Here is a 473,090-nt window from a genome sequence, read left to right on the forward strand (position 1 = left end):
TACCATCTTCAGCTAAAGACTGTCGACCAAAAAAATATTTTCACCACCTAAAGGTTGAGAGTTATGTTATGTTTGGGGGATTTGCTGAGGACTTCAAGCCTGGGAGTCAGGGTGTCAAGTAACCCTGAGAGAACTGCTCTGAGGAGGTGAGGGGGGAGCTAGGATATACAGGAGTTTTGCAATAAAGGGCAGGTGGTAGGAACAAAAGGTTACCGTTAATAAAAGACAACCAGATATCTCTGAGTTAAGGCACTTAGCACTTTTCTGTGTATGGGAAGATGCAAGAGTCTGGGCTCACTGAAACCATTCCTTTGACAGGCACCTCGGCTGAGGTCAGTATCCCCCGTTTTCTCATCCTGAGTTCCCTCAGGGCTCACTGTGGGGAGTGGCTGCAGTCTGATGGCTGCTAGATGGCGGGTATCCTTTGTTTCCTTCCTGAGTTCCCTCAGGGCTCACCAGCTCACTGGTGGCTGGTGGCTGTAATCGCTGATGACTGTGACATCCTTTGTTTACCGATAGGGCAGGAAATATTCCATTTCTCAAGACAAAAGGGGATGTTGTGGGTAGCGGTTTGGGACTTCAAAGGGGAGAAAGGCGATTCACCTGAAGACGGAAAAGCAAATGTTTGGTAAACAAGTGTTTGCTGGGCCAGGCCGGAACGTAGAGTGGCCTCTGATCTCCAGGCCCTGCTGAGTTTCCCCTGCCACCCTTAGCTCGTGTTCTTTGCATATACCTCTGGTGGCAGCTCTATTCCAAGAAGAGACGCTCTGTCTAAAATGTTTTAGGAAGTTGGGGGAAAGTCATAGTTTCTTCCTGAGTCTTTTGGGCCTCCATTGTTTTCAGCTCGAGGTAACGCACATGCTCCAGAGGCGTTTTGGGGCACCAAGTTTTGCTCCCCTACAATGGAAGCTGTAGAACAACTTGGAAAGAACGGATACTGTAATACAGGGCCTGCCAACTCCTGAATGTTATTTCTCCATTTACTGATGATTTCTTTTCTTTCTTTCTTTTTTTTTTGGGTGCGCCACACGGCGCAGCTTGTGGGATCTTAGTTCCCTGACCAGGGATTGAACACAGGCCCTTGGCAGTGAAAACGCGGAGTCCTAACCCCCACATTTTTTTGACAAACTTGTGGCTCTCAAGGGAGAGATGGGATGCATGATCCTAGACTTATTCTTAGGTATTTGGTGTAAATGTATGTAACTCTTCCCCCCAGATAGAGACCTGAGCAATTCAATCACTTCTAATGGCCTGTGGATTCTTCGGGTTTACTTTTTTTTTTTTTTTTTTTTGCGGTACGCGGGCCTCTCACTGTCGTGGCCTCTCCCGTTGCGGAGCACAGGCTCCGGACGCGCAGGCTCAGCAGCCACGGCTCACGGGCCCAGCCGCTCCGCGGCATGTGGGATCTTCCCGGACCGGGGCACGAACCCATGTCCCCTGCATCAGCAGGCGGACTCTCAACCACTGCGCCACCAGGGAAGTCTGGGGTTTACTTTTGACGTCACAGTTTAAGATGGATGAGCCAAGAAGGCAATACAGACTTAATAGTAGAGTCTCTATGAAACTCACATATTATGCTAAGTGAAGGAAGCCAGACACAGAAGGCCACATTTTATAATTCCACATATGTGAAATGTGCCCAATAGATAAATCCACCAAGACAGAATGCAGGTGATTGATGGCCAGGGACTGGGGAAGGGGGAAATGGGGAATGAATGCTTGATGCATATGGGGTATCTGTTTGGGGCGATGAAAGTCTTCGAACTAAATAGTGGTGATGGGGTTGCATAGCTCTGAACATGTTTTCAATGCCACTGAATCGTACACATTAAAGTGGTTAAAAATGTTGTGTATTTTACCATAATAAAAATAAAGTAGACTCAATACTTAAAGTTCTCTTTATCTACAATAATGTCTAATCTAGGAAGCACAGGTAGCCCTGTGGGTCGAGCTTTCACCCATGTGGGTTTAACGAAGCGTTCACAGTGCAAAGAATAGATAACTCAAAGCTAGTGCAGCTGCATCTGGCCTCTACCCCGATACCGAATTAAATCTCAGAGACAGAGTTTTGAGTGAAGTAGAAAAGAATAGCTTTATTGCTTTGCCAGGCCAAGGGGGCCACAGCGGGCTCATGCCCTCAAAACTGTGCCCCGCCCCCTTGGAGAGGGTAGTGAGAAGTTTTATAGTAATGGTTCAAAGAGGCCGTGATCAGCTCATGGACATTTCTTCTGACTGGTTGGTAGTGAGGTAAGTGGAAGTCAGCGTCATCAACCTTCAAGTTACAACTGGTCTGGGGTGTATGTGCTTTTGGGCAGCATATCATCATTAACTGTTAACTTCTCCCACCTGGAGGGGTTTCAGTATCTGCAAAACAGCTCAGAGATATTGTTGCATGTATTCCTTGATGGGGAACCAGGACCTTGCCCCCAGGCTGCACAAATGTTTCTCTTGACTCTTTCTCCCTGGTCTCACATCCCCTCCTTCCCCCTAATTAACAACTGCTTGAACCTGCTTCTTGGAACCCAGGGAAGGTCATGGAGGCTGAATGAAGGCTATTTCCTGTAATCAAGAAATGGGGGGACACGGAAAGGCTTGGTGCCCGGGAGCCCCACAGGGCCCTGCTAGGTATCATTGGAAGAGGCAAAAGGAGACTTGGGGGTTAGAAAACGCAGGTGGAGAACTACTGCCCCCCCCCTTTTTTTTTTTCCTTTGGCCATGCAGCGTGCAGGATTTGAGTTCCCTTATCAGGGATCGAACCCACACCCCCTGCATTGGAGTCTTAGCCACTGGACCGCCAGGGAACTACTGTCTTATAGTCGTAGCTTTGGTGTTCGGTCGTGTGCGTGGTAATTTTCCTCTTCTTGCTTCCTCATTTCTGGTGTAGGGGAGCAAAACTTACCACCCCAAAATGTCTCTTTGGCCTGCAGATTATTTCAAGCTGAAACGATCGAGGCCCAAACTACTCAGGAAGAAACTTTGACTTCCTCTTAACCACCTTAAGACTTTAGATAGAGACCCTGTTCCCGGAACAGAGCTGTCACCAGAGATGTCTGCAAAAAACGTGGGCTAAGGGTGGTGGGGAAACTCAGCGGGATCTGGAGACCAGAGTGCACTCTGGGTCCCATGGTTCCTGCTGGCCCAGCAAACCTTTGTCTACCGAATATTTGCTTTTCCATTTCCAAGTGTATTTCCTTCCTCCCCTTTGAAATCCCAAACCATTACTGTCAACATCTTCCTTCTTTTGTTTAGCTGAGATGGTATTTAAGGTGAGGGATTCAGCCATTTTGGTGAGTAATTCAGTGTTCCTGGGTCATGTATATATTATTAAAATTTTGTTTTTTTCTCTTGTAATCCATCTCATGTCAATTTAATTCTTAGATCAGCCGGAAGAACCCAGAAGGGCAGAGGAACATTACTTCCTCCCTGACGCTGGTCCTTTACAGTATGAATTTTCCAGCTAAGTGTAATCACTGGTACCTCAATTCTCTCCCATTACAGATCAATATAGGTGAAGAGGAGAGAGAGAAACACGATGGAGAAATTTTCTATCTGGAAGAATACACTTTGGCCAGGAGATGATGGTGGTTTCCACAACATTACCCAGAGAAGCCCAAAGTTGATATCATACTTGAAGCCCCAAACGTCCATACAGTCGATGCCACTTACAGTGGTGCTGCATGGTCCTGCCGGTGTCGGGAAAACCACAGTGGCCAAACAGCTGATGCTGGACTGGACACAGGACGACCAGGCGGAGACATCCAATTCCGCCTTCTATCTCAGCTGCAAGGACCTCAACCACAAGGGGACGTGCACTTTTGCAGAGCTGATATCTGCGAACGGGCCGGATTTGCAGGATGCCATTCCAGGGATCCTCACCCAAGCACGGAAAATCCTGTTCGTCGTTGATGGCTTTGATGAGCTGAGAGTCCCCTCGGGGGCGCTCATCCATGACATATGCGGCGACTGGAAGAAGCAGAAGCCAGTGCCCGTCCTCCTGGGGAGTTTGCTGAAGAGAAAGATGTTACCCAGGTCCACTTTAGTGATCACCACTCGACCGGGGGCCCTGAGGGGGCTCCGGCTCTTGGTTGAACAGCCACTCTTCATAGAAATCGAGGGGTTCTTGGAGCTGGACAGGAAGGCGTATTTCCTGAAACACTTTGAAGAGGAGACGCAAGCCCTGCGAGCGTTCGAGTTGATGAGGGAGAACGCAGCTCTGTTCCACATGGGCTCAGCGCCTGCCGTGTGCTGGATTGTCTGCACGTGTCTGAAACGGCAGATGGAGAGGGGGGAGGACCCTGCCTCGACCTGCCGGACCACCACGTCCCTGTTCCTGCGTTTTCTCTGCAGCCAGTTCACAGCAGCTCGCAGCAGCTGCCCCAGTGACTGTCTCCAAGCTCCGTTGAAGTCTGTGTGCCTCTTGGCCGCTGAGGGCGTGTGGACACAGACATCTGTGTTTGATGGAGAAGACCTCAGGAGACTTGGGGTGAAGGAGTCTGCCCTCCGTCCTTTCCTGGACAAGAATATTCTCCGGAAGAGCAAAGACTGTGAGGCCTGCTACTCTTTCATCCACCTCAGCGTCCAGCAGTTCCTGGCCGCCATGTTCTATGTCTTGGAGACGGAGAAGGAGGACGTGGGTGGCCACAGGTGCCACATTGGGGATGTGCAGAAGCTGCTGTCCAAGGAAGGAAGACTGAAGAACCCCAGCCTGACCCAGGTGGGCTACTTCGTGTTTGGCCTCTCCAACAAAGAAAGGGCCATGGAGCTGGAGACGACTTTTGGCTGTCTGGTGTCCATGGAGGTCAAGCAGCAGTTACTGAAATGCAGATCAATGCCCCAGGGGAAGAAACCCTTCTCAACCATGGACGCGAAGGAGGTTTTGTATTGTCTTTATGAATCTCAGGAGGAGGAGCTGGTGGAGGATGCAGTGGCCGCCGTCACGGAGATCTCTATCCACTTGACAAGTACATCGGAAATGATGCAGTCTTCTTTCTGCCTTAAACATTGTCAAAACTTGCAGAAAATTTCACTGCAGGTAGGAAAGAGGATATTCCTGGAGAATGATGCCACGTTGAAATCAGATGCTCAGGTTGAGAGGTAAGAACCCATTACAAATACATATATTTTTTAATGTTACTGGTTCTCCCATCTTCAGCCTCAGCCCACACTCTTTTAGGAAGAGGACAGAGTCCCTGCTACTCCCTATGGCTTAGGGTCAGAATCCTCTGGGATGCCTGGCTGAAATTTCTTTCTGCCAACTCACCATTAAAGTTGGGAAACATGACGTTCAGATTAGGAATGGGAGCTTTGGAACCTTCCTTTGTTTTAGTATTATAGTTTTATAGTATCCTACTATATATTATACATACTATAATACTATAGCGTAGTATACTATAATACTGGAGTACAATACTGTAGTATTATAGTTTCCGTGTGGCAAATGGGCTCAGGACACTCTAGACATTTCATATAACTTCCCTCCCTGCCAATTCTTTCAAAACATTTGTTTTAATACACAGCCACCATGCTGTACGTTACATCCCAGGATTTAGTTATCTTATAACTGGGTGTTTGTACCTTTTGATCAGCTCACCACTTTTTTAAAAAATAAATTTACTTATTTATTTTTTGGCTGTGTTGGGTCTTTGTTGCTGCGCACGGGCTTTCTCTAGTTGTGGCGAGTGGGGGCTACTCTCCATCGCAGTGCGCGGGCTTCTCATTGCGGTGGCTTCTCTTGTTGTGGCGTACGGGCTTAGTTTCTCCCTGGCACGTGGGATCTTCCCGGACCAGGGCTTGAACCCGTGTCCCTTGCACTGGCAGGCGGATTCTTAACCACTGCGCCACCAGGGAAGTCCATTCCTTGTCTTTCCGATGATAGTCATTCTTACAGGTGTGAGGTGGTATCTCACTGTGGTTTTGATTTCTGTTTCCGTGGTGATTAGTGATGTTGAATATTTTTCATGTCCCTGTTGTCCATTCGTATGTCATCTTTGGACAAATGTCTATTCAGGTCCTCGGCCCACGTGTTACAATCGTTTTTCTTCTCTGTTGAGTTGAGTTGTATGAATTCTTTATATATTTGAGCTACTAACCCCTATCAGACATACAGTATGCAGACATTTTCTCCCATTTAGTAGGTTCGTGTTTATTTTGCCGATGCTTTTCTTGGCTGTGCAGCCTACCCGTTCTTGTTGCTTTTCCTGTACGTGCTTTTCATAGGTGGTCTTGTCGATGCCTTTCTCCTAGGTCACAGCACGACCATCATTCTCTTCACCTCTGGGCAGATCTCTGCTCTGTGTTCAGTTCAAACAAGAACCTGAACTTCCTGGATGTGAGGGAAAGCTTTCTGAGTCAGTCCTCAGTGAGGATTCTTTGTGAGCAGATAACCCATGTCACCTGTCATCTCCAGAAAGTCGTGTAAGTAGCAGCTGATCTTGCAGTGGTGATCCCCAGGTGTTTTAAATGTGGGAGCAGTATTGGAATGCCCAGCCAGGCTCTGACCAGCCAGGTGCTCAGAGTGCAAAGAAATGAAATGGTTGCTATCCGTAAATGTGTCTAGTTGGAGAATCATATTATGTGGAGTCATTTTTATGAAATTTGGCCGGGAATTTGGATACTAACCCTTTATCATACATCTGCTGTGGGGCGTATTCAAAACTCAGCCTATAGAAAATATAGCCACATGCATGTTAGGAGAACTGGGTGGGAATTGGGGAAATATTCCAGAGAGGAAAGTTTCAAATATGTGAGTGAGAATGTGTTGATGAAGCAATGGTGCACTTATGACTAATGTGTGGGATGGGATCGAGAAATTAGTCTGAGTCGAGTAGGTTGTGGCAGAAGCAACTTAAGATGTGGGTCACCTGGGCAGGTGATTATTAGCACATCCTTTTAAACCAACACATGTTCTTTTTGATGATAGCCATTCTGTCAGGTGAAGTGATATCTCATTGTGGTTTTGATGGGCATTTCCCCAGTTAGTGACGCTGAGCATTATTTTTATGTGATTTTCTGTTGGCTATCTGTATGTTTCCTTCCGAACAATGCCTGTTTAGATCCTCCACCCATTTTTATTTTTAATTTATTTTTATTTTTATATTTTTTTTTGCGGTACGCAGGCCTCTCACTGTTGTGGCCTCTCCCGTTGCGGAGCCTGACGCGCAGGCTCAGCGGCCATGGCTCACGGGCCCAGCCGCTCCGCGGCATGTGGGATCTTCCCAGACCGGGGCACGAACCCACGTGCCCTGCATCGGCAGGCGGACTCTCAACCACTGCACCACCAGGGAAGCCCCCTCCACCCATTTTTAATTGGATTGTTTATTTTTTGTTATTAATCTGTATGAGTTCTATTTGGGATATTAACCCCTTACTGGATATATTGTTTTGCAAATATCTTCTCCTATTCAGTAGATTGCCTTTTTGTTTTGTTGGTTTCCTTCACTTTGCAAAAGCTTTTCAGTTTGTAGTTCCATTTGTTTTCTGTTTTGGTTTCCTTGTCTGAATATACAGATGCAAAAAAATATTTCTAAGAGCAACGTCAAAGAGTACTGCGTGTTTTCTTCTTGGAGTTTTATGGTTTCAGATCTTAAGTTTAAATCTTTAATCCATTTTGAGTTTATTTTTGTATATGGTGTGAGGAAATGGTCTGGTTTCATTCTTTTACATGTAGCTGTCTAGTCCCCCAGTCCCCAAAGGAAAAAAAAAAAAAAAGGAAAACACAGCACATATTCAGGGGATAAACTTTGTAAGTTATGTTTAAAATTACACAGATACATTGAAACTTCCCCCAAACCAACATACCTTAGAAGGCTTAATTAAGCCACTGGAAAGGTTGTGTTATTTCCTTGGACAAATTGCTATGCCGAACGTCAGCTGACTGTACCTGCTGATGTCAGGTGACGTGTATCTGGTTCATCTCAGAATGCCATAGGACTTGTGTGTACAAGGCCACAAACATCTAACACAGGTTGGTGGCAGCAAAGGTGGCAATTTCTTCTGTATGACTTTGAAAAGTTTACATTGTTCTGGTTTTATAAGGTGTGCATGAGAGGGTAAAAACTAGGAGGTACATTTAATTTTTTCCACTAAGAGTTTAGGACCCTTTAGGCAGGAGCTTTGAACAGTAGCATCTCCCTTATTCTGGCTTTCTCTGTGCTGAAATTTAATTTTGAACTTCTTCTGAATGAGCCACAGGGAATGTTCATTATCTAAAAGTGAAGCATTGAGGGTTATAAGACCAAATGCTTGTTTATGGAGAAAAGTATTTCATAGTGTGTGTGTGTGGGTGAATTGCCAGGTTTGGAGGTACTAGATAAAAACAGATTAAGAGGACTTTCCTGGTGCCGCAGTGGTTAAGAATCTTCCTGCCAACGCAGGCAACATGGGTTCGATCCCTGGTCCAGGAAGATCCCACATGCCACAGAGCAACTAAGCCCGTGCGCCACAACTACTGAGCCCGCGGGCCTAGAGCCCACGCTCTGCAGCAAGAGAAGCCACCGCAGTGAGAAGCCCGCACACCTCAATGAAGAGTAGCCCCGCTCGCCGCAACTAGAGAAAGCCTGTGCGCAGCAATGAAGACCCAACACAGCCATAAATAAATAAATAATAAATAAATAAATTTATATTAAAAAAAACAGGTTAAGAAGCTCTAAAAACAAAAACGAAGATCTGAAGTGAGATTGTAGAGGAAGAGGCAGTAATCCAGATGTTGATTTCCCCCCCCCTCAAATTAGGGTGGATTAAGCATGCTTTAAAAAGAGACCCTGACAAAAGTCCTTTCCCCAGTTATTTCCTACTGTCTACACAGGAAAACTTATGAGCTAGCTTCATTATTGTATAACATGAGGTTGACAGAGTCTTATTCTCAAGAAGGTGGCACAGTTAGGTGCTGGGAAAATCTTTTTTAGACACTGAAATGTTTCTTTGAAGCCCAGAGTTTGATTAGAGAAAATTATGTTCCACTTAAGATTTATTCAAATCCCAGTTAAAATCCTACAGTCACGCTAGATGACAGGAAAATAAAAAACAAACAACGCTTTTTAAAAAAAATTTTATTGTACAGTTGATTTACAACATTGTGTTAATTTCTTGTGTCCAACAAAGTGATTCAGTTGTACATATATATTCTTTTTCATATTCTTTTCCATTATGGTTTATTACAGGATATTGAATATGGTTTCCTCTGCTATACAGTAGGACCTTGTTGTTTATCCTATATATAAATAGTTTGCATCTGCTAATCCCAAACTCCCAGTTCTTCCCTCTCCCACCACCCCTCCTCTTTGGCAGCCACCAGTCTGTTCTCTATGTCTCTAAGTCTGTTTCTGTTTCGTAAATATGTTCGTCTGTGTCATATTTTAGATTGCACATATAAGTGGCATCATACGGTATTGGTCTTTCTCTGCTTGGCTTACTTCACTTAGCGTAATAATCTCTAGGTCCATCTATGTGGCTGCAAATGGCATTATTTCATTCTTTTTTATGGCTGAGTAGTTTTCCATTGTATATATACCGCAAGTTCTTTACCCATTCATCTGTCGATGGACATTTAGGTTGTTTCCCTGTCTTTGCTATTGTAAATAGTGCTGTTATGAACATAGGGGTGCATGTATCTTTTTGAACTATAGTTTTGTCTGGATGTATGCCCCGGAATGGGATTGCTGCATCCTGTGGTAACTCTATTTTTAGTTTTTTAAGGACCTTCCATACTGTTTTCCATAGTGACTGCACCAATTTACATTCCCACCAACAGTGTAGGAGGGTTCCCTTTTCTCCACACCTCCTCCAGCATTTGTTATTTGTAGACTTTTTAATGAAGGCCATTCTGACCGGTGTGAAGTGGTACCTCATTATAGCTTTGATTTGCATTTCTCTAATAATTAGCGATGATGAGCATCTTTTCATGTGCGTATTGGCCATCTGTATGTCTTTTTTTTTTTTTTTTTTGCGGTACGTGGGCCTCTTATTGTTGTGGCCTCTCCCGTTGTGGAGCACAGGCTCCGGACGCGCAGGCTCAGCGGCCATGGCTCACGGGCCCAGCCGCTCCGCAGCATGTGAGATCTTCCCGGGCCAGGGCATGAACCCGTGTCCCCTGCATTGGCAGGCGGACTCTCAACCACTGGGCCACCAGGGAAGCCCTGTATGTCTTCTTTGCACAAATGTCTATTTAGGTTTTCTGTCCATTTTTCAATTGGGTTGTTTTTGTTGTTGTTGTTTATTGAGTTGTATGAGTTGTGTACTTTGGAAATTAAGCCCTTGTTGGTCGCATTGTTTGCAAGTATTTTCTCCCATTCTGTAGGTTGTCTTTTCATTTTGTTTATGGTTTCCTTTGCTGTGCAAAAGCTTGTAAGTTTGATTAGGTCTCATTTGCTTATTTTTGCTTTTATTTTTATTGCCTTGGGAGACTGACCAAAGAAAATGTTGGTATGATTTATGTCAGTATGTTTTGCCTGTGTTCTCTTCTAGGAGTTTTATGGTGTCATGTCTTATGTTCATGTCTTTAAACCATTTTGAGTTTTTTTGTGTATGGTGTGTGGGTGTGTTCTAACTTCATTGGTTTGCATGCAGCTGTCGAATTTTTCCAACACCATTTGCTGAAGAGACTTTTTCCCATTGTATATTCTTGCCTCCTTTGTTGAAGATTGACTGTAGTTATATGGGTTTATTTCTGGGCTTTCTGTTCTGTTCCAATGATCTATATGTCTGGGTTTTTTTTTAACATCTTTATTGGAGTGTAACCGCTTTACAATGGTGTGTTAGTTTCTGCTTTACAACAAAGTGAATCAGTTATACATATACATATGTTCCCATATCTCTTCCCTCTTGCATCTCCCTCCCTCCCTATCTATCCTTTATGTCTGTTTGTTCCTATCTATTTAGGTCTTCTGCCCATTTTTGGATTGGGTTGTTTGTTCCTTTGTTATTGAGCTGCATGAGCTGCTTGTAAATTTTTGAGATTAATCCTTTGTCAGTTGCTTTATTTGCAAATATTTTCTCCCATTCTGAGGGTTGTCTTGGTCTTGTTTATGGTTTTCTTTGCTGTGCAAAAGCTTTTAAGTTTCATTAGGTCCCATTTGTTTATTTTTGCTTTTATTTCCATTTCTCTAGGTGGTGGGTCAAAAAGGATCTTGCTGTGATTTATGTCACAGAGTGTTCTGTCTGTGTTTTCCTCTAAGAGTTTTATAGTGTCTGGCCTTACATTTAGGACCTTAATCCATTTTTTTAAAAATCCATTTTGATTTTATTTTTGTGTATGGTGTTAGGGAGTGTTCTAATTTCATATTTTTACATGTACCTATCCAGTTTTCCCAGCACAACTTATTGAAGAGGATGTCTTTTCTCCACTGTATATTCTTGCCTCCTTTATCAAAGATAAGGTGACCATATGTGCATGGGTTTATCTCTGGGCTTTCTGTCCTGTTCCATTGATCTATATTTCTGTTTTTGTGCCGGTACCATACTGTCTTGATTACTGTAGCTTTGTAGTGTAGTCTGAAGTCAGGGAGCCTGATTCTCCAGCTCCATTTTTCGTTCTCAAGATTGCTTTGGCTATTCGGGGTCTTTTGCGTTTCCATACAAATTGTGAAATATTTTGTTCTAGTTCTGTAAAAAATGCCAGTGGCAGTTTGATAGGGATTGCATTGAATCTGTAGATTGCTTTGGGTAGTAGAGCCATTTTCACAATGTTGATTCTTCCAATCCAAGAACATGGTATATCTCTCCATCTATTTGTATCATCTTTAATTTCTTTCATCAGTGTCTTATAATTTTCTGCATGCAGGTCTTTTGTCTCCTTAGGTAGGTTTATTCCTAGATATTTTATTCTTTTTGTTGCAGTGGTAAATGGGAGTGTTTCCTTAATTTCACTTTCAGATTTTTCATCATTAGTGTGTAAGAATGCCAGAGATTTCTGTGCATTAATTTTGTATCCTGCTGCTTTACCAAATTCACTGATTAGCTCTAGTAGTTTTCTGGTAGCATCTTTAGGATTCTCTATGTATAGTATCATGTCATCTGCAAACAGTGACAGCTTTACTTCTTCTTTTCCGATTTGGATTCCTTTTATTTCTTTTTCTTCTCTGATTGCTGTGGCTAGAACTTCCAAAACTATGTTGAATAAGAGGGGTGAGAGTGGGCAACCTTGTGTTGTTCCTGATCTTAGTGGAAATGGTTTCAGTTTTTCACCATTGAGGACGATGTTGGTTGTGGGTTTGTCATACATGGCCTTTATTATGTTGAGGAAAGTTCCCTCTATGCCTACTTTCTGCAGGGTTTTGATCATAAATGGGTGTTGAATTTTGTTGAAAGCTTTCTCTGCATCTATTGAGTGATCATATGGTTTTTCTCCTTCAATTTGTTAATATGGTGTATCATGTTGATTGATTTGCGTATATTGAAGAATCCTTGCATTCCTGGAATAAACCCCACTTGATCATGGTGTATGATCCTTTTAATGTGCTGTTGGATTCTGTTTGCTAGTATTTTGTTGAGGATTTTTGCGTCTATGTTCATCAGTGATATTGGCCTGTAGTTTTCTTTCTTTGTGTATATGTCTGTTTTTTTGTGCCCATACCATGCTATTTTGATTACTGTAGCTTTGTAGTATTGTCTGAAGTCTGGGATGGTTATGCCTCCTGATTTTTCTTTTTCCTCAGGATTGCTCTGGAAATTCTGGGTCTTTTGTGGTTCTGCATAAATTTTAGGATTATTTGTTCTAATTCTGTGAAAAGTGTCATGGATAATTTGATAGTGATCGCATTGAATCTGTAGATTGCTTTGGGTAGTATGGCCAATTTAGCTATATTAATTCTTCAAATCCAAGAGCATGGGGTATCTTTCCATTTCTTTGAATCGTCTTCAGTTTCCTTTATTAATGTTTTGTAGATCTTAGCATATATGTCTTTCACCTCCTTGGTGAGGTTTATTTCTAAGTATTTTACTTTTTAAATGTGATTTAAAAAGGAATTGTTTGTTTACATTTGTTTACATTTCATTGTTAGTGTAAAAAAATGCAACCGATTTCTGTATGTTAATCTTGTATCATGCTACCTTGCTGAATTTGTTGATCAGTTCTAGTAGTTTTTGTGTGGAGTCTTTAGGGTTTTTTTTATATATAGTATGTCATCCTCATGTAGTGACAATTTTACCTCTTCCCTTCCAATTTGGATTACTTTTATTTCTTTTTCTTGTCTGATTTCTGTGGCTAGGACTCCCAATACTATGTTGAATAGAAGTGAGAGTGGGCATCCTATTCTTGTTTCAGATTTTAGTGGAAAGGGTTTCAGCTTTTCACCATTGAGTATTATATTGACTGTGGGTTTGTTATAAATAGCTTTTATTATGTTGAGATGTTCCCTCTATACCCACTTTTGTAAGTTTTTATCATGAATGGGTGTTGAATTCTATCAAATGCTTTTTCTGCATCTATTGAAACGATTATGTGTGTTTTGTCTTTTCTTTTGTTGATGTGGTGTATCACATTGATTTTGCATATGTTGAATGATCCTTGTGACCCTGGGATGAATTTAACTTGGTTGTGGTGTATGACCTTTTTTATGTGTTGTTGGATTTGGTTTGCTAATATTTTGAGAATGTTTGCATCCATATTCATCAAAGATATTGGCGTGTAATTTTCTTTTTTTTTGGTGGTGTCTGTGTCTGGTTTTGGTATCAGGGTGATTGTGGCTTCATAGAATGTCTTCGGGAGTGTTCCTTCCTCTTCATTCTTTTGGAAGAGTTTGAGAAGGATCGGTGTAAGTTCTTCGTTTGTTTGGTAGAATTCACCTGTGGAGCCATCTGGTCATGGACTTGTGTTTGTAGGGAGTTTTAAAAATTACGGATTCTATTTCACTTCTAGTGATCAGTTTGTTCAAATTATCTATTTCTTTTTGATTCAGTTTTGGTGGGCTGTATGTTTCTAGAAACTTGTCTGTTTCTTCTAGGTTATCAAATTTGTTGGCATATAATTGTTCCTAGCATTCTCTTACTTTTTTTGTATTTCTGCAGTATCAGTTGTGATTTCTCATCTTTCATTTCTTTTGTTTATTTGGGTCTTCTCTTTTCTTCTTGGTAAGCCTGGCCAGAGGTTTGTCAATGTTGTTTACTCCTTCAGAGAACCAACTCTTGGTTTTATTGATTTTTTTCTATTTTTTAATCTCTATTTTATTTATTTCCTCTCTGATCTTTATTTCCTTCCTTCTGCTGATTTTAGGTTAGGTTTTGTTCTTTTTTTCTAATTCTTTTAGGTGGTGGGTTAGGTTGTTTATTTTAGATTTAGCTTGTTTCTTGAAGGCCTGTATCACTATGAACTTCCCTCTAAGAACTGCTTTGGCTGCGTGCCATAGATTTTGCAGGTTTTTTTTTTTTTTTTGCGGTACGCGGGCCTCTCACTGTTGTGGCCTCTCCCGTTGTGGAGCACAGGCTCCGGACGCGCAGGCTCAGCAGCCATGGCTCACGGGCCTAGCCGCTCCGCGGCATGTGGGATCTTCCTGGACTGGGGCACGAACCCGTGTCCCCTGCACCAGCAGGCAGACTCTCAACCACTGCGCCACCAGGGAAGCCCTTGCAGGGTTGTTTTCATTGTCATTTTTCTCAGGTATTTTAAAATTTCTTCTTTGATTTCATCATTGACCAATTGGTTTTTTTAGTAGCAACTTGTTTATTCTCCATGTAATTGTTTTTTCTTGTTTCTTTTTCTGTTGTTGATTTCTACTTTCATGCCTTTGTGGTCAGAAAAGATGCTTGAAATAATTTCTATACTCTTTAATGTGTTGGTTTCTTTTGTGCCCTAGTATGTGGTCAATCCTAGAGACTGTTCCATGTGTACTTGAAAAGAATGTGTATTCTGTTTTTTGGGGGAGGGGGATGTAATGTCCTGAAAATATCAATTAAGTCTAACTCTTCTGTTGTATCATTTAGGATCTCTGTTGCTATATTGATTCTCTGTCTAGAAAATCTGTCCATTGATGTCACTGTGGTGTTAAAGTCTCCTACTGTTACTGTATTCCCGTCAATTTCTCCCTTTATGTCTGTTACTGTTCGTTGTATGTATTTGGGCACTCCTATATTGGGTACATATATGTTGATGAGTATAATAGCTTTTTCTTGCAATGATCCTATTATCATTATATAGTGTCCTTTATCTTTCTTTATAGCCTTTGTTTTAAAGTCTGTTTTGTCTGAGTACTGCTACCCTTGCTTTCTTGTCATTTCTGTTTGCATGAAATATCTTTTTCCATCCCCTCACTTTGAATCTATGTATGTCCTTTGCCCTTAAGTGGGTCTCTCATAGGCAGTGTATTGTAGGCTCTTGTTTTCATCCAATCTGCCACTCTGTGTTTTTTTTTTTAAAGGGTAATTATCTTTTCTAAAAAAATTAATTTATTTTTGGCTGCGTTGGGTCTTTGTTGCTGCGTGCGGGCTTCTCATTGCGGTGGTTTCTCTTGTTGCAGAGTGTGGGCTTCAGTAATTGTGGCATGTGGGCTCAGTAGTTGTGGCTCACGGGCTCTAGAGCACAGGCTTAGTAGTTGTGGCGCATGAGCTTAGTTGCTCCACGGCATGTGGGATGCTCCCAGACCAGGGCTTGAACCCGTGTCCCCTGTATTGGCAGGCGAATTCTTAACCACTGAGCCATCAGGGAAGCCCCCACTCTCTGTTTTTGATTGGAACATTTAGTCCCTTGACACTTAAGGTAATTATTAATAGATTTGTATTTATTGCCATTTTAAACCTTGTTTTCCCATTGATTTTGTATTTCTTCTTTGTCCCTTCCTTTTTCTTTTTGTCTTTCCTTTTGTGGTTTGATTTTCTTTTGTATTATACTTGTGTTCTCTGTTTGGTTTTTATGAAAAATATGGAATGCTTCACAAATTTGCTTGTCATCCTTGCACTGGGGTTATGCTAATCTTCTCTGTATCATTCCAATTTTAGTATAGGTACTACTGAAGTGAACACCAAACAACTCTTTTTTTTTTTTTTTTTTTTTTTTTTTTTGCGGTACGCGGGCCTCTCACTGTTGTGGCCTCTCCCGTTGCGGAGCACAGACTCCAGACGCGCAGGCTCGGCGGCCGTGGCTCATGGGCCCAGCGGCTCCGCGGCATGTGGGATCTTCCCAGACCGCGGCACGAGCCCGTGTCCCCTGCATTGGCAGGCGGACTCTCAACCACTGCACTACCAGGGAAGCCCAACAGCTCTTAATGGTACTTACTTTTAAGGAGTCTGTAATTTATTTGCTGACTTATAAACCACAACTTACTGTAGCCTAAATGAAAACTGCTTTGTGGAAATGCAAATGACTACATGGGGATAAAGTAGGAAGTGATTTATTCTTACTGGAAAAAGTCAGGCATTGAGGAGGAGGGAAAGTTGTATGTGAACTGAATGTTGAAAGAAATAAAGGATAAAATGTTGTCTGAGAGGAAGAAAATTTTCTCTATACTTCTAGGTTCTGGCTGGTGTAAAAGTGAATTTGACATGAGACAGATTAACAGGAGAAAATCAAACATTTAATAGCATGTGTACATGGGAGAGACCCAGAAAAATTGAGTAACTACCCCAATGGCTGAAATCTTCACATTAAATACTACCTTCAGCTAAAGATAATAGAGGATGTTGGGGGTAGTTGTTTGAGACTTCGGAGGAGAGGAAGGCAATTCACATGGGGATGGAAAAGCAAATGTTTGCTAAACAAATGTTTGCTGGGACTTGCAGAGACAATGGGACACAGGGTGCGCTCTGATCTCTAAGAGTTGACCCTACCACACCTAGCCCATATTCTTTGCAGAGATCTCTGGTGATAGCTCTATTCCTGTAACAGTCCCTCTGTCTAAATTATTCAGGAAGTTAGGGGAAAGGTCAAAGTCTCTTCCTGAGCATTTTCAGCCTTGATTGTTTTCACCGTGAAATAATATTCACGTCAAAGAGACATTTTGTAGGGGAGCAAAATGTGTCACCCCAATACAAAAAATAAGGATGGGGATATTTTCTCTGAAGATCGGCGTGAGCAAAGACAAGGGTGTATCAAGCCCTTTGCCATCCAATTCCATCTTCCTTCCCATCCCCATATACTACATCTGTTGGTAGTCTGTCCTCCTCTATCCAGCTATCGCTCGGTTGACTCGTCCTTCAGTTCAGCTTACCAGACCAGCTCGCCACCCCTGTCTTGACTTGTGACTTCTCACCCCACTGTGTGTTCTCAGCGCCAGCCATCTGCAGCACTCAAGATGGACTGAATCCCTTCTTTTTATTTTTCCTAGGATTAAGAACGTCTCCCCTGCCGATGCTTATCGGGACTTCTGTCTGGCTTTCATTGGGAAGAAGACTCTGACACATCTGGTTCTGGAAGGCAGTGTCCACGGTGATGAGATGCTGTTGCTGCTGTTGTGTGAGATCCTGAAACATCCAAGATGTAACCTGCAGTATCTGAAGTAGGTCTCCTGTCATTGCTGTTCTCAGCATGGGAAGGATGCTGTGAGCTCTGTAAACAAGAAAGAAGAGGGTGGCCACCCTGATTGGGTACCACGTTAAACAGGGGAACATATTCTCACATAGAATATGGATGGCATGTCAGCCTATAGTCTTTCCCCAGCCGGCTAGCCTTCTGCATTGAATGATGAGTCCTGAATGCAAGGAAACACTCAGAATTTTGTGTCATCTTCTAGCTTAGGGACATGGCATCTCAGGTTGCATGTTACCTACCTGTTGTGATTCCGAGTAGCCGTCAGCCTTAATTGGTGTTCTGGTTCCTGGTAGCTCACTGGTTTGACAGATTCCCTTCTCCTCAATGAGATCTCGTAATGAGTGCTCTGATTATCATCACCCATCGTGAGGGTACCATTGCACCCCCCTCTACTTAGTTGAGTAGCAACGTGAGGTACTGGCTAGTGACACAGGTTTTTGGATTTGGGAACCTTGCTTTGACCTTTATGACCTGTATGATGTTGAGCTGTCCCCTCATCCATGATATGGGGTTTTGAGGATTGAATGAAACATGGGATGTGGACTGCTTTGCATAGGCACCAGGCACAACTGTCAGCTCTTACCATTACGGATGATTCCTGATGGTGCTGTCTTTCATTAAATTAGAAAAAGCATCTGTTACTCTGAAGTGTGTTTTTGTTTGTTTGTTTCTTTAGATTTTTATTCAAACAAGTAGAGTTGACGCAAAAGAGTCTTGAGAAATGTGGGTAGTGAAATAACAATTGAAAGTACACGTTTGAAGCATGATATTAAAAAAACAGATTACAGACTTAGATTTAGTGTTGGTGTGTTTTATAAAATCTCAAATTTATAGAAAACATGCGTTTTGAAATTCTTGAGGAAATTATACTTCATAATTCGTGGCAAAGATGTTTACTAGTTGACATAGTATAAAAGTAGATGTTTACTCTGAAGTTGTGATAAATGACGTTTCTCAGTGACTGTACCGAAGCTCCAGAATGACAAATGGCTGGTGCAGAATCTCCTGGTTTTTGCTCGTTGATTTGAGGCACTTTACATTCTACCTTGTATTGAAATTACGTAAACTTATAATGTCCTTGTTATAGGTTAAGCTTTGAGGGAAGAAAGGTACTGATCTTAAGAACTCCAGTTTTGCTTATGACGTACGTTCTAATAGGTAGAGTATATGGATTGATTATATCCTTTATTTGCATGGCGCACAGTATCCTCTCTCCCCAAAGAACAGATGGAGGGAAAAAAGAATATTAAAAAGTTTAACTAACTGGTGAATATTTTGAACATTAGGGGCAGAGCCATTATTCAAACAAGCTTGTCCTGGAGTCCTGTACTCTGATTTGTGTCTACAAGAGCAGCTGAGTTTCCAACCCAGTATAATGGATTGCCTCAACGTTCTCTAAAATAGCTGTACCACATTCGTATTTCCGTCAACAGAAGGAGTTTGCAGTTATTCTTGTTCTTGCAACCCAAACTCAAACTTGGGACATGGCTGCCTAAGTGTCAAATTGTATCTCCTTGTTTTAATTAACATATTCCCTAATAACTTATGAAATGGAACTTTTTGAGTTTCAGGCATCAATTTTTTTAAAAAAGATTTTTTTTTGATGTGGACCATTTTAAAAGTCTTTATTGAATTTGTTACAATATTGCTTCTGTTTTATGTTTTGGTTTTTTGGCCCCGAGGCACGTGGGATCTTAGCTCCCCGACCAGGGATCGAACCCGCACCATCTGCATTGGAAGGCAAAGTCTTAACCAGTGGACCATCAGGGAAGTCCCCAGGCATCAAATTTTTTTTTCAATAGAATCACATTTAAATTTAAGTGGGATTGGGACAGGCTCAGGTCAGGGAAAGTGATATAAAAAGTGGGGTTTGAGAAGTAGGCCATGTTGGTGAAACTTCACACAGAATTGTTTTACTGATTTTTATTTTCCTCTTAGAGATGAGGCTGGATGATGATCAAATGGCCACAGAGATACTTGAAGAAGCAAAGGAGATCAGTTCTCTAATAGTTCAGGCCAGGGTTTGACGCATGTTGGAGTAGAATGACACGAGAATCAAGGATACAGTCTCCAAGCATAATTAGCTGACAGGGTCTCTTTGTCCTCCCAGAAGAATGACTTTCCCCCATTTATCCCGCAGGTTGGGTTCTTGTTCTGACACCCCTCAGCGGTGGGCTGATTTCTCCTCGGCCCTCAAAATCAACCAGTCCCTGAAATGCCTGGATCTCACAGCCAGTGAGTTTCCGGATGAGGGTGTCAAGTTGCTGTGTTCGACTCTGAGACACCCAATGTGTTTCCTGCAGAAATTGTCGTAAGTCTCTCCTCTCTTCCCATGAAACATCTTCATTTTAGGTCTGGGGCCACACAGAGAAGAGCAGTGGGAAGACCAGACTTACAGGGCAAACCCTATGGGACCTCTTACAGATGGAGACCCCTGGTGCCCATTTTGGTCCCAGGTAGATGAGGCATGCATTTTTGCTTGCCCTCGTCTCATTTCTGGTCCTTCAGGCTTTGATCACCAGCACAGGATAGAGAGGGTGGGACTTGCATTAAGGGCTGTCAGCTGGGAAGTTTGGACTTTGGAAATGTCTTACCACTTACGTGGTGCTTTTGCAGGTTGGAAAACTGTCACCTTACAGAAGCCTGTTGCGAGGAGCTGTCTTCTGCTTTGATTGTCAACCAGAGGCTGACCCACCTGTGCTTGGCCAAAAACAACCTTGGTGCTGGCGGGGTGAAAATTCTGTGTGAGGGCTTGAGTTACCCTGAATGTCAACTACAGACCTTGGTGTAAGTCCCTGCTGGCTTGTGTGTGTGTGTGTGTATGTGTGTGTGCATGTGTGTATATTGTATGTACATTCACACACCTGGATTCAAGTAGGACAGAAACAAGAGTACTTAATTCCACTTGAATGAAACCAGCAAGATTCTGGTGGAAATTAGGCAAAGAACAGTTAGAAACAGATGTTAATGTTTGCATGTCTTTTAAGAGTAAGGTTGACCTTCCAGCCTCTCCCTATTCTGAGAATTTGAGATAAGCAGCTGGTTCTCAGCTGCTGGTCCGATGTTCTGTGTATTTTCTGAAAATTCACATGACATCTTCCAGCAGATGGGAGTGGATTGAGTTATATAGTAGGGTTCAAGACCGGAGAGGAAGCCAGGTATTCAATTTATAGTCGCAGAGAGAGAAAAGGAGAAGGTCATATTTCTGCTTCGACAGTATTCATTAGAAGAATATAAAATTTTCCATATGATGTCACTACATAGACTGCTCTGTTTTACAGAGTTGATTTAGGCATCTAAACAACAACAAACATCTGATGCTTATAAGCACTTATTGTGTATCAGGTACTCTACTAAATTTTGAGACCTTTTAGTCCTTACAACCACAAGCAATAGTTACCTTTGTTTCAATTTTGCCAATTAGCTAATTAGAAAACCAAAGTTTAGCCACTTAGTTTGCCTATGGTCACATCTGTGTAGTGGGTATGAAGCCCCCTCTATAAACTGAGGTATCAATGATCATTACCTGAAATACATAAAGGCAATGTTTGACCAAACCTCCAGTTTGTAGGCTGTCAAAACTTAATTTTAGATTTTGTTTTAACTTCTCTCCCCAAGCGCCCTAGATTCAAGTATGGTTTTCAGGTGTCACATCATACAAAGCATGGCATCTTTTGGTCCAGTTATCATCCACCTGCTGTTTGTCATGTCACTTCAGGCTCTACAGCCTCTGTCGCTGTTATGCCGTACGTGGGACACAAGGCTTTTTAGGGATGATTGCAGGTCCACCTGCCTAACTGTACCATGGGAACATCCTTCTCTATGGTCAGGAGGCGTTGTAGGGGTCTAAGCTTGGAGGAGTCTGCAGTGTTTAAATTAGAGACATAGCCACTCGTATCATGAATGTCGTGCATTTGATGTACCACAGTTATGCTGGGACAATTAAATACAGGACTTGAAATAAAACATAAGACAGGGAGGATGGAATCCCAATGACCTAACCGTGCAGAAAATAAGTGAGGCCTCAGATCCAGTCTCAGGTCTGTCTGAATCCAGAGCCCTTCACCTATGTGATATGCTATCATGCTAGGAAAACCTGTATCTTAGGAGATGCGTGTCTGTTTCTCCGTAATAAAAGGTGGCAGACAGAGGCCAGTTTAACACTCTACCATCTAGGCAGAGTAGACATAATGTAATCATCATTCCATGTGTTTTATGTTTTTATGTAGCCTACCTGAAAGCATATGGCTCAAGGTAGCATGTAAGTGATGCTGGAAGTAACAGCCATTTCACAGGATGTGTGTCACAGAGGGATAATAGACTTCTCTTCATATGACTATAATTGTAGGTTGTGTCATTGCAACATAAACAGACATGGCTGCAAATACATCTCAAAGCTTCTCCAAGGAGACTCCAGCCTAACAGACTTGGACCTGGGTTTCAACCCCATAGCCACTGGATTGTGCTTTCTCTGTGAAGCTTTGAAGAAACCAAACTGTAACCTGAAATGTCTAGGGTAAGTTGCTTTCTTCATTTTAAAGATGTTTTGGAAATATTTAATCTTTCGGAGATTTTGGAATACAAACTGCGATAGTCTCACTTTGTCCAGTTTTAGGAGAGAAATTGAATACAGGTAACTGGGTGTTTACAAAGTTGATCAGAGGGCCAGAGGGAGTGGTTTTAAGCGGGAAGAGCCTCCAGTGAAGTAGACCTCAGGATCACACTGCGTCTGGTGGGGTCCAGTGATCAGGACACAGTGGGCCTACCCCAGTTCAATACCCGGGGAACCGTAGATGGATACCACCCTCAGGATAGGCAATGGCCCCAACAGGATGGCGAGCTTTGAATCACTTCTCTCTTCCAAGTCTGTCAAACGTATCTCGTTGACGCAACCTGCTTTGCAACCAGAAGCCTACTGGGAAGAGAATCCGGGTTATATAAATGTAAAGACTTCCTGAGCCTTGAGCAGAGAGCCCGCTAGGATATATGGTGGTTTTGTTTACTATCCTGGCGTCTTGGCTGTACCTGGGGAACTTAAAATTCTTGATGGTCACGCTTCCCCCAGATGAACTCAATCTTGGAGGAAGTGGAGCCCAGGTAGCAGAATTTTTAAGGATATTCTGGTTGGTTCTAATACTCAGTCAAGTCTGAGCTCCTCTGAAGTAGAAGTTGGAGAGGAAAATCCAAGGTATCCACAGATGGGAACTCATCTCTCTGGATCAGTGAACACGAGCCCAGCACCATAGCAAAGGCATTGAACAGGGGCTTTGACATCAGAAGCTGGTTCAGATCCCATCTGATATTAATTAGCTGTGACTTAGGACATTTAACTCTTCCCTTACAGAATGGGCAAGTCTTCTCTATGACCCATCCTGATAACAGCACAATTAATGCATTGGGTGAATTACTTTGTAAACGCATCAGCCTCATTGTACACATTTTTTTTTTTTTTTTTTTTTTTTTTGCGGTACGCGGGCCTCTCACGGTTGTGGCCTCGCCCGTTGCGGAGCACAGGCTCCAGACGCGCAGGCTCAGCGGCCATGGCTCACGGGCCCAGCCGCTCCATGGCATGTGGGATCTTCCCGGACCGGGGCACGAACCCGCGTCCCCTGCGGACTCTCAACCACTGCGCCACCAGGGAAGCCCTCATTGTACACGTTTTTATATAACAAGCATGTGAATCCATTTGCTACCAAGTCTCAGACCATTGTCTATGAGGGACCCCCTTCCTGTCTGTCGAACTTCATCTCATGCTTTTCTCCCCACCTTGGTGTGTACATCACTCAACTAGCCCCTCAGTTCCCAGAACCCACCCAGTTCTTTCTCTCACTGCAAGGTCTTTGTCCTTAGTGTTTTAAAAAATTTTTTATTGAATATAGTTGATCTACAATCTTGTGTTTCGGGTGTACAGCAAAGTGATTCAGTTTTATATATATATTCTTTTTTGGATTCTTTTCCATTGTAGGTTTTTATAAGATGCTGAGTATACTTCCCTGTGCTATACAGTAGATCCTTGTGTGTTATCTATATTATATATAGTACCATGTATATTTTAATCCCCAACTCGTAATTTATCCCTCCCCCCACCTTTCCCCTTTGGTGACCATAAATTTGTTTTCTATGTCTGAGTTTATTTCTGTTTTGTAAATAAGTTCATTTGTATTTCGTGGGTTTTTCTTTTTCTTTTTTTTTTTTGACTAGAGCATACAGACCCTGGAGTTTGCAGGGCTGTCTGCCAATACTCCTCACCTTAGTTATTTTGGGGGAGCACAAACTAGTTTTGATAGTTCAGAGGTCTTCTGACTGTCCTATTGCAGCCTGATCTGTTCTCTATAACAAATAATAAATTGACTCTAGTATTGTCCTGCCCAGTCACCAGAACTATACATTTTTAAACACTTATTTTTATGGAGGGGGAAATTCACACGGCGTAAATGAACCACTGTACACTCAGTAAACAGCTCAGTGGCGCTGACTGTACTTGTGTAACCACTGCCACTGTCCAATTCTAGAACTTTCTCACCATCCCCAGTGGAGAACTCTATTCCCACGAAGCAGTCACTCTCCATTCCCTTCCACTCCTGGCAACCACAAAGGTGTTTTCTGCTCTAAAGATTAACTTATTCTCTATATTTCCTAGGTGGCTTTTTGTGTCGGGCCTCTTTCAGCTAGCGTAATATTTTCAAGGTTTTATCCACGTAGCAGGTGTAAGCATGTCATTCCTTATATGGCTACGTAATATCCCATTGTATGGATATACCATGTTTTGTTCATCTGTTTACTTGTTAATTTTATTTAGAGAGAAATTGAATCTATTTTCTGTATCTCCAGTGGCTACCATAGTGCCTGGGGCAGCACAAGGGTGGTTAGAGACTCCGCATATAGTTAGATGTGCAGGTGGGGCAGCGGTCAAGGGCATGTGGCTGAGGGGTCCTTCTGGCTTGAGTTGGCTAACTAGGGTATGTATAAGCTGGCATGAGCTGTATCTACCCCAAAGAGTGTCTCCCTCTGTCCTCCATCGGCAAAGACATCTTTTAGTCTAGAAGGAGCTCTGGGAAAAGGAGATAAGGAATGGAGGCCATGGTAACATAATGCATCCCTAGCTTAAATAACTCAACTAGCTATAGCGTCTAAGAGAACACAATCCTATTCTGTTCCCTGACTCTCAGGCTCCTGCTCTTTTGTGCCTTTCATCATTTCACACATCCATTCAGACTCTCCTGAGGTGCCTCTTTCCAGATACCTACGAGATGACCGTCTACCACCCCACCACCTGTACCACTAATGCTTCATCTGGGTTACCAGCTGTCATAGGGATTTTTAAATTTTTTATTGGACTAGAGTTGATTTACAATGTTGTGTTAGTTTCAGGTGTACAGCAAAGTGAGTCAGTTACACATATACATATACCCACTCGTTTTTATATTCTCTTCCCATATAGGTCATTACAGAGTTTTTTTTTTTTTAAAGAAGATGTTGGGGGTAGGAGTTTATTAATTTATTTATTTATTTTTGCTGTGTTGGGTCTTCATTTCTGTGCGAGGGCTTTCTCTAGTTGTGGCAAGCGGGGGCCACTCTTCATCGCGGTGCGCGGGCCTCTCACTATTGCGGCCCCTCTTGTTGCGGAGCACAGGCTCCAGACGCACAGGCTCAGTAGTTGTGGCTCACGGGCCTAGTTGCTCCGTGGCATGTGGGATCTTCCCAGACCCGGGCTCGAACCCGTGTCCCCTGCATCGGCAGGCAGATTCTCAACCACTGCGCCACCAGGGAAGAGTATTGAATACAGAGTATTGAATAGAGTTCCCTGTGCTATTCAGTAGTTTCTTATTAGTTATCTGTTTTATATATAGTGGGGTGTATGTGTCAGTCCCAATCTCCCAATTTATCCCTCCCCAACACCTTTCCCCTCTGGTAACCACAAGTTTATTTTCTACATCTGTGACTCCATTTCTGTTTTGTAAATAGGTTCATTTGTACCATTTCTTTAGAGTCCACATGTAAGCGATATCATATAAAGATATCTGTCTCTGTCTGACGGACTTCACTCAGTTCGTCATCTGGATTTATTGCATTATCTCTGAATGTAGTCTGCACGTTTCAGTTCTTGATTTCCCAGCGTTGGTTCTCAACCCATCACCCCCGAGGTGTCTTTCAACTTGCAAGCCAGGCCATAGCACTTGTCTTTCAAAAGCTCCTCGTATCACTGTGGATAAAATCTGAAGGTTTTATAATAGCCTACAAGATTCTCTGGGATCCTATAAATAGTTATGAGCCACTCTTTCTACTTTCCTGCTAGCTTGGCATTTCAGCTACACTGGCTTCCTTCCCCCAAATATCATAATGGTTCACTCAAAACCATTCACTCAAAGTGGTTCACTTTTCCCCCCTCCTATCATCCTTGCCATGTGGAATTCACTGACCATCACAAATCTACTTAATCCTTCTCTGTCCTATTAATCCTAATCCTGTTTATTTTGTTCTGACACTGTTATATCCCGTCTTCAATACAACGTGTCCTGATGTCACTAAAATAAGCTCCGTGAAGAAAATAATTTTCATTTCTTTGCTGCTAGGTCCTCAGCAAGTAGGAGTACGCCTGGCAACACGGTAGATTGTCTATAAGAGCTCGCTTAAATGAGTGGGTTTCTGTACTTTCCCAACAGGCTGTGGGGCTGCTCCATCACCCCTTTCAGTTGCCAGGATCTCGCCTCTGCTCTTATTAGCAACCAGAGCCTAGAAACTCTGGACCTGGGCCAGAACATCTTGGGGCAGAGTGGAGTAATGGTGCTCCTGGAGGCTTTAAAACAGAAGAATGGCCCCCTAAGGACACTCAGGTTGAAGATAGACAAACCTACCGTGGAAATCCAGAAGCTGTTGAAGGATGTGAAAGAAAGCAGTCCACAGTTGACGATTGAATGCAATAATGCCAGAACAGCCAGGTCCTTATGTTGTCACTTCCTTTCCTGAAGGAAGATAACTCTCTCGCGTGTCCCCAAAGGGGGCCGTCTGATATCTCTAAGACATCTCATTAATGAAGGACGTCAAACGTTAATTACACTTGACGTTCAAATCAAAATGTAGATCAAAATGTAGAATTGAGCACTGGTTTTTCACCCTCCGGTTTCTGGTAAATTCTGCACAAGTCACGCACCCACTTGATGTTAAAATGTTTTCTCTCACAAGGATAATAAAAAGCAAAGCACTTTGTTTGATGCTGTACTTATTAATATGCCCAGCAGCTCACTTAGGGTGAACTTGGCTTACTTAGTCTAGGAACAAGTGTTACAACGTTCATAGATGATTACGTGGGTTTCTTCTACTTTTCTGCCCTCGTGCAGGTGTTTCTTGGCCTAATATAATAGTTGGCCAGTGAGCCTACATGATAGTGTGGCTTGTGGTTTTCTTAATCAGTTTTATGCTATTCTAATCCAGGAGTTGGTAAGCTTTCTCTGTAAAGGGCCAGCTAGCTGATACTGGGTTGACCAAAAAGTTCATGTGGGTCTTTCCATAAGATGTTATGGAAAAACCCAAACGAACTTTTTGGGCTAACCCAATATTTTGGGTTTTGCAGGCTCTATGGTCTGTCATAACTATGCATCTCTGCCATTATAGTGTGAAACAGCCAAAGACAACACATAAGGGAGTGGACGGGGCTGCATTCCAATGAAACTTTACAGAAACAGGCAACAGGCCAGATTTGGCCCATGTGTTATGGTTTGCCAGTTCCTGTGCTGAACTGTCCTGTTATTGAGAAGCATACATCTGACCACATCACTCTTCTCTTTAAATGTTCAGTGATTCTGTATGTACGTAATTCATACCTGTTGCTGGTAACTCGTAGAAAAGGCTGGAAAGCCAGTTCAGAACTTTAAAAAATAAAGTCACCATTTGGTGCTAATTTCTAGGCACTGACAAAAGTGAGTAATCGCTCCTTCCTTAATATTTCCACCAAACTTAAGAGGTAGGTGATAAAACTACCTTAAGTAGTCTTCTACTGATACAGGAGTCTTTATCGATAGGGAACGTTATCATAAAGTCCCAGTTACAGAAACAGCGGCCTATAGTTAGTGATTCAGGTTGAAAGCTTAAACGACACAATTTGTTTTGGATTTAGGGTAACGTTTTCAGTGAACTTTTCTCCCTGACACTTTTCACCTGATAACTGTAAACACCCCAAATCTCACATTTTTAGGTGAGATGAAATGTATTCTTAAAACTTTATTCTTGGCACTTCCCGGGTGGTGCAGTGGTTAAGACCGCCTGCCAATGCAGCGGACACGGGTTCGAGCCCTGATGCCACAGAGCAGCTAAGCCGTGTGCCACAACTGTGGAGCCGGCGTGCCACAACTGTGGAGCCCATGCACCTAGAGCCCGTGCTCTGCAATAAGAGAAGCCACCGCAATGAGAAGCCCACACACTGCAACAAAGAGTAGCCCCTGCTCGCTGCAACTAGAGAAAGCCTGTGTGCAGCAACGAAGACCAAACGCGGGGGGTGGGGGGGACGGAAACCTTGAATAATTTAGCTTGTATACACTTGAAAGCTAACAGGTGTTATCCCTCAACATTTTGAAGATACCATTGCATAGGTTTTAGCTTTCGTTGTTGCTGTTGGAATATCTGCTCTGGGTCAAATTGGCATTTCTTTGTAGCATTTCTCTGTAGTCAGTCACCCCTTTATTCTGGCTGTTGAGATGTTCTCTTCGATTTGTCTTTGAGTACTGACATGTTTGAGTACGGATATTCCTTTTATTTCCTATTTTTTATTTTATGCTGGGGATTCAGAACTCTGGGGAAAAATTTGGCTTTTATCTCTTTATATATTGTCTCCCATTTTCTGTGTCTCATTTTACCTTTCATATCCCTTTCACATTATTCCTTCTTTGCCATATTTTTTGTGGGTTAAACATCACATTAGTTCTTTCAACCCATCAACTAGAAGATAAAGACCCCAAGTTAACGTAGATCTATGAACTCAAGTACGGAGGTAGTATGGCTTACCTTAGTTGCTCGTTGATCCCAGGAAGGACCCAATTTCTTTCTCTGTGTTGCATTGCCATCCTTAGCAGGCCCTTATTAAGATAAATCTGCTCAAACACTCAAGGCTGCTGTGGTATTTGGGGTGACGCTCAGCTGATGCTAACTTAAATCAGGCTTTCGGATACCGGTGTTTAGTGGGACCTGGTTAGGCAAGGATTTCAAAGGAATAGATGATGGAGGAATTGAGTATGGATCAGAAGGAGTGATCACGGTATTAGAGGTGAGGCTGACGGAGTCAAAATTCAGCGTTCTCCTTGAGTACAAAGCTCTTGGGTAGGATTTCTGTTTTTTAAAAAAGATACGGGGACTTCCCTGGTGGCGCAGTGGTTAAGACTCTGCGCTCTCAATGCAGGGGGTCCGGGTTCGATCCCTGGTCAGGGAACTAGATCCTGCAACTAAGAAGTCCGCATGCTGCAACTAAGGAATGGGCGAGCCGCAACTAAGGAGCCCGCCTGCTGCAACGAAGACCCAGCACAACTAAAATAAATAAATAAATATTTTTTAAAAGTTACAAATATAGTCGAGAGAGGTTGTGGTTGACAGTGTCTGGGCCAGACCCTCCCAGAATTTTAAATACATTCTGATTGACACTCTGTAGCAGTTCATTCCCCCCTGCCCCCCAAAGACCATGTTATTTTATCTATTTATAAAGAAGGAAACAGGGAGAGGACTCCCCGCCACTGAGCATGATTTTGCCCCCAATCTGACAATATCTGGAGACTTTTAAAAAATCATGGCATGATACACATCACATCAATGTTAGCATTTTCATCGTCTTCAGGTATACAACTCAGCAGCATTCAGTGTATTCACAGCATTGCGCCACCAGCACCACCATCTAGTTCCAGGACTTTTTCGTCACCCAAAGGAACCCCTGTACCCGTTAATCTACTTTGTCTCTATGGATTTGACGACTCTGGATTTTTCTGGGTCACACAACCGGCTGTGCTGCTGGCTTCTAGTGGGCAGAGGCCAAGGGTGCTGCTAAACACCCTGAGGTTGAAAACCCCACTGCAGATGGACAGCATGTGATGTCTTCAGGATATTACACCCTCCCATGGGTCCCCAGCTAGGTAAAGACAAGACCTAGGAGGGGTAGTGTCTCTTCCTTCGAGAGAGCAGGTGTTAAAAACCTCAGCCTTGTGGTGTCAGGAGGGCCTCCCTCAGCATCCCAGCCTCAGTCCCTTCATGGCTTAGCTCTGCTGGGGCCAGAGGGCTTGAATGGTCGCAGAATCATGGCTCATCCTCTCACCATTCTGCTCAGCCTTGGTGAGTCCCAGAGAGAAGGTGGGGGACACCTGTTACTAGAAGTGGAGGTGAACTCTTGGCTTTGGGGTTGGTCTCACCAGGGCTCTCTTCCAGGCCATGCGTATGAACCAGGAGACCAAGGTATGGGAAGGCGAGTCCTTCCCTCAAGAGGATACTTATCTAACCTCTTGTGGGTTTTTTTAGCAGTCAGAACACACACAACATTTATCATTTTCTCTCTTACGTAGGTGTAGTTTTTGGTACCCCAAAATCGTTACAATGGTAACATCAAGGATCACTGATCACGGATAAGAATAAGAATAAAGCATAATAATATTAAAAAAAGTTTGAAATAAGGCAAATATGACCAAAATGTGACACAGAGAGAAAGTGAGCAAACACTGTTGTAAAAATGGCACTGGTAGACCTCGACAGAGTTGCTGCAAACCTTTAATTTGTAAAAAAAAAAAAAAAAGAACAAAAGAAAACCTGCAAAGCATAATCAAACAAGGTATGCCTGTATTTCAGTAGTTCATTCTTTTTTATTGCTGAGTTCACTCTGTTTACTCTTTGTTTTTTTAAAGATTTTTATTTTTTTGGTGTGGGCCATTTTTGAAGTCTTTACTGAATTTGGTATAATATTGCTTTTGTTTATGTTTTGGTTTTTTGGCCGCAAGGCGTGTGGGATCTTAGCTCCCCTACCAGGGATCGAACCCACACCCCTCGCAATGGAAGGCGAAGTCTTAACCACTGGACCGCCAGAGACGTCCCACACTCTGTCTATTCTTTCACATTATGCTGTAGAGACAAGCAAAACTCATTCTCCTGCTGATGGACTTTGGGCCGTTCCCATGACCTGTTGATTTAGAACTGTGTCCTGAGGCACCGCAGAGGTATGCAAGGTCCACTCGGGATTAGCTGCTAAAGCAGAGGTCAGAACCGCCGTGTTACACCTCACTGGGAAAGAGCTGACTAGCTTTCCAGGGGCTGCAGCATCAGTGTTAAGGGAGAGGCAACCGAGGTTAAGTCAGAAACCAGTAAACCAGAGGCCGTCACAGCTGCCTGATGAGTGGCTGATGGGAACCTCAGCTTCTTCTGGAGTTTAGGTGATGCTAAACACTAAGCAAGTAACACTCTTGTTTTGCACAAGGTGCTTGTGAAAGACAGAGTTGGGGTTATAAAGTCACTTCTGTAAGAGGCTCAGTAAGAAGGATGGCACGGAGAGCTGAATCCAGGGAGACTCAGGGCTTGATACTTCTTTCCAGGATTACTTGCCAGACCTTCTCTTTCAGCAGTTCGGATTCCTGGATTCCGAACAAGAGGTCTGTGATCACCAAGTCTGTGATCACACATTAGTGTTTCTGGGTCCTCCAGAAGTGGAACATTCCATCATGGTCCGGGGGCGAGGGGTGGGGAAACCTTCGCACTTAAGGTAGAGAGAAACCTCCAGTGTCCAGAGCACAGACCCAACGCACATCTAAGAGATGGATCCAGATAGAGCGGGGAGATACCATTCTTTCTGTGGAGGCAGAGGACCCTGATCAGAGCTCAGTGACCCAATGGAACCGTCGATGACGGGTGAGCGAAACTCACACGGACATTTAGGTCAGGGCTGGGCTGGGATCTGTTGTCTCCAGCAGATCCACTGCCTGACATCCCATCCTAAATCTCAGTCCATTTGGGTCGCATTGACTCCTCACTCAGAGCATGCCCAGCTCCTGTTCCGGGACCCAGGCTAGATTCCGGGATCTCTCTCCAGCCCAGTAGTTCTCAAATGGGGTGGTTCTTCTCTCTCCTCGCCCCCATGTCAAGAGACATTTGGGGCTGTTACAACTCGGGGAGGTGGTGCTACTGGTGGGTAGAGTCCAGAGATGCTGCTAAACGTTGTGCAGTGCACACTACAGCACCCTCCCCCACTCCGTACAGCGAAGAATTATCTAGCCCCGAAAGTCAACAGTGCCAAGGTTGAGAAGCCCTGGTTTACAGGGTTCTTGCCCCCAAAATAACCCATCTTTGACCACTCAATCTGGGGGAAAAGGCAGGGTTCCAAGTCAGGGGCAATTCTGCAAACTCAGCTTAGGGTAAGACACCCCTCTTTTTAGAGGACTGGCAATAGGGTCCACGTCAATGAGAAGAGAGGAAGCAAAGCTGGAGAGGATAAATAGACCGAGATATTTTACAAAGAAAAAGATGAACCAAAAAGTCCTTTATTTGGCCCTGCTGACCTCTTTGCTCCCCTTTCAGCCGGGTTTCCCCTTGCTCGCTCTGTTGCAGTCGTGCTGGTGGGTGTCTTGCTACTTCCCTGCCTTGGGCTCTCCACCTGCTGTTCTTTCTGTTCGCTGGGTGAGCGTTCTTGTGGCATTTCAGTATTTGATGTGACCGCCCTTCTCAGCACAGTCAACATGTCCTCACCCAGCTGACCACCAGATCTCATGGATGTCCGTCCCCCATCACACCCACCTTTTTCCATCACCCTATTTATGTCCTTACAAGCCAGGGGTTCTTATCTAGGTGGCTCTTAATGTTGTCCTCAAGGAGACATTTGGCACTGTCCAGAGAGACTTGGTTGTCACACATTGGGTGGGTGGGTGGTCCTGGCGTCTAGTGGGCAGAGGCCAGGAATGCTACTGACACCAAGCAGTGCTTAGGACAGTCCCTGCTATGCACTGGATGGTGTCCAAATGCACATGTTGAAGCCCTAACCCACCAATGTGACTCTATTTAGAAGAGAAACAGGGCTTCCCTGGTGGGCAGTGGTTAAGATCCCGCCAGCCAATGCAGGGGACACGGGTTCAAGCCCTGGTCTGGGAAGATCCCACATGCCGTGGAGCAACTAAGCCTGTGCGCCACAACTACTAAGCCTGCGCTCTAGAGCCCACGAGCCACAGCTCTTGAAGCCTGGGCGCCTAGAGCCCGTGCTCTGCAACAAGAGAAGCCACCACGATGAGTAGCCTGTGCATCGCAACAAAGAGTAGCCCCCGCTCACCGCAACTAGAGAAAGCCCGCGCGGAGCAACGAAGACCCAACATAGCCAAAGACAAATAAATAAAATAAATAAAATTTTTAAAAATATTAAAAAAAAGAAACAGGTTCGGGCATCTATCATAGAGAAATTGAAACCGTGGCATTAAATGAAGTCAACCAGGCTTGCGTTCAGAGAAACGTGGGTCCACCATAGAACCTTAAAGCTCTGGCGTTGGAGAGCCCGAAAACTCGGTGGTGGAGGGACTGTCAGAAGTGAGTAGGGACAGGTGTCAGAAAAAGCCATCGAAGTGACTATTTCAAGGAGGAAGTGGTCGTATGCAAGTACCAGAAGAACAAAATAAGGGTTGAGGAGTGTCCACTGAGAGTTCCAGGAAACACATTAGTGTTTGTGACAAAAGCAGCTTCTGAGGAAGTGTGGGGTGAGAAACCAGTTTCTAGTGGTTGAGGAACAAGTGTGAAGAGGCAAAGCAAAGACCGCCCATGTGGGGAATATCTCAGGGCAACTGGTCGCCCCGTCCATGGACCAGGAATAGTAGAAGGGGATGGACATTCTCCGAGTAATCGTATCCATGTTCTGAAGCTTTAGTTCCTTTTCCTAACTCAGAGTTAGGAAACTTTGGTGCCAGTGGTGATGGTGTAACAACTGTGGAGCACTGAGAAGTCCCTAGGACGGGGGACTTCCCTGACGGTCCAGAGGTTAAGACTTCGCCTTCCAATGCAGGGGGTGCGGGTTCGATCCCTGGTCTGGGAGCTAAGATCCCACATGCCTCATAGCCGAAAACCAAACCATAAAACAGAAGCAATAGTGTAACAAATTCAATAAACACTTTAAAAAGGGTCCACATCAAAAAAAAAATCTTAAAAAAATAAACCCGTAGCATGACGTCATGAACTCATGTATTACTAAGAAGGAGCTATTGTTCCCTCCTTTCGGCAAATGTAAGGTGAAAATAGAAAGGACGTATCTTGCCTCAGGAACACAGGTGTTAATGGAGGTCGAATTTGGTCCTTTCCCCCACCTCCTGATTCTTCCGTGCACCTGTTGTATGAAACGGGATGATGGAAGCAGGTAGGGAAGGCAGACTGGAGATCCAGTCTTGGTGTTGTAATGGGGAAGATGAAAGAACTTGGGGGTAAACACAGAAGGAAGAGAGGCAGGGCTGGGGTAGGGAAAGGAGATGCCATCTCAGCCTTCAAACCTCACCTTTCCTAATACCCATGAGACCAGGCAACGGTAGCATCAACCCGCAGAAACAGATCACCAAATGTGAGGGCACCTTGAGAAGGAGAGGTAGGTTGGATCAGTGCTGTGATGGAGTGATGAGTGTGCCTGCTTAAAAAAAAATTACATATATATATATATATATATATATATCAGCCATGAGAAAGAAGGAAGGAAATTTTGCCATTTATGACAAAAAGGATGGACCTTGAGGGCATTATGCTAAGTGAAATAAGTCAGAGAAAGACAAATACTGTATGATATCACTTAAATGTGTACCCTAAAAATCCATACTCGTGGAAACAGAGAGCAGAATGGTGGTGCGTAAAGGCTGGGGGGTGGAGGAAATGGGGAGCTGATGTTTAAGGGTGCAAACTTGCAACTAGTAGACAAATAAGTCCTGGAGACCTAGTGCACGGTATAGTGATTACAGACAACAGTATCGTATGATCATCATCAAACTTGGTAAGAGAGCAGGTCTTAATTATTCCAGCCACAAAAAGGAAGTGGCAGCTATGTGACGTGATAGAGGTGTTGGCTAATGCTACAACGGCAATCCTTTTACAATAGGTAAATGTATCAAAGCAACACATTGTATACCTTAAACCTACACAGTATTCTATGTCGATTATATTTCAATGAAAAGGAAAACACTTTTCAGTTTGGGACAACAGAGGCTCTCTGATGTCTCTTGATGTTGCCCCAAATGTATCCTTTTCTTATCACACCTGTCATGGTTCATCTACAATATCAACGCCAGTGGGTGGGCATGAGGGCAAAAAAGGTCCCCTTTGTCCACCCAGGTGCCCAATTTACAAACTTCAGAGTTTTTTTTTTTAATTGGAGTACAGTTGATTTACAATGTTGTGTCAGTTTCAGGTGTACAGCAAAGTGAATCTGTTATACATTTATCCAGTCTTTTTAGATTCTTTTCCCGTATAGGTCATTACAGAGTATTGAGTAGATTTCCCTGTGCTCTACAGTAGGTCCTTATTAGTTATCTGTTTTATGTACAGTAGTGTGTGTGTGTCAATCCCAGTCTCCCAATTCATCCCTCGCCCCCTTACCTTCTGGTAACCACAAAAAACTCAGACTTCTTGTTGACCCTGCCACCTGCCCACCCATCATTTCTAAACAATAAAATGAAGTATGGCTTCTGTGCCTGGAATATGTCAAAGGTGTCTACTTTCTGAGTGGTTATCGACGTTCACCTGGAATAATGTAGCAGCCTCCTAACTGATTTCACTGGATATGTTCCTTCTTATTTTTGAATGGAAACAAACTTAGCAAAAGAAGAATACAAAGGAATTTTCTAACTGGGACAATGAGTATCTACAAAAAATTATAGCAATTAGCTTACTCAATGGTAAGATATTAAAAATATTCCCCATAATATTGGTACTAAGAAAAGGGCACCTGCTATCACCACTTCTATTGATTAATGTACTGGAGGTTCTAGCCAGGTAATAAGACAGTAAAAAAAAAAAAAAGAAATTAATTTTGGAAAAAAAATCCTAAAAATGTTTGAACCTAAAAATAATCTTAAATAGTCTAAAACGGTTAAGATTAAGAAGTGAGCTTTGCAAGACACATTCCATATAAAAAAATCAATTTTATTTTTATACTACCAGCAACCAACAGAAGCAATAAAATTATTTAAAGAATGATACTACTTACAAAATAAAAGTCATGTAAGTAGGGATCTCTCTGGAGGAGATGTAACTAGTGGATATTTCTGGTGGGTATCTAACAAAAGATATGCACATTCTCTACGTGGAATACTGTAAGATATTATTTAGAGACGTTACTGAACATGAAGTTAAATGGTGAAATATACCACATTTAAGGTTTGAAACTTCCAAGGTTGGAAAGATTGAAGAGGTGATGATTCTCTGTAAATTGATCCGTAGCTTGGATACAATCTCATGTGAAATCCAGGTGGGTGTTTTGTGAACCCTGATACCCTAAAGTTAGTATTGAAATCCAAAACACGCAGAATAATCAAGGCAATCTTGAAAAATAAGGACAGAGCTAGAGAATATGTTATCAGGTCTCAAGACCTACGTGTACCTGTCACTCACAGCTGGACCTCCATCTGGCTTACCAGTATTAGTTATGGAACCTATATCGTTCTGGTTGTCAGCACTAGAACTAGGTGAGCCATTCTCAACTCTTCTGTCTCCCCCCACCTACCATGCTTTTGTTTTCTTTGCATATGTCCTTCCTCTCACTGCAACCAGAAGGGTCTTCACACAGTGTAGAAATCACCATATTACATCCATGATCAAAATGCTTGGTGAGCTCCCTTTGCCTTAAGGATAAAATGTGCATTTATTTATGTGGCTTCCATGGCCATGGCCAGCATCGTCCACAGCTACTCTTTTCTGTCACAATCAGAGCTCTAGTTATACTGAACGTTTTCACCCTCAGTCTTACATCCGAGCCTTTGGATACATTGGTACAGACAGCTGCCGTCTTCCCCTTCTTCACCCCTGCATCTCCCTCAATGTCTCTATATAATGGAATCTTTCACAGGAAGGGGCTCCAAGGGCATCCTCTAGTTCCTCTCTCACGAGACATTGATTTTCTCACTTCTTGAAGATCTCTACTCCTGGACGATAAATCCTGTTATGGTGGGGATAATGTTTGCCTTGGTGTGTTGCACTCTCACCAGTGCCTGACACACAGTAGGCTCTTATGACAAGGACTGGAATTGCTTATTACAACTCTGTTACCTTTCACTTCATTGGTAACGGAAGTACCAATATTCAGCTTGCCACAGAGCTATTTGGAAAAAAGGCTACGTCGTCCACCTCCCTTGCATCTAGGTGTGGAAAGCTGTTAAGTTCTGACCATGGGGAAATAAATGAAAGTGCTTTTGGAGTGTTTCCAGTAAATCATCCTCACAAACAATTGGCCAGTACTTTACCCCCACCCTCCTCCCCTCCCTTCCTCTCTCCTTCCTTCCTTTCTCCCCATGCTTCATTTTGCGGTCTGAGATACAAGCCATGTTCAGTATTTCAGAAAGAGCGTTGCAATACTTGACCCTCTGGCATTGACCAGTTTTGGAAGATTTTAACCTGGACTGCCAAGGACAGCATAGGGCCATGGTGGTGAAGACCCCTCCGTCCCCTCGAGGAGCCTCCTGTGCCCAGGTCAAGCCCTGCCTTTATATCTTGACCCCTAACATATTTCTCCCTGACCCATTTTTTCCTTGAGACTCTAGGTTTCTTGCCATAAACTAGGATATGGAAAGGTTGGAATGTCCTGAACCCACCCCAAGCAGGTCCATCTCATCTTGAGATGAAGACTATAAATGGGGATTAGCTAGAAAGTCTTGGACCTTAGAACACCTGGTAGGTGAAGACCAGAAAGGAGAACATTCAGTATTGGGGCCACTAGTAATGAGGTAGTACTTGGTATGAGTGTTAATTGCCCTTAGTATCAGGAGTAATAATGGTCATCGTGCATTGAGTAACGCACACGTGTCAGAGCTTATGCTGGTTTCTGGATATTCTTGATCTCCAGATCTTCACGTTATCCCTTTGAGGTTGGAATGAATAGTCGCTGGTAGTTAACAGAAAATGCAGCTTTAAGAACGAATTTGACCCGTGTAAGGTGTCACAATATTGAGAGGAGGCGGGGACCCACATAATGGGTATATTAGTGGGTTGACCAAGTCGAAACTCTCAACAAGGAGAGCGTTTGTGATGCCCAGACAACATTTCAAGGACCACGCATGGGAGTCTCAAGTTCAAGTGGCACTCTGACCCCATTTATAGATCCATTTGTTCAACATACATTTCCTGAGAACTCTCTGAGTAGTGGGAACTACGAACACAGCCATTACACCTGACATAAATTTAATTCACATGAGTTCGCAGTCGATACAGGAAAATGGATACGTAGGCAGTATTAGGGTTCAAATGCTGTTGTAGAGAATTACAGGTGCTTTGGGACTATGAAAGTAGTATCTTAAGTCAAGCTGGAGGATTTGGGAAATCATCTTGGAGGAGATGATACCTACTGGGAGACCCAAAGAACAAGGCAAGGTGTGGATAAAGAAGTGGAGAAGAAGAAATCCTGCAAGGGCGTAGGATAGAGGGAACTGGGGCATGGCTGCCATCCAGCCAGGACACATTGGTATAGATGTGCTGTTTGTTTATACGCCTGCATCTCCATTGACTGGTTGTTGCCTCTCCGGCTCTGGTTCTGTCTGATAAGTGCACCTATTCTGTACTGGTGGTTAAATATTTTGAATGACATGTGCAAGAGACAGCAAAGAAGAAATAGGGATAAAGACAAAAGTAGGGAGGAGATACTCCCACAGCCATGCCGTTAAAGATGTTTTCAGGAAAGACCAGAGTTTGGTTTGCAGGAAGCAAGTGCGACAGTACTTAGAACCTAGGAGAGACAATGGGTTTTGCCTACAGAAGGAATTTAGCGCTCTCATCCCCAGCCCTCTGCCAGACTCCGTGCCGTTCTCGCTTCGTCTTCTGCGATGACTCTCTCCTCCATGGGCTCAACTCGGAGCTCCCACAGCCCAAGGTCAGGGTCAGCTTGCAGCTTTACCTGTGGCCACTGCATCTCTCGGTCATTTCTCCAGGGCTTTGTGCTCTGAACCTTCTGCATTCCTGACTTGAAGCCCTGCTGGCTCTCTCCTGAAGCTTCTTCCTGTGAAGCCAGTCTTCAACCGGGAGCCACACGAGGGCCACCAGGACCAGGAAAACTAGGCCAATCCGAAGGAGATTCTGGGCATTGTGATCCCAGAGGACAGGATCTGGGGTCAGAAGAACGAGAGTGATGGCTCACAGGAACCTACCAAGACCCCTTCACCCCATCTCTCTTCCTCTTTCCTTTCCTGATCTTATGTCCTTTAGCGCCTCCAGCCCCCACTGCTGGCTTACCTTCCTGGAATTGGGTCTCTGTGGTTAACATGTAGGAGTCCCAGTGGTCTGCAGAGGATAAGGAAAGAGGAGACGTGAGGAAAAGAGATGATGTGGCCTCTTCCATCGCAGGCTCTCCTACCCTTGGTTATACTCCGTGACGTTCTATAGCTTCTCTAGGTCCACCCCTCGCACTCCAGGTCCCAGTGGCTTCATCTGGCAGGTGGAGTGGAAGAGGGCAAAGACATACTGTATAGCACAGGGAGCTCTACTTAACGCACTGTCGTGTCCTCAGTGGAGGGGATATATGTATACCTATGGCTGATTCATTTTGCTGTGCAGTAGACGCTAACGCAACATTGTAAGGCAACTATGGTCCGATAGAAATTAATTAAAAACAAAACAAAAGACAGACCAGAGGAAGAATTCAGCTCTAGGACTCATAAGCGTGTGTCTCCAGGCGTATCTTCTGTGTGAGCCTCCGTTTCCTCATTAAGTCAACCGCCATCCTTTCTTCTTTGTCCCACTGGTCACGTCATTCAGTCTTTTTTTTTTTTTTTATGATTCTATATATATGGCATTCTTTTTTTTTTTTCACACACACACTGTATTTTATTTTTACAAGAGATAAATAAACTGACACCAGGCATTGGAAATGGATGACCACCACAAAAGCAACAATGATTGCAATTACCAAACACGAAACACTCACACTATGTCATAATATTGACATTCAGTCCAGGAATCCTCCACTGTACGTCATTCAGTCTTAACCAAACTTCTTCAAGGTCCTCAGTGAGCTGCCTCAGCCCACCACACCCCTGCCATCCCCCCTCTGACATCATTTCCAGTCCACTGGGCTCCTGGCTGTTCTTCTATCACCCTGCCCATCTTTCTGCCTTAGGGCGTAGGCCTAAGGACTCATGCCCTCAACTCTTCCAGCTCTTTTCTTCCTTCCTTCCTTCCTTCCTTCCTTCCTTTCTTTCTCCTTCCTCCCTCCCTCCCTCCCTCCCTCTCTTCCTTCCTTTGTCATTATTGAATTTGTTACAGTATTGCTTCTGTTTTATGTTTTGGTTTTTTGGCCTCGAGGCAGGTGGGATCTTAGCTCCCCGGCCAGGGATCGAACCCGCATCCCTGCATTGGAAGGCGAAGTCTTAACCACTGGACCGCCAGGGAAGTCCTTCAGCTCTTTGCTTGAAGCCTCCTTCTCTGTGAGGCCAGTGTGGACAACTCTGTTCAGTGCTGCCACCTGCCCTCCTCCCCATCACCGTAATGCCATTCGTTCTACATTGTCCTTTTCCACATCGTCATTTCCTCCTTGTGTGCTATGTCATCGATTGATGTATCCTGACTTAGATTCATGGTCTGCCTTCTCTCGCTAGAGTACGAGTGCCACACAAGCAAGGATCTCTGGTTGACCAATAGAACTGTAGTTCATGGCATACGCTATACACTCAAGGGATATTGTGAACGAATGCCAGGGTTTTAGTGTCACTGGGAGGCTTTGAGTCCTTCCCCAAGTTTAGAAGTCCGTGTTACTCACCAGAAGAGGTGTGCTCTGTGGGCGCAAAGGTGGTGTCCCCGGCATCTCCTGGCAATGGAGACAAGGAGAAAAATCAAGGGATCTGGTCTTTCCACTTATTCTCTACACTCCGCCCCCCGCCCGCCACCTCTCTGGCGATATTCCTCATGAGCTATCAGATGGGCCTCTGGGAGATCAACGTGGATGAGGGCATTGGTGAAAAGTACCCCCTGTGCGTCTTCCCACCTGCCTCTTTGCTGCCTCTCTCATTATTTGGGGGGTCAGTTAGGGATCCAGAAAGGACACGGGGTAAAACTGGGGGGTGTCCTCACCTTTGACCAGGAGCTTCACAGGCTCACTGGGGAAAGACCATGCATGTGTGTTATAGGAGCCAAAACATCTGTACGTGCCTCTGTGAGCTGTGCTCACAGGGCCCATGGGGAACTCCGCCTGGATGTTCCCGTATCTGCGCTGTGGGCGGCTGGATCTTCCCTCCTTGAGCAGAAAGAAGGTGCTTGTTGCTGTTTCTAGGCGGCAACGGAAGGTCACTTCCTCTCCTGAGGTCACCTCGGGTCTGGGTTGAACTGAGAGGGTGGGTGTGTCATACAGTCCTGCGAGAGAAGGTGGCTGGTAGGTAAAGAACGTAACTTTTTTTTGACCAGGCGACATGTGGGATCTTAGTTCCCCGACCAGGGGTTGAACCCACGCCCACTTCATTGGAAGTGGCGGAGTCTTAACCACTGGACCACCAGGGAAGTCCCGGTAAAGAGCATCTTTATCCTGCCTCCTATATCCCCCATCCCTCTTCTCCTTAGGACCGGGATATCGCTCCCCAGAATCTTGGTCTCTTCTTCTGTGTCCTGGGTTTGTCTCGGTCATGGACATACCCTCCCTGATCTCTCCCTTCACGACTGAGACAGTTGCTCCCCTAGCTTCCAGGAGTGTTAAGATGAATCTCTTTCTAATGATACAGATGAACTTATTTGCAAAGCAGAAATAGAGGCACAGCTGTAGAGAACAAATGTATGGATACCAAGGGTGGCTGGGATGAATTGGGAGATTGGGATCGACATATATACACTATTGATACTACGTATAAAATAGATAACTAATGAGAACCTACACTGTAGAGCACAGGGGACTCTACTCGATGCTCTGCGGTGGCCTAAATGGGGAGGAAATCCAAAAAAGAGGGGACGTATGTATACGTATAGCTGATTCACTTTGCTGTACAGCAGAAACTAACACAACATTGTAAAGCAACTCTACCTCAATAAAAATTAATTTAAAAAAGATGACTCTCTGGGAATCGCCCTACGTCATCGGTCCTCAGTGTTTGGTCCTTGGGACCAGCAACCTCCGCGTCGTCAGGAACCTTGTTAGAAATGCAAATTGCCAAGCTCTACCCCAGACCTACTGCCTCAGAAACTTAGGAGAGCAGCCATCTGTGTTTTAAAACATCATTATCACTTTTAGTCGTAGTAAAATATACATAAATCTACCATCTTAAGTATTTTTTTGTGTGTGTGTGTGAGGTATGTGGGCCTCTCCCTGCTGTGGCCTCTCCCGTTGCGGAGCACAGGCTCCGGACGCGCAGGCTCAGCGGCCATGGCTCACGGGCCCAGCCGCTCCCCGGCATGTGGGATCTTCCCGGACCGGGGTACGAACCCTTGTCCCCTGCATCGGCAGGCGGACCCTCAACCACTGCGCCACCAGGGAAGCCCCATCTTATTTTTAATGTTTTTTTTGTATTTTTAATTGTACAGTTCTGTGGTATTAAGTACATCAACATCGTTGTACAACCATTATCACCATTAGTCTCCGGAACGCTTTTCATCTTGCATAACTGAAAGTCTGTACCCGTTAAACACTAACTCTTCACTCCCCCTTCCCCCAGCCCCTGCTAACCACCATTCTCATTTCTGCCTCTGAATTTGAGTATTTTAAGTACCCCATGTAAATGGAAATGTACACTTATTGATCCTTTGAGGACTGGCTTATTTCACTCAATATAACGCCCTCAAGTTCATCCATGTTGTATCATGTGTTAGAATTTCCTTCCTTTTTAAGGCTGAATGATACTCAGTTGTATGGATGGACCGCATTTTCTCCATCCATTCATTCACTGATAGGCAAAGGATGTTTCCACCTTCTGGCTATTATGAATAATGCTTCCATGAACATGGTCTCACTGAAGTCATCTGTGCGTCTGCAAGCCCTACAGGTGATTCTGATATCTACTAAAGTTTGAGAACCATATCCCTCAACTGAAGGGAACTATCTGACCCAAGCTTACCTGGCCAGCCAGTCACCTTAACCCCATTTACTTTGTCTTTTTTCCATACCACCGTTTCGCCCTCACATGCTATATAATTGATTTGAATTTCCTGACTTTGACTCATGGTCTGTCTTCTGCTAGAATACAAGAACCACAAAAGCAAGGGTATTTGTCTGCAATCTCCCTAAGAGTGGTTCCCAGCCAATCACTGTTTGATGCAGTGGGGGGTACAGAGCTTCCAGCCTCATTTCAATACTATTCTGAAAGGCCACCCAGGTCCAGAGTCCCACGTCTGCTCGGCTGAGGTCTCAGGGGAAGCTGCATCACAGTCCAACCTCCCCTTCGGCCCAGCCTGTCCCCCTCACTCATCACAGGTGTGACGTTTGAGGACACTCCACAGTAATCCCCTCTGTGCACGAATATCCATCTCAGAGCCTCTTTTCTGAAGAACCTAAGACAGATCTGCTTCTGGGACATAGAGACAATTCTCTAAAGATAATCCCTGTAGGAAATAATCAACCCTCAACATTACCCTCGAGACAAATAATAGCATCTGAGTGAGGCTTGGAAGAGAGCAAAGGAGATGAACAAGGGATGACCCTGCCCAGGAGTCAGGCTGAGGCGTTGACTCTACAGATATGCAGTGGGACAGTTACCTGTTACCACCAGATCCAGAGGGTCACTGGGCTCTGACCAGAGCTCCCCACTTCGATAGAAGCACCTGTACTGCCCTGCAGTCTGTGAGGTCATGGACGGGATGGGGAACTTGACTCTGTTCGACATTCCAGGTGACTTCGGTCTCCTGAAGGCAGAAAGACCTCCCTCAAAGTGCAGTTGGTACTCAGCGGCCTCGTGAGTTCCTTGACACCAGATGATGGCCAGTTTTCCTTCTGGAATCATGAAACTGGGTTTGACCCAGATGACAGGTTTGGAGAGAGTCTCTGGAAAGGAATCAGAGGCTGGAGTTCCAGATAAAGGCCCTGCTCACCCGACTTTCCACCCAGCTGCTGGTCTCAAGCCCTCCTAGCAAGCCAGAGCCCCTGCCCTCTCTTCCAGTTGTTCTCACGTGGGTACTTAGTCTCAAACCAGACGCTGGGGCTTTGAAGGAAGGACTCACGCTTCTGGGTGCTGGTCCCCTGGCTCAGAGACAGCCCTGGAAAACAGGAATCATGAGATACATCGCCCCATCCACACGAGACCCCTGAATTCCATGTCTCTTCCATGCAGGAACTCACCAAGAAAGAGAAGGGCAGCAGGTGCCGAAGGCATAGCTCAGATTGTGCCTGGCTCGTGTGGAGAGCTGGGGGAGACTGAGTCCAGCAGGCCAGGGAGAGGCACAGGATGCGGTGAGTGAAGCCCAGCGCCAACCACCGCGGGACTTTCACACTGACTTTTTTATGAGAAGATTCAAAGATCTCCCCCCACCTCTGGCCATCGGGTATAAGGAGAGGAAATGGTCCCCATGACACATCTGATCATATATGTGGTTTCTAACCAGAACCTCTGATAGTTGTCTGCCCGAACTGAAACTCATTTCGGGGTCAACTTCTAAATTTTGAAATATGGACATTATGCCCAGGGAAGGCATAGGGTAGTGTGCAGAGCAAAAGCCTTAGAGTCATTAAAAAAAATAGGTGTTTGGGCTTCCTTGGTGGCGCGGTGGTTGAGAGTCCGCCTGCCGATGTAGGGGACACGGGTTCGTGCCCCGGTCCGGAAAGATCCCACATGCCGTGGAGCGGCTGGGCCCGTGAGCCATGGCCACTGAGCCTGCGCGTCTGGAGCCTGTGCTCCGCAATGGGAGAGGCCACAGCAGTGAGAGGCCTGCGCACCGCAAAAAAAAAAAAAAAAAAAAGGTGTTTTCCACTTTGGCTCCCCTGGGTACATTCATGTGCTTGGATGTTAACTGGTTTCATCAGAATAGAATGATAATACTACCTTCTTCAAAGATTTGTTATAATGTTTCAATAAATAATATTTTTAAGCAAAAATATATTTTATTTGTTACATAATGACATTCCTGTAGTCTTTTATAAAGCAGAAATTAAATTTTAAACTATTAAGTACTTAATATTAAAATATTGTCTGTTATAAAGCAGAAATTAAATATTAAAATATTAGGTACTTTAAAATATTAAGTACTTAAATATTAAGATATTAAGTATTAATATTAAGTAGTATAATATTAATATATTAAGTACTTAATATATTTTAAATGCAAAATGTGTCCTCTGTTCTTTTTTTAAGGGTCTAAATAATTTTAAATTAATTAATTACTTAATTGAAGTATAGTTGATCAACAGTATTGGATTTGTTCCAGGTGGACAGCACAGTGATTCACTATTTTTGCAGATTATCCTCCATCATAAATTATTACAAGATAATGGCTATAATTCCCTGTGCTATATAGTGTATTCTTGTTGCTTATCTATTTTATACATATTAGTTTGTATCTCTTAATCCCATACCCTATATTTTTCCGGACCCCCTTCCCTCTTCCGTTTGGTAACCACTAGTTTGTTTTCTGTGTCTGTGAGTCTGTTTCTGTTTTGCATATACATTCATTTGTATTATTTTTTAGAGTCTACATATAAGTGATAGCATATAGTATTTGTCTTTCTCTGTCTGACTTATTTCACTAAGCATAATGTTCTCTAGGTTCATCTATGTTGCTGCCAATGGTAGAATTTCATTCTATTTTATGGCTGAGTAATATTCCACTGTGTGTGTGTGTGCGTGTGCGCGTGTGTATCTATCACATATACCACATCTTCTTAATCCAGTCGTCTGTTGATGGACACTGGGGTTGCTTCTGTGTCCTGACTATTGTAAACAGTGTTGCTATGGACATTAGGATGCATGTATGTTTTTGAATCAGTGCTTTCATTTGTTCCGGATGTATACCCAGGTGCGGAATTGCTGGATCATATGGTAGTTTTATTTTTAATTTTTTGAGGATCCTCCGTACTGTTCTCCATAGTGCCTACACCAATTTACATTCCCACCAACAGTGTAGGAGGGTTCCCTTTTCTCCCCACCCTCTCCAGCATTTATTATTTGTAGACTTTTTGATGGTGGCCATTCTGACAGGTGTGAGGGGATATCTCAGTGTTGTTTTGATTTGCACCTCTCTGATAATTAGAGATGTTGAGCATCTTTTCACACGCCTGTTGGCCATCTGTGTGTCATCTTCCCTGTATCTGTGGTGCACTGGTAGGTGGTGTGGACCCTCGCCTGTCTGACTGTCAGGCCCTGCCTCGCATGGTGGCTGCTTACCCACTGGTGGGCAGGCCCAGGTTCCAGGGTGGCTTCTTGTGGGACCCCAGGGATCCTGGGGCTGGTGGTGTCCCACTGTGGATGGTTTCCTTTGCTGTGCAGAATCTTTTTAGTTTTATGTAGTCCCACTTGTGTATTTTTGCTTTTGTTGCCTGTGCTTTTGGTGTCATATCCAAAAAAATTATTGACAAGATCAATGTTACGGTACATTTTTTCTTATGTTTTCTACTGGGAGTGTTAGTGTTTGGGGTTTTATGTTTAAGTCTTTTTTTAGAAAAGTAAATTTATTTATATATATATATATTTTGGCTGCGTTGGGTCTTCGTTACTGCATGAGGGCTTTCTCTAGTTGTGGCGAGTGGGGGCTGCTCTTCATTGTGGTGCGCGGGCTTCTCATTGCAGTGGCTTCTCTTGTTGAGGAGCACGGGCTCTAGACACACGGGCTTCAGTAGTTGTGGCACGCAGGCTCAGTAGTTGTGGCCCACGTGCTTAGTTGCTCCGCGGCATGTGGGATCTTCCCCAACCAGGGCTTGGAGCTGTGTCCCCTGCATTGGCAGGCGGATTCTTAACCACTGCGCCACCAGGGAAGTCCCTATGTTTAAGTCTTTAATCCATTTTAAGTTAACTTTTATGTGTGGTGTAAAAAAGCGTCGAATTTCATTCTTTCACAGATGTTTTCTTCCAGGCCGTGGCTTTTCATTTCTCTTGATACTGTCTATCACAGAGTAGCATTTTTAAATTTTAATCAATCCCAGCTTATCGATTTTTCCTCTCATGGATCATGTCTTTGGTGTTGTATCTAAAAAGGCATCACAAAACCCAAGATCGTCTATGTTGTTTTCTAAGAGTTTTGTAGTTTTCGTTTTACATTTAGGTCTGTGATCCATTTTGAGTTCGCTTTTGTGAAGGATGTAAGGTCTGTCTAGATTCATGTTTTTGCGTGTGGATGTCCGGGTGTTCCAGCCCCGTTTGTTGAAGAGAGTCTCTTTGCTCCACTGTATTGCTCTTGTTCCTTTGTGAAAAATCAGTTGACTGTATTTATATGGGTCTATTTCTGAGCTATCTATTCCATTCTGTTGATCTATTTGTCTATTTTTTGGTCAATGACACACTCTCTTGGTTATTTATAGTAATTCTTGAAGTTGGTATGGAAATGGGGGCGAGTGCTACCCCCGCATCACATAATAGTAATGATACTTTCCTCCTCTATTTTTCGCTATGTAGCTCACCAACTCAGAGTGGAACAGTTTATTCCAGCAGTGTGCAAAGATCTGAAGATAAAATCATCTTGAGAGGCAAGGTTTCTGGTAACCAGACTTGAAAAACATTTCCTATGTGTAGGCACTGTTCTGAGTGGCTGGCATCATTCATTCATTGAATTCTCATGATAACCCGATGAAGTTGACAGCATTTACTCCACCATTTCCAGATAAGGAACTGAAACACAAATAAGGTAAATAAATGCCATGTTTTATCCAGCTCATTAGAGGGGTTGGGTGACCATCTTAGGGGAATATGCTCTGAACCTGGAGTGTCTTCCCTGGACACCACATACTAAGGGCAGTCATGCCATCCATTCTCCCTACGTTTGCCTCTGGTTTCTCAGGTACTTCTCTGTATCTATTTAGTCCAGCCCCAGTTTTCACCTTAAGCTCACACCTGTGCTCCTAGGACTATCCCCGTATGCACACTGTAAGCCCTGTTGGAGATGATGGATTTCAAGTCATGACTCAGCCACTGAGGGTGTTACTAATAATTTAATCATTTTTGATAGTTGAAGAAACTCAACTTAATTGAGATATAATATACATACTATACAATTTACCATTTAAAGTGTAGAATTCAGTGGTTTTTATTATATTGAGAGTTGCTCAACCATCACCATAATCTAATTTCAGAACTTTTTAATCACCCCCCCCCCCAAAAAAAACCCCTCCAATACCCACTAGCACTCACTGTCCAATACCCCCTCACTCTCCCAGCTTTGGGCAACCACTAATCTACTTTCAGTTTCTATAGACCACAAAGAACTTTTTAAAAATTGTGGCAAAACATACATAACACAAAATTTACCATTTTAACCATTTTTAAAAGTTTTTTTTTATTATGGTAAAAAGCTCCACATACATGAAATTTATCACCTTTACCATTTTTTTTTTGTTTTGCGGTACCCGGGCCTCTCACTGTTGTGGCCTCTCCCGTTGCGGAGCACAGGCTCCGGACGCGCAGGCTCAGCGGCCATGGCTCACGGGCCCAGCCGCTCCGCGGCATGTGGGATCTTCCCGGACCGGGGCACGAACCCGTGTCCCCTGCATCGGCAGGCAGACTCTCAACCACTGCACCACGAGGGAAGCCCGCCTTTACCACTTTTAAGTGTACAGTTCAGTGGCAACTAGGACATGTACATCATCATGTAATCATCACCACTATCCAGCTCTAGAATTTTTCATCTTCCCAGACCGAAACTCTGTGTCCACATCTTCATATCATTATCCAAATCATACCATTCCTGAGCCTCTGTTTGCTCGTGTGACATGACTGTCACATGATTGATTGAATTAAAATTGATTAAATTAAAATTCACGGCGTTACAGTATGCTCATATAAATGAAACGACCAGCATAATGCCTAACTTAGAACTGAAAGTCATGTATACGGAAAAGAATCTAAAAAAGAGTGGATATATGTATATGTATAGCTGATTCCCTTTGCTGTACAGCAGAAACTAGCACAACATTGTAAAGCAACTCTACTCCAATAAAAATTAAAAAAAACCCTTAAAGTCATGGATTGTAAGCCGCCATACACCTTGCCCTTAAGCAAAGACCTTAACTTAAATCAGTCTAATACATAAACTGCCGAAGGCTAACGCACTCGCTACTCAATGTCTGAAATAAGAAGGCAAAGCCGAATTTGTTATTACTGTAGTGAGGGAGAGTTATGCTGGCCAGACACAGTGTCTCTGAGCAGAGCCTACTGCTGATCCTATACGGGGTTTTTGGGAAATGTGGATTTTCAGGGGCTCTTCTGGTTTGAACATGTTTGTTCGACGGAGTCTATTTGGATTGGCTGTCTCTCACCGGTGTGGTTACTGGAGTGAACCTGTTTCTGATTGGCTGACATTTAGAAGCAGGGAGCTGTCTGATTGGTTCAATGGCCAACGTGAGTGGTCATTGACGATGGGTCATAAACCCATTCTGTTGGCCGCTTGTCATCGCGGCTACAGAAAGATCAATCATTTTCCTAGGAGTGCAGGGCCCTTTTATTCTCGGAACCCCTTTTCCAAACGAGGCCCTACCATAGACAAAACCACGTATGTGAAGCTAATCTTTTCCCTCTCTTGGAAACAAACTGCCTTGCATTTCTCTGGTCGGTTTGGATGTGATATAAAGACTCTCATTAGTCCTCCTCTGCAACTGTGGCACTTCCGTGTTGTTTATTCGGCTCAGCCACTAACATTTCCTTGTTTATCTGGCTCAGTCACTAACTTATTTATTCATGATCTCAATAAATAGATCCAGTACTTCATGTTTCCTAGACGTCATGATGCATACTACAAAAAGATGAATCGATAGACTGAGTAGCTTGAAGTACTGAGATGATCCAAAGGAGATGCTTGTTCGGCTGCTTTCACAAGTCTGTTTACTTTGCGTTGGAGGCATGAGACATTTTGAAGTGGGTTAGTTTCATAAGAACAGGAGAGTCTTCTTAAGAGTCGGAAAAGCATGTGTTAACACACAAATGTTACTGTAGGGAAAGCTAGAAGCACAGTTATGGCGTGGAATATATGGTACGTTGAGTGGACAGTATTCATAATTAATTATTAGCCTTTGTAATTAATGGAATTCTAGGTGTTAAGGTCTTCTATCAGGAGGATGTAATGGTATTTGGTTTTGCTGATAAGTTCAAGACAAAATGAATGTATGAGCCAGAACTTGTGTGGAGGAGGGGTGAAAAACAGTCAGCAAGGAGAATTGAGAATGCTTTGCATTATTTTTTTTTATCACAGGAAGAGTTAAACAAAGATTATATTGATATTTTTAAAAAATATTTATTTATTTATTTGGTTGCACTGGGTCTTAGTTGCGGCAAATGCGCTCCTTATTTGCAGCTTGCTGGCTCCTTAGTTGCACCACGTGGGGTCCTTAGTTGCGGCAGGCGGGCTCTCCTTAGTTGCACCACGTGGGGTCCTTAGTTGCGGCAGGCGGGCTCCTTAGTTGTGGCACGCAAACTCTTAGTTGCGGGATGCATGTGGTATATCTAGTTCCCTGACCAGGGATTGAACCCGGGCCCCCTGCATTGGGAGCGTGGAGTCTTATCCACTACACCACCAGGGAAGGCCCTGTACTGAGAATTTTATCACCAAAGTCTAGCAGGGTGGGCTGCAAATATATCAGATTCATATAAGAAAATACCATTTGATTGGTTTGCAAAGGGATCCAAGCTTGTTAGTACTGCGTTCTCCCTTGTGTTCTCCACGTAGCTTTCCAGGACTCCACAAGTGCTGGCTGTTGTGTTCAGTGCCTGGTGTCTACCTGGTGACCCTTTGGAGTTAGTCCGAAGGTCCATTCTGTCTGAGTTTTCTGTCTACTGCAGCTCAGTTCAGGCAGTTCTTGCTGGTCTTCCTTGTGTGGAACCTGATGGCCAAGCCAATTTTCAGCCAGAATGACCAAGAGAACCACCAGGGACAGCCCTGCCATGCCCATTCGAATCAAGTTCTCCGTCGTGTAATCTTGGTTCGTGGTATCTAGAGACGTAATTTAGAAGAGATGAATGATCACTGGTCATGTTTCATTCCATCCCATCCCAAGAGCCCTGGAAGGGGAGCTCATTTCCCTATTTGTGGTTTCACTGGGACCCCCTCCTCCACACGTGCATGCATTCATGAGCACCCTACTTCACATTAAACGTAGGTCCAAGGGTATGGTTCCCCGGGGAGTCTTGTAAAACGGGGAGGAGGTGGGTATGAGCATGTTGTGTTTGCTTTTCATTCCCTCCTCACGTGGCAGTGTCAGTGACTGTCTAATCATGTCCCTGCAACATCTTCATGGATCCAGAGTCTGAAAGTCTCTCCTCTGCGTCTTCACCCCACATAACAATGTGTGTCCCTTTCTCATACATGACAAAGGGTACAGGATGGCTGGTATCTGGGAAGCAAGTGGGAGAAGCATTCCAGATAAGCTTAGAGAAAATTCTGGGACTTCCCTGGCCATCCAGGAGGTAAGACTCTGTGCTTCCACTGTAGGGGACACGGGTTCAATCCCTGCTCAGGGAACCAGGATCCCGCATGCCATGCCACCGAAGAAACAAAACACGAAAAACAAAAACAAAACAAAACAAAAAAACAGAATGCAAAAACTTAGGGAAAATTTATCTCCACTATTGTGTGACCTTTCACCAGACATTTCTGTTCACTGAACCTTTAAAAAGATTTCTCCATTTGTTTTATGGACTTCATGGGCCTCTATTCCTCTCAAGGATGTAATAAAATAGTGTGAAATTACAATGCTGAGAAATCCTAGTAACTCTCTCCTGTTAAAATACAGAAATCAGTTCCAAGTGGATTTGGAGTTCCTAATTGCAAAGTGCAAAATGTTTCAAGTTTGAGAAGATAATACCACCTTGACGTTGGATAGGAGGTGATTTCTAAAACAAGATTCATTGATTATCTACTCTAAAGGAAAAGGCTAATAAATTCACCCCTCCTCCACTATTGCCCAATTGTCCCTGCAACATTCATTGAAAAGACCATTCTGTCTGTATGATCTTACAGTGCCATGACTATCATATTTGCTGAGCTTGTAGAATGACTGGACAAGGTACATAAGAGAGACAAGTGTGGTCATTCCCACTCAGCAGTCAGCAGTTGCTTTTCTCTGCTGTAACTCTTTGTTTTCTCCCTCTGGGCAGTGATGCGTGCAAACAACATAAAAATGAAACTTTTTTTTTTTTTTTTTTTTTTTTACCACACCGCGTGGCTTGCGGGATCTTAGTTACCCAGCCAGGGATTGAATCTGGGCCCACGGCAGTGAAAGCCCCGAGTCTTAACCGTTGGACCACTAGTGAATTCCCAAAAATGAAGCTCTTGATAGAGGGTTTTTTTTTTTTTTTTTGGCTGCACAGCACGGCATCTGGAATCTGGTTTCCCGACTAGGGATGGAACCTGTGCTCTCTGCAGTGGAAGCACCGAGTCTTAACCACTGGACCACCAGGGAAGTCCCTCGATAGAGTTTTTTTAGAGTCTTCCTCAGTCACCCACTCCGAGTGGATTCTAGTATTATAGGTTAGTTTCAGGATTCTCAGCTGCAACTAAGCGTGTGAAAAAGGAAGTGGATTCGTCAAAGCTTGTGTCTGGCATCTGCTATCTCAACAACACCCCTTAATGTGACTCCAAACGTTGGCCTCTCCTTTCTCAACAGGCCATGTGTTTTCAAAGGAAACTGGAGAACTCAAGGAGAGGATGTGAAAGTCAAATGTGGTGTGGGTGAGAAGTGCTTCTTCTCTCTCTCTCATTTTTTAAAATATTTATTTTATATTGGAGTACAGTCGATTAATAATGTGATAGTTTCAGGTGTACAGCAGAGTGATTTCAGTTATACATGTATCTATTCTTTTTCAAATTCTTTTCCCACTTAGGTTGTTACATAGTATTGAGCAGAGTTCTCTGTGCTGTACAGTAGGGCCTTGTTGGTTATTCATTTTAAATATAGCAGTGTGTACCTGTCAATCCCAAACTCCCTAACTATCCCCCCCACTTCCCCCCTGGTAACCATAAGTTCGTTCTCTAAGTCTGTCAGTCTGTTTCTGTTTCGTGAATAAGTTCATTTGTGTCATTTTTTTAAAGAAAAGATTCCGCATATAAGCGATATCACACGATATTTATCTTTCTCTGTCTGACCTACTTCACTCAGTATGACAATCTCTAGGTCCATCCATGTTGCTGCAGGTGGCATTATTTCATTCCTTTTTATGGCTGAGTAATATTGCACTGTATATATATACCACATCTTCTGCTGGAGAGGGTGTGGAGAGAAGGGAACCCTCCTACACTGTTGGTGGGAATGTATATTGGTACAGCCACTGTGGAGAACAGTATGGAGGTTCCTTAAAAAAACTGAAAATACAGCTACCGTATGATCCTTCAATCCCACTCCTGGACATATATCTGGAGAAAGACACGGTCCGAAAGGATCCATGCACCCCAGTGTTCATTGCAGTGCTTTCACAATAGCCACGACATGGAAGCAGCCTCAATGGCCCTCAGCAGAAGAATGGATAGAGAAGTGCTTCTTCTCTCTTCGTGGTCCTCTGAGTAATGACTCTCTCCTGCCCCACTGTTCTTTCTTAGTGCATCTCTTTGTATTCCTGCCTGATGCCAAGGCCCTGAACAGTCAGCCAGAGCCCTGAGGAAGAGGACACACGTGTGGGCGGGGGTGCACTTACCTGTGACCACAAGCTGCAGGGCATCACTGGGGGCTGACCATACATAAGGGCTGCCACTGTACCAACTGTAGCATGTGTAGATCCCTGAGAAGCTGAGGTTCACAGGACCCAGAATGAAGTCACCCCAGCGTCCCCCGTTTTGGTGCTGTGACAGAACGGCCCTTCTCTCCTTGCTCAGTGAAAATCTATCGAATGAGATGTGTGCTGAACTGCACCGGAGGGAAACACTCTCCCCTGGCATCACCACAAGGCACTCATTAGTGGAGAGGGAGGGTTTGTCATACAAGCCTAAAAGAGCAGAGAGTGAGCTGTTAGCAAGATTTTGTGTCATCCCCCTGGATCCCCGCCACTCATGTTGGATCCATGCTAAGAGAAGCGAAGAAGCTGACATTTCCTGCTGCAATGGAATGAGAGGCGGTAACATCCCATCTCACTACTACAGGACCTATACTCTGTCCCCAGTTACTGTAGATAGAGCTGATCAAGCAGGCAGATGAGATGCCAGCTTCGAGAGACAGCGATCTAGTCTCTAAAGCCAGAACTGCCACACGATTCTGTTCCCAATTGCAGCGTGTGGGTTTCTCCCCACACCGCCGAGCGATTATGAGACCCCAGCTGGGCATCTCACAAGTCAACTCAATTCTTTCTTTCTTTATTTTTTGCGGTACGCGGGCCTCTCACTGTTGTGGCCTCTCCCGTTGTGGAGCACAGGCTCCGGACGCGCAGGCTCAGCGGCCATGGCTCACGGGCCCAGCCGCTCCGCGGCATGTGTGATCTTCCCAGAGCGGGGCACGAACCCGCGTCCCCTGCCTCGGCAGGCGGACTCCCAACCACTGCGCCACCAGGGAAGCCCAAGTCAACTCAATTCTGACACTGTCTCCCTGGCAATAACGTCAGATCCCCCAGGTTTAGGGCTCCAGGTTAAGAGCTCAGTCCTACAAGACCGCCCCCACTTCAGACGCCAATCAAAACTCTAGGTTGTCACCTGTGCTTCTGACTCAATGGCTATAAATCAGAAGTTCCCAGGACCCAGTTCTTGGGTTCAATTTATTTGCTAGGGTGGCTTACAGAACTCAGGAAACCAGTTTACTTACTGGATTTCTGGTTTATTATGAAAGCATGTATCAGGAACAGCCAGATGGAAGAGGTGCATAGGGCTTCGTTACGTGGGCAAGACTCTTTAAGTCTTTGGCCATTGATTGAACCTCCAGCCTCTCTGCCCTCTCTGGAGGTCAGGTGAGGTGGGGCTGAAAGTTCCAGCTGTCCCATGACCCTTGGCAACCAGCCCCCATCCTTAGGTGCTTTCCAAAAGTCACCTCATTAACATAAACTCAGGTGTGGTTGACAGGGATTTCCTATGAAAATGAAGACACCGTTATTGCTCATTGCTTAGGGAATCCCAAGGGTTTGGGGAGCTCTGTGCCAGGAACGAGGATGAAGACCAAGTATATGTTTCTTAGTATAAGTCACAGTATCACAAGCCATATGTTGGGGAAGAGAGGGAATGGTATCCAGAGAGTCTGAGGAGTTATGGCAGGGGCTGAAGGATATTCTTTTTATTCTTTGTATAAGAAGAAAAGGTAGAAGAACCTGGAAACTCAGGGTGCAACCTTCTAGAAACACGGGGTTAGGCCACCCTGAGGACAGAGCTTCAAACTGAGGGCTGGATGCATACCGCAGGAGCATAACTCCTCACTCCTTAGGTATGAGCTGCATATAGTGATTTCCTTCCACATGGAAAGGGAGGGTGGGAGGAAGAGACATGTTACAGTGGAAAAACCTGACAAACACCGTCTCAGCCGGGTATGCGAGCTCAGCGTCAACAGCCGTATTCATTGGTATAGTACGTACCCTTGCTATGATATGATTAAAAATGGCGCTGGGGCTCCCCTGGTGGCGCAGCGGTTGAGAGTCCGCCTGCCGATGCAGGGGACGCGGGTTCGTGCCCCGGTCCGGGAAGATCCCACATGCCGCGGAGCGGCTGGGCCCGTGAGCCGTGGCCGCTGAGCCTGCGCGTCCGGAGCCTGTGCTCCGCAACGGGAGAGGCCACAGCAGTGAGAGGCCCGCGTAGCGCAAAAAAAAAAAAAAAAAAAATGGCACTGGGCCTTGGTGGTCGTCTTCGCCGTGATCCATAGCCCCTGTCTTATCATGAGTAAAACATTAGACAACTTCCAATAGTGGGGCGTCCTGCAAAACACCAGAGCAGCACCCCTCAAAACTGTCGACGTCATCAAAGACGAGGAAAGTCTGAGCAACTTCCACAGCCAAGGGGGAACTAAAGAGACACGACGCCTAAATGCAGTGTGGGATGGGATCCCAGAAGAGATGAAGGATGTCGGGTAACCACGAAGGAAGTCTCAATGAACGTCGGCTCATTATAATGTATCAGTATTGGTTCATTAATGGTAAGGGGTGTATCATAGTAAAGGAACATGTGCGCACCTGGGTGCTGGGTGTGTGGGAACTCTCTGTTGTATCTCCTTTCCCTGGAAATCTGAAACTGTTCTAAAAATAGCATCCCTGAAAAGATAAGCAAGGAAAAAGAGCTGAGGGTCAGAGACAGGCCTCACCTGTCACTACCAGCTCCAGGGCTTCACTGTGCACTGACGAGCTGTACTGTTTTCTGTATCGGCACTGATAACGTCCTGCAGTATTAGTATCCATGCGTTTAATGACAAACTCAGCTGTCTTCTGAAATCCCCATTTCTTCTCCACCACTTTGTATGTGGAGTTTCCCAGGATCTCCAGTTGGTACAGGAAAGACTCAGGAGTTCCCCCACACAGGATCTTCACAGACTCATTCCAGGGAATCACAGAACCGGGCGTGGCAGATATGGTAGGAATGGGAAGATTCCCTAGAAGAAAATAGAGCCCAGACTCAGGTGCCCTGCCATGGAGAAACCATACTTCTTTCTTTCACTATGGGGGGAACAAATAAATTAAGGTGTGATGGACTTATATTTCCTACCTTTAAAATACTTGTTTTTAGTATTTTCTAATTGTGGTGAAATAAAATGTGTTACATAAACACAAAATTTACTATTTAAACCATTTTTTTGGCAAGGGAGGGGGAAGCTGGGGCGAAGTGAGAGTAGCATCGACACACACTACCCAATGTAAAAGAGATAGCTAGTGGGAAGCAGCAGTAAACCAATGTTAAGTGCACAGCTCAGTGGCGTTAATTACACTCACCATATTGTGCAACATCACGACCATCTATTTTCAGGACGTTTTCGTGATTTCAAACAAAAACCCTGTAACCATTAAGCAGTAACTCTCCACTCTCTCTTTCCTTAGGCCCTGGTCACTTCTAACTGACTTTCTGTCTCTATGAATTTCCCTATCCTGCGTACCTTGCGTCAGTGGAATAACACAATATTTGTCTTTCCGTGTCTGGCATATTTGACTTCGTGTGATGTCATCAGGACCCATCCATGTGGTAGCCCATGTCAGCATATCTTTCCTTTTTATGGCTGAATAATATTCCACTGTTTGTATAGACCACGTTTTACTTATACATTCATGTCAATGGCTATTTGGGTTGTTTCCACCTTCGGGCTATTGTGAATAATGTTGCTATGAACGTGGGTGTATACATATCTTGTTAGAATCCCTGCTTTCAATTTCTTTTGTTATATATATGCAAGTGGAATTGCTGGATTGGACATTTAGCTTTTAAGAACTGAAGGATTTTTTGAGGAACTGAATTCCTTCCTTGTTATATGTATTTTTTATTCAGGTGAAATTTACATAACGTAAAGTTAACCATTTTTAACGTATGCCATTCGGTGGCATTCAGTACATTCAGTGTCGTGCAGTCATCACCTCCGTCTGCTTCCATTTTCATCGCCCCGCAGAGGAGACCCCATCCACGTTAATCCTACCCTCTCTGCAGCCCCTAGCAACCGCTGGTCTGGCCGGCAGTTTGTTTGGTGTTTTGTTGCCATGGTGATCCTTATGCGAATGCAGTTCTGCTCTTCACTCTAATGTAAGGGTGCTGAAGCTTGGGGAAACCGTGCCCATTGCTCAAGGCCACAAACTGAAGAGTGGTGCAGCCTGGTCTGCAAACTAGGACTCTCTCCCTCCAGCTCCTCTGCAGGTGGGGGAGAGCTGTTTCTCCTGCAGCAGTTAGAGAATGCAATGTGGGGGACAGCCAACAAGTGTCTGACGGATATGATGATTAGTTCTGTGAGAGAGGGCGGAAAGGCTGGGACTTGGAACCTCCCGCTCCGGGAGTGCGATTTAGGATGGAACGGGATTTGGAAATGTTTTGGGGTACCCGAAGGTGCGGGTTAGCTTCTTGGCACCAGTGCATTCACACGGAGTGGCGTTAAGCGAGTGATTTTGCATGTTGAAGACTTCTGTCCTTGGCTTTAACCCCTATACAGAACCTAGCAAACAGGGGGAGGGATACTCAGAATCTGCTGGTTCCCTTTGGCAAGGTGTATCGTCTATTTTAGACCTGATAGTGATGTGCTCAACTGCAGCTCTGTGAAGGGGGAAACAAGGGAGGTTGCCGTCCTCAGCAGGATTGTTGTGAAGCAAGACGAACCCTGCAGGACTTCCTTATGTTCAGTATCGTTCACTCACCAGTACCTCCCATGTATTTGTTATTCCGAGATACACAGAGAGATGCCTCCATTAACTCAGCACATTGTTTATCTACTATCATGGCTTAAACCAGTGGCGCTCAACAGGAGACAGACAGTTGTCCCTGCCAGGGGACAGTCTGTCAATATCTGGAGACATCTTTGGCTGTCACAGTTGTGGTGGAAGATACTATTGGCATGTAGCGGGTAGAGGACGAGATGCTGCTTAATATCCTATACTTCACAGGACTGCCCCTAAAACAAAGGATTATCCAGTCTCAAATGTCAATAGTACCGAGGTTGAGAAATGCTGACCTAAACAGACCCCTACCTGTAAGAATGATGATATAGAAAAAAGTCAGATATTAATTTAAAAAATACACAAGGATGCAACTGTAGGTCATGACGTGTGGTCAGCAGTTCTGAAGGTGTAGACCTTGGAGATCTGATAACACACTCGAGTGTTCAGCTGCTATGTGAGGATGCGTAAGAACTGCCTAGGCAGGGACTTCCCTGGTGGCGCAGTAGGTAAGACTCCACGCTCCCAATGTAGGGGGCCCAGGTTCGATCCCTGGTCGGGGAACTAGATCTTGTACGCATGCTGCAACTAAGAAGCCCACATGCCACAACTAAGAAGTCAGAATGCTGCAACTAAGACCCAGTGCGGCCTTAAAAAAAAAATTGCCTAGGCAACGTGGATAGGAACATTTGGAGCCTTGCAGTTAGATAGAAGGACAACGGAGGACATCCCCGAGTTAATAAGGTGCAAGGAGTGAAGGAGAAGCTAAATTAAGGTCAGCACGGGTGAAAAGCAGAGAGAGTCAGAGGGAGAGTGGAAGGTGAGCTGGACGGGTAGTCACCAGCCAGGTGGGCAGAGCTTGAGAGACCTGGGGAAGTGGGTAGGTTTATCTGAAGATTGACTACTGAGGACCTTTAAGAGGGAGGTAAATATATTCGTATTTTAAAGACACAAATAATCCAGGCTACAGTCTTTAGAAGGAACTGGAAGAAAGGAGCCATGGATGGACAAGCGGTTTCACCCCTTAGGAGGACGAAGGTAGTTGGGGTGACAGAACATACAGTAGCAATTCAGTACTGCACTACAGAAGAACATGCAGGTTCTACAGGAGGGTGCGACTAAGGCAGTGTCCCTTTATTTTTTATTTTATTTTTTAGCCCAAAGTCACATTTCTATTTATAATTTAAGCATCCAATGTAGATAGAACTTGGCTTACTCATTGTGGAAGATAGGAGAGTAAATAAAGTAAGTACGTCTTCTCAGAAAACCTTATGTTGTATCATTAATTAGCATTAAAAAGTAATGAATCAGGGGCTTCCCTGGTGGCGCAGTGGTTGGGGGTCCGCCTGCCAATGCGGGGGACACGGGTTCGTGCCCCGGTCCGGGAAGATCCCACATGCTGTGGAGCGGCTGGGCCCGTGAGCCATGGCCGCTGGGCCTGCGTGTCCGGAGCCTGTGCTCTGCAACGGGAGAGGCCACGACAGTGAGAGGCCTGTGTACGGCAAAAAAAAAAAAAAAAAAAAGTAATGAATCAGGACTTCCCTGGTGGCTCAGTGGTTAAGAGTCCGCCTGCCAATGCAGGGGACATGGGTTTGAGCCCTGGTCAGGGAAGATCCCACATGCCGCGGAGCAACTAAGCCCGTGCGCCACAACTACTGAGCCTGTGCTCTAGAGCTCGTGAGCCACAACTACTGAGCTCACGTACCACAACTACTGAAGCCCAGGCGCCTAGAGCCTGTGCTGCACAACGAGAGAAGCCACGGCAATGAGAAGCCCTCACACCGCGATGAAGAGTAGCCCCCGCTCACCACAACTAGAGAAAGCCTGCGCACAGCAACGAAGACCCAGCGCAGCCAAAAAAAAAAAAAAAAAGTAATGAATCAAAGAAAGTGGAGACTTGGGCCTTCATATAGAGTCCAAATACCTTTTTTATCCCCCATGATCACCTTCATCCTCATCATCACAGGTAACACACTTACCAAATACGTAACTTACTTTATTTACATGGTTTATCTCGATTAAGCCTCACAATGATCCAATAGATTCCATTATTATTTTTATTTCTCTTTTATAGATAAAGAAATTGGTTCTGAGAGTTGAAGGTACTTGCGCAAAGCTCTCTAAGGCAGTGTCCCTTTAAATGAAGCAAAGTGGATAGCAGTGGGGAGAGTTAGGTTGTGAAAGCAGGTACATTTGATATAGGGAGGCTGTTGGACAACGGAAGATGGTTCCCGACTTTCTCATCCCTGCAGTCGCGAACATTCAGTAAGATGCACACCTCTGAGGGACAGTCAGCCTAGCAGAGGCAAAGGCTAAATCCAGGTCTGAGCACAATGCGTTTGAGGGATCCCAAGAGACCAAAGTGAGGTGGAAGTTACGCAAGGGGAGCACAGCAGAGACAGCTAGAACAAAGGATAAAATTGGAATTCATCTGGGCTTTAGACCATGTCTCCTGCTCTTCTATCCTGGAGCTGCCATGAGGATAGAGGGCGACTGGAGGAGACGTAGGGGAACACTTACCATCCTGCGCCTGAATCTTCTGGCCAAGACAGAGCACTGGAAGAGAGACATTCATGAAAACTCAATCTGCACATTTCCAGTCTTTATTATAAATCACCCAACATAATGACATACAGGTGTCATTTTTTAAAATGATTTTATTTTTTGGCCACACCACAGGGCATGTGGGATCTCATTTCCCTGACCAGGGATCGAACCCACACCCCCTGCAGTGGAAGCGTGGATTCTTAACCACTGGACTGCCAGGGAAGTCCCACAGGTGACCTTTCTTTCTTCTACAGCAAACATAGTAAACAAGACATCTTTTAGTTTTATCTTCCAGATTCCAGCCCTGAGGCTCTCATCTGTAGGAACTCTGGAACCATCATGGGTCTCCAGACAGCATGGCATGGGTTGAATGAACCCCACAAGGTCAACTTGACCACTTGATCATGGAGCCTTACAGGCTAGCATGGAGTTGGGACTTGGGCAGATGCAGTTACAGATACCTGGGCAAAGACCGTCTCTCTCCACTAAGGAGTTAAGAATCTTCTCTGCAGTTCCTAAAATCACTGAGTTCTCATGTTGAGAGAGACCTTGACTATTTGGGGATCCCCCCATCTTTCCCTCTAACCCACTTGCATTTGAGGACTCACCGAGGCAGAAGAGGGTGGTGTCTCTGGGGGTCATGGTTCCGACACAGCCAGCCTCAGCCCCGTTAGCCACTTGTTGGTGCACATCAGCAGATGACAGGTTCTCATGAGACAGTAAGATCCACAGGAAATATGACAGCAGAGTTCCTCATCAGAGAATTTCTACATCTATTACTCCACAGGAATGGTTCCTTTCCAAAGAACTTCATTCTGGGGAGCTCTTGGGTGGAGTCTGAGAGGAGATCAATCTCCCTGTTTATGTTTCAGATGAGAAGTGAGTGTTTTCCTTAACCAGTGTCTAATGGGGCTCAAATCCTTCTTTGGACGACATCCCACATCTAAATGGAAGAGCTTGGGACAGGATATTAGATGGGTACCATACAGACAGAGGTATTTCTCCATTGACCCGTCAGTCAAAAGCCAAGTGGCCTTGGCTCTTACGGATGCACATGTCCTCCCCGGAATTCATGGACCAAGTTTGGGCTCAATCAGGCAGGCAGTGTACTCTTATGCTTTGGATTAGCTCAATGCCAGCATGCAGAGGAATTTTTTTTCAGGAGGTATTCACCATCTCTAAAGAAAGAACTTCCTATATCTGTATCTATATTTAAACCTGTAATCTGTAGATAGATGATGGATTGATAGAGAATATAAATTAGATAGGTAGGTAGATAAGTAGGTAGGTAGGTAGATAGACAGATGGACAGACAGATAAATTTGGTCACAGATACCTGGCTCTTACTAGTTCTTCAGGTATGAGAAGTCAGATATTTCACATCAACTCCCTACTGGCTGTCTCATTTTCATTGCAAGGCGTCACTCTTTTTTTCAACTTTATGGAGATATAATTGACATAACAGTGTGTAAGTTTAGGTGCACAATATGTTGATTTGATACACTTCGGTGCTGCAAAACGAGGTCCATTGTGGCATTAGCTAACGCCTCTACCACCTCACATAATTGCCATTTCTTTTTTTGTGTATGTGGTTAGATCTACTCTCTCAGCAACTTTTAAGTATAGAATACAGTATCGTTAATTATACTCACCATGCTATACATTGGAGCCTTAGAAATTATCTCTTTTTTTTTTTGTGGTACGCGGGCCTCTCACTGCTGTGGCCTCTCCCGTTGCGGAGCACAGGCTCCGGATGCACAGGCTCAGCAGCCATGGCCCATGGGCCCAGCCGCTCTGCGGCATGTGGGATCCTCCCGGACCGGGGCACGAACCCGTGTCCCCTGCATCGGCAGGCAGACTTTCAACCACTGCGCCACCAGGGAAGCCCTATTTATCTTTTTTTAAATAAATTTATTTATTTTATTTATTGATTTTTGGCTGTATTGGGTCTCTGTTGCTGCGCACAGGCTTTCTCCAGTTGCGGCGAGCGGGGACTACTCTTCATTGCGGTGCGCGGGCTTCTTAGTGCAGTGGCTTCTCTTGTTGCCGAGCACGGGCTCTAGGTGCACGGCTTCCGTAGTTGTGGCTCACGGGCGTAGTGCTCCGCGGCATGTGGGATCTTCCTGGACTAGGGCAGGCGGATTCCTAACCACTGCACCACCAGGGAAACCTCCAGGTTCATGTTCTTTTTGACACATCAGAACCCCTGGTAGGAGGTAAAAATTAAGCAGTACGGCAGGGACTACAGCACCTCTCAGTGTCCCTCCAGCCTGTGCCTGTGGATGGGGGCAGGGCAGGGGCTCATCTCCTGCCATGTCCGTGCCTTCTCCATGGTCCCTGCTTCCGTGGGGCACCCCTGAGACCGGCACTATGAACACTGCCCCCTCCTTATGTCACTCCAGCCTAGTGGTGGCACCAGCATCCTGCTCTTACCTATTGCTGGGTAGCCTCACTTCCCCTGTTTGGTTTCCTAACTTATCCGTCACCTGGATACCTGTATTGGTTCCCTATTGCTGCTGTAGGAAATTGCCACAAACGTGGTGGCTGAAAAGAACACAAATCTATGATTTTGTAGTTTTGGAGTCAGAAGTCTGACACAGGTTTCACTGGGTTAAGATCGAGGTGTCAGCAGGGCTGTGTTCCCTTCTGGAGCTCTAGGGGAGAATCAGTTCCCGTGCCTTTTCCAACTTGGAGAGGCAGCTGGAATTCCTGGTTTCATGACCCTGTCCTCTGTCTTCGAAGCCAGCGCTGGTGGGTGGCGGCTTTCTTATGCGCTGTTGCTCTGATGCTCACACTCCTGCCTCCTTCTTTCTCTCATATGGACGCTTGTGATGACACTGAGCCCACCTGGATAACCCAGGATAGTCTCCCCATCTCAAGGTCAACTGCTTACCAACATTAGTTCCCTATCCAGTTTCGTCTCCCTTGGAATGTAACATAACACATTCATAGATTTGGAGTATTAGGATGTAGGCATCATGGGGTACAGTTATTCTGCCCACTCTAGTACCCAAGTTCCTGCATTAAATACTCTTTTATCTAAAATACTTGGAGCGCTTCCTGTTGTTCTGACTGGACCCTGACTGACACTTCCACCAGGAAACTTTGGGATTAGGAAGATTGGCTCAACGTCCCATTCTGGACAAGAGCTCTCTGACCTGTGACCACGATCTCCAGGGGCTCGCTGGGTGCTGACCACACAGAGGGGAAGTGACTGCAATCACCGTGACATCTGTAGGTCCCTGCGTGTGCTGAGGTCACAGGGCCCATGAGGAAGCTGTTCTGAAATGTTATGCCTGGGAGCCCAGGGACGTGGGCTCCATCATCCTTGTACAGGCTGAACCTGTCAAAGCCGAGGGTCTACGGAAGGGTCACATGCTGTCCTTGAGGAACCATAGGGTTTGGCCAGGCTGACAGGGAGGGCTTGTCCTGACCACCTGGGGGAGAAGGAGGAACAGCTTAGAGAGGAAAATGGGGAGCCCCTTCCCCTCCCTGTGCTCAGAGGTTCCTCCTCCTTCCCACGTCTCTAAGGCTCCTTTCCAAACCAGGGGAACCCATGCCCCATGAAGATTCCTACGCCACAGAGACATGGCATCTCCGACAAGAAAAACATCTGCTGAGAACTTTGAGCAAGTGCCGACTCGCGGACTCTTACTAGATGTTGATAATGTAAAATTAGTTACATAAGACAAGACAGTGTAGACAATGAATAGAAGAGTAACCTGCGTTGAGTGAAATGATGTCAGCTCACACGAGAAACACGTGACACGGGGGAGCCTACAACACAACCTCCTGGAGTCTCAGGGGCGCGGTATACGGTTCTCCCCCTCTTCTGGAAGCAGGACAGCAGCAGTAGTACCTGCAGTGCCTGCTCTCATGGAACTGCTGGAGGACTTGAGTTATTGCCTTGTCCTCTGAGGGGCTGTTGCTCCTGGCACTGCTTCCTTCCCTCACTCTAGAGATGACACCGATTCCTCCCAGACACGCCAGGTCTGAGCATCACAATCTTCTATTGGTGCCCTAGAGCCTGGCTCAGCAGAGGGAAGAAGAGTGTCTAGGAAGGGTTTCTGGACCAGAATTGGGGGCTAGACTTTCCTGGGCCCCCACTTTCTACTTCCCAAGAGCCTCACCCTCATGTTGTTACGACGTCCCTCCGTCAACCCGTCACCCTACCTTCTGTGCTGTATCCCCTCCTATTACAGGAAGGTCTTATTTGAGGTGGATGGCAACCCAAGGTTTGGGGAAAAGACTCACCCCCTTGTGCCCAGATCCTCTGGCTCAAGAAGAACCCTGGAAAGAAAGACTTATGATGGACAGTCCATCTCCTGTAAGACCTGGCCCCCCACTCCTGCTTCCACCTGGCCTGGGAGCCTCGTTGGCTACGACTGTGCTCAGCTGAAGATGAACTCAGCCATCAAGGTCTACCTTGCCCCCATGGAAGCAGGGCTCTCTGCTGTGGAGGACTCAGTGTTCCAGCCCAGTGTGTCCACCAGAGAGTTCCCTGCCTGCCTTCCCTTCCAGGACCCACCAAGACACGCCAGGCTGGCGATGGTGGGCAGCACAGTACTGCTTCTGCTGAACAGAAGGCGGTGGCCCAGCAAACCTGAAAAGCACACAGGACGTTATGATGGCGGCCCAACTAATGTCGTGTACAAGTTGACCACGGGATGGACAGGTGACTCACACAGGCTCTTCTTACCTTAAAAAAGTCAGTGTGGGGGGCCCAGCTGAGGGAGGAATTGGGCTTCCTGGAAGATTTTCGGACTAGAGCTGTCTCTTCAGATCATTTAACAATGGCCGGGCTTGAAACGTAATCTCTGACTCAACCCACCTATGGCGACATTGTTAAGTTTACCAGAAATTTATTCTTCAGTATCTAATCTGCTATTACCTTGATACATTGAATTATTTTCTTTTTTCATCTTGGATATGATTTTCATAGAATTTCTTATTTCTTCTTTCCTACGTTTAAAAAAATTCCCACATTATATTTTATCTTGAATGCTCAACCATCTTTATGATAGTAAAATTTTTTTATTGAAAATGCCAATTTTATGATTTTTTTAAATTTATGGATTTCCTTAAAAGGTATCATCTTTTCCCTGTATGTATGTATTTCCAAGTTCCTTGAACACCTAACAATTTTTAAAAATTGACGTATAGTTGACTTACAATATTATATTAGTTACAGGCGTATTACACAGTGATGCAATATTTTTATAGATTACACACCATAACAAAGTATTATCAAATATTGACCATATTCCCTGTGCTGTACGTTATATCCCTGTGACTTACTTATTTTATAACTGGTCATTGGTATTTCTTAATCCCTTTCACCTATTTTGCTCCCCGCCACCCCTCTTCTTCCCTCAGGCAACCACTAGTTTGTTCTCTGTATCTGTGAGTCTGATTCTGTTTTGTTATATTTGTTCGTTCGTTTTGATTTTTAGATTCCACACATAAGTGAAAACATATAGTATTTCTCTTTTTCTGTCTGACTTTCTTCACTAAACATAATACCCTGCAGGTCCATCCATGTTCTCTAACGGCAGGATTTTGTTCTCTTTTAAGAATTGAGGTATAGTTGATTGACAATATTATATACATTTCAGGTGTACCACATAGTGATCCACAATTTTTTAAAGATTAACTCCATTTAGTTTATTGTATGTAGTAGTTTGTGGGCTGTTTGTGAAGACACTGATTAAATTAGAAAATAAAAAATTAAGGGTAAGATTGGAGAGTTCCGCAAAAGCCACCTTCCTGAGTGTATTGTGTACTAAGAATAGATGTGTGGTTTCTTTCCAGAAAACGATGGGTGCTAAAAAAAACCGTGTAAGCACGAGGTGATATTCTTAGAGTCTGGGTGAAAATATATCCGGCAGAAATTTTCACGGAGTTAAGAGGTGATAAGTCCTTCCAGGAAGAGATTCTCCTTGTCACTTACATTCCACTAGGTATGGTCATCTCGTAATATTATGTTAAGTATCATCCCTACCTGTGGGTCTCTTCCATCAGACTGAGCTCTGTAAGAATATGGATTCTGTCTTCACATTGGCGTCATCAATCTAGAACAGCTGTTGTGTTCTGCCACGATGAAAGTGTCATGTATTTGCTGTGTTCCGTGTGGCAGTGAGCAGATATGTGCGGTTTCTGAGCACTTGAATTTTGGCTAGTGTAGCCGAGGAACTGAATTTTAAAATTTATTTAATTTAATCTAATTTTCATTTAAGTACCCTTGTACGGCTAGTGGCCACCATACTGGATACCTCAAACAGGATATACTTCATCTTTTTTTTTTTCACCTACTTGCATTGCTTTTATTTTTTCATGCAAAGGCATTTTATTTATTTATTTATTTATTTAAACATCTTTATTGGAGTATAATTGCTTTACAGTGGTGTGTTAGTTTCTGCTGTATAACAAAGTGAATCAGCTATACATATACATATGTTCCCATATCTCCTCCCTCTTGCGTCTCCCTCCCACCCTCCCTATCCCACCCCTCTAAGTGGTCACAAAGCACCGAGCTGATCTCCCTGTGCTATGCAGCTGCTTCCCACTAGCTATCTACCTTATGTTTGGTAGTGTGTATATGTCCGTGCCACTCTCTCACTTCATCCCAGCTTCCCCTTCCCCTTTCCTGTGTCAAGTCCATTCTCTAGGTCTGCATCTTTATTCCTGTCCTGCCCCTGTATGCTCACACATACGTATGGAATCTTAAAAAAAAAAAAAGGTTCTGAGGCATTTTATTTTAAATATAGCAGTGTGTACATGTCAATCCCAAACTCCCAATCTATCCCTCCCCCCACGCTGCCCCCCTGGTAGCCATAAGTTTGTTCTCTAATTCTGTGAGTCTGTTTCTGTTTTGTAAATACGTTCATTTTATACTTCATCTTTGTAAAATTTTACAAGATAGTTGTTGTTGCTGTCGTCGTTTTAACTGAATAGTTTGAAGTATCAACTGGCAGACTTTATAGATTTGCTTCAGTGGAATTTCAGAAAAAGGATGATAGTGATTTGCTATCCAGTATGTGCGGGTGAGTGCAATAAAATATCCGGAAATGGCTGGATAGTTAGAACAGAACAGCTGGGAGATGACTAAGGGGTTGTGGGATTTTGAAGACCATCCTACATGTCTTGAGACTCCACTGTGAGCCTCAGAGCTGGGGGCCTGGGTTTGAGGAGAAGGAAGAGTGTCCATGGAGGAGCCCCTTTAAGAAGAGGTCCAGGTCCTTGCTTTGTAACACTCTGTGTGCTCAGAGCCTGGGCCAGGTCAGGTCTCAGCATGGTCTTGGTTTACATCGAGTCCCATGTAGATACTGGACTCAGAGGAGGACGTAGGGCTCAGGGGAATGGGAGTGAATATTGTCTCTGAGAGGGTGTAGCGGTTCATGTGGGCGTGTATCACATCCTGTGTGTCTTCTGCTGTAGGGTCCTGAGAGGAGAAGGGTAAGAATGATGTACTGAGACATGATATCTGAAGGCAGGAGCACTGGATATGTGGAAGGGCTCAAGTTATGGTGAGGGTTTGGGCTGGGAGGATTCACCTCGCCATTCATCGTTCGGTCTTCCATGGGCTCTGGGTCCACAGTGGCAGCATCTGCAAATGGAAGAGAGTCAAGGCTTTTGGGGGCATTCTTCCAGATCCCCACATCTTTGACAGGGACACCAAAGCCAGAAAAAGGTAGTGGTGTACCCGAGGTTGCTCAGCCTGTCTTCCCCAATAAGTCAAAAAAACATCCCACATACAGCCCCAGGCGTACACTGACTCTCTGGATCCTGTACAAACCCACGGATCCCATCCTACATCTTCTGCTATAGACCATCCTCTTCTGCAAGTTAGCAGATTCCCCAGCACCGAGGAGTGTACAGGGGAGAAGGAGGGATGGTTGTAGGTTGAAGGAAAGGAAGGGGATCCATGGGTCTCTGGAATATGTTCCATCAAGGATCTCAACAACAAAAATCACAATTTAACCTACAGGAAATGAAAACGCAATAATAAATTTATTTATTATTTATTTATTTATAGCTTCGTTGCTGCGCACGGGCTTTCTCTAGTTGTGGCGAACGGGGGCTACTCTTCGTTGTGGTGCGCTGGCTTCTCATTGCAGTGGCTTCTTTTGTTGCGGAGCACGGCCTCTGGGCGTGCGAGCTCAGTAGTTGTGGCTCCCGGGCTCTAGAGCACAGGCTCAGTAGTTGTGGCACACGGACTTCAGCAGTTGTGGCTTGTGGGCTCTAGAGCGCAGGCTCAGTAGTTGTGGTGCACGGGCTTAGTTGCTCCACGGCATGTGGGACCTTCCTGGACCAGGGCTCAGACCGATGTCTCCTACATTGGCAGGCGGATTCTTAACCACTGCGCCACCAGGGGAGTCCCGATGTATCATATCTTCTTTATCCATTCATCTGTTGATGGGCACTTAGGTTGTTTCCATGTCTTGTTTATCATAAATAATGCTGCGATGGACACGGGGGTGCATATATCTTTTCAAATTAGTGTTTTTCTATTCCATCGATAAATGCCCAGAAGTGGAATACCTAGAGCATATGGTGGTTCTATTTTTAATTTTACAAGGGGCCTCCATACTGGTTTCCACAGTGGCGGCACCGATTTACATTCCCACCAACAGTATATGAAGAATAGCTTTTCCCCACGTCCTCACCAACACTTTTTATTTCTTGCCTTTTTGATAATAGCCGTTCCACCAGGGCCGAGGTCTCATAGTGGTTTGGACTTGCATTTCCCTAATAATTAGTGATGTTGAACATGTTTTCAACATGCCCGTTGGCCTTCTGTATGTCTTCTTTGAAACACTGTCTCTTCCCTTCCTCTGCTCATTTTAAAATCAGGTTGGTTGTATTTTTGTTGTTGAGTTGTATGAGTTTTTTAAATATATTTTTGTTATTAACCCCTTGTCAGATACATGATTGGAAACTCTCTCTTCCCATTCCATAGGTTGTCTTTTCATTTTGTCGATTGTTTCCTTCACCGTGCGAAAGATTTTAGATCAATGTAATCCCATTTGTTTATTGTTGCCTTTATTTCCTTGCCTGAGGAGACAGATCTAGAAAGATATTGTTAACATCAGTGTCAAAGAGCGTACTCTGTTTTCTTCTAAGAGTTTAAAGTTTCTAGCCTTACATTCAAGTCTTTAATGGATTTTGAGTTGACTTTTGTGTGTGGTATGAGATAGTGGTCTATTTTTATTTTTATTTTTGGTGTGGCTGTCCAGTTTTCCCAACACCATTTATTTATTTGTTTATTATTTTTTGGCCGTGCCACGCAGCATGTGTGATCTTAGTTCCCTGACCAGGGATTGAACCCGCGCCTCCTGCATTGGAAGCATGGGGTCCTAACCACCGGACCGCCAGGGAAGTCCCCAACACCATCTACTGAAGAAACTATTCCTTCTCTATTGTATGTTCTTTGCTCCTTTGTTGTAAATTAATTGCTCATATATGTGTGAGTTTACTTCTGGGCTCTCAATTCTGTTCTTTGATCTACGTATCTGATTTTCTGCCACTGTGATACAGTTTAGATTTCTATGGTTTGTGATAATAGTTTGAAATCAGGGAGTGTGATACTTCCAGCTTTGTGCTTTTTTCTTAAGCTTGCTTTAGCTCTTTGTGGTCTTTTCTGGTTCCATGGGAATTTTAGAATTTTTTTCTGTCCTATTTCTATGGAAAATGTGCTTCAGATTTTGATAGGGATTAACACTGAATCTGTAGATTGCTTTAGGTCATATGAACATTTTAACAATGTTATATTCTTCAACACCTAAGCACGGAATAGCTTGCCATTTATTTGTGTCTTCAGTTTCTTTCAACAGTGTCTCATAATTTTCAATGTACAGGTCTCTGAGACCTCTTTAGTTAAATTGACTCCTAGGTATTTTATTATTTTTATTGCAATGGTAAATGAGATTGTTTTCGTAATTTCTCTTTCTGCTAGCTCATTTTTAGTGAATAAAAGTGCAACAGGTTTTTGTATATTGATTTTGTATCCTGCAACTTTACTATATTTGTTCATAATTTTTGTTGGAGTTTGCAGGGTTTTCTACATACAAAATCATGTCAACCAGAAATAGTGACAGTTTTGCTTCTTCCTGTCAAATTTGGATGGCTTTTATTTCATTGTCTTGCCTAATTGTTTTGTCTAGGACTTCCAATACTGCGTTGAAGAAGAGTGGTGAGAGTGGGCACCCTTGTCTTATTCCTGATTTTACAGGGTTCGCTTTCAGTTTTTCACCATTGAGTATGATGTTACCTGTGGGCTTGTCATTATGGCCTGTATTGTGTTGCGGTAGGTTCCTTCTATACCCACTTGAGTGAGAGTTTCTGTCATAAATGGGTGTTGAATCTTGTCAAATGTTTTTTTCTACATCTATTGAGATGATCATATAGTTTTTGTCCTTCATTTTGTGAATGTGGTGTATCCCGTTGGTTGGATTATGGATGTTAAACCATCCTTGCATCCTTGGAATGAATCTCACTGGATCATGATGTAAAGTGTAACATTATACTGAAGGGTGAAGAGCTGAATTCATTTCCTCTAAGATCTGGAACAAGAGAAGATGCTCCCTTTCCCCATTTTTATTCAACATAGTAGTAGAAGTCCTAGCCACAGCAATAAGTCAAGGAAAAGAAATAAAACGCATCCAGACTGAATATGAAGAAGTAACTATTTGCAGATGGCATGATACTATACATAGAAAGCTCTAATTCCTCCACCAAAACCTATTAAAACTAATAAATGAATTCAGTAAAGTTGCAGTAAAGTATACCAAATTAATATACAGAAATCTTCCGCTTTTCTATACATTAAAAATGAACTATCAGAAAGAATATCAAGAAAGCAATCCTGTTTAGAATTACTTCAAAAAGAATCAAATACCTGGGAATAAACTTAACCGAGGAGGTGAAAAAGCTGTGTTCTTAAATCTATAAGGCGTTAAGAAAGCAGTATGTTTTTGGATATGTCTCCTTAGGCAAGGGCAACAAAAGCAAAAATAAACAACACGAAAGAACAAACAAAACGAAACAGAAACAGACTCATAGGGACAGAGAACAAACTGGTGGTTGCCATAGGGGAGTGTGGGAGGGGGGAAGGATGAAATACGTGAAGGGGATTAAGAGGTACAAACTTCCAGCTGTAGAAGAAGTAAGTCATGGGGATGTAATGTACACATAAGGAATATAGTCAATAATACTGTAACAACCTTGTGTGGTGACAGATTGTAACTGGTTTTATTGTGGTGATCATTTCATAATGTTTAAAAATATCAAATCACTATGTTGTACACCTGAAACTAGTATAATATTGTATGTTAATTATAAAGCAATAAGAAAGAAATTCAGTGAGAAATTACCCGTTTTCCAGAAGACCCTGTGGCTTCCATCTTGAACTAAAGCTTCCAGCATCACCATACAGGTTACCACCCTAATGAATTACATGGAAATCGTTTCCTTCTTTTATGGTAGGGTCAAGATGAGTTATGCCTCCCTAAGTTGTAAATCTTGTCTCCTCTTGAACATTATGTATGTAATGGAGTAATATTACAGTCATGCTTCTTAACATTTTCTTTTATTTATTTAATTCCAGGTTTCAAAATGGATCTTTATTCTGTCTGTAGTTTCAGTTTGTGAATTTTTACTGCCCTATAATATTCCATTGCATATATATAAACCACAAATTTTAAAAAATTAACAAAAAAATTTATTGAAGTATAGTTGCTTTACAGTATGTCAATTTCTGCTGTACAGCAAAGTGATTCAGTTATACCTATATATATTCTTTTCCATTATGGTTTATCACAGGATATTGAATATAGTTCCCTGTGCTATACAGTAGGACCTTGTCATTTATCCATCTTATATATAAATAGTTTGTATCTGCTAATCCCAAACTCCCAATACCTCCCTCCCCATTGGCAACCGCAAGTCTGTTCTCTATGTCTGTGAGTCTGTTACTGTTTCATAGATATGTTCATTTGTGTTGTATTTATTTATTTATGTGGCTGCACCTGGCCTTAGCTGTGGCACATGGGATCTTCACTGCCGCGTGCAGGATCCTTTTTGAGGCATGCAGGATGTTTAGTTGTGGCATGCGAACTCTTAGTTGCAGCATGTGGGATCTAGTTCCCTGATCAGGGTTCAGACCTGGGACCCCTGCATTGGGTGCATGGAGTCTTAGCCACTGGACCACTAGGAAAGTCCCTTGTGTCATTTTTTAGATTGCACATGTAAGTGATATCATATGGTATTTGTCTTTCTCTTTCTGTCTTACTTCACTTAGTATGATCATCTCTAGGTCCATCCACGTTGCTGCAAGTGGCATTATTTCATTTTTTTCTTTCAATTTTTTTTTTTAAAGAAGATGTTGGGGGTAGGAGTTTATTAATTAATTAATTTATTTTTGCTGTGTTGGGTCTTCGTTTCTGTGCGAGGGCTTTCTCTAGTTGTGGCAAGCGGGGGCCACTCTTCATCGCGGTGCGCGGGCCTCTCACTATCGCAGCCTCTCTTGTTGCGGAGCACAGGCTCCAGACGCGCAGGCTCAGTAGTTGTGGCTCACGGGCCTAGTCGCTCCGCGGCACGTGGGATCCTCCCAGACCAGGGCTCGAACCCGTGTCCCCTGCATTAGCAGGCAGATTCTCAACCACTGTGCCACCAGGGAAGCCCTCAATTTTTTAAATAGATCTTTATGGGAATATAATTGCTTCACTAATTACTGTGTTAGTTTCTGTTGCACAACAAAACGAATCAGCCATATGCATACACACGTCCCCATATCCCCTCCCTCCCATCCTCCCTTTCCCACCCTTTTCCATTTTTTTTATGTCTGAGTAGTATTCCATTGTGTGTGTGTGTGTGTGTGTGCGCGTGCGTGTGTGTGCGCGTGCGCGTGTGTGTATATATGTATACACACACACACAACATCTTCTTTATCCATTCATCTGTCAGTGGACGTTTAGGTTGTTTCCATGTCTTGACTATTGTAAATAGTGATGCTGTGAATATAGGTGTACACGTATCTTTTTGAATTACAGCTTGTCTGGATATATGCCCAGGAGTGGCATTGCTGGATCATCTGGAAACTTTATTTTTAGTTTTTTGAGGAGCCTCCATACTGTTCTCCATAGTGGCTGCACCAATTTGCATTCCCACCAACAGTGCAGGAGGGTCCCCTTTTCTCCACACCCTCTTCAGCATCTATTGTTTGTAGACTTTTTAATGGTGGCCATTCCGACCGGTGTGAGGTGGTACCTCATGGTAGTTTTGATTTGCATTTCTCTACTAGTTAGCGGTGTTGGTTATCTTTTCATGTGCCATCTGTATGTCTTCTTTTAAACCACAAATATTAATTGTGCCATTGATGTCTGTGGTTTTTGTCTAAAATGAGTGACACCTCTGCCAACATCCTCATGAATGTGCTGAGTCCAAGCTCATACTGCTCGCCATGGGACAGAGAGATGAGATGTTGGGGCAATGAATAGTGACTTTATTCAGAAAGCCAGCAGACCTAGAAGGTGGTGGACTGATGCCCCAAAGAACCTTCTTACCCGAGTTAGATGGGGTTTTTTTGTGTGTGTGGGGGGTCAGACAGTGTTTATTAAATGTAAAGTAGCCCTTGCCCCATGGGGAAGAAAATTCCAGGGAGAACAGAGATAATACAGATTAAACACCCACCTGTGCATTCACACACACACACACACACACACACACACACAAAGCGGAGGACGTGTGGCTGGTTGTTGCACACTTTTTGATGCTGGAATCCTTTGTTCTTGCAGCTGTCCATGTAGCTCTGGTCATCATGTTCCTTTAAACCTCCAACAAGAAAAGGTTACTCTCTGTTCTGCAACTTTTTATCTCTGTATGTATGAAGTGTTATACCTTTAAAGGTCAGAGTCTTGAGAATGGGCTATTCTGTATATTTCAAGCTATAGGCAACGTTCTTTTGCAAAGGTGCATGACTGAGCACAGGCAACAGAGCACAAGGGTTGGAGCTAAAGGAATAGGTCCAATATGGAGTCAGGTTTGTTCTTCTCTGTTACAAACATATCATATGCATACGCACACACTTTCCTCGAGGGTACACAGTTAGGGGCTAGAGACGTGTGTCTCTTCCTTTTAATGGATAATTGTTATCTACTTTCCTCATTGACTGTTAACACTTTGAACTCTCACCAGTTACATATTGGGATTCTAGGCACTCTATTTTTTCCCACAATTAACATTGCCGTTGTTTTCTATTTACCTTTAATGTGGATGTAATATAATTTTGGCATCATGCTTTCACTATCACTGTGGCATGACATTGAGGTGGAAATTACCATAGATTTTAAACTTTCTTTTTTAAATTAATTAATTCATTAATTATTTGTTTTTGGCTGTGTTGGGTCCTTGTTGCTGCGCTCGGGCTTTCTCTAGTTGCAGCGAGCGGGGGCTACTCTTTGTTTGCGGTGGCTTCTCTTGTTGTGGAGCACGGGCTCGTGGCACGCGGGCTTCAGTAGTTGTGGCATGTGGGCTCAGTAGTTGTGGCTTGCAGGCTCTAGAGCGCAGGCTCAGTAGTTCTGGCGCACGGGCATAGTTGCTCTGCGGCACGTGGGATCTTCCCGGACCAGGGCTCAAACCCGCGTCCCCTGCATTGGCAGGCGGATTCTTAACCACTGCGCCACCAGGGAAACCCTAAATTTTAAAATAGAAGACGACCTGTGTGTACACTGAGATCATCAGTGAGTGTGCTGCAGCTGGTTTATACTCGAACATTCTAGCTCTGCATACAGTGCATTCCCACTGGCACCGTGCAGTTGGCCAAAAGAGAGTATTTACACCAAAGAAACAGACGATTGCCACAGTTAGGGCTTTTGAAAAAGTGATACATTTCTAGAGCCATTTTAGCAGCACACCCACTGACTGTCACTTCAAACACCATTGTGCTCATTCAAACACCTCGTGTTTCTGGAGAAACTGTACTAGGTGTTGTCTCATGAGGAGAGAATAGATTGATGGGTCCAGGAAAAGTTTTAGGGAATAGTTTTAGATTTACCTGTTCCAAACTGGAGACTGTTTTCACCCACTTATTCAGTTATTAAAACAGAGTCTGTGTTATGGGATGAACGAATAAGGGTCAGTGACACACATTAGCGAATGTGGAAATTAAAACTAAAGCAACATGTGTTTCATGATAAGTGAAACAGAACATGAATATGTATAAAGGTAAGGACCCAAACCTGCCGTGTGGGATGTGCCTCAAGTCATGGGGGTGAGAGGGGACGGGGCAGTCAGGGAGAGTCATCGCTGGTGGGGAGGGAAGGCACCATGGTTATCCGAGGCCCAGTCCTCCACAGGGACTCCCGGGCCTTCTCCTGCACCCACACCATGTCTCTCCCTCCCTGGTCAGACAGTTCACACAACACGTGCTGCAGATTCTCTTCCAGAACCTCCTGGCACATAAGGTCGTGACAGGGCTCCACCACTCGGACGGTGCACGGTCCCCTCTCGTGTTCAGCTCCTGGCTGCTTCTTGGGCTCCTCCGTGGCCGTGTTGAGCCTGAAAGAGCAGAATCCCGAGGCCCAGCAGGACGGAGCCGGCCATGCCCATCCGGATGAGGTTCTCCACTGTGTAGTCTTGGCGGTGTGAGGGTAGGGATTCTGGACGAGAGATCACACGGTCAGAGCAGATCCCAGTCACCCTAGACTCCAGGATGTCCACCCAGGGAACCTGCCTCTCCTTGACAGGACATGACCCTTGGAGCCCAGCCCCATATCTGAGTGATTTCATCACTCGTGGGATCTGACTTGTTTTTTGGCGGGTGGATGGTGTCAGCTGCTCATGAGAATCGTAAAGTGAGGGTGTGAGTGAGGAGTTGGGGAGACACGAGCCCTTCTCCTGGGTTCTGTGTCGTCACTGGCTCCAATTCTCATATTACAGCTTCTACACAGTTCCTTAATGAACCCTTCCTCTAATATGCCAGGTTCCCTCTGCTCTCCTCATTGGGTTCTCTCAGCCGCCATGTGTTCTTTGAATTCAGAACCTGCTTTGGAATCACTTTGGAACAGAGTTGGCTGTGCCCCCGGTGCTCAGGATCAGTGAGAAAAGTGGTCTCTTAAGACAGAAATAATTGAGTGCTGTATGTTCTGTGTTCAGTCTGAGATTGAACCCTATAATCTTACTCTCCTACTTCTGGGAGTTCCCACTGATTCAACAGCTGAGGACCCAGGATCCAGTGATGAGACTTTGGCGTCAGGGGCCATTGAATGTCCTCCTCTCTGGAGGCCCACTGTGTCCCCTCATTCATTACTACCTCAGACATTTCTGGGGACAGAGCCCTGAGCTGACTGAGTCAGAGAGGACAGGGTCAGGGTCCCTCACCTGAGACCGCGAGCTCCAGGGGGGCACTGGTGTGTGAGAGCAGGTAGGGGTTACTGCTGAGTGAGCTGTAGCACTTGTAGGTCCCATTGTGGGCTGAGGTCACGGGACTCATGGAGAATTCGGCCTGGAAATGCCCACCTCGGTACTTTGATCTAAGACGCAGTGGGGGCCGGGCTGCCCCCTCCTTGGACAGAAGGAAAGTTTCCTTTCTGCTCCCTGACTGACACAGCAGGGTCACGTTCTCTCCTGAGGCCACCACGGGGCCCGGCTGCACCGAGAGGGAGGGCGTGTCAGGGAACGACCCTAGAGAGAGGAAGGGGGGTGAGGGGCTGCCCGCCCCCTGGTTCTGAACTGCGACTCAGCTGGGCCTCCCTGAGGCCCCTCATCTCTGTCTGTTTCTGTTTTCTCCGAGTCTCTCCCTCTCCCTGCCCACCCCCGTCTCTCTCTGTCTCCCTCCCTCCCTCCCTGGGGACCCCTCACGCCTGGTCCCAGCATCACCAGCTGGGGCTCCCCCGGCAGGGCCTGTGCAGAGTCTGGGTCCCTGACTGACCCGCTGGCTCCTCACCTGCCACCAGGATGTCCAGGGGGTCACTGGGGGCCGACCACTCGGAGGAGAGGTTGTGTCCACCGTAGCATCTGTACCGGCCCGCGTGGGTCACCGGGCCCAGGGGGAAGCCGGCCTGAGAGAGCCCAGCCTGGGGCTGCCAGCCAGGGCGCTGGGGGAGGGCCTGTCTCCCCTCCTGGGACAGAGCGAATCTGTCATAGGCGACGTCAGAGCGACACTGGAGGGTCAGGCTCTGTCCAGAGGCCACGACAGGGCCCTGCGGGGTCAGGAGGGAGGGCTTCCCAGATACACCTGGGGGAAGACCAGCCCTGGGCTGTAGGGGCTGGTTCCTCCCATGAAGCCCCTTCTCCCATCCTGGTCCCCAGGCCTCATTGTCACTCACACTCTGTGTCTCTGTCCTGTGCGCCCCGCTCCCCCCTCACCCCACCCTCTCATCTGGGACAATCCTGGGAGAAAAGCATCTAATAATGTCTCGTGCCTCAAAAAGTGCGTGAGGCCAGGGTGGGACCTCCTCACCTGGGAACAGGAGCTCCAAGGGGTCACTGGGGGCCGACCACACCTGGGGGGTGTCCCTGTAAAAGCCGTGGCATCTGAACATCCACCTGTGGCTGGGGGTCACGCGACCCACGGGGAGCAGGGCCTGGGTCTGCCCATGGGGGCCTCGCTGTGCATCCAGGGTCCAGGAGGACTTGGGTTCTCCTTCCTTAGTCAGAATGAACCCGTCCAGTCCCTCCCATGAGCCACACTGGAGGGTCACGTTCCCTCCCGAGGTCACCACAGGGCTCGGCAGGGCTGAGAGGGTGGGTTTGCTGTGGGCCCCTAGGAGAGAAGGAGGGAGCTTGTCAAATGGTGCTCACACGCCCCTTTCCTCCACCAGGGCTGGGCTGTGAGAGGGACACACCCCTGAGAGCAGACCCCCTTCCTGAGGGCAGAGCCTGAGGCTGGGACCCCCGAGTGTCCTCTCACCTGTCACCACCAGCTCCAGGGGGCCACTGCTCTCTGACCAGCCAGTGGGGCTGCGATAGTAACAGTGATATATCCCTGCATAGTCCTGTGTCATGTATGAGATGGAGAAATTGCCCTTGTTCCCGGGCGCCAGTGAGGGCCGTCTGTCCCAGGGAGGTGAGCTTCCCTCTTTATCCAAACGGAACATCTGGGCCCCCTGGGTCCCCTGACACCAGATGGTCACGGGGCTCCCCCAGGGGATCACAGAGCCTGGCTCAGCCCAGATGGTGGGTTTGGGGAGGGTGCCTGGAAGGACATCAGAGGCTGGGTCACAAGACATCCTCACCCCAGGTTCCCAGCTCTCAGCCCCCAACCTCCCGGACTCCCCCTCCTTCAGCCCAGAGCCGCTGCTCCCCACCCTATTGCCTGGGGGTGGTCCCTTGTCCCCATGATCAGTAGGGAGGTGGGACACCTGGGGACAGACTCACCTGCCTGCACCTGGGTCCTCAGGCCCACACTCAGCCCTGGAAGAGAGACCCCTGTGAGAGGTTCGCCCTGAATCCTGAGCAGCGCCTCTCCTACCCGTGAGCCTCCTGAGTCCTGGGGTCTCCTGACAGAGCAGCCTGGCTGTGGGGAGGGGTCCGTCCCTGGCTGGGGCTTCCCCTCCCCCTCCTCCATCTCACCGAGGCAGAGCAGGGCCGTGAGGCTGAGGGTCATGGCGTCTCGTCCCTGTGGTCCAGGCGGTGCAGATGGAGGAGACCACGGTGCCCTCAGGACGGAGACCCGAGGGTGTGTCCACTGGGAGGCTGGTCCTCCCCGTCAGGGGACTGTCACGTCAGCAGCCCCACAGGAAGGGGAACTGCCCCTCCCCAGGAGCCTGGCTCTCATTCCCATGACAGACCCGGTGTCTTCCTGAGACGCCCCTTCCATATGAGGGTGACCCAGGCACGTCTTTCCCTCTTAGAGCATCGCCGTTGGGTCTCCTTCGTCCTTAGCCGGTCCATTGGCAGGTCCCTGTGGGGTCCTCACCATGGACAGGGATCACCCAGGCCCTGGCGATGCTTCAGGGAGGTTGCAGGTTCCTGCTGCACCGCAGAGCTCAGATCAGCAGAGACACACGTTTACATCTGCCTACAGCTCCATGGAGGTCAGTGTGGCAATGAGCACAGAGGAGAAGTTCGGGGCAATAAGGAAGGAAACATGCCTGGTCCCCTGGCCCCAGAGTGTGGGTTTGCTTTCTGTCTCAGTCCCCTTCAGGGACTTCTCCCTTTTTCTTGAAACAGCGTCCACCACACCTTCCTGGGAACAAGCCCCTGAGTCGTTCCTGCCTGCTCGGTGGCCCTTGATCCTTGGACAGGGCTCTCCTCCCCGTCCTGTCATCCTGCCTGGAAGCTTAGGGGACCTTGATTTGAGGTAGAGGTCTCCCTTTGAAGGAAAACATCTCTATTTAACTCTGTCCCCACTGCTCTTGTAACCGTGAGGGCAGTGCCCTTTCTGAGCCTGAGTTTCCTCCTCTGCATGTTGTCGCGAGCCCCACTCCTCAGAGTGGCTGTGAGCTCAGTGGTGTCAGGTTCATTGCAGGATCACCGTTGTTAATTTCCAGAGCAGGTGACAACAGCAGTGGGTGGGACATGAGAGGATCCTGGGCTCAGACTCCACGGCAAAGTGGGTGGTTGTGGTGCCCACCTAAGAGCCCTCCTCTGCTCCTAACACTGAGAAATGCTATTTTGAATATTTCTGAAACACGTACCCACAGACACATGCAGAAAAAGAGAAAGAAAGTTCCCCAAATGGAGGGGGAACCAGACCAAAGAAGAGGGAACTAGGCTGAGTGGCCCCCGCTGACCGGGATCATCAAGAGGGTCATAGGGAGGAGGTTCCCACCTGTGTGGACAGAGAGAGGGACCCAGGTCCTCACAGGCAGGGAGGGGTCAGGGGTCCAGGTGAAGTTTGAAGCTGCGGCCCCACTTCCCCGCGTTTCTGGACGGGCACTGGGATAGCTCTGCTCACTGCCCCAAGCCCGTGGTCAGCATTGAGCCACCTCCCCTGTGTGGCGTGAAACAGACTCAGTCCACGATTGTCAGCCCTGGGCGTCCACCCTCGTGAGAGTGTGAGGGTCCCATTGGACCATCCCTGAGGCCACAGCTGTGAGCAGATGCTAAGTCTGAGACGGTGGGCAGCACGGGGCAGAGCAGCTGCAGCAGTCTCCCCTGGTCAGCCTGACTCCCAGGACAGCCCCGGGAGAAGCCTTCTAGGAGAGACCGGGGGTGTGAGGGCAGAGCCTGTAACAGGAATGGACATCACAGTGACTCTTGTAATGATGACAGTGCTACGGACAGCCGTCTGCTGACGAATGGGGGTGTCCTAGGCAAGGAAACAGAATCAGTAGGAAACCAATAAAGAGGTGAAAAAAATGTAGATCATACTTGATGTGAATATCTTGATTGTATCACAACACAATTAGTGGCTTTGCTGAAATAAAAATATGAAAGAAAGAATCAGTAGGGAAATATGACAGTCGATTTAAATTAAGCGTGTTTAAGTATCTGAAAAATAAAGGGAGGCAACCATATGGATTATTTTATAGAAGAAAGGGCAGTTATTAAGAGCTAGAAAAGGTAGAGATGACAAATCCAGTAGGATGAACACATTAAAAAATGTCACCCCATCAAGGACAAGACAGCTGAGGGACCAGTTATGGAATTGAATACAATATCGAGGAAATGTTCCACAATGAAGCTTAGAGAGACCAGAAATGGAAATTCAAGATACTTGGGGAATAGAATGAGGAGGGCCCACGTCATATCTATTGTAAGTGTCAGAAGGAAAGGTCGTGACGTATAACAACGGCCAAAGAAATGAAGAATTGAACATTTTTCAGAGATGAGGACAGGCCAACTAAGTGCTAGGACGCCTGTATTTAAAAGTGACATCTGGGGTTCACGATGGCGGAGCAGAAAGACGTGCTCTCACTCTCTCTTGCAAGAGCACCTGAATCACAACTAACTGCTGAACAGTCATCGACAGGAAGACACTGGAACTCACCAAAAAAGATACCTCACGTGCAAAGACAAAGGAGAAGCTGCAATGAGACGGTAGGAGGGGCGCTATCACAATAATATCAAATCCCATAACTGCTGGGTGGGTGACTCACAAACTGGAGAACACTCATACCACATAAGTCCACCCACTGGAGTGAAGGTTCTGAACCCCATGTCAGGCTTCCCAACCTGGGGGTCCAGCAACGAGAGGAGGAATTTCTAGAGAATCAGACTTTGAAGGCTAGTGGGATTTGATTGCAGGACTTCAGCAGGACTGAGGGAAAGAGACTCCACTCTTGGAGGGCACACACAAAGTAGTGTGCACGTCAGGACCCAGGGGAAGGAGCAGTGACCGCATAGGAGACTGAACCAGACCTACCTGCTAGTGTTGGAGGGTCTCCTGCAGAGGAAGGGGGTGGCTGTGGCTCACTGTGAGGACAAGGACACTGGCAGCAGAAGTTCTGGGAAGTACTCCTTGGCGTGAGCCCTCCCAGAGTCTGCCATTAGCCCCACCCAAGAGCCCAGGGAAGGCTCCAGTGTTGGGTCGCCTCAGGCCAAACAACCAACAGGGAGGGAACTCAGCCCCACCCATCAGCAGACAAGCAGATGAAAATTTTACTGAGCTCTGCCCACCAGAGCAACACCCAGCTCTACCCACCACCAGTCCCTCCCATTAGGAAACTTGCACAAGCCTCTTAGATAGCCTCATCCACCACCAGAGGGCAGACAGCAGAAGCAAGAAGAACTACAGTCCTGCAGCCTGTGGAACAAAAACCACATTCACAGAAAGATAGACAAGATGAAAAGGCAGAGGGCTACGTAGCAGGTGAAGGAGCAAGATAAAACCCCAGAAAAACAACTAAATGATGTGTAGATAGGCAACCTTCCAGAAAAAGAATTCAGAATAATGATAGTGAAGATGATCCAGGACCTCAGAAGAAGAATGGAGGCAAAGGTCGAGAAGATGCAAGAAAGGTTTAACAAAGACCTAGAAGAATTAAAGAACAAACAAACAGAGGTGAACAATACAATAACTGAAATGAAAATTACACTAGAAGGAATCAATAGCAGAATAACTGAGGCAGAAGAACGGATAAGTGACCTGGAAGACAGAATGGTGGAATTCACTGCTGTGGAAGAGAATAAAGAAAAAAGAATGAAAAGAAATGAAGACAGCCTAAGAGACCTCTGGGACAGCATTAAACGCAGTAACATTTGCATTGTAAGGGTCCCAAAAAAAGAAGAGAGAGAGAGAAAGGATCTGAGAAAATATTTGAAGAGATTGTATTTGAAAACCTCCCTAACATAGGAAAGGAAATAGCCACCCACGTCCAGGAAGCACAGAGAGTCCCAGGTAGGATAAACCCAAGGAGAAAAACGCCAAGACACGAGTAATCAAATTGACAAAAATTAAAGATGAAGAAAAAATATTGAAAGCAACAAGGGAAAAACAACATACAAGGGAATTCCCATAAGGTTAACAGCTGATTTTTCAGCAGAAACTCTACAAGCCAGAAGGGAGTGGCATGACATATTTGAAATGATGAAAGGGAAGAACCTACAACCAAGATTACTCTACCCAGCAAGGATCTCATTCAGATTCGACGGAGAAATCAAAACCTTTACAGACAAGCAAACGCTAAGAGAATTCAGCACCACAAAACCAGCTCTACAACAAATGCTACAGGAGCTTCTCTAAGTGAGAAACACTACAGAAGAACAGGACTTACAAAAACAAACCCAGAACAATTAAGAACATGGGAATAGGAACATACGTATCAATAATTACCTTAAACATGAATGGATTAAATGCTCCAACCAAAAGACACAGGCTTGCTGAATGGATACAAAAACAAGACCCATATATAGGCTGTCTACAAGAGACCCAATTCAGACCTAGGGACACATACAGACTGAAAGTGAGGGGATGGAAAAAGATATTCCATGAAAATTAGAAATCAAAAGAAAGCTGGAGTAGCAATACTCATATCAGATAAAATAGAGTTTAAAATAAAGAATGTTACAAGAGAAAAGGAAGGACATAATCAAGGGATCAATCCAAGAAGAAGATATAACAATTATAAATATATATGCACCCAACATAGGAGCACCTCAATACATAAGGCAACTATCAGCTATAAAAGAGGAAATTGACAGTAACACAATAATAATGGGGGACTTTAACACCTCACTTACACCAAAGGACAGATCATCCAAACAGAAAATTAATAAGGAAACACAAGCTTTAGATGACACAATAGACCAGAGAGATTTAATTGATATTTATAGGACATTCCACCCCAAAACAGCAGATTACACTTTCTTTTCAAGTGTGCACGGAACACTATCCAGGGTAGATCACATCTTAGGTCACAAATCAAGCCTCAGTAAATTTAAAAAAATTGAAATCGTATGAAGCATGTTTTCTGACCACAACACTATGAGATTAGAAATCAGTTACAGGGAAAAAAAAATGTAAAAACCACAAACACATGGAGGCTAAACAGTATGTTACTAAATAACCAAGAGATCATGGAAGAAAGAAAAGAGGAAATCAAAAAAAATACCTAGAGACAAATGACAATGAAAACACGATGACCCGAAACCTATGGGATGCAGCAAAAGCAGTTCTAAGAAGGAAGTTTATAGCAATATAAGCCTACCTCAAGAAACAGGAAACATCTCAAATAAACAATCTAACCTTACACCTAAAGGAACTAGAGAAAGAAGAAAAAACAAAGCCCAAAGTTAGCAGAAGGAAAGAAATCATAATGATCAGAGCAGAAATAAAGGAAATAGAAACAAAGAAAATAATAGCAAAGATCAATAAAACTAAAAGCTAGTTCTTTGAGAAGATAAACAAAATTGATAAACCAGTAGCCAGACTCATCAAGAAAAAGAGGAAGAGGACTCAGATCAGTAAAATTAGAAATAAAAAGGAGAAGTTACAAAAGACACTGCAGAAATACAATGCATCCTAAGAGACTACTACAAGCAACTCTGTGAATAAAATGAACAACCTGGAAGAAATGGACAAATTCTTAGAAAGGTATAACCTTCCAAGAGTGAACCAGGAAGAAATAGAAAATATGAACAGACCAATGACAAGTAATGAAATTGAAACTCTGATGAAAATTTTCCAACAAACAAAAGTCCAGGACCAGATGGCTTCACAGGTGAATTCTATCAAACATTTACAGAAGAGCTAACACCCATCCTTCTCAAACTCTTCCAAAAAATTGCAGAGGAAGGAACACCCCCAAACTCATTGTATGAGGCCATCATCACCCTGATACAAAAACCAGACAAAGATATTACAAAAAAAGAAAATTACAGACCAATTTCACTGATGAATATAGATGCAAAAATCCTCAACAAAATACTAGCAAACAGAATCCAACAACACATTAAAAGGATCATACACCATGATCAAGTGGGCTTTATCCCAGGGATGCAAGGATTCTTCAATATATGCAAATCAATGTGATACACCATATTAACAAATTGAAGAATAAAAACCATATGATCATCTCAATAAATTCAGAAAAAGCTTTTGACAAAATTCATCACCGATTTATGATAAAAACTCTCCAGAAAGTGGGCATAGAGGGAACCTACCTCAACATAATGTAGGCCATATATGACAAACCCACAGCAAACATCATTCTCAATGTTGAAAAACAAAGTATTTCCTCTAAGATCAGGAACGAGACAAGGTTGTCCACTCTTGCCGCTTTTATTCAACATAGTTTTGGAAGGCCTAGCCACGGCAATCAGAGAAGAAAAAGAAAGAAAAGGAATACAAATTGGAAAAGAAGAAGTAAAACTGTCACTGTTTGCAGATGACATGAGAGAATACAAACATAGAGAATCCTAAAGATGCCACCAGGAAACCACTTAGAGCTAATCAACGAATTTGGTAAAGTTGCAGGATACAAAATTAATGCACAGAAATCTCTTGCATTCCTATAAACTAATGATGAAAAAGCTGAAAGAGAAATTAAGGAAACACTCCCATTTACCATTGCAACAAAAAGAATAAAATACCTAGGAATAAACCTACCTAGGAAGACAAAAGACCTGTATGCAGAAAACTATAAGACACTGATGAAAGAAATTAAAGATGATACCAACAGATGGAGAGATATACCATGTTCTTGGATTGGAAGAATCAATATTGTGAAAATGACTATACTACCCAAAGCAATCTACAGATTCAGTGCAATCTCTATCAAATTACCAATGGCTATTTTTACAGAACTGGAACAAAACTTAAAATTTTTATGGAACCACAAAGGACCCCAGATAGCCAAAGCAGTCTTGAGGGTAAAAAATGGAGCTGGAGGAATCAGACTCCCTGACCTCAGACTATACTACAAAGCTACAGTAATCAAGACAGTATGGCACTGGCAGAATAACAGAAATATAGGTCAATGGAACAGGATAGAAAGCCCAGAGATAAACCCACACACCTATGGTCAACTAATCTATGACAAAGGAGGCCAGGATATACAATGGAGAAAAGACAGTCTCTTCAATAAGTGGTGCTGGGAAAATTGGACAGCTACATGTAAAAGAATGAAATTAGAACACTCCCTAACACCATACACAAAAATAAACTCAAAATGTATTAGAGACCTAAATGTAAGACTGGACACTATAAAACTCTCAGAGGAAAACATAGGAAGAATACTCTTTGACATAAACCACAGCAAGATCTTTTTTGATCCACCTCCTAGAGTAATGGAAATAAAAACAAAAATAAATGGGACCTAATGAAACTTCAAAGCTTTTGCACAGCAAAGGAAACTACAAAAATGATGAAAAGACAACCCTCAGAATGGGAGAAAATATTTGCAAACGAATCCACAGACAAAGGATTATCTCCAAAATATATAAACAGCTGATGCAGCTCAATATGAAAAAAACAACCCAATCCAAAAATAGGCAGAAGACCTAAATAGACATTTCTCCAAAGAAGACATACACATGGCCAAGAAGCACATGAAAAGCTGCTCAACATCACTAATTATTAGAGAAATGCAAATCAAAACTACAATGAGGTATCACCTCACACCAGTTAGAATGGGCATCATCAGAAAATCAACAAACAACAAATGCTGGAGAGGGTGTGGAGAAAAGGGAACGTTCTTGCACTGTTGGTGGGAATGTAAATTGATACAGCCACTATGGAGAAAAGTATGGAGGTTCCTTAAAAAACTAAAAATAGAATTACCATATGACCCAGCAATCCCAATACTGGGCATATACCCAGAGAAAACCATAATTCAAAAAGACACATGCACCCCAATGTTCATTGCAGCACTATTTACAATAGGCAGGTCATGGAAGCAACCTAAATGCCCATCGACAGACGAATGGATAAAGAAGATGTGGTACATATATACAATGGAATATTACTCAGGCATAAAAAGAAATGAAATTGGGTCATTTGTAGAGATGTGGATGGATCCAGAGACTGTCATACAGAGTGAAGTAAGTCAGAAAGAGAAAAACAAATATCGTATATTAACACATCTATGTGGAACTTAGAAAAATGGTACAGATGAACCGGTTTGCAGGGCAGAAATTAAGACACAGATGTAGAGAACAAACCTATGGACACCAAGGGGGGAAAGTGGCGGGTGGTGGTGGTGTGATGAATTGGGAGATTGGGATTGACATATATACACTAATATGTATTAAATGGATAACTAATAAGAACCTACTGTATAAAAAAATAAAATAAAATTCAAAAAAAGAAAAACAGCCCAAATATATTATCTTACGGCTCTTGGAATTCAGCAGTATACAGTCAGGTCACTGGTATAAAGTCAGGGAACAGGGAGACACTCATTTACTTCATCTCCATCCAGAACCGGAAGTCTCGAAGGCAGTTGAATTCTATATATTGACCTTGTATGCAGCGATGCAGGAAAACTTTTTAATTAGAGTAGAAGATCTTTACATTATTTTGGATTTTCTGCGAACACAGCTGTGCAGTCTCTTAGTAATACAATATTATTCTTACCCACTTCAGAGCTTCTCGCCTTGTTTTGTTTCACTTACTTGGTTGGTGCCTCCAGGGCACTGGTGAATACAAGTGGTCATACGGAACATACTTGGATCATTGCCAGTCGTAGACGAAAGGACCTCAGGTTCTCACCTGTACAAGTGACGTCTAGTGTTGTTAAACATGCCCTCATCAACGAAAGGGAATTCCCTTCTATTTCTGATGCGTTTTTATTTTCACCAGGAATTGTTGGTATATTTTATCAAAGGCTTTGTCTGCATCTGTTAAGGTGATTATTTTTTATTTGTTCTGTTAAGGTATTGCATTATGTGATAGATTTTAAGCTACTCTAGCCTTCAAAATAAAACATCCCACAGTATGGTCATGAAGTAATGTCCTTTTTATATATCACTAAATCTTATTTGTGTACACTTTGTTTAGGGATTTCCATCTAAGCTCATGTGAGAGATCTTCCTGTGACTTCCCCATGTATAATTCCCTTGTCAGGTTTTGGTATAAATATTGTCCTGATCTGATGTGTTGAGGTATGTTTCTTCTTTTTCTGTTCTCGGGAATGTTTGTGCAGTTTTGGGGTGTGTGTGCGTGTGTGTGTGTCTTTCACGAGTACATAAGTGCTCGGAAGAAATCACCAGTGAAGCCGCCTGAACTGCACACTTACACGTCGGACAGTGATGACCGTCAGAGCATTTGTCTGCATCCCATCACACAGTCGCCATTTCTTTTTTTGGTGAGAACATTTGAGATCTGCTCTCTTCAAAACACTCAAGAGGGGCTTCCCTGGTGGCGCAGTAGTTGAGAGTCTACCTGCCGATGCAGGGGACACGGGTTCGTGCCCCGGTCCGAGAAGATCCCACATGCCGCGGAGCGGCTGGGCCCGTGAGCCGTGGCCTCTGAGCCTGCGCGTCCGGAGCCTGTGCTCTGCAACGGGAGAGGCCACAACAGTGAGAGGCCCGCGTACCGAAGGAAAAAAAAAAAACACTCAAGAATGGGATACAGTGTGATTAGCTGTAACCACCATGCTGTATATTAGATCCCCAGAACTTATTCATCTTATAACTGGAAGCTTGTGCCCTTTGACCAATATCTTCCCATTTCCCCCTCGCTCCAACCCCGGGAACCAGCATTCTACTATTTCTTTCATTTTGACTTTGTTAGATTCTATATAGTTCAGTCGTGGGTAAGTTTTGATTAGAGTCAATGTATAAGGTGATAGATTTTCCACTTATTTTGTCCATTTAGTAAATTGTACACGTGAAGATTTCCATTCCATCTACATTTTCTGTATGGTGGCGTCAAATTTCTCATAATGTTCTGTTACTATCTTTATAACGTCTGTAGGATTTGTAGTGCTGTCTGCAATCCCTTTCATGCTATTAGAAGTGTGAGCCTTCTCTCTTTTTCCCTCGGCTGTGGTGGCTAGGATTCATGAATGTTTTCAAGAATGAGTTTATTTTTTGCCTTAATTGATTTTCTCTACTTTTTGGTTGTCTTCATTATTAGCTACCCTTGTCATTATTATTCCCACCTTCTGCCTTCATTTGAAATAATTTGCTATTTTAATCCTAAACTCTTGGTGTGATATGTTAGGTCATCGATTTTTTAAAGGCTTTTCTAATTCATTCATGATTCTTAATTTTCTCAATTCATAGGTTTGATGTGTATTATTTACATGATCATTCGTTGAAAACATTTTCCCACTTCTGTTTTGTTTTTTTTTTGTTTTGTTTTGATTTTGGTTTTCAGTTCACACATTGATTTTTGAGAAGTCTGTTGCATTATTTCCCAAATGTAAGGATATTAGTTATCTTTGAGGGTAGAATCAGGTGACTGCCCAAGGGCCCCAGGGGCTCCTGGTGGTCTGTGTTGGGAGTCCAGGCTGTCTGATGGTCGTTAGGCGGTGTCCACTGTGGGCAGGCAGCTCCTGTGCCTTCCGGGGTCCGTGCAGTCTGCGTCCCCGGAGCGTGGGGTCTGGGTCCTTCCTGGGCTAGCGGACGGCGAGAGCAGCATACACGCTGGGCTCTTCTGGGGGCTCCCCTGACTGGGGGGCAGGGGTTGCAGTCTCCCGTCTGAAGGTCGAGTGGTTCAGCTGGGCATAGGTCACATCCTGGGGGGCTTCAGATGCGGCGGCCTGCGGTGGGGGAGAGGGAGGGAGGGTGTGTGGTTGGGGTGGGGGAAGCCTGGGGGCCCGGACAGGATGGGACCCACCTGACCGTCCCTCTGCCCGTCCTCTTCCGCTTGTCTGTCCTTCGTGTCCAGCAATCTCCCCGACAGGGAGGAAGGAGAGGTGGCCACCCCCCGCCTTAGTCTTGATCTTGAGTGGTTCACCTGGGCGTACGTCCCCTCCTGGGGGTCTGCATCCTGCCTGTTCTGCTGGAGGGAGAGAGTAGGACAGAAAGGGGACTTCCTGGATCCACTGTGATCTCCTTCCGTCAGCTTTCCACTGTGTTGGCAGAGTGATGCTTTAAAACCTTAGGTCAGGTCACTTTCCTGATGGAAACTCCGGGGACCTCCTAACACCTTGGAGCCTCTGGATTCTTTCTACGGTTCTGATTTCAGTATTAACACGTTGTCTCCCTTGCACATTTGGCTCCAGCCGCACGGCCATCTTCCTGCAAAAGCACGTCCCTGCCTCAGGACCTTTGCACTTGGTGCCCCCCCACCATGCACTCTGTCACCTTCTCTTGCTTTACTTTCCTTATCGGGACCTTGCATTCTAGGACGCTACCTGCTTCTTTGCATATAGTCTTCTCACCCACCAGGTGAGCTCCCTGCTGCACCTGCAGCGCCTACAGGGAGCCGGGGGCATGCGCTCTCCTTGTGCACCACTTTTGGGTGAATGAAGGAAGGGGGCCTGGGGACTTTCAGGTGATTCACTTATTCACAAATCCTCTTGAGACGTGGGGCTTCTCTGCAACGCCAGAAGGTCAGACAGAGGACGGGGAGCCAGGAAAGGGGACCCCGAAGGAGGGGCCATGAGGTCACAAGGAAGCAGGAGGGGTGGAGTCACAGCAGGACGACCCAGGAAGCCCGGAAGGAGAGGTCAGTGTGGGACGCTGCTGGAGCTGGGATGTGAGGACAGAGACATGTCCATTGGACTGAGTTTGGCAACAAGAAGGTCTCTGGTGGCCTGGACAGGAGCAGGGGTCTCACCGGATGGTCCAGCTGCACCCCGTCCTCAGGCTGTGTGTCCTTCACGGCAGCATCTGCTGGGGCAGAACAGGGTGTGTATCGCTTGGTGGGATCCCCTGAGATCCCTCAGGGCTGGAGCCCCCGCAGTGCATCCAGAAGGGGCCACTGAGACCCAGGGGTGAGGGGAAGTGTGGGGTTTCAGTGCGCACCCCCTGAGCCCACCCCTTCCCAGCCTTCTCCTCCCCCACACAGGTGCCTCCAGAACCCTGTGTCCCCCACCCCGTCCTCTTCTGCTCACAGAGGGCCTGGTCCTGGGCGGCGGCGGCTGGGCAGGAGCTGGGGGGGAGGCGGGCGTGTTAGGGGGAGAATGAGGGGGAGCTGTGGGCGTGGTGGGCCTGGGGGTCTTCGGGGCGGGAGTTACCTGCTCTGCAGGCCTGTGTCCTTGGGCTCTGGGTCTGCAGCCCCTGCGGGAGGGTGGAAATCAGCCTCGCCCTGGGCTCGGGCAGATGACAGAGGCTAGGCCCTGGGACTCTTATGACCCCCGCCCCTCACACGGGATTCAGGAGGAAAGAAGGAGACCTGAACTCATACTTGCGTACATGTTTCAACACTTTGTGAGATTGAAAAGGAGGAAAATACCTTAAATTATACATGTCAGGTGACAGTACATGTTTTCTTTCTAGATTTTTGAGTTTCAGACTCTGGACAATCTTTTTCTAAGCTGACCTTACCCATCTCTTAGGTTTCCCGTTGGCTGGTGCCCTAAGCCCACCACCTCCAGGGGTCTGAGTCACCCTGTTCCCTACTCACCCGACTTCCTGCGTCTGCTCTGACCCCGGTGTCGGACGAGGAGGACGAGGGGCAGCAGGACGAAGGCCACCGAGACCCCAATCAGGACGTTCAGGTACCATTTGAGACCTGGGGCACCAGTGACGTCATGAGTGAGCCCAAGATGCCATTTAATTGAGCACCTACTGTGTGCAGGCTCGTGCTGGGGTCTGGGCATTCATCTCCTCTAACCCACCCCACCCATTTTACAGATGAGGAAACTGAGGCACAGAGAGGGAATTCACCAACCCCAGTGACCCAGTCTGGAGGTGGCAGAGCTGGGATTGGAACCCAGGGCTGTCGGCTCCCTGAGCTGTCCTCCTGCCGCGCCCCGCCCAAAGTGGACACCAGCTTTGTGTTCTGGGGGCTTCTCATCTGCAGGGGGACCTCTCCGAGGGTCTCATCTGGACCCGAGGGTCCTTCCTTGTTACCCTGCCCTCCCCCACCACAGCAGGGACTGGGGGAGGGGCCGGCTGTGTGCGGTGGACTCTTCATCTTTCCCTCCCCCTCCCCGTACAATGCCACGACCACTGCGGCACTGGGGACAGGCCCCCATACAGTCACATCCTCAGGGGCCTCCCTGTGAGGCCTCCTCTCCTGGGGGGTCAGAGCCAGAAGTCAGAACTGAAGGAAATCTAAGCTCCGGGCCACGATTCTCTGCCTTTACACTTGGAGAAACTGAGGCCCAGGCAGGGGTAGGGGGTTCAAGTCATTGTCTCCAGAGGTGCGTGAACTAAGACCATAACTGAGCCCTGCCCCCCTGGACCCAACACCATGTCCCACAGACCCTCACTCACCCGTCTGCGGGCCTGGCTCCGTGGGGGGAAGGGCCCCAACTTCAGAGCCTCCTGGGGGTCAGGACAGGAGGTTAGGGTTGGGGGCTGCTTCTCCCCACGTCAGCCCACTGCTCCTCCCCCAGGATGGGCCCCGAGGGGTCATTCCCTCTCCATGACCCCCACACTTCATCCACCAGCCTCAGAGCTCCTGGTGCCTGTGGTCACTCCAGCATCTCTACCTGACTCCCAGCCCCCCTGGGACACAAGCTGTGCTTAGATTGGGTCAGGATTTAGAGCAGCTGAGGACCTCAAGGGACAGGCCTGGGGCCAGGTGTCCACATATTGGGCAGAGGCCCCAGTGGCTCACCAGCTCTTGAATTGGGCCCTGTGTGTGGGTGGTGGTGTCCCCAGAGGATCCTGGGAAAATGCCTGTAGTTGGGTGAGGGGCTGCGGCTTCCCTGGGATCCCCCCTCTGCTCACACTCTGGTGCTGTCTCTGCTCTGGGGCTGCCCTTGGCTTTCCCCCTCCTCCTATCTGAGAAGTCTGGTGACGGGACGTGAGAAGCAGCAGGGACGGGAGGGCCTGGTTTCCCTCCGTCCCTCTGCAGGCTGGACCCCCTCCGGATCACCCTCCCTTGACTCTCCTTTGGAGCCCCCCTCACTCCTATCCTAGAAAGGGGGTCACCTTCAGAGCTGACAACAGGGACACAGAGGGGACAGGGCTGGGGCCCCTCACCTGAGACCGCGAGCTCCAGGGGGGCACTGGCGTGTGACAGCAGGTAGGGGTTACTGCTGAGTGAGCTGTAGCACCTGTAGGTCCCATTGTGGGCTGAGGTCACGGGACTCATGGAGAATTCGGCCTGGAAATGCCCACCTCGGTACTTTGATCTAAGACGCAGTGGGGGCTGGGCTGCCCCCTCCTTGGACAGAAGGAAAGTTTCCTTTGTCCTCCTTGACTGACACAGCAGGGTCACGTTCTCTCCTGAGGCCACCACGGGGCCCGGCTGCACCGAGAGGGAGGGCGTGTCAAGGAACCACCCTAGAGAGAGGAAGGGGGGTGAGGGTCTGCCCGCCCCCTGGTTCTGAACTGCGACTCAGCAGGGCCTCCCTGCGGCCCCTCATCTCTGTCTGTCTCTGTTTTCTCCGAGTCTCTCCCTCTCCCTGCCCACCCCAGTGTCTCTCTGTCTCACTCCCTCCCTCCCTCCCTGGGGACCCCTCACGACTGGTCGCAGCATCACCAGCTGGGGCTCCCCCGGCAGGGCCTGTGCAGAGTCTGGGTCCCTGACTGACCCGCTGGCTCCTCACCTGCCACCAGGATGTCCAGGGGGTCACTGGGGGCTGACCACTCGGAGGAGAGGTTGTGTGCACCGTAGCATCTGTACCGGCCCGCGTGGGTGTTGGTCACCGGGCCCAGGGGGAAGTCGGCCTGAGAGAGCCCAGCCTGGGGCTGCCGGCCAGGGCTCTGGGGGAGGGCCTGTCTCCCCTCCTGGGACAGAGCGAATCTGTCATAGCCGACGTCAGAGTGACACTGGAGGGTCAGGCTCTGTCCATAGGCCACGACAGGGCCTTGCGGGGTCAGGAGGGAGGGCTTCCCAGACACACCTGGGGGAAGACCAGCCCTGGGCTGTATGGGCTGGTTCCTCCCATGAAGCCCCTTCTCCCGTCCTGGTCCCCAGGCCTCACTGTCGCTCACACTCTGTGTCTCTGTCCTGTGCGCCCTGCTCCCCCCTCACCCCACCCTCTCATCTGGGACAATCCTGGGAGAAAAGCATCTAATAATCTGTCTCGTGCCTCAAGAAGTACGTGAGGCCAGGGTGGGACCTCCTCACCTGGGACCAGGAGCTCCAGGGGGTCACTGGGGGCCGACCACACCTGGGGGGTGTCCCTGTAAAAGCCGTGGCATCTGAACGTCCACCTGTGGCTGGGGGTCACGCGACCCACGGGGAGCAGGGCCTGGGTCGGCCCACGGGGGCCTCGCTGTGCATCCAGGGTCCAGGAGGACTTGGGTTCTCCTTCCTTAGTCAGAATGAACCCATCCAGTCGCTGCCATGAGCCACACTGGAGGGTCACGTTCCCCCCCGAGGTCACCACAGGGCTCGGCAGGGCTGAGAGGGTGGGTTTCCTGTGGGCCCCTAGGAAAGAAGGAGGGAGCTTGTCAAATGGGGCTCACACGCCCCTTTCCTCCTCCAGGGCTGGGCTGTGAGAGGGACACACGCCTGAGAGCAGACCCCCTTCCTGAGGGCAGAGCCTGAGGCTGGGACCCCCGAGTGTCCTCTCACCTGTCACCACCAGCTCCAGGGGGTCACTGCCCTCTGACCTGCCAGTGAGGCTGAGGTAGTAACAGTGATATCTCCCTGCGTAGTCCTGTGTCATGTGTGGGATGGAGAAGTTGCCCTTGTTCCCGGGTGCCAGTGAGGGCTGTCTGTCCCAGGAAGGTGAGCTTCCCTCTTTATCCAAACGGAACACCCGGGCCCCCCGGGTCCCCTGACACCAGATGGTCACGGGGCTCCCCCAGGGTATCACAGAGCCTGGCTCAGCCCAGATGGTGGGTTTGGGGAGGGTGCCTGGAAGGACATCAGAGGCTGGGTCACAAGACATCCTCACACCCAGGTCCCCGGCTCTCAGCCCCCAACCTCCCGGACTCCCCCTCCTTCAGCCCAGAACTGCTGTTCCCCACCCCATTGCCTGGGGGTGGCCCCTTGTCCCCATGATCAGTAGGGAGGTGGGACACCTGGGGACAGACTCACCTGCCTGCACCTGGGTCCTCGGGCTCACACTCAGCCCTGGAAGAGAGACCCCTGTGAGAGGTTCGCCCTGAATCCTGAGCAGCGCCTCTCCTACCCGTGAGCCTCCTGAGTCCTGGGGTCTCCTGACAGAGCAGCCTGGCTGTGGGGAGGGGTCCGTCCCTGGCTGGGGCTTCCCCTCCCCCTCCTCCATCTCACCGAGGCAGAGCAGGGCCGTGAGGCTGGGGGTCATGGCGTCTCGTCCCTGTTGTCCAGGCAGTGCAGATGGAGGAGACCACGGTGCCCTCAGGACGGAGACCCGAGGGTGTGTCCACTGGGAGGCTGGTCCTCCGCGGCACGGGGCTGTCACGTCAGCAGCCCCACAGGAAGGGGAACTGCCCCTCCCCAGGAGCCTGGCTCTCATTCCCATGACAGAGCCGGTGTCTTCCTGAGACGACCCTTCCATACGAGGGTGACCCGGGCACGTCTTTCCCTCTCAGAGCCTCCCCGTTGGGTCTCCTTCGTCCTCAGCTGGTCCATCGGCAGGTCCCTGTGGGGTCCTCACCATGGACAGGGGTCACCCAGGCCCTGGCGATGCTTCAGGGAGGTTGCAGGTTCCTGCTGCACCGCAGAGCTCAGATCAGCAGAGAGACACGTTTAACATCTGCCTACAGCTCCATGGAGGTCAGTGTGGCAATGAGCACAGAGGAGAAGTTCGGGGCAATAAGGAAGGAAACATGCCTGGTCCCCTGGCCCCAGAGTGTGGGTTTGCTTTCTATCTCAGCCCCCTTCAGGGACTTCTCCCTTTTTCTTTAAACAGCGTCCACCCCACCTTCCTGGGAACAAGCCCCTAAGTCGTTCCTGCCTGCTCGGTGGCCCTTGATCCTTGGACAGGGCTCTCCTCCCCATCCTGTCGTCCTGCCTGGAAGCTGAGGGGACCTTGATCTGAGTTAGAGGTCTCCCTTTGAAGGAAAACATCTCTATTTAACTCTGTCCCCACTGGTCTTGTAACCGTGAGGGCAGTGCCCTTTCTGAGCCTGAGTTTCCTCCTCTGCATGTTGTCGCCAGCCCCACTACTCAGAGTGGCTGTGAGCTCAATGGTGTCAGGTTCATTGCAGGATCACCACTGTTAATTTCCAGAGCAGGTGACAACAGCAGTGGGTGGGACATGAGAGGATCCTGGGCTCAGACTCCACGGCAAAGTGGGTGATTGTGGTGCCCACCTAAGAGCCCTCCTCTGCTCCTAACACTGAGAAATGCTATTTTGAATATTTCTGAAACACGTACCCACAGACACATGCAGAAAAAGAGAAAGAAAGTTCCCCAAATGGAGAGGGAACCAGACCAAAGAAGAGGGAACTAGGCTGAGTGGCCCCCGCTGACCGGGATCATCAAGGGGGTCATAGGGAGGAGGTTCCCACCTGTGTGGACAGAGAGAGGGACCCAGGTCCTCACAGGCAGGGAGGGGTCAGGGCTCCAGGTGGAGGTTGAAGCTGCGGCCCCACTTCCCCGCCTTTCTGGACGGGCACTGGGATAGCTCTGCTCACTGCCCCAAGCCCGTGGTCAGCATTGAGCCACCTCCCCTGTGTGGCATGAAACAGACTCAGTCCACGATTGTCAGCCCTGGGCGTCCACCCTCGTGAGAGTGTGAGGGTCCCATTGGACCATCCCTGAGGCCACAGCTGTGAGCAGATGCTAAGTCTGAGACGGTGGGCAGCACGGGGCAGAGCAGCTGCAGCAGTCGCCCCTGGTCAGCCTGACTCCCAGGACAGCCCCGGGAGAAGCCTTCTAGGAGAGACCGGGGGTGTGAGGGCAGAGCCTTTAACAGGAATGGACATCACGGTGACCCTAGTAATGATGACAGTGCTACGGACAGCCGTCTGCTGACGAATGGGAGTGTCCTAGGCAAGGAAACAGAATCAGTAGGAAACCAATAAAGAGGTGAAAAAAATGTAGAACATACTTGATGTGAATATCTTGATTGTATCACAACACAATTAGTGGCTTTGCTGAAATAAAAATATGCAAAAAAAGAATCAGTAGGGAAATATGACAGTCGATTTAAATTAAGCGTGTTTAAGTATCTGAAAAATAAAGGGAGGCAACCATATGGATTATTTTATAGAAGAAAGGGCAGTTATTAAGAGTTAGAAAAGGTAGAGATGACAAATCCAGTAGGATGAACACATTAAAAAAGTCACCCCATCAAGGACAAGACAGCTGAGGGACCAGTTATGGAATTGAATACAATATCGAGGAAATGTTCCACAATGAAGGTTAGAGAGACCAGAAATGGAAATTCAAGATACTTGGGGAATAGAATGAGGAGGGCCCACGTCATATCTATTGTAAGTGTCAGAAGGAAAGGTCGTGACGTATAACAACGGCCAAAGAAATGAAGAATTGAACATTTTTCAGAGATGAGGACAGGCCAACTAAGTGCTAGGACGCCTGTATTTAAAAGTGACATCTGTATCTTGACCCTTCATGGTAAATTAAGAAAATGAAGGTTAAATTAAAAAAAAAGTATCTCAGACTGAATTGTACGCTTCGAAATGGTTAATTCTATTTTGTGAACATTTCAACTGAAAAAAATCAAGGACGACTGTCCTGAGGCCCTAGAAATGTCCTGAAACTACTTCCTGTAGAAAATGCAAATGACCATTAAGAGAATGACAGGCTCATTGGGACCAGACTACCCCGTACCAAAAGGCGAAGCCAGAAGATACTGGAGAAATACCTTCAGGGAATTAATTGGGAAGAATTTTACACTGAGCCAAATTATTTTTAAGGGACAAAAGTGAAAGGCTCATCAGAGGGTGAATCCCTAACTGCGAGGAGGTTCCAGCCACCACATGTGACCTGTGGGAGCTGTGTCCATTCCGCTCAGCCCACCACGTCAGGCTGCGTCTTCCTGAGAGATGAGGAGGGTTCTGGTGGGGATGGAGCCCTTACCCATCACCTGTATGTGCCTCTCCCAGTAGTTGAGTCACACACTTAGTTTGAAATAAGAAATGTTTTCAAGTAACTTGATAAAGAGAGAATGAGAGTGAGAGAAGGCATTTCCAGAGACGCAAGTTCTTAGATATTTTACTATTTTCACACTCAGTGAAAGGAATACTAAGAGATGTAATGGAGAAAGTGAGATGTCATATGAGAAAAAAATGGTATGAAAAGCACTGAAAAATTAACTAACACAACTTGTACACGCACCCACAGATGCACCCACACGTGTGCACACAGGCACACAGATGTGCACACGCACATACACGTATATAGAGTACCCATATTTCAGGTGACGTATAATGAGAACATTGTCTTCTCTAATGGAGGAGGAGAATGCATAGCTGTTTAGAAATAAAAATGTAAATACATATGTTAACATGGGAGTAACAGCCTAAAATTAGAGATGGAATAACTACCAATGTGCTTGGTGTAATTAAATGAAAGAAAACATTTTCAGCTTTATTGAGATATAAGTAACAAGAATTGTGTATATTTAAGATGTACAACTTAATGTTGTTATTTTTTAAAAAAGCATTTATTTATTTATGTATTTACTCGGCTGTGTTGGGTCTTAGTTGTGGCACGCAGGATCTTCGCTGTGGCAGGCGGGATCTTTCGTTGCGTGCGCAGGCTCCAGGGTGCATGGGCTCAGTAGTTGCAGCTTGTGGGCTTAGTTGCCCCGTGGCATGTGGGATCTTAGTTCCCTGACCAGGGATCCAACCTGCGTCCCAAGCAGTGGAAGGTGGATTCTTAACCACCGGACCGCCAGGGAAGTCCCACTTGATGTTTTTATATACACTTACCTTGTGATATAATCACCACAATTAAGCTAATTAACATATCCATGACCTCACATACTGAACATTTGTGTGGGAGTGTGTGTGTGGTGAGAACACTTAAGGTCTATCCTGTAAGCAAATTTCAAGTCTACGATGGAATATTGTGAACTGTAGTCACATCACCGTACATCACGTCTCCAGAAGTGACTCGACTGCGTAACTGAAACTTTGTTCCCCGTGACCAGCATCTCCCCACTGACCCCTTTCCCAGCCTCCGGCAACTACCATTCTCCTGTGTTTCTATGAGCCTGATTATTCGAGATCCCCCAGGGAAGTGAGCTCGGGCTGTATTTGTCTGTCTGTGTCTGGCTTCTTTTACTTCACCTAATGTCCTCCAGTTTCATCCATGTTTCCCAAACGGAAGGATTCCCTTCTTTTTAAAGGCTGAATAATATTCCAGTGTGTGTGTGTGCGCGTGCGTGCGTATCTCACATTTTCTTTATCTCTTCATCTTTCGACAGGCATTGAGGTTGTATCCATATCCTGGCTAATGTGAATAATGCTGCAGTGAACATAGGAGTGCAGATATGTCTCCGAGATCGTGGTTTCATCTGCTTTGGCTGTATACCCGGAAGTGGAATTGCTGGATCCTATGGTAGGTAGTTCTAGTTTTAATTTTTTGAGGAAACTCCGTACTGTTTTCCACAGTGGCTGCACCGATGTGTGTTCCCAGCAACAATGCATAGCGTTCTCTTTTCTCCACAACTTTGCCAACACTTGTTATCTTTTTTTTTAATTAACTTATTTATTTATCTTTGGCTGCGCTGGGTCTTCGTTGCTGTGCGTGGACTTTCTCTAGTTGCGGTGAGCGGGGGCTACACTTCCTTGCGGTGCGTGGGCTTCTCATTGCGGTGGCTTCTCTTGTTGTGGAGCAAAGGCTCTAGGCCCACGGGCTTCAGTAGTTGTGGCTTGTGGGCTCTAGAGCGCAGGCTCAGTAGTTGTGGCACACAGGCTTACTTCTCCGTAGCACGTGGGATCTTCCCCGACCAGGGCTCGAACCCATGTCCCCTGCGTTGGCAGGTAGATTCTTAACCACTGTGCCACCAGGGAAGCCCAACACTTGTTATCTTTTGTCTGTTTCATAACAGCCATTGTAACAGGTGTGAGGTGATATCTCACTGTGGTTCTGATTTGTATTTCCCTGAGGGTTAGTGATGTTGAGCACCTCTTCATGTACTGTTTGGCCATTGGAATGTCTTCTTTTGAGAAATGCCTATTCAGGTCCTTTAGCTATTTTTTATATTGGGTTGTTACTACTTTGCATTGAGTTGTGTGAGCTCCTTGTATATTCTGACAAGTAGCTCCTTATCAGATACATGGTTTGCAAATATCTTCTCCTATTCTGTATGTTGCTGTTTCACTCTGTTGTCTGTTTCCTTTGCTGTGTAGAAGCTTTTAATACGATGCAATCCCCTTGTCTATTTTTGTCTTTGTTGCCTGTGCTTTTGGTGTCATATCCAAAAAACCATCGTCCAAACTCACGTCAAGAAGCTTTTCCCCTATGCTTTCTTCTTGTAGTTTTATGGTTTCAGTCCTTATGGTTAAGTCTCTGGTCCATTTTGACTTGGTTTTATATATGGTGTGAGCTGAGGGTCCAGTTTCATTCTTCTGCATGTGGGTGTCTAGTTTTCCCAGCATCATTTATTGAAAGTACTATCCTTTCCCAATTGTGTGTTCTTGGCACCCTTGTGGAAGATAGCTCACGGAGCTTCTTTGAGACAGTTATTTTGAACAGTTAGGCATCTGATAGACCTTCATCTTCTACGGTTTATGTCTTGCCTTCGGCAGTGTCACATTCCCTGATTCTTCGTGTGTCTTACACCTTTGCTTTAGTGTGTGTGTGTTGGAAGAAACAGCCGCCTCTTCCAGTCTTTATGGTCGGAGTTTGCAGACCAGCCCAGTCAGAGATTCTGGAGCCTCTCAGACGTGTTCTGTGGACGTGCAGCTCCACATCCCTCCCTCCTGGGGAAAGGATTCCTAGTTGTGTGCCTTCACCGTGTCCCCGCTTCCCCTGGAGGAGTGCGGGGGATGGCGGGGGTGGGGGCGGGCTCCATTTTCCTCCTCCTGAGGGAGAAGTCTCAGGATCGGTCCTCCTGTCCATCCTGCCAGGCTCTGCCGGCTACTACAGCGCCTGTCCCTCTCTTCCTCTTTTGCTGCCCCCACGTGGGCCTGTGGCCTCGGGCTCTGAGTGAGATGAGAGGCCAGGAGGTCTGTGAGGCAGTGCCCGGAGCCTGGGGATGTGGGTGCAGCTTGACTCCCTCTGGCCTGGGCCGAACGGAGGAGGCTCTCAGCGCTGAGGGTGCCAGCTTGGGGGAGGGGGGACAGGGGGAGGGAACTGCTCCTTTTATCCTTTCAAAGTGGTTTTTCTTGGTTCTATGCTCATTCGAGGTGTCGCACCTTGCTAACTGGATCCTGCAGTTCGCATAAAATTTATTTTCCCCAAATACCGTACTTTTGTCACTGTTTATGTGTGGGGATGAGAGCTGGGACTTCCTGTTCTGCCATCTTGCCTAAAACGTTGATTAATTTTTCTAGAATGCATCCTAGTGAGACCAGAAATGGAAAAATAGAAACAATAGCTAATCTACACAGGAAATAAAATGAGAAGACTAAACAGATATCTGTCACAGTCTCTAATGAGAGAAATGAGAATGCCATTAGTCAGCACTTGAAGAGACCACAGACCTAGACACCAGGGCATCCTCCACTTAAGGGGACTAGGGTTCTCCCTCACCCGCAGTGGCGGCAAAATTACTTCTTTTTTTTTTTTTAAATAGAAGTATAGTTAATTTACAATGTTGCGTTAGTTCCAAGTGTATAGCAAAGTCATTCACTTATATATACATATTCTTTTTCAGATTCTTTCCGTTAAAGATTTTTATGAGATACTGAGCATGGTTCCCTGTGCCATACAGTAGGTCCTTGTTGTTTATCTATTTTATGTAAAGTAGTGTGTATCTGCAAATCCCAAATTCCTGATTGATCCCTTCCCCCTTTATCCCCTTTGGTAACCATAAGGTTGTTTTGTCTGTCTGTGAGTGTATTTCTGTTTTATAAATAAGTTTATTTGCACCATGTTTTAAGATTCCACATATAAGTGAAATCACATGATATGTGTCTTTCTCTTTCTGACATACTTCACTTAATATGATAATCTCTAAGTCCATTCATGGTGCTTCAAATGGCATTATTCCATTCTTTTTTATGGCCGAGTAATATTCTATTATACATATATCACATCTTCTTTATCCATCTGTCGATGGACATTAAGGTTGCTTCCACGTCTTGCCTATTGTAAATAGTGCTGCTAGGTACATTGGGGTGCATGCATGTTTTTGAATTAGAGTTTTTTCCAGATATTTGCCCAAGAGTGAGGTTGCAGGATCATAAGGTAACTCTGTTTTTAGATTTTAAGTGACCTTCACACTGTTCTCCATAGTGGCTGCAACAATTTACATCCCCAGCAACAGTGTAGTAAGGTTGCTTTTTCTCCACACCCTCTCCAGCATTTATTATTTGTAGATTTTTGATGATGGCCATTCTGACCAGTGTGAGGTGATACCTCACTGTGGTTTTGACTTGTGTTTCTCTAATAATTGGTGATGTTGAACATCTTTTCACATGCCTCTTGGCTATGTGTATGTCTTCTTTGGAGAAATGTCTATTTAGGTCTTCTGTCCAGTTGTTTTTTTTTTTTTTTTTTGTGGTAGGCGGGCCTCTCCCTGTTGTGGCCTCTCCCGTTGCGGAGCACAGGCTCCGGACGCGCAGGCTCAGCGACCATGGCTCACGAGCCCAGCTGCTCCGCGGCATGTGGGATCTTCCCGGACCGGGGCATGAACCCGCGTCCCCTGCATCGGCAGGCGGACTCTCAACCGCTGCGCCACCAAGGAAGCCCTGGTTGCTTGATTTTTGAATATCAAGCCAATGTTGCATTCCTGGGATAAGCCCCACTTGGATGTGGTGTAGTATTTTAAAAGTATGTTGTTAGATTTGATTTGCTAATATTTTGTTGAATATGTTTATGCTCATGAGGGAGACTGGCCTGCAAATTTTTGTTTTATTTTGTTTTCGTTTTCTTTACTTTTACTATGAGAGTTGGTCTGGCCTCATAAATTAATACAACATTTCCTCCTCATCTAGTTTCTAGAAGAGATTGAGTAGAATTAATATTATTATTTTTACATGTTTTCTAGAATTTGCAAGTAAAACCATTTAGGCCTGGAGATTTCTTTGGGGAAATTTTAATCTAAGAATTCAATATCTTGAATGTGAGACTAGCAAACTGTTTTTAAAGTCTGACAATAACCCGTGTTAGTGAAGGTCTGGGACAAAAGGAATTACTCCACATTGTTTCTGGTTATACAAAATAAGACAGTCAATTAAATAAGAAATGCATCATTATCCCTTAGATTTTCAAATATGTTTATGCTACCCAGGAGATTTTTGCCATATAAAACCTAGAAGAACTTGCACATATAGACAATAAAATACTACAAGGATGTTTCCAGTATATAATACAGCATGCAAAATTAACACACTACAGTTCTTCTAGCTTCTAGGTAGAGGATGCATAAGTTCTGGGGATCTAACGCACAGCATTGTGGTTATAATTAGCAGTAATGTAGTATATACTTGGAAGTTGTTAAGAGGGTAAATCGTAAATGTTCTAATCCAAAATGTAGTGGCGAGATAAGGAAAGGTCTAATGACGTGCTTTGCACGCAATACACCGTTTTCCAACACCATTTATTTATTTTTAACATCTTTATTGGAGTGTAATTGCTTTACAATGGTGTGTTAGTTTCTGCTTTATAACAAAGTGAATGAGCTATACATATACATATGTCCCCGTATCTCCTCCCTCTTGCGTCTCCCTCCCACCCTCCCTATCCCACCCCTCTAGGTGGTCACAAAGCACTGAGCTGATCTCCCTGTGCTATGCAGCTGCTTCCCACTAGCTATGTGTTTTACATTTGGTAGTGTATATATGTCCATGCCACTCTCTCACTTCATCCCAGCTTACCCTTCCCCCTCCCCATGTGCTCAAGTCCATTCTCTACGTCTGCGACCTTAGGTTCTTCAGAACGATTTTATTTTTTTAGATTCCATATATACGTGTTAGCATATGGTATTTGTTTTTCTCTTTCTGACTTACTTCACTTTGTATGACAGGCTCTAGGTCCATCCACCTCACTTCAAATAACTCAATTTCGTTTCTTTTTATGGCTGAGTAATATTCCATTGTATATATGACCAACACCATTTATTGAAGAGACTGTCCTTTACCCATTGTGTACTCTTGACTCTCTTGTCAAATATTAGTTGACTACACACGGGTCGGTTTATTTCTAGGATTTTCATTCTGTTCCGTTGGTCTATATATCTGTTTGTTGTTTTCTATTACCATACTGTTGTTTTTTTTTTTTTGTGGTACGCGGGCCTCTCACTGTTGTGGCCTCTCCCGTTGCGGAGCACAGGCTCCGGATGCGCAGGCTCAGCGGCCATGGCTCACGGGCCCAGCCACTCCACGGCACGTGGGATCTTCCCGGACCGGGGCACGAACCCGTGTCCCCTGCATCGGCAGGCGGACTCCCAACCACTGCGCCACCAGGGAAGCCCAGCATACTGTTTTAATACTATATCTTTGTAGTATATTTTGAAATCTGGCAGTGATTCCTCCAGCTTGTTCTTTTTCAAGATTCTTTGACTATTTGTGGTGCTTGTAGTTCTTTTTTTGCATTTTCTGTCATCCCTTGTCATATCAATTATACTTCTTTTTAAAATTGAAGTATAGTTGATTTACAATATTGTTAGTTTCAGGTGTACAGCATTGTGATTCTTTTGTGTGTGTGTGTATGTGTGTGTGTGATTTGCAGATTATATTCCTTTATAGGTTATTACAAGATATTGGGTATAATTTTCTGTGCTATACAGTAAATCCTTGTTGCTTATCTATTATACATATAGTAGTTTGCATCTGTTAATCTCATAGTTTTAATTTCTATCCTGCCCCCATCTCTTCCTTTTGGTAACCATAATTTTGTTTGCTATATCTGTGAGTCTGTTTCTGTTTTGTGTACAGATTTCTTTGTATTATTTTTCACATATAAGTGATATCATATGGTATGTGTCTTTCTCTGACTTGTTTAACTACACATACTATTGTCTAGTTCCATCCATGCTGCTGCAAATGGCAATTTTCATATTTTATGGCTGAATAATATTCCATTATGTATATGTATGTATGTGTATATATATACCATATATATACCATATCTTCTTAATCCATCACCTGTTGATGGGCACTTTGGCTGTTTCCATGTCTTGGCTATGTGGCTTGTCTTGTAAATAGTGCTGCTATGAACACTGAGGTACATGTATCTTTTCAAATTATGGTTTTCTCCAGACATATGCCCAGGCGGCTGGATCATGTGGTAGCTCTACTTTGAGGTTTTTGAGCATCCTCCTTACTGTTTTTCACAGTGGCTGCACCAATGTACGTTCCCACCAAGGGTGTAGGAGGGTTCCCTTTTCTCCGTACCCTCTCCAGCATTTATTCTTTGCAGTTTTTGACGTTAGCCCTGGTGACTGTACCGTGGTGATACCTCACTGTAGTTTCGCTTTACATTTCTCTAGTAATTAACGTTGTTGAGCATCTTTTCATGAGCCTGTTGGCTGTCTGTATGTCTTTGGGAAAATGTCTATTTAGTTCTTCTGCCCGTTTTTTGATTGGGTTGTCTGTTTCTTTGAGTTTGAGTCATATGAGCAGTTTGTGTATTTTGGTCGCATTGTTTACAAATATTTCCTCCCAGTGCGTATGTTGTGTCTTCATTTTGTTGATGGTTTCCTTTGCTGGGCAAAAGCTTTTAAGTTTGATTATGCCCCATTTGTTTATTTTTGCTGTTATTTCTTTTGCCTTGGGAGACTGATTTAAGAAAATATTAGTACAGTTGGGAGTTCCCTAGTGGTCCAGTGGTTAGGACTCAGCACTTTCACTGCCGTGGCCCAGGTTCAAGCCCTGGTCAGGGAAGTAATATCCTGCAAGAGGCGCGGGACGGCCAAAAAATAAATAAGGCTATGAAAATACTGGCACAATTTATAGCAAAGAGTGTTTTGCCTATGTTCTCTTCTAGGAGTTTTATAGTGTCATGTCTTTTTTAAAAAATTTATTTATTTAATTTATTTATTTTTCGCTGTGTTGAGTCTTCGTTGCTGCGCAAGGAATTTCTCTAGCTGCAGCGAGCGGGGTCTGCTCTTCACTGTGGTGTGTGGGCTTCTCATTGCAGTGGCTTCTCTTGTTGCAGAGCACGGGCTTTAGGCGCGTGGGCTTCAGTAGTTGTGGCACGCGGGCTCAGTAGTTGTGGCTCGCGGGCTCTAGAGCACGGGCTCAATAGTTGTGGTGCACGGGCTTAGTTGCTCCGCGGCATGTGGGATCTTCCCAGACCAGGGCTCGAACCCGTGTCTCCTGCATTGGCAGGCGGGTTCTTAACCACTGCGCCACCAGGGAAGTCCTATAGTGTCATGTCTTATATTTAGGTCTTTAAACCATTTTGAGTTTATTTTTGTATATGGTGTGAGGGAGTGTTCTGATTTGATGACTTACATGCAGCTCTCCAGTGAATCCCACCACCTCCTTGACCCGAAAATGAGAGGCCACCTTCACTCTGCCCTTCACATTGTGGGGCTGATTCCATAGGTGCTGTGATGACTCTAAGTGCTCCTAGGAATCAGCACCCAGACAGAGGGGAGGAGGGCACCTGCTCTTCTCTCCCTGTCTCAGCTGGGCATCTTCCCCTTCATGCATTTCTTCTCACTATGACCACCCAATAGGCACCAGTGACCCCAGTTATACTTGAGACATGAAGCCCCCTCCTTCCTTCATCTCCACTCCCAGCCCCAGGTCCAGTGGGAAGCGACCCTTCTGTAAAGGTTTAGTGGGGACGGGTTAACAGAAGTTCAGCCCAGGACTGGGGAGACTGTGTCTCTTCTAGGCTAAGAGGACTCTGTTACTCAGCAGACATGGCGTTCGTGCATGTGGGTGAGAGTCTGCAGGCCCCCAGTGCTGCCTGGAACAAGGACAGAAGGAGGATGTGGCGCGTGTCTGGATCCTCATGTTGTTCTTAGCTCCACGTCTTCCCTCAAAGTACAGAGCTTCCGCTCTTCTGTCTCCCTTCTGCACACACCTAGCACTGCCTGGACCCTGGGGTGGGGTGAGTGGAGTAGAGGGAGAGGGACTCCCCCTGTATTGTCCCTCCCTCCGTGGGGTGGGGCCACCTGTGGCTGACGTCCCTGTGTCCCCCTTCTTCTCCTCCAGCTCAGAGCTCCCCTGGGACAGGGCTGTGAGCCGAGGGTCTGGCTCCTCGATGGATATGGGGAGGGGGCTCCTCGCCTGAGAGCAGGAGCTCCAGGGGTCGCTGGGCTGTGACCTCAGGGAGGGGGAGGTGCTGAGTGAGCTGTAGCACGTGTAGGTCCCACTGTGGGCTGAGGTCACAGGACTCAAGGTGAAGTTGTTCTGAAAGGGTGGAGCCGTGTCCTGCAGACGAAGGTGCTGGAGAGGAGTGAGTGACCCCTCCTTGGACAGATGGAGGGGATCGGACCAGACCTCAGAGCCACACTGCAGGGTCACGATCTCTCTTGTAGGTTCCTGAGGCCCCCAGCTGGGCTATGAGCAAGGGTTTCCTGTACATTCCTGGGGGCGAGGAAGGTCGTGATGTGTACAGAGCCACCCCCAACACACCCTTGACCCTGAGCTGAGGGTCCACGATCCTCTCTCCAGGGACCCTGTCTGTGACCCCCTCTCAGCTGCTCTCAGCCCCTCTGTGTGGGTCTCTCTTATGTCCCGGCACCCGCTCCATTTTTCTCACTCACTCTCCCTGGACCACTGCCCTGTCTCAGTGTCTGCTCTAGGACCCCTCCCAGGACCCCATCACCGCCAGGGGTGGCTCTGGGCCCAGCACCCTGACAGCACAGTCAGGACGTGGGGCAGGACAGGGGCTGCTCACTGGCGATCAGCCTGTCTCCACGGAGCACGAGAGAGCCCGGCTACGCTGAGACGGAGGGCTCCTTGTACACCCCTGCAGAGAAGGGACAGTGGCACCTAGGGGGACGCACACCCCACACTGCTCACTGGGGCTGCAGTGAGAGCTCTCCTGGTCCCTCCCAGGCCTCCTGCCAGTGGTTCTGCCCCAGGAGGCCACTGCCCATGACCCCCCATCACCCCAGGGCTCACTGGGCACAAGGCTCAGGTCAGGGGTCCAGGAAACGATGGGGCTGGGGGCCCTCACCTGTGACCTGGCGATGCAGAGGGTGACTGGGGTGTGACCACACATGTGCAGGGAGCTGGGAGAATCATAGCATCCGCGGGTTCCCCCACGGGAGGAGTTTAGGGGGCCCACAGGGCACACGGCCTGTCCCGTCCCATGGGTCCTCGATGTCCGGCGTCGGGCGGGTCGGCACCTCCCTCCTTCAGCAGGTGCAGAGTGCCCGCTGCAAACTGTGAGCTGCCAGGGACACGCCCCCTCCTGAGGCCGCCACAGGGCGCGGCGGCTGAGAGGGAGGGAAAGGGGCTGGGTTAAAGGGGGGCCTTCACCCCGCTCACCGCAGGTGTGGGCTGTGAGGGGAGACGTCCGTCCCCCTGAGCCCACACTCTGCTCCCTCTGTCTGTAAGGACGCTGCCGCAGTGGGAGGGGACCCGGGTCCTCCCTGCTACCTGTCCCCACCAGGGGCAGGGGGTCACTCCACTCTGACCTGTCTTTCCTGCAGTGATAGACACACTGGTACTGCCCTGCAGTGCTTGAGCTCGAGGATTCAAAGGGGAAACTGGCCTTGTTACTGGAGTCCTGTGGGGCCTTAGCCTCCCAGAGTCCAGAGGGCCTCTCTCTATACAGACGGTAGACATCAGCCCTCAGAGACCCCGGAGACAAGATGGTCACAGGGCTTCCCTTGGTGACCATGACACCTGGGTCAGCCCAGATGGAGGGTTTGGGGAGGACCCCTGGAAAGGGATCAGACCTGAAGTGTTAGGGGTGCCCTTCTCCCCTCAGTTTCCCCAGCTGTCATTCCCCAGGCCCCTCCCAGACAGGTCAGCATCATTTCAGACCTGCTGTGTTCCCCCCAGATGACCAGGGGGTTGTTGGGTTGAAGCAGGAGGTCTGGGGGGCCTCACTTACCTGGACCTGGATCCACGGGCCCTGACTCAGCCCTGGGAGAGAGTTCCCTGTGAGCGCCCATCCCCCAGCACACATCATAGATGCTCCAGGCCTGGTCTGTGCCCTGAGTTCTGGGGTCAGATCTGGGGCTGAGCACATCCTTCCTCCCCCACAATTTCTGCCCCCACTGATCTCCTGAGACCTGGGGTCTCTCAGCTTCAGACCTGGGAGGAGAGGGGCCCCCTCCCCGCTCCCTTCCCCAAAGCTCACCGAGGCAGAGAAGGGCAGTGAGGGTCGGGGTCGTGGCTGTGCCTCCCATGGTCCCCAGCCGTGCTGGTGTCTCACAAAGTCCACAGAGCCAGCAGGACAGACAGATGCACGGCGGGTGACAAGGTGCAGGCTGTGTGTTACACGTCGGGTTCCTTCATAGCAGCCTCTCAGAAAGAGGAACAGCCCCCCAGGGCCTCACCCTGCTCTACCTGCAGGATGGGGCCCAGGAGACAGCAGGCTCTGGGACCTTCCAGACCACATGTGGGTCTCACCAGACCCCACGCACTCTGCCTCTCCTCGGGCCAAACCCAAAGCCAGAGAGTGACACTCGTCCCGGGACAGGAAGTTGAGGATGCAGGGCAGGGCCTAGGAGCAGCCCAGTTTTGGCTCCGCCCAGGGCGCGGAGAGGGCTCCAGGGCGGTTAACAAGCTGCCCAGTGGCTGCAGGGACAGGCTGCAGGCAGAAGCCCTGACCCCAGAGGGGCTCCTCACAGGCCGCTGGGCTCCAGGGGCTCCTAGTGGTGCCTGAGGCTGAGCCTTTGGAAGAGACACTCGCCCAGCCCAGCCTGGGGGCCGAGCAGCCTGCGGAGGTTGGTCAGGCGGTCGCCCATCTTGATGAGCTTCACCTGCTCATCCAGGAAGTGGCTCCAGGAAGTCCAGAGGTGGAGTCTGCGCGGGCAGAGCCCAGGGCCTGCGGACCCACAGGGCCTGGCGCAGGTTCTTCTCCGTCAGCCGGGCGGCTTCCACGGCGTCCTGGGCTTTCCCCACGCTCCTGGGACGGCTTCGGCACGTCCTGGAAGAGGGCGGGGCCACAGCGCTGCTTTTGCCTTTTCCAGTGAGCTCGGGCCCTCCGGCTCCTCCTCGGCCAGTTCGCGAAACGATGTCTCACGCCCTGGCGAGCTGCTGCGTCGTGTGGGAAGAGAAGCGCAGAGACAGGTAGGTGTGGGAGAGCGGCAGATGCACGTTACCAGGCGGGTGACTGCGGCCTCCACCTGGCGGAGGAATTGTGACGAATCTGGGAGCTCATGCTTGGTCGGCAGTAAGGAGCTAAGCTCAGAAAATGGTGTTGGCTGTTCCCGGAGGGTGAGGAGAGCTGAGTGGGTGATTCCAAGGTTGTGACTGGAAAAAAGGTTGGAGGGTGGTCTGAGTCTGGAGGAAGGGGCGCCCTTGGGTCTGTTCAGTCCAAACACCGTGGAAGCAAGAGACACATGCGTGGCACCGCCCAGCGCACTGCTTGGTTCCAGTTCTGATTTTGGTTTTCATAGAACCTGTGTGACCTTGGAGAAGCCCCTTCCCTTTCCCGAGATGCTGAAAATGCAAAATTTGTTCCTTCCTTCCAACGTTTATTGAGCAGTTACTATATCCAGACATGAGATTCATTGGTGACGGTGACCGGTTCTTTCCCTGGACTCATGGAGCTCTGCTGATGACACCAGACAATACATATTTAGACAATAAATAATTTGGGTCTAGTTTTGTTCAGTTGTACAGAAGGAGAAAAACAGTGAGGCACAGTGACAGGTGGAAGCCCAGCAACCTTGTGATGGAAGTGCGGGGACTTTCTGGAGAAGGAGAGACCCAAGCTGATAGAGGTTAGCACAGGAGTGGTGAGGGCCCGGCACCCTGGGCCGGGAAGAGGGGGAGCTGTTCTGAGCACTGGAGTTCAGGGGATGCTGGGCCCTGGTCCTGCAGGGTCTAGTGCACCCTGCAAGTGTGCCTGGATTTTATCCTTGAGACAAGAGGGTAATTTTCCGGAAAGGAAGGTATGAACACACAGCTGTGCTGAGATGGTCGCCGCTCCGCAGGGATTGGACTGTGGGAGGACTGTGGTGGTAATAAACAGTGATAGAGCTTCAGCACCATTTGACCACTAGGTGATGAGTGGGTCAGTATCTGAGTGGTTGATGAGGTTTTCTTCTGTAACCCTTCCACAAATCCTACAACAAAATACATTCGCAGTTGAGTGGCATGAATCAGGAAGACTTCTAGGTGGTTTGGAAAGGGGTCTGTGGTTTTCATAATCGGCTCAAGGATGACCCCTTGAGAAGACACAAGTGTGGTGAGGACTCAGGTGTGCGTCTGGGGAGGGGAGGTGGGTAACTGGGAGGAGCTTGCTTTGAGGTAGGAGTTAGCTTCGCTGGTCCTGAGAGGTCAGCCCCTTCTGATCGTCAGCCTCAGGGAATGTCATGTGGAGATACTTGGAATTTACTTGAAGGCAGGTGGAGACCCTGGAAGAATTATTTTTAGGGGAGGGTCCTGCAGTAGATCAGGTTGGGGCCATGAGAATCAAATTCCTCAGCTGGGAGTGAGGCCCTGGGGTGGAAGAGCCAGGAAGGAGGTGCTGGGTTGCAGCGACCAGTCCTGAGTCTGCCGCCGAGCTTGACTGTGGTGCTGGACCAGGGTCATGGATTCGCGGGGCTTCGGGCCAGGGCTGTTGGATGGGTTCATTGTATGTGAGGTGGAAGCGGGTGAAGCACTGAGGGCTCCTCCACTGTCTGCCTTGCTTGTCTAGCAGAGCCGGTGGGGCTGTCACAGAACGGATGACACCAGGGAAGAAGGAGGCTCGGGGGGATATTTCTAATCCTGTCAACTGACACACAGGAACCACCACCTGCCTCCTGCACTGGGAACGCGGTTTTGTTTCTCACAGACCCTTCCTCTCTGACTTCCTTGTTTCTATCCACAGCAGCACCTTCTGGTCATTCCTCTCCATCCAGACCTCTGAGTCCTTTCTGCTCCTCCCCATCTCTTGTCCCCCAGACAGTAACTCTTTTTTTTTTTTTTAATAATAAATTTATTTATTTATTTATGGCTGCGTTGGGTCTTCGTTGCTCCCTGTGGACTTTCTCTGGTTGCGGCGAGCGGGGCTACTCTTCATTGCGGTGGCTTCTCTTGTTGCGCAGCTCGGGCTCTAGGCGCGCGGGCTTCAGTAGTTGTGGCTCGCGGGCTCTAGAGCGCAGGCTCAGTAGTTGTGGCTCATGGGCTTAGTTGCTTCGCGGCCTGTGGGATCTTCCAGGACCGGGCTCAAACCCGTGTCCCCTGCATTGGCAGGCAGATTCTGAACCACTGCACCACCAGGGAAGCCCTATTTTTAGTTTTTTCAGAAACCTCCATACTGTTCTCCGTAGTGGCTGCAGCAATTTATATTCCCACCAACAGTGTAGGAGGGTTCCCTTTTTGCCACACATTCTGCAGCATTTATTATTGGTAGACTTTTTGATGATGGCCATTCTGACCGGTAGAGGTGATAACCTCACTGTGGTTTTGGTTTGCATTTCTCTAATAATTAGTGATGTAGACCGTCTTTTCACGTACCTGTTGGCCATCTGTATGTCTTCTGGAGAAATGTCTGTTTAGGTCTTCTGTCCATTTTTAACTTGGTAGTTTGTTTTTTGATATTCAGCTCCATGAGCTGTTTGTATATTTTGGAAAGTAATCCCTTGTTGGTCCCATCGTTTGCAGATACTTCTCTCAGTGAGTAGGCCGTCTTTTCATTTCGTTCACAGTCTCCTTTGCTGGGCAAAAGCTTTTAAGTTTAATTAGACCCCATTTGTTTATATATATTTTTTATTTCCATTACTCTAAAGAGACGGATCCAAAAAAAATATTGCTGTGATTTATGTCAAAGAGTGTTGTGCCTATGTTTTTCCCTAGGAGTTTTATAGTATCTGGTCTTACATTTAGGTCTGTAATTGATTTTGAATTTTTTTTTGTATATGGTGTTAGAGAATGTTCTAATTTCATTCTTTTACACGCAGCTGTCCGGTTTGCCTAGCACCACTTGTTGAAGAGACTGTCTTTTCTCCATTGTATATTCTTGCCTCCTTTGTCGAATACTAAAATTGACCATAGGTGTATGGGTTTACTTCTGGGCTCTCACATCTGTTCCATTGATCCTTGGGTCTGTTTTTGTGCCAATATCATTCTCTTTTGATTACTGTAGCTTTGTAGTATTGTCTGGAGTCTGGGAGGGTTATGCCCCCAGGTTTGTTCTTTTTCCTCAGGATTGTTTTTGCAATTCTGGGTCTTTTGTGGTTCCATATAAATTTTAGGATTATTTGTTCTAGTTCTGTGAAAAATGTCATGGGTAATTTGATAGGTGTTGTGTGAAATCTGTAGATTGCTTTGGGTAGTATGGCCATTTTACCTGTATCAATTATTCCAATCTGAGAGCATGGGCTATCTTTCCATTTCTTTGAATTATCTTCAGTTTCCTTTATCAATGTTTTATAGTTCTCAAAGTATATGTCTTTCATCTCCTTCGTCAGGTTTACTCCTAGGTATTTTATTTTTGATGCAATTTTAAGAGATTGATATTTTACATTTTTTCTGATATTTCACTGTTAGTGGAATGAAAAGCAACAGATGTCTCTGTGTTAATCTTGTATCCTGCTACCTTGCTGAATTAACTTATCAGTTCTAATAGTTGTTGTGTGGAGTCTTTAGGGTTTTCTATATGGAGTATCATGCCATCTGCATGCAATGACACTTTTACCTCTTTGCTTCCAATTTGAATACCTTTTTCTTTTTCCTTGTCTGATTGCTGTGGCTAGGACTTGCAAAACTATGTTGGACAGAAGTGGTGAGAGTGGGCATCCTTGTCTTGTTCCACAATTCAGCTGGAAGGCTTTCAGCTTTTCACCATTGAGTATTATGTTGGCTGTGGGTTTATCATAAATAGCTTTTATTATGTTGAGATATGTCCCCTTTGTACTCACTTTGGTGAGTGTTTATCATGAATGGGCGTTGAATCTTATGAAATGTTTTTTCTGCATCTATTGAGATGATCATGTGGTTTTGTGTTTTTTTTTTTTAAACATCTTTACTGGAGTATAATTGCTTTACACTGTTGTGTTAGTTGCTGCTGTATAACAAAATGAATCAGCTATGTGTATACGTATATCCCCATATCCCCTCCCTTTGCGTCTCCCTCCCACCCTCCCTATCTCAGCCCTCTATGTGGTCACAAAGCATGAACTGATGTCCCTGTGCTATGAGGCTGCTTCCCACTAGCCATCTATTTTACATTTGGTAGTGTATATATGTCAATGCCACCCTCTCGCTTAGTCTCAGCTTACCCTACCCCCTCCCCGTATCCTCAAGTCCATCCTCTACGTCTGCGTCTTTATTCCTGTCCTGCCCCTAGGTTCCTCAGAACCTTTTTTTTTTTAGATTCCATATATATGTGTTAGCATATGGTATTTGTTTTTGTCTTTCTGACTTACTTCACTCTGTATGACAGACTCTAGGTCCATCTACCTCACTACAAATAACTCAATTTCGTTTCTTTTTATAGCTGAGTAATATTGCATTGTATATATGTGCCACATCTTCTTTATCCACTCATTTGTCGATGGACACTTAGGTTGCTTCCATGTCCTGGCTATTGTAAGTAGTGCTGCAGTGAACATTGTGGTACATGACTCTTTTTGAATTATGGTTTTCTCAGGGTATATGCCCAGTAGTGGGATTGCTGGGTCATATGGTAGTTCTTCTTTTAGTTTTTTAAGGAACCTCCATACTGTTCTCCGTAGCGGCTGTATCAATTTACATTCCCACCGGCTGTATCAATTTACATTCCCACCAACAGTGCGAGAGGGTTCCCTTCTCTCCACACCCTCTCCAGCATTTATTGTTTGTAGATTTTTTGATGATGGCCATTGTGACTGGTGTGAGGTGATACCTCATTGTAGTTTTGATTTACATTCCTCTGATGATTAGTGATGTTGAGCATCCTTTCCTGTGTTTGTTGGCAACCTGTATGTCTTCTTTGGAGAAATGTCTATTTAGGTCTTCTGCCCATTTTTGGATTGGATTGTTTGCTTTTTTGATATTGAGCTGCATGAGCTGCTTATATATTTTGGAGATGAATCCTTTGTCAGTTGCTTCGTTTGCAAATATTTTCTCCCATTCTGAGGGTTGTCTTTTCGTCTTGTTTATGGTTTCCTTTGCTGTGCAAAAGCTTTTAAGTTTCACTAGGTCCCATTTGTTAATTTTTGTTTTTATTTCCATTTCTCTAGGAGGTGGGTCAAAAAGCATCTTGCTGTGATTTATGTCATAGAGTGTTCTGCCTATGTTTTCCTCTAAGAGTTTTATAGTGTCTGGCCTTACATTTAGGACTTTAATCCATCCTGAGTTTATTTTTGTGTATGGTGTTAGGAAGTGTTCTAATTTCATTCTTTTACATGTAGCTGTACAGTTTTCCCAGCACCACTTATTGAAGAGGCTGTCTTTTCTCCATTGTATATTCTTGCCTCTTTTATCAAAGATAAGGTGACCGTATGTGTGTGGGTTTATCTCTGGGCTTTCTATCCTGTTCCATTGATCTATATTTCTGTTTTTGTGCCAGTACCATACTGTCTTGATTACTGTAGCTTTGTAGTATAGTCTGAAGTCAAGGAGTCTGATTCCTCCAGCTCCGTTTTTCTTTCTCAAGACTGCTTTGGCTCTTCGGTGTCTTTTGTTTTTCATACAAATTGTGAAATTTTTTGTTCTAGTTCTGTGGAAAATGCCATTGGTAGTTTGATAGGGATTGCATTGAATCTGTCGATTGCTTTGGGTGGTATAGTCATTAACAATATTGATTCTTCCAATCCAAGAATATGGTATATCTCTCCATGTGTTTGTATCATCTTTAATCTATTTCATCAGTGTCTTATAGTTGTCTGCATACAGGTCTTTTGTCTCCTTAGGTAGGTTCACTCTGAGGTATTTTATTCTTTTTGTTGTAATGGTAAATGGGAATGTTTCCTTAATTTCTCTTTCAGATGTTTCATCATTAGTGTATAGGCATGCAAGAGATTTCTGTGCATTAATTTTGTCTCCTGCTACTTTACCAAATTCATTGATTAGCTCTAGTAGTTTTCTGGTAGCATCTTTAGGATTCTCTATGTATATTATCATGTCATCTGCAAACAGTGACAGCTTTACTTCTTTTCCGATTTGGATTTGTTTTATTTCTTTTTCTTCTCTGATTGCTGTGGCTAAAACTTGCAAACCTATGTTGAATAATAGTGGTGAGAGTGGGCAGCCTTGTCTCGTTCCTGATCTTAGTGGAAATGATTTCAGTTTTTCATCATTGAGAATGATGTTGGCTGTGGGTTTGTCATATATGGCCTTTCTTATGTTGAGGTAAGTTCCCTCTATGGCTACTTTCTGGAGAGTTTTTATCATAACTGGGTGTTGAACTTTGTGAAAAGCTTTTTCTGAATTTATTGAGATTATCATATGGTTTTTATCCTTCAATTTGTTAATATCGTATATCACATTGATTGATTTGCGTATATTGAAGAATCCTTGCATTCCTGGGATAAACCCCACTTGATCATGGTGAATGATCCTTTAAATGTGTCGTTGGATTCTGTTTGCTAGTACTTTGTTGAGGATTTTTGCATCTATGTTCATCAATGATATTGGTCTGTAGTTTTCTTTTTTTGTGACATCAGGGTGATGGTGACCTCATAGAATGAGTTTGGGATTGTTCCTCCCTCTGCTATATTTTGGAAGAGTTTGAGAAGGATAGGTGTTGGGTCTTCTCTAAATGTTTGATAGAATTTGCCTGTGAAGCCATCTGGTCCTGGGCTTTTGTTTATTGGAAGGTTTTAAATCACAATTTCAATTTCAGTGCCTGTGATTGATCTGTTTATATTTTCTGTCTCTTCCTGGTTCAGTCTCAGAAGGTTGTGCTTTTATAAGAAATTGTCCATTTCTTCCAGGTTGTCCATTTTATTGGCATGGAGTTGCTTGTAGTAATCTCTCATGATCCTTTGTATTTCTGCAGTGTCAGTTGTTACTTCTCCTTTTCATTTCTAATTCTATTGATTTGAGTCTTCTCCCTTTGTTTCTTGATGAGTCTGGCTAATGGTTTATCAATTTTGTTTATCTTCTCAAAGAACTAGCTTTTAGTTTTATTGATCTTTGCTATTATTTCCTTCATTCCTTTTTCATTTATTTCTGATCTGATTTTTATGATTTTTTTCCTTCTGCTAACTTTGGGTTGTTTTTGTTCTTCATTCTCTAATTGCTTTAGGTGTAAGGATAGGTTGTTTATTTGAGATTTTTCTTGTTTCTTGAGGTAGGATTTTACTGCTATAAACTTCCCTCTTAGAACTGCTTTTGCTGCATCCCATAGGTTTTGGGCCATCGTGTTTTCATTGTCATTTGTTTCTAGGTGTTGTTTGATTTCCTCAGTGATCTCTTGGTTATTTAGTAGCATATTGTTTATCCTCCATGTGTTTGTATTTTTTTACAGTTTTTTTCCTGTAATTGATATCTAGTCTCATAGTGTTGTGGTCGGAAAAGATACTTGATACAATTTCAATTTTCTTAAATTTACCAAGGCTTGATTTGTGACCCAAGATATGATCTATCCTGGATAATGTTCCATGAGCACTTGAGAAGAAAGTGTATTCTGTTGTTTTTGGATGGAATGTCCTATAAATATCAATTAAGTCCATCTTGTTTAATGTATCATTTAAAGCTTGTGTTTCCTTATTTATTTTCATTTTGGTTGATCTGTCCGTTGGCGAAAGTGGGGAGTTAAAGTCCCCTGCTATTATTGTGTTATTGTCGCTTTCCCCTTTTATGGCTGTTAATATTTGCCTTATGTATTGAGGTGCTCCTGTGTTGGGTGCATAAGTATTTATAATTGTTATATCTTCTTCTTGGATTGATCCGTTGATCATTATGTAGTGTCCTTCTTTGTCTCTTGTAATAGTCTTTGTTTTAGAGTCTGTTTTGTCTGATATGAGAATTGCTACTCCAGCTTTCTTTTGATTTCCATTTGCATGGAATATCTTTTTCCATTCCCTCACTTTCATCTGTATGTGTCCCTAGGTCTGAAGTGGGTCTCTTGTAGATAGCATATATGGGTCTTGTTTTTGTATCCATTCAGCCAGTCTATGTCTTTTGATTGGAGCATTTAATCCATTTACATTTAAGGTAATTTTCGATATGTATGTTCCTATTACCATTTTCTTAATTGTTTTGGGTTTGTTATTATAGGTCTTTTCCTTCTCTTGTGCTTCCTGCCTAGAGACGTTCCTTTAGCATTTGTTGTGAAGCTGGTTTGGTGGTGCTGAATTCTCTTAGCTTTTGCTTGTCTGTAAAGGTTTTAATTTCTCTGTCGAATCTGAATGAGATCCTTGCTGGGTAGAGTAATCTTGGTTGTAAGTTTTTCCCTTTCATCACTTTAAATATGTCCTGCCACTCCCTTCTGGCCTGCAGCGTTTCTGCTGAAACTGTTAAGCTGTTAACCTTATGGGGATTCCCTTGTATGTTATTTGTTGCTTTTCCATTGCTGCTTTTAGTATTTTTCTTTGTATTTAATTTTTGATAGTTTGAATAATACGTGTCTTGGCGTATTTCTCCTTGGATTTATCCTGTATGGGACTCTCTGTGCTTCGTGGACTTGATTGACTATTTCCTTTCCCATATTAGGGAAGTTTTCAACTATAATCTCTTCACATATTTTCTCAGTCCCTTTCTTTTTCGCTTCTTCTTCTGGGATTCCTATAATTTGAATGTTGGTACGTTTAATGTTGTCCCAGAGGTCTCTGAGACTGTCCTCAATTCTTTTCATTCTTTTTTCTTTATTCTGCTCTGCAGTAGTTATTTCCACTATTTTATTTTCCAGATCAGTTATCCATTCTTCTGCCTCAGTTATTCTGCTATTGATTCCTTCTAGAGAATTTTAAATTTCATTTATTGTGTTGTTTATCATTGTTTGTTTGCTTTTTAGTTCTTCTGGATCCTTGTTAAACGTTTCTTGTATTTTCTCCATTCTATTTCCAAGATTTGGGATCATCTTGACTATCATTACTCTGAATTATTTTTCAGGTAGACTGCCTATTTCCTCTTCATGTGTTTGGTCTGGTGGGTTTTTACCTTGCTCTTTCATCTACTGTGTATTTCTCTGTGTTCTCATTTTGCTTAACTTACTGTGTTGGGGGTCTCCTTTTTGCAGGCTGAAGGTTCATAGTTCCCATTGTTTTTGGTATCTGCCCCCAGTGGGTAAGGTTGGTAAGTGGGTTGTGTAGGCTTCCTGGTAGAGGGGACTGGTGCCTGTGTTGTGGTGGATGAGGCTGGATCTTGTCTTCCTGGTGGGCAGGACCATGTCTGGTGGTGTGTTTTGGGGTGTCTGTGAGCTTAGTATGATGTTAGGCAGCCTCTCTGCTAATGGGTGAGGTTGTGTTCCTGTCTTGTTAGTTGTTTGGCATGGGGTGTCCAGCACTGTAGCTTGCTGGTCGTTGAGTGGAGCTGTGTCTTAGCGTTGAGACGAAGATCTCTTGGAGAGCTCTCACCGATCGATATTTCATGGGGCCAGCAGGTCTCTGGTGGTCTCTGAACTCAGCTCTCCCACCTCAGAGGCTCAGGCCTGACACCCGGCTGGAGCACCAAGACCCTGTCAGCCACACGGCTGGAGTGCCTTCAGAGTTGGGGCGGCTGGCCTGCAGTGGCTCTCCTTCTGTGCTGCACCTGAGAATCACCAGCTTCTTCCTTGTTTTGCTCCAAAGGCAGTGTGTTTCACAGAGAAAAACAGTAGCCTTGAAAATAGTCACAGCTCTGCGATGGCTTTTTGTTTTTTCCTTTGTGTTTAGTCTGGTTTCACTTGCTCCCAGGGGGCCACGTGCAGAGGCCTTGCACCTGGCTCTTCCAACTGGAGTTCCTAGTGCGGAATCGGTTTTGTCTTTTCTTTTGTTGATCTGTTGTATCACACTGATTGATCTGTGTATGTTGAACCATCCTTGTGACCCTGGCATGAATCCAACTTGATCATGGTGTGTGATTCGTTTTATGTGTTGTTGGATTCGGTTTGCTAATATTTTGTTAAGCATTTTTGCATCTATATTCATCAGAAATATTGGTCTGTAATTCTCTTTTTTGGCAGTGTTTTTGTCTGGTTTTGGGTATCAGGGTGATTGTGGCTTCAGACAATGCCTTTGGGACTGTTTCCTCCTCTTAGTATTTTGGAAGTGTTTGAGAAGGCTCAGCGTAAGATCTTCTTTTTATGTTTGGCAGAATTCTCTCATGAGGTCTTCCAGTCCTGGATGTTTGTTTGCAGAGAGGTTTTTTTGTTTGTTTTAACATCTTTATTGGAGTATAATTGCTTTACAGTGGTGTGTTAGTTTCTGCTGTATAGCAAAGTGAATCAGCTATGCATATACATATATCCCTATACTCCTCCCTCTTGCGTCTCCCTCCCACCCTCCCTATCCCAGCCCTCTAGGTGGTCACAGAGCACCGAGCTGATCTCCCTGTGCTATGCGGCTGCTTCCCACTAGCTATCTGTTTTACATTTGGTAGTGTATATGTGTCAATGCCAGATTCTATTTCAGTCGTAGTGATCAGTCTATTCAAAGTTAACTATTTCTTCTCGATTCAGTTTTGGTGGGCTGTATGTTCCTAAAACGTGTCCATTTCTTCTAGGTTGTCCAGTTTGTTAGCAAAGAATTGTTTATAGTATTCTCATGATTTTTTGTATTTCTCTGGTATCAATTGTTATTTTTCCTCTTTAAATTCTTATTTTGTTTAGTTGGGTCCCACATTGTCTGCTTTTGAATTTGATGTAATGAAGTACACTCTTATAGTTTCTCTTTACTTACTGACTATCAGGCTTGAAAATTGATCTGTATTATTGTAGCCGTTTACCTTTGTGTATTTTTCTGTCATATAAAATTCGGTTGCATATGTGTAACAGTCCATTCATTTTTGGTGAGATTTGTTTCTATGATTTTGTCTAATATGAACGACCCCTCTGTCACAGTTCTCCTGAATGTATACTCATGGTTATGTCCACCTTTTCCCTAAGTTATGTAACTGTGGGTCAGAGCTGTGTGTCTCTCCTTTTAACCGATAATTCTTATTAATCCCCAAATTGACTGAGGCAGTTAGTACACCTACCAGTAATGTACTGGGACTTAAAGTGCTCAGTGTTTTCTCCCACAACTGATATTTCCATTGTTTTCTCTTTTGCCTCTCATGGGGACGGACTAGGATGCAAAGGCCTGGGACTAGGATCATTTCATGGACACCAGGGCATAAAGCTGAGTGGAAACGATCTACTCGCGATGCTTTATATAAAGGACACGTCTGTGTGTATCGGGGTCATCACTGAGCTGTGCCCCAGCTGGATCAGCCTCAGTTCCTCGGGAAAGACAATTCTACTCATTACTTCCCCACTCTGCCTCAGCGCATTCATACGCGTACCATGAGGTTGGCCATGAAGAGAGCTTTTTTTTTTTTTTTGCGGTACGCAGACCTCACTGTTGCGGCCTCTCCCGTTATGGCACAGGCTCCAGATGCGCAGGCTCAGCGGCCATGGCTCACGGGCTCAGCCGCTCCGCGGCACGTGGGATCCTCCCGGACCGGGGCACGAACCCGTGTCCCCTGCATCGGCAGGCGGACTCCCAACCACTGCGCCACCAGGGAAGCCCGAAGAGAGGATTTACACTGAAGAAAGAGACAAATGCCACACATCTGGGCTTTTTACAAAATGATAAATTCCTAAGCCCGTTTACCAGCACAGCAGCTGGCTGTCACTTCAAACGCCACGGTGTTCCTTCACACTAATGGTGTTTCTGGAGAAACTATACCTGGTGTCATCTGACGAGGAGAGAAGGGCTTGAGGGGTCCAGAGAGAGTTTTAGGGAAGAGTTTTGGATTTATCTGTTCGAAACAGGACCCCAAGTTCACCCATTTATTCAGTTACTTAAACGACATTCTGTTTCTGACTGAAGGGATGGAGGTCAATAGCACACAGCAGCCAATGTGGAAATTAAAAAAACCCAAATATATTACATGAAAGTGGGCCAGAGCATGAAGGTGTGTAAGGTGTGGACACAGACCTGCCGTGTGGGATGTGCCTCACGTCACAGGGGTGAGAGGGGACGGGGCAGTCAGGGAGAGTCATCACTGGTGGGGAGGGAAGGCACCATGGTTATCCGAGGCCCAGTCCTCCACAGGGACTCCCGGGACTTCTCCTGCACCCACACCATGTCTCTCCCTCCCTGGTCAGACAGTTCACACAACACGTGCTGCAGATTCTCTTCCAGAACCTCCTGGGCACATACGGTCGTGACAGGGCTCCACCACTCGGACGGTGCACGGTCCCCTCTTGTGTTCAGCTCCTGGCTGCATCTTGGGCTCCTCCGTGGCCGTGTTGAGCCTGAAAGAGCAGAATCCCGAGGCCCAGCAGGACGGAGCCGGCCATGCCCATCCGGATGAGGTTCTCCACTGTGTAGTCTTGGCGGTGTGAGGATAGGGATTCTGGACGAGAGATCACACGGTCAGAGCAGATCCCAGTCACCCTAGACTCCAGGATGTCCACCCAGGGAACCTGCCTCTCCTTGACAGGACATGACCCTCGGAGCCCAGCCCCATATCTGAGTGATTTCATCACCCGTGGGATCTGACTTGTTTTGTGGCGGGTGGATGGTGTCAGCTGCTCATGAGAATCGTAAAGTGAGGGCGTGAGTGAGGAGTTGGGGAGACACGAGCCCTTCTCCTGGGTTCTGTGTCCGCAATGCCTCCAATTCTCATATTACAGCTTCTACACAGTTCCTTAATGAACCCTTCCTCTAATATGCCAGGTTCCCTCTGCTCTCCTCATTGGATTCTCTCAGCCGCCATGTGTTCTTTGAATTCAGAACCTGCTTTGGAATCACTTTGGAACAGGGTTGGCTGTGCCCCCGGTGCTCAGGATCAGTGAGAAAAGTGGTCTCTTAAGACAGAAATAATTGAGTGCTGTGTGTTCTGTGTTCAGTCTGAGATTGAACCCTATAATCTTATTCTCCTACTTCTGGGAATTCCCACTGGTTCAACAGCTGAGGACCCAGGATCCAGTGATGAGACTTTGGCGTCAGGGGCCATTGAATGTCCTCCTCTCTGGAGGCCCACTGTGTCCCCTCATTCATTACTACCTCAGACATTTCTGGGGACAGAGCCCTGAGCTGACTGAGTCAGAGAGGACAGGGTCAGGGTCCCTCACCTGAGACCGCGAGCTCCAGGGGGGCACTGGCGTGTGACAGCAGGTAGGGGTTACTGCTGAGTGAACTGTAGCACCTGTAGGTCCCATTGTGGGCTGAGGTCACGGGACTCATGGAGAATTCGGCCTGGAAATGCCCACCTCGGTACTTTGATCTAAGACGCAGTGGGGGCCGGGCTGCCCCCTCCTTGGACAGAAGGAAAGTTTCCTTTCTGCTCCCAGACTGACACAGCAGGGTCACGTTCTCTCCTGAGGCCACCAGGGGGCCCGGCTGCACCGAGAGGGAGGGCGTGTCAGGGAACCACCCTAGAGAGAGGAAGGGGGGTGAGGGGCTGCCCGCCCCCTGGTTCCGAACTGCGACTTAGCTGGGCCTCCCTGAGGCCCCTCATCTCTGTCTGTCTCTGTTTTCTCCGAGTCTCTCCCTCTCCCTGCCCACCCCCGTCTCTCTCTGTCTCCCTCCCTCCCTCCCTGGGGACCCCTCACGCCTGGTCCCAGCATCACCAGCTCGGGCTCCCCCGGCAGGGCCTGTGCAGAGTCTGGGTCCCTGACTGACCCGCTGGCTCCTCACCTGCCACCAGGATGTCCAGGGGGTCACTGGGGGCCGACCACTCGGAGGAGAGGTTGTGTCCACCGTAGCATCTGTACCGGCCCGCGTGGGTGTTGGTCACCGGGCCCAGGGGGAAGTCGGCCTGAGAGAGCCCAGCCTGGGGCTGCCGGCCAGGGCTCTGGGGGAGGGCCTGTCTCCCCTCCTGGGACAGAGCGAATCTGTCATAGCCGACGTCAGAGCGACACTGGAGGGTCAGGCTCTGTCCAGAGGCCACGACAGGGCCCTGCGGGGTCAGGAGGGAGGGCTTCCCAGACACACCTGGGGGAAGACCAGCCCTGGGCTGTAGGGGCTGGTTCCTCCCATGAAGCCCCTTCTCCCGTCCTGGTCCCCAGGCCTCACTGTCTGTCGCTCACACTCTGTGTCTCTGTCCTGTGCGCCCCAATCCCCCCTCACCCCACCCTCTCATCTGGGACAATCCTGGGAGAAAAGCATCTAATAATCTGTCTCGTGCCTCAAGAAGTACGTGAGGCCAGGGTGGGACTTCCTCACCTGGGACCAGGAGCTCCAGGGGGTCACTGGGGGCCGACCACACCTGGGGGGTGTCCCTGTAAAAGCCGTGGCATCTGAACATCCGCCTGTGGCTGGGGGTCACGCGACCCACGGGGAGCAGGGCCTGGGTCTGCCCACGGGGGCCTCGCTGTGCATCCAGGGTCCAGGAGGACTTGGGTTCTCCTTCCTTAGTCAGAATGAACCCGTCCATTCGCAGCCATGAGCCACACTGGAGGGTCACGTTCCCTCCCGAGGTCACCACAGGGCTAGGCAGGGCTGAGAGGGTGGGTTTCCTGTGGACCCCTAGGAGAGAAGGAGGGAGATTGTGAAATGGTGCTCACACGCCCCTCTCCTCCCCCAGGGCTGGGCTGTGAGAGGGACAGACCCCTGAGAGCAGACCCCCTTCCTGCGGGCAGAGCCTGAGGCTGGGACCCACGAGTGTCCTCTCACCTGTCACCACCATCTCCAGGGGGTCACTGCTCTCTGACCAGTCAGTGGGGCTGCGATAGGAACAGTGATATCTCCCTGCGTAGTACTGTGTCATACGTGAGATGGAGAGCTTGCCCTTGTCCCCGGGCTCCAGTGAGGGCTGTCTTTCCCAGGGAGGTGAGCTTCCCTCTTTATCCAAACGGAACACCCGGGCCCCCCGGGTCCCCTGACACCAGATGGTCACGGGGCTCCCCCAGGGGATCACAGAGCCTGGCTCAGCCCAGATGGTGGGTTTGGGGAGGGTGCCTGGAAGGACATCAGAGGCTGCGTCACAAGACATCCTCACCCCCAGGTCCCCAGCTCTCAGCCCCCAACCTCCCGGACTCCCCCTCCTTCAGCCCAGAACTGTTCCCCACCCCATTGCCTGGGGGTGGCCCCTTGTCCCCATGATCAGGAGGGAGGTGAGACACTTGGGGACAGACTCACCTGCCTGCACCTGGGTCCTCAGGCCCACACTCAGACCTGGAAGAGAGACCCCTGTGAGAGGTTCGCCCTGAATCCTGAGCAGCGCCTCTCCTACCCGTGAGCCTCCTGAGTCCTGGGGTCTCCTGACAGAGCAGCCTGGCTGTGGGGAGGGGTCCGTCCCTGGCTGGGGCTTCCCCTCCCCCTCCTCCATCTCACCGAGGCAGAGCAGGGCCGTGAGGCTGGGGGTCATGGCGTCTCGTCCCTGTGGTCCAGGCGGTGCAGATGGAGGAGACCACGGTGCCCTCAGGACGGAGACCCGAGGGTGTGTCCACTGGGAGGCTGGTCCTTCCCGTCACGGGGCTGTCACGTCAGCAGCCCCATAGGAAGGGGAACTGCCCCTCCCCAGGAGGCTGGCTCTCATTCCCATGACAGACTCGGTGTCTTCCTGAGACGCCCCTTCCATAGTAGGGTGACCCAGGCACGTCTTTCCCTCTCAGAGCCTCCCCATTGGGTCTCCTTCGTCCTCAGCTGGTCCATCAGCAGGTCCCTGTGGGGTCCTCACCATGGACAGGAATCAGCCAGGCCCTGGCGATGTTTCAGGGAGGTTGCAGGTTCCTGCTGCACCGCAGAGCTCAGATCAGCAGAGAGACACGTTTAACATCTGCCTACAGCTCCGTGGAGGTCAGTGTGGCAATGAGCACAGAGGAGAAGTTCAGGGCAATAAGGAAGGAAACATGCCTGGTCCCCTGGCCCCAGAGTGTGGGTTTGCTTTCTGTCTCAGCCCCCTTCAGGGACTTCTCCCTTTTTCTTGAAACAGCGTCCACCGCACCTTCCTGGGAACAAGCCCCTGAGTCGTTCCTGCCTGCTCGGTGGCCCTTGATCCTTGGGCATTGTCTCCTTACTATATGCTCCTGTCTTCACTTTTATGGGACAGGGAGTGGGTCAGTGCTCTGACTTGGGGGACGAAGCTGATTTAATTTAAGTATTCCTCGTCATCCTCCCCCGTGTGCCTTGAGCCCTGAAGTTATGTCTCTGAGCCTCAGTTTCCTCGCCTTCAGCATGTTGTTTGAACCCCACTCTTCAGACAGTTTGGGGGCTCAGTGGTGCCAGGACATGGGTGGGACCCAATATTGGTTAATTTCTAACCAGTATGAGAGGGTGAAGGTGTCAGACCCCACAGTCAGGTTGGATGACTGATGTGCCCACTCACGACCCCCGTCTGCTCTGACACTGAGAAATGCCACTTATGGTGGGGTTTTGTTGTTTATTTATTTTTGGCTGCATTGGGTCTTCGTTGCTGCGCGCGGGCTTTCTCTGGTTGTGGCAAGTGGGGGCTACTCTTCGTTGCAGTGCATGGGCTTCTCATTGCGGTGGCTTCTCTTGTTGCAGAGCACGGGCTCTGGGTGTGCGGGCTTCAGTAGATGTGGCTCATGGGCTCTAGAGCTCAGGCGCAGTAGTTGTGGTGCACGGGCTTAGTTGCTCCACAGCATGTGGGATCTTCCTAGACCAGGGCTCAAACCCGTGTCCCCTGCATTGGCAGGAGGATTCTTAACCACTTCGCCACCAGGGCATTCCCGCTGCTTATGTTTTGTATGAAATACATAGGCATGGTCTATTATAGGAGAAGAGAAATGACAGTTTCTTAAATGGAGAAGGGACCACAACAAAAAAAAGAGGTGAAAGCTTAGTGACTACCAGTGCCTGAGTCCAGCAAGTGGTCATTAGAATAGAGGTTTCCACCTCTGTGTGGAAGGACAAGGACCTCAGGTCCTCACAGGCAGGGAGGGGTCAGGGCTTCAGGTCAAGGTTGGAATCGGTGTTGCCCCTCCACCTCGTTTGTGGCCAGGCACTGGGATATCTCTGCCCACTGACCCATCCCCGAGGTCAGCACTGAGCTGTGTCCTCTGTGCGGTTGTAAAACAGCTTCAATTCATTATAATTGTACATGGATATCTGTCCCACCTGTGAGTGTGAGGCTCACTTGGGGTCATCTCTGCCAGGTACATGCCTAGTCAGATGCTGAGTTTGAGAGAGCGGATGCTGTGGGGCAGGGCAGCCACAAGAAGTCACCCATTTCATCTCTGAATATCAGGACAGACCTGGGAGAAACTCTCTATAGAAAATCACGTGTCTGGGAGCTGAGCATTAGGAATGAACATAAGCGATAAATCCTAATACTGAGAAAAAGTGCTAAGAAGGCTATCTGCAGAGCTAGTAACTTGTATTATCCTATCCAAGAAGATAGAATACTAGGAATATATGAAACAATTTAAGCATGTTTACACATCTGAAAAATTGAAGAAAGAAAATAAAGTTTGGAAACAGCAAAAGGGATTATACTGCAGAAGTATATAGGATTTTAGCAATGAATTAGGCAAACACCTTACAGGTTAAAAAAGAATACTTTCATTAATACACTCAAGATATTCTTTCCATCAAGGAGAAGATACAGCTGAAGAGCCAATTATGAACTTGGAATACAATATTGAGGAGTTTGTTTAGGATGCAGTTCGGAGAGACTGGAATTAGAAAGTTGAGGTAGATGAGGAGTAGAAAGAACAGGGCCCATGGATACGGTGAATTTCAGAATGAAATCAGTGAGGACAATGTCTGCGACAGTATGAAAGGCCAATTGTTGGTCTTTTACAGAGATGTAGCAAGAACTTACAATTGCTAGGGTGCATGTGTCTATACGTGAAATGTGTCTTGCTATTTCGCAGCAAAGGGAAGGAAATTGAAGGGAGAAAACGCCAAAAGATATGGGGAAAATACAGTCAAGGAATTAACTGTCAGTGAGGCCTTCTATACTCACCCAAACTATCATTAAGGGGCAAAGGTGAAGGGGTCAGTAGGGGAGAAATGCATACATGTGAGAGACCTGGGCGTGTCCGACCTGCTTGGGCTCACATCTCCTATGTTAAACCTTCATGTCGGGCTCAGCGTGTCTTCCACAACTGATTATGCCTGTTTTCTATTTACCTCTAATGTGAATGTACTAGGATGTGGGCATCACAATTCCACTGAAACCGTGGCATAAGATTGAGGTGGAAATTACTATGACCTACAGAATAGAAGGACCTCAGGATCATCTGCGAGGTGCCACAGTTGGCTCATTCTTGTGAAAGTTGATGCTGTTCCCAACTGTGTATCCAGTGCATTCAAACGGGCATCTTGAAGTTGGGCATGAAGGGAGTATTTACCAAGGAAACAGATAATGTACACAAATCAGAACACTGAGAAAAAGGGATGTTTTCGTAGAGCTGGTTTGCCAGCACACCACCTGGCTGTCGCTTCAAACACCTTGCGCCCTTTCATAAATTTATTTATTTATTTATTTTTGGCTGCGTCGGGCCTTCATTGCTACGCACAGGCTTTCTCTAGTTGTGGCAAGTGGGGGCTACTGTTTGTTGCAGTGCGTGGGCTTCTCATTGCGGTGGTTTCTCTTGTTGCGGAGCACGGGCTGCAGGTGCGTGGGCTTCAGTAGCTGTGGCACACAGGCTCAGTAGTTGTGGCTCACGGGCTCTAGAGCACAGGCTCAGTAGTTATGGCACACCGGCTTAGTTGCTCCATGGCATGTGGGATCTTCCTGGATCAGTGCTTGAACCCCTGTCCCCTGCATTGGCAGGTGGATTCTTAACCACTGCGCCACCAGGGAGGTCCACCTTGTGCTCATTCAAACTGGTGGTATTTTGGCAGAAACTCTTCCGTGTATCATTTTAGAGGGGAATAAGTCTTGAGGGGGTCCAGAGAGGGTTTTCGGAAATGGTTTTGGATTTATGTGTTTAAACTAGACCTGAATTTCACCCATTTACTCAGTTGCTTAAAACATTCTGGTTCTAGGCTGAAGGGATCGAGGTCAATAGCACACACCAGTGAGTGTGGAAATTAGAAATAAAGCAAAATGTATTACAAGAAAGTGGCAGAGCATGAAGGTGATTTCAGGTGTGGACCCAAACCTGCGATGTGGATGTAGCCTCAAATCACAGGAGTAAAAAAAGAAGGGGAGTAGTCAAGAATAATCAGTAATGGTAAGGAGGGAAATTACCACACTTTAATTACGGAAGAGTCTCTACAGCAAGAACCCAGGCATTTCCTGCATGCCAGCATTGATACCCCGTGAAATTCTCAGCAGACAGTTCCCTCAATTCATACTGCAGATTTGCCTCCCAAACCTCCTAGTCATACAAGGATCGAACTCACCGAATGGTGGGTTTGTTCCCTCTGTTTACCTCCTGGCTGCATCTTGGGCTCCTCCGTGGCCGTGTTGAGCCTGAAAGAGCAGAATCCTGAGGCCCAGCAGGACGGAGCCGGCCATGCCCATCCGGATGAGGTTCTCCACTGTTTAGTCTTGGGGGTGTGAGGGTAGGAACTGTGGAAAAAGAGGTCACAGAGGTCAGAGCAGACCCAAATCACCCCAGGATGCCTACGTGTCCACTCAGGTCACCTGCATTCCATTAACAGGTTGTGACCCTCGGAGCCCAACCCAAAATTGAGCATTTCTGCTACTCATCACTGTTGGCGTCTGACTTATTTTGTGATGGACTGAGAATGTCAGTTACCCCTGAGAACAAAAAAGACAGGGTATGGGTGAGGAGATGCAGAAATGCTTAAGTAATCTCTTTGATCTTGAATGAGTCTCTGGAACTAAACATGCCAGTCCCGGTACCTGGAGGTGAGCATCTCCAGTGTCTCATTTGCATCTAATCAGGAGGCAAAGATGAACACGTGGGGTTTCAATTTGTCCTGAAAGGATGTGGACCTGAAGTGTCAGGGTTGCCCTTAATGGCCTCAGTTTCCCAAGATGTCACTCCATAGCCGTCCCCAGACTGGTCGCCATCAGCCCAGACCTCCTCTTCTCCCCTCAGGTGATGGGGGTGGTGGTTGTGGAGCTGCAGCAGGAGGTCTGGGGACAGCTCACTCACCTTGACCTGGCCCCATAGGCCCCGACACAGCCCTGGGCTTCTATGTGGCAGTAACACATACAACAACTACAACATAAAGGGGTAAGAATAAAGAGACCTATAGATTTGTAAGGGTTCTACATTTCCCTTGAAGAGGTAAAATACTAGCTCTGTCTTTACTGTGTAAAGTTAGGTATGTACCTGATAATCTCTAGAACAGCCCCTTCAACAGCAGTCAAAGACTTACAGTTACAGCACCAATAGAGAAATTAAAATGGTATGCTAAAAATGTTTTTAAATCCCAGGAAAGGGTAAATAGAAGAACAAGAAAGAGAGGGGACAAAACTTGAAAAACATAAATGACAAACCTAAATAACAGTGTTATCAGTAATAATATTATATGTAAATGGGCGAAACACAGCAATTAAAAGAGCTTGTAAGATTGGTTTAAGAAAAAAACCACCACCTACACTGTGAAGTCCATAAGAAACTCACTTCTTTTTTTAAAAAAATAAATTATTTATTTATTTATTTTTGGCTGTGTTGGGTCTTCATCACTGTGCACTGACTTTCTCTAGTTGCGGTGAGCGGGGGCTACTCTCTGTTGCGGTGCGCCGGCTTCTTATTGCGGTGCGTGGGCCTCTTATTGCAGTGGCTTCTCTTGTTGTGGAGCATGGGCTGTAGGTGCGCTGGCTTTAGTAGTTGTGGCGTGAGGGCTCAATAGTTGTGGCGCATGGGCCTAGTTGCACGTGGGATCCTCCCAGACCAGGGATCGAACCCGTGTTCCCTCCATTGGCAGGAGGATTCCCAGCCACTGCACCACCAGGGAAGTCCCAGAAACTCACTTCTAATATAACATGTAAACAGGTTAAAAATAAAAGAGTGAACAATATGAATGAACCTTGGAAACATTATTCAGAGTGAACTAAGACTGACACAGAATGTCGCATTTTGTATGATTTCATCGACACGAACAGCCTAGAGTAGCCAGACTCCCTAAGGCAGGAATTTGAATGGAGATGACCAGTGCCTGGTTCTCAGGGGGCATGGGGAGTTTTTGCTTAATGGGTACAGAGCTTCTGTTTGGGATTATGAAAATGTTCTGGAAGACGGACAGTGGTCATGATTGCCCAACATGGTAAATGTACTTAAGGCCACTAACTTCGCACTTTAATGATGTTTCAATGGTGGTGAATATCATGGTGTGTATATTCTACCACATTAAAAAAGCAGAAGGATGAAAAATTACTATGCAAACACTAATCAAAAGAAAATTCAAGTGGTTGTATTGTTTCCCTGTCCCACAAATTACCACAATCTTGGTGGATTAAAACAGCCCAAATATATTATCTTACGGCTCTTGGAAGTCAGCAGTATACAATCAGGTCACTGGTATAAAGTCAGGGAACAGGGAGACATTCATTTACTTCATCTCCATCCAGAACCGGAAGTCTCGAAGGCAGTTGAATTCTATATATTGACCTTGTATGCAGCGATGCAGGAAAACTTTTTAATTAGAGTAGAAGATCTTTACATTATTTTGGATTTTCTGCGAACACAGCTGGCAGTCTCTTAGTAATACAATATTATTCTTATCCACTTCAGAGCTTCTCGCCTTGTTTTGTTTCACTTACTTGCTTGGTGCCTCCAGGGCCCTGGTGAATACAAGTGGTCATACGGAACATACTTGGATCATTGCCAGTCGTAGACGAAAGGACCTCAGGTTCTCACGTGTACAAATGACGTCTAGTGTTGTTAAACATGCCCTCATCAACGAAAGGGAATTCCCTTCTATTTCTGATGCGTTTTTATTTTCACCAGGAATTGTTGGTATATTTTATCAAAGGCTTTGTCTGCATCTATTAAGGTGATTATTTTTTATTTGTTCTATTAAGGTATTGCATTATGTGACAGATTTTTAAAATTTTAAGTTACTCTATCCTTCGAAAAGAAACCCCACAGTATGGTCATGAAGTAATGTCCTTTTAATATATCACTAAATCTTACTTGTGTACACTTTGTTTAGGGATTTCCATCTAAGCTCATGTGAGAGATCTTCCTGTGACTTCCCCATGTATAATTCCCTTGTCAGGTTTTGGTGTAAATATTTTCCTGATCTGATGTGTTGAGGTATGTTTCTTCTTTTTCTGTTCTCGGGAAATGTTTGTGCAGTTTTGGGGTGTGTGTGCGTGTGTGTGTGTCTTTCACGAGTACATAAGTGCTCGGAAGAAATCACCAGTGAAGCCGCCTGAACTGCACACTTACACGTCGGACAATGATGACCGTCAGAGCATTTGTCCGCATCCCATCACACAGTCACCATTTCTTTTTTTGGTGAGAACATTTGAGATCTGCTCTCTTCAAAACACTCAAGAATGGGATACAGTGTGATTAGCTGTAACCACCATGCTGTATATTAGATCCCCAGAACTTATTCATCTTATAACTGGAAGCTTGTGCCCTTTGACCAATATCTTCCCATTTCCCCCTCGCTCCAACCCCGGGAACCAGCATTCTACTATTTCTTTCATTTTGACTTTGTTAGATTCTATATAGTTCAGTCGTGGGTAAGTTTGGATTAGAGTCAATGTATAAGGTGGTAGATTTTCCATTTATTCTTATATCCATTTAGTAAATTGTACACGTGAAGATTTCCATCCCATCTACATTTTCTCTATGTTGGCGTCAAATTTCTCATAATGTTCTGTTACTATCTTTATAACGTCTGTAGGATTTGTAGTGCTGTCTGCAATCCCTTTCATGCTATTAGAAGTGTGAGCCTTCTCTCTTTTTCCCTCGGCTGTGGTGGCTAGGATTCATGAATGTTTTCAAGAATGAGTTTATTTTTTGCCTTAATTGATTTTCTCTACTTTTTGGTTGTCTTCATTATTAGCTACCCTTGTCATTATTATTCCCACCTTCTACCTTCATTTGAAATAATTTGCTATTTTTTCCTGAAGTCTTGGTATGATATGTTAGGTCATCGATTTTTTTGAAGCCTTTTCTAATATATTCAGTCATGATTGTTAATTTTCTCATTTCATATGTTTTAATGTGTATTATTTACATTATCATTCATTGAAAATATTTTCACACTTCTGTTTTGTTTTTTTGTTTGTTTTTTTTTTCGTTTTGATTTTGGTTTTCAACTCACACATTGATTTTTGAGAAGTCTGTTGCATTATTTCCCAAATGTAAGGATATTAGTTATCTTTGAGGGTAGAATCAGGTGACTGCCAAAGGGTCCCAGGGGCTCCTGGTGGTCTGTGTTGGGAGTCCAGGCTGTCTGTTGGTCGTTAGGCGGTGTCCACTGCGGGCAGGCAGCTCCTGTGCCTTCCGGGGTCCGTGCAGTCTTCCTCCCTGGAGCGTGGGGTCTGGGTCCTTCCTGGGCTAGCGGACGGCGAGAGCAGCATACACGCTGGGCTCTTCTGGGGGCTCCCCTGACTGGGGGGCAGGGGTTGCAGTCTCCCGTGTGAAGGTCAAGTGGTTCAGCTGGGCATAGGTCACATCCTGGGGGCCTTCAGATGCGGCGGCCTGCTGTCGGGGAGAGGGAGGGAGGGTGTGTGGTTGGGGTGGGGGAAGCCTGGGGGCCCGGACAGGATGGGACCCACCTGACCGTCCCTCTGCTCGTCCTCTTCCGCTTGTCTGTCCTTCGTGTCCAGCAATCTCCCCGACAGGGAGGAAGGAGAGGTGGCCACCCCCCGCCTTAATCTTGATCTTGAGTGGTTCACCTGGGCGTACGTCCCCTCCTGGGGGTCTGCATCCTGCCTGTTCTGCTGGAGGGAGAGAGTAGGACAGAAAGGGGACTTCCTGGATCCACTGTGATCTCCTTCCGTCAGCTTTCCACTGTGTTGGCAGAGTGATGCTTTAAAACCTTAGGTCAGGTCACTTTCCTGATGGAAACTCCGGGGACCTCCTAACACCTCGGAGCCTCTGGATTCTTTCTACGGTTCTGATTTCAGTATTAACACGTTATCTCCCTTGCTCATTTGGCTCCAGCCGCACGGCCATCTTCCTGCAAAAGCACGTCCCTGCCTCAGGACCTTTGCACTTGGTGCCCCCCCACCATGCACTCTGTCACCTTCTCTTGCTTTACTTTCCTTATCGGGACCTTGCATTCTAGGACGCTACCTGCTTCTTTACATATAGTCTTCTCACCCACCAGGTGAGCTCCCTGCTGCACCTGCAGCACCTACAGGGAGCCGGGGGGATGCGCTCTCCTTGTGCACCACTTTTGGGTGAATGAAGGAAGAGGGCCTGGGGACTTTCGGGTGATTCACTTATTCACAAATCCTCTTGAGACGTGGGGCTTCTCTGCAACGCCAGAAGGTCAGACAGAGGACGGGGAGCCAGGAAAGGGGACCCCGAAGGAGGGGCCATGAGGTCACAAGGAAGCAGGAGGGGTGGAGTCACAGCAGGACGACCCAGGAAGCCCGGAGGGAGAGGTCAGTGTGGGACGCTGCTGGAGCTGGGATGTGAGGACAGAGATGTGTCCATTGGACTGAGTTTGGCAACAAGAAGGTCTCTGGTGGCCTGGACAGGAGCAGGGGTCTCACCGGATGGTCCAGCTGCACCCCGTCCTCAGGCTGTGTGTCCTTCACGGCAGCATCTGCTGGGGCGGAACAGGGTGTGTATCGCTTGGTGGGATCCCCTGAGATCCCTCAGGGCTGGAGCCCCCGCAGTGCATCCAGAAGGGGCCACTGAGACCCAGGGGTGAGGGGAAGTGTGGGGTTTCAGTCCGCACCCCCTGAGCCCACCCCTTCCCAGCCTTCCCCTCCCCCACACAGGTGCCTCCAGAACCCTGTGTCCCCCACCCCGTCCTCTTCTGCTCACAGAGGGCCTGGTCCTGGGCGGCGGCGGCTGGGCAGGAGCTGGAGAGGAGGCGGGCGTGTTAGGGGGAGAATGAGGGGGAGCTGCGGGCGGGGCGGGCCTGGGGGTCTTCGGGGCGGGAGTTACCTGCTCTGCAGGCCTGTGTCCTTGGGCTCTGGGTCTGCAGCCCCTGCGGGTGGGTGGAAATCAGCCTCGCCCTGGACTGGGGCAGATGACAGAGGCCCTGGGACTCTTATGACCCCCGCCCCTCACACGGGATTCAGGAGGAAAGAAGGAGACCTGAACTCATACTTGCGTACATGTTTCAACACTTCATGAGATTGAAAAGGAGGAAAATACCTTAAATTATACATGTCAGCTGACAGTACGTGTTTTCTTTCTAGATTTTTGAGTTTCAGACTCTGGACAATCTTTTTCTAAGCTGATCTTGCCCATCTCTTAGGTTTCCCTTTGGCTGGGCCCTAAGCCCACCACCTCCAGGGGTCTGGGTCACCCTGTTCCCTACTCACCCGACTTCCTGCGTCTGCTCTGACCCCAGTGTTGGACGAGGAGGATGAGGGGCAGCAGGATGAAGGCCACTGAGACCCCAATCAGGACGTTCACGTACCATTTGAGACCTGGGGCACCAGTGACGTCATGAGTGAGCCCAAGATGCCATTTAATTGAGCGCCTACTGTGTGCAGGCTCGTGCTGGGGTCTGTGCATTCATCTCCTCTAACCCACCCCACCCATTATACAGATGAGGAAACTGAGGCATAGAGAGGGAATTCACCAACCCCAGGTGACCCAGTCTGGAGGTGGCAGAGCTGGGATTGGAACCCAGGGCTGTGGGCTCCCTGAGCTGTCCTCCTGCCGCGCCCCGCCCAAGGTGGACACCAGCTTTGTGCTCTGGGGGCTTCTCATTTGCCGCGGGCCTGTCCGAGGGTCTCATCTGGAGCCGAGGGTCCTTCCTTGTTAACCTCCCCTCCCCCATCACAGCAGGGACTGGGGGAGGGGCCGGCTGTGTGCGGTGGACTCTTCATCTTTCCCTTCCCCTCCCCGTACAATGCCACCACCACTGCGGCACTGGGGACAGGCCCCCATACAGTCACATGCTCAGGGGCCTCCCTGTGAGGCCTCCTCTCCTGGGGGGTTCAGAGCCAGAAGTCAGAACTGAAGGAAATCTAAGCTCCGGGCCACGATTCTCTGCCTTTACACTTGGAGAAACTGAGGCCCAGGCAGGGGAAGGGGGTCCAAGTCAGCGTCTCCAGAGGTGCGTGAACTAAGGCCATAACTGAGCCCTGCCCCCCTGGGCCCAACACCATGTCCCACAGACCCTCACTCACCCGTCTGCGGGCCTGGCTCCGTGGGGGGAAGGGCCCCAACTTCAGAGCCTCCCGGGGGTCAGGACAGAAGATGGGGGTCGGGGGCTGCTTCTCCCCACGTCAGCCCACTGCTCCTCCCCCAGGATGGGCCCCGAGGGGTCATTCCCTCTCCATGACCCCCACCCTTCATCCACCAGCCTCAGAGCTCCTGGTGCCTGTGGTCACTCCAGCATCTCTACCTGACTCCCATCCCCCCTGGGACACAAGCTGTGCTGAGATTGGGTCAGGATTTAGAGCAGCTGAGGACCTCAAGGGACAGGCCTGGGGCCAGGTGTCCACATATTGGGCAGAGGCCCCAGTGGCTCACCAGCTCTTGAATTGGGCCCTGTGTGTGGGTGGTGGTGTCCCCAGAGGATCCTGGGAAAATGCCTGTAGTTGGGTGAGGGGCTGCAGCTTCCCTGGGATCCCCCCTCTGCTCACACTCTGGTGCTGTCTCTGCTCTGGGGCTGCCCTTGGCTTTCCCCCTCCTCCTATCTGAGAAGTCTGGTGACGGGACGTGAGAAGCAGCAGGGACGGGAGGGCCTGGTTTCCCTCCGTCCCTCTGCAGGCTGGACCCGCTCCGGATCACCCTCCCTTGACTCTCCTTGGGAGCCCCCCTAACCTCTATACTAGAAAGGGGGTCACCTTCAGAGCTGACAACAGGGACACAGAGGGGACAGGGCTGGGGCCCCTCACCTGAGACCGCGAGCTCCAGGGGGGCACTGGCGTGTGACAGCAGGTAGCGGTTACTGCTGAGTGAGCTGTAGCACCTGTAGGTCCCATTGTGGGCTGAGGTCACGGGACTCATGGAGAATTCGGCCTGGAAATGCCCACCTCGGTACTTTGATCTAAGACGCAGTGGGGGCCGGGCTGCCCCCTCCTTGGACAGAAGGAAAGTTTCCTTTGTGCTCCTTGACTGACATAGCAGGGTCACGTTCTCTCCTGAGGCCACCAGGGGGCCCGGCTGCACCGAGAGGGAGGGCGTGTCAGGGAACCACCCTAGAGAGAGGAAGGGGAGTGAGGGTCTGCCCGCCCCCTGGTTCTGAACTGCGACTCAGCAGGGCCTCCCTGAGGCCCCTCATCTCTGTCTGTCTCTGTTTTCTCCGAGTCTCTCCCTCTCCCTGCCCACCCCCGTCTCTCTCTGTCTCTCTCCCTCCCTCCCTGGGGACCCCTCATGCCTGGTCCCAGCATCACCAGCTGGGGCTCCCCAGGCAGGGCCTGTGCAGAGTCTGGGTCCCTGACTGACCCGCTGGCTCCTCACCTGCCACCAGGATGTCCAGGGGGTCACTGGGGGCCGACCACTCGGAGGAGAGGTTGTGTCCACCGTAGCATCTGTACCGGCCCGCGTGGGTGTTGGTCACCGGGCCCAGGGGGAAGTCGGCCTGAGAGAGCCCAGCCTGGGGCTGCCGGCCAGGGCGCTGGGGGAGGGCCTGTCTCCCCTCCTGGGACAGAGCGAATCTGTCATAGCCGACGTCACAGCGACACTGGAGGGTCAGGCTCTGTCCAGAGGCCACGACAGGGCCCTGCAGGGTCAGGAGGGAGGGCTTCCCAGACACACCTGGGGGAAGACCAGCCCTGGGCTGTAGGAGCTGGTTCCTCCCATGAAGCCCCTTCTCCCATCCTGGTCCCCAGGCCTCATTGTCGCTTACACTCTGTGTCTCTGTCCTGTGCGCCCCGCTCCCCCCTCACCCCAGCCTCTCATCTGGGACAATCCTGGGAGAAAAGCATCTAATAATCTGTCTCGTGCCTCAAGAAGTACGTGAGGCCAGGGTGGGACCTCCTCACCTGAGACCAGGAGCTCCAGGGGGTCACTGGGGGCCGACCACACCTGGGGGGTGTCCCTGTAAGAGCCATGGCATCTGAACGTCCACCTGTGGCTGGGGGTCACGCGACCCACATGGAACAGGGCCTGGGTGTGCCCATGGGGGCCTCGCTGTGCATCCAGGGTCCAGGAGGACTTGGGTTCTCCTTCCTTAGTCAGAATGAACCTGTCCAGTCCTTCCCATGAGCCACACTGGAGGGTCACGGTCCCTCCCGAGGTGACCACAGGGCTCGGCAGGGCTGAGAGGGTGGGTTTCCTGTGGGCCTCTAGGAGAGAAGGAGGGAGCTTGTGAAATGGGGCTCACACCCCCCTCTCCTCCCCCAGGGCTGGGCTGTGAGATGGACACACCCCTGAGAGCAGACCCCCTTCCTGAGGGCAGAGCCCGATGCTGGGACCCCCGAGTGTCCTCTCACCTGTCACCACCAGCACCAGGGGGTCACTGCTCTCTGACCAGTCAGTGGGGCTGCGATAGTAACAGTGATATCTCCCTGCGTAGTCCTGTGTCATATGTGGGATGGAGAACTTGCCCTTGTTCCCGGGCGCCAGTGAGGGCCGTCTGTCCCAGGGAGGTGAGCTTCCCTCTTTATCCAAACGGAACACCCGGGCCCCCCGGGTCCCCTGACACCAGATGGTCACGGGGCTCCCCCAGGGGATCACAGAGCCTGGCTCAGCCCAGATGGTGGGTTTGGGGAGGGTGCCTGGAAGGACATCAGAGGCTGCGTCACAAGATATCCTCACCCCCAGGTCCCCAGTTCTCAGCCCCCACCTCCCAGACTCCCCCTCCTTCAGCCCAGAACTGCTGTTCCCCACCCCACTGCCTGGGGGTGGCCCCTTGTCCCCATGATCAGGAGGGAGGTGGGACACCTGGGGACAGACTCACCTGCCTGCATCTGGGTCCTCAGGCCCACACTCAGCCCTGGAAGAGAGACCCCTGTGAGAGGTTCGCCCTGAATCCTGAGCAGCGCCTCTCCTACCCGTGAGCCTCCTGAGTCCTGGGGTCTCCTGACAGAGCAGCCTGGCTGTGGGGAGGGGTCCGTCCCTGGCTGGGGCTTCCCCTCCCCCTCCTCCATCTCACCGAGGCAGAGCAGGGTCGTGAGGCTGGGGGTCATGGCGTCTCGTCCCTGTGGTCCAGGCGGTGCAGATGGAGGAGACCACGGTGCCCTCAGGACGGAGACCTGAGGGTGTGTCCACTGGGAGGCTGGTCCTCCCCGTCACGGGGCTGTCACGTCAGCAGCCCCACAGGAAGGGGAACTGCCCCTCCCCAGGAGCCTGGCTCTCATTCCCATGACAGACCCGGTGTCTTCCTGAGACGCCCCTTCCAGGTGAGCGTGACCCAGGCACGTCTTTCCCTCTGAGAGCCTCCCCGTTGGGTCTCCTTCGTCCTTAGCCGGTCCATGAGTAGGTCCCTGTGGGGTCCTCACCATGGACAGGGGTCACCCAGGCCCTGGCGATGCTTCAGGGAGGTTGCAGGTTCCTGCTGCACCGCAGAGCTCAGATCAGCAGAGACACATGTTTACATCTGCCTACAGCTCCATGGAGGTCAGTGTGGCAATGAGCACAGAGGAGAAGTTCAGGCCAATAAGGAAGGATACATGCCTGCTCCCCTGGCCCCAGAGTGTGGGTTTGCTTTCTGTCTCAGCCCCCTTCAGGGACTTCTCCCTTTTTCTTGAAACAGCGTCCACTCCACCTTCCTGGGAACAAGCCCCTGAGTCGTTCCTGCCTGCTCGGTGGCCCTTGATCCTTGGACAGGGCTCTCCTCCCCGTCCTGTCGTCCTGCCTGGAAGCTGAGGGGACCTTGATTTAAGTTAGAGGTCTCCCTTTGAAGGAAAACATCTCTATTTAACTCTGTCCCCACTGGTCTTGTAACCGTGAGGGCAGTGCCCTTTCTGAGCCTGAGTTTCCTCCTCTGCATGTTGTCGCCAGCCCCACTACTCAGCGTGGCTGTGAGCTCAATGGTGTCAGGTTCATTGCAGGATCACCATTGTTAATTTCCAGAGCAGGTGACAACAGCAGTGGGTGGGACATGAGAGGATCCTGGGTTCAGACTCCACGGCAAAGTGGGTGATTGTGGTGCCCACCTAAGAGCCCTCCTCTGCTCCTAACACTGAGAAATGCTATTTTGAATATTTCTGAAACACGTACCCACAGACACATGCAGAAAAAGAGAAAGAAAGTTCCCCAAACGGAGAGGGAACCAGACCAAAGAAGAGGGAACTAGGCTGAGTGGCCCCCGCTGACCGGGATCATCAAGGGGGTCATAGGGAGGAGGTTCCCACCTGTGTGGACAGAGAGAGGGACCCAGGTCCTCACAGGCAGGGAGGGGTCAGGGGTCCAGGTGGAGGTTGAAGCTGCGGCCCCACTTCCCCGCCTTTCTGGACGGGCACTGGGATAGCTCTGCTCACTGCCCCGAGCCCGTGGTCAGCATTGAGCCACCTCCCCTGTGTGGCATGAAACAGACTCAGTCCACGATTGTCAGCCCTGGGCGTCCACCCTCGTGAGAGTGTGAGGGTCCCATTGGACCATCCCTGAGGCCACAGCTGTGAGCAGATGCTAAGTCTGAGACGGTGGGCAGCACGGGGCAGAGCAGCTGCAGCAGTCTCCCCTGGTCAGCCTGACTCCCAGGACAGCCCGGGGAGAAGCCTTCTAGGAGAGACCGGGGGTGTGAGGGCAGAGCCTTTAACAGGAATGGACATCACAGTGACCCTAGTAATGATGACAGTGCTACGGACAGCCGTCTGCTGACGAATGGGGGTGTCCTAGGCAAGGAAACAGAATCAGTAGGAAACCAATAAAGAGGTGAAAAAAATGTAGATCATACTTGATGTGAATATCTTGATTGTATCACAACACAATTAGTGGCTTTGCTGAAATAAAAATATGCAAAAAAAGAATCAGTAGGGAAATATGACAGTCGATTTAAATTAAGCGTGTTTAAGTATCTGAAAAATAAAGGGAGGCAACCATATGGATTATTTTATAGAAGAAAGGGCAGTTATTAAGAGTTAGAAAAGGTAGAGATGACAAATCCAGTAGGATGAACACATTAAAAAACATCACCCCATCAAGGACAAGACAGCTGAGGGACCAGTTATGGAATTGAATACAATATCGAGGAAATGTTCCACAATGAAGCTTAGAGAGACCAGAAATGGAAATTCAAGATACTTGGGGAATAGAATGAGGAGGGCCCACGTCATATCTATTGTAAGTGTCAGAAGGAAAGGTCGTGACGTATAACAACGGCCAAAGAAATGAAGAATTGAACATTTTTCAGAGATGAGGACAGGCCAACTAAGTGCTAGGACGCCTGTATTTAAAAGTGACATCTGTATCTTGACCCTTCATGGTAAATTAAGAAAATGAAGGTTAAATTAAAAAAAAAGTATCTCAGACTGAATTGTACGCTTCGAAATGGTTAATTCTATTTTGTGAAAATTTCAACTGAAAAAAATCAAGGACGACTGTCCTGGGGCCCTACAAATGTCCTGAAACTACTTCCTGTAGAAAATGCAAATTACCATTAAGAGAATGACAAGCTCATTTGGACCAGACTACCCTGTACCAAAAGGCGATGCCAGGAGATACTGGAGAAATACCTTCAGGGAATTAATTGGGAAGAATTTTACACTGAGCCAAATTATTTTTAAGGGACGAAAGTGAAAGGCTCATCAGAGGGTGAATCCCTAACTGCGAGGAGGTTCCAGCCACCACATGTGACCTGCGGGAGCTGTGTCCATTCCGCTCAGCCCACCACGTCAGGCTGCGTCTTCCTGAGAGAGAAGGAGGGTTCTGGTGGGGATGGAGCCCTTTCCCATCACCTGTATGTTCCTCTCCCAGTAGTTGAGTCACACACTTAGTTTGAAATAAGAAATGTTTTCAAGTAACTTGATAAAGAGAGAATGAGAGTGAGAGAAGGCATTTCCAGAGACGCAAGTTCTTAGATATTTTACTATTTTCACACTCAGTGAAAGGAATACTAAGAGATGTAATGGAGAAAGTGAGATGTCATATGAGAAAAAAATGGTATGAAAAGCACTGAAAAATTAACTAACACAACTAGTACACGCACCCACAGATGCACCCACACGTGTGCAAACAGGCGCACAGATGTGCACACGCACATGCACGTATATAGAGTACCCATATTTCAGGTGAAGTATAATGAGAACATTGTCTTCTCTAATGGAAGAGGAGAATGCATAGCTGTTTAGAAATAAAAATGTAAATACATATGTTAACATGGGAGTAACAGCCTAAAAGTAGAGATGGAATAACTACCAATGTGCTTGGTGTAATTAAATGAAGGAAAACATTTTCAGCTTTATTGAGATATAAGTAACAAGAATTGTGTATATTTAAGATGTACAACTTAATGTTGTTATTTTTAAAAAAGCATTTATTTATTTATTTATTTACTCGGCTGTGTTGGGTCTTAGTTGTGGCACGCAGGATCTTCGCGGTGGCAGGCGGGATCTTTCGTTGCGTGCGCAGGCTCCAGAGTGCGTGGGCTCAGTAGTCGCAGCTTGTGGGCTTAGTTGCCCCGTGGCATGTGGGATCTTAGTTCCCTGACCAGGGATCCAACCTGCGTCCCAAGCAGTGGAAGGTGGATTCTTAACCACCGGACCGCCAGGGAAGTCCCACTTGATGTTTTTATATACACTTACCTTGTGATATAATCACCACAATTAAGCTAATTAACATATCCATGACCTCACATACTGAACATTTGTGTGTGAGTGTGTGTGTGGTGAGAACACTTAAGGTCTATCCTGTAAGCAAATTTCAAGTCTACGATGGAATATTGTGAACTGTAGTCACATCACCGTACATCACATCTCCAGAAGTGACTCGACTGCGTAACTGAAACTTTGTTCCCCGTGACCAGCATCTCCCCACTGACCCCTTACCCAGCCTCTGGCAACTACCATTTTCCTGTGTTTCTATGAGCCTGATTATTCTAGATCCCGCAGGGAAGTGAGCTCGGGCTGTATTTGTCTGTCTGTGTCTGGCTTCTTTTACTTCCCATAATGTCCTCCAGTTTCATCCACGTTTCCCAAACGGAAGGATTCCCTTCTTTTTAAAGGCTGAATAATATTCCAGTGTGTGTGTGTGTGTGTGCGTGCGCGTGCGTATCTCACATTTTCTTTATCTCTTCATCTTTCGACAGGCATTGAGGTTGTATCCATATCCTGGCTAATGTGAATAATGCTGCAGTGAACATAGGAGTGCAGATATGTCTCCGAGATCGTGGTTTCATCTGCTTTGGCTATATACCCGGAAGTGGAATTGCTGGATCATATGGTAGTTAGTTCTAGTTTTAATTTTTTGAGGAAACTCCATACTGTTTTCCACAGTGGCTGCACCGATTTGTGTTCCCAGCAACAATGCATAGGGTTCTCTTTTCTCCACAACTTTGCCAACACTCGTTATCTTTTTTTTAAATTAACTTATTTATTTATTTTTCGCTGCGCTGGGTCTTCGTTGCTGTGCGTGGGCTTTCTCTAGTTGCGGTGAGCGGGGGCTACTGTTCCTTGCGGTGCGCGGGCTTCTCATTGCGGTGGCTTCTCTTGTTGTGGAGCAAAGGCTCTAGGCCCGCGGGCTTCAGTAGTTGTGGCTCATGGGCTCTAGAGCGCAGGCTCAGTAGTTGTGGCACACAGGCTTACTTGCTCCGTGGCACGTGGGATCTTCCCCGACCAGGGCTCGAACCCATGTCCCCTGCGTTGGCAGGTGGATTCTTAACCACTGTGCCACCAGGGAAGCCCAACACTTGTTATCTTTTGTCTGCTTCATAACAGCCATTGTAACAGGTGTGAGGTGATATCTCATTGTGGTTTTGATTTGTATTTCCCTGAGGGTTAGTGATGTTGAGCACCTCTTCATGTACTGTTTGGCCATTGGAATGTCTTCTTTTGAGAAATGCCTGTTCCGGTCCTTTACCTGTTTTTTAAATTGGGTTGTTACTACTTTGCATTGCATTGTGTGAGCTCCTTGTATATTTTGACAAGTAGCTCCTTATCAGATACATGGTTTGCAAATATCTTCTCCCATTCTATATGTTGCCGTTTCACTCTGTTGTCTGTTTCCTTTGCTGTGTAGAAGCTTTTAATATGATGCAATCCCCTTGTCTATTTTTGTCTTTGTTGCCTGTGCTTTTGGTGTCATATCCAAAAAACCATCGTCCAAACTCACGTCAAGAAGCTTTTCCCCTGTGCTTTCTTCTTGTAGTTTTATGGTTTCAGTCCTTATGGTTAAGTCTCTGATCCATTTTGACTTGATTTTATATATGGTGTGAGCTGAGGGTCCAGTTTCATTCTTCTGCATGTGGGTGTCTAGTTTTCCCAGCATCATTTATTGAAAGTACTATCCTTTCCCAATTGTGTGTTCTTGGCACCCTTGTGGAAGATAGCTCACGGAGCTTCTTTGAGACAGTTATTTTGAACAGTTAGGCATCTGATAGACCTTCATCTTCTACGGTTTATGTCTTGCCTGCGGCAGTGTCACATTCCCTGATTCTTCGTGTGTCTTACAGCTTTGTTTTGGTGTCCGTGTGTTGGAAGAAGCAGCCGCCTCTTCCAGTCTTTATGGTCGGAGTTTGCAGACCAGCCCAGTCAGAGATTCTGGAGCCTCTCAGACGTGTTCTGTGGACGTGCAGCTCCACATCCCTCCCTCCTGGGGAAAGGATTCCTAGTTGTGTGCCTTCACCGTGTCCCCGCTTCCCCTGGAGGAGTGCGGGGGATGGCGGGGGTGGGGGCGGGCTCCATTTTCCTCCTCCTGAGGGAGAAGTCTCAGGATCGGTCCTCCTGTCCATCCTGCCAGGCTCTGCCGGCTACTACAGCGCCTGTCCCTCTCTTCCTCTTTTGCTGCCCCCACATGGGCCTGTGGCCTCGGGCTCTGAGTGAGATGAGAGGCCAGGAGGTCTCTGAGGCAGTGCCCGGAGCCTGGGGATGTGGGTGCAGCTTGACTCCCTCTGGCCTGGGCCGAACGGAGGAGCCTCTCAGCGCTGAGGGTGCCAGCTTGGGGGAGGGGGGACAGGGGGAGGGAACTGCTCCTTTTATCCTTTCAAAGTGGTTTTTCTTGGTTCTATGCTCATTCGAGGTGTTGCACCTTGCTAACTGGATCCTGCAGTTCGCATAAAATTTATTTTCCCCAAATACCGTACTTTTGTCACTGTTTATGTGTGGGGATGAGAGCTGGGACTTGCTGTTCTGCCATCTTGCCTAAAACGTTGATTAAGTTTTCTAGAATGCATCCTAGTGAGACCAGAAATGGAAAAATAGAAACAATAGCTAATCTACACAGGAAATAAAATGAGAAGACTAAACAGATATCTGTCACAGTCTCTAATGAGGGAAATGAGAATGCCATTAGTCAGCACTTGAAGAGACCACAGACCTAGACACCAGGGCATCCTCCACTTAAGGGGACTAGGGTTCTCCCTCACCCGCAGTGGCGGCAAAATTACTTCTTTTTTTTTTTTTAAGTAGAAGTATAGTTAATTTACAATGTTGCGTTAGTTCCAAGTGTATAGCAAAGTCATTCACTTATATATACATATTCTTTTTCAGATTCTTTCCGTTAAAGATTTTTATGAGATATTGAGCATGGTTCCCTGTGCTATACAGTAGGTCCTTGTTGTTTATCTATTTTATGTAAAGTAGTGTGTATCTGCAAATCCCAAATTCCTAATTGATCCCTTCCCCCTTTATCCCCTTTGGTAACCATAAGGTTGTTTTGTCTGTCTGTGAGTGTATTTCGGTTTTATAAATAAGTTTATTTGTACCATGTTTTAAGATTCCACATATAAGTGAAATCACATGATATGTGTCTTTCTCTTTCTGACATACTTCACTTAATATGATAATCTCTAAGTCCATTCATGGTGCTTCAAATGGCATTATTTCCTTCTTTTTTATGGCCGAGTAATATTCTATTATACATATATCACATCTTCTTTATCCATCCGTCGATGGACATTAAGGTTGCTTCCACGTCTTGCCTATTGTAAATAGTGCTGCTAGGTACATTGGGGTGCATGCCTGTTTTTGAATGAGAGTTTTTTCCAGATATATGCCCAAGAGTGAGGTTGCAGGATCATAAGGTAACTCTGTTTTTAGATTTTAAGTGACCTTCACACTGTTCTCCATAGTGGCTGCAACAATTTACATTCCCAGCAACAGTGTAGTAAGGTTGCTTTTTCTCCACACCCTCTCCAGCATTTATTATTTGTAGATTTTTGATGATGGCTATTCTGACCAGTGCGAGGTGATACCTCACTGTGGTTTTGACTTGTGTTTCTCTAATAATTGGTGCTGTTGAACATCTTTTCACATGCCTCTTGGCTATGTGTATGTCTTCTTTGGAGAAATGTCTATTTAGGTCTTCTGTCCAGTTGTTTTTTTTGTGTGTGTGTGTGTGGTAGGCGGGCCTTTCCCTGTTGTGGCCTTTCCCGTTGCGGAGCAGAGGCTCCGGACGCGCAGGCTCAGTGGCCATGGCTCACGGGCCCAGCCACCCCACGGCACGTGGGATCTTCCCGGACCGGGGCACGAACCCGTGTCCCCTGCATCGGCAGGCGGACTCCCAACCACTGCGCCACCAGGGAAGCCCAGCATACTGTTTTAATACTATATCTTTGTAGTATATTTTGAAATCTGGCAGTGATTCCTCCAGCTTGTTCTTTTTCAAGATTCTTTTACTATTTGTGGTGCCTATAGTTCTTTTTCTTCATTTTCTGTCATCTCTTGTCATATCAATTATACTTCTTTTTAAAATTGAAATATAGTTGATTTACAATATTGTTAGTTTCATGTGTACAGTATAGTGATTCTTTTATGTGTGTGTGTGATTTGCAGATTATATTCCTTTATAGGTTATTACAAGATATTGGGTATAATTTTCTGTGCTATACAGTAAGTCCTTGTTGCTTATCTATTATACATATAACAGTTTGCACCTGTTAATCCCATACTTTTAATTTCTATCCTGCCCCCATCTCTTCCCTTTGGTAACCATAATTTTGTTTGCTATGTCTGTGAGTCTGTTTCTATTTTGTGTACAGATTTCTTTGTATTATTTTTCACATATAAGTGATATCATATGGTATGTGTCTTTCTCTGACTTGTTTAACTACACATACTATTGTCTAGTTCCATCCATGCTGCTGCAAATGGCAATTTTCATATTTTATGGCTGAATAATATTCCTTTATGTATATATATGTATGTGTATATATGTACCATATATATCCCATATCTTCTTAATCCATCACCTGTTGATGGGCACTTTGGCTGTTTCCATGTCTTGGCTATGTGGCTTGTCTTGTAAATAGTGCTGCTATGAACACTGAGGTACATGTATCTTTTCAAATTATGGTTTTCTCCAGACATATGCCCAGGCGGCTGGATCATGTGGTAGCTCTACTTTGAGGTTTTTGAGCATCCTCCTTACTGTTTTTCACAGTGGCTGCACCAATGTACATTCCCACCAAGGGTGTAGGAGGGTTCCCTTGTCTCCGTACCCCCTCCAGCATTTATTCTTTGCAGTTTTTGACGTTAGCCCTGGTGACTGTACCGTGGTGATACCTCACTGTAGTTTCGCTTTACATTTCTCTAGTAATTAACATTGTTGAGCATCTTTTCATGTGCCTGTTGGCTGTCTGTATGTCTTTGGGAAAATGTCTATTTAGTTCTTCTGCCCGTTTTTTGATTGGGTTGTCTATTTCCTTGAGTTTGAGTCATATGAGCAGTTTGTATATTTTGGTCGCATTGTTTACAAATATTTTCTCCCATTGCGTATGTTGTGTCTTCATTTTGTTGATGGTTTCCTTTGCTGGGCAAAAGCTTTTAAGTTTGATTATGCCCCATTTGTTTATTTTTGCTGTTACTTCTTTTGCCTTGGGAGACTGATTTAAGAAAATATTAGTACAGTTGGGAGTTCCCTAGTGGTCCAGTGGTTAGGACTCAGCACTTTCACTGCCGTGGCCCAGGTTCAAGCCCTGGTCGAGGAAGTAATATCCTGCAAGAGGCGCGGGACGGCCAAAAAAATAAATAAGGCTATGAAAATATTGGCACAATTTATATCAAAGAGTGTTTTGCCTATGTTCTCTTCTAGGAGTTTTATAGTGTCGTGTCTTTTTAAAAAAATTTATTTTATTTATTTATTTTTGGCTGTGTTGAGTCTTCGTTGCTGCGCAAGGAATTTCTCTAGCTGCAGCGAGCGGGGTCTGCTCTTCACTGTGGTGTGTGGGCTTCTCATTGCAGTGGCTTCTCTTGTTGCAGAGCACGGGCTTTAGGCGTGTGGGCTTCAGCAGTTGTGGCACGCGGGCTCAGTAGTTGTGGCTCGCGGGCTCTAGAGCACGGGCTCAATAGTTGTGGTGCACGGGCTTAGTTGCTCCGCGGCATGTGGGATCTTCCCAGACCAGGGCTCGAACCCGTGTCTCCTGCATTGGCAGGCGGGTTCTTAACCACTGCGCCACCAGGGAAGTCCTATAGTGTCATGTCTTATATTTAGGTCTTTAAACCATTTTGAGTTTATTTTTGTATATGGTGTGAGGGAGTGTTCTGATTTGATGACTTACATGCAGCTCTCCAGTGAATCCCACCACCTCCTTGACCCGAAAATGAGAGGCCACCTTCACTCTGCCCTTCACATTGTGGGGCTGATTCCATAGGTGCCGTGATGACTCTAAGTGCTCCTAGGAATCAGCACCCAGACAGAGGCGAGGAGGGCACCTGCTCTTCTCTCCCTGTCTCAGCTGGGCATCTTCCCCTTCATGCATTTCTTCTCACTATGACCACCCAATAGGCACCAGTGACCCCAGTTATACTTGAGACATGAAGCCCCCTCCTTCCTTCATCTCCACTCCCAGCCCCAGGTCCAGTGGGAAGCGACCCTTCTGTAAAGGTTTAGTGGGGACGGGTTAACAGAAGTTCAGCCCAGGACTGGGGAGACTGTGTCTCTTCTAGGCTAAGAGGACTCTGTTACTCAGCAGACATGGCGTTCGTGCATGTGGGTGAGAGTCTGCAGGCCCCCAGTGCTGCCTGGAACAAGGACAGAAGGAGGATGTGGCGCGTGTCTGGATCCTCATGTTGTTCTTAGCTCCACGTCTTCCCTCAAAGTACAGAGCTTCCGCTCTTCTGTCTCCCTTCTGCACACACCTAGCACTGCCTGGACCCTGGGGTGGGGTGAGTGGAGTAGAGGGAGAGGGACTCCCCCTGTATTGTCCCTCCCTCCGTGGGGTGGGGCCACCTGTGGCTGACGTCCCTGTGTCCCCCTTCTTCTCCTCCAGCTCAGAGCTCCCCTGGGACAGGGCTGTGAGCCGAGGGTCTGGCTCCTCGATGGATATGGGGAGGGGGCTCCTCGCCTGAGAGCAGGAGCTCCAGGGGTCGCTGGGCTGTGACCTCAGGGAGGGGGAGGTGCTGAGTGAGCTGTAGCACGTGTAGGTCCCACTGTGGGCTGAGGTCACAGGACTCAAGGTGAAGTTGTTCTGAAAGGGTGGAGCCGTGTCCTGCAGACGAAGGTGCTGGAGAGGAGTGAGTGACCCCTCCTTGGACAGATGGAGGGGATCGGACCAGACCTGAGAGCCACACTGCAGGGTCACGTTCTCTCTTGTAGGTTCCTGAGGCCCCCAGCTGGGCTACGAGCAAGGGTTTCCTGTACATTCCTGGGGGCGAGGAAGGTCGTGATGTGTACAGAGCCACCCCCAACACACCCTTGACCCTGAGCTGAGGGTCCACGATCCTCTCTCCAGGGACCCTGTCTGTGACCCCCTCTCAGCTGCTCTCAGCCCCTCTGTGTGGGTCTCTCTTATGTCCCGGCACCCGCTCCATTTTTCTCACTCACTCTCCCTGGACCACTGCCCTGTCTCAGTGTCTGCTCTAGGACCCCTCCCAGGACCCCATCACCGCCAGGGGTGGCTCTGGGCCCAGCACCCTGACAGCACAGTCAGGACGTGGGGCAGGACAGGGGCTGCTCACTGGCGATCAGCCTGTCTCCACGGAGCACGAGAGAGCCCGGCTACGCTGAGACGGAGGGCTCCTTGTACACCCCTGCAGAGAAGGGACAGTGGCACCTAGGGGGACGCACACCCCACACTGCTCACTGGGGCTGCAGTGAGAGCTCTCCTGGTCCCTCCCAGGCCTCCTGCCAGTGGTTCTGCCCCAGGAGGCCACTGCCCATGACCCCCCATCACCCCAGGGCTCACTGGGCACAAGGCTCAGGTCAGGGGTCCAGGAAACGATGGGGCTGGGGGCCCTCACCTGTGACCTGGCGATGCAGAGGGTGACTGGGGTGTGACCACACATGTGCAGGGAGCTGGGAGAATCATAGCATCCGCGGGTTCCCCCACGGGAGGAGTTTAGGGGGCCCACAGGGCACACGGCCTGTCCCGTCCCATGGGTCCTCGATGTCCGGCGTCGGGCGGGTCGGCACCTCCCTCCTTCAGCAGGTGCAGAGTGCCCGCTGCAAACTGTGAGCTGCCAGGGACACGCCCCCTCCTGAGGCCGCCACAGGGCGCGGCGGCTGAGAGGGAGGGAAAGGGGCTGGGTTAAAGGGGGGCCTTCACCCCGCTCACCGCAGGTGTGGGCTGTGAGGGGAGACGTCCGTCCCCCTGAGCCCACACTCTGCTCCCTCTGTCTGTAAGGACGCTGCCGCAGTGGGAGGGGACCCGGGTCCTCCCTGCTACCTGTCCCCACCAGGGGCAGGGGGTCACTCCACTCTGACCTGTCTTTCCTGCAGTGATAGACACACTGGTACTGCCCTGCAGTGCTTGAGCTCGAGGATTCAACGGGGAAACTGGCCTTGTTACTGGAGTCCTGTGGGGCCTTAGCCTCCCAGAGTCCAGAGGGCCTCTCTCTATACAGACGGTAGACATCAGCCCTCAGAGACCCCGGAGACAAGATGGTCACAGGGCTTCCCTTGGTGACCATGACACCTGGGTCAGCCCAGATGGAGGGTTTGGGGAGGACCCCTGGAAAGGGATCAGACCTGAAGTGTTAGGGGTGCCCTTCTCCCCTCAGTTTCCCCAGCTGTCATTCCCCAGGCCCCTCCCAGACAGGTCAGCATCATTTCAGACCTGCTGTGTTCCCCCCAGATGACCAGGGGGTTGTTGGGTTGAAGCAGGAGGTCTGGGGGGCCTCACTTACCTGGACCTGGATCCACGGGCCCTGACTCAGCCCTGGGAGAGAGTTCCCTGTGAGCGCCCATCCCCCAGCACACATCATAGATGCTCCAGGCCTGGTCTGTGCCCTGAGTTCTGGGGTCAGATCTGGGGCTGAGCACATCCTTCCTCCCCCACAATTTCTGCCCCCACTGATCTCCTGAGACCTGGGGTCTCTCAGCTTCAGACCTGGGAGGAGAGGGGCCCCCTCCCCGCTCCCTTCCCCAAAGCTCACCGAGGCAGAGAAGGGCAGTGAGGGTCGGGGTCGTGGCTGTGCCTCCCATGGTCCCCAGCCGTGCTGGTGTCTCACAAAGTCCACAGAGCCAGCAGGACAGACAGATGCACGGCGGGTGACAAGGTGCAGGCTGTGTGTTACACGTCGGGTTCCTTCATAGCAGCCTCTCAGAAAGAGGAACAGCCCCCCAGGGCCTCACCCTGCTCTACCTGCAGGATGGGGCCCAGGAGACAGCAGGCTCTGGGACCTTCCAGACCACATGTGGGTCTCACCAGACCCCACGCACTCTGCCTCTCCTCGGGCCAAACCCAAAGCCAGAGAGTGACACTCGTCCCGGGACAGGAAGTTGAGGATGCAGGGCAGGGCCTAGGAGCAGCCCAGTTTTGGCTCCGCCCAGGGCGGGGAGAGGGCTCCAGGGCGGTTAACAAGCTGCCCAGTGGCTGCAGGGACAGGCTGCAGGCAGAAGCCCTGACCCCAGAGGGGCTCCTCACAGGCCGCTGGGCTCCAGGGGCTCCTAGTGGTGCCTGAGGCTGAGCCTTTGGAAGAGACACTCGCCCAGCCCAGCCTGGGGGCCGAGCAGCCTGCGGAGGTTGGTCAGGCGGTCACCCATCTTGATGAGCTTCACCTGCTCATCCAGGAAGTGGCTCCAGGAAGTCCAGAGGTGGAGTCTGCGCGGGCAGAGCCCATGCCTGCGGACCCACAGGGCCTGGCGCAGGTTCTTCTCCGTCAGCCGGGCGGCTTCCACAGCGTCCTGGGCTTTCCCCACGCTCCTGGGACGGCTTCGGCACGTCCTGAAAGAGGGCGCGGCCACAGCGCTGCTTTTGCCTTTTCCAGTGAGCTCGGGCCCTCCGGCTCCTCCTCGGCCAGTTCGCGAAACGATGTCTCACGCCCTGGCGAGCTGCTGCGTCGTGTGGGAAGAGAAGCGCAGAGACAGGTAGGTGTGGGAGAGCGGCAGATGCACGTTACCAGGCGGGTGACTGCGGCCTCCACCTGGCGGAGGAATTGTGACGAATCTGGGAGCTCATGCTTGGTCGGCAGTAAGGAGCTAAGCTCAGAAAATGGTGTTGGCTGGTCCCGGAGGGCGAGGAGAGCTGAGTGGGTGATTCCAAGGTTGTGACTGGAAAAAAGGTTGGAGGGTGGTCCGAGTCTGGAGGAAGGGGCGCCCTTGGGTCTGTTCAGTCCAAACACCGTGGAAGCAAGAGACACATGCGTGGCACCGCCCAGCGCACTGCTTGGTTCCAGTTCTGATTTTGGTTTTCATAGAACCTGTGTGACCTTGGAGAAGCCCCTTCCCTTTCCCGAGATGCTGAAAATGCAAAATTTGTTCCTTCCTTCCAACGTTTATTGAGCAGTTACTATATCCAGACATGAGATTCATTGGTGACGGTGACCGGTTCTTTCCCTGGACTCATGGAGCTCTGCTGATGACACCAGACAATACATATTTAGACAATAAATAATTTGGGTCTAGTTTTGTTCAGTTGTACAGAAGGAGGAAAACAGTGAGGCACAGTGACAGGTGGCAGCCCAGCAAGCTTGTGATGGAAGTGCGGGGACCTTCTGGAGAAGGAGAGACCCAAGCTGATAGAGGTTAGCACAGGAGTGGTGAGGGGCCGGCACCCTGGGCCGGGAAGAGGGGGAGCTGTTCTGAGCACTGGAGTTCAGGGGATGCTGGGCCCTGGTCCTACAGGGTCTAGTGCACCCTGCAAGTGTGCCTGGATTTTATCCTTGAGACAAGAGGGTAATTTTCCGGAAAGGAAAGTATGAACACACAGCTGGGCTGAGATGGTCGCCGCTCCGCAGGGATTGGACTGTGGGAGGACTGTGGTGGTAATAAACAGTGATAGAGCTCCAGCACCATTTGACCACTAGGTGATGAGTGGGTCAGTATCTTAGTGGTTGATGAGGTTTTCTTCTGTAACCCTTCCACAAATCCTACAACAAAATACATTCGCAGTTGAGTGGGCTGAATCAGGAAGACTTCTAGGTGGTTTGGAAAGGGGTCTGTGGTTTTCATAATCGGCTCAACGATGACCCCTTGAGAAGACACAAGTGTGGTGAGAACTCAGGTGTGCGTCTGGGGAGGGGAGGTGGTTAACTGGGAGGAGCTTGCTTTGAGGTAGGAGTTAGCTTCGCTGGTCCTGAGAGGTCAGCCCCTTCTGATCGTCAGCCTCAGGGAATGTCATGTGGAGATACTTGGAATTTACTTGAAGGCAGGTGGAGATCCTGGAAGAATTATTTTTAGGGGAGGGTCCTGCAGTAGATCAGGTTGGGGCCATGAGAATCAAATTCCTCAGCTGGGAGTGAGGCCCTGGGGTGGAAGAGCCAGGAAGGAGGTGCTGGGTTGCAGCGACCAGTCCTGAGTCTGCCGCCGAGCTTGACTGTGGTGCTGGACCAGGGTCATGGATTCGCGGGGCTTCGGGCCAGGGCTGTTGGATGGGTTCATTGTATGTGAGGTGGAAGCGGGTGAAGCACTGAGGGCTCCTCCACTGTCTGCCTTGCTTGTCTAGCGGAGCCGGTGGGGCTGTCACAGAACGGATGACCCCAGGGGAGAAGGAGGCTCGGGGGGATATTTCTAATCCTGTCAACTGACACACAGAGGAACCACCACCTGCCTCCTGCACTGGGAACGCGGTTTTGTTTCTCACAGACCCTTCCTCTCTGACTTCCTTGTTTCTATCCACAGCAGCACCTTCTGGTCATTCCTCTCCATCCAGACCTCTGAGTCGTTTCTGCTCCTCCCCACCTCTTGTCCCCCAGACAGTAACTCTTTTTTTTTTTTTTAATAAATTTATTTATTTATTTATGGCTGCGTTGGGTCTTCGTTGCTCCCTGCGGACTTTCTCTAGTTGCGGCGAGCGGGGCTGCTCTTCATTGCGGTGCGCGGGCTTCTCGTTGCAGTGGCTTCTCTTGTTGCGCAGCTCGGGCTCTAGGCGCGCGGGCTTCAGTAGTTGTGGCTTGCGGGCTCTAGAGCGCAGGCTCAGTAGTTGTGGCTCATGGGCTTAGTTGCTTCGCGGCCTGTGGGATCTTCCAGGACCGGGCTCAAACCCGTGTCCCCTGCATTGGCAGGCAGATTCTGAACCACTGCACCACCAGGGAAGCCCTATTTTTAGTTTTTTCAGAAACCTCCATACTGTTCTCCGTAGTGGCTGCAGCAATTTATATTCCCACCAACAGTGTAGGAGGGTTCCCTTTTTGCCACACATTCTGCAGCATTTATTATTGGTAGACTTTTTGATGATGGCCATTCTGACCGGTAGAGGTGATAACCTCACTGTGGTTTTGGTTTGCATTTCTCTACTAATTAGTGATGTAGACCGTCTTTTCATGTACCTGTTGGCCATCTGTATGTCTTCTGGAGAAATGTCTGTTTAGGTCTTCTGTCCATTTTTAACTTGGTAGTTTGTTTTTTGATATTCAGCTCCATGAGCTGTTTGTATATTTTGGAAATTAATCCCTTGTTGGTCCCATCGTTTGCAGATACTTCTCTCAGTGAGTAGGCCGTCTTTTCATTTCGTTCACAGTCTCCTTTGCTGGGCAAAAGCTTTTAAGTTTAATTAGACCCCATTTGTTTATATATAGTTTTTATTTCCATTACTCTAAAGAGACGGATCCAAAAAAAATATTGCTGTGATTTATGTCAAAGAGTGTTGTGCCTATGTTTTTCCCTAGGAGTTTTATAGTATCTGGTCTTACATTTAGGTCTTTAATTGATTTTGAATTTTTTTTTGTATATGGTGTTAGAGAATGTTCTAATTTCATTCTTTTACACGCAGCTGTCCGGTTTGCCTAGCACCACTTGTTGAAGAGACTGTCTTTTCTCCATTGTATATTCTTGCCTCCTTTGTCGAATACTAAAATTGACCATAGGTGTATGGGTTTACTTCTGGGCTCTCACATCTGTTCCATTGATCCTTGGGTCTGTTTTTGTGCCAATATCATTCTCTTTTGATTACTGTAGCTTTGTAGTATTGTCTGGAGTCTGGGAGGGTTATGCCCCCAGGTTTGTTCTTTTTCCTCAGGATTGTTTTTGCAATTCTGGGTCTTTTGTGGTTCCATATAAATTTTAGGATTATTTGTTCTAGTTCTGTGAAAAATGTCATGGGTAATTTGATAGGTGTTGTGTGAAATCTGTAGATTGCTTTGGGTAGTATGGCCATTTTACCTGTATCAATTATTCCAATCTGAGAGCATGGGCTATCTTTCCATTTCTTTGAATTATCTTCAGTTTCCTTTATCAATGTTTTATAGTTCTCAAAGTATATGTCTTTCATCTCCTTCGTCAGGTTTACTCCTAGGTATTTTATTTTTGATGCAATTTTAAGAGATTGATATTTTACATTTTTTCTGATATTTCACTGTTAGTGGAATGAAAAGCAACAGATGTCTCTGTGTTAATCTTGTATCCTGCTACCTTGCTGAATTAACTTATCAGTTCTAATAGTTGTTGTGTGGAGTCTTTAGGGTTTTCTATATGGAGTATCATGCCATCTGCATGCAATGACACTTTTACCTCTTTGCTTCCAATTTGAATACCTTTTTCTTTTTCCTTGTCTGATTGCTGTGGCTAGGACTTGCAAAACTATGTTGGACAGAAGTGGTGAGAGTGGGCATCCTTGTCTTGTTCCACAATTCAGCTGGAAGGCTTTCAGCTTTTCACCATTGAGTATTATGTTGGCTGTGGGTTTATCATAAATAGCTTTTATTATGTTGAGATATGTCCCCTTTGTACTCACTTTGGTGAGTGTTTATCATGAATGGGCGTTGAATCTTATGAAATGTTTTTTCTGCATCTATTGAGATGATCATGTGGTTTTGTGTTTTTTTTTTTTAAACATCTTTACTGGAGTATAATTGCTTTACACTGTTGTGTTAGTTGCTGCTGTATAACAAAATGAATCAGCTATGTGTATACGTATATCCCCATATCCCCTCCCTTTGCGTCTCCCTCCCACCCTCCCTATCTCGGCCCTCTATGTGGTCACAAAGCATGAACTGATCTCCCTGTGCTATGAGGCTGCTTCCCACTAGCCATCTATTTTACATTTGGTAGTGTATATATGTCAATGCCACCCTCTCGCTTAGTCTCAGCTTACCCTACCCCCTCCCCGTGTCCTCAAGTCCATTCTCTACGTCTGCGTCTTTATTCCTGTCCTGCCCCTAGGTTCCTCAGAACCTTTTTTTTTTTAGATTCCATATATATGTGTTAGCATATGGTATTTGTTTTTGTCTTTCTGACTTACTTCACTCTGTATGACAGACTCTAGGTCCATCTACCTCACTACAAATAACTCAATTTCGTTTCTTTTTATAGCTGAGTAATATTGCATTGTATATATGTGCCACATCTTCTTTATCCACTCATTTGTCGATGGACACTTAGGTTGCTTCCATGTCCTGGCTATTGTAAGTAGTGCTGCAGTGACCATTGTGGTACATGACTCTTTTTGATTATGGTTTTCTCAGGGTATATGCCCAGTAGTGGGATAGTTGGGACATATGGTAGTTCTACTTTTAGTTTTTTAAGGAACCTCCATACTGTTCTCCATAGTGGCTGTATCAATTTACATTCCCACCAACAGTGCGAGAGGGTTCCCTTCTCTCCACACCCTCTCCAGCATTTATTGTTTGTAGATTTTTTGATGATGGCCATTGTGACTGGTGTGAGGTGATACCTCATTGTAGTTTTGATTTACATTCCTCTGATGATTAGTGATGTTGAGCATCCTTTCCTGTGTTTGTTGGCAACCTGTATGTCTTCTTTGGAGAAATGTCTATTTAGGTCTTCTGCCCTTTTTTGGATTGGATTGTTTGTTTTTTTGATATTGAGCTGCATGAGCTGCTTATATATTTTGGAGATTAATCCTTTGTCAGTTGCTTCATTTGTAAATATTTTCTCCCATTCTGAGGGTTGTCTTTTCGTCTTGTTTATGGTTTCCTTTGCTGTGCAAAAGCTTTTAAGTTTCACTAGGTCCCATTTATTAATTTTTGTTTTTATTTCCATTTCTCTAGGAGGTGGGTCAAAAAGGATCTTGCTGTGATTTATGTCATAGAGTGTTCTGCCTGTGTTTTCCTCTAAGAGTTTTATAGTGTCTGGCCTTACATTTAGGACTTTAATCCATCCTGAGTTTATTTTTGGGTATGGTGTTAGGAAGTGTTCTAATTTCATTCTTTTACATGTAGCTGTCCAGTTTTCCCAGCACCACTTATTAAAGAGGCTGTCTTTTCTCCATTGTATATTCTTGCCTCTTTTATCAAAGATAAGGTGACCATATGTGTGTGGGTTTATCTCTGGGCTTTCTATCCTGTTCCATTGATCTATATTTCTGTTTTTGTGCCAGTACCATACTGTCTTGATTACTGTAGCTTTGTAGTATAGTCTGAAGTCAAGGAGTCTGATTCCTCCAGCTCCGTTTTTCTTTCTCAAGACTGCTTTGGCTCTTCGGTGTCTTTTGTTTTTCATACAAAGTGTGAAATTTTTTGTTCTAGTTCTGTGAAAAATGCCATTGGTAGTTTAATAGGGATTGCATTGAATCTGTCGATTGCTTTGGGTAGTATAGTCATTATCAATGTTGATTCTTCCAATCCAAGAATATGGTATGTCTCTCCATCTGTTTGTATCATCTTTAATCTATTTCATCAGTGTCTTACAGTTGTCTGCATACAGGTCTTTTGTCTCCTTAGGTAGGTTCACTCTCAGGTATTTTATTCTTTTTGTTGTAATGGTAAATGGGAATGTTTCCTTAATTTCTCTTTCAGATGTTTCATCGTTAGTGTATAGGAATGCAAGAGATTTCTGTGCATTAATTTTGTCTCCTGCTACTTTACCAAATTCATTGATTAGCTCTAGTAGTTTTCTGGTAGCATCTTTAGGATTCTCTATGTATATTATCATGTCATCTGCAAACAGTGACAGCTTTACTTCTTTTCCGATTTGGATTTGTTTTATTTCTTTTTCTTCTCTGATTGCTGTGGCTAAAACTTGCAAACCTATGTTGAATAATAGTGGTGAGAGTGGGCAGCCTTGTCTCGTTCCTGATCTTAGTGGAAATGATTTCAGTTTTTCATCATTGAGAATGATGTTGGCTGTGGGTTTGTCATATATGGCCTTTCTTATGTTGAGGTAAGTTCCCTCTATGGCTACTTTCTGGAGAGGTTTTATCATAAATGGGTGTTGAACTTTGTCACAAGCTTTTTCTGAATTTATTGAGATTATCATATGGTTTTTATCCTTCAATTTGTTAATATCGTATATCACATTGATTGATTTGCGTATATTGAAGAATCCTTGCATTCCTGGGATAAACCCCACTTGATCGTGGTGAATGATCCTTTAAATGTGCCGTTGGATTCTGTTTGCTAGTACTTTGTTGAGGATTTTTGCATCTATGTTCATCAATGATATTGGTCTGTAGTTTTCTTTTTTTGTGACATCAGGGTGATGGTGGCCTCATAGAATGAGTTTGGGATTGTTCCTCCCTCTGCTATATTTTGGAAGAGTTTGAGAAGGATAGGTGTTGGGTCTTCTCTAAATGTTTGATAGAATTTGCCTGTGAAGCCATCTGGTCCTGGGCTTTTGTTTATTGGAAGGTTTTAAATCACAATTTCAATTTCAGTGCCTGTGATTGATCTGTTTATATTTTCTGTCTCTTCCTGGTTCAGTCTCAGAAGGTTGTGCTTTTATAAGAAATTGTCCATTTCTTCCAGGTTGTCCGTTTTATTGGCATGGAGTTGCTTGTAGTAATCTCTCATGATCCTTTGTATTTCTGCAGTGTCAGTTGTTACTTCTCCTTTTCATTTCTACTTCTATTGATTTGAGTCTTCTCCCTTTGTTTCTTGATGAGTCTGGCTAATGGTTTATCAATTTTGTTTATCTTCTCAAAGAACTAGCTTTTAGTTTTATTGATCTTTGCTATTATTTCCTTCATTCCTTTTTCATTTATTTCTGATCTGATTTTTATGATTTTTTTCCTTCTGCTAACTTTGGGTTGTTTTTGTTCTTCATTCTCTAATTGCTTTAGGTGTAAGGTAAGGTTGTTTATTTGAGATTTTTCTTGTTTCTTGAGGTAGGATTTTACTGCTATAAACTTCCCTCTTAGAACTGCTTTTGCCGCATCCCATAGGTTTTGGGCCATCGTGTTTTCATTGTCATTTGTTTCTAGGTGTTGTTTGATTTCCTCAGTGATCTCTTGGTTATTTAGTAACGTATTGTTTAGCCTCCATGTGTTTGTATTTTTTTACAGTTTTTTTCCTGTAATTGATATCTAGTCTCATAGTGTTGTGGTCGGAAAAGATACTTGATACAATTTCAATTTTCTTAAATTTACCAAGGCTTGATTTGTGACCCAAGATATGATCTATCCTGGAGAATGTTCCATGAGCACTTGAGAAGAAAGTGTATTCTGTTGTTTTTGGATGGAATGTCCTATAAATATCAATTAAGTCCATCTTGTTTAATGTATCATTTAAAGCTTGTGTTTCCTTATTTATTTTCATTTTGGTTGATCTGTCCGTTGGCGAAAGTGGGGTGTTAAAGTCCCCTGCTATTATTGTGTTATTGTCGCTTTCCCCTTTTATGGCTGTTAATATTTGCCTTATGTATTGAGGTGCTCCTGTGTTGGGTGCATAAGTATTTATAATTGTTATATCTTCTTCTTGGATTGATCCGTTGATCATTATGTAGTGTCCTTCTTTGTCTCTTGTAATAGTCTTTGTTTTAGAGTCTGTTTTGTCTGATATGAGAATTGCTACTCCAGCTTTCTTTTGATTTCCATTTGCATGGAATATCTTTTTCCATTCCCTCACTTTCATCTGTTTGTGTCCCTAGGTCTGAAGTGGGTCTCTTGTAGATAGCATATATGGGTCTTGTTTTTGTATCCATTCAGCCAGTCTATGTCTTTTGGTTGGAGCATTTAATCCATTTACATTTAAGGTAATTTTCAAAATGTATGTTCCTATTACCATTTTCTTAATTGTTTTGGGTTTGTTATTATAGGTCTTTTCCTTCTCTTGTGCTTCCTGCCTAGAGACGTTCCTTTAGCATTTGTTGTGAAGCTGGTTTGGTGGTGCTGAATTCTCTTAGCTTTTGCTTGTCTGTAAAGGTTTTAATTTCTCTGTGGAATCTGAATGAGATCCTTGCTGGGTAGAGTAATCTTGGTTGTAAGTTTTTCCCTTTCATCACTTTAAATATGTCCTGCCACTCCCTTCTGGCCTGCAGAGTTTCTGCTGAAAGATCAGCTGTTAACCTTATGGGGATTCCCTTGTATGTTATTTGTTGCTTTTCCATTGCTGCTTTTAGTATTTTTCTTTGTATTTAATTTTTGATAGTTTGAATAATACGTGTCTTGGCATGATTCTCCTTGGATTTATCCTGTATGGGACTCTCTGTGCTTCGTGGACTTGATTGACTATTTCCTTTCCCATATTAGGGAAGTTTTCAACTATAATCTCTTCACATATTTTCTCAGTCCCTTTCTTTTTCGCTTCTTCTTCTGGGATTCCTATAATTTGAATGTTGGTACGTTTAATGTTGTCCCAGAGGTCTCTGAGACTGTCCTCAATTCTTTTCATTCTTTTTTCTTTATTCTGCTCTGCAGTAGTTATTTCCACTATTTTATTTTCCAGGTCAGTTATCCATTCTTCTGCCTCAGTTATTCTGCTATTGATTCCTTCTAGAGAATTTTAAATTTCATTTATTGTGTTGTTTATCATTGTTTGTTTGCTTTTTAGTTCTTCTGGATCCTTGTTAAACGTTTCTTGTATTTTCTCCATTCTATTTCCAAGATTTGGGATCATCTTGATTATCATTACTCTGAATTCTTTTTCAGGTAGACTGCCTATTTCCTCTTCATTTGTTTGGTCTGGTGGGTTTTTACCTTGCTCTTTCATCTACTGTGTATTTCTCTGTGTTCTCATTTTGCTTAACTTACTGTGTTGGGGGTCTCCTTTTTGCAGGCTGAAGGTTCATAGTTCCCATTGTTTTTGGTGTCTGCCCCCAGTGGGCAAGGTTGGTAAGTGGGTTGTGTAGGCTTCCTGGTAGAGGGGACTGGTGCCTGTGTTGTGGTGGATGAGGCTGGATGTTGTCTTCCTGGTGGGCAGGACCATGTCTGGTGGTGTGTTTTGGGGTGTCTGTGAGCTTAGTATGATGTTAGGCAGCCTCTCTGCTAATGGGTGAGGTTGTGTTCCTGTCTTGCTAGTTGTTTGGCATGGGGTGTCCAGCACTGTAGCTTGCTGGTCGTTGAGTGGAGCTGTGTCTTAGCGTTGAGACGGAGATCTCTTGGAGAGCTCTCACCGATCGATATTTCATAGGGCCAGGAGGTCTCTGGTGGTCTCTGAACTCAGCTCTCCCACCTCAGAGGCTCAGGCCTGACACCCGGCTGGAGCACCAAGACCCTGTCAGCCACACGGCTGGAGTGCCTTCAGAGTTGGGGAGGCTGGCCTGCAGTGGCTGTCCTTCTGTGCTGCACATGAGAATCACCAGCTTCTTCCTTGTTTTGCCCCAAAGGCAGTGTGTTTCACAGAGAAAAACAGTAGCCTTGAAAATAGTCACAGCTCTGCGATGGCTTTTTGTTTTTTACTTTGTGTTTAGTCTGGTTTCACTTGCTCCCAGGGGGCCACGTGCAGAGGCCTCGCACCTGGCTCTTCCAACTGGAGTTCCTAGTGCGGAATCGGTTTTGTCTTTTCTTTTGTTGATCTGTTGTATCACACTGATTGATCTGTGTATGTTGAACCATCCTTGTGACCCTGGCATGAATCCAACTTGATCATGGTGTGTGATTCGTTTTATGTGTTGTTGGATTCGGTTTGCTAATATTTTGTTAAGCATTTTTGCATCTATATTCATCAGAAATATTGGTCTGTAATTCTCTTTTTTGGCAGTGTTTTTGTCTGGTTTTGGGTATCAGGGTGATTGTGGCTTCAGACAATGCCTTTGGGACTGTTTCCTCCTCTTAGTATTTTGGAAGTGTTTGAGAAGGCTCAGCGTAAGATCTTCTTTTTATGTTTGGCAGAATTCTCTCATGAGGTCATGCAGTCCTGTATGTTTGTTTGCAGGGAGGTTTTTTTTTTTGTTTTAACATCTTTATTGGAGTATAATTGCTTTACGGTGGTGTGTTAGTTTCTGCTGTATAACAAAGTGAATCAGCTATGCATATACATATATCCCCATATCTCCTCCCTCTTGCGTCTCCCTCCCACCCTCCCTATCCCCTCTAGGTGGTCACAGAGCACCGAGCTGATCTCCCTGTGCTATGCGGCTGCTTCCCACTAGCTATCTGTTTTACATTTGGTAGTGTATATATGTCAATGCCAGATTCTATTTCAGTCGTAGTGATCAGTCTATTCAAAGTTAACTATTTCTTCTCGATTCAGTTTTGGTGGGCTGTATGTTCCTAAAACGTGTCCATTTCTTCTAGGTTGTCCAGTTTGTTAGCAAAGAATTGTTTATAGTATTCTCATGATTTTTTGTATATCTCTGGTATCGTTATTTTTCCTCTTTAAATTTTTATATTGTTTAGTTGGGTCCCACATAGTCTGCTTTTGAATTTGATGTAATGAAGTACACTCTTATAGTTTTTCTTTACTTACTGACCATCAGGCTTGAAAATTGATCTGTATTATTGTAGCCGTTTACCTTTGTGTATTTTTCTGTCATATAAAATTCGGTTGCATATGTATAACAGTCCATTCATTTTTGGTGAGATCTGTTTCTATGATTTTGTCTAATGTGAACGACCCCTCTGTCACAGTTCTCCTGAATGTATACTCATGGTTATGTCCACCTTTTCCCTAAGTTATGTAACTGTGGGTCAGAGCTGTGTGTCTCTCCTTTTAACCGATAATTGTTATTTACTCCCCAAATTGACTGAGGCAGTTAGTACACCTACCAGTAATGTACTGGGACTTAAAGTGCTCAGTGTTTTCTCCCACAACTGATATTTCCATTGTTTTCTCTTTTGCCTCTCATGGGGACGGACTAGGATGCAAAGGCCTAGGACTAGGATCATTTCATGGAAACCCGGCATAAAGCTGAGTGGACACGATCTACTCGCGATGCTGTATATACAGGACACGTCTGTGTGTATCGGGGTCATCGCTGAGCTGTGCCCCAGCTGGGTCAGCCTCAGTTCCTCGGGAAGGACGATTCTACGCATGACTCCCCCTCTGCCTCAGCGCATTCATACGCGTACCGTGAGGTTGGCCACGAAGAGAGGTTTTTTTTTTTTTTTGCGGTACGCAGGCCTCACTGTTGCGGCCTCTCCCGTTGTGGCACAGGCTCCGGACGCGCAGGCTCAGCGGCCATGGCTCACGGGCCCAGCCGCTCCGCGGCATGTGGGATCCTCCCGGACCGGGGCACGAACCCGTGTCCCCTGCATCGGCAGGCGGACTCTCAACAGCAGAGCCACCAGGGAAGCCCGAAGAGAGGATTTACACTGAAGAAAGAGACAAATGCCACACATCTGGGCTTTTTACAAAATGATAAATTCCTAAGCCCGTTTACCAGCACAGCAGCTGGCTGTCACTTCAAACGCCACGGTGTTCCTTCACACTAATGATGTTTCTGGAGAAACGATACCAGGTGTCATCTGACGAGGAGAGAAGTGCTTGAGGGGTCCAGAGAGAGTCAGGGAAGAGTTTTGGATTTATCTGTTCGAAACAGGACCCCAAGTTCACCCATTTATTCAGTTACTTAAACGACATTCTGTTTCTGACTGAAGGGATGGAGGTCGATAGCACACAGCAGCCATGTGGAAATTAAAAACAACCAAATATATTACATGAAAGTGGGCCAGAGCATGAAGGTGTGTAAGGTGTGGACACAGACCTGCCGTGTGGGATGTGCCTCACGTCACAGGGGTGAGAGGGGACGGGGCAGTCAGGGAGAGTCATCGCTGGTGGGGAGGGAAGGCACCATGGTTATCCGAGGCCCAGTCCTCCACAGGGACTCCTGGGCCTTCTCCTGCACCCACACCATGTCTCTCCCTCCCTGGTCAACAGTTCACACAACACGTGCTGCAGATTCTCTTCCAGAACCTCCTGGGCACATAAGGTCGTGACAGGGCTCCACCACTCGGGACGGTGCACGACCCCCTCTTGTGTTCAGCTCCTGGCTGCATCTTGGGCTCCTCCGTGGTCGTGTTGAGCCTGAAAGAGCAGAATCCCGAGGCCCAGCAGGACGGAGCCGGCCATGCCCATCCGGATGAGGTTCTCCACTGTGTAGTCTTGGCGGTGTGAGGGTAGCAATTCTGGACGAGAGATCACACGGTCAGAGCAGATCCCAGTCACCCTAGACTCCAGGATGTCCACCCAGGGAACCTGCCTCTCCTTGACAGGACATGACCCTCGGAGCCCAGCCCCATATCTGAGTGATTTCATCACTCGTGGGATCTGACTTGTTTTGTGGCGGGTGGATGGTGTCAGCTGCTCATGAGAATCGTAAAGTGAGGGTGTGAGTGAGGAGTTGGGGAGACCCGAGCCCTTCTCCTGGGTTCTGTGTCGTCAGTGCCTCCAATTCTCATATTACAGCTTCTACACAGTTCCTTAATGAGCCCTTCCTCTAATATGCCAGGTTCCATCTGCTCTCCTCATTGGGTTCTCTGAGCCGCCACGTGTTCTTTGAATTCAGAACCTGCTTTGGAATCACTTTGGAACAGAGTTGGCTGTGCCCCCGGTGCTCAGGATCAGTGAGAAAAGTGGTCTCTTAAGACAGAAATAATTGAGTGCTGTGTGTTCTGTGTTCAGTCTGAGATTGAACCCTATAATCTTATTCTCCTACTTCTGGGAGTTCCCACTGGTTCAACAGCTGAGGACCCAGGATCCAGTGATGAGACTTTGGCGTCAGGGGCCATTGAATGTCCTCCTCTCTGGAGGCCCACTTTGTCCCCTCATTCATTACTACCTCAGACATTTCTGGGGACAGAGCCCTGAGCTGACTGAGTCAGAGAGGACAGGGTCAGGGTCTCTCACCTGAGACCGCGAGCTCCAGGGGGGCACTGGCGTGTGAGAGCAGGTAGGGGTTACTGCTGAGTGAGCTGTAGCACCTGTAGGTCCCATTGTGGGCTGAGGTCACGGGACTCATGGAGAATTCGGCCTGGAAATGCCCACCTCGGTACTTTGATCTAAGACGCAGTAGGGGCCGGGCTGCCCCCTCCTTGGACAGAAGGAAAGTTTCCCTTGTGCTCCCTGACTGACACAGCAGGGTCACGGTTTCTCCTGAGGCCACCAGGGGGCCCGGCTGCACCGAGAGGGAGGGCGTGTCAGGGAACCACCCTAGAGAGAGGAAGGGGGGTGAGGGGCTGCCCGCCTCCTGGTTCCGAACTGCGACTCAGCAGGGCCTCCCTGAGGCCCCTCATCTCTGTCTGTCTCTGTTTTCTCTGAGTCTCTCCCTCTCCCTGCCCACCCCCGTCTCTCTCTGTCTCCCTCCCTCCCTCCCTCCCTGGGCACCCCTCACGCCTGGTTCCATCATCACCAGCTGGGGCTCCCCCGGCAGGGCCTGTGCAGAGTCTGGGTCCCTGACTGACCCACTGGCTCCTCACCTGCCACCAGGATGTCCAGGGGGTCACTGGGGGCCGACCACTCGGAGGAGAGGTTGTGTCCACCGTAGCATCTGTACCGGCCCGCGTGGGTGTTGGTCACCGGGCCCAGGGGGAAGTCGGCCTGAGAGAGCCCAGCCTGGGGCTGCCGGCCAGGGCTCTGGGGGAGGGCCTGTCTCCCCTCCTGGGACAGAGCGAATCTGTCATAGCCGACGTCAGAGTGACACTGGAGGGTCAGGCTCTGTCCATAGGCCACGACAGGGCCTTGCGGGGTCAGGAGGGAGGGCTTCCCAGACACACCTGGGGGAAGACCAGCCCTGGGCTGTAGGGGCTGGTTCCTCCCATGAAGCCCCTTCTCCCATCCTGGTCCCCAGGCCTCATTGTCACTCACACTCTGTGTCTCTGTCCTGTGCGCCCCGCTCCCCCCTCACCCCACCCTCTCATCTGGGACAATCCTGGGAGAAAAGCATCTAATAATCTGTCTCGTGCCTCAAGAAGTACGTGAGGCCAGGGTGGGACCTCCTCACCTGAGACCAGGAGCTCCAGGGGGTCACTGGGGGCCGACCACACCTGGGGGGTGTCCCTGTAAAAGCCGTGGCATCTGAACGTCCACCTGTGGCTGGGGGTCACGCGACCCACGGGGAGCAGGGCCTGGGTCTGCCCCTGGGGGCCTCGCTGTGCATCCAGGGTCCAGGAGGACTTGGGTTCTCCTTCCTTAGTCAGAATGAACCCGTGCAGTCCCTGCCTTGAGCGACACTGGAGGGTCACGTTCCCTCCGGAGGTCACCACAGGGCTCGGCAGGGCTGAGAGGGTGGGTTTGCTGTGGGCCCCTAGGAGAGAAGGAGGGAGCTTGTGAAATGGGGCTCACACGCCCCTTTCCTTCTCCAGGGCTGGGCTGTGAGAGGGACACACCCCTGAGAGCAGACCCCCTTCCTGAGGGCAGAGCCAGAGGCTGGGACCCCCGAGTGTCCTCTCACCTGTCACCACCAGCTCCAGGGGGTCACTGCGCTCTGACCAGCCAGTGGGGCTGAGATAGTAACAGTGATATCTCCCTGCGTAGTCCTGTGTCATGTATGAGATGGAGAAGTTGCCCTTGTCCGCGTGCTCCAGTGGGGCCTGTCTGTACCAGGGAGGTGAGCTTCCCTCTTTATGGAAACGGAGCACCGGGGCCACCCGGGTCCCCTGACACCAGATGGTCACGGGGCTCCCCCAGGGGATCACAGAGCCTGGCTCAGCCCAGATGGTGGGTTTGGGGAGGGTGCCTGGATGGACATCAGAGGTTGTGTCACAAGACATCCTCACCCCCAGGTCCCCAGCTCTCAGCCCACAACCTCCCAGACTCCCCCTCCTTCAGCCCAGAACTGGTGTTCCCCACCCCATTGCCTGGGGGTGGCCCCTTGTCCCCATGATCAGGAGGGAGGTGGGACACCTGGGGACAGACTCACCTGCCTGCTCCTGGATCCTCAGGCCCACACTCAGCCCTGGAAGAGAGACCCCTGTGAGAGGTTCGCCCTGAATCCTGAGCAGCGCCTCTCCTACCCGTGAGCCTCCTGAGTCCTGGGGTCTCCTGACAGAGCAGCCTGGCTGTGGGGAGGGGTCCGTCCCTGGCTGGGGCTTCCCCTCCCCCTCCTCCATCTCACCGAGGCAGAGCAGGGCCGTGAGGCTGGGGGTCATGGCGTCTCGTCCCTGTTGTCCAGGCGGTGCAGATGGAGGAGACCACGGTGCCCTCAGGACGGAGACCCGAGGGTGTGTCCACTGGGAGGCTGGTCCTCCCCGTCACGGGGCTGTCACATCAGCAGCCCCACAGGAAGGGGAACTGCCCCTCCCCCGGAGGCTGGCTCTCATTCCCATGACAGACCCGGTGTCTTCCTGAGACGCCCCTTCCATATAAGCGTGACCCAGGCACGTCTTTCCCTCTCAGAGCCTCCCCGTTGGGTCTCCTTCATCCTCAGCTGGTCCATCAGCAGGTCCCTGTGGGCTCCTCACCATGGACAGGGGTCACCCAGGCCCTGGCGATGCTTCAGGGAGGTTGCAGGTTCCTGCTGCACCGCAGAGCTCAGATCAGCAGAGAGACACGTTTAACATCTGCCTACAGCTCCGTGGAGGTCAGTGTGGCAATGAGCACAGAGGAGAAGTTCGGGGCAATAAGGAAGGAAACATGCCTGCTCCCCTGGCCCCAGAGTGTGGGTTTGCTTTCTGTCTCAGCCCCCTTCAGGGACTTCTCCCTTTTTCTTGAAACAGCGTCCACCGCACCTTCCTGGGAACAAGCCCCTGAGTCGTTCCTGCCTGCTCGGTGGCACTTGATCCTTGGGCATTGTCTCCTTACTATATGCTCCTGTCTTCACTTTTATGGGACAGAGAGTGGGTCAGTGCTCTGACTTGGGGGACGAAGCTGATTTAATTTAAGTATTCCTCGTCATCCTCCCCCGTGTGCCTTGAGCCCTGAAGTTATGTCTCTGAGCCTCAGTTTCCTCGCCTTCAGCATGTTGTTTGAACCCCACTCTTCAGACAGGTTGTGGGCTCAGTGGTGCCAGGACATGGGTGGGACCCAATATTGGTTAATTTCTAACCAGTATGAGAGGGTGAAGGTGTCAGACCCCACAGTCAGGTTGGATGACTGATGTGCCCACTCACGACCCCCGTCTGTTCTGACACTGAGAAATGCTACTTATGGTGGGGTTTTGTTGTTTATTTATTTTTGGCTGCATTGGGTCTTCGTTGCTGCGTGCGGGCTTTTTCTGGTTGTGGCAAGTGGGGGCTACTCTTCGTTGCCGTGCGTGGGCTTCTCATTGCGGTGGCTTCTCTTGTTGCAGAGCACAGGCTCTGGGTGTGCGGGCTTCAGTAGTTGTGGCTCATGGGCTCTAGAGCTCAGGCGCAGTAGTTGTGGTGCACAGGCTTAGTTGCTCCACGGCATGTGGAATCTTCCTAGACCAGGGCTCAAACGTGTCCCCGGCATTGGCAGGAGGATTCTTAACCACTTCGCCACCAGGGCATTCCCGCTGCTTATGTTTTGTATGAAATACATAGGCATGGTCTATTATAGGAGAAGAGAAATGAAAGTTTCTTAAATGGAGAAGGGACCACAACAAAAAAAAGAGGTGAAAGCTTAGTGACTACCAGTGCCTGAGTCCAGCAAGTGGTCATTAGAATAGAGGTTTCCACCTCTGTGTGGAAGGACAAGGACCTCAGGTCCTCACAGGCAGGGAGGGGTCAGGGCTTCAGGTCAAGGTTGGAATCAGTGTTGCCCCTTCACCTCATTTGTGGCCAGGCACTGGGATATCTCTGCCCACTGACCCATCCCCGAGGTCAGCACTGAGCTGTGTCCTCTGTGAGGTTGTAAAACAGCTTCAATTCATTATAATTGTACATGGATATCTGTCCCACCTGTGAGTGTGAGGCTCACTTGGGGTCATCTCTGCCAGGTACATGCCTAGTCAGATGCTGAGTTTGAGAGAGCGGATGCTGTGGGGCAGGGCAGCCACAAGAAGTCACCCATTTCATCTCTGAATGTCAGGACAGACCTGGGACAAACTCTCTATAGAAAATCACGTGTCTGGAAGCTGAGCATTAGGAATGAACATAAGAGATAAATCCTAATACTGAGAAAAAGTGCTAAGAAGACTATCTGCAGAGTTAGTAACTTGTATTATCCTATCCAAGGAGATAGAATACTAGGAATATATGAAACATTTTAATTTAAGCATGTTTACACATCTGAAAAATTGAAGAAAGAAAATAAATTCTGGAAACAGCAAAAGGGATTATACTGCAGAAGTATATAGGATTTTAGCAATGAATTAGGCAAACACCTTACAGGTAAAAAAGAATACTTTCATTAATACACTCAAGATATTCTTTCCATCAAGGAGAAGATACAGCTGAAGAGCCAATTATGAACTTGGAATACAATATTGAGGAGTTTGTTTAGGATGCAGTTCGGAGAGACTGGAATTAGAAAGTTGAGGTAGATGAGGAGTAGAAAGAACAGGGCCCATGGATATTGTGAATTTCAGAATGAAATCAGTGAGGACAATGTCTGCGACAGTATGAAAGGCCAATTGTTGGTCTTTTACAGAGATGTAGCAAGAACTTACAATTGCTAGCGTGCATGTGTCTATACATGAAATGTGTCTTGCTATTTCGCAGCAAAGGGAAGGAAATTGAAGGGAGAAAACGCCAAAAGATATGGGGAAAATACAGTCAAGGAATTAACTGTCAGTGAGGCCTTCTATACTCACCCAAACTATCATTAAGGGGCAAAGGTGAAGGGGTCAGCAGGGGAGAAATGCATACATGTGAGAGACCTGGGCGTGTCCGACCTGCTTGGACTCACATCTCCTATGTTAAACCTTCATGTCGGGCTCAGCGTGTCTCCCACAACTGATTATGCCTCTGTTTTCTATTTACGTCTAATGTGAATGTACTAGGATGTGGGCATCACAATTCCACTGAAACCGTGGCATAAGATTGAGGTGGAAATTACTATGACCTACAGAATAGAAGGACCTCAGGGTCATCTGCGAGGTGCCACAGTTGGCTCATTCTTGTGAAAGTTGATGCTGTTCCCAACTGTGTATCCAGTGCATTCAAACGGGCATCTTGAAGTTGGGCATGAAGGGAGTATTTACCAAAGCAACAGATAATGTACACAAATCATAACACTGAGAAAAAGGGATGTTTTCATAGAGCTGGTTTGCCAGCGCACCACCTGGCTGTTGCTTCAAACACCTTGCGCCCATTCATAAATTTATTTACTTATTTATTTTTGGCTGCGTCGGGTCTTCATTGCTGCGCACAGGCTTTCTCTAGTTGTGGCAAGTGGGGGCTACTGTTTGTTGCAGTGCGTGGGCTTCTCATTGCGGTGGTTTCTCTTGTTGCGGAGCACGGGCTGCACGTGCGTGGGCTTCAGTAGCTGTGGCACACAGGCTCAGTAGTTGTGGCTCACGGGCTGTAGAGCACAGGCTCAGTAGTTATGGCACACTGGCTTAGTTGCTCCATGGCATGTGGGATCTTCCTGGATCAGGGCTTGAACCCCTGTCCCCTGCATTGGCAGGTGGATTCTTAACCACTGCGCCACCAGGGAAGTCCACCTTGTGCTCATTCAAACTGATGGTATTTTGGCAGAAACTCTTCCATGTATCATTTTAGAGGGGAATAAGCCTTGAGGGGGTCCAGAGAGGGTTTTCGGAAATGGTTTTGGATTTATGTGTTTAAACTAGACCTGAATTTCACCCATTTACTCAGTTGCTTAAAACATTCTGGTTCTAGGCTGAAGGGATCGAGGTCAATAGCACACACCAGTGAGTGTGGAAATTAGAAATAAAGCAAAATGTATTACAAGAAAGTGGCAGAGCATGAAGTTGACTTCAGGTGTGGACCCAAACCTGCGATGCAGATGTAGCCTCAAATCACAGGAGTAAAAAAAGAAGGGGAGTAGTCAAGAATAATCAGTAATGGTAAGGAGGGAAATTACCACACTTTAATTACGGAAGAGTCTCTACAGCAAGAACCCAGGCATTTCCTGCATGCCAGCATTGATACCCCGTGAAATTCTCAGCAGACAGTTCCCTCAATTCATACTGCAGATTTGCCTCCCAAACCTCCTAGTCACACAAGGATCGAACTCACCGAATGGTGGGTTTGTTCCCTCTGTTTACCTCCTGGCTGCATCTTGGGCTCCTCCGTGGCCGTGTTGAGCCTGAAAGAGCAGAATCCTGAGGCCCAGCAGGACGGAGCCGGCCATGCCCATCCGGATGAGGTTTTCCACTGTGTAGTCTTGGGGGTGTGAGGGTAGGAACTGTGGAAAAAGAGGTCACAGAGGTCAGAGCAGACCCAAATCACCCCAGGATCCCTACATGTCCACTCAGGTCACCTGCATTCCATTAACAGGTTGTGACCCTCGGAGCCCAACCCAAAATTGAGAATTTCTGCTACTCATCACTGTTGGCGTCTGACTTATTTTGTGATGGACTGAGAATGTCAGTTACCCCTGAGAACAAAAAAGACAGGGTATGGGTGAGGAGATGCAGAAATGCTTAAGTAATCTCTTTGATCTTGAATGAGTCTCTGGAACTAAACATGCCAGTCCCGGTACCTGGAGGTGAGCATCTCCAGTGTCTCATTTGCATCTAATCAGGAGGCAAAGATGAACACGTGGGGTTTCAATTTGTCCTGAAAGGATGTGGACCTGAAGTGTCAGGGTTGCCCTTATGGCCTCAGTTTCCCAAGATGTCACTCCATAGCCGTCCCCAGACTGGTCGCCATCAGCCCAGACCTCCTCTTCTCCCCTCAGGTGATGGGGGTGGTGGTTGTGGAGCTGCAGCAGGAGGTCTGGGGACAGCTCACTCACCTTGACCTGGCCCCATTGGCCCCGACACAGCCCTGGGCTTCTATGTAGCAAGAACACACACAACAACTACAACATGAAGGGGTAAGAATAAAGAGACCTATAGATTTGTAAGGGTTCTACATTTCCCTTGAAGAGGTAAAATACTAGCTCTGTCTTTACTGTGTAAAGTTAGGTATGTACCTGATAATCTCTAGAACAGCCCCTTCAACAGCAGTCAAAGACTTACAGTCACAGCACCAATAGAGAAATTAAAATGGTATGCTAAAAATGTTTTTAAATCCCAGGAAAGGGTAAATAGAAGAACAAGAAAGAGAGGGGACAAAACTTGAAAAAATAAAATGACAAACCTAAATAACAGTGTTATCAGTAATAATATTATATGTAAATGGGCGAAACACAGCAATTAAAAGAGCTTGTAAGATTGGTTTAAGAAAACAACCACCACCTACACTATGAAGTCCATAAGAAACTCACTTCTTTTTTTTAAAATAAATTTATTTCTTTATTTATTTTTGGCTGTGTTGGGTCTTCATCACTGTGCACAGGCTGTCTCTAGTTGCGGTGAGCGGGGGCTACTCTCTGTTGCGGTGCCCCGGCTTCTTATTGCGGTGCGTGGGCCTCTTATCGCAGTGGCTTCTCTTGTTGTGGAGCATGGGCTGTAGGTGCGCTGGCTTTAGTAGTTGTGGCGTGAGGGCTCAATAGTTGTGGCGCACGGGCCTAGTTGCACGTGGGATCCTCCCAGACCAGGGATCGAACCCGTGTTCCCTCCATCGGCAGGAGGATTCCCAGCCACTGCACCACCAGGGAAGTCCCAGAAACTCACTTCTAATATAACATGTAAATAGGTTAAAAGTAAAAGAGTGAACAATATGAATGAACCTTGGAAACATTATTCAGAGTGAACTAAGTCTGACACAGAATGTCGCATTTTGTATGATTTCACCGACACGAACAGCCTAGAGTAGCCAGACTCCCTAAGGCAGGAATTTGAATGGAGATGACTAGTGCCTGGTTCTCAGGGGGCATGAGGAGTTCTTGCTTAATGGGTACAGAGCTTCTGTTTGGGATTATGAAAATGTTCTGGAAGACGGACAGTGGTCATGATTGCCCAACATGGTAAATGTACTTAAGGCCACTAACTTCGCACTTTAATGATGTTTCAATGGTGGTGAATATCATGGTGTGTATATTCTACCACATTAAAAAAGTAGAAGGATGAAAAATTACTATGCAAACACTAATCAAAAGTAAATTCAAGTGGTTGTATTGTTTCCCTGTCCCACAAATTACCACAATCTTGGTGGATTAAAACAGCCCAAATATATTATCTTACGGCTCTTGGAAGTCAGCAGTATACAATCAGGTCACTGGTATAAAGTCAGGGAACAGGGAGACATTCATTTACTTCATCTCCATCCAGAACCGGAAGTCTCGAAGGCAGTTGAATTCTATATATTGACCTTGTATGCAGCGATGCAGGAAAACTTTTTAATTAGAGTAGAAGATCTTTACATTATTTTGGATTTTCTGCGAACACAGCTGGCAGTCTCTTAGTAATACAATATTATTCTTATCCACTTCAGAGCTTCTCGCCTTGTTTTGTTTCACTTACTTGCTTGGTGCCTCCAGGGCCCTGGTGAATACAAGTGGTCATACGGAACATACTTGGATCATTGCCAGTCGTAGACGAAAGGACCTCAGGTTCTCACGTGTACAAATGACGTCTAGTGTTGTTAAACATGCCCTCATCAACGAAAGGGAATTCCCTTCTATTTCTGATGCGTTTTTATTTTCACCAGGAATTGTTGGTATATTTTATCAAAGGCTTTGTCTGCATCTATTAAGGTGATTATTTTTTATTTGTTCTATTAAGGTATTGCATTATGTGACAGATTTTTAAAATTTTAAGTTACTCTATCCTTCGAAAAGAAACCCCACAGTATGGTCATGAAGTAATGTCCTTTTAATATATCACTAAATCTTACTTGTGTACACTTTGTTTAGGGATTTCCATCTAAGCCCATGTGAGAGATCTTCCTGTGACTTCCCCATGTATAATTCCCTTGTCAGGTTTTGGTGTAAATATTTTCCTGATCTGATGTGTTGAGGTATGTTTCTTCTTTTTCTGTTCTTGGGAAATGTTTGTGCAATTTGGGGGTGTGTGTGCGTGTGTGTGTCTTTCACGAGTACATAAGTGCTCGGAAGAAATCACCAGTGAAGCCGCCTGAACTGCACACTTACACGTCGGACAATGATGACCGTCAGAGCATTTGTCCGCATCCCATCACACAGTCGCCATTTCTTTTTTTGGTGAGAACATTTGAGATCTGCTCTCTTCGAAACACTCAAGAATGGGATACAGTGTGATTAGCTGTAACCACCATGCTGTATATTAGATCCCCAGAACTTATTCATCTTATAACTGGAAGCTTGTGCCCTTTGACCAATATCTTCCCATTTCCCCCTCGCTCCAACCCCGGGAACCAGCATTCTCCTATTTCTTTCATTTTGACTTTGTTAGATTCTATATAGTTCAGTCGTGGGTAAGTTTGGATTAGAGTCAATGTATAAGGTGATAGATTTTCCATTTATTCTTATATCCATTTAGTAAATTGTACACGTGAAGATTTCCATTCCATCTACATTTTCTGTATGGTGGCGTCAAATTTCTCATAATGTTCTGTTACTATCTTTATAACGTCTGTAGGATTTGTAGTGCTGTCTGCAATCCCTTTCATACTATTAGAAGTGTGAGCCTTCTCTCTTTTTCCCTCGGCTGTGGTGGCTAGGATTCATGAATGTTTTCAAGAATGAGTTTATTTTTTGCCTTAATTGATTTTCTCTACTTTTTGGTTGTCTTCATTATTAGCTACCCTTGTCATTATTATTCCCACCTTCTACCTTCATTTGAAATAATTTGCTATTTTTTCCTGAAGTCTTGGTATGATATGTTAGGTCATCGATTTTTTTAAAGCCTTTTCTAATATATTCATTCATGGTTCTTAATTTTCTCATTTCATATGTTTTGATGTGTATTATTTACATTATCATTCATTGAAAACATTTTCCCACTTCTGTTTTGTTTTATTGTTTGTTTGTTTTTTTTCGTTTTGATTTTGGTTTTCAACTCACACATTGATTTTTGAGAAGTCTGTTGCATTATTTCCCAAACGTAAGGATATTAGTTATCTTTGATGGTAGAATCAGGTGACTGCCAAAGGGTCCCAGGGGCTCCTGGTGGTCTGTGTTGGGAGTCCAGGCTGTCTGATGGTCGTTAGGCGGTGTCCACTGCGGGCAGGCAGCTCCTGTGCCTTCTGGGGTCCGTGCAGTCTTCCTCCCTGGAGCGTGGGGTCTGGGTCCTTCCTGGGCTAGCGGACAGCGAGAGCAGCATACACGCTGGGTTCTTCTGGGGGCTCCCCTGACTGGGGGTCAGGGGTTGCAGTCTCCCGTCTGAAGGTCGAGTGGTTCAGCTGGGCATAGGTCACATCCTGGGGGGCTTCAGATGCGGCGGCCTGCGGTCGGGGAGAGGGAGGGAGGGTGTGTGGTTGGGGTGGGGGAAGCCTGGGGGCCCGGACAGGATGGGACCCACCTGACCGTCCCTCTGCTCGTCCTCTTCCGCTTGTCTGTCCTTCGTGTCCAGCAATCTCCCCGACAGGGAGGAAGGAGAGGTGGCCACCCCCCGCCTTAATCTTGATCTTGAGTGGTTCACCTGGGCGTACGTCCCCTCCTGGGGGTCTGCATCCTGCCTGTTCTGCTGGAGGGAGAGAGTAGGACAGAAAGGGGACTTCCTGGATCCACTGTGATCTCCTTCCGTCAGCTTTCCACTGTGTTGGCAGAGTGATGCTTTAAAACCTTAGGTCAGGTCACTTTCCTGATGGAAACTCCGGGGACCTCCTAACACCTCGGAGCCTCTGGATTCTTTCTACGGTTCTGATTTCTGTATTAACACGTTGTCTCCCTTGCTCATTTGGCTCCAGCCGCACGGCCATCTTCCTGCAAAAGCACGTCCCTGCCTCAGGACCTTTGCACTTGCTGACCCCCACCATGCACTCTGTCACCTTCTCTTGCTTTACTTTCCTTATCGGGACCTTGCATTCTAGGACGCTACCTGCTTCTTTACATATAGTCTTCTCACCCACCAGGTGAGCTCCCTGCTGCACCTGCAGCACCTACAGGGAGCCGGGGGCATGCGCTCTCCTTGTGCACCACTTTTGGGTGAATGAAGGAAGGGGGGCCTGGGGACTTTCGGGTGATTCACTTATTCACAAATCCTCTTGAGACGTGGGGCTTCTCTGCAACGCCAGAAGGTCAGACAGAGGACGGGGAGCCAGGAAAGGGGACCCCGAAGGAGGGGCCATGAGGTCACAAGGAAGCAGGAGGGGTGGATCACAGCTGGATGACCCAGGAAGCGCGGAAGGAGACGTCAGTGTGGAACACTGCTGGAGCTGGGATGTGAGGACAGAGATGTGTCCATTGGACTGAGTTTGGCAACAAGAAGGTCTCTGGTGGCCTGGACAGGAGCAGGGGTCTCACCGGATGGTCCAGCTGCACCCCGTCCTCAGGCTGTGTGTCCTTCACGGCAGCATCTGCTGGGGCGGAACAGGGTGTGTATCGCTTGGTGGGATCCCCTGAGATCCCTCAGGGCTGGAGCCCCCGCAGTGCATCCAGAAGGGGCCACTGAGACCCAGGGGTGAGGGGAAGTGTGGGGTTTCAGTCCGCACCCCCTGAGCCCACCCCTTCCCAGCCTTCCCCTCCCCCACACAGGTGCCTCCAGAACCCTGTGTCCCCCACCCCGTCCTCTTCTGCTCACAGAGGGCCTGGTCCTGGGCGGCGGCGGCCGGGCAGGAGCTGGGGAGGAGGCGGGCGTGTTAGGGGGAGAATGGGGGGGAGCTGTGGGCGGGGCGGGCCTGGGGGTCTTCGGGGCGGGAGTTACCTGCTCTGCAGGCCTGTGTCCTTGGGCTCTGGGTCTGCAGCCCCTGCGGGAGGGTGGAAATCAGCCTCGCCCTGGGCTGGGGCAGATGACAGAGGCTCGGCCCTGGGACTCTTACGACCCCCGCCCCTCACACGGGATTCAGGAGGAAAGAAGGAGACCTGAACTCATACTTGCGTACATGTTTCAACACTTCATGAGATTGAAAAGGAGGAAAATACCTTAAATTATACATGTCAGCTGACAGTACGTGTTTTCTTTCTAGATTTTTGAGTTTCAGACTCTGGACAATCTTTTTCTAAGCTGACCTTGCCCATCTCTTAGGTTTCCCTTCGGCTGGTGCCCTAAGCCCACCACCTCCAGTCACCCCGTTCCCTACTCACCCGACTTCCTGCGTCTGCTCTGACTCCAGTGTCGGACGAGGAGGACGAGGGGCAGCAGGACGAAGGCCACCGCGACCCCGATCAGGACGTTCAGGTACCATTTGAGACCTGGGGCACCAATGACGTCATGCATGAGCCCAAGATGCCATTTAACTGAGCGCCTACTGTGTGCAGGCTCGTGCTGGGGTCTGTGCATTCATCTCCTCTAACCCACCCCACCCATTTTACAGATGAGGAAACTGAGGCACAGAGAGGGAATTCACCAACCCCAGTGACCCAGTCTGGAGGTGGCAGAGCTGGGATTGGAACCCAGGGCTGTGGGCTCCCCGAGCTGTCCTCCTGCCGCACCCCACCCAAGGTGGACACCAGCTTTGTGCTCTCGGGGCTTCTCATCTGCAGGGGGGCCTGTCCGAGGGTCTCATCTGGAGCCGAGGGTCCTTCCTTGTTACCCTGCCCTCCCCCACCACAGCAGGGACTGGGGGAGGGGCCGGCTGTGTGCGGTGGACTCTTCATCTTTCCCTCCCCCTCCCCGTACAATGCCACCACCACTGCGGCACTGGGGACAGGCCCCCATACAGTCACATCCTCAGGGGCCTCCCTGTGAGGCCTCCTCTCCTGGGGGGTCAGAGCCAGAAGTCAGAACTGAAGGAAATCTAAGCTCCGGGCCACGATTCTCTGCCTTTACACTTGGAGAAACTGAGGCCCAGGCAGGGGAAGGGGGTCCAAGTCATTGTCTCCAGAGGTGCGTGAACTAAGACCATAACTGAGCCCTGCCCCCCTGGGCCCAACACCATGTCCCACAGACCCTCACTCACCCGTCTGCGGGCCTGGCTCCGTGGGGGGAAGGGCCCCAACTTCAGAGCCTCCTGGGGGTCAGGACAGAAGGTGAGGGTCGGGGGCTGCTTCTCCCGACCTCAGCCCACTGCTCCTCCCCCAGGATGGGCCCCGAGGGGTCATTCCCTCTCCATGACCCCCACCCTTCATCCACCAGCCTCAGAGCTCCTGGAGCCCTGGGGTCCTCCTGGCATCTCTGCTTGACCACCAGCCTGTCCTTGAGGATCTGAGGGCATTAGATCCTCCCAGAGACCCTGAAACTGCCTTGGGGTGGCCTGTGCTCCCTCTGCAGAGAGGCCTCAGTGACTTCCTAGTTGTTGAACTGGGGCCTGTCGGTGGGGGGCTGGGGCCCCCAGAGGGTACTGGGAATGAGGACAGGAAGCGGGTGGGGCTGACCCTGGAGTCCCCACCTCATGAAACCTTTCCCTTACACCTGCCCTGTGGTCTCCTCTACAGTCGTCAGGTTCCGGATTCCAGGTGAGGTGAGAAGGTGTGGGAGGGGATGGGAGGGCCTCTGAGGGGCAGATCCCCCTCTGGGTGACCCTCCCTCACAGTCCCCTCACTCAACCCCAGCCCAGAGTGCTCGGGACAGAGCCCTGAGCTGACTGAGTCAGAGAGGACAGGGTCAGCGTCCCTCACCTGAGACCGCGAGATCCAGGGGGGCACTGGCATGTGACAGCAGGTAGGGGTTACTGCTGAGTGAGCTGTAGCACTTGTAGGTCCCATTGTGGGCTGAGGTCACGGGACTCATGGAGAATTCGGCCTGGAAATGCCCACCTCGGTACTTTGATCTAAGACGCAGTGGGGGCTGGGCTGCCCTCTCCTTGGACAGAAGGAAAGTTTCCTTTGTGCTCCTTGACTGACATAGCAGGGTCACGTTCTCTCCTGAGGCCACCAGGGGGCCCGGCTGCACCGAGAGGGAGGGCGTGTCAGGGAACCACCCTAGAGAGAGGAAGGGGGGTGAGGGGCTGCCCGCCCCCTGGTTCTGAACTGCGACTCAGCAGGGCCTCCCTGAGGCCCCTCATCTCTGTCTGTCTCTGTTTTTTCCGAGTCTCTCCCTCTCCCTGCCCACCCCCGTCTCTCTCTGTCTCCCTCCCTCCCTCCCTAGGGACCCCTCACGCCTGGTCCCAGCATCACCAGCTGGGGCTCCCCCGGCAGGGCCTGTGCAGAGTCTGGGTCCCTGACTGACCCGCTGGCTCCTCACCTGCCACCAGGATGTCCAGGGGGTCACTGGGGGCCGACCACTCGGAGGAGAGGTTGTGTCCACCGTAGCATCTGTACCGGCCCGCGTGGGTGTTGGTCACCGGGCCCAGGGGGAAGTCAGCCTGAGAGAGCCCAGCCTGGGGCTGCCGGCCAGGGCGCTGGGGGAGGGCCTGTCTCCCCTCCTGGGACAGAGCGAATCTGTCATAGCCGACGTGAGAGCGACACTGGAGGGTCAGGCTCTGTCCAGAGGCCACGACAGGGCCCTGCAGGGTCAGGAGGGAGGGCTTCCCAGACACACCTGGGGGAAGACCAGCCCTGGGCTGTAGGGGCTGGTTCCTCCCATGAAGCCCCTTCTCCCGTCCTAGTCCCCAGGCCTCACTGTCGCTACACTCTGTGTCTCTGTCCTGTGCGCCCCGCTCCCCCCTCACCCCACCCTCTCATCTGGGACAATCCTGGGAGAAAAGCATCTAATAATCTGTCTCGTGCCTCAAAAAGTGCGTGAGGCCAGGGTGGGACCTCCTCACCTGGGAACAGGAGCTCCAAGGGGTCACTGGGGGCCGACCACACCTGGGGGGTGTCCCTGTAAAAGCCGTGGCATCTGAACGTCCACCTGTGGCTGGGGGTCACGCGACCCACGGGGAGCAGGGCCTGGGTCTGCCCATGGGGGCCTCGCTGTGCATCCAGGGTCCAGGAGGACTTGGGTTCTCCTTCCTTAGTCAGAATGAACCTGTCCAGTCGCTGCCATGAGCCACACTGGAGGGTCACTCCCGAGGTCACCACAGGGCTCGGCAGGGCTGAAAGGGTGGGTTTGCTGTGGACCCCTAGGAGAGAAGGAGGGAGCTTGTCAAACGGGGCTCACACCCCCCTTGCCTCCTCCAGGGCTGGGCTGTGAGAGGGACACACCCCTGAGAGCAGACCCCCTTCCTGAGGGCAGAGCCCGAGGCTGGGACCCCCGAGTGTCCTCTCACCTGTCACCACCAGCTCTAGGGGGTCACTGCTCTCTGACCAGCCAGTGGGGCTGCGATAATAACAGTGATATCTCCCTGCGTCGGATTGTGTCATATATGAGATGGAGAACTTGCCCTTGTCCCCGGGCTCCAGTGAGGGCTTTCTGTACCAGGGAGGTGAGCTTCCCTCTTTATTCAGATGGAACTCCCGGACCCCCAGGGTCCCCTGACACCGGATGGTCACGGGGCTCCCCCAGGGGATCACAGAGCCTGGCTCAGCCCAGATGGTGGGTTTGGGGAGGGTGCCTGGAAGGACATCAGAGGTTGCGTCACAAGACATCCTCACCCCCAGGTCCCCAGCTCTCAGCCCCCAACCTCCCAGACTCCCCCTCCTTCAGCCCTGAACTGCTGTTCCCCACCCCATTGCCTGAGGGTGGCCCCTTGTCCCCATGGTCAGTAGGGAGCTGGGACACCTGGGGACAGACTCACCTGCCTGCACCTGGGTCCTCAGGCCCACACTCAGCCCTGGAAGAGAGACCCCTGTGAGAGGTTCGCCCTGAATCCTGAGCAGCGCCTCTCCTACCCGTGGGCCTCCTGAGTCCTGGGGTCTCCTGACAGAGCAGCCTGGCTGTGGGGAGGGGTCCCTCTCTGGCTGGATCTTCCCCTCCCCCTCCTTCGTCTCACCGAGGCAAAGCAGGGCCGTGAGGCTGGGGGTCATGGCGTCTCGTCCCTGTGGTCCAGGCGGTGCAGATGGAGGAGACCACGGTGCCCTCAGGACGGAGACCCGAGGGTGTGTCCACTGGGAGGCTGGTCCTCCCCGTCACGGGGCTGTCACGTCAGCAGCCCCAGAGGAAGGGGAACTGCCCCTCCGCAGGAGCCTGGCACTAGTTTCCACAGGGCTCAGGCTGGAGTGGGCAGCGGCCTTCTGCAGGCTGCCAAGTCCCCGGACTCAGCCCCTCCCATCTTCCAAGCCCGCAGGCGCGTCTCTCCTTCTTCTGCTTCTGAGTCCCATTGACCTTGGCTCTGACCTTTGTACCTCACTCCTTCACTCATCAGGACCTTGGTGGTAACGTGGCCGCCCCCCCCCCCCCGGGTAATCCAGGACTGTCTCCCCATCTCCAGCACTTAGAAGGTGCCTTGGGGGGATCTTCAGGGGAAATTCAGGGCTCATCCTAAGAGTACAAAGTGATAGTAATACAAATAGAACTCAGTATCCTTCTGCGCGGAGTAAGGTAGAGCAGGTAGTGAGTTTCGAAATCACGGTGACTTTCCTGCCCACCCCGTCTGAGCAGAGAGACAAGAGAACAGAGCCTGGGAGGCGACGCCGACTAAGGATACCTCGGGCAGGTGCCCATCACCCCCAGCACGGGTTTCGACACTAAAGGTTTCACAGGAAGCAGAGCAGCTGTTTCCCTACACGTCAGTCTCTGTTACCATCCCAAATGAGATGCGTGACGTCTCCTTTTTCAGAAAACAATTTCTGCGCGTCATAAACCCCAGATGTGAGCTCCAGACACGGTCCAAATACGCCATCAAGTGCCGCGAGCCCGATGCTGGCTTTCGAGCTGGACGGTCAGAAGATCAATGGTTCCCGCCCAAGGTATTTCCTCTCCCCACACTTCAGTGGTTTGTGTTCATCTCCAAACGCTCCTAGATCATGGAGTCCTGTTTGGATTAATGAGATTTAAAACAAGCTCACGAATGGAGATGTTGGGTTCTTTCCTTCACAGCCTTGGTCATACTGGGGTTGATGAGAGACGTGACTGAGGGCTCCTGAGGAAGGGCAGACCCTGCAGAGAAAGGAAGCGTGATACACACAGAATAGGAGGTTTGCCCAAAGCACTTCCTGCTTAGATGCCAGTTGTGCATTTTGGGGTGGAATACCACTCAAGCCATATTGTCCTTGATTCTCCTTTTTGGTGATTGGGTCTTTCCTGACTTGGTTAATTCGGCATGCCCCAGGTTTCTCCAGAGTAAGGCTGTTATTTCCCCTTTGTAATTAATCACTGGTCTGTGGGGAGGCACTTTGAGAGTTTGTACGTATCATGCTCCTTATTAAATTTTCACTTTATAAGTTTAGCAGCTACTGACCCTATGCCATAGCAAAAGCTTCTCTTCTCCCAGATGCACCCATTCACGTGGAAATCACATTGATTATAATATCCCAGTACTTTTAAATGCCTGTAAAATACGGCCAGTCCTTCTTGTGTTTCTTCTGTCATAATAAGCAGACGGATCTAGGCTTTATTTCCTCACGACTCAGAGGCTGTATGGTGTGTTTTAATTTCTGGTTGATCTCGTCCCCACTACCCGCATAGCTCTTCTCTTTGTGTGTTTTCCTAAGTATTCTTACGTTTTTATTTTTCCATATGGAGCTTAGTATCAACTTGTCTAGTTCAAGAAGAAAAGCTTGTTAAACTCAAAAGCTTTTGCACAGCAAAGGAAACCATAAACAAAACAAAAAGACAGCCCACAGATTGGGAGAAAATATTTGTTGCAGATGATGTGACTGACAAGGGATTAGTCTCCAAAATTTACAAACAGCTCATGAGGCTTAATATCATCAAAACAAACAACCCAATGAAAAAATGGGCAGAAGACCTAGACAGACATTTCTCCAAAGAAGATATACCGATGGCCAAGAGGCACATGAAAAGATGTTCAACATCGCAAATTATTAGAGAAATGCAAATCAAAACTACAATGTGGTATCACCTCACACCAGTCAGAATGGCCATCATCAAAAAATCCACAAACAATAAATGCTGGAGAGGGTGTGGAGAGAAAGGAACCCTCCTGCACTGTTGGTGGGAATGTAAGTTGGTGCAGCCACTATGGAGAACAGTATGGAGGTTCCATAAAGAACTAAAAATAGAGCTACCATATGATCCTGCAGACCCACTCCTGGGCATATATCTGGAGAAAAACATGGTCCAAAAGGATACTTGCACTCCAGTATTCATTGCAGCACTGTTTACAATAGCCAAGACCTGGAAGCAACCTAAGTGTCCATCGGCAGATGAATGGATAAAGAAGATGTGGCATATATGTACAATGGAATATTACTCAGCCATAAAAAGAAACGAAATTGAGTTATTTGTAGTGAGGTGGATGGACCTTGAGTCTGTCATACAGAGTGAAGTAAGTCAGAAAGGGAAAAGCAAATACTGTATGCTAATATATATATATGGAAACTAAAAAAAAAAAAAAGGTTTTGAAGACCATAGTGGCAGGACAGGAATAAAGATGCAGACATAGAGAATGGACTTGAGTTCACAGGGAGGGGGTAGGGTAAGCTGGGACGATGTGAGAGAGTAGCGTGGAGTTATATTCACTACCAAATGTAAAATAACTAGTGGGACGCACCCACGTAGCACAGGGAGATCAGCTCGGTGCTTTGTGACCACGTAGAGGGGTGCGATAGGGAGTGTGGGAGGGAGACGCAAGAGGGAGGAGATACGGGGATATATGTATATGCATAGCTGGTTCACTTTGTTATAAAGCAGAAACTAACACACCATTGTAAAGCAATTATACTCCAATAAAGTTGTTTTAAAAAAAGTGAAAAGAATAGGGCATTCTGTGGAGGGTTTGTACAAAGTTTAAATATGCTAATGTTTGCATAGAACTAAAAGAGCCATTGCACCATTTTAAGAGCTGGCTGAATCTAGGTTGAATTTTTAAAATATTCTTAAGATATATAAGAACATTTTAAATACCAGGCCTTTAACAGGCATGCAGGTTTCTTATGTTTCTATCAAAAAGATACACAAGACGAAAAAATTGAGAACTCAATGCTGGCGTCCCCTAGCGGGTCTTCAGGCTAACGTTTCGTTTTTTGTTGTTTTTAGTTTTATTGCGGTACGCGGGCCTCTCACTGTCATGGCCTCTCCCGCTGCGGAGCACAGGCTCCGGACGCGCAGGCTCAGCGGCCATGGCTCACGGGCCCAGCCGCTCCGCGGCATGTGGGATCCTCCCGGACCGGGGCACGAACCCGCGTCCCCTGCATCGGCAGGCGGACTCTCAACCACTGTGCCACCAGGGAAGCCGTAACGTTTCGTTTGAATCTGAGTGGGAACCGCAGGTCTGACCCCTAAGTAGGGCGGTGACCACCTACATGTCCCACTCACAGCGGGATCGGGGCTCTCCGGGCGAGGGCCTCCCGGTGACCCCACGTCCTTGGCGGCGCAGCTGGTCCCGCTTCGGAGACGTGGTCGTGCAGATCCCAAGTGTTTCATGTTGAGACAGCACGGAGTGGCCTTGTTTAGAAGCCCTGTAGCTTCAGCAACAAGGCTAAGTAATCAAGTGGGCAGTTGTGGACGGACCTAAATCTGTGTGAACTGACATGTGGAAAGAATATATTTGGTTATATCTGTTCATATAACACGTCCATGAGGCCCGCCCATGGGGCCCGCCCCAGGGGCGGGGTCAGGGAGAGAGGCATGAGGTCTCCCAGGTGTGGAATTCAGAGGGCGCTGGGCGGACTGACATTGTGCACGTGGAACAGAAGATGAAGAGCAGACTTAGGCAGATATGGGGGTCTGCTTTCTGCTCAGCCAAGGCAGGGTAAGCCCTTACCGGGGCGGAGGCCGTCTCACTGTGCGTTTCAGCTGTGTAACTATTGCAGCCAATAGACCCAAAAGTGTAACGACTCACGTGATAGGAATTAGTGCCTCTTCCATGCAACAGGTGAAGCTGATTCCAGCTCAGCAGGGAGGTGCTTTAAAATACTGTGTGTTAATTCTAAAATGTGAGGGAGCAGATCAGGAGACGCCTGCCATTGAAAAGATATTCATCACAGTTCCCAGGAGGAGGGGGCATGCATGCCACCCACCAGGGCCACGTAGGGAAGCACCAGAGACAGAAAGGAGGAGATGGAGTGAGGGGGAAATGGGAGCCTTTACTGTGGTTTCCACAAGAAGGAATGGGCAGGAAAGGGTAAGCAGGCATGGGATTGGCTGGATTAATGATTTCAGCGGGTTCTGGGGTGGAGGGGGCGTCCCTAGTTGTCATGTGCTTGGCCCTAGCGTGACAAGGGCAGGTGGGTCGTGGCCCAGACTGTGGACCCCCATAAAGGAGGGGGTGCGGTGTGGACTCTGGGTTGACTGGTTTGTATTTGATAAGTGCACCCCAGGAAGAGGACTCTTGCTCAGGAGCTGGGGCAGGGTGGGGGGCAGTGAGGGAGGAGGCGGGGGGACAATGCAAGTGACTCAGGCATATTATTGGGTCATCTAGGAAAAGGTGTGTCCAGTGTCGACCTTAAAATTAAATGTCGTTATTTTACGGGCAAAATGAGTTTATTTAGGAATGGCAGAGGAATTGCGATTCAGGACATTCAAACTATGGCAAACCACAGTCAAGTCCAGAGAACAAGGAAGAGGAATGTTACTTTACAGAGAAAAAGGAGGAAGCTGGAAGGGCCTGCTTTGACTGAAAGTCCCTTGGAGAAAACCAAGAGGTCAGGCTGGTGGTGGTTTCTCATTGGCTGGGCTTTGCTGTTTCTCCTTGGCTAGGTTGTGACTGTTTCTCATTGGCTGGGCTTTGCTGTTTTCTCATTGGCTGAGTTGTTGCTGTTTCTTATTAGCTGAGCTGGTGCTGTTTCTCCTTGGCTAGGTTGTGACTGTTTCTCATTGGCTGGGCTTTGCTGTTTTCTCATTGGCTGAGTTGTTGCTGTTTCTCATTAGCTGAGCTGGTGCTGTTTCTCATTGGCTAAGTTGTGACTGTTTCTCATTGGCTAGCCTGTTGCTCTTTTCATTGGCTGGGCTATTGCTGGGCGAGGAGAAAATCATCCTTCTTCTGAAAATCAAGTTTCTTCCTGCCCAGGAATGTAAAGTAAGCTGCAGCAGAGGGTAGGAGTGAGAGAGCTCCCCTTTAGGGCTTCCCAACTCCGTTTTAAATTAGGTTTCCCTTTATTAATTTTCACACTAGCATATGCATGTATGACCCATGTTAAAGCATCAACTTTAGAGAAACCTGAAATATGACTAATACAAGGGGTACAGCAGGCTCTACTCTATGGGGTCATCCTGGGAACCAGGTGCCACACTCAGCGTGTGGGTCCAAGGTCACCCAGGGCATCCATACCCATCAGCAGAAGGGAAGAGCCGTGAGGATCTTGTGTGGGAGGTTCACGGGCCAGGCTTGGAAGAAGCTCCATCCATCCAGCTCACATGCCACTGTGAACTTCATCCCAGGACACACATAACTGCAGGGAGGCTGGGGAGATCATCTCGCTGGGAGCCCAGGAAGGGAGGACACGGTGCTGGTGAGCAGCCACAGTCCTGTCACACGGGGACCACCTGTCACACAGGAACCTCCTGTCACTTTGAGCACCGGGTGGGGGTGGGGGGGTTAACGGGTTGTGGGGTGCGTTTCCAGTCTCCACTGCTTCCTCCCCGACCTCCTCTTACGTAGAGGTTCTAGGGATACAAGAAATAGACTCTCAAACATTGATCATTTCACAAGCTAGTGGAAGAAGGAAACATTCCTGCAAGGAGGTACTTAGAATTCAGAGTGAGGCATTCAAGCCCAGAGGAGCCCACAAGCGGAGGTGGTGCTGAGGCCCGACACCCGCTCAGGTAGACAGAATAACAGCCCCAAAGATGTCCGCATCCGACGCCCTGGAGCCAACTGCTGTGTTACCTTAGGTGCAAAAAGGGTCTTTGCAGGTGTGATTGAGTTAAGGATCTCAAGGGGGGGAATGAGCTTGTATGTTCCAGGTGGACCCAATGTAATCACCAGGGTCCTTGTAAGAGGGAGGAGGCAGGTGAGAGAGAGGGAAGGAGGTGCGACCACAGAAGCAGGGGTCCTAGTCAGAGGGAGGATTTGCAGAGGCTACAGTTCTCCTTGAAGGCAGAGGAAGGGGCCCCGAGCCAAGGAATGCAGACGGCCCCCAGACGCTGCTAAAGGTAAAGGAATGGGCTCTGCCCTGGAGGCTTCAGAAGGAGCGCAGCCCTGCTGACCCCTGATTTTAGCCCAGTTTAACATGTTAGCCTCTGAGCTCCTGAACTGTAGGATAATAAGTTGTGTTGTTTGGTGCCCCTATGTGAGGGGTTCGTTACAGCAGCAACTGCAAGCTTGTTGGGATGAACAGCCTCCAATCCCAAACCTGAAGGGCATTAGCCAGGTGACGGGGTGAAGGTCAGATCAAGGACAGTGTCCTACAGCTGATGGGTCCTCTTGTGTTTGGAGAATGCATGGCGTCCAGTGGGGATGAACTGGAGTAGGGGTGGGAAATGGGGACCTGCATGTTCCTCTGGGTGGACCTAAAGCCTGAGGGACCCTCCGTGTGCAGTCGTGGTCTCATCAACTCCCTCGCCCGCTCCACACGTGTCCGTGCATGTGGGTGTGTGCATAAGTATATGCGTTTGTACAGTACATGCGTGCATTCGTGGGCGTGCACATGGCGGGGGGGATGGCAGCTGTATCAGGTGGGGCAGGCCTGCGCCTTCACCCAGACAGAAGTCCCCTCAGACATCTCCCTCTCTCATCCCTGAGACACTCTTGAATCGGAAAACAAGGATGCCCTTTTTGTCGTTTCCCTCACTAAGTCTTGAGTGACTGTGGAGGCAGAGACTGGGACCTAGAACCTGTGTACCCCGGCGCCACACGCAGGGCTGACGCAGTCGGGCCTGTGAGGACATTTATTGATGAACAAGGTGAAGCATGATCCAGAAAACAGGGTATCAGCAATGAGCCGCATAAGTGTAGCCCAGATTCAAGATCAACAACTGAACTCTAGGAAGGTTCGTACAGTCGGCTGAGAAAACAAAACAGGTCTCTGGGGGCAGGGGAGGATTCACAGGACGTGTCTGGAATCAGCTGGGCGACTGTAGGACCATAGCTGGGTCTCTAGAAACAGCCAAGAGACTGCAGCTGGGTCTCTGGAAACAGCCAAGCACTATAGCTGGTTCTCTGGAAACAGCCAAGGGGCCACAGCTGGGTCTCTGAAACACGTACTACACGTCCTCTCCAAGGAGCTAGTTGATTGTGGGAGGGGCCACATGGTGAATGAATCTCCTAGAAGTTGATTGGAGGGTCTCAGGACTCCAGCTCTTGCCAGCAGGAGAATTGACCGGATGACTTCAGGAAGGGCCGATTCCACAGGGAAACCCTCCAAATGTCCACTGCAGGCTTTGCAAGAGTGCCCTCCTGTGTCTTTAGTGCAGAGGCCAGGTGGGCCTGGGGTCAGTTTCTGGCAAGGACTGCATACATGCTGGACTTGGCTGTGGGCTCTGTGGACAGTGGGGACGCAGCTCTGGCCACCCTCTGTGTGAAGGCCGGGTGGTCCAGCTGGGCATATATCACCTCCTGGGGGCCTCCTGCAGCAGAGGCCTGAGGAGAGAGACTCAGGGTGAGTATGGGTGGCTGAGGTGAGGGAGGGGCTGTGGGAGGGGAAGACTTTGGTCGCCAGATGCCAGGTGCCCCCGCACATCCCACCTCCTGAGTCGCCGTTGTGTAGTCCCGTCCCGCAGAGAAGCAGGGTTGGTCTGTGTGACCAATAGAATGTGGCAGAGTGAGGGCCACCTGTAGGGGAGGCCACAGAGGACAGTGTGCCTTCTGTTCCTCCCTCTTTGGGGTCCCTCCTGCTGGGGGAGGCCGGCCGCCATGGAGGAGCCCGTGTGGTGGGGAAATGGGGCTCCTCCCCACAGCCAGGGGACTGAGCCATCGTGGAAGTGGATCTTCCAGCCTCAGTTGAGCCTCCGATGAATGCAGCCCTGGTTGGCATCTTGACAGCGACATCAGGACAGACCATGAGCCACCACCGCCCAGCTGATCCGATTCCTAATTCCTGGCCCAGGAAACTGAGATGATTTTGTTAAGCTGCTAATTTCAGGGGCTTTGGTACCCAGCAGGAGGTGACTAATGCAAGCACTTACTGAGGTGTCCACTTCCCCACTCTTCTCAGGAAGTCTGTCGACAGTGGCCAGATCTGGCAGGGAGAGGACAAGGGGTCAGTTCTCTGGGGTGGACCTTAGGGGGCAAATACGTCTGACCTCATAGCTTCATATTTGGTCTCCCACCCCATCTGGAACATTCTAGAATGCTCCCGAACACCCCCTACCACATTGCTTCCTGATGGCACTGAATCCCCACTTCCCCGCTCCCAGACCTGTCCCCCATCCTTGTCTTTACCTGGTGTCTCATCTGCAACGTCAACAGCGGGGCTGAGCCTGAGGGGAGAGAACACGTGAGCCCTCGGGGCTGCCTGGGGGCAGGGGGTTGGGGGCCCGGGGGTCACTCCCAGGAGCCTCACCTCTCCTGGGGCCTCTGCTCCTCACCTTTGCTTCTTGGGGGCCCTGGGGACAGTCGGGTGTGAATTCAGAAGAGAAGCCTTCTTCCCAGCACCCCAAACAGCCCGCCTGGGTCACCCCACCCTGTCCCTGAGACCTACCCCGTTTTCTCTCGTGCCGACGATGGAGGAGGAAAAGGCCCAGGAGAAGGAGACAAAGGAGAAAGGCCACAGGGACCCCAATGAGAATATAAAGATGCTCTGTCGGCAGGCCTGCGGGAGGTGGGAGGGTGGAATCCGATTACCGGCGGCATGCCCACCATGCGCTGGGCGCTTGTCATGTCCCCACTTACACATAAATCTCTCATGCCCAATAGTCCTGTGACATGATCTCCACTTTACAAAACCGGATCTGAGCGCTGGAGTCCTCTGTCCGCAGGGCACTGGTCAAGCTGGGATATGACCGGCACCAAAGCCCCTTCTTTCCCCCTTTCCCCAAAGAACACGCACCGGGCTCGTGCTTCTGCGTCCCCCTCGCCCATCAGGACGGTCATTGTCCTGCGGATGCGTCTGTGTCTCCGAGGAGTGAGGAGGGTCTGGGTCAGAGGCCTGATCTGGACAGAGAAGCCTCTGAGTCCCCCATCCCCACCTCCAAGGGGTCTCCTCCCCGGACCCCGACCTGCTCCCCCTAGAACAGCCCCATGGACCTTGCTGTGAGGATGGTTACCACCACGGTAGTCACGCGGGACAATTTTCACTGAAATTTAGGTTAACTAAAAGTCAGATCGCCAGCTGCACTAGCCACTGCACTACCCCTGGCTAATGACACCCTCCCGGGATGACGCAGATACACAGCATCTCCTTCCTGCAGGAGGCTGCGTGGGACGGCGCTGCTCTCCGCGCTTTGTGCAACCTTTACAGAGACGGAAACCCAGCAGGAATCGAGAGCAGGAACCTCTGCCTGCTCACCTCCTTCTGGGTTCCCACGCCAAACACAAGAATCCCCATGTCTGATCTCTTCTGTTTTTCGCAGCAATCCCTGATGGGGCGGAAATGCTCTTCTGTGAGTCAAGAAGCCAAGACCCGATGTCCTCGAGCTGCCTGAAGCCCAGCCTTTAGCAGGTGAGAGGATGCAGCACCCGCCACGAGCTGCACTCCACGCATGCGCCTTTTGTCCATAACCTCCTTTACATCTAAGTGCTGTGCTCAGCATGGCTCATTTTACAGGCGGTCCAACTGAGGTCTTGGGGGCTGGTACACCCACAAGGTTGGAGCGCTTCATCCCCTCTTCTGGTCAGCGCCCCCTCCCTCCCACTGCTCCAGAGGTTGAGTCCTCAACGTCCTTTAAAATAGAAAATTTCATTTCTTGGAGCATCCTTTCCTCAACACTGTACTTGGTCCAGGATCCACGACCCCATCCTGCGTTTTAACGCCATTGCTGCCTGAGCTTCCCCTGCTGACATTTACTACGATTTAGAATAGCATATATGTTATACACGTACAAATAATATATAGCAATATGTTTACATCTATAATGTATATTACATATTATATAAATATGCTTAATGCCTAAATAGTAAATATAAATATATTTTAATATATATAATATATATAATATATAATATATAAATATATTAATATATATTATATTTTAAATTATGTGTTTTTAACTTACATATGTATAATTTAATTTATATGAATAATTTAAATTATACATAATTATTCTATACATAAAAATTATATCAATTATACATATTTAATATATATTATGGTACACATTTTAATATTACATATACAGATGATAGTAATACATAATACATGATAACATAATATATAGCACACATTACTGAGGTAACAATATAGTAATGTATATTATATTGTATTACTTATATATTTAATAGTGTAACTGTATTCTAATTTACTTAAATTATAGATCTGAAATTTTACATTGTAAGTTATATGTTTATATTTTCATATGCCCATATATACTTATATACATCCCTATTATTCATTTTAATGAATTCTCCCGCTAAAGTCTGGGAAGCCAGGGACCCTTTCTCCTCATTCACCATGTGCATCAGTCCCACGGCAGGAGGCTGTCTGGTGCACACGAGGTGAGAAGAAAATATTTCCTCGGTATTAATAAGATTAGCACTTCTCCAGGTTGTCCCATTTGGGAGCATATTTAAGCGGGTGTCCTCTGTACGTGAACTCCTGTGTCCCCAAAGCAACACGGCGGGGTCAGTGCCCCAGGAGGGTGTGGAGGGGGTCAAAGTGTCCCCAGTGGGCGCTGACTCCAGGACATCCTGGGGGCTGACTGCACACAGGGACAGGGACGGCCTCATCCCAGAGGTCCCCCAAAGCACCATCCAGGCCTGGTCAGGGGTCTAGGACCATGTGATGTGCCCGATGGAGGGTGGGCCACACCACAGGGGACACATGGCCTAGGGCCCACAGATTCTCACCCAGTGGAAAGGACAGTCGACACCATCTGAGGGAAAAGACACAGGTTCCCTTGAAGGGGTCTGTCCTCACCCCATCTCTGGAAGCGCACCCCCCGCCAGCCCAGCAGGGATAGCTCTGTGCCCACCCTGATGCTGGGGCTGAGTGCCCAGGTCACCGTGGTGTCCAGGTGAGACCAGGCTCCAGGGACCTGAGCCAGGTGTGAAGGCAGAGAGATGTGTGTGCAGACGGAAGAGGGAACCAGAGGGTTTGGGGGTCAGGAGGGGGCAGGGGAGCCTGTGGACAGAGGACACAGCTGGGGACAGGGTCCAGGGACCTGGGGCAAACCTGAGGGCAGAGCAGAGACCTCCTCACCTGTCACCGGCAGGTCCAGGGGCTCACTGGGCTCAGACCAGTGATTACCTTTTCGATGGAGGCACTGATAATGCTGGGCAGCGTCTCTACTCACAGCGGTGATGCAGAATCTGGCCTCTGTCTGGTATGGACCAATTTGAAACACAGTTTTCTCATCCTTGAAGTCACTCCTATTGTCCTTCCTCTCCAGACGGAATTCCTCAGCCCCAGCAGGGCCCCTGCACACAATGGTCACAGGCCACCCCTGGGGGCTTACAGAGTCGGGCTCAGCCCTGGTGGAGCGACTGGGCAGGGTCCCTGGGATGGGTAAGAGCAGAGTCTCAGCATCCATTAAGTGAAAATCGTCACGTCACATAATTCACCCATTTGTGTTGCTCAATTCGGTACTTTTTTTTTTTTTAACTTGCAAAGTTGTGCAACCGTCACCACAATACAATTTTTTTTGGCTGCACTGCATGTGAGATCTTCGTTCCCCAACCAGGGATCAAACCCACACCCCCTGCATTGGAAGCATTCAGTCTTGACCACTGGACCACCAGGGAAGTCCCACAATCCAATTTTAGACCATTTCCATCATCCTCCCCCAAAAGACCCCCCAGGTCCATTCTATGAGCATATAAATTCCCATCACTGTGGAGTGATTTTCCCCACTTGACTTAAGGACCCTGAGGCTTGGTCACGTCTTGTTCAGGGTGACGTGGGAGGTGTCAGAGCAGGCTGGGCCCCCGGGCATGTCTGCTGCAGGGGGCGGCTCTCTCCCTGCCCACGGCCACTCTAGGGGAACAGAGACAGCTGGGAGGGTGGCACAGGATGGGAATGACCGGGTCATTCCTGGGACAAGGAAAGCAGGGGTCTCAGTCGGTAGGAATGATCTGGGCTGGTCTGAAGGACAGCTGCCAGTCCCAGGTGGGATTGTATGGGGTGAGGGACGCAGTCTGCAGCGCGGCTGTGTGTGTGTGTGTGTGTGTGTGTGTGTGTGTTTACCTTCATCTCAGCTTATTTCCATTTCCTTGTTACGGAGGCTCTGGAAACCCCAAATGTCTCAACTGGGCTGGGGGCAGGGGGAAGAGCGGGTTTGTAGCCCTGAAACAGGAAGCTGGCCTCACATTCAGCAAAATCCCATAGAGGCAGGGGGCTGGCAGAGGTCACTCATTCACTCTTTCTTTCTTTTGACCACACCTTAGCTCTCATCTATCTGTTTACTGATGCCTCCATGTACCACTGGTTCCACAAATATGAGAAACACCCAGGATGCCTGCCCTCTTGGGGCTGAAAGTCTAGAGAGAGGATAGCCATTGACAAATAATTGTGCAAATCCACGGGTACAAACGGTGGTACATGCCCTCGGGGTGAGTGTGGGAATCTCGGGGGCAGACAGGAGGCAGAGCTGCCGTCCTCTGGGAGGTCCAAGGGAAGAGATATCTGAGCCAAGATCTGAGGTCAGGGATGAATTCCCCAGGCCGAGGGACAGGGGACACCGGGTATTCAGGGTGGTGCGGAGTCTGGAGCTGAGTGGGAAGATGGCATTTAGAAAGGGAAAGAAAACCAAGGTAACTGAGATAAGTGGGCCAGACAGCATGGGGACAGACAGATCCAGGCCAAAGAGAGATGCGTGGGTCTCAGTCTGTCTGAAGGTAAACTGTGAGAGGACTTGAAGGAAGATTACGGTCCTGAAGATAAATTATATACTATATAGATATTTAAAGTTTTTAAGTAAAACTTTTAAATGATCATTTAAAACCACATCACTGTGTGCTACAGTCCGTACGAGAGGACGGAGACGGTGGGATTGAGGAGGATTCTGAGTCTGCCCTTGGCGAGGTCATGTTCTCTGCCCAGGGGCTGCCGCGGGAGATCTGGGCTTGTGCGGGGAGACCTCGTGGGTGCAGCCTGGTCTGTATGCTCTGAATCGTCCCTGGGGGCCATCAAGAGCAGAGGGGGAGAACGCGGGAGAGACCTGAGCGAGGGTTATACACTGGAGGTTGTTTGCAATTCGAGGTGTATGTCAGGGCCCCCAGGATCAGCTCCACTCTCACCTACATCTGCCTGCGGGGTGCAGAGGGGATTGGGGAGAAGACTCACCCGCCTGTGTGTGCATCGTGTGACCCAGACAGAGCACTGGAAGAGAAGTTGTAGTGAGAAAGACGCCCACTGTACGGTTTCCTCATGGGGCCGCAGTCAAGCGGGGGCCTTGAGGAGCCAGCGGGGTAGGGGGTGGTCATCGTCCCATACTTCCCCGACACCCCGGTCAACATTGCCTCTGAGTACGAGCCCTCTCCTTGCTCTGAAATCGTCTCAGGACAAACCCCCAACCCCTCTTCCAAGCAGGTGTTCCTCCCTGCCCCCCAGCCCTTCTCAGTCTGAACTCAACCCCATACCCAGGCACCATTTCCAGCACTGAACCTTCCGTGGTAAGACTTAGGTCTTGGCCAGAGCTGAGGGGGACCACTTTGCCCCGCTAGGGCCCCAGCGTCTTCTGGGCTGGAGTCGGGACGGAGCTGGGAAGCAGAGCCCCTCTGCCCCTGGATTCCTACCCCTCCATTCCAGGACTCACCCAGGCCCAGGAGGGTGGTGGGACGGGGGGACATGGCCCAGCCCCTGCCCCCGGCACCGTCCTGGAGTTTGTGAGTGAAGGAGAGAGCCTGTAGGCTACACGAGAAAAGAGGATGTGGTGGCTAGGGCCCCTGTCTGGGGTTTCTACATCAACGGCCTCACACAAAGGGGAAGAGCTCTCTCTCCCCTCCCATCCACGCTTCCCACTAACGAGACAGAGGTGGGGCCTGGCTTCCAAAAGTTGTTTGTTCCCCCTGTGCACTGATGAGGCTGAACTCGTCTCTGGAGGCACCCCTTGAGGTGGGAGCCTCATTCTCACTCTGTGGGGCAAGCAGAACACGGATTTGTGCAGCAAACTGACTTGACTGTTGGTCCCAGCTCCACACAATAGCCGTCTGTTCTTGGGCAAAGAGTTACACCACTTTATGCCAACATTTCCTTGTGTTTAAAATGGGAAGCCCCAAATCCCCCTCCAGGTATTTAATATTACAATATATGTTACATTCCCAGCAAGGTATTGAGCTCATTAAAAATATCTCACTCACATGGGTTCTCTGCCTATCTTCCCAAAGTGGCATGGGAACCAGGGAAAGGGAGGCTGGTCCATCAGCACAAGCAAAATCCTAAAGGGATTGGGTGATCAGGAGACAGACCTTGGGAGCTGGCCCTGGGCTTGGGATCAGGTGGGGCACCCAGCTGGGTGCTGAAATAAAGAGCAGGACCAGGGATGGGGAGGGCGTTTGTGCACACGGAGCCCAGTAAGACAGGAGCCCCATCAGGGAATCTCATGTCCACTGCCCCTAAGGCCAGGCAAGAGCTGCTTCTCCCAGGGGGTAGCTGTGCCAGACACTGATGTCTGCACAGCAGCCGATGCTCACTTTTTCCTTATCAACAGAAACCTAGTTCTGTTTGAGTGGCTATGTTCCAACCCTGGAGCTGAGGGATGGGGGGAGTGCAGAGGATAAAATTTGGGTTAAGGCAAGCCAGCAATCCCATTTGCAGCGATTGGTCCAGAGGGGGCACATGAGCATGTATGGCCAATGATACATAAAGCAGGATATATCAGGGTTTCTGGGAATCATATTTGTCTCTTAATAACAGAGGGTCTCATGAGACTTTTGCCTCCTTTTCTCCTGTCCATGGGCAGCTATATCATGATGATGTGATATCTGGAGCTGCAGCAGCCATCTTGCAACCATGAGGCAACAAGCTTGACTACAATAGCAGAAATACTGAACAAACTGAGGGGAAAGAATACAAGATCCAGGGTTCATAGAAGGTCCCCAAATGCTGAACCAGCCCTGGGACTGCCTATCCCTGGAATTCTTAATAAGTAAACAATAAATATACTAGATTTTCTGTCAAAACTTCAGACTAAATCTGTGGACCACGCTCCATTTTAAAATAATAATTATTTTAAAAACTAAAATTGCTTAATAGACTATTTTAAAGGTCTTCTTAAATGCCTCAAAGAAATGAACACTAAGTGAAGGCTATGTAGTCAAAAATTAAAGGAAGACAAGATTCCCCAGAGTCAAGTTGAATGCTGAACATGGTTCTCACCTTGACAATGATGCATTAAGTTTCATTTTCATGGCCTTGCAGATGGTAGAGGCTAAAGGGTAAAGTCCAGGGGTCACCCTCGTTGATTAACACCAGCCAGCCCTACGTATCCGCGTTTTTCTGGTGTGTGTCTCTCTCTCTCTCTCTCTCTCTCTCTCTCTCTCTCTCATCTTCATTAGTGGCTTTTATCAGGTTTATTGAAGGATAATTTGCAGACAGCCAACTGCATCCATTAAAAATGTGCAATTCAATGAGCTCTGGTAGTTGTGAAACCACCATCATAGTCAAGATTTCCATCGCCACCAAGATTCCTTGTTCCCTTTGTGAAAATAAGCAAAGTAACCTCATTTAAAATGGAGCCGGGAAGCCCGGAAAGGGGAACTCTCAGGCATGTAGCACTTGGTGCAACCTGCACTCCCAGTACGGAGAAGGAAGACGAGAATTATTTAGACAAGGGAGGACATTAATTACATGGGAATTTCATCCCCTGCTTTAAGAAAAAGAAGGAAGATCCTTCCGTGCCCCAGCAACAATGCTCTAACCACTGCTTCCAGCCAATGAGAAAATGTCAAACGTCTAACTCTTGTTCTTCAGTGAATTTCTGTTCAAAACAGTCCTTCCCCGTTTCCTCCTAAAACCCGATAAGAGGTGACCTCCCTTTTATCTCTTTAGACTTGCCTGTGATCCACCATAGCTGGCCTGTCCCAAATAGCAATTTTCTGCGATTCCCAAATAAACCATTTTGCTGCCAAGGAAACTGGCTATTTTATTTTTATGGTTGCTACTCCTTGGTCCCAGGTGATCACTGCCAACCAGAGAATGTCACTTTCTTTCTGGCTCTACAAGGATTGAGTCATTAGTCACTGGATTTACTCACTTTCGACACACCCTGAAGGGTGTTCAAGGCAGGGATCTGGAATGAGGCACTCTGTGCTCTGGGAAAGCTGGCAGAACAGGCCTTCAGAGAGTTAGATATTTTCAGGAGAAGATTTTATGAACCCAATTTCTTGCATCTTCTCGTACTTAGAAAAGCACTAAAGTCATTAACTAAGGTATCTGTTCCTCGTGAGTAGCAGCAGCTTTCTACAGAGATGTGTGCTTGACGGCATGTACGCCTTCCCCAAAATCACATAGATGCTGATATCGGAGCAGCTCCTCAGAGCTCTCTGAGAGGCTGTCTCTTGGGCAACAGTCCTCAGTATGTCCCCAAATAAAACAGAACCTCACAACTCTCACTGTGCATTTTTATTGCAGTCAACACCATTGATCCTTCTTTTCTTTTTAGAAAATATGTATCTGCTAACTTATTTTTTTATTGAAGTGTAGTTGATTTACAATATTGTGTTAGTTTCAGGCGTACAGCAAAGTGATTTGGTTTTATATATATATATATATATATATATATGGAAAAAGAATACGTGGGTGTTACTCACGTGTTCTTTTTTCTCAATTCTTTTCCACTATAGGTTATTACTAGACTTCCCTGTGCTATACAGCAAATCCTTGTTTATCTATTTAATATATGGTAGTGTGTATCTGTTAATTCCATACTTCTAATTTATCCCTCTCCTCCTTTCGCCTTTGGTAACCATAAGTTTGTTTTCTATGTCTGTGAATCTGTTTTCTATGTCTGTGAATCTGTTTCTGTTTTGTAAGTAAGTAAGTAAGTTCATTTGTAAGTAAGTTCATTTGTACTGTTTTTTAGATTCCACATGTAAGTGATATAATATTTGTCTTTTTCTGTCTGACTTCACTAGATCCACCTATGTTGCTGCAAATGGCATTATTTCACCTATGTTGCTGCAAATGGCATTATTTCATTCGTTTTTATGACTGGGTAATATTCCATTGCATATATGTACCACATCTTCTTTATCTATTCATCTGTCATGGACTCTTAGGTTACTTCCCTATCTTGCCTATTGGGAATAGTGCTTCAGTGAACATTGGGGTGCACGTATCTTTTCAAATTAGAGTTTTCATCTTTTCCAGATATATGCCCAGGAGTGGGATTGCTGGGTCATATGGTAGCTCTATTTTAGTTTTTTAAGGAACCACCATACTGTTCTCCATAGTGACTACACCAATTTACATTCCCACCAAGAGTATAGGAGGGTTCCCTTTTCTTCACACCCTCTCCAGCATTTATTATTCATAGATTTTTTGATGATAGCCATTCTTTTCTTTCTTTCTTTTTTAACATCTTTATTGGAGTATAATTACTTTACAATATTGTGTTAGTTTCTGCTGTATAACAAAGTGAATCAGCTATTCATATACATATATCCCCGTATCTCCTCCCTCTTGCGTCTCCCTCCCACCCTCCCCTCTAGGTGGTCACAAAGCACCGAGCTGATCTCCCTGTGCTATGCAGCTGCTTCCCACTAGCTATCTGTTTTACATTTGGTAGTGTATATATGTCGGTGCTACTCCCTCCCTTCATCCCAGCTTACCCTTCCCCCTCCCCGTATCCTCAAGTCCATTCTCTACGTCGGCATCTTTATTGCTGTCCTGTCCCTAGGTTCTGCAGAACCATTTTTTTTTTAGATTCCATATATATGTGTGATGACAGCCATTCTGACAGGTGATACCTCATTGTAGTTTTGAGTTACATTTCTCTAATAATTAGCGATGTTGAATATCTTTTCATGTGCCTGTTGGCCATCTTTATGTCTTCTTTGGAGAAATGTTTGTTTAGATCTTTGCTAACTTATTTTTTAAAAAAACCTACCTTGTCGTAATTTTAGATTTGCAGAAAAGTTGCAAAGACACAGAAAAATCCCATATGCCCTTCACACAGTTTCCCCTAATGTTAATGTTTCGCATAACCATAGTACATCTGTCAAAAACAAGCAATTAACATTGATTCAATCATTAACTAGTACAAACTTTATTTGGAATTAATACGTTTTTTCACTAATGTTCTTTTCCTGTGCAAAGATCCAATTCAGAATAACATTTGGATGTAGTTCTCGCTGTTTTAAATACAGAGAAGAGTTTCTGTTTTCCTCGTTGGATCCTAATTACTATTCCCATCATACCTGAAGGGCATATGCAAGGAGGATATGGGGACAGGCTGACTACTTAGGAAAAGAAGGACTAAAAGAATTAACATCTACAGGGACTTTCCTGGTGGCTCAGTGGTTGAGAATCCGCCCGCCAATTCAGGGGACAGGGGTTCAAGCCCTGGTCCAGGAAGATCCCACATGCCATGGAGCAACTAAGCCCGTGCGCCACAACTTCTGAGGCTGCCTTCTAGAGCTAGCGAACCACAACTACTGAAGCCTGTGTACCTAGAACCCGTGCTTCACAACAGGAGAAGCCACCGCAATGAGACGCCTGTGCACCGCAACAAAGAGTAGCCCCTGCTCACCACAAGTAGAGAAAGCCCGCGTGCAGCAACAAAGACCCAACGCAGCCAAAAATAAATAAATTTATATATATGTATGCTCAAGAATTAGCATCTACATCTTCCTCCTGGGCCAGCAGGTCCATCAGGGCAGTTATTCTGGTTTTTTCTTTCCGGAAGTTGATGTGGAGCTGTCATCCCTCAGTATTCACAGTAAGGCCCCCAACCTTTGCATCCTTCTGACACATGGGTCTCCAACTGGAGAGCATTCATGCCCAAGGCTCAATACAGGTCAAAATGATTTTTGAAATCAAATACAGAGTAAATGTGGGCTAATGTTCTATTAATTCATTAACGATGGAATCATCCTTCGAAATTCCTATCTTTACTCAAATATTTACCCTTTCCATGGTTCTTCCTTCCCTCCTACATGTCTCTGTTTCTACTGGGATTATTCTCCTTTTGCCTGAAACTTTCATTCTTTTGGTGCCCATCTGTTGGTGAATAATACAATTTTTCATTGCCAAAATGTCTGTATGTCACCGCCAATATTGAAGTTTTCTCTTGTAGAGTTCTAGGTTGGCAGTTTTTTTTTTTTTTTTAGCGCTTAAATATGGTATTAATCATTTTTGTTGCAAATGAACTGTAACTCTTCTCGTTGTTCCTTTGAAAGTCATGTATCCTTTTTCTTTCAGTGTGTTTAAGATTTTGTCTTTGGGGTTCAGCAGTTTTCCTCTGATGTATCTCAGGGTGTGTGTGTGTGTGTGTGTTGACTTTTATTGATGTGTACTAGATTAAAAGTGCACATATCAGGGACGTCCTGGTGGTCTAGTGGTTAAGACACTGCGCCTCCACTGCAGGGGGCATGGGTTTGATCCCTGGCTGGGGAACTAAGATCCCGAATGCAGATCCCCGGTGGGGGAATCAAGATCTCACATGCGGGCTTCTCTGGTGGCGCAGTGGTTGAGAGTCCGCCTGCCGATGCAGGGGACGTGGGTTCGTGCCCCGGTCCGGGAAGATCCCACATGCCGCAGAGCGGCTGGGCCCGTGAGCCATGGCTGCTGAGCCTGCGCGTCCGGAGCCTGTGCTCCGCAATGGGAGAGGCCACAACAGTGAGAGGCCCGCGTACCGCAAAAAAAAAAAAAAAAAAGATCCCACATGCCGTGCGGCGTGGCCCAAAAAAACCAAAAGTGCACATATCGAATGCACCGCTTGTTGAATTTTCACAAGTTGAGCACTCTCATGTTTTCCGGTAACTTCTCTCCAAAGGTAATGCCTACACTAACTTCTGACAGCATGGGTTAAATTTGCTTGTTTTGGTTCTTTACGTCAACATGGAACTTCTCTGCGCTCTGTGTGTGTGTGTGTGGCTTCTTCTGTGCAACCAGATGTTTGTAAGATGTGTCCATAGTCATGCAGGGAGCTGTGGACCTTCAGCTGGGGTTGCTCTGGAGGATTCTACTGCGTGAATCACCACAATGAGCGTATCCATCCTCGTGTGAACAGGCATTTGCTTAGCTTCTGGTTTAGGTTACGATGGAGAGTCTTGCTTTGAATTTCTTAATACGTGTGAAGTGATGAACATATCTGTGCATTTTTTGCTGGAATAAACCTACAAGTGTAACTGCTGTGTGTTGTGCATTTATTCAACTTTAGTAGGTACTGCTGAACGTTTTTCAAAGTGACTATTAATTTAATCAATGCGGATTAATTAATTAATCTGAGCGTCTGGTTATTCCACATCCTCACCAACCCCTCCAATTTTGCATCTTTTTATTTTAGCCGCGCTGGGATGGGTGGTGGTACCTTTGTGGTTTCACTTTGCATTTCTCTAATGACTGTGGTTTTTGGTCATTTGAATATTCATTTTATTTTTGTGAAATGTCTATTTGAGTCATTTTCTCATTTCAGAAAATTGGGTTGACTTTTTTACTAAACAATAGGAAGCTTTCTCTTTTTCTTATTATGCATGTGAGTCCTTTATCAGATATGTTCATTGTGATTATTCCTGGTCTAGCTGGGGTTTACTTTCTTATTGGGGCATTTTGAAGAATAGAATTTCTGAATCTTATTGTAGTCCAGTGTATCTAATTTTTATTTTATATTTAGTGCTGCTGCAAAATGTGAAGAAGCTTCCTGTGTATTCCTCCCAGAACTATATATGTACTTTTTTTTTTTTTTTGCGGTACGCGGGCCTCTCACTGCTGTGGCCTCTCCCGTTGCGGAGCACAGGCTCCGGACGCGCAGGCTCAGCGGCCATGGCTCATGGGCCCAGCCGCTCCGGGACATGTGGGATCTTCCCGGACCGGGGCACGAGCCCGTGTCCCCTGCATCGGCAGGTGGACTCTCAACCTCTGCGCCACCAGGGAAGCCCTATATGTACTTTCTAGATTTATATCTTCAGTCCTTGGGAAATAATGGTGTGTGTGTATGTTGTGTGCTAAGAGTCCACAAACATTTTTCATGTGGAAATCCGATTGATACAAGCACAATTCATTGGAAGGACCATCCTGTCCTCATTGAGCTCCTGGATATCCTGTGTCATATAGCAGGAGACTGAACGCATCTGTTACCAGCCTTTCTGTTCTGTTCTAATGTATAGTTCGTGTATCTGTGCAGCCATATCACATGGATCCAGACACTCTAGCTTCATGACACCTAGGAGTGTGCGTCTTCCAGCTTTGTTCTTCTTTTTCAAGATATCATTGAATAATTTTGGCCCTCGGTATGTCTAAGAAAAAAAAACTCCCTGGGTTTTATATATACATAGCAGTTCGTATCTGCTAATCTCAGACTCCTAATTTGTCCCTCTCCCCACCCGTTCCCCTTTGGTAACCAGAAGTTTGTTTTTGTCTGTGAGTCTGTTTCTGTTTTGTAAATAAGTTCATTCGTATCATTTTTTAGATTCTGCATGTAAGTGGTATCATATGATATTTGTCTTTCTCTGTCTGACTTACTTCATTCAGTATGACGATCTCTAGGTCCATCCATGTTGCTGCAAATGGCATTATTTCATTCTTTTTTATGGCTGAGTAATATTCCATTGCATATATGTACCACATCTTCTTTATCCATTCCTCTGTCAATGGACGTTTAGGTTGCTTCCATATCTTGGCTATTGTGAATAGTGCTGCTATGAACACAGGGCTGCATGCATCTTTTTGAATTAGAGTTTTCATCTTTTCCAGATACATGCCCAGGAGTGGGATTGCTGGATCATATGGTAACTCTGTTTTAGTTTTCCCCTGGGTTTTGATTGAAATTTCATCAAATCCACAGACTCCTTCTGGGACTATCAACATCTTTACAATGTTGAGTCTTTCTACGCTCTATTTAAAATTTAGGATTTCTGAGTTTCTCTCAACATGTTTTGTAGTTCAATGTGGTGGTCTTACACATCCTTTCTTAGATTTATTGCTTTAATTACATGTTTTTAGATTATTGTGTATGTCATTGGTTTTTTAAAATTTTATTTCTACCCCCCCCTTTGTTTTTTCTTTTTGCTGTTATGAAGAAACATGGTTGGGTTTTTGTGGACCTTCTATATAACAGCCTTGCAAAATTCATTTATTAATTTTGATAGTTTGTATAGTCTCTTGGATTTTTTATATATACAACAGTATATTCTATTTTCAGTGACAGTTTGTATTACTTTGTTTCCAATACTTATGGCTTTCATCCCTTTTTCTTGCTTTTTTGTACTGGCTAGAATCGCTAATGAATATAAATGATGACATCAAGATTTCACCGTTTAATATGATGCTTTTTGTAGGGCTACTTACATCTTCTTTACCAGATTAAGAAATTTCCTATTTTACGGTAGTTTGTATTTTTTTGTTCTGTTTTGTTTCCTTTACCGTGAATGGCCATTTAATTTTCTTAAATGTGTTCTCATCTGTCATATGTTCTGCATATAATTTACCTCTTTTTTCCTCTGTCAATGAGGAAAGTTATAGTGATGTGGTTTTTTTATTTTATGGTTTTTTTTGGCTGTGTTGGGTCTTCGTTGCTGTGCGTGGGCTTTCTCTAGTTGTGGTGAGCGGGGGCTACTCTTCGTTGCAGTGCACGGGCTTCTCATTGTGGTGGCTTCTCTTGTTGTGGAGCATGGGCTCTAGGCACGTGGGCTTCAGTAGTTGTAGCATGCGGTCTCAGTAGTTGTGACGCACGGGCTTAGTTGCTCTGCGGCACGTGGGATCTTCCCGGACCAGAGCTCGAACCCTTGTCCCCTGCATTGGCAGGAGGATTCTTAATCACTGCGCCACCAGGGAAGTCCCTACTGATGTTTTGGGGGTTTTTTGGTGGTACGTGGGCCTCTCACTGTTGTGGCCTCTCCCGTTGCGGAGCACAGGCTCCGGACGCTCAGGCTCAGCGGCCATGGCTCGGGCCCAGCCGCTCCAAGGCATGTGGGATCTTCCCGGACCGGGGCACGAACCCGCGTCCCCTGCATCGGCAGGCGGACTCTCAACCACTGCGCCACCAGGGAAGCCCCCCCTGATGTATTTTTAAATGTTAAGTCATTCTGCATACAAGGTATAAATCCCACTTGGTTATAAAATAGTATTGTTATTATATAACTATATTATTTGCTCATTTTTATTAAGGATTCTTGACAAGATTAGTTTGTAATATTTTATCACATAATATCCTTAGTTGGGCTTTGAAATCAAGACTTTGCTCGAATTCCAAAATGGGATATAGAAAACAGTATAGATCTTCCTCAAAAAATTAAAAATAGAACTACCATATGACCCAGCAATCCCACTTCTGAGTATATATCTAAAGGAAATGAAAACAGAATCTCTAAGAGATTTCTGAATTCCCATGTTCATTGCAGCGTTATTCAGAATAGCCAAGATATGGAAGCAACTTAAGTGTCACTCAACAGATGAATGGTTAAAGAAGATGTGGTATATTTATAAGTGGAATATTATTCAGCCATGAGAAAGAAAGAAATCCTACCATTTGGAAAAGTAAGGATGAGCCCTGAGGGCATCATGCTGAGTGAAGTAAATCAGACAGAGAAAGACAAATGTTGTACGATCTCACTTCTATAGGGCATCTAAAAAAAGCCAACTCGTAGAAACAGAGGGTAGAATGATTGTCTTTTAAGGGCTGGGGTGGGGAAAGTGGGGATATGCTGGCCAAAGGGTACCAGCTTGCAGTTGTAAGATGAAGAAGTTCTGGGGATCTAATATATAGCATGGTAGTTATAGGCAACAATACCGTACTCTAGACTTCATAGTTGCTAAGAGACTAGATCTTGTTCTCGGCACAAAGGAAAAGAGAAATGGCAGCTGTGTGACGGGATGGATGTGTTAGCTAATGCTACAGTGGTAATCAAGGTGCAATATTTAAATGTATCAAATCAATTCCACAAGTCTCTTAGAATTTTCCTTTGGGTTTCCATTTTCTTTTCTGAGTACTTCAATCTGGATAGATTTATCTTATGTCCAGTTTATTGTTTTTGTGTTCTGCACTGTTCCGGCCCCCCATGACCATGAAGTCAGGGTCCAAAACTCATTAGGATCCAATGACACGAGAGGTCGTTGTCAGAAAAGCCATTGTGACTGGAGATGTCTTCAGTGACTGAAGTCACCAAGTTCAAGGGAAGCCAGAAAAGCCACGGTCTGCTAAGCAAGACTTGGAACGTTAGCTCATCTCTCTTAGGACAGAAAGGATAAGTCCCACCAGGTCTCTGAGTGATGCCTCTTGGTCATAGGCTCTCCGGAGACTGTCTGAGCATCTGCTTCAGGGAAGATGCCCATTTTCCTTTGAGTCCCCTTTGCGAAGAGTGTGGGGTGTTAAGGTGGCCAGCCAGCTCCCTAAACCAGCACTTTCCAATTAAAATACAATATCAACCGCAAGTACTGCCACATGTGTGTGTTTAAAGGTCCACACTAAAAAGAAACTGATGGAAAGTAATTATACCTATGTTTCATTTAACCCAATCTGTTTTAAAACGATATCTTTGCAGTGTAAAAAATGACCAACGACATAGCTCACGCTCTTTCTTTTTACTGTGTCTTCCAGGTCCCGGGTGTGTTTTATAATTGAAGCACATGGCGGCTGAGACTGGCTTTGTGTAGATTGATCCACAGACACCTGTGGGTAGCAGCCGCCACGCTTGATGGAGCGTCTCTAAACACTCCCTCGGTGCCTGAAGTAAGTAGAGGCCTCCTTCAGTCAGTACATCTGTCTCTGGCTCTTCCTCTCTTCTGTCTCGCTTAGTCTGACTTTATGCAAATTCTCTGTCTCTCCTTTTTTTTCCTCTCTCTCTGTCTCTGTCCGTGTCCTTCTCTCCCACTGAGTCTGGAGGGCCTCTCTGTGTCCCCAAGAACCTAAGGTGGACCTCCCATACATGTGACTACCTGGGTAAAAAGCTTAAAACAGCCCGTCTGAGCCCCACAGAGGACTGGGGTTAGCTGGCCATGCTCACAGGTCATCACAAGCCTGGGGTATCAGTGGGAGCCCATTGTTCCCAGGAGGATTGATGGTCACCATCCATCATTAGCATCTGAAAGTCCTTGCAAGGGCAGAATCACAGAGCCCGGGGAGAAAGCAGCCCAGGCATGCTCATCGCCAAGGGAAGCTCTCCAAGGAGGATGAGGGGACAGAGCGAGGCAGGCCAGCACGTGCAAACAGAGGAACCGAAACAACCCAACTCGACAGACAGGTAGGCAGTGGAGCCCAACTCGACAGACAGACATGCAGGGTAGGATGTGCGGAAGCTTAACCCCAAGTATGTCTCGGTTTTCCTGTTGATTTTCTCAGAAAAAGGGAAGTAACTCCTTTCCTTGAGCTTTGTCCTTCTCACCGCCACCCCCATCAGCAGTGAGGGCTGCTTCTTAGCATAACAGATGTTTCAGTAGCTTTGCAAGCAAACCGCTGCTCACTTATCTGAAACACCATCCGTGACCCACCGTCAAGGTCAGATGGGTAATTTGGTTCTTTTCGCAAATGAATTTTATTTCTTAGACTAGTTTTAGGATCACAGCAAAATTGGGCAGAAGAGGGGCCTTCCCTGGTGGCACAGTGGTTAAGAATCCGCCTGTCAATGCAGGGGACAAGGGTTCGAGCCCTGGTCTGGGAGGATCCCACATGCCGTGGAGCAGCTAAGCCCGTGCGCCACAACTACTGAGCCTGTGAGCCACAACTACTGAAGCAGAAGATACCAAGGTTTCCCGTCCACCCCCCGCCCCCAGACATGCACAGCCTCCCGCATTATCAACACGCTGGCACCAGCGTGGTACACGTGTTATAACTGATGAACTCACATCGACACATCATAACCACCCAAAGCCCGTAGTTTACATGGGGGCTCACTCTTTTTCTTTTTTTCTGAATTGTTTTTTTTTTAATACAGCAGGTTCTTATTAGTTATCTATTTTATACGTATTAGCGTAAGAGGGCTCACTCTTGGTGTTGTACGTTTTATGTGTTCGGACAAACGTATAATGCCATGCGTCCACCACTGCAGTATCGTACAGAGTAGTTTCACTGCCCTGAAATTCCTCTCTGCTCTACCTGTTCATGCTTCCCTCCTTCCTAACCCCTGGCAACAGCTGATCTTCTTACTGTATCCATCGTCTTTCCTTTTCCAGACTGTCATAGAGTTGGAATCATGCGGCCTGTAGCCTTTTCAGATTGACTCCTTCCACTTGGTGATAAGCATTTCAAGTTCCTCCATGTTTTTCCATGGCTTGATAGCTCGTAGCTTTTTAGCACTGAATAATATTCCATTGTGGACGGACCACGGTTTATTTAGCTGTTCACCTGCTGAACAGCATCTCGGTTGCTTCCAAGTTTTGGCAGTTATGAAAAAGCAGCTACTTTAAACATCTGTGTGCAGGTTTTTGTGTGGAAATAACTTTTCTGTTTTTTTTTTTAACATCTTCATTGGAGTATAATTGCTTTACAATGGTGTGTTAGTTTCTGCTTTATAAAACAAAGTGAATCAGTTGTACATATACGTATGTTCCCATAGCTCTTCCCTCTTGCGTCTCCCTCCCTCCCACCCTCCCTATCCCACCCCTCTAGGTGGTCACATAACTTTTCAGTTCATTTAAGTAAATACCAAGGAGCACAACTGCTGGGTCATATGGTAGTAAGCAGGTTGAGTTTGGTAAGAAACTGCGAAATGGTCAAAATGTACCCTTTTGCGTTTCCCACCAGCAATGAATGCGAGTTTCTGTTGCCCCACGTCCTCGCCAGCCTTTGGTGTCAGTGTTTTGGGTCTTGGCCACTCTGAGTAGGTGTGTAGTGGAAACTTGGCTGTTAAGATATTGAAAGAAGTGCAGAGCGTGGGCTGAGAAGTCAGACGGAATGAGATCTTCCTCTGTCTCCTACAACAACCTTGGACAAGTCCCTTTCCCCATAAACTTTCATAAATGTGAGTTTTGTGAGCTCCCTTTCTTCAGAAGCCAGTTGACCAATATTTAGTCATTGCCTGTCATGCGCTTGGTGTTTGGGGTACAGAAGTGAACAAAACAGATACGGTCCCTGTGCTCAGCAGAGCTTCCATCCAATGAGGGGTTAGACTCAATCAATTACTTAGCTACTCATCAATTATTTAACTACCATTGTGATATGAAGGAGGGGTAACAGTCACCACTGTAACAGGTCAGCCCTGAAATACCAGTGTCTTAACACAAAGGGAGTCCGTTGCTTCCTCATGACCAATGTGGGTCTTCCTGGGAAGGATTTGACCTTCCTGTCTTAGGAGGTCTCAGGAACATCAGCCTCTTCCATCTGTGGCCCCGCCATCCTCGTGGGCAACAGTGTCCTCTGCTTCCAACCAAAGGAAAGAGAAAGAGAAAGCAGAAAGGGTATGTCCACCTGTAAGTCGCTGGCCTGGAAGTGATACACGTTATTTCTGCCCAACTTGCTTGGCTATATTTACTTACTACAGTCACAAGCAGATGCAAGGGAGACCAGACAATAAAGCTCCTTGTGGGTAGCCGCCTCCCAGGAGCATGGATAGCAAAGGAGCGTGTCATTATGACCCCTCCGGCTGATGCACCATTGGAGCTGATGGACGCCTCGGTACTAGAAGGAACCAGCTACACTGGAGTTCTGAGGAACGCTAAAGGCATGCATTTCCACGTTCTCTCCAGAAACCCGCCCAGTGCTGGCTAAGCTGAAGGTAGATGTCACGAGCAACCAGAGGACAGGGGGGTGGCCGTGTGAAGGGGGGTTGGTTCCTCACCTCCCTCGCCCTCTGTTCTTGTCTCTGCGAAGGGCTCCACGTGGCCCATCCATTTCCCCCTTGATCCGAACACGACGGGCGGGACCTGAGACTGGGCAACCTCTGGATAGGCGTCCAACCTGAAATCGCCAGCCGTGGCTTCGGCTGCCGTAGTGACTGTGGCGAAGGCCTGAATTGTCTGCTCCCGTGTACTATGGGTAGTTGGGTGATTCTGGTGACATCTTTATCCCAGAGCTCAGGATTTCCATCTCTATCCAGACAGAATTCATCAGACCTGGACAGCTCCCAGCCCCAGAGGGTCCTGAAATTCTTCTGGTCTGACACTGAGTCTGGATCACCCAGGAAAATGACTCTAGAGTAGCTTTCTAGAAGGGGATCAAATCTAGAGCCTCACGGGACTCCCCCGGTGGCCCAGTGGTTAAGACTGCATGCTTCCAATGCAGGGGGCGCGAGTTCGAGCCCTGGTCAGGGAACTATGGTTTGGTGCAGCCAAAAAAAAAAAAAAAAAAAAAAAAAACCTAGAGTCTCACGGAGTCCAAGCACTTGAGAGTTTAGACGCCAAAAGCACTCCACAGATACGCTCACCATCCCAGCCTTTTCTTATCCAGTTCCGGCTCTGCTGGTGAGAGTCGGCTGCATTGACCCAGTATAGACCTTAGCACTTTAGGACACAGACTTACTCTCTCGTACCCAAATCTTGTGGCCCAGACTCAAGATTGTGGCCTCCTCTCCCTCCTCTCCCTCCTCTCTTGTGGCCTAGTAGAGAAATCCAGGTTTAAAGGGCTCCATTCTTCACTCAGAATCCATATCTGATTAAGCCCCTAAGCCCCTGGTTCAAGGCCAGGGCAGGGGAGCCTGAGGCTTGGGTAGACAATACCTTCTTTCCATAGTCTCCGCTCCCCCTTGAATCATAGACTAAGGTCCCATAGCATCGATCCAACCAGGACTATGGTCTAGGGAAGGACCTGGATTTTCAGCATCCTGGTCCCCCAGCCCAGAGATCCCCTCCTGCCATGTCAGAACTCACCAATGGAAAACCAAAAAGTAAACACGGCAGGCACGATGCTGCCTGCCCAAGACTCAGCCTTGCCAACGGGCAGATGTACGGGCTGTGGTGGTCAGAGACTCAATCCGAACCATCTTGTGGTTTTCTTACTAAGTGGTTTAATGGAAAGTTCATCCACATGACCTAGTTCCTCCTTCCCTTGACTGGGGGTGTGGGAGAGGAGGACTGGTCCAACCACACTCATGCCCGACTTGAATCTCCCATCCAAACACCGCATCCAGATTGGCAAGGCTGGCCCTAGGGTGTGAGGGGGACTCTGAGCACCGACAGGAGTTAGACGTAAATGATACTGTGATGCCGGCTCTGTCTCTTGTAGAACGTGGGGCCTGAAGCGAGTCGCCTTCCTAGGGAGGTGTGAGTCGGCCGCTTTCCTTTTTTGTTGTTTCAACAAATACATATTTATTGGGTGTCTCTTAAGGACCTGAGTCTGTGCCGAACATTTGGATTATGCAAATTAATGTAGCTCCCGGTCTAATGAGGAAGACACACGTCAAAGGTCTCCAAAAATCATGTGATTGCAGGGCTGATAGCTAACCTCTAGTAACACTAGATTTTTTTTCCCCCACACATCAACCTCAAAAGCTCAGTAGTTTGTCTCAGTGGAATGTCTTATTTCTCGCTCACGTAACCCTTCAGTACGGGTGCCCCCAGCTCGGCAGTTGGAGTTCCTCCATGGGGTGACCCATGCTTCCAGGATTCTTCCAACTTTTGGCCCCAGCACCCACTAAGATCTTGGAGTACTCTGCTACCAGAGAGGGGAAGGAGAATGAGAGAGTGAAAATGACGCATCCATTTCTTTCTTCTTCTTCTTTTTTAATTAAGTTATTTATTTTTGGCTGCGTTGGGTCTTCGTTGCTGCGCGCGGGCTTTCTCTAGTTGTGGCGAGCGGGGGCTACTCTTCGTTGCGGTGTGCGGGTTTCTCATTGCGGTGGCTTCTCTTATTGCGGAGCACGGGCTCTAGGCACTTGAGCTTCAGCAGTTGTGGCATACACTCAGTAGTTGTGGCGCGCCGGCTTAGCTGCTCCGCGGCATGTGGGATCTTCCCGGACCAGGGCTCGAATCCGTGTCCCCTGCATTGGCAGGCAGATTCTTAACCACTGCGCCACCAGGGAAGCCCCACATCCATTTCTTTTTTTAAAAAATCCTGAAGTGGCAGGTATCACCTCTGCTCTCATTCCATTGATGAGAATTCATCACGAGTCCACAGCTGGGTGTAGGAAAGTCTGGTATACAGTGTCTTGTGGGGCAGCTGTGGGGCAGTGATAACACAATATATGAGAAGCCATGAAAGTGTGGTGCGTGGTAAGCCATAGCTGCTCACGTCGTAGGCGCCCCAAGGGAAAAAGTGGCTATGACTCTGTGTAAAAAGGGGACTTGACCTTGAGTGCAGACCTCGGGGAAGGCGCCCCCATGATGCTGAGCTTAAGTAGGAGTGTGAGGATGGAGGAACTGTCAGCAGAGCTGAGAGTTGAGGAGAATCTAGGCAGAATCCTGACTCTAGCCCTGAGTCAGGAAATAATTTTGCAAGTTCTCAGAAGTTGACACAATTCCCAAAGCACTGGAAACTGGAGGACATTGAGGAGATGCTTCCATAGGGATTGAATGTGCAGGGCTTTGTAAATGGCGACGTAAAGATTTGGGATTTGATCTTTAGGATAATGGGAAAGGTTGGTTGTTTTTTGTTTTTTTTGCGGTACGCGGGCCCCTCACCGTTGTGGCCTCTCCCGTTGCGGAGCACAGGCTCCGGACGTGCAGGCTCAGCGGCCACGGCTCACGGGCCCAGCCGCTCCGCGGCATGTGGGATCTTCCCGGACCGGGGCACGAACCCGTGTCCCATGCATCGGCAGGCGGACTGTCAACCACTGCGCCACCAGGGAAGCCCAACGGGAAAGGTTTTCAACGTAAGCCTGGCATAATCAGATTTTTGTCTAAGATATATATACGGCCACTTCATGGAGACGGAATTGGAGGAGGCGATAAACGTAAGAGCTTACATTTTCTGCGCACCTGTTATGTGCCAGTCCCCGTTCTGAGTCCTCCATATGGATAGTTTTCTTAATTCTCACAAGAGTCAGTAGAGGAGTCGATCTGTTTTATAGATGAGGACAGGGGGGCTCAGAGGGGCAACTAGGGTGATTAGTGCTGTGTGTCAGGTAAGTGTTGGAGCTGAATTTCAACCTGGGAGGACCCTATGTTCTCACCTATTACTGTGATACTATATTTAGCAATAATATATAATATAAATGGACATTTTTATAGTTATTAAAACAAAACCGTGTGTATAGACCAGTTAAGGAGCTCTTGCCCTCCAGGGAAGACTTGAGTTGCTTGGGGTAGGGTGATAGCTGTAAGGGTTTTTTAAAAACGCACGGTTTCAAGAATGGAAACTAGGCTGAAAAGAAATGCTGATGGAAGTTTGGTTCCCAGAAATGTCTGACTACGTTGTTTTAGATTAAACTTCCCACTGCAAAAAAATAAAACAAAACAAACAAAAACAGAGAAAAAGCATAGAGAACATCTGTTTGTCAGCCTTGGAGAGCTTCCAAAGCAGACAGAGTTTATGGTTCCAAGTTACAAAAGGGGAAGGAAACCAAGAGAGGGGGATTTATCACTTGGGGATAGGTTTACACTGACAGTTTGCTGCTACTAAAAGTAAAAGCAGCAGAGAAGAGACTGAAAAGCTGGGTGGAACTTTTGGCCATCGCATTAAACAATATTTTCAAATTGAGGGCATCAGGCAGAAGGGTCCCTCAGGAGGAAGTACCCCATAAACATCCCTGAAGGGTCACATCCTGGGATGAAGGTGATCTGGGCATTAGCAAGACCTCAGAAGGGGAGAAACCCAGTTTTAAAAAGTGAAAAGGACTGGTCTTTAGTCCAAGCAAAAATATATCCTCTCTGGAGGAGAACAACCGTACAGAGTGGCAGAGTATCCCCAAAAACATCACACGCAACTTTTGGCACATAATCAAAAGCAATAAGGCATCAGGTGGTTAAGATTAGCCCAAAGAACCCAGAGGGGGGAAAAAGTATGTAATAGAAATAGACCACGTTGGGCTTCAAATAATTATAACCACTATGTACAAATAAATGACAAGATGGGAAATTTCAACAAAGAACTGGAAAATACGAAAACATAAATAGAAATTCTAGAATTGAAACATGTAGTTACTGAAACTGTGAACTCAACTATGGGGTTAACAGCAAATTGGACTCAGCTGAAGAGAGAAAGAGTGACCTGAGACATAGGTCTCAGAGACCTACCCAGACAGAGGTACAGAGAGACTGAAGAATAGATATTCAGAAGAGGGCATGACTTACCTCAATTAATAAAATAAAGGGCATGAGACAAGTATGGGACATGCCAGAAAGGTCCAACATATGTGTAACTGGAGTCCCATTAAGGGGAAGAGAGAGCAGAGGGAGGGATGGAGAGAAGGAAGAGAGAGAGAGAGAATTGCAGAACTGCAATCTCATCTCACCACTTCTGCTAACACAACCCTGGTCTCAACCACGTCAGCTGTCACCTGGATTATTGCAAGAGCCCCCTAACCTCCCCTGCCGACTCGTTATTGTTTTGTTTGGTTTGGGTTTCTAACATTCTTTTAATTCTTTTCCATTATGGTTTATCCCAAGATATTGAATATAGTTCCCTGGGCTATACAGTAGGACCTTGTTTATCCATTCTGTATGCAATAGTTTGCATCTGCTAATCCCAAACTCTCAATCCATCCCTCCCCCACACCCCCTCCCGCTTGGCAACCGCAAGTCTGTTCTCTATGTGAGTCTGTTTCTGTTTCTTAGACAGGTGCATTTGTGGCATATTTTAGATTCCACATATAAGTAATATCATATGGTATTTGTCTTTCTTCCCCTACTCATTTTTAACCTCCCCCATTTGGTCTAATCTCAACCAAGCAGCAGTGTCACCCCGTTAAACTTAACAGTTCCTCCCAGAATTGGGGCCAAGCCCGGCAGATAGGGGAGGGCGGACACAGCCATGGCTGCCAAAGCACTAGGGATGCCGGCCAAGCTCGGTTCTGGAGTTTGGGCAGATCTAGATGAGAGAAAGTGACTAGCCAGCATTGTGGCTGTCATTCTCGGAAGTCATTTCCTTGCGAGTAAAAATCTGTTGAAGGAAAAAGGTGGATCTTACAGAAATGATGACGAGGCACCCGAGAAAAGCTAGCCAAAAGCTGATCCCTATGGAACGCTTTATTATTCCTGGGAAATTATGGGATAAAATAGGACTTTGGCTTTGGGCGGAGGCCTCGCTGAGCAGAGCAGTAGTAGAGGTCTTCACAGGGAGAGACGCTCACTGTCGACCTCCAGTCCCCAGAGCCAGGAGGAGGCTGCCAAGGAAGACCCTGGTCTGTCTCCTTTGAGAGGGAAGGTCTGAGGGGTACGTCACCCGTTCCCAATTACCAGCCCTCGGAATGGAGGCGCAAGAATGATGTCTGGGTGTCCACACCGGGATGTCCACAAGGGGACTGAAGGCAGTTCTCCTGAAATGGTTGGCACTGTTCCCATATATATAACACACCAGTCCATTCATGAAAACCAAATCTCTTGTTCCTCAAAAAACTAAAAATAGAACTACCATGGGATCCAGCAATCCCATCTCCGGGTATTTATCCAAAGGAGACGAAAACCCGATCTGAAGAGTTATCTGCACTCCTGCGTTCATTGCAGCATTATTCACAACATGCACAAGATATGGGAACAACCTAAGTGTCCATCAGTGGATGAACGGATAAAGATGTGGTGTGGGACTTCCCTGGTGGCCCACTGCTTAGGACTCTGCACTTTCACTGCTGAGGGCCCGGGTTCAATCCCTAGTCGGGGAACTAAGATCCCGCAAGCCATGTGGTTCGACCAAAATTAAATAAAATCACTTATTAAAAAAAAAAAGATGTGCTGTATATATGAATACTACTCAGCTACCAGAAAAAATGAAGTCCTACCATTTGCCATAACACGATGGTTGGATCTTGAGGGCATTATATTAGGTGAGATTAGTAAGACTGAGAAAGACAAATACTGTATGATATCGCTTATATGTGGAATCTAAAAAAAGTGAAATAGTAACAGAGAGTGGAATGGTGGTGACGAGGGAAATAGGGAGATGTTGTTTAAGGATACAAACTTGCAACTAGTAGATAAGTCCTGGAGATCTAATGCATAGTATAGTGATTATGGATGATAAAACGGTATTCTAAACATTAAACCTGCTAAGACACTAGATCTTGAATGTTCCCACTGCAAGAAGAAATTATAATTATGTGACACAACAGAGGTGCTAGCCAACACTACAATGGCAATCATACTTCAGTATAAACGTATCAAATCAGTATGTGGTTCACCTTACACAATACTTACACAATATTATATGGCAGCTGTATCTCAATTTAAAGAAAACGGGGTGGCGGGGGGACTTCCCTGGCAGTCCAGTAGTTAAGACTCTGTGCTTCCACCGCAGGGGCACAGGTTTGATCCCTGGTGGGGGAGCTAGGATCCCACATGCTGCACGGTGCGGCCAAAAGGAAAATAAATAAATAATAAAAATTTTTTTAAAAATGGGATCTTTCTCCAAAATACAAGCCTGATTCCATGGAATAAAGCACGCGGATAATAAAATACAATTTGGCAATAAAATGCAACCAGAACTAGCCACTTTGTATCACTCTGCTCAGAATCATTCCAGGGCTTGCCATCTCGGGCAGACTTACAGGGCTCTGCATCTTCTGTCATTGTATCTCCTCACTGGCTCTGCTTCAGCCACGTGGGTGTCTTTGCTATGCCTAGAACACACCAAGCATGCTTCTGCCTCAGGACCTTTGCACATGCCGTTTTCTCTGCCTGGAATGTTCTTCTGCCAGAGATGCACGTGGCTCCTCACCACGTCCTGTCCTCTAGTCCTGCTCCAATGTTTCCTTCTCACTTAGACCTTCCCAGACCACCATCCTTTCTAAAACTGCTACACCACCTCCAGATTGTATATTTATCTTTTGCTGTTTTTTAATTTTCCTTCAGCATGTATCACTAGCCTTGTTATGTATTTTCTTACTAATATTCTTTACTGTCTGTCTCCCTCTAGAATGTATTGCTATTCTAATCTCTAGAGGTTTTTTTTTTTTGGTAGCGTTTCCCATTGTATCCTTGCATCTAGAACAGTAACCGGCACATAGTAGATATTCAGTAAATATATTTTTTTTTAATTTTTTTTTTTTTTTTTTGCGGTATGCGGGCCCCTCACTGCTGTGGCCTCTCGCGTTGCGGAGCACAGGCTCCAGATGCACAGGCTCAGCGGCCATGGCTCACGGGCCCAGCCGCTCCACGGCATATGGGATCTTCCCGGACCGGGGCACGAACCCGTGTCCCCTGCATCGGCAGGCGGACTCTCAACCACTGCGCCACCAGGGAAGCCCTCAGTAAATATTTTTGAATGCTGATAGATGAATAGATACATACAGAATATGGGAAGTATAGGGAAGCATATAGTGCATTATCATCGAATACAATTCCAGAGACTAGATTTCTATGTATGACTCTGGACTCTGCTAGTTATAAGTTCTGTACTTTGAGCAAGTTAATCAATCTCTTTGTGCGTCTGCTTCTTCCTCTGTAAATTTTTTAAAGTAATTGTTCCTAGCTCAGAATCACATCAGACTTCTCAGCGACCACTGTGGAAATTAGAAGATGATGGAGAAATGTATTTGAAAATAACCTACGTGCCAGTAAGGAAAGATCCCAGAGTGTATTGCTAGGTATCAAATCAAGGTCAATACAGTATTTATGGGAATTCCCTGGTGCCGCAGTGGTTAAGAATCTGCCTGCCAGTGCAAGGGACCGGGGTTTGAGTCCTGGTCCAGGAAGATCCCACATGCCACAGAGCAACTAAGCCCGTGCGCCACAACTACTGAGCCTGCGCTCTAGAGCCCGCGAGCCACAACTGCTGAGCCCACGCGCTGCAACTACTGAGGCCCGTGTGCCTAGGGCCCAGGCTCCTCAACAAGAGAAGCCACCGCAGTGAGAAGCCCATGCACCGCTGCAACTAGAGAAAGTGTCTGTGTGCAGCAACGAAGACCCAACACATCCAAAAATGAATAAATACATTTTTAAAAAAGTGTTTTGTGTTGTTTAAATAAGGAGAACATGCTATAGAAGCATAACTTTATAACATCCAAAGAATAACTTTATAACATCCAGGACCGAGGAGGAGTTTCCTAGATTCTTTTCCACATTTAGCTTCTCAATCCAACTGGAGTTAATTTTTGCATATGGTGTAAATTAGGAATCTAATTGTTTTATTTTTCCAAATGGACAATTAATGCTCTTTTTTTTTTTTTGCATCCAATGAATAGATCTTTCCTGGGTACCTGCTCGATGTCAGACATTTGTTGAAGGAACAGCTAGGTTTCTCCTTGTGATTTATTTTGAAAATTGTACAATCAATTTTTATTTATTATTTTTAAATTTATTTTATTGAAGTAGAGTTGACTTACAATGTTGTTTTAATTTCTGCTGTACAACAAAGTGATTCAGTTGTACACGTATATACATTCTTTTTCATATTCTTTTCCATTGTGGTTTATCCCAGGATATTGGGACAGTTAATGGTCTTAATTTCATTCATGAAAGTGTTTCTTTTCTCCACTGGTATGTGATGCTCTGATAATCAAAAATAAATGCGTAAGTAATTGCTACCTGTAGGGCGCTGAAGGCACAGGCTTAATGAGAACAGATACGGTACCAAGATCCCTTCTAAGACTGGTGTCCGTTCCCATCACCTTCCCAAACACAACCCCAAACCTTTCACTCGAGTAGGAGTTTCCTTTTCGTTCCTCCGCAGCGCCCTCTGCTGCCTCCCGTCAGATCCCACATCACAGAATGCCTAGATAATATGGACATTTCCCACATCTGTCCCCTACCCTAATTCACAAGCTGCTTCATCTCTGTCCCCAGAACGCAACATAGGCCCAGGAAAGTGACTGCTAAGAGTCTAAGTGAATAAATCAGCCAGCATTTGTGGTTTTCTCTTTGGCAAAAAAAAAAAATTTCCAGATAAACTCACGACTGTTGTGGAATATTCAAAAAATACAGAACAGCGCACAGAAGCATTACCCATCAGTTATACTCCAGAGAGAACCACTGTACTTTGCCTCCTTTTATCCACTTTTTTTCCATTTTTTTATTGTGGTAAAATACACATAACATAAAAGGTACCATCATGACCATTTATAAGTGTCCAGTTCAGTAGAATTAAGGACATTTACATTGTTGTACAACCATCTCCAGCATCCGTTTCTAGGACTGTTTTCATCCTGCAAAACTGAAACTCTGTACATTAAACAACCAAACCCCACCCCCCTTCCTCCATCCCCTGTCAATCGCCATTCTACCTTCTATTTCTATGAATTTGACTATTCTAGGAACCTCATATAAGTGGGATCGTCCAACACTTGTTATTGTCTGGGTATATTTTATAGTAGCCATCCTAACGAGTGTGGGGGGGGTTTTATCCAGGATTAAAGGCTGTTTTAAGATATCAAAACCCTGGGTAAGAGTCCTCCTCTCCTGAACTCATCCTGCAGCCTTTCGATGGGCTCCACGTGGTGGGACGCTCTGGGGCTGGGTTAGGGGTCGGTTTCTGCTTCTCCTCCAGGTTTCTCCTGTAGCTGGATCCCCACCAGGCACAGGGAGATGGGCACGTTGCGAGTTTGTGTCTCCCGTGTTTCAGAGAGCTGCTAGAATCCAGGAGGTGGACCAGGTTCCTTTCGTGAACATCATCATCTCATTCCGCTCAGACCCTCTTCCGAGATCCCATTTCAGTTCAGTTCAAGTGGGGAAGGGGGAGTGGAATTCCATGCAGACTCAGGCCAGCTGGGTCTTTCACTGCTCAAATGGTTGAGGAGTGAAGGAAGCTGGGCCTCGAGGCTTTGGGTTGGTGGATGCTGGGCAGGGGTGGGGGTGTTTGCAAGTAGGGTGATGGAAATGTAATCAAGTGTCCGATTTATATATTTAACATTAATGATAACAAGGATAGTTAGCATTCGTTAAGCAATTTCCAGGTCTGCACTGGGTCTGTGACACTTTTTATTCCATCATTTGTTCAAAATTGCCTGATACAACTGAAAGGGTTATTGTCAGGTCGGAGGAAGAAATGAGAGGCCAGAGGGGAAATATCCCCTTCACAAGGTCACACAGCAGCTGTGCGGGTGATGGGACCTCTTGCAGATTGTGGTACACAGAAAAATGCTCCCCCCACAAAGATGTCCACTTCCAAAGTCCCAGAGCTTGTAACTATGTTCCATTACGTGCAAGAGGCTATTAAAGTTGCAGATGGAATCACGGTTGCTACTCAGCTGATCCTGAGGTGGGGAGATGAGCCTAGATTAACCAGGTGGGTTCCATGTAATCACGAGGACACTTATTAAAAGACGGAGGCAGGAGAGTCAGGGAGAGACGTGAAGATGAAGGACGGGGCCACGAGTCAAGGAATACAGGCGTCTCTAGAGGCTGGAATAAGGCACGGGAACAGATTCTCCCCAGGAGCCTCCAGAAGGAATGAAGCCCTGCCCAGCGAGACCCATGTTACACTTCTTGCCTCAAGAGCTGTAAGTCAATACATGGGTGTTTTTCTGAGCCACAAAGGCTGTGGTCATTTGTTAAAACAACCACAGGAAATTACTACAGCCCTGAGAGCTGAAAGCAGAGCTGGCATTTGCACTGATCTTTGATATTTACATCCTCTGCTAGGACCCCTGCAGATTGGGTGGCTTAAAAGAAATCTATTGTCTTTAGTCCTGGAGCCTGAAATCAAGGTGTCGGCAAGATTGCTTTCTCCTGAGGCTTCTCTCCTTGGCTTGCAGACAGCCAGCTGTCTTCTACCTGTGTCTTCGTGTGGTCTACCCTCTGTGCCCGCACACGGAGAAAGATAGGTACCTGGTGTCTCTTCCTCCTCTTGTAAGGATACAAGTCCTGTTGGGTCAGGACCCCATCCTCATGACCTTAGTTAACTGTAGTCATCTCCTATTTCTGCTTTGATTTTTAGTGGAACTCATCCTGCTTTCATATTCACTGATATTCGGACACAATGACGCTGCTGCATGATAACCTCTATAAGCATGTTTTCTTCTCTGGGAACAAGGAAGTATATGGTCGGTAAGTTGTGTTTTCTTTAATAAATTTATTTATTTTTATTTTTGGCTGCGTTGGGTCTTTGTTGCTGCACGCGGGCTTTCTCTAGTTGCGGCGAGTGGGGGCTACTCTTCCTTGCGGTGCACGGGCTTCTCATTGCGATGGCTTCTCTTGTTGCAGAGCACGGGCTCTAGGTGCTTGGGCTTCAATAGTTGCAGCACGCGGGCTCAGTAGCTGTGGCTCAAGGGCGCTAGAGCGCAGGCTCAGTAGTTGTGGCGCACGGGCTTAGTTGCTCCGTGGCATGTGGGATCTTCCCGGACCAGGACTCGAACCCGTGTCCCCTGCATTGGCAGGTGGATTCTTAACCCCTGCGCCACCAGGGAGCCCGGTAAGTTTTTTCTAAAGCACGTTACTGCCTTGGGAGATGGCATTATTGTCGGTTCCTTTGATTGTTATTTTGTTGATTGTACTGGGATGTTCAAGTTTCTTGTGCTAGCCTCATGGATTTGCACTGCTGTTGGATTTGCACTGTTGTTGTTGAGGCTAGGGTGGGCCACCCCAAAATATGCCACCATAGACAAGTTTATGTAGTGTTAAAGTTGCTGGAGGAGCAGCTGATGTGAGGACACTCTGACCTGTGTCTCCCTGAAAGTGTCTTTTATACGAGAGGTACCCTTCCTGCATCTGGAGGTAGAAGGACGCCCTTATCCTCAGAGACAGGGAATTTGGAGCCAAAAAGCCTGTAGAAACAAACCTTCTTGCTTTACTAATTTACTAGCCAAGCCCAAACTCTTTAGATTCTTCAACTAAACATCCAAAGCCGAAGTTTCTTTGTACTGTCAATTCCTCACCAATTTACTCTTTGTCTAAAAAGTATAAAAGCTGCCGGCTTTAGCCACTTCTTAGGTCCTTTTTTTTTTTTTTTTTTTTTTTTGCGGTACGCGGGCCTCCCACTGCTGTGGTCTCTCCCGTTGCGGAGCGCAGGCTCAGCGACCATGGCTCACGGGCCCAGCCGCTCCGCGGCATGTGGGATCCTCCCGGACCGGGGCACGAACCGCGTCCCCTGCATCGGCAGGCGGACTCCCAACCACTGCGCCACCGGGGAAGCCCTGAGGCCCTATTTCTAAGAGTCCTCTGTGCGAACTAATTAAAAGTTGTTTTCCTCCTGTTAGTCTGCCTTGTGTCTCCTTTATTATTAGTCCAGACACGATTAGTCAACCGGGGTACAGGGGAAATTACCCGCTCTCCGACATAGTTCGGTGTCATTTTAAATTTTCTTTCTTTATTAACAGATGTACTGAGGTGTAATTGGTATTTTTATTAAAAACTTGCGTATGTTTAATGTATATCATTTGATGAGTTTCGACCCAGGCAGTAGTTTTTAAAGCTCCTTCAAGTGCATGCATTTTCTGTCCATTCTGCTCTTCAGAGCAGCTCATTCCAGGCATTTGCATCTCCCAGTACAGAAGGGGAGGTGGAGGCTCCTCAAGGAGAAAGGATGTGTTGAGGCGTTGGAGAGAGTTGGGGGGCTGGGAGGGCAGTCACCTGGCCCTGGTCCTGGAGGCTGAGGGGCAGAGACCGCCCACCTGGAGCTGCAAAGAGTTAACTTGTATCTTGAGCGCCCTCTTGTGGCCGCAGTGGAGAAATTCCCTTCCAGGTTGAAGGAAAAATGTTTATTTAGGCTGCGTTGGGTCTTCGCTGCTGCGTGCAGGCTTTCTCTAGTTGCGGTGAGCAGGGGCTACTCTTCGTTGCGGTGCGCGGGCGCCTCACTGCGGTGGCTTCTCGTTGCGGAGCACGGGCTCTAGGCGTGCGGGCTTCAGTAGTTGTGGCTCACGGGCTCTAAAGCGCAGGCTCAGTAGTTGTGGCGCTCGGGCTTAGTTGCTCCACAACATGTGGGATCTTCCCGGACCAGGCATCAAACCCCTGTCCCCTGAATTGGCAGGCGGATTCTTAACCACTGTGCCACCAGGAAAGTTCCGGAAAAATGTTTTTTTTATCCTACAAATTCATGTCTTCATTCAATAAGCATTTGCTGATCCTCTACTGTGTGCCAGACACTGTTTGAGGTTCTTGAGGTCCATCAGTAAACAAACAAAAATCCCTGCCCTTGAGGATATTATATTCTTGTAGAGGGAGACAGATGGAACCCTGAATCTGTATTGTGTATTGTCTATGTCCCTGGTACCCAGAAGAGGGGCTTAAATACTAGAAGCTTCCATGGCACTCTACTTAGTAAATAAATCGTCTGGGTAATTATGATTGGATTTCTATAAAAGGCCAGCTAATTATGGCAGGGTTCTAGGAATTGGCCCATAATTATGTACAGTCACTGAAGTATGTAGAGTAGCTAGAAGCAACTAGGGGATCATGGTATAGCCTTAGGAACCACCAGCTGGGTAATTGCACCAGGAGCTCCTAGAACCAGCTGGGTAATTAGAGTCCCTGGGATCTTCTGGATAATTACCACAGGCTCATGGAATCCACAGTAATAAGAGAAGGGTCCCAAGTATAGACACCAGGAAATGCTGGAGACGTTTTTGATTGTCACAACTGGAGAGTGACGCTGTGGCCTCTGGCGAATGGAGGCCAGGGTTGCTCCCAGGCACCCTGCAATGTGCAGGGCAGTGCAGGACAGCCCAACGGCAAAGAGCCACCTGTCCTGTTTTAGTCTGTTCAGGCGGCTCTAACAGAATGCTATACAGAGTGCAATAACATTTATTGCTCACAGTTTTGGAGGCTGGGAAGTCTGAGATCTGGGTGACAGTATAGTTGGATTCTGATGAGGGTCCTGGTTTCCTCATATGGTGGAGAGAGAAAATGGTCCCTCACCAGACATGGAATCTAGCAGCACCTCGGTCTTGGACAGCCTCCAGAACTGTGAGAAATAAATGTTGCCCAGAAGCCACCTGGCCTCTTCTTTGTTAGAGCAGCCGGAGCAGAGTAAGATGTTGATCAATGCCTGAAAACATTTTATATATACTGAACCCTGAAGTAAGGTTAGTTAGTAGAAGTAGCAGTGATTGTACTCTGATTCGTAGTGTATCAATTCAGAGTCTCAGTCTGCAAGCAACAGAAAATAACTGGTTAGTTTTGGCCAAGAAGGAATTTATTACCAAGATACTGGGTAGCTTTGGGAACGGAAGGGAAGACTAGAGAAATCAAGCTGTGAGAATGGGCAGGAAACAAAGGAGGCAAAGCATCTTTGCCTTAACTCAAGAGGAAAAGTCCCACACATGGGACTATATGATAGGTTGAGCCCAGGACCCCTGCTCACTGTCTACCTGTGATATTGTGGTTTATAGGAAGAAATATAATTTGGTCTTTTTCCCTGTTTCTGTCACAGAGCTCCTAAAACCCTTGGAATTTCCTAAGTGATAGGAGTGATAAAGGTGTCTTGATATTCCTAACAAACCCCTTTCAATAGCCCCTGAATTTGTTAATGAGGTGACTTTTGGAAGCACCTGAGGGTGGGGCTGGTTGCCAGGAGAACCAACCATGTGATTAGAGGGTTGGAGCTTTCCGTCTCACCACCCTCCCCCCAACCCCAACCACCAGGGAGGGGAGAGGGGCTGGAGGTTGAATCGATCACCAATGGCCGTGATTTAATCAATCTTGCCTATGTATCGAAGCCTCCATAAAACCCCAAACGGAAGGGGTTTAAACGGAGAGCTTCCGGGCTGGTGAACACGTGGAGATTTGGGGAGGGTGGTGCTACTCAGAGAAGAGAGTATGAAAACTCCGAGCCCCTTCCCATGTAAATACTTTGCATCTTTTCTATTGAGTGAACTGCAAGGCACCCAGCTGGTGTCCGGAGAATTGCTTGGTGGTACGGGGGAAAAACACATGTGGGAGTGGGTGTCAGAAACATACTACCTCAAACGGCGGAGACAGCTGCCACAGAGGAAGGCCGAACAGACTTCCCACTAAGGCTGGGACTGCTGGAAGCTTCTTTCCAAAGAAGAGAAGGGTCCCAACTCAGAGATCCGACAGTGACACACGCGCTCTGCAGCACTGTGACTACCGATCCCAGTGACTCCTTAAATAAAACCTCTCTTCCCACACACGTTTTGCCAGGTGCCTGGAGGGTTTTTTTTTAATAACTGAAGAGGCTAACAAGACTGAGGGTGAGATGACTGTTACAGGCTGAGTTTTTCCTCCAACATATTATTATGAAAATGTTTCAGACACACAGAGAAGTTGACAGAATGTCACAGTGACTGCCCACATACACACTACCTGGGTTCAACCATTGACATTCTACTCTGTTTTATCACGTAGCTATCCATCAACCCACTTGGGGTGTTTGGGGTGCCTTTATTATTTTTTTAAATTATTTTTAAAATTTTCCGCTGCATTGGGTCTTCATTGCTGTGCACGGACTTTCTCTAGTTGCGGTGAGCAGGGGCTACTCTTTGTTGCCGGGCGCGGGGTTCTCGTTGCGGTGGCTTCTTTTGTTGCGGAGCACGGGCTCTAGGCGTGCGGGCTTCAGTAGTTGTGGCACGGGCTCAGTAGTTGTGGCACGTGGGCTCTAGAGCAGAGGCTCAGTAGTTGTGGCACACGAGCTTAGCCGCTCCGTGGCATGTGGGATCCTCCCGTACCAGGGATCGAACCCATGTCCCGTGCATTGGCAGGCGGATTCTCAACCACTGCGCCACCAGGGAAGTCACTGGGGTGCCTTTAAAAGTCAGTTGCAGGGACTTCCCTGGTGGCGCAGTGGTTAAGAATCTGTCTGCCAATGCAGGGAACGTGGGTTCGAGCCCTGGTCTAGGAGGATCCCCCATGCCACGGAGCAGCTAGGCCCGTGCGCCACACTACTGAGCCTGCGCTCTAGAGCCCGTGCTCTGCAACAAGAGAAGCTACCGCAATGAGAAGCCCACGCACCACAACGAAGAGTAGCCCCCGCTCGCCGCAACTAGAGAAAGCCCACACACAGCAATGAAGTCCCAACACAGCCAAAAAATAAATTAAATAAAGTCAGTTGCAGACTTCAGTATGCTTCCGCCTGAATATTTCAGCAAGTGCATCATTACCTAGAGTTCAAACTTCATGTTCCTTCTTTTTTGTTGTGTGTTAAAATGTGGGTTCAGTGAAATGAAATGGACACGTTTAAATGTACTAGGAGCTGTGTTTTGACAGTTAGATGCCCAAACCACTATCAAGATATAAAATACAGTCACCGTCCCTGAAAAATGGTGGGTGCAGGGGCTGGGGGCTGGGGGGATGGGGAATTGGTGTGTAGTAGGAACAGAGTCTCAGTTTTACAAGTTGAAAAAGTTCTATGGAAGGTGGCGACGGTTGTACACTGTGAGTGTATTTGGTGCCACTGAACTCACTTAAAAATGGCTGAAATGGAAATTTAATGTTATGTACATTTTTACCACATTTTAAAAACGAAAAATTAAAATTGAATAAAAACAAACTGAAGTGGGGATCATTAACTTCATTTTGCAGCTAAGAACACTGAGGCCAGATCAGGGGTGTGAGTGCCATGGGACTGCAGGCCTATACAGTGAGGGATTTGGGATTTGAACCCACATGTGTGTCCCTCTGAGTTCATCCGTTTTCTTTCTCCAGCCAGTTTTCCATCCTCTTGTGCAAACATTCCCAGCAGTTGTACTAATAATAGCAGACGTAGTGGCAGTTGTAATAGTGAAAGGAAAAATGATAACCAAAATGCGTTCCATCCACTCACCAGATTCTTACTCAGCCGTAGAGCAAAGACGAGCCGATACATTCCACCCTGTGGATGAACCTCGAAATGTGACTCTGAGTGAAAGAGCCACACATAGAAGGTCACCCACTGTATGGTTCCATTTCTAGGAAATGTCCAGAACAGGCAAATCCAGAGAGACAGAAAGCAGACGAGTGCTTGCCTGGGGCTGTGGGGAGGGGAACGGGAGTGTCTGCTAACAGGTACGGGGCTTCCTTTGGGGTGATGAATATTTTCCGGAACTAGATAGAGCGATGGTTGCGCTGCTTGGGGAACGTGCTAAATGTCATTGAATTGCGTGCTTTAAAATCATTAAATTACTTTTTAATTTATTTTTTTCAAAACTTTTTATTGAAGTATAGTTGACTTACAATGTTTTCTTAGTTTCAGGTGTACAGCAAAGTGACATATATATATATCCATATATATACTTTTTCAGATTCTTTTCCATTATGGTTTATTACGGGATATAAAATATAGTTTCCTGTGCTATACGGTAGGTCCTTGTTGATCTATTTTATATATAGTAGTGTATTTCTGTCCATCTCAAACTCCTAATTTATCCCTCTCCCTCTCCTTTCCCCTTTGGTAACCAGAAGTTTGTTTTCTATGTCTGTGAGTCTGTATTTGTTTTGTAAATAAGTTCGTTTGTACTGTTTCTTAGATTCCACATATAAGTGATAAAATATTTGTCTTTCTCTGGCTTACTTCACTTAGTATGATGATCTGTAGGTCCATCCTTGTTGCTGCCAGTGGCATTATTTCGTTCTTTTCTGTGGCCGAGGAGTATTCCGTGGCACGTGTGTGTGTGTGCGCGCGCGTGCGCGCATGCACGCGCGCGCGTGCACGTACCACGTCGTCTTTATCCATTCATCTGTCATGGATGCCTAGGTTGCTTCCATGTCTTGGCTATTATAAATAGTGCTGCTATGAACATTGGGTGCATGTATCTTTTCAAATTAGAGTTTTCATCTTTTCTGGATCTATGCCCAAGAGTGGGATTGCTGGATCATATGGTAATTCTATTTTTAGCTTTTTAAGGAATCTCCATACTGTTCTCCATAGTGGCTGCACCAACTTACATTCCCACCAACAGTGTAGGAGGGTTCCCTTTTCTCCACACCCTCTCCAGCATTTTTAAATGGTTAATTTGATGTGAATTTCCTCTCGATAAAAAAATAACAGCTAATGGGCTTCCCTGGTGGCGCAGTGGTTGAGAGTCCACCTGCCGATGCAGGGGACACGGGTTCGTGCCCCGGTCCGGGAAGATCCCACATGCCGCGGAGCGGCTGCGCCCGTGAACCATGACCGCTGAGCCTGCGCGTCCAGAGCCTGTGCTCCGCAACAGGAGAGGCCACAACAGTGAGAGGCCCACGTACCACAAAAAAACAAAAACAAAAACACAACAAACAAGCAAAAACCCAACCTATCTGTAAAGTTACGGAGAGCTGGAGAGTCATTTTTTGTGAAGGTGCACAAACCTTCTCGGGACTTCCCTGGCGGTCCAGTGGTTAAGACTCTGTGCTTCCACTGCAGGGGGCCCGGGTTCGATCACTGGTCGGGGAACTAAGATCCCGCATGCCTCGCGGTTTGGCCAAAGATAAATAAATAATTTTTAAAATGAAAAAAATAAAAACCTTCTCAAAGGAGAGCATAAAAGAATGTTAAAAGCGGGAATAAGAAAAGCCTGGGAGGTGTTGAAAACAACCGTTACCTTGATTGTGGTGATGGTATCACAGTGTTTGCATTTGTCCAAAGTCATCAAATAGTATACATTAAATATATGCAGTTCTGTGTATATCAATACTTATACCTCAATAAAGCTGGGGGTTTTTTTTAAAGGGAATTTCCCCCATCTCTCCCCTTTGATTGAGGTCCCAGTGGGAAAGTGCCTAGGTGATAAATGTCTGCCTGTTCTAAAGAGAAGCTTCAGACATGCAGAGGTCTAGAGTGGCACAATTACCCCATCACCCGTCTTGAGGTAAGGGACTCATAAGAGGGTGGGGTTCTTGCAAACGTACTTTGCAGAAGAGAGCGGGCGTTCCTTTCTTGTAGGGTGCTGTGGACTGAATGTGCTCCCACCCCTCAACCCCCAAATCACATGTTGAAGCCCTGACTCCCAATGTACCATTGTATTAGGAGGTGGGGCCTTTGGGAGGTGATTAAGTCATGAGGGTGGAGCCCTCACGTGGGGATTAGTGACCTGGTAGGAAGAGGAAAGCACGCCAGAGTGCCCCCCACCCTGTGTCTCTGTCTCTGACTCTGTCTCCCTCGTGAGGACACAGCTAGAAGGGCAGTCAACTGCAAGCCAGGAAGAGACGGTGCCCCCTGCCCTTGGAACCTGTGAGCGTGGCAAACCATCTTGTTGAGACAGTAGCCTTCCGATCCTCTGGCCTCACCGTGCCTGAATAATAATGAAGTCTATTATTTTAAGACATCTCAGAACCTCCATGGGACAGAGCTGGAGCATGGTGGAACAGGACAGGATCCCCTGAATTTGGGGCTACGGGGCTGGGGTGTGGGGAGGTGAAGCTGGGCAGCTGGCGGGAACCTCCCCTGCTGGCACACCCAGCACGCACAGCAGAAGCAGGTTTGCCTGCCACTGAGAACACCCCAGAGGACTGCCGGAGGGGGAGAAGGCCCCGGGGGATGGGGCACGTGTATCCTGAAGAAGAGAAGGGGCCAGGAGGGTCACGGTAGGACAAGGGCTGAGCGAGTACAGCACAGACGGGGGGTGACTTCAGGTGGTACCGTGATAGGTAAACGCCCACTGCAGAGTCTGGCGTGATCCAAGTTATTTTCCCCTCATGTCAAGATCTGCTGCAGGCGTTCCTGGACGGGCGGACCCTGCATCCCACGCAGGACCGTGCTGCGGGGGGAGGGGGGCAGCGGGAGAGGCAGGCCACACCTGGAAATAAGTGATGCCCGTCATCTCTGTGGATACTGCAACGGCCAGAAGCAATCATGCCCACCAGGGAGATAAATGCCAGTACCTGGTGGGAAAGGATACACGGAATGGATGTGATGCTCACCGCCACGTCAGGACGGTCCGCCGCAGGATGCAAACAATCTTACGTAACATCCGCTTCAGTCAATATCACTGGGCAACCGCAAAACACCCACTCTCTCCATAGATGATGACTTGTTTCTTTGTCTGGTACCCCTTTATCTTCGCTTTCTGTAGAAAAGATTTTTTTTTCTTAATGTCAATTTTTAAAAATTGAAGTATAGTTGATTTACAATATTGTGTTACTTTCAGGTGTACAGCAAAGCGATTCAGTTATATATATTTATTGAGATTATATTCCATTATAGGTTATTATAAGATAATGACTATAGTTCCCTGCGCTATACAGTAACTCCTTGTTGCTTATCTATTTTATGTATAGTAGTTTGTATCTGTTAATCCCATAGTCCTAACTTATCCCTCCCTGCCCCTCTCTTTCTACTTTGGTCACCATAAATTTGTTTTCTATGTCTGTGAGTCTGTCTCTGTTTTGTATATAGATTCACTTGTATTATTTTTTAGATTCCACATATAAGTGATATCATGTAATATTTCTCTTTCTCTGACTTACTTCACTTAGTATGATATTCTCTAGGTCCATCCACGTTGCTGCAAATGGCATTGTTTCATTATTTTTTATGGCTGAGTAATATTCTGTTATATGTATATACCACATCTTTTTAAACCAATCCTCTGTTGATGGGCACTTGGGTTGTTTCCATGTCCTGGCTATTGTAAATAGTGCTGCTATGAACACTGAGGTGCAGGTATCTTTTCAACTGAAAGTTTTCATCTTTTCTGGATCTATGCCCAGGAATGGGATTGCCGGCTCATACGGCAACTCTGTTTTTAGTTTTTTGAGGAACCTCCATACTGATTTCCATAGTGGCTGCACCAATTTACATTCCCACCAACAGTGTAGGAGGGTTCCCTTTTCTCCACACCCTCTCCAGCATTTGTTATCTGTAGACTTTTTGATGATGGCCATTCTGACCGGTGTGAGGTGAAACCTCCTTGTGGTTTTGATTTGCTTTCTCTAATAATTAGCGATGTTGAGCATCTTTTCATGCACCTGTTGACCACCCGTATGTCTTCTTTGGAGGAATGTCTATTTAGTTGTTTTGCCCATTTTTGGATTGCTTTTTTTTTTTAATATTGAGTTGTATGAGCTGTTTGTAGATAAGATTTCTTGAGACACCCAACCACAGAGTTGCCTCTGCTCCCTGACAACACCCAAATCCAGGGCAAGCTCTCTTCCTTTGACCCTGCTCAAAATGACCCAATGAATCTAAAGCCAATGATAGCATCTTTCTAACACCCTCTGTATCGCTTTCTCATGCTGCCATGACAAAGCGCCACAGACTGGGGGGTGTCAACAACAGAAATTTATTTTCTCGCAGTCATGGAGGCTGGAAGTCCGAGATCAAGGTGTCGGCAGGTTTGGTTTCTTCTGAAACGTCTCTCCTTGGCCTGGTTGCTTTCTTGCCGTGTCCTCACGTGGTTGTCCTTCTGTCATGTCTGTCATGTCTGATCTCCTCTTCTTATGAGGGCTGCAGTCATATTTGATCCGGACTCCCCCTAATAACCTCATGTTAACTTAATAACCTTGTCAAAGGCCCCATCTCCAAACATAGTCACATCTGAGACACTGGGGGTGGGAATTTCAACAGATGAATTTAGGGGGACCCAGTACAGCCCGTAGCACCCTGTTGCTTGGTCTGTGTTACGTCTCACCCCAGGACGTGTGTTCTCTCCCACTGTGATGAGTACTAAACCCAGCTTGTTCAACTGCAGGTATGTTCCTGGTGGTCTTGGGCTAAGCAGTAATTTGCTGCTGAAGAAGGGAAGCAGGAATTCTGGGTGGACCTGAGGGAAGGAGGAAGCGGGGCGGGGGGGGGGGCTTCCCAAGGATTCCCATGAGACAAAGAGCTATCAGACGGGCACAGCTTGGGAAGGAGAAGAAAGAAAGGCGTGTGTATCTCAGAGGCAGGAAAAGAGAAGGTGAGCGGGCAAACCAACCATGGGTCACCTCCTCCCTTGGTCTGTGGGGTCTTAGGTCAAGCCTCCGCCTGGAAACAGATGGATGTTTTGATATTAAGTTAGGCTGCACTGTTGACCCCCTGAAATTGGGACAGTTGGAAAACCCCCAGATGGCAAGAAAATCGAGAAGATCTGCTCCTGATATAGCCACGGAGGAGGGAAAGGGGGCTCAGACAGATGGAGTGTGCAGGCAGGGTGAGAACGAATGAAGCTGTCTCCTGTTCGTACCCGTGAGCCTAGACTTGTTTTTTTTTTTTTTTTTTTTTACTCTTTATCATTTTTAAAAAATGGATTGCTTTTTTTTAAATAAAATTTTTAATTTAGAATAGTTTCACATTTACAGAAGAGTTGCAAGGATGGTACAGAGAGTTCCTCTACACCCTTGGCCCCATTTCCCCTGCCGCTAACATCTTAGATTGCTCTGGTGCCTTCCTCACAGCTAATGAACCTAGATTGATGCCCTGTAGTTAACTATAGCCCATATATTTTGTTTTGTTTTGTCTCTTTTGTTTGTTTGTTTCTTTGCGGTACGCGGGCCTCTCACTGCTGTGGCCTCTCCCGTTGCGGAGCACAGGCTCCGGACGCGCAGGCTCAGCGGCCATGGCTCACGGGCGCAGCCGCTCCGCGGCATGTGGGATCCTCCCGGACCGGGGCACGAACCCGTGTCCCCTGCATCGGCAGGCGGACTCTCAACCACTGCGCCACCACCCTACAGCCCATATTTTATTCGGAGCTCCTTGGTTTTTACCTGTGTCCTTCTTCTGTTCCAGGACCCCATCGAGGAGGCCACATGACACGTGAGCTCCTGAGGCTCGCCTTGGCTCCGACGGTCCCTCAGCCTTTCCTTGTTTTGGTTGAACCTGACCGTGTTCGAGAGGACGGCTCAGGTATTTTGTAGGATGTGCCTACCTTGGGGTTCGATGGATATTTTTCTCATGATTAGACTGAGGTCCTGGGTTTAGGGGAAGAAAACCACAGAAGTAAATTTCCATTTTCCTCACATCACATCAAGGGTACAGACTAGCAACAAGACTCTGATGCTGACCTTGAACTCCTGGCTGAGGCCGGGCTTGTCGGGTTTCTTGACTACAAAGTTACTTTTTCCCTCGTTTTTGTGCTGTTCCCATGAGAAGGATGTCGTCGTGCTCAGCCCACGCTTAAGGGGTAGGGAGTTATGCTCCCCGCTTGAGGGTGGAGTAGCTACAGAAATTATCTGGAATTCTTCCGCATGGAAAATGTGTCTCTTCTCTCCCATCTCTCACATTATTCACTCAATTATTCATATCATTCTGGACTCATGGTCATTTCTCTTTTTTTAACATCTTTATTGGAGTATAATTGCTTTACAATGGTGTGTTAGTTTCTGCTGTATAACAAAGTGAATCAGCTATACATATACATATATCCCCATATCCCCTCCCTCTTGCGTCTCCCTCCCACCCTCCCTATCCCCCCCTCTAGGTGGTCACAAAGCACCGAGCTGATCTCCCTGTGCTATGCGGCTGCTTCCCACTAGCTATCGATTTTACATTTGGTAGTGTAGCTATGTCCATGCCACTCTCTCACTTTGTCCCAGCTTACCCTTCCCACTCCCTGTGTCCTCAAGTCCATTCTCTACATCTGCGTCTTTATTTCTGTCCTGCCCCTAGGTTCATCAGAACCATTTTTTTTTTTTTAGATTCCATATATATGTGTTAGCATACAGTATTTGTTTTTCTCTTTCTGACTTACTTCACTCTGTGTGACAGACTCTAGGTCCATCCACCTCACTACAAATAACTCAATTTCGTTTCTTTTTATGGCTGAGTAATATTCCATTGTATATATGTGCCACATCTTCTTTATCCATTCATCTGTTGATGGACACTTAGGTTGCTTCCATGTCCTGGCTATTGTAAATAGAACTGCAATGAACATTGTGGTACATGACTCTTTTTGAATTATGGTTTTCTCAGGGTATATGCCCAGTAGTGGAATTGCTGGGTCATATGGTAGTTCTATTTTTAGTTTTTTAAGGAACTTCCATACTGTTCTCCATAGTGGCTGTATCAATTTACATTCCCACCCACTTTTTTTTAATCAACATTTTAGTATGAAAAATTTCAAACAGACAAAAAAGTTGAAAGAATGTTACAGTGAAAAAAACAAATAATCTAATTATAAAATGGTCAAAGGACCTGAATAGACAAGTTTCCAAAGAAGATATTCAGATGGCAAACAGGTACATGAAAAGGTATATATGTATGTTGTGTGTGTATAGATATAGATATATAGATATAGCTATATATATATATATACACACACACATATACATATATAATCATTAGTGTACACCTTAAACCTACACAGTGTTATATATCAATTATATCTCAATAAAGGTGGAAAAAATGAAGAATATTACAGTGAATACCTAGACACCCACCACCTAGATGCTGCCGTTAATATTTTGCTTTATTACATATCTATCCCCCTGTCAATCCACCTTATTTCTTTTTTGATCCATTTCAAAGGAAACTGCAGACACCACTAAATTCCCCCCCATACTTAAGCATGCATATCATTAAATAGAGTTCTCTTTTCCCCCGAGGCAAAATTTGCACAAATCTTAAGTGTACCACAAATGCAGACCTCTTGTACCACAAGTGCCGCCCAAAACCTTATCAAGATACAGAACAATGCCATCACTCCAGAAAGTCCCCTCGGCCCCCTTCCCAGTCAGCCCTGTCCCCACCCTCCCGGAGGCAACTACTGTCTTGATTACTGTTGCCACCATAGATTAGTTTTGTCTGTTCCTGAACATCACCTAAATGGACTCATACCATATATACTCACAATCACCTCGTGAAACTGATGAGTCTCCCAGAATTTACGTCATGGGGAGCACGTGTGAGTTCTTTAGCCAGGACCTGCCCTTGTCTTTTGGCAAGAGGGGCTGGTCAGGAGGCCTTCCTGGAAGAGGCAGCATTGCTTCCTTCCTGCCTCTCTGGGCTGCTCCTTCTCAGCCTCTTTGTGGGCCCATTTCCCTCCGCTTGCCCCTTCCTCGGCAGTGCTGCTCGGCGTCTGGCTAGACCAGACCAGAGATTACAAAACAGCCAGCATCAACCCACGGGCAGGTTTTATTTGGCCCACACAGTATTTTTTCTGTATTTGAATTAGCTTTAACATTTAACAGCTGAGGGATTTTGCTTTTAAAAATATCCATATTTCTGCCGTCTCTTGGAAATTTGAAACATCTGGCGATGCTGTGTCCCTCTCCCCACATGGCAAGAATTGGCTGAAACAAAATATCAATAGCAACAACCTGTGCTCTGAGCCCTCCCCCACGCTGGGGGTGGGGGTCCTAACGCACCCAAGCCCTGAATTCACACCTGTAGAGTTTGGGATGGTATTGGAACGGTATTCAGTGAAGAACCCTGGAAGTGCTCAGGGACCACCCTGGAATAACCATTCATCTTCCCCAGGAGAAGCAGACCCAGGAAACAATAGCAGGAGATCAAGGAGAACAAGCCTCTATCAGACAGCATCTCAGTCTCCCGTTCATCAACATAATCACTGTCATCACCATCCTCATCATCACCTTCATCATATCATTGTCACCATCCACAGCCCCATAATCTTCATCATTGTCATTACCATCATTATCCCTAGGACCATCACCACCACCGTTATATTCTCCCTAGTAATGAGATGGGCAACTACCCCCCAGCCCTTTCTCACCAATCGGGAGCAAAATATTGGGATGAGATGGGTGGAGCGCTATCTCCCCTTTCTCCCCCCTGCCCATCACATCCCCCCACAAGGGAGGCCATGTGTGTGGGGACGCCAGGTGGCGAAGTCTAGCCCAGCTCCACAGGGGTGGGGGAACCCCTGGGGCAGATTCCTGGGGACCTTAGTTTTGACTTCAGCAGTGACTGGCTGGGTGGTAACGTTGTAGCAGCCAGGTCCCCTCTACTTCCTCCACTACCAGTGCGTTTTCAGTGGGTTCCTGTGAGACTCAGCAGAGGTAGCGGCTGGAAAAACACTTTGTAAACTGTAAAGTCAATGGCAGGGGCAGGTTGATCCTTGTATACATTGAAGTCTTTCTTAATCAGTTTAGAGAGGTTCTTTAACACATGGGAGGCATCCTTATAAAGATGGGAGGGGGTCCCCCAAATAGATGAGCAAGTTCTTGGAGTGGGAAGAACCCTTCTGCACGTGCCAGGGGTCCTTACTGCAGACATGCGGGTGTACTTTCTGGAGTGCTCTATACACAAAGGGACGTTTGGGTCTAGAAGCTGTGTCCTTATACAGATTTTTTTTTTTTTTTAAGTGGGAGAAGCCTTTTAACCCACATGGAGGCGTCCTTTACAGGTGAGAGTACGCTTACATAAGTGAGGGGTTTTTATTGATGCAACTGACCATGATTTGTAACTGATCATTATTTGTAAAATGCTGCGCAAACACTAGCGACCTCTGCACAGACCCGAAGGTTCTTCCTAAAGATAAAGGGCTCGTTATGCTGTAGGGTGATATAACAGTATGAGCGGCCTTCTACTGGATGTCGCTGTTCAGCCGAGCTCCGTTGGGCCGCCTGTGCGAGCAGCGCGGTACCTGCGCGGGGGGCCGCAGGTGGGAGCCGCCGCCACCGAGGGGGCGCGGGGAGCCCGACTCGCGGTACCGCAGTCCCCCCCTCAGCCGCCAGGGGCAGCACCGTCCCTGCCCTGCCCGCGCCTCCCCCCTCCTCCCCCAATCTCCGCCCCCCACCCCCTCCCTCCCCCCCGCTCGCTCCCCTGAGCCCCGCCAGACCCCGCTCAGCCCGCGCCCCGCTCCGCTGCCGAGGCTCCCGCAGCCCCGGCGTCCGCCCCGCTGAGCCCTCCCCCGGGGGCCATGGGGACGCCCCCGGGCTACCGACCTTCGGCTTGGGTGCATCTGCTCCACCAGCTGCCCCGCGCCGACTTCCAGCTCCGCCCGGTGCCCAGCGGTTTCGCGCCCCAAGAACAAGAATACCAGCAGGTGGGCGCGGGCACGGGGTCCTGGGGGCGGGGGTTGGGAGCTGGGTGACAGATTCCTGTGTTCTCTGGGGGTGGGAGCCGGGCCGGGACTTTGGGGTACCTGAGGCAGCGAGAGCCTGGCTTGCCCGTACCTGGAGGTTCCCCTGGGAACCTCCTTAAATGCGGGAGGGCTGGGGCCTGGACCCCTGGATCTCAGAGGAGGGAGGGGACTGGGGGCCCTTGGATTCCCGGGTCTCTGAGAGCTGCGCGGGAAGCTAGGGTCATCAGGGGGGTAGGTCCATCATGTCCTAAAAGACGACCCCTTCCCTCATGGGATCAGGGCAATGCAGTTAAATGCGTCCCAGTTCAGGTGGGACCCAGGAGATACAGAGGAGCTGACATGGTGGAGAGGAAGAAAGCTGGAGGTGCCCTGATTCTGGGAGGGGACTGAGACCTGAAATGGGGAAGGGGGTGAGGGGTTTTAGGGCTGGAGCTGGGAAAAACAGGTGGATGCGCTGGGAGAGACTTCCAGCCTGTCCCAGGATGGAAGGGGCAGTCAGGTCGCTGGAGGGGGGGTGAGGATGAGGTTCGGTTTGGGGACTGGAGGATGACAGAAACGGGGCCAGAGGGTGGGGCTGGGTGGGAACTTTAAGGAAACCGGGGTCCCTGGGGAAGGGGGCCCAGCCTGGGTCAGCTCCAATAGGGGCGAAAGAACTGTCCCCTGACCCAGTTTAATTCAAGTCCTTGACTTTGAGATTAATGAGCAAGGCTTGGTGGAGCTGGGGATGGGGTAGGGGGTGGGCAGGATGGCGGAGCCCTGGGATGGGTCCTGGGCCCTGCCTGTAAGGTCTGAGCCCCTCAGATCTGTCCTGGGGGGCTCCCGGGACAGGGGGCTGGGGATTGGCAAGCTTAGAAGGAGGGGGGTCCCAGGAAAGCAGAGAGGGGGACGTGTGCTGTATTCTGAGCTATTTGGGTCATGGCTGCGCTGAGCCGGCCGTAAGCAGCTCCTCCCGCCGACTCCACGCCGCTCTGTCCCCACCAAACGGGGACTGCCAGCCCCTCTACCACAGCCTGCTGGTTACACAATCCCAGCCTCCAGGGCCAGTCCACGGCCACCTGCTCACGGCCAAGGAGACCTCCCCACACAGATGCCACACGCGGGGTCCCCACCCCAGCCACCGCCAGAGGCACTCAGGGAGGCTCACTCTGCCCCACCCCCCCCCAACAACAGTCAGGGTGACAGTGCTGGGACACACACCCCAGGAGGAGACAGCTGGGAAAATAATCAGGGACTGGGTGCCACCGTGCTGGGGGGACACACACACAGACACACACTCTCACACATGCATTCACACTCACGCACATATACACACATATACACCCACATACAGATACATGTATACACACCCATATACTCACACATGTATACACACACCCACACCTTCACATTTACACACATATTCTTGCACTCATACAAATGCTCACACACACGCATCAAGTATACACACATTCACACACTCATATGTTCACATATACACATTCACACATACATTCACACACTACCTCGTTCCCTCTCTCTCTCTCTCTTCCCCCCCCATACCCCTCTCGCCCCTGCTCTGTCTTCACTCTCCCAGCCTCCCAGTGCCCAGCTCTGAGTTGCACGAGCGTGCACACGCGTGCACACACGCACGCACACAGTGTCACGGAGGCTGTCACGCCCCCTCCCCCTGAGTCCCTGGGTGACAGACTCACACTGCGGTGGGGGTGCAGAGCTCAGCATCAGGGGAGAGGAAGCAAACAGTGAGTGGGGAGGACCAGCGTGGGGGAGGCGGAGGGAGTAGGAAGCCTACCACCCCCAACCTGGCGCACGTCACCAGGAACAGGTGCCCCCTCCAGACCCCCGATCCCACAGGAGTCTGGGGTCCAGGTCTTGGCATGTCCTTGGGTGGTGCTTCATTCCAACTGCCTGGTCTTGGTGTGGAGGAAACCGAGGCTCAGAGAGGGGAGGGCCCCTGCCAGAGGTCACACAGCCTTTGGAGGGCAGAGCAGAAGTTGAACCCAAGACTTGGGCCTCCCAGTTGGAAGCTCCCTCCAGCCCCGAGTCCCAGAGCCCTGGCTGCCGGCCTGGGAGGGGCTGGGAGTGACGTCTTTCTTCACAAACCTGAAAACCACGGCTTGGGCTCGGCCCCCCAGCTAGCCGGGGTGCCTTCCACCTGCACTGAGGTCCCAAAGCCAGAACCTTCAGACACACAGGGAGGGAGCCCGGAGCCCCTCTGATGCCTGATGTCACCCCCTTCCCCAGGCCCTGCTGCTGGTCGTGGCCTTGGCAGGCCTGGGCTTGGGCCTGAGCCTCATTTTCATTGCTGTCTACCTCATCCGCTTCTGCTGCTGCCGGCCCCCAGAGCCGCCCGGGGCCAAGAGCCCTCCGCCGGGGGGAGGCTGCGTCACTTGGAGCTGCATTGCTGCCCTTCTCGTCGGCTGGTAATGGGGCCCCAGGGTGGGTGGACACTGGGGATGGGGCTCCCCAAGCTCTCTTATCAATCAGTCTTCCTGGTGGTGTCCCAGCAGGGGAGAATTGCTCCCATTTGATGGGTGGAGAAACCAAGGTCCAAGAGGAAAAGTGACTTCCCAAGGGCAGCCAGCCTGGCAGGATGGTCTAGGGGTTAAAGGCTGGGCAGTCAGACTGCCTGGGTTTGGTGGCTCTGCCGTGGAACAGCTGTGTGACCTAGGCGAGTGGTATAGTTTCTCCAGGCCTCGGTTTCCACATCTCTAAAATGGGCACTGTCGTCACACCCACCTCCTGCTTGTGGTGTGATTAAATGAAATGTACAGTGCCTGGTTCACAGCTGGACGCCATAAATGTGAACTAGGGATGCCATTCATTCACTCACTCATTCATTCAGCAACTGTTTCCTGAGTACCTACTATGTGCCAGGAAATACTGACTAAGCCAGACATGGTCCCTGCCCTCGTGAAGCTGATGTATCCCGGTCAGGGACAGTAAAGGGATATTTACAATCCAGGAGCAGCCCTGAGCTGGTCTAACTCCTTCCCACGGTAACCCTGCTGGATTCAGAGTTGTCACAACCAGTTTTGAAGAGGGAGGCTCAGGGAGAGGCAACCTTTCGAGGCCAGGTGGGCCACGTGGAGATTCAGACCCCAAAGCCCCTAGGAGCCCAGGGGCCACCTTCTGGGACACCCTCAGGGGTGGGAGGAGCAGGGCACGTGGGGACGCGCCAGTTACCAGGAGCCAGCTCTGGGCGCAGCCCCTCCCCTCAGGGCAGCACCCACCCCTCAGGGCAGATCTGGGCGCTCAGGACTTGCCCCCGACCTGGGGCTTGGGGGCGGGGAGGGCGGCAGCGGCCCGGAAAGCGGCTAGTCCCACCCCACCCCCGCCAGCCTGGGCCGTGCCACCGCGGGGAGCGTGGGCCGTGGGCGTGTGGAGGTGGAAGTGGGGGAGGGGGCTGGGGGGGTCCCAAGGTGCTTCCTCTTCGCGCTCTCCCGCGTGGAGGGGGGCGGGGAGGTGGACAGAGGCCCTGTGCGGGAGAGGCACGGCCAGCCCCCGTGGCCGGGAAACAAGAGCAGCTTTGTAGCACTGCGAACAATGGGTGCGGGCGCTGGAGCCAGCGCCGTCACATCCCAGGGCAGGGGGCGGGGGCCTGCGCAGCGCGGGGCTGGGAGCTGTGAGGGCGTCGGGGCGTCCGCCGCCCCGCTCCAGGCCTGGCCCCCTCCGCGGAGGGACTCAGTGTGGTGCGGGCGGAGAGGGAGGGGGCCCGTATTCAGGCCCCACAATGGAGCTCTGTGTGCCGGCGACCGAGGGGCGGGGGCGCCCGGCTTCTGGCCCGTTGGGCCCACATTCCCTCGCTTCCCTCCCAGCCGTCCAGAAGCTTGGCTCCTGGGGGTGGGGGGAGACTGGGAGCTGCAGGCTTGGGGTCCCCCAGGAGGCGGGGGAGGGGACGGCTGCATCCTGAAGGGACAGGTGCTGAGGACCCCGGATACTTGGGGAAAGGGTGGAGGGCCTGGGTGCGGGCTGGCAGTCACTAGAGGGGAGGACCTCCCGTCCTGGGGCTGGGCATGGCAGGGTTTCACTCCGGGGAGGTGCGAGTTAAATCTGGGGGCCTACTCCCCACCACCTCTCCACCCACCATTAGCATCACAATGACGTCCCTGGGCCGGGGGAGTGAGACCTTCCCGTTACCTTGGCAACTGGTGGGGGCCAGGCTGGAGACGTTCCTTTCCCACGATGGGCCGGACCAATGGGATGGGGTGGGAGATGGGATTGGGTGTGTGAGGAGGTGGGGGGGGCGTGGCGGCCCCCCGGGTCCCAGGACCGGTTGTGATTTCCCTTCCCTCCTCCTCTTAGCACTGGCATTGGCATCGGTTTCTATGGCAACAGCGAGACCAGTGATGGGGTGTCCCAGCTCAGCTCTGCACTGCTGCATGCCAACCACACACTCACTGCCATTGACCACCTGGTGAGGGGCCAGGCACTGGCCAGACCCCAGACCCACACCCAGACTGGTTCCCCACACCTGGGCAAAGGGCCCCCTCCCAGGAAAACAGGATCTAAACTCAGAGCCAAGACCCCAGACTCAGAATGTCAGGTTCCAACATGCAGATCTCAGACTGTATGCCCAGCCCCCAGCCCTGACTACAGATTAGGGCCTCACACATGGTACCATCAGAACCTTAGCCCAGATCTGGGCTTCCAGACTAACTCACACGCAGCCCCAGCCTTGGACTTCAGCTCACAGCCCAAACCGTTCAGAGGCCAAACACCAAAACCCAGCCCCTGCCCTCAGGCCAGATCCAGGACAGAGACCTGATCCTTGGCCCGGGTGCAAGGTTAAAGACCTCAGCGCTCAGACCCGGGACTCAGACGAGAAGCCTCACTCTCATTCCCAGCCCCAGGATGCCAGGCCCGGAGCTGAGACCCAGCCTGACCTCAGACCTTAGATTTCATGTCCGGTTGCAACCCTGGAACCCAGACGTGAGACCCCAGACTCAGGAAGGCAGATGCCAGGGTCAGACCTAGGATCCCAGACTTAACCTCAGTCCTGGAGCTCAAGCCACTGACCTCTCCGAGCTCCTGACAGAAGCCACAGAACTGCATGAGCTGGACCGCAGAGCCCCTTCCTTCCCTTCCTCAATCCTCAGATGCCCCAGCGCCCAGATCTCAGATACCCACCCCTGCTCACTCCTACTTCGCCCCCCCAGCCCTGTCGCCCAATCCCTGGCCACCCCAGAGAACGCCCTCCCCCGACTCCAGGCCCACCCCTGTGCGCAGGTGTTGGAGATGGTGGAGAGGTTGGATGAGGCCGTGAGGACAGAGCTGACCACTCTGGAGGAGGTGCTGACGCAGCGCACGGAGCTGGTGGCGGCCACCCGGGGGGCTCGGCGGCAGGCGGAAGCCGTGGCCCAGCAGCTCCAGGGGCTGGCCTTCTGGCAGGGAGTGCCCCTGAGCCCCGTGCAAGTAGCTGAAGATGTGTCCTTTGTGGAGGAGTACAGGTAGGTGACCGCTCTGTCTGCTCCGTGTGGCAGGGAACCCCTGCCTGGGTGATTGTGCCCCCAGGGGACATTGGGGGACATATGTGGGTGTCACAGCTGGGGGAGGAGATGCTACTGGCACCAGGTGGGCAGAGACCAGAGATGCTACTGAATATCCTACAGTGCACAGGACAGCCCCCGACGGCAAAGGACTATCTGTGCTAAGTGTCACTAAGTGACAGCAACCCTGGCGTAGAGAGACGGACCAAGTGATGCCGTGCCCACTCAGTATTCATCCGTTTACTCCCTCCCTCAATGTATTCACTCCTTCCTTCATTCATCCTTGACTCAGCCATTCATCAAGTCACTCTTGCACTTCACTCATTGAATCTCAGACTAACTAGTTCACTCCCTCGGTTGTCCAGCTGATGCATGTATCCATTCAACAGATATTTATCTACACCTTCTGGTGAGAGGGGTGTACCCAAATGGTCAGGACCATGAGCTCTAAAGCCAGACGGCCCTCCCTAACCACGTGATCTTAAATAAGGTACAAAGCAGCTCTGTGCCTCGGTGTTCCCAGCTGGCACCCGTGGGCATAATGGGTAGCAATACCCTCATTGGATTGTGGAGGGTCTGTTGAGTCATTACCTGTCAAGTGCTTCCAGGGGCGACCGGCACACATTATATAGGTGTCTGTAAAATATGGTTTTTTTTAAGATAGAGCGCTGAACAATGAATCCTGCCTGTCTCACGGTGGGCGGACCAATAAGAAACGCATGAATGAGGTATTGTCTGTAAGGTGGTGAGTGTTAAGAGCTCTGGAGAAGAGTAGGTGGGAGACGGGAACGGGATGGTCTGGGGACAGAGGATGGCAGTTTTGGGAGTTGGGGGGGGTCATCCGGGAAGGCCACACTGAGAAGGTGACATTTGAAGGACATCTGGGACGGCCATCTTTCCCAGCAGCCAACATGACGGAGTGTCCTCATTGCTTCGTCCGCAAGGAATTATTTCTTTTGGTCATCCGACAACTGAGGGTCCCAACCAGACATGGGAGCAGAGACAGGGAAGACTTGGTCCTGGATTCTGTGCTCCAGGAGGGCAGGCAGACCTGGGCTGAAGCAGTCCGCAATGGGGAACCCCCCTGCAGGGCATCAGACAGGCCTGGGTCCTAGTGAGTTCAAGTTCTGGGTTCTGGCCAAGCTCAGGGGTGCCGGCCCTGGGCCTCAGCCCTGTTTCAGTGGGGGCTGAGGGTAGCTGTGTGGGCTACACCTGGGTGAGGCAGACCCATCATTAACAGGAAATAGCCTCTGGATTCACCAATACGAGAGCGCCTGACACTTGGGACTCCTTCTAGAAACATGGCCGGCTTCCTGGAAGGAAATCGGGGCCCCCAGCGGGAGAGCTTCGCTGGGGGGGGTTCTTGGTGGCCTAGGGCAGAAGTGCTACCTGCCCCTGACGGAAGTGAAGTGAAGCTGGGACACACGAGCTGGCGGTGGGGACATGGGGAGCAAAGGCCTGGAGGTCAGCTGCAGCCACTGGGTCCAGCTTCTCCTTTCCGGGGACAGCCTGACCCGCCGGCAGTCCGGGAAAGAAGGGCACAGTGAGTCCCCACAGGGGTCTGAGCAGAGGCTGCCATGGAGGGGGGTGGCCGTTCCCTTGCCGCTCTGGCGACATGGGGATCGCTGAGAGCGATGCTATTTATTGAGCATCTCCTAAGTGCCAGGCGCTGTGCTGCGGCCTCATGTACATCTTCCTCTGCAACCAGAGTGAACTGACCAGTAGCTAATACTGAATTCTTAAATGACATTAAAAGTTGCCCGATTCGTGTTCAAGCTGATATCTAAGTGCGTCCGTATTGGCGCTCTTCTCGGTGCTTGTGTGTCTCTACTCCTTAGCCTCACGACAACCCTTGCACGTAGGTGCTGCTGTTCTCCCCGAGTTACTGGCGGGGAAGCCGAGACCCAGGAGGCAAGGTTACTGAGACCGAGTTGCAGGCAGGCAGGAAGTGGAGGGGCTGGCATTGCGACCCAGGCCGTCTGCCTGCAGACACTGAGCCCTTGGGTCGTGCCCTGTGTTGCTGAGTACATGCCTGGGAATGAGTCCCTCTGCCCTCCGGGCTGGGGTGGAGGGGCTGGGGCCCTGAGAGCGTGCCACTCAGGGCTCATGCGTGGTTCGGTCAGGGTACAGTCCTGGCACCTGTGTTCTAAATGGCTCCAGTGGCCGGCCTCCCAATGCACCCACTTCACAGATGGGCCTGGCTGTGGCCTGGAGACTGGGCATCAGGGAGATCGCGTGTGCAGGCAGAGCCGGGAGAACGGCTGTCACCCTCTGCCGAGTCCCGGTCTGGGAGCCTGGGCCCGTGAAAGGCTGGATGTGCTGCTGCAGCCTCAGCCCTGTCACCCCCTCCCCAGGTGGCTGGCCTACGTTCTCCTGCTGCTCCTGGAGCTGCTGGTCTGCCTCTTCACCCTCCTGGGCCTGGCGAAGCAGAGCAAGTGGCTCGTGATTGTGTAAGTCTGGGGGTCTTCCTGGCACTGAGATCCCACAGCGCTCTTCCGAGAGGGGCCACGGTCCTTCCCAGGTTTCATTCCCTTGTCCTACGAACCTCCATGGAGTTCCTGGGCTGGGGTGGCACATAGAAATCAGGCTCAGAGCTGCCCAGGAAGGGGGCGGGCGGGAAACAGGCTGTCCTCACAGTAAGAAGTGCACCAAAATCCTAGAAAAGCAATGATAGTGATGCTTGTGCTGAGGATTGGGGTGATCACTGACCCTCTCAGTTGCTATGACAACCCTATGACAACCCTGTGAAGGAGGTGACAACCCTGTGAAGGAGGTGCCTGTCAGATGCCTACTGGAAGATGAGGGCCCTGAGGCAGAAAGCTGTCACGTGGCGTGGCGGAATTAAGGACCACCCTCTTACTTAAAGGTTCATTCTGTATGCCCGATGCTCTTCTGGAACCCTCGCACTAACCCTATGAGGAGGCCCTTTCCTTCTCCCCATATGACAGAAAGGGAGACTGGTGCTCAGAGAGGTTAGGCCACTTGCCCAAGGCTGCACAGCCAGAAAGTGCTGGAGCTGGGATTCCACCTAGGCCAGCCTATTCCACTTGGAGGAGCCTTTGTATCCTCCCTGGCCCTGAGGGGGGCCACGCTTGTGCCCGCCACCATTCCCACACTCCCCCCGGGGTGAGAGGTCCTGCCATCCCATCCAGGCCGCCCTGAAGCTTGAAGATGGTAAAGCACAGTGGGCAGGGCAGGTCTGGGGCTTGGGGCCAGGCCTTCAGTTTGGCTCCCTCCAGGTGCCCTTCTTTCTTGCTGACCACCCTCCAAGGCTGATTCCCCCCCCCCCCGAACCCCATCCCCAGAGAAAACCTGGAAGGCAGTTTCAGCCCTGGAGCTGTGTCCACTCCTGGGAGGAGGAGTCTGGGCTTGACCAAGCAATGGGTGAACCTGGGAGCAAGGTCCTGCAGAATTCAGAGCAGGGAGATGGGGCCCAGGGGTGGGCGGTCCGGAGCAAGGCGGGAACAGACGTGGGCTGGATCCGGCCAGCCCCTCACCCCGTATCCTCCCCCAGCAGGGCCAGATGTTCAGTTTGACGTCAACAGCCTCGGGTCCACACCTCTCCCCCAACAGCTTCTCTGCCCCTAGTTGTTATCCTCTTGGCTCCAGAGGTGGGTGGAGGGTAGGGCTGGGGCTGTGATGGGATTAGGGGTGGGGGAAGGGAAGAGGTGAGGTGGGAGATTAAGAACCCCAGAACCCCCAAGTCCAATCCCTCCTCCTACCGTAGGATGACGGTGATGAGTCTCCTGGTTCTCGTCCTGAGCTGGGGCTCCATGGGCCTGGAGGCAGCTACGGCCGTGGTGAGTGGAGTGGGACAGGCCCTTGGGCTCCAAGACTTAAGGGTGCCAAAGGCCCCTAACTCCTGGATCCTGGGGCAGGATGGGAGTAAATGCCTTAGGTCCTGGGAGGAAAGACTTGGGGGCCAGGAACACAGGTTCTGAAGTTTCCAGCCAGTTTCCTAGGTCCTGAGGGACTGGACTTCTGGACACTTGGGTCTGAGGGGGGAGGGGCTGGGGGTCTGGACTCCTGGGTCTGAGGGAGGAGGGGCCGGGGGTCTGGACCCCTGGGTCTGAGGGAGGAGGGGCCGGGGGTCTGGACCCCTGGGTCTGAGGGGGGAGGGGCTGGGGGTCTGGACTCCTGGGTCTGAGGGGGAGGGGCTGGGGGTCTGGACTCCTGGGTCTGAGGGGGGAGGGGCCGGGGGCCTGGATCCTGGGTCTGAGGGAGGAGGGGCTGGGGGTCTGGACTCCTGGGTCTGAGGGAGGAGGGGCCGGGGGCCTGGACCCCTGGGTTTGAGGGAGGAGGGGCTGGGGGTCTGGACTCCTGGGTCTGAGGGGGGAGGGGCCGGGGGTCTGGACTCCTGGGTTTGAGGGGGGAGGGGCCGGGGGTCTGGACTCCTGGGTCTGAGTGGGGGGCTAGAGTGCCCTCAATTCTGTGGGAGTGTGGAATGGGGGCGGTTTCTGTTCTGAGCCCCCTTTCCTGCTGCCCCTCTCAGGGCCTCAGCGACTTCTGCTCCAGCCCGGACACCTACATCCTGAACCTGACCCGGGAGGAGACTGGCCTTGGCTCAGGTGATCGCATCTCCAGGCGCACGCCCTGCGTCCTCGGGCCTCTCTGCGCGGTCCTCCTGGGATGGGGGGAGGGTGCGCAGCCGGCTGCCAGGCCCTGCCCAGTTCTGCAGAAGCTCTCGGCACCTCCCCTGGTGCGCTGGAACAGAGGGAGGGATAAGGGTGATGGAGTCAGGAGAAAGGGGTCCTCAGGCTGGAGCTGAGGGATGGGAGGATTTGGCCACTTGGAGAAAATGGGGGGAGCACAGTTGAGTCAAGGGGAGGGTGGCAGAAGCAGGGGCTCCCCGGGAGTGTGTAGGTCAGCATGTTTCTGGCTGTGGCTGGAGCAGAAGGGATTAGGGGCTGGGAGGGCTGCCAGTCTCAGAATGCGAGGTCATTGGGACCACAGGAGGGTCCTGAGCTGGGAGGGGTGGAAAGTGTGGCCTTGCCCCCTCCCGCCTTTCCCCAGGGAGGCCCCGGGGCTCAGGCTCACAGCCTCCCCCCTCTTCCCCTCTTCCCTTGCCGCTTCAGACATCCTGAACTATTATTTCCTCTGCAACCAGGCCGTCTCCAACCCCTTTCAACAGGTTAGGGCCGCGGGCAAGGGAACCGGGTGGAGGAGGGTGCGGCTGGGGCCTAGACTTAGGGATGCTGGGGGAGGATGAAGGCGCCAAGTGGGCTGGGGGTGTCAACCGCTGGGTCCTCCTCCCTCCTTCTGGCTTCCCGCAGAGGCTGACTGTGTCCCAGCGAGCTCTGGCCAACATCCACTCCCAGCTGCAGGGGCTGGAGCGAGAAGCTGTCCCCCAGTTCCCTTCTGCTCAGGTCGGCGGGGCCGGGTGCTCCTTCTGCACCCCGACTCCCAGGGGAAGGAGGGGAGGGAACCTGGGTGTGTGGGCGGAGCCTTAGAAAAGGGGCGGTGCGGTGGCTGTGGGCGGGGGTCCGCAGAAAGGGGCGGGGCGGAAGCTGTGGGTGGGGCCCTGGCTTTGTGAGCCCACCGAAAGGGGCGGGGCCTGAAGAGATGGGCGGCGCCTGAAGAGTTCCTGAGATAACAACCCCCTGCCACCGCAGAAGCCTCTGCTGTCCTTGGAGGAGACGCTGAATGTGACAGAAGGAAACTTCCACCAGTTGGTGGCACTGCTGCACTGTCGTGGCCTGCACAAGGTGACCCCTGTCGCCCTCCCCGAATTCTTCTCGCAGGGGAGCCTCTGCCTAGACCCAGAAACCTAGGAATATCCTTTCTGCTTCCTGCTCATTCCTCCAGCAAGTTCTGCTGGCCCTTCTGAAGCCCGTCTGGGCTCTGAGCACAGCTCACGCTGTCACCGCTGCTCCCGGCCCCAGGGCCTCTTCCCTGTTTCCTGCTTGCCTGCCCCCATCTGTCCTCCGCACAGCAGCCAACAGCCCAGTGAGCCTTTTAAGCACAATCTGATCTTCTTCCTGCGCGTAAAACCCGCAGTTACCCCTGCAGGCGGATTACGGTCCTGGCTTCTCCCTAGCCCGCACCCCTTCCCCCAGCAGCCTTGCGGGTCTCCCAGACAGCAGTCCCCCACCTCCCATCGGCCGGGTTCCTTCCTGCTGGTGCTAGCCTGCTGTCGGGACCCCAGTACTGCTTTCTCATTAGCTCGTTGTGGTCTGAAGCGACCTTCTGGGGCCTGGTTGCTGAAGTTTCCCCGGTACTTGGAGCACTGCCCGGCACAGAGCAGGCCTCGGCCAGCCCCTGCTGAATGACTTATGGCTGGCCGTTCAGGAAATGGTGCTTCTGCCGATTTCCGGGGATGCCAGTAATGCCAGCCAGTGTTTACTGAGTGCGCGTTATGTGCAGGGGGCATTTCTATACCAGTTGTTCTTCGAAGCCTTCTTCTCAGTGTTGTTCTAAGCCAGCGATTTGCCCCAGGAGGTGGTGGCAATGTGTGGAGACATGTTTGGGGGTCACGGCTGGGGGAGGGGGTGCTACTGGCATCTCGTGGCTGGAGGCCAGGGCTGCTGCTCAGGGACCTGCAGTGCAGAGGCACCACCCGCTGCCACCCCGTTCAGCACACACACAGTGATCTGCCCCAATGTCAGACGTGTCCAGGTTGAGACGCCCGGCACTCAACCAGGGCTGAGCTGCTGTGGCGTCTGGGCGTGGGGGGCGTGGAGGGAGGGTTCTCGGTGATGGAGAGGAAGCCGCAACTTGGGTTCCTACTCGCAGGTGTGATAATGACAATGACCACAGCGCCTACCGTGTGCTGAGCGCTTTCTGCGTGCCAGGCCCTGTGCTGAGCACAGGCGACAGGGGAGGAACCTGAGGGACTTATTCAACGTTGCAGAGCCAGGTGCACGGCCTGAGCCGTGTGCAGTGCCCGCTGACGCCCTCTCCCCCCCCGCCCCAGGATTATGGCGCAGCCCTGCGGGGCCTGTGTGAGGACGCCCTAGAAGGCCTGCTCTACCTGCTGCTCTTCTCCCTCCTGTCTGCGGGGGCCCTGGCCACCGCCCTCTGCAGCCTGCCCCGCGCCTGGGCCCTCTTCCCACCCAGGTCAGGAGGGGAGGGGGGCAGGGTCTTGGCGGAGGGGATGGGGGAGAACCATTGAGCCACTGTTAGGGGGCAGCTTCCTGATGGACCCCCATCCTGTTTCTCTGCCACTCCCCCCCTTGCACCCCAGTGACGACTATGATGACACAGATGATGACGACCCTTTCAACCCTCAGGTATTGGACCCCTGGGTCTGAGGGAGGAGGGGCTGGGGATCTGGACCCCTGGGTCTGAGGGATGAGGGGCTGGGGGCCTGGACTCCTGGGTCTGAGGGAGGAGGGGCCGAGGACCTGGACACCTGGGTCTGAGGGAGGAGGGGCCGGGGGCCTGGACCCCTGGGTCTGAGGGAGGAGGGGCTGGGGGCCTGGACTCCTGGGTCTGAGGGAGGCGGGGCTGGGGGCCTGGACTCCTGGGTCTGAGGGAGGAGGTGCTGGGGGCCTGGACTCCTGGGTCTGAGGGGGGAGGGGCTGGGTCCTGGACCCCTGGGTCTGAGGGCCCACACTACAAAGCCAGATTCCCTAGTCATGCCCTCTCTCGCCCCACATCTCCCTGGCAGGAATCCAAGCGCTTCGTGCAGTGGCAGTCATCTATCTGAGCCCTTCCTCCATGCCAGACTGGAGCCTGTTCCCCATCTCCGGTGAGCATCTAGAGTGACACCCCAGCTCCCAAAGCCAGCCTCTGCCCTCCCTCCTTCCCTCCCTGTGGGCTCCGGGGTGGCCCTTCTGCCTGCATCTGGTCCGATCTTTGTCTCTCTCTGCAGTTCCTTCCCCAGCTGCCGGAGAAGACCCCACTAACCCAGCCTCACTGGGCTCCTACCACTAACAATGCCCTGGCTACGGACACCTTAAACAGGACTGCCTTCCCGCCTGCCCTGCCCCCTCTATGTGTCCTTAGCCCTGGAAGTAAGCCGAGGGGGTAGGCCAGGGCCCTGAGCTGGCCGGGGAGCGGGCAGACAGCCAGACCCACAGCCTCTCAGCCCTGAAGGGATGTGAGTGCCCCCGCCCTACCACACCCCAGTGGGCTTAGGGCCCCTGATCTCCACTTGCGGCACCAACTTGGGAAAGGGTTGATTTGAAATAAAAGGGATGGCTTTATTTTACAAGCAGCTGGGTCCTTTTTTCTCCCCTCCGCCAATCTGGCCTTGTGGTTGGGGGGTGGAGAGTCTCTTCACCTCTGCTCTCGCCCTGCCTCCTGGCCGCCGGGTGTTTCTCTCCTGTCCAGGCTCTGCAGCAGTTCCAAAGGGATTGTTCTTTAAAAAAAAAATCCCCCCACCCCGATCTAAAAGCAGCACACATGTCCCGACGCAGGAGGAGACGCATATCCCTGGAACAGAAGAGACAGCCTAGAAATAGATCTCCGTGTGTGTGTACATATGACAGAAGACAGATTTCAAGTCAGGGTGAAAAGGACTGGTTTCGAAGGAATGCTGACATGATTAGCTCTCCAGCTGGAAGAAAACAGTCTACATACAATATGGGTGGAAAACCTAAATGTAGACAAGGGACAGAAGTATTTCAAGGGAAAAGAGGAGACTTTTGTATATTGTATATCTCGGTTGGAGGGGGAGGATTTTCAGCAAGGTATCCTAAAGACGGAAAGGAAGAGATAACTTATTTGACAACTTGTGGAGTGAAAAAAATACTGTAAAGTCAAGAGGCGAATTGACAGTCTGGGGAAAACAGTTTGTTTTTCTAACAACACACATGGCAAAGAAATAGATAATTCTTAACATATACGTATAATCTGCAAAGCTTCTACAAACCATGAAAAAGATGACCCAACTTGAAAATAAGCAACTAAGATGAACATTCAGTGAAGTGAAAATCCCAATGCCAGTGAACAGACTAAAGGGCATTCAAACTCTAATAATTAGGAAGTGCACCGTGAAACAAGCAGAAACTTTGTTTTCACCACCCAGTGAAAAAGAATTATTATGAAATTAAAATGATAAGATTATCATAAAAGGAAAGGAGGGCTCACGTCCCATGCTGGGAAGGATGTGTCGGAACGGCTCATGCACCACTCCTGAGGCTCTGAGCTGCAGTCCAATGAAAAAAATAGTCTGCTCACATGTGATAGACCCTTTGACCCGACAGTCCTACTTTTGGGAATCAACTTATGGAAATAAAGTAGAGACACGTAAGGATGTATTTTAGGCGCCATTTGCTGCAACGATACTTCGATCAGCTAAACTCTGGAAACTAAAGTCCATAGAAAGAGGACGAGCCCAGTAAACCGCTGTACATCAGGGGTCTCGGAACGTGACAGCTCTCGGCTGGGTTTGGAATCTTGGGAGAAAGCCTGAGAGGAGAGATTTGAGGTGGGAGTGACAGACAATGGCTGCAGAGTGGGCAAACGCAGAGCAGGATCCCTGTGGTTAAGAGCCCAGGCCTGCTCTCGACCACCAGGTGGATGTGGGTCGTCACTCGACTAGCTGGACCTCAGCTGTGTCATCCATCAGAAGGGTGTCAAAGACAGCTCCCCAGTCCCTCCTCAGCAATTCCAAAATCCAAAGGGCTCTGTTAGACCAAAAGTCTTCCCTGAACTCACTGGGCAGCAAAGCCCAGCCTGGCACGAGGTTACTTACAGACCATTTCCCTGCCTGGTGTGAATGTCCATCTATTTCTCTACAGAAACACTGACGGGGTTACTTCCAAGTGCTGGGCAGGGTACTGAGGTGTCCTCTGTGGAATATACACCATGTTCTCTCTTGAAAGTCTGAAAAATCCTGAATCCCCAAACACGTAAACAGCCCCAAGGGTTTCAGGTCAGGGCTTGTTGGCCCAGAGTGCCGGATGTCAGGTGTCCAGCGGGGGCCTGCCGTAGGGGATAGCTCCATGCTTGCTAATCATTTCCATCTTGTACACCGAAAGGAATGTTCAAGGAAGCCTTCGATGTGTGGGCCTGAAGCTGGGAGAGAGAAATGGATCACAGTTTCCAGAGAGGGACACGGGGGGCCACCCTCATGGACTCACTAATTCTCATGACTGGGTGAGCTGTCTGGCCCTGGGGTTGGCCCATCTGCACTTCTAGCCGCTTTGCTCTCAAATACTGCCCTCTAGTGACTCTGAGTCTGTGTCTGGAAGCTGGTGTAGGATGCTCAAAAGTACCCTGAGATTCAGGCTGCCTGATTTCCTGCCAAGGGGCCTGGGAGTGATCTTTAATCAGGAAGCCCTAACCAAGAAATAAAAAACCATTTTGGCCTAACCTTTACAAAAGGGAAATCGATTTTCATTTTTAAATGACACATATGAGGACTTCCACTTCTGAACAAGATGGAGTAACCAGGAACTGGATTTGCTGTCCTTCCTGAAACGACCAAAATGCCAGACAGAATGTGTGAAACGACGGTGCTCAAGACTTGACATCCGGCAAAGAGGGAGGAGGGAGAGTGATCCCTGAGAATTGGAAAACACCTAGGTGACCCCTGAAATTGCCACAGCCTATGAGTTTCTGACCACAAGGCAGGGCACCTCCCTAAGGCCCCACCTGAAAGTGCTCTAAAAAATGAAGTCTACTTTTTAAAAACGCTCAAGCCAAAAGAAGGCAGAAAAAGAGGAAAAGGGGAACACAGAAAGGTGGGACAAACGGAAACCAAATAGCAAGACGATAGATTTAAATGTAACCTTACCAGTGATCACATTACAATAGTTATAAACATCTCTTTTAAAAGGCAGAGATTGTATGCTTGGGTAAAAAACAAAGATCAAACTATACGTTATGTAAAATAAACACACCTTAAATATAAAAGCTAAAAGTAAAGGGATGCTAAACGCAATGGGGTACCCTGGATTGGGCTCTGGCACATGAAGGAGAAAGGCATATAAAGGAGAAAGTGGTGAAATTCAAATAAGGTCTGCAGTTAACAGTAGTGTGCCAGTGTTGGTGTCTTAGTTTTAACAAACATACTACAGCATTGGGGGAAACTGGGTGTAAGGTAGGAAGGACTTTGAATTATCTTTGCAACATTTTTGTAAACCTAAAATTAAAACAAAAAGTTTAATTAAAAAACAAGTAAAAGGATGGAAAAAAAGATCAACTGTGCTAACAGTAACAAAATGACACGCAGTTATCAACAGAAAAGTTTTTAATAACAGAAAATGGGAAGGAAATCGCTGCATCTTAAATACCACCTGCTATAACTACAGTGACCGACGCGTGAACTGGACTGGATAATTTTCTCAATCAGCCCTGGGTGGAAACAGCTGGCATACTCAAAAGATTAGTTGCAAGGAGTTCAAAGAAGGGCCTTTTTAACTTGGGATGGTCCCAGTTCCTCAGCCGGACATCGATGGCCTTTCAGGATCTGCTACCTGCCCACCTCCACAGATCTATCTCTTGACGCCAGGACCCCGCACACTTCTGTTCTGCCACAGCCACCTGACCCCCGCCGTCTCCCACGGTACGCTCGTTTCCCGCCTCTGTGTGTTAGCACACGCCATTCCCTCTGCCAGGTACGCCATTCCAGTTTTAGTTACTAGGGAAGCTCCCCTTTCCGGCTGGAGGCTGTTCTCATGTTCTCTTGCCTTCTTTGGGTCCATCATTCTCTTCCCTCGTCTTCCACATCACTACACGATGGGTAGTCTTAGAACTCTCATCACACCAATTTGTGTCTAGGAATAGTAATGGCTACCACTAACTAAACCAAAACAAGGATGCGTGGAAGGGCGCGGAACCTGCGAACTATGCCGGCCATGTCCCCTCGCGGCCACCGTCCCCACCCCGGCTTCCGGCTTACATTAACAACGCCCACCGAGTGGTTGCGTAGGCGGAAGGGGGGGGCTCAAATCACGCTCGTGGCGTCTATTGGCTGCCTGGGGACGAGGGAGGCGGGGCGAGGCCTTCGCGTGACGTCAAGACGCCACGATCCGGGCGTCGAAGCCCAAGGAAGACAAGAGCCAGCCGGGTGGGGAGCAGTCCTGCGGCCGTGTTGCTATCATTTGGAGGCGCCGCTGACAAGTCCGAGGGGCATACGGACGAGGTGGGTGTACCGAGCGGCGGCGGGCGGGCGGGCGGAGGCGGCGTTTCCTTTTGGCCTTACGCCCCGCGGGCCCTGAGGCCTCGGCGGCGGTTGGATCAACAGACGCCGCGCGCGAGCGACGACAGGGTGTGGAGGAGCCCGGGCCACTGGGCCTGCGCACGAGTGGTGGGGAGTGCGGCTGCGCACCCTGGCGCCTGCGCCGTCGGCCTCTGCACCCGCGCGCTCGGAATTCTTGGGCCCAGAGCACCCCTTTTCAACCCCAATTGACCCGGCAGTTCCTTCGGGAGGACCACGTTGACCCTGGCGACGGGCGGCCCTTGCGCTGTCTTCCCCCCACCCGGGGACGTGGTGCGCACGCGCGGCTTGGCCGGGGCGGTGGCTCTGGGGCCAGTGGCGAGGATCCAGGCGAGCTCTTTCTCCACCCTAGCCCTCTTGTGCCTTCCCCGGGCCTGCGGGACGGCCAGGTGCCCCCTTGCCTCCGGTTCTCGCCCCAGCCCAGAAACCTCCTCCCTCCAGGCTCCCCCAGACCTTACCCCCACTTTTCTTCCTGTCCCGGGGCTCCACCCACTATCCCCACTCGTGATTCCCCCCACCTCCCTGCCCCCAACCCTTCCGCCCAATTCCGTTCGGTCTCTTCTTTATGGCTTGTCTTCTCTAGGCTTTTTTCCAGTTGCAGACTCCTTACATCTCCACTTCTTGTAGGATTTTCGGGTTCTCCAGCGGGACTCGCCTTTGAGCACCCCCATACTTCTCAGTTCCTCCCTCAAGTCTAGGCCCCCCAATTCTTGCCCCCAGGACATTCCTTCATGTTCTTGCTGTCCTGTTCTCTCCATCCCACTCCAAGTCCCTAAAGATGTTTTGGACCTCTTTGGGCGTCCCCAAAGCTTTCTCACCAGACCCCCAACCAAGGGGCTCGTCTCTTCTCTTTTCCCAGGTCTAGTCCTGCTTCTAGGAACCTCCCATGTACGTTTTTCTCTATCCTTAGGGGGCCTTCCTGAAATTAGTCTTTTAAGAGCTTTTTAAGAACTCATTTCTTCACTCCCGGGGTTCCTCTCTGGCACCCTCAACTTCTTCCTGCTCCAGGAGTAACTTCCAGAAATCGGCTTTTTCTCCCAGACTTCTCCATTCTCCAGTGTTCTTTTTTCTCAAGGCTTCCTCAAATGCTTCCCTCTTTACAGACTTTCTCTCAGGGGTCTTTCCAGGTCTTCCAGCCTGGAGGTTCACTTAGCCCTTGTTTATTAGAGCTTCTTCTCAGAAGCCATCTTCCTCCTTGCTCCTTGCCTGAGGTCCCCCACCCTGCCCTCTGACCCTGTCCCTGTTTCGGGGTTTCCCTCGAACCCTTCCCTTTCTTCATATGGGTTTCTGATCCTTCTCTTTCTCTTTGGGAAACTCATTTGGACTTCCCTGTTTTCCAGTCCTTTGTTTTCCACCTAGAGCACTGCAGAGGGGCCAGGGTCTTTCCCTCAGGCTGTAGCCCTTTAATTCCACACCCAGAATTCTCTTCAGATTGTTCACCCCTTGGCTCCTTCTTTCTCAGACTCCCTTTTCTGTCTGGCTTCTCGTGAGCCCATTTGCTTCTCTTCCCTATTTGTTGACATGTTTCTTGCTCCCTCTGGAGTCTCCCTAATTCGTTCTTTTTCTTGCAGACAGTGAAAAAGCAGTCTGGCTCCCGAGGTCCACCCCGTACACCCCAGGGTCCAGATGGCGGCCAACGTGGGTGATCAGCGTAGCACGGATTGGTTAGTGAGGCTAGAGGGACGGGTCGGAGGGGAGGGCAAGAGGAAGCAAGACCCAGTGTTGTCTTCCGGATGGGCCGTCACACAGCATGGGGGGACATGACACCACAGCCCCTGGGGTAGGGATGGGGCCGAGGCACTCCTTTGAGCGTTCCCCTTTCACAGTGCAGTGCTTGTTTCACAGAAGTGTGATGATTCACTCCGTGGACTGTTATTAAGGGGCAGCCTCCAACACTTAATACTCATTTATTTTTTTAATTCCTCGTTTTTTCCAAAACAGTGTGATGACTTTCTGACTGAGGTGCTATCAGACAGAATTTGTGGTTTCGTAAAGCATTTAGATCTGTCAGGCATCAGGTCTTGTTTTAAGTCTTGTGGTTACTGGTAATTTTTTGGTCTGAGTTTTAACGTCTGTATGTAGCAGGCATCTGCAAAAGTACCTTAGGTAGGTAATCGCATCTGTCGCTCACTGAAGACTGTGACGCAGAAACTGGCTGTCAGTGTGTCGCAGATTAGGAAATTGAGGCTCTGGGATTCAAGCCCTGGGGTTTGCCTGCTTCCGTCCTGCCCACCGTCTGCAGTGGGAGAATGGGCTGACTTGATGTCCCCTTTCTGCAGGTCCTCTCAGTACAGCATGGTGGCCGGGGCAGGCAGAGAGAGTGGCATGGAGACCCCCATGCATGAGAACCCCGAGTGGGAGAAGGCCCGCCAGGCCCTGGCCAGCATCAGCAAAGCGGGAGCTGCCGGCAGCTCTGCCAAGGCCAGCAGCAGCGGGCCCGTGGCCAGCGCACAGGTGAGCAGCGTCCCCTGCGCGGGCGTGGGGCACACGCACACACTTGGTGTCCTCTCGCATCACCAGGGCAGGGTGCTCTGAGGACATCCTGGGAGCCCTTGAGTAGTGAGTAGGGCACCATGTGGTCGTTGTCCCTGGGAATCGAGCCTGAGGAGGGGGCGGTGCTCGTGTCCGGTGGTAGAGGTGGTGGCTCTCTGTGGAGAGATGTGTTCCCAGTTCTGTCCCTTGGCAGTTAACCACCAGTAAACAGACCTGCCCTGGTGGGGCCCTGATGGCACGTGGTTCTCTCCCCCCACAGTATGTGTCACAGGCAGAAGCCTCGGCTCTGCAGCAGCAGCAGTACTACCAGTGGTACCAGCAGTACAACTATGCCTATCCGTACAGCTACTATTACCCTGTGGTGAGTGCCCACCCAGCCCGGCAGGGGCAGGCGGTGGAGGGGCGGAGGTGGGATCAGTCGGGCAGGGTCCGGGGCAGTGGGTGGATTGACCACAGCAGTGACAGCTGCTGGAAAACCCTCCCTGAGCTCATGGTCCACAAGGTAAATGCCCAGGTCCTTCGGTGGCCACCCACGCTGCCCTCCCTGTGCCCACGTTGCCACAGAGACTCCTCCCCCTCAGCACACACTGAGTCCACTCCCGCCTCAGCCCTTTCCTCGCGTGCCGACACTCGCTGTGCCCTCGCCTAGCAGAGGGCTGCCCGAGAGCGCCTTCGGAGTGCGCTTCCTGGGACAGGCTTTCCTTAGAGTGGCATTCCCACTGCTCACCCTGCCACTCGGCTTCTCTGCTTGGCTTTTTTTTTTGTTTACTGCTGGCTGTGTTGGGTGTCTACTGTGGCATGTATTTTGAGTGCAAAGTTCATTCTGTCTTTACTTTTCATTGTATTATAGTGTTTAGATGGGTTGGTACTCAGTAAATAGTTGTTGAAGAGTGGAATGTGGGACACATGGAGGTGGTCATTTTATTTGGTAATTTTTCAGCATGAGGGAGTTGGGCGCTTCTATGTGGTGGAGAGAGGGAGGGTGAGAGATCAGTAAAGGATTGCAAACTGAGCAGCTGGGAGAGAGGGGCGGGTCTAGGCCTCTAGGGAAGGAATCGGCCCACCGCTAATCCTTCCCTCCTGTGCCCTCGCCAGAGCATGTACCAGAGCTATGGCTCCCCCTCCCAGTACGGGATGGCCAGCTCCTACGGCTCAGCTGCACCGCAGCAGCCGTCCGCAGCGCAGCACCAAGGGACTCTGAACCAGGTAACGCCCTACCCCGCCCCGGCTCACGTCCACGCACGGGGTGTGGCGGGCCAGCAGCGGGGACACCTACGTTATTTAAGCTGCTCCTGCCCAGCAGTTCCTGATCTGAGAACGAGGAAGGCTAAGCTTAGTTTTTGAAACCAGGGTGGGTGTAGGGCTTGAGTACGGCCAGGGGGCTGAGGTGTTGGGGTGACGGTGGGAGCACTTTGTGGCGTGGCAGCCTTCTCCTGTGCTTTCCTCTCAGCACATGCCCACATGCATACAGTCTCTCCCTCTCACGCACGCACACACGCTCTAGCCTTGCACTTCACATGCAGCTGGGAGGCGTGGTGGAGCTCGTGCCGGGGAGGTGGGCAGACCTGGGTGTGAATCCCAGCGCCCCGGTGGCCAAACTACAAGTCACGCGCTCTCTGCGCCTCAGGCGGTGCCGTCAGGTGGTGGTGGGGGGAGGGAAGGATCGCGGCTTTATCACCGGCTCCCGCAAGCGTGTGCCACACGTGTCTTGACGGGCACGTGACGTGCTTGGACAGTGACCGCCGGGGCGGGGGTGCCGTCGGGGGCGGACGCCGGTGTTTTAAATGCCAGCCGCCACCGCCGCTCAGCAGTGGGAGCCGTGGGAGAGTAGGCGGTGCCTGAGCTGCTGGGCCGTGGGAGGTCGCCGAAGCCCCCGCCTCGAGAGGCGCTCTGCGGGTGCGGGTGGCGAGGCGGGGGAGCGTCCGGCCGCGGAGTTGAGAGCTGAGGTGGCCGAGGACCCCGCGCAAGGGCCAGCCCGGGGTGCCCGTTCTTGCCTCAGCGGCCGCTCTGCCCACAGCCCCCGGTCCCGGGTATGGACGAAGGTCTGTCCTACCAGGCGCCCCCTCAGCAGCTGCCAGCGGCCCAGCCCCCTCAGCCCTCCAACCCCCCGCGTGGGGCTCACCCTTTGAGCAGTGGTCCGCAGCCAGGGACGGCCCCTGCCACGCAGCACAGCCAGGCAGGATCTGCCTCGGGCCAGGCCTACGGGCAGCATGGCTACAGTGAGCCCGCCAAGCCCAAGAAGGGCCAGCAGCTGTGGAACCGCATGAAGCGTGAGTGGCCTTGGGCCGCGGAGGGGAGGGGGCCTCACAGGACTCCTGGCGCGAGGCACGTGGGGTGCTTGGACCTTGCTTCGCTCTTGGGACCTCCCAGGGCGGTGCGTGGGGCCGCTCGGAATGGGCGCCCTTCTCTGGAGCTCAGGGCTCCTGCCCCGGGGGTGGGGGCGGGGCCGCCCACGTGGGCGGGGGAGGCCTCACCTCAGCTTTCGCTGCCCTCACAGCGGCCCCTGGGACTGGTGGGCTCAAGTTCAACATTCAGAAACGGCCTTTCGCTGTCACAAGCCAGAGCTTTGGCTCCACCACGGAGGGCCAGCACGGCAGCTTCGGTCCCCAGCCCAACCCCGAGAAGGCCCAGAACCACAGGTGACGGCCGCCCCCTTGCCCGGCCCCAGCCCCTGGGCACCGTGCTCAGCATCTGTGTGCGGCCCACTGGCACGGCCTGCTCCTTAGAAAGCAGAGAGCCCCCCCTGCCCCACGGGCTCGCCCTGGGTGCCTGCCCGGGAGGGGCAGTGATGACGGTCCCACGTGGGTCGTGGGGTACCACTCCCCAACCGAGTGTCTGCACCTGTCCTCCCTCCGCCAGGGGGAACCTGTCCGGTAAGCCCGACGACTGGCCGCAGGACATGAAGGAGTACGTGGAGCGCTGCTTCACTGCCTGCGAGTCGGAGGAGGACAAGGACCGGACGGAGAAGCTGCTCAAGGAGGTGCTGCAGGCGAGGCTCCAGGACGGCTCGGCCTACACCATCGACTGGAGCCGGGAGCCCCTGCCGGGGTGCGTGGGGCCGGGGGGCGCTCGGGAGGTGTCTGGTGCTGCAGTTGGAGACCTGCCATCCTAGGTGTCCGGGGCCCTGAAGGAGCGAGAGAATGGGGTCCTGGGGGCGGGAGGCTGCCGGGGTGGGAGTCCCGGGGGTGAGAGCGTGGAGGCGGGAGATGTGCTACTCAGCGGCTGCCAGCAGCCTCTAGACACACAAAACCTTGGGATTGTCTCCCACCTGAGCGTCGTTAGCGAGTTGCCTGGGTAAGTGCCCTTCCTTCTGAGCTCGTGTGTCCAGGGGCGGGTGGCAGGCGTTGGGGATGTCGGGGCGCTGGGTGGTGATGCCCTCCCCTGCTATATCCCCAGGCTGACTCGGGAGCCTGTGGCTGAGAGCCCCAAGAAGAAGCGGTGGGAGGCCCCTAGCAGCCTCCACCCTCCCCGGGGGGCAGGCTCAGCGACCAGGGGCGGGGGTGCCCAGTCCCAGCGAGGGACGCCCGGGGCTGGGGGTGCTGGCCGAGCCCGGGGCAGCAGCTTCGCCAAGTTCGGCAACCGCAATGTCTTCATGAAGGACCACAGCTCCTCCTCCAGCACCGACTCGCGCTCCCGCTCCTCCTCCCGCTCCCCGACCCGCCATTTCCGCCGCAGGTGCGAGGCCGCTGGGTGGCGGGGCCGGGGGCGGGGGGAGGAGACGTTTCAGGCCTCACTTTTGTGCTCCTCTGCACAGTGACTCGCACTCGGATTCCGACAGCTCCTACTCAGGGAATGAGTGTCACCCTGTGGGTCGCAGGAACCCACCCCCCAAGGGCCGGGGAGGCCGGGGGGCCCACATGGACCGGGGCCGAGGCAGGGCGCAGCGTGGGAAGAGGTGAGGCTTTGGGGGGCCGGGGAGGAGGGGCCGCTGGGAGGGGAAGGGCTGTGTCTGGGCAGCGGTGGAGAGGCAGGGGGTGGCGCCACGCCCGCCCCTTCAGGGCCCCTCCTCCCTCCCTCCCCCCCTCCCCAGGCACGACCTAGCCCCCACCAAGCGCAGCCGCAAGAAGATGGCGGCCCTGGAGTGTGAGGACCCCGAGCGCGAGCTGAAGAAGCAGAAGCGGGCGGCGCGCTTCCAGCACGGACATTCCCGCCGCCTGCGCCTGGAGCCCCTGGTGCTGCAGATGAGCAGCCTGGAGAGCGGCGGGGCCGACCCCGACTGGCACGAGCTGCAGATCGTGGGCACCTGCCCTGACGTCACCAAGCACTACTTGCGTCTCACCTGCGCCCCCGACCCGTCCACCGTGCGCCCCGTGGCGGTAAGTGCCCCCTGGCAGCGAGGGCAGGTCCTCCCTGTGAGGCCAGCGCTGGCACCAGGCCTCCGGGGCCAACGCTGCGAGGATGGCAGAGGCAACATGGGAGGAGGTGGCGGGGCGGGCAGGGGTCTGGCTCGGGGAAGACCCGGACCTGCCTGTGCACAGGGGGCCTGAGGCACCGAGAGGTGAACTGGACCCAGAGCTTGTGCTTTCGGAGCCGAGTCCAGAGCCTGTGGCCTTGGTCGGAAGGCTGGGCTGGTCTCTGAGCCTTCGCCTCGTGCTTAGGAGACCAGGAGAAGGAAGCCGATGTCCCCGGCCAGTGCCTGTGAGACACTGGGACATCCATGTCCCGAGGCCCGAGCTGGGAGCGGGGCTGACGTGTCCTCCCGGAGCGCGTGCGCGGCCTGTGCTGACGCGGGAGACCGTGTGCACGCTTTTACTCTTGGGTTCTATTCCCTTTAATGTCGGGATCAAGCCACTGGGTGGGTTTAATGTTGCTGCCTCTGCTTTAGGACCCCGAGTTTGTGGAACTGTGGCAGGTTTTAGCACATCCTGAGCCACAATTCACCTCCTTCCCAGGTTTTGAAGAAGTCGCTGTGCATGGTCAAGTCCCACTGGAAGGAGAAGCAGGACTACGCCTTCGCCTGCGAGCAGATGAAGTCCATCCGGCAGGACCTGACGGTGAGGCGGGGGCCGGGGAGGGGGCCACACTGCTGGTCCCGCCCTGCTCCGGTGTGACATCTGTTCTCCCGCTGCCCAGGTGCAAGGTGTGCGCACCGAGTTCACGGTGGAGGTGTACGAGACCCACGCCCGCATCGCCTTGGAGAAGGTGAGGGGCTGACAGGATTCCCTCGGCTCCCCCCACCCCCGTCCCGGCCTCACTCTGCTCCTCCCTCCATGTCCTCCAGGGTGACCACGAAGAGTTCAACCAGTGCCAGACGCAGCTCAAGTCACTGTATGCTGAGAACCTGCCAGGCAACGTGGGCGAGTTCACTGCCTACCGGATCCTCTACTACATCTTCACCAAGAACTCAGGAGGTGAGGCGCAGCCCCGCAGAGCGGGGCGGCCGCGGGCCCCCAGGTCCTGGCCCTGCTCACCTCCTCGTCTCCGGCCGCAGACATCACCACGGAGCTGGCGTACCTGACGCGGGAGCTGAAGGCGGACCCTTGTGTGGCCCACGCCTTGGCGCTCAGGGCAGCCTGGGCCCTGGGCAACTACCACCGCTTCTTTCGGCTCTACTCGCACGCGCCCTGTATGTCTGGCTACCTCGTGGACAAGTTTGCAGACCGGGAGCGCAAGGCCGCCCTCAAGGCAATGATCAAAACGTATGTGAAGCTGAGCTCTCCCCCTGGCCCTCTGCTCTGCGGCCTCACCGCCGCCCTCCTCCCGCCGTCCGCACCTCTGACTCCCCTGGTCTCCCTCCCTCGGGTCCTGGTCTTCTCTCCCCTTCTCTCCTCTCCACACTCGGCCCTCCCCTCTGGTCCCTCCACCTTCCAGCGCACGCACTGCGGGCCCTCCTCCGTGGTCCTGTCTCTCACTGCTCCGGGCTCCCCTGCCCCTTTGCCTCTCTTTACCTTCTGCTCGCATCACCCTGGACCTCACTTGGTCTTCTCCTTGCTCCGGGCTCCCCTTCCTCCAAGGCCTCTGCCCACCTTCTTCAGCGCTCCTGTGGCTGAGCTCCTGCTCTGTGGGGACGCCCAGCGAAGGCGGCCCTGCCCTTGGTAGCCGCGGTCTCAGGGACAAGGCCCCGCTCCCACTCGAGCTGTTTTGAGAGCCCAGGCATGCTCAGGGACCAGGTGTGAGGCAGGGCAAGCTAGGCCGGGACCCCAAAGAGCGCGGCCTGTGCTCACGTGCTTAGTCAGGCGGGAGACGCCCCCCCCGGCGACGGCAGGACACCTCTTGCATTGTCACAACCGGGGTCCTCCTGGCCTCTGCTGGTGGAGGCCAGGGGTGCTGCTCAGTGCCCTGCAGTGCACAGGGCACCCCCAGCTGGGTCACCTGGCCGCAGTCAGTCTCGCTGAGGCTGGGAAGCCCTGGTCAGAGGACGTGGGGCCTTGAGTGCCACGTCAGTGTGTTGGGAGCCGTGGGGGTGGTTTGCAGCTGGGGAGGGACACTTACCCTGCAGGTTAGGAGACTCCTAGGATCCAGTTTGGGTCAAGCCGATATGAGGGCAAGGTGCGGGCCGGGGCTGTGGGGCAGACACACAGGAGGCAGGGCCGCGGGACCCGCTCTCTAAGCCAGGAGGGGTGAGGAGGCCGTGTACCTGAAGGACCCTGGGCTCCCCGGTGTGTTCTCCGCGGCCGCACAGGCTCTTCCTCCTGCAGTTTTCGGGCTTCTGCGCCGCCCCCGGGCTGTAGCCGGGCAGGCCACTGTCTCCTCCTCAGCACTTCCTGTTTCTGCCTCAGCCTGTGTGTGTGCTTGGCCAGTGGGAGGGCTCTGGCCTGTCGTTGGCCTCACGGTCTTGTGTCCCCCTGCTCCGGAGGGTGGTGCGGCTTCTCTCTGGCTCGCTGGGCCGGGGCCAGCCCCGTGTTGGGGGGCAGCAGGCTGTCCTGTGCCCCGCCCCCCATGGACTTCCAGGGCTGTGAGGAAGTGGGGGCTTCAGGCAGGACTGGTTTGAGCGTTTTCTGCCACTTACTTACGTCCTAGGTGACAGTGGCCAAGTGGCTCTGCCGCTGCGCTGTCCTCGGTGTGTCTGTAAAGGGTAGGGTGACAGCTGCTGGGAGGGAGCTCAGCGGGCTCACGGGGCGGTACTTAGAAGAGCACAGGCCAAGCCTTCTCTTAGCACTCCCACCCAGCTCAGGGCAAGCGGGAGGGGCGGGGCTCCCTGCACCTGGCCCCTGCCCCGGCCCCGTGGGCCCTCTCCTGAGGGGCTGCTCAGGCCCCGGCCAGCAGAGGAGCCAGCTGGGCCCTTCCCTCCTGTCCCCTCTCCTCCCGTCCCCCGCACAGGTAAGTGAGGGGGAGGGGGGGCACAGCGAGGGGTTGGGGCCCCCCCCACCCCGGGCCCCCCCGAGCCCCTGAGGGGGGAGGCCGGGGCTGGGGAGGGGCCAGCAGGTGACATGCTGAGGAAACCTTCGGGTGCCCGAAGGGGGGCACCCACTCCTTGCTCGTGGGGCCCTCCCATGCCCGCCGCCCGCCTCATCGCGTTCTCCTCTTGTCTCCGTAGCTTCCGCCCTGCGCTGCCAGTCTCCTACCTGCAGGCCGAGCTGGCCTTCGAGGGTGAGGCCGCCTGCCGGGCCTTCCTGGAGCCCCTGGGCCTGGCCTACACGGGCCCGGACAACTCCAGCGTCGACTGCCGCCTCAGCCTGGCGCAGCTGCCGGCCTTCTGAGCACCAGCGCCGCCGGGGGTGGGGGGCAGGGCTGCAGCCCCCCAGCGCCGCCTCGGCGGGTTTTGTTTTTGAGCCGTGGACTTGGGTTGTAAATTAATTTGCGGGGAGTGGGCTCCAGGAAGAGCCACCAGCCCGGCCCCCATTGCCCACCGGGGAGTCTGTACAGAGATTTTTCTACATTTTTATTTTTGCCTCTGAGGGATGGGATTGGGGGAGGGGGGACAGCGGAGGGTTGGGGGCATAGTGTGTGGGGTCGTCTGTGTCCACCTTGCACCTCCACTAATGCTGTCTCAGTGTTTTTTCTCTCTCTCTCTCGAGCTTGTACTCCGGTAGCGCCCCGGCACCCTGGCCCATCCCATGCCAGGGGGGCCAGTGGAAGAAGACAGGCCGCTCCGCCCGTGCCCGCCTGCGGCAGGGGCACCAGCACACCAGCCTGCTGCCCGCCGCCTCATCTGCCTCACCACAGACTCTTGTTGCCCAGCCCTCCGGGGCCTCAGTGTTTGGGGCGAGGGGAGCCGCGTAGACTGTGCCCTGCCCGCAGCCCCCGACCCCAGAAACGCCAACGCCTCGCCACCGCCAGATCCACACTGCCAGCCTGCACTGAGGACTCCGGAGGCCATCGCGGGACCTCGACGGCCGGGCTGCCTCGTCTGCAGTTGTATTAAGTTGTCTCCGTGTCCCTTCCCCTCTCCACCCCAATGTTTCTTCTGGTTTTTCCCCCTTTTCCCTCCTGCCGCCTCCTGCTCCCGCTCTCCCTTGGTTCAGCACAGGTAAAACGGTTACCCTCCCTCCCTGCCTCATGGATCACCAGCTCACGTCATGTTTCCTTCTCTTTTCTTTTTGTGTGTGTTTATTTAAGTTATTTTTTCTTCCTCCCCTTTTCTTTTCCGTCCTCCCTCCCTCTTCTGCCATGTAACTGGAGGATGTGCAATGAGTTTGCAAACAGCTGGACTGTCAGGCTGCTTTTTTTCCAGATGTTCCTCCTTTGCCTCCCCTCCCCCTCCTCTCCCCCTCCCCTTTCCTTCCTTCATTCTTTCCTTGGAGCACTGAGCACCATTTGGAAGCTTGAGAGAAACCAAAATTAAAGAGAGAGAGAGAGAACACACGTAGCACGCTTTGTCTTTCTGCCCCGGGCTAGATTGCCTCTGGGTGTCTGGGTCCTGGCCTTTATTTCTTTTGGCATTGAGATACCAGGGGGATCTCCGCCACGGCCTGGTAGGTGCCCCCTGACCTCCCCACGCGGCACAGCCAGAGTTTCCCCAGAGGCTGGCTCCCCAGCTCCTGCCTTGGGCTGAACCCAGGCTTGGGGAGGCCGACTTGGCAACCCTGGGGCACCTTGGCCAGGGTGAGGTGGGGGTGTAGCCCCTTGCAGGGCTGCAGCACTCTCAGCCCCTCGGCCTCCAGCCTCTGGCTGAGCACTTGGGCCATGTTCTCCAAAGGAGGGTCGGGGGGAGCACAGAGCACACGAGAGCCCAGGAACACCAGGCGCCTGAACCTGAGTCTCTGAGGGATCTGAAGCCCGGGGTCCGAGAGCACGCCTCTGAGTGCGTCGACCGCAGCCGCCACCTCCCCGGGGCCCGCCAGCCTCAGCAGGGCCACTGTCAGGTGCAGGGCCTGAGCAGGCACTGTGAACGCCGCGCAAGCTGGTGCATTTCGTACCAGTTCTTCTTGGACCTTAGACACCCCGGCCTGCAGCTCAGCCTCTGTCACCATGAGGGCCACGAAGTGCGTGGGGCGGGGCCGGCGAGGGCCCACGGCCCCGGCTGCTCCACCGTCCACGGGCCAGACCCCGGGACCCCACTCCACTTCCGTCTCAGAGAGGCCTTCCGAGGGCCTTCCCGGGGCTACCACAGCCGGCAGCTTCCCACCCGGGGGCTCCAGCTCCCTGGCAGCGGCGGCGGCTGGCTTCAGCGCCCTTCTTGGCTGCATCCACGGGGAACCTTGGCCTCCAGGGCCGCCCAACTCCCGCTCCTGGATCCTCGATAACGTTCCTGCCAACGCCAGGCGCCCAGCTTCGGGGCCTCCGCCATCCGGGGCCAAGGCGGCCCGGAGTCCCGTCCAAGCTGGCTGTACGCGCCCTCCCGCACCGGTGCCAAGACGGGTCGCAGCTACACCGTCCTGTGCGCCTCCGGCCCCGGCCGTGTCCCCACCGCTGAGCGCACCTCCGGCCCCGTACGCGTCCTCGCCGTCACTCTCGTCCCCGGTCCCGGTCCCATGCACGTCCCCGCCCCTGTCTCCGCCGTCGTGCGCGCCCCCGGTCCCGTGCGCGTCCACGCCGTTGCTCTCACCTCCGGCTCCGTGCACGTGCTCGCCGTCGCTCGCATGCCCGGTCTGGTGCGCGTCCTCGCCGTCGCCCTCCTCTCCGACACCGTGCGCATCCCCGCCGTCGAGCGCGTCCAGGATGGTGGACCCGCGGCCCGCAGCCAAGCCCGAGCCGAAGACGAGGTCCGTACGCGAGGCGCGGTCCCACACCAGACGGCCGCGGAAGCGGAAGTAGCGCACCCGGTGCTGCGGCACGGCCAGAACGCCCGGCCCGAGCGCCGCCAGAGGCTCGTCCCAGCAGAAGGAAAGGAAGGGCTTCTCGCGCACACCCAGGAAGCGGTCGACGTAGCCCACGGAAAAGTCGGCCGGGTCGAGGCGCGGGTCCCAGCGGATGCGCTGGATGACAGCCACAGCCGTGCGCAGCGGCGGCTTCTTGGCTTTGGCCTCTGCTTCGGGCTCGCCTCTAGGCTGCGGCGGCGCCGGCGCCCCGGGGTGGGGCTGGCGGCAGCGGGCACCGAAGCGGCAGCGGCCCTCCAGGAAGAAGCGGCAGGCCGGCGGCGGCGCGGGTTCCGCGCTGGGGGCCCCCACGGGCGGCTCCGGCCCTTCGGCCGCCGCCATGGGAGTGGGGTGCGGCTGGCGCGCTCGCCCCGCTCAGGCCGTTCCCGCACCTGGGTCAGTCCTGCCGGCACGGGCGCCAGGCACCGCTGTGACGTCACGGGCGAGGCTCAGGCCCCGCCCCGACCTGGAAAGCACCTCGCGCGCGAGACGGCCCTCCGCGGTGCCCTGGAGGCGCCTGACCCTTGCGGCCAAGCGGTTTTTATCTGTGGCCCCGGCCCCAACCCAATAATTTACATATGCGGCCCCGCCCCCACAACCCAAATACCTTACAGGTGCGGCCCCGCCTCTTCTGGTCCCTTAGTGAGCTTGGCTCCGCTACCTAATGATTTACAAGTGCGGCCCCGCCACTCTTGCTCCTTAGAGAAGCTGGCCCCGTCCCTAGTCCAGTGCTTTAACGATGCGGCCCCGCGCTCTCTTGGCCCCTGACGAGCTGGGCTCGCACACCCCGCACGCCTAATGATTTGCATGTGCTATCACGCCCCTCCGGGCATTCGTTGGGCCTCGCCCTCCGCGGGACAACCGGACGCCTGTAGGCTCAGAACGAACTTCGTAGCCCGGATTTGGGACGCAACTGTCGCCCTCAGGATGACACAACTTTGGGGCGTCCCTTTTCTACGGGGACCACGCCTCTTCCCGGCCACTTTTCCTGTGCGGCCGCTCCCGGGGTAAAGGACAGCTCGCCTGGGCTGGGTCCACTGGAGACGCGGAGCTCACGGGGTCACAGCCGTCGGCCGGCCCGAGGGAGCGAGTCAGGCCGGGCCCGGGACCGCGTCCGGCAGGCGGCGGCGGCGGCGGCGACGCGCAGCCAACACTGCTGAAAAAACCAGGCTGTGGGAGCGGCCACTTCGGAACCCCGCCCCTGGGAGGGGCACCACCCAGCCACGCCCCTGGCTCTCTTAAAGGGGCCGCATCCCATTACACCAGGTTAATCCTGAGACCTCCACCCACCTGGCTGGGACCGGAACCCCACGTGACATACCTAGCTCTTAAAGGCGCCAGGACCTCATCACCCCTCCCCGTCCCCCCTTCCCACATGCAAAGTAAACAGACAAAACCCGGGGCACAGACCTTGTCGGTTTATGTATAAAGAAGTGGGGAGCTGGACGGTAAGGGCGCAGGGAATGGGGGTGCCTACAGGCCGATGACGTCGTCCAGCTCGAGGTCCGCTTTGGGGAGGCAACGGGCCCTAGGGTGCTGCGCCCCGGGGCCGGGGTCCACGTCGGGCTTGGCGGCAGCGGCGCCCGGGCGTTCCGCGTCCATGACGCCCAGCACTGCGTCCAGCATGGAGGGGCCCAAATCCAGGTGGAAGGACAGCAGCGGGTCGGCGGGCGCTGGCGCGCGGAGGGCGGGCGGCGGGGGCTGCGGCACGGCGGGCGGCGGCGCGGAGCGCGGGGCCCCCGCGGGCGGCGGCCGGGGCTCAGGGGGTGGCCCGCCGCCGTGGCGGCTCAGGAACGAAGTGTCTCCGAAGGCGTCGCCGCCGCGCCCCACGTGCAGAGTGTGCCGGAAGTCGCCGAGCGGCGCGGAGATGGACAGAGCGCCGCGCTCCGGCCGTTTCTTGGGCTGCGCGGGGCCCAGCTGCTTCAGGACCGGCATCTGCGGGATAGGGACGGGTTAGCACGGCCTACCCCGGGAGGACGCTACCGAGGCCTTCCGTGTTCCCAGCCCTGGGCGTAGCACGCCGTTCAGAGGATGCTCTCCATAAGTACAGGATGATGGTGGTGGGATCACTCCCATTTTACAAGTGGGGAAACTGAGGCTCCCAGAGGTCCGAGGTTACAGCTGCTTGATTCAAATCTCAGACTCAAATTTAGGTCTGCCCATATGTTAATTCCACTAAGAACTAACGTTTGAGCTTTTATAGGTCAGAGAACAAGCAACATGCTTCACCAAGCCTTTTGGACTGCTTCCCAAACTTGACAGAAACGCCAGCTTAAACACAGGGCCATCCACCATGAAGACAGGGCGGACTCTGTCCTTTGGGTGCAACAGACACTGCCCAGGGCCCGCCACATTTCTAGAGGCCCGCACACATGTTTAAACGTTTTGTTATTATTTTTTTGAACCTCTTGTCCTTTACTGAGGCCACTGGTCCCCAGCTCCCGCAGGGCAGGGACACGGGCCCAGGTCTTCCTCTCCAGCCCCGCCACCTTTGGGGCCTGCAGAACCCACAAAACCCCGGGGAGCACAGATGAGACCCTCCCCCTCAACACATGGTGTACAGAAGCCCCTTCCCAGACGGGGCTGACGTGTTTTATTTTAAAACGTCTGGATTATGTTTGCCTTTATACCAACGCAGTCGTAAAATATAATTATTATATATATATATATATATAATTATCTCCATGAAAGCTTTGCCTAGAACATACAAAAGTCATCATGTAGGCTGGCCTGAGGATTGTAATTTGGGAGATTTAGGGTGGGCCTGGGAAATCTATATATTTGCACAGCATTTTATAATTTGAATAATCTGGTTTTGAAAAAAACATATAAGTCTTACTTCTTGGAAAACAAGAGTAACAATAATAATCATGCAAATTTTCCTGTGTTAAAACATGGCAAGAATGGCATAAATTCCAAACGGGCAGCTCATGAACTGTTAACTAGGTACCCTATAGCTACATGACTGCATCAGACTCGATGGTAAATAGATATGCCTGCCAACCTTTGCCCATATCCTGGAACTTGGCCGTTTCTATGGAACTTCTGGGAGGGACTTTGATGACCTTGTACTTTTGTTTTAACGGTCACTGTTATTATAATAATAACAATTTTAAAAAAAACCTTTCCATTTGAATTGAAGCCCCACCCTTTGCCAACTGGATGAATTGGGATAAATTATGTGATTGCTCTCTGTCTGTTTTCTATCTGGAAAATGGATAAAATGACACTACCTTCCTTGCAGGACGCATAGAAATACTCAGTCAAAGAAAACTATATTTTTAACAGTGCCAGCCAACTGATAGTGTTGGGGAGGGGCATGTGTTCCCAAACAAAACTGTGGAACAAAATTTAGATCAAATCCTATGAAGCAGGCAAAGCAGCCAGCCTTGTCCTTTCAGGGACCAGCACCATGGGAAAGATCAGTGATAACATGGAGAAAAATTAAAGCCAAAAGGATTTGAAATAATTGTAGATGGATATGTTCTGAGAGCTGCCTTCTCCCCTACCCAAACACAAACACACACACACACACACACACACACACACGCACACACTTTACAGTTACTTCTGGAAAAACCAGTCTTGATTTACCACCTCTGTCGTGTTTCTCAAACTTCCCTGATCTCAACCTAGATGAATAAATATATTTTATTGCAATCTGGCACACAGTCACCATTCCTTCCCCACCCACAACCACACCCCCCCCCCACATAAGGGAAACAAACATTTTGTGAATTGAGACCTACTCTTATCTCATGCTAGGCACTCAGTTTCAATTCTATTTTATTATTTATTTAATAACTAACTAAATAAATGCCTGCATGATGCATTTACCCTGCACCATGCAGGATCTTAGTTCCCCGGCCAGGGATCGAACCCACACTCCCCCCCGCCCCCCCACCCCACCCCCCCGCAGTGGAAGCATGGAGTCTTAACCACTGGACTACCAGAGAACTCCCTATTTTTCTTTTTTAATGCTGACCTCTGCTCATTCATGAATCTCAATCCACAGTTTAAAAAAAAAAAAAAAATCCTGTCTCAGAGCTAGCAGCACCCCTTATCCCTGGGCAGTGGTTCATAGTTCAAAAGAGCAGAACTCAGAAAGCCAACTGCCCAGACTTGGATCTGACTGTGCCCACTGCTGTGTAACTTTGGGCAAATTACTTAACCTTTCTGACCTCACTTGCTCATCTCAAGAATGGAATGACGCTCATATAATAATTCAGTCTCTTGGCAAGAATTGGGGAGATGTTGCCCATGGAAAGTCTTAGCACAGTAGCCAGCGCACAGCAAATGCTCAATAAATGCTCAGTGGAGTCCTACTTTGGATCATTCTCCCCTGTCCCAGAGAAGGAAATAGATGCTCAGAGATGGTACATGACTTGCCCAAGGTCACAAAGCCAGCTCTGTGGGACTCCAGAGCCCAGAGTTACTGCTTCCACTGCCTGCTGTCCCTTGAACTGGCTCCTCCCTGGATGGCTCTCAGCTATTGCCTCTTCTCCCTGCCCACCCCCTACCTTGCCCCTCATCCCATCCTCCTATCACCCTACAAGGTGACATCACTGACATTTTCCAGCGCTCAGCAGCATATTAAGATCTTGGTTTCTGACACCAGACACAACAGGTTTGCCATTGCCTTTCTGTGGGACCCGGAACTAACTTCCTCAGCCTTAAGCCTTAGTTTACTCCTGAGAAATGGGAAATCAGAATGCCTGTTTGCAAGGGGTTGTCGTAGAGTACACGCATGATGCTGACATTCTATTTCCCGAGAACTTATTCTGGGCCAGGCAGGGGTCTAAGTGCTTCACACAAATGAATGAACTCATTTAATCCTTGGAACAACCCAGTGAGGGGAGACCGCTGTTATTTTGTCCCTTTTACAGATGTGGGTGGCACCTGAGGCACAGAGAGGTGAAGTAACTTGCCCTGGATCACACAGTAGCAAATGTTGGGGGCTGACTCTGGAACCCAGGCAGACGAACTCCGGCGTCAAAGGATGATGTGATACTGCCCACAGCCCCCAAAGGATAGGGTGCGCAGACCCATGGAGGAAATAGTGTTTTGACATCAAGGCCAGGGATTTCCTACACCCTTGACTGTGTTTGCCTGTCTGCTTTGCTTTTTCCCATTCTAGATAACAACGGGTTCAAAATTGTTTTTGAAAGCTACCACTTCTCCTCGCTAGCTCTGAGACCTCGGGGGCCAGTCACTCCACTTCTCCGAGCCTCCGTGTCCCCTTGAACAGAAGGCTCTATCTCCCTTGCTGTGTGCTTGACGCAATGAGGTCACACTCGGAAAAAGGCCGTCACAGGCCCAAGCTCTGTACAGAGGGGCTGCTGTTGTGACAATCTGAAAGCAGGCAGAGAGCGGGAGCCAGGATGGGACCCTGGGACGCGGTGATCGCGCGCACTCGCTAAGCCGCCTTCCTCCCGCCTCCACCCGCCCCCTCTCTTTCCGGGCCGAGGCTCCAGCTGCAGGGGTGGGGGGCACAGCTGGCTCACCTCTGTCCTCTCCGGGCCCCAGCCCCACCAAGAGGAAATAACAACCCACTGCAGATCCAGCCCGACTGGTCCTCAGCCCTTTGGGACAGGCAACAAGGAGGGTGGGACCCAGACGGCGCAGGGGGACCCGCGATTGGGAGCCCCCGACCCCCTCGGGGCTCCAGTGCGCGCTTCCTGAGGCCACGTGGCTGCGGCCCAGGATTTCAGCAGCCGCGGCCGCCGTCCCTTTGGCCGGCTGTCCGGCTCCCCTCCAGACCTGACCGGGGACCCTGGGCCACCACTGCCCCGTACCTCGTGGTCCCCGCTGAACCAGGCAGGCAAACTCTCAGGCTCCGGCTCAAGCTGGGAACCCCGTCTTCTTGGTTCGGAGCCCGCCTCCGCCTCCCAGTCCCAGGCCCGCGCCTTCTTCCTTCTTCCTCCGGGCGGGATCTCACCTGGCAAAGGAAGTGTCATACGGAACCTGGAGGGGCATCCAGGACCCAGGCGGCCGGGCCCAGAGTGCCACCCCCTTCTCTCTTAGGTTCCAGGAGTCCTGGCTCCTAGCTCTCTTGATCCTTAGCCTCAGGAGTCCGGACCCCCAGCCCCTCCTCCCTCAGACCCAGGAGTCCAGGTCCCCAGCCCCTCCTCCCTCAGACCCAGGAGTCCAGACCCCCAGCCCCTCCTCCCTCAGACCCAGGAGTCCAGGTCCCCGGCCCCTCCTCCCTCAGACCCAGGAGTCCAGGCCCCCGGCCCCTCCCCCCTCAGACCCAGGAGTCCAGACCCCCATCCCCTCCCCCCTCAGACCCACGGGTCCAGGCCCCCATCCCCTCCCCCCTCAGACCCAGGAGTCCAGGCCCCCGGCCCCTCCCCCCTCAGACCCAGGGGTCCAGGCCCCCGGCCCCTCCCCCCTCAGACCCAGGAGTCCAGGCCCCCGGCCCCTCCCCCCTCAGACCCAGGAGTCCAGGCCCCCATCCCCTCCCCCCTCAGACCCACGGGTCCAGGCCCCCGGCCCCTCCCCCCTCAGACCCAGGAGTCCAGGCCCCCGGCCCCTCCCCCCTCAGACCCAGGAGTCCAGCTCCCCGGCCCCTCCCCCCTCAGACCCAGGAGTCTGAGCCCCAACCCGGGCAGACCCTGGCATGGAGTCCCTTCTTTACCTGCACCGGGATCTGAAGTGTCAGGCCCTCTCGGGGGCCATGGTAGGAGCCCAAAGGGGCGCAGAGTCACGCCCAGTGCAGCTCAGTGTGTCTGGGGCAGAGAGGGTTAAGGCGTAGGTCCCTCCCAGCCTTCCTTATCCCCCAAAAGTTTGCCTCTAGGATTTAAAGGACTAGGAAGTAGCGGTGGAAAAGCTGAGGCCCCTCCGGGCTGAGTGTGGGCCAGGGGAGGAGGCTGGCACTGGGTGTGCGCCCGCCCAGAGAACACGGCAGACGGGGCGGGGGATGGATGGATGGACAGGGCGGCCCCCAGCTCGGCCCCTCCCCCTGCCAGCCTGGAATTTCCTGAAACTGGGGAAGTCTGGCTGTGTAGAAGAATAATTTCTTCCAGATTGCAGCTGTTGAGGGAGTATGTGCGGGCTTGAAAGAGAGAGAGAAAAACAGACAAGGTCAGGCAGTAAGACCAGCAAAAGGATGGATGTGACCTCGGAGGGGCAGCTCTCACCCTGCTTTGGAGAGTTCCCGGGATGAATATCCCTGCCGGGAGCGACTCGTCCACAGAAAGGTCATGACATCACCGAGTGCCAGTGCCTAGCGGCGACAAGAAGAGTCAGATGTGGGTGTGAGGAAGATCCCTCAGCGGCCAGTGTGCCAGAGGGCCTGACCTGGGGGAGGTAGAGGCCCCGGGGAGGAGGCTGGCTCCGCGGTGCGCTGGGGCTGGGATGCTGGGGCCGGAGAGGGAGAGAGTTAGTTTCATAGATAACAAGGAGGTGTGGCTTGCCCTGACTCTTGAAGGAGTGGGACAGAGACAAAAAGTGACAACAATCCAGGGACTTCCCTGGCGGTCCAGTGGTTAAGACTCTACGCTTCCACTGCAGGGGGCACAGGTTCGATCCCTGGTCTAGGAACTAAGATCCTGCATGCCACGTGGCGTGGCCACAAAATAAAAGTTTTAATTATTTTCTATTGACGTTAGCTTCACATAACATAAAATGACTCATTTTAAAGTGGTATGTAGGGGACTTCCCTGGTGGCACAGTGGTTAACATTCCACCTGCCATGGGTTCGAGCCCTGGTCCGGGAAGATTCCCACATGCCGCGGAGCATCTAAGCCCGTGCGCCACAATACGGAGCCTGCGGTCTAGGGCCCGCGAGCCACAACTACTGAGCCCACGTGCCTAGAGCCCGTGCTCCGCAACAAGAGAAGTCACGGCAACGAGAAGCCCTCACACCTCAACGAAGAGTGGCCCCTAGAGTTGGCAATTGAGAAAGCCCGTACGCAGCAACAAAGACCCAATGCAGCCAAAAATAAATTAATTAATTAAATAATAAATTAATTAATAAAAAATAAAGTGGCATTTAGTACATTCACAATGTTGTGCAACCATCACCTCTATCTAGTCCCGAAACGCTTTCATCTCATCAAAAACAGAAACAAACAAAAACAAAACAAAAAACTCCTGTACCTGCTGAGCTGTCAGCTGGGGGCTGGTCTGCTCCAAGAGGCTGCCTGCATCCTTCCGGTGTTTTCCCTGTGTCTGTCCTCTGGCAACGGTAAGTTGAGCCCCTCTTATGCTTCAGGTGTCCCTGATTTGCAGGCCTGCCCCATCTCCCTCCTCCCTCCAGCCAGAAAAGCTCCTCTGCTTTTAGGGCTCATGTGATTTGGCTCGGCCCACCTGGAAAACACAGGCGTTATACATATATCACCATCGGTAATGGAGATGTATTCATATATGACCTGGTAATCAGCACAAGCTAATACAGAAGTATACATAATTTATGTCAAGGAATTGGGAGTTTGCAATGCTAAGGGCTGGCAAGCCTGAATTCCATAAGGCAGACTGGAAACTCTCAGTCAGGCTAGGAGCTGACGCCTCGGTCTTTGTTTCTGGTTTGGTTTGGTGGTTGTTTTGAGCCCCGCCGCGTAGCATGCAGGATCTTAGTTCCCCAACCAGGGATCAAACCCACGCCCCCTGCATTGGAAAGGCAGAGTCTTAACCACTGGACCGCCAGGGAAGTCCCTGATGCTGTGGTCTTTAAGGCAGAATTTCTTCCCCATTTTGCAGTGAAGGCCTTTCAACTGATTGGGTGAGGCCCACCCACATTCTCGAGGGCCATCTCCTTTACCTAGAGTCAGCTGGGTATAGATGTTAGTCACACCTACATAACGGCTCCCCGGCCATACCTGGGTTAGTGTTTGGTTGAACAACCAGGTGCTACAGCCTGGCCAGGCGGACAAGTAAAATGAACCATCACGCCAGGATAATCTCCCCGTCTTAAGGTCCCTAACTTTAATCTTGTGTGCAAAGTCCCTTTGCTACCTGATATGACATATTCATCGGTTTCAGGGATTCATGCCTGGGTATCTTTAGAGGTGCATTCTGTCTACCCCAAGGACCCTCAGAGGGCAGATCCCGGGGGATGGTGGCGTGGCCACCAAGCTGGAGAGCCTGGGAGGAGGAACAGGTATACAAGAGCTGCTAGAGGCCATGCCCAGAAGAGAGGAAAGCAGGACCGGCTGCACGGGCAAGCGACCTGTGCAGTCTTGGGGGTCGCCACGCCTAGAAGGGCCCTCTGCACTTGGTTTCACGGTTTGCTCTATCTTCACATTATTAATCATTTTGAACAAGGGACCCCACATTTTCATTTGCAATGCACCCCGCAAATTAGGTAGCTGGTTCTGGGCTGAAGTGCGGGAAGAGCAGGGTTCTGGGATGAAGCAGCTGAGAAGGGTGACATTGAGAGATAAGAAAAGGGAAAGGAACTTGGACCAGGGCCGGGCAGCAGCCAGAGAAAGTGAAGGAGGAGGAGAGAGATGGGCTGCAGAAGCCCTGGAAGGACGCACAGGTCCCCTCTCTGCAGTCTCAGTCTGATTTAAACAACAACAACAAAAAGATCCACTGGATTTAATAGCAAGCCAGAGGTGACCGGTGGCCAGAGTGAGAACTGCCCATGGGGGCTGGGCAGGCGTAAGCCAGATTGTGGCTGGGGAGGCGAAGGAGAGAGTGAGGAGATGAAAAAGTGCAGAGGACTTGGGAGTCTGCTGTGAAAGAAAGGAGAGCAAGACAGGACGGATATCCGGGGGGAGAGGGAGGGGTCAGAGAAGGAGTTTGGTTTCTTTGCTCGGTTTGGATACACTTCCTGCTATTTTGTTTCTTTTTTGAAAAAGTAATTTTTAGTTACATAAAGGATATCCTCCTTGTAAAGAGAGAGAGGGAAATAACCCTAACTAATAAGGTTTTTTTTTTTACATAGATATTTTTTTAACATCTTTATTGGAGTATAATGGCTTTACCATGGTGTGTTAGTTTCTGCTTTATAACAAAGTGAATCAGCTGTACATATACATATATCCCCATATCCCCGCCCTCTTCCATCTCCCACCCTCCCTATCCCACCCCTGTAGGTGGTCACAAAGCACTGAGCTGATCTCCCTGTGCTATGCTGCTGCTTCCCACTAGCTATCTATTTTACATTTGGTAGTGTAGCTATGTCCATGCCGCTCTCTCACTTTGTCCCAGCTTACCCTTCCCCTTCCCCGTGTCCTCAAGTCCATTCTCTAGTAGGTCTGTGTCTTTATTCCCGTCCTGCCCCTAGGTCCTTCATGAACATTTTTTTTTTTAGATTCCATATAAATATGTTTTAGCATACGGTATTTGTTTTTCTCTTTCTGACTTAACTTTTGATGACCTTGTCCAATCCAAGCCCCATGAAATTAGTTTGCAGTATCCACTTTCCAAATGGGCTGGGCTCTTACAAACACACTGACCAGCGTTTCTGCACCTCGGAGCTCTTGGCATTTGGGGCTGGATGGTTCTTTGTGGTGGGAGTATCCTGTGCACTGTGGGATGTTCAGCAGCGTCCCGAGGCTCCACCCACTAGATGCCAGTAGCTTCCCCCTCCCCAGGATTTAGACGACCAGCATTGCTTCCAAATGGCCCCTGGAGGGGGGATACTGCCCCTGGTTGAGAACAGCTGATCAACATGGTGCTCTAAGAAAACACATATTAAACACACAAAGGAACTTTTACTGGACGGTTTTGGGCTACCACTTTTTCCCACTTGGCAGTTTCTTTTGGGACTCATTCATTGCTACTACATACAGACTTAAAGAGGGGGCTTGAGCTTACTTCAGCATTTGGAAGAAAGTATATAACAACAGTAATAGCAGCTAACATTTATCAAGGGCTTAGAATATTTTAGGAGCTGTTCTAAGATCTTTCCACATGTAACCTTAATCTTTGCAATAACTCTATGGGCGGGAGGGGGTTGGTATTATTATTCCCACTTTACAGATGGAGAAACTGAGGCACAGAGAGGGTTTTTTGGTTTGTCTCTTAACTTTTAGGGAACTTAGCTAATGCAGCCCTAAAGTTGCGCAGGCAGGATTTGAACTCAGGCAGGCTGACCCTGACTCAGAAGGAGAGATGGAAGATATAGGAGAGGTAGGTTCTATAAAGGACAGGACCCCCAGGAGCAGGGAAGAAAAGGGTCTGTCCAACAGAACTTTCTGGAATGATGGGACTGTCCAGTACAGTAGCCACATGTGGCTGTTGGGCACTTGAGATGCAGCTAGTGGGGCTGAGAAAGTGAAATTTTAATTGTATTTAATTTTCATTGATTCTACATGGAAATAGCCACTGGGGGCCAGTGGTCCAGGTATCGGGTAGCCCATGTCTAGAGCACTTGAGGAGGGTTTAGCCCAGGGCAGCGGGGGCTGCCTCTTGAAGGAGCAGGTAGAAGGATAGAGGGGTGACTGCAGCCTGGGTCAGTGTACAGGTGGGGCGGTGCTTCGGGGGCTCTACTCCACCGGCCTGGATCCGGGTGAGGCAGAGGCAGGGGTGGAGGAGGTGAGGCGTTCAGCTGTGCTGGGAAGGGAGGGGAAGCTGGTTCAGATCCGAGCCCCAGAAGAATTGCAGGACGAGTCTGCTGAACACCTGCTGTGTGCGGGCTCTGTTCGAAGCACTCCATCTTATTACCTCATTTAGTCCTCATATCAACCTATGAGGCAGGTGCTGTTATTATGTCCATTGAGCAGATGAGGAAACGGAGTCAGCATGGCAGGGCCTCTACCAAAGGCCACGGAGAGCAGAGACCCTAAGCAAGGGGACCTATGCGTGGAGTTTGGGCATTTCCCCAGCTTCTCAGGAGTGGGCAGAGGATGCTGAGTGGGGAGTGGCCCAGGGTTCGGGTTTTCCCATCAGGAAGTATTTCCAACAACCCAAAGGACTTTGAAAGAGCCTCATCTAGATGCAGCGGGAGAGAGGAGGAAGCCAGAGAGGGTAGGGACAGACGGGGTGAGAGAGAGAGCGAGGGAGGGAGGGAGACAGAGAGACAGAGACAGATGACTTCCCTGGCGGTTCAGTGGTTGAGATGCCACGCTTCCACTCCAGGGGGCGAGGGTTCGATCCTCGGTCAGGGAACTGAGATCCTGCAAGTCATGCAGTGAGGCCAAAAAGAAAAAAAAAAAGAAGAAGAGCTGGAGACAGGATCTGTGCCAACAGAGGGAGCCCTGGGAGTGCAGCCAGTCTGGTGTGAGCTCTGTCTCTGGAGCTCCCTCCTCCTTCCAGCTGAGCTGGCGCCCAATGCATCCCCACCCCCACCCCCCAACACACACAGCTTGCAAGGAGTTTTCTTTCTTTCCTTGGTTTGGATACATTCGCTGCTATTTTTGCTTCTTCTTTTGTAAAGTAATTTTTAGTTACAGAAATGATACCTGAATACATCCTCCTTGTAAAGAGAGAAAGGAAAGATTTTTTCTTTTTTTTGGCCACACCTCACGGCTTGTGGGATCTTCGTCTCCAACCAGGGATTGAATCTGGGCACTCGGCAGTGAGAGCACGGAGTCCTAACCACTGGACGTCCAGGGAATTCCGCCCCCCCCCCCTTGTAAAGAGAGAAAGGAAAATAACCCTAACTAATAAGGTTTTAATGACCTCATCCCATCCAAGCCCCATGAAATTAGTTTGCAGTATCCACCTTCCAACTGGGCTGGGATCTTACAAACACATAGACCAGTGTTTCTGCACCTCGGAGCTATTGGCGCTAGGGGCTGGCTCACTCTTTGTGGTGGGAGGGTTGGGGGCCATCCTGTGCACTGTGGGGTGTTCCCAAGGCCCCACCAACTAGATGCCAGTAGCTCCCCCCTCCCCATGGTCTGGACAACCAACAATGTTTCCAAAGGACCATCTGCAGTTCCCTCCCCCTCTGGTTACAACCCCAGCAGGAAAAGTTCCTGGGATCCTTCGCAGGTTCTGTGAAGGAAATGAGTATCCTGGCACAACTGGCAAAGTGGAGGAAATAGGGAAGGGCCAGGAGATAATTGCTGCAAACTCCTGGCCAGAGTACCACGAGCCTCGGTCTTCCACCTGAGGGTGGGTCGGGGGTTCCTAAGGTCCTTCCTGCCCTTCTGCTAAATGTGGGCAGGCGGGAATGTGACCAAAGCCTGGGCACTGGTGCCAGCCAGCCCTGGCTTGGAGCTCTTGCCTGTGTGACCCCGGCAAGCCACTTTTCAACTTGTGGCTTTAGTTTCTTCATCCGTGTCAGAGGTCCAAGGAACCTCACAGAAATCCTAACGATAATTCATAAAGGCAGCTATCATTACCAAACCCAAGCGGTTTGCCAGGCTGTGTCTAGGCACGTGACGATGACGGTAATAGTCATAACAGCTCACATCCTTGAATGAGTGCTAAGTAAGTGCTAAGTAAACTCTACTCCACACATCTCGTGTACGAACTATTTCGTTTCTCACCAAAACCCCAAAAAGCAGGTGCTGGCATTATCCTCATTGGATAGATGACAAAGTAGAGGCAATCGGGTGACTTTCCCTAAGTCACAAAGTTAATAAAAGGCAGAGCTATGATCAAGTCTCAGGATGCCTGGCTCAAGATCTCGCGCTCTTAGCCCAACTGCTTGCTTCCTATGAGAAACAGAATAGAATAATCTCTGATCACCTGTTTCCTTTGAAGCAGACACCATTATCATTGCCATTTTCCAGAAAAGCAAAGGGAGCCTCAGAGAGGCAGAATGACATTCCCAGGGACACAGAGCTGGCAAGAGGCAGATCTAGGTTTTGAAACCGGTTTGGGGTGAGCCCAGTCCATTATCTTTTGGCCATACCCAGTATCCGGTACCCTGAACCTGGTCTGGTAAAGGATAGTTCTGAGGTGGATAGGGGAAAACGAACATTATACGACACGCCGGTCTGCTCCAGTGGCTGTGATGCTGAGTGTGGGACCAACATCCCGGGCCTCTGAGAAGCTTTATCCCTATTCAGGATGCATGGATTGTGAAGGGAGTTTGAATCATTGCCAACTACAGCCATCCCCCGTACTTTTCCAAGTTACCCTCATGCTCTGACTGAATATGTCTTATCTGAATCCTGCATGGAGTCTACACAAGAGGACCAAAGATGGGGCTCAGCTGATGCCTACCTGATCACTGAGATATCAGAAGATGGGGGAGGCTGTGTTGCCTTCATAGACTCTGACCATGGTGCTGAAACTAGACTCAACAGTCAAATCCCCGTCAGCACCGTGGACAGCAGCCACAGAACCTACCTTCCTGGGGTTGGGTCCTGACGGTGAAATAGGGAGGGTGTCCAGATACAGGTCCGGGGGTGTTGGGGCCACGCAGAGAAGGAGCCAGAATTGTTCAGGAGGCAGGGAAGCTCAGTATGCAGATGAGGACCAGACTGGCCACAGAATGCTGTCATCAGGAGAAGACAACTTCTTTTCTACTCTACACTGGTGGAAGTAGCCAGACGGCAAAGTGGACGCACCCTAGACTTGGCCTGGTCATCAGGTTGTCTTTTATGGATATGCTATGGGTGTATAGTATGAGTGCAGTAAGAATGCACTCCTGAAATGTCAGGGCTGTGCTGCCTGCTTTACAAACATCATTACTTTTTTTCCTACTGCAGTAAGGTTCACATAACATAAAAGTGACCGTTAACCGTCTGAAAGCGTACAATTCAGTGGCATGTGGTGCATTCACAATCTTGTGCGACCATCACCGTTAACTGGCTCCAAGACATTTTCATCACCCCAACAGGAAACCCTGTACCCATTAGCCAGGGTTTGTCATAGAAACAAAACCAATAGGATGCATGTGAATATATATATATATCATATTCCACACACACACACACACACACATTTTATGGAATATCCTCACACCATTATGGAGGCTGGCAAGTCCAAAATCTGAAGGGTGGGCTGCAGCCTGGAGACCTAGGAGAACTGTTGCTGAGGTTCAAGTCCAAAGGCAGTCTGCTGGCAGAATCCCTTCTCGCTCAGGAGAGGTCATTCTTCTGCTCAATTCAGGCCATCAGCTGATTGCATGAGGCCCACCCACATTATGGAAGACAATTTGCTTTACTCAAAATCCAATGATTTAGGGGCTTCGTTGGTGGCGCAGTGGTTAAGAATCTGCCTGCCCATGCAAGGGACACGGGTTCAAGTCCTGGTCCAGGAAGATCCCACATGCCGCGGAGCCACGAAGCCCGTGAGCCACAACTACTGAGCCTGCGCTCTAGCGCCTGTGAGCCACACCTACTGAAGCCCGCACGCCTAGAGGCCGTGCTCCGCAACAAGAGAAGCCACCGCAATGAGAAGCCCTCACACTGCAACGAAGAGTAGCCCCCGCTCGCAGCAACTAGAGAAAGCCAGCACGAAGGAACGAAGACCCAGCGCAGTCAAAAATAAATAAGTAAAATAAATTAATTAAAAATAATTCTTTTAAATCCAGTGATTTAAATGTTAATATCATCCAAAAACACCCTTGCAGAAACATCCAGAATGTCTGACCACATAACTGATCATGGCCCAGCCGAGGTGACACACAAAATTAAACATCACAAATCCTCCCCTTGTCAACTTGCATCTCCTTAAACCACACTTAACCTCCAGATAAAGACAATAACAACAATGAATGAGTGAATGGCCTCTGCCAGCCCCCTGCCTCTATGGGGGATTTTGCTGAATGTGAGGCCAGCTTCCTGTTTCAGGACTACAAACCCGCTCTTCCCCCTGCCCCCAGCCCAGTTGAGACATTTGGGGTTTCCAGAGCCTCCGTAACAAGGAAATGGGAATAAGCTGAGATGAAGGTAGAAAATACAGAGAAAACCCAGGGATGATTTCTGCACAGGGAACTTACACTGGACACAGAGATCCTCATCTGCTGGGGAATGTGGGACCAGAGCTGTGCTCCAGCTCCTACACACACACACACACACACACACACACACACACACACACACACACACACACACACACACACACACACACACACACACACACACACACACACACACACACACACACACACACACACACAGAGCCGCGCTGCAGACTGCGTCCCTCACCCCACACAATCCCACCTGGGACTGGCAGCTGCCCTTCAGACCAGCCCAGATCATTCCTACCGACTGAGACCCCTGCTCTCCTTGTCCCAGGAATGACCCGGTCATTCCCATCCTGTGCCACCCTCCCAGCTGTCTCTGTTCCCCTAGAGTGGCCGTGGGCAGGGAGGGAGCCGCCCCCCGCAGCAGACATGCCCGGGGGCCCAGCCTGCTCTGACACCTCCCACGTCACCCTGAGCAAGACGTGACCAAGCCTCAGGGTCCTTAAGTCAAGTGGGGAAAATCACTCCGCAGTGATGGGAATTTAGAGGCTCATAGAATGGACCTGGGGGGGTCTTTTGGAGAGGATGATGAAAATGGTCTAAAATTGGATTGTGGTGATTTGCACAACTAAGTTTGTCAAAAAAAAAAAAAGAAAAATTGAACTGAGCTACTAAAAGGAGTGAATTGCATTGTGTGGTGGTTTCCTCATAATAGACCCTGAGATCCTGCTCTCATCCCTCCTAGGGACCCTGCCCAGACCCTCTATCTGGGGGCAGGGTTCTGTGATCTCCCGGCGGCAGCTGACCTTCGTGTGCCAGGGCCCTGATAGGGTTAAGAGATTCCACTTGGAGAACAAGGACAATAGAAATGACTTCAAGAATGAGGATAGGGCTTCCCTGGTGGCGCAGTGCTTGAGAGTCCGCCTGCCGATGCAGGGGACATGGGTTCGTGCCCCGGTCCGGGAAGATCCCACGTGCCGTGGAGCGGCTGGGCCCGTGAGCCATGGCCGCTGAGCCTGTGTGTCTGGAGCCTGTGCTCTGCAACGGGAGGGACCACAGCAGTGAGAGGCCCGCGTATCGCAAAAAAAAAAAAAAGATTGAGGATAACATGTCTCAACTTGGTCCACACCAGACAGAGGCCAGATTTGGCATCACCATAATGAGCAAAGACACTGTCTGGCATTATTGCTGCCGCTATAAAAAAGAGTCTTGTTGGTCTGAGCCCAGTGAGCCCCTGGAGCTGGTGGTGACAGGTGAGGAGGTCTCTGCTCTGCCCTCAGGTTTGCCCCAGGTCCCTGGACCCTGTCCCCAGCTGTGTCCTCCGTCCACAGGCTCCCCTGCCCCCTCCTGACCTCCAAGCCCTCTGGCTCCCTCTTCCCTCTGCACACACATCTCTCTGCCTTCACACCTGGCTCAGGTCCCTGGAGCCTGGTCTCACCTGGACCCCACGGTGACCTGGGCACTCAGCCCCAGCATCAGGGTGGGCACAGAGCTGTCCCTGCTGGGCTGGCGGGGGGTGCGCTTCCAGAGATGGGGTGAGGACAGACCCCTTCAAGGGAACCTGCGTCTTTTCCCTCAGATGGTGTTGACTGTCCTTTCCACTGGGTGAGAATCTGTGGGGCCTCAGGTCATGTGTCCCCTGTGCTGTGATCCACTCCTCACTGGGCAAGTCACACGGTCCAGGGGGGCCCTGACCAGGGCTGGATGGTGCTTTGGGGCACCTTTGGGATGAGGCCGTCCCTGTCCCTGTGGGTGGTCAGCCCCGAGCTGTCCTGGAGTCAGGGTCCATCCAGGACACTCTGACCCCCTCCACACCCTCCTGGGGCCTCAGAGCAGACATTCCACTTGGATTCTGGGCAGTAAAGCAGGGCACCGCTGTAGGAGGTGCAGAGGGCGTGACGCTCCAGCAGAATGGAGCAGGGGCACTCTCCCTGATCTCCTGGTCCGGGCCCCATTTTCTCAGGAATCTCAAGGTGTTGTCTGGGATTGAGTGATGGCCAGATGTGGCCTGCTGTCGGATGCTCAGGGTGGGGAGGGGCCGGGGACAGACCCTCGGCAGCCCCCACACAGCATCAGCCCCCCTCCTGCCCTGATCACAGGACCCGTGGAGACTTCAGCTCCGCCCACACTCAGCCCTACTACTCAGCTGGTGAGTAGCAGACCTCAGCCTGGAGGGGTTTCTGGGGGGGGGGGGTCTGTGCTGGGGATCAGGGCCTGGCCCTCTCCTGGGTTTGGATCAGGGAGTGGTGAGACCACAGGAAGGGGCTGGTCCGCGCAGGGCACTGGGGTGTCACTGATATTCATAAGGTCCCTGATAACAATACCCACGGGACTGAGATAACCCTACCCCAGGCACCTGATGGCAGTAATGCCATGACAAGCCAACGTGGGAGGCACTTCCCAGACCTTCTGAGAGCCACCACCCCTTTTATTAATAATATGCAGAAACGAAGTTTAAGTTTCTCGTCCAAAGGCACAGGGCTCTGAAGGGGAGAAACCAGCCCAGGTCAGCCAGACCCCAGACCTCGGGGTTTGGCCGCAGCTCCGCAGCGCCGCCTTGTGGGCAGAGTCCACTGCCGGCCCCACTCAGCACTGAGAGGACAGAGGGACCGGCAGCTCATCCTCCACACTTGGACACTAGGAGAGACAGGGGACCTCTGATGGTTATGTCTGAACAGCTAGAAGGGAGGGCACTCTTGCAAAAGCCTGCAGTGGACATTTGGAGGGTTTCCCTGTGGAATCATCCCTTTCTGAAGTCATCCAGTCAATTCTCTTGCTGGCAAGAGCTGGAGTCCTGAGACCCCCAATCAACTTCTAGGAGATTCATTCACCATGTGGCCCCTCCCACAATCAACTAGCTCCTTGGAGAGAACGTGTAGCACTTGTTTCAGAGACCCAGCTGTGGTCCCTTGGCTGTTTCCAAGGACCCAGCTTTGGTCCTACAGTCGCCCAGCTGAGTCCAGACACGTCCTGTGAATCCTCCCCTGCCCCCAGAGATCCGTTTTAATTGTCTTCTCAGCTGACTGTACAAACCTTCCTAGAGTTCATTTTCTGACCTTGAATCTGGGCTACACTTACGCAGCTGATAGCTAAGACCATGTTTTCTAGATCATGCTTCACGTTTTTCATCAATAAATGTCCTCACAGGCCCAACTGCGTCAGCCCTGCGTGTAGCGCTGGGGTACACAGGTTCTAGGTCCCGGTCTCTGCCTCCACAGTCACTCAAGACTTAGCGAGGGAACAAGACAAGATGAAAGGGTATCAGTGTTCTCTGATCCAAGTGTGCATCTCAGGGTCAGGGGTGAGTGAGGGAGATGTCTGAGGGGACTTGTGTCTGGGTGAAGGCGCAGAGCTGCCCCGCCTGCACACAGCACCAATCCCCCCAGATGCACATGGCCACGAATGCACAAACGCACACATATGTACACACACACCTGCACACACTGTAAAATGTATACAGGCATGCACAACCCATGAATGCTCGCATACACACATGCACACACCCACACGCACGGACACGTGTGGAGCGGGCGAGGGAGTTGATGAGACCACGACTGCACACGGAGGGTCCCTCAGGCTTTAGGTCCACCCAGAGGAACATGCAGGTCCCCATTTCCCACCCCTACTCCAGTTCATCCCCACTGGACGCCATGCATTCTCCAAACACAAGAGGACCCATCAGCTGTAGGACACTGTCCTTGATCTGACCTTCACCCCGTCACCTGGCTAATGCCCTTCAGGTTTGGGATTGGAGGCTGTTCATCCCAACAAGCTTGCAGTTGCTGCTGTAACGAACCCCTCACATAGGGGCACCAAACAACACAACTTATTATCCTACAGTTCAGGAGCTCAGAGGCTAACATGTTAAACTGGGCTAAAATCAGGGGTCAGCAGGGCTGCGCTCCTTCTGAAGCCTCCAGGGCAGAGCCCATTCCTTTACCTTTAGCAGCGTCTGGGGGCCGTCTGCATTCCTTGGCTCGGGGCCCCTTCCTCTGCCTTCAAGGAGAACTGTAGCCTCTGCAAATCCTCCCTCTGACTAGGACCCCTGCTTCTGTGGTCGCACCTCCTTCCCTCTCTCTCACCTGCCTCCTCCCTCTTACAAGGACCCTGGTGATTACATTGGGTCCACCTGGAACATGCAAGCTCATTCCCCCCCCTTGAGATCCTTAACTCAATCACACCTGCAAAGACCCTTTTTGCACCTAAGGTAACACAGCAGTTGGCTCCAGGGCGTCGGACGCGGACATCTTTGGGGCTGTTATTCTGTCTACCTGAGCGGGTGTCGGGCCTCAGCACCACCTCCGCTTGTGGGCTCCTCTGGGCTTGAATGCCTCACTCTGAATTCTAAGTACCTCCTTGCGGGAATGTTTCCTTCTTCCACTAGCTTGTGAAATGATCAATGTTTGAGAGTCTATTTCTTGTGTCCCTAGAACCTCTACGTAAGAGGAGGTCGGGGAGGAAGCAGTGGAGACTGGAAACGCACCCCACAACCCGTTAACCCCCCCACCCCCACCCGGTGCTCAAAGTGACAGGAGGTCCCTGTGTGACAGGACTGTGGCTGCTCACCAGCACCGTGTCCTCCCTTCCTGGGCTCCCAGCGAGATGATCTCCCCAGCCTCCCTGCAGTTATGTGTGTCCTGGGATGAAGTTCACAGTGGCATGTGAGCTGGACGGACGGAGCTTCTTCCAAGCCTGGCCCGTGAACCTCCCACACAAGATCCTCACGGCTCTTCCCTTCTGCTGATGGGTATGGATGCCCTGGGTGACCTTGGACCCACACGCTGAGTGTGGCACCTGGTTCCCAGGATGACCCTATAGAATAGAGCCTGCTGTACCCCTTGTATTAGTCATATTTCAGGTTTCTCTAAAGTTGATGCTTTAACATGGGTCATACATGCATATGCTAGTGTGAAAATTAATAAAGGGAAACCTAATTTAAAACAGAGTTGGGAAGCCCTAAAGGGGAGCTCTCTCGCCCCTACCCTCTGCTGCAGCTTACTTTACATTCCTGGGCAGGAAGAAGCTTGATTTTCAGAAGAAGGATGATTTTCTCTTTGCCCAGCAATAGCCCAGCCAATGAGAAACAGCAACAGCCCAGCCAATGAAAAGAGCAACAGGCTAGCCAATGAGAAACAGTCACAACTTAGCCAATGAGAAACAGCAACAACTCAGCCAATGAGAAAACAGCAAAGCCCAGCCAATGAGAAACAGTCACAACCTAGCCAAGGAGAAACAGCACCAGCTCAGCTAATAAGAAACAGCAACAACTCAGCCAATGAGAAAACAGCAAAGCCCAGCCAATGAGAAACAGTCACAACCTAGCCAATGAGAAACAGCAAAGCCCAGCCAATGAGAAACAGCAACAACTCAGCCAATGAGAAAACAGTCTCAGCCCAGCCAATGAGAAACAGTCACAACCTAACCAATGAGAAACAGCACCAGCTCAGCTAATGAGAAACAGCACCAGCTCAGCTAATGAGAAACAGCACCAGCTCAGCCAATGAGAAAACAGCCTCATCCCAGCCAATGAGAAAGTTACAACCTAGCCAATGAGAAACAGCACCAGCTCAGCTAATGAGAAACAGCAACAACTCAGCCAATGAGAAAACAGCCTCAGCCCAGCCAATGAGAAAGTCACAACCTAGCCAATGAGAAACAGCACCAGCTCAGTTAATGAGAAACAGCAACAACTCAGACAATGAGAAAACAGCAAAGCCCAGCCAATGAGAAACAGTCACAACCTAGCCAAGGAGAAACAGCACCAGCTCAGCTAATGAGAAACAGCAACAACTCAGCCAATGAGAAACAGCAAAGCCCAGCCAATGAGAAACAGTCACAACCTAGCCAAGGAGAAACAGCAAAGCCCAGCCAATGAGAAACCACCACCAGCCTGACCTCCTGGTTTTCTCCAAGGGACTTTCAGTCAAAGCAGGCCCTTCCAGCTTCCTCCTTTTTCTCTGTAAAGTAACATTCCTCTTCCTTGTTCTCTGGACTTGACTGTGGTTTGCCATAGTTTGAATGTCCTGAATCGCAATTCCTCTGCCATTCCTAAATAAACTCATTTTGCCCGTAAAATAACGACATTTAATTTTAAGGTCGACACTGCACACACCTTTTCCTAGATGACCCGATAATATGCCTGAGTCACTTGCATTGTCCCCCCGCCTCCTCCCTCACTGCCCCCCACCCTGCCCCAGCTCCTGAGCAAGAGTCCTCTTCCTGGGGTGCACTTATCAAATACAAACCAGTCAACCCAGAGTCCACACCGCACCCCCTCCTTTATGGGGGTCCACTCTATGGGGGTCTGGGCCACGATCCACCTGCCCTTGTCACGCTAGGGCCAAGCACATGACAACTAGGGACGCCCCCTCCACCCCAGAACCCGCTGAAATCATTAATCCAGCCAATCCCATGCCTGCTTACCCTTTCCTGCTCATTCCTTCTTGTGGAAACCACAGTAAAGGCTCCCATTTTCCCCTCACTCCATCTCCTCCTTTCTGTCTCTGGTGCTTCCCTACGTGGCCCTGGTGGGTGGCATGCATGCCCCCTCCTCCTGGGAACTGTGATGAATATCTTTTCAATGGCAGGCGTCTCCTGATCTGCTCCCTCACATTTTAGAATTAACACACAGTATTTTAAAGCACCTCCCTGCTGAGCTGGAATCAGCTTCACCTGTTGCATGGAAGAGGCACTAATTCCTATCACGTGAGTCGTTACACTTTTGGGTCTATTGGCTGCAATAGTTACACAGCTGAAACGCACAGTGAGACGGCCTCCGCCCGGGTAAGGGCTTACCCTGCCTTGGCTGCGCAGAAAGCAGACCCCCATATCTGCCTAAGTCTGCTCTTCATCTTCTGTTCCACGTGCACAATGTCAGTCCGCCCAGCGCCCTCTGAATTCCACACCTGGGAGACCTCATGCCTCTCTCCCTGACCCCGCCCCCGCTCCATCACTGACACGTGGGCGGGCCTCATGGACATGTTATATGAACAGATATAACCAAATATACTCTTTCCACATGTCAGTTCACACAGATTTAGGTCCGTCCACAACTGCCCACTTGACTACTTAGCCTTGTTGCTGAAGCTACAGGGCTTCTAAACAAGGCCACTCCGTGCTGTCTCAACATGAAACACTTGGGATCTGCACGACCACGTCTCCGAAGCGGGACCAGCTGCGCCGCCAAGGACGTGGGGTCACCGAGAGCCCCTCGCCCGGAGAGCCCCGATCCCGCTGTGAGTGGGACGTGTAGGTGGTCACCGCCCTACTTACGGGGTCAGACCGGCGGTTCCCACTCAGATTAAAACGAAACGTTACCCTGAAGACCCGCTAGGGGCCGCCAGCATCCAGTTTTCAATTTTTGCGTCTTGTATATTTTTTTGATAGAAACAAGAAACCTGCATGCCTGTTACAGGCCTGGCATTTGAAATGTCCTTATATATCTCAAGAATATTTTAAAACTTCAGCCAGCTCTTACAATGGTGCAATGGCTATTTTAGTTCTATGCAAACATTAGCATACTTAAACATTGTACAAACCCTCCACAGAATGCCCTATGCCCTATTCTTTTCTTTTTTTTTTTTTTAAGAAACTAGGGACTAAAACATTAGTTAACCTGCCCAAGGTCTGAGTGACGGGGGCTGCAGGCCCATGTGGGCACCTGACTCACAGCTCTGACCTCAGGACCAGCTGCATCTCACCAGCTGGGAGGTTTCTGTCCTGGCTCAGAGGGGGCCCAGCCTTGCAACTCAGTTTTAATTAGTACTGATCTTTAATCTCCTATTTGTACTCAAGGTTAGTCTCCTTCAGAGATCTGCTTCCTAACTCAAGTCTTCATCATTGTTTCCTTGGTTCCATTCTGGGCTGAATTTCTCTATTTCATTCTCTCTCTCTCTCCCTCATTTTCCCACTATTACTGTATTATTCAGGCTTCTCCAGATACATGGAACTGATAGGTTCTGTTACACAGGCTATATGGGTATCTGTAAGAGGAGATTCATCCTGTGAACAAGCTCACGGGGTTACGGAGATGGAGAAGTCCCATGACCTGCCATCTGGAGCTGCAGACCCAGGACAGCCGGTGATAAGATTCAGTGTGGGTGTGAAGGCTGAGACCTGGAGGGTGGCTGGTGTAAATCCCAGCATCCGGAGGCCCAAGAACTAGGGGCTCTCAAGTCTGAGGGCAGATGCTGGACGGCCCGGCTCAAGAGGAGAAAGGGGATTCACCACCCTTCCCCTTCTTGTTCTGTCGGGGCCCCCAGGAAATGGGATGGAGCTGCCCACATTGTGAGTGTGGATCTCTTCTTGGCCACTAAACCGAAGCTAATCTCTTCTAGAATCTCCTTCACGGACACGCCCAGAAATAGTGTTCTACTAGCTCTTGGGGGTCCCTTAGCCCAGGCAGGTTGACACATAATTTCACCATCACAGTTAGAATGGTGCATTTCCCCTAAAATCTGGCCTGACTCTAACCCCAGGTAGACAGGCGGACAGGTGGGCACGTAGCAAAAAGAAGTGTGGAGAGCTGGCACTCCTGGAGAGGATTCCTCGTTATTCTACCCCCTAGAGCATGGATGGCTGACCAGGTCCAACGTCTGCTCCACTGAAAAGGATCCCTGTGAGTCCAGGCCACAGCAGGGAGCAGACAGGGTTTGGGGGCAATTAAAACAAAAAGAAAAGCCTCTCCCATCTCGGGGTATTGGTGGGGAGAGGAGGAGGACCGAGGGAGAGGACAGGAAACAGGACGTCAGGACTAGTTTCTTCTTCCTGACGCTCTGACCCACCGGACACAGAGCACAAACTCAGGGCCCTGGGCCGTAGGGACTTTCCTGCATGAATGGACATCGTCTCCTGCTCTGAGGTCCCCAAGTGCCACCTGGAGGATGAGCCACGTGGCGGTGCTGCGTGGCCAGGGAGGGAGGGGTCTACCTTGCACTTGGACACCTCCCACCCCAGGTGTGTCCAGGGGGGCGACCACTAGGGGGTCACAGTGGGTCCTGTCGTGGTGGGAGGAGAGATCCCACCCGGACCAGATGGGGCAGAAGCAGATGCTCAGACACAACCCCTGGACAAAGTGGACATTGGGATGACGTGAAGGGTCCCCAAGCCTTCAGGGAGCAGAGCGAGGATGGACCCCCTGCCCACTGGGCCCGACATCAGCAGGGCCTCCAGCCACCCAGGGAGCAAACCCCACACACCCAGTCAGCTCCGACCTGGGGCCAGCAGGTACCCAGAGTCATCTCAACAGTGACATCAGACAATTGCTACCTCTGCCCTGGACACCATCCTGGGAGGAGTGTGGAGAGGGACGCTGAGATGGAATAAATGCCATAGAGGCTGTTGATAATGAGTGGGAGGGGCTAAGTATCAAACTCCAGTACTCTGTGTGTGTGTGTGTGTGTGTATGTGTGTATGTGTGTGTGGTTGTATGTGGGTGTGGGTATGTGTGTGGGTGTGTATGTGTGTGTGGGTGTGTGTATATGTGGGGGTGTGGGGGGTGTGGGGGGGTGTATGTGTGTGTGTGTGGGTGTGGGTATGTGTGTGTGGGTGTATGTGTGTGGGTGTGTATATGTGGGGGTGTGGGGGTGTGTGGGGGTGGGTGTATGTGTGGGGGTGTGTGTGGGGGTGTATGTGTGTGGGTGTGGGTGTATGTGTGTGTGTGGGGGGGGGGTGGGTGGGTGTGGGTGTGGGTGTATGTGTATATGTGTGGGGGGTGTGTGTGGTTGTGTGGTTGTGTGTGTGGTTGTGTGGTGTGTGGGGGGTGTGTATGTGTGTATGTGTGTGGGGATGTGTGTGGGTGTGTGGGTGTGTGTATGTATGTGTGTAGGTGTGTGTGTGGATGTGTGTGTGTGGTGGATGTGTGTGTATGTGTGGGTGGATGTGTGTGTATGTGTATGTATATATGTGTGTGTGTGTCTGTATATGTGGGGCGGGTGGGTGGGTGTGGGTGTGTGTATATGTGTGTGTGTGGGTGTGTGTGTGCGGGGGTGTGTGGGGGGGGGTGGGTGTGTGTATGTGTGTGTCTTGCCATTAAGCAGGGGCAGCTCCTGAGACCAGATCACTGATAGACGAAGACTTTTCATTTCTTCTGCTGAACTGCCGTGCATCATGATCTTACACACACACACACGTACACACCCACGCAAATACATGCACACACATGCACATGTGCTTGCACACATACACACAAATACAATTCATACCGATGACAGGATGTTCATTTATATGCAGTACTATCTAACTTCTCCACATTTTAATTTCCTAAGGAATGACATACACCACGTAGGGCTTTTAATGGTGCTTTGATAACACAAAGTAGAGTCCTGTCAATGAGAAATCACTGATTCCAAGAAGGTGGTACATTGTTTCATAATATAATAAAAAAAAGATTAAATGATCAAAACAAATGATTTTTCTGAATTATAGAAAAGATTCAACAACAATATAAAATAGTACAAAATCCCTACTTCAGATGACTGCATTTTGTTCTGATGGCATCAAGTACCATCAGCCTGAAAACCAGAACCTCTTCCCCAAACCCGGAGCTTCTTGATAAAGAGTTAGTGATTAGGGGAAGGAGGGATAAACTAGGAGCTTCGGGTTAACAGATACACACTACTATATAAAAAACAGATAAACAACAAGGACCCACTGTATAGCACAGGGAACTATATTCAATATCTTATAATAACCTATAATGGAAAAAATCTGAAAAAGAAAATATATATATATATATAACACACACATCTGAATCACTTTGCTGTACACCTGAAACTAACACAACATTGTAAATCAACTATACTTCAATTTAAAAAAATTTTTAAATAGGGATTAATGGTTCATTTAAATCAAATTATTTAAAATCTGAATAACTCAAATAAAAGGTGCCCAGTTTGAATAATAAATTTGACGCCATTGTTCTAACAGGGCTTGTTGAATAAGAGACCATGTTGTCTGAACTCTCTGAGGTCCTGGAGAAGAGAACCAATGCTGAAGGTACAGGCGCAGAACGTGAGTGAGAGTGAGGTTGGGTCGCTCTCTGAATCTGAAACCAACTGGACAACAGAGTGAGGAAAGAAAACTATATTCAGACATAAAAGAAAAAAAAAAAGAGCTAGACAAATGCACATTCTTGTTATTATTTCTCCCAGGTTTTTTTTTTTTTTTGAGTGTATATATCATTGTTTTCTTTCCCACCAAGAAAAATAACTGAGAGGCCACTTTTACTGCTTTTTCACTTAAAAATCCTTCCACAGCGCCCTTGCCTGTGTGCTGCTTCCATGACAGCACTCGTAGGTTTGTGGCAGGTTCCATGGAGCACTGCCCTCTGTCAGTAACGTCCCCCTGCCCCTCTCCCACCAGCTTTCCTATCTGGGGTGACATCATATAAAAATGAGTGACGGGTCTGGTTGGCAGTAAACAGTGCTGCAGAGCTGCTGTGTCTGAGTGTCTGTACGGGCACGAGTTTCAACAGAGAGTGTGTCGTCATCCTTCTCATCCTGTTTTTTGGGAAATGAGGGTTGTTGCTTTCACAAAGAAAGAGAAGTGCTTTTCAAAGGAGAGTGACTCTGACTGCAGAGCCCACATTCCTGGCAGCATGTGGGGCAGGCCCTCCTGCTGCAGCCACACCACCCCCGAATGTGCAGGACGCCTTCCTGGGTTCTGTCTCAGGGCAGAGCCCAGGGCTCTGGACCTTTCTGTTTCTTAGAGGCGCTGGTCAGCCGGGCTGGGGGAACTGGGGGTCTGGGCAGATATGGGGGTTTGGGCCACGAATCATAAAGCACATGGACCTCGATGTCCGGAAGGATCTCAGACACCAAGAACCTGGTTCTCTTCTCCTTCAATGAAAGCGACCACTGGGGCTGGGTGTCCCCCGGGGTTGAATGTAAAGCCTGGGATCAGCCTCAGGTCTGAGCCCTTGGACGGGTTGAGCCCCACCAAGTCCCAGGAGGACATCACAGACGGCGCTGCAGACCCTTCTCCGTCTCTCTTAGACCTCACCTTGCTAACCCCAGGACACTGACGAAGTCCCTCCCTGAACAATCCGGCTCTGCCTGTGAACCCACCTGGTACCGTGGGCTCAGCCAGCCCCTCCCTTGGGCTGTGACCCTGAGAAACCCCAGGTCTTTCCCTCCCTCCATGTCCCGACCCCCTGATAAGCCTCATCTTCACAGGGCCGGCCCCTCCCCTGTGTGACATGATGGTAGGACTCAAAGTACTCAGGGGTGCGAGCCGCAGGACAGCCCATGCCCAGTCACAATGCCCGTGTCCTGTGAACCTCAGCGGAGTCCAGACGAGAATCCAGCCACCATCCCAGACCCACCTGGTTCTCTGTGCACGTAACAGTCCAAGAAGCCCCGCCCACCCATGTTGGACAAACACGATTTTTTCTTTAGTGCATTCACACCCGTAGACTAAGAAACTTTCAGTTTAGAAATGACCTGAGCCAGCTTGGAGGCAGGGGTGAGAGTGGAGAGCACAGCCTAGGCTCACAGGATACAGAGGGGCACAGAGACAAAGCATTGTACCTGACAGGGTGAAACCTGCCCTGGAGAACATGAGGGAGGCCTGGACTGAGTTTCTCCCAACGAGCCACGTACGTCTCCGTGCACTTCCCGATGTAATAACATGAAGTTGTCGGAAGAATTTTCTCCTTTTGCATGTGGGAAACCTAGGTGTGTGGGTGAGGAAGCGTGTGCTTTGGGAACAGTCAGCCTGTAGGGGCCAGAAGCTGAGCAAGGTTCCCCACCGATATTCTACACTGTGAGCTGTTTGTCTGTGTAAGTGTCTGTGTGTCTATCTATGTAACCATGTATCCATGGATTTATCTACGTAGCTGTGTATGTATCTGTGTAGCTATCTATCTAGTGTCTAGGTGACTATCTATATATCTAAGTATCTATCTATGTATCATCTAGCTATTTATCAATCAATCTACCTGTTTATCTACCTGTCATGTTTTTTATCTCTGATGAGTTAATACCATGCTTGTTTCATTTGGACTTGGGTTGAGTCTGGTTATGACACATCTAGCTAGAAACACCTTCTAAAACCCAAGGTCTTTGTGAGCCAAATAGAGAAATCTAGAGTTGGGCCTGTGAGCACCCACTTCTCTCCTGTTAGACCAGTGATGTAGGCCCCACTGTGGCCCCTGGGAGCCTGTCCTGCTCTCTTCCAGAACTGCCGGGCACTGTTCCCACCCCAGGACAAGTACGGAGAAAATGACGAGAGGCCGGCCATATCCCCTGATCCCGCCCACTTCCTGGGCTCAGGCCTCCAGGGACAGAGGGGGCAGGAGATACTGGGTGGGGTCTAGGCCCTACCCCATCCAGCCTCTACTCCAGGACCTCCTAGGCTCCTGGGGGGGGGGGACAGTCACCCCTGCAGTCCCTGCTTAGCTCTGTGTCACCTGGGCTGACCTAAGTTGGGAGGGTCAATCTCTGCATTATGTCCCTCCTGTCCCTCGAAGGGAAGAAAAGTCTATGTTGTCACAGTGGACCCTGAGACCCTGTTGTGCTTCTCTCCTAGGGTCCCTGCCCAGACCCTCCATCTGGGCCAAGCCAGATTCTGTGATCCTCTGGGGATGGCCTGTGACCAATGTGTGCAGGGGCCCTGCTGGGGTTAAGGTGTTCCACCTGGACATGGACCAGGACAGAAATCCTTTCACATCCCAGTTCGATCCACATGAGACAGAGGCCAGACTGCCCATCACTGTAGTGAGTGGAGACACTGCCCAGCATTTTCACTGCCTCTATTAATAGAGGCCCACCTTGACTGAGCACAGAAACCCCCTGGAGCTGGTGGTCACAGGTGAGGAGCTGTCCATGGGGCCTTCTTCCCTCTCCACCTGTTCCAACGCATCATGGTGTCTGGGGATCCCGCAGGCCTACCTCTCTGGGTGCACCATGTCTCTCCCCACCTCTGCCCTCCTTGGAGTCCAGGTACCGCCACCTCCCACTGGGCTCCTGTTCCAACAGGTGGAAGGCATTGTCACCAAAAACCCCAAAGTCTTTCCAGCTCCCTCCTCTCCTCCCCCTTCCCTCCCCGCTCCCTGATCCTCTCTCTCCTCTTCTCTATAGGAGCCATGTCTGGAGGAGTCCTGGATCCTACTCTGCAGAGGCGAACAGTAGCAATATGCTTTCCCTGTCACCTGTTTTCAAGCCCCTGTTTAGGTGCAGAGGGATTTTTACTCTCTGGATACATGCCTCTAATATCTGGCTGGTCAAATACTACTCCAGACATCTGGTGGTTTGACCTCTATATTGTCTGGGTGACCGACAACAGAGTGACTGACAGGATGTGGTGGTAATAAATCGAATGAGATATGCACAGAAGAAAACGGAAATCAAGGCAGCCAATCCATCCTCTAAACACTTGGAGATACTGAGTGCTCTGGAAACATGGTGTGTGTGGTGTGGAAGTGACACAGGGTGAGGAAGATGGATGCTGTTTTTATGGAAAACTGAATCCCATTGCTCTCCTGCACTCAAGAGATAGTCTAAAAACTTGGAGTATCTTTTTTTTGAAAACATGAGAAAGTTCTAGAACAAATCCGTCCTCATATTGTCTTTTAGACAATCCTACTGTAACATCTGCTTGAACATCTGGTCAACCTAACCTGTCTCTGGGCATGCAATTAGCACCTTGCAAATGAAGAAAAATAGGTTTAAGTCACAGAATTTGCCCTGTCCAAGTGCCAAGAGCTTTCAACTGAAGGAATTTTAAGTACTCTGTGCTCCATTATTAAAAAGTCTACAAACAATAAATGCTGGAGAGGGTGTGGAGAAAAGGGAACCCTCCTACACTGTTGGTGGGAATGTAAATTTGTGCAGCCACTATGGAAAACAGTATGGAGCTTCCTAAAAAACTAAAAATAGAGCTACCATATGATCCAGCAATCCTACTCCTGGGCATATATCCAGAGAAAACTCTAATTTGAAAAGATACATGCACCCCAATTTTCACTGCAGCACAATTTACAATATCCAAGACATGGAAGCAACTTAAATGTCCATAGACAGAGGAATGGATAAAGAAGATGTGGCACATATATACAATGGACTATTACTTAGCCATAAAAAAGAATGAAATAATGCCATTTGCAGCAACATGGATGGACCTAAAGATTATCATATTAAGTGAAGTAAGTCAGAGAAAGACAAATATCATATGCTATCACTTACATGTGGAATCTAAAAAAAATGATACAAATGAACTTATTTACAAAACAGAAATAGACTCACAGACCTAGAAAACCAACTTCTGGTTACCAAAGGGGAAAGTGGGGAAGGATAAATCAGGAGTTTGGGATTAACAGATACACAGTAATATATATATATATATATATATATAAAAATATATATATATATATAATATACATAAACAACAAGGATCTACTGTATAGCACAGGGGACTATTACTCAATATCTTATAATAACCTGTAATGGAAAAGAATCTGAAAGAGTGTGTGTGTGTGTGTGTGTGTGTGTGTGTGTGTATATATATATATATATATATATATAACTGAATCACTTCGCTGTACACCTGAAACACAACATTGTAAATCAACTACACTTCAATAAAAACAAATAAAATAGTCTGTATAACAGCAAATCCAAGACTAAATGTACTCTTATGCTTTCAAAATGGGAGTAAAATAATCAATCTAGACTTTTGGGTCCCACTGTCCACTGGGTCCAGTTAAACAGTGGGGGTCAGGCACAGGATTTACTCTATTCTGAGACAAATCTCTTCTCAGCTCCACTCAACTGGTAGTCTGAAGAAAGGCAATGAGGATGTTATGTACAGAGTGGAGAAAGTCAGAGTCTGGAACATGCTCAGAATGACCCAGCTGATGGGAGAGTTGACCTACCATAGAGAAGAATCCACATGTTGGAATTTTGGGGTTCCCCTCACGTACCAATAAACTCTGCAACTGATCACCCTTAACTAAATCCAATCAGAACGTGAACCTCACCCTGGAGATGCAACTTGGGGTTAGAGTTGGGACCATCCTTCCCAGTGTCACAGGACATGTAATTGACAATAAAACATGGGTTCCTACGGATCCCAGAACACCCACGCTCCCAAAGTAAATTGGAGGTTAACCATGCATCCCAGTTAGATAGTGTTTTGTGTATCTCGTAAAGGCTTGATTGTAGAGTGAAACACATTCAGGAATCAATTAGGATTGAACATGCCTGTGATATTTTTATTTCTTCTAATGTGTTAAGATTCACCCATTTGAAGACTTGCCCATGATAGTTTGTAATGTTTCCTTCTCTTTCCTTATAATTCACTTAATTTAGAAAATGCTGATTGATTCTGGGCATTTAGCTATAATTTAAGTAATTTAGCTTTCCCTTACCACCTTCAAATCCAAATTAATAAAATTGGTTATTTCTTTATTTTTCTTATTGCTTTAAACTGTTCTCCCAGAGGACTAATCCTTCTTCCCACTTTAGATTTGTGTAATTGTTTTGTTTATTTAGTCTTTCGTACAACACCAGACCTTCCATGAGGGCAGAGAACACATCTGCTTTGCTCAACTTTATCTCCTCATTTCCTGGGATGGCCATGGGTTGACATGCCTTAATATTTTTTTAGTGAACAGGGATAAGATTCGTGAAAGGTGAATGGATGAATAAATGGGTCAAGTCCAAGAAGTCCTGGAATGGTTAAGGTGAGTGATCTCGAGCAGTTAGACAAAAGATCGTGTCATTGGAAAAAAATAAAAACAAAACACCTCATGGCATTTTCCCATCCTTGAATTACTGTGAGTTACTCTGAAAGCAGGACCTAAGACAGGGATGTAAGTGTGGGTAGTTTATTTGAGAAGCAAGAATGAGGGAGTGGGATAGGGAAAGCTTGAAGGAAAGGAATTCCTGAAATAGGGATGCATTACTGAGGTCCCTGCACGAGGTGATGTGAACAAGACTCCACCAGGATCTCTGAGAGTGTACAGAATACCCTGCAGAATTTTCCTTCCAAAGGAAGAGACACTTGGGAATGCACGCATGGACACCTGGGAATGCACGCATGGACACCTGGGAATGCACGCATGGACACCTGGGAATGTACGCATGGACACTCGGGAATGTACGCATGGACACTCGGGAATGCACGCATGGACGCCTGGGAATGTACGCATGGACGCCTGGGAATGTACGCATGGACGCCTGGGAATGTACGCGTGGACGCTTGGGAAGGTACGCGTGGACGCCTGGGAAGGTACGCGTGGACGCTCGGGAAGGTACGCGTGGACGCTCGGGAAGGTACGCGTGGACGCTCAGGAATGTACGCGTGGACACCTGGGAATGCACGCGTGGACACCTGGGAATACACGCGTGGACACTTGGGAAGGTACGCGTGGACACCTGGGAAGGTACGCGTGGACACCTGGGAAGGTACGCGTGGACACTTGGGAAGGTACGCGTGGACACTTGGGAATGTACGCGTGGACACTTGGGAATGTACGCGTGGACACTTGGGAATGTATGCGTGGACACTTGGGAATGTACGCGTGGACACTTGGGAATGTACGCATGGACACTTGGGAATGTATTCATTCATAGGAATGTATTCCTATTCCCCATTGCTTGGAATTTTCCCCAGGGATGGTTTCATTCTTCATGGTTTGGGGCTGCAATTGTTTCAGATAAGGTCCTTCCCCCAAATGTGGAGAGCCATGTAGGCATCCTTGAGAAGGGATGCTGTCCGTGGGATGCTGAGACCTACAGAGCTGTCAACCAGATCGAACACGAAATCAGCAGGTCACCCAGAGGGATATGAAACAGAGGCTAAAAACGTGTGCTTGAAAACCTGAAGTCAATGGATTTAATGCAGTGTCTGTTCACTTGACTCCAGCCCTGCTGAAAGTCTCTGCGTCTTTGCCTTCTGTATCATATGACAATCTTTCTTTCAATCCCTGCTTCCTCTTTTCCCTCCCACCCAATGTGTTCAGTTCTGAAGTTAGAAGGTCCTCTCACCCTTTTGAGAACAGAGCTGAACAATGGTTAGTCACCTCCTAGATCAGACCACAATTCTAGATCCTTTCAGGCCACACCCATTGGAACTGCTGCACATCTAGCCTAGGACCCCAGCAGTACCTAACATGGCAGCTCTCTAACAAAGGAAACCACAGCCCGGCCACCGAAGGTTGCTGCCCGAGGGAGGGAGAGAAAGAAATGGGCACTGGTTACAAGCCTGCACCTTTCTACACTGACTGAGGGGTAGCAGAGGCCAGATGAGAGTGGCCTGGAGTGGAGACAGCTAACTAGGATAAAGGGAGAAACATGCAAGAATGTTCTGGAAGGCCAACAGAAAGAAAGGCAATAAACAAAGGGCGTCCTGTCCTAGTTGTCATCTGGTTCCATCAGCTCTTAAGGAAACTTCTGGAAATCCTGGCCTGGGAGAATGAATTTACTCCTATTTTTTTAAATCTTATTTATGTATTTATTTTTGGCTGCATTGGGTTTTCATTGCTGTGTGCAGGCTTTCTCTAGTTGCGTGAATGGGGGCTGCTCTTGGTTGTGGTGCGCGGGCTCCAGGCACGCAGGCTTCAGTAGTTGTGGCACGCGGCTCAGTAGTTGTGGCATGTGGGCTCAGTAGTTGTGGCATGCGGCTCAGTAGTTGTGGCACGTGGGCTCAGTAGTTGTGGCACACGGCTCAGTAGTTGTGGCATGTGGGCTCAGTAGTTGTGGTGCACGGGCTTAGTTGCTCCGCGGCATGTGGGATCTTCCCGGACCAGGGCTCGAACCCATGTCCCCTGCATTGGCAGGCAGATTCTTAACCACTGCGCCACCAGGGATGTCCTATTCCTATTGTTTTTATGAGGGTTTTACACTTTTAGATTCTTATTTTGTAGTATTATAGGCTTTCCAAATCAGACTTATCTTTATAATTCTTGCATCTACACAAATTTTTCATTGTTCTCTAGGTGCTAGGAAACTAGGCCAGTTGCCCCCCAAAAAGAGGGTGGAATATTAAAGGACTCAGAATGCACCATCGCCAACTTTTCTTTTTTTTCACTGAATTTCTGGCAATGCAAGACCCTGCCCTCACATGGATTGTAGTTGTTCTGCTCTGACAGGGATATTGATTGGAAAACAGAGTTGGAAAGGCAGGATGAGCCAGTTCTTGGAGGACTATGAACACCAGGGAGAATATGCATGTGTAGAACTTGGGGAATTGGGCGAAAGAGGATGTGGTGGGAGGGCTGTATCATGCAGTGAGAGTGGAGGGTGTAGAAAGGAAGCAGACTGGAAAGCCCTAGAGACTCAATGATAAAAGTCACTCAACCATTAAAAAAAAATCAAATTAGTAGTCCCTATAAACTTAATTTCTATGAACTAACCATTTTCATATACACAAATAAATCCCAACTTCACCCTGAATGTCAACAACAACAAAGGAAAATTCTATGGAATAAATGTAATAAGAAATGTGCAAAACTTAACCCATGCAAATGTATATCTTTCAAACATTTCTGAATGGCGGAAAAATTAGATTTGAGCAAATTAAGAAAATCACCTTATCCTTAGACAGAGTGACTCAGCATCACAAACACGTCAGTTCTTCGTAGGCTAATTTATAAATGTACCTCAGTCCTCCAAATACACCAACAAGCTTTTCTTCTTCTTTTTTTTTAAACTTTTTATTTTATATTGGAATATAGTCGATTAACAACGTTGTGATACTTTCAGGTGCAAGGCAAAGGGACTCAGCCATACATATACATGTATCCATTCTCCCCCAGACTCCCCTCCCATCCAGGCTGCCACACAACATTGAGCAGAGTTCCCTGTGCCATACAGTAGGTTCTTGTTGGTTACCCATTTTAAATATAGCAGTGTGTACATGTCAATCCCAAACTCCCTGACTATCCCTTCCCTCCATCCTTCCCCCCCCGCCCGGTAACCCTAAGTTCATTCTGCAAGTCTGTGAGTCTGTTTCTGTTTTGTTAATAAGTTCATTTGTATCATTTCTTTTTAGATTCCGCATATAAGGGATATCATACGATATTTCACTTTCTCTGTCTGACTTACTTCACTCTGTATGCCAATCTGTAGGTCCATCCATGTTGCTGCAAATGGCATTATTTCATTCTTTTTAATGGCTGAGCAATATTCCACTGTATATATGTACTACGTCTTCTTTACCCATTCCTGTCGATGGACACTTAGGTTGCTTCCAGGTCTTGGCTATTGTAAACAGTGCTGCAATGAACACTGGGGTGCAAGTGTCCTTTTGGATTTTTGGATTTTTCTCAGGGTATATGTCCGGGAGTGGGACTGCAGGATCATATGGTAGCTCCATTTTTAGCCTTTTAAGGAACCTCTATACTGTTCTCCACAGTGGCTACACCAATTTACATTCCCACCAACAGTGCAGGAGGGTTCCCTTCTCTCCACACCCTCTCCAGCATTTATTGTTTGTGGATTCTTTGATGATGGCCATTCTGACTGGTGTGAGGTGATACCTCATTGTAGTTCTGACTTGCATTTCTCTAATAATTTGCGATGTTGAACATCTTTTCATGTGCCTCTTGGCCATCCGTATATCTTTTTTGGAGAAACGTCTATTTAGGTCTTCTGCCCATTTTTTCTTTGGGTTGTTTGTTTTGATGATATTAAGCCTCATGAGCTGTTTGTAAATTTTGGGGACTAATCCCTTGTCAGTCACATCATCTGCAACAAATATTTTCTCCCAATCCGTGGGCTGTCTTTTTGTTTTGTTTATGGTTTCCTTTGCCGTGCAAAAGCTTTTGAGTTTAACAAGCTTTTCTTCTTGAACTAGACAAGTTGATACTAAGCTCCATATGGAAAAATAAAAACGTAAGAATACTTAGGAAAACACACAAAGAGAAGAGCTATGCGGGTAGTGGGGACGAGATCAACCAGAAATTAAAACACACCATACAGCCTCTGAGTCGTGAGGAAATAAGAAAGCCTAGATCCGTCTGCTTATTATGACAGAAGAAACACAAGAAGGACTGGCCGTATTTTACAGGCATTTAAAAGTACTGGGATATTATAAACAATGTGATTTCCACGTGAATGGGTGCATTTGGGAGAAGAGAAGCTTTTGCTATGGCATAGGGTCAGTAGCTGCTAAACTTATAAAGTGAAAATTTAATAAGGAGCATGATACGTACAAACTCTCAAAGTGCCTCCCCACAGACCAGTGATTAATTACAAAGGGGAAGTAACAGCCTTACTCTGGAGAAACCTGGGGCATGCCGAATTAACCAAGTCAGGAAAGACCCAATCACCAAAAAGGAGAATCAAGGACAATATGGCTTGAGTGGTATTCCACCCCAAAATGCACAACTGGCATCTAAGCAGGAAGTGCTTTGGGCAAACCTCCTATTCTGTGTGTATCACGCTTCCTTTCTCTGCAGGGTCTGCCCTTCCTCAGGAGCCCTCAGTCACGTCTCTCATCAACCCCAGTATGACCAAGGCTGTGAAGGAAAGAACCCAACATCTCCATTCGTGAGCTTGTTTTAAATCTCATTAATCCAAACAGGACTCCATGATCTAGGAGCGTTTGGAGATGAACACAAACCACTGAAGTGTGGGGAGAGGAAATACCTTGGGCGGGAACCATTGATCTTCTGACCGTCCAGCTCGAAAGCCAGCATCGGGCTCGCGGCACTTGATGGCGTATTTGGACCGTGTCTGGAGCTCACATCTGGGGTTTATGACGCGCAGAAATTGTTTTCTGAAAAAGGAGACGTCACGCATCTCATTTGGGATGGTAACAGAGACTGACGTGTAGGGAAACAGCTGCTCTGCTTCCTGTGAAACCTTTAGTGTCGAAACCCGCGCTGGGGGTGACGGGCACCTGCCCGAGGTATCCTTAGTCGGCGTCGCCTCCCAGGCTCTGTCCTCTTGTCCCTCTGCTCACACGGGGTGGGCAGGAAAGTCACCGTGATTTCGAAACTCACTACCTGCTCTACCTTACTCCGCGCAGAAGGATACTGAGTTCTATTTGTATTACTATCACTTTGTACTCTTAGGATGAGCCCTGAATTTCCCCTGAAGATCCCACCAAGGCACCTTCTAAGTGCTGGAGATGAGGAGACAGTCCTGGATTACCCGGGGGGGGGGGCAGCCACGTTACCACCAAGGTCCTGATGAGTGAAGGAGTGAGGTACAAAGGTCAGAGCCAAGGTCAATGGGACTCAGAAGCAGAAGCAGGAGAGACGCGCCTGCGGGCTTGGAAGATGGGAGGGGCTGAGTCCGGGGACTTGGCAGCCTGCAGAAGGCCGCTGCCCACTCCAGCCTGAGCCCTGTGGAAACTAGTGCCAGGCTTCTGGGGAGGGGCAGTTCCCCTTCCTGTGGGGCTGCTGACGTGACAGCCCCGTGACGGGGAGGACCAGCCTCCCAGTGGACACACCCTCGGGTCTCCGTCCTGAGGGCACCGTGGTCTCCTCCATCTGCACTGCCTGGACCACAGGGACGAGACGCCATGACCCCCAGCCTCACGGCCCTGCTTTGCCTCGGTGAGATGAAGGAGGGGGAGGGGAAGCCCCAGCCAGAGAGGGACCCCTCCCAACAGCCAGGCTGCTCTGTCAGGAGACCCCAGGACTCAGGAGGCTCACGGGTAGGAGAGGCGCTGCTCAGGATTCAGGGCGAACCTCTCACAGGGGTCTCTCTTCCAGGGCTGAGTGTGGGCCTGAGGACCCAGGTGCAGGCAGGTGAGTCTGTCCCCAGGTGTCCCACCTCCCTCCTGATCATGGGGACAAGGGGCCACCCCCAGGCAATGGGGTGGGGAACACCAGTTCTGGGCTGAAGGAGGGGGAGTCCGGGAGGTTGGGGGCTGAGAGCCGGGGACCTGGGTGTGAGGATGTCTTGTGACCCAGCCTCTGATGTCCTTCCAGGCACCCTCCCCAAACCCACCATCTGGGCTGAGCCAGGCTCTGTGATCCCCTGGGGGAGCCCCGTGACCATCTGGTGTCAGGGGACCCTGGGGGTCCGGGAATTCCATCTGAATAAAGAGGGAAGCTCACCTCCCTGGTACAGAAAGCCCTCACTGGAGCCCGGGGACAAGGGCAACTTCTCCATCTCATACATGACACAGGACTACGCAGGGAGATATCACTGTTACTATCTCAGCCCCACTGGCTGGTCAGAGCGCAGTGACCCCCTGGAGCTGGTGGTGACAGGTGAGAGGACACTCGGGGGTCCCAGCATTGCGCTCTGCCCTCAGGAAGGGAGTCTGCTCTCAGGGGTGTGTCCCTCTCACAGCCCAGCCCTGGGGGAGGAGAGGGGCGTGTGAGCCCCATTTCACAAGCTCCCTCCTTCTCTCCTAGGGGCCCACAGGAAACCCACCCTCTCAGCCCTGCCTAGCCCTGTGGTGACCTCGGGAGGGACCGTGACCCTCCAGTGTGGCTCATGGGAGGGACTGCACGGGTTCATTCTGACTAAGGAAGGAGAACCCAAGTCCTCCTGGACCCTGGATGCACAGCGAGGCTCCAGTGGGCAGACCCAGGCCCTGCTCCTCGTGAGTCGCGTGACCCCCAGCCACAGGTGGACGTTCAGATGCCACGGCTTTTACAGGGACACCCCCCAGGTGTGGTCGGCCCCCAGTGACCCCCTGGAGCTCCTGGTCCCAGGTGAGGAGGTCCCACCCTGGCCTCACGCACTTTTTGAGGCACGAGACAGATTATTAGATGCTTTTCTCCCAGGATTGTCGCAGATGCGAGGGTGGGGTGAGGGGGGAGCGGGGCGCACAGGACAGAGACACAGAGTGTGAGCGACAGTGAAGCCTGGGGACCAGGATGGGAGAAGGGGCTTCATGGGAGGAACCAGCCCCTACAGCCCAGGGCTGGTCTTCCCCCAGGTGTGTCTGGGAAGCCCTCCCTCCTGACCCCGCAGGGCTCTGTCGTGGCCTCTGGACAGAACCTGACCCTCCAGTGTCGCTCTGACGTCGCCTATGACAGATTCGCTCTGTCCCAGGAGGGGAGACAGGCCCTCCCCCAGAGCCCTGGCCGGCAGCCCCAGGCTGGGCTCTCTCAGGCCGACTTCCCCCTGGGCCCAGTGACCATCACCCACGCGGGCCGGTACAGATGCTACGGTGGACACAACCTCTCCTCCGAGTGGTCGGCCCCCAGTGACCCCCTGGACATCCTAGTGGCAGGTGAGGAGCCAGCGGGTCAGTCAGGGACCCAGACTCTGCACAGGCCCTGCCGGGGGAGCCCCAGCTGGTGATGCTGGGACCAGGCGTGAGGAGTCCCCAGGGAGGGAGGGAGGGAGGGAGACAGAGAGAGACGGGGGTGGGCAGGGAGAGGGAGAGACTCGGAGAAAACAGAGACAGACAGAGATGAGGGGCCGCAGGGAGGCCCTGCTGAGTCGCAGTTCAGAACCAGGGGGCGGGCAGCCCCTCACCCCCCTTCCTCTCTCTAGGGTGGTTCCCTGACACGCCCTCCCTCTCGGTGCAGCCAGGCCCCGTGGTGGCCTCAGGAGAGAACGTGACCCTGCTGTGTCAGTCAGGGAGCACAAAGGAAACTTTCCTTCTGTCCAAGGAGGGGGCAGCCCAGCCTCCACTGCGTCTTAGATCAAAGTACCGAGGTGGGCATTTCCAGGCCGAATTCTCCATGAGTCCCGTGACCTCAGCCCACAATGGGACCTACAGGTGCTACAGCTCACTCAGCAGTAACCCCTACCTGCTGTCACACGCCAGTGCCCCCCTGGAGCTCACAGTCTCAGGTGAGGGGCCCCAGCCCTGTCCCCTCTGTGTCCCTGTTGTCAGCTCTGAAGGTGACCCCCTTTCTAGGACAGGAGTGAGGGGGGCTCCAAAGGAGAGTCCAGGGAGGGTGATCCGGAGGGGGTCCAGCCTGCAGAGGGACGGAGGGAAACCAGGCCCTCCCGTCCCTGCTGCTTCTCACGTCCCGTCACCAGACTTCTCAGATAGGAGGAGGGGGAAAGCCAAGGGCAGCCCCAGAGCAGAGACAGCACCAGAGTGTGAGCAGAGGGGGGATCCCAGGGAAGCCGCAGCCCCTCACCCAACTACAGGCGTTTTCCCAGGATCCTCTGGGGACACCACCACCCACACACAGGGCCCAGTGGCTGGTGAGCCACTGGGGCCTCTGCCCAATATGTGGACACCTGGCCCCAGGCCTGTCCCTTGAGGTCCTCAGCTGCTCTAAATCCTGACCCAATCTCAGCACAGCTTGTGTCCCAGGGGGGCTGGGAGTCAGGTAGAGATGCTGGAGTGACCACAGGCACCAGGAGCTCTGAGGCTGGTGGATGAAGGGTGGGGGTCATGGAGAGGGAATGACCCCTCGGGGCCCATCCTGGGGGAGGAGCAGTGGGCTGACGTGGGGAGAAGCAGCCCCCGACCCCCATCTTCTGTCCTGACCCCCGGGAGGCTCTGAAGTTGGGGCCCTTCCCCCCACGGAGCCAGGCCCGCAGACGGGTGAGTGAGGGTCTGTGGGACATGGTGTTGGGTCCAGGGGGGCAGGGCTCAGTTATGGCCTTAGTTCACGCACCTCTGGAGACGCTGACTTGGACCCCCTTCCCCTGCCTGGGCCTCAGTTTCTCCAAGTGTAAAGGCAGAGAATCGTGGCCCGGAGCTTAGATTTCCTTCAGTTCTGACTTCTGGCTCTGACCCCCCAGGAGAGGAGGCCTCACAGGGAGGCCCCTGAGGATGTGACTGTATGGGGGCCTGTCCCCAGTGCCGCAGTGGTGGTGGCATTGTACGGGGAGGGGAAGGGAAAGATGAAGAGTCCACCGCACACAGCCGGCCCCTCCCCCAGTCCCTGCTGTGATGGGGGAGGGGAGGGTAACAAGGAAGGACCCTCGGCTCCAGATGAGACCCTCGGACAGGCCCGCGGCAAATGAGAAGCCCCCAGAGCACAAAGCTGGTGTCCACCTTGGGCGGGGCGCGGCAGGAGGACAGCTCAGGGAGCCCACAGCCCTGGGTTCCAATCCCAGCTCTGCCACCTCCAGACTGGGTCACCTGGGGTTGGTGAATTCCCTCTCTATGCCTCAGTTTCCTCATCTGTATAATGGGTGGGGTGGGTTAGAGGAGATGAATGCACAGACCCCAGCACGAGCCTGCACACAGTAGGCGCTCAATTAAATGGCATCTTGGGCTCACTCATGACGTCACTGGTGCCCCAGGTCTCAAATGGTACGTGAACGTCCTGATTGGGGTCTCGGTGGCCTTCGTCCTGCTGCCCCTCGTCCTCCTCGTCCGACACTGGAGTCAGAGCAGACGCAGGAAGTCGGGTGAGTAGGGAACGGGGTGACTGGAGGTGGTGGGCTTAGGGCACCAGCCGAAGGGAAACCTAAGAGATGGGCAAGGTCAGCTTAGAAAAAGATTGTCCAGAGTCTGAAACTCAAAAATCTAGAAAGAAAACACATACTGTCAGCTGACATGTATAATTTAAGGTATTTTCCTCCTTTTCAATCTCATGAAGTGTTGAAACATGTACGCAAGTATGAGTTCAGGTCTCCTTCTTTCCTCCTGAATCCCGAGTGAGGGGCAGGGGGCGTAAGAGTCCCAGGGCCGAGCCTCTGTCATCTGCCCCAGCCCAGGGCGAGGCTGATTTCCACCCTCCCGCAGGGGCTGCAGACCCAGAGCCCAAGGACACAGGCCTGCAGAGCAGGTAACTCCCGCCCCGAAGACCCCCAGGCCCGCCCCGCCCGCAGCTCCCCCTCATTCTCCCCCTAACACGCCCGCCTCCTCCCCAGCTCCTGCCCAGCCACCACCGCCCAGGACCAGGCCCTCTGTGAGCAGAAGAGGACGGGGTGGGGGACACAGGGTTCTGGAGGCACCTGTGTGGGGGAGGGGAAGGCTGGGAAGGGGTGGGCTCAGGGGGTGCGGACTGAAACCCCACACTTCCCCTCACCCCTGGGTCTCAGTGGCCCCTTCTGGATGCACTGTGGGGGCTCCAGCCCTGAGGGGTCTCAGGGGATCCCACCAAGCGATACACACCCTGTTCCGCCCCAGCAGATGCTGCCGTGAAGGACACACAGCCTGAGGACGGGGTGCAGCTGGACCATCCGGTGAGACCCCTGCTCCTGTCCAGGCCACCAGAGACCTTCTTGTTGCCAAACTCAGTCCAATGGACACGTCTCTGTCCTCACATCCCAGCTCCAGCAGCGTCCCACACTGACCTCCCCCTCCGGGCTTCCTGGGTCGTCCTGCTGTGACTCAACCCCTCCTGCTTCCTTGTGACCTCATGGCCCCTCCTTCGGGGTCCCCTTTCCTGGCTCCCCGTCCTCTGTCTGACCTTCGGGCGTTGCAGAGAAGCCCCACGTCTCAAGAGGATTTGTGAATAAGTGAATCACCTGAAAGTCCCCAGGCCCCTCTTCCTTCATTCACCCAAAAGTGGTGCACAAGGAGAGCGCATCCCCCCGGCTCCCTGTAGGTGCTGCAGGTGCAGCAGGGAGCTCACCTTGTGGGTGAGAAAACTATATGTAAAGAAGCAGGTAGCGTCCTAGAATGCAAGGTCCCGATAAGGAAAGTAAAGCAAGAGAAGGTGACAGAGTGCATGGTGGGGGGGCACCAAGTGCAAAGGTCCTGAGGCAGGGACGTGCTTTTGCAGGAAGATGGCCGTGCGGCTGGAGCCAAATGAGCAAGGGAGACAACGTGTTAATACAGAAATCAGAACCGTAGAAAGAATCCAGAGGCTCCAAGGTGTTAGGAGGTCCCCGGAGTTTCCATCAGGAAAGTGACCTGACCTAAGGTTTTAAAGCATCACTCTGCCAACACAGTGGAAAGCTGACGGAAGGAGATCACAGTGGATCCAGGAAGTCCCCTTTCTGTCCTACTCTCTCCCTCCAGCAGAACAGGCAGGATGCAGACCCCCAGGAGGGGACGTACGCCCAGGTGAACCACTCAAGATCAAGACTAAGGCGGGGGGTGGCCACCTCTCCTTCCTCCCTGTCGGGGAGATTGCTGGACACGAAGGACAGACAAGCGGAAGAGGACGGGCAGAGGGACGGTCAGGTGGGTCCCATCCTGTCCGGGCCCCCAGGCTTCCCCCACCCCAACCACACACCCTCCCTCTCCCCCACCGCAGGCCGCCGCATCTGAAGCCCCCCAGGATGTGACCTATGCCCAGCTGAACCACTCGACCTTCAGACGGGAGACTGCAACCCCTGCCCCCCAGTCAGGGGAGCCCCCAGAAGAGCCCAGCGTGTATGCTGCTCTCGCCGTCCACTAGCTCACAAAGGACCCAGACCCCACGCTCCAGGGAGGAAGACTGCACGGACCCCGGAAGGCACAGGAGCTGCCTGCCCGCAGTGGACACCGCCTAACGACACCAACAGACAGCCTGGACTCCCAACACAGGCCACCAGGAGCCCCTGGGACCCTTTGGCAGTCACCTGATTCTACCCTCAAAGATAACTAATATCTTTACATTTGGGAAATAATGCAACAGACTTCTCAAAAATCAATGTGTGAGTTGAAAACCAAAATCAAAACAAAAAAAAAAACAAAACAGAAGTGGGAAAATGTTTTCAACGAATGATCATGTAAATAATACACATCAAACCTATGAATTGAGAAAATTAAGAATCATGAATGAATTAGAAAAGCCTTTAAAAAATCGATGACCTAACATATCACACCAAGAGTTTAGGATTAAAATAGCAAATTATTTCAAATGAAGGTAGAAGGTGGGAATAATAATGACAAGGGTAGCTAATAATGAAGACAACCAAAAAGTAGAGAAAATCAATTAAGGCAAAAAATAAACTCATTCTTGAAAACATTCATGAATCCTAGCCACCACAGCCGAGGGAAAAAGAGAGAAGGCTCACACTTCTAATAGCATGAAAGGGATTGCAGACAGCACTACAAATCCTACAGACGTTATAAAGATAGTAACAGAACATTATGAGAAATTTGACGCCAACATACAGAAAATGTAGATGGAATGGAAATCTTCACGTGTACAATTTACTAAATGGACAAAATAAGTGGAAAATCTATCACCTTATACATTGACTCTAATCAAAACTTACCCACTGAACTATATAGAATCTAACAAAGTCAAAATGAAAGAAATAGTAGAATGCTGGTTCCTGGGGTTGGAGCGAGGGGGAAATGGGAAGATATTGGTCAAAGGGCACAAGCTTCCAGTTATAAGATGAATAAGTTCTGGGGATCTAATATACAGCATGGTGGTTACAGCTAATCACACTGTATCCCATTCTTGAGTGTTTTTTTTTTTCCTTCGGTACGCGGGCCTCTCACTGTTGTGGCCTCTCCCGTTGCAGAGCACAGGCTCCGGACGCGCAGGCTCAGCGGCCACGGCTCACGGGCCCAGCCGCTCCGCGGCATGTGGGATCTTCTCGGACCGGGGCACGAACCCGTGTCCCCTGCATCGGCAGGTAGACTCTCAACTACTGCGCCACCAGGGAAGCCCCTCTTGAGTGTTTTGAAGAGAGCAGATCTCAAATGTTCTCACCAAAAAAAGAAATGGCGACTGTGTGATGGGATGCAGACAAATGCTCTGACGGTCATCATTGTCCGACGTATAAGTGTGCAGTTCAGGCGGCTTCACTGGTGATTTCTTCCGAGCACTTATGTACTCGTGAAAGACACACACACACACACACACCCCCAAATTGCACAAACATTTCCCGAGAACAGAAAAAGAAGAAACATACCTCAACACATCAGATCAGGAAAATATTTACACCAAAACCTGACAAGGGAATTATACATGGGGAAGTCACAGGAAGATCTCTCACATGAGCTTAGATGGAAATCCCTAAATAAAGTGTACACAAATGAGATGTAGTGATATATTAAAAGGACATTACTTCATGACCATACTGTGGGGTTTCTTTTCGAAGGATAGAGTAACTTAAAATTTTAAAAATCTATCACATAATGCAATACCTTAATAGAACAAATAAAAAATAATCACCTTAACAGATGCAGACAAAGCCTTTGATAAAATATACCAACAATTCCTGGTGAAAATAAAAACGCATCAGAAATAGAAGGGAATTCCCTTTCGTTGATGAGGGCATGTTTAACAACACTAGACGTCATTTGTACAGGTGAGAACCTGAGGTCCTTTCGTCTATGACTGGCAATGATCCAAGTATGTTCCGTATGACCACTTGTATTCACCAGGGCCCTGGAGGCACCAACCAAGAGAAACAAAACAAGGCGAGAAGCTCTGAAGTGGATAAGAATAATATTGTATTACTAAGAGACTGCACAGCTGTGTTCGCAGAAAATCCAAAATAATGTAAAGATCTTCTACTCTAATTAAAAAGTTTTCCTGCATCGCTGCATACAAGGTCAATATATAGAATTCAACTGCCTTCGAGACTTCCGGTTCCGGATGGAGATGAAGTAAATGAATGTCTCCCTGTTCCCTGACTTTATACCAGTGACCTGACCGTATACTGCTGACTTCCAAGAGCCGTAAGATAATATATTTGGGCTGTTTTAATCCACCAACTTTGTGGTAATTTGTGGGACAGGGAAACAATACAACCACTTGAATTTTCTTTTCATTAGTGTTTGCATAGTAATTTTTCATCCTTCTACTTTTTTAATGTGGTAGAATATACACACCATGATATTCACCACCACTTAAACATTATTAAAGTGCGAAGTTAGTGGCCTTAAGTACATTTACCATGTTGGGCAATCATGACCACTGTCCGTCTTCCAGAACATTTTCATAATCCCAAACAGAAGCTCTGTACCCATTAAGCAAGAACTCCTCATGCCCCCTGAACCAGGCACTGGTTATCTCCATTCAAATTCCTGCCTTAGGGAGTCTGGCTACTCTAGGCTGTTCGTGTCGGTGAAATCATACAAAATGCGACATTCTGTGTCAGCCTTAGTTCACTCTGAATAATGTTTCCAAGGTTCATTCATATTGTTCACTCTTTTACTTTTAATCTATTTACATGTTATATTAGAAGTGAGTTTCTGGGACTTCCCTGGTGGTGCAGTGGCTGGGAATCCTCCTGCCAATGGAGGGAACACGGGTTCGATCCCTGGTCTGGGAGGATCCCACGTGCAACTAGGCCCGTGCGCCACAACTATTGAGCCCTCACGCCACAACTACTAAAGCCGGCGCACCTACAGCCCATGCTCCACAACAAGAGAAGCCACTGCAATAAGAGGCCCACACACCGCCATAAGAAGCCGGCGCACCGCAACAGAGAGTAGCCCCCGCTCACCGCAACTACAGACAGCCTGTGCACAGTGATGAAGACCCAACACAGCCAAAAATAAATAAAGAAATAAATTTATTTTTAAAAAAAAGAAGTGAGTTTCTTATGGACTTCATAGTGTAGGTGGTGGTTTTTTCTTAAACCAATCTTACAAGCTCTTTTAATTGCTGTGTTTCGCCCATTTACATATAATATTATTACTGATAACACTGTTATTTAGGTTTGTCATTTTATGGTTTTCAAGTTTTGTCCCCTCTCTTTCTTGTTCTTCTATTTACCCTTTCCTGGGATTTAAAAACATTTTTAGCATACCATTTTAATTTCTCTATTGGTGCTGTAACTGTAAGTCTTTGACTGCTGTTGAAGGGGCTGTTCTAGAGATTATCAGGTACATACCTAACTTTACACAGTAAAGACAGAGCTAGTATTTTACCTCTTCAAGGGAAATGTAGAACCCTTACAAATCTATAGGTCTCTTTATTCTTACCCCTTTATGTTGTAGTTGTTGTATGTGTTATTGCCACATAGAAGCCCAGGGCTGTGTCGGGGCCTATGGGGCCAGGTCAAGGTGAGTGAGCTGTCCCCACACCTCCTGCTGCAGCTCCACAACCACCACCCCCACCACCTGAGGGGAGAAAAGGAGGTCTGGGCTGATGGCGACCAGTCTGGGGACGGCTATGGAGTGACATCTTGGGAAACTGAGGCCATAAGGGCAACCCTGACACTTCAGGTCCACATCCTTTCAGGACAAATTGAAACCCCACGTGTTCATCTTTGCCTCCTGATTAGATGCAAATGAGACACTGGAGATGCTCACCTCCAGGTACCGGGACTGGCATGTTTAGTTCCAGAGACTCATTCAAGATCAAAGAGATTACTTAAGCATTTCTGCATCTCCTCACCCATACCCTGTCTTTTTTGTTCTCAGGGGTAACTGACATTCTCAGTCCATCACAAAATAAGTCAGACGCCAACAGTGATGAGTAGCAGAAATGCTCAATTTTGGGTTGGGCTCCGAGGGTCACAACCTGTTAATGGAATGCAGGTGACCTGAGTGGACACGTAGGCATCCTGGGGTGATTTGGGTCTGTTCTGACCTCTCTGACCTCTTTTTCCACAGTTCCTACCCTCACACCCCCAAGACTACACAGTGGAGACTCTAATCCGGATGGGCATGGCCGGCTCAGTCCTGCTGGGCCTCAGGATTCTGCTCTTTCAGGCTCAACACGGCCACGGAGGAGCCCAAGATGCAGCCAGGAGGTAAACAGAGGGAACAAACCCACCATTCGGTGAGTTCCATCCTTGTATGACTAGGAGGTTTGGGAGGCAAATCTGCAGTATGAATTGAGGGAACTGTCTGCTGAGAATTTCACGGGGTATCAATGCTGGCATGCAGGAAATGCCTGGGTTCTTGCTGTAGAGGCTCTTCCGTAATTAAAGTGTGGTAATTTCCCTCCTTACCATTACTGATTATTCTTGACTACTCCCCTTCTTTTTTTACTCCTGTGATTTGAGGCTACATCTGCATCGCAGGTTTGGGTCCACACCTGAAGTCACCTTCATGCTCTGCCACTTTCTTGTAATACATTTTGCTTTATTTCTAATTTCCACACTCACTGGTGTGTGTTATTGACCTCGATCCCTTCAGCCTAGAACCAGAATGTTTTAAGCAACTGAGTAAATGGGTGAAATTCAGGTCTAGTTTAAACACATAAATCCAAAACCATTTCCGAAAACCCTCTCTAGACGCCTTCAAGGCTTATTCCCCTCTAAAATGATACACGGAAGAGTTTCTGCCAAAATACCATCACTTTGAATGAGCACAAGGTAGACTTCCCAGGTGGCGCAGTGGTTAAGAATCCACCTGCCAATGCAGGGGACAGAGGTTCAAGCACTGATCCAGGAAGATCCCACATGCCATGGAGCAACTAAGCCGGTGTGCCATAACTACTGAGCCTGTGCTCTAGAGCCCGTGAGCCACAACTACTGAGCCTGTGTGCCACAGCTACTGAAGCCCACGCACCTGCAGCCCGTGCTCCGCAACAAGAGAAACCACCGCAATGAGAAGCCCACGCACTGCAACAAAGAGTAGCCCCCACTTGCCACAACTAGAGACAGCCTGTGCGCAGCAATGAAGGCCCGACGCAGCCAAAAATAAATAAATAAATAAATTTATGAATGGGCGCAAGGTGTTTGAAGCGACAGCCAGGTGGTGTGCTGGCAAACCAGCTCTACGAAAACATCACTTTTTCTCAGTGTTCTGATTTGTGTACATTATCTGTTTCCTTGGTAAATACTCCCTTCATGCCCAACTTCAAGATGCCCGTTTGAATGCACTGGATACACAGTTGGGAACAGCATCAACTTTCACAAGAATGAGCCAACTGTGGCACCTCGCAGATGACCCTGAGGTCCTTCTATTCTGTAGGTCATAGTAATTTCCACCTCAATCTTATGCCACGGTTTCAGTGGAATTGTGATGCCCACATCCTAGTACATTCACATTAGAGGTAAATAGAAAACAGGCATAATCAGTTGTGGAAGACACGCTGAGCCCGACATGAAGGTTTAACATAGGAGATGTGAGTCCAAGCAGGTCGGACACGCCCAGGTCTCTCACATGTATGCATTTCTCCCCTGCTGACCCCTTCACCTTTGCCCCTTAATGATAGTTTGGGTGAGTATAGAAGGCCTCACTGACAGTTAATTCCTTGACTGTATTTTCCCCATATCTTTTGGCGTTTTCTCCCTTCAATTTCCTTCCCTTTGCTGCGAAATAGCAAGACACATTTCACGTATAGACACATACACCCTAGCAATTGTAAGTTCTTGCTACATCTCTGTAAAAGACCAACAATTGGCCTTTCATACTGTCGCAGACATTGTCCTCACTGATTTCATTCTGAAATTCACGGTATCCATGGGCCCTGTTCTTTCTACTCCTCATCTACCTCAACTTTCTAATTCCAGTCTCTCTGTACTGCATCCTAAACAAACTCCTCAATATTGTATTCCAAGTTCATAATTGGCTCTTCAGCTGTATCTTCTCCTTGATGGAAAGAATATCTTGAGTGTATTAATGAAAGTATTCTTTTTTAACCTGTAAGGTGTTTGCCTAATTCATTGCTAAAATCCTATATACTTCTGCAGTATAATCCCTTTTGCTGTTTCCAGAATTTATTTTCTTTCTTTAATTTTTCAGATGTGTAAACATGCTTAAATTGTTTCATATATTCCTAGTATTCTATCTTCTTGGATAGGATAATACAAGTTACTAGCTCTGCAGATAGCCTTCTTAGCACTTTTTCTCAGTATTAGGATTTATCGCTTATGTTCATTCCTAATGCTCAGCTCCCAGACACGTGATTTTCTATAGAGAGTTTCTCCCAGGTCTGTCCTGACATTCAGAGATGAAATGGGTGACTTCTTGTGGCTGCCCTGCCCCACAGCATCCGCTCTCTCAAACTCAGCATCTGACTAGGCATGTACCTGGCAGAGATGACCCCAAGTGAGCCTCACACTCACAGGTGGGACAGATATCCATGTACAATTATAATGAATTGAAGCTGTTTTACAACCGCACAGAGGACACAGCTCAGTGCTGACCTCGGGGATGGGTCAGTGGGCAGAGATATCCCAGTGCCTGGCCACAAACGAGGTGGAGGGGCAACACCGATTCCAACCTTGACCTGAAGCCCTGACCCCTCCCTGCCTGTGAGGACCTGAGGTCCTTGTCCTTCCACACAGAGGTGGAAACCTCTATTCTAATGACCACTTGCTGGACTCAGGCACTGGTAGTCACTAAGCTTTCACCTCTTTTTTTTGTTGTGGTCCCTTCTCTATTTAAGAAACTGTCATTTCTCTTCTCCTATAATAGACCATGCCTATGTATTTCATAAAAAACATAAGCAGCGGGAATGCCCTGGTGGCGAAGTGGTTAAGAATCCTCCTGCCAATGCAGGGGACACGGGTTTGAGCCCTGGTCTAGGAAGATCCCACATGCCGTGGAGCAACTAAGCCCGTGCACCACAACTACTGCGCCTGAGCTCTAGAGCCCATGAGCCACAACTACTGAAGCCCACACACCCAGAGCCCGTGCTCTGCAACAAGAGAAGCCACCGCAATGAGAAGCCCATGCACTGCAACGAAGAGTAGCCCCCACTTGCCACAACCAGAGAAAGCCCACATGCAGCAACGAAGACCCAATGCAGCCAAAAATAAATAAACAACAAAACCCCACCATAAGTAGCATTTCTCAGTGTCAGAGCAGACGGGGGTCGTGAGTGGGCACATCAGTCATCCAACCTGATTGTGGGGTCTGACACCTTCACCCTCTCATACTGGTTAGAAATTAACCAATATTGGGTCCCACCCATGTCCTGGCACCACTGAACCCACAAACTGTCTGAAGAGTGGGGTTCAAACAACATGCTGAAGGCGAGGAAACTGAGGCTCAGAGACATAACTTCAGGGCTCAAGGTACACGGGGGAGGATGACGAGGAATACTTAAATTAAATCAGCTTCGTCCCCCAAGTCAGAGCACTGACCCACTCTCTGTCTCATAAAAGTGAAGACAGGAGCATATAGTAAGGAGACAATGCCCAAGGATCAAGGGCCACCAAGCAGGCAGGAACGACTCAGGGGCTTGTTCCCAGGAAGGTGCGGTGGACGCTGTTTCAAGAAAAAGGGAGAAGTCCCTGAAGGGGGCTGAGACAGAAAGCAAACCCACACTCTGGGGCCAGGGGACCAGGCATGTTTCCTTCCTTATTGCCCTGAACTTCTCCTGTGTGCTCATTGCCACACTGACCTCCACGGAGCTGTAGGCAGATGTTAAACGTGTCTCTCTGCTGATCTGAGCTCTGCGGTGCAGCAGGAACCTGCAACCTCCCTGAAGCATCGCCAGGGCCTGGGTGACCCCTGTCCATGGTGAGGACCCCACAGGGACCTGCTGATGGACCAGCTGAGGACGAAGGAGATCCAAAGGGGAGACTCTGAGAGGGAAAGACGTGCCTGGGTCACCCTCATATGGAAGGGGCGTCTCAGGAAGACACCGGGTCTGTCATGGGAATGAGAGCCAGGCTCCTGGGGAGGGGCAGTTCCCCTTCCTGTGGGGCTGCTGACGTGACAGCCCCGTGACGGGGAGGGCCAGCCTCCCAGTGGACACATCCTCGGGTCTCCGTCCTGAGGGCACCGTGGTCTCCTCCATCTGCACCGCCTGGACCACAAGGACGAGACGCCATGACCCCCGGCCTCACGGCCCTGCTCTGCCTCGGTGAGATGGAGGAGGGGGAGGGGAAGCCCCAGCCAGGGACGGACCCCTCCCCACAGCCAGCCTGCTCTGTCAGGAGACCCCAGGACTCAGGAGGCTCACGGGTAGGAGAGGCGCTGCTCAGCATTCAGGGCGAACCTCTCACAGGGGTCTCTCTTCCAGGGCTGAGTGTGGGCCTGAGGACCCAGGTGCAGGCAGGTGAGTCTGTCCCCAGGTGTCCCACCTCCCTCCTGATCATGGGGACAAGGGGCCACCCACAGGCAATGGGGTGGGGATCAGCAGTTCTGAGCTGAAGGAGGGAGAGTCCGGGAGGTTGGGGGCTCAGAGCTGGGGACCTGGGGGTGAGGATGTCTTGTGACCCAGCCTCTGATGTCCTTCTAGGCACCCTCCCCAAACCCACCATCTGGGCTGAGCCAGGCTCTGTGATCCCCTTGGGGAGCCCCGTGACCATCTGGTGTCAGGGGACCCTGGGAGTCCAGGAATTCCGTTTGGATAAAGAGGGAAGCTCACTTTCCTGGTACAGACAGCCCTCACTGGCGCCCGGGAACAAGGGCAAGTTCTCCATCTCATACATGACAAAGGACTACGCAGGGAGATATCACTGTTACTATCGTAGCCCCACTGGCTGGTCAGAGCGCAGTGTCCCCCTGGAGCTGGTGATGACAGGTGAGAGGACACTCAGGGGTCCCAGCATCGGGCTCTGCCCTCAGGAAGGGGGTCTGCTCTCAGGGGTGTGTCCCTCTCACAGCCCAGCCCTGCGGGAGGACAGGGGCGTGTGAGCCCCATTTGACAAGCTCCCTCCTTCTCTCCTAGGGGCCCACAGCAAACCCACCCTCTCAGCCCTGCTGAGCCCTGTGGTGACCTCGGGAGGGACCGTGACCCTCCAGTGTGGCTCAAGGCACGGACTGGACGGGTTCATTCTGACTAAGGAAGGAGAACCCAAGTCCTCCTGGACCCTGGATGCACAGCGAGGCCCCCGTGGGCAGACCCACGCCCTGTTCCTCGTGGGTCGCGTGACCCCCAGCCACAGGTGGACGTTCAGATACCACGGCTTTTAAAGGGACACCCCCCAGGTGTGGTCGGCCCCCAGTGACCCCCTGGAGCTCCTGGTCTCAGGTGAGGAGGTCCCACCCTGGCCTCACGTACTTCTTGAGGCACGAGACAGATTATTAGATGCTTTTCTCCCAGGATTGTCCCAGATGAGAGGGTGGGGTGAGGGGGGAGCGGGGCGCACAGGACAGAGACACAGAGTGTGAGCGACAGACAGTGAGGCCTGGGGACCAGGACGGGAGAAGGGGCTTCATGGGAGGAACCAGCCCCTACAGCCCAGGGCTGGTCTTCCCCCAGGTGTGTCTGGGAAGCCCTCCCTCCTGACCCCGCAAGGCCCTGTCGTGGCCTATGGACAGAGCCTGACCCTCCAGTGTCACTCTGACGTCGCCTATGACAGATTCGCTCTGTCCCAGGAGTGGAGACAGGCCCTCCCCCAGCGCCCTGGCCGGCAGCCCCAGGCTGGGCTCTCTCAGGCCGACTTCCGCCTCGGCCCGGTGACCAACACCCACGCGGGCCGGTACAGATGCTACGGTGGACAAAACCTCTCCTCCGAGTGGTCGGCCCCCAGTGACCCCCTGGACATCCTGGTGGCAGGTGAGGAGCCAGCGGGTCAGTCAGGGACCCAGACTCTGCACAGGCCCTGCCGGGGGAGCCCCAGCTGGTGATGCTGGGACCAGGCGTGAGGGGTCCCCAGGGAGGGAGGGAGAGAGACAGAGAGAGACGGGGGTGGGCAGGGAGAGGGAGAGACTCGGAGAAAACAGAGACAGACAGAGATGAGGGGCCTCAGGGAGGCCCAGCTGAGTCGCAGTTCGGAACCAGGGGGCGGGCAGCCCCTCACCCCCCTTCGTCTCTCTAGGGTTGTTCCTTGACACGCCCTCGCTCTCGGTGCAGCCGGGCCCCGTGGTGGCCTCAGGAGAGAACGTGACCCTGCTGTGTCAGTCAAGGAGCACAAAGGAAACTTTCCTTCTGTCCAAGGAGGGGGCAGCCCGGCCCCCACTGCGTCTTAGATCAAAGTACCGAGGTGGGCATTTCCAGGCCGAATTCTCCATGAGTCCCGTGACCTCAGCCCACAATGGGACCTACAGGTGCTACAGCTCACTCAGCAGTAACCCCTACCTGCTCTCACACGCCAGTGTCCCCCTGGAGCTCGCGGTCTCAGGTGAGAGACCCTGACCCTGTCCTCTCTGACTCAGTCAGCTCAGGGCTCTGTCCCCAGAAATGTCTGAGGTAGTAATGAATGAGGGGACACAGTGGGCCTCCAGAGAGGAGGACATTCAATGGCCCCTGACGCCAAAGTCTCATCACTGGATCCTGGGTCCTCAGCTGTTGAACCAGTGGGAACTCCCAGAAGTAGGAGAATAAGATTATAGGGTTCAATCTCAGACTGAACACAGAACACACAGCACTCAATTATTTCTGTCTTAAGAGACCACTTTTCTCACTGATCCTGAGCACCGGGGGCACAGCCAACTCTGTTCCAAAGTGATTCCAAAGCAGGTTCTGAATTCAAAGAACACATGGCAGCTGAGAGAATCCAATGAGGAGAGCAGATGGAACCTGGCATATTAGAGGAAGGGTTCATTAAGGAACTGTGTAGAAGCTGTAATATGAGAATTGGAGGCACTGACGACACAGAACCCAGGAGAAGGGCTCGTGTCTCCCCAACTCCTCACTCACACCCTCACTTTACGATTCTCATGAGCAGCTGACACCATCCACCCGCCACAAAACAAGTCAGATCCCACGAGTGATGAAATCACTCAGATATGGGGCTGGGCTCCGAGGGTCATGTCCTGTCAAGGAGAGGCGGGTTCCCTGGGTGGACATCCAGGATTCAGGAGTGACTGGGATCTGCTCTGACCGTGTGATCTCTTGTCTAGAATCCCTACCCTCACACCGCCAAGACTACACAGTGGAGAACCTCATCCGGATGGGCATGGCCGGCTCCGTCCTGCTGGGCCTCGGGATCCTGCTCTTTCAGGCTCAACACGGCCACGGAGGAGCCCAAGATGCAGCCAGGAGCTGAACACAAGAGGGGACCGTGCACCGTCCGAGTGGTAGAGCCCTGTCACCACCTTATGTGCCCAGGAGGTTCTGGAAGAGAATCTGCAGCACGTGTTGTGTGAACTGTCTGACCAGGGAGAGAGAGACGTGGTGTGGGTGCACAAGAAGGCCCGGGAGTCCCTGTGGAGGACTGGGCCTCGGATAACCATGGTGCCTTCCCTCCCCACCAGTGATGACTCTCCCTGACTGCCCCATCCCCTCTCACCCCTGTGACGTGAGGCACATCCCACACGGCAGGTCTGTGTCCACACCTTACACACCTTCATGCTCTGGCCCACTTTCATGTAATATATTTGGGTTTTTTTAATTTCCACATTGGCTGCTGTGTGCTATTGACCTCCATCCCTTCAGTCAGAAACAGAATGTCGTTTAAGTAACTGAATAAATGGGTGAACTTGGGGTCCTGTTTCGAACAGATAAATCCAAAACTCTTCCCTAAAACTCTCTCTGGACCCCTCAAGCCCTTCTCTCCTCGTCAGATGACACCTGGTATAGTTTCTCCAGAAACACCATTAGTGTGAAGGAACACCGTGGCGTTTGAAGTGACAGCCAGCTGCTGTGCTGGTAAACGGGCTTAGGAATTTACCATTTTTTAAAAAGCCCAGATGTGTGGCATTTGTCTCTTTCTTCAGTGTAAATCCTCTCTTCGGGCTTCCCTGGTGGCTCTGCTGTTGAGAGTCCGCCTGCCGATGCAGGGGACACGGGTTCGTGCCCCGGTCCGGGAGGATCCCACGTGCCGCGGAGCGGCTGAGCCCGTGAGCCATGGCCGCTGAGCCTGCGCATCTGGAGCCTGTGCCACAACGGGAGAGGCCGCAACAGTGAGGCCTGCGTACCGCAAAAAAAAAAAAAAAAGCTCTCTTCGTGGCCAACCTCATGGTACGCGTATGAATGCGCTGAGGCAGAGGGGGAAGTGATACGTAGAATCGTCTTTCCCGAGGAACTGAGGCTGACCCAGCTGGGGCACAGCTCAGTGATGACCCCGATACACACAGACGTGTCCTTTATATAAAGCATCGCGAGTAGATCGTTTCCACTCAGCTTTATGCCCTGGTGTCCATGAAATGATCCTAGTCCTAGGCCTTTGCATCCTAGTCCGTCCCCATGAGAGGCAAAAGAGAAAACAATGGAAATATCAGTTGTGGGAGAAAACACTGAGCACTTTAAGTCCCAGTACATTACTGGTAGGTGTACTAACTGCCTCAGTCAATTTGGGGATTAATAAGAATTATCGGTTAAAAGGAGAGACACACAGCTCTGACCCACAGTTACATAACTTAGGGAAAAGGTGGACATAACCATGAGTATACATTCAGGAGAACTGTGACAGAGGGGTCGTTCATATTAGACAAAATCATAGAAACAAATCTCACCAAAAATGAATGGACTGTTATACATATGCAACCCAATTTTATATGACAGAAAAATACACAAAGGTAAACGGCTACAATAATACAGATCAATTTTCAAGCCTGATGGTCAGTAAGTAAAGAGAAACTATAAGAGTGTACTTCATTACATCAAATTCAAAAGCAGACAATGTGGGACCCAACTAAACAAAATAAGAATTTAAAGAGGAAAAATAACAATTGATACCAGAGAAATACAAAAAATCATGAGAATACTATAAACAATTCTTTGCTAACAAACTGGACAACCTAGAAGAAATGGACACATTTTAGGAACATACAGCCCACCAAAACTGAATCGAGAAGAAATAGTTAACTTTGAATAGACTGATCACTACGACTGAAATAGAATCTGGCATTGACATATACACACTACCAAATGTAAAACAGATAGCTAGTGGGAAGCAGCCGCATAGCACAGGGAGATCAGCTCGGTGCTCTGTGACCACCTAGAGGGCGGGGATAGGGAGGGTGGGAGGGAGACGCAAGAGGGAGGAGATATGGGGATATATGTATATGCATAGCTGATTCACTTTGCTATACAGCAGAAACTAACACACCACTGTAAAGCAATTATACTCCAATAAAGATGTTAAAACAAACAAAAACACCTCCCTGCAAACAAACATACAGGACTGCATGACCTCATGAGAGAATTCTGCCAAACATAAAAAGAAGATCTTACGCTGAGCCTTCTCAAACACTTCCAAAATACTAAGAGGAGGAAACAGTCCCAAAGGCATCGTCTGAAGCCACAATCACCCTGATACCCAAAACCAGACAAAGACACTGCCAAAAAAGAAAATTACAGACCAATATTTCTAATGAATATAGATGCAAAACTGCTTAACAAAATATTAGCAAACCGAATCCAACAACACATAAAAAGAATCACACACCATGATCAAGTTGGATTCATGCCAGGGTCACAAGGATGGTTCAACATACACAGATCAATCAGTGTGATACAACAGATCAACAAAAGAAAAGACAAAACCGATTCCGCACTAGGAACTCCAGTTGGAAGAGCCAGGTGTGAGGCCTCTGCACGTGGCCCCCTGGGAGCAAGTGAAACCAGACTAAACACAAAGGAAAAAACAAAAAGCCATCGCAGAGCTGTGACTATTTTCAAGGCTACTGTTTTTCTCTGTGAAACACACTGCCTTTGGGGCAAAACAAGGAAGAAGCTGGTGATTCTCAGGTGCAGCACAGAAGGAGAGCCACTGCAGGCCAGCCGCCCCAACTCTGAAGGCACTCCAGCCGTGTGGCTGACAGGGTCTTGGTGCTCCAGCCGGGTGTCAGGCCTGAGCCTCTGAGGTGGGAGAGCTGAGTTCAGAGACCACCAGAGACCTCCTGGCCCCATGAAATATCGATCGGTGAGAGCTCTCCAAGAGATCTCCGTCTCAACGCTAAGACACAGCTCCACTCAATGACCAGCAAACTACAGTGCTGGACACCCCATGCCAAACAACTAGCAAGACAGGAACACAACCTCACCCATTAGCAGAGAGGCTGCCTAACATCATACTAAGCTCACAGACACCCCAAAACACACCACCAGACATGGTCCTGCCCACCAGGAAGACAAGATCCAGCCTCATCCACCACAACACAGGCACCAGTCCCCTCTACCAGGAAGCCTACACAACCCACTTACCAACCTTACCCACTGGGGGCAGACACCAAGGACAATGGGAACTATGAACCTTCAGCCTGCAAAAAGGAGACCCCAAACACAGTAAGTTAAGCAAAATGAGAACACAGAGAAATACACAGCAGATGAAAGAGCAAGGTAAAAACCCACCAGACCAAACACATGAAGAGGAAATAGGCAGTCTACCTGAAAAAGAATTCAGAGTAATGATAATCAAGATGATCCCAAATCTTGGAAATAGAATGGAGAAAATACAAGAAACGTTTAACAAGGATCCAGAAGAACTAAAAAGCAAACAAACAATGATGAACAACACAATAAATGAAATTTAAAATTCTCTAGAAGGAATCAATAGCAGAATAACTGAGGCAGAAGAATGGATAACTGATCTGGAAAATAAAATAGTGGAAATAACTACTGCAGAGCAGAATAAAGAAAAAAGAATGAAAAGAATTGAGGACAGTCTCAGAGACCTCTGGGACAACATTAAACGTACCAACATTCAAATTATAGGAATCCCAGAAGAAGAAGCGAAAAAGAAAGGGACTGAGAAAATATGTGAAGAGATTATAGTTGAAAACTTCCCCAACATGGGAAAGGAAATAGTCAATCAAGTCCACGAACCACAGAGAGTCCCATACAGGATAAATCCAAGGAGAATCATGCCAAGACACGTATTATTCAAACTATCAAAAATTAAATACAAAGAAAAATACTAAAAGCAGCAAAGGAAAAGCAACAAATAACATACAAGGGAATCCCCATAAGGTTAACAGCTTAACAGTTTCAGCAGAAACTCTGCAGGCCAGAAGGGAGTGGCAGGACATATTTAAAGTGATGAAAGGGAAAAACTTACAACCAAGATTACTCTACCCAGCAAGCATCTCATTCAGATTCGACAGAGAAATTAAAACCTTTACAGACAAGCAAAAGCTAAGAGAATTCAGCACCACCAAACCAGCTTCACAACAGATGCTAAAGGAACGTCTCTAGGCAGGAAACACAAGAGAAGGAAAAGACCTATAATAACAAACCCAAAACAATTAAGAAAATGGTAATAGGAACATACATATCGAAAATTACCTTAAATGTAAATGGATTAAATGCTCCAACCAAAAGACATAGACTGGCTGAATGGATACAAAAACAAGACCCATATATGCTATCTACAAGAGACCCACTTCAGACCTAGGGACACAAACAGATGAAAGTGAGGGGATGGAAAAAGATATTCCATGCAAATGGAAATCAAAAGAAAGCTGGAGTAGCAATTCTCATATCAGACAAAACAGACTCTAAAACAAAGACTATTACAAGAGACAAAGAAGGACACTACATAATGATCAACGGATCAATCCAAGAAGAAGATATAACAATTATAAAGACTTATGCACCCAACACAGGAGAACCTCAATACATAAGGCAAATATTAACAGCCATTAAAGGGGAAAGCGACAATAACACAATAATAGCAGGGGACTTTAACACCCCACTTTCGCCAACGAACAGATCAACCAAAATGAAAATAAATAAGGAAACACAAGCTTTAAATGATACATTAAACAAGATGGACTTAATTGATATTTATAGGACATTCCATCCAAAAATGACAGAATACACTTTCTTCTCAAGTGCTCATGGAACATTATCCAGGATAGGTCATATCTTGGGTCACAAATCAAGCCTTGGTAAATTTAAGAAAACTGAAATTGTATCAGGTATCTTTTCCGACCACAACACTATGAGACTAGATATCAATTACAGGAAAAAAACTGTAAAAAAATACAAACACATAGAGGCTAAACAATACGCTACTAAATAACCAAGAGATCACTGAGGAAATCAAAAAACACCTAGAAACAAATGACAATGAAAACACGATGGCGCAAAACCTATGGGATGCGGCAAAAGCAGTTCTAAGAGGGAAGTTTATAGGAGTAAAATCCTACCTCAAGAAACAAGAAAAATCTCAAATAAACAACCTATCCTTACACCTAAAGCAATTAGAGAATGAAGAACAAAAACAACCCAAAGTTAGCAGAAGGAAAAAAATCATAAAGATCAGATCAGAAATAAATGAAAAAGGAATGAAGGAAATAATAGCAAAGATCAATAAAACTAAAAGCTAGTTCTTTGAGAAGATAAACAAAATTGATAAACCATTAGCCAGACTCATCAAGAAACAAAGGGAGAAGACTCAAATCAATAGAAGTAGAAATGAAAAGGAGAAGTAACAACTGACACTGCAGAAATACAAAGGATCATGAGAGATTACTACAAGCAACTCCATGCCAATAAAATGGACAACCTGGAAGAAATGGACAATTTCTTATAAAAGCACAACCTTCTGAGACTGAACCAGGAAGAGACAGAAAATATAAACAGATCAATCACAGGCACTGAAATTGAAACTGTGATTTAAAATCTTCCAATAAACAAAAGCCCAGGACCAGATGGCTTCACAGGCAAATTCTATCAAACATTTAGAGAAGACACAACACCTATCCTTCTCAAGCTCTTGCAAAATATAGCAGAGGGAGGAACAATCCCAAACTCATTCTATGAGGCCACCATCACCCTGATGTCACAAAAAAAGCAAACTACAGACCAGTATCATTGATGAACATAGATGCAAAAATCCTCAACAAAGTACTAGCAAACAGAATCCAACGGCACATTTAAAGGATCATTCACCATGATCGAGTGGGGTTTATCCCAGGAATGCAAGGATTCTTCAATATACGCAAATCAATCAGTGTGATATACGATATTAACAAATTGAAGGATAAAAACCATATGATAATCTCAATAAATTCAGAAAAAGTTTCTGACAAAATACAACACCCATTTATGATAAAAACTCTCCAGAAAGTAGTCATAGAGGGAACTTACCTCAACATAAGAAAGGCCATATATGACAAACCCACAGCCAACATCATTCTCAATGATGAAAAACTGAAATCATTTCCACTAAGATCAGGAACGAGACAAGGCTGCCCACTCTCACCACTATTATTCAACATAGGTTTGCAAGTTTTAGCCACAGCAATCAGAGAAGAAAAAGAAATAAAACAAATCCAAATCGGAAAAGAAGTAAAGCTGTCACTGTTTGCAGATGACATGATAATATACATAGAGAATCCTAAAGATGCTACCAGAAAACTACTAGAGCTAATCAATGAATTTGGTAAAGTAGCAGGAGACAAAATTAATGCACAGAAATCTCTTGCATTCCTATACAGTCATGATGAAACATCTGAAAGAGAAATTAAGGAAACATTCCCATTTACCATTACAACAAAAAGAATAAAATACCTGAGAGTGAACCTACCTAAGGAGACAAAAGACCTGTATGCAGATACAAACAGATGGAGAGACATACCATATTCTTGGATTGGAAGAATCAACATTGATAATGACTATACTACCCAAAGCAATCGACAGATTCAATGCAATCCCTATTAAACTACCAATGGCATTTTTCACAGAACTAGAACAAAAAATTTCACAATTTGTATGAAAAGCAAAAGACATCGAAGAGCCAAAGCAGTCTTGAGAAAAAAAAACGGAGCTGGAGGAATCAGACGCCTTGACTTCAGACTATACTACAAAGCTACAGTAATCAAGACAGTATGGTACTGGCACAAAAACAGAAATATAGATCAATGGAACAGGATAGAAAGCCCAGAGATAAACCCACACACATATGGTCACCTTATCTTTGATAAAGGAGGCAAGCCTATACAATGGAGAAAAGACAGCCTCTTCAATAAGTGGTGCTGGGAAAACTGGACAGCTACATGTAAAAGAATGAAATTAGAACACTTCCTAACACCATACACAAAAATAAACTCAGGATGGATTAAAGTCCTAAATGTAAGGCCAGACACTATAAAACTCTTAGAGGAAAACACAGGCAGAACACTCTATGACATAAATCACAGCAAGATCCTTTTTGACCCACCTCCTACACAAATGGAAATAAAAACAAAAATTAACAAATGGGACCTAGTGAAACTTAAAAGCTTTTGCACAGCAAAGGAAACCATAAACAAGACAAAAAGACAACCCTCAGAATGGGAGAAAATATTTGCAAATGAAGCAACTGACAAAGGATTAATCTCCAAAATATATAAGCAGCTCATGCAGCTCAATATCAAAAAAACAAACAATCCAATCCAAAAAAGGGCAGAACACCTAAATAGACATTTCTCCAAAGAAGACATACAGGTTGCCAACAAACACAGGAAAGGATGCTCAACATCACTAATCATCAGAGGAATGTAAATCAAAACTACAATGAGGTATCACCTCACACCAGTCACAATGGCCATCATCAAAAAATCTACAAACAATAAATGCTGGAGAGGGTGTGGAGAGAAGGGAACCCTCTCGCACCGTTGGTGGGAATGTAAATTGATACAGCCACTATGGAGAACAGTATGGAGGTTCCTTAAAAAACTAAAAGTAGAACTACCATATGTCCCAACTATCCCACTACTGGGCATATACCCTGAGAAAACCATAATTCAAAAAGAGTCATGTACCACAATGTTCACTGCAGCACTACTTACAATAGCCAGGACATGGAAGCAACCTAAGTGTCCATCGACAAATGAGTGGATAAAGAAGATGTGGCACATATATACAATGGAATATTACTCAGCTATAAAAAGAAACGAAATTGAGTGATTTGTAGTGAGGTAGATGGACCTAGAATCTGTCATACAGAGTGAAGTAAGTCAGAAAGACAAAAACAAATACCATATGCTACCACATATATATGGAATCTAAAAAAAAAAAGGTTCTGAAGAACCTAGGGGCAGGACAGGAATAAAGACGCAGACGTAGAGAATGGACTTGAGGACACGGGGACGGGGTAGGGTAAGCTGAGACTAAGCGAGAGGGTGGCATTGACATATATACACTACCAAATGTAAAATAGATGGCTAGTGGGAAGCAGCCTCATAGCACAGGGACATCAGTTCATGCTTTGTGACCACATAGAGGGCCGAGATAGGGAGGGTGGGAGGGAGACGCAAGAGGGAGGGGATATGGGGATATACGTATACACATAGCTGATTCACTTTGTTATACAGCAGCTACTAACACAACAATATAAAGCAATTATAATCCAGTAAAGATGTTTAAAAAAGAAAACACAAAACCACATGATCATCTCAATAGATGCAGAAAAAACATTTCATAAAATTCAACACCCATTCATGATAAACACTCACCAAAGTGAGTACAAAGGCGACATATCTCAACATAATAAAAGCTATTTATGATAAACCCACAGCCAACATAATACTCAATGGTGAAAAGCTGAAAGCCTTCCACTGAATTGTGGAACAAGACAAGGATGCCCACTCTCACCACTTCTGTCCAACATAGTATTGCAAGTCCTAGCCACAGCAATCAGACAAGGAAAAAGAAAAAGGTATTCAAATTGGAAGCAAAGAGGTAAAAGTGTCATTGCATGCAGATGGCATGATACTCCATATAGAAAACCCTAAAGACTCCACACAACAACTATTAGAACTGATAAGTTAATTCAGCAAGGTAGCAGGATACAAGACTAACACAGAGACATCTGTTGCTTTTCATTCCACTAACAGTGAAATATCAGAAAAAATGTAAAATATCAATCTCTTAAAATTGCATCAAAAATAAAATACCTAGGAGTAAACCTGATGAAGGAGATGAAAGACATATACTTTGAGAACTATAAAACATTGATAAAGGAAACTGAAGATAATTCAAAGAAATGCAAAGATATCCCACGCTCTCAGATTGGAATAATTGATACAGGTAAAATGGCCATACTACCCAAAGCAATCTACAGATTTAACACAACACCTATCAAATTACCCATGACATTTTTCACAGAACTAGAACAAATAATCCTAAAATTTATATGGAACCACAAAAGACCCAGAATTGTAAAAACAATCCTGAGGAAAAAGAACAAACCTGGGGGCATAACCCTCCCAGACTTCAGACAATACTACAAAGCTACAGTAATCAAAAGAGAATGATATTGGCACAAAAACAGACCCAAGGATCAATGGAACAGATGTGAGAGCCCAGAAGTAAACCCATACACCTATGGTCAATTTTAGTATTCGACAAAGGAGGCAAGAATATACAATGGAGAAAAGACAGTCTCTTCAACAAGTGGTGCTAGGCAAACCGGACAGCTGCGTGTAAAAGAATGAAATTTGAACATTCTCTAACACCATATACAAAAAAAAATTCAAAATCAATTAAAAACCTAAATGTAAGACCAGATACTATAAAACTCCTAGGGAAAAACATAGGCACAATACCCTTTGACATAAATCACAGCAATATTTTTTTTGGATCCGTCTCTTTAGAGTAATGGAAATAAAAAATATATAGAAACAAATGGGGTCTAATTAAACTTAAAAGCTTTGGCCCAGCAAAGGAGACTGTAAACGAAATGAAAAGACGGCCTACTCACTGAGAGAAGTATCTGCAAACAATGGGACCAACAAGGGATTACTTTCCAAAATATACAAACAGCTCATGGAGCTGAATATCAAAAAACAAACTACCAAGTTAAAAATGGACAGAAGAAAAAAAAAAAAAAAATGGACAGAAGACCTAAACAGACATTTCTCCAGAAGCCATACAGATGGCCAACAGGTACATGAAAAGACGGTCTACATCACTAATTATTAGAGAAATGCAAACCAAAACCACAGTGAGGTTATCACCTCTACCGGTCAGAATGGCCATCATCAAAAAGTCTACCAATAATAAATGCTGCAGAATGTGTAGCGAAAAGGGAACCCTCCTACACTGTTGGTGGGAATATAACTTGGTGCAGCCACTACGGAGAACAGTATGGAGGTCTTTTAAAAAACTAAAAATACGGCTTCCCTGGTGGTGCAGTGGCTAAGAATCTGCCTGCCAATGCAGGGGACACGGGTTTGAGCCCTGGTCCAGGAAGATCCAACAGGCCGCGAAGCAACTAAGCCCATGAGCCACAACTACTGAGCCTGCGCTCTAGAGCCCGCGAGCCACAACTACTGAAGCCCGCGTGCCTAGAGCCCGAGCTGCGCAACAAGAGAAGCCACCGCAATGAAGAGTAGCCGCGCTCGCCGCAACTAGAGAAAGTCCACAGGGAGCAACGAAGACCCAACGCAGCCATAAATAAATAAATAAATTTATTATTCAAAAAAAAAAAAAGACTTACTGTGTGGCGGACAAAAGGTGGGGAGGAGCAGAAACGACTCAGAGGTCTGGATGGAGAGGAATGACCAGAAGGTGCTGCTGTGGATAGAAACAAGGAAGTCAGAGAGGAAGGGTCTGTGAGAAACAAAACCGCGTTCCCAGTGCAGGAGGCAGGTGGTGGTTCCTCTGTGTGTCAGTTGACAGGATTAGAAATATCTACCCAAGCCTCCTTCTCCCCTGGGGTCATCCGTTCTGTGACAGCCCCACCGGCTCCGCTAGACAAGCAAGGCAGACAGTGGAGGAGCCCTCAGTGCTTCACCCGCTTCCACCTCACATACAATGAACCCATCCAACAGCCCTGGCCCGAAGCCCCGCGAATCCATGACCCTGGTCCAGCACCACAGTCAAGCTCGGCGGCAGACTCAGGACTGGTCGCTGCAACCCAGCACCTCCTTCCTGGCTCTTCCACCCCAGGGCCTCACTCCCAGCTGAGGAATTTGATTCTCATGGCCCCAACCTGATCTACTGCAGGATCCTCCCCTAAAAATAATTCTTCCAGGGTCTCCACCTGCCTTCAAGTAAATTCCAAGTGTCTCCACATGACATTCCCTGAGGCTGACGATCAGAAGGGGCTGACCTCTCAGGACCAGCGAAGCTAACTCCTACCTCAAAGCAAGCTCCTCCCAGTTAACCACCTCCCCTCCCCAGACGCACACCTGAGTCCTCACCACACTTGTGTCTTCTCAAGGGGTCATCGTTGAGCCGATTATGAAAACCACAGACCCCTTTCCAAACCACCTAGAAGTCTTCCTGATTCATCCCACTCAACTGCGAATGTATTTTGTTGTAGGATTTCTGGAAGGGTTACAGAAGAAAACCTCATCAACCACTCAGATACTGACCCACTCATCACCTAGTGGTCAAATGGTACCGGAGCTCTATCACTGTTTATTACCACCACAGTCCTCCCACAGTCAAATCCCTGCGGAGCGGCGACCATCTCAGCCCAGCTGTGTGTTCATACCTTCCTTTCCGGAAAATTACCCTCTTGTCTCAAGGATAAAATCCAGGCACACTTGCAGGGTGCACTAGACCCTGTAGGACCAGGGCCCAGCATCCCCTGAACTCCAGTGCTCAGAACAGCTCCCCCCTCTTCCCGGCCCAGGGTGCCGGCCCCTCACCACTCCTGTGCTAACCTCTATCAGCTTGGGTCTCTCCTTCTCCAGAAGGTCCCCGCACTTCCATCACAAGCTTGCTGGGCTTCCACCTGTCACTGTGCCTCACTGTTTTTCTCCTTCTGTACAACTGAACAAAACTAGACCCAAATTATTTATTGTCTAAATAGGTATTGTCTGGTGTCATCAGCAGAGCTCCATGAGTCCAGGGAAAGAATCGGTCACCGTCACCAATGAATCTCATGTCTGGATATAGTAACTGCTCAATAAACGTTGGAAGGAAGGAACAAATTTTGCATTTTCAGCATCTCGGGAAAGGGAAGGGGCTTCTCCAAGGTCACACAGGTTCTATGAAAACCAAAATCAGAACTGGAACCAAGCAGTGCGCTGGGCGGTGCCACGCATGTGTCTCTTGCTTCCACGGTGTTTGGACTGAACAGACCCAAGGGCGCCCCTTCCTCCAGACTCGGACCACCCTCCAACCTTTTTTCCAGTCACAACCTTGGAATCACCCACTCAGCTCTCCTCGCCCTCCGGGACCAGCCAACACCATTTTCTGAGCTTAGCTCCTTACTGCCGACCAAGCATGAGCTCCCAGATTCGTCACAATTCCTCCGCCAGGTGGAGGCCGCAGTCACCCGCCTGGTAACGTGCATCTGCCGCTCTCCCACACCTACCTGTCTCTGCGCTTCTCTTCCCACACGACGCAGCAGCTCGCCAGGGCGTGAGACATCGTTTCGCGAACTGGCCTAGGAGGAGCCGGAGGGCCCGAGCTCACTGGAAAAGGCAAAAGCAGCGCTGTGGCCGCGCCCTCTTTCAGGACGTGCCAAAGCCGTCCCAGGAGCGTGGGGAAAGCCCAGGACGCCGTGGAAGCCGCCCGGCTGACGGAGAAGAACCTGCGCCAGGCCCTGTGGGTCCGCAGGCATGGGCTCTGCCCGCGCAGACTCCACCTCTGGACTTCCTGGAGCCACTTCCTGGATGAGCAGGTGAAGCTCATCAAGATGGGTGACCGCCTGACCAACCTCCGCAGGCTGCTCGGCCCCCAGGCTGGGCTGGGCGAGTGTCTCTTCCAAAGGCTCAGCCTCAGGCACCACTAGGAGCCCCTGGAGCCCAGCGGCCTGTGAGGAGCCCCTCTGGGGTCAGGGCTTCTGCCTGCAGCCTGTCCCTGCAGCCACTGGGCAGCTTGTTAACCGCCCTGGAGCCCTCTCCGCGCCCTGGGCGGAGCCAAAACTGGGCTGCTCCTAGGCCCTGCCCTGCATCCTCAACTTCCTGTCCCGGGACGAGTGTCACTCTCTGGCTTTGGGTTTGGCCCGAGGAGAGGCAGAGTGCGTGGGGTCTGGTGAGACCCACATGTGGTCTGGAAGGTCCCAGAGCCTGCTGTCTCCTGGGCCCCATCCTGCAGGTAGAGCAGCGTGAGGCCCTGGGGGGCTGTTCCTCTTTCTGAGAGGCTGCTATGAAGGAACCCGACGTGTAACACAGCCTGCACCTTGTCAGCCCCCGCGTGTCTGTCTGTCCTGCTGGCTCTGTGGACTTTGTGAGACACCAGCACGGCTGGGGACCATGGGAGGCACAGCCACGACCCCGACCCTCACTGCCCTTCTCTGCCTCGGTGAGCTTTGGGGAAGGGAGCGGGGAGGGGGCCCCTCTCCTCCCAGGTCTGAAGCTGAGAGACCCCAGGTCTCAGGAGATCAGTGGGGGCAGAAATTGTGGGGGAGGAAGGATGTGCTCAGCCCCAGATCTGACCCCAGAACTCAGGGCCCAGACCAGACCTGGAGCATCTATGATGTGTGCTGGGGGATGGGCGCTCACAGGGAACTCCCAGGGCTGAGTCAGGGCCCGTGGAACCAGGTCCAGGTAAGTGAGGCCCCCCAGACCTCCTGCTTCAACCCAACAACCCCCTGGTCATCTAGGGGGAACACAGCAGGTCTGAAATGATGCTGACCTGTCTGGGAGGGGCCTGGGGAATGACAGCTGGGGAAACTGACGGAAGAAGGGCACCCCTAACTCTTCAGGTCTGATCCCTTTCCAGGGGTCCTCCCCAAACCCTCCATCTGGGCTGACCCAGGTGTCGGTCACCAAGGGAAGCCCTGTGACCATCTTGTCTCCGGGATCTCTGAGGGCTGATGTCTACCGTCTGTATAGAGAGAGGCCCTCTGGACTCTGGGAGGCTAAGGCCCCACAGGACTCCAGTAACAAGGCCAGTTTCCCCTTTGAATCCTCGAGCTCAAGCACTGCAGGGCAGTACCAGTGTGTCTATCACTGCAGGAAAGACAGGTTAGAGTGGAGTGACCCCCTGCCCCTGGTGGGGACAGGTAGGAGGGAGGACCCGGGTCCACTCCCACTGCGGCAGCGCCCTTACAGGCAGAGGGAGCAGAGTGTGGGCTCAGGGGCACGGACGTCTCCCCTCACAGCCCACACCTGCGGTGAGCTGGGTGAAGGTCCCCTTTAACCCAGCCCCTTCCCCTCCCTCTCAGCAGCCGCGCCCTGTGGCGGCCTCAGGAGGGGGCGTGTCCCTGGCAGCTCACAGTTTGCAGCGGGCACTCTGCACCTGCTGAAGGAGGGAGGCGCCGACCCGGCCGACGCCAGACATCGAGGACCCATGGGAGGGGACAGGCCGTGTGCCCTGTGGGCCCCCTAAACTCCTCCCGTGGGGGAACCCGCGGATGCTATGATTCTCCCAGCTCCCTGCACATGTGTGGTCACACCCCAGTCACCCTCTGCATCGCCAGGTCACAGGTGAGGGCCCCCAGCCCCATCGTTTCCTGGACCCCTGACCTGAGCCTTGTGCCCAGTGAGCCCTGGGGTGATGGGGGGTCAGGGGCAGTGGCCTCCCGGGGCAGAACCACTGGCGGGAGGCCTGGGAGGGACCAGGAGAGCTCTCACTGCAGCCCCAGTGAGCAGTGTGGGGTGTGCGTCCCCCTCGGTGCCACTGTCCCTTCTCTGCAGGGGTGTACAAGGAGCCCTCGCTCTCAGCCTAGCCGGGCTCTCTCGTGCGCCGTGGAGACAGCCTGATCGCCGGTGAGCAGCCCCTGTCCTGCCCCACGTCCTGACTGTGCTGTCAGGGTGCTGGGCCCAGAGCCACCCCTGGTGGTGATGGGGTCCTGGGAGGGGTCCTAGAGCAGACATTGAGATAGGGCAGTGGTCCAGGGAGAGTGAGTGAGAAAAATGGAGGGGGTGCCGGGAGATAAGAGAGACCCACACAGAGGGGCTGAGAGCAGCTGAGAGGGGGTCACAGACAGGGTCCCTGGAGAGAGGATGGTGGTCCCTCAGCTCAGGGTCAAGGGTGTGTTGGGGGTGGCTCTGTACACATCACGACCTTCCTCGCCCCCAGAAATGTACAGGAAACCCTCCCTCTCAGCCCAGCTGGGGCCCTCAGAACCCTGCAGAGAGAACGTGACCCTGCAGTGTGGCTCTGAGGTCTGGTCCGATCCCCTCCATCTGTCCAAGGAGGGGTCACTCACTCCTCCCCAGCACCTTCGTCTGCAGGACACGGCTCCACCCTTTCAGAACAACTTCACCTTGAGTCCTGCGACCTCAGCCCACAGTGGGACCTACACGTGCTACAGCTCACTCAGCACCTCCCCCTCCCTGAGGTCACAGCCCAGCGACCCCTGGACTCCTGCTCTCAGGCGAGGAGCCCCCTCCCCATATCCATCGAGGAGCCAGACCCTCGGCTCACAGCCCTGTCCCAGGGGAGCTCTGAGCTGGAGGAGAAGAAGGGGGACGCAGGGACGTCAGCCACAGGTGGCCCCACCCCACGGAGGGAGGGACAATACAGTGGGAGTCCCTCTCCCTCTACTCCACTCATCCCACCCCAGGGTCCAGGCAGTGCTAGGTGTGTGCAGAAGGGAGACAGAAGAGCGGAAGCTCTGAACTTTGAGGGAAGACGTGGAGCTAAGAACAACATGAAGATCCAGACATGCGCCACATCCTCCTTCTGTCCTTGTTCCAGGCAGCACTGGGGGCCTGCAGGCTCTCACCCACATGCACGAACGCCATGTCTGCTGAGTAACAGAGTCCTCTTAGCCTAGAAGAGACACAGTCTCCCCAGTCCTGGGCTGAACTTCTGTTAACCCTTCCCCACTAAACCTTTACAGAAGGGTCGCTTCCCACTGGACCTGGGGCTGGGAGTGGAGATGAAGGAAGGAGGGGGCTTCATGTCTCAAGTATAACTGAGGTCACTGGTGCCTATTGGGTGGTCATAGTGAGAAGAAATGCATGAAGGGGAAGATGCCCAGCTGAGACAGGGAGAGAAGAGCAGGTGCCCTCCTCGCCTCTGTCTGGGTGCTGATTCCTAGGAGCACTTAGAGTCATCACGGCACCTATGGAATCAGCCCCACAATATGAAGGGCAGAGTGAAGGTGGCCTCTCATTTTCGGGTCAAGGAGGTGGTGGGATTCACTGGAAAGCTGCATGTAAGTCATCAAATTAGAACACTCCCTCACACCATATACAAAAATAAACTCAAAATGGTTTAAAGACCTAAATATAAGACATGACACTATAGGACTTCCCTGGTGGCGCAGTGGTTAAGAACCCGCCTGCCAATGCAGGAGACACGGGTTCGAGCCCTGGTCTGGGAAGATCCCACATGCCGTGGAGCAACTAAGCCCGTGCACCACAACTACTGAGCCCGTGCTCTAGAGCCCGCGAGCCACAACTACTGAGCCCGCGTGCCACAACTGCTGAAGCCCACACGCCTAAAGCCCGTGCTCTGCAACAAGAGAAGCCACTGCAATGAGAAGCCCACACACCACAGTGAAGAGCAGACCCCGCTCGCTGCAGCTAGAGAAATTCCTTGCGCAGCAACGAAGACTCAACACAGCCAAAAATAAATAAATAATATAAATAAATTTTTTAAAAAAGACACGACACTATAAAACTCCTAGAAGAGAACATAGGCAAAACACTCTTTGCTATAAATTGTGCCAGTATTTTCATAGCCTTATTTATTTTTTTGGCCGTCCCGCGCCTCTTGCAGGATATTACTTCCCCGACCAGGGCTTGAACCTGGGCCACGGCAGTGAAAGTGCTGAGTCCTAACCACTGGACCACTAGGGAACTCCCAACTGTACTAATATTTTCTTAAATCAGTCTCCCAAGGCAAAAGAAGTAACAGCAAAAATAAACAAATGGGGCATAATCAAACTTAAAAGCTTTTGCCCAGCAAAGGAAACCATCAACAAAATGAAGACACAACATACGCAATGGGAGAAAATATTTGTAAACAATGCGACCAAAATACACAAACTGCTCATATGACTCAAACTCAAAGAAATAGACAACCCAATCAAACAATGGGCAGAAGAACTAAATAGACATTTTCCCAAAGACATACAGACAGCCAACAGGCACATGAAAAGATGCTCAACAATGTTAATTACTAGAGAAATGTAAAGCGAAACTACAGTGAGGTATCACCACGGTACAGTCACCAGGGCTAACGTCAAAAACTGCAAAGAATAAATGCTGGAGAGGGTACGGAGAAAAGGGAACCCTCCTACACCCTTGGTGGGAACGTACATTGGTGCAGCCACTGTGAAAAACAGTAAGGAGGATGCTCAAAAACCTCAAAGTAGAGCTACCACATGATCCAGCCGCCTGGGCATATGTCTGGAGAAAACCATAATTTGAAAAGATACATGTACCTCAGTGTTCATAGCAGCACTATTTACAAGACAAGCCACATAGCCAAGACATGGAAACAGCCAAAGTGCCCATCAACAGGTGATGGATTAAGAAGATATGGTATATATATGGTATATATATACACATACATACATATACATAATGGAATATTATTCAGCCATAAAATATGAAAATTGCCATTTGCAGCAGCATGGATGGAACTAGACAATAGTATGTGTAGTTAAACAAGTCAGAGAAAGACACATACCATATGATATCACTTATATGTGAAAAATAATACAAAGAAATCTGTACACAAAACAGAAACAGACTCACAGACATAGCAAACAAAATTATGGTAACCAAAAGGAAGAGATGGGGGCAGGATAGAAATTAAAACTATGAGATTAACAGATGCAAACTACTATATGTATAATAGATAAGCAACAAGGATTTACTGTATAGCACAGAAAATTATACCCAATATCTTGTAATAACCTATAAAGGAATATAATCTGCAAATCACACACACACATACACACACACACAAAAGAATCACAATGCTGTACACCTGAAACTAACAATATTGTAAATCAACTATACTTCAATTTTAAAAAGAAGTATAATTGATATGACAAGGGATGACAGAAAATGCAAAAAAAGAACTACAAGCACCACAAATAGTCAAAGAATCTTGAAAAAGAACAAGCTGGAGGAATCACTGCCAGATTTCAAAATATACTACAAAGATATAGTATTAAAACAGTATGCTGGGCTTCCCTGGTGGCGCAGTGGTTGGGAGTCCGCCTGCCGATGCAGGGGACACGGGTTCGTGCCCCGGTCCGGGAAGATCCCACGTGCCGTGGAGTGGCTGGGCCCGTGAGCCATGGCCGCTGAGCCTGCGCATCCGGAGCCTGTGCTCCGCAACGGGAGAGGCCACAACAGTGAGAGGCCCGCGTACCACAAAAAAAAAAAAACAACAGTATGGTAATAGAAAACAACAAACAGATGTATAGACCAACGGAACAGAATGAAAATCCTAGAAATAAACCGACCCGTGTGTAGTCAACTAATATTTGACAAGAGAGTCAAGAGTACACAATGGGTAAAGGACAGTCTCTTCAATAAATGGTGTTGGTCATATATACAATGGAATATTACTCAGCCATAAAAAGAAACGAAATTGAGTTATTTGAAGTGAGGTGGATGGACCTAGAGTCTGTCATACAAAGTGAAGTAAGTCAGAAAGAGAAAAACAAATACCATATGCTAACACGTATATATGGAATCTAAAAAAATAAAATCGTTCTGAAGAACCTAAGGTCGCAGACGTAGAGAATGGACTTGAGCACATGGGGAGGGGGAAGGGTAAGCTGGGATGAAGTGAGAGAGTGGCATGGACATATATACACCACTAAATGTAAAACACATAGCTAGTGGGAAGCAGCTGCATAGAACAGGGAGGTCAGCTCAGTGCTTTGTGACCACCTAGAGGGGTGGGATAGGGAGGGTGGGAGGGAGACGCAAGAGGGAGGAGATACGGGGACATATGTATATGTATAGCTCATTCACTTTGTTATAAAGCAGAAACTAACACACCATTGTAAAGCAATTACACTCCAATAAAGATGTTAAAAATAAATAAATGGTGTTGGAAAACGGTGTATTGCGTGCAAAGCACGTCATTAGACCTTTCCTTATCTTGCCACTACATTTTGGATTAGAACATTTACGATTTACCCTCTTAACAACTTCCAAGTATATACTACATTACTGCTAATTATAATCACAATGCTGTGCGTTAGATCCCCAGAACTTATGCATCCTCTACCTAGAAGCTTGAAGAACTGTAGTGTGTTAATTTTGCATGCTGTATTATATACTGGAAACATCCTTGTAGTATTTTATTGTCTATATGTGCAAGTTCTTCTAGGTTTTATATGGCAAAAATCTCCTGGGTAGCATAAACATATTTGAAAATCTAAGGGATAATGATGCATTTCTTATTTAATTGACTGTCTTATTTTGTATAACCAGAAACAATGTGGAGTAATTCCTTTTGTCCCAGACCTTCACTAACACGGGTTATTGTCAGACTTTAAAAACAGTTTGCTAGTCTCACATTCAAGATATTGAATTCTTAGATTAAAATTTCCCCAAAGAAATCTCCAGGCCTAAATGGTTTTACTTGCAAATTCTAGAAAACATGTAAAAATAATAATATTAATTCTACTCAATCTCTTCTAGAAACTAGATGAGGAGGAAATGTTGTATTAATTTATGAGGCCAGACCAACTCTCATAGTAAAAGTAAAGAAAACGAAAACAAAATAAAACAAAAATTTGCAGGCCAGTCTCCCTCATGAGCATAAACATATTCAACAAAATATTAGCAAATCAAATCTAACAACATACTTTTAAAATACTACACCACATCCAAGTGGGGCTTATCCCAGGAATGCAACATTGGCTTGATATTCAAAAATCAAGCAACCAGGGCTTCCTTGGTGGCGCAGCGGTTGAGAGTCCGCCTGCCGATGCAGGGGACGCGGGTTCATGCCCCGGTCCGGGAAGATCCCACATGCCGCGGAGCAGCTGGGCTCGTGAGCCATGGTCGCTGAGCCTGCGCGTCCGGAGCCTGTGCTCCGCAACGGGAGAGGCCACAACAGGGAGAGGCCCGCCTACCACAAAAAAAAAAAAAAAAAACAACTGGACAGAAGACCTAAATAGACATTTCTCCAAAGAAGACATACACATAGCCAAGAGGCATGTGAAAAGATGTTCAACATCACCAATTATTAGAGAAATACAAGTCAAAACCACAGTGAGGTATCACCTCACACTGGTCAGAATGGCCATCATCAAAAATCTACAAATAATAAATGCTGGAGAGGGTGTGGAGAAAAAGCAACCTTACTACACTGTTGCTGGGGATGTAAATTGTTGCAGCCACTATGGAGAACAGTGTGAAGGTCACTTAAAATCTAAAAACAGAGTTACCTTATGATCCTGCAACCTCACTCTTGGGCAGATATCTGGAAAAAACTCTAATTCAAAAACATGCATGCACCCCAATGTACCTAGCAGCACTATTTACAATAGGCAAGACGTGGAAGCAACCTTAATGTCCATCGACAGATGGATAAAGAAGATGTGATATATGTATAATAGAATATTACTCGGCCATAAAAAAGAATGGAATAATGCCATTTGAAGCACCATGAATGGACTTAGAGATTATCATATTAAGTGAAGTATGTCAGAAAGAGAAAGACACATATCATGTGATTTCACTTATATGTGGAATCTTAAAACATGGTGCAAATAAACTTATTTATAAAACAGAAATACACTCACAGACAGACAAAACAACCTTATGGTTACCAAAGGGGATAAAGGGGGAAGGGATCAATCAGGAATTTGGGATTTGCAGATACACACTACTTTACATAAAATAGATAAACAACAAGGACCTACTGTATAGCACAGGGAACCATGCTCAGTATCTCATAAAAATCTTTAACGGAAAGAATCTGAAAAAGAATATGTATATATAAGTGAATGACTTTGCTATACACTTGGAACTAACACAACATTGTAAATTAACTATACTTCTATTTTAAAAAAAAAAAAAAGAAGTAATTTTGCCGCCACTGCGGGTGAGGGAGAACCCTAGTCCCCTTAAGTGGAGGATGCCCTGGTGTCTAGGTCTGTGGTCTCTTCAAGTGCTGACTAATGGCATTCTCATTTCTCTCATTAGAGACTGTGACAGATATCTGTTTAGTCTTCTCATTTTATTTCCTGTGTAGATTAGCTATTGTTTCTATTTTTCCATTTCTGGTCTCACTACGATGCATTCTAGAAAAATTAATCAACGTTTTAGGCAAGATGGCAGAACAGCAAGTCCCAGCTCTCATCCCCGCACATAAACAGTGACAAAAGTACGGTATTTGGGGAAAATAAATTTTATGCGAACTGCAGGATCCAGTTAGCAAGGTGCGACACCTCGAATGAGCATAGAACCAAGAAAAACCACTTTGAAAGGATAAAAGGAGCAGTTCCCTCCCCCTGTCCCCCCTCCCCCAAGCTGGCACCCTCAGCGCTGAGAGCCTCCTCCGTTCGGCCCAGGCCAGAGGGAGTCAAGCTGCACCCACATCCCCAGGCTCCGGGCACTGCCTCACAGACCTCCTGGCCTCTCATCTCACTCAGAGCCCGAGGCCACAGGCCCATGTGGGGGCAGCAAAAGAGGAAGAGAGGGACAGGCGCTGTAGTAGCCGTCAGAGCCTGGCAGGATGGAGAGGAGGACCGATCCTGAGACTTCTCCCTCAGGAGGAGGAAAAGGGAGCCCGCCCCCACCCCCGCCATCCCCTGCACTCCTCCAGGGGAAGCGGGGACACCGTGAAGGCACACAACTAGGAATCCTTTCCCCAGGAGGGAGCGATGTGGAGCTGCACGTCCACAGAACACGTCTGAGAGGCTCCAGAATCTCTGACTGGACTGGTCTGCAAACTCCGACCATAAAGACTGGAAGAGGCGGCTGCTTCTTCCAACACACAGACACCAAAGCAAAGCTGTAAGACACACGAAGAATCAGGGAATGTGACACTGCTGAAGGCAAGACATAAACCGTAACAGATGAAGGTCTATCAGATGCCTAACTGCTCAAAATAACTATCTCAAAGAAGCTCCGTGAGCTATCTTCCACAAGGGTGCCAAGAACACACAATTGGGAAAGGATAGTACTTTCAATAAATGATGCTAGGAAAACTAGACACCCACATGCAGAAGAATGAAACTGGACCCTCAGCTCACACCATATATAAAATCAAGTCAAAATGGATCAGAGACGTAACCATAAGGACTGAAACCATAAAACTACAAGAAGAAAGCATAGGGGAAGAGCTTCTTGACGTGAGTTTGGACAATGGTTTTTTGGATATGACACCGAAAGCACAGGCAACAAAGACAAAAATAGACAAGGGGATTGCATCATATTAAAAGCTTCTACACAGCAGAGGAAACAGACAACAGAGTGAAACGGCAACATATACAATGGGAGAAGATATTTGCAAACCACGTATCTGATAAGGAGCTACTTGTCAAAATATACAAGGAGCTCACACAATGCAATGCAAAGTAGTAACAACCCAATTTAAAAAACAGGTAAAGGACCGGAACAGGCATTTCTCAAAAGAAGACATTCCAATGGCCAAACAGTACATGAAGAGGTGCTCAACATCACTAACCCTCAGGGAAATACAAATCAGAACCACAGTGAGATATCACCTCACACCTGTTAGAATGGCTGTTATGAAACAGACAAAAGATAACAAGTGTTGGGCTTCCCTGGTGGCACAGTGGTTAAGAATCCACCTGCCAACGCAGGGGACATGGGTTCGAGCCCTGGTCGGGGAAGATCCCACGTGCCACGGAGCAAGTAAGCCTGTGTGCCACAACTACTGAGCCTGCGCTCTAGAGCCCACGAGCCACAACTACTGAAGCCCGCGGGCCTAGAGCCTTTGCTCCACAACAAGAGAAGCCACCGCAATGAGAAGCCCGCGCACCGCAAGGAAGAGTAGCCCCCGCTCACCGCAACTAGAGAAAGCCCACGCACAGCAACGAAGACCCAGCGCAGCGAAAAATAAATAAATAAGTTAATTTAAAAAAAAGATAACGAGTGTTGGCAAAGTTGTGGAGAAAAGAGAACCCTATGCATTGTTGCTGGGAACACAAATCGGTGCAGCCACTGTGGAAAACAGTATGGAGTTTCCTCAAACAATTAAAACTACAACTACCTACCATAGGATCCAGCAATTCCACTTCCGGGTATATAGCCAAAGCAGATGAAACCACGATCTCGGAGACATATCTGCACTCCTATGTTCACTGCAGCATTATTCACATTAGCCAGGATATGGATACAACCTCAATGCCTGTCGAAAGATGAAGAGATAAAGAAAATGTGAGATACGCACGCGCACGCACACACACACACACACTGGAATATTATTCAGCCTTTAAAAAGAAGGGAATCCTTCCGTCTGGGAAACGTGGATAGAACTGGAGGACATTATGTGAAGTAAAAGAAGCCAGACACAGACAGACAAATACAGCCCGAGCTCACTTCCCTGGGGGATCTAGAATAATCAGGCTCATAGAAACACAGGAGAATGGTAGTTGCCGGAGGCTGGGAAAGGGGTCAGTGGGGAGATGCTGGTCACGGGGAACAAAGTTTCAGTTACGCAGTCGAGTCACTTGTGGAGATGTGATGTACGGTGATGTGACTACTGTTCACAATATTCCATCGTAGACTTGAAATTTGCTTACAGGATAGACCTTAAGTGTTCTCACCACACACACACTCACACACAAATGTTCAGTATGTGAGGTCATGGATATGTTAATTAGCTTAATTGTGGTGATTATATCACAAGGTAAGTGTATATAAAAACATCAAGTGGGACTTCCCTGGCGGTCCGGTGGTTAAGAATCCACCTGCCAATGCTTGGGACGCAGGTTGGATCCCTGGTCAGGGAACTAAGATCCCACATGCCACGGGGCAACTAAGCCCACAAGCTGCGACTACTGAGCCCATGCACTCTGGAGCCTGCGCACGCAACGAAAGATCCCGCCTGCCACAGCGAAGATCCTGCGTGCCACAACTAAGACCCAACACAGCCGAGTAAATAAATAAATAAATAAATGCTTTTTTTAAAAAATAAAAACATTAACTTGTACATCTTAAATATACACAATTTTTGTTACTTATATCTCAATAAAGCTGAAAATGTTTTCTTTCATTTAATTACACCAAGCACATTGGTAGTTATTCCATCTCTAATTTTAGGCTGTTACTCCCATGTTAACATATGTATTTACATTTTTATTTCTAAACAGCTATGCATTCTCCTCCTCCATTAGAGAAGACAATGTTCTCATTATACTTCACCTGAAATCAGGGAACTCTATATACGTGCATGTGCGTGTGCACATCTGTGCGCCTGTTTGCACACGTGTGGGTGCATCTGTGGGTGCGTGTACTAGTTGTGTTAGTTAATTTTTCAGTGCTTTTCATACCATTTTTTTCTCATATGACATCTCACTTTCTCCATTACATCTCTTAGTATTCCTTTCACTGAGTGTGAAAATAGTAAAATATCTAAGAACTTGAGTCTCTGGAAATGCCTTCTTTCACTCTCATTCTCTCTTTATCAAGTTACTTGAAAACATTTCTTATTTCAAACTAAGTGTGTGACTCAACTACTGGGAGAGGAACATACAGGTGATGGGTAAGGGCTCCATCCCCACCAGAACCCTCCTTCTCTCTCAGGAAGACGCAGCCTGACGTGGTGGGCTGAGCGGAATGGACACAGCTCCCGCAGGTCACATGTGGTGGCTGGAACCTCCTCGCAGTTAGGGATTCACCCTCTGATGAGCCTTTCACTTATGTTCCTTAAAAATAATTTGGCTCAGTGTAAAATTCTTCCCAATTAATTCCCTGAAGGTATTTCTCCAGTATCTTCTGGCATCGCCTTTTGGTACGGGGTAGTCTGGTCCCAATGAGCTTGTCATTCTCTTAATGGTAATTTGCATTTTCTACAGGAAGTAGTTTCAGGACATTTGTAGGGCCTCAGGACAGTCGTCCTTGATTTTTTTCAGTTGAAATTTTCACAAAATAGAATTAACCGTTTCGAAGCGTACAATTCACTCTGAGATACTTTTTTTTTTTAATTTAACCTTCATTTTCTTAATTTACCATGAAGGGTCAAGACACAGATGTCACTTTTAAATACAGGTGTCCTAGCACTTAGTTGGCCTCTCCTCATCTCTGAAAAATGTTCAATTCTTCATTTCTTTGGCCGTTGTTATACGTCACGACCTTTCCTTCTGACGCTTACAATAGATATGACGTGGGCCCTCCTCATTCTATTCCCCAAGTATCTTGAATTTCCATTTCTGGTCTCTCTAAGCTTCATTGTGGAACATTTCCTCGATATTGTGTTCAATTCCATAACTGGTCCCTCAGCTGTCTTGTCCTTGATGGGGTGACGTTTTTTAATGTGTTCATCCTACTGGATTTGTCATCTCTACCTTTTCTAACTCTTAATAACTGCCCTTTCTTCTATAAAATAATCCATATGGTTGCCTCCCTTTATTTTTCAGATACTTAAACACGCTTAATTTAAATCGACTGTCATATTTCCCTACTGATTCTTTTTTTGCATATTTTTATTTCAGCAAAGTCACTAATTGTGTTGTGATACAATCAAGATATTCACATCAAGTATGATCTACATTTTTTTCACCTCTTTATTGGTTTCCTACTGATTCTGTTTCCTTGCCTAGGACACCCCCATTCGTCAGCAGACGGCTGTCCGTAGCACTGTCATCATTACTAGGGTCACTGTGATGTCCATTCCTGTTAAAGGCTCTGCCCTGACACCCCTGGTCTCTCCTAGAAGGCTTCTCCCGGGGCTGTCCTGGGAGTCAGGCTGACCAGGGGCGACTGCTGCAGCTGCTCTGCCCCGTGCTGCCCACCGTCTCAGACTTAGCATCTGCTCACAGCTGTGGCCTCAGGGATGTTGCAATGGGACCCTCACACTCTCACGAGGGTGGACGCCCAGGGCTGACAATCGTGGACTGAGTCTGTTTCATGCTGAGTCTGTTTCATGCCACACAGGGGAGGTGGCTCAATGCTGACCACGGGCTTGGGGCAGTGAGCAGAGCTATCCCAGTGCCCGTCCAGAAAGGCGGGGAACTGGGGCCGCAGCTTCAACCTCCACCTGGAGCCCTGACCCCTCCCTGCCTGTGAGGACCTGGGTCCCTCTCTCTGTCCACACAGGTGGGAACCTCCTCCCTATGACCCCCTTGATGATCCCGGTCAGCGGGGGCCACTCAGCCTAGTTCCCTCTTCTTTGGTCTGGTTCCCTCTCCATTTGGGGAACTTTCTTTCTCTTTTTCTGCATGTGTCTGTGGGTACGTGTTTCAGAAATATTCAAAATAGCATTTCTCAGTGTTAGGAGCAGAGGAGGGCTCTTAGGTGGGCACCACAATCACCCACTTTGCCGTGGAGTCTGAGCCCAGGATCCTCTCATGTCCCACCCACTTCTGTTGTCACCTGCTCTGGAAATTAACCGTGGTGATCCTGCAATAAACCTGACACCATTGAGCTCACAGCCACGCTGAGGAGTGGGGCTCGCGACAACATGCAGAGGAGGAAACTCAGGCTCAGAAAGGGCACTGCCCTCACGGTTACAAGAGCAGTGGGGACAGATTTAAATAGAGACGTTTTCCTTCAAAGGGAGACCTCTAACTTAAATCAAGGTCCCCTCAGCTTCCAGGCAGGACGACAGGACGGGGAGGAGAGCCCTGTCCAAGGATCAAGGGCCACCGAGCAGGCAGGAACGACTCAGGGGCTTGTTCCCAGGAAGGTGTGGTGGACGCTGTTTCAAGAAAAAGGGAGAAGTCCCTGAAGGGGACTGAGACAGAAAGCAAACCCACACTCTGGGGCCAGGGGAGTAGGCATGTATCCTTCCTTATTGGCCTGAACTTATCCTCTGTGCTCATTGCCACACTAACCTCCATGGAGCTGTAGGCAGATGTAAACGTGTGTCTCTGCTGATCTGAGCTCTGCGGTGCAGCAGGAACCTGCAACCTCCCTGAAGCATCGCCAGGGCCTGGGTGATTCCTGTCCATGGTGAGGTCTCCACAGGGACCTGCTGATGGACCGGCTAAGGACGAAGGAGACCCAACGGGGAGGCTCTGAGAGGGAAAGACGTGCCTGGGTCACCCGCATATGGAAGGGGCGTCTCAGGAAGACACCGGGTCTGTCATGGGAATGAGAGCCAGGCTCCTGGGGAGGGGCAGTTCCCCTTCCTGTGGGGCTGCTGACGTGACAGCCCCGTGACGGGGAAAACCAGCTTCCCAGTGGACACACCCTCGGGTCTCCATCCTGAGGGCACCGTGGTCTCCTCCATCTGAACCGCCTGGACCACAGGGACGAGACGCCATGACCCTCAGCCTCACGGCCCTGCTCTGCCTCGGTGAGATGGAGGAGGGGGAGGGGAAGCCCCAGCCAGGGACGGACCCCTCCCCACAGCCAGGCTGCTCTGTCAGGAGACCCCAGGACTCAGGAGGCTCACGGGTAGGAGAGGCGCTGCTCAGGATTCAGGGCGAACCTCTCACAGGGGTCTCTCTTCCAGGGCTGAGTGTGAGCCCGAGGACCCAGGTGCAGGCAGGTGAGTCTGTCCCCAGGTGTCCCACGTCCCTCCTGCTCATGGGGACAATGGGCCACCCCCAGGCAGTGGGGTGGGGAACAGCAGTTCTGGGCTGAAGGAGGGGGAGTCTGGGAGGTTGGGGGCTGAGAACTGGGGACCTGGGGGTGAGGATATCTTGTGACGCAGCCTCTGATGTCCTCCAGGCACCCTCCCCAAACCCACCATCTGGGCTGAGCCAGGCTCTGTGATCCCCTGGGGGAGCCCCGTGACCATCTGGTGTCAGGGGACCCGGGGGGCCCGGGTGTTCCGTTTGGATAAAGAGGGAAGCTCACCTCCCTGGGACAGATGGCCCTCACTGGCGCCCGGGAACAAGGGCAACTTCTACATCCCATATATGACACAGGACTACGCAGGGAGATATCACTGTTACTATCGCAGCCCCACTGACTGGTCAGAGAGCAGTGACCCCCTGGAGATGGTGGTGACAGGTGAGAGGACACTCGGGGGTCCCAGCATCGGGCTCTGCCCTCAGGAAGGGGGTCTGCTCTCAGGGGTGTGTCCCTCTCACAGCCCAGCCCTGGGGGAGGAGAGGGGGGTGTGAGCCCCATTTCACAAGCGCCCTCCTTCTCTCCTAGAGGCCCACAGGAAACCCACCCTCTCAGCCCTGCCGAGTCCTGTGGTGACCTCGGGAGGGAACGTGACCCTCCAGTGTGGCTCATGGGAGGTTGTGGACGGGTTCATTCTGACTAAGGAAGGAGAACCCAAGTCCTCCTGGACCCTGGATGCACAGCGAGGCCCCCATGGGCAGACCCAGGCCCTGCTCCCCGTGGGTCGCGTGACCCCCAGCCACAGGTGGACGTTCAGATGCCACGGCTTTTACAGGGACACCCCCCAGGTGTGGTCGGGCCCCAGTGACCCCCTGGAGCTCCTGGTCTCAGGTGAGGAGGTCCCACCCTGGCCTCACGTACTTCTTGAGGCACGAGACAGATTATTAGATGCTTTCCTCCCAGGATTGTCCCAGATGAGAGGGTGGGGTGAGGGGGGAGCGGGGCGCACAGGACAGAGACACAGAGTGTGAGCGACAGACAGTGAGGCCTGGGGACCAGGACGGGAGAAGGGGCTTCATGGGAGGAACCAGCCCCTACAGCCCAGGGCTGGTCTTCCCCCAGGTGTGTCTGGGAAGCCCTCCCTCCTGACCCCGCAGGGCCCTGTCGTGGCCTCTGGACAGAGCCTGACCCTCCAGTGTCGCTCTGACGTCGGCTATGACAGATTCGCTCTGTCCCAGGAGGGGAGACAGGCCCTCCCCCAGCGCCCTGGCTGGCAGCCCCAGGCTGGGCTCTCTCAGGCCGACTTCCCCCTGGGCCCAGTGACCAACACCCACGCGGGCCGGTACAGATGCTACGGTGGACACAACCTCTCCTCCGAGTGGTCGGCCCCCAGTGACCCCCTGGACATCCTGGTGGCAGGTGAGGAGCCAGCGGGTCAGTCAGGGACCCAGACTCTGCACAGGCCCTGCCAGGGGAGCCCCAGCTGGTGATGCTGGGACCAGGCGTGAGGGGTCCCCAGGGAGGGAGGGAGGGAGGGAGACAGAGAGAGACGGGGGTGGGCAGGGAGAGGGAGAGACTCGGAGAAAACAGAGACAGACAGAGATGAGGGGCCTCAGGGAGGCCCTGCTGAGTCGCAGTTCGGAACCAGGGGGCGGGCAGCCCCTCACCCCCCTTGCTCTCTCTAGGGTGGTTCCCTGACACGCCCTCCCTCTCGGTGCAGCCGGGCCCCGTGGTGGCCTCAGGAGAAACCGTGACCCTGCTGTGTCAGTCAAGGAGCACAAAGGAAACTTTCCTTCTGTCCAAGGAGGGGGCAGCCCGGCCCCCACTGCGTCTTAGATCAAAGTACCGAGGTGGGCATTTCCAGGCCGAATTCTCCATGAGTCCCGTGACCTCAGCCCACAATGGGACCTACAGGTGCTACAGCTCACTCAGCAGTAACCCCTACCTGCTGTCACACGCCAGTGCCCCCCTGGAGCTCGCGGTCTCAGGTGAGGGACGCTGACCCTGTCCTGTCTGACTCAGTCAGCTCAGGGCTCTGTCCCCAGAAATGTCTGAGGTAGTAATGAATGAGGGGACACAGTGGGCCTCCAGAGAGGAGGACATTCAATGGCCCCTGACTCCAAAGTCTCATCACTGGATCCTGGGTCCTCAGCTGTTGAATCAGTGGGAACTCCCAGAAGTAGGAGAATAAGATTATAGGGTTCAATCTCAGACTGAACACAGAACACACAGCACTCAATTATTTCTGTCTTAAGAGACCACTTTTCTCACTGATCCTGAACACCGGGGGCACAGCCAACTCTGTTCCAAAGTGATTCCAAAGCAGGTTCTGAATGCAAAGAACACATGGCGGCTGAGAGAACCCAATGAGGAGAGCAGAGGGATCCTGGCATATTAGAGGAAGGGTTCATTAAGGAAGTGTGTAGAAGCTGTAATATGAGAATTGGAGGCATTGAGGACACAAAACCCAGGAGAAGGGCTCGGGTCTCCCCAACTCCTCACTCACACCCTCACTTTACGATTCTCATGAGCAGCTGACACCATCGACCCTCCACAAAACAAGTCAGATCCCACGGGTGATGAAATCACTCAGATATGGGGCTGGGCTCCGAGGGTCATGTCCTGTCAAGGAGAGGCAGGTTCCCTGGGTGGACATCCTGGAGTCTAGGGTGACTGGGATCTGCTCTGACCGTGTGATCTCTTGTTCAGAATCCCTACCCTCACACCGCCAAGACTACACAGTGGAGAACCTCATCCGGATGGGCATGGCCGGCTCCGTCCTGCTGGGCCTTGGGATCCTGCTCTTTCAGGCTCAACACGGCCACGGAGGAGCCCAAGATGCAGCCAGGAGCTGAACACAAGAGGGGACCGTGCACCGTCCGAGTGGTGGAGCCCTGTCACGACCTTGTGTGCCCAGGAGGTTCTGGAAGAGAATCTGCAGCACGTGTTGTGTGAACTGTCTGACCAGGGAGGGAGAGACATGGTGTGGGTGCAGGAGAAGGCCCGGGAGTCCCTGTGGAGGACTGGGCCTCGGATAACCATGGTGCCTTCCCTCCCCACCAGCGATGACTCTCCCTGACTGCCCCATCCCCTCTCACCCCTGTGACGTGAGGCACATCCCACATGGCAGGTCTGTGTCCACACCTTACACACCTTCATGCTCTGGCCCACTTTCATGTAATATATTTGGTTGTTTTTAATTTCCACATTGGCTGCTGTGTGCTATTGACCTCCATTCCTTCAGTCAGAAACAGAATGTCGTTTAAGTAACTGAATAAATGGGTGAACTTGGGGTCCTGTTTAGAACAGATAAATCCAAAACTCTTCCCTAACTCTCTCTGGACCCCTCAAGCCCTTCTCTCCTCGTCAGATGACACCTGGTATCGTTTCTCCAGAAACACCATTAGTGTGAAGGAACACCGTGGCGTTTGACGTGACAGCCAGCTGCTGTGCTGGTAAACGGGCTTAGGAATTTACCATTTTGTAAAAAGCCCAGATGTGTGGCATTTGTCTCTTTCTTCAGTGTAAATCCTCTCTTCGGGCTTCCCTGGTGGCGCAGTGGTTGAGAGTCCGCCTGCCGATGCAAGGGACACGGGTTCGTGCCCCGGTCCGGGAGGATCCCACATGCCGCGGAGCAGCTGGGCCCGGGAGCCATGGCCACTGAGCCTGCGCGTCCAGAGCCTGTGCTCCACAGTGGGAGAGGCCACAGCAGTGAGAGGCCCGCGTACCACCCAAAAAAAAAAAAAAAAAAAAAGCTCTCTTCGTGGCCAACCTCACGGTACGCATATGAATGCGCTGAGGCAGAGGGGGAGTCATGCGTAGAATCGTCTTTCCCGAGGAACTGAGGCTGAGCCAGCTGGGGCACAGCTCAGTGATGACCCCGATACACACAGACGTGTCCTGTATATACAGCATCGCGAGTAGATCGTGTCCACTCAGCTTTATGCCGGGTTTCCATGAAATGATCCTAGTCCTAGGCCTTTGCATCCTAGTCCGTCCCCATGAGAGGCAAAAGAGAAAACAATGGAAATATCAGTTGTGGGAGAAAACACTGAGCACTTTAAGTCCCAGTACATTACTGGTAGGTGTACTAACTGCCTCAGTCAATTTGGGGAGTAAATAAGAATTATCGGTTAAAAGGAGAGACACACAGCTCCGACCCACAGTTACATAACTTAGGGAAAAGGTGGACATAACCATGAGTATACATTCAGGAGAACTGTGACAGAGGGGTCGTTCATATTAGACAAAATCACAGAAACAAATCTCACCAAAAATGAATGGACTGTTATACATATGCAACCCAATTTTATATGACAGAAAAATACACAAAGGTAAACGGCTACAATAATACAGATCAATTTTCAAGCCTGAAGGTCACTAAGTAAAGAAAAACTATAAGAGTGTACTTCATTACATCAAATTCAAAAGCAGACAATGTGGGACCCAACTAAACAAAATAAGAATTTAAAGAGGAAAAATAACAATTGATACCAGAGAAATACAAAAAATCATGAGAATACTATAAACAATTCTTTGCTAACAAACTGGACAACCTAGAAGAAATGGACACATTTTAGGAACATACAGCCCACCAAAACTGAATCGAGAAGAAATAGTTAACTTTGAATAGACTGATCACTACGACTGAAATAGAATCTGGCATTGACATATACACACTACCAAATGTAAAACAGATAGCTAGTGGGAAGCAGCCGCATAGCACAGGGAGATCAGCTCGGTGCTCTGTGACCACCTAGAGGGCTGGGATAGGGAGGGTGGGAGGGAGACGCAAGAGGGAGGAGATATGGGGATATATGTATATGCATAGCTGATTCACGTTGTTATACAGCAGAAACTAACACACCACTGTAAAGCAATTATACTCCAATAAAGATGTTAAAACAAAAAAAAAAACCTCCCTGCAAACAAACACCCAGGACTGGATGACCTCATGAGAGAATTCTGCCAAACATAAAAACATCTTACACTGAGCCTTCTCAAACACTTCCAAATACTAAGAGGAGGAAACAGTCCCAAAGGCATCGTCTGAGGCCACAATCACCCTGATACCCAAAACCAGACAAAGACACTGCCCAAAAAAGAAAATTACAGACCAATATTTCTGATGAATATAGATGCAAAAATGCTTAACAAAATATTAGCAAACCGAATCCAACAACACATAAAAAGAATCACACACCATGATCAAGTTGGATTCATGCCAGGGTCACAAGGATGGTTCAACATACACAGATCAATCAGTGTGATACAACAGATCAACAAAAGAAAAGACAAAACCGATTCCGCACTAGGAACTCCAGTTGGAAGAGCCAGGTGTGAGGCCTCTGCACGTGGCCCCCTGGGAGCAAGTGAAACCAGACTAAACACAAAGGAAAAAAGAAATAGCCATCGCAGAGCTGTGACTATTTTCAAGGCTACTGTTTTTCTCTGTGAAACACACTGCCTTTGGGGCAAAACAAGGAAGAAGCTGGTGATTCTCATGTGCAGCACAGAAGGAGAGCCACTGCAGGCCAGCCGCCCCAACTCTGAAGGCACTCCAGCCGTGTGGCTGACAGGGTCTTGGTGCTCCAGCCGGGTGTCAGGCCTGAGCCTCTGAGGTGGGAGAGCTGAGTTCAGAGACCACCAGAGACCTCCTGGCCCCATGAAATATCGATCGGTGAGAGCTCTCCAAGAGATCTCCGTCTCAATGCTAAGACACAGCTCCACTCAACGACCAGCAAGCTACAGTGCTGGACACCCCATGCCAAACAACTAGCAAGACAGGAACACAACCTCACCCATTAGCAGAGAGGCTGCCTAACATCATACTAAGCTCACAGACACCCCAAAACACACCACCACACATGGTCCTGCCCACCAGGAAGACAAGATCCAGCCTCATCCACCACAACACAGGCACCAGTCCCCTCTACCAGGAAGCCTACACAACCCACTTACCAACCTTACCCACTGGGGGCAGACACCAAAAACAATGGGAACTACGAACCTTCAGCCTGCAAAAAGGAGACCCCCAACACAGTAAGTGAAGCAAAATGAGAACACAGAGAAATACACAGCAGATGAAAGAGCAAGGTAAAAACCCACCAGACCAAACAAATGAAGAGGAAATAGGCAGTCTACCTGAAAAAGAATTCAGAGTAATGATAGTCAAGATGATCCCAAATCTTGGAAATAGAATGGAGAAAATACAAGAAACGTTTAACAAGGATCCAGAAGAACTAAAAAGCAAACAAACAATGATAAACAACACAATAAATGAAATTTAAAATTCTCTAGAAGGAATCAATAGCAGAATAACTGAGGCAGAAGAATGGATAACTGATCTGGAAAATAAAATAGTGGAAATAACTATGCAGAGCAGAATAAAGAAAAAAGAATGAAAAGAATTGAGGACAGTCTCAGAGACCTCTGGGACAACATTAAACATACCAACATTCAAATTATAGGAATCATAGAAGAAAAAGCGAAAAAGAAAGGGACTGAGAAAATATGTGAAGAGATTATAGTTGAAAACTTCCCTAATATGGGAAAGGAAATAGTCAATCAAGTCCACGAAGCACAGAGAGTCCCATACAGGATAAATCTAAGGAGAATCATGCCAAGACACGTATTATTCAAACTATCAAAAATTAAATACAAAGAAAAATACTAAAAGCAGCAATGGAAAAGCAACAAATAACATACAAGGGAATCCCCATAAGGTTAACAGCTTAACAGTTTCAGCAGAAACGCTGCAGGCCAGAAGGGAGTGGCAGGACATATTTAAAGTGATGAAAGGGAAAAACTTACAACCAAGATTACTCTACCCAGCAAGGATCTCATTCAGATTCGACAGAGAAACTGAAACCTTTACAGACAAGCAAAAGCTAAGAGAATTCAGCACCACCAAACCAGCTTCACAACAAATGCTAAAGGAACGTCTCTAGGCAGGAAACACAAGAGAAGGAAAAGACCTATAATAACAAACCCAAAACAATTAAGAAAATGGTAATAGGAACATACATATCGAAAATTACCTTAAATGTAAATGGATTAAATGCTCCAACCAAAAGACACAGACTGGCTGAATGGATACAAAAACAAGACCCATATATGCTATCTACAAGAGACCCACTTCAGACCTAGGGACACATACAGATGAAAGTGAGGGGATGGAAAAAGATATTCCATGCAAATGGAAATCAAAAGAAAGCTGGAGTAGCAATTCTCATATCAGACAAAACAGACTCTAAAACAAAGACTATTACAAGAGACAAAGAAGGACACTACATAATGATCAACGGATCAATCCAAGAAGAAGATATAACAATTATAAAGACTTATGCACCCAACACAGGAGAACCTCAATACATAAGGCAAATATTAACAGCCATAAAAAGGGAAAGCGACAATAACACAATAATAGCAGGGGACTTTAACACCCCACTTTCGCCAACGAACAGATCAACCAAAATGAAAATAAATAAGGAAACACAAGCTTTAAATGATACATTAAACAAGATGGACTTAATTGATATTTATAGGACATTCCATCCAAAAACAACAGAATACACTTTCTTCTCAAGTGCTCATGGAACATTATCCAGGATAGATCATATCTTGGGTCACAAATCAAGCCTTGGTAAATTTAAGAAAATTGAAATTGTATCAAGTATCTTTTCTGACCACAACACTATGAGACTAGATATCAATTACAGGAAAAAAACTGTAAAAAAATACAAACACATGGAGGCTAAACAATACGCTACTAAATAACCAAGAGATCACTGAGGAAATCAAAAAACACCTAGAAACAAATGACAATGAAAACACGATGGCCCAAAACCTATGGGATGCGGCAAAAGCAGTTCTAAGAGGGAAGCTTATAGCAGTAAAATCCTACCTCAAGAAACAAGAAAAATCTCAAATAAAAAACCTATCCTTACACCTAAAGCAATTAGAGAATGAAGAACAAAAACAAACCAAAGTTAGCAGAAGGAAAAAAATCATAAAAATCAGATCAGAAATAACTGAAAAAGGAATGAAGGAAATAATAGCAAAGATCAATAAAACTAAAAGCTAGTTCTTTGAGAAGATAAACAAAATTGATAAACCATTAGCCAGACTCATCAAGAACAAAGGGAGAAGACTCAAATCAATAGAATTAGAAATGAAAAGGAGAAGTAACAACTGACACCACAGAAATACAAAGGATCATGAGAGATTACTACAAGCAACTCCATGCCAATAAAATGGACAACCTGGAAGAAATGGACAATTTCTTATAAAAGCACAACCTTCCGAGACTGAACCAGGAAGAGACAGAAAATATAAACAGATCAATCACAGGCACTGAAATTGAAACTGTGATTTAAAATCTTCCAATAAACAAAAGCCCAGGACCAGATGGCTTCACAGGCAAATTCTATCAAACATTTAGAGAAGACCCAAAACCTATCCTTCTCAAACTCTTCCAAAATATAGCAGAGGGAGGAACAATCCCAAACTCATTCTATGAGGCCACCATCACCCTGATGTCACAAAAAAAGCAAACTACAGACCAGTATCATTGATGAACATAGATGCAAAAATCCTCAACAAAGTACTAGCAAACAGAATCCAACAGCACATTTAAAGGATCATTCACCATGATCAAGTGGGGTTTATCCCAGGAATGCAAGGATTCTTCAATATACGCAAATCAATCAGTGGGATATACGATATTAACAAATTGAAGGATAAAAACCATATAATAATCTCAATAAATTCAGAAAAAGCTTTTGACAAAATATAACACCCATTCATGATAAAAACTCTCCAGAAAGTAGTCATAGAGGGAACTTACCTCAACATAAGAAAGGCCATATATGACAAACCCACAGCCAACATCATTCTCAATGATGAAAAACTGAAATCATTTCCACTAAGATCAGGAACGAGACAAGGCTGCCCACTCTCACCACTATTATTCAACATAGTTTTGCAAGTTCTGGCCACAGCAATCAGAGAAGAAAAAGAAATAAAACAAATCCAAATCGGAAAAGAAGTAAAGCTGTCACTGTTTGCAGATGACATGATAATATACATAGAGAATCCTAAAGATGCTACCAGAAAACTACCAGAGCTAATCAATGAATTTGCTAAAGTAGCAGGAGACAAAAGTAAGGCAGAGAAATCTCTTGCATTCCTATACACTCATGATGAAACATCTGAAAGAGAAATTAAGGAAACATTCCCATTTACCATTACAACAAAAAGAATAAAATACCTGAGAGTGAACCTACCTAAGGAGACAAAAGACCTGTATGCAGACAACTATAAGACACTGATGAAATAGATTAAAGATGATACAAACAGATGGAGACATATACCATATTCTTGGATTGGAAGAATCAACCTACCACCCAAAGCAATCGACAGATTCAATGCAATCCCTATCAAACTACCAATGGCATTTTCCACAGAACTAGAACAAAAAATTTCACAATTTGTATGAAAAGCAAAAGACACCGAAGAGCCAAAGCAGTCTTGAGAAAGAAAAACGGAGCTGGAGGAATCAGATGCCTTGACTTCAGACTATACTACAAAGCTACAGTAATCAAGACAGTATGGTACTGGCACAAAAACAGAAATATAGATCAATGGAACAGGATAGAAAGCCCAGAGATAAACCCACACACATATGGTCACCTTATCTTTGATAAAGGAGGCAAGCCTATACAATGGAGAAAAGACAGCCTCTTCAATAAGTGGTGCTGGGAAAACTGGACAGCTACATGTAAAAGAATGAAATTAGAACACTTCCTAACACCATACACAAAAATAAACTCAGGATGGATTAAAGTCCTAAATGTAAGGCCAGACACTATAAAACTCTTAGAGGAAAACACAGGCAGAACACTCTATGACATAAATCACAGCAAGATCCTTTTTGACCCACCTCCTACACAAATGGAAATAAAAACAAAAATTAACAAATGGGACCTAGTGAAACTTAAAAGCTTTTGCACAGCAAAGGAAACCATAAACAAGACAAAAAGACAACCCTCAGAATGGGAGAAAATATTTGCAAATGAAGCAACTGACAAAGGATTAATCTCCAAAATATATAAGCAGCTCATGCAGCTCAATATCAAAAAAGCAAACAATCCAATCCAAAAAAGGGTAGAAGACCTAAACAGACATTTCTCCAAAGAAGACATACAGGTTGCCAACAAACACAGGAAAGGATGCTCAACATCACTAATCATCAGAGGAATGTAAATCAAAACTACAATGAGGTATCACCTCACACCAGTCACAATGGCCATCATCAAAAAATCTACAAACAATAAATGCTGGAGAGGGTGTGGAGAGAAGGGAACCCTCTCGCACCGTTGGTGGGAATGTAAATTGATACAGCCACTATGGAGAACAGTATGGAGGTTCCTTAAAAAACTAAAAGTAGAACTACCATATGTCCCAACTATCCCACTACTGGGCATATACCCTGAGAAAACCATAATTCAAAAAGAGTCATGTACCACAATGTTCACTGCAGCACTACTTACAATAGCCAGGACATGGAAGCAACCTAAGTGTCCATCAACAAATGAGTGGATAAAGAAGATGTGGCACATATATACAATGGAATATTACTCAGCTATAAAAAGAAACGAAATTGAGTGATTTGTAGTGAGGTAGATGGACCTAGAATCTGTCATACAGAGTGAAGTAAGTCAGAAAGACAAAAACAAATACCATATGCTACCACATATATATGGAATGTAAAAAAAAAAAGGTTCTGAAGAACCTAGGGGCAGGACAGGAATAAAGACGCAGACGTAGAGAATGGACTTGAGGACACGGGGAGGGGGTAGGGTAAGCTGAGACTAAGCGAGAGGGTGGCATTGACATATATACACTACCAAATGTAAAATAGATGGCTAGTGGGAAGCAGCCTCATAGCACAGGGACATCAGTTCATGCTTTGTGACCACATAGAGGGCTGAGATAGGGAGGGTGGGAGGGAGACGCAAGAGGGAGGAGATATGAGGATATACGTATACACATAGCTGATTCACTTTGTTATACAGCAGCAACTAACACAACAATATAAAGCAATTATACTCCAGTAAAGATGTTTAAAAAAGAAAACACAAAACCACATAATCATCTCAATAGATGCAGAAAAAGCATTTTATAAAATTCAACACCCATTCATGATAAACACTCACCAAAGTGAGTACAAAGGGGACATATCTCAACATAATAAAAGCTATTTATGATAAACCCACAGCCAACATAATACTCAATGGTGAAAAGCTGAAAGCCTTCCAGCTGAATTGTGGAACAAGACAAGGATGCCCACTCTCACCACTTCTGTCCAACATAGTTTTGCAAGTCCTAGCCACAGCAATCAGACAAGGAAAAAGAAAAAGGTATTCAAATTGGAAGCAAAGAGGTAAAACTGGCATTGCATGCAGATGGCATGATACTCCATATAGAAAACCCTAAAGACTCCACACAACAACTATTAGAACTGATAAGTTAATTCAGCAAGGTAGCAGGATACAAGACTAACACAGAGACATCTGTTGCTTTTCATTCCACTAACAGTGAAATATCAGAAAAAATGTAAAAAATCAATCTCTTAAAATTGCATCAAAAATAAAATACCTAGGAGTAAACCTCATGAAGGAGATGAAAAACATATACTTTGAGAACTATAAAACATTGATAAAGGAAACTGAAGATAATTCAAAGAAATGGAAAGACAGCCCATGCTCTCAGATTGGAATAACTGATACAGGTAAAATGGCCATACTACCCAAAGCAATCTACAGATTTAACACAATACCTATCAAATTACCCATGACATTTTTCACAGAACTGGAACAAATAATCCTAAAATTTATATGGAACCACAAAAGACCCAGAATTGCAAAAACAATCCTGAGGAAAAAGAACAAACCTGGGGGCATAACCCTCCCAGACTTCAGACAATACTACAAAGCTACAGTAATTAAAAGAGAATGATATTGGCACAAAAGCAGACCCAAGGATCAATGGAACAGATGTGAGAGCCCAGAAGTAAACCCATACACCTATGGTCAATTTTAGTATTCGACAAAGGAGGCAAGAATATACAATGGAGAAAAGACAGTCTCTGCAACAAGTGGTGCTAGGCAAACCGGACAGTTGCGTGTAAAAGAATGAAATTAGAACATTCTCTAACACCATATACAAAAAAAAATTCAAAATCAATTAAAGACCTAAATGTAAGACCAGATACTATAAAACTCCTAGGGAAAAACATAGGCACAACAGTCTTTGACATAAATCACAGCAATATTTTTTTTGGATCCGTCTCTTTAGAGTAATGGAAATAAAAAATATATATAAACAAATGGGGTCTAATTAAACTTAAAAGCTTTTGTCCAGCAAAGGAGACTGTAAACGAAATGAAAAGACGGTCTACTCACTGAGAGAAGTATCTGCAAACGATGGGACCAACAAGGGATTACTTTCCAAAATATACAAACAGCTCATGGAGCTGAATATCAAAAAACAAACTACCAACTTAAAAATGGACAGAAGACCTAAACAGACATTTCTCCAGAAGACATACAGATGGCCAACAGGTACATGAAAAGACGGTCTACATCACTAATTATTAGAGAAATGCAAACCAAAACCACAGTGAGGTTATCACCTCTACCGGTCAGAATGGCCATCATCAAAAAGTCTACCAATAATAAATGCTGCAGAATGTGTGGCGAAAAGGGAACCCTCCTACACTGTTGGTGGGAATATAAATTGGTGCAGCCACTATGGAGAACAGTATGGAGGTTTTTTAAAAAACTAAAAATAGGGCTTCCCTGGTGGTGCAGTGGTTAAGAATCTGCCTGCCAATGCAGGGGACACGGGTTTGAGCCCTGGTCCAGGAAGATCCCACAGGCCGCGAAGCAACTAAGCCCATGAGCCACAACTAATGAACCTGCGCTCTAGAGCCCGCGAGCCACAACTACTGAAGCCCGCGTGCCTAGAGCCCGAGCTGCGCAACAAGAGAAGCCACTGCAACGAGAAGCCCGCGCACCGCAATGAAGAGCAGCCCCGCTCGCCGCAACTAGAGAAAGTCCACAGGGAGAAACGAAGACCCAACGCAGCCATAAATAAATAAATAAATTTATTATTTAAAAAAAAAAAAAAGAGTTACTGTCTGGGGGACAAGAGGTGGGGAGGAGCAGAAACGACTCAGAGGTCTGGATGGAGAGGAATGACCAGAAGGTGCTGCTGTGGATAGAAACAAGGAAGTCAGAGAGGAAGGGTCTGTGAGAAACAAAACCACGTTCCCAGTGCAGGAGGCAGGTGGTGGTTCCTCTGTGTGTCAGTTGACAGGATTAGAAATATCCCCCCGAGCCTCCTTCTCCCCTGGGGTCATCCGTTCTGTGACAGCCCCACCGGCTCCGCTAGACAAGCAAGGCAGACAGCGGAGGAGCCCTCAGTGCTTCACCCGCTTCCACCTCACATACAATGAACCCATCCAACAGCCCTGGCCCGAAGCCCCGCGAATCCATGACCCTGGTCCAGCACCACAGTCAAGCTCGGCGGCAGACTCAGGACTGGTCGCTGCAACCCAGCACCTCCTTCCTGGCTCTTCCACCCCAGGGCCTCACTCCCAGCTGAGGAATTTGATTCTCATGGCCCCAACCTGATCTACTGCAGGATCCTCCCCTAAAAATAATTCTTCCAGGGTCTCCACCTGCCTTCAAGTAAATTCCAAGCATCTCCACATGACATTCCCTGAGGCTGACAATCAGAAGGGGCTGACCTCTCAGGACCAGCGAAGCTAACTCCTACCTCAAAGCAAGCTCCTCCCAGTTAACCACCTCCCCTCCCCAGACGCACACCTGAGTTCTCACCACACTTGTGTCTTCTCAAGGGGTCATCGTTGAGCCGATTATGAAAACCACAGACCCCTTTCCAAACCACCTAGAAGTCTTCCTGATTCATCCCACTCAACTGCGAATGTATTTTGTTGTAGGATTTGTGGAAGGGTTACAGAAGAAAACCTCATCAACCACTCAGATACTGACCCACTCATCACCTAGTGGTCAGATGGTGCCGGAGCTCTATCACTGTTTATTACCACCACAGTCCTCCACAGTCCAATCCCTGTGGAGCGGCGACCATCTCAGCACAGCTGTGTGTTCATACCTCCCTTTCCGGAAAATTACCCTCTTGTCTCGAGGATAAAATCCAGGCACACTTGCAGGGTGCACTAGACCCTGTAGGACCAGGGCCCAGCATCCCCTGAACTCCAGTGCTCAGAACAGCTCCCCCTCTTCCCAGCCCAGGGTGCCGGCCCCTCACCACTCCTGTGCTAACCTCTATCAGCTTGGGTCTCTCCTTCTCCAGAAAGTCCCCGCACTTCCATCACAAGGTTGCTGGGCTTCCACCTGTCACTGTGCCTCACTGTTTTTCTCCTTCTGTACAACTGAACAAAACTAGACCCAAATTATTTATTGTCTAAATAGGTATTGTCTGGTGTCATCAGCAGAGCTCCATGAGTCCAGGGAAAGAATCGGTCACCGTCACCAATGAATCTCATGTCTGGATATAGTAACTGCTCAATAAACGTTGGAAGGGAGGAACAAATTTTGCATTTTCAGCATCCCGGGAAAGGGAAAGGGCTTCTCCAAGGTCACACAGGTTCTATGAAAACCAAAATCAGAACTGGAACCAAGCAGTGCGCTGGGCGGTGCCACGCATGTGTCTCTTGCTTCAACAGTGCTTGGACTGAACAGACCCAAGGGCGCCCCTTCCTCCAGACTCGGACGACCCTCCAACCTTTTTTCCAGTCACAACCTTGGAATCACCCACTCAGCTCTCCTCGCCCTCCGGGAACAGCCAACACCATTTTCTGAGCTTAGCTCCTTACTGCCGACCAAGCATGAGCTCCCAGATTCGTCACAATTCCTCCGCCAGGTGGAGGCCGCAGTCACCCGCCTGGTAACGTGCATCTGCCGCTCTCCCACACCTACCTGTCTCTGCGCTTCTCTTCCCACACGACGCAGCAGCTCGCCAGGGCGTGGGACATCGTTTCGCGAACTGGCCGAGGAGAAGCCGGAGGGCACGAGCTCACTGGAAAAGGCAAAAGCAGCGCTGTGGCCGCGCCCTCTTCCAGGACCTGCCGAAGCCGTCCCAGGAGCGTGGGGAAAGCCCAGGACGCCGTGGAAGCCGCCCGGCTGACGGAGAAGAACCTGCGCCAGGCCCTGTGGGTCCGCAGGCCCTGGGCTCTGCCCGCGCAGACTCCACCTCTGGACTTCCTGGAGCCACTTCCTGGATGAGCAGGTGAAGCTCATCAAGAAGATGGGCGACCGCCTGACCAACCTCCGCAGGCTGCTCTGCCCCCAGGCTGGGCTGGGCGAGTGTCTCTTCCAAAGGCTCAGCCTCAGGCACCACTAGGAGCCCCTGGAGCCCAGCGGCCTGTGAGGAGCCCCTCCGCGGTCAGGGCTTCTGCTGCAGCCTGTCCCTGCAGCCACTGGGCAGCTTGTTAACTGCCCGGGAGCCCTCTCCCCGCCCTGGGCGGAGCCAAAACTGGGCTGCTCCTAGGCCCTGCCCTGCATCCTCAACTTCCTATCCTGGGACGAGTGTCACTCTCTGGCTTTGGGATTGGCCCGAGGAGAGGCAGAGTGCATGGGGTCTGGTGAGACCCACATGTGGTCTGGAAGGTCCCAGAGCCTGCTGTCTCCTGGGCCCCATCCTGCAGGTAGAGCAGCGTGAGGCCCTGGGGGGCTGTTCCTCTTTCTGAGAGGCTGCTATGAAGGAACCCGACGTGTAACACAGCCTGCACCTTGTCAGCCCCCGCGTGTCTGTCTGTCCTGCTGGCTCTGTGGACTTTGTGAGACACCAGCACGGCTGGGGACCATGGGAGGCACAGCCACGACCCCGACCCTCACTGCCCTTCTCTGCCTCGGTGAGCTTTGGGGAAGGGAGCGGGGAGGGGGCCCCTCTCCTCCCAGGTCTGAAGCTGAGAGACCCCAGGTCTCAGATCAGTGGGGGCAGAAATTGCGGGGGAGGAAGGATGTGCTCAGCCCCAGATCTGACCCCAGAACTCAGGGCCCAGACCAGGCCAGGAGCATCTATGATGTGTGCTGGGGGATGGGCGCTCACAGGGAACTCTCTCCCAGGGCTGAGTCAGGGCCCGTGGAACCAGGTCCACGTAAGTGAGGCCCCCCAGACCTCCTACTTCAACCCAACAACCCCCTGGTCATCTGGGGGGAACACAGCAGGTCTGAAATGATGCTGACCTGTCTGGGAGGGGCCTGGGGAATGAAAGCTGGGGAAACTGACGGGAGAAGGGCACCCCTAACTCTTCAGGTCTGATCCCTTTCCAGGGGTTCTCCCCAAACCCTCCATCTGGGCTGACCCAGGTGTCATGGTCACCAAGGGAAGCCCTGTGACCATCTTGTCTCCGGGATCTCTGAGGGCTGATGTCTACCGTCTGTATAGAGAGAGGCCCTCTGGACTCTGGGAGGCTAAGGCCCCACAGGACTCCAGTAACAAGGCCAGTTTCCCCGTTGAATCCTCGAGCTCAAGCACTGCAGGGCAGTACCAGTGTGTCTATCACTGCAGGAAAGACAGGTCAGAGTGGAGTGACACCCTGCCCCTGGTGGGGACAGGTAGGAGGGAGGACCCGGGTCCCCTCCCACTGCGGCAGCGTCCTTACAGGCAGAGGGAGCAGAGTGTGGGCTCAGGGGGACGGACGTCTCCCCTCACAGCCCACACCTGCGGTGAGCGGGCTGAAGGCCCCCCTTTAACCCAGCCCCTTCCCCTCCCTCTCAGCAGCCGCGCCCTGTGGCGGCCTCAGGAGGGGGCGTGTCCCTGGCAGCTCACAGTTTGCAGCGGGCACTCTGCACCTGCTGAAGGAGGGAGGCGCCGACCCGCCCGACGCCGGACATCGAGGACCCATGGGAGGGGACAGGCCGTGTGCCCTGTGGGCCCCCTAAACTCCTCCCGTGGGGGAACCCGCGGATGCTATGATTCTCCCAGCTCCCTGCACATGTGGTCACACCCCAGTCACCCTCTGCATCGCCAGGTCACAGGTGAGGGCCCCCAGCCCCATCGTTTCCTGGACCCCTGACCTGAGCCTTGTGCCCAGTGAGCCCTGGGGTGATGGGGGGTCAGGGGCAGTGGCCTCCCGGGGCAGAACCACTGGCGGGAGGCCTGGGAGGGACCAGGAGAGCTCTCACTGCAGCCCCAGTGAGCAGTGTGGGGTGTGCGTCCCCCTCGGTGCCACTGTCCCTTCTCTGCAGGGGTGTACAAGGAGCCCTCGCTCTCAGCCTAGCCGGGCTCTCTCGTGCGCCGTGGAGACAGCCTGATCGCCGGTGAGCAGCCCCTGTCCTGCCCCACGTCCTGACTGTGCTGTCAGGGTGCTGGGCCCAGAGCCACCCCTGGTGGTGATGGGGTCCTGGGAGGGGTCCTAGAGCAGACACTGAGACAGGGCAGTGGTCCAGGGAGAGTGAGTGAGAAAAATGGAGCGGGTGCCGGGAGATAAGAGAGACCCACACAGAGGGGCTGAGAGCAGCTGAGAGGGGGTCACAGACAGGGTCCCTGGAGAGAGGATGGTGGTCCCTCAGCTCAGGGTCAAGGGTGTGTTGGGGGTGGCTCTGTACACATCACGACCTTCCTCGCCCCCAGGAATGTACAGGAAACCCTCCCTCTCAGCCCAGCTGTAGGCCTCAGAACCCTGCAGAGAGAACGTGACCCTGCAGTATGGCTCTGAGGTCTGGTCCGATCCCCTCCATCTGTCCAAGGAGGGGTCACTCACTCCTCCCCAGCACCTTCGTCTGCAGGACACAGTTCCACCCTTTCCAAACAACTTCACCTTGAGTCCTGTGACCTCAGCCCACAGTGGGACCTACACGTGCTACAGCTCACTCAGCACCTCCCCCTCCCTGAGGTCACAGCCCAGCGACCCCTGGACTCCTGCTCTCAGGCGAGGAGCCCCCTCCACATATCCATCGAGGAGCCAGACCCTCGGCTCACAGCCCTGTCCCAGGGGAGCTCTGAGCTGGAGGAGAAGAAGGGGGACGCAGGGACGTCAGCCACAGGTGGCCCCACCCCACGGAGGGAGGGACAATACAGGGGGAGTCCCTCTCCCTCTACTCCACTCACCCCACCCCAGGGTCCAGGCAGTGCTAGGTGTGTGCAGAAGGGAGACAGAAGAGCAGAAGCTCTGAACTTTGAGGGAAGACGTGGAGCTAAGAACAACATGAGGATCCAGACACGCGCCACATCCTCCTTCTGTCCTTGTTCCAGGCAGCACTGGGGGCCTGCAGACTCTCACCCACATGCACGAACGCCATGTCTGCTGAGTAACAGAGTCCTCTTAGCCTAGAAGAGACACAGTCTCCCCAGTCCTGGGCTGAACTTCTGTTAACCCTTCCCCACTAAACCTTTACAGAAGGGTCGCTTCCCACTGGACCTGGGGCTGGGAGTGGAGATGAAGGAAGGAGGGGGCTTCATGTCTCAAGTATAACTGAGGTCACTGGTGCCTATTGGGTGGTCATAGTGAGAAGAAATGCATGAAGGGGAAGATGCCCAGCTGAGACAGGGAGAGAAGAGCAGGTGCCCTCCTCGCCTCTGTCTGGGTGCTGATTCCTAGGAGCACTTAGAGTCATCACGGCACCTATGGAATCAGCCCCACAATATGAAGGGCAGAGTGAAGGTGGCCTCTCATTTTCGGGTCAGGGAGGTGGTGGGATTCACTGGAGAGCTACATGTAAGTCATCAAATCAGAACACTCCCTCACACCATATACAAAAATAAACTCAAAATGGTTTAAAGACCTAAATATAAGACATGACACTATAGGACTTCCCTGGTGGCGCAGTGGTTAAGAACCCACCTGCCAATGCAGGAGACACGTGTTCGAGCCCTGGTCTGGGAAGATCCCACATGCAGTGGAGCAACTAAGCCCGTGTACCAGTAACAAAAGTACAGTATTTGGGGAAAATAAATTTTATGCGAACTGCAGGATCCAGTTAGCAACGTGCGACACCTCGAATGAGCATAGAACCAAGAAAAACCACTTTGAAAGGATAAGAGGAGCAGTTCCCTCCCCCGTCCCCCCTCCCCCAAGCTGGCACCCTCAGCGCTGAGAGCCTCCTCCGTTCGGCCCAGGCCAGAGGGAGTCAAGCTGCACCCACATCCCCAGGCTCCGGGCACTGCCTCAGAGACCTCCTGGCCTCTCATCTCACTCAGAGACCGAGCCCACAGGCCCACGTGGGGGCAGCAAAAGAGGAAGAGAGGGACAGGCGCTGTAGTAGCCGGCACAGCCTGGCAGGATGGAGAGGAGGACCGATCCTGAGACTTCTCCCTCAGGAGGAGGAAAATGGAGCCCGCCCCCAGCCCCCGCCATCCCCCGCACTCCTCCAGGGGAAGCGGGGACACCGTGAAGGCACACAACTAGGAATCCTTTCCCCAGGAGGGAGGGATGTGGAGCTGCACGTCCACAGAACACGTCTGAGAGGCTCCAGAATCTCTGACTGGGCTGGTCTGCAAACTCCGACCATAAAGACTGGAAGAGGCGGCTGCTTCTTCCAACACACAGACACCAAAGCAAAGCTGTAAGACACACGAAGAATCAGGGAATGTGACACTGCCGAAGGCAAGACATAAACCGTAGAAGATGAAGGTCTATCAGATGCCTAACTGTTCAAAATAACTGTCTCAAAGAAGCTCCGTGAGCTATCTTCCACAAGGGTGCCAAGAACACACAATTGGGAAAGGATAGTACTTTCAATAAATGATGCTGGGAAAACTAGACACCCACATGCAGAAGAATGAAACTGGACCCTCAGCTCACACCATATATAAAATCAAGTCAAAATGGATCAGAGACTTAACCATAAGGACTGAAACCATAAAACTACAAGAAGAAAGCATAGGGGAAAAGCTTCTTGACGTGAGTTTGGACGATGGTTTTTTGGATATGACACCAAAAGCACAGGCAACAAAGACAAAAATAGACAAGGGGATTGCATCATATTAAAAGCTTCTACACAGCAAAGGAAACAGACAACAGAGTGAAACGGCAACATACAGAATGGGAGAAGATATTTGCAAACCATGTATCTGATAAGGAGCTACTTGTCAAAATATACAAGGAGCTCACACAACTCAATGCAAAGTAGTAACAACCCAATATAAAAAACAGGTAAAGGACCGGAATAGGCATTTCTCAAAAGAAGACATTCCAATGGCCAAACAGTACATGAAGAGGTGCTCAACATCACTAACCCTCAGGGAAATACAAATCAGAACCACAATGAGATATCACCTCACACCTGTTACAATGGCTGTTATGAAACAGACAAAAGATAACAAGTGTTGGGCTTCCCTGGTGGCACAGTGGTTAAGAATCCACCTGCCAACGCAGGGGACATGGGTTCGAGCCCTGGTCGGGGAAGATCCCACGTGCCACGGAGAAGTAAGCCTGTGTGCCACAACTACTGAGCCTGCGCTCTAGAGCCCACAAGCCACAACTACTGAAGCCCGCGGGCCTAGAGCCTTTGCTCCACAACAAGAGAAGCCACCGCAATGAGAAGCCCGCACACCGCAAGGAAGAGTAGCCCCCGCTCACCGCAACTAGAGAAAGCCCACGCACAGCAACGAAGACCCAGCGCAGCCAAAGATAAATAAATAAGTTAATTAAAAAAAAAGATAACGAGTGTTGGCAAAGTTGTGGAGAAAAGAGAACCCTATGCATTGTTGCTGGGAACACAAATCGGTGCAGCCACTGTGGAAAACAGTATGGAGTTTCCTCAAAAAATTAAAACTACAACTACCTACCATAGGATCCAGCAATTCCACTTCCGGGTATATAGCCAAAGCAGATGAAACCACGATCTCGGAGAGATATCTGCACTCCTATGTTCACTGCAGCATTATTCACATTAGCCAGGATATGGATACAACCTCAATGCCTGTTGAAAGATGAAGAGATAAAGAAAATGTGAGATACGCACGCGCGCGCACACACACACACACACACACTGGAATATTATTCAGCCTTTAAAAAGAAGGGAATCCTTCCGTTTGGGAAACGTGGATGAAACTGGAGGACATTATGTGAAGTAAAAGAAGCCAGACACAGACAGACAAATACAGCCCGAGCTCACTTCCCTGGGGGATCTAGAATAATCAGGCTCATAGAAACACAGAGGAATGGTAGTTGCCGAAGGCTGGGAAAGGGGTCAGTGGGGAGATGCTGGTCACGGGGAACAAAGTTTCAGTTACGCAGTCGAGTCACTTCTGGAGATGTGATGTACGGTGATGTGACTACAGTTCACAATATTCCATCGTAGACTTGAAATTTGCTTACAGGATAGACCTTAAGTGTTCTCACCACACACACACTCCCACACAAATGTTCAGTATGTGAGGTCATGGATATGTTAATTAGCTTAATTGTGGTGATTATATCACAAGGTAAGTGTATATAAAAACATCAAGTGGGACTTCCCTGGCGGTCCGGTGGTTAAGAATCCACCTTCCAATGCTTGGGACGCAGGTTGGATCCCTGGTCAGGGAACTAAGATCCCACATGCCACGGGGCAACTAAGCCCACAAGCTGCAACTACTGAGCCCATGCACTCTGGAGCCTGCGCACGCAACGAAAGATCCCGCCTGCCACAGCGAAGATCCTGCGTGCCACAACTAAGACCCAACACAGCCAAATAAATAAATAAATAAATAAATGCTTTTTTTAAAAATAACAACATTAAGTTGTACATCTTAAATATACACAATTCTTGTTACTTATATCTCAATAAAGCTGAAAATGTTTTCTTTCATTTAATTACACCAAGCACATTGGTAGTTATTCCATCTCTAATTTTAGGCTGTTACTCCCATGTTAACATATGTATTTACATTTTTATTTCTAAACAGCTATGCATTCTCCTCCTCCATTAGAGAAGACAATGTTCTCATTATACTTCACCTGAAATATGGGTACTCTATATACGTGCATGTGCGTGTGCACATCTGTGTGTCTGTGTGCACACGTGTGGGTGCATCTGTGGGTGCGTGTACAAGTTGTGTTAGTTAATTTTTCAGTGCTTTTCATACCATTTTTTTCTCATATGACATCTCACTTTCTCCATTACATCTCATAGTATTCCTTTCACTGAGTGTGAAAATAGTAAAATATCTAAGAACTTGAGTCTCTGGAAATGCCTTCTTTCACTCTCATTCTCTTTATCAAGTTACATGGAAACATTTCTTATTTCAAACTAAGTGTGTGTCTCAACTACTGGGAGAGGAACATACAGGTGATGGGTAAGGGTTCCATCCCCACCAGAACCCTCCTTCTCTCTCAGGAAGACGCAGCCTGACGTGGTGGGCTTGGCGGAATGGACACAGCTCCCACAGGTCAGATGTGGTGGCTGGAACCTCCTCGCAGTTAGGGATTTACCCTCTGATGAGCCTTTCACTTTTGTCCCTTAAAAATAATTTGGCTCAGTGTAAAATTCTTCCCAATAAATTCCCTGAAGGTATTTCTCCAGTATCTTCTGGCATCGCCTTTTGGTACGGGGTAGTCTGGTCCCAATGAGCTTGTCATTCTCTTAATGGTAATTTGCATTTTCTACAGGAAGTAGTTTCAGGACATTTGTAGGGCCTCAGGACAGTCGTCCTTGATTTTTTTCAGTTGAAATGTTCACAAAATAGAATTAACCATTTCGAAGCGTACAATTCACTCTGAGATACTTTTTTTTAAAATTTAACCTTCATTTTCTTAATTTACCATGAAGGGTCAAGATACAGATGTCACTTTTAAATACAGGCGTCCTAGCACTTAGTTGGCCTGTCCTCATCTCTGAAAAATGTTCAATTCTTCATTTCTTTGGCCGTTGTTATACGTCACGACCTTTCCTTCTGACACTTACAATAGATATGACGTGGGCCCTCCTCATTCTATTCTCCAAGTATCTTGAATTTCCATTTCTGGTCTCTCTAACCTTCATTGTGGAACATTTCCTCGATATTCTTTTCAATTCCATAACTGGTCCCTCAGCTGTCTTGTCCTTAATGGGATGACATTTTTTAATGTGTTCATCCTACTGGATTTGTCATCTCTACCTTTTCTAACTCTTAATACCTGTCCTTTCTTCTATAAAATAATCCATATGGTTGCCTCCCTTTATTTTTCAGATACTTAAACACGCTTAATTTAAATCGACTGTCATATTTCCCTACTGATTCTTTTTTTGCATATTTTTATTTCAGCAAAGTCACTAATTGTGTTGTCATACAATCAAGATATTCACATCAAGTATGTTCTACATTTTTTCTACCTCTTTATTGGTTTCCTACTGATTCTGTTTCCTTGCCTAGGACACCCCCATGCGTCAGCAGACGGCTGTCCGTAGCACTGTCATCATTACTAGGGTCACTGTGATGTCCATTCCTGTTAAAGGCTCTGCCCTCACACCCCCGGTCTCTCCTAGAAGGCTTCTCCCGGGGCTGTCCTGGGAGTCAGGCTGACCAGGGGAGACTGCTGCAGCTGCTCTGCCCCGTGCTGCCCACCGTCTCAGACTTAGCATCTGCTCACAGCTGTGGCCTCAGGGATGTTGCAATGGGACCCTCACACACTTACAAGGGTGGACGCCCAGGGCTGACAGTCGTGGACTGAGTCTGTTTCACGCCACACAGGGGAGGTGCCTCAATGCTGACCACGGGCTTGGGGCAGTGAGCAGAGCTATCCCAGTGCCCGTCCAGAAAGGCGGGGAACTGGGGCCGCAGCTTCAACCTCCACCTGGAGCCCTGACCCCTCCCTGCCTGTGAGGACCTGGGTCCCTCTCTCTGTCCACACAGGTGGGAACCTCCTCCCTATGACCCTCTTGATGATCCCGGTCAGCGGGGACCACTCAGCCTAGTTCCCTCTTCTTTAATCTGGTTCCCTCTCCATTTGGGGAACTTTCTTTCTCTTTTTCTGCATGTGTCTGTGGGTACGTGTTTCAGAAATATTCAAAATAGCATTTGTCAGTGTTAGGAGCAGAGGAGGGCTCTTAGGTGGGCACCACAATCACCCACTTTGCCGTGGAGTCTGAGCCCAGGATCCTCTCATGTCCCACCCACTGCTGTTGTCACCTGCTCTGGAAATTAACCGTGGTGATCCTGCAATAAACCTGACACCATTGAGCTCACAGCCACTCTGAGGAGTGGGGCTCGCGACAACATGCAGAGGAGGAAACTCAGGCTCAGAAAGGGCACTGCCCTCACGGTTACAAGAGCAGTGGGGACAGACTTAAATAGAGATGTTTTCCTTCAAAGGGAGACCTCTAACTCAAATCAAGGTCCCCTAAGCTTCCAGGCAGGACGACAGGACGGGGAGGAGAGCCCTGTCCAAGGCTCAAGGGCCACCGAGCAGGCAGGAACGACTCAGGGGCTTGTTCCCAGGAAGGTGCGGTGCACGCTGTTTCAAGAAAAAGGGAGAAGTCCCTGAAGGGGGCTGAGACAGAAAGCAAACCCACACTCTGGGGCCAGGGGAGCAGGCATGTTTCCTTCCTTATTGCCCCGAACTTCTCCTCTGTGCTCATTGCCACACTGACCTCCACGGAGCTGTAGGCAGATGTTAAACGTGTGTGTCTGCTGATCTGAGCTCTGCGGTGCAGCAGGAACCTGCAACCTCCCTGAAGCATTGCCAGGGCCTGGGTGACCCCTGTCCATGGGACCTGCTGATGGACCGGCTGAGGATCAAGGAGACCCAACGGGGAGGCTCTCAGAGGGAAAGACATGCTCGGGTCACGCTCACCTGGAAGGGGCGTCTCAGGAAGACACCGGGTCTGTCATGGGAATGAGAGCCAGGTTCCAGGGAGGGGCAGTTCCCCTTCCTGTGGGGCTGCTGACGTGACAGCCCCGTGACGGGGAGAACCAGCCTCCCAGTGGACACACGCTCGGGTCTCCGTCCTGAGGGCACCGTGGTCTCCTCCATCTGCACCGCCTGGACCACAGGGACGAGACGCCATGACCCCCAGCCTCACGGCCCTGCTCTGCCTCGGTGAGATGGAGGAGGGGGAGGGGAAGCCCCAGCCAGGGAGGGACCCCTCCCCACAGCCAGGCTGCTCTGTCAGGAGACCCCAGGACTCAGGAGGCTCACGGGTAGGAGAGGCGCTGCTCAGGATTCAGGGCGAACCTCTCACAGGGGTCTCTCTTCCAGGGCTGAGTGTGGGCCTGAGGACCCAGGTGCAGGCAGGTGAGTCTGTCCCCAGGTGTCCCACCTCCCTCCTGATCATGGGGACAAGGGGCCACCCCAGGCAGTGGGGTGGGGAACAGCAGTTCTGGGCTGAAGGAGGGGGAGTCTGGGAGGTTGGGGGCTGAGAGCTGGGGACCTGGGGGTGAGGATGTCTTGTGACCCAGCCTCTGATGTCCTTCCAGGCACCCTCCCCAAACCCACCATCTGGGCTGAGCCAGGCTCTGTGATCCCCTGGGGGAGCCCCGTGACCATCTGGTGTCAGGGGACCCGGGTGGCCCCGGTGCTCCGTTTCCATAAAGAGGGAAGCTCACCTCCCTGGTACAGACAGGCCCCACTGGAGCACGCGGACAAGGGCAACTTCTCCATCTCATACATGACACAGGACTACGCAGGGAGATATCACTGTTACTATCGCAGCCCCACTGGCTGGTCAGAGAGCAGTGGCCCCCTGGAGCTGGTGGTGACAGGTGAGAGGACACTCGGGGGTCCCAGCATCGGGCTCTGCCCTCAGGAAGGGGGTCTGCTCTCAGGGGTGTGTCCCTCTCACAGCCCAGCCCTGGGGGAGGAGAGGGGCGTGTGAGCACCATTTCACAAGCTCCCTCCTTCTCTTCTAGGGACCCACAGGAAACCCACCCTCTCAGCCCTGCCGAGCCCTGTGGTGACCTCGGGAGGGAACGTGACCCTCCAGTGTGGCTCATGGCAGGGACTGGACAGGTTCATTCTGACTAAGGAAGGAGAACCCAAGTCCTCCTGGACCCTGGATGCACAGCGAAGCCGCCAGGGGCACACCCAGGCCCTGTTCCCCGTGGGTCGCGTGACCCCCAGCCACAGGTGGATGTTCAGATGCCACGGCTTTTACAGGGACACCCCCCAGGTGTGGTCGGCCCCCAGTGACCCCCTGGAGCTCCTGGTCCCAGGTAAGGAGGTCCTCCCCGGCCTCACACACTTTTTGAGGCACGAGACAGATTATTAGATGCTTTTCTCCCAGGATTGTCCCAGATGAGAGGGTGGGGTGAGGGGGGAGCGGGGCGCACAGGACAGAGACACAGAGTGTGAGCGACAGACAGTGAGGCCTGGGGACCAGGACGGGAGAAGGGGCTTCATGGGAGGAACCAGCCCCTACAGCCCAGGGCTGGTCTTCCCCCAGGTGTGTCTGGGAAGCCCTCCCTCCTGACCCCGCAGGGCCCTGTCGTGGCCTATGGACAGAGGCTGACCCTCCAGTGTCGCTCTGACGTCGGCTATGACAGATTCGCTCTGTCCCAGGAGGGGAGACAGGCCCTCCCCCAGCGCCCTGGCCGGCAGCCCCAGGCTGGGCTCTCTCAGGCCGACTTCCCCCTGGGCCCGGTGACCAACACCCACGCGGGCCGGTACAGATGCTACGGTGGACACAACCTCTCCTCCGAGTGGTCGGCCCCCAGTGACCCGCTGGACATCCTGGTGGCAGGTGAGGAGCCAGCGGGTCAGTCAGGGACCCAGACTCTGCACAGGCCCTGCCGGGGGAGCCCGAGCTGGTGATGCTGGGACCAGGCGTGAGGGGTCCCCAGGGAGGGAGGGAGGGAGACAGAGAGAGACGGGGGTGGGCAGGGAAAGGGAGAGACTTGGAGAAAACAGAGACAGACAGAGATGAGGGGCCTCAGGGAGGCCCTGCTGAGTCGCAGTTCGGAACTAGGGGGCGGGCAGCCCCTCACCCCCCTTCCTCTCTCTAGGGTGGTTCCCTGACACGCCCTCACTCTCGGTGCAGCCGGGCCACCTGGTGGCCTCAGGAGAGAACGTGACCCTGCTGTGTCAGTCAGGGAGCACAAGGGAAACTTTCCTTCTGTCCAAGGAGGGGGCAGCCCGGCCCCCACTGCGTCTTAGATCAAAGTACCGAGGTGGGCATTTCCAGGCCAAATTCTCCATGAGTCCCGTGACCTCAGCCCACAATGGGACCTACAGGTGCTACAGCTTACTCAGCAGTAACCCCTACCTGCTGTCACACGCCAGTGCCCCCCTGGAGCTCACGGTCTCAGGTGAGGGGCCCCAGCCCTGTCCCTTCTGTGTCCCTGTTGTCAGCTCTGAAGGTGACCCCCTTTCTAGGATAGGAGTGAGGGGGGCTCCAAAGGAGAGTCGAGGGAGGGTGATCCGGAGGGGGTCCAGCCTGCAGAGGGACGGAGGGAAACCAGGCCCTCCCGTCCCTGCTGCTTCTCACGTCCCGTCACCAGACTTCTCAGATAGGAGGAGGGGGAAAGCCAAGGGCAGCCCCAGAGCAGAGACAGCACCAGAGTGTGAGCAGAGGGGGGATCCCAGGGAAGCCGCAGCCCCTCACCCAACTACAGGCATTTTCCCAGGATCCTCTGGGGACACCACCACCCACACACAGGGCCCAATTCAAGAGCTGGTGAGCCACTGGGGCCTCTGCCCAATATGTGGACACCTGGCCCCAGGCCTGTCCCTTGAGGTCCTCAGCTGCTCTAAATCCTGACCCAATCTCAGCACAGCTTGTGTCCCAGGGGGGCTGGGAGTCAGGTAGAGATGCTGGAGTGACCACAGGCACCAGGAGCTCTGAGGCTGGTGGATGAAGGGTGGGGGTCATGGAGAGGGAATGACCCCTCGGGGCCCATCCTGGGGGAGGAGCAGTGGGCTAACGTGGGGAGAAGCAGCCCCCAACCCTAACCTCCTGTCCTGACCCCCAGGAGGCTCTGAAGTTGGGGCCCTTCCCCCCACGGAGCCAGGCCCGCAGATGGGTGAGTGAGGGTCTGAGGGACATGGTGTTGGGCCCAGGGGGGAAGGGCTCGGTTATGGCCTTAGTTCACGCACCTCTGGAGACAATGACTTGGGCCCCCTTCCCCTGCCTGGGCCTCAGTTTCTCCAAGTGTAAAGGCAGAGAATCGTGGCCCGGAGCTTAGATTTCCTTCAGTTCTGACGTCTGGCTCTGACCCCCCAGGAGAGGAGGCCTCACAGGGAGGCCCCTGAGCATGTGACTGTATGGGGGCCTGTCCCCAGTGCCGCAGTGGTGGTGGCATTGTACGGGGAGCGGGAGGGAAAGATGAAGAGTCCACCGCACACAGCCGGCCCCTCCCCCAATCCCTGCTGTGATGGGGGAGGGGAGGGTAACAAGGAAGGACCCTCGGCTTCAGATGAGACCCTCGGACAGGCCCCCCTGCAGATGAGAAGCCCCCAGAGCACAAAGCTGGTGTCCACCTTGGGCGGGGCATGGCAGGAGGACAGCTCAGGGAGCCCACAGCCCTGGGTTCCAATCCCAGCTCTGCCACCTCCAGACTGGGTCACCTGGGGTTGGTGAATTCCCTCTCTGTGCCTCAGTTTCCTCGTCTGTAAAATGGGTGGGGTGGGTTAGAGGAGATGAATGCACAGACCCCAGCACGAGCCTGCACACAGTAGGCGCTCAATTAAATGGCATCTTGGGCTCACTCATGACGTCACTGGTGCCCCAGGTCTCAAATGGTACCTGAACGTCCTGATCGGGGTCTCGGTGGCCTTCGTCCTGCTGCCCCTCGTCCTCCTGCCCCTCGTCCTCCTCATCCGACACCGGGATCAGAGCAGACGCAGGAAGTCGGGTGAGTAGGGAACAGGGTGACCCAGACCCCTGGAGGTGGTGGGCTTAGGGCACCAGCCGAAGGGAAACCTAAGAGATGGGCAAGGTCAGCTTAGAAAAAGATTGTCCAGAGTCTGAAACTCAAAAATCTAGAAAGAAAACACGTACTGTCAGCTGACATGTATAATTTAAGGTATTTTCCTCCTTTTCAATCTCATGAAGTGTTGAAACATGTACGCAAGTATGAGTTCAGGTCTCCTTCTTTCCTCCTGAATCCCGAGTGAGGGGCAGGGGGCGTAAGAGTCCCAGGGCCGAGCCTCTGTCATCTGCCCCAGCCCAGGGCGAGGCTGATTTACACCCTCCCGCAGGGGCTGCAGACCCAGAGCCCAAGGACACAGGCCTGCAGAGCAGGTAACTCCCGCCCCGAAGACCCCCAGGCCCGCCCCGCCCGCAGCTCCCCCTCATTCTCCCCCTAACACGCCCGCCTCCTCCCCAGCTCCTGCCCAGCCGCCGCCGCCCAGGACCAGGCCCTCTGTGAGCAGAAAAGGACGGGGTGGGGGACACAGGGTTCTGGAGGCACCTGTGTGGGGGAGGGGAAGGCTGGGAAGGGGTGGGCTCATGGGGTGCGGACTGAAACGCCACACTTCCCCTCACCCCTGGGTCTCAGTGGCCCCTTCTGCATGCACTGCGGGGGCTCCAGCCCTGAGGGATCTCAGGGGATCCCACCAAGCGATACACACCCTGTTCTGCCCCAGCAGATGCTGCCGTGAAGGACACACAGCCTGAGGACGGGGTGCAGCTGGACCATCCGGTGAGACCCCTGCTCCTGTCCAGGCCACCAGAGACCTTCTTGTTGCCAAACTCAGTCCAATGGACACGTCTCTGTCCTTACATGCCAGCTCCAGCAGCGTCCCACACTGACCTCTCCTTCCGGGCTTCCTGGGTCGTCCTGCTGTGACTCCACCCCTCCTGCTTCCTTGTGACCTCATGGCCCCTCCTTCGGGGTCCCCTTTCCTGGCTCCCCGTCCTCTGTCTGACCTTCTGGCGTTGCAGAGAAGCCCCACGTCTCAAGAGGATTTGTGAATAAGTGAATCACCCGAAAGTCCCCAGGCCCCCCTTCCTTCATTCACCCAAAAGTGGTGCACAAGGAGAGCGCATCCCCCCGGCTCCCTGTAGGCGCTGCAGGTGCAGCAGGGAGCTCACCTGGTGGGTGAGAAGACTATATGCAAAGAAGCAGGTAGCGTCCTAGAATGCAAGGTCCCAATAAGGAAAGTAAAGCAAGAGAAGGTGACAGAGTGCATGGTGGGGGGGCAGCAAGTGCAAAGGTCCTGAGGCAGGGACGTGCTTTTGCAGGAAGATGGCCGTGCGGCTGGAGCCAAATGAGCAAGGGAGACAACGTGTTAATACTGAAATCAGAACCGTAGAAAGAATCCAGAGGCTCCGAGGTGTTAGGAGGTCCCCGGAGTTTCCATCAGGAAAGTGACCTGACCTAAGGTTTTAAAGCATCACTCTGCCAACACAGTGGAAAGCTGACGGAAGGAGATCACAGTGGATCCAGGAAGTCCCCTTTCTGTCCTACTCTCTCCCTCCAGCAGAACAGGCAGGATGCAGACCCCCAGGAGGGGACGTACGCCCAGGTGAACCACTCAAGATCAAGACTAAGGTGGGGGGTGTCCACCTCTCCTTCCTCCCTGTCGGGGAGATTGCTGGACACGAAGGACAGACAAGCGGAAGAGGACGAGCAGAGGGACGGTCAGGTGGGTCCCATCCTGTCCGGGCCCCCAGGCTTCCCCCACCCCAACCACACACCCTCCCTCCCTCTCCCCCACCACAGGCCGCCTCATCTGAAGCCCCCCATGATGTGACCTATGCCCAGCTGAACCACTCGACCTTCAGACGGGAGACTGCAACCCCTGCCCCCCAGTCAGGGGAGCCCCCAGAAGAGCCCAGCGTGTATGCTGCTCTCGCTGTCCGCTAGCCCAGGAAGGACCCAGACCCCACGCTCCAGGGAGGAAGACTGCACGGACCCCAGAAGGCACAGGAGCTGCCTGCCCGCAGTGGACACCACCTAACGACCATCAGACAGCCTGGACTCCCAACACAGACCACCAGGAGCCCCTGGGACCCTTTGGCAGTCACCTGATTCTACCCTCAAAGATAACTAATATCCTGACATTTGGGAAATAATGCAACAGACTGCTCAAAAATCAATGTGTGAGTTGAAAACCAAAATCAAAACGAAAAAAAAAAACAAACAAAAAAACAAAACAGAAGTGGGAAAATGTTTTCAATGAATGATAATGTAAATAATACACATCAAAACATATGAAATGAGAAAATTAAGAATCATGAATGAATATATTAGAAAAGGCTTTAAAAAAATCGATGACCTAACATATCATACCAAGACTTCAGGAAAAAATAGCAAATTATTTCAAATGAAGGTAGAAGGTGGGAATAATAATGACAAGGGTAGCTAATAATGAAGACAACCAAAAAGTAGAGAAAATCAATTAAGGCAAAAAATAAACTCATTCTTGAAAACATTCATGAATCCTAGCCACCACAGCCGAGGCAACAAGAGAGAAGGCTCACACTTCTAATAGCATGAAAGGGATTGCAGGCAGCACTACAAATCCTACAGACGTTATAAAGATAGTAACAGAACATTATGAGAAATTTGATGCCAACATACAGAAAATGTAGATGGAGTGGAAATCTTCACGTGTACAATTTACTAAATGGATATAAGAATAAATGGAAAATCTATCACCTTATACATTGACTCTAATCCAAACTTACCCATGAATGAACTATATAGAATCTAACAAAGTCAAAATGAAAGAAATAGGAGAATGCTGGTTCCCGGGGTTGGAGCGAGGGGGAAATGGGAAGATATTGGTCAAAGGGCACAAGCTTCCAGTTATAAGATGAATAAGTTCTGGGGATCTAATATACAGCATGGTGGTTACAGCTAATCACACTGTATCCCATTCTTGAGTGTTTTGAAGAGAGCAGATCTCAAATGTTCTCACCAAAAAAAGAAATGGCGACTGTGTGATGGGATGCGGACAAATGCTGTGACGGTCATCACCGTCCGACGTGTAAGTGACCAGTTCAGGCGGCTTCACTGGTGATTTCTTCCGAGCACTTATGTACTCGTGAAAGACACACACACATGCACACACACCCCCAAATTGCACAAACATTTCCCGAGAACAGAAAAAGAAGAAACATACCTCAACACATCAGATCAGGAAAATATTTACACCAAAACCTAACAAGGGAATTATACGTGGGGAAGTCACAGGAAGATCTCTCACATGAGCTTAGATGGAAATCCCTAAATAAAGTGTACACAAATGAGATGTAGTGATATATTAAAAGGACATTACTTCATGACCATACTGTGGGGTTTCTTTTCGAAGGATAGAGTAACTTAAAATTTTAAAAATCTATCACATAATGCAATACCTTAATAGAACAAATAAAAAATAATCACCTTAACAGATGCAGACAAAGCCTTTGATAAAATATACCAACAATTCCTGGTGAAAATAAAAACGCATCAGAAATAGAAGGGAATTCCCTTTCGTTGATGAGGGCATGTTTAACAACACTAGACGTCACTTGTACAGGTGAGAACCTGAGGTCCTTTCGTCTACGACTGGCAATGATCCAAGTATGTTCCGTATGACCACTTGTATTCACCAGGGCCCTGGAGGCACCAACCAAGAGAAACAAAACAAGGCAAGAAGCTCTGAAGTGGATAAGAATAATATTGTATTACTAAGAGACTGCACAGCTGTGTTCGCAGAAAATCCAAAATAATGTAAAGATCTTCTACTCTAATTAAAAAGTTTTCCTGCATCGCTGCATACAAGGTCAATATATAGAATTCAACTGCCTTCGAGACTTCCGGTTCTGGATGGAGATGAAGTAAATGAATGTCTCCCTGTTCCCTGACTTTATACCAGTGACCTGACTGTATACTGCTGACTTCCAAGAGCCGTAAGATAATATATTTGGGCTGTTTTAATCCACCAACTTTGTGGTAATTTGTGGGACACGGAAACAATACAACCACTTGAATTTACTTTTGATTAGTGTTTGCATAGTAATTTTTCATCCTTCTACTTTTTTAATGTGGTAGAATATACACACCATGATATTCACCACCACTGAAACATCATTAAAGTGCGAAGTTAGTGGCCTTAAGTACATTTACCATGTTCGGCAATCATGACCACTGTCCGTCTTCCAGAACATTTTCATAATCCCAAACAGAAGCTCTGTACCCATTAAGCAAGAACTCCCCATGCCCCCTGAACCAGGCACTAGTCATCTCCATTCAAATTCCTGCCTTAGGGAGTCTGGCTACTCTAGGCTGTTCGTGTCGGTGAAATCATACAAAATGCGACATTCTGTGTCAGCCTCAGTTCACTCTGAATAATGTTTCCAAGGTTCATTCATATTGTTCACTCTTTTACTTTTAACCTATTTACATGTTATATTAGAAGTGAGTTTCTGGGACTTCCCTGGTGGTGCAGTGGCTGGGAATCCTCCTGCCAATAGAGGGAACAAGGGTTCGATCCCTGGTCTGGGAGGATCCCACGTGTAACTAGGCCCGTGCGCCACAACTATTGAGCCCTCACGCCACAACTACTAAAGCCAGCGCACCTACAGCCCATGCTCCACAACAAGAGAAGCCACTGCAATAAGAGGCCCACGCACCGCAATAAGAAGCCGGCGCACCGCAACAGAGAGTAGCCCCCGCTCACCGCAACTACAGACAGCCTGTGCACAGTGATGAAGACCCAACACAGCCAAAAATAAATAAAGAAATAAATTTATTTTTAAAAAAAAGAAGTGAGTTTCTTATGGACTTCATAGTGTAGGTGGTGGTTGTTTTCTTAAACCAATCTTACAAGCTCTTTTAATTGCTGTGTTTCGCCCATTTACATATAATATTATTACTGATAACACTGTTATTTAGGTTTGTCATTTTATGGTTTTCAAGTTTTGTCCCCTCTCTTTCTTGTTCTTCTATTTACCCTTTCCTGGGATTTAAAAACATTTTTAGCATACCATTTTAATTTCTCTATTGGTGCTGTAACTGTAAGTCTTTGACTGCTGTTGAAGGGGCTGTTCTAGAGATTATCAGGTACATACCTAACTTTACACAGTAAAGACAGAGTTAGTATTTTACCTCTTCAAGGGAAATGTAGAACCCTTACAATTCTATAGGTCTCTTTATTCTTACCCCTTTATGTTGTAGTTGTTGTATGTGTTACTGCCACATAGAAGCCCAGGGCTGTGTCAGGGCCTATGGGGCCAGGTCAAGGTAAGTGAGCTGTCCCCAGACCTCCTGCTGCAGCTCCACAACCACCACCCCCATCACCTGAGGGGAGAAGAGGAGGTCTGGGCTGATGGCGACCAGTCTGGGGACGGCTATGGAGTGACATCTTGGGAAACTGAGGCCATAAGGGCAACCCTGACACTTCAGGTCCACATCCTTTCAGGACAAATTGAAACCCCACGTGTTCATCTTTGCCTCCTGATTAGATGCAAATGAGACACTGGAGATGCTCACCTCCAGGTACTGGGACTGGCATGTTTAGTTCCAGAGACTCATTCAAGATCAAAGAGATTACTTAAGCATTTCTGCATCTCCTCACCCATACCCTGTCTTTTTTGTTCTCAGGGGTAACTGACATTCTCAGTCCATCACAAAATAAGTCAGACGCCAACAGTGATGAGTAGCAGAAATGCTCAATTTTGGGTTGGGCTCCGAGGGTCACAACCTGTTAATGGAATGCAGGTGACCTGAGTGGACATGTAGGGATCCTGGGGTGATTTGGGTCTGCTCTGACCTCTGTGACCTCTTTTTCCACAGTTCCTACCCTCACACCCCCAAGACTACACAGTGGAGACTCTCATCCGGATGGGCATGGCCGGCTCAGTCCTGCTGGGCCTCAGGATTCTGCTCTTTCAGGCTCAACACGGCCACGGAGGAGCCCAAGATGCAGCCAGGAGGTAAACAGAGGGAACAAACCCACCATTCGGTGAGTTCGATCCTTGTATGACTAGGAGGTTTGGGAGGCAAATCTGCAGTAGGAATTGAGGGAACTGCCTGCTGAGAATTTCACGGGGTATCAATGCTGGCATGCAGGAGATGCCTGGGTTCTTGCTGTAGAGACTCTTCCGTAATTAAAGTGTGGTAATTTCCCTCCTTACCATTATTGATTATTCTTGACTACTCCCCTTCTTTTTTTACTCCTGTGATTTGAGGCTACATCCACATCGCAGGTTTGGGTCCACACCTGAAGTCAACTTCATGCTCTGCCACTTTCTTGTAATACATTTTGCTTTATTTCTAATTTCCACACTCACTGGTGTGTGCTATTGACCTCGATCCCTTCAGCCTAGAACCAGAATGTTTTAAGCAACTGAGTAAATGGGTGAAATTCAGGTCTAGTTTAAAACACAAATCCAAAACCATTTCCGAAAACGCTCTCTGGACCCCCTCAAGGCTTATTCCCCTCTAAAATGATACACGGAAGAGTTTCTGCCAAAATACCATCAGTTTGAATGAGCACGAGGTGGACGTCCCTGGTGGCGCAGTGGTTAAGAATCCACCTGCCAATGCAGGGGACAGGGGTTCAAGCCCTGATCCAGGAAGATCCCACATGCCATGAAGCAACTAAGCCAGTGTGCCACAACTACTGAGCCTGTGCTCTAGAGCCCGTGAGCCACAACTACTGAGCCCGTGTGCCACAGCTACTGAAGCCCACGCACCTGCAGCCCGTGCTCCGCAACAAGAGAAACCACCGCAATGAGAAGCCCACGCACTGCAACAAACACTAGCCCCCACTTGCCACAACTAGAGAAAGCCTGTGCGCAGCAATGAAGACCCAACGCAGCCAAAAATAAATAAATAAATAAATTTATGAATGGGCGCAAGGTGTTTGAAGCGACAGCCAGGTGGTGTGCTGGCAAACCAGCTCTACGAAAACATCCCTTTTTCTCAGTGTTATGATTTGTGTACATTATCTGTTGCTTTGGTAAATACTCCCTTCATGCCCAACTTCAAGATGCCCGTTTGAATGCACTGGATACACAGTTGGGAACAGCATCAACTTTCACAAGAATGAGCCAACTGTGGCACCTCGCAGATGACCCTGAGGTCCTTCTATTCTGTAGGTCACAGTAATTTCCACCTCAATCTTATGCCACGGTTTCAGTGGAATTGTGATGCCCAAATCCCAGTACATTCACATTAGACGTAAATAGAAAACAGAGGCATAATCAGTTGTGGGAGACACGCTGAGCCCGACATGAAGGTTTAACATAGGAGATGTGAGTCCAAGCAGGTCGGACACGTCCAGGTCTCTCACATGTATGCATTTCTCCCCTGCTGACCCCTTCACCTTTGCCCCTTAATGATAGTTTGGGTGAGTATAGAATGCCTCACTGACAGTTAATTCCTTGACTGTATTTTCCCCATATCTTTTGGCGTTTTCTCCCTTCAATTTCCTTCCCTTTGCTGCGAAATAGCAAGACACATTTCATGTATAGACACGTGCACCCAAGCAATTGTAAGTTCTTGCTACATCTCTGTAAAAGACCAACAATTGGCCTTTCATACTGTCGCAGACATTGTCCTCACTGATTTCATTCTGAAATTCACGATATCCATGGGCCCTGTTCTTTCTACTCCTCATCTACCTCAACTTTCTAATTCCAGTCTCTCTGTACTGCATCCTAAACAAACTCCTCAATATTGTATTCCAAGTTCATAATTGGCTCTTCAGCTGTATCTTCTCCTTGATGGAAAGAATATCTTGAGTGTATTAATGAAAGTATTATTTTTTACCTGTAAGGTGTTTGCCTAATTCATTGCTAAAATCCTATATACTTCTGCAGTATAATCCCTTTTGCTGTTTCCAGAATTTATTTTCTTTCTTCAATTTTTCAGATGTGTAAACATGCTTAAATTGTTTCATATATTCCTAGTATTCTATCTTCTTGGATAGGATAATACAAGTTACTAGCTCTGCAGATAGCCTTCTTAGCACTTTTTCTCAGTATTAGGATTTATCGCTTATGTTCATTCCTAATGCTCAGCTCCCAGACACGTGATTTTCTATAGAGAGTTTCTCCCAGGTCTGTCCTGACATTCAGAGATGAAATGGGTGACTTCTTGTGGCTGCCCTGCCCCACAGCATCCGCTCTCTCAAACTCAGCATCTGACTAGGCATGTACCTGGCAGAGATGACCCCAAGTGAGCCTCACACTCACAGGTGGGACAGATATCCATGTACAATTATAATGAATTGAAGCTGTTTTACAACCGCACAGAGGACACAGCTCAGTGCTGACCTCGGGGATGGGTCAGTGGGCAGAGATATCCCAGTGCCTGGCCACAAACGAGGTGGAGCGGCAACACCGATACCAACCTTGACCTGAAGCCCTGACCCCTCCCTGCCTGTGAGGACCTGAGGTCCTTGTCCTTCCACACAGAGGTGGAAACCTCTATTCTAATGACCACTTGCTGGACTCAGGCACTGGTAGTCACTAAGCTTTCACCTCTTTTTTTTGTTGTGGTCCCTTCTCTATTTAAGAAACTGTCATTTCTCTTCTCCTATAATAGACCATGCCTATGTATTTCATAAAAAACATAAGCAGCGGGAATGCCCTGGTGGCGCAGTGGTTAAGAATCCTCCTGCCAATGCAGGGGACACGGGTTTGAGCCCTGGTCTAGGAAGATCCCACATGCTGTGGAGCAACTAAGCCCGTGCACCACAACTACTGCGCCTGAGCTCTAGAGCCCATGAGCCACAACTACTGAAGCCCGCACACCCAGAGCCCGTGCTCTGCAACAAGAGAAGCCACCGCAATGAGAAGCCCATGCACTGCAACGAAGAGTAGCCCCCACTTGCCACAACCAGAGAAAGCCCACATGCAGCAACGAAGACCCAATGCAGCCAAAAATAAATAAACAACAAAACCCCACCATAAGTAGCATTTCTCAGTGTCAGAGCAGACGGGGGTCGTAAGTGGGCACATCAGTCATCCAACCTGACTGTGGGGTCTGACACCTTCACCCTCTCATACTGGTTAGAAATTAACCAATATTGGGTCCCACCCATGTCCTGGCACCACTGAGCCCACAACCTGTCTGAAGACTGGGGTTCAAACAACATGCTGAAGGCGAGGAAACTGAGGCTCAGAGACATAACTTCAGGGCTCAAGGTACACGGGGGAGGATGACGAGGAATACATAAATTAAATCAGCTTCGTCCCCCAAGTCAGAGCACTGACCCACTCTCTGTCCCATAAAAGTGAAGACAGGAGCATGTCGTAAGGAGACAATGCCCAAGGATCAAGGGCCACCAAACAGGCAGGAACGACTCAGGGGCTTGTTCCCAGGAAGGTGCGGTGGACGCTGTTTCAAGAAAAAGGGAGAAGTCCCTGAAGGGGGCTGAGACAGAAAGCAAACCCACACTCTGGGGCCAGGGGACCAGGCATGTTTCCTTCCTTATTGCCCTGAACTTCTCCTCTGTGCTCATTGCCACACTGACCTCCACGGAGCTGTAGGCAGATGTTAAACGTGTCTCTCTGCTGATCTGAGCTCTGCGGTGCAGCAGGAACCTGCAACCTCCCTGAAGCATTGCCAGGGCCTGGGTGACCCCTGTCCATGGTGAGGACCCCACAGGGACCTGCTGATGGACCAGCTGAGGACGAAGGAGATCCAAAGGGGAGACTCTGAGAGGGAAAGACGTGCCTGGGTCACCCTATTATGGAAGGGGCGTCTCAGGAAGACACCGGGTCTGTCATGGGAATGAGAGCCAGGCTCCTGGGGAGGGGCAGTTCCCCTTCCTGTGGGGCTGCTGACGTGACAGCCCCGTGACGGGGAGGACCAGCCTCCCAGTGGACACACCCTCGGGTCTCCGTCCTGAGGGCACCGTGGTCTCCTCCATCTGCACCGCCTGGACCACAGGGACGAGACGCCATGACCCCCGGCCTCACGGCCCTGCTCTGCCTCGGTGAGATGGAGGAGGGGGAGGGGAAGCCCCAGCCAGGGACGGACCCCTCCCGACAGCCAGGCTGCTCTGTCAGGAGACCCCAGGACTCAGGAGGCTCACGGGTAGGAGAGGCGCTGCTCAGCATTCAGGGCGAACCTCTCACAGGGGTCTCTCTTCCAGGGCTGAGTGTGGGCCTGAGGACCCAGGTGCAGGCAGGTGAGTCTGTCCCCAGGTGTCCCACCTCCCTCCTGATCATGGGGACAAGGGGCCACCCCCAGGCAATGGGGTGGGGATCAGCAGTTCTGAGCTGAAGGAGGGAGAGTCCGGGAGGTTGGGGGCTGAGAGCTGGGGACCTGGGGGTGAGGATGTCTTGTGACCCAGCCTCTGATGTCCTTCTAGGCACCCTCCCCAAACCCACCATCTGGGCTGAGCCAGGCTCTGTGATCCCCTTGGGGAGCCCCGTGACCATCTGGTGTCAGGGGACCCTGGGAGTCCGGGAATTCCGTTTGGATAAAGAGGGAAGCTCACTTTCCTGGTACAGACAGCCCTCACTGGCGCCCGGGAACAAGGGCAAGTTCTCCATCTCATACATGACAGAGGACTACGCAGGGAGATATCACTGTTACTATCGCAGCCCCACTGGCTGGTCAGAGCGCAGTGACCCCCTGGAGCTGGTGATGACAGGTGAGAGGACACTCAGGGGTCCCAGCATCGGGCTCTGCCCTCAGGAAGGGGGTCTGCTCTCAGGGGTGTGTCCCTCTCACAGCCCAGCCCTGCGGGAGGACAGGGGCGTGTGAGCACCATTTGACAAGCTCCCTCCTTCTCTCCTAGGGGCCCACAGCAAACCCACCCTCTCAGCCCTGCTGAGCCCTGTGGTGACCTCGGGAGGGACCGTGGCCCTCCAGTGTGGCTCAAGGCAGGGACTGGACGGGTTCATTCTGACTAAGGAAGGAGAACCCAAGTCCTCCTGGACCCTGGATGCACAGCGAGGCCCCCGTGGGCAGACCCACGCCCTGTTCCTCGTGGGTCGCGTGACCCCCAGCCACAGGTGGACGTTCAGATGCCACGGCTTTTACAGGGACACCCCCCAGGTGTGGTCGGGCCCCAGTGACCCCCTGGAGCTCCTGGTCTCAGGTGAGGAGGTCCCACCCTGGCCTCACGTACTTCTCGAGGCACGAGACAGATTATTAGATGCTTTTCTCCCAGGATTGTCCCAGATGAGAGGGTGGGGTGAGGGGGGATTGGGGCGCACAGGACAGAGACACAGAGTGTGAGCGACAGACAGTGAGGCCTGGGGACCGGGACGGGAGAAGGGGCTTCATGGGAGGAACCAGCCCCTACAGCCCAGGCTGGTCTTCCCCCAGGTGTGTCTGGGAAGCCCTCCCTCCTGACCCCGCAGGGCCCTGTCGTGGCCTCTGGACAGAGCCTGACCCTCCAGTGTCGCTCTGACGTCGGCTATGACAGATTCGCTCTGTCCCAGGAGGGGAGACAGGCCCTCCCCCAGAGCCCTGGCCGGCAGCCCCAGGCTGGGCTCTCTCAGGCCGACTTCCCCCTGGGCCCGGTGACCAACACCCACGCGGGCCGGTACAGATGCTACGGTGGACAAAACCTCTCCTCCGAGTGGTCGGCCCCCAGTGACCCCCTGGACATCCTGGTGGCAGGTGAGGAGCCAGCGGGTCAGTCAGGGACCCAGACTCTGCACAGGCCCTGCCGGGGGAGCCCCAGCTGGTGATGCTGGGACCAGGCGTGAGGGGTCCCCAGGGAGGGAGGGAGAGAGACAGAGAGAGACGGGGGTGGGCAGGGAGAGGGAGAGACTCGGAGAAAACAGAGACAGACAGAGATGAGGGGCCTCAGGGAGGCCCAGCTGAGTCGCAGTTCGGAACCAGGGGGCGGGCAGCCCCTCACCCCCCTTCCTCTCTCTAGGGTCGTTCCTTGACACGCCCTCGCTCTCGGTGCAGCCGGGCCCCGTGGTGGCCTCAGGAGAGAACGTGACCCTGCTGTGTCAGTCAAGGAGCACAAATGAAACTTTCCTTCTGTCCAAGGAGGGGGCAGCCCGGCCCCCACTGCGTCTTAGATCAAAGTACCGAGGTGGGCATTTCCAGGCCGAATTCTCCATGAGTCCCGTGACCTCAACCCACAATGGGACCTACAAGTGCTACAGCTCACTCAGCAGTAACCCCTACCTGCTGTCACACGCCAGTGCCCCCCTGGAGCTCGCGGTCTCAGGTGAGAGACCCTGACCCTGTCCTCTCTGACTCAGTCAGCTCAGGGCTCTGTCCCCAGAAATGTCTGAGGTAGTAATGAATGAGGGGACACAGTGGGCCTCCAGAGAGGAGGACATTCAATGGCCCCTGACGCCAAAGTCTCATCACTGGATCCTGGGTCCTCAGCTGTTGAACCAGTGGGAACTCCCAGAAGTAGGAGAATAAGATTATAGGGTTCAATCTCAGACTGAACACAGAACACACAGCACTCAATTATTTCTGTCTTAAGAGACCACTTTTCTCACTGATCCTGAGCACCGGGGGCACAGCCAACTCTGTTCCAAAGTGATTCCAAAGCAGGTTCTGAATTCAAAGAACACATGGCAGCTGAGAGAATCCAATGAGGAGAGCAGATGGAACCTGGCATATTAGAGGAAGGGTTCATTAAGGAACTGTGTAGAAGCTGTAATATGAGAATTGGAGGCACTGACGACACAGAACCCAGGAGAAGGGCTCGTGTCTCCCCAACTCCTCACTCACACCCTCACTTTACGATTCTCATGAGCAGCTGACACCATCCACCCGCCACAAAACAAGTCAGATCCCACGAGTGATGAAATCACTCAGATATGGGGCTGGGCTCCGAGGGTCATGTCCTGTCAAGGAGAGGCGGGTTCCCTGGGTGGACATCCAGGATTCAGGAGTCACTGGGATCTGCTCTGACCGTGTGATCTCTTGTCTAGAATCCCTACCCTCACACCGCCAAGACTACACAGTGGAGAACCTCATCCGGATGGGCATGGCCGGCTCCGTCCTGCTGGGCCTCGGGATCCTGCTCTTTCAGGCTCAACACGGCCACGGAGGAGCCCAAGATGCAGCCAGGAGCTGAACACAAGAGGGGACCGTGCACCGTCCGAGTGGTAGAGCCCTGTCACCACCTTATGTGCCCAGGAGGTTCTGGAAGAGAATCTGCAGCACGTGTTGTGTGAACTGTCTGACCAGGGAGGGAGAGACGTGGTGTGGGTGCAGAAGAAGGCCCGGGAGTCCCTGTGGAGGACTGGGCCTCGGATAACCATGGTGCCTTCCCTCCCCACCAGTGATGACTCTCCCTGACTGCCCCGTCCCCTCTCACCCCTGTGACGTGAGGCACATCCCACACGGCAGGTCTGTGTCCACACCTTACACACCTTCATGCTCTGGCCCACTTTCATGTAATATATTTGGGTTTTTTTAATTTCCACATTGGCTGCTGTGTGCTATTGACCTCCATCCCTTCAGTCAGAAACAGAATGTCGTTTAAGTAACTGAATAAATGGGTGAACTTGGGGTCCTCTTTCGAACAGATAAATCCAAAACTCTTCCCTAAAACTCTCTCTGGACCCCTCAAGCCCTTCTCTCCTCGTCAGATGACACCAGGTATAGTTTCTCCAGAAACACCATTAGTGTGAAGGAACACCGTGGCGTTTGAAGTGACAGCCAGCTGCTGTGCTGGTAAACGGGCTTAGGAATTTATCATTTTGTAAAAAGCCCAGATGTGTGGCATTTGTCTCTTTCTTCAGTGTAAATCCTCTCTTCGGGCTTCCCTGGTGGCGCAGTGGTTGGGAGTCCGCCTGCCGATGCAGGGGACACGGGTTTGTGCCCCGGTCCGGGAGGATCCCACGTGCCGCGGAGCGGCTGAGCCCGTGAGCCATGGCCGCTGAGCCTGCGCATCTGGAGCCTGTGCCATAACGGGAGAGGCCGCAACAGTGAGGTCTGCGTACCGCAAAAAAAAAAAAAAGCTCTCTTCATGGCCAACCTCATGGTACGCGTATGAATGCGCTGAGGCAGAGTGGGGAAGTAATGAGTAGAATTGTCTTTCCCAAAGAACTGAGGCTGATCCAGCTGGGGCACAGCTCAGTGATGACCCCGATACACACAGACGTGTCCTTTATATAAAGCATCGCGAGTAGATCGTTTCCACTCAGCTTTATGCCCTGGTTTCCATGAAATGATCCTAGTCCTAGGCCTTTGCATCCTAGTCCGTCCCCATGAGAGGCAAAAGAGAAAACAATGGAAATATCAGTTGTGGGAGAAAACACTGAGCACTTTAAGTCCCAGTACATTACTGGTAGGTGTACTAACTGCCTCAGTCAATTTGGGGATTAATAAGAATTATCGGTTAAAAGGAGAGACACACAGCTCTGACCCACAGTTACATAACTTAGGGAAAAGGTGGACATAACCGTGAGTATACATTCATGAGAACTGTGACAGAGGGGTCGTTCATATTAGACAAAATCATAGAAACAAATCTCACCAAAAATGAATGGACTGTTACACATATGCAACCGAATTTTATATGACAGAAAAATACACAAAGGTAAACGGCTACAATAATACAGATCAATTTTCAAGCCTGATGGTCAGTAAGTAAAGAGAAACTATAAGAGTGTACTTCATTACATCAAATTCAAAAGCAGACAATGTGGGACCCAACTAAACAAAATAAGAATTTAAAGAGGAAAAATAACAATTGATACCAGAGAAATACAAAAAATCATGAGAATACTATAAACAATTCTTTGCTAACAAACTGGACAACCTAGAAGAAATGGACACGTTTTAGGAACATACAGCCCACCAAAACTGAATCGAGAAGAAATAGTTAACTTTGAATAGACTGATTACTACGACTGAAATAGAATCTGGCATTGACACATATACACTACCAAATGTAAAACAGATAGCTAGTGGGAAGCAGCCGCATAGCACAGGGAGATCAGCTCGGTGCTCTGTGACCACCTAGAGGGCTGGGATAGGGAGGGTGGGAGGGAGACGCAAGAGGGAGGAGATATGGGGATATATGTATATGCATAGCTGATTCACTTTGTTATACAGCAGAAACTAACACACCACTGTAAAGCAATTATACTCCAATAAAGATATTAAAACAAACAAAAAAACCTCCCTGCAAACAAACATACAGGACTGCATGACCTCATGAGAGAATTCTGCCAAACATAAAAAGAAGATCTTACGCTGAGCCTTCTCAAACACTTCCAAAATACTAAGAGGAGGAAACAGTCCCAAAGGCATCGTCTGAAGCCACAATCACCCTGATACCCAAAACCAGACAAAGACACTGCCAAAAAAGAAAATTACAGACCAATATTTCTAATGAATATAGATGCAAAACTGCTTAACAAAATATTAGCAAACCGAATCCAACAACACATAAAAAGAATCACACACCATGATCAAGTTGGATTCATGTCAGGGTCACAAGGATGGTTCAACATACACAGATCAATCAGTGTGATACAACAGATCAACAAAAGAAAAGACAAAACCGATTCCGCACTAGGAACTCCAGTTGGAAGAGCCAGGTGCGAGGCCTCTGCACCTGGCCCCCTGGGAGCAAGTGAAACCAGACTAAACACAAAGGAAAAAACAAAAAGCCATCGCAGAGCTGTGACTATTTTCAAGGCTACTGTTTTTCTCTGTGAAACACACTGCCTTTGGGGCAAAACAAGGAAGAAGCTGGTGATTCTCAGGTGCAGCACAGAAGGAGAGCCACTGCAGGCCAGCCGCCCCAACTCTGAAGGCACTCCAGCCGTGTGGCTGACAGGGTCTTGGTGCTCCAGCCGGGTGTCAGGCCTGAGCCTCTGAGGTGGGAGAGCTGAGTTCAGAGACCACCAGAGACCTCCTGGCCCCATGAAATATCGATCGGTGAGAGCTCTCCAAGAGATCTCCGTCTCAACGCTAAGACACAGCTCCACTCAATGACCAGCAAACTACAGTGCTGGACACCCCATGCCAAACAACTAGCAAGACAGGAACACAACCTCACCCATTAGCAGAGAGGCTGCCTAACATCATACTAAGCTCACAGACACCCCAAAACACACCACCAGACATCGTCCTGCCAACCAGGAAGACAAGATCCAGCCTCATCCACCACAACACAGGCACCAGTCCCCTCTACCAGGAAGCCTACACAACCCACTTACCAACCTTACCCACTGGGGGCAGACACCAAGGACAATGGGAACTATGAACCTTCAGCCTGCAAAAAGGAGACCCCCAACACAGTAAGTTAAGCAAAATGAGAACACAGAGAAATACACAGTAGATGAAAGAGCAAGGTAAAAACCCACCAGACCAAACACATGAAGAGGAAATAGGCAGTCTACCTGAAAAAGAATTCAGAGTAATGATAGTCAAGATGATCCCAAATCTTGGAAATAGAATGGAGAAAATACAAGAAACGTTTAACAAGGATCCAGAAGAACTAAAAAGCAAACAAACAATGATAAACAACACAATAAATGAAATTTAAAATTCTCTAGAAGGAATCAATAGCAGAATAACTGAGGCAGAAGAATGGATAACTGACCTGGAAAATAAAATAGTGGAAATAACTACTGCAGAGCAGAATAAAGAAAAAAGAATGAAAAGAATTGAGGACAGTCTCAGAGACCTCTGGGACAACATTAAACGTACCAACATTCAAATTATAGGAATCCCAGAAGAAGAAGCGAAAAAGAAAGGGACTGAGAAAATATATGAAGAGATTATAGTTGAAAACTTCCCCAACATGGGAAAGGAAATAGTCAATCAAGTCCACGAAGCACAGAGAGTCCCATACAGGATAAATCCAAGGAGAATCATGCCAAGACACGTATTATTCAAACTATCAAAAACTAAATACAAAGAAAAGTACTAAAAGCAGCAAAGGAAAAGCAACAAATAACATACAAGGGAATCCCCATAAGGTTAACAGCTTAACAGTTTCAGCAGAAACGCTGCAGGCCAGAAGGGAGTGGCAGGACATATTTAAAGTGATGAAAGGGAAAAACTTACAACCAAGATTACTCTACCCAGCAAGGATCTCATTCAGATTCGACAGAGAAATTAAAACTTTACAGACAAGCAAAAGCTAAGAGAATTCAGCACCACCAAACCAGCTTCACAACAGATGCTAAAGGAACGTCTCTAGGCAGGAAACACAAGAGAAGGAAAAGACCTATAATAACAAACCCAAAACAATTAAGAAAATGGTAATAGGAACATACATATCGAAAATTACCTTAAATGTAAATGGATTAAATGCTCCAACCAAAAGACATAGACTGGCTGAATGGATACAAAAACAAGACCCATATATGCTATCTACAAGAGACCCACTTCAGACCTAGGGACACAAACAGATGAAAGTGAGGGGATGGAAAAAGATATTCCATGCAAATGGAAATCAAAAGAAAGCTGGAGTAGCAATTCTCATATCAGACAAAACAGACTCTAAAACAAAGACTATTACAAGAGACAAAGAAGGACACTACATAATGATCAACGGATCAATCCAAGAAGAAGATATAACAATTATAAAGACTTATGCACCCAACACAGGAGCACCTCAATACATAAGGTAAATATTAACAGCCATTAAAGGGGAAAGCGACAATAACACAATAATAGCAGGGGACTTTAACACCCCACTTTCGCCAACGAACAGATCAACCAAAATGAAAATAAATAAGGAAACACAAGCTTTAAATGATACATTAAACAAGATGGACTTAATTGATATTTATAGGACATTCCATCCAAAAATGACAGAATACACTTTCTTCTCAAGTGCTCATGGAACATTATCCAGGATAGGTCATATCTTGGGTCACAAATCAAGCCTTGGTAAATTTAAGAAAATTGAAATTGTATCAGGTATCTTTTCCGACCACAACACTATGAGACTAGATATCAATTACAGGAAAAAAACTGTAAAAAAATACAAACACATAGAGGCTAAACAATACGCTACTAAATAACCAAGAGATCACTGAGGAAATCAAAAAACACCTAGAGACAAATGACAATGAAAACACGATGGCGCAAAACCTATGGGATGCGGCAAAAGCAGTTCTAAGAGGGAAGTTTATAGCAGTAAAATCCTACCTCAAGAAACAAGAAAAAACTCAAATAAACAACCTATCCTTACACCTAAAGCAATTAGAGAATGAAGAACAAAAACAACCCAAAGTTAGCAGAAGGAAAAAAATCATAAAGATCAGATCAGAAATAAATGAAAAAGGAATGAAGGAAATAATAGCAAAGATCAATAAAACTAAAAGCTAGTTCTTTGAGAAGATAAACAAAATTGATAAACCATTAGCCAGACTCATCAAGAAACAAAGGGAGAAGACTCAAATCAATAGAATTAGAAATGAAAAGGAGAAGTAACAACTGACACTGCAGAAATACAAAGGATCATGAGAGATTACTACAAGCAACTCCATGCCAATAAAATGGACAACCTGGAAGAAATGGACAATTTCTTATAAAAGCACAACCTTCCGAGACTGAACCAGGAAGAGACAGAAAATATAAACAGATCAATCACAGGCACTGAAATTGAAACTGTGATTTAAAATCTTCCAATAAACAAAAGCCCAGGACCAGATGGCTTCACAGGCAAATTCTATCAAACATTTAGAGAAGACTCAACACCTATCCTTCTCAAACTCTTCCAAAATATAGCAGAGGGAGGAACAATCCCAAACTCATTCTATGAGGCCACCATCACCCTGATGTCACAAAAAAAGCAAACTACAGACCAGTATCATTGATGAACACAGATGCAAAAATCCTCAACAAAGTACTAGCAAACAGAATCCAACGGCACATTTAAAGGATCATTCACCATGATCAAGTGGGGTTTATCCCAGGAATGCAAGGATTCTTCAATATACGCAAATCAATCAGTGTGATATACGATATTAACAAATTGAAGGATAAAAACCATATGATAATCTCAATAAATTCAGAAAAAGTTTCTGACAAAATACAACACCCATTTATGATAAAAACTCTCCAGAAAGTAGCCATAGAGGGAACTTACCTCAACATAAGAAAGGCCATATATGACAAACCCACAGCCAACATCATTCTCAATGATGAAAAACTGAAATCATTTCCACTAAGATCAGGAACGAGACAAGGCTGCCCACTCTCACCACTATTATTCAACATAGTTTTGCAAGTTTTAGCCACAGCAATCAGAGAAGAAAAAGAAATAAAACAAATCCAAATCGGAAAAGAAGTAAAGCTGTCACTGTTTGCAGATGACATGATAATATACATAGAGAATCCTAAAGATGCTACCAGAAAACTACTAGAGCTAATCAATGAATTTGGTAAAGTAGCAGGATACAAAATTAATGCACAGAAATCTCTTGCATTCCTATACACTAATGATGAAACATCTGAAAGAGAAATTAAGGAAACATTCCCATTTACCATTACAACAAAAAGAATAAAATACCTGAGAGTGAACCTACCTAAGGAGACAAAAGACCTGTATGCAGACAACTATAAGACACTGATGAAATAGATTAAAGATGATACAAACAGATGGAGAGACATACCATATTCTTGGATTGGAAGAATCAACATTGTTAATGACTATACCACCCAAAGCAATCGACAGATTCAATGCAATCCCTATCAAACTACCAATGGCATTTTTCACAGAACTAGAACAAAAAATTTCACAATTTGTATGAAAAACAAAAGACACGGAATAGCCAAAGCAGTCTTGAGAAAGAAAAACGGAGCTGGAGGAATCAGACTCCTTGACTTCAGACTATACTACAAAGCTACAGTAATCAAGACAGTATGGTACTGGCACAAAAACAGAAATATAGATCAATGGAACAGGATAGAAAGCCCAGAGATAAACCCACACACATATGGTCACCTTATCTTTGATAAAGGAGGCAAGCCTATACAATGGAGAAAAGACAGCCTCTTCAATAAGTGGTGCTGGGAAAACTGGACAGCTACATGTAAAAGAATGAAATTAGAACACTTCCTAACACCATACACAAAAATAAACTCAGGATGGATTAAAGTCCTAAATGTAAGGCCAGACACTATAAAACTCTTAGAGGAAAACACAGGCAGAACACTCTATGACATAAATCACAGCAAGATCCTTTTTGACCCACCTCCTAGAGAAATGGAAATAAAAACAAAAATTAACAAATGGGACCTAGTGAAACTTAAAAGCTTTTGCACAGCAAAGGAAACCATAAACAAGACGAAAAGACAACCCTCAGAATGGGAGAAAATATTTGCAAATGAAGCAACTGACAAAGGATTAATCTCCAAAATATATAAGCAGCTCATGCAGCTCAATATCAAAAAAACAAACAATCCAATCCAAAAAAGGGCAGAAGACCTAAATAGACATTTCTCCAAAGAAGATACACAGGTTGCCAACAAACACAGGAAAGGATGCTCAACATCACTAATCATCAGAGGAATGTAAATCAAAACTACAATGAGGTATCACCTCACACCAGTCACAATGGCCATCATCAAAAAACCTACAAACAATAAATGCTGGAGAGGGTGCGGAGAAAAGGGAACCCTCTCGCACTGTTGGTGGGAATGTAAATTGATACAGCCACTATGGAGAACAGTATGGAGGTTCCTTAAAAAACTAAAAGTAGAACTACCATATGACCCAGCAATCCCACTACTGGGCATATACCCTGAGAAAACCATAATTCAAAAAGAGTCATGTACCACAATGTTCACTGCAGCACTACTTACAATAGCCAGGACATGGAAGCAACCTAAGTGTCCATCGACAAATGAGTGGATAAAGAAGATGTGGCACATATATACAATGGAATATTACTCAGCTATAAAAAGAAACGAAATTGAGTTATTTGTAGTGAGGTAGATGGACCTAGAGTCTGTCATACAGAGTGAAGTGAGTCAGAAAGACAAAAACAAATACCATATGCTAACACATATATATGGAATCTAAAAAAAAAAAAAGGTTCTGAAGAACCTAGGGGCAGGACAGGAATAAAGACGCAGACGTAGAGAATGGACTTGAGGACACGGGGAGGGGGTAGGGTAAGCTGAGACTAAGCGAGAGGGTGGCATTGACATATATACACTACCAAATGTAAAATAGATGGCTAGTGGGAAGCAGCATCATAGCACAGGGACATCAGTTCATGCTTTGTGACCACATAGAGGGCCGAGATAGGGAGGGTGGGAGGGAGACGCAAGAGGGAGGAGATATGAGGATATACGTATACACATAGCTGATTCACTTTGTTATACAGCAGCAACTAACACAACAGTGTAAAGCAATTATACTCCAGTAAAGATGTTTTAAAAAAAAACCCACAAAACCACATGATCATCTCAATAGATGCAGAAAAAGCATTTCATAAAATTCAACACCCATTCATGATAAACACTCACCAAAGTGAGTACAAAGGGGACATATCTCAACATAATAAAAGCTATTTATGATAAACCCACAGCCAACATAATACTCAATGGTGAAAAGCTGAAAGCCTTCCAGCTGAATTGTGGAACAAGACAAGGATGCCCACTCTCACCACTTCTGTCCAACATAGTATTGGCAAGTCCTAGCCACAGCAATCAGATAAGGAAAAAGAAAAAGGTATTCAAATTGGAAGCAAAGAGGTAAAACTGTCCTTGCATGCAGATGGCATGATACTCCATATAGAAAACCCTAAAGACTCCACACAACAACTATTAGAACTGATAAGTTAATTCAGCAAGGTAGCAGGATACAAGATTAACACAGAGACATCGGTTGCTTTTCATTCCACTAACAGTGAAATATCAGAAAAAATGTAAAAAATCAATCTCTTAAAATTGCATCAAAAATAAAATACCTAGGAGTAAACCTGATGAAGGAGATGAAAGACATATACTTTGAGAACTATAAAACACTGATAAAGGAAACTGAAGATAATTCAAAGAAATGCAAAGATATCCCACGCTCTCAGATTGGAATAATTGATACAGGTAAAATGGCCATACTACCCAAAGCAATCTACAGATTTCACACAATACCTATCAAATTACCCATGACATTTTTCACAGAACTAGAACAAATAATCCTAAAATTTATATGGAACCACAAAAGACCCAGAATTGCAAAAACAATCCTGAGGAAAAAGAACAAACCTGGGGCCATAACCCTCCCAGACTTCAGACAATACTACAAAGCTACAGTAATCAAAAGAGAATGATATTGGCACAAAAACAGACCCAAGGATCAATGGAACAGATGTGAGAGCCCAGAAGTAAACCCATACACCTATGGTCAATTTTAGTATTCGACAAAGGAGGCAAGAATATACAATGGAGAAAAGACAGTCTCTTCAACAAGTGGTGCTAGGCAAACCGGAGAGCGGCGTGTAAAAGAATGAAATTAGAACATTCTCTAACACCATATACAAAAAAAATTCAAAATCAATTAAAGACCTAAATGTAAGACCAGATACTATAAAACTCCTAGGGAAAAACATAGGCACAACACTCTTTGACATAAATCACAGCAATATTTTTTTTGGATCCGTCTCTTTAGAGTAATGGAAATAAAAAATATATATAAACAAATGGGGTCTAATTAAACTTAAAAGCTTTGGCCCAGCAAAGGAGACTGTGAACGAAATGAAAAGACGGTCTACTCACTGAGAGAAGTATCTGCAAACGATGGGACCAACAAGGGATTAATTTCCAAAATATACAAACAGCTCATGGAGCTGAATATCAAAAAACAAACTACCAAGTTAAAAATGGACAGAAGACCTAAACAGACATTTCTCCAGAAGACATACAGATGGCCAACAGGTACATGAAAAGACGGTCTACATCACTAATTATTAGAGAAATGCAAACCAAAACCACAGTGAGGTTATCACCTCTACCGGTCAGAACGGCCATCATCTAAAAGTCTACCAATAATAAATGCTGCAGAATGTGTGGCGAAAAGGGAACCCTCCTACACTGTTGGTGGGAATATAAATTGGTGCAGCCACTACGGAGAACAGTATGGAGGTCTTTTAAAAAACTAAAAATAGGGCTTCCCTGGTGGTGCAGTGGTTCAGAACCTGCCTGCCAATGCAGGGGACACGGGTTTGAGCACTGGTACGGGAAGATCCCACAGGCCGCGAAGCAACTAAGCCCATGAGCCACAACTACTGAACCTGCGCTCTAGAGCCCGCGAGCCACAACTACTGAAGCCCGCGTGCCTAGAGCCCGAGCTGCGCAACAAGAGAAGCCACCGCAATGAAGAGTAGCCCCGCTCGCCGCAACTAGAGAAAGTCCACAGGGAGCAACGAAGACCCAACGCAGCCATAGATAAATAAATAAATTTATTTAAAAAAAAAAAGACTTACTGTGTGGCGGACAAGAGGTGGGGAGGAGCAGAAACGACTCAGAGGTCTGGATGGAGAGGAATGACCAGAAGGTGCTGCTGTGGATAGAAACAAGAAAGTCAGAGAGGAAGGGTCTGTGAGAAACAAAACCGCGTTCCCAGTGCAGGAGGCAGGTGGTGGTTCCTCTGTGTGTCAGTTGACAGGATTAGAAATATCCCCCCGAGCCTCCTTCTCCCCTGGGGTCATCCGTTCTGTGACAGCCCCACCGGCTCCGCTAGACAAGCAAGGCAGACAGTGGAGGAGCCCTCAGTGCTTCACCCGCTTCCACCTCACATACAATGAACCCATCCAACAGCCCTGGCCCGAAGCCCCGCGAATCCATGACCCTGGTCCAGCACCACAGTCAAGCTCGGCGGCAGACTCAGGACTGGTCGCTGCAACCCAGCACCTCCTTCCTGGCTCTTCCACCCCAGGGCCTCACTCCCAGCTGAGGAATTTGATTCTCATGGCCCCAACCTGATCTACTGCAGGACCCTCCCCTAAAAATAATTCTTCCAGGGTCTCCACCTGCCTTCAAGTAAATTCCAAGTATCTCCACATGACATGCCCTGAGGCTGACGATCAGAAGGGGCTGACCTCTCAGGACCAGCGAAGCTAACTCCTACCTCAAAGCAAGCTCCTCGCAGTTACCCACCTCCCCTCCCCAGACGCACACCTGAGTTCTCACCACACTTGTGTCTTCTCAAGGGGTCATCTTTGAGCCGATTATGAAAACCACAGACCCCTTTCCAAACCACCTAGAAGTCTTCCTGATTCATCCCACTCAACTGCGAATGTATTTTGTTGTAGGATTTCTGGAAGCGTTACATAAGAAAACCTCATCAACCACTCAGATACTGACCCACTCATCACCTAGTGGTCAAATGGTGCCGGAGCTCTATCACTGTTTATTACCACCACAGTCCTCCCACAGTCCAATTTCTGCGGAGCGGAGACCATCTCAGCACAGCTGTGTGTTCATACCTTCCTTTCCGGAAAATTACCCTCTTGTCTCAAGGATAAAATCCAGGCACACTTGCAGGGTGCACTAGACCCTGTAGGACCAGGGCCCAGCATCCCCTGAACTCCAGTGCTCAGAACAGTTCCCCCTCTTCCCGGCCCAGGGTGCCGGGCCCTCACCACTCCTGTGCTAACCTCTATCAGCTTGGGTCTCTCCTTCTCCAGAAAGTCCCCGCACTTCCATCACAAGGTTGCTGGGCTTCCACCTGTCACTGTGCCTCACTGTTTTCCTCCTTCTGTACAACTGAACAAAACTAGACCCAAATTATTTATTGTCTAAATATGTATTGTCTGGTGTCATCAGCAGAGCTCCATGAGTCCAGGGAAAGAACCGGTCACCGTCACCAATGAATCTCATGTCTGGATATAGTAACTGCTCAATAAACGTTGGAAGGAAGGAACAAATTTTGCATTTTCAGCATCTCGGGAAAGGGAAGGGGCTTCTCCAAGGTCACACAGGTTCTATGAAAACCAAAATCAGAACTGGAACCAAGCAGTGCGCTGGGCGGTGCCACGCATGTGTCTCTTGCTTCCACGGTGTTTGGACTGAACAGACCTAAGGGCGCCCCTTCCTCCAGACTCGGACCACCCTCCAACCTTTTTTCCAGTCACAACCTTGGAATCACCCACTCAGCTCTCCTCGCCCTCCGGGAACAGCCAACACCATTTTCTGAGCTTAGCTCCTTACTGCCGACCAAGCAGGAGCTCCCAGATTCGTCACAATTACTCCGCCAGGTGGAGGCCGCAGTCACCCGCCTGGTAACGTGCATCTGCCGCTCTCCCACACCTACCTGTCTCTGCGCTTCTCTTCCCACACGACGCAGCAGCTCGCGAGGGCGTGAGACATCGTTTCGCGAACTGGCCGAGGAGGAGCCGGAGGGCCCGAGCTCACTGGAAAAGGCAAAAGCAGCGCTGTGGCCGCGCCCTCTTCCAGGACGTGAAGAAGCCGTCCCAGGAGCGTGGGGAAAGCCCAGGACGCCGTGGAAGCCGCCCGGCTGACGGAGAAGAACCTGCGCCAGGCCCTGTGGGTCCGCAGGCCCTGGGCTCTGCCCGCGCAGACTCCACCTCTGGACTTCCTAGAGCCACTTCCTGGATGAGCAGGTGAAGCTCATCAAGAAGATGGGCGACCGCCTGACCAACCTCCGCAGGCTGCTCGGCCCCCAGGCTGGGCTGGGCGAGTGTCTCTTCCAAAGGCTCAGCCTCAGGCACCACTAGGAGCCCCTGGAGCCCAGCGGCCTGTGAGGAGCCCCTCCGGGGTCAGGGCTTCTGCCTGCAGCCTGTCCCTGCAGCCACTGGGCAGCTTGTTAACCGCCCTGGAGCCCTCTCCGCGCCCTGGGCGGAGCCAAAACCGGGCTGCTCCTAGGCCCTGCCCTGCATCCTCAACTTCCTGTCCCGGGACGAGTGTCACTCTCTGGCTTTGGGTTTGGCCCGAGGAGAGGCAGAGTGCGTGGGGTCTGGTGAGACCCACATGTGGTCTGGAAGGTCCCAGAGCCTGCTGTCTCCTGGGCCCCATCCTGCAGGTAGAGCAGCGTGAGGCCCTGGGGGGCTGTTCCTCTTTCTGAGAGGCTGCTATGAAGGAACCCGACGTGTCACACAGAGCCTGCACCTTGTCACCCCCCGTGCGTCTGTCTGTCCTGCTGGCTCTGTGGACTTTGTGAGACACCAGCACGGCTGGGGACCATGGGAGGCACAGCCACGACCCCGACCCTCACTGCCCTTCTCTGCCTCAGTGAGCTTTGGGGAAGGGAGCAGGGAGGGGGCCCCTCTCCTCCCAGGCCTGAAGCTGAGAGACCCCAGGTCTCAGATCAGTGGGGGCAGAAATTGTGGGGGAGGAAGGTGTGCTCAGCCCCAGATCTGACCCCAGAACTCAGGGCCCAGACCAGGCCTGGAGCATCTATGATATGTGCTGGGGGATGGGCGCTCACAGGGAACTCTCTCCCAGGGCTGAGTCAGGGCCCGTGGAACCAGGTCCAGGTAAGTGAGGCCCCGCAGACCTCTTACTTCAACCCAACAACCCCCTGGTCATCTGGGGGGAACACAGCAGGTCTGAAATGATGCTGACCTGTCTGGGAGGGGCCTGGGGAATGACAGCTGGGGAAACTGACGGGAGAAGGGCACCCCTAACTCTTCAGGTCTGATCCCTTTCCAGGGGTTCTCCCCAAACCCTCCATCTGGGCTAATCCAGGTGTCATGGTCACCAAGGGAAGCCCTGTGACCATCTTGTCTCCGGGATCTCTGAGGGCTGATGTCTACCGTCTGTATAGAGAGAGGCCCTCTGGACTCTGGGAGGCTAAGGCCCCACAGGACTCCAGTAACAAGGCCAGTTTCCCCGTTGAATCCTCGAGCTCAAGCACTGCAGGGCAGTACCAGTGTGTCTATCACAGCAGGAAAGACAGGTCAGAGTGGAGTGACCCCCTGCCCCTGGTGGGGACAGGTAGGAGGGAGGACCCGGGTCCCCTCCCACTGCGGCAGCGTCCTTACAGGCAGAGGGAGCAGAGTGTGGGCTCAGGGGGACGGACGTCTTCCCTCACAGCCCACACCTGCGGTGAGCGGGCTGAAGGCCCCCCTTTAACCCAGCCCCTTCCCCTCCCTCTCAGCAGCCGCGCCCTGTGGCGGCCTCAGGAGGGGGCGTGTCCCTGGCAGCTCACAGTTTGCAGCGGGCACTCTGCACCTGCTGAAGGAGGGAGGCGCCGACCCGCCCGACGCCGGACATCGAGGACCCATGGGACGGGACAGGCCGTGTGCCCTGTGGGCCCCCTAAACTCCTCCCGTGGGGGAACCCGCGGATGCCATGATTCTCCCAGCTCCCTGCACATGTGTGGTCACACCCCAGTCACCCTCTGCATTGCCAGGTCACAGGTGAGGGCCCCCAGCCCCATCGTTTCCTGGACCCCTGACCTGAGCCTTGTGCCCAGTGAGCCCTGGGGTGATGGGGGGTCAGGGGCAGTGGCCTCCCGGGGCAGAACCACTGGCGGGAGGCCTGGGAGGGACCAGGAGAGCTCTCACTGCAGCCCCAGTGAGCAGTGTGGGGTGTGCGTCCCCCTCGGTGCCACTGTCCCTTCTCTGCAGGGGTGTACAAGGAGCCCTCCGTCTCAGCCTAGCCGGGCTCTCTCGTGCGCCGTGGAGACAGGCTGATCGCCGGTGAGCAGCCCCTGTCCTGCCCCACGTCCTGACTGTGCTGTCAGGGTGCTGGGCCCAGAGCCACCCCTGGTGGTGATGGGGTCCTGGGAGGGGTCCTAGAGCAGACACTGAGACAGGGCAGTGGTCCAGGGAGAGTGAGTGAGAAAAATGGAGCGGGTGCCGGGAGATAAGAGAGACCCACACAGAGGGGCTGAGAGCAGCTGAGAGGGGGTCACAGACAGGGTCCCTGGAGAGAGGATGGTGGTCCCTCAGCTCAGGGTCAAGGGTGTGTTGGGGGTGGCTCTGTACACATCACGACCTTCCTCGCCCCCAGGAATGTACAGGAAACCCTCCCTCTCAGCCCAGCTGTAGGCCTCAGAAACCTGCAGAGAGAACGTGACCCTGCAGTGTGGCTCTGAGGTCTGGTCTGATCCCCTCCATTTGTCCAAGGAGGGGTCACTCACTCCTCCCCAGCACCTTCGTCTGCAGGACACGGCTCCACCCTTTCAGAACAACTTCACCTTGAGTCCTGTGACCTCAGCCCACAGTGGGACCTACACGTGCTACAGCTCACTCAGCACCTCCCCCTCCCTGAGGTCACAGCCCAGCGACCCCTGGACTCCTGCTCTCAGGCGAGGAGCACCCTCCCCATATCCATCGAGGAGCCAGACCCTCGGCTCACAGCCCTGTCCCAGGGCAGCTCTGAGCTGGAGGAGAAGAAGGGGGACACAGGGACGTCAGCCACAGGTGGCCCCACCCCATGGAGGGAGGGACAATACAGGGGGAGTCCCTCTCCCTCTACTCCACTCACCCCACCCCAGGGTCCAGGCAGTGCTAGGTGTGTGCAGAAGGGAGACAGAAGAGCGGAAGCTCTGAACTTTGAGGGAAGACGTGGAGCTAAGAACAACATGAGGATCCAGACACGCGCCACATCCTCCTTCTGTCCTTGTTCCAGGCAGCACTGGGGGCCTGCAGACTCTCACCCACATGCACGAACGCCATGTCTGCTGAGTAACAGAGTCCTCTTAGCCTAGAAGAGACACAGTCTCCCCAGTCCTGGGCTGAACTTCTGTTAACCCTTCCCCACTAAACCTTTACAGAAGGGTCGCTTCCCACTAGACCTGGGGCTGGGTGTGGAGATGAAGGAAGGAGGGGGCTTCATGTCTCAAGTATAACTGAGGTCACTGGTGCCTATTGGGTGGTCATAGAAGAAATGCATGAAGGGGAAGATGCCCAGCTGAGAGAGGGAGAGAAGAGCAGGTGCCCTCCTCGCCTCTGTCTGGGTGCTGATTCCTAGGAGCACTTAGAGTCATCACGGCACCTATGGAATCAGCCCCACAATATGAAGGGCAGAGTGAAGGTGGCCTCTCATCTTCGGGTCAGGGAGGTGGTGGGATTCACTGGAGAGCTACATGTAAGTCATCAAATTAGAACACTCCCTCACACCATATACAAAAATAAACTCAAAATGGTTTAAAGACCTAAATATAAGACATGACACTATAGGACTTCCCTGGTGGCGCAGTGGTTAAGAACCCGCCTGCCAATGCAGGAGACACGGGTTCGAGCCCTGGTCTGGGAAGATCCCACATGCCGTGGAGCAACTAAGCCCGTGCACCACAACTACTGAGCCCGTGCTCTAGAGCCCGCGAGCCACAACTACTGACCCCGCGTGCCACAACTACTGAAGCCCACGCGCCTAAAGCCCGTGCTCTGCAACTAGAGAAGCCACTGCAATGAGAAGCCCACACACCACAGTGAAGAGCAGACCCCGCTCGCTGCAGCTAGAGAAAGTCCTTGCGCAGCAACGAAGACTCAACACAGCCAAAAATAAATAAATTAAATAAATAAAATTTTTAAAAAAGACATGACACTATAAAACTCCTAGAAGAGAACATAGGCAAAACACTCTTTGCTATAAATTGTGCCAATATTTTCATAGCCTTATTTATTTTTTTGGCCGTCCCGCGCCTCTTGGAGGATATTACTTCCCTGACCAGGGCTTGAACCTGGGCCACGGCAGTGAAAGTGCTGAGTCCTAACCACTGGACCACTAGGGAACTCCCAACTGTACTAATATTTTCTTAAATCAGTCTCCCAAGGCAAAAGAAGTAACAGCAAAAATAAACAAATGGGGCATAATCAAACTTAAAAGCTTTTGCCCAGCAAAGGAAACCATCAACAAAATGAAGACACAACATACGCACTGGGAGGAAATATTTGTAAACAATGCGACCAAAATATACAAACTGCTCATATGACTCAAACTCAAGGAAACAGACAACCCAATCAAAAAACGGGCAGAAGAACTAAATAGACATTTTCCCAAAGACATACAGACAGCCAACAGGCACATGAAAAGATGCTCAACAATGTTAATTACTAGAGAAATGTAAAGCGAAACTACAGTGAGGTATCACCACGGTACAGTCACCAGGGCTAACGTCAAAAACTGCAAAGAATAAATGCTGGAGAGGGTACGGAGACAAGGGAACCCTCCTACACCCTTGGTGGGAATGTACATTGGTGCAGCCACTGTGAAAAACAGTAAGGAGGATGCTCAAAAACCTCAAAGTAGAGCTACCACATGATCCAGCCGCCTGGGCATATGTCTGGAGAAAACCATAATTTGAAAAGATACGTGTACCTCAGTGTTCATAGCAGCACTATTTACAAGACAAGCCACATAGCCAAGACATGGAAACAGCCAAAGTGCCCATCAACAGGTGATGGATTAAGAAGACATGGTATATATACGGTATATATATACACATACATATATATACATAATGGAATATTATTCAGCCATAAAATATGAAAATTGCCATTTGCAGCAGCATGGATGGAACTAGACAATAGTATGTGTAGTTAAACAAGTCAGAGAAAGACACATACCATATGATATCACTTATATGTGGAAAATAATACAAAGAAATCTGTACACAAAATAGAAACAGACTCACAGACATAGCAAACAAAATTATGGTTACCAAAAGGAAGAGATGGGGGCAGGATAGAAATTAAAAGTATGGGATTAACAGATGCAAACTACTATATGTATAATAGATAAGCAACAAGGATTTACTGTATAGCACAGAAAATTATACCCAATATCTTGTAATAACCTATAAAGGAATATAATCTGCAAATCACACACACACATACACACACACACAAAAGAATCACTATGCTGTACACCTGAAACTAACAATATTGTAAATCAACTATACTTCAATTTTAAAAAGAAGTATAATTGATATGAGAAGAGATGACAGAAAATGCAAAAAAAGGACTACAGGCACCACAAATAGTCAAAGAATCTTGAAAAAGAAAAAGCTGGAGGAATCACTACCAGATTTCAAAATATACTACAAAGATATAGTATTAAAACAGTATGCTGGGCTTCCCTGGTGGCGCAGTGGTTGGGAGTCCGCCTGCCGATGCAGGCGACACGGGTTTGTGCCCCGGTCCGGGAAGATCCCACGTGCCGTGGAGCGGCTGGGCCCGTGAGCCATGGCCACTGAGCCTGCGCGTCCGGAACCTGTGCTCCGCAACGGGAGAGGCCACAACAGTGAGAGGCCCGCGTACCACAAAAAGAAAACAACAACAGTATGGTAATAGAAAACAACAAACGGATATATAGACCAACGGAACAGAATGAAAATCCTAGAAATAAACCGACCCGTGTGTAGTCAACTAATATTTGACAAGAGAGTCAAGAGTACACAATGGGTAAAGGACAGTCTCTTCAATAAATGGTGTTGGTCATATATACAATGGAATATTACTCAGCCATAAAAAGAAACGAAATTGAGTTATTTGAAGGGAGGTGGATGGACCTAGAGTCTGTCATACAAAGTGAAGTAAGTCAGAAAGAGAAAAACAAATACCATATGCTAACACATATATATGCAATCTAAAAAAATAAAATCGTTCTGAAGAACCTAAGGTCGCAGACGTAGAGAATGGACGTGAGCACATGGGGAGGGGGAAGGGTAAGCTGGGATGAAGTGAGAGAGTGGCATGGACATATATACACTACCAAATGTAAAACACATACCTAGTGGGAAGCAGCTGCATAGCACAGGGAGGTCAGCTCGGTGCTTTGTGACCACCTAGAGGGGTGGGATAGGGAGGGTGGGAGGGAGACGCAAGAGGGAGGAGATATGGGGACATATGTATATGTATAGCTGGTTCACTTTGTTATACAGCAGAAACTAACACACCACTGTAAAGCAATTATACTCCAATAAAGTTGTTACAAATAAATAAATGGTGTTGGAAAAACGGTGTATTGCGTGCAAAGCACGTCATTAGACCTTTCCTTATCTTGCCACTACATTTTGGATTAGAACATTTACGATTTACCCTCTTAACAACTTTCAAGTATATACTACATTACTGCTAATTATAACCACAATGCTGTGCGTTAGATCCCCAGAACTTATTCATCCTCTACCTAGAAGCCTGAAGAACTGTAGTTTGTTAATTTTGCCTGCTGTATTATATACTGGAAACATCCTTGTAGTATTTTATTGTCTATATGTGCAAGTTCTTCTAGGTTTTATATGGCAAAAATCTCCTGGGTAGCATAAACATATTTGAAAATCTAAGGGATAATGATGCATTTCTTATTTAATTGACTGTCTTATTTTGTATAAGCAGAAACAATGTGGAGTAATTCCTTTTGTCCCAGACCTTCACTAACACGGGTTATTGTCAGATTTTAAAAACAGTTTGCTAGTCTCACATTCAAGATATTGAATTCTTAGATTAAAATTTCCCCAAAGAAATCTCCAGGCCTAAATGGTTTTACTTGCAAATTCTAGAAAACATGTAAAAACAATAATATTAATTCCACTCATCCTCTTCTAGAAACTAGATGAGGAGGAAATGTTGTATTAATTTATGAGGCCAGACCAACTCTCATAGTAAAAGTAAAGAAAACGAAAACAAAATGAAACAAAAATTTGCAGGCCAGTCTCCCTCATGAGCATAAACACAAACATCTTCAACAAAATATTAGCAAATCAAATCTAACAACATACTTTTAAAATACTACACCACATCCAAGTGGGGCTTATCCCAGGAATGCAACATTGGCTTGATATTCAAAAATCAAGCAACCAGGGCTTCCCTGGTGGCGCAGCGGTTGAGAGTCCGCCTGCCGATGCAGGGAACACGGGTTCATGCCCCGGTCCGGGAAGATCCCACATGCCATGGAGCAGCTGGGCCCGTGAGCCATGGTCGCTGAGCCTGCGAGTCCGGAGCCTGTGCTCCGCAACGGGAAAGGCCACAACAGGGAGAGGCCCGCCTACCACAAAAAAAAAAAAAAAAAAAAACAACTGGACAGAAGACCTAAATAGACACTTCTCCAAAGAAGACATACACATAGCCAAGAGGCATGTGAAAAGATGTTCAACATCACCAATTATTAGAGAAACACAAGTCAAAACCACAGTGAGGTATCACCTCACACTGGTCAGAATGGCCATCATCAAAAATCTACAAATAATAAATGCTGGAGAGGGTGTGGAGAAAAAGCAACCTTACTACACTGTTGCTGGGAATGTAAATTGTTGCAGCCACTATGGAGAACGGTGTGAAGGTCACTTAAAATCTAAAAACAGAGTTCCCTTATGATCCTGCAACCTCACTCTTGGGCAGATATCTGGAAAAAACTCTCATTCAAAAACATGCATGCACCCCAATGTACCTAGCAGCACTATTTACAATAGGCAAGACGTGGAAGCAACCTTAATGTCCATCAACAGATGGATAAAGAAGATGTGATATATGTATAATAGAATATTACTCGGCCATAAAAAAAAATGAAATAATGCCATTTGAAGCACCATGAATGGACTTAGAGATTATCATATTAAGTGAAGTATGTCAGAAAGACACATATCATGTGATTTCACTTATATGTGGAATCTTAAAACATGGTACAAATAAACTTATTTATAAAACAGAAATACACTCACAGACACACAAAACAACCTTATGGTTACCAAAGGGGATAAAGGGGGAAGGGATCAATCAGGAATTTGGGATTTGCAGATACACACTACTTTACATAAAATAGATAAACAACAAGGACCTACTGTATAGCACAGGGAACCATGCTCAATATCTCATAAAAATCTTTAACGGAAAGAATCTGAAAAAGAATATGTATATATAAGTGAATGACTTTGCTATACACTTGGAACTAACGCAACATTGTAAATTAACTATACTTCTATTTTAAAAAAAAAAAGGAAGTAATCTTGCCCCCACTGCGGGTGAGGGAGAACCCTAGTCCCCTTAAGTGGAGGATGCCCTGGTGTCTAGGTCTGTGGTCTCTTCAAGTGCTGACTAATGGCATTCTCATTTCCCTCATTAGAGACTGTGACAGATATCTGTTTAGTCTTCTCATTTTATTTCCTGTGTAGATTAGCTATTGTTTCTATTTTTCCATTTCTGGTCTCACTACGATGCATTCTAGAAAAATTAATCAACGTTTTAGGCAAGATGGCAGAACAGGAAGTCCCAGCTCTCATCCCCGCACATAAACAGTGACAAAAGTACGGTATTTGGGGAAAATAAATTTTATGCGAACTGCAGGATCCAGTTAGCAAGGTGCGACACCTCGAATGAGCATAGAACCAAGAAAAACCACTTTGAAAGGATAAAAGGAGCAGTTCCCTCCCCCTGTCCCCCCTCCCCCAAGCTGGCACCCTCAGCGCTGAGAGCCTCCTCCGTTCGGCCCAGGCCAGAGGGAGTCAAGCTGCACCCACATCCCCAGGCTCCGGGCACTGCCTCAGAGACCTCCTGGCCTCTCATCTCACTCAGAGCCCGAGGCCACAGGCCCACGTGGGGGCAGCAAAAGAGGAAGAGAGGGACAGGCGCTGTAGTAGCCGGCACAGCCTGGCAGGATGGACAGGAGGACCGATCCTGAGACTTCTCCCTCAGGAGGAGGAAAATGGAGCCCGCCCCCAGCCCCCGCCATCCCCCGCACTCCTCCAGGGGAAGCGGGGACACGGTGAAGGCACACAACTAGGAATCCTTTCCCCAGGAGGGAGGGATGTGGAGCTTGCACGTCCACAGAACACGTCTGAGAGGCTCCAGAATCTCTGACTGGGCTGGTCTGCAAACTCCGACCATAAAGACTGGAAGAGGCGGCTGCTTCTTCCAACACACAGACACCAAAGCAAAGCTGTAAGACACACGAAGAATCAGGGAATGTGACACTGCCGAAGGCAAGACATAAACCGTAGAAGATGAAGGTCTATCAGATGCCTAACTGTTCAAAATAACTGTCTTAAAGAAGCTCCGTGAGCTATCTTCCACAAGGGTGCCAAGAACACACAATTGGGAAAGGATAGTACTTTCAATAAATGATGCTGGGAAAACTAGACACCCACATGCAGAAGAATGAAACTGGACCCTCGGCTCACACCATATATAAAATCAAGTCAAAATGGACCAGAGACTTAACCAGAAGGACTGAAACCATAAAACTACAAGAAGAAAGCATAGGGGAAGAGCTTCTTGACGTGAGTTTGGACAATGGTTTTTTGGATATGACACCAAAAGCACAGGCAACAAAGACAAAAATAGACAAGGGGATTGCATCATATTAAAAGCTTCTACACAGCAGAGGAAACAGACAACAGAGTGAAACGGCAACATATAGAATGGGAGAAGATATTTGCAAACCATGTATCTGATAAGCAGCTACTTGTCAGAATATACAAGGAGCTCACACAACTCAACGCAAAGTAGTAACAACCCAATTGAAAAAAACAGGTAAAGGACCGGAATAGCCATTTCTCAAAAGAAGACATTCCAATGGCCAAACAGTACATGAAGAGGTGCTCAACATCACTAACCCTCAGGGAAATACAAATCAGAACCACAATGAGATATCACCTCACACCTGTTAGAATGGCTGTTATGAAACAGACAAAAGATAACAAGTGTTGGGCTTCCCTGGTGGCACAGTGGTTAAGAATCCACCTGCCAACGCAGGGGACATGGGTTCGAGCCCTGGTCGGGGAAGATCCCACGTGCCACGGAGCAAGTAAGCCTGTGTGCCACAACTACTGAGCCTGCGCTCTAGAGCCCACAAGCCACAACTACTGAAGCCCGCGGGCCTAGAGCCTTTGCTCCACAACAAGAGAAGCCACTGCAATGAGAAGCCCGCGCACCGCAAGGAACAGTAGCCCCCGCTCACCGCAACTAGAGAAAGCCCACGCACAGCAACGAAGACCCAGCACAGCCAAAGATAAATAAATAAGTTAATTAAAAAAAAAGATAACGAGTGTTGGCAAAGTTGTGGAGAAAAGAGAACCCTATGCATTGTTGCTGGGAACACAAATCGGTGCAGCCACTGTGGAAAACAGTATGGAGTTTCCTCAAAAAATTAAAACTACAACTACCTACCATAGGATCCAGCAATTCCACTTCCGGGTATATAGCCAAAGCAGATGAAACCACGATCTCGGAGAGATATCTGCACTCCTATGTTCACTGCAGCATTATTCACATTAGCCAGGATATGGATACAACCTCAATGCCTGTTGAAAGATGAAGAGATAAAGAAAATGTGAGATACGCACGCGCGCGCGCACACACACACACACACACACTGGAATATTATTCAGCCTTTAAAAAGAAGGGAATCCTTCCGTTTGGGAAACGTGGATGAAACTGGAGGACATTATGTGAAGTAAAAGAAGCCAGACACAGACAGACAAATACAGCCCAAGCTCACTTCCCTGGGGGATCTAGAATAATCAGGCTCATAGAAACACAGAGGAATGGTAGTTGCCAGAGGCTGGGAAAGGGGTCAGTGGGGAGATGCTGGTCACGGGGAACAAAGTTTCAGTTATGCAGTCGAGTCACTTCTGGAGATGTGATGTACGGTGATGTGACTACAGTTCACAATATTCCATCGTAGACTTGAAATTTGCTTACAGGATAGACCTTAAGTGTTCTCACCACACACACACTCACACACAAATGTTCAGTATGTGAGGTCATGGATATGTTAATTAGCTTAATTGTGGTGATTATATCACAAGGTAAGTGTATATAAAAACATCAAGTGGGACTTCCCTGGCGGTCCGGTGATTAAGAATCCACCTTCCACTGCTTGGGACGCAGGTTGGATCCCTGGTCAGGGAACTAAGATCCCACATGCCACGGGGCAACTAAGCCCACAAGCTGCAACTACTGAGCCCATGCACCCTGGAGCCTGCGCACGCAACGAAAGATCCCGCCTGCCACAGCGAAGATCCTGCGTGCCACAACTAAGACCCAACACAGCCAAGTAAATAAATAAATAAATAAATGCTTTTTTTAAAAATAAAAACATTAAGTTGTACATCTTAAATATACACAATTTTTGTTACTTATATCTCAATAAAGCTGAAAATGTTTTCTTTCATTTAATTACACCAAGCACATTGGTAGTTATTCCATCTCTAATTTTAGGCTGTTACTCCCATGTTAACATATGTATTTACATTTTTATTTCTAAACAGCTATGCATTCTCCTCCTCCATTAGAGAAGACAATGTTCTCATTATACTTCACCTGAAATATGGGTACTCTATATACGTGCATGTGCGTGTGCACATCTGTGTGCCTGTGTGCACACGTGTGGGTGCATCTGTGGGTGCGTGTACAAGTTGTGTTAGTTAATTTTTCAGTGCTTTTCATACCATTTTTTTCTCATATGACATCTCACTTTCTCCATTACATCTCTTAGTATTCCTTTCACTGAGTGTGAAAATAGTAAAATATCTAAGAACTTGCGTCTCTGGAAATGCCTTCTCTCACTCTCATTCTCTCTTTATCAAGTTACTTGAAAACATTTCTTATTTCAAACTAAGTGTGTGACTCAACTACTGGGAGAGGAACATACAGGTGATGGGTAAGGGCTCCATCCCCACCAGAACCCTCCTTCTCTCTTAGGAAGACGCAGCCTGACGTGGTGGGCTTGGCGGAATGGACACAGCTCCCACAGGTCAGATGTGGTGGCTGGAACCTCCGCGTAGTTAGGGATTTACCCTCTGATGAGCCTTTCACTTTTGTCCCTTAAAAATAATTTGGCTCAGTGTAAAATTCTTCCCAATTAATTCCCTGAAGGTATTTCTCCAGTATCTTCTGGCATCGCCTTTTGGTACGGGGTAGTCTGGTCCCAATGAGCTTGTCATTCTCTTAATGGTAATTTGCATTTTCTACAGGAAGTAGTTTCAGGACATTTGTAGGGCCTCAGGACAGTCGTCCTTGATTTTTTTCAGTTGAAATGTTCACAAAATAGAATTAACCATTTCGAAGCGTACAATTCACTCTGAGATACTTTTTTTTTAAATTTAACCTTCATTTTCTTAATTTACCATGAAGGGTCAAGATACAGATGTCACTTTTAATTACAGGCGTCCTAGCACTTACTTGGCCTGTCCTCATCTCTGAAAAATGTTCAATTCTTCATTTCTTTGGCCGTTGTTATACGTCACGACCTTTCCTTCTGACACTTACAATAGATATGACGTGGGCCCTCCTCATTCTATTCCCCAAGTATCTTGAATTTCCATTTCTGGTCTCTCAAACCTTCATTGTGGAACATTTCCTCGATATTGTATTCAATTCCATAACTGGTCCCTCAGCTGTCTTGTCCTTGATGGGGTGACATTTTTTAATGTGTTCATCCTACTGGATTTGTCATCTCTACCTTTTCTACCTCTTAATAACTGCCCTTTCTTCTATAAAATAATCCATATGGTTGCCTCCCTTTATTTTTCAGATACTTAAACACGCTTAATTTAAATCGACTGTCATATTTCCCTACTGATTCTTTTTTTGCATATTTTTATTTCAGCAAAGTCACTAATTGTGTTGTCATACAATCAAGATATTCACATCAAGTATGTTCTACATTTTTTCTACCTCTTTATTGGTTTCCTACTGATTCTGTTTCCTTGCCTAGGACACCCCCATGCGTCAGCAGACGGCTGTCCGTAGCACTGTCATCATTACTAGGGTCACTGTGATGTCCATTCCTGTTAAAGGCTCTGCCCTCACACCCCCGGTCTCTCCTAGAAGGCTTCTCCCGGGGCTGTCCTGGGAGTCAGGCTGACCAGGGGCGACTGCTGCAGCTGCTCTGCCCCGTGCTGCCCACCGTCTCAGACTTAGCATCTGCTCACAGCTGTGGCCTCAGGGATGTTGCAATGGGACCCTCACACTCTCACGAGGGTGGACGCCCAGGGCTGACAATCGTGGACTGAGTCTGTTTCATGCCACACAGGGGAGGTGGCTCAATGCTGACCACGGGCTTGGGGCAGTGAGCAGAGCTATCCCAGTGCCCGTCCAGAAAGGCGGGGAAGTGGGGCCGCAGCTTCAACCTCCACCTGGAGCCCTGACCCCTCCCTGCCTGTGAGGACCTGGGTCCCTCTCTCTGTCCACACAGGTGGGAACCTCCTCCCTATGACCCCCTTGATGATCCCGGTCAGCGGGGGCCACTCAGCCTAGTTCCCTCTTCTTTGGTCTGGTTCCCTCTCCATTTGGGGAACTTTCTTTCTCTTTTTCTGCATGTGTCTGTGGGTACGTGTTTCAGAAATATTCAAAATAGCATTTCTCAGTGTTAGGAGCAGAGGAGGGCTCTTAGGTGGGCACCACAATCACCCACTTTGCCGTGGAGTCTGAGCCCAGGATCCTCTCATGTCCCACCCACTGCTGTTGTCACCTGCTCTGGAAATTAACAGTGGTGATCCTGCAATGAACCTGACACCATTGAGCTCACAGCCACTCTGAGTAGTGGGGCTGGCGACAACATGCAGAGGAGGAAACTCAGGCTCAGAAAGGGCACTGGCCTCACGGTTACAAGACCAGTGGGGACAGAGTTAAATAGAGATGTTTTCCTTCAAAGGGAGACCTCTAACTCAGATCAAGGTCCCCTCAGCTTCCAGGCAGGACGACAGGATGGGGAGGAGAGCCCTGTCCAAGGATCAAGGGCCACCGAGAAGGCAGGAACGACTCAGGGGCTTGTTCCCAGGAAGGTGGGGTGGACGCTGTTTCAAGAAAAAGGGAGAAGTCCCTGAAGGGGGCTGAGATAGAAAGCAAACCCACACTCTGGGGCCAGGGGACCAGGCATGTTTCCTTCCTTATTTCCCCGAACTTCTCCTCTGTGCTCATTGCCACACTGACCTCCATGGAGCTGTAGGCAGATGTTAAACGTGTCTCTCTGCTGATATGAGCTCTGCGGTGCAGCAGGAACCTGCAACCTCCCTGAAGCATCGTCAGGGCCTGGGTGACCCCTGTCCATGGTGAGGACCCCACAGGGACCTGCCGATGGACCGGCTGAGGACGAAGGAGACCCAACGGGGAGGCTCTGAGAGGGAAAGACGTGCCCGGGTCACCCTCGTATGGAAGGGTCGTCTCAGGAAGACACCGGCTCTGTCATGGGAATGAGAGCCAGGCTCCTGGGGAGGGGCAGTTCCCCTTCCTGTGGGGTTGCTGACGTGACAGCCCCGTGCCGCGGAGGACCAGCCTCCCAGTGGACACATCCTCGGGTCTCCGTCCTGAGGGCACCGTGGTCTCCTCCATCTGCACCGCCTGGACCACAGGGACGAGACGCCATGACCCCCAGCCTCACGGCCCTGCTCTGCCTCGGTGAGATGGAGGAGGGGGAGGGGAAGCCCCAGCCAGGCTGCTCTGTCAGGAGACCCCAGGACTCAGGAGGCTCACGGGTAGGAGAGGCGCTGCTCAGGATTCAGGGCGAACCTCTCACAGGGGTCTCTCTTCCAGGGCTGAGTGTGGGCCCGAGGACCCAGGTGCAGGCAGGTGAGTCTGTCCCCAGGTGTCCCACCTCCCTCCTGATCATGGGGACAAGGGGCCACCCCCAGGCAATGGGGTGGGGAACAGCAGTTCTGAGCTGAAGGAGGGGGAGTCCGGGAGTTTGGGGGCTGAGAGCTGGGGACCTGGGGGTGAGGATGTCTTGTGACGCAGCCTCTGATGTCCTTCCAGACACCCTCCCCAAACCCACCATCTGGGCTGAGCCAGGCTCTGTGATCCCCTGGGGAAGCCCCGTGACCATCTGGTGTCAGGGGACCCTGGGGGTCCGGGAGTTCCGTTTGGATAAAGAGGGAAGCTCACAATCCTGGTACAGACAGCCCTCACTGGAGCCCGGAGACAAGGGCAAGTTCTCCATCTTATATATAACACAATACGACGCAGGGAGATATCACTGTTACTATCGCAGCCCCACTGGCTGGTCAGAGAGCAGTGGCCCCCTGGAGCTGGTGGTGACAGGTGAGAGGACACTCGGGGGTCCCAGCATCGGGCTCTGCCCTCAGGAAGGGGGTCTGCTCTCAGGGGTGTGTCCCTCTCACAGCCCAGCCCTGGGGGAGGAGAGGGGCGTGTGAGCACCATTTCACAAGCTCCCTCCTTCTCTCCTAGGGGTCCACAGGAAACCCACCCTCTCAGCCCTGCCGAGCCCTGTGGTGACCTCGGGAGGGAACGTGACCCTCCAGTGTTGCTCATGGCAGCGACTGGACGGGTTCATTCTGACTAAGGAAGGAGAACCCAAGTCCTCCTGGACCCTGGATGCACAGCGAGGCCGCCAGGGGCACACCCAGGCCCTGTTCCCCGTGGGTCGCGTGACCCCCAGCCACAGGTGGATGTTCAGATGCCACGGCTTTTACAGGGACACCCCCCAGGTGTGGTCGGCCCCCAGTGACCCCCTGGAGCTCCTGGTCCCAGGTAAGGAGGTCCTCCCCGGCCTCACACACTTTTTTAGGCACGAGACAGATTATTAGATGCTTTTCTCCCAGGATTGTCCCAGATGAGAGGGTGGGGTGAGGGGGGAGAAGGGCGCACAGGACAGAGACACAGAGTGTGAGCGACAGACAGTGAGGCCTGGGGACCAGGACGGGAGAAGGGGCTTCATGGGAGGAACCAGCCCCTACAGCCCAGGGCTGGTCTTCCCCCAGGTGTGTCTGGGAAGCCCTCCCTCCTTACCCCGCAGGGCCCTGTCGTGGCCTATGGACAGAGCCTGACCCTCCAGTGTCGCTCTGACGTCGGCTATGACAGATTCGCTCTGTCCCAGGAGGGGAGACAGGCCCTCCCCCAGAGCCCTGGCCAGCAGCCCCAGGCTGGGCTCTCTCAGGCCGACTTCCCCCTGGGCCCGGTGACCAACACCCACGCGGGCCGGTACAGATGCTACGGAGGACACAACCTCTCCTCCGAGTGGTCGGCCCCCAGTGACCCGCTGGACATTCTGGTGGCAGGTGAGGAGCCAGCGGGTCAGTCAGGGACCCAGACTCTGCACAGGCCCTGCCGGGGGAGCCCCAGCTGGTGATGCTGGGACCAGGCGTGAGGGGTCCCCAGGGAGGGAGGGAGGGAGACAGAGAGAGACGGGGGTGGGCAGGGAGAGGGAGTGACTCGGAGAAAACAGAGACAGACAGAGATGAGGGGCCTCAGGGAGGCCCTGCTGAGTCGCAGTTCGGAACTAGGGAGCGGGCAGCCCCTCACCCCTCTTCCTCTCTCTAGGGTGGTTCCCTGACACGCCCTCCCTCTCGGTGCAGCCGGGCCACCTGGTGGCCTCAGGAGAGAACGTGACCCTGCTGTGTCAGTCAGGGAGCACAAGGGAAACTTTCCTTCTGTCCAAGGAGAGGGCAGCCCAGCCCCCACAGCGTCTTAGATCAAAGTACCGAGGTGGGCATTTCCAGGCCGAATTCTCCATGAGTCCCGTGACCTCAACCCACAATGGGACCTATAGGTGCTACAGCTTACTCAGCAGTAACCCCTACCTGCTGTCACACGCCAGTGCCCCCCTGGAGCTCACGGTCTCAGGTGAGGGGCCCCAGCCCTGTCCCCTCTGTGTCCCTGTTGTCAGCTCTGAAGGTGACCCCCTTTCTAGGATAGGAGTGAGGGGGGCTCCAAAGGAGAGTCAAGGGAGGGTGATCCGGAGGGGGTCCAGCCTGCAGAGGGACGGAGGGAAACCAGGCCCTCCCGTCCCTGCTGCTTCTCACGTCCCGTCACCAGACTTCTCAGATAGGAGGAGGGGGAAAGCCAAGGGCAGCCCCAGAGCAGAGACAGCACCAGAGTGTGAGCAGAGGGGGGATCCCAGGGAAGCCGCAGCCCCTCACCCAACTACAGGCATTTTCCCAGGATCCTCTGGGGACACCACCACCCACACACAGGGCCCAATTCAAGAGCTGGTGAGCCACTGGGGCCTCTGCCCAATATGTGGACACCTGGCCCCAGGCCTGTCCCTTGAGGTCCTCAGCTGCTCTAAATCCTGACCCAATCTCAGCACAGCTTGTGTCCCAGGGGGGCTGGGAGTCAGGTAGAGATGCTGGAGTGACCACAGGCACCAGGAGCTCTGAGGCTGGTGGATGAAGGGTGGGGGTCATGGAGAGGGAATGACCCCTCGGGGCCCATCCTGGGGGAGGAGCAGTGGGCTGACGTGGGGAGAAGCAGCCCCCAACCCTAACCTCCTGTCCTGACCCCCAGGAGGCTCTGAAGTTGGGGCCCTTCCCCCCACGGAGCCAGGCCCGCAGACGGGTGAGTGAGGGTCTGTGGGACATGGTGTTGGGCCCAGGGGGGAAGGCCTCGGTTATGGCCTTAGTTCACGCACCTCTGGAGACGCTGACTTGGACCCCCTTCCCCTGCCTGGGCCTCAGTTTCTCCAAGTGTAAAGGCAGAGAATCGTGGCCCGGAGCTTAGATTTCCTTCAGTTCTGACTTCTGGCTCTGACCCCCCAGGAGAGGAGGTCTCACAGGGAGGCCCCTGAGCATGTGACTGTATGGGGGCCTGTCCCCAGTGCCGCAGTGGTGGTGGCATTGTACGGGGAGCGGGAGGGAAAGATGAAGAGTCCACCGCACACAGCCGGCCCCTCCCCCAGTCCCTGCTGTGATGGGGGAGGGGAGGGTAACAAGGAAGGACCCTCGGGTCCGGATGAGACCCTCGGACTGGCCCCCCTGCAGATGAGAAGCCCCCAGAGCACAAAGCTGGTGTCCACCTTCGGCGGGGCGCGGCAGGAGGACAGCTCAGGGAGCCCACAGCCCTGGGTTCCAATCCCAGCTCTGCCACCTCCAGACTGGGTCACCTGGGGTTGGTGAATTCCCTCTCTGTGCCTCAGTTTCCTCGTCTGTAAAATGGGTGGGGTGGGTTAGAGGAGATGAATGCACAGACCCCAGCACGAGCCTGCACACAGTAGGCGCTCAATTAAATGGCATCTTGGGCTCACTCATGACGTCACTGGTGCCCCAGGTCTCAAATGGTACCTGAACGTCCTGATCGGGGTCTCGGTGGCCTTCGTCCTGCTGCCCCTCGTCCTCCTCGTCCGACACCGGGGTCAGAGCAGACGCAGGAAGTCGGGTGAGTAGGGAACAGGGTGACCCAGACCCCTGGAGGTGGTGGGCTTAGGGCACCAGCCGAAGGGAAACCTAAGAGATGGGCAAGGTCAGCTTAGAAAAAGATTGTCCAGAGTCTGAAACTCAAAAATCTAGAAAGAAAACACGTACTGTCAGCTGACATGTATAATTTAAGGTATTTTCCTCCTTTGCAATCTCATGAAGTGTTCAAACATGTACGCAAGTATGAGTTCAAGTCTCCTTCTTTCCTCCTGAATCCCGTGTGAGGGGCGGGGGTCGTAAGAGTCCCAGGGCCGAGCCTCTGTCATCTGCCCCAGCCCAGGGCGAGGCTGATTTCCACCCTCCCGCAGGGGCTGCAGACCCAGAGCCCAAGGACACAGGCCTGCAGAGCAGGTAACTCCCGCCCCGAAGACCCCCAGGCCCGCCCCGCCCACAGCTCCCCCTCATTCTCCCCCTAACACGCCCGCCTCCTCCCCAGCTCCTGCTCGGCCGCCGCCGCCCAGGACCAGGCCCTCTGTGAGCAGAAGAGGACGGGGTGGGGGACACAGGGTTCTGGAGGCACCTGTGTGGGGGAGGGGAAGGCTGGGAAGGGGTGGGCTCAGGGGGTGCGGACTGAAACCCCACACTTCCCCTCACCCCTGGGTCTCAGTGGCCCCTTCTGGATGCACTGCGGGGGCTCCAGCCCTGAGTGATCTCAGGGGATCCCACCAAGCGATACACACCCTGTTCCGCCCCAGCAGATGCTGCCGTGAAGGACACACAGCCTGAGGACGGGGTGCAGCTGGACCATCCGGTGAGACCCCTACTCCTGTCCAGGCCACCAGAGACCTTCTTGTTGCCAAACTCAGTCCAATGGACACGTCTCTGTCCTCACATCCCAGCTCCAGCAGCGTCCCACACTGACCTCTCCTTCCGGGCTTCCTGGGTCATCCTGCTGTGACTCCACCCCTCCTGCTTCCTTGTGACCTCATGGCCCCTCCTTCGGGGTCCCCTTTCCTGGCTCCCCGTCCTCTGTCTGACCTTCTGGCGTTGCAGAGAAGCCCCACGTCTCAAGAGGATTTGTGAATAAGTGAATCACCCAAAAGTCCCCAGGCCCCCCTTCCTTCATTCACCCAAAAGTGGTGCACAAGGAGAGCGCATGCCCCCGGCTCCCTGTAGGCGCTGCAGGTGCAGCAGGGAGCTCACCTGGTGGGTGAGAAGACTATATGTAAAGAAGCAGGTAGCGTCCTAGAATGCAAGGTCCCGATAAGGAAAGTAAAGCAAGAGAAGGTGACAAGAGTGCATAGGGGGAGGGCGTCAGCAAGTGCAAAGGTCCTGAGGCAGGGACGTGCTTTTGCAGGAAGATGGCCGTGCGGCTGGAGCCAAATGTGCAAGGGAGATAACGTGTTAATACTGAAATCAGAACCGTAGAAAGAATCCAGAGGCTCCAAGGTGTTAGGACGTCCCCAGAGTTTCCATCAGGAAAGTGACCTGACCTAAGTTTTTAAAGCATCACTCTGCCAACAAAGTGGAAAGCTGACGGAAGGAGATCACAGTGGATCCAGGAAGTCCCCTTTCTGTCCTACTCTCTCCCTCCAGCAGAACAGGCAGGATGCAGACCCCCAGGAGGGGACGTACACACAGGTGAACCACTCAAGATCAAGACTAAGGCGGGGGGTGGCCACCTCTCCTTCCTCCCTGTCGGGGAGATTGCTGGACACGAAGGACAGACAAGCGGAAGAGGACGAGCAGAGGGACGGTCAGGTGGGTCCCATCCTGTCCGGGCCCCCAGGCTTCCCCCACCCCAACCACACACCCTCCCTCTCTCTCCCCCACCGCAGGCCGCCGCATCTGAAGGCCCCCAGGATGTGACCTATGCCCAGCTGAACCACTCGACCTTCAGACGGGAGACTGCAACCCCTGCCCCCCAGTCAGGGGAGCCCCCAGAAGAGCCCAGCGTGTATGCTGCTCTCGCCGTCCGCTAGCCCAGGAAGGACCCAGACCCCACGCTCCAGGGAGGAAGACTGCACGGACCCCGGAAGGCACAGGAGCTGCCTGTCCGCAGTGGACACCGCCTAACGACCAACAGACAGCCTGGACTCCCAACACAGGCCACCAGGAGCCCCTGGGACCCTTTGGCAGTCACCTGATTCTACCCTCAAAGATAACTAATATCCTTACATTTGGGAAATAATGCAACAGACTTGTCAAAAATCAATGTGTGAGTTGAAAACCAAAATCAAAACGAAAAAAAAAAACAAACAAAAAAACAAAACAGAAGTGGGAAAATGTTTCAATGAATGGTAATGTAAATAATACACATCAAACATATGAAATGAGAAAATTAAGAATCATGAATGAATATATTAGAAAAGACTTCAAAAAAATCGATGACCTAACATATCATACCAAGACTTCAGAAAAAAATAGCAAATTATTTCAAATGAAGGTAGAAGGTGGGAATAATAATGACAAGGGTAGCTAATAATGAAGACAACCAAAAAGTAGAGAAAATCAATTAAGGCAAAAAATAAACTCATTCTTGAAAACATTCATGAATCCTAGCCACCACAGCCGAGGCAACAAGAGAGAAGGCTCACACTTCTAATAGCATGAAAGGGATTGCAGGCAGCACTACAAATCCTACAGACATTATAAAGATAGTAACAGAACATTATGAGAAATTTGACGCCAACATACAGAAAATGTAGATGGAGTGGAAATCTTCACGTGTACAATTTACTAAATGGATATAAGAATAAATGGAAAATCTACCACCTTATACATTGACTCTAATCAAAACTTACCCACGACTGAACTATATAGAATCTAACAAAGTCAAAATGAAAGAAATAGGAGAATGCTGGTTCCCGGGGTTGGAGCGAGGGGGAAATGGGAAGATATTGGTCAAAGGGCACAAGCTTCCAGTTATAAGATGAATAAGTTCTGGGGATCTAATATACAGCATGGTGGTTACAGCTAATCACACTGTATCCCATTCTTGAGTGTTTTGAAGAGAGCAGATCTCAAATGTTCTCACCAAAAAAAGAAATGGCGACTGTGTGATGGGATGCGGACAAATGCTCTGACGGTCATCATTGTCCGACGTGTAAGTGTGCAGTTCAGGCGGCTTCACTGGTGATTTCTTCCGAGCACTTATGTACTCGTGAAAGACACACACACACGCACACACCCCCCAAAATTGCACAAGCATTTCCCGAGAACAGAAAAAGAAAAAACATACCTCAACACATCAGATCAGGAAAATATTTATACCAAAACCTGAGAAGGGAATTATACATGGGGAAGTCACAGGAAGATCTCTCACATGAGCTTAGATGGAAATCCCTAAACAAAGTGTACACAAATAAGATTTAGTGATATATTAAAAGGACATTACTTCATGACCATACTGTGGGGTTTCTTTTCGAAGGATAGAGTAACTTAAAATTTTAAAAATCTATCACATAATGCAATACCTTAATAGAACAAATAAAAAATAATCACCTTAACAGATGCAGACGAAGCCTTTGATAAAATATACCAACAATTCCTGGTGAAAATAAAAACGCATCAGAAATAGAAGGGAATTCCCTTTCATTGATGAGGGCATGTTTAACAACACTAGACGTCATTTGTACAGGTGAGAACCTGAGGTCCTTTCGTCTACGACTGGCAATGATCCAACTATGTTCCGTATGACCACTTGTATTCACCAGGGCCCTGGAGGCACCAACCAAGTAAGTGAAACAAAACAAGGCGAGAAGCTGTGAAGTGGATAAGAATAATATTGTATTACTAACAGGCTGCCAGCTGTGTTTGTAGAAAATCCAAAATAATGTAAAGATCTTCTACTCTAATTAAAAAGTTTTCCTGCATCGCTGCATACAAGGTCAATATATAGAATTCAACTGCCTTCGAGACTTCCGGTTCTGGATGGAGATGAAGTAAATGAATGTCTCCCTGTTCCCTGACTTTATACCAGTGACCTGACTGTATACTGCTGACTTCCAAGAGCCGTAAGATAATATATTTGGGCTGTTTTAATCCACCAAGTTTGTGGTAATTTGTGGGACAGGGAAACAATACAACCACTTGAATTTACTTATGATTAGTGTTTGCATAGTAATTTTTCATCCTTCTACTTTTTTAATGTGGTAGAATATACACACCATGATATTCACCACCACTGAAACATCATTAAAGTGCGAAGTTAGTGGCCTTAAGTACATTTACCATGTTGGGCAATCATGACCACTGTCCGTCTTCCAGAACATTTTCATAATCCCAAACAGAAGCTCTGTACCCATTAAGCAAGAACTCCTCATGCCCCCTGAACCAGGCACTGGTTATCTCCATTCAAATTCCTGCCTTAGGGAGTCTGGCTACTCTAGGCTGTTCGTGTCGGTGAAATCATACAAAATGCGACATTCTGTGTCAGCCTTAGTTCACTCTGAATAATGTTTCCAAGGTTCATTCATATTGTTCACTCTTTTACTTTTAACCTATTTACATGTTATATTAGAAGTGAGTTTCTGGGACTTCCCTGGTGGTGCAGTGGCTGGGAATCCTCCTGCCAATGGAGGGAACACGGGTTCGATCCCAGGTCTGGGAGGATCCCACGTGCAACTAGGCCCGTGCGCCACAACTATTGAGCCCTCACGCCACAACTACTAAAGCCGGCGCACCTACAGCCCATGCTCCACAACAAGAGAAGCCACTGCGATAAGAGGCCCACGCACCGCAATAAGAAGCCGGCGCACCGCAACAGAGAGTAGCCCCCGCTCACCGCAACTACAGACAGCCTGTGCACAGTGATGAAGACCCAACACAGCCAAAAATAAATAAATAAATAATTTATTTTAAAAAAAAAGAAGTGAGTTTCTTATGGACTTCATAGTGTAGGTGGTGGTTTTTTTCTTAAACCAATCTTACAAGCTCTTTTAATTGCTGTGTTTCGCCCATTTACATATAATATTATTACTGATAACACTGTTATTTAGGTTTGTCATTTATGTTTTTGAAGTTTTGTCCCCTCTCTTTCTTGTTCTTCTATTTACCCTTTCCTGGGATTTAAAAACATTTTTAGCATACCATTTTAATTTCTCTATTGGTGCTGTAACTGTAAGTCTTTGACTGCTGTTGAAGGGGCTGTTCTAGAGATTATCAGGTACATACCTAACTTTACACAGTAAAGACAGAGCTAGTATTTTACCTCTTCAAGGGAAATGTAGAACCCTTACAAATCTATAGGTCTCTTTATTCTTACCCCTTTATGTTGTAGTTGTTGTATGTGTTATTGCCACATAGAAGCCCAGGGCTGTGTCGGGGCCTATGGGGCCAGGTCAAGGTGAGTGAGCTGTCCCCACACCTCCTGCTGCAGCTCCACAACCACCACCCCCATCACCTGAGGGGAGAAGAGGAGGTCTGGGCTGATGGTGACCAGTCTGGGGATGGCTATGGAGTGACATCTTGGGAAACTGAGGCCATAAGGGCAACGCTGACACTTCAGGTCCACATCCTTTCAGGACAAATTGAAACCCCACGTGTTCATCTTTGCCTCCTGATTAGATGCAAATGAGACACTGGAGATGCTCACCTCCAGGTACCGGGACTGGCATGTTTAGTTCCAGAGACTCATTCAAGATCAAAGAGATTACTTAAGCATTTCTGCATCTCCTCACCCATACCCTGTCTTTTTTGTTCTCAGGGGTAACTGACATTCTCAGTCCATCACAAAATAAGTCAGACGCCAACAGTGATGAGTAGCAGAAATGCTCAATTTTGGGTTGGGCTCCGAGGGTCACAACCTGTTAATGGAATGCAGGTGACCTGAGTGGACACGTAGGCATCCTGGGGTGATTTGGGTCTGCTCTGACCTCTCTGACCTCTTTTTCCACAGTTCCTACCCTCACACCCCCAAGACTACACAGTGGAGACTCTAATCCGGATGGGCATGGCCGGCTCAGTCCTGCTGGGCCTCAGGATTCTGCTCTTTCAGGCTCCACACGGCCACGGAGGAGCCCAAGATGCAGCCAGGAGGTAAACAGAGGGAACAAACCCACCATTCGGTGAGTTCGATCCTTGTATGACTAGGAGGTTTGGGAGGCAAATCTGCAGTATGAATTGAGGGAACTGTCTGCTGAGAATTTCACGGGGTATCAATGCTGGCATGCAGGAAATGCCTGGGTTCTTGCTGTAGAGGCTCTTCCGTAATTAAAGTGTGGTAATTTCCCTCCTTACCATTACTGATTATTCTTGACTACTCCCCTTCTTTTTTTACTCCTGTGATTTGAGGCTACATCTGCATCGCAGGTTTGGGTCCACACCTGAAGTCACCTTCATGCTCTGCCACTTTCTTGTAATACATTTTGCTTTATTTCTAATTTCCACACTCACTGGTGTGTGCTATTGACCTCGATCCCTTCAGCCTAGAACCAGAATGTTTTAAGCAACTGAGTAAACGGGTGAAATTCAGGTCTAGTTTAAACACATAAATCCAAAACCATTTCCGAAAACCCTCTCTGGACCCCCTCAAGGCTTATTCCCCTCTAAAATGATACATGGAAGAGTTTCTGCCAAAATACCATCAGTTTGAATGAGCACAAGGTGGACTTCCCTGGTGGCGCAGTGGTTAAGAATCCACCTGCCAATGCAGGGGACAGGGGTTCAAGCCCTGATCCAGGAAGATCCCACATGCCATGGAGCAACTAAGCCGGTGTGCCATAACTACTGAGCCTGTGCTCTAGAGCCCGTGAGCCACAACTACTGAGCCTGTGTGCCACAGCTACTGAAGCCCACGCACCTGCAGCCCGTGCTCCGCAACAAGAGAAACCACCGCAATGAGAAGCCCGCGCACTGCAACAAACAGTAGCCCCCACTTGCCACAACTAGAGAAAGCCTGTGCGCAGCAATGAAGGCCCGACGCAGCCAAAAATAAATAAATAAATAAATTTATGAATGGGCGCAAGGTGTTTGAAGCGACAGCCAGGTGGTGTGCTGGCAAACCAGCTCTATGAAAACATCCCTTTTTCTCAGTGTTCTGATTTGTGTACATTATCTGTTTCCTTGGTAAATACTCCCTTCATGCCCAACTTCAAGATGCCCGTTTGAATGCACTGGATACACAGTTGGGAACAGCATCAACTTTCACAAGAATGAGCCAACTGTGGCACCTCGCAGATGACACTGAGGTCCTTCTATTCTGTAGGTCATAGTAATTTCCACCTCAATCTTATGCCACGGTTTCAGTGGAATTGTGATGCCCAAATCCCAGTACATTCACATTAGACGTAAATAGAAAACAGAGGCATAATCAGTTGTGGGAGACACGCTGAGCCCGACATGAAGGTTTAACATAGGAGATGTGAGTCCAAGCAGGTCGGACACGCCCAAGTCTCTCACATGTATGCATTTCTCCCCTGCTGACCCCTTCACCTTTGCCCCTTAATGATAGTTTGGGTGAGTATAGAAGGCCTCACTGACAGTTAATTCCTTGACTGTATTTTCCCCATATCTTTTGGCGTTTTCTCCCTTCAATTTCCTTCCCTTTGCTGCGAAATAGCAAGACATATTTCATGTATAGACACATGCACGCTAGCAATTGTAAGTTCTTGCTACATCTCTGTAAAAGACCAACAATTGGCCTTTCATACTGTCGCAGACATTGTCCTCACTGATTTCATTCTGAAATTCACGGTATCCATGGGCCCTGTTCTTTCTACTCCTCATCTACCTCAACTTTCTAATTCCAGTCTCTCCGTACTGCATCCTAAACAAACTCCTCAATATTGTATTCCAAGTTCATAATTGGCTCTTCAGCTGTATCTTCTCCTTGATGGAAAGAATATCTTGAGTGTATTAATGAAAGTATTATTTTTTACCTGTAAGGTGTTTGCCTAATTCATTGCTAAAATCCTATATACTTCTGCAGTATAATCCCTTTTGCTGTTTCCAGAATTTATTTTCCTTCTTCAATTTTTCAGATGTGTAAACATGCTTAAATTAAAATGTTTCATATATTCCTAGTATTCTATCTCCTTGGATAGGATAATACAAGTTACTAGCTCTGCAGATAGCCTTCTTAGCACTTTTTCTCAGTATTAGGATTTCTCTCTTATGTTCATTCCTAATGCTCAGCTCCCAGACACGTGATTTTCTATAGAGAGTTTGTCCCAGGTCTGTCCTGACATTCAGAGATGAAATGGGTGACTTCTTGTGGCTGCCCTGCCCCCCAGCATCCGCTCTCTCAAACTCAGCATCTGACTAGGCATGTACCTGGCAGAGATGACCCCAAGTGAGCCTCACACTCACAGGTGGGACAGATATCCATGTACAATTATAATGAATTGAAGCTGTTTTACAACCGCACAGAGGACACAGCTCAGTGCTGACCTCGGGGATGGGTCAGTGGGCAGAGATATCCCAGTGCCTGGCCACAAATGAGGTGAAGGGGCAACACTGATTCCAACCTTGACCTGAAGCCCTGACCCCTCCCTGCCTGTGAGGACCTGAGGTCCTTGTCCTTCCACACAGAGGTGGAAACCTCTATTCTAATGACCACTTGCTGGACTCAGGCACTGGTAGTCACTAAGCTTTCACCTCTTTTTTTTGTTGTGGTCCCTTCTCCATTTAAGAAACTTTCATTTCTCTTCTCCTATAATAGACCATGCCTATGTATTTCATACAAAACATAAGCAGCGGGAATGCCCTGGTGGCGAAGTGGTTAAGAATCCTCCTGCCAATGCAGGGGACACGGGTTTGAGCCCTGGTCTAGGAAGATTCCACATGCCGTGGAGCAACTAAGCCCGTGCACCACAACTACTGCGCCTGAGCTCTAGAGCCCATGAGCCACAACTACTGAAGCCCGCACACCCAGAGCCCGTGCTCTGCAACAAGAGAAGCCACCGCAATGAGAAGCCCACGCACGGCAACGAAGAGTAGCCCCCACTTGCCACAACCAGAAAAAGCCTGCACGCAGCAACGAAGACCCAATGCAGCCAAAAATAAATAAACAACAAAACCCCACCATAAGTAGCATTTCTCAGTGTCAGAGCAGACGGGGGTCGTGAGTGGGCACATCAGTCATCCAACCTGACTGTGGGGTCTGACACCTTCACCCTCTCATACTGGTTAGAAATTAACCAATATTGGGTCCCACCCATGTCCTGGCACCACTGAGCCCACAACCTGTCTGAAGAGTGGGGTTCAAACAACATGCTGCAGGCGAGGAAACTGAGGCTCAGAGACATAACTTCAGGGCTCAAGGCACACGGGGGAGGATGACGAGGAATACTTAAATTAAATCAGCTTCGTCCCCCAAGTCAGAGCACTGACCCACTCTCTGTCCCATAAAAGTGAAGACAGGAGCATATAGTAAGGAGACAATGCCCAAGGATCAAGTGCCACCGAGCAGGCAGGAACGACTCAGGGGCTTGTTCCCAGGAAGGTGGGGTGGACGCTGTTTCAAGAAAAAGGGAGAAGTCCCTGAAGGGGGCTGAGACAGAAAGCAAACCCACACTCTGGGGCCAGGGGAGCAGGCATGTTTCCTTCCTTATTGCCCCGAACTTCTCCTCTGTGCTCATGCCACACTGACCTCCACGGAGCTGTAGGCAGATGTTAAACGTGTCTCTCTGCTGATCTGAGCTCTGTGGTGCAGCAGGAACCTGCAACCTCCCTGAAGCATCGCCAGGGCCTGGGTGACCCCTGTCCATGGTGAGGACCCCACAGGGACCTGCTGATGGACCAGCTGAGGACGCGGAGGCTCTGAGAGGGAAAGACGTGCCTGGGTCACCCTTATATGGAAGGGGCGTCTCAGGAAGACACCGGGTCTGTCATGGGAATGAGAGCCAGCCTCCGGGGGAGGGGCAGTTCCCCTTCCTGTGGGGCTGCTGATGTGACAGCCCCGTGACGGGGAGGACCAGCCTCCCAGTGGACACACCCTCGGGTCTCCGTCCTGAGGGCACCGTGGTCTCCTCCATCTGCACCGCCTGGATCACAGGGACGAGACGCCATGACCCCCAGCCTCACGGCCCTGCTCTGCCTCGGTGAGATGGAGGAGGGGGAGGGGAAGCCCCAGCCAGGGACGGACCCCTCCCCACAGCCAGCCTGCTCTGTCAGGAGACCCCAGGACTCAGGAGGCTCACGGGTAGGAGAGGCGCTGCTCAGGATTCAGGGCGAACCTCTCACAGGGGTCTCTCTTCCAGGGCTGAGTGTGGGCCTGAGGATCCAGGAGCAGGCAGGTGAGTCTGTCCCCAGGTGTCCCACCTCCCTCCTGATCATGGGGACAAGGGGCCACCCCCAGGCAATGGGGTGGGGAACACCAGTTCTGGGCTGAAGGAGGGGGAGTCTGGGAGGTTGGGGGCTGAGAGCTGGGGACCTGGGGGTGAGGATGTCTTTTGACACAAACTCTGATGTCCATCCAGGCACCCTCCCCAAACCCACCATCTGGGCTGAGCCAGGCTCTGTGATCCCCTGGGGGAGCCCCGTGACCATCTGGTGTCAGGGGACCCGGGTGGCCCCGGTGTTCCGTTTCCATAAAGAGGGAAGCTCACCTCCCTGGTACAGACAGGCCCCACTGGAGCACGCGGACAAGGGCAACTTCTCCATCTCATACATGACACAGGACTACGCAGGGAGATATCACTGTTACTATCTCAGCCCCACTGGCTGGTCAGAGAGCAGTGACCCCCTGGAGCTGGTGGTGACAGGTGAGAGGACACTCGGGGGTCCCAGCCTCTGGCTCTGCCCTCAGGAAGGGGGTCTGCTCTCAGGGGTGTGTCCCTCTCACAGCCCAGCCCTGGAGAAGGAAAGGGGCGTGTGAGCCCCATTTCACAAGCTCCCTCCTTCTCTCCTAGGGGCCCACAGCAAACCCACCCTCTCAGCCCTGCCGAGCCCTGTGGTGACCTCGGGAGGGAACGTGACCCTCCAGTGTCGCTCAAGGCAGGGACTGGACGGGTTCATTCTGACTAAGGAAGGAGAACCCAAGTCCTCCTGGACCCTGGATGCACAGCGAGGCCCCCAGGGGCAGACCCAGGCCCTGCTCCCCGTGGGTCGCGTGACCCCCAGCCACAGGTGGACGTTCAGATGCCACGGCTTTTACAGGGACACCCCCCAGGTGTGGTCGGCCCCCAGTGACCCCCTGGAGCTCCTGGTCTCAGGTGAGGAGGTCCCACCCTGGCCTCACGTACTTCTTGAGGCACGAGACAGATTATTAGATGCTTTTCTCCCAGGATTGTCCCAGATGAGAGGGTGGGGTGAGGGGGGAGCGGGGCGCACAGGACAGACACACAGAGTGTGAGTGACAATGAGGCCTGGGGACCAGGATGGGAGAAGGGGCTTCATGGGAGGAACCAGCCCCTACAGCCCAGGGCTGGTCTTCCCCCAGGTGTGTCTGGGAAGCCCTCCCTCCTGACCCCGCAAGGCCCTGTCGTGGCCTATGGACAGAGCCTGACCCTCCAGTGTCACTCTGACGTCGGCTATGACAGATTCGCTCTGTCCCAGGAGGGGAGACAGGCCCTCCCCCAGAGCCCTGGCCGGCAGCCCCAGGCTGGGCTCTCTCAGGCCGACTTCCCCCTGGGCCCGGTGACCAACACCCACGCGGGCCGGTACAGATGCTACGGTGGACACAACCTCTCCTCCGAGTGGTCGGCCCCCAGTGACCCCCTGGACATCCTGGTGGCAGGTGAGGAGCCAATGGGTCAGTCAGGGACCCAGACTCTGCACAGGCCCTGCCGGGGGAGCCCCAGCTGGTGATGATGGAACCAGGCGTGAGGGGTCCCCAGGGAGGGAGGGAGGGAGGGAGACAGAGAGAGACGGGGGTGGGCAGGGAGAGGGAGAGACTCAGAGAAAACAGAGACAGACAGAGATGAGGGGCCTCAGGGAGGCCCTGCTGAGTCGCAGTTCGGAACCAGGAGGCGGGCAGCCCCTCACCCCCCTTCCTCTCTCTAGGGTGGTTCCCTGACACGCCCTCCCTCTCGGTGCAGCCGGGCCCCCTGGTGGCCTCAGGAGAAACCGTGACCCTGCTGTGTCAGTCAGGGAGCACAAAGGAAACTTTCCTTCTGTCCAAGGAGGGGGCAGCCCGGCCCCCACTGCGTAAAGTACCGAGGTGGGCATTTCCAGGCCGAATTCTCCATGAGTCCCGTGACCTCAGCCCACAATGGGACCTACAGGTGCTACAGCTCACTCAGCAGTAACCCCTACCTGCTCTCACACGCCAGTGCCCCCCTGGAGCTCGCGGTCTCAGGTGAGGGACCCTGACCCTGTCCTCTCTGACTCAGTCAGCTCAGGGCTCTGTCCCCAGAAATGTCTGAGGTAGTAATGAATGAGGGGACAAAGTGGGCCTCCAGAGAGGAGGACATTCAATGGCCCCTGACTCCAAAGTCTCATCACTAGATCCTGGGTCCTCAGCTGTTGAATCAGTGGGAACTCCCAGAAGTAGGAGAATAAGATTATAGGCTTCAATCTCAGACTGAACACAGAACACACAGCACTCAATTATTTCTGTCTTAAGAGACCACTTTTCTCACTGATCCTGAGCACCGGGGGCACAGCCAACTCTGTTCCAAAGTGATTCCAAAGCAGGTTCTGAATTCAAAGAACACGTGGCGGCTCAGAGAACCCAATGAGGAGAGCAGATGGAACCTGGCATATTAGAGGAAGGGCTCATTAAGGAACTGTGTAGAAGCTGTAATATGAGAATTGGAGGCACTGACGACACAGAACCCAGGAGAAGGGCTCGGGTCTCCCCAACTCCTCACTCACACCCTCACTTTACGATTCTCATGAGCAGCTGACACCATCCACCCGCCACAAAACAAGTCAGATCCCACGAGTGATGAAATCACTCAGATATGGGGCTGGGCTCCGAGGGTCATGTCCTGTCAAGGAGAGGCAGGTTCCCTGGGTGGACATCCTGGAGTCTAGGGTGACTGGGATCTGCTCTGACCGTGTGATCTCTCGTCCAGAATTGCTACCCTCACACCGCCAAGACTACACAGTGGAGAACCTCATCCGGATGGGCATGGCCGGCTCCGTCCTGCTGGGCCTCGGGATTCTGCTCTTTCAGGCTCAACACGACCACGGAGGAGCCCAAGATGCAGCCAGGAGCTGAACACAAGAGGGGGCCGTGCACCGTCCCGAGTGGTGGAGCCCTGTCACGACCTTGTGTGCCCAGGAGGTTCTGGAAGAGAATCTGCAGCACGTGTTGTGTGAACTGTCTGACCAGGGAGGGAGAGACATGGTGTGGGTGCAGGAGAAGGCCCAGGAGTCCCTGTGGAGGACTGGGCCTCGGATAACCATGGTGCCTTCCCTCCCCACCAGCGATGACTCTCCCTGACTGCCCCGTCCCCTCTCACCCCTGTGACGTGAGGCACATCCCACACGGCAGGTCTGTGTCCACACCTTACACACCTTCATGCTCTGGCCCACTTTCATGTAATATATTTGGTTGTTTTTAATTTCCACATGGCTGCTGTGTGCTATCGACCTCCATCCCTTCAGTCAGAAACAGAATGTCGTTTAAGTAACTGAATAAATGGGTGAACTTGGGGTCCTGTTTCGAACAGATAAATCCAAAACTCTTCCCTAAAACTCTCTCTGGACCCTTCAAGCCCTTCTCTCCTCGTCAGATGACACCTGGTATAGTTTCTCCAGAAACATCATTAGTGTGAAGGAACACCGTGGCGTTTGAAGTGACAGCCAGCTGCTGTGCTGGTAAACGGGCTTAGGAATTTATCATTTTGTAAAAAGCCCAGATGTGTGGCATTTGTCTCTTTCTTCAGTGTAAATCCTCTCTTCGGGCTTCCCTGGTGGCTCTGCTGTTGAGAGTCCGCCTGCCGATGCAGGGGACACGGGTTCGTGCCCCGGTCCGGGAGGATCCCACGTGCCGCGGAGCGGTTGGGCCCGGGAGCCATGGCCGCTGAGCCTGCGCGTCCGGAGCCTGTGCCACAACGGGAGAGGCCGCAACAGTGAGGCCTGCGTACCGCAAAAAAAAAAAAAAGCTCTCTTCGTGGCCAACCTCACGGTACGCGTATGAATGCGCTGAGGCAGAGGGGGAGTCATGCGTAGAATCGTCTTTCCCGAGGAACTGAGGCTGAGCCAGCTGGGGCACAGCTCAGTGATGACCCCGATACACACAGACGTGTCCTGTATATACAGCATCGCGAGTAGATCGTGTCCACTCAGCTTTATGCCGGGTTTCCATGAAATGATCCTAGTCCTAGGCCTTTGCATCCTAGTCCGTCCCCATGAGAGGCAAAAGAGAAAACAATGGAAATATCAGTTGTGGGAGAAAACACTGAGCACTTTAAGTCCCAGTACATTACTGGTAGGTGTATTAACTGCCTCAGTCAATTTGGGGAGTAAATAACAATTATCGGTTAAAAGGAGAGACACACAGCTCTGACCCACAGTTACATAACTTAGAGAAAAGGTGGACATAACCATGAGTATACATTCAGGAGAACTGTGACAGAGGGGTCGTTCATATTAGACAAAATCATAGAAACAAATCTCACCAAAAATGAATGGACTGTTATACATATGCAACCGAATTTTATATGACAGAAAAATACACAAAGGTAAACGGCTACAATAATACAGATCAATTTTCAAGCCTGATGGTCAGTAAGTAAAGAGAAACTATAAGAGTGTACTTCATTACATCAAATTCAAAAGCAGACAATGTGGGACCCAACTAAACAAAATAAGAATTTAAAGAGGAAAAATAACAATTGATACCAGAGAAATACAAAAAATCATGAGAATACTATAAACAATTCTTTGCTAACAAACTGGACAACCTAGAAGAAATGGACACGTTTTAGGAACATACAGCCCACCAAAACTGAATCGAGAAGAAATAGTTAACTTTGAATAGACTGATCACTACGACTGAAATAGAATCTGGCATTGACATATACACTACCAAATGTAAAACAGATAGCTAGTGGGAAGCAGCCGCATAGCACAGGGAGATCAGCTCGGTGCTTTGTGACCACCTAGAGGGCTGGGATAGGGAGGGTGGGAGGGAGACGCAAGAGGGAGGAGATATGGGGATATATGTATATGCATAGCTGATTCACTTTGCTATACAGCAGAAACTAACACACCACTGTAAAGCAATTATACTCCAATAAAGATGTTAAAACAAACAAAAAAACCTCCCTGCAAACAAACATCCAGGACTGGAAGACCTCATGAGAGAATTCTGCCAAACATAAAAAGAAGATCTTACGCTGAGCCTTCTCAAACACTTCCAAAATACTAAGAGGAGGAAACAGTCCCAAAGGCATTGTCTGAAGCCACAATCACCCTGATACCCAAAACCAGACAAAAACACTGCCAAAAAAGAGAATTACAGACCAATATTTCTGATGAATATAGATGCAAAAATGCTTAACAAAATATTAGCAAACCGAATCCAACAACACATAAAACGAATCACACACCATGATCAAGTTGGATTCATGCCAGGGTCACAAGGATGGTTCAACATACACAGATCAATCAGTGTGATACAACAGATCAACAAAAGAAAAGACAAAACCGATTCCGCACTAGGAACTCCAGTGGGAACAGCCAGGTGCGAGGCCTCTGCACCTGGCCCCCTGGGAGCAAGTGAAACCAGACTAAACACAAAGGAAAAAACAAAAAGCCATCGCAGAGCTGTGACTATTTTCAAGGCTACTGTTTTTCTCTGTGAAACACACTGCCTTTGGGGCAAAACAAGGAAGAAGCTGGTGATTCTCAGGTGCAGCACAGAAGGAGAGCCACTGCAGGCCAGCCGCCCCAACTCTGAAGGCACTCCAGCCGTGTGGCTGACAGGGTCTTGGTGCTCCAGCCGGGTGTCAGGCCTGAGCCTCTGAGGTGGGAGAGCTGAGTTCAGAGACCACCAGAGACCTCCTGGCCCCATGAAATATCGATCGGTGAGAGCTCTCCAAGAGATCTCCGTCTCAACGCTAAGACACAGCTCCACTCAACGACCAGCAAGCTACAGTGCTGGACACCCCATGCCAAACAACTAGCAAGACAGGAACACAACCTCACCCATTAGCAGAGAGGCTGCCTAACATCATACTAAGCTCACAGACACCCCAAAACACACCACCACACATGGTCCTGCCCACCAGGAAGACAAGATCCAGCCTCATCCACCACAACACAGGCACCAGTCCCCTCTACCAGGAAGCCTACACAACCCACTTACCAACCTTACCCACTGGGGGCAGACACCAAAAACAATGGGAACTATGAACCTTCAGCCTGCAAAAAGGAGACCCCCAACACAGTAAGTTAAGCAAAATGAGAACACAGAGAAATACACAGCAGATGAAAGACCAAGGTAAAAACCCACCAGACCAAACACATGAAGAGGAAATAGGCAGTCTACCTGAAAAATAATTCAGAGTAATGATAGTCAAGATGATCCAAAATCTTGGAAATAGAATGGAGAAAATACAAGAAACGTTTAACAAGGATCCAGAAGAACTAAAAAGCAAACAAACAATGATAAACAACACAATAAATGAAATTTAAAATTCTCTAGAAGGAATCAATAGCAGAATAACTGAGGCAGAAGAATGGATAACTGACTTGGAAAATAAAATAGTGGAAATAACTACTGCAGAGCAGAATAAAGAAAAAAGAATGAAAAGAATTGAGGACAGTCTCAGAGACCTCTGGGACAACATTAAACGTACCAACATTCAAATTATAGGAATCCCAGAAGAAGAAGCGAAAAAGAAAGGGACTGAGAAAATATGTGAAGAGATTATAGTTGAAAACTTCCCTAATATGGGAAAGGAAATAGTCAATCAAGTCCACGAAGCACAGAGAGTCCCATACAGGATAAATCCAAGGAGACATGCCAAGACACGTATTATTCAAACTATCAAAAATTAAATACAAAGAAAAATACTAAAAGCAGCAATGGAAAAGCAACAAATAACATACAAGGGAATCCCCATAAGGTTAACAGCTGATCTTTCAGCAGAAACTCTGCAGGCCAGAAGGGAGTGGCAGGACATATTTAAAGTGATGAAAGGGAAAAACTTACAACCAAGATTACTCTACCCAGCAAGGACCTCATTCAGATTCGACAGAGAAATTAAAACCTTTACAGACAAGCAAAAGCTAAGAGAACTCAGCACCACCAAACCAGCTTCACAACAAATGCTAAAGGAACGTCTCTAGGCAGGAAACACAAGAGAAGGAAAAGACCTATAATAACAAACCCAAAACAATTAAGAAAATGGTAATAGGAACATACATATCGAAAATTACCTTAAATGTAAATGGATTAAATGCTCCAACCAAAAGACACAGACTGGCTGAATGGATACAAAAACAAGACCCATATATGCTATCTACAAGAGACCCACTTCAGACCTAAGGACACAAACAGATGAAAGTGAGGGGATAGAAAAAGATATTCCATGCAAATGGAAATAAAAAGAAAGCTGGAGTAGCAATTCTCATATCAGACAAAACAGACTCTAAAACAAAGACTATTACAAGAGACAAAGAAGGACACTACATAATGATCAATGGATCAATCCAAGAAGAAGATATAACAATTATAAATACTTATGCACCCAACACAGGAGCACCTCCATACATAAGGCAAATATTAACAGCCATAAAAGGGGAAAGCGACAATAACACAATAATATCAGGAGACTTTAACACCCCACTTTCGCCAACGGACAGATCAACCAAAATGAAAATAAATAAGGAAACACAAGCTTTAAATGATACATTAAACAAGATGGACTTAATTGATATTTATAGGACATTCCATCCAAAAACGACAGAATACACTTTCTTCTCAAGTGCTCATGGAACATTATCCAGGATAGGTCATATCTTGGGTCACAAATCAAGCCTTGGTAAATTTAAGAAAATTGAAATTGTATCAAGTATCTTTTCCGACCACAACACTATGAGACTAGATATCAATTACAGGAAAAAAACTGTAAAAAATACAAACACATGGAGGCTAAACAATACACTACTAAATAACCAAGAGATCACTGAGGAAATCAAACAACACCTAGAGACAAATGACAATGAAAACACGATGGCCCAAAACCTATGGGATGCGGCAAAAGCAGTTCTAAGAGGGAAGTTTATAGCAGTAAAATCCTACCTCAAGAAACAAGAAAAATCTCAAATAAACAACCTATCCTTACACCTAAAGCAATTAGAGAATGAAGAACAAAAACAACCCAAAGTTAGCAGAAGGAAAAAAATCATAAAGATCAGATCAGAAATAAATGAAAAAGGAATGAAGGAAATAATAGCAAAGATCAATAAAACTAAAAGCTAGTTCTTTGAGAAGATAAACAAAATTGATAAACCATTAGCCAGACTCATCAAGAAACAAAGGGAGAAGACTCAAATCAATAGAAGTAGAAATGAAAAGGAGAAGTAACAACTGACACCACAGAAATACAAAGGATCATGAGAGATTACTACAAGCAACTCCATGCCAATAAAATAGACAACCTGGAAGAAATGGACAATTTCTTATAAAAGCACAACCTTCCGAGACTGAACCAGGAAGAGACAGAAAATATAAACAGATCAATCACAGGCACTGAAATTGAAATTGTGATTTAAAATCTTCCAATAAACAAAAGCCCAGGACCAGATGGCTTCACAGGCAAATTCTATCAAACATTTAGAGAAGACTCAACACCTATCCTTCTCAAACTCTTCCAAAATACAGCAGAGGGAGGAACAATCCCAAACTCATTCTATGAGGCCATCATCACCCTGATGTCACAAAAAAAAGCAAACTACACACCAATATCATTGATGAACATAGATGCAAAAATCCTCAACAAAGTACTAGCAAACAGAATCCAACAGCACATTTAAAGGATCATTCACCATGATCAAGTGGGGTTTATCCCAGGAATGCAAGGATTCTTCAATATACGCAAATCAATCAGTGTGATATACGATATTAACAAATTGAAGGATAAAAACCATATGATCATCTCAATAAATTCAGAAAGAGCTTTTGACAAAGTTCAACACCCATTTATGATAAGAACTCTCCAGAAAGTAGCCATAGAGGGAACTTACCTCAACATAAGAAAGGCCATATATGACAAACCCACAGCCAACATCATGCTCAATGATGAAAAACTGAAATCATTTCCACTAAGATCAGGAACGAGACAAGGCTGCCCACTCTCACCACTACTATTCAACATAGTTTTGCAAGTTCTGGCCACAGCAATCAGAGAAGAAAAAGAAATAAAACAAATCCAAATCGGAAAAGAAGTAAAGCTGTCACTGTTTGCAGATGACATGATAATATACATAGAGAATCCTAAAGATGCTACCAGAAAACTACTAGAGCTAATCAATGAATTTGGTAAAGTAGCAGGAGACAAAATTAATGCACAGAAATCTCTTGCATTCCTATACACTCATGATGAAACATCTGAAAGAGAAATTAAGGAAACATTCCCATTTACCATTACAACAAAAAGAATAAAATACCTGAGAGTGAACCTACCTAAGGAGACAAAAGACCTGTATGCAGACAACTATAAGACACTGATGAAATAGATTAAAGATGATACAAACAGATGGAGAGACATACCATATTCTTGGATTGGAAGAATCAACATTGATAATGACTATACTACCCAAAGCAATCGACAGATTCAATGCAATCCCTATTAAACTACCAATGGCATTTTTCACAGAACTAGAACAAAAAATTTCACAATTTGTATGAAAAACAAAAGACACCAAACAGCCAAAGCAGTCTTGAGAAAGAAAAACGGAGCTGGAGGAATCAGACTCCTTGACTTCAGACGATACTACAAAGCTACAGTAATCAAGACAGTATGGTACTGGCACAAAAACAGAAATATAGATCAATGGAACAGGATAGAAAGCCCAGAGATAAACCCACACACATATGGGTACCTTCTCTTTGATAAAGGAGGCAAGCCTATACAATGGAGAAAAGACAGCCTCTTCAATAAGTGGTGCTGGGAAAACTGGACAGCTACATGTAAAAGAATGAAATTAGAACACTTCCTAACACCATACACAAAAATAAACTCAGGATGGATTAAAGTCCTAAATGTAAGGCCAGATACTATAAAACTCTTAGAGGAAAACACAGGCAGAACACTCTATGACATAAATCACAGCAAGATCCTTTTTGACCCACCTCCTACAGAAATAGAAATAAAAACAAAAATTAACAAATGGGACCTAGTGAAACTTAAAAGCTTTTGCACAGCAAAGGAAACCATAAACAAGACAAAAAGACAACCCTCAGAATGGGAGAAAATATTTGCAAATGAAGCAACTGACAAAGGATTAATCTCCAAAATATATAAGCAGCTCATGCAGCTCAATATCAAAAAAACAAACAATCCAATCCAAAAAAGGGCAGAAGACCTAAACAGACATTTCTCCAAAGAAGACATACAGGTTGCCAACAAACACAGGAAAGGATGCTCAACATCACTAATCATCAGAGGAATGTAAATCAAAACTACAATGAGGTATCACCTCACACCAGTCACAATGGCCATCATCAAAAAATCTACAAACAATAAATGCTGGAGAGGGTGTGGAGAGAAGGGAACCCTCTCGCACCGTTGGTGGGAATGTAAATTGATACAGCCACTATGGAGAACAGTATGGAGGTTCCTTAAAAAACTAAAAGTAGAACTACCATATGTCCCAACTATCCCACTACTGGGCATATACCCTGAGAAAACCATAATTCAAAAAGAGTCATGTACTACAATGTTCACTGCAGCACTACTTACAATAGCCAGGACATGGAAGCAACCTAAGTGTCCATCGACAAATGAGTGGATAAAGAAGATGTGGCACATATATACAATGGAATATTACTCAGCCATAAAAAGAAACGAAATTGAGTTATTTGTAGTGAGGTAGATGGACCTAGAGTCTGTCATACAGAGTGAAGTAAGTCAGAAAGACAAAAACAAATACCATATGCTACCACATATATATGGAATGTAAAAAAAAAAAGGTTCTGAAGAACCTAGGGGCAGGACAGGAATAAAGACGCAGACGTAGAGAATGGACTTGAGGACACGGGGAGGGGGTAGGGTAAGCTGAGACTAAGCGAGAGGGTGGCACTGACATATATACACTACCAAATGTAAAATAGATGGCTAGTGGGAAGCAGCCTCATAGCACAGGGACATCAGTTCATGCTTTGTGACCACATAGAGGGCCGAGATAGGGAGGGTGGGAGGGAGACGCAAAGGGAGGGGATATGGGGATATACGTATACACATAGCTGATTCACTTTGTTATACAGCAGCAACTAACACAACAATATAAAGCAATTATACTCCAGTAAAGATGTTTAAAAAAGAAAACACAAAACCACATAATCTTCTCAATAGATGCAGAAAAAGCATTTCATAAAATTCAACACCCATTCATGATAAACACTCACCAAAGTGAGTACAAAGGAGACATATCTCAACATAATAAAAGCTATTTATGATAAACCCACAGCCAACATAATACTCAATGGTGAAAAGCTGAAAGCCTTCCAGCTGAATTGTGGAACAAGACAAGGATGCCCACTCTCACCACTTCTGTCCAACATAGTATTGCAAGTCCTAGTCACAGCAATCAGACAAGAAAAAAGAAAAAGGTATTCAAATTGGAAGCAAAGAGGTAAAACTGTCATTGCATGCAGATGGCATGATACTCCATATAGAAAACCCTAAAGACTCCACACAACAACTATTAGAACTGATAAGTTAATTCAGCAAGGTAGCAGGATACAAGATTAACAAAGAGACATCGGTTGCTTTTCATTCCACTAACAGTGAAATATCAGAAAAAATGTAAAATATCAATCTCTTAAAATTGCATCAAAAATAAAATACCTAGGAGTAAACCTGATGAAGGAGATGAAAGACATATACTTTGAGAACTATAAAACATTGATAAAGGAAACTGAAGATAATTCAAAGAAATGCAAAGATATCCCATGCTCTCAGATTGGAATAATTGATACAGGTAAAATGGCCATACTACCCAAAGCAATCTACAGATTCCACACAATACCTATCAAATTACCCATGACATTTTTCACAGAACTAGAACAAATAATCCTAAAATTTATATGGAACCACAAAAGACCCAGAATTGCAAAAACAATCCTGAGGAAAAAGAACAAACCTGGGGGCATAACCCTCCCAGACTTCAGACAATACTACAAAGCTACAGTAAACAAAAGAGAATGATATTGGCACAAAAACAGACCCAAGGATCAATGGAACAGATGTGAGAGCCCAGAAGTAAACCCATACACCTATGGTCAATTTTAGTATTCGACAAAGGAGGCAAGAATATACAATGGAGAAAAGACAGTCTCTTCAACAAGTGGTGCTAGGCAAACCGGAGAGCGGCGTGTAAAAGAATGAAATTAGAACATTCTCTAACACCATATACAAAAAAAAATTCAAAATCAATTAAAGACCTAAATGTAAGACCAGATACTATAAAACTCCTAGGGAAAAACATAGGCACAACACTCTTTGACATAAATCACAGCAATATTTTTTTTGGATCCGTCTCTTTAGAGTAATGGAAATAAAAAATATATATAAACAAATGGGGTCTAATTAAACTTAAAAGCTTTTGCCCAGCAAAGGAGACTGTAAACGAAATGAAAAGACGGCCTACTCACTGAGAGAAGTATCTGCAAACGATGGGACCAACAAGGGATTAATTTCCAAAATATACAAACAGCTCATGGAGCTGAATATCAAAAAACAAACTACCAACTTAAAAATGGACAGAAGACCTAAACAGACATTTCTCCAGAAGACATACAGATGGCCAACAGGTACATGAAAAGACGGTCTACATCACTAATTAGTAGAGAAATGCAAACCAAAACCACAGTGAGGTTATCACCTCTACCGGTCAGAATGGCCAGCATCAAAAAGTCTACCAATAATAAATGCTGCAGAATGTGTGGCGAAAAGGGAACCCTCCTACACTGTTGGTGGGAATATAAATTGCTGCAGCCACTACGGAGAACAGTATGGAGGTTTTTTAAAAAACTAAAAATAGGGCTTCCCTGGTGGTGCAGTGGTTAAGAATCTGCCTGCCAATGCAGGGGACACGGGTTTGAGCCCTGGTCCGGGAAGATCCCACAGGCCGCAAAGCAACTAAGCCCATGAGCCACAACTAATGAACCTGCGCTCTAGAGCCCGCGAGCCACAACTACTCAAGCCCGCGTGCCTAGAGCCCGAGCTGCGCAACAAGAGAAGCCACTGCAACGAGAAGCCCGCGCACCGCAATGAAGAGCAGCCCCGCTCTCCGCAACTAGAGAAAGTCCGCAGGGAGCAACGAAGACCCACGCAGCCATAAATAAATAAATAAATTTATTATTAAAAAAAAAAAAAAGAGTTACTGTCTGGGGGACAAGAGGTGGGGAGGAGCAGAAACGACTCAGAGGTCTGGATGGAGAGGAATGACCAGAAGGTGCTGCTGTGGATAGAAACAAGGAAGTCAGAGAGGAAGGGTCTGTGAGAAACAAAACCGCGTTCCCAGTGCAGGAGGCAGGTGGTGGTTCCTCTGTGTGTCAGTTGACAGGATTAGAAATATCCCCCCGAGCCTCCTTCTCCCCTGGGGTCATCCGTTCTGTGACAGCCCCACCGGCTCCGCTAGACAAGCAAGGCAGACAGCGGAGGAGCCCTCAGTGCTTCACCCGCTTCCACCTCACATACAATGAACCCATCCAACAGCCCTGGCCCGAAGCCCCGCGAATCCATGACCCTGGTCCAGCACCACAGTCAAGCTCGGCAGCAGACTCAGGACTGGTCGCTGCAACCCAGCACCTCCTTCCTGGCTCTTCCACCCCAGGGCCTCACTCCCAGCTGAGGAATTTGATTCTCATGGCCCCAACCTGATCTACTGCAGGACCCTCCCCTAAAAATAATTCTTCCAGGGTCTCCACCTGCCTTCAAGTAAATTCCAAGTATCTCCACATGACATGCCCTGAGGCTGACGATCAGAAGGGGCTGACCTCTCAGGACCAGCGAAGCTAACTCCTACCTCAAAGCAAGCTCCTCCCAGTTAACCACCTCCCCTCCCCAGACGCACACCTGAGTTCTCACCACACTTGTGTCTTCTCAAGGGGTCATCTTTGAGCCGATTATGAAAACCACAGACCCCTTTCCAAACCACCTAGAAGTCTTCCTGATTCATCCCACTCAACTGCGAATGTATTTTGTTGTAGGATTTCTGGAAGGGTTACAGAAGAAAACCTCATCAACCACTCAGATACTGACCCACTCATCACCCAGTGGTCAGATGGTGCCGGAGCTCTATCACTGTTTATTACCACCACAGTCCTCCCACAGTCCAATCCCTGCGGAGCGGCGACCATCTCAGCCCAGCTGTGTGTTCATACCTTCCTTTCCGGAAAATTACCCTCTTGTCTCAAGGATAAAATCCAGGCACACTTGCAGGGTGCACTAGACCCTGTAGGACCAGGGCCCAGCATCCCCTGAACTCCAGTGCTCAGAACAGCTCCCCCTCTTCCCGGCCCAGGGTGCCGGGCCCTCACCACTCCTGTGCTAACCTCTATCAGCTTGGGTCTCTCCTTCTCAGAAAGTCCCCGCACTTCCATCACAAGCTTGCTGGGCTGCCACCTGTCACTGTGCCTCACTGTTTTTCTCCTTCTGTACAACTGAACAAAACTAGACCCAAATTATTTATTGTCTAAATAGGTATTGTCTGGTGTCATCAGCAGAGCTCCATGAGTCCAGGGAAAGAATCGGTCACCGTCACCAATGAATCTCATGTCTGGATATAGTAACTGCTCAATAAACGTTGGAAGGAAGGAACAAATTTTGCATTTTCAGCATCTCGGGAAAGGGAAGGGGCTTCTCCAAGGTCACACAGGTTCTATGAAAACCAAAATCAGAACTGGAACCAAGCAGTGCGCTGGGCGGTGCCACGCATGTGTCTCTTGCTTCCACAGTGTTTGGACTGAACAGACCCAAGGGCGCCCCTTCCTCCAGACTCGGACCACCCTCCAACCTTTTTTCCAGTCACAACCTTGGAATCACCCACTCAGCTCTCCTCGCCCTCCGGGAACAGCCAACACCATTTTCTGAGCTTAGCTCCTTACTGCCGACCAAGCATGAGCTCCCAGATTCGTCACAATTCCTCCGCCAGGTGGAGGCCGCAGTCACCCGCCTGGTAACGTGCGTCTGCCGCTCTCCCACACCTACCTGTCTCTGCGCTTCTCTTCCCACACGACGCAGCAGCTCGCCAGGGCGTGAGACATCGTTTCGCGAACGGGCCGAGGAGAAGCCGGAGGCCCCGAGCTCACTGTAAAAGGCAAAAGCAGCGCTGTGGCCGCGCCCTCTTCCAGGACGTGCCGAAGCCGTCCCAGGAGCGTGGGGAAAGCCCAGGACGCCGTGGAAGCCGCCCGGCTGACGGAGAAGAACCTGCGCCAGGCCCTGCGGGCTCTGCCCGCGCTGACTCCACCTCTGGACTTCCTAGAGCCACTTCCTGGATGAGCAGGTGAAGCTCATCAAGAAGATGGGCGACCGCCTGAGCAACCTCCGCAGGCTGCTCGGCCCCCAGGCTGGGCTGGGCGAGTGTCTCTTCCAAAGGCTCAGCCTCAGGCACCACTAGGAGCCCCTGGAGCCCAGCGGCCTGTGAGGAGCCCCTCCGGGGTCAGGGCTTCTGCCTGCAGCCTGTCCCTGCAGCCACTGGGCAGCTTGTTAACCGCCCTGGAGCCCTCTCCCCGCCCCGGGCGGAGCCAAAACCGGGCTGCTCCTAGGCCCTGCCCTGCATCCTCAACTTCCTGTCCCGGGACGAGTGTCACTCTCTGGCTTTGGGTTTGGCCCGAGGAGAGGCAGAGTGCGTGGGGTCTGGTGAGACCCACATGTGGTCTGGAAGGTCCCAGAGCCTTCTGTCTCCTGGGCCCCATCCTGCAGGTAGAGCAGCGTGAGGCCCTGGGGGGCTGTTCCTCTTTCTGAGAGGCTGCTATGAAGGAACCCGATGTGTCACACAGAGCCTGCACCTTGTCACCCCCCGTGCGTCTGTCTGTCCTGCTGGCTCTGTGGACTTTGTGAGACACCAGCACGGCTGGGGACCATGGGAGGCACAGCCACGACCCCGACCCTCACTGCCCTTCTCTGCCTCAGTGAGCTTTGGGGAAGGGAGCAGGGAGGGGGCCCCTCTCCTCCCAGGCCTGAAGCTGAGAGACCCCAGGTCTCAGATCAGTGGGGGCAGAAATTGTGGGGGAGGAAGGTGTGCTCAGCCCCAGATCTGACCCCAGAACTCAGGGCCCAGACCAGGCCTGGAGCATCTATGATATGTGCTGGGGGATGGGCGCTCACAGGGAACTCTCTCCCAGGGCTGAGTCAGGGCCCGTGGAACCAGGTCCAGGTAAGTGAGGCCCCGCAGACCTCTTACTTCAACCCAACAACCCCCTGGTCATCTGGGGGGAACACAGCAGGTCTGAAATGATGGTGACCTGTCTGGGAGGGGCCTGGGGAATGACAGCTGGGGAAACTGACGGGAGAAGGGCACCCCTAACTCTTCAGGTCTGATCCCTTTCCAGGGGTTCTCCCCAAACCCTCCATCTGGGCTAACCCAGGTGTCATGGTCACCAAGGGAAGCCCTGTGACCATCTTGTCTCCGGGATCTCTGAGGGCTGATGTCTACCGTCTGTATAGAGAGAGGCCCTCTGGACTCTGGGAGGCTAAGGCCCCACAGGACTCCAGTAACAAGGCCAGTTTCCCCTTTGAATCCTCGAGCTCAAGCACTGCAGGGCAGTACCAGTGTGTCTATCACAGCAGGAAAGACAGGTCAGAGTGGAGTGACCCCCTGCCCCTGGTGGGGACAGGTAGGAGGGAGGACCCGGGTCCCCTCCCACTGCGGCAGCGTCCTTACAGGCAGAGGGAGCAGAGTGTGGGCTCAGGGGGACGGACGTCTCCCCTCACAGCCCACACCTGCGGTGAGCGGGCTGAAGGCCCCCCTTTAACCCAGCCCCTTCCCCTCCCTCTCAGCAGCCGCGCCCTGTGGCGGCCTCAGGAGGGGGCGTGTCCCTGGCAGCTCACAGTTTGCAGCGGGCACTCTGCACCTGCTGAAGGAGGGAGGCGCCAACCCGCCCGACGCCAGACATCGAGGACCCATGGGACGGGACAGGCCGTGTGCCCTGTGGGCCCCCTAAACTCCTCCCGTGGGGGAACCCGCGGATGCTATGATTCTGCCAGCTCCCTGCACATGTGGTCACACCCCAGTCACGCTCTGCTTTGCCAGGTCACAGGTGAGGGCCCCCAACCCCATCGTTTCCTGGACCCCTGACCTGAGCCTTGTGCCCAGTGAGCCCTGGGGTGATGGGGGGTCAGGGGCAGTGGCCTCCCGGGGCAGAACCACTGGCGGGAGGCCTGGGAGGGACCAGGAGAGCTCTCACTGCAGCCCCAGTGAGCAGTGTGGGGTGTGCGTCCCCCTCGGCGCCACTGTCCCTTCTCTGCAGGGGTGTACAAGGAGCCCTCGCTCTCAGCCTAGCCGGGCTCTCTCGTGCGCCGTGGAGACAGCCTGATCGCCGGTGAGCAGCCCCTGTCCTGCCCCACGTCCTGACTGTGCTGTCAGGGTGCTGGGCCCAGAGCCACCCCTGGTGGTGATGGGGTCCTGGGAGGGGTCCTAGAGCAGACATTGAGATAGGGCAGTGGTCCAGGGAGAGTGAGTGAGAAAAATGGAGCGGGTGCCGGGAGATAAGAGAGACCCACACAGAGGGGCTGAGAGCAGCTGAGAGGGGGTCACAGACAGGGTCCCTGGAAAGAGGATGGTGGTCCCTCAGCTCAGGGTCAAGGGTGTGTTGGGGGTGGCTCTGTACACATCACGACCTTCCTCGCCCCCAGGAATGTACAGGAAACCCTCTCTCTCAGCCCAGCTGTAGGCCTCAGAAACCTGCAGAGAGAACGTGACCCTGCAGTGTGGCTCTGAGGTCTGGTCTGATCCCCTCCATTTGTCCAAGGAGGGGTCACTCACTCCTCCCCAGCACCTTCGTCTGCAGGACACGGCTCCACCCTTTCAGAACAACTTCACCTTGAGTCCTGTGACCTCAGCCCACAGTGGGACCTACACGTGCTACAGCTCACTCAGCACCTCCCCCTCCCTGAGGTCACAGCCCAGCGACCCCTGGACTCCTGCTCTCAGGCGAGGAGCACCCTCCCCATATCCATCGAGGAGCCAGACCCTCGGCTCACAGCCCTGTCCCAGGGCAGCTCTGAGCTGGAGGAGAAGAAGGGGGACACAGGGACGTCAGCCACAGGTGGCCCCACCCCATGGAGGGAGGGACAATACAGGGGGAGTCCCTCTCCCTCTACTCCACTCACCCCACCCCAGGGTCCAGGCAGTGCTAGGTGTGTGCAGAAGGGAGACAGAAGAGCGGAAGCTCTGAACTTTGAGGGAAGACGTGGAGCTAAGAACAACATGAGGATCCAGACACGCGCCACATCCTCCTTCTGTCCTTGTTCCAGGCAGCACTGGGGGCCTGCAGACTCTCACCCACATGCACGAACGCCATGTCTGCTGAGTAACAGAGTCCTCTTAGCCTAGAAGAGACACAGTCTCCCCAGTCCTGGGCTGAACTTCTGTTAACCCTTCCCCACTAAACCTTTACAGAAGGGTCGCTTCCCACTAGACCTGGGGCTGGGTGTGGAGATGAAGGAAGGAGGGGGCTTCATGTCTCAAGTATAACTGAGGTCACTGGTGCCTATTGGGTGGTCATAGAAGAAATGCATGAAGGGGAAGATGCCCAGCTGAGAGAGGGAGAGAAGAGCAGGTGCCCTCCTCGCCTCTGTCTGGGTGCTGATTCCTAGGAGCACTTAGAGTCATCACGGCACCTATGGAATCAGCCCCACAATATGAAGGGCAGAGTGAAGGTGGCCTCTCATCTTCGGGTCAGGGAGGTGGTGGGATTCACTGGAGAGCTACATGTAAGTCATCAAATTAGAACACTCCCTCACACCATATACAAAAATAAACTCAAAATGGTTTAAAGACCTAAATATAAGACATGACACTATAGGACTTCCCTGGTGGCGCAGTGGTTAAGAACCCGCCTGCCAATGCAGGAGACACGGGTTCGAGCCCTGGTCTGGGAAGATCCCACATGCCGTGGAGCAACTAAGCCCGTGCACCACAACTACTGAGCCCGTGCTCTAGAGCCCGCGAGCCACAACTACTGACCCCGCGTGCCACAACTACTGAAGCCCACGCGCCTAAAGCCCGTGCTCTGCAACTAGAGAAGCCACTGCAATGAGAAGCCCACACACCACAGTGAAGAGCAGACCCCGCTCGCTGCAGCTAGAGAAAGTCCTTGCGCAGCAACGAAGACTCAACACAGCCAAAAATAAATAAATTAAATAAATAAAATTTTTAAAAAAGACATGACACTATAAAACTCCTAGAAGAGAACATAGGCAAAACACTCTTTGCTATAAATTGTGCCAATATTTTCATAGCCTTATTTATTTTTTTGGCCGTCCCGCGCCTCTTGGAGGATATTACTTCCCTGACCAGGGCTTGAACCTGGGCCACGGCAGTGAAAGTGCTGAGTCCTAACCACTGGACCACTAGGGAACTCCCAACTGTACTAATATTTTCTTAAATCAGTCTCCCAAGGCAAAAGAAGTAACAGCAAAAATAAACAAATGGGGCATAATCAAACTTAAAAGCTTTTGCCCAGCAAAGGAAACCATCAACAAAATGAAGACACAACATACGCACTGGGAGGAAATATTTGTAAACAATGCGACCAAAATATACAAACTGCTCATATGACTCAAACTCAAGGAAACAGACAACCCAATCAAAAAACGGGCAGAAGAACTAAATAGACATTTTCCCAAAGACATACAGACAGCCAACAGGCACATGAAAAGATGCTCAACAATGTTAATTACTAGAGAAATGTAAAGCGAAACTACAGTGAGGTATCACCACGGTACAGTCACCAGGGCTAACGTCAAAAACTGCAAAGAATAAATGCTGGAGAGGGTACGGAGACAAGGGAACCCTCCTACACCCTTGGTGGGAATGTACATTGGTGCAGCCACTGTGAAAAACAGTAAGGAGGATGCTCAAAAACCTCAAAGTAGAGCTACCACATGATCCAGCCGCCTGGGCATATGTCTGGAGAAAACCATAATTTGAAAAGATACGTGTACCTCAGTGTTCATAGCAGCACTATTTACAAGACAAGCCACATAGCCAAGACATGGAAACAGCCAAAGTGCCCATCAACAGGTGATGGATTAAGAAGACATGGTATATATATGGTATATATATACACATACATATATATACATAATGGAATATTATTCAGCCATAAAATATGAAAATTGCCATTTGCAGCAGCATGGATGGAACTAGACAATAGTATGTGTAGTTAAACAAGTCAGAGAAAGACACATACCATATGATATCACTTATATGTGGAAAATAATACAAAGAAATCTGTACACAAAATAGAAACAGACTCACAGACATAGCAAACAAAATTATGGTTACCAAAAGGAAGAGATGGGGGCAGGATAGAAATTAAAAGTATGGGATTAACAGATGCAAACTACTATATGTATAATAGATAAGCAACAAGGATTTACTGTATAGCACAGAAAATTATACCCAATATCTTGTAATAACCTATAAAGGAATATAATCTGCAAATCACACACACACATACACACACACACAAAAGAATCACTATGCTGTATACCTGAAACTAACAATATTGTAAATCAACTATACTTCAATTTTAAAAAGAAGTATAATTGATATGACAAGAGATGACAGAAAATGAAAAAAAAGAACTGCAGGCACCACAAATAGTCAAAGAATCTTGAAAAAGAAAAAGCTGGAGGAATCACTACCAGATTTCAAAATATACTACAAAGATATAGTATTAAAACAGTATGCTGGGCTTCCCTGGTGGCGCAGTGGTTGGGAGTCCGCCTGCCGATGCAGGCGACACGGGTTCGTGCCCCGGTCCGGGAAGATCCCACGTGCCGCGGAGCGGCTGGGCCCGTGAGCCATGGCCGCTGAGCCTGCGCGTCCGGAGCCTGTGCTCCGCAACGGGAGAGGCCACAACAGTGAGAGGCCCGCGTACCACAAAAAGAAAACAACAACAGTATGGTAATAGAAAACAACAAACGGATATATAGACCAACGGAACAGAATGAAAATCCTAGAAATAAACCGACCCGTGTGTAGTCAACTAATATTTGACAAGAGAGTCAAGAGTACACAATGGGTAAAGGACAGTCTCTTCAATAAATGGTGTTGGTCATATATACAATGGAATATTACTCAGCCATAAAAAGAAACGAAATTGAGTTATTTGAAGGGAGGTGGATGGACCTAGAGTCTGTCATACAAAGTGAAGTAAGTCAGAAAGAGAAAAACAAAATATGCTAACACATATATATGGAATCTAAAAAAATAAAATCGTTCTGAAGAACCTAAGGTCGCAGACGTAGAGAATGGACTTGAGCACATGGGGAGGGGGAAGGGTAAGCTGGGATGAAGTGAGAGAGTGGCATGGAAATATATACACTACCAAATGTAAAACACATAGCTAGTGGGAAGCACCTGCATAGCACACAGAGGTCAGCTCAGTGCTTTGTGACCACCTAGAGGGGTGGGATAGGGAGGGTGGGAGATGCAAGAGGGAGGAGATATGGGAACATATGTATATGTATAGCTGATTCACTTTGTTATAAAGCAGAAACTAACACACCATTGTAAAGCAATTATACTCCAATAAAGTTGTTACAAATAAATAAATGGTGTTGGAAAAACGGTGTATTGCGTGCAAAGCACGTCATTAGACCTTTCCTTATCTCACCACTACATTTTGGACTAGAACATTTACGATTTACCCTCTTAACAACTTCCAAGTATATACTACATTACTGCTAATTATAACCACAATGCTGTGCGTTAGATCCCCAGAACTTATTCATCCTCTACCTAGAAGCCTGAAGAACTGTAGTGTGTTAATTTTGCCTGCTGTATTATATACTGGAAACATCCTTGTAGTATTTTATTGTCTATATGTGCAAGTTCTTCTAGGTTTTATATGGCAAAAATCTCCTGGGTAGCATAAACATATTTGAAAATCTAAGGGATAATGATGCATTTCTTATTTAATTGACTGTCTTATTTTGTATAAGCAGAAACAATGTGGAGTAATTCCTTTTGTCCCAGACCTTCACTAACACGGGTTATTGTCAGATTTTAAAAACAGTTTGCTAGTCTCACATTCAAGATATTGAATTCTTAGATTAAAATTTCCCCAAAGAAATCTCCAGGCCTAAATGGTTTTACTTGCAAATTCTAGAAAACATGTAAAAACAATAATATTAATTCCACTCATCCTCTTCTAGAAACTAGATGAGGAGGAAATGTTGTATTAATTTATGAGGCCAGACCAACTCTCATAGTAAAAGTAAAGAAAACGAAAACAAAATGAAACAAAAATTTGCAGGCCAGTCTCCCTCATGAGCATAAACACAAACATCTTCAACAAAATATTAGCAAATCAAATCTAACAACATACTTTTAAAATACTACACCACATCCAAGTGGGGCTTATCCCAGGAATGCAACATTGGCTTGATATTCAAAAATCAAGCAACCAGGGCTTCCCTGGTGGCGCAGCGGTTGAGAGTCCGCCTGCCGATGCAGGGAACACGGGTTCATGCCCCGGTCCGGGAAGATCCCACATGCCATGGAGCAGCTGGGCCCGTGAGCCATGGTCGCTGAGCCTGCGAGTCCGGAGCCTGTGCTCCGCAACGGGAAAGGCCACAACAGGGAGAGGCCCGCCTACCACAAAAAAAAAAAAAAAAAAAAACAACTGGACAGAAGACCTAAATAGACACTTCTCCAAAGAAGACATACACATAGCCAAGAGGCATGTGAAAAGATGTTCAACATCACCAATTATTAGAGAAACACAAGTCAAAACCACAGTGAGGTATCACCTCACACTGGTCAGAATGGCCATCATCAAAAATCTACAAATAATAAATGCTGGAGAGGGTGTGGAGAAAAAGCAACCTTACTACACTGTTGCTGGGAATGTAAATTGTTGCAGCCACTATGGAGAACGGTGTGAAGGTCACTTAAAATCTAAAAACAGAGTTCCCTTATGATCCTGCAACCTCACTCTTGGGCAGATATCTGGAAAAAACTCTCATTCAAAAACATGCATGCACCCCAATGTACCTAGCAGCACTATTTACAATAGGCAAGACGTGGAAGCAACCTTAATGTCCATCAACAGATGGATAAAGAAGATGTGATATATGTATAATAGAATATTACTCGGCCATAAAAAAAAATGAAATAATGCCATTTGAAGCACCATGAATGGACTTAGAGATTATCATATTAAGTGAAGTATGTCAGAAAGACACATATCATGTGATTTCACTTATATGTGGAATCTTAAAACATGGTACAAATAAACTTATTTATAAAACAGAAATACACTCACAGACACACAAAACAACCTTATGGTTACCAAAGGGGATAAAGGGGGAAGGGATCAATCAGGAATTTGGGATTTGCAGATACACACTACTTTACATAAAATAGATAAACAACAAGGACCTACTGTATAGCACAGGGAACCATGCTCAATATCTCATAAAAATCTTTAACGGAAAGAATCTGAAAAAGAATATGTATATATAAGTGAATGACTTTGCTATACACTTGGAACTAACGCAACATTGTAAATTAACTATACTTCTATTTTAAAAAAAAAAAGGAAGTAATCTTGCCCCCACTGCGGGTGAGGGAGAACCCTAGTCCCCTTAAGTGGAGGATGCCCTGGTGTCTAGGTCTGTGGTCTCTTCAAGTGCTGACTAATGGCATTCTCATTTCCCTCATTAGAGACTGTGACAGATATCTGTTTAGTCTTCTCATTTTATTTCCTGTGTAGATTAGCTATTGTTTCTATTTTTCCATTTCTGGTCTCACTACGATGCATTCTAGAAAAATTAATCAACGTTTTAGGCAAGATGGCAGAACAGGAAGTCCCAGCTCTCATCCCCGCACATAAACAGTGACAAAAGTACGGTATTTGGGGAAAATAAATTTTATGCGAACTGCAGGATCCAGTTAGCAAGGTGCGACACCTCGAATGAGCATAGAACCAAGAAAAACCACTTTGAAAGGATAAAAGGAGCAGTTCCCTCCCCCTGTCCCCCCTCCCCCAAGCTGGCACCCTCAGCGCTGAGAGCCTCCTCCGTTCGGCCCAGGCCAGAGGGAGTCAAGCTGCACCCACATCCCCAGGCTCCGGGCACTGCCTCAGAGACCTCCTGGCCTCTCATCTCACTCAGAGCCCGAGGCCACAGGCCCACGTGGGGGCAGCAAAAGAGGAAGAGAGGGACAGGCGCTGTAGTAGCCGGCACAGCCTGGCAGGATGGACAGGAGGACCGATCCTGAGACTTCTCCCTCAGGAGGAGGAAAATGGAGCCCGCCCCCAGCCCCCGCCATCCCCCGCACTCCTCCAGGGGAAGCGGGGACACGGTGAAGGCACACAACTAGGAATCCTTTCCCCAGGAGGGAGGGATGTGGAGCTTGCACGTCCACAGAACACGTCTGAGAGGCTCCAGAATCTCTGACTGGGCTGGTCTGCAAACTCCGACCATAAAGACTGGAAGAGGTGGCTGTTTCTTCCAACACACAGACACCAAAGCAAAGCTGTAAGACACACGAAGAATCAGGGAATGTGACACTGCCGAAGGCAAGACATAAACCGTAGAAGATGAAGGTCTATCAGATGCCTAACTGTTCAAAATAACTGTCTTAAAGAAGCTCCGTGAGCTATCTTCCACAAGGGTGCCAAGAACACACAATTGGGAAAGGATAGTACTTTCAATAAATGATGCTGGGAAAACTAGACACCCACATGCAGAAGAATGAAACTGGACCCTCGGCTCACACCATATATAAAATCAAGTCAAAATGGACCAGAGACTTAACCAGAAGGACTGAAACCATAAAACTACAAGAAGAAAGCATAGGGGAAGAGCTTCTTGACGTGAGTTTGGACAATGGTTTTTTGGATATGACACCAAAAGCACAGGCAACAAAGACAAAAATAGACAAGGGGATTGCATCATATTAAAAGCTTCTACACAGCAGAGGAAACAGACAACAGAGTGAAACGGCAACATATAGAATGGGAGAAGATATTTGCAAACCATGTATCTGATAAGCAGCTACTTGTCAGAATATACAAGGAGCTCACACAACTCAACGCAAAGTAGTAACAACCCAATTTAAAAAACAGGTAAAGGACCGGAATAGCCATTTCTCAAAAGAAGACATTCCAATGGCCAAACAGTACATGAAGAGGTGCTCAACATCACTAACCCTCAGGGAAATACAAATCAGAACCACAATGAGATATCACCTCACACCTGTTAGAATGGCTGTTATGAAACAGACAAAAGATAACAAGTGTTGGGCTTCCCTGGTGGCACAGTGGTTAAGAATCCACCTGCCAACGCAGGGGACATGGGTTCGAGCCCTGGTCGGGGAAGATCCCACGTGCCACGGAGCAAGTAAGCCTGTGTGCCACAACTACTGAGCCTGCGCTCTAGAGCCCACAAGCCACAACTACTGAAGCCCGCGGGCCTAGAGCCTTTGCTCCACAACAAGAGAAGCCACTGCAATGAGAAGCCCGCGCACCGCAAGGAACAGTAGCCCCCACTCACCGCAACTAGAGAAAGCCCACGCACAGCAACGAAGACCCAGCACAGCCAAAGATAAATAAATAAGTTAATTAAAAAAAAAGATAACGAGTGTTGGCAAAGTTGTGGAGAAAAGAGAACCCTATGCATTGTTGCTGGGAACACAAATCGGTGCAGCCACTGTGGAAAACAGTATGGAGTTTCCTCAAAAAATTAAAACTACAACTACCTACCATAGGATCCAGCAATTCCACTTCCGGGTATATAGCCAAAGCAGATGAAACCACGATCTCGGAGACATATCTGCACTCCTATGTTCACTGCAGCATTATACACATTAGCCAGGATATGGATACAACCTCAATGCCTGTCGAAAGATGAAGAGATAAAGAAAATGTGAGATACGCACGCGCGCGCGCGCACACACACACACACTGGAATATTATTCAGCCTTTAAAAAGAAGGGAATCCTTCCGTTTGGGAAACGTGGATGAAACTGGAGGACATTATGTGAAGTAAAAGAAGCCAGACACAGACAGACAAATACAGCCCAAGCTCACTTCCCTGGGGGATCTAGAATAATCAGGCTCATAGAAACACAGAGGAATGGTAGTTGCCAGAGGCTGGGAAAGGGGTCAGTGGGGAGATGCTGGTCACGGGGAACAAAGTTTCAGTTATGCAGTCGAGTCACTTCTGGAGATGTGATGTACGGTGATGTGACTACAGTTCACAATATTCCATCGTAGACTTGAAATTTGCTTACAGGATAGACCTTAAGTGTTCTCACCACACACACACTCACACACAAATGTTCAGTATGTGAGGTCATGGATATGTTAATTAGCTTAATTGTGGTGATTATATCACAAGGTAAGTGTATATAAAAACATCAAGTGGGACTTCCCTGGCGGTCCGGTGATTAAGAATCCACCTTCCACTGCTTGGGACGCAGGTTGGATCCCTGGTCAGGGAACTAAGATCCCACATGCCACGGGGCAACTAAGCCCACAAGCTGCAACTACTGAGCCCATGCACCCTGGAGCCTGCGCACGCAACGAAAGATCCCGCCTGCCACAGCGAAGATCCTGCGTGCCACAACTAAGACCCAACACAGCCAAGTAAATAAATAAATAAATAAATGCTTTTTTTAAAAATAAAAACATTAAGTTGTACATCTTAAATATACACAATTTTTGTTACTTATATCTCAATAAAGCTGAAAATGTTTTCTTTCATTTAATTACACCAAGCACATTGGTAGTTATTCCATCTCTAATTTTAGGCTGTTACTCCCATGTTAACATATGTATTTACATTTTTATTTCTAAACAGCTATGCATTCTCCTCCTCCATTAGAGAAGACAATGTTCTCATTATACTTCACCTGAAATATGGGTACTCTATATACGTGCATGTGCGTGTGCACATCTGTGTGCCTGTGTGCACACGTGTGGGTGCATCTGTGGGTGCGTGTACAAGTTGTGTTAGTTAATTTTTCAGTGCTTTTCATACCATTTTTTTCTCATATGACATCTCACTTTCTCCATTACATCTCTTAGTATTCCTTTCACTGAGTGTGAAAATAGTAAAATATCTAAGAACTTGCGTCTCTGGAAATGCCTTCTCTCACTCTCATTCTCTCTTTATCAAGTTACTTGAAAACATTTCTTATTTCAAACTAAGTGTGTGACTCAACTACTGGGAGAGGAACATACAGGTGATGGGTAAGGGCTCCATCCCCACCAGAACCCTCCTTCTCTCTTAGGAAGACGCAGCCTGACGTGGTGGGCTTGGCGGAATGGACACAGCTCCCACAGGTCAGATGTGGTGGCTGGAACCTCCGCGTAGTTAGGGATTTACCCTCTGATGAGCCTTTCACTTTTGTCCCTTAAAAATAATTTGGCTCAGTGTAAAATTCTTCCCAATTAATTCCCTGAAGGTATTTCTCCAGTATCTTCTGGCATCGCCTTTTGGTACGGGGTAGTCTGGTCCCAATGAGCTTGTCATTCTCTTAATGGTAATTTGCATTTTCTACAGGAAGTAGTTTCAGGACATTTGTAGGGCCTCAGGACAGTCGTCCTTGATTTTTTTCAGTTGAAATGTTCACAAAATAGAATTAACCATTTCGAAGCGTACAATTCACTCTGAGATACTTTTTTTTTAAATTTAACCTTCATTTTCTTAATTTACCATGAAGGGTCAAGATACAGATGTCACTTTTAATTACAGGCGTCCTAGCACTTAGTTGCCCTGTCCTCATCTCTGAAAAATGTTCAATTCTTCATTTCTTTGGCCGTTGTTATACGTCACGACCTTTCCTTCTGACACTTACAATAGATATGACGTGGGCCCTCCTCATTCTATTCCCCAAGTATCTTGAATTTCCATTTCTGGTCTCTCAAACCTTCATTGTGGAACATTTCCTCGATATTGTATTCAATTCCATAACTGGTCCCTCAGCTGTCTTGTCCTTGATGGGGTGACATTTTTTAATGTGTTCATCCTACTGGATTTGTCATCTCTACCTTTTCTACCTCTTAATAACTGCCCTTTCTTCTATAAAATAATCCATATGGTTGCCTCCCTTTATTTTTCAGATACTTAAACACGCTTAATTTAAATCGACTGTCATATTTCCCTACTGATTCTTTTTTTGCATATTTTTATTTCAGCAAAGTCACTAATTGTGTTGTCATACAATCAAGATATTCACATCAAGTATGTTCTACATTTTTTCTACCTCTTTATTGGTTTCCTACTGATTCTGTTTCCTTGCCTAGGACACCCCCATGCGTCAGCAGACGGCTGTCCGTAGCACTGTCATCATTACTAGGGTCACTGTGATGTCCATTCCTGTTAAAGGCTCTGCCCTCACACCCCCGGTCTCTCCTAGAAGGCTTCTCCCGGGGCTGTCCTGGGAGTCAGGCTGACCAGGGGAGACTGCTGCAGCTGCTCTGCCCCGTGCTGCCCACCGTCTCAGACTTAGCATCTGCTCACAGCTGTGGCCTCAGGGATGGTCCAATGGGACCCTCACACTCTCACGAGGGTGGACGCCCAGGGCTGACAGTCGTGCACTGAGTCTGTTTCATGCCACACAGGGGAGGTGGCTCAATGCTGACCACGGGCTTGGGGCAGTGAGCAGAGCTATCCCATTGTCCGTCCAGAAAGGCGGGGAAGTGGGGCCGCAGCTTCAACCTCCACCTGGAGCCCTGACCCCTCCCTGCCTGTGAGGACCTGGGTCCCTCTCTCTGTCCACACAGGTAGGAACCTGCTCCCTATGACCCCCTTGATGATCCCGGTCAGCGGGGGCCACTCAGCCTAGTTCCCTCTTCTTTGGTCTGGTTCCCTCTCCATTTGGGGAACTTTCTTTCTCTTTTTCTGCGTGTGTCTGTGGGTACGTGTTTCAGAAATATTCAAAATAGCATTTCTCAGTGTTAGGAGCAGAGGAGGGCTCTTAGGTGGGCACCACAATCACCCACTTTGCCGTGGAGTCTGAGCCCAGGATCCTCTCATGTCCCACCCACTGCTATTGTCACCTGCTCTGGAAATTAACAATGGTGATCCTGCAATGAACCTGACACCATTGAGCTCACAGCCACGCTGAGGAGTGGGGCTCGTGACAACATGCAGAGGAGGAAACTCAGGCTCAGAAAGGGCACTGCCCTCACGGTTACAAGAGCAGTGGGACAGATTTAAATAGAGATGTCTTCCTTCAAAGGGAGACCCCTAACTCAAATCAAGGTCCCCGCAGCTTCCAGGCAGGACGACAGGACGGGGAGGAGAGCCCTGTCCAAGGATCAAGGGCCACCGAGCAGGCAGGAACGACTCAGGGGCTTGTTCCCAGGAAGGTGGGGTGGACGCTGTTGCAAGAAAAAGGGAGAAGTCCCTGAAGGGGGCTGAGACACAAAGCAAACCCACACTCTGGGGCCAGGGGAGCAGGCATGTTTCCGTCTTTATTGCCCCGAACTTCTCCTCTGTGCTCATTGCCACACTGACCTCCACGGAGCTGTAGGCAGATGTTACACGTGTGTCTCTGCTGATCCGAGCTCTGCGGTGCAGCAGGAACCTGCAACCTCCCTGAAGCATCGCCAGGGCCTGGGTGACCCCTGTCCATGGTGAGGACCCCACAGGGATCTGCTGATGGACCAGCTGAGGACGAAGGAGACCCAATGGGGAGGCTCTGAGAGGGAAAGACGTGCCTGGGTCACCCTCATATGGAAGGGGCGTCTCAGGAAGACACCGGGTCTGTCATGGGAATGAGAGCCAGGCTCCTGGGGAGGGGCAGTTCCCCTTCCTGTGGGGCTGCTGACGTGACAGCCCCGTGACGGGGAGGACCAGACTCCCAGTGGACACACCCTCGGGTCTTCGTCCTGAGGGCACCGTGGTCTCCTCCATCTGCACCGCCTGGACCACAGGGACGAGACGCCATGACCCCCAGCCTCACGGCCCTGCTCTGCCTCGGTGAGATGGAGGAGGGGGAGGGGAAGCCCCAGCCAGGGAGGGACCCCTCCCCACAGCCAGGCTGCTCTGTCAGGAGACCCCAGGACTCAGGAGGCTCACGGGTAGGAGAGGCGCTGCTCAGGATTCAGGGCGAACCTCTCACAGGGGTCTCTCTTCCAGGGCTGAGTGTGAGCCCGAGGACCCAGGTGCAGGCAGGTGAGTCTGTCCCCAGGTGTCCCACCTCCCTACTGATCATGGGGACAAGGGGCCACCCCCAGGCAATGGGGTGGGGAACAGCAGTTCTGGGCTGAAGGAGGGGGAGTCCGGGAGGTTGGGGGCTGAGAGCCGGGGACCTGGGGGTGAGGATGTCTTGTGACCCAGCCTCTGATGTCCTTCCAGGCACCCTCCCCAAACCCACCATCTGGGCTGAGCCAGGCTCTGTGATCCCCTGGGGGAGCCCCGTGACCATCTGGTGTCAGGGGACCCGGGGGCCCTGGGTGTTCCGTTTGGATAAAGAGGGAAGCTCACCTTCCTGGGACAGACAGCCCCCACTGGAGCTCGGGGACAAGGGCAACTTCTCCATCCCACACATGACACAGGACTATGCAGGGAGATATCACTGTTACTACCTCAGCCCCACTGGCTGGTCAGAGAGCAGTGGCCCCCTGGAGCTGGTGATGACAGGTGAGAGGACACTCGGGGGCCCCAGCATCGGGCTCTGCCCTCAGGAAGGGGGTCTGCTCTCAGGGATGTGTCCCTCTCACAGCCCAGCCCTGGGGGAGGAGAGGGGCGTGTGAGCACCATTTCACAAGCTCCCTCCTTCTCTCCTAGGGGCCCACAGGAAACCCACCCTCTCAGCCCTGCCGAGCCCTGTGGTGACCTCGGGAGGGAACGTGACCCTCCAGTGTGGCTCATGGCAGCGACTGGACGGGTTCATTCTGACTAAGGAAGGAGAATCCAACTCCTCCTGGACCCTGGATGCACAGCGAGGCCCCCATGGGCAGACCCAGGCCCTGCTCCCCGTGGGTCGCGTGACCCCCAGCTACAGGTGGATGTTCAGATGCCACGGCTTTTACAGGAACAACCCCCAGGTGTGGTCGGCCCCCAGTGACCCCCTGGAGCTCCTGGTCCCAGGTGAGGAGGTCCCACCCTGGCCTCACGTACTTCTTGAGGCATGAGACAGATTATTAGATGCTTTTCTCCCAGGATTGTCCCAGATGAGAGGGTGGGGTGAGGGGGGAGCAGGGCGCACAGGACAGAGACACAGAGTGTGAGCGACAGACAGTGAGGCCTGCGGACCAGGACGGGAGAAGGGGCTTCATGGGAGGAACCAGCCCCTACAGCCCAGGGCTGATCTTCCCCCAGGTGTGTCTGGGAAGCCCTCCCTCCTGACCCCGCAGGGCCCTGTCGTGACCTCTGGACAGAGGCTGACCCTCCAGTGTCGCTCTGACGTCGCCTATGACAGATTCGCTCTGTCCCAGGAGGGGAGACAGGCCCTCTCCCAGCGCACTGGCCGGCAGCCCCAGGCTGGGCTCTCTCAGGCCGACTTCCCCCTGGGCCCGGTGACCATCACCCACGCGGGCCGGTACAGATGCTACGGTGGACACAACCTCTCCTCCGAGTGGTCGGCCCCCAGTGACCCCCTGGACATCCTGGTGGCAGGTGAGGAGCCAGCGGGTCAGTCAGGGACCCAGACTCTGCACAGGCCCTGCCGGGGGAGCCCCAGCTGGTGATGCTGGGACCAGGCGTGAGGGGTCCCCAGGGAGGGAGGGAGGGAGACAGAGAGAGACGGGGGTGGGCAGGGAGAGGGAGAGACTCGGAGAAAACAGAGACAGACAGAGATGAGGGGCCTCAGGGAGGCCCTGCTGAGTCGCAGTTCAGAACCAGGGGGTGGGCAGCCCCTCACCCCCCTTCCTCTCTCTAGGGTGGTTCCCTGACACGCCCTCACTCTCGGTGCAGCCGGGCCCCGTGGTGGCCTCAGGAGAGAACGTGACCCTGCTGTGTCAGTCAAGGAGCACAAAGGAAACTTTCCTTCTGTCCAAGGAGGGGGCAGCCCAGCCCCCACTGCGTCTTAGATCAAAGTACCGAGGTGGGCATTTCCAGGCCGAATTCTCCATGAGTCCCGTGACCTCAGCCCACAATGGGACCTACAGGTGCTACAGCTCACTCAGCAGTAACCCCTACCTGCTGTCACACGCCAGTGCCCCCCTGGAGCTCGCGGTCTCAGGTGAGGGGCCCCAGCCCTGTCCCCTCTGTGTCCCTGTTGTCAGCTCTGAAGGTGACCCCCTTTCTAGGACAGGAGTGAGGGGGTCTCCAAAGGAGAGTCTAGGGAGGGTGATCCGGAGGGGGTCCAGCCTGCAGAGGGACGGAGGGAAACCAGGCCCTCCCGTCCCTGCTGCTTCTCACGTCCAGTCACCAGACTTCTCAGATAGGAGGAGGGGGAAAGCCAAGGGCAGCCCCAGAGCAGAGACAGCACCAGAGTGTGAGCAGAGGGGGGATCCCAGGGAAGCCGCAGCCCCTCACCCAACTACAGGCGTTTTCCCAGGATCCTCTGGGGACACCACCACCCACACACAGGGCCCAGTGGCTGGTGAGCCACTGGGGCCTCTGCCCAATATGTGGACACCTGGCCCCAGGCCTGTCCCTTGAGGTCCTCAGCTGCTCTAAATCCTGACCCAATCTCAGCACAGCTTGTGTCCCAGGGGGGCTGGGAGTCAGGTAGAGATGCTGGAGTGACCACAGGCACCAGGAGCTCTGAGGCTGGTGGATGAAGGGTGGGGGTCATGGAGAGGGAATGACCCCTCGGGGCCCATCCTGGGGGAGGAGCATTGGGCTGATGTGGGGAGAAGCAGCCCCCGACCCTAACCTCCTGTCCTGACCCCCAGGAGGCTCTGAAGTTGGGGCCCGTCCCCCCACGGAGCCAGGCCCGCAGACGGGTGACTGAGGGTCTGTGGGACATGGTGTTGGGCCCAGGGGGGAAGGGCTCGGTTATGGCCTTGGTTCACGCACCTCTGGAGACGCTGACTTGGGCCCCCTTCCCCTGCCTGGGCCTCAGTTTCTCCAAGTGTAAAGGCAGAGAATCGTGGCCCGGAGCTTAGATTTCCTTCAGTTCTGACTTCTGGCTCTGACCCCCCAGGAGAGGAGGCCTCACAGGGAGGCCCCTGAGCATGTGACTGTATGGGGGCCTGTCCCCAGTGCCGCAGTGGTGGTGGCATTGTACGGGGAGGGGGAGGGAAAGATGAAGAGTCCACCGCACACAGCCGGCCCCTCCCCCAGTCCCTGCTGTGGTGGGGGAGGGCAGGGTAACAAGGAAGGACCCTCGGCTCCAGATGAGACCCTCGGACAGGCACCCCTGCAGATGAGAAGCCCCCAGAGCACAAAGCTGGTGTCCACCTTGGGCGGGGCGCGGCAGGAGGACAGCTCAGGGAGCCCACAGCCCTGGGTTCCAATCCCAGCTCTGCCACCTCCAGACTGGGTCACTGGGGTTGGTGAATTCCCTCTCTGTGCCTCAGTTTCCTCATCTGTAAAATGGGTGGGGTGGGTTAGAGGAGATGAATGCACAGACCCCAGCACGAGCCTGCACACAGTAGGCGCTCAATTAAATGGCATCTTGGGCTCATGCATGACGTCACTGGTGCCCCAGGTCTCAAATGGTACCTGAACGTCCTGATCGGGGTCTCGGTGGCCTTCGTCCTGCTGCCCCTCGTCCTCCTGCCCCTCGTCCTCCTCATCCGACACCGGGGTCAGAGCAGACGCAGGAAGTCGGGTAAGGAACAGGGTGACCCAGACCCCTGGAGGTGGTGGGCTTAGGGTACCAGCTGAAGGGAAACCTAAGAGATGGGCAAGGTCAGCTTAGAAAAAGATTGTCCAGAGTCTGAAACTCAAAAATCTAGAAAGAAAACACGTACTGTCAGCTGACATGTATAATTTAAGGTATTTTCCTCCTTTGCAATCTCATGAAGTGTTGAAACATGTACGCAAGTATGAGTTCAGGTCTCCTTCTTTCCTCCTGAATCCCGAGTGAGGGGCAGGGGGCGTAAGAGTCCCAGGGCCGAGCCTTTGTCATCTGCCCCAGCCCAGGGCGAGGCTGATTTCCACCCTCCCGCAGGGGCTGCAGACCCAGAGCCCAAGGACACAGGCCTGCAGAGCAGGTAACTCCCGCCCCGAAGACCCCCAGGCCCGCCCCGCCCGCAGCTCCCCCTCATTCTCCCCCTAACACGCCCGCCTCCTCCCCAGCTCCTGCCCAGCCGCCGCCGCCCAGGACCAGGCCCTCTGTGAGCAGAAGAGGATGGGGTGGGGGACACAGGGTTCTGGAGGCACCTGTGTGGGGGAGGGGAAGGCTGGGAACGGGTGGGCTCATGGGGTGCGGACTGAAACCCCACACTTCCCCTCACCCCTGGGTCTCAGTGGCCCCTTCTGGATACACTGTGGGGGCTCCAGCCCTGAGGGATCTCAGGGGATCCCACCAAGCGATACACACCCTGTTCTGCCCCAGCAGATGCTGCCGTGAAGGACACACAGCCTGAGGACGGGGTGCAGCTGGACCATCCGGTGAGACCCCTGCTCCTGTCCAGGCCACCAGAGACCTTCTTGTTGCCAAACTCAGTCCAATGGACACGTCTCTGTCCTCACATCCCAGCTCCAGCAGCGTCCCACACTGACCTCCCCTTCCGGGCTTCCTGGGTCGTCCTGCTGTAACTCCACCCCTCCTGCTTCCTTGTGACCTCATGGCCCCTCCTTCGGGGTCCCCTTTCCTGGCTCCCCGTCCTCTGTCTGACCTTCTGGCGTTGCAGAGAAGCCCCACGTCTCAAGAGGATTTGTGAATAAGTGAATCACCCGAAAGTCCCCAGGCCCCCCTTCCTTCATTCACCCAAAAGTGGTGCACAAGGAGAGCGCATCCCCCCGGCTCCCTGTAGGTGCTGCAGGTGCAGCAGGGAGCTCACCTGGTGGGTGAGAAGACTATATGTAAAGAAGCAGGTAGCGTCCTAGAATGCAAGGTCCCGATAAGGAAAGTAAAGCAAGAGAAGGTGACAAGAGTGCATAGGGGGAGGGGGTCAGCAAGTGCAAAGGTCCTGAGGCAGGGACGTGCTTTTGCAGGAAGATGGCCGTGCAGCTGGAGCCAAATGAGCAAGGGAGATAACGTGTTAATACTGAAATCAGAACCGTAGAAAGAATCCAGAGGCTCCGAGGTGTTAGGAGGTCCCCGGAGTTTCCATCAGGAAAGTGACCTGACCTAAGGTTTTAAAGCATCACTCTGCCAACACAGTGGAAAGCTGACGGAAGGAGATCACAGTGGATCCAGGAAGTCCCCTTTCTGTCCTACTCTCTCCCTCCAGCAGAACAGGCAGGATGCAGACCCCCAGGAGGGGACGTACGCCCAGGTGAACCACTCAAGATCAAGACTAAGGCGGGGGGTGGCCACCTCTCCTTCCTCCCTGTCGGGGAGATTGCTGGACACGAAGGACAGACAAGCGGAAGAGGACGGGCAGAGGGACGGTCAGGTGGGTCCCATCCTGTCCGGGCCCCCAGGCTTCCCCCACCCCAACCACACACCCTCCCTCCCTCTCCCCCACCGCAGGCCGCCGCATCTGAAGCCCCCCAGGATGTGACCTATGCCCAGCTGAACCACTTGACCTTCACACGGGAGACTGCAACCCCTGCCCCCCAGTCAGGGGAGCCCCCAGAAGAGCCCAGCGTGTATGCTGCTCTCGCCGTCCGCTAGCCCAGGAAGGACCCAGACCCCACGCTCCAGGGAGGAAGACTGCACGGACCCCGGAAGGCACAGGAGCTGCCTGCCCGCAGTGGACACCGCCTAACGACCAACAGACAGCCTGGACTCCCAACACAGACCACCAGGAGCCCCTGGGACCCTTTGGCAGTCACCTGATTCTACCCTCAAAGATAACTAATATCCTTACGTTTGGGAAATAATGCAACAGACTTCTCAAAAATCAATGTGTGAGTTGAAAACCAAAATCAAAACGAAAAAAAAAACAAAACAGAAGTGTGAAAATATTTTCAATGAATGATAATGTAAATAATACACATTAAAACATATGAAATGAGAAAATTAACAATCATGACTGAATATATTAGAAAAGGCTTCAAAAAAATCGATGACCTAACATATCATACCAAGAGTTCAGGAAAAAATAGCAAATTATTTCAAATGAAGGTAGAAGGTGGAAATAATAATGACAAGGGTAGCTAATAATGAAGACAACCAAAAAGTAGAGAAAATCAATTAAGGCAAAAAATAAACTCATTCTTGAAAACATTCATGAATCCTAGCCACCACAGCCGAGGGAAAAAGAGAGAAGGCTCACACTTCTAATAGCATGAAAGGGATTGCAGACAGCACTACAAATCCTACAGACGTTATAAAGATAGTAACAGAACATTATGAGAAATTTGACGCCAACATACAGAAAATGTAGATGGGATGGAAATCTTCACGTGTACAATTTACTAAATGGATATAAGAATAAATGGAAAATCTACCACCTTATACATTGACTCTAATCCAAACTTACCCACGACTGAACTATATAGAATCTAACAAAGTCAAAATGAAAGAAATAGTAGAATGCTGGTTCCCGGGGTTGGAGCGAGGGGGAAATGGGAAGATATTGGTCAAAGGGCACAAGCTTCCAGTTATAAGATGAATAAGTTCTGGGGATCTAATATACAGCATGGTGGTTACAGCTAATCACACTGTATCCCATTCTTGAGTGTTTTGAAGAGAGCAGATCTCAAATGTTCTCACCAAAAAAAGAAATGGCGACTGTGTGATGGGATGCGGACAAATGCTCTGACGGTCATCATTGTCCGACGTGTAAGTGTGCAGTTCAGGCGGCTTCACTGGTGATTTCTTCCGAGCACTTATGTACTCGTGAAAGACACACACACACGCACACACACCCCAAAACTGCACAAACATTTCCCGAGAACAGAAAAAGAAGAAACATACCTCAACACATCAGATCAGGAAAATATTTACACCAAAACCTGACAAGGGAATTATACATGGGGAAGTCACAGGAAGATCTCTCACATGAGCTTAGATGGAAATCCCTAAACAAAGTGTACACAAGTAAGATTTAGTGATATATTAAAAGGACATTACTTCATGACCATACTGTGGGGTTTCTTTTCGAAGGATAGAGTAACTTAAAATTTTAAAAATCTGTCACATAATGCAATACCTTAATAGAACAAATAAAAAATAATCACCTTAATAGATGCAGACAAAGCCTTTGATAAAATATACCAACAATTCCTGGTGAAAATAAAAACGCATCACAAATAGAAGGGAATTCCCTTTCGTTGATGAGGGCATGTTTAACAACACTAGACGTCATTTGTACAGGTGAGAACCTGAGGTCCTTTCGTCTACGACTGGCAATGATCCAAGTATGTTCCGTATGACCACTTGTATTCACCAGGGCCCTGGAGGCACCAAGCAAGTAAGTGAAACAAAACAAGGCGAGAAGCTCTGAAGTGGATAAGAATAATATTGTATTACTAAGAGACTGCCAGCTGTGTTCGCAGAAAATCCAAAATAATGTAAAGATCTTCTACTCTAATTAAAAAGTTTTCCTGCATCGCTGCATACAAGGTCAATATATAGAATTCAACTGCCTTCGAGACTTCCGGTTCTGGATGCAGATGAAGTAAATGAATCTCTCCCTGTTCCCTGACTTTATACCAGTGACCTGATTGTATACTGCTGACTTCCAAGAGCCGTAAGATAATATATTGGGGCTGTTTTAATCCACCAAGATTGTGGTAATTTGTGGGACAGGGAAACAATACAACCACTTGAATTTTCTTTTGATTAGTGTTTGCATAGTAATTTTTCATCCTTCTGCTTTTTTAATGTGGTAGAATATACACACCATGATATTCACCACCATTGAAACATCATTAAAGTGCGAAGTTAGTGGCCTTAAGTACATTTACCATGTTGGGCAATCATGACCACTGTCCGTCTTCCAGAACATTTTCATAATCCCAAACAGAAGCTCTGTACCCATTAAGCAAAAACTCCCCATGCCCCCTGAGAACCAGGCACTGGTCATCTCCATTCAAATTCCTGCCTTAGGGAGTCTGGCTACTCTAGGCTGTTCGTGTCGATGAAATCATACAAAATGCGACATTCTGTGTCAGTCTTAGTTCACTCTGAATAATGTTTCCAAGGTTCATTCATATTGTTCACTCTTTTATTTTTAACCTGTTTACATGTTGTATTAGAAGTGAGTTTCTGGGACTTCCCTGGTGGTGCAGTGGCTGGGAATCCTCCTGCCAATGGAGGGAACACGGGTTCGATCCCTGGTCTGGGAGGATCCCACGTGCAACTAGGCCCGTGCGCCACAACTATTGAGCCCTCACGCCACAACTACTAAAGCCAGCGCACCTACAGCCCATGCTCCACAACAAGAGAAGCCACTGCAATAAGAGGCCCAGGCACCGCAATAAGAAGCCGGCGCACCGCAACAGAGAGTAGCCCCCGCTCACCGCAACTAGAGAAAGTCAGTGCACAGTGATGAAGACCCAACACAGCCAAAAATAAATAAATAAATAATTTATTTTTTAAAAAAAAGAAGTGAGTTTCTTATGGACTTCACAGTGTAGGTGGTGGTTTTTTTCTTAAACCAATCTTACAAGCTCTTTTAATTGCTGTGTTTCGCCCATTTACATATAATATTATTACTGATAACACTGTTATTTAGGTTTGTCATTTATGTTTTTCAAGTTTTGTCCCCTCTCTTTCTTTTTTTTTTTTTTTTGCGGTACGCGGGCCTCTCACTGCTGTGGCCTCTCCCGTTGTGGAGCACAGGCTTCGGACGTGCAGGCCCAGCGGCCATGGCTCACGGGCCCAGCCTCTCCGCGGCATGTGGGATCATCCCGGACCGGGGCACGAACCCGCGTCCCCTGCATTGGCAGGCGGACTCTCAACCACTGCGCCACCAGGGAAGCCCCTGTCCCCTCTCTTTCTTGTTCTTCTATTTACCCTTTCCTGGGATTTAAAAACATTTTTAGCATACCATTTTAATTTCTCTATTGGTGCTGTAACTGTAAGTCTTTGACTGCTGTTGAAGGTGCTGTTCTAGAGATTATCAGGTACATACCTAACTTTACACAGTAAAGACAGAGCTAGTATTTTACCTCTTCAAGGGAAATGTAGAACCCTTACAAATCTATAGGTCTCTTTATTCTTACCCCTTTATGTTGTAGTTGTTGTATGTGTTACTGCCACATAGAAGCCCAGGGCTGTGTCGGGGCCTATGGGGCCAGGTCAAGGTGAGTGAGCTGTCCCCACACCTCCTGCTGCAGCTCCACAACCACCACCCCCATCACCTGAGGGGAGAAGAGGAGGTCTGGGCTGATGGCGACCAGTCTGGGGACGGCTATGGAGTGACATCTTGGGAAACTGAGGCCATAAGGGCAACCCTGACACTTCAGGTCCACATCCTTTCAGGACAAATTGAAACCCCACGTGTTCATCTTTGCCTCCTGATTAGATGCAAATGAGACACTGGAGATGCTCACCTCCAGGTACCGGGACTGGCATGTTTAGTTCCAGAGACTCATTCAAGATCAAAGAGATTACTTAAGCATTTCTGCATCTCCTCACCCATACCCTGTCTTTTTTGTTCTCAGGGGTAACTGACATTCTCAGTCCATCACAAAATAAGTCAGACGCCAACAGTGATGAGTAGCAGAAATGCTCAATTTTGGGTTGGGCTCCGAGGGTCACAACCTGTTAATGGAATGCAGGTGACCTGAGTGGACACGTAGGCATCCTGGGGTGATTTGGGTCTGCTCTGACCTCTCTGACCTCTTTTTCCACAGTTCCTAGCCTCACACCCCCAAGACTACACAGTGGAGAACCTCATCCGGATGGGCATGGCCGGCTCAGTGCTGCTGGGCCTCAGGATTCTGCTCTTTCAGGCTCAACACGGCCACGGAGGAGCCCAAGATGCAGCCAGGAGGTAAACAGAGGGAACAAACCCACCATTCGGTGAGTTCGATCCTTGTATGACTAGGAGGTTTTGGAGGCAAATCTGCAGTATGAATTGAGGGAACTGCCTGCTGAGAATTTCACGGGGTATCAATGCTGGCATGCAGGAAATGCCTGGGTTCTTGCTGTAGAGACTCTTCCGTAATTAAAGTGTGGTAATTTCCCTCCTTACCATTATTGATTATTCTTGACTACTCCCCTTCTTTTTTTACTCCTGTGATTTGAGGCTACATCCACATCGCAGGTTTGGGTCCACACCTGAAGTCACCTTCATGCTCTGCCACTTACTTGTAATACATTTTGCTTTATTTCTAATTTCCACACTCACTGGTGTGTGCTATTGACCTCGATCCCTTCAGCCTAGAACCAGAATGTTTTAAGCAACTGAGTAAATGGGTGAAATTCAGGTCTAGTTTAAAACACATAAATCCAAAATCATTTCCGAAAACCCTCTCTGGACCCCCTCAAGGCATATTCCCCTCTAAAATGATACACGGAAGAGTTTTTGCCAAAATACCACCAGTTTGAACGAGCACAGGTGGACTTCCCTGGTGGCGCACTGGTTAAGAATCCACCTGCCAATGCAGGGGACAGGGGTTCAAGCCCTGATCCAGGAAGATCCCACATGCCATGAAGCAACTAAGCCGGTGTGCCACAACTACTGAGCCTGTGCTCTAGAGCCCGTGAGCCACAACTACTGAGCCTGTGTGCCACAGCTACTGAAGCCCACGCACCTGCAGCCCGTGCTCCGCAACAAGAGAAACCACCGCAATGAGAAGCCCACGCACTGCAACAAAGAGTAGCCCCCACTTGCCACAACTAGAGAAAGCCTGTGCGCAGCAATGAAGGCCCGACGCAGCCAAAAATAAATA

At 49.3% G+C, this 473,090-nt stretch overlaps 18 protein-coding genes, 1 long non-coding RNA gene, 1 other non-coding gene and 12 pseudogenes across 70 annotated transcripts; 17 read left to right on the forward strand and 15 right to left on the reverse strand.

Moving 5' to 3' along the window:
• The first annotated feature begins 3,532 nt into the window (after positions 1-3,532).
• Positions 3,533-235,944, forward strand: NLRP7 (NLR family pyrin domain containing 7). Of its 13 annotated transcripts, XM_060289612.1 has the most exons (14): positions 3,533-5,094; positions 6,244-6,414; positions 17,250-17,420; positions 19,593-19,763; positions 20,069-20,239; positions 21,801-21,968; positions 177,572-177,724; positions 182,085-182,214; positions 190,880-190,968; positions 206,159-206,290; positions 220,454-220,563; positions 232,067-232,183; positions 235,606-235,646; positions 235,801-235,944. In XM_060289612.1, the coding sequence occupies exons 1-7, from the start codon at positions 3,533-3,535 to the stop codon at positions 177,651-177,653; spliced, it is 2,496 nt and encodes an 831-aa protein (XP_060145595.1). In that variant the 3' UTR covers positions 177,654-177,724; positions 182,085-182,214; positions 190,880-190,968; positions 206,159-206,290; positions 220,454-220,563; positions 232,067-232,183; positions 235,606-235,646; positions 235,801-235,944. The 13 variants fall into 13 exon arrangements, 12 of the variants coding, with proteins under 12 accessions (XP_060145595.1, XP_060145586.1, XP_060145587.1 ...); XM_060289603.1 differs by lacking the exons at positions 182,085-182,214; positions 190,880-190,968; positions 206,159-206,290; ... (2 more) ...; positions 235,606-235,646; positions 235,801-235,944 and adding exons at positions 91,335-91,496; positions 99,225-99,358; positions 110,016-110,115; positions 143,217-143,350; positions 152,272-152,371 and having other exon boundaries at positions 177,572-177,706; XM_060289604.1 differs by lacking the exons at positions 177,572-177,724; positions 182,085-182,214; positions 190,880-190,968; ... (3 more) ...; positions 235,606-235,646; positions 235,801-235,944 and adding exons at positions 91,335-91,496; positions 99,225-99,358; positions 110,016-110,115; ... (1 more) ...; positions 152,272-152,371; positions 154,124-154,183.
• Positions 15,842-15,948, reverse strand: LOC115849770 (U6 spliceosomal RNA). Its single transcript, XR_004038134.1, has one exon. It is a non-coding gene; the product is annotated as a U6 spliceosomal RNA (small nuclear RNA).
• Positions 38,513-43,899, reverse strand: NCR1 (natural cytotoxicity triggering receptor 1). The gene is made up of 7 exons (XM_030851358.2): positions 43,866-43,899; positions 43,697-43,783; positions 43,287-43,571; positions 40,685-40,963; positions 40,374-40,421; positions 38,852-38,899; positions 38,513-38,724 (listed from the first exon to the last, which is right to left on the reverse strand). The coding sequence occupies exons 1-7, from the start codon at positions 43,897-43,899 to the stop codon at positions 38,513-38,515; spliced, it is 993 nt and encodes a 330-aa protein (XP_030707218.1).
• On the reverse strand, positions 50,421-61,143 carry FCAR (Fc alpha receptor). Its single transcript, XM_030851362.2, has 5 exons — positions 61,110-61,143; positions 60,475-60,510; positions 55,917-56,201; positions 53,347-53,634; positions 50,421-50,650 (listed from the first exon to the last, which is right to left on the reverse strand). Exons 1-5 carry the CDS (start codon positions 61,141-61,143, stop codon positions 50,421-50,423), a joined length of 873 nt encoding a protein of 290 aa, XP_030707222.2.
• Positions 75,873-79,587, reverse strand: LOC132594046 (leukocyte immunoglobulin-like receptor subfamily A member 6). 2 transcript variants are annotated; one of them, XM_060289647.2, is made up of 7 exons: positions 79,072-79,587; positions 78,877-78,912; positions 78,410-78,694; positions 77,960-78,262; positions 77,444-77,734; positions 76,879-77,181; positions 75,873-76,157 (listed from the first exon to the last, which is right to left on the reverse strand). In XM_060289647.2, exons 1-7 carry the CDS (start codon positions 79,103-79,105, stop codon positions 76,012-76,014), a joined length of 1,398 nt encoding a protein of 465 aa, XP_060145630.1. In that variant the 5' UTR covers positions 79,106-79,587; the 3' UTR covers positions 75,873-76,011. The 2 variants fall into 2 exon arrangements, with proteins under 2 accessions (XP_060145630.1, XP_069900481.1); XM_070044380.1 differs by lacking the exon at positions 78,877-78,912 and having other exon boundaries at positions 78,410-78,494; positions 78,971-79,587.
• LOC132594039 (leukocyte immunoglobulin-like receptor subfamily A member 6) lies at positions 87,109-95,590 on the reverse strand. Of its 3 annotated transcripts, none has more exons than XM_070044372.1 (13): positions 95,138-95,590; positions 94,943-94,978; positions 94,475-94,759; positions 94,025-94,327; positions 93,501-93,797; positions 92,932-93,234; positions 92,218-92,268; positions 91,403-91,510; positions 91,014-91,056; positions 90,891-90,928; positions 90,614-90,666; positions 89,789-89,833; positions 87,109-89,591 (listed from the first exon to the last, which is right to left on the reverse strand). In XM_070044372.1, exons 1-13 carry the CDS (start codon positions 95,382-95,384, stop codon positions 89,448-89,450), a joined length of 1,953 nt encoding a protein of 650 aa, XP_069900473.1. In that variant the 5' UTR covers positions 95,385-95,590; the 3' UTR covers positions 87,109-89,447. The 3 variants fall into 3 exon arrangements, with proteins under 3 accessions (XP_069900473.1, XP_060145604.1, XP_060145605.1); XM_060289621.1 differs by having other exon boundaries at positions 89,669-89,833; XM_060289622.1 differs by lacking the exon at positions 89,789-89,833.
• LOC115850422 (leukocyte immunoglobulin-like receptor subfamily A member 3) lies at positions 96,522-109,229 on the reverse strand (annotated as a pseudogene).
• Positions 121,878-125,462, reverse strand: LOC138842453 (leukocyte immunoglobulin-like receptor subfamily A member 6; annotated as a pseudogene).
• Positions 129,496-139,227, reverse strand: LOC132593985 (leukocyte immunoglobulin-like receptor subfamily A member 6). 5 transcript variants are annotated; one of them, XM_070044374.1, is made up of 12 exons: positions 139,125-139,227; positions 138,930-138,965; positions 138,463-138,747; positions 138,013-138,315; positions 137,489-137,785; positions 136,924-137,226; positions 135,394-135,501; positions 135,011-135,053; positions 134,888-134,925; positions 134,611-134,663; positions 133,666-133,827; positions 132,561-133,591 (listed from the first exon to the last, which is right to left on the reverse strand). In XM_070044374.1, exons 1-12 carry the CDS (start codon positions 139,156-139,158, stop codon positions 133,445-133,447), a joined length of 1,809 nt encoding a protein of 602 aa, XP_069900475.1. In that variant the 5' UTR covers positions 139,159-139,227; the 3' UTR covers positions 132,561-133,444. The 5 variants fall into 5 exon arrangements, with proteins under 5 accessions (XP_069900476.1, XP_069900479.1, XP_069900477.1 ...); XM_070044375.1 differs by lacking the exons at positions 132,561-133,591; positions 133,666-133,827; positions 134,611-134,663; ... (1 more) ...; positions 135,011-135,053; positions 135,394-135,501 and adding exons at positions 129,496-129,524; positions 129,664-129,714; XM_070044378.1 differs by lacking the exons at positions 132,561-133,591; positions 133,666-133,827; positions 134,611-134,663; ... (1 more) ...; positions 135,011-135,053; positions 135,394-135,501 and adding exons at positions 129,496-129,522; positions 136,850-136,851.
• Positions 149,990-152,462, reverse strand: LOC138842434 (leukocyte immunoglobulin-like receptor subfamily A member 1; annotated as a pseudogene).
• On the reverse strand, positions 164,168-167,713 carry LOC132594043 (leukocyte immunoglobulin-like receptor subfamily A member 6). The gene is made up of 7 exons (XM_060289643.2): positions 167,609-167,713; positions 167,414-167,449; positions 166,946-167,230; positions 166,496-166,798; positions 165,972-166,268; positions 165,403-165,705; positions 164,168-164,681 (listed from the first exon to the last, which is right to left on the reverse strand). The coding sequence occupies exons 1-7, from the start codon at positions 167,640-167,642 to the stop codon at positions 164,536-164,538; spliced, it is 1,404 nt and encodes a 467-aa protein (XP_060145626.1). The 5' UTR covers positions 167,643-167,713; the 3' UTR covers positions 164,168-164,535.
• Positions 175,109-181,393, reverse strand: LOC132594040 (leukocyte immunoglobulin-like receptor subfamily B member 3). 2 transcript variants are annotated; one of them, XM_070044373.1, is made up of 13 exons: positions 181,299-181,393; positions 181,104-181,139; positions 180,636-180,920; positions 180,192-180,488; positions 179,669-179,965; positions 179,104-179,406; positions 178,446-178,496; positions 177,631-177,738; positions 177,251-177,284; positions 177,128-177,165; positions 176,851-176,903; positions 175,907-176,071; positions 175,109-175,829 (listed from the first exon to the last, which is right to left on the reverse strand). In XM_070044373.1, the coding sequence occupies exons 1-13, from the start codon at positions 181,330-181,332 to the stop codon at positions 175,686-175,688; spliced, it is 1,845 nt and encodes a 614-aa protein (XP_069900474.1). In that variant the 5' UTR covers positions 181,333-181,393; the 3' UTR covers positions 175,109-175,685. The 2 variants fall into 2 exon arrangements, with proteins under 2 accessions (XP_069900474.1, XP_060145607.1); XM_060289624.1 differs by having other exon boundaries at positions 177,251-177,293.
• Positions 188,279-195,305, reverse strand: LAIR1 (leukocyte associated immunoglobulin like receptor 1). 2 transcript variants are annotated; one of them, XM_060289661.1, is made up of 9 exons: positions 195,218-195,305; positions 194,746-194,781; positions 192,664-192,960; positions 190,009-190,119; positions 189,871-189,913; positions 189,750-189,787; positions 189,494-189,546; positions 189,054-189,140; positions 188,279-188,948 (listed from the first exon to the last, which is right to left on the reverse strand). In XM_060289661.1, exons 1-9 carry the CDS (start codon positions 195,249-195,251, stop codon positions 188,802-188,804), a joined length of 846 nt encoding a protein of 281 aa, XP_060145644.1. In that variant the 5' UTR covers positions 195,252-195,305; the 3' UTR covers positions 188,279-188,801. The 2 variants fall into 2 exon arrangements, with proteins under 2 accessions (XP_060145644.1, XP_030707569.1); XM_030851709.2 differs by lacking the exon at positions 189,054-189,140.
• Positions 226,610-234,356, reverse strand: LOC132594051 (uncharacterized). Of its 2 annotated transcripts, none has more exons than XR_009560153.1 (3): positions 234,135-234,356; positions 229,243-229,427; positions 226,610-229,157 (listed from the first exon to the last, which is right to left on the reverse strand). It is a non-coding gene; the product is annotated as an uncharacterized lncRNA (long non-coding RNA). The 2 variants fall into 2 exon arrangements; XR_009560154.1 differs by having other exon boundaries at positions 234,129-234,356.
• Positions 235,945-236,052: 108 nt separating the features above from the next.
• On the forward strand, positions 236,053-249,968 carry TTYH1 (tweety family member 1). 4 transcript variants are annotated; one of them, XM_060289644.1, is made up of 14 exons: positions 236,053-236,288; positions 238,569-238,747; positions 240,630-240,741; positions 241,536-241,774; positions 244,168-244,263; positions 245,541-245,613; positions 246,306-246,381; positions 246,889-246,944; positions 247,087-247,179; positions 247,426-247,518; positions 248,727-248,869; positions 248,997-249,042; positions 249,423-249,503; positions 249,627-249,968. In XM_060289644.1, exons 1-13 carry the CDS (start codon positions 236,163-236,165, stop codon positions 249,459-249,461), a joined length of 1,371 nt encoding a protein of 456 aa, XP_060145627.1. In that variant the 5' UTR covers positions 236,053-236,162; the 3' UTR covers positions 249,462-249,503; positions 249,627-249,968. The 4 variants fall into 4 exon arrangements, with proteins under 4 accessions (XP_060145627.1, XP_030707559.2, XP_030707562.1 ...); XM_030851704.2 differs by having other exon boundaries at positions 236,054-236,288; positions 241,554-241,774; XM_030851699.2 differs by lacking the exon at positions 248,997-249,042.
• Positions 249,969-253,700: 3,732 nt separating this feature from the next.
• On the forward strand, positions 253,701-264,377 carry LENG8 (leukocyte receptor cluster member 8). 8 transcript variants are annotated; one of them, XM_030851682.2, is made up of 16 exons: positions 253,708-253,847; positions 255,494-255,586; positions 256,202-256,376; positions 256,675-256,776; positions 257,511-257,621; positions 258,415-258,685; positions 258,913-259,054; positions 259,275-259,463; positions 259,812-260,090; positions 260,170-260,310; positions 260,446-260,731; positions 261,308-261,409; positions 261,489-261,557; positions 261,637-261,766; positions 261,847-262,054; positions 263,893-264,368. In XM_030851682.2, exons 2-16 carry the CDS (start codon positions 255,549-255,551, stop codon positions 264,053-264,055), a joined length of 2,406 nt encoding a protein of 801 aa, XP_030707542.1. In that variant the 5' UTR covers positions 253,708-253,847; positions 255,494-255,548; the 3' UTR covers positions 264,056-264,368. The 8 variants fall into 8 exon arrangements, with proteins under 8 accessions (XP_060145584.1, XP_060145582.1, XP_060145583.1 ...); XM_030851684.2 differs by having other exon boundaries at positions 258,433-258,685; positions 263,893-264,362; XM_060289601.1 differs by lacking the exon at positions 255,494-255,586 and having other exon boundaries at positions 253,701-253,847; positions 263,893-264,377.
• A 692-nt stretch (positions 264,378-265,069) lies between these two features.
• Positions 265,070-266,951, reverse strand: LENG9 (leukocyte receptor cluster member 9). Its single transcript, XM_060289639.2, has one exon. The coding sequence runs from the start codon at positions 266,933-266,935 to the stop codon at positions 265,223-265,225; it is 1,713 nt and encodes a 570-aa protein (XP_060145622.1). The 5' UTR covers positions 266,936-266,951; the 3' UTR covers positions 265,070-265,222.
• A 1,041-nt stretch (positions 266,952-267,992) lies between these two features.
• CDC42EP5 (CDC42 effector protein 5) lies at positions 267,993-466,009 on the reverse strand. 12 transcript variants are annotated; one of them, XM_060289666.2, is made up of 13 exons: positions 401,465-401,526; positions 377,927-378,103; positions 370,074-370,207; positions 364,259-364,358; positions 344,765-344,898; positions 334,016-334,115; positions 332,880-333,018; positions 332,186-332,262; positions 276,997-278,658; positions 274,694-274,903; positions 273,231-273,818; positions 272,389-272,531; positions 267,993-268,528 (listed from the first exon to the last, which is right to left on the reverse strand). In XM_060289666.2, the coding sequence occupies exon 13, from the start codon at positions 268,526-268,528 to the stop codon at positions 268,067-268,069; it is 462 nt and encodes a 153-aa protein (XP_060145649.1). In that variant the 5' UTR covers positions 272,389-272,531; positions 273,231-273,818; positions 274,694-274,903; positions 276,997-278,658; positions 332,186-332,262; positions 332,880-333,018; positions 334,016-334,115; positions 344,765-344,898; positions 364,259-364,358; positions 370,074-370,207; positions 377,927-378,103; positions 401,465-401,526; the 3' UTR covers positions 267,993-268,066. The 12 variants fall into 12 exon arrangements, with proteins under 12 accessions (XP_060145649.1, XP_060145654.1, XP_060145653.1 ...); XM_060289671.2 differs by lacking the exon at positions 276,997-278,658 and having other exon boundaries at positions 332,892-333,018; positions 401,465-401,517; XM_060289670.2 differs by lacking the exon at positions 276,997-278,658 and having other exon boundaries at positions 332,186-332,259; positions 401,465-401,517.
• On the forward strand, positions 304,756-310,810 carry LOC132594050 (leukocyte immunoglobulin-like receptor subfamily B member 3). The gene is made up of 14 exons (XM_060289678.2): positions 304,756-304,854; positions 305,014-305,049; positions 305,233-305,517; positions 305,665-305,967; positions 306,195-306,491; positions 306,758-307,060; positions 307,179-307,181; positions 307,722-307,769; positions 308,477-308,584; positions 308,922-308,964; positions 309,050-309,087; positions 309,312-309,364; positions 310,146-310,310; positions 310,384-310,810. Exons 1-14 carry the CDS (start codon positions 304,821-304,823, stop codon positions 310,525-310,527), a joined length of 1,860 nt encoding a protein of 619 aa, XP_060145661.1. The 5' UTR covers positions 304,756-304,820; the 3' UTR covers positions 310,528-310,810.
• Positions 318,756-322,237, forward strand: LOC132594049 (leukocyte immunoglobulin-like receptor subfamily A member 6; annotated as a pseudogene).
• LOC132594003 (leukocyte immunoglobulin-like receptor subfamily A member 1) lies at positions 333,925-336,388 on the forward strand (annotated as a pseudogene).
• On the forward strand, positions 348,920-352,137 carry LOC132594047 (leukocyte immunoglobulin-like receptor subfamily A member 6). Of its 4 annotated transcripts, none has more exons than XM_060289652.2 (8): positions 348,920-349,008; positions 349,168-349,203; positions 349,386-349,670; positions 349,818-350,120; positions 350,352-350,648; positions 350,915-351,217; positions 351,761-351,808; positions 351,948-352,137. In XM_060289652.2, the coding sequence occupies exons 1-8, from the start codon at positions 348,975-348,977 to the stop codon at positions 352,082-352,084; spliced, it is 1,443 nt and encodes a 480-aa protein (XP_060145635.1). In that variant the 5' UTR covers positions 348,920-348,974; the 3' UTR covers positions 352,085-352,137. The 4 variants fall into 4 exon arrangements, with proteins under 4 accessions (XP_060145635.1, XP_060145634.1, XP_060145636.1 ...); XM_060289651.2 differs by having other exon boundaries at positions 351,761-351,805; positions 351,939-352,137; XM_060289653.2 differs by lacking the exon at positions 351,761-351,808 and having other exon boundaries at positions 351,939-352,137.
• LOC138842440 (ferritin light chain pseudogene) lies at positions 364,168-364,682 on the forward strand (annotated as a pseudogene).
• On the forward strand, positions 365,145-366,955 carry LOC132594004 (leukocyte immunoglobulin-like receptor subfamily A member 2; annotated as a pseudogene).
• Positions 374,195-380,809, forward strand: LOC115847754 (leukocyte immunoglobulin-like receptor subfamily B member 3). Its single transcript, XM_060289632.2, has 13 exons — positions 374,195-374,286; positions 374,446-374,481; positions 374,664-374,948; positions 375,096-375,398; positions 375,629-375,925; positions 376,188-376,490; positions 377,154-377,204; positions 377,913-378,035; positions 378,382-378,424; positions 378,510-378,547; positions 378,772-378,824; positions 379,606-379,770; positions 379,848-380,809. Exons 1-13 carry the CDS (start codon positions 374,253-374,255, stop codon positions 379,989-379,991), a joined length of 1,875 nt encoding a protein of 624 aa, XP_060145615.1. The 5' UTR covers positions 374,195-374,252; the 3' UTR covers positions 379,992-380,809.
• On the forward strand, positions 387,965-426,457 carry LOC132594038 (leukocyte immunoglobulin-like receptor subfamily A member 6). 4 transcript variants are annotated; one of them, XM_060289618.2, is made up of 13 exons: positions 387,965-388,062; positions 388,222-388,257; positions 388,441-388,725; positions 388,873-389,175; positions 389,406-389,702; positions 389,965-390,267; positions 421,130-421,180; positions 421,889-421,996; positions 422,343-422,385; positions 422,471-422,508; positions 422,733-422,785; positions 423,571-423,735; positions 423,813-426,457. In XM_060289618.2, the coding sequence occupies exons 1-13, from the start codon at positions 388,029-388,031 to the stop codon at positions 423,954-423,956; spliced, it is 1,860 nt and encodes a 619-aa protein (XP_060145601.1). In that variant the 5' UTR covers positions 387,965-388,028; the 3' UTR covers positions 423,957-426,457. The 4 variants fall into 4 exon arrangements, with proteins under 4 accessions (XP_060145601.1, XP_069900472.1, XP_060145600.1 ...); XM_060289617.1 differs by lacking the exons at positions 387,965-388,062; positions 388,222-388,257; positions 388,441-388,725; ... (1 more) ...; positions 389,406-389,702; positions 389,965-390,267 and adding exons at positions 417,833-418,285; positions 418,421-418,456; positions 418,640-418,924; ... (1 more) ...; positions 419,605-419,901; positions 420,164-420,466; XM_060289619.1 differs by lacking the exons at positions 387,965-388,062; positions 388,222-388,257; positions 388,441-388,725; ... (3 more) ...; positions 422,471-422,508; positions 423,813-426,457 and adding exons at positions 417,833-418,285; positions 418,421-418,456; positions 418,640-418,924; ... (1 more) ...; positions 419,605-419,901; positions 420,164-420,466 and having other exon boundaries at positions 423,571-423,670.
• Positions 401,824-403,717, forward strand: LOC138842435 (ferritin light chain pseudogene; annotated as a pseudogene).
• On the forward strand, positions 404,416-406,498 carry LOC132593986 (leukocyte immunoglobulin-like receptor subfamily A member 2; annotated as a pseudogene).
• Positions 431,915-435,456, forward strand: LOC132594045 (leukocyte immunoglobulin-like receptor subfamily A member 6; annotated as a pseudogene).
• Positions 447,164-447,663, forward strand: LOC138842303 (ferritin light chain pseudogene; annotated as a pseudogene).
• LOC132594005 (leukocyte immunoglobulin-like receptor subfamily A member 1) lies at positions 448,362-449,547 on the forward strand (annotated as a pseudogene).
• LOC132594041 (leukocyte immunoglobulin-like receptor subfamily B member 3) lies at positions 462,115-468,334 on the forward strand. 2 transcript variants are annotated; one of them, XM_060289625.2, is made up of 12 exons: positions 462,115-462,215; positions 462,375-462,410; positions 462,594-462,878; positions 463,026-463,328; positions 463,560-463,856; positions 464,119-464,421; positions 465,838-465,960; positions 466,303-466,345; positions 466,431-466,468; positions 466,693-466,745; positions 467,531-467,695; positions 467,773-468,334. In XM_060289625.2, exons 1-12 carry the CDS (start codon positions 462,182-462,184, stop codon positions 467,914-467,916), a joined length of 1,824 nt encoding a protein of 607 aa, XP_060145608.1. In that variant the 5' UTR covers positions 462,115-462,181; the 3' UTR covers positions 467,917-468,334. The 2 variants fall into 2 exon arrangements, with proteins under 2 accessions (XP_060145608.1, XP_060145609.1); XM_060289626.2 differs by lacking the exon at positions 467,531-467,695.
• Positions 468,335-473,090: the final 4,756 nt, after the last annotated feature.

The sequence above is a fragment of the Globicephala melas genome, chromosome 19, assembly GCF_963455315.2.
Source record: "Globicephala melas chromosome 19, mGloMel1.2, whole genome shotgun sequence".
In the NCBI taxonomy this organism is placed as follows: Eukaryota; Metazoa; Chordata; class Mammalia; order Artiodactyla; family Delphinidae; genus Globicephala; species Globicephala melas.

What these genes read in the sequence shown, in the direction of transcription:
- NLRP7 (XM_060289602.1), top strand. Translation starts at nt 3,533, where the DNA reads ATGGAGAAATTTTCTATCTGGAAGAATACACTTTGGCCAGGAGATGAT. An exon ending in TGTCAACTACAGACCTTGGT is followed by an intron (nt 20,240 to 21,800) that starts GTAAGTCCCTGC and finishes CTATAATTGTAG; the next exon opens with GTTGTGTCATTGCAACATAA. An exon ending in AGGGAGAGGCACAGGATGCG is followed by an intron (nt 43,977 to 47,127) that starts GTGAGTGAAGCC and finishes TTCGCTATGTAG; the next exon opens with CTCACCAACTCAGAGTGGAA.
- NCR1 (XM_030851358.2), bottom strand. Translation starts at nt 43,899, where the DNA reads ATGCCTTCGGCACCTGCTGCCCTTCTCTTTCTTG. An exon ending in TGCTGCCCTTCTCTTTCTTG is followed by an intron (nt 43,784 to 43,865) that starts GTGAGTTCCTGC and finishes CCTGTTTTCCAG; the next exon opens with GGCTGTCTCTGAGCCAGGGG. An exon ending in TGTGAAGCTCCTGGTCAAAG is followed by an intron (nt 40,422 to 40,684) that starts GTGAGGACACCC and finishes CTCCATTGCCAG; the next exon opens with GAGATGCCGGGGACACCACC.
- FCAR (XM_030851362.2), bottom strand. Translation starts at nt 61,143, where the DNA reads ATGACCCCCAGAGACACCACCCTCTTCTGCCTCG. An exon ending in GAAGATTCAGGCGCAGGATG is followed by an intron (nt 56,202 to 60,474) that starts GTAAGTGTTCCC and finishes ATTTTCTTCTAG; the next exon opens with GGAATCTTCCCATTCCTACC. An exon ending in CCTGGAGCTGGTAGTGACAG is followed by an intron (nt 53,635 to 55,916) that starts GTGAGGCCTGTC and finishes CTGCTCTTTTAG; the next exon opens with GCTTGTATGACAAACCCTCC.
- LOC132594046 (XM_060289647.2), bottom strand. Translation starts at nt 79,105, where the DNA reads ATGACCCTCAGCCTCACGGCCCTGCTCTGCCTCG. An exon ending in CCTGGAGCTGGTGGTGACAG is followed by an intron (nt 78,263 to 78,409) that starts GTGAGAGGACAC and finishes CTTCTCTCCTAG; the next exon opens with GGGCCCACAGCAAACCCACC. An exon ending in CCTGGACATCCTGGTGGCAG is followed by an intron (nt 77,182 to 77,443) that starts GTGAGGAGCCAG and finishes TCCTCTCTCTAG; the next exon opens with GGTCGTTCCCTGACACGCCC.
- LOC132594039 (XM_060289621.1), bottom strand. Translation starts at nt 95,384, where the DNA reads ATGGAAGGGTCGTCTCAGGAAGACACCGGCTCTGTCATGGGAATGAGA. An exon ending in CCTGGAGCTGGTGGTGACAG is followed by an intron (nt 94,328 to 94,474) that starts GTGAGAGGACAC and finishes CTTCTTTCCTAG; the next exon opens with GGGCCCACAGGAAACCCACC. An exon ending in CGCCCAGGACCAGGCCCTCT is followed by an intron (nt 90,667 to 90,890) that starts GTGAGCAGAAGA and finishes CTGCCCCAGCAG; the next exon opens with ATGCTGCCGTGAAGGACACA.
- LOC132593985 (XM_070044374.1), bottom strand. Translation starts at nt 139,158, where the DNA reads ATGACCCCCAGCCTCACGACCCTGCTCTGCCTCG. An exon ending in GACACAGGCCTGCAGAGCAG is followed by an intron (nt 134,926 to 135,010) that starts GTAACTCCCGCC and finishes CCTCCTCTCCAG; the next exon opens with CTCCTGCCCAGCCGCCGCCG. An exon ending in CGCCCAGGACCAGGCCCTCT is followed by an intron (nt 134,664 to 134,887) that starts GTGAGCAGAAGA and finishes CCGCCCCAGCAG; the next exon opens with ATGCTGCCGTGAAGGACACA.
- LOC132594043 (XM_060289643.2), bottom strand. Translation starts at nt 167,642, where the DNA reads ATGACCCCCAGCCTCACGGCCCTGCTCTGCCTCG. An exon ending in CACGGCCCTGCTCTGCCTCG is followed by an intron (nt 167,450 to 167,608) that starts GTGAGATGGAGG and finishes TCTCTCTTCCAG; the next exon opens with GGCTGAGTGTGGGCCTGAGG. An exon ending in CCTGGAGCTCCTGGTCTCAG is followed by an intron (nt 166,269 to 166,495) that starts GTGAGGAGGTCC and finishes GTCTTCCCCCAG; the next exon opens with GTGTGTCTGGGAAGCCCTCC.
- LOC132594040 (XM_060289624.1), bottom strand. Translation starts at nt 181,332, where the DNA reads ATGACCCCCAGCCTCACGGCCCTGCTTTGCCTCG. An exon ending in CCTAGAGCTGGTGGTGACAG is followed by an intron (nt 180,489 to 180,635) that starts GTGAGAGGACAC and finishes CTTCTCTCCTAG; the next exon opens with GGGTCCACAGCAAACCCACC. An exon ending in CTTGGAGCTCCTGTTCCCAG is followed by an intron (nt 179,966 to 180,191) that starts GTGAGGAGGTCC and finishes GTCTTCCCCCAG; the next exon opens with GTGTGTCTGGGAAGCCCTCC.
- LAIR1 (XM_060289661.1), bottom strand. Translation starts at nt 195,251, where the DNA reads ATGTCCCCCCGTCCCACCACCCTCCTGGGCCTGG. An exon ending in CACCACCCTCCTGGGCCTGG is followed by an intron (nt 194,782 to 195,217) that starts GTGAGTCCTGGA and finishes CTTCTCTTCCAG; the next exon opens with TGCTCTGTCTGGGTCACACG. An exon ending in GAGCAGAGGCCCCAGGAGAG is followed by an intron (nt 189,788 to 189,870) that starts GTGAGGCTCCTG and finishes CTCTCCCCTCAG; the next exon opens with GCTCAGCCCCGCTGTTGACG.
- TTYH1 (XM_030851699.2), top strand. Translation starts at nt 236,163, where the DNA reads ATGGGGACGCCCCCGGGCTACCGACCTTCGGCTTGGGTGCATCTGCTC. An exon ending in GCTGCCCTTCTCGTCGGCTG is followed by an intron (nt 238,748 to 240,629) that starts GTAATGGGGCCC and finishes TCCTCCTCTTAG; the next exon opens with CACTGGCATTGGCATCGGTT. An exon ending in TGGAGGCAGCTACGGCCGTG is followed by an intron (nt 245,614 to 246,305) that starts GTGAGTGGAGTG and finishes TGCCCCTCTCAG; the next exon opens with GGCCTCAGCGACTTCTGCTC.
- LENG8 (XM_030851677.2), top strand. Translation starts at nt 255,549, where the DNA reads ATGGCGGCCAACGTGGGTGATCAGCGTAGCACGGATTG. An exon ending in CCCGCATCGCCTTGGAGAAG is followed by an intron (nt 261,558 to 261,636) that starts GTGAGGGGCTGA and finishes CATGTCCTCCAG; the next exon opens with GGTGACCACGAAGAGTTCAA. An exon ending in CTTCACCAAGAACTCAGGAG is followed by an intron (nt 261,767 to 261,846) that starts GTGAGGCGCAGC and finishes CTCCGGCCGCAG; the next exon opens with ACATCACCACGGAGCTGGCG.
- LENG9 (XM_060289639.2), bottom strand. Translation starts at nt 266,935, where the DNA reads ATGGCGGCGGCCGAAGGGCCGGAGCCGCCCGTGGGGGCCCCCAGCGCG.
- CDC42EP5 (XM_030851715.3), bottom strand. Translation starts at nt 272,550, where the DNA reads ATGACACTTCCTTTGCCAGGTGAGATCCCGCCCGGAGGAAGAAGGAAG. An exon ending in GGTTCAGCGGGGACCACGAG is followed by an intron (nt 268,529 to 272,388) that starts GTACGGGGCAGT and finishes CCTATCCCGCAG; the next exon opens with ATGCCGGTCCTGAAGCAGCT.
- LOC132594050 (XM_060289678.2), top strand. Translation starts at nt 304,821, where the DNA reads ATGACCCCCAGCCTCACGGCCCTGCTTTGCCTCG. An exon ending in CACGGCCCTGCTTTGCCTCG is followed by an intron (nt 304,855 to 305,013) that starts GTGAGATGAAGG and finishes TCTCTCTTCCAG; the next exon opens with GGCTGAGTGTGGGCCTGAGG. An exon ending in CGCCCAGGACCAGGCCCTCT is followed by an intron (nt 309,088 to 309,311) that starts GTGAGCAGAAGA and finishes CCGCCCCAGCAG; the next exon opens with ATGCTGCCGTGAAGGACACA.
- LOC132594047 (XM_060289651.2), top strand. Translation starts at nt 348,975, where the DNA reads ATGACCCTCAGCCTCACGGCCCTGCTCTGCCTCG. An exon ending in CACGGCCCTGCTCTGCCTCG is followed by an intron (nt 349,009 to 349,167) that starts GTGAGATGGAGG and finishes TCTCTCTTCCAG; the next exon opens with GGCTGAGTGTGAGCCCGAGG. An exon ending in CCTGGAGCTCGCGGTCTCAG is followed by an intron (nt 351,218 to 351,760) that starts GTGAGGGACGCT and finishes GATTCTCATGAG; the next exon opens with CAGCTGACACCATCGACCCT.
- LOC115847754 (XM_060289632.2), top strand. Translation starts at nt 374,253, where the DNA reads ATGACCCCCAGCCTCACGGCCCTGCTCTGCCTCG. An exon ending in GACACAGGCCTGCAGAGCAG is followed by an intron (nt 378,425 to 378,509) that starts GTAACTCCCGCC and finishes CCTCCTCCCCAG; the next exon opens with CTCCTGCCCAGCCGCCGCCG. An exon ending in GGGTGCAGCTGGACCATCCG is followed by an intron (nt 378,825 to 379,605) that starts GTGAGACCCCTG and finishes CTCTCCCTCCAG; the next exon opens with CAGAACAGGCAGGATGCAGA.
- LOC132594038 (XM_060289617.1), top strand. Translation starts at nt 418,039, where the DNA reads ATGGAAGGGTCGTCTCAGGAAGACACCGGCTCTGTCATGGGAATGAGA. An exon ending in GAGCAGACGCAGGAAGTCGG is followed by an intron (nt 421,997 to 422,342) that starts GTGAGTAGGGAA and finishes ACCCTCCCGCAG; the next exon opens with GGGCTGCAGACCCAGAGCCC. An exon ending in GACACAGGCCTGCAGAGCAG is followed by an intron (nt 422,386 to 422,470) that starts GTAACTCCCGCC and finishes CCTCCTCCCCAG; the next exon opens with CTCCTGCTCGGCCGCCGCCG.
- LOC132594041 (XM_060289625.2), top strand. Translation starts at nt 462,182, where the DNA reads ATGACCCCCAGCCTCACGGCCCTGCTCTGCCTCG. An exon ending in CACGGCCCTGCTCTGCCTCG is followed by an intron (nt 462,216 to 462,374) that starts GTGAGATGGAGG and finishes TCTCTCTTCCAG; the next exon opens with GGCTGAGTGTGAGCCCGAGG. An exon ending in GAGCAGACGCAGGAAGTCGG is followed by an intron (nt 465,961 to 466,302) that starts GTAAGGAACAGG and finishes ACCCTCCCGCAG; the next exon opens with GGGCTGCAGACCCAGAGCCC.